This window comes from Capra hircus, unplaced genomic scaffold (assembly GCF_001704415.2).
Source record: "Capra hircus breed San Clemente unplaced genomic scaffold, ASM170441v1, whole genome shotgun sequence".
Classification (NCBI taxonomy): domain Eukaryota; kingdom Metazoa; phylum Chordata; class Mammalia; order Artiodactyla; family Bovidae; genus Capra; species Capra hircus.
In genome coordinates this window covers 1-534251 of record NW_017189552.1, presented here as the reverse complement: position 1 = coordinate 534251, position 534251 = coordinate 1, and the positions used below count along the sequence as shown (strand labels likewise).

At 41.4% G+C, this 534251-nt stretch overlaps 1 protein-coding gene across 1 annotated transcript; it reads left to right on the top strand.

Moving 5' to 3' along the window:
• The first annotated feature begins 81281 nt into the window (after positions 1-81281).
• Positions 81282-505988, top strand: LOC108634524 (AF4/FMR2 family member 2-like). The gene is made up of 8 exons (XM_018044451.1): positions 81282-81814; positions 256610-256730; positions 264999-265862; positions 416769-416813; positions 455587-455673; positions 461441-461477; positions 461765-461798; positions 505862-505988. Exons 1-8 carry the CDS (start codon positions 81282-81284, stop codon positions 505971-505973), a joined length of 1833 nt encoding a protein of 610 aa, XP_017899940.1. The 3' UTR covers positions 505974-505988.
• The last annotated feature ends 28263 nt before the right edge of the window (positions 505989-534251 follow it).

The window sequence follows — 534251 nt, the reverse complement described above, 5'->3', positions numbered from 1 at the left end:
ATTGCACCTCCTGAAACAACTCCTTGAGCCCTCAAAGGCCCAAGAAAACCTTCAGAGAAGTTGAATCCTATGGTAATCTATCTATCGAGGATGAGTAGATTAGTTCAGTTTTGGTAGAGTATTGAGGGCTTCCCTGGTGGCTCAGATGGTAAAGAATCCACCTGCAATAGGGGATACCTGGGTTCGATCCCTGGGTTGGGAAGATCCCCTGGAGGAGGGCACGGCAAACCCACTTCAGTTTTCTTGCCTGAAGAATCCCCATGGACAGAGGAGTCTGGTGGGCTCCATGGGGTCACAAAGAGTCTAAGAGACTAAACACATAGCATAGAGTATTGATGGAAGATATTCCAGAAAGACAAAGCAGCATGAACAAAGGTCTCAAAGCAAGAAAGTACATGGCACATTCAAGGAACTAACAAAATCACTATATCACCATAGTAAGTTAAAGAGCTGGGAAAATAAGGTTGGTAGAATGGCATTAGATGAAACAAAAGAGGGATGAAAAACCATAGCATAGAAGACTCCAGGAGAAATGGATAGGCATTCATGGGTTTTCAGCAAGGAAGAGACATGGTCAGAGTAGTGTTTCAGAAATATCATTATGGCTAGTGTAGAGAATGGATTGGAAAGGATTCTCATAGTAGGAAATCTAGTTAGGAAGTCGGTGCAGTAGCTTAGGTGAGAGATATGGTGGTTCAACCTGGGATGATAGCAGTAGATGTAGAAAATACTGAACATAGTGGAATTTATTTTGGAGGCATGGTTTATGGAGGAATTGGTACTAGTTGAGTTGAAGGAGAGGGAGAAGTTAAAATGAAGATGCAGGTAGGCAAGCATATCTTAAATGTGACATACATTAAAAAGCTATAAAATGAAAGATTGATATATTGATTTCATTAAAGTTAAGAACTTCTATTCATCCAGAGATGCCATTCAGAGAGTGAAAAGGTGAGCAAAAGACTAGAAGACACCCACATGCCTATGTCTACTGGATAATTCCTGTCTAAATTCTACACATCAAGAAAAAAAGGCAACCCAATTTAAGGTTTGGGTGAAAGAGTTGAATAATCACTTAACAAGAAGACTTTCAAATGGCCAATAAAAGCATGAAAAGGTGCTCAGCCTTATTAGTCATTAGGCAAATATGCATTAAAACCATAGTGAGATACCACTACCCACCTACCAGAATGGTTAAAATGGCTACAATAGCAGAATGTTCATAAGAATGTGAAACAATTACCCCTCTCATATACTTCTGTAGAAGTGTAAATTGATACAAGCACTTTGGAAAATTGTTTGACAGCATCTACTAAAGGTAAACATATCTATTTTGAGACTCAGTGGTTCCACTTCTGGATATATACCTGGAATAAATGAATGGCTGTGCTTACCAAAAACTTGTAAAAAATGTTCATATCGTTGTTATTCACAAAAGTGGCAAATGTCCACAAACAACCCAGATGTCTATCAACAGTGGAATGGATAAATACATTTGGGTAATAGACATACAATGGAACACTACTGAGCAATACAAAGAACAAGCTGTTGATAAAAGCAATAATGTGGATGATTCTCAAGGATAGAATGTTAGTGAAAGACAAAAGAGTACCTACAGTGTGAACCCACTCATGTGAGCTGGGAAAACTAATCAAATGTGATGGAGTCAGACTAGTGGTTATCTTTGGATGTTGGGAAGGGGCACTAGGGAGCTTTCTAGGTACTACAAATAGTCCATATCTTGATACAGGTGGTGGTTACATAGGTGCTTATATATGTAAATATTCATTGAGCTTTATATATAAATTGTTTTCACTTTACTTTATGTATATAATACCTAAGACATAATGAAATATGAGTCAAGGGTGATTTGTATATTTCTAATTTGAACAACTGAGTGGATGGCGGTGTCACTGGCTGACTTGAGGAATATAACTGTACTCGGCTAGGGCCAGCAGAAGGGTTTCAGGGAGAGGAGGTCAGATGTGGACACTGAGTTGTAGATACCTAAACATCCTGAGATGTATCAAACTGAAACTTAGGAGAAAGATCCAGGCGGGATTCCTCAAATTAGTGAGTATTTTCACATACAAGTGTGTATCGCAGCCATAAAACCTGATAAAAGCATAGAGCCCCTAAGATTCACAGTCATGAAGGATCTCTGCTTTTACATACCTTCATGCAGAAAATAGATGGATGTGAGTGAACTCCGGGAGATGGTGATGGACAGGGAGGCCTGGTGTGCTGCGATTCATGGGGTCGCAAAGAGTCGGACACGACTGAGCGACTGAACTGAACTGAACTGAACTGAATGAATAACACTGGTGAAAAATAGTGAGGCTAGTTGATGGAGGGTCTTAAATCTTAATCTGAGGAATTGAGAATTGATTCAAGATGTTGTGGGAAGCCATTATGGGTTCTTGAGCCTATGGAGGAACCTAATCAAAATTCTCCTTAAGAGAGGTTATCCTTGTAGCCATGTGAAAGATGTGCACAAGAAGGCCAAGACTGGAAAGGAGAAGGCTAATGAGGAGGTCAGTGGTCATTCAGGCTTGAGGTCAGAGTGCCTGGCTGGAGGAGTGCCACCAGTAATGAAGAGGAGAGGATACAAGACCCAGAAATGGTGAGGAAGAGTCAACAGCACTTGACGGCCGATGATGTAGGGATGTGAGAGAAAAAAACAGTCTAGCTGCACCTGAAATAATATGAGCTAGCAGACTTCTTCAAACCAGCACTTGAACCTATTTCATAATTACTGAGCATATTTAATGAGGTAACATGTGTAAAGTAGTTAGCACAATGCCTGACACATGCTAAGCATTCAATTAAGTTAGCTGCTATTATTCTATCCACAGCTGCTTACTGCTGGAAGAATTCATGCAACAAGCCAAGTTGGTTTCACTTTAAATTCATTATTACCAACCTCAAGTGGGTCTTTAACACAGCTTACTCCTTCACTCGCTGTACCCACTGTTTCAGATCTTTTCTGCCTTCCTCAAGGGCCATGCTCCACTTAACCCTTTCATTCTTGATATATGACTTAGCCTCTTGCATTGCAGGCAAAATAGATACCATTAGAAAACGGTCTCTGTCAACAGTTCACCACCCCATTCACGTGTTTGACAGCATCTGTCCGGCCCTCTCCCCAACACTTGCTGTTTCCAGAGAGAGGTGTGGTACCTCTGCTGCCTGACTACTCTGGATCTTTAGGAAGCCTTGGATCAACCTATCACCTTTATCTTTAACGTCTTTGTCTCTAGAGCAAAGGGAGGAAATGCAAGGGCTCTTACCACCTGAGTTCACACACTGACTCTGTCACTTACTAACTGTGGGATCCTGGGCCAGTCTCTTAATCAGTGCCACCATGACCTCAAACTGTCAACAGTTATCGGATGTGAATAAGCACCACCTTACTGGGTTGCTGTGAGCCTTCAATGAGACGGTCCACAGAAAGTGCTTAGCCAGTGACCTGTATGCATAGTATTCATTACTGCTTGGGTCTATCAGAATTTGAATATTCTCAAGTGTTTCCCATCTAAAAACAAAACCTAAAATCCCTTGTAGACCCCACATGTTCCTCCAAATATTGCCTCATTTATTTGTTGTAATATAACAAATGAATGAATAAGCTGTACATATTATACATGACTCCTCCCCTCCAATTCATTCTTTAAATCCTTCCAGTTTTTTCAGGGTTGCCAAGGGCTGGAATGTTGTGGGATCCAACAGATACCCCTCTGCCCTCATCTGATTTTACCTTTCAGCAGAACTTCCATGGCTTTTGAGCATGCCTTCATGCTTTACTGTCTCAATAACTTTGCTTTCAGAGTCTACCATGATCTTAGTTCTTCTTCTGCCATTTTGGCAGGTGCTGCACAATTTCTCTTAAATTTTATTATTGTTTAAAGACTTCTTGTATGTGAACAATTTTGAAAGTCTTTATTGAAGTTGTTACAGTGTTGCTTCTGTTTTATGTTCTGGTTTTTCCGCCAGGAGGCGTGTGGGTCCTTAGCTCCCTGAAAGTGAAAGTGAAAGTGAAGTCATGTCTGACTCTTTGCGACCCTGTGGACTGTAGCCCACCAGGCTCCTCCGTCCATGGGATTCTCCAGGCAAGATTACTGGAGTGGGGTGCCATTTCCTTCTCCAGGGGAATCTTCCTGACCCAAGGATCGAACCCAGGTCTCCCACATTGCAGGCAGACGCTTTAACCTCTGAGCCACCAGGGAAGCTCCCTGACCAGGTATTAAACCTGCACTGCTTGCATTGGAAGGTGAAGTCTTAACCACTGGGATACCAGGGAAGTCCTGCTGCACAATTTTTGTTGCCCAGTGTTCCTCTGGTTCTCAAAGCTCTGTCCGAGGCCCTCCTGTCACTTTAATTCTCTTCGGCATTAGTATGGCCTGTGCTATGCTATGGCCACAAATTAGTCTTGAAATCTCAGGAGCTCAACACTCAGAAAACGAAGATCATGGCATCTAGTCCCATCACTTCATGGGAAATAGATCGGGAAACAGTGGAAACAGTGTCAGACTTTATTTGAGGGGGCTCCAAAATCACTGCAGATGGTGATTGCAGCCATGAAATTAAAAGACGCTTACTTCTTGGAAGGAAAATTATGACCAACCTAGATAGCATAATGACAGAAAACTAGTCAATCTAATCACACTAGGACCACAGCCTTATCTAACTCAATGAAACCAAGCCATGCCTGCGGGGCAACCCAAGACGGGCAGGTCATGGTGGAGAGGTCTGACAGAATGTGGTCCACTGGAGAAGGGAATGGCAAGCCACTTCAGTATTCTTGCCTTGAGAACCCCATGAACAGTATGAAAAGGCAAAATGATAGGATATCAAAAGAGGAACTCCCCAGGTCATTAGGTGCCCAATATGCTACTGAAGGTCAGTGGAGAAATAACTTCAGAAAGAATGAAGGGATGGAGCCAAAGCAAAAACAATACCCAGCTGTGGATGTGACTGGTGATAGAAGCAAGATCTGATTCTGTAAAGAGCAATATCGCATAGGAACCTGGAATGTCAGGTCCATGAATCAAGGCAAATTGGAAGTGGTCAAACAAGAGATGGCAAGGGTGAACGTCGACATTCTAGGAATCAGCGAACTAAGATGGACTGGAATGGGTGAATTTAACTCAGATGACCATTATATCTACTACTGCAGGCAGGAATCCCTCAGAAGAAATGGAGTAGCCGTCATGGTCAACAAAAGAGTCCAAAATGCAGTACTTGGATGCAGTCTCAAAAAGGACAGAATGATCTCTGTTCATCTCCAAGGCAAACCATTCAATATCACAGTTATCCAAGTCTATGCCCCAACCAGTAACGCTGAAGAAACTGAAGTTGAACGGTTTTATGAAGACCTACAGGACCTTTTAGAATTAACACCCAAAAAAGATGTCCTTTTCATTATAGGGGACTGGAATGCAAAAGTAGGAAGTCAAGAAACACCTGGAGAAACAGGCAAATTTGGTCTTGGAATGCTGAATGAAGCAGGGCAAAGACTAATAGAGTTTTGCCAAGAAAATGCACTGGTCATAGCAAACACCCTCTTCCAACAACACAAGAGAAGACTCTACACATGGACATCACCAGATGGGCAACACCGAAATCAGATTGATTATATTCTTTGCAGCCAAAGATGGAGAAGCTCTATACAGTCAACAAAAACAAGACCAGGAGCTGACTGTGGCTCAGATCATGAACTCGTTATTGCCAAATTCAGACTGAAATTGAAGAAAGTAAGGAAAACCGCTAGACCATTCAGGTATGACCTAAATCAAATCCCTTATGATTATACAGTGGAAGTGAGAAATAGATTTAAGGGCCTAGATCTGATAGATAGAGTGCCTGATGAACTTTGGCATGAGGTTCGTGACATTGTACAGGAGACAGGGATCAAGACCATCCCCATGGAAAAGAAATGCAAAAAAGCAAAATGGCTGTCTGAGGAGGCCTTACAAATTGCCGTGAAAAGAAGAGAAGCAAAAAGCAAAGGAGAAAAGGAAAGATATAAGCATCTGAATGTAGAGTTCCAAAGAATAGCAAGAAGAGATAAGAAAGCCTTCTTCAGCAATCAATGCATAGAAATAGAGGAAAACTACAGAATGGGAAAGACTAGAGATCTTTTCAAGAAAATTAGAGACACCAAGGGAACATTTCATGCAAAGATGGGCTTGATAAAGGACAGGAATGGTATGGACCTAACAGAAGCAGAAGATATTAAGAAGAGGTAGCAAGAATATACGGAAGAACTGTACAAAAAAGATCTTCACGACCCAGATAATCATGATGATGTGATCACTAATCTAGAGCCAGACATCTTGGAATGTGAAGTCAAGTGGGCCTTAGAAAGCATCACTACGAACAAAGCTAGTGGAGGTGATGGAATTCCAGTTGAGCTGTTTCAAATCCTGAAAGATGATGCTGTGAAAGTGTTGCACTCAATATGCCAGCAAATTTGGAAAACTCAGCAGTGGCCACAGGACTGGAAAAGGTCAGTTTTCATTCCAATGCCAAAAAATACTCAAACTACCACACAATTGCACTCATCTCACAAGCTAGTAAGGTAATGCTCAAAATTCTCCAAGCCAGACTTCAGCCAGCAATACATGAACTGTGAACTCCCTGATGTTCAAGCTGGTTTTAGAAAAGGCGAAGGAACCAGAGATCAAACTGCCAACATCCACTGGATCATTGAAAAAGCAGGAGAGTTCCAGAAAAATATCTATTTCTGCTTTATTGACTATGCCAAAGCCTTTGACTGTGTGGATCACAATAAACTGGAAAATTCTGAAAGAGATGGGAATACCAGACCACCTAACCTGCCTCTTGAGAAATCTGTATGCAGGTCAGGAAGCAACAGTTAGAACTGGACATGGAATAACAGACTGGTTCCAAATAGAAAAAGGAGTACGTCAAGGCTGTATATTGTCACCCTGCTTGTTTAACTTATATGCAGAGTACATCATGAGAAACACTGGACTGGAAGAAGCACAAGCTGGAATCAAGATTTCCGGGAGAAATATGAATAACCTCAGATATGCAGATGACACCACCCTTATGGCAGAAAGTGAAGAGGAAATAAAAAGCCTCCTGATGAAAGTGAAAGAGGAGAGCAAAAAAGTTGGCTTAAAGCTCAACATTCAGAAAACGAAGATCATGGCATCTGGGCCCATCACTTCATGGGAAATAGATGGGGAAACAGTGGAAACAGTGTCAGACTTTATTTTTTGGGGCTCCAAAATCACTGCAGATGGTTATTGCAGCCATGAAATTAAAAGACACTTACTCCTTGGAAGAAAATTTATGACCAACCTAGATAGTATATTCAAAAGCAGAGACATTACTTTGCCGACTAAGGTCCGTCTAGTCAAGGCTATGGTTTCTCCTGTGGTCATGTATGGGTGTGAGAGTTGGACTGTGAAGAAGGCTGAGCTCTGAAGAATTGATGCTTCTGAACTGTGGTGTTGGAGAAGACTCTTGAGAGTCCCTTGGACTGCAAGGAGATCCAACCAGTCCGTTTTAAAGGAGATCAGCCCTGGGTGTTCTTTGGAAGGAATGATGCTAAAGCTGAAGCTCCAGTACTTTGGCCACGCCATGCGAAGAGTTGATTCATTGGAAAAGACTCTGATGCTAGAAGGGATTGTGGGCAGGAGGAGAAGGGGTTGACCGAGGATGAGATGGCTAGATGTCATCACGGACTCGATGGACCTGAGTCTGAGTGAACTCCGGGAGATGGTGATGGACAGGGAGTCCTGGTGTGCTGCGATTCATGGGGTCACAAAGAGTCGGACACGACTGAGCAACTGAACTGAAGGGAACTGAAACAGCATATTCAAAAGCAGAGACATTACTTTGCCAACAAAGGTCCGCCTAGTCAAGGCTATGGTTTCTCCAGTGGTCATGTATGGATGTGAGAATTGGACTGTAAAGAAAGCTGTGTGCTGAAGAATTGATGCTTTTGAACTGTGGTGTTGGAGAAGACTCTTGCGAGTCCCTTGGACTGCAAGGAGATCCAACCAGTCCATTCTAAAGGAGATCAGTCCTGGGTGTTCATTGGAAGGACTGACGCTGAGGCTGAAACTCCAATACTTTTGCCACCTCATGCAAAGAGTTGACTCATTGGAAAAGACTCTGATGCTGGGAGGGATTTGGGGCAGGAGGGGAAGAGGACGACAGAGGTTGAGATGGCTGGATGGCATCCCCGACTTGATGGACATGAGTTTGGGTGAACTCTGGGAGTTGGTGATGGACAGGGAGGCCTGGGGTGCTGCAATTCATGGGGTCGCAGAGTCAAATGTGACTGAACGACTGAACTGAACTGAACTGAACACAGAACCTTGTGAAACATAATTTTTCACAAGCTTTTCGCACTTCCTCCACCAACCTCTATCTCCTTCCTGGAGGAGACTATCCAGTCAATCACCAAGTTTCTATTTATTTCAAAGCCAAAATAGTTGTTGAATCCCACCTCTTCTCACAGAAATTGTCATGTTACGCCCCTCCCCCCCCACCCCCCCGCCCGGCTCAAAACTATTGAAGGACTTCTTGTTACTCCAAGATAAACCCAAACCTTCTCTCATGAACTGCATGGCTTTGAGTGATGCCAACCTTCCTTCAGTTCCTTGAACACACCTTAGACTCTCTTCTTTGGACCTTGTTTGTTCTTCCCCAAATACTCCTTTTCCACCTCTGTGCAATTTAATTTCAATAGGCAATGTAGCATCCTGGTGGCAAGAGCAAGTTCTTCAGCTTCAGAATCTAGGAGAACTACCTACATTTTCTATGCCTCAGTTTCCCCGTTTGTGCAATATGACACACAGATGCCTTCTGTGAGGGTTAAATGGGTTTGATCATGTGAAGCCTGGCACATAACAAGTGCCCAATAAACAGGTTCTTTTCTTATTCATTCCTTTTGGTCCAGTTTCAGTGTCCAGTCTTTAGTGATGGCCCCTATACCAGGACCATGGCAGATGTGACCACAGGCCTCTCTGTGTGTCTTCACCTCCCTGAAGTGAGAGTTCGTCCTTTCACAGGTCATCTGCTTCTGGTGGTTAAACAAAACATTTTAACACAAATCATGAAACAAAGTCATACACGTACCTCACACCACTCACTTCACAGAGATATCATCATACACACTAATATGTGCCCTGAGCTCTGTAACAGAGTTTCAACACTTATCTTCAAATAAAGCAGTACATGGAAGAAAAAGTAATATCCTATGAAACACAGGGTATCACAGAGATTTTACCAGAATGAATCATTTCTATGCCTAGCTCTGTGAAAGAGGCTTCCAGGTGGCTCAGTGGTAAAGAATATGCCTGCCAACGCAGGAGATATAGGAGACAGAGTTTCTAGCCTTGGGTCCAAAAGATCCCCTGGAGGAGGAAATTGCAACCCACTCCAGTATTCTTGCCTGGAGAATCCCATGGACACAGGAGCCTGGAAGGGCTACAGTCCAATGAGTTGCAAAGAGTCAGACACAACTAAATACACATGCACCTCTGTGAGAAATGGTTTCATTGTGTGTCCCTTACTGAAGTATGGTGATTGTACACAGTTTCATACAGATACCACTGTAGGGAGGCATTCATGCACCTGGCTGTGTTAAGCACTCTTTCAGTATATGTCATTAGAGATAATAGTGTGTGTACCACACATTGCAAAGCACAGCATCTCACAGAGATCACACTATGTTGAGTAACACATGCATATAGTTCTCTTGAACAGAGTATCTTTGGTGGGAATATTTGGGAAGGAAGGGGTGGGTCATTGTGTATTCCTGAGGCTGCTGATTCTTTGTCTTGCCTGTACCTTCTTGCTGCTCCCATTTCCACTGGCTGAAGTTCTCATTGGACTGTTTCTGTAGTCCAAGTGACTATCAATGAAAAAAATTAATCTAGATTCTATAGAAGAAAGAAATGGAAAATTTTATTTGAGCCAACCTGAGGATTATATTTGGGAGACAGTCTTTCAGGAAGCTCTGAGGACTATTCCTCCTGTTAAAGATCAAAGCACAGTTATCTAAGTTTTGGAAACAAAGGGTTGTGTGTCAAATGACTTATTAGTAGTTTACACAATTCAGATCGACACGTACTAAGTGAGTAGTGTGTCATTATGATCTCCTAGAAGAAGAACAGTGTGGAGATTCCTTAAAAAATTGCAAATAGAACTACCTTATGACCCAGCAATCCCACTTCTGGGCATACACACCGAGGAAACCAGAATCGAAAGAGACACATGTACCCCAATGTTCATCGCAGCACTGTTTATAATAGCCAGGACATGGAAACAACCTAGATGTCCATCAGCAGATGAATGGATAAGAAAGCTGTGGTACATATACACAATGGAGTATTACTCAGCCGTTAAAAAGAATTCATTTGAATCAGTTCTGATGAGATGGATGAAACTGGAGCCAATTATACAGAGTGAAGTAAGCCAGAAAGAAAAACACCAATACAGTATACTAACACATATATATGGAATTTAGGAAGATGGCAATGACGACCCTGTATGCAAGACAGGAAAAAAGACACAGATGTGTATAACGGACTTTTGGACTCAGAGGGAGAGGGAGAGGGTGGGATGATTTGGGAGAATGGGAATTCTAACATGTATACTGTCATGTAAGAATTGAATCGCCAGTCCATGTCTGACGTAGGGTGCAGCTTGCTTGGGGCAGGTGCATGGGGATGACCCAGAGAGATGTTGTGGGGAGGGAGGTGGGAGGGGGGTTCATGTTTGGGAACGCATGTAAGAATTAAAGATTTTAAAATTAAAAATAAAATAAAATAAAATTAAATTAAATTTAAAAAAAATAAAAATAAAAATGAACTGTAAAAGGATAACTAATCACAAATTTTTATTATTAAAATTTTATTATCAAAAAAAAAATGATCTCCTAGAAGATTAATGAGGAAAGTAGGCTCCTAAGGAGTTACGGAGTTGAGTTGTGGGTCACCATGACTCTATAAGATTAAGAAGGCATGTCGTGTCCTAAGGAAGTCTGGTGAATGCATATGGACAACACACACTGAAGGGGAGGGAAGAGGTCCACCTGGGGAGAGAAAATTTTTGTGTTTAAATTTGTCTTGGCTTGCCACCAAAAAGATGAATTTTATTTCAACAGGAAAGCTTACATAAGCTTTCATAGGACATCCACTTGTGGGTTCACTCCAGTGCTTAGGAATGTTTCATGGTCCTCAGGCTGGAGCCCTGCACAGCCCCCATCTCCACAGAGAGTACCTCCACCATCAGATCTCATCTGTGGGCCCCCACACAGATTTAGAGATGGTCACCCTTACCCAGAGGGACTGGGCAGGCCCTCAGTAGAACCCATGCCTTCCCCACTGGGCTACAATGATTGCCCACAGCTCACGTCCCAAACTGAGATCTTGTTTAAGAATAAACCATGGGGTGTAGGTCGGGGGCTTCCTCAGGACCACCAGACAGGTGACAGCTCTCCACTGTCAGGCCCCATGACAGCTTCCCCCTGGACTGAAAGGCTCACTTCATGCCTTCGCCTTCCAGGTGATCTGATGCGTACTTATTGGAAAGAGACACAAGCATGTTTACAGACCTATGCACATCCCCAAAAGACCCATACAGCTTCTCCAAATAGGGTTGTCTACATCCTTATTAAGGAAGAGTCACATTTCCTGATTCCACAGTGATCAGCCCAGCTGACCCAGGACCGCTGTGGAGGTAGTATTTACTCTCTTATGCAGAGCTGGGTCACTCCCCTTTGTTGTTTTTAGTGCTTCCAAGAGTTTGCCTGGGGGGCCTGTAGGCACAGAAGAAATGGAAGCCATTACCAGGCTGCTTACCTCTTAATGGCTGTCATTTAGCTACACAAACACCTGGGAAGCCTTAAAATGAGAAGGGTTTCCTTTGTCTGGTCTTTTTGAGTGTAGTCCCTTTACTGGGCAGGGTGCTCAGCTGTCATCTCAGTGGGTCCAGGGAACTCCAAAATGAGGGGTCAGTATCTCATTGCTTAAGTAACTGCTTGGGGTGGAGATGCTGATGCGACAACCTATAAAGTGATTTGAATGATTATCTGTCTTTGCCTCAGACTGGATCCTCCGTGTTTGTCCCCATTTCCTAGTGCCTGGCACATAGTAAGTGCTTAAAGAATATGTAATCAGTGAACAAATCCCTAGAAGTGTGAGTAGGTGATTATACTTTAGAGATAAGTGATGAAAGAATTGGGAGACTTGAAGTCTCAGGCAGGGCTGGTGGTACAGGCTACCTAGTGAGCAGAAAGGAGACTAGCTGAGTTCACTAAGTGTTAAGGACCAGGTGGTAAAGGACTCTAGCTTGGAAGTGATTTTGTATAGAATTTGTGCTTCCAGTATCATTAGTCCAGGTATGGAGGTCAAGTCTAGAGGTTCAGGGCTGGAATGAGGACAGAAACTCAGCATCACGAAGTGGCAACTTTCCCAGGGAGTAGATGAATGCCAGGAGGAAACAGGTGAGTTTCAGAGGCTTGAGCAATCAACCTGGTGGAGAAACAGTCCTGGAAAAGGCAGAGCTGGATACTGGCACTCAGAGAAGCTGGTAACAGGAAGTTGATCTGTAGGTCCAGATGAACTCATTGACAAAGGTCACCAATTCATATATCCAGAACACGGATCCTAAGCACAGAAGTATGGTGTCTGAGCAATAGGCCCAGAGCAAGCAGCAACACTTAATATTGTTGTGAGATGGAGGTTGTGCATCTGGTCTAAGGACAGTACTAGGAACCAAGTGTCAGCTGCATGGAGCCCCCAGGCGGAAACTGGCTTGGCTGTGGGTAAATTTACCAACAGAGGACAAGGAGCCAGTAGAGGATCATGGAATTAAAAAGAGCACCTGAATTTTTCTGACCCCTTTGCATGGTCTCTATTCCTACTCATGTTATGTTGCTTTTGCTCTTCTCTTTCCACCTTTGCATCAATTCCGTTCTGTTACTTCTATTATTATTAAATGGGTAATCTATGAATGCCTTTTTATATTCATTTATAGAAGATTCTGACTTACTGTTCCTCCTCTGAAGTCTAGATCAAGATCAATCTGTTCTCAGAAGCCTTTCTGACCCTGACCCCATTCTGATGTTTTCATGTGTATCCTTGGAACTCACGTGAATAATTCTATTCTTTGTTGGGAAGTTCCCATTACTAAGAGAGAGGAGAGTGAAAAAACTGGCATAAAACTCAACATTCAAAAAACAATATTATGGCATCCGGTCCTATCACTTCATGGCAACTAGAAGGGGAAACAGTGACAGATTTTTTTTGGGGGGGGCTCCAAAATCACTGTGGATGGTGACTACAGCTGTGAAACTAAAAGATGCTTGCTTCTTGGAAAGAAAGCTATGATAAACTTAGACAGCATATTAAAAAGCAGAGACATTACTTTGCTGACAAAAGTCCATCTAGTCAAAGCTATGGTTTTTCCAATAGTCATATACAGATATGAGAGTTTGACCATAAAGAAGGCTGAGCACTGAAGAACTGATGCTTTTGAACTGCGGTGCTGGAGAAGACTCTTGGGAATCCCTTCAACAGCAAGGAGATCAAACCAGTCAATTCTAAAGGAAATCAACTCTGAATATTCATTGGAAGGACTGACTATTCATTGGAAAAGACCTTGATGCTGGGAAAGATTGAGGGCTGGAGGAGAAGGGGACGACAGAGGATGAGATGCTTGGATATAATCTCTGACTCGATAGACATGAGTTTAGCAAACTCATTAATACTGAAGGAGATACTGAAGGACAGGCAAGCCTGGAGTGTGGCAGTCCATGGGGTTGCAAAGAGTTGAACGTGACTTAGCCACTGAACCACAACCCATTACTATGATGTCAATTACTGTCACTTTGGAAACTTTCTAGAATTTCATTTATGGTCACTACAAGCTTTCAAGGACAGAGTGTATTTCCTGAGTAAACCCATTATCAATTCATTCATTCAAAATATATGTTGACTATTCTCTACTGGGTGTTCTTCAATCTTCAGATTGTTTTCAGAAGGAATAGCTGCTGACCAACACAGAAAATGTATTTATTGTCAGATTTCTTAAAAAAAAAAAAAAAACAATGAAAGAGGAATGTAGTTAATATTGTGAATGCTGATTAAACAACCAAGATGAGTCCCATTTTCATTAAGGAATAATAGTTGGTCCAGCCTAACTGGTTTGGCCTTTTGCCAGTTCTTTTAGCACAACCTCAAGTCGAGCCCTTTGATACCTGTTCCCCAACAGGAAAGTTAGCTGTTCTTGCTAAAGGTCATCATTATTGCAGGCTGCTGTAGTTTATTGCTCCTAACCTGGGAGAATTCCCTTTAAGAGGTTCAATTTTCATAAAGTCTTTTCTCCTTTTTGGAGCAGCCATAATTTAGTGCCCCTAATTAATTGAGGAAGCTAAAATTTCATACACAGTTAACTACACCTTCAATCAGTATTTGGTGCCTAGAAAATAAGTCCCCAATGGACATTTGCCCCTACGAGTCATGCTGCACTAAAATATTGGGGCCCGATTGCAGACTGTTTCTCCTTCAAATGTTCAAGTTCAGCAATGATAGCAGGAGGCCAGGTGGAGAGTGTTTCCAAGAAAAAGAGCACTCAATGCCACTCTAGGGTATCTGGCAGAAAAATGGAAGTGACTTTAACTTCCTCCAGGTAGATGAGTCAATGGTTATAATGTCCACTCTTCAACCCATGCTAAATGAGGGAAGGTCCCCAAGAAACTATTTTTTTTCCAATGAGTTACAAATGTTTGGTAGAAGCAGTTACTCAAGCCAGTGGCTGAAAAGCCCTCACCCATTGTAGAGTGTTCAGATATGGCAGCTTACCCTCTGTACTCCTTCAAACTCCTGGGAAGAAATATTTTTGAAATGTTCACACAGATCTTTGACTGAGATGGCCACTGTGGGGCAGGGACCGAGTCCTGGCTGGGAACTAAAGAGCTCTGGGCTCTGGATACATCCCTGCACTGACTCCTTGCTTGAGCTTGAGTCTGGCCCTTCCCCAAATCCTGGCTCTTTTCCCCAACTCCAGGACACTTGATCTCTGCCAGCCATCACTACACACTGTGAGAGGATTTAAAACAGGCCCACACAATGAATGCTCATAACTGCATTGTTCATAATAGTCCAAAAATGGAAACAACCCGAATGTCCATCAACTGGCAAATGGATATATAAAACACAGTATGTCCACACAAGGAAATATTATTCAGCCAAAATGAGGAATAGAATTCTGGTACATGTAACAACATGGGTGAGGTTTGAAGACATTGTGCAAATGGAAAGAAGCCAGATACATCCTATAATTCCATTTACATGAAATATGAAAAATAGGCCAATTCATAGATTAGTGGTTGCTGGAACTGAAGGAGGGGGAATGCGAGGCAACTGCCCAGTGATTGTGGTGTTTCCTTGTGGGGAAAATGAAAACGTTCTGGAATTGGATGCTGGGGATGGTTACACAACTTTGTGACTATACTCAAAACCACTCAACTGTAATCTTTCAAGTAAAATACTCCCCAGAGTAACTTGTTGAAAACCGAGATTCCAGTCCCTTCCTTTATAGATATGGTGGGGAAAAAATCAGGGGTGGCTGCTCAGTTCAGTTCAGTTGCTCAGTCGTGTCTAACTCTTTGTGACCTCATGGACTGCAGCACACCAAGCTTCCCTGTCCATCACGAACTACTGAATCTTGCTCAAACTCATGTCCATTGAGTCAGTGATGCCATCCAACCATTTTATCCTCTGTCGTCTCCTTCTCCTCCTGCCCTCAATCTCTCACAGCTTCAGGATCCTTTCCAATGAATCAGCTCTTTGCATCAGGTGGCCAAAGTATTGGAGCTTCAGCTTCAGCATCAGTCCTTCCAATGAATATTTAGGACTGATTTCCTTTAGGATTGACTGGTTTGATCTCCTTGCTGTCCAAGGAGACAAGGGGGTGGGTGCTGGATATGCTATATTTTTAACAAGTGGCCTGGTAACTCTAATGGCCAGATAAGTTTATAAGGCACTGTGATAATGACTTTTTCCTGAGGTTTCTACTACTTTTACAAAATAAATATTCATGTTTTTGGTTGTGTTGGGTCTTAGATGTGGCATGTGGGATCTAGTTCCCCAACCAGGGATTGAACCTCAGGCCCCTTGCATTGGGAGCATGGAGTCTTAGCCACTGGACCACCTGGGAAGTCCCCAGGTCTCTATTTGACTTCTTTGCTAATCGAATGATTCATTTGGTTATGATGTGCCATGCTCTGTGTACTTGAATCAGCATACCAGACACCTCCCCTGCCCCTACCCCACCCCTGCCAGAGGTAGAGGTGGATGGTGTCCACAGTGTTTTTCCTCATGGAACTTACATTTAGTTCTTTTCTGTGAATGCTTCTAAATGCCTTTTATATTTTAATTCACTTTCTTTCAAACACCCTACCAAGCTGCTAGGAAGACAGAGTCCAGCACATCTACTTAATAAAATCTTTTTTAGGTGAAAAAAAATGATTCAGGATACCCAATGCGGCTTTCAACCAAATTACTCTCCTTTGGTCTAGTGCTGCTGAGTTCATGGCTGACTTTCACAATCCCTTTGGTTAAATTACTGAGAGGCTGCCTGGTCTTTTGGGGGAGCACAATAATATGGACGACTCCACACTGAGACATCATTTCTGAGGCAGCTTTAGTCGCTGGCAGCACAGAAAGCTGAATACATTGGAGCTTTGGGGGAAAGCCGCCCCAGCTCCCTAGCTGGAGGGGGCTCGTAGCAGATGCCTCTCTTGGCTCTCAGAAGGAGCTGCTTCTCACAGTATCAGTCGCTGTCACAAAGCCTGGAAAATTCTAAGGTTGCCTTGAGAAAGATATGAAACTGCTACACAATGGTGAGATGGAAATTTCAGAAAGGGTGTCATGCTATTAATACTTAAGGTTTGGAGACACACTGCCTGCAATGAGGCTGATAGTTTCAAATGCAATAGAAAAACATCTATTCTCAATCAAGAGTATGCACTCAGTAAATTTATATAATTGAGGAAAAAGACAATAGAAGGCTTAAAATACGGGAGGGGGGCTGCTCCAAGGGTTCACAGAGTTTCCAAATTCCTGGTTAATTCTGGTGCCCATTTTCTGGGCATTTTGTGAGCTGTGTGGTCTTCACAGGGGCTCTACATGGCTACAGGAGCAAGGTTACAGGAGGAGAGAATGATGTAACCAAAGCATTCACTTTTCCTGCAAAGTGTTCTGCTTTGGATAGAGCTATTGAAGACCATCTTCTTTTAAAACTAGAATTCTGGGAGGCTCATGAAGCTCTTCTGGTTCAATCCACTCTGTCTCTTGACAGAACTAGGATGGGCAAACTGCAGCAGGAAGACCCCATCTGGGGACTTGTATCGCTGTGTAGGGACCCACCCCTATTTCTCTGCCTGCCCTTTCTCCCTCTGTTCCACTTCCCTTCTTTCCTTTTCTTTTTGTCTGTAATCTGGGGAGCAAGGAGCCAGAGATGAGTTACTCTGGTCCTTGCCAATAGGGAGACCTGCTGTCTGTGGAGGGACACAGCAGACAAATGAATACCAGGCAAAACAATCCCTGCCTAACAGCCCTGTGGATAGGAGCCTAGACCTTTATGCATTTGTGTGAGCCTTTCCAGGAACATAAGATGCAAAGGAAACTGACTTACTGGGTTCCACTGGGGATTAGTGGTCCAACATTTTTTGCTTCTTTCTCTGCTTTTTTGCCAGTTCATTGCTGCAAGCATCTTAGGAAGTATTGTTTGTGGGCAATTTATTAAACATTTCAAATTAAATGCTGTCGGTGGAAAGAAAGTGAAGTCGCTCAGTCGTGTCTGACTCTTTGCGACCCCATGGACTGTAGCCCACCAGGCTCTTTCATCCATGGAATTTTCTAGGCAAGAGTATTGGAGTGGGTTGCATATCCTTCTCCAGGGGATCTTCTACACCCAGAGATCGAACCCGGGTCTCCCACGTTGTGGGCAGACGCTTTACCGTCTGAGCCACCAGGGAATCCCACTGTCTGTGGAGGGTTATAGAAAGTTTGTTTTGTTTAAGCAGCAGGGGAGTCTTCTTTTTAAGGAAAAGGCTGCCGTAATTCCCAGAATGCCATGAAGTAAGGGCACCTGTTTCTTTCCTTGGAGGCAATGCTTTTCAAAACCAAGACACCTTTCAAACTGCTGAGAGCTCCTTGGTTCTTAGATGGTTGTTAAATGAATGTTTTCAGGATAGGAATATGCCTGGGCTTCCCAGGTAGCTCAGCTGGTAAAGAATCTGCCTGCAATGCAGGAGACCTGGGTTCAATTCCTGGGTCAGGGAGATCCCCTGGAGAAGGGATAAGCTACCCACTCCAGTATTCTTGGGCTTCCCTGGTGGCTCAGATGGTAAAGAATCTGTCTGCAATGCAGTAGACCTGGGTTCTATCCCTGGGTTGAGAAGATCCCCTGGAGGAGGGCATGGCAACCCACTGCAGTATTTTTGCCTGGAGAATCCCCATGGACAGAGGAGCCTGGAGGTCTACAGTCCATGGGGTCTCAAAGAGTCGGATGCGACTGAGTGACAAAGCACAGCATAGCACAAAAACCATAGAATAATAAGGCATCTCTCTGACTACTAGATACTTGGGCTGTGGACTCTTCGATGTGACAAGCTAGAATTAAGGCCCTGAATGCTGCCTTCTGTCTTCGTGTGCTACAGATCTCACAGTGCTGGGGAGCTTGGTAATTCACACAGGGCTGTTATGTCACCCCAGCTAGTTCTGAGAAGTCGGAGCAGGCTAGTACACATTGTCTGAGAGCTTACCTCTAGTGTGACTTCGAGTTCAGGTCGATTCATATTGGTTCAGATTTTATCTAGTGGAATCCTTGATTGTAGAGAATTGGGAAACTTAGACCTGGACGAACCCTGCAAGGTCTTCTTCCTGGGACTGAGATTGTTAATTAGGTTCTTTCAGTCTGCTTTAAGCTCATCAAGCCCTGCTTACATATGCGTTATTATTTTCCTCTTTAGATAAAATCTGAAGAAATGGTAATACAGTCATGAGATACTGCAAGTAATCCGATGAGAAAAACAGAGACATATTGCTTATTTCTCACTTTTTTCTCGTGTTACTGAATGCCCTTCCCTTCTCTAGTTGTTTCCTTGTGATTTTGTGCCACAGTTTAACACCGCACATGTCCTAATTCTTCAGTACGGTTTGCTGGGTATCTCTAGGCGTGGAGAATAGAGCTGAAATAGAATGTATTTTTAGCCCACAGTTAACTCCTGATTGACTGTGCACAGAGATGCAGTGCTACCAAGGACATGGGCTTTGGGAGGGAGCAGAAGCTTTGTAAAGACCTCAGTCCTGCCCTTCAGGTAACAAATATTCATTGAACAGCTGCCATTTTTCACTTCTTCATGTGTAACATACTTAACCTTTCTGAAACTTGTTTTTTTCATCTGTAACATGGAATGGTAGCTATCACTTAGTATGTACTGGGCATTGTTCTGATTCCTTTATATACATAAAGTCCCTACATCAGAAAAACAACTCTAAGGTGCAGTTATAGTTATTATTATTATTCCCATTTTACAGGGGAAGAAACAGACACACAATCAAGTTACTTCCCCAAGTATGTAAATTACTTAATCTTTCTGAACCTCAGTTTCTTCATCTATAACGTGATAAGTGCCAAATTTATGAGATTATTGAGAGGATTAAGTAGGCTAAATAGATTAAGCCACTTAAAACAATGCTTGGCATAGAAGTCTACTAGATTTCTATTTTATTAACTTTAAGGCACTTGGCACTTTCTGAAATTACCATATATATATATTTACTTGTTTATTTTCAGTCTCTTTTACTAACTGTGACGTCCCATCAGATCAGGGCCTCTGTCTGGGTTCTTCCCTGTTATATCTCTAATGCCTACAGGAATGGCTGTACACAGAAGGTAGTTATTAACTATTTTATGAGTGAATTCATGACTGTGTTAATGACTTCTACAATTATCTGTCAGGGAAATGACAAATTTGCCACATTTCCATTTCATTCCTCCACCATAGCTAGCCTGACTCTTTGCAACCTTATGGACTGTAGCCCTCCAGGCTCCTCTGTCCATGGAATTTCCCAGGCGAGAATACTGGAGTGGGTTGCCTTTTCCTCCTCCAGGGGATCTTCCTGACCCCAGCATCAAACACATGTCTCCTGTGTCTCCTGAGTTACAGGCAGATTCTTTACCAGCTGAGCCACGGAGGAAGCCCAATGTAATACACAGCCCAGGACAGATGTAAATTTGAATCACAGCAAGGCTCCCCAAGGTTGGAACCATGAGTCCAGGGAATCTGGCAGGGGAGCATGGATAAATGATTGGAGATTGGGGTATGTTAGGGACCCAGTCACTTTGGGATGTGAGTCCAAAAGTACAAGTAAGATCTGGAAATTAATTTATGACAACAAAGGATAGGGAGTTTGGTCCAGTGGCCCAAATTTTGGAAGTGTAGTTGATTAAGGAGGAACCAGGCTACCAACTGGTAAGGAGAGGTCTAGTGAGAAAACTAAGGATAGGGGTAAAAATGCACTTGCTGGGATAAACTGGGTTGTTGTTGCTCAGCCAATAAGTCATGTCCAACTCTTTGTGACCCCATGGTCTGCAGCATGCCAGGCATGTTTGTCCTTCAGTATCTCCTGGAACTTGCTCAAACTCATGTCCATGAGTCAGTAATGCCATCCAACCATCTCATCCTCTGTCATCCCCTTCTCCTCCCGCCTTTAATCTTTCCCAGCATCAGGGCCTTTTCCAATGAGTCGGCTCTTCACATAAGGCTGCCAAGGTATTGGAGTTTCAGCTTCAGAATCAGTCCTTCCAGTGAATATTCAGGGTTGATTTCCTTTAGGATTGACTGGTTTGATCTTCTTGCAGTCCAAACTCTCAAGAGTTTTGAGAGTCTTGAGGTGCCAGGGTCTTCTCCAGCACCACAATTCAAAAGCATCAATTCTTTGGTGCTTTGCCTTCTTTATGGTCCAAATGGGTTACTTATCATAATGAGCATCATTATGTCCCTTCCATGTTCAGACTCCTCCAATGTCTTCCCATCACACTCAGAATAACATCTGAAGCCCTTAACGTGGCTTGGGCAGTGTTTCAGAAACTATCCTGGAGGTAAGAACTATCCAGAGTTTTTGTTAAAAGTTTTTAATTTCACTCCAGAAGACAGTATCTCCCCTGTACCAAAATGTTGTTTTCTTCTCCCAGTCCTTGGGTGAATAGACCTAGTTCCTTTTTTTCTTTTTTGATGATTTTAGCTCCTAGCTCACTGTCACTCTCTCTAATACTACTCTTGTATTAATTATTGGTGATTTCAATAGTGATGTAATTAATCCTTTTGCCACTCTGGCCTCTCGGTTCCTTGACCTCTTCTGTCCTCAGGTGACCTGAATCCATGGCCACACCCTTACTCATGTTGTAACAAAGAACCACAATCCTTACAACTGCAGTTTTTTTTACATCCTATTCTCTTCCCACCACTTTCTATCTTCAAGGCTTATTTCCTCCATTGCCTGATCGCCAATCATCTCTTCAACCATAGCAGACCCTATCACCCATTGATTCTAAAAACTTTTCACTGTCTCTCACCCATCTCATATCCTCTCTCCTCTTGAATTCCATGGTTGCGCACTATAATTGCTTTGTGTATATATCCTCAATAACTGTGCTCCCCTATCACTTTTCTTAGGAAGACTACAACCTACTTTGCAACTGTAAATGACTAGGAAAAACCTCACCAAGATGCTGGCTGGTCTTACTTGAATTTCGCAGCCATGTGCCGAAAGTGGATCCTTAATATTGCTCAGCAGTTGTGCACTCTTTGTTAGGTCTTATCCTCTCCCACTGTCCAAGATGACCATTTCATACCTTCTTCTCACTCCCCGAGTTTCTATCTCTTCCTTTCCATATTAACTTTCACCTGATAACCATGCTTCCTCTTCCTTGAGAAAATGGAAGCAGTCAGAATAGTTTCTGTAGACTCCACCCCATCCACCTACCTGTCTTCCCTCCTGTTAAACTGATAAGGTCTTGGTGCCAAATCTCATGGACAATTTTTAGTTCTCATCTTACCTGACTCAGAAACAACTTGTTGACACAGCTGAGCATTTGCTTCTCCTGGAAATGCTTTTTTCACATAACAGTCAGGACACCAGACTCTTATTTTTTCTCCTCACTCGCTTGCTGGCTACTTGTCCTCAGTCTCTTTTACTGGCTCCACCTCACTCCCCCAATCTCCAAACACTGAAGTGGCCCAGAATCAGTCCTTGGACTTCTTCTCTATCTATGCTCATCCCCTTGGTAATCTTAGCCAGTCTCACAGCTTTCAGTCCTCATCTACATGCCGACAACTCCTCAGTGTCTATCTCCAATCCAGACTTGATAATCCTGTACACAGTTGCAACCCATGGACCGATATCTAATGTACAATATGATTTTAAGGATGTTTATTTTCTGTCTTCCCTATTAGACTATGCCTCATTGAGACAGAAAATTTTGGTCTGTGGTTTTTTTTTTCTTTTGACATATCCTTAGTGCTCCACATGGCACCTCCCATATAGTATGTGTTGAGACTATTGAATTCGAATTTCTAGAGGAGAAGCCCTTGGAATTAGTTTATTTAGCCGGGGCTCAAGGTGATTGCCATGCATATCAGGGAAGTTGGGGGAATCCTGACCTAATCAACTCCTCTATTAGCTGGCTTCTCCTATTCTCCCTGACCTAATTTTATCCTTTCTCTCCATTGCTCATACTGCTTTACTACCCTAAAATTTTCCTGCTTTCTGTAGCATTCCAAATATCTTCCTAACCCCAGGGCCTTTGCACTTGATAGTCTCTCTGCTTGGAATGTTCTTTACACGACTTGCTCATTCAGGTTAATCAGAATGATATTTCATTTATTCATTTGAATTCAGTTTATTCACAGCTAATAAATATTCAGGACTATGCTTAAAAGACCCTCTGGGGGAATCTTTCTTGCGCTCATCATTCTCAGTCTCCTCTGTGCTTTATTGTTCTTCCTAGCACTTATCACTGTCTGGAATTAGGTAATATGTTTGGTTTTTTGCCCTTGTAGATAACGTTGTAAAAATAACAATAGCTAACAGTTGCTACTGTCCAGATAGTATTAAAACTCCTTTGCATGTAATATAGTTTTTTTTTTCCTTCACAACAACTCCAACATCAGTTATTACGGATACCGTACTCAATTTGTAGATGTTGAAATCTACACAGAGAGGTTGACTAGCTATCCGAAGGCCACACAGAGAGTCAGTATTAGAGCCTGGGCAATTTAGTGCCTGAGTCAGCCTCTTGTTAGGTGACTTAAAAATCAGGATTTATGTCTATTTTCTTTTCTTTTAAATATTCAGCAATCATTTAATTAATTATTATTATTATTTTAATTTTTGTCTGCATCATATGTGGGATCTTAGATCCCCAACCAAGAATCGAAACTGCGCCCCTTGCACTGAAAGTGCAGAGTTTTCACCACTGGACCACCAGGGAAGGCCCTGTGTCTATTTTCTTTACCATCCTCTCTCCATGTGCTCCATGGCTGGGCAAATAAGAGGTGCTCAATAAATAATTGTTAAATGTTGAATCACTGTGTCTTTTATTAACCTGTTAGGGCTGTTTTAACAAAATACCACAGATAAGTGTTTTTAAAAAGAGAAAGCTATTTTGTCACAGTTCTGGATGCTGGAAGTCCAAGGTGTCCTGAAGTTTGGTTTCTCCTGAGGCCTCTCTCCTTGGCTTGCAGGTGGCCACCTTCTTACTGTGTTTTCACGTGGCCTTTCTTCTGTGTGTGATAGACCCTTGGTGTCTCTTCCTCTTCTTGTAAGAATACCCGTCCTATTGGATTAGGGCCCCACCCTTAAGACCTTATTGAACTTTAATTGATTATTTCTTTAAAGGCCTTATTCCAAATACAGTCACATTGGGATTAGAGCTTTAACATATGAAATCTGGGAAGACACAGTTCACTCTGTAATAGGGCTGAAACCCAACTCCTGGAGAATTAGGATACCTGGGTCAGAATTGCTACCAAGGACAGGACATGCCAGGACATGTAGAGAAACTCCTACACTATGTAGTCCATTGGTTTTCTTTTTTTTTTTTTTCCTCATTATTCACTTTTATTTATTTATTGTAAACTTTTGTTTTTTAGAGACTGAGTCCTTTCTCAAAAGAATCCCCCCATGGAAACCTACCATAGCAAAGATACAAACAGGGGCTGCAGTACCAGGAGCTGAGGTGGGTGGTCACATGGACCGTCTGTGAGCACTGTCACTGGAAGGCAGCCTGACAAGTCCTAGCACTTCATATTATAGAAAAGGTGTGTGAGTCTGTAAAGCAACTCAGGAACTCCACATTTCCCGTGTCTAACAACAGGCTTGATTTCGGCTCAGAGAGGGTCGCCTCATCCCCAACTCTGGATCTGCCCGCTCCAGCTGGAAGCCTGGAGACCTTGGCAGCAGGATTATAGGTGTCCTTTAAACCAAGGGAGCCAAGAAGGTGCCCATCATGACTGAAGCAGGTAGAGCTGCAGAAGATTGACCTCATCCAATCAGAATAATGACCAGGCTGCTGGGCCCTTTGTATTATTAGCAAGTCATCATGTTTAATGAAAGGTTTAGGCTGGGTTGGAGTGAGACAAAACACTTCAGTTCAAGTTCTCCGATTGTATAGCTCCATATCGCCTTCATTCGAAAGCACAGGAACTGCTGAAAACATTATAAATCACTCCCAAGTGCCTCAGTTCAAATATTATTTCAGTATGCAAATTACAGTCATAAAGCATAATGAAGCACATTTGAATATCTAGTACAAAAGTCACCATATAAATATAAAATAGGAGTGAATGAATATGGTCAATGTTTTATTTTATAAATGCAATTTGCCTCCTGAAGCCTTTAGAGAGCTTTTGGCCAATATTTGGATGGCCCAGCCAAATTCCATGACCAGAAATTTCATTGCTGTAATTATGAAAGAGGCAAGAATATGAATATATATTTATCTGTGTATGCATAAAGATATAGATATACACATCATTTTGCCCTCTTCTCTAAATTTCGTACTACCTTCTGGATTTTAGGTAGATTGTCTTGGCTGTTCCTTGACTCAGGGATTCTTACTTTGGAAATCAGAAGTATACCTTCGGCCACCTTGCTGGCAGTGCTGGGATGTGGGAAGATCTCAGAGAAGGAAGGCTACAGGGACATGTGAAAGCACTGAATATGAGGCTGCCTTGTGGAGTGGGTTCCCAAGTAACAGCCATCACACTGAAGAGCCCATGGGGACTGGGACAATTTTTGTCCCAGGAAATTCTAACGCCATAATCTAGAATCTCACTCAAAACTTTGGTGTTAAGTCCCTTGGTGAGTGTGTGTGTGCTAAGTTGCTTCAGTCATGTCTGATTCTTTGTGACCCCATGGACTGTAGCTTGCCAAACTTCTCTGTCCTTAGGATTCTGCAGGCAAGAATACTGGAGTGGGCTGCCATTTCCTTCTCCAGGGGATCTTCCTGGCCCAGGAATTGAACCTGAGTCTCTTTTGGTTTCCTGCATTAGCAGGTGGGTAATTTACCACCAGCACCAACTGGGAAGCCCTAAGTTCCTTGGATTTTTGTTTAATTCCAATTGGTAGACTCTCCATGGATGACTGAGTTTGGAGAGCCTACCATTCCGGGAGTGTAGGGTCTCGGAAGTGCAACTGAGATGGTTTAAAGAGAATATGAAAAAGATATGACTCCAAAAAGTCTCTCATGTCCTCCTACCCATATCTGTGTCCATCTCTGAGCATAAATGAGAGTGAAGGTCTCATCCATGGTCTTAGATTTGCTTTCATTCTTCTTTTTCCTTCCTTCTCTTTGTCAATTATGCCCTATTATATCTCTTATATTGCATTCATATTATATAAGATTCTGAACTTACCATTGCTTCTGTCAAGACTCAGCTCAAGATTGATATTTTCTAAGAAATCTTGCCCACCCTGATCCTTATCTCATGTCTTAATGTCTGGCTCTTTGGAACTTTAGATATTAGTTTATTCCCTATTATCAAGATTCATTATCTATCATTTTGAAAATATTTTGGAGTTTCACTCACACATTTTATCTCTCAGATAGATTATCATCTTCACAAACAAAGGGCTATATAAGAGCCTTTTATTTAGTAAATAAAGTCTTGTGCTCAATTCAGTAATTCAAAGCATTGCGGAGTGCTGGATTTGTGCAAAATAATGCATTTGGTCCTTTTAAAATTAATGAACAGAATAATTGCTTATGGAAAGGGAAGCTTATGATCAGGTTTGGAAGAAAAGAGCCTCAAAGACGGAAGCATTCAAGCTTCATGACCTTTGCTAATCTTGCGGTCACTCCCTTTGCCCCTAGATCTAGAAGGTTCTATATTTCTTGGCTTTAGACAATCTATCCTTGTCCCTGGACCATTCTCTGTCCTTTACTATTTGTCTGAAGCTGAGTCTCTGTTCATTGATAAAGCCAGCCAAGCCATTACGAAATGTATCTTTACTCTTTGTTCTAAACTATGGTTTGGATCACTCTCTCTAGTATGAGTTCTCTTGAAATGTGGTCCAATCCCTTAGTATGTTAATGTAGATTCCTAAGCCCACTCCTGGACCTTCAAAATAATACCTGTGATGGGACCAGAGGATCTGCATCTTCACATATTTACCCCAAGTGATTCTAAAGCACACCAGTATTTGAGAGCCCTCTCTAGTAGCTCTGTAGCCACAGTGGTGAGGTCTGTTCGACTCTCACTGTCACTGCTTTGTCTCCTCTTCCTTCACCCAGAGAACATACAGCCTCCTCTTTCCGAATAGCTCTCTCTAGTCTGGGAAATTAGCTCTTGCCTAAATGCAAAGCAGATCTGCCAAACAAAGAATGTACTCAGTGGCCAAGCAAACCCATGGTTGATATAGCCATGTCTACTGCTCATTTCTCTGGCTATTTTTCATTCATTTCAGAACCCAGCTCTTTTCAGGGGGATGATCTTCCAGAGGCTTTCATAATTGGGGCTATACTCTAATATTTTAAACTAGCATTAGTCATGATGTAAGCAACAATCTCCCCAAGGAAAGAAGAAGTTCTATGGATGTTTAAAGCCATGTACTCACACAGAAACCATTGCCAATGTATTCAAAGCACTGTATATGTGCATTAATTTCAGTACTATTTATCTCGGGTGCTTTATGTGCTGGGTAATATGTTAGGCAATATGGAGCTTTAAAAAAGAATTAAGGAGCAATTTTTACACGTGGTCAATATCTCCACATTCTGATTATTGTTTGACTTCTCAGCTTCTGAGGGAGTTGAGTCAAAAGGAAAGAAACCAACCCTTTATTCAGTAAATATTTAACAAACACCAGGCACTGTATTGGGTCCTGGGGGCACGGCAGTAACCAAGACAGACATGGTTGTGGCCCTCTTGGAAATGACACTGTAATGTGGTATATAGGTAATAAATAGATAAATGAACTAAAATGATTACATATTGTTAAGTGCATATATGCAATGCAAAAAACTACATGATATATTTTATGGGCTAGAGCAGAGATGAAGAGAAGTAGATGGATTCAAGGTATATTTTGGAAATGGTGCCTTCTAGAAAGATAACCCATGTCCAAGGACAAAGGAGAAGCCCCAGCAAGATAGTCAGTCAATCAGTCAGCCAGTTCTGTCGCTCAGTCGTGTCTGACTATTTATGACCCCATGGACTGCAGCATGCCAGGCTTCCCTGTCCATCACCAACTCCCAGAGCTTGCTCAAACTCATGTCCAAGTTCCAAATCAGGAAAGAAGTAAGTCAAGGCTGTGTATTGTCACCTTGTTTATTTAACTTATATGCAGAGCACATCATGAGAAACTCTGGGCTGGATGAAGCACAAGCTGGAATCAAGATTGCCAGGAGTTCCATATTTGGAACCAGTCTGTTGTTCCATGTCCAGTTCTAACTGTTGCTTCTTGACCGGCATACGGATTTCTCAGGAGGCAGGACAGATGGTCTGGTATTCCCATCTCTTGAAGAATTTTCCACAGTTTGTTGCAATCCACACAAAGGCTTTGGCATAATCAATAAAGCAGAAGTACATGTTTTTCTGGAACTCTTCTGCTTTTCGATGATCCAATGGATGTTGGCAATTTGATCTCTGCTTCCTCTGCCTTTTATAAATCCAGCTTGAACATCTGAAAGTTCACAGTTCACGTATTGTTGAAGCCTGGCTTGGAGAATTTTGAGCATTACTTTGCTAGCTTGTGAGATGAGTGCAATTGTGCAGTAGTTTGACCATTCTTTGGCATTGCCTTTCTTTGTGATTGGAATGAAAACTGACCTTTTCCAGTCCTGTGGCCACTGAGTTTTCCAAATTTGCTGGCATATTGAGTGCAGCAGTTCCACAGCATCATCTTTCAGGATTTGAAATAGCTCAACTGGAATTCCATTGCCTCCACTAGCTGTGTTAATTGTGATACTTCCTAAGGCCCTCTTGAAATCGCATTCCAGGATGTCTGGCTCTAGGTGAGTGATCACACCATCGTGATTATCTGGGTCGTGAAGTTTTTTTTTTTGTACAGTTCTTCTGTGTATTTTTGCCACCTCTTCTTAATATCTTCTGCTTCTGTTAAGTCCATATAATTTCTGTCCTTTATTGTGCCTATCTTTGCATGAAATATTCCCTGGGTATCACTCATTTTCTTGAAGGGATCTCTAGTCTTTCCCATTCTATTGTTTTCCTCTATTTCTTTGATTGCTGAGGAAGGCTTTCTTATCTCTCCACTCTATTCTTGGGGACTCTGCATTCAAATGGATATATCTTTCCTTTTCTCCTTTGCCTTTTGCATTTTTTATTTTCTCAGCTATTTGTAAGGCCTCCTCAGAAAACCATTTTGCCTTTTTGCATTTCTTTTTATCTTGAGGATGGTCTTGATCCCTGCCTCTTGTACAATGTCACTAACCTCTATCCATAGTTCTTCAAGCACTCTGTCTATCAGATCTAATCCCTTGAATCTGTTTCTCACTATCACTGTAAAATAGTAAGGGATTTGATGTAGGTCATCCCTGAATGATCTAGTGGTTTTCTCTACTTTCTTCAATTTAAGCCTGAATTTGGCAATAAGGAGTTCATGATCTGAGCCACCATCAGCTCCCGGTCTCATTTTTGCTGACTGTGTAGAGCTGCTCCATCTTTAGCTTCAAAGAATATAATCAATTAGTAAGCAAGATGGTAGGAGGGAGGAAATTGCATTTAGAATCAAACCCCATAGCTGCCAGAGATGCTCAGAGGGCTGAAACAAATCTTGTGTGTACCAGAACCGAGAGACCCCAAAGAGACTGAGACAGGACTGTGTTTGAGTGTCTCCTGCAGAGGTACAGGTCAGCAGTGGACTGCTGCAGGGGCAGGGGTTCTGCTGCATGCAGTAGACCTGGGTATGGCATAAGCCCTCTTGGAGCAGGTCTCCATTAACCCCACCATAGAGCTGCCAGGACTTACACAGGACTGGGGAAAAAGACTCTTGGAGGGCACAAACAGAAACTTGTGTGCACCAGGACCCAGAAGAAAGGAGCAGAGACTGACCCAGACTTGCCTGTGAGTGTCCAGGAGTCGCAGGTGGAGGCCTGGGTCAGCGGTGGCCTGCTGCAGGGTCGGGGTCACTGAGTGCACAACTGCGTGCATGGGACCTTTTGAAGGAGGTCACCACTATCTTCATTACCTCCACCATAGTTTGGCCTCAGATCAGATAAAAGGGAGGGAACACAATCCCTTACATCAACAGAACATTGGATTAAAATGTTACTGATAATGGCCCCACTTTTCATAACAAGATCCACTTTCCCCCTCAGTCAGTCTCTCCCATCAGGACGCTTCCATACGCCTCTTATCCTTCTCCATCAGAGGGCAGACAGAATGAAGACCACAATCACAAAAAACTAACCAATCTGGACACAAGGACCGCAGTTCAGTTCGGTCACTCAGTCGTGTCCGACTCTTTGCAACCCCAAAACCACAGCACGCCAGGCCTCCCTGTCCATCACCAACTCCCAGAGTTTACCCAAACTCATGTCCATCGAGTCAGTGATGCTATCTAGCCATCTCATCCTCTGTCATCCCCTTCTCCTCCTGCATTCTATTTTTCCCAGCATCAGGATCTTTTCCAATGAGTCAACTCTTCTCATGAGGTGGCAAAAGTACTGGAGTTTCAGCTTTAGCATCATTCCTTCCAAAGAACACCCAGGGCTGATCTCCTTCAGAATGGACTGGTTGGATCTCCTTGCAGTCCAAGGGACTCTCAAGAGTCTTTTCCAACACCACAGTTCAAAAGTATCAATTCCTTGGCACTCAGCTTTCTCCATAGTCCATCACATCCATACATGACCACTGGAAAAACCATAGCCTTGACTAGACAGACCTTTGTTGGCAAAGCAATGTCTCTGCTTTTGAATATGCTGTCTAGGTTGGTCATAACATTTCTTCCAAGGAGTAAGCGTCTTTCAATTTCATGGCTGCAATCACCATCTGCAGTGATTTTGGAGCCCAAAAAAAGAAAGTCTGACACTGTTTCCACTGTTTCCCCATCTATTTCCAATGAAGTGATGGGACCAGATGCCATGATCTTCATTTTCTGAATGTTGAGCTTTAAGCCAACTTTTTCACTCTCCACTTTCACTTTCATCAAGAGGCCTTTTAGTTCCTCTTCACTTTCTGCCATAAGGGTGGTGTCATTTGCATATCTGAGGTTATTGGTATTTTTCCCGGCAATCTTGATTCTAGCTTGTGCTTCTACCAGCCCATCGTTTCTCATTATGTACTCTGCATATAAGTTAAATAAGCAAGGTGACAATATACAGCTTTGACGTACTCCTTTTCCTATTTGGAACCAGTCTGTTGTTCCATGTCCAGTTCTAACTGTTGCTTCCTGACCTGCATATAGGTTTCTCAAGAGGCAGGTCAGGTGGTCTGGTACGTCCATCTCTTGAAGAATTTTCCACAGTTTCTTGTGATCCACACAGTCAAAGGATTTGGCATAGTCAATAAAGCAGAAATAGATGTTTTTCTGGAACTCTCTTGCTTTTTTGATGATCCAGCGGATGTTGGCAATTTGATCTCTGGTTCCTCTGCCTTTTCTAAAACCAGCTTGAACATCTGGAAGTTCACAGTTCATGTCCTGCTGAGGCCTGGCTTGGAGAATTTTGAGCATTACTTTACTAGCATGTGAGATGAGTGTAATTGTGCAGTAGTTTGAGCATTCTTTGGCATTGCCTTTCTTTGGGATTGAAATGAAAGCTGACCTTTTTTAGTCCTGTAGCCACTGCTGAGTTTTTCAAATTTGCTGGCATATTGAGTGCAGCACTTCCACAACATCATCTTTTAGGATTTGAAATAGCTCAACTGGAATTCCATCACCTCCATAGCTTTGTTCCGTAGTGATGCTTTCTAAGGCCCACTTGACTTCACATTCCAGGATGTCTGACTCTAAGTGAGTGATCACACCATTGTGATTCCCTGGGTTGTGAAGATCTTTTTTGTACAGTTCTTCTGTGTATTCTTGCCACCTCTTCTTAATATCTTCTGCTTCTGTTAGGTCCATATCATTTCTGTCCTTTATTGAGCCCATCTTTGCATGAAATGTTCCCTTGGTATTTCTAATTTGCTTGAAGAGATCTCTAGTCTTTCCCATTCTGTTGTTTTCCTCTATTTCTTTCCACTGATCGCTGAAGAAGGCTTTCTTATCTCTCCTTGCTATTCTTTGGAACTCTACATTCAGATGTTTATATCTTTCCTTTTCTCCTTTGCTTTTCACTTCTCTTCTTTTCACAGCTATTTGTAAGGCCTCCTCAGACAGCCATTTTGCTTTTTTGCATTTCTTTTCCATGGGGGATAGTCTTGATCCCTGTCCCCTGTACAATGTCATGAGCCTCCATCCATAATTCGTCAGGCACTCTGTCTATCAGATCTGGCCCCTTAAATCTATTTCTCACTTCCACTGTATAATCATAAGGGATTTGATTTAGGTCATACCTGAATGGTCTAGTGGTTTTCCCTATTTTCTTCAATTTCAGTCTGAATTTGGCAATAACAAGTTCATGATCTGAGCCACAGTCAGCTCCCAGTCTTGTTTTCACTGACTGTATAGAGCTTCTTCATCTTTGGCTGCAAAGAATATGAGCAATCTGATTTGGGTGTTTGCTATGACCAGTGCATTCTCTTGGCAAAACGCTATTAGCCTTTGCCCTGCTTCATTATATATTCCAAGGCCAAATTTGCCTGTTACTCCAGGTGTTTCTTGACTTCCTACTTTTGCATTCCAGTCCCCTCTAATGAAAACGACATTTTTTTTGTGTTCTAAAAGGTCTTGTAGGTCTTCATAGAACTGTTCAAATTCAGCTTCTTCAGCGTTACTGGTCGGGGCATAGACTTGGATTACTGTGATATTGAATGGTTTGCCTTGGAAACGAACAGAGATCATTTTGTCATTTTTGAGATTATATCCAAGTACTGCATTTTGGACTCTTTTGCTGACTACGATGGCTACTCCATTTCTTCTGAGGGATTCCTTCCCACAGTAGTAGATATAATGGTCATCTGAATTAAATTCACCCATTCTAGTCCATTGTAGTTCTCTGATTCTTAGAATGTCGACGTTCACTCTTGCCATCTCCTGTTTGACCACTTCCAATTTGCCCTGATTCATGGACCTAACATTCCGGATTCCTATGCAATATTGCTCTTTACAGCATTGGACCTTGCTTCTATCACCAGTCACATCCACAACTGGGTATTGTTTTTGCTTTGGCTCCTTCCCTTCATTCTTTCTGGAGTTATTTCTTCACTGATCTCCTGTAGCATATTGGGCACCTATCGACCTGGAGCGTTCCTCTTTCAGTATCCTATCATTTTACCTTTTCATACTGTTCATGGTGTTCTCAAGGCAAGAATACTGAAGTGGTTTGTCATCCCTTCTTCAGTGGACCACCATCTGTCAGTCTCAGTCATGACCCATCCGTCTTGCAGCCAAGAGGAGCAACCCCACATCCAAAGAGCGGTGGCTGTGCAGGTGAGGAGGGCTGAAAGGAGCTACTCCATATTCAAGGTCAGGAGCGGTGACCTCGTCCAAGGTAAGGAGCAGGGGCTGTGCTTTGCTGGAGTAGCCATGAAGAGATACCCCATGTCCAAGGTAAGAGAAACCCAACTGAGATGGTAGGTGTTGCAAGAGGGCATCAGAGGGCAGACACACTGATACCATAATCACAGAAAACTAGCCAATCTGATCACAGAGACTACATGGACCACAGCCTTGTCTAACTCAGTGAAACTATGAGACATGCTGTGTAGGGCCACCCAAGATGGACAGGTCATGGAGGAGAGTTCTGACAACATGTGGTTCACTGGAAAAGGGAATGGCAAACCACTTCAGTATTCTTGCCTTGAGAACCCCACGAAAAGTATGAAAAAGCAAAAAGATAGGACACTGAAAAATGAACTCCCCAGGTCAGTAGGTGCCCAATATGCTACTGGAGATCAGTGGAAAAATAACTCCAGAAACAACGAAGAGACGGAGCCAAAGCAAAAACAACACCTAGCTGTGGATATGACTGGTAATGAAAGCACGGTCCGATGCTGTAAAGAGCAATACTGCATAGGAACCTGGAATGTTAGGTCCATGAATCAAGGCTAATTGGAAGTGGTCAAACAGGAGATGGCAAGCGTGAAAGTCGACATTTTAGGAATCGGCAAACTACAATGGACTGGAATGGGTGAACCATTATATCTACTACTGTGGGTAAGAATCCCTCAGAAGAAATGAAGTAGCCATCATAGTCAACAAAAGAGTCCAAAATGCAGTAGTTGGATGCAATCTCAGAAACGACAGGGTAATCTCTGTTCATTTCCAAGGCAAACCATTCAATATCACAGTAATACAAGTCTATGACCTGACCAGTAATGCTGAAGAAGCTGAAGTTGAACTGTTCTATGAAGACCTACAAGACCTTCTAGAACTAACACCCCCAAAAGATATCCTTTTTATTATAGGGGACTGGAATGCAAAGTAAGAAGTCAAGAAATACCTGGAGTAGCAGGCAAATTTGGCCTTGGAATACAGAATGAAGCAGCACAAAAGCTAATAGTTTTGTCAAGGGAACACACTGGTCATAGCAAACACTCTCTTCTAACAATACAAGAGAAGACTCTACATATGGACATCACCAAATGGTCAATACTGAAATCAGGTTGATTATATTCTTTGCAGCCACAGGTGGAGAAACTCTATATAATCAGGAAAATCACGACCGGGAGCTGACTATGGCTCAGACCATGAACTCCTTATTGCCAAATTCAGAGTTAAATTGAAGAAAGTAGAGAAAACCAACAGACCATTCAGGGATGACCTACATCAAATCCCTTACTATTTTACGGTGGTAGTGAGAAATAGATTCAAGGGATTAGATCTGATAGAGTGCCTGAAGAACTATGGAGGAGGTTCATGACATTGTACAAGGAGGCAGGGATCAAGACCATCCTCAAGATAAAGAAATGCAAAAAGGCAAAATGGTTTTCTGAGGAGGCCTTACAAATAGCTGAGAAAATAAAAAATGCAAAAGGCAAAGGAGAAAAGCAAAGATATACCCATTTGAATGCAGAGTTCCAAAGAATAGAAAGGAGAAATAAGATAGCCTTCCTAGTGATCACTGCAAGGAAACAGAGGAATACAATAGAATGGGAAAGACTAGAAATCTCCACAAGGAAATTAGAAATACCAAGGGAATATTTCATGCAAAGATGGGCTCAATAAAGGACAGAAATTGTACGGACCTAACAGAAGCAGAAGATATTAAGATGAATTGGCAAGAATACACAGAAGAACTATACAAAAAAGATCTCCGTGACACATATAATCACAATGGTGTGATCACTCACCTAGAGCCAGACATCATGGAATGCGATTTCAAGTGGGCCTTAGGAAATATCACAATAAGCAAAGCTAGTGGAGGTGATGGAATTCCAGTTGAGCTATTTCAAATCCTAAAAGATGATGCTGTGGAAGCGCTGAACTCAATATGCCAGCAAATTTGGAAAACTCAGCAGTGGCTACAGGACTGAAAAAGGTCAGCTTTCATTCCAATCCCAAAGAAAGACAATGCTAAAGAATGCTCAAACTACCGCACAATTGCACTCATCTCACACACTAGCAAAGTAATACTCAAAATTCTGCAAGCTAGGCTTCAGTGGTATGTGAACCATGAACTTCCAGATGTTCAAGCTGGTTTTAGAAAAGGCAGAGGAGCCAGAGATCAAATCACCAACATCTGTTGGATCATGGAAAAGCAAAAGGGTTCCAGAAAAACATGTACTTCTGCTTTATTGACTATGCCAAATCCTTTGACTTTGTGGATCACAACAAACTGTGGAAAATTCTTCAAGAGATGGGAATACCAGACCACCTGTCCTGCCTCCTGAGAAATCTGTATGCCGGTCAAGAAGCAACATTTAGAACTGGATGTGAAACAACCGACTGGTTCCTAGTCGGGAGAGGAGTACGCCAAGGCTGTATATTGTCACCCTGCTCATTTAACTTATATACAGAGTACATCATGAGAAATCCTGGACTGGATGAAGCACAGGCTGGAATCAAGATTACTGGGAGGAAGATCAATTATCTCAGATATGCAGATGACCCCACCCTTATGGCAGAAAGTGAAGAAGAATAAAGAGCCTCTTGATGAAAGTAAAGGAGGAGAGTGAAAAAGTTGGCTTAAATCTTAACATTCAGAAAACTAAGATCATGACATCCTGTCCCATCACTTCATGGCAAATAGATGGGGAAACAGTGGAAATAGTGACAGACTTTATTTTCTTGGGCTCCAAAATCACTACAGCCATGAAATTGAAAGACACTTGCTCCTTGGAAGAAAAGTTATGACCAACCTAGATAGCAAATTAAAAAGCAGAGACATTACTTTGCCAACAAAGGTCTGTCTAGTCAAAACTGTGGTTTTTCCATTAGCCATATATGTATGTGAGAGTTGGACTATAAAGAAAGCTGAAGGCCCAAGAATTGCTTATTTTGAACTGTGGTTGGAGAAGACTGTTGAGAGTCCCTTGGACAGCAAGGAGATCCAACAAGTCCATCCTTAAAGAAATCAGTCCTGAATATTCATTGAAAGGACTGATGCTGAAGCTGAAGCTCCAATACTTTGGCCATCTGGTGCAAAGAACTGACTCATTAGAAAAGACCCTGATGCTGGGAAAGATTGAAGGCAGGAGGAGACAGAGACGACAGAGGATGAGATTGTTGGATGGCGTTACTGACTCAATGGACATGAGTTTGAGTAAGATCCAGAAGTTGGTGATGGACAGGAAGGCCTGGTGTGCTGTCTTCCATGGGGTCACAAAGAGTTGGACGCGACTGAGTGAGTGAACTGAACTGAACTGAGAAAGGCCAAAAGTAACAAAGCTGATTCTTAGAGCTCTGTCTCGAGGAACTGATTGCATAGTGGTGCCATTTATTTGTATGAAAAAGACAAGGTATGTAATATTTTGATGATAGAGGGACTGGAGAATGAACAGCTCTAAGTCAGATGTGTTATAGTTGAGCTGTTTCATGAGAAAGGCAAGACAACACAGTAAATCCTCCACATATGAACCTTCAAACTGTGAGCTTTCAAAGATGCAAACATGCATATGCATATCCAATCATATAAGTTAGTTCACGTGTCTGGTGTACATTGTCACATGCATGTATCTTCTACAAGTGGTTGTGCTTTTGTATACTTTACTGTATAGTACTGTATAGAGTACAGTAGTACAGTATTTTTATTTCAAACGCAGGTTGTCCAGAGACAAGTGTCAAAGATGTGGTGATGTGGCTGATACTGTGAAGAAGTGCCAACTGCTGGACTATACCACTGTACTTTTCAAGATACTGTAGTGTAATATTAAAAATGTTTTATTTTTGCATTTGTTTGCTTTTAATGTATCATTTGTGTGAAAAATATAAGACTATCACAGTGTAATGCTTTAGAGCCAGTTGTGTTAGTTGGGTACCTAAGGTAACTTTGTTGGACTTATGAACAGATTGAACGTACCAATGCAGCCTCAGAACATAACTCATTTGTGTGGAGGGGACTTACTCTATTTAATATATGGGTGTGGAACTAAAGAAAGGACCAAGGCTGGAAATATAAAGTTGGGAGTCATCATCCCAGAGATAGACTAATTTTTCTGGGTAGATAATATGGAGACAGAAGATAGAGAGGAACCAGGAATGTAGAAAACATTTGAAGAGATGCTCAAACTCACTAATGATAACAATGAGATCACCCAATGGGAAACATAAACTTTAAAAAGTGAGAAATGCCAAATATCAATGAAGATGTAAGATTAAGTAGCCCTCAGATACTATTGGCAGGAGTGGAGACTGGATCAGCCATTTGGGATGGCAATCTGGTAATACATGGTGAAATTGAACACATACTCCATGACTTATCAGTTCAGTTCCTGGTGTGCAGCTGAAAAAGTCAATGGGAGACACTTGCAAGGATGTTCAGGGCAGCACTGACAATCACAATGGTTGTGGTGAGCTGGCGATAATCCATGTGCCTACCTTTGGGGGAGTGGACAGGCAAGATGTAGTGTGAGTAAGCACCCCATGAAATACCATGCAACAGTAAGGAACAGACCATATGAACCTAACTGGTGTTGAGTAAAAAAGTACAAAAGAGTATGCCACCTATAAAGCAATACCATTTACATAAGTGAAAGTTGATGTATACAAGATGACTCTGTATTTTATAAGAAGACATGTAAATAAAACGATAGACATTGAGTACATATGAGTGATTATCCACACAGCCAAAGGGAAATGATATTGGGAGATGGTGTTGAAAAAGAATAAATATATAAAGCAAGAGAAGGGCCTGGGGCAGGCTAGTGATAATGGGCCATGATCTGAGGACTAACAAAGCCCAATCTTCCACAGGTTCCAGTAAAAATGAGAGAAAAAAATGAGAAAAGCAAATTCCAGAGTGAAGAGAAGCAGCATTTAGAAGTCAGAAGAGGTGAATGCATGAGTTCACTGGGTAGGTGTCATGTCCACTAGGCCTAAGAATACATGCATGAAGTATTTGCATGTTGGTTCCCTGTGGGAGGTCAGTGGTTTCTCCCTTCCTGTTTTTTGGATCTCCAACCACTCCCACTCCACCAAGGTATTTATGTTTTAACTCTGGAGATAAATGATACATAATTCAGAATAACCATTTCTGATTTATCTCAGGAGATAAATCCTTCAACATTGTAAGAGTAAATGCTGTACTGTGCTAAGTCAGTCGTGACTGACTCTGTGCAATCCTATGGATTATAGCCCACCAGGCTCCTCTGTCCATGGGATTCTCCAGGCAAGAATACTGGAATGGGTTGCCATTTCCTTCTCAAGGGCATCCTCCCAACCCAGGGATTGAACCTGCATCTCTTATGTCTCCTGCATTGGCAGGTGGGTTCTTTACAACTAGCGCAACATGGGAAGCCCTAAGAGTAAATGGAGCTACAAAAATGGGTTTGTGCCACAATTCTCTCAGATATGAAATGGCAATCACTTGACCCTCCTAATCTCTTGCTTGGACTATACCAACAGCGTCTGAATTGATTATCTTGCTTGAGAGTTCTCTCCTCTAATCCACCCTCTATGTTGTGAGAATGAAAGTTCTAAAATTACAGATGCAATCTAGTTATTCCCCTCCATAAAACTTGTGTGACTCACCAATGTCTTCAGGAAAAATATGCCCTGCCTGGAGCAAGGCATTATGATATCAGAAGACCAGGGACTTGGGGGTTAGACAGGGCAACTCCACCATTAATTGGCTGTATGATCTTATGTAAGTTATTGCACCTCTGTGAATTTAGTTTTTATACCTGCAGAATATGAGATAGGAATTCCTACTTAGAAGACAGTGTTACTCACATTGCCTTAGAAGCCCCTGGAGGGCTTGCTAAAAGAGTACTGGAACCGCCCCCCACCCCGCCCCGCCACCACCAGAGCTCCTAGTTCTGTAGGTTGGGGATGAACTTAAGAAGCTGCATTTTTTGTAGGTTCCCAGGTCATGCTGATGCTCCTGAACTCAGGATCGCATTTGCTGAACCACTGTTCCAGGTTATTTTGAGTAGGAGAAATGATGCATGTCAAGAGCCTCCCTGCTCTGTTCTCTGTAAATGGAAGTGGCTCTTGGTGCTTTCATGCCCCTCTGCTGCATGGTCTCCACTTCTCCAGTTTCATTGCCCACCACCAGCCTGCACACATCCTGTGTGCCAACCGCAGCCAACCACTCATTGTTCCCTGAACCTTCTGTACAGTTTTCACCCTTGGGGGCCTTCGTCCATTCTTGTCTTTCTGACAAGAAGGTCCCTGCCCCTTCTCCCACACACTTTGGAAGAACCTCCTCTTCTTCAAGGCCCAGCTCAAATGCCCAGGAAGTTTTTGCAAAGCTTCTCCAGTTGGGATTAATTGATCTTTCATCCATCTGTTCATTTATTCATGCATTTAGTAAATATTTAGTGAGTGTCTACTCTGTGCCAGCCTCTATGCTAGTTGCTGGGAATGCAGTGGTGAGCAGAAACAAAATCTTTACTGCTCTCAAGGAGCTCAAAACCTTAGAGGATAAAAGGGATATTATTCAAATAAACACAAATGATTTTCAAATTAGAGTAGTGAGAAGCAATTGGCAGGGATCAGTGGGAGCATGATCCCCTTGAAGCACTTAGAGGAAGGGTCACAGAGATTTAAAATGGGTCTTTCCACATATAAATTGTTGAACTTTGTAAGGTTGGAATGGAAGAACCATCCAAAATTGTTTGGGCTGCCTTATTGCCTCTTGTAGTCACCAGGTGGTAAAGAATCTGCCTGCAAGGCAGGAAACCCAGATTCAATTCCTGGGTGAGGAAGATTCCCTGGAGAAGGGAATGGCTATCCACTCTGATAGCCATGGACAGAGAATCCCATGGACAGAGGAGCCTGGCAGGCTAGAGTCAATGGGGTTGCAAAGAGTCAACACATGCCTTTTATGCAATGAACTTATTTTTTCTGGCCCATTATGAAGTTTATTTCATTAATTCTCATAATAGCACAATAAGCAATCTCCGGCTAACACTTAACACATACTATGTCCAGAGTGGTATTCTTGCTAATGTCAGAGGAGTCAAAAGAATTGAGACATTGCTCTTGCTTTCATGTTGCTCATAGTCCAGTGGGAGAGGCTGTACTGTGCACGAAACTCAGCCTCAAGGCGTGACAGGAGAAAAAGTGGAATCACCTCCTCCTCCCATCCCCCATCACAGTTCAAGCCCCAGGCGGAGAGTGCCGTTTTCCACTTGGGGTCAAGACCAGTACCTAGTGGACAGTGGACAAGCACTCACTCACCTCTGTGAGGTGAATGGATCCATTCCCATCTCCCACACTTGCTGCCCTAGCTCTTCGTGGTTCACTGAGACTTTGCAACCTGGGATACCTGACTCTGGAGGTGCTGCCTTCAATTCACCCCTCATTAAAAAGCAAAAACAAAACACAACCAGGCAACTCTCCCTATTTAAAACCTTTCAGTTGCTTCCTCAGGGTTCTCTAGATTCCTCAGGTGGGCTATAAGACCCTTGAGGTTTGGATCTGATATGTAGCTTCTGCCCCTGTGCTCCGCATGTATTCCTGTCAGAGTCATGCTCCCTTGAATGTGCCAGACTCTTTCTCTTCTGGAAACTCCACCCCTCACTCCCATGTCCATTGGCCACTGCTGGTGAATACAAGTTAAAAGCTGAATTTCCCTACTTTGGGATAATTGTGCCAAAGACTTCCTCCTATCCTTTCCTACATTCTCTCTTTCAATCTTGGGGGTGGGAGAATGGAGTTGTTGATTAATGATGATGTCATTAATAAGGGAAAGGAGAATTCCAATGTCTTACAGAACCTGTCAGTTGTTGAGTTCAGTTCACTTGCTCAATCGTGTCTGACTCTTTGTGAACCCATGGACTGCAGCGCGTCGGGCTTCCCTGTGCATCACCAACTCCTGGAGCTTGCTCAAACTCATATCCATAAAGTCGGTGATGCCAGTCAGTTGTAGCTCCTGATTTAACAATCCTATTCTCAATTCATTTCAGATTAAAGTGCAATAGTTTGATGAGTGAACACAAGAGTCTCCACAGAAGTGAGGTAAGTAACAGTGACCAGTCTTTAAAGAGAAGCTTCCCTATGTGGGAATCAATAATGGCCCTACAGACTTGTCCCCTGGGCTCTGCTAGGGACAGAGAATATCTCTGCATTTCAATTTTCTCTACTTACATATGGAAAATCGATGTCTCTTTACCCACAGAATGCCTCAGGATCCCAAAGGGATCTCCTCCATAAATTCAAAGCCTAGTGTAGAAAAAGGCAAACATGAAAGTCATGGCCAGATCATGTGGCTGCTCCTTGAGGGAAGGATCCAGTCTCTTAGGAATGTCTGTACCCTCTTCCTGCCATGTTGTTGACTGTTAGCACCTGGCTTCCAGTGCCACAAGAAGAAACTGCATTAAAGTATTTTGGCACTTCTGCTTTTAGTAGAACTGGGAGCCTGTGAAGCATGCAAACAGGGCATGAAAATAAAATACATCCTGAGGAAGGTTATGAAACTTTTTCAGACCCAAGAAAAGTTTCACTTCAGTCTGCATTTTGGTCTGGGTGGGAATCTGCACAATTTCCTTCACTTAAGCCCACAGATCTTCGGCTATGTTCTGACTAAACTTTTCTTGGTTAGGATGTCCTATTGACCTTCCTGGGAGGGACTTGGGCCCAACAATGTAGAGACAGGCCACTGTGGTCCATCATCCATGTCCTAAAAAGTCAGACTGTAAAGACTGGTTCACAGACTTCAGAACAACTAGTCTGTGAGCTTAACCAACCCTGAGTGATCAGCTTGCTGTTGCTGAGTTGTGTCCAACTCTTTGCAACACCATGGACAGCAGCACTTCAGGCTTCCCTCTCCTTCAGTGTTTCCTGGTGTTTGCTCAGATTCATGTCCATTGAGTTGGTGATGCCATCCAATCATCTCGTCCTCTGTTGCCCCCTTCTCCTCCTGCCTTCAATCTTTCCCAGCATCAGGACATTTTCCAATGAGTCAGCTCTCTGCATCTGGTGGCCAATGCATTGGAGTTTCAGCTTCAGCATAAGTCCTTCCAGTGAATATTCAGAGTTGATTTTTCTTTAGGATTGACTGGTTTGATCTCTATCAGGAGGGCATCCTAAAAGGAGGCGCAGGCACCAGTCAATTTTTAATCTCACAATAGGGTTGTCTGTATGCCTGTTTCTCCACTAGCATGTGAGACTTTGCAATGCAAGGGTTCTCATCAGTCTTTGAGTTTCTTCTCTTTCAATCTTTCACAGCCACTCCACTCCCACCTGCTACTCTCTGCTTCTGCACAGTGCCTTATAGATCTTCAGGGCATTTGTTAAATTTAAATAGGTTATATTTTGGACTTCCTTGGCAGTCCAGTGGTTAAGACTTTGCCTTCCAATGCAGGGGGTGCAGGTTCAATCTCTGTTTGGGAAGCTAAGATCCCATATATCTTGTGACCCACCCCTCAAAACAACAACAACAACAAAATAAAACATAAAGCAGAATCAATATTGTAACAAATTCAATAAAGACTTTAAAATAAAACAAAATAGCTTCTCTTCATGTTGATACACTGACCCCTTACCACAGATCCACTTGCATTTGCTACAGAGTAGAATGCTGTCTGGGACCTCATTCTTCTAGTGGGTTAATAGTGAAGCTCCCAAAAGACTTTTTAAATCACAGACCCTGAGTCTAACATAGTAGGGAAGCTTCCAAATGGCAAAAATATGCCTCTTTCCCTCAAAGTTTCCTTTTCATTCAATTAGCAAAAAAAAAAAAAAAAAAAAAAAAAAAAACAATCTGGTCACTATTTTCCTTACTTTCTTGTAATGATGAAAAATATGATTGCCATATCATCCATTTATAAATATATTGACAATGAAATATCAGGATGCTGAATTTTTCTATTCTTTTATCATATTTGAATCCTCTTTATGAAGTCACTTCACCTAAACGAAAGAAATGGTCCCTGCCATTCCTCTGTTACTGCTAGTCTGGAAGGTGACACGAGAGTTCCTGGACACATCCAGGCAAGACATGGAAGCATAGAATGTTCTAGGGTTGCAAATGATGTGGGGAAACCATTCTGCCACAGCCAATAGGTAACAGCAAAAGAAGCCCTGGACACTGCATTCTGATAGGCTGCTGGTGCTGAAATGTACACAGCATTCCATGTCCTCTCTGTTTCTAATGATGATATAATGATTATGAAGTGGCAAACCATAACATTTGGATGCTTAGATAACTGCATGAGCATCCATTTCATCTGTGAGGGGGGCTGGGAGCTAAGTCAGATGAAATGGTTCTAGAGATTCCCATTCAAAAACCATTTTGGAAGTTTGAACTTGGCATGTGCCTGGAAATACCTTGTGAGTAATTTTCATCTTACCTATTCATTGTTGCTCTGGTTACCAAATGCTAGCAGTGAAAACTAACACAGAAATAGATCTCTACATCAGAAAATTGAGAAATTGTTGGCTCACATCTGAGCTGATGGTTCCTAGTCTGATTGGGTCTTTTATTTCAGCTCTCCAGTTCCTCTGATCAAAAATTTTGGAGTGATCCTTGAATCCATCACAGTCCAAATCCAACACATCAAGGAATCCTATTGGGTTTACTCTCAAAACATGTCCAGAACCTAACCAATTCTAACTACCTGTACTGCTATTACTCTAAACTACTATGGACTCTCACCTGGATTGCTCAATGGCCCCTTTCTTAGATATGTGGGTTTACAGCTTACATCAGAATTGGAAATTTTTTGATGATTAACTCATCAAAATTTTCCCTGCCCCCCCTCTCTTCTCTTTGGGGACTCCAATTACACAGATACTAGGCAGCTGGAAGTTGTCTCCTGGCTCATCTATGCTCTGCTTACTTTGGGGGTGGCTTACTTCTAAGTTTCACTTTGGATGATTCTTATTTCTTTGTCTAACAAATTGGTTAATCTTTTCTCATTCAATGTCTAATCTGTTGCTAATCCTAATCCAAGGTATATTTCATTGTTTTCATCTCTAAAAGTTCAATTTATATCTTTTTTATATGCTCCACTTCTTTATTTAACATGCTCAGTCTTTCCTCTGGCTTCTTGAGCATATGGGAAAAAAAGTGAAAGTTAATCACTCAGTTGTGTCCGACTCTTTGTGAGCCCATGGACTGTAGCCTACCAAGCTTCTCTGTCCATGGGATTCTCCAGGTAAGAATACTGAGCATATGGAGTACATTTTTAATGTCCTGATCTATTGGGTTGGCCAAAAAGTTTGTTCAGGTTTTTCCATAACATCTTACTGCCAACCTAATACTAATTTTGTCATCTGTGTTAATTCTGGGTTAGTTTCAGTTGGTTGATTTTCCTCCTCATTCTCTATAGTATTTTTCTCCCTCTTTACATGCCTGATCATTTGTAATAGGATGCCATACTTTGTAATGTTTTTCCTTTGTAAGGTGCTGTGTATTTTCGTTTTCCTATACAGATTCTTGAGCTTTGTAATGACCACAGTTCAGCTTTTGGTTGGGTTGGGGGTGGGGGGTTGCTAGATTTGCATCGCCATGGTACCTGCAAACTTTTTCACTAAATACCTAATGTTACTGTGGGGTTTGGGGCTTTGGCAGAAACAATAGTCTACAAACTATCTCATGCTCCTTGATTGCTTTTCACATCTTATGGGGGTTTTTATACTGGTGTTGGCACTTCTCTGTTCACCTCCTTTCCATCTTTTGCCTCTTCCCTATGCATTTATCCCCTCATGATCCATGCAGTTGTTTGTGGTCCTGGCCTGTGAGTGTTAATGAGAAGGGTTAAAAGGCCTGGCCAGATTCAAACTCTGTGATACTACATGTAGGTATTCGATAGTCCCGGAAAGGCCCAAGAACATCAGGAGTGTCCTCTTCAGTTGCAACATTTAAGGCATCATTAAAACAGAACAAAACAAAAAGACTAGACGTGGATATCTTAATACAAAGAACATGATTATAAGCAGGATTTTCCACATTTCTAGAAAATATCTACTCTATCTGCTTCTGATGCATTTATCATAATCAGTATTTTAGTAAGGATTGCACTTTAAATATTCATCATTTTCAAGCACACACACATCATATTTGTTAAGGGAGGAATGAAAGATGACAAATGGAATGGAACCATAGCATTTCCTGAATCCAGACTATTGAAATCTGCTGTAATGTGTAAAACAATAGATGTCACAAATGTATTCCATCTTGAAAGGCTTGAGTTGTATAATTTCTGTGTGGGGGAAAAAAAGGATAGATGACAGTTAATACTTTTTGTAAATGGAAACAGCATGTAGTGTCTGCCTGAGGAAGAATTGTCTATGAAGATTATATTTCTGAATAAAAACAGGATTTCCTTTGTGGTTTAATTCAATGAGCAATTATGGTACAACATTATTAATTCATATATACTCATTTTCAAAATGTGGTCTTTTGGATACAGTGGACTGAAGATTTTCTTTTTGTCTAGCAAACTTCTTCATCATGATTTTTAGATAATTCTCATTGCTGCCATTTATTTGGTCATTATACATAACTTTATCTTATTAAGGTCCCATTCTTGATAATCCTGTTTTCTTTGTTAGCATCCTAGCTGCCTACCCTACCATGTGGCGCCTTTGTGACTCATGTTCTTATCTTGATATCAAAGCCAGGACCCTATGAGCCACCTTGATAGTGATCCTTCAGAAGTAGAGTACCTTCCACTTTCCAAAGACTTTAAATTTGTATTTCATTTAATCTTCACAAGTTCTTCTCCTCCCTATTTTACAGATGTCAACATTGCAATTCCATGTGGCAGTCATTAATACCACTCACCAAATGTTTCTACTTCTCCCCCTCACATGTAGCTGCTAGGATGGCATTTCTTAGCTTGTTTATGGTTGTGTGACTGATACTGACCAGTAAGTATTAGGTTGGCAAAAAAGTTTGTTCAGGATTTTCCATTACATCTTCTGGAAAAATGTAAACTTATTAGCCAACCCAATAGTTAGTGGAAGTGACACACACTTCCGGGCTGATCACTCAGTTACCAATGTCATACCCTCTAGAACTCTTTTCCCTTTGCCACAGAGACTGGCAGTGTTGGCACCAGCATCTCCTAATACTAGCATGAACTATTGGGATTTGGGGGTTCTAAGTTATTGTAAGCATCTTGATTGCTTTATTTTGTAATAAATATAAGCTGGACCATAATGCAAGTCTCCTTGACCATTCTACTTTCCGCTACACTAGTGTCTCCAGAAGACAAAAATGTCTTCAAGTTGACAGTACAGTGTTCTGTTTAACTTTGTATGTCCAGTTCTCTAAATATAGAGATGCACTGTGGATGTCTAAGATGTGAATAGCACACAAAACTTTCCAAAATTATTTAAGCAGAAAACCTATCTTTTCTTGCATAAGAACTTGCAGGATTAGCTTCTGAAGGGAGCATAATCTGGGACACGTTGCACTAGATGCCCTGAGCTAGTCTTCATGTACCTCTCTTCACCTTCCTGTGGTTAAGGGCTTTGGTTAGAGATCTGGTTAGGGAAGTCAAGTGGAGGTCTAGAGGGAGAGTAGGGTTAGAGTAAAGATCATTACCAACAAGATCAGCTCAAGCTGTGTAGGGCAGTGGCTAGGGGGAAGATCTAAAGAAGCAAGACCAAGAGAAGCTGTCAGTTAAGGCACAGGGTGAACATGAAGAGGGGAGGAGGGCAGCAGCCTAGAGAAAAGGACAGATGATGACCCATCAAGTGATCCTCCAAAAGACTCTGTTGATGGAAGAATCTGTGGATAAAGCAGTATGCCCATCAGTCAGTGAGCATGGGAAAGGCCAGGTCAGAGATGGAGCCTTACAAATAGCTACTATAACAATCAGGGAAGTCCCTATTTACTTTGATTAGCACTTTACACATTTCATCACCTAATCCTGCAGGCACTGTTAGTAGCCCCATGTTACAGCCCAGGAGCTTAGCCAGTATCACCTGCGTCATGACTTGCATCCATATTGGTCTAATTTCAACACCAGGTTTTTAGTCACTATGCCCTACTGTCCCCTGCCCCCATAGTTCATAAGATACAGTTCTTACCAAAGATATTTCCTGCTTCTTTGGCTTTTCTCCTAACTAGCCAAATTAGTGGAATCTGTGTGCATTAGCAATGGAGAACCTAGAGCAGTAGCTAGTAGCTAGTAGCAGTAGCTTTCTTCTCAAAAGTCAGCCTCATAGATAAATAATCTTCCAAAATGGTGGTAGGCAGTAAAAAAAATACCTTCAAAATACCTTTTATGAATAGAACCATTTTCTAATTTAAGTCAAATTCATTTTGATGTCGAAAAGAAACTCCAGTGTGGTTTATGACAGAAGCAGAAACTGGTGACAACCCGATCTTTCTTCTGCAGATGGTTTTGGTCATTTGTAATTGGAAAAATAAGTTTTAAATTGCTAGGCCTCTAAAAGAGGTGATTTCTTCTAATTCAAAAACTCTTTATTCTTTCTGCTAAGAGGCTGGATTTGGGTCATTTAGTTTCCCCCTCTACATTTAGTTTCTGTGATTAGGTTCACAGAGGTCAAGAGACATGAGTCATAAACTTTGAAATTAAAAGGTCTCTGATTCATCTAGAATTTGTTGAGTAGATGAGTCAGTGTATTGATTAACTTGAGTGGCTACTGGACTTTTCCCTTTCATTACTGGTCATCCAGACCCAGAATTTGTGGTGAGATACTATTTTGTACTTCTTGATCCTCAGACTTTGCTGTGGTTTGGTAAGGTTTTTAAAACTTTCTTGGTTGTCTCTTCAGTGCTGAAAATCAAGCTACAAACAAAGGGATTGATTGACTCGGTAAGTTGAATCACTTGGTGTTTAATTACGAACTACTTGGAGATGGTTAAAAATTCATGCAGTTTTGTATTTGTGGCAGTACAGGTTTAAAAGTCATTAAGAAACAGCATGACTAGCTTAGATAATTAATATTTGGCTTGAAAAATAAAAACATTGCAATTATGAACAGCATGACCCATGGTCAATTATCTATCACTTTTTTTTTTTTTTTTTTTGCAGTGAACTCCACAATTCAAAGGGGCTTCCCCAATGACTCAGGTGGTAGAGTCTGCCTGCAAGAGATTATTTTGAAAGGAGACCTGGGTTTGATCCCTGGGTCTGGAAGATCCCCTGGAAAAGGAAATGGCAACCCACTCCAGTATTCTTGCCTGGGAAGTCCCATGGACAGAGAAGCCTGGCCACTGTATGGTCCATAGGGTTGCAAAGAATTGGACATGACTGAGTAACTTTCACACACATCCACAATTCAGATAGGTTTATGATGAAATCATTCATTCAACAAGCATTTATTATTAATTACTAGATGTTAGGAACTGTGGCAAAAAGTTTCAAGGACACAGAGACAAACAAAATCCTTTCTTGTCCTCAAAGAGCTTATTTAGCAGAAGAGTTAAAATCTCTTCCCACAAAACACACTTTAATACAAGATATATGTAGAAAATTATTAATAACAGTAAAACACCAAGGTAGTTCAGATATTGTACTTGTGAGGGGAGAGGGAGAAATAGGAGACTCTTCATAGTATACATTTGATTCTGAGAAGCAGTAACAGAGAAATCAAGAAATCATGAAAGGTAAGGAATATTTAGGAACCGAAACTATAACATTTTAACAACTACAAATGCATAGTGGAGGGCAGTGCCTTCCAAACTCTATCATTTGTAAGAATCATCTAAAGATCTTGTTGTTCATTTTTTTATGTTTTAACATTTTATGCAGATTCTTTTTTGGTCGATCCAGAGTGGAGTATACAAGTGTGTATTTCTAACCAGCTCCCAAGTGATATCCATGCTTTTAGTCCATTGACCACATTTTGAGTAACATGATCCTGGAGAAAAAGTGTAAGTGTTAGCCACTCAGTCATGTTCAATCTTTGCAACCCCATGAACTATAGCCTGGCTGTAGAGGAGAACCATGCTTCTCTGTCCATGAAATTCTCTAGGCAAGAATACTGGAGTGGGTTACCACTTCTTTCTCCAGGGGATCTTCCCAACCCAGGGATCAAACCCAGGTCTGCTGCATTGCAGGCAGATTCTTTACCATCTGAGCCACCATGGAAGCCCAGCAAGGTCCTATGGTACTGCATTAGGAGTGAAAGACCAAGGTGTGAGAGTGGTTAGCAGTATGAGATAGATGGTAGGGACTATCAGATTGTATATGAAGGTGAAGTTAATGAAAACTGAAGTGGTTAGAGAATGTTTCATAGAAGTAGAGCTAGGATGAAAGTGTGAAAGAATAGAGGACTCAGTCAAACATGTTTGAGGAGGCAGAGATTCTAGGCGGGTAAAATATGATAGACGAATATACAGAGGAAGGGATGTATAGGATGTATCCAGGCAACAATAAGCAGACCAGTTGGACTGGAGAGAAGGCATAGTGGAGGGGATTAGTGGATTATAATGCTAAAAGCATAAAGTTAGTCTGGATCATGGACAGACTTGACAGACTAAGATACTTGGATATGCGCTTACATACAGGCATGGCATGATGAGAGTACTCATCAAAAAGTCAGCAGAAACTGCACAGAAATACCATCACATTGTTAAGCCGTGTACCCACAGTGCTGTGCCTGCAAGAAAGGGGCACTTTTTCTATTTTGTACAGAGCTGCCAATGTGAACATGGCAAGGAAGATTAGTTAAGTGAGGCTGGTTAGTTTGAGTATATTTGCTAATACTTAATACTACTGCATATTAGGAGGTCACATTAAGAGTCAGCTAGACTTAAAGGACTGAAGATAAGGAAGAAGGTCAAATGGAAAATTAAGATTTAGAAGGCTATCATTTCAGCCTTGGAGGATGATGAAATTACCCAAGGAGGAAGTCAAGAACAGGAGTTAATAAATTCTGCAGGATCATGGACCCTTCTGAAATCTGATGAAAGTTTTGGACTCTTTTGCCCCAGTGAATACACAGGTGCACATGCAAACACAATCTGGCATAAACTCACCCAGGTTTCCTGAAGCTTGTTTATTCAGAGAATAAACTGTCTTAAGCTTGTTTAGCTTCTTTATTTCTAAGTTTAGAAACTCTAGCTTCTGAAAAGGAATAGAAAAGAGGTGGAAGTATGAAGGCTTGGAAGAGGAAGCCATAAAAACAAACAGAGACGAGTAAGAAGAGAATATAAATACTTCAGTACAGGATTTCTAGAGCCAAGGGGAAAGAAGAGTTTCTAGAAGGGAACAGGGCATGTCAGTATTATCACGGGTCGGTAAGGAAGAGCACATTGGATCAGGCAAAGTCAAGGTTGATGTGCAAAAGAAATTTCAATAACATGTTGAGAACATAAAACCCTACTAAGAGTTAAGGAGTAAGTAGGCAAGGAGGGAGTAGAGTTGGAGAGAAAGGTTTAAAACAGAGAGAGATCCTAGAAGAGATGAGCAAGACAGAGAGGAATTCTATGAAGAATAGAAAGAAAAAGTTCATCTCAGTCATCCAGAGGGAGAAGTCAACTGAGGATTGTGTATAGAATTGGCAGCTTGAGAAATATTGGAACTGGCTATTGTGAAACTAGGGAGTCCATCTGAGATGAAACAAAGATTTGCTGTCAATATTTGATAGAATACTAAGGAAGAAATGGCTCATGCATTTGAGTTTGCGGTGTTTTTCTGTGCCAAGTGCTTCCCAAGGATCAACCACATATATGTAATGTGGCCAAATGCAGGGCTAAATTCTTGGGACAAAATTCTAGGCATTCCTGCTCCAAGTTATACTCATCTCATGTTTCTGTGAGCCTGTTTTCTGTAAACAACTTTCCAAGAGTGGTTATGTCATCCTTCTAAGTCAAATTCTCCCCATAGCGAGACAGTGTTATCTGTATAACTGACCTACTGGAGAGGAGGCCATTTTCAGTGAAATAAAACCGCACCTATTGTACTTAATTCACTAAATTGAAATGACTTTATAAGCATGCATATGGGGTACACTTTGATATAAAAGTGTGAATGGAAATCATGAGACTCAGATAGCCCATCAGCAGGAATTTGGAAGATATAATGGTTATTGGCATACTACCCAGTGTAGTGATAACAGTCCAATTTGGTGAGAACTGAATATAGGCAGATTTTGGCTTCCTCTGCTTCCTGGATAAGGGTCTGAAGGTCCTGAGGGGGATGTTATGTGGATCAGAATGGATAAGGGACTGATCCTGGTTAACATGGTGAGGCACACATGCATTTTGCAGACAGAATATCAGTTTGTGCCTTCCGCAATTGGAAATGGATTTGTAAGATTGACTGAAATGTTAACAATTGCCTCTGGTGTAGACAGTCTAAAATCATCCCATTCAGCTGTTATCAGCTCTGATGTGCAGGGTCCACGAAGAGGGTGTGCAGAAGGCACCTGGCTTGGGCTTGGTATGCACTGCAGATTCTTAAGGAGGCCACTTTTTAAATTCTCCCTTTTAATTGCTGATTGCAGGAAGAAAGTGCTGCTGTTTTGATAATAACGCAGTGAATCCAGCTTCAGCAATTAAGGTTTCTACCCCTGGTAAAACTGAAATTTAATTTTAATTCATAAATAGCCAGATTTTTTGAGCCTCCACACAAATTTTGTCGACATTTGTCCACATTACAAAAACACAACACCAGATGACACATCTTGGCACTGCATTTCATCTCCATTTGAGAGACAGAGAATTGTAATGGGGAGTTGGCAGAGGTGTGTATCTGCATTTTGAGCTGGTGGTAGCATTCTGTTCCTCTTTGAAGCTCTAAAAATTCATCAGTTCTCCAAAGCTGTGGGACAACGACTGGACTCTCCAAGGTGTCAATAGTTTAGCAGCATCAATTCATCCAGGACCTAAGAACATGCTCCTCAACCATCTCTGGCATTCTAACAAAATAACCAAAGCAGAGAGCTGTAAAATTTGGTGCCGCAGCCTATTGACCACTCAGCACAACATTGTCTCCATCAAAAAATATTTGCTAAACACCTAATTGCCATTTTGGGGTGATTCTAGGAAGACAAGGGCATAGAACCAAAATCTTTCAAGAGGAGAACATGGGCCCTGAGCCCTTGGAGATAACAAATGCCCACAGGATCAGTGAAACACACTGATAGTGGGCTCAGGAAACGTGCTTGGCCATGTGTGACTGTCTAGTCAAGCATGTGGCACGGAGAACTTCCTCATTTGACATCTTCTCTCTTTTTTGGTGTCTCACAATCAGTTAAAGATTATTTTTGAGGGCCTGCTATGGGCCAGGTCCCAGGTTTGTATCTGTGGTGATCTCCTCAACTGACTGGACTCAGAAAAGACAACCCGGTGGCCCTTGTTAAAACGTACACATATTTTCTCTGGAATTTTCTAAGCTTTGGAAGAAAGGATGAGAAGGAATAATGGAAACATGAGCTTGATGTTTTCCTTAATTGAAAAAAATATATAAGGCAAACAGAATCTTGTCATTAAAATATTGGTTATTAATGCTAAGATGGGCTTCCTAGGTGACGCTAGTGGTAAAGAATCTGCCTTCAGGAGACTTAAGAGACACGAATTTGACCCCTGGTTGGGAAGATCCCCTGGAGGAGGGTGACAACCCACTGTAGTATTCTTGCCTGGAGAATCCCATGGACAGAGGAGCCTGCTGGGCTACATTCCGTAGGGTCATAAAGAGTCAGACACGACTGAGTGACTAAACAACAACATTTATAAATATTTAGGTCAGGAAGCAACAGTTAGAGCTGGACATGGAACAACAGACTGGTTCCAAATAGGAAAAGGAGTACGTCAAGGCTGTATGTTGTCACCCTGCTTATTTAACTTATATGCAGAGTACATCATGAGAAATGCTGGGCTGGAAGAAGCACAAGCTGGAATCAAGATTGCCCAGAGAAATATCAATAACCTCAGATATGCAGATGACACCACCCTTATGGAAGAAAGCGAAGAACTGAAGAGCCTCTTGATGAAAGTGAAAGAGGAGAGTGAAAAAGTTGGCTTAAAGCTCAACATTCAGAAAATGAAGATCATGGCATCCGGTCCCATCACTTCATGGGAAATAGATGGGGAAACAGTGGAAACAGTGTCAGACTTTATTTTTTTTAGATGCCAAAATCACTGCAGATTGTGATTGCAGCCACGAAATTGAAAGACGCTTACTCCTGGGAAGGAAAGTCATGACTAACCTAAAGAGCATATTAAAAACCAGAGACGTCACTTTGCCAACAAAGGTTATGTGTATAGATGTGAGAGTTGGACTATAAAAAAAGTTGAGCGCCCAAGAATTGATGCTTTTGAACTGTGATGTTGGAGAAGACTCTTGAGAATCCCTTGGACTGCAAGGAGATACAACCAGTCTATCCTAAAGGAAATCAGTCCTGAATATTCATTGGAAAGACTGATGCTGAAGCTGAAACTCCAATACTTTGATGCGAAGAACTGACTCGTTTGAAAAGACCCTGATGCTGGGAAAGATGGAAGGTGGGAGGAGAAGGGGATGACAGAGGGTGAGACGGTTGGATGGCATCACTGACTTAGTAGACATGAGTTTGGGTAGACTCCAGGGGTTTGTGATGGACAGGAGGGCCTGGTGTGCTGCAGTCCATGGAGTCACAAAGAGTTGGACAAGACTGAGCAGCTGAACTGAACTGATAGATACATACATATACATATATACATATTATATATATTTATATATAAAACACTACACCTATATTCCATTTTCTTCATGGCCATAATGAAAGGATGCTACTGAGGAAATGAGATCCAAATTCACAGCTTCAGAATTTCCGAATCAGTTCCCCATTACCCACTCCCTAGATACATATTCTCTGAGAGGTGCAACATGACTGGCAGATACAAGCTGTATGAATTCAAATCCCTTCTCCACAACCTACTAGCTTCATGAGCTTGGCAAGACCCTTAACCTCTCTATGCCTCAATTTCCCTGTCAGCAATATGGTGATAACAGTACTATATACCCCTGTGGGTTAGTCTGAGGATTCAGTTTGTATTTAAGACAGTACATGGTGTATAATAGCCATCATTCTCTCAGTGCTGATCATTCTTAGGTGGGGGGGAAGGAGAGGGAGTAAGGGGAAGCAAGAGGGTCTGTCCCCCAGATCCCCAGCTTTGATGTGGGGGTGGAGGAAGATAGGATTATGGGAACTGAGGGGAAGTTCTGGGATTTCAAGAACACACATGACTTGTGCTGCAGTTTGTAGATGGTGCTCTGGGTGTTAGCAAGCCCCAGGGTGATTTTCCTCCTAGCCCAGCATGACTCAGGAGAAAAAACTTTAGAAACTCCTGGGGGGAGGTCCCTAGGCTAAAGACACAGAGGCAGACTTACAGTCTCCATCAGCTAAAGAGCAGCCCGAAAAATCAGTTGACACAGAATTCACAGCTGAGAAAGAGCCAGGGTAGGGAGAGGGTCCACAGTGGGGTGTGAGGGCTAGAGCAGTAGCAGCTTGTACAGATGCCAGCAGGGGAGGACACTTCCCTCCCATGACTGGATGCACTTCATCCCGGCACCCTAGTGCTAAGTGTGGAGAGAGAACCCCTGAACTGACTGAGACAATGTGTCTGCCACAGAGCAAAACAGGGATCAGAAAAGAATTCATTTCATTTATAGAAAAAGAAGTCACAAATCCTGCACACCTGTGTTGAGGCCTGAGATTCACACCTGAGATGCATATTTAGTTCTTTTAATAGTCACAACCATGCTAGGCGTTGGTTATTACTCTCCTCACTTCACAGATGAGGGATGTGAAGCTCACCCAGGAAGGTGTAGTAACTTACCCAAGTCCATGAGGCTAGCAAGTGACTCCGGCCAAGTCTTAGCACCTGAAGGCCTAGAGGGACTGTGCAGGTCCAGATCTCAGTAAAGTCGGACTAAGTTCTGTGCGTGTGTGTTTAGTCACTTAGTAGTGTCCAACTTTTTGCGACTCTATAGACTGTAGCATGCCAGGCTCCTCTGTCCATAGAGTTCTCCAGGCAAGAGTACAGGACCAAGTTGGTCTCCACCAAATGACAGGAAGCACACAATGTGCCTTCTGGTGGGTTTGTGTCAGAATGAACCACCCAGCCAGGCTAGTCACCTCCTCTCTGTTCGCCTTTCAAAGCTCACCTGGCAGGTTTCCCAGAACAAAACAAGGCAGGGTCATTTCATTGCCCAGAAAGGAGCTAGATAACACTCATTCGAGCTATTTTCACATGGTGCTATTTCTCGCTTTATGAAATAAATATGTCAGGCATCAGACTCTCAGTGACAAGAAATCTCCAAGAATATCTTGGATACTGTTTTTGAAAAAAGGTTTAATCTAAAGATTGGTGTGTCATTGGAACAAAGATACCTTAAACCCTTAAGCCTAGAATTGTTTTGGCAGCTAAGCTGTGTGCTGCCTTCTGATTCAGACAGTTCCTCTGATTGATTTGTATCTCTACAGGCCTCTGTCTTACCTTTAATGTTGTGCCTTCTTGAATATAGCTTCTGATAATTTCACATATTAATGTACATATGAATCATAGCTCAAAAACTTGATTAAAAGACATTGAACACTGGACAGGAAAAATTTGATACTAACACAATGATCTGGTAACAAAGGAAACCCCAGTTCCAGCATCCACCCTGATAATTAAAGATTGGGTGAACCCAAGAGGAGAAGCGCAAGCATTGGAAGGCATGGGCCACATGTCTGGCATTGAAAAGGCCCCTGGTAGACATTACCTCAGTTGAGTTTACCTGATTTTCATCAAGCTTTACACAGCTATTAGTATCTAAGCCACAGAATTTAAACACATTGTAGAAGCACACGTAATACATGAGGCATTTTTATTTGTAAAAATCTCCCCTACTTATGCACAAAATCGAGTCAGTTCAGTTCAGTTGCTTTGTCGTGTTCAACTCTCTGCAGCCCCATGGACTACAGCACGCCATGCAGCCCTGTCCATTACCAACTCCCAGAGCTTGCTCAATTGCATGTCCATTGAGTCAGTGATGCACATAATATTGAAATTTATTTCCTTTCTGTTTGTGGAATTCTGGCTGAGCTTATTTAAATCTTCCCTGATGTACCTTTAAGCAGAATCTCATTTGAATGCTTTCATTGCCTAATGCTAACAGTACAGTGTTTTTTTTTTTTTTTCGGGGCGGGGGTGCAAAAGAGGAGAAGGAAGGATTTATTACTTATAGCAAGTGAGGAGAACCACAAGGATCTCTTCCCAAAGCAGCATCTTCCCCCAGTAGTACTGTTTTTCTAGATGTTTTTGGTTTTATTTTGCTTCATCAGAGGCTATGTCATTTACAGGTGTAAATGATTAAAAGAAAAATAATGCAATAAGGGATTTAGATACACAGATAGATACTTTGTGCTTTTTGTAGATGGTAAGACACTCCCCTCAGTTATGAAGGCATAACAAGAGTGAATAGACATAACTCTCACCTTCTGCATATAGTATAATAGAGTCAACTCCTGCCTAGCCTGGATCTTCTCCCCTATGTGAATTGAGTTAATTTTTGTAGTGTACGTATCATCTTCTCACAACCCCATTCGCTTTTCTCTCAGACCATCTCTTCCCATTAATTGGAATTATTTACAGTCTCATTTAATGGGGATACTGACTAAAGTTAAAAACATGAGATAGAATTAGGAAAGTAGGATAAATTAAAAGACAAAATGTCCTAACCTAAGATAGTACACTTCCAAAGCCAAATAGAAATGACTTTGGGCTTCAGACATCTTGAATTATCTGTACTACAATTCCTTTCCCTTTTATGGGTTATGGAGCATTGGCTGCAATTGCCATTTGGTGTCGAATCATGCGCATACGAGCAGACTTAAGCCAGGAAACATGTACATCTTCCATATGGAGCTGTTACAAAAATTACCTAGCTGATGTTGAAACAGTGAAAATAAGAGGCTGATCTTGCTGGAATGGTTAAAATAAAGATAAAAGACCAGAGGATAGAAAAGTTGACCTCCATTTTCTTCTTTTTCCTCTGTTACTCATTTTTGTTCTGCTTTTCAAATAAAAATACCTGTTGTTTATAGAGATCTGGGTGAAATTCATTAAAAGCTGCATTTTAATTCTTCGGCCACAAAAAATGAAATATTGCCATTTTCCACAACAGAATGAACCTACAAAATCTTATATTTAGTGAAATAGGTCAGACAGAGAAAGACAAATAGTCTATGATATCACTGATGAAAGTGTTAGTAGCTCAGTTGTATCTGACTCTTTGCGACCCTATGGATTGTAGCCCACCAGGCTCCTCTCTCCATGGAACTCTCCAGGCAAGAATACTGGAGTAGGTAGCCATTTCCTTCTCCAGGGGATCTTTCTGACCCAGCTATCAAACTCAGGTCTCCTGCACTGCAGGGAGATTCTTTACCATCTGAGCCACCAAATGTGAATCTAAAAAATGATACAGATGAGCTTATATACAAAACAGAAACAGACCCACAGACATAGAACACAAAGTAGTGGTTACCAAAGGGGACAAGGAGGTGGGGGAAGGAAAAATTAGGAATATGAGATTAACAGATACAGACTACTATACATAAAATAGATATGCAACAAGAATATACTTTATAGCTCAGGAAATTATACCCCAGATCTTGTAATAAGCTATAATGGAATATAATCTGCAAAAAATCAAACACTATGGTGTACATCTGAAACTAACACAACATTGTAAATCAATTATACTTCAAAAAAAAGTTGCATGCTAGAGGGCAAAGAAAAGAGAGCACTTTAGCACCTGTGCACATGTTGGCATCTCTGAATGGATGGGCACAGTGAACTAAGTAAACTGTGTTTGTGCCATGATTAACTTAGCAAACCATTCTTCAGGTATTTGTGAAAAGTTTAAATGCCTTTTCTCAAACTCTATTTTATATGGAAAAGTGAATCTGCGTATTTGAGAAAAATACTTAAGGAGATGTTATGTATTGTTTAAGTAACATGTTAAGCCTTTTAATAAGATTTTTCTTGGAGACTAATCATCATGTTAGGTAAAATCATACAGACTTAAAATAAGTTTATGTTCATCCAAGACACACTTGGAAACTGGTATTGGTTGTAAATTTTGGTTAAATTCATTCTCAGGTTTTTACTCTGGGTCTTTTTTAGAAGTCTATAAAGAACATATTTAGTCAATACCTTTAAGCAGTATCTCGGTTGAATGGTATCATTGCCTAATACTAATTTTACAGGTTTTCTTAATGATTTTGGTTTCACTTTCCTATTATCAAGGAGAAGGAAGAAGAAAGTCTAACAGTGGGGTTTGTTTTTTCTATCTATCTTGGTTTCATCTTACCTTACATGGCTATGACAGAAATATCAGAGTTGTTGTTTTTTTTTATTATCTGTTGACATTGCTTTTATAGGTAAATAGTATCATGATTGTGCTATTGGCAATCAGCTCTTGCCTTTGGGAACTGTCTAGCTTATGTCCAACTGGAAAAGCATGAGAGCTAGCACAAGAATGACAAGATATTTTCTTTACTGACAGGAACAGTGAGCCAAAACACTTGAGTTGCATTAATTCCTTTGAAATATTGGTTCCAAGCAGACCACAGGATTGAGACTTGAAGTTTTGCAGCACGAGAGAGGAAGTAAACAAGTCAGAAGTACATCATTTCAAAATGACCCATGAAGTGGTCCAGGAAATAGCCCAAAGGGGTAGAAAGAGCAATGGGTGAGGGCCCAGGAAACCTGAGGCCAAGCCCTGTTGCTTTCACTAAGAAGCCAGAGGACTTTGGATAAGTCACTTTCCCTCTCTGAGTTCAGGTTTCTCATCTGCAAAGTAGATGAAAAATGTCTCATGTTTTCTTGTGAGAGTAAAATGAAAGAGTTTTGCAAACCATAAAATATCAGAGACTTGTACTGGATTCTTATTATTGAGAAAAGGTATTGCTATTCTTCTAAGAGAATAAAGAAACTGTTGTTTATCTTCATGTCAAATGTAATATATGACATGTTGTTGTTTAATAACTATAGAATGTTTACACTCCACTAGGATGCCAGCTGGCGGAGTTTACACTGCAGTCAAAAGAGATAAATAAGGAAATGGATCATATTAGAAGGAAGAGTAGGAGGATTCTTAAGTGTTATATGTTAATAGTTATACCTAAATCAGTTTCCATGTCTCATTGTTTAGTTAATAATTTATGAAAAGTGGTTTGGTTTCTTTGACCTTCTAAATTCTATTCGGATGCTCTGTTGTTCCCCAATCGAAGTTCTCTCATTTTGAAAGCTTATAAACCATTAATAGCCTTTGCAATTCAGTTTCCAGAATTTGCAGTGTGCTCTAGGTATTATCAATTGGTGATACTCAAGAAGGAATCATGTCATTTTTGTACTCATCTTTTTTCCAGTGGCACAATATCACTGTGACATTCTCAGCCTCTTGATCACTCAGGTCAGACAGTGTCACTGTTTCTATATGCTGTGCTTTACATGCAAACTCCCCACATTTTCACTGAACACTCCATGTCACCTTTCCAAACACCCACACATCTGGGTGTAGCTTGATACCCCTTTCTCAAGTCACTTTAGTCTTAAGTGAAACAGACTGGTCAGAATGAGAAAACGTTTGAAACTCCATGTCTTGGTTATAGTAGGTAGTCTTAAAGGATTAGTGACAGTTGCTGTTATTTTGGAAGCACTTGCACTGATAATATCCTTTGATGTATTTTCTAGAACTCCTAGTGACAACTATTCTGGAATCATTAGCAGACATCGCAGGTTGGCAAATTCAACAGCCATTTTCGACTCCCTTTTCACGGCTGCCGGTAGGTCCTGGAAAATGAGGTCTGGCTGCAGGATTCAGTTCTGACAATGAGACATAGGATCTGTTGTATGACTTGGAGGAATGCTTGTTGTCTCCTGATAACAAGGCGCATATGATTTCTCCTTTTCATTCTTTCTACTAAAATTCAGACAATATGTCTGAAGCTATGGCAGCCTTCTTGTGACTATGATCTGCTAAGACCTCATCACCCACTACACATGCATACACTTGGAGTGTAACATAGAGATGAAAAGAGCCAAAATCCGTGAGTCCGTGAGGACATTGTTGAGCTATCTGCCCAACTATGAGGCTGCCTTACTTCATACCTGCTTTTAAATGGCAGGTAAATATCCTTGTACTTTCAACTAATATTCATCAGGTATTAGTTACTTTCAGCCAAAAACATTCCCAATGAATATATAACCCAAGACTGAATGACAGTTTCAGAAATGTGAAGATACTTTTCCATATAAATATCCATGACTTCTAGCTCCTGGTTTGCCAAAGAAGCTATACAAAGTATACTTTAAGGATATGTCTGATGGTAGAATGTTTTCATAAGACATAATTTTTGTATCTAAAATTTAAATTGTCTCTTGCTAGTGGGTAGTCCTCCTACCTCAATTTTAAATCCTTATATTTTATTCTCTTTATTCTTCATTGAATTGTAGGAACATTGCTGTTCTTATTACTCCCATCTGCAAAAGGGAGCAAAGTTAGTTTTTTGTAAGTTGGAATAAAAAGCATCCGTAAATTGATTTTTAGCTAGTAAACACAGACATCAGATAGATGACAATGATTACAGCATAACTACCTGCTTCCTAATACATGCTACCACAATGATTAAAAGGAAAAAAAAAAGATATTTAAAGGGAATCTACATGAAAACCAGACTGATGCTGAAGCCAAATACTTTGGCAACCAGATGCAAAGAGCCAGCTCATTGGAAAAGACCCTGATGCTGGGAAAGATTGAAGGTAGGAGGAAAAATGAGTGACAGAGGTGGATATGGTTGGATGGCATCATTGACTCAGTGGACATGAGTTTGAGCAAGCTCCAGGAGATGGTGAAGGAAAAGGAAGCCTGGTATACTGCCATCCATGAGGTCACAAAGAGTTGGACCCAACTGATGACTGAGAAACAACAACAACATGAAAACCATGCCCTTAGCATAACTTGAAGACAAAGAATGTGCCCAAACTTCAAACAACTGTAAGTGAAAAGAGAAAATTCACCAATTCCCAAGGTGTGATCTGTTATAGTTCTACCACTTGCCTGGACTACTGTGAGGCTCTATGGCAAACAAAGATAGACCAAGAAAATCTTCAAGGAAAACCGAACAGAGAAGTTAGCAAAAGGTCCTAAGTTTATTGCAAATCTAATGCCAGCAAGTCTAAGTCTACACTAAGTCTGAAAATACTAGAAGTAAAAGTTTCTAGGAAGACCAGAGCTTGAACTATAAAGAAGGAACTTCAAATTATACATGATTTAGAGGGGGTACATGTGGTTTAAAGTGTTCAAGCCCTATCTGAACAAGGAGGAATGATGTAAAAGGACAGGCATGACGTGAATGAGCAGTTTTCAACATTCATAGCTTTGAAGGGGGAAGAAAAATCACAAGAAGGAAGGGTGTATTCAAAAGGACTGAAAAGGAAAAGGGGGAAGTTTAGGGTCCTGCAAGAAAAAGAGAACCACAAGACCTAAAAACTTCCAACAGCCACCACCACTACAGAATTAGATGGGCTTTGCTCTACTGAAAAAAGAACAAAGCTTGTATTAAGGCAGCTTGGGCTATCACAAGAAATACCATAGACTGAGTGGCTTCTAAACTACAGACATTCATTTTCTGATAGTAATGGAGCCTGGAAAGTCCAAGAACAAAGTCTGGCAGGGTTCAGTTTCTTTTGAGAATTCTCTTCCTGGCTTGCAGACAGCTGCCTTCTCACTGTGTCCTCACGTGGCCATCTTCTGTGTCAATGAGGGCTCTATTAACCTAATGACCTCTTTAAAGAACTCATCTCCAAATACAGTCACACTGAGGGTTAGGGCTTCAACATATAAGGCTTCCCCTGGTGGTTCAGATGGTAAATAATCAGCCTGCAATGTAGGAGACCAGAGTTCAATCCCAGGGTCAGGAAGATCCCCTGGAGAAATAAATGGCTACCCACTCCAATATTCTGGCCTGGAGAATTCCATGGACAGAGGAGTCTGGTGGGCTAGAGTCCATGGGGTCACAAATAGTGGGACTTGACTGAACGACTAACACTTTCATATAAATTTTGAGGGGACACAATTCAGTCCATAGTTGCACCATTAAATTAGAAGTCTTGTAAAAAGCCTTAATACCATAAAAATGAACAAGAAAGCTATGGCAGAAAATCAGGAAATAAAATATTATATACATGAACTGAGAATAATATCACCCTTCAAATAAAACAAGACAAAACATGAAGCATAAAAAAAACCTATATGTCATCCACCATACATCTGAAAATATACTCAAGTAAGATCTTAATAAGGTTTTAAAAAACTATGTTGAATCAAATTAAAAAAAACTAAAAGAAGCAATGGATTGAAAACAAGGAGAAATAAAGAGATTTGAATGGACTTTGGAAATAATGAAAGAAAAAACCCAAAATTATCTCATGAAAGAAAAATAAATTAGAAAGGGCTCAAGGAAGGGAGAATTGGTTGAAATGAAAAATTTTGAAAGGAAGGGATAAAAAACCAAGAGGATAAAAATGCCACAAAGAAATAAGTAAAATGGTCAGGGAGAAGACAGTGAAAAGGGAAGAGATACAAAGGCAAAGATTAATATTTGTGTTATTGGAGTTCATGGAGGAAAAAAAGGAGAAAAACTGATGCCGAGCTAAGATTTAAAATGATAAAGCAAGAAAACTTCCCAGAAATAGAAAAAGACCTGAACTGACCCATGGGTACCTAGAGAAATTAATAGATAATGATCAGCTCCATGACATGATCCAATAAAAGTATTAGATTTCAAAAACAAAAATAAAATATTCAAGGGCTCCAGACAAAAAAATCAATTAACATATGAAACAATTAGACTGACATTCACTTTTTTCAAAACCACATGCAAAGCAGGGCAACAATGGAGCAACATTTAAAAGAAAAACAATCAAAGAAAGTATATATCCAGTCAGGCTCTCCTCTGAGTTTCAAGACTGTACAAGAATAGTTTTCAACACACAAGAGCTCAGGGAATTCAGAAGTCATCAGCTTACTTTGATGATATACTAGGGGATGAACTTCATCCAATCATGTTACTACTGGGAAACTTCTGTAAAAGAACTAATGGTAAGCATATAACAATATATCTAAGACCAAAAGTAAGAATGATGGTAGACTATTAACGCAAAGAATTATGAATTTTGACAAAGTAGAAATGATACTAGAAAAGAGGAAAAGCTCTGTGCTATATTGGCAATATGGCTTCCCAAGTGGCACTAGTGGTGAAGAATCCACCTGCCAATGCAGGAGACGTAAGACATGCAGGTTCGATCCCTATGTTGGAAAGATCACGTGGAGGAGGACATGGCAATCCACTCCAGTATTCTTGCCTGGAGAAACCCATGGACAGAGGAGCATGGTGGGCTATTGTCTATAGGCTCACAAAGAATCAGACATGAATGAAGCGACTTAGCATGCATGCATGCATATAGGCAACAGGTATGTTTTAAAGGAATTGGAAAACAAACAGGTAAACCAAATAGTAAAAGTTGAAGTGAGAAATCCAGGCAGGAAATACACTTTTCAAAGAAGTGTAACAACAACTTCTATAATAACTATAATAAAATAAAAGTACAAACTTTGGTACACAATCAGTTCAGCTCAGTTGCTCAGTCGTGTCCCACTCTTTGCTGCTGCTAAGTCGCTTCAGTCGTGTCCGACTCTGTGCGACCCCATAGACGGCAGCCCACCAGGCTCCCCCGTCCCTGGGATTCTCCAGGCAAGAACACTAGAGTGGTTTGCCATTTCCTTCTCTAATGCATGAACGTGAAAAGTGAAAGTGAAGTCAAAAGTGTCCAACTCTTCGTGACCCCATGGACTGCAGCCTACCAGGCTCCTCTGTGCGACTCTTTGCGACCCCATGAATCGCAGCACCCAGGGCCTCCCTGTCCATCACCAACTCCCGGAGTTTACCCAAACTCATGTGCATCGAGTTGGTGAGGCCATCCAGCCATCTCATCCTCTGTCATCCCCTTCTCCTCCTGCCCCCAATCCCTCCCAGCATCAAGGTCTTTTCCAATGAGTCAACTCTTCACATGAGGTGGCCAAAGTATTGGAGTTTCAGCCTCAGCATCAGTCCTTCCAATGAACACCCAGGACTGATCTCCTTTAGAATGGACTGGATGGATCTCCTTGCAGTCCAAGGGACTCTCAAGTCTTCTCCAACACTACAGTTCAAAAGCATCAATTCTTCGGTGCTCAGCTTTCTTCACAGTCCAACTCTCACATCCATACATGACCACACGAAAAACCATAGCCTTGACTAGACAGACCTTTGTTGGCAAAGTAATATCTCTGCTTTTTAATATGCTATCTAGGTTGGTCATAACTTTAATTACAAGGAGTAAGAGTCTTTTAATTTCATGGCTGCAGTCACCATCTGCAGTGATTTTGGAGTGCCCCCCAAAATAAAGTCAGCCACTGTTTCCACTGTTTCCCCATCTATTTCCCATGAAGTAATGGGACCGGATGCCATGATCTTAGTTTTCTGAATGTTGAGCTTTAAGCCAACTTTTTCACTCTCCTCTTTCACTTTCACCAAGAGGCTTTTGAGTTCCTCTTCACTTTCTGCCATAAGGGTGGTGTCATCTGCATATCTGAGGTTACTGATATTTCTCCCGGCAATCTTGATTCCAGCTTGTGCTTCTTCCAGCCCAGCATTTCTCATGATGTACTCTGCATATAAGTTAAATAAGCAGGGTGACAACATACAGCCTTGACGTACTCCTTTTCCTATTTGGAACCAGTCTGTTGTTCCATGTCCAGTTCTAACTGTTGCTTCCTAACCTGCATATAGGTTCCTCAAGAGGCAGGGCAGGTGGTCTGGTATTCCCATTTCTTGAAGAATTTTCCAGTTTATTGTGATTCACACAGTCAAAGGCTTTGGCATACCCAATAAAGCAGAAATAGATGTTTTTCTGGAACTCTCTTGCTTTTTCCATGATCCAGTGGTACACAATAGAAGAAAATTATTTTAAAAGAATTTATATATTATAGAGAAAGACAGAAAATATAGCAAAATTAATAATGATATAATATCAGAGCAGATTTGAGAAAAAATTAATAATATCAGTAAATGAAAACAAGTAACTCAATAAATTCTTTTTTTTTGTCCCAGCCACATGTCATGTGGAATCTTACTTCCCCATCAGGGATTGAACCTAGGCCCCAGCAGTGAAAGTGCTGAGTTCTAACCATTGGATTACCAGGGAATTCCCCAGTTAATTTTTATTTTTTTTTCCCCAGTTAATTTTTAATTAACACTTTAATTGGCTGGGCTTCCCTGATAGCTCAGTTGGTAAAGAGAGACCTGGGTTCAATCTCTGGGTTGGGAAGATCTCCTGGAGAAAGAAAAACTACCCACTCCAATATTCTGGCCTAGAGAATTCCATGGACTGTATAGTCCATGGGGTCACAGAGAGTTGGACATGACTGAGCGACTTTCACTTCACTTTCATTGGCTCACAACAGAAGATCCTACTACAAGCCGTATATAAAGCTGGGCCTTAAACAACCTGACTTGGAAAGGCTAAAAATAGATGGATAGAAGAGTGGACAAATGGCAATCAAAGGAGATAGTTATGAATTCCCTGGTGGTCCAGTGGTTAAAGACTTTGCCCTTCCAAGATGGGGCTCCAGTTTTATCACTATTTGGGGAACTAGGTTCCCATAGGCTGTGGTGCTTGGCCCCAAAATTTACAAAAGATAGTCACACTAATACCAGACAAAGCATTAAATGTAAAGAAGTAGAAAACTTTATTCTTGTTAGTTTTTTCTTGGCCAGAGTTTTATCAATTTTACTACTCCTTTCAAAGAACCATCTTTTGGTTTGATTGGTTTTTCTTTATTCTGTTTTCAATATAATTGATCGCTGTTCTAACCTTTATTATTTACTTCCTTTGCTTTGGATTTTATTTGGTCTTCTTTATCTAGTTATTCAAGGTGAAATCTCAGGTAACCAATTTTAGATCTTGTTTTCCAATTTATATGTTTACTGCAATAAATTTTCCTCTGACACTGCATTAACTGTGTCCCACAGTTTTTGATATGCTGTCTTCTTATTTGTTTTCAGTTCCAAATACCTTTTTATTTTCCTCTGAGAATACCTCATTGACCTGTGGGATATTTAGAAGTATATTATTTCCAAATATTGTGTATTTTCCAGGTATTTTTGTTGTTTGACTTCTATATAAAAACTGTTACAGTCTAAGAACATGCTTTTATTATTTCTATTCTTTTAACTGTGTTAAGTTTTGTCTTTTGGCTCAGAATATGGTCCATCATTATGAATAGTCCATGTGCACTTAGAAAGTATATTGCGTGTTGCTAGGTGGAGCATTCTATTAATATCAGTTAGGTAGAGTTGGTTGATAGTATTGTTTGGGCTAGTTAGATGCTTTCTGATTGTCTGCCTACTTGTTTTATCAATTACTAAGAGAGGAATATTGAAGTCTCCAACTCTAAGTATGGATTTGTCTGCTTATCCTTTCAGATTGATCAGTGTGTTTGCATCATGTATTTTGAAGTTCTGTTTTCAGGTGCATAAACATTTAAGATTGTTCTGTCTTCTTAAAGAGTTGATTTTTTATCGTTATATAATGTCACCTTTTTTTTAGCTCTTTTTTAAATTTTTTTTAATTTTAAAATCTTTAATTCTTACAGGCGTTCCCAAACATGAACCCCCCTCCCACCTCCCTCCCCATTCTGTAGTCTGCTTTTTCTAGATTTAATATAGCTTCCTTTTAGTTGGTAGTTTCATGTTATATTTTTTGCCTTATTTTAATTTTAGTCTATTCATCTATTTATATTTAAAGTGGGTTTCTTATAGGCAAAAGAATACATATTAGTGCAATGTCATAATTCACAATAGATATATCAGTTATGAATATTTATGTACAAAGTAAGACATAAACCACCTTCATGAAGCAAAAACTACAGGAGATGACACTGATAATGGAGAGATGAATAAACCCTCCCAGTACAAAAAAGATGAAGTGGAACAAAATTAAATAGGTAGAAAGAAGATCTAAATAACATAATCAATTGGGTGGATTTTTTAGTGAATTCCATTATAACAGCAAATACACATTCTCTCAATAAGCCATGGCAGAGGCACTATATTGATCAATGCTGGAAAGTAGAGAAAATATCAGTAGCGTCTATAAAATAAAAAATATTACATGCAACACTCTCTTATCACAGTGTAGTTAAAATAGACTTTTTTTTGGACCACACCACACAGTATGAGGGATCTTAGTTCCCCAACCAGGTTTTGAACTCATGCCCCCTGCATTGGAAGCTGCTGCTGCTGCTAAGTCACTTCAGTCGTGTCCAACTCTGTGTGACCCCATACACAGAAGCCCACCAGGCTCCCCTGTCCCTGGGATTCTCCAGGCAAGAACACTGGAGTGAGTTGCTGTTTCCTTCTCCAATGCATGAAAGTGAAAAGTGAAAGTGAAGTCGCTCAGTCATGTCTGACTCTGAGCGACCCCATGGACTGCATTGGAAGCACAAAGTCTTAAACACTGGACCACTGGGAAAGTCCTGTGCTGCTGCTGCTGCTAAGTCGCTTCAGTGGTGTCCGACTCTGTGCCACCCCATAGACGGCAGCCCACCAGGCTCCGCCGTCCCTGGGATTCTCCAGGCAAGAACACTGAAGTGGGTTGCCATTTCCTTCTCCAATGCATGAAAATGAAAAGCGAAAGTGAAGTCACTGAGTCATGTCCAACTCTCAGCGACCCATGGACTGCAGCCTACCAGGCTCCTCCGTCCATGGGATTTTCCAGGCAAGAGTACTGGAGTGGGATGCCAGTGCCTTCATTGTTAAAAAAAAAAACCACAAAAGGTAGAAAATGCTTTTCAATCTTTAACTGAACAGCTATTAAGACTATCTCAGCTCTTGAGTGAAATAGACAATGTAAGCTTACATTACAGAATTAAAATAATCCAATAACTGCATTGAACATGCTGCATGTCAGAATCTATGGAATGCATTCGAAACAGTGATCAGAGAATAATTCATTGTACTATACACTTTAATCAATAAAAATGAAAGAGAAAATAAATTGTTTGCCTTAAAAAAACTAGAAAAATAATAGACGCAAACCAAAAAAATGAACAAACAAGGAAGAAAGTAATAAAGTTAAAAACAAATTTATGAGGCATAGAACAGAAAAAGAGTAGAATTAATAAATCAAAATCATTGAAGATTTTTCCTTTAAAAATGTCAAAATTAAGTCAATAACTAAAGGAAAAAAGGAGAAATTAAAATTGTACCAAACAAGTAATGGCAAGATGGAAGAAATCTAAATACAGCCTGAGATATTACTTTTCAGACCTGTGTAAATATATTTGAAAAACTAAGTAAAATGGATGATTTCTTATGAAAATTCAGGTTACTAAAAGTGAAGTTTTGGATTTAGAAAGCTTAAATCTTAAATAGAAGGAAGAGAGAAATTTTAAGGATTTACGACCACCTGCCCCAACCACCCCAAAAGACCAAATACCAGGCTCAGACAGTTTTACTGGGGAATTCTACCAAATCTTCAAATATCTTTTTGTTCCAATGTACTGTAAATTATCCCTAAGGCTGAAAAGGAAGAAAATCTTTGTAACTCCTTTTATGAAGTCAGTATAGCATAGGTACCTAAGTCATATTCAGTTCAGTTCAGTTCTGTCGCTTAGTCATGTCGTACTCTTTGAGATCCCATGGACTGCAGCATGCCAGGCTTCCCTGTCTGTCACCAACTCCTGGAGCTTGCTCAAACTCATGTCCATCAAGTTGGTTACGCCATCCAACCATCTCATCCTCTGTCGCCCCCTTCTCCTTCTGCCTTCAATCTTTCCCAACATCAGGGTCTTTTCCAATGAGTCATCTTTTCACATCAGGTGTCAAATGATTGGAGCTTTTTCATAAGTATTTCTGGGAAAACTCAGAAGTCATTTTAAAAAAGATGAATTATATACTCATCTCGCATAAAAAGTGTGAACAGACTCCAAATGGATAGGGATTAAAATGACACCATGTGAGTACTGGACAAATATTAGTCCTTGGACAAATATTAACCTTGGGGTATGGAAGCCTTTCTAAATATGACTCAAAATTCAGAACCAATAAGATAAAAGAGCAATTAGCTTGACTACATACAATAAAAAATCCATGGCAAAGAACAATATATATAAAATCAAAGACAAATGATAAACTTGGAGAAAAATATTTGCAATGTATACCATGGACAAAAAGGCTTATGCCATTATGTAAAGAGCTCCTAAAAATTTAGGAACCAGCTACGCAAGAACCCAATATAATAATGGGAAAACAGACAAAAAGAGAAAATTCACACACACACACACACACACACACACACACATTCTTCTTAGCTCTGTCTACAGAGAGGATCAAGGTGCAGGGATACCCCAGTAGTGATGAAAGAGATACTGTACCCTGGTCTCTTGGTCTCTAAATACCTTGCTCCCATAAAAGAAATCAGGGATCCTGAAAGAAATGGTTGATTCCAGAGCTGGAGCAAAGAAAATACAAGACAAGCCTGGAACATCTTGTGATAATGAAAAATAATGATGCACGTAAGAGGGAAAATAGATTCCAAAAATGGAAGAGCTCTCCATGGCCAAAGGTGAAACAATGTGAAAAACCAAAGAAATTACGATAGTGTTAGATTATAACTCATAAAATATGTGTCTGTGAGCCTAAATAATTCCATATATGGGGAGCAGCTCTTCCTTAGAGAATGATGCCAAATCATAAATGTAGAAGCATGAATTCCCTGGCTGTCCAGTGTTTAGGACTCAATGCTTTCATCGCCAAGGACCCCAGGTTAAATCCCCAGTTGGGGAACTAAGATCCTGTAAGCTGGTGTGGCAAAACAATTTTAAAATAAGTGTAGAAGCAAAGAGGGAAATAAAAATTTCCATGATAACATCACAGTGATAAGTGTTGCAGCAAAATCTACTGCTAGATGTTAAAAATCAGTGAGCAAAGATTTGAGGAGAAACATGATTTCCATAGTCTGAAAGTATCTTCCTTCAGATATTTATTAATTACAAGGGGAAAATCATTACTTCAGAATTGGTGGGAAACCCAGCAGACATTTAAAATATGTGATCGTAGTGATAACATGTCAGTATCATGAACTAAGAAAGGTACAGTATTACTCGTGTAATATTCTTGGCAGCAATGCATGACCTCAGTCTAATCATGAGAAAACATATTATGAAACCAAATTGAAGGACATTCTCCAAATAAGTCATAAGTACTCTTCGAGATTACCAAGGTCACAAAAATCTAAAGAGTGAGGAACCATAATAGATTGGAGATTAAGGTCACAGGATATCTAAATGCAAAGTGGGATCTTAGATTGGATTTTTGAACAGAAAAATTTGACATTGAGAGAAAAGTAGTGACACCAGGATAATTTCTGTAGTTTAGTTACTAGTATTGTACCAATTTTAATTTCTTGTTTTTGATCATTTATAAGATGTTGACATTATAGGAAGTTGGTTGAATGAAGGGTATAGAGCAGCTTTCCATAATGTTTTTTACTATGGTTTTGTATGTCTAAACTCATTTGCAAATAAAAAGTAAAAAGCCAAAAAGAGAGACAACAATACTCCCCTTCTGAAGCTATCATCCTGATGGGAAAAACAAACAAACAAAACACCTACTAAGTTAAAAAGAAAACTGAACCTACCCTCTCAGGAAATACAGAGATAACCTGGGGTAATGGACAGTCTTAAGCCTTTGGTGTGATAGGCAGACTGGAATTCCTGCACTTTGATAGTTTCTGTTTGCAGTCTTGAGTTGCTCTGTGGTTCTTTTAGGAATCTTTGCTGAGTTTTTGATGTTAATATGAATATATGGGGGCTTTCCAGGTGGCGCTAGTGGTAAAGAACCCTCCTGCCAATGCAGGTAGAGGTAAGAGACGTGGGTTTAATTCCTGGCTTGGAAAGATCCTTTGGAGGAGGGCACGGCAACCCATGCCAATATGTTCTGGGGAATCCCGTGAACAGAGGAGCCTGGTGGGCTACGATCCATAGGGTCACAAAGAGGCATGACTGAAGCGACTTAGCATACATGCACATGAGTATATGGAACTCTAAACAGTTTGAATCAAGAGCAACAAAGATGCTGTTCCTGGTTTCCCCCACCTCTTTCAACTTCCTTTGATGGAGTCTTCCTGAAATCTCTTAATATCCATGTCTTAGAGAAAAGGAGGCAGATTCTTGATATCCAAAAAATAGAAATTGACCCTGGGGGATTCTGAGGAGGCCCTACTGAATTGAATTTTAGAGCATAATTGAAATTTTCATATTAAAGCTTATTGTAAGTTTTTGTTGTTGTTGTTGTTTAAAAGGTAATGCAGGAGAATTCTATAAACTTTGGAAAACACAGAAATGTGGAGGAAAAAAGATCACCAAATGTCACTCTCTCACCTCCTCACAGAGACTACTGTTTACTTTTTGGTATATTTGCTTTTTGTCTTCTACCTATATATCTGTTTTTTGTGTAGTTCAGAAACAGTGCTTATATACTTGTGTAATATACATTTTACCTTCAGTAAAACAAAACTTTTCTTTTGGATTATACAAATATTTTGTAAACAGACTATAATGAATGAATGGTATTAATATTTCTTCTTGTGGCTGTAGACTCATATGGCGGAGTCGCTCAGCACTCTTCCAGAGGATGTCAATTACCGGAGAGTTTTCTGGACAAGCATGTGAAGGAGAGGAATGAGCACTGGATTTGAAGCAAGAGACAGAGGCCCTATAATAAGGATATTTTTTAGTTAAACATTTCTGTGAGGTTGTCAGCAATTTCTGAAATTTTGTATATCATATGTCAATATTGATATTGACATGTTGATACATCAAAGTTTATTTAGGACATATTTATATTGTTCCAAATGCCAGGGAATGCTACCTATGTAGTTTTTGTTTTGCTAGGAGGCACACTCTTTAGCACCTGAAAACTCAAAAAACTTTGAAAGGTTTTATATATATTATCTCCTATTTTATAGAAAGCCCTAGGTTGTATATTCCATCAGGTCTTTTGACTAATGAACTCACCATGAGAAGTTTGCTCCTTGTTTTATGGTTATCTTCAAGCTTCCTAGAGATTGGGAACTTCTTGTCACTATAAACCATCCTGATGCCTCTTTAACCTTAAAAAATGTTAATGATAAGCACAATTCTTAGAGAAAGTTTCTATCATCATCTTATCAACGAACTTCTAGAAATTACATTTTGGTGAGTGCTATGCATAGATTCTAATCAGCTACATGGAAACCTATTAATATAGGTTGATGAATCTGTAAAAAAAAAAGTCTACAAGTTAATAATTGCTTTAGATTGGAGGCAGATACTCTGAGCCAAACTGTATCTGTGCATCCTTCACTAGCTCTTGAATATGAGATCAAGGGAATAAAAATAATAAGAAAAAGATTTTCTTCATAAGTATCACCTTTGTCTCTGATACACTTGAGGTGGAGAAGAAAAGCAAGCAAATGTTTTGCCTGCCTCAGAGATAGAATATTACTGCCAGTTGGTCTTGACGAAACACTTGCCCAAACATAATTAGGCAAAGCAGAATGGAGAGGGAAAAATTCTATCCTGATAGAAAGGAAAGGATGGATTTGGGGAAACAGAAAGCAGGCTGTGCATGGCCCCTACATTGGCAAGATTTTCATCACCCACATATACTCTGTAAAAGGTACCATGTTGGAGAAAACACATTATTGACGAGATTGATGGAAAACGGAAGTCTAGCCAGAACATTTCCCTCTCCAGAGACTGTAGCTTTGCTTTTGGTTTTCTTCTTAATTGAGAACAATTGATACTTTGGCACCTTACACTCAATAGAGCCAGTATAATTAATTCCAGGAAGACCTGCTTTAAATAAAGGGAATTGGATGTCTTTTCTAAGTAGAGCTTACCATTTTCTTCTTTCAAGCAGTGCTATTGGGCAAAGTGTCTGTGGAACTTGAGAACTTTCAGAGCTTAATAAACACTTGTTGATGATTATTGACTAGAGAGAGTATTGACCTTCAAAAAACAAAAAGACCCACCCCAAACCAAAATAAAACATCAATAATTATCTTACAGACACTTATGTAGAAATTTGAGTATTTTCCAAAGGTCGAGATTTTCCTTAATTAATAGGTCAAATAACAATTATTTTATGATGTAATTAAAAGTAGTGCCAGTTGCAATGGTTTAAAATTTCAGGATTGCATGACAGATATTTAGCTGCAACTTAGGAGATCTGGTTGTAGTTCTGACTCTGATGTAACTAGCTGTGTGATCTTGGTGAGCAATCTGGGCTTTTGTTGGTCTAGAGATAGTCAGTAAGTTTCCTGGTCATGCTGATAGCCTATGATTCCGTGGTATATAAAACTAAGCTCTGGCTGAAATGAAAAAGGTGATGTTGGGGCACCATCCTGCTGATAAATTTAAATTTAACTTTGAAAATGTCATGATCTAATAAACCACAAAGTGTGGAGAGTTGACATAAGGAAAATACTACTGAGGCTGAAATGGGACACCTTAAAGTGTAGCTTGGTTAGGAGTGTGGTCCCACTTTTGGCTGTAGTGTCTCAGAAGTTTGTGAAGATACTATGGATTGGAAAACATCCTTTAATTAGATTCCTTAGAGCAAAGCAAAGTGGACCCCCAGGTAGATGCACTTGAGGCTTCACGGTAGATCCTGTTGTCATTGGCAGTGGATCCAGAGGCACCTGATTCATTGAAGCAGTTGGAAGTTAAGGGAAAAAGAGCCTAAGCGGGGCCATTGGGTGAGTGGTGGAAAGACTTCTCGACTATGCATCTGCAATGGTCCAGGCCAATCTGGGTCTCTTCTCCATGATCTGTTTCAGTTACTCTGAAAGAACCATTGAGTGGAAAGGCACCATGGCCTCTTTGCGTTTTCTCATTTGTTTGTTTTCTCTTAAATTTTATTGGAATAGAGTTGATTTACAATATTGTTTTAGTTTCTGATGTATAGCAAAAAGATTCAGTTATGCATATATATATATATGTAATTTTTTAGATTCTTTTCCCCTATAGGCCATTACAGAGCATTGAGTAGAGCTCCTTGTGCTGTACAATAGGTCATTATTAGTTATCTATTTATATATAGCAGTGTGTGCATGTCAATCCCAATCTCCCAATTTATCACCCCCACCTACCTTATCCCTCAGTAACCATAAGTTTGTTTTCCAGGTCTGTAACTCTATTTCTGTTTTGTGGATAAGTTTATTTGTAGCCTTTTTAAAGATTCCGCACATCAGCAATATTATATGATATTTGTCTTTCTCTTCTGACTTGGTATAATAATCTCTAGGTCTATCCATGTTGCTGCAAATGGCATTATTTCATTTTTTTAATGGCTGAGTAATATCGCAATGTAGACATATACAACATCTTCTTTATCCATTAATCCATCAATGGACATTTAGGTTGCTTCCATGTTCTGGCTATTGTACATAGTGTTGCTATGAATATTGGGATACATGTATCCTTTTGAATTATCGTGTTGTCTGGGTATATGACAAGGAGCGGGATCAGCATGGCCTCTTTGGAGCAGCAGTTCCCAGGAGGTCATGTGATTAGGCAAGAGTTCCCTAGGCTGAGGCTTCTGCTCTCCCTTCTTCCAGGGAAAAATTGTACTATATGTCCATCTCTGAAACTTTCAGTTATAAAATGAGTATGTTCTGGGGATCTAATGTAGAGGGAATGTACAGAGATCTAATATACAGATCTAATGGTATCCATAGTTAATAATATTGTATTGTATATGTGAAATTTGCTAATAAAGTAGATCTTAAGTGTTCTCATCATACACACACACACACACACACACACACACAATGGCAACTATGGGAGGTGATGGCTGTGCTAAGTAGCTTGATTGTGTTTATCATTTCATGATATATATGCATATCAAAACATCACTTTGTACACTTGCATGCTTAGTTGCTCAGTCATGTCAGATTCTTTACAACACATAGACTATAGCCTGCCAGGCTTCTCTGCCCATGGGATTCTCCAGGCAAGAATACTGGAGTGTGTAGCCATTCCCTTCTCTAGGGGATCTTCCTGACTCAGGGATTGAACCTGGGTCTCCTGCATTGTAGACAGATTCTATACCATCTGAGCTACCAGTGAAGCCCCTTGTGCACTTTAAATATGTACAAATTTTGTCAACTATACCTCACTAAGGCTGAAAAAAGAATAATTCAAAGCTGGAGGGCCTTATCAGTACATTCTACTTTCTGAAACTAGACAGAAGCAGCTAAAAGTTGACTTTAGGTGATCTTTCATTTCTTCTAATGTCATTAGTGATGATTTGGTTATTAGCAACTTAATAGGAAATCCAGGTTCATGTGATACTAAGATATGGGAAGTCTTAAACAAAATTACTTTTAAAAGTTTCACTGTGAAAATCAGTGGCCTGAACTGCCTCCAAAAAATGATTAATGCATAAAAAGAAGCTTAAACTTCTTAATACTGTTTTGACAGCATCAAAACTTTCAACTTATTAACCAGGCTCTGGGACCCATGGCATGTGTCCCCATTTGCCAGATAAACAAACAGAAATAAAAATCTAAAAAGAAAAGAAAACCCTAAAAGTAAAGCCAGCACGCTCAACACTGCTGACCTCAGCTGACAGAGAAGGCTCTGAGATAGCAACCCTAGGGATGGTGAGAGAGTGCACTTATATGGGGCTTTTTACCATTTACAAAGCACTTTTGTATACATTAGGTTCCCTCTCTGGCTGCTGGGAAAATGCAGACTTTCCTCTGGAATCCAGCCCTTCAACCCCACAGAGGGGGCTTTGGGAAGAGACTCTTGGCAGCCACGCTGCAGAATGGGTTTATAAGGGCAGCCTGGGGACAGGGATCTGAGCTGCCGGGAGCAGATGTCTCAATCACCGGATCAGGAATGGAGATGATGGATCTGGGTAATGGAGGTGAGTCTTCACTTTACCCCCCTCGTCACTATGAAGGAGCAGTCTGCTTTGGTCATGGACGGAAGGTTGAGTAAAGGGACTTCAAATCAAAGAGGCATAGAATATCAGAGCTGGAGTCGTTCCCAATGCCCTGAGTTTATAGACAAGGGAGTGGAGCCTTCGAGAAGTTAGGAGAGAGCCATAGATTTGCAGTTCCCCAGCTACACAGTCTTGCCCAGGAGAATTCCCCATCACCACCAGCAGCCCACTACCATGCCCTCCCACACAGTAGACTGAAGAGGTATCTTAGCTCTAGATTTCTAATCTCCAGGAAAAAAGCCCATCTGAGTCTCCTTAAATGATGAAGCAAGAATTACTCCACAATCTTCTTGCTTCCTGTTGCCTATCTTACTGACTTTCTTTAATATGAGGGCATGGGTCAGCCAACTGCCTTCCCCCAATTCAGCCACAGTTGAGATCAGGGAAATTGCACCACGATAGTTTTTTTTTTTTTTTTTCAATCCAACAGTAAACTGATGCCACTGTAGTCCCAGACTCCCAGAGTGTTCACTAGAGTGGCCTTGGGATTATAAACAATAATGTGGTTCACAGAACGAGCACCGAACTTGTGCCTAGATGACCGCTGCCCCCTCTCAGCAGCTCTGCCACCTTGTGATCCTGGCAAAATCACTTCACTTGTTTCCTCAACTGTCAAATAGAGATAATGGTTCCTTCCTTGCTTACTTTCCCTGGGGTACAGTGATATGAAACCCTTCATTCAGACAGAATGGAGACACTGGGGAAAGCTTGGATAAGTACAGGCACTTAGGCAGGGAATAAACTTGGGGCCAGCACCCAGCTACAGCACTTGTGAGCTCTGTCACTCTGGGCAAGTGCTGAGCCTCTTATAGCCTCAGTTTCCTGTTACAAAATAGGTGTGATACTAGTGACTACCTCAGAGAATTATGGTGAGGTGTAAATGAGATAATGTTTCTAAAATGCTGAGCACTCTGATATGTAAAAAGACTCAATTCATGTTATCTCTGTTTATTGTTATGCTCAATATGTACAAGGAATCATAGCAATATACCATATAAAATCTGAATAGCATCATCTTCAAGTACTGTAAATCTAGCTAAGAAGTGACTGACATAAAATTATATGGTCTTTCTCCCTCACACCATACACAGAATAAACCAAATGGTTTAAAGACTTAAATTTAAGATGTGACACCATAAAGCTCCTAGAAGATAATACAAGCAAACCATTCTCTGACATAGATCGTACCAGTGTTTTCTTAGGTCAGTCTCCCAAGGCAATAGAAATAAAAGGAAAAAATAAACAAATGGGACCTAATAAAACTTATAGGTTCTGGAAGCACTGACATGAAACAAGTAAGAACAGACATTCTCTGAAGTTAGAAAAGAAGATGCTCCTTCCATAAAGGATTGTTCTGGATACTGTGGATCATGTGTGGAAACTGCCCCACGTTCACAGTCTAATTGGTCCATTGCAACTCACAACAGTACCATGCTGCACTACCAGAAGGAGAGCCCCAGTAATGGGAGTTGATACTTTCCAAGGAAGCCCATGGAATTTTTCAATCTTCCTCAGATGAGCTGTAACCTTGATCATAATTTTCTCCTAGAAAGTAACTCAGCCTGACTGCACACCAGGTCAGAAAAAAATACTTACTATTTTAACTTGAAATCACAGGTATGACAGGATGACACATGAATCATATGCTGTCAGTTTGTTCATTTCGTGGAGCTGACATTCACAGTGAAATTTTCTTAAATTAATCTTAATTTGTAGACACTATCTACCAGACTCAGAATGACAGTGCCTTTATTCCAACTACAAGAATGGAGGAGTTCCAGTTCTTTGAAATGAAGATCAGTACCTGGAGACTCCAAATTAAATTCCTTTGAAGTAATTCAAGTCCAAAATCCCAGTTCAGAAAGTCTGAGAATCAGCATATGCATACAATCAAGCCTCTTAGAATGATTTCTGGTTTTACTTCAAGAGATTGGGCCATGGAGTCTTACTTTTGATTCCGTCCTCTCTGAAACAATGGTTTGCTCTTGGCCCAGTGGTCCTCCAGGAGGTCTCTGAATGGAGGAGATTGGTGAGGTAAGGAGGGGGCCCTAACAGAGAGCATGGGAGAAGCCTACAGAGAGCAGGGTCAAAGGGGAGAGGTTACAACTGCAGAAATACTGGGTTGAGCTGAGAGTTGTGTTGTGAGATCAGAGAGGGGCTTTTCCAGGCAAAGCCAGGACAGCAGCCTGAGCCAGAGGAACCTTCCACCTTTGCTAAGATGCCCCAGAGAGTGGAATGAGAGGGCAGCAGCCTGACCCGTGGGAACTAGATGGCAGAGCTGCCAGAATGACAGCAGCAGTGAGCTCTGATTCGCCTTTTTACTTCCTGTTGCTTTTGCTCTCCCTGCAACTTGCTTTCCCTTCCCTCCTGCCAGTGTGCTGGAGGATACAGGGCTTGGATGGCTGTCTGAAGGTTCACTGAAGAGCCCAGTTCTAAGCCTTCTGGCTCCATCAGAGTTGAGAATGGGCAAGAAGAGGAGAAGGAAGGGAGAAGGTGAAGCTTGCCCTCTGCCCAGGAGCAGATGTTCAGACAGTGAGCTGGGCTTGGGCTGGCTGGCCAGCCTTAGGGATAGCCTGGTCTCTTCAGTGCTGCCTCTCCCAGCTTCCTCCGTGTTCCAGGGGGGTGGCTGGGAGTGGGAACTCCTTCCACCCAGCGCAGCCTCCCCTCTTGGTTTTGATCTCTGGAAGGAAAAGCCCCAGCCCCTTTTTTGAAATGGCAGCCGGCACCACTTGTCTCTTCTCTCCTTCCCGCAGGCACTTCTGTTCAGAGTGCTGCCTCTCGCTGGTTCCTTCTGCTTCTGCTTGGTCCTCCCGCTGATTGGGAAGAAAGTGCACCAGTGGGGTGATGGGGGTCTGGAACTCTTAAAGGAACAGCTTTAGTTCTTTTGAAAATTTATTTATCTAGCACATAATTTTTTTCTGTCTTCCCCCAATCAATATAATCTGGCGAGAAAAGTGAATCAGATACAAAGTGACCATAATCACCATTTACATGTTAATTGTAGATGTTCTGGTTTTCCTCTAAAGATTTTCAAGCAGATCAAGCATTAGCCCAGGCGACAATCATTATTAGCAGTCAAATCCAATTCGAGGATCATTTACTAAGGGAATTAAGGTTGGGAGCTGTGGATCTGAGCGAGGAAGTCTCTGTTGCCTCAAGGGCTCACAGTCTCCAGCTGAAGACTGGAACTCCACAAGTAAAGAAGGCACAGAGAGAATCTGAAAATCTCTGGCACCATTTTTACCAATAGCTCTTTTGCCCTGGAGTCTTTGACTAGAGGAGTTTATAAGCAGCCAAAGTGAAAAGGCGATTTGAAATGCAGTCTTCCCTTGGCTGCCCATTGGTTGATCTGCAGTCAGTTTACTAGTTTTGTTAAGAACTTGACCCTATGGAAAATAAATAAACAAAGCAAAGCATCATCGGATGCCAGAGTTGCAGAATCTTAGTATCTTGTCTGTGTATGTGGGTGATATGCTTTTTCCCATACAAAGAATATGAGAGAGACAGAACTCAGGGCCCCTTCAAGCTCAGATTCTCAAGTCCTCCACCTCTTGGAGCTGAGTTCAGCCCTCCCTAAATGGGCTTCCCAGATTCTTCGTTCTAATCTCGGTTCCCCCTTTAGGAGAAATGTCAGATCCTGGGCAAATTACCCAGTCTCAGAGCCTCAGTTTCTTCCGGAAAAAAAAAAAAAAGTTAAGAGAAATTATTAAGATGATTTTGAGAATATGAGATAATATTAGAGAAGCATATTCAAATAGAAAGCAGAAAGCTGGAGGTGCAGGAGCCAGATGGCAGCTCTGTCAAGTCTCTGTCTTTTACAAAACGAGCCTTAGAGAAGAGACTTGCTAGAGTCACACGCAGAGCCAGTGACAGGATCAGAGTCAGAACTGGCACCCAGCTCTTGTCAGCACTCAGTCTACCGCTTTGCTAGAGGGTCCTCACCTTAGGATTTCAATGATGCGCCAATTCTATTTTGCCTGCGCAAGGACTTGGGGAAGCTCTGGGACTCCGGATGCTCCTGATCCCCTAAGTGTCAGACTCCGCCTCTTCTGACGCCGCTTTGGGTATCGGAGGTCGGGAAAACTTTCCCCAAGGGTGTTGGCTAAAGAGGTCCACTGGTCCTGGACCACCAGTGGAGGCTGAAGGGAGGGAGGCAGCTGCACGCGGAGAGACACTCTCTGGCCAGAGGGAGACAGGCAGCCAGAGGGTGGGACAGTGGGCACACTCTGTGAGATTTCTCATCTCCCAGAGTAGGGAGTGCTGACGCCTTCTGCCCACGGCATGTGGTGGTTGTGCCTAGAAGGTGGTAGTGCCACCCAGTTTCCAGCGTCCCAAGGCGAACCTGAGGATCACCCAGGGTGGTCATTCGTGCCGACCCTTGCAGCCTACAGAATCCAGGGCCCAGAGCTTGCGGACCTACTAGGTGCGAACCGCGCCCTGCAGTGCGGTCACGGCGGCACTGCGGCATGCCTGGCTGGCCTGGGTGCAGACAAGCGGCGCCGGGGAAGGTGAAGGTGACCGCCTTCTTCCTGGCCTCGAGGGCTCTGCGCTGCGGGGCCGAGGGATGCTCGGGCCCACCAAAGTTTGATCCTAGTGGTCGGGGGCCCCAAGAAGCGTCCCGGGGCAGGGACTGTGCGCGCCGCAGCGAGGGGTGGACCCCCATCCCTGAGGCACGTTGTGCGCTCTTTTCGGGTCCCGAACCTTAACTCGCAGGGGTGGGAGTAGGTGGGGGTTCCGAGAGAGGTTCTCCTTCCGGAAGCCGGCCGCCTGGCCCCGCCAGGCCCCTGCCTGCCTCAGTGCAGCTGCCCCTCCGGCCCGGGCCCCGGGGCGCGAGTCCCCAGGTCTGCAGCCGCTCCCACCAGCTGATTTTGACAGAGGGGGGTCCCGGGCGGCGCGGACGGGAGGGGCGAGCCCCTGCCAGATCCGGGGATGATAACGCCGGCTCCATGTCGCGGCTTCGGGCTGTCCAGGCTCCGCCCCCTGTGAGTGTGTAAGTGTGTGATGCTGCCGCGGCCGCCGCCGCCGCCGCCTGTGCAGCAGCCGCCGCTGCCGCCCCGGCTGCCGAGCCGCGCCGCGCCGCTGCCGCTGCCCCGGCCGCCCCTGCCGCCGCCACCGCCTCCGCCAGCCCGCAGCCCGCCAGGCGGGCGGCCCCGCCGGCCCGAGCCCGCCGCGCCTGCCGCCGCAGCGTCGGGGCGCTGGGCGCGCGGGCAGCCGCGGACCGAGCAGACCCGAGCGACCGGTCAGGCACTTGCCCGCCCGCTGCCGCTGCCGCTGCCGCCGCCGCCGCCGCCGCCCCGAAGCTCAGGACCCGGCACCTCCGGCGCCCGCCCTTGCCGCCCATGCGGCCCGGGCACTTTTAGCCGGGCAGGAGGGCCGGAGAGCCAGACTGCCGAGAGCAGCGCGCGAGCCGCGCCGAGAGCCGCGCAGACCCGCCGCAAGCAGCGACGGACGCCCGCCCGCCGCCACCGCCGCCGCCGCCCGGCCGTTATGGATCTATTCGACTTTTTCAGGGACTGGGACCTGGAGCAGCAGTGGTAGGTGTTGCTTTTTGCCTTCTCCTTTGCTGCGCGGGTCCCTGCGCTGGGGCTGGGCTTTCCGCCTTTGTTAAGAGGAGCCGGGGCTTGGTGGGGGCGCCCCGGACACCCTCCCAATTGCTCTTGGCCACCTCTGGCCCCAGCCGCCGCGACTCCTCGGTCGGGTGCCCGGGTTGGGGTAGGTGCGGATGAGGGAGGAATGCGAGTCCGGAAGGCGTCGCTTTACACTCCAAGTCCGAAGAGTTGCGTTTGGCCCAAATCGGATGCACTGCTGTCCGGGTCTGAGCCGCGCGACCTCCGCCCGGGATTTTCTCCCCAGCTGGCCTGGCGGCCTCCCAGCGCACCGGATGCTGCCGCTCGAAATGCCCCCAACTTTCCCAGGTGCCCGACGCTGGCGGCGGGTCGCGGGGGGACAGGCAGCGGCCAGGTGCCACCGGCGGCCCTCTGCGTCCCCGGCAGCCACCGCCCCCGCGGCCACCTCGGTCCCCGCGCGGCGCGGCGCGCACACCTTCCTTTCCACCCGCTCGCAATCGGGAGCCTGGCGGCGGCTTCGGGGGCCACTGCGCGGGGGACCCCGGGGTCTGGGCCGACTGCGGCGTTGGCTTTCAGTATTGCGGCGTTTTGAAGTTGGCCCCTAAAGTTGGCCGCTGCGAAGTCACCGCACATTTCATTAACCCCTGGGTCCTGTCCGCACCACCGCCAACCCCCCCCGCCCCAAACTGGGAGGCAGCCACCCGTTTGTGTCATGGGTACCCAGCTCGGATTCATAGGTTTAGTCAGCTCTTCTCCAAATACCATCAACTTGTCGCCGAGAGGGCTGTCTGTGAAAGACGGTGCAGAGGTGACTGAGAGCTGGAAAGTTGTTACTCTGCGTGCTGTGCGCGCGCGCGTGCATCAACAGCGATGCACATATTTATTAACTTTTACAAAAGCCTCACCTCCTGCACCAACGTTATCACTGTTCATTTGTCATAACATTTTCTATCAGTTTGCCCCCACAGCCTATGGAATTAGATGAGGGGAAGGCACTGCGGTAGCGAATTAGACTTAGAATTGCACTCTTCGCTATTGGCTTTTTAAATGGAGTTGGAATAATCTATAGTACCGACCGGCAGTGCGAAATCTTTTGCAACGTTAAACTCCTGGCAGCCGTTGACTCTGAATGCTGTGTATTTTTACAAGGATTTCCCTCGCTGATGTGATATTTTAGGCAATTTCCTTCTTTAGAAAAGGGTCACACTCTTAGCCAACAGCTTCATTATGCCAATCATGACTCCTTTAGTTGAAAATCCAAGATAACCAGAACTTAAACACATTTTATTTTATAGCAATTCCGGGTAAATCCTTGAAGCCACAAATCACGCTGTATCAGTATTAATCTATAAGGCATTTTTGATACCATGCAGGGTTTTATCAGCTCTGCAGAAGAACACGTTGCAATTTTTAATAACCACGCTGTTATTTAAAAGTAAAGATCACAATAAAATTACTGCCCCATTAAATATCATGCTCCTGCACACAGCCTTTACTCTGTTTCACTAATTTATTTTGCAGGCACCTGATAACCACAACATTACTATTTGCATACAATTTGCCTAATATACGGTGTGGGTAACATCATTAATTTAACAGACGTTGTTATAATTGATTTTGTGGGTATAGTTCAAATGTTAAACATATATACAATGTATTAGGTTTTTTAAAAACATGTTTATTATACTATTTTAATTTCAGTTTAATCTTAGGCACATGCAGTTGCATATTTAAAGGGGTGGGCTCTTTTGATTTGTCTTTTCAGAAGAATACATCTCTCTCCCTTTTTGGAAACTATTTTATTATATTAAGGAAAATGCAAAACCTGATTTCCTCTAGATGCCTAACTGTGCCACATCAGTTAAGAAACATGTGGACTCAGACACTCCGTGGATATTATGTGAATACTGATGAATTAGTATAACATGTCTGCATAAATCAGCCAGCCTTTTCCCTCTGTGCACACGTTCCAGGAAAATTTCTCCTTCGAGTGTGAGGGGCAAGCTTCCTTCTGCATCTGTGTTTGTAAACATTTGTAATGCTGTGGTTGTGCATCTGTGTGTTGTACATCCCCACAGAGAAAAGGAACAGAAATGTGAATAGTGGGTGAACTAAAGAGCTTGCTATTGCCTTGAATGAAAGTCTGTACCTTTCCAAACTCTCTTGCACATCCAGAGCATGGCAATGGCATGTTCATTACATGTTTACTTCCCCTCCTGGGGAGTAAATCTTTGATTAGAGTGATGACATCCATTGCTCCCCACCCCAAACCTTCCAAGGAGGCCTAGGAGGAAAAAGGAACCAGCCAAGTTAAGGATCTCATTTCCATTGGACCTCTTCTCAGCATTCACTTGTGGAACAGAGAGCTCTGAGCCATCTCTACCACAACCCTATATGTCTGACATAATAACCAGATCAGGCCGGCTAAAAAACAAACTCATCTTCCAAGACCTAATGGAGAAAGACTTTACAGAAACAGACATATGTGTCACTTACAGACACTAGACTATAGTAAACAAAAAGCGTGTGCCCATTTAGAAACATCCACATTCCTCAGGAGGAATGCAAATGGGCAGTACGAGGCATGGGTGACACTTCCCAGCCTGGGCAGCTAAGAGTGCTGGCGCTAACGGAACAGAGCCCTGGACTTCACACACGGCAAGAATCTCTTAATGGGCCATGCTCTTGACTCAATTAAAGGGCCAAAGCTCCCATTCTTGAAGATTCCTCGGTGAATGAGCAGTGTTCACCTGTGTCTGAATTTAATATGAGCCATTCTGTTGAAAAGAGGAAGGTGCAGATGGCTGTGTGCACCAAAGATACCACTTGCTCTTAAAAAGTGAATAAAGGATAAAGGAAAAAATAGTCAAATTTGATCGTTTAAATCATTGCATACGCTTGCCTTGCTAACCCAGTAAATGAATTCTTGAGGTGTCTGGAGATCACGTGGCTAGATTTGTACTCCTTTAACAGCAGGATCTGAGGGCCTGCCAAGTGTCCAGCCTTTCTGTCGGCAGGCACCCTTCCTGTATTGATGAAATGTTGCTTTGTGACAGGCCGAGGTTCTTTGCAGGGGTGCTTATCATCATTTTATTATTGAAAAAGAAAGACAGAAGGAAGGAAAGAAGGGAAGACAGATACAGGAAGGGGCTCACACTAACAAATAATAATGAAAAAGCAAATCACCGTGAGGGCAAAATCACCATGTTCCAAAGCTTGATGACAGTTGTAGTTAAGCCAGGACGACAGTGGCCGACTTTCTGCCTGTGAAGGACAGAGGCCAGCATCCATGGTTTGTAGTTTTTATGTGATGTCTCACAAGTAGCCTAATTAGAGGCAAGCTTGCAAACGGGCAGTTATACAGGAAGAGAGTTAAACTCACTAAACTGTTAGATAAATAGAAAGTTCAAAGGTCTGTGTGGGGCTGTCGAGGCTGGGAAGGGGCCATGTGCGGGCCAGGCTTCTCCTCCCCTCCCCCTCATTCGCTGCCTCACCGGCCCCCACTTTGCCCAGGTTCCCTCAGCCTTGTGGGAGGCGGGGACCCTGCTCTCCAGACAAAAGTGAACTGTTTCAGCTTCAGTTGGGCATGGCCCATGCATGGCGGCAGCCCGGCTGCCTCTGCCCGTTCTACGTGCACAGATCTGGGAGGCCTCCTTCTCTTCGATCCTCTGAAAGAGTGGTAGAGGCCTGCTGGTGAATGGGAATGTCAGGGAGAGACTGAGAAGGCAGCCCACCTCTACCTGGGGTTGGTGGGAATGCGGAGAGGGCCAAGGGGGATCCCCTGGATCTTGTTCTGACCAAGGCCCACAGGTCGTCAGGGTTTCTCTTTCTCTACCTCCATCCATTTATCTTTCCCCCTTCCCCTCTGTTTGCTTTCCAATGACAGGGACACAGTCAGTGGTCTCTTTTTCCTTGCTACAATATTCATTCTCCAGTGTGTCTGAGCTTTCATTCTGAAAACCGCTTGAGCTTGAGTGTATGGTGGGGTGGAGAGTAAGACTCAAGGTGGTGAAATTAGCTACTGATAAGGTTTGCTCTACACCCGGCTGAAACCCCCAAAGAATAAATGCTATCTCTGTAAATCTTAAAAGGCATGTCTGTTGGACAAGGAAGAAAATTATCTCATGTTAGAAATCAGTTTAATGATACATGAATTGTTTTGCTAATGATTCAGTCAAGCATTTAACAAGTCTAAAATATACAAATCAAGATTGAAAATGACTGCCTCAAATATGAATCTGTCATTATAGACATAAATGAGATTCCAAACATTTAAGCATATTGTAGATGGATAAAAATGTTATTGTATTTAAACATGCTAATTATTGTCGAATGGAAATGGTTTTAATGTGCTGAACCTTTATTTCATGCCCATTATTCTTAGCTAAGACTCTTGCTTGCATGCAGAATCTGCACATATTTAACACAATTGAAAAAATCATAAAAGCCCGATAAAATGGCCATCTCTGGAACAAACTGTACTCCCATGAGCTTATAGCTGTAGGTTGTACCTCAGAAAGGGAAACCAGCACATACTTGATGAGCTTGTCACATAGACAAAACAATTGGTACAGTGAGTACATTTTTCACTCTTAATTTTGTTTTTTTCTGATTTCTGTGGGATAAAGAAAGAGATTTAAAAACTTGTTTACTGCGAATAGAAAGAAGTTTATTGCTAATATAAGAACTCAAGACCACAATCCAGAGAAACCTTTTTGAGGAGTGTGTGTATGTGTGTGTTTCACCCGTGTATGTGATAAATTGCGTCATCATCATTGTTGCTGTTATTTGGGTATCTACTCAGCGCCCCAAACATGACTGAGTAGCTAGTGCTTTAAATTCTCAATTTTACTTAATCCTTTAGACAACTTTATAAGATGGGTCCTAATATGACCTCCATTTTTAGATGAAGAAGTGGAGGCACTGGCTTCTCAGTTATGCAGTTCAGATTCCAGCCTAGATGGAGCTGACGCCTGAGTCTGCATCAGCAACTGACATCTTGTCTGAGCCTTTCCAACAGATGCCATCCTTCCTTGTACATCATCTCTTTCCATCATTGTGCATCAGAATGCACAGGTGTTATTCCCATTTTACAGATGAACAAACAGCCCTAGATAGGTTGATTGACACCTAAGTTCACACAGCCTGATTTGTATCAATGGTAGGGCTGGATCAGAAATCCACATCTCCCACTTTCCAGCTTAATTGCCTTCCCGCACACCCTCATTACCTGTTTTTTATTATTATCTCCTAATATTTATTGTTGCTGGGGGAGCTGGAGCATTTAGCTCTCACTGAAACAAACAGATTAGATTGTGTATGTTATGCTTGTGTAAAAAAAATTGCTGTAGAATGACCATGTAATCAACTAGCCATGGAACTCTGCTTTTTTCTTTTAATCAAATAAGGAGCAGTTTATGTAATGATACAATCTCTTAGCACTTTTGTATAGATGCGTCTTTAATGAGAAGGTATGAATAGCACATTATAATATATGTATATTGTAATTTTCCATTCATATATGTATAGTATATATCATATATATATATAATTTTCCACATATATATATGGCAAAACTCAAATCCTTGAGAACTGTCTATTTAAATTCAAATACCCTAATTTTGAAGATTCAGTACTTGAACTTAAAGAAGACCACGGCATATCTGTCTACTTAATCGGAAGCCTTAAAGCTGGGTGTAAGGGATAGATAGCATTTCTTTCCAAAGCTTTATAACTTACCTCATCTGTCATTTGATTTGATCCTCACAATAACCTTGTGGGTTTTCCATGACTGATCTTTCTGGCTTCATTTTGTAGATGGCAAAAATGGCAGTTCAGAGAGATTAACTGACTTGCCTAAGTTTTCAGTGTGTGGATGGTCTTAGGATTTGTGTTTATTGTCTTTTCACTGTGTCACTACTGTTGCATTAAGTCATTTGTGTTTAAATATTCACACACCTTCTCACATCATCTTGGACAGTGCCTTTTTCATTACAGGTGCTCAAGAAACATCTGTTAACATGAGAACCCCACCAGCTCCGAGAGTGGTCTATGCAAATATTCCTGTCTTTCAAAGATAGTTGCAAAAATCCTGGTGGTTATCCCACCCCTCTACCCGTTTGATAGTGTTTTAATTGTTTTGTAATTTTTGAAGGTCTCTTAGCCAGTCTGGTCTCTTTTGAGGAAAGGACTGAGAAGGAATGGTGGTAACCCAAAAAATGCTTAATAGGAAAAGGCAAAATTAGAACCCCTGTTACTTACTCGTGTGCTTAAAAAAAGAAAACCAGGTTCCTATGAATTCTAAGGTATGCTTAGAACTGCAAACTCCAGCTTTGAAGGTTGAGGAGTCCAGGACTGTATTGTGTCTCAATCTGTGTAGAGAACGTTAAAGAAGAATGTGTGATAAAAATCTGAAGAAGAATTGACTGATCGGAGGCTTGGGATTCCTCCAGCTTTCCTTGAATTTCAGCCTTTATGACTTGTATTTCATCATGAGAAGGCTGTTTTTCTACTTAACTGTAGCAGATCCACGCCATAAATTATCATGACTGTTAAACAAAGGTCCAGCACTGGGTTCCTCTAATGTAAAACTTTTATGTTGCACTTTAATGAAATTTTATATGCATGTTCAAAGCGAGGCACACTTTATACCATGGAGAGGGCAGTGCTCTCAATTGTTGAATTTATTTTAAGGCAAATCTTTTCGATGACCTTAGCTGCTAACATCCACCTACTTACTGAGCTGAGAAAAATTATCTGAGTGCTTAAATAAAATGGCATGATTTAAGCGGAGCTGACACTAGCCCTCCAGCTACAATCTGATTTTGATTATGGATTGCTTAGTTTATGGAATGCTATTTTTCATATACCTGTGCATTTTGCTTCATTTGGATAAGAAAATCAGCCAGTGATTGAAAATTATCTTTGATGTGGTTGTGCTGGTCTTGGAAGGTGTAAAGGCCACACAGTGGGAAATAGCTAAGGAAACTTGAAATCGCTCATCTGTTTATTTTTTCAATGTTCATTTTACTGGAGAAAAGGAAAAGAAGAAACACATCACTTCCATCCGATAAAGAGTGGTTTGTTTTCTTAGATTTCTAAATAAGAGTTGTCTGTATCATCGACCAGCTTCAGTGAAAACCAGGTCTCAATAGCAGGTATGTATGGTGGCATTGATGAAACCCTATTTCTGGAATCCAAATTTTGTGTTTTGGAGGCCACATATCTCCTGTCAGTAGCATTGAAATGGTCTCTTTTTTATATGAATAAAAAATAAAATCCTACTCATCTTGAAGTGGTGCTGCAGTTGCAGCCTGGGTTTTAACAGTCACCAGGAGAACTTTTTAGGAGTCTGATGTCTTCTTGGTCTTTGGGTCTCTAGTATGATTTGATCAAACCACCCCACTGGAAGGAGTGTGTTTTGAGGACAATTTAACCTTCTGACTGTGGCAATATGTACAGGATGACCTAACTGTCTGATGAACAATGAGAAATGCAATTGCAGAGGCTTTATTTCTCCCTCCAGGATGTCAGTCAATGAATTTTTTTAATAAATTAATTTTCCAAAGGGACTGGTGGTTTCACACCAGGTCGGCACAGCCACAGTAACTAAATTAAATTTCAGCTTGATGGATGTTTCTGATGAAGTGCCATGGAATCCTGGAGAGGTCTCATCAATTAGCCATTACTTATTTGCTGGCAGAAGTCTTGGCTTAGGTGTGTAGATATTAATCAATTCCTCGAACCTAATGTTTCAAGACTGGAGGGCTTCACCATCATCTGGTTCAGCCTCTTCATTGTACAGATGAGGAGACTGAGGCCAAGGATGGGGAAATAACTTGCCCAAGGGTGTATAGTCCATATGTGACATTGTTGGGTTGGGTTTGGAGCCCTCGTGCCCTGGTTCAGTATTTGTCACTCTCTCCAGAACGGTTTCTGGGGTTTCCCAGGTGGTGCTAGTGGTAAAGAACTGGCCTGCTACTTCAGGAGACATAAGAGACTCGAGTTCAGTCCCTGGGTTGGGGAGATCCCTTGGAGGAAGAAATGGCAACTCACTTCAATATTCATGCCTAGAGAATCCCATGGACAGAGGAGCCTGGTAGGCTGCAGTCCACAGGGTTGCAAAGAGTTGGATGTGACTGAAGCGACTTAGCATGCACGGCAGAGGTGTTTGCTTCGTGTACCAGCTCTGTGCCCAGTGCTTTGCTAGGCAGTCACTCTTAGGGGGAGGGGAAAGGAATGTAGAAGGTGACCTCTGGCCCCACTGACTTGACATTGGAATGTAGAACTAGTTTGGGAGAAATAGTAGGACATGAATGTAAGTAAACTAGGAATTCAGGGAGAGAGAGAGACTGTGGGCTAGAGGAAGAGAAGCAGCCTTCCTCAAGGCCAAGAGTGAAATGGAAAACCAGAAATGTGGGCTGTATAGAAGACCAAGAGCAGCCAACACTTGCTCTTCAACAGTTGTCTTTGGTCCCACAGTTATCTGGTTGGATAGTCACTCACAGTCATTACATAATTGCTGCAGTTATGTTTTGCTATGTGAACAGAGTATTGTCATCACCCACTGACCACCATTGGCTGTGAGATAAACACAAAATTATGGACAATTATTTAACTGTCTGAATTATGTAAATATTGATGCAAGCATTCTTCAAATAAATACCAAATTAAAGTTTGTTTTCCCAAATCAGTTGAAACAAATGTTTGTCAATTGGCACCATTGCTGGCAAAGTAGCTATTTTGAAGGATGCATATATTGTGGCTCTTGCGATGTACCCAGATATATTTGTTCTTTTTCTTTTGACAAAATTATTAGCTTATTTTTCTGAAAGGTGTGTATTAATGTTTTTCCTTTTGCCTTTTTTTTTCCCATAAAGGGTAAGTTGGTGCCTTGGTACCATCTGATTGGCTTTTATATCTATGTTTATAATGAATTGTTTGGCCACCAAATAATTCGTTGTCTGGCTGTCTCCTCCTTCGAATCTGAGCTCTGTCTTAGAGAAGCCACTGGCTATAATTCTCCTGCTGCTCTGCCCCTAAACTCACATACTCTTGCCCTGTTGGGTTAGACACCTCTCCTCTAAGCTGCCATGCTGCCCTGACTCGATTTCCAGTGCACCTGAGTTGTTTTGAGGGATGAGAACATGTCTTTTATTGATGTAATCCTAGTTAGTGTCTGGCCCAGAGTAATAGCCTAATGAAGCCAATCCAAGGTGCACCATCGTTTGCTTATCTGAGTCATTCAGGCATTGCACTAGGTCTTCCAAATATTATGTCTAGGTGGGAAGCCATCATAATAAGTCATATTAATAATTGTGAGTGAAAATAATAATCAGAGCCAGCATTTCCTCTGTGACAGGCTCTGATTTGTGCTCTCTGAGTTCCCCATTTTGCAGGGCATGGAATCTGGGACAGAGAGGTTCAGCAACTGAGAGTAGGCTGCAGAGCTGAAATGAACACACAGGCTGTGTGAATCCTTTACAGCACTGCTTGCCCATGATAATACCCTGGCAGAGATGCTAAAGTAGTGGCAAGCCCTGCGTGCTGTGGGGCTTGGCAGCGGACGAGGCTGACGAGGCCTTTGTCACTCTTCTTTAGTATTTACAAGCCAGCATCGGGTTTTCATCCATAACCGTATACAAGGTCTAACTGGCCTGATTTCTACTCCAGCAAGAGACACTCAATTCTGCTCCTCTTTGGTGTAAGCATGAGATTCAGTGCTTGGGAGAAAGATGCATTCAATATGGGCTCCATGAAGGTGGAGTCTTTTGGGGGCTGGTATGATTTACTACTGCAGCTTCACTGCCTAGAACAGTGGCACACAGTAGGTGCTCAGTTACTTTTTGCTAAATCAATGAATGGTTTGATATACAGTAACCTGCTTAATGCTTTGTGTGATCAGCTTTGTGAGCAGAGCTGGGAGGTGCAGACTGAGGTCTAAGAGAAGATCTAAATTCACGGTGGTCAGACAGGCCGGTACAGGTAGATATGTTCCTGAAACAGCATGCTTATTAAAGTTTTATAAAGTCAGTCTCTCTATGTGCATCTTGCTTGCCAGAAATCCTGCGGGGAATTCTTTGTTGATGTGAGTAATTGCTCCTAACAACCCTAAACTTACCAGTTTTGTGATTTTAGATAGTTACGCATAGCATTTTCTTTCTGCGAGGTATACCTACATTTAGTATCTACAACAATACTGTGAGGGTAGTTTTGTGAACTTTTTTTTTTTTTTTAAAGAAAGGTGTCTTAAATTGTTATTGTCACCAGAATGAGGCTTTCCTCTAGTTCAAAGTGGGGGGTAGGTGGTGGTGGAAGAACATGCCTTCAACATTTGCTCAATATTTTTCTCCCCACTTTTATACCATGATCTCCTCTGAGGCAGATGCCTTGTTTGTTTTTTTGTCCTTCTTTCTTTCTTTTAAAAATAGCTCCTGCTTTGGAGGCTAACCTGGGGTTTGGATTTTCCTAGCATATTTGGAGAAGGCAATGGCACCCCACTCCAGTACTCTTGCCTGGAAAATCCCATGGGTGGAGGAGCCTGGCAGGCTGCAGTCCATGGGGTCGCTAAGAGTCAGATACAACTGAGTGACTTGACTTTCACTTTTCACTTTCATGCATTGGAGAAGGAAATGGCAACCTACTCGTGTTCTTGCCTGGAGAATCCCAGGGACGGGGGAGCCTGGTGGGCTGCGGTCTATGGGATCGCACAGAGTTGGACACGACTGAAGCGACTTAGCAGCAGCAGCAGCAGCATATTTGGGCCTTCCCAGGTGGCACAGTTGTAAAGAATCTGCCTGCCAATGCAGGAGATGCAGGAGACATGGGTTTGATCCCTGAGTTGGGAAGATCACCTGATGGAGGCAATGGCAGTCCACTCCAGTATTCTTGCTTGGAGAATCCCATGGACAGAAGAGCCTGGTGGGCTACTGTCCATGGGGTCACAAAGAGTCAGATATGACTGAGCGACTAAACACACATGCAACGTGCAACATATTTTTGGACCAAACACATTTTCTATTTATGCCTCTGAAGGATTCAGATTGCAATTTCATCTCAAGGATGTGCAGGAACGTTTCCCTGCGTGTTCATTTTGCAGCACTCTGTAAGATGGTTTGAGTGCCAGCATAAGAGAAGTAGCATTTTGCCAAGCACTGTGTTCCATGTTTTACACACATCACCTTATTGAGCAAGCACCCCCAGAAGATAGATGTTTTTTCCCACTGCTTTCAAAGAGTTGGACATCAGCTGTCTCAGAGTTCATGGGTAACTTCAAACTTCAAGATTAATTAAAATTAATCTTGGGGGGGGACCCTCTAAATGTTATTTATTGTTTTTACAGTATACATTTAAAGGCCACGAGATTCAAGTCAAGAAAGAAAGATAAAAGGCATTAAAGAAATCTAGGACATTTTTGTAGAGATAAAGTACACAGTTAAATTAGCTTGACATTAAGGTACATATTTTGAGGAGAAATTGTAGGCACTTACGAGTTTTTAATAAATTAGGTCTCATATCAGAAAGGAAACATATCCAAGTATTAATAATCCAGGAGGAACGCAAGAGCCATGACAGTCTTTAAAAAAAAAGTGAACTGCTAAATATTAACTATATCCCTTTTGGTATAATTAGACATTTTGGCCCATTAGTTTTTTGCAATTCTAAAACAGTTTAAACTTCAATGGTGCACGTATATTCAGACTGCGAGGGATAAAGTTCCTATCAAGAATGATGAAGACCGTTATGGCTGGATTCTGATTAGCATTTTACCCTGAAATTACAATGAAATGCCAATGCACACTCTACTGCCATTGAAAAATGACACCCATTGCAGACTTATACCATACAGGTTTTTGTAAACAATTGCAGTTACTCATATATTTTGAACAAAAATTGAAATGTGATGAACCTATCTCAAGAGGCTTGAAAAGTTAAAGTGAATTTTAACTGTAGATTAGTCACAAATGGTGACAGCAGCACCAGTATTACCTCAGCTGATTAATTTATAGGGATACTGGTCAATGATTTTAACCAACAGCCACACATAGTAGAATCCTAATGGGATCTGTCTATTAAAATTACATAAAGCAGGGCATTTGATTTATTTCATAGTTTCTCAAAGCTCAATTTTAACTTCATACAAATGCATTAGTCACCCAGGATAAATGACACATTGAATAAAGTTGTGATTTTGTCTGCTTCTCCTAATCTGATTTAGCACAGGACCACATCTGGCTCCCTAGTGTCTTCCTATTCTGAACATTTGTAGTAGAGTGGGATCTTTACATATCTCATCAGAGGGGACTGGATCATGTAGGCCTTGCCCTGACCCTGGGTTTCTTGGGTGTGTAAAGGAGACTTACTGCTTTGGGTGTAGCATTAAGAACTGCCACTGCTACAGTGAGATGCACAAGTGTTTATAGACATTGCTGCTTTAACACACAATCAGCTGAAAGAGTACATTTTAAGTTGGTAACCAATTTGAGACTGGTTAAGTATCAAATCTGAAATATGTATTATGAAAAGTAAACTTGGTAAAATAGGACTAAAATCCCTAAAATTCACTTTACCATGTTAAAATGTGAGAGTATACCAAACTTTGCCTAGGTACCCAGACCAACTCTAGCCCACCAGTTATGCCTGTACCCTTGACCCTGGAGCTGGGGAGTCTTTTCCTTGGGCTGTGAATGCCTTACAACGTCACCTCCACCATCCAGTTTTAGTGCCCGAGATGTGACTACCTCGTACACTCTGATCACTATTATTGTCATCTTTCTTTGGGTTCATTACATCCATGGAAGATGGAAAGGTGAGTTTGTCCAACAGAAAAACTTTGAAATCTGCTCAGCCTGCAATTGCACACCAGAATTGGAAGGTGGCGGGGGAGGTTTTAAATTCATGGCTGGCTAGAAATATGTAGGTTTATGTTTTTAAGATTTAAAAAACACGATTAGTAAAAAGCCCGTAGAACTTTGTGGACGTCAAATAACTCTTAAAAAACGAAGGTAAATGATGAAGTATGGGGTAAGTTTCCTGAAATTGAACATAATCATAAAAATCCAAGGAAAAGCAATATATTCTGCAAAATTTATGAGTTTTTTGGTGGGGAGAGTTTGCAAAGCTTGACAACCCCCAGTGCATCTGGCCTGGCACATTCCTATTTGTAATGAGAACCTTATGGGGTGCCGGGACTCGGTTTTCTTAGGCAGGCCCGCTCCCCAGGGGTATCATAAATGATACTCAAGTCAGAAACTTCATGGCTCATGGCATTTCTCAGAGATGTTTTAGTTAAGCTGCCTCACCCAGCTACAGGGGCAGAAGGTGGGAAACAAGTCCCCTCGTAAATCTTCATTGAGCTTTAATTAGTTAATTTTGTTTTTTTCTGTTGTTCATAGGAATTAGAAAGGGGAAGAGTAACTGAGTGAATGTGCCTACATGACTCCACAGATATGGTCCAAGTTATCCGGGGTTCCTGTGGCTTTTATTATTTCATGGACACACATTTATTTAACAACAACAATGACAAAAACCCAGAACACTGCAGAGGTGTAAATACTGGTAACAAAATGTTGCCAAAAACAGAAGAAAAGGGGCAATGCCAGTGTTAGGGCTACTTTTCCAGCTTTCTGCAGTCTCCTCTTTCCTTTTATTCCCCACATGCTATGAAAGTTTAAAATGTGTCCCAGTCTCACTTGTGAACTTGGGCCTCACCTTGTGGGCTGTGTGGGGTGGTATGGCTGGTAGGTCATGAAATGGAGATTTGTGAATTCATGTTTGTTCAAATGCATTCCAGCACCTGGATTTCCTGAATGAAGTTCTGATGTTACTTTTTTCTCAAAAGGAGTTCCAGCCATGTTGGTGGTGTGGTTGGGGGTGGGGAAGTTCCACCTTGAATGGGCCTGTATATTATCAATCCTTTAACTCACTCGGCCTCTCCTGTGACTTTGGGCTTCCCTCTCAATAGGCCTGGAGAAGCCTGATGTTAGACTCCTTAGTGCTCTGTCACCTCCCCTTCTGAGTCTGCCTTTTGGATTCCTGACATTTATTCCTATGAAGGGGTTAGTAGCTGCAGTTTTATTCCCTTCTTTGGGTAGGTCTAATGCATTGAAAACAGGACTGCCCATTTCATGAGCGTCACTGACCTCCTCATTGTCTTCCTTTTAATCTTATCTGTTACATGCAATAAATTTTCAGACTTGTTTACCCTTTATTAGTGAGCTGGGATACTTACGGCAGTTTTTTGAAAGGGGAAAAACAACAATGCTTTCTGGGAGCCATTTAACTAATTTCTTCTGAAGACTATTTATGCGTTTTATGAGGGGAATGTTTAAAAGGTTGTTGTGAATGAGGCAGCTGACACTGAATGAGAAGATTTGACAAAAAGAAACTTTTTTTTTCAGAGGAAAAAGAAGCAGTTTTTACATTTCGTAAGCTTATTTTGAAAGGGTAATAGAGAAATTGCTCTGTTTCCTCACTGGAAAAAAAAAAAAGACATATTCTGGGGACAGAAGCCTTTAATATCTTGCAAGCTGTTTCAATGAATTCCAAGTTTCAAGTCCAAAACTCTTGTGGCTAATGGAGATTTATGCTCCATCAGTTTTAAAAATCCAAGAAGGCATCTTGAATTTAAATTGTCAAATTATTAGACCTTCATTTTCAACGAAATGGAAAGACATTGGAAATTCTAGCCATTTTTCCTTGGCAAATTAAGCCGCTGGTGTTGATGGAGTTTAATAATAAGGCAGAATTTTCATAAATAGACAATGGGTGTTGAAGCCTTCCTCTATGACAATTAAGCAGACAATTAAGGCTCTCTGTGTGCCTCAGTTTGTTTTTCTTTTTTCCATAATGATAATCTCCCATTTAAAACCTGAATTGTAAGAATCGGAAAAGGTATAAAAATCTAAAGAGAAATAGGATCAGTTTTCATGAATCATGTGGTGGAGGGAGAGCAGAGGTACGTCTGCTTCTCTGGAACACTTGCTCCCAGGTCCATGTCCCCATGCTTGTCTTAGAGCTTCAGACCTTCAGGGGAATGGGGCCTTGGTGGGGGCCTCGGCCAGCTCCCTGGCCATGCCCTTCCCTTGCTCTCCCTAGCAGTGCTTACCCAGCTTCTGTCAGCCCAAAAAGCAAGCCAGAAAATGGGAGGAGAATAAAACCTCCTCTCAAAGCAGCCAGTTCTTTCCTATCTGGGAATTTTAGCTACACATTCCATCATCTGTATGAAAAGGCCTCTCAAGCTTCCAGCCCTTGGTTCTAGTTCTTCCCTGAAGGCCACACAAAGGATGTATCATCACCTTGGCTCACGTCAGCCCTCCTGGGTCTGAGGGCAGCCCTCCTGTGTTCACTGTGTTCTCATTTCTCAGGGTGGAACATTCCAGTATGCAGATAACGACATGCAGGGACTCATGGTTGTCCCTGTATAGATATGTGGAGTGGAGGTGGCCAGGCCTGGCAGGCCGGAGCATCTTCTTCCAAGATAGGGATTGGATCTGAATAGCATCCCACTCTGACCCTACATTCTTGAGTGGTCCCACTCTCCTTGCAATATGTGCCATAGCCAAACCTTTGCAGTGGGTAAAATCTTAAGTGTTATGGGGATCTTAGGGTTTCCCTGGTGGCTCAGATGATAAAAAATCTGTTTGCAATGTGAGGGAATCTGGTTTCGATCCCTGCGTCAGGGAGATCCCCTGAAGAAGGAAATGTCAACTCCCTCCAGTATTCTTGCCTGGAGAATTCCATGGACAGAGGAGCCTGACAGGCTACAGTCCATGGAGTTGCAAGAGTCAGACACAACTGAGTGACTAAACCACCACCACCACCATGGAGATCTTATGGTGACCATGGTGTACATGGCCCCTGGAGCCAGATCACTAAATGCTTAAACTAGGATGAGAGTTGGGCAGAGGTCCATTGGTTCTTCAAGACACCCAAGGTCATATCTGAAGATCCTTCCAATTGCAGGGATTACAGCCCTCTTTAAGATAACAAAAACAGATACTCCTTGCCCAGCCTTCAGGACCAGGGCCCTGGTTGATTCCTGCAGAAGATTTACGTGAAGCAGATCGACATGACAAAGAGGATTGGCTGGAGCCACAGCAAACCATTTCCAAAGACACTGTTCTGAAAGGGCTCAAGTCATCAATCATATGGTGAAATGCATGGCACAGGGCATCTGGCTTTATTTCTGGCTGCCAGGAAGCTAGGCTGACCCAGCACTGCCTTGAGTAATTTCTTCAATGTCTAGTACTCATTATTTCCACCTGCTGCATGAGAGGGAGCTTAAGTCAAAATCCAGCCCCTATGACATTGCACTGAATTGTTGATTACTGCAACCTTTCCGTCAGTATTCAGCAAACCACTTCCTGTACTGCACTATTGATGAGTTATTGTCAACTTTTGAATTCAGCTGTACAATATTGAGTCTTTTTGCTAAAAGGACTCTAAATTGGAAAAGAATTTTTTTCACTCATCTTTTTCACAGCTCTTCATGGGGCATCCTAAGGTGAATGTTTTTTTGCTACCAAATGCCTTTTAGAAATATTCAGTTTAGATTCCAGACTCAAGACTCATCTTGACTTGGGCGAATACTCTTTTAAAGAGACTTTAGATGCCATTTTGTTCTGGGCAAGTCTTGGCACTGGAGTGTGGATTTTGCTAATAAGACCAAACAGAGCCATCTGTGTTCTTCCAGAGGGCCACCTTGAGTATCAGCCTGGATGACAGATGACAGCCTGTGCATTAAGAAGTTTATTGTATGCAATTGGGTCGTGGTCTGTTGTATTTGCAGTGCTTGGCATGGTCTGTCCCTCCCACAAGAGACAGAATGACTGTGGGTCATTTATTTCAAGAGCATAAGAGTCTTCTTTGCTCTGCCCAGAGCAATGACCCCACAGATGACTGCACTTTGATGGGGAGGGGAAAGGATAACGTGTAGTGTCAGGTCACTTTCCACTTGAGTGGATGTTACCTTGTGGAGTTTTAGGTAGAGAAGTATACATGTCTGGTATTTAAGCTGAGACTAGATGACCCTTATCAGGAATGCTGTAGAGAGGATTCCAGCATTAGATAAAGGCTGAACTAGATGACCTTTGAGGTTGTTTCAACTGCTGAGTTTTTATGATGCTTTAAAATTCCTCAGGAGAAAAGTTGCAGCAGAGGGCACATTGGCTGTGAATCTCAAGCTCGCAATTGTCAGAAAATAATGCTTACATCAGATCACCTTAAATTCACTTTAAATTTCAAAAATAGAGAGCTCACAATGTTTTGCCTGATTTGGGGGAGGAAATGTGAGCAGGAAAACATGAAGAAGATTACTGCCACATAAAATACAACAAACCATGAAAATAGCATCAGCAGTCCAAATTAAAAAAAAAAAAGTTTTAATTAAAAGGATTGGGAATCGCTGACACATATAGGCTTTTAAAATTTTTCTTGGCTCATTTGTGAGCTCAACACATGGAGTCTATTAATTCCTATTGCCTCCTATTGGCATTTTAACGGCACCTTATATAAATAGAGGCAGAGAAGCTAGTGGCTGCTCTGCCCAGACTCCTCACTCTTGCATTCCTGGCTTCGTGCTGGAACCTGACTCCATTTTGCTATTGACAGGCTTGTTACAGAAGGTGTTGACCATTCTCTGGTCAGGAGTGATGCGTCAACATCCTCCGCAAAGGAGAACGGATATTTATCTCCCTCTTCTCCACTCACTTCCTGTGTATCTGTGAAATAAAACCTACACATCTTTTTCATCTTGGTTTGTCACATCATGGAATAAATATTGTAGACTTTAAAGACATTTTGGTGAAATCCCCGATAGCCATTTCCAGTTCAGATTGGCTAGTAGTGACTTTCTGTCCTCCAGTTGTATAGATGTGAAAATAATACAAAGCAGAAGGGACTACAAATTTAAGAAAGCAAAAATGATACAAAGAGAACTTAAACATTCAAAGAGGGATTTGAACTGTTTCTTGTGTCCATGGCTACAAATTCCGCATATGGCAGTAGAATGGGCCATTCAAGACCAATCTAAGGAAATAAGTTAATAATGTTTACCTATCTGTGTGTGTATGTGTGTGTGTGTGTGTGTGTGTGTGTGTGTGTATATATATATATATAGGTACTTACACTCACACATATACATACGCATATCTGTACACACACAGACGTGCATGCCTCCATAAGCTAGCTGTGGATTCTAGGCTTTTGTGAAACTTGAACTCTTAAGATATATGGCCCTGATACCCTATCCCACCACCCTCCCCCTTATATACAAACAACCTTTCTTACTCTGTTAGCCTTTGTCTGGTTGAGGACTGTTTTGTCTAAACAAATTATGCCATTATTTTATTTTAAACACTTTTTTTAAGAATAAAATAATCATAATCAATGCCACATGCCCTGAACACTTGTGCATTGAAGGGGAAAAAATCATATAAAACAAACTTACATCTGAGATGCTTCAAAGAGGGAACCTTAACTATCCAACATTTTTCAAACTTATAAAATCCATTAGTGTCCAGGATGCATTCTGGGCATGCTGCCTGCCTAGAACTATTTTCAAACACTTTTGCATTCAGGGAAACCCAAATGCATGTCGCCTCAAGCCCTTGTCCCCCTCTTTAATTTTGAGACCCCTCTGTGTTCGGAGGGAAATGTAATCCATATGTTTTTGATTCATTTACACTTAACTCATCGAAATGTTGTTTGTAAGAGCCATTTGATGTTCTAGAAGCATCTGTGCATTTAAAAAAATAAGCTTTTTAGAACTCCTCCCACCAACCTCCCTCCCACTTCCCACAAGAGAGGTGTATTTGTCCAGGGGATAAAATATGATGCATAAATGCCTGAACAGATCAAGTTCACTTCTGAATTTCTTAGTGTGTCAGGGGCCTTCAGGTGGCAGATACTGGGCTGCCATGTTTTTATGCCGGGTTGACCGGACTTATAGCTAACAGGCCTCTTTTGGTTCTTCTTAACACTGGCTCAGCTGCCTCTGTTTTGAATGTAATAGAATGACTTTCTAAATAAAACGGAGCAGGGAATTGACTCCCTTTTACCAGAACTTTCATTCAGCTCTTCACAGAGGGAAGGCATTGGTCCTAGTTCGCCATCTGAAATTAAAGGTCTTTAAGTGAAAATAACTTCCATGCCTCATTATAGTGTGTCTTTCACTGTAGACGTTAAAGCTTTTGCAAAAATGGTTATCACTTCACCTGCAGTTACTTCTCTTTTTTTCCATTTAATAAGGAATCTGATATAAAATGATCAGAAACAGTCTTGACAAATCTCTTTGATGGCTGCTGGTGGCTCTGGTCTTTTTCCTAAAATAATTTGTTTATGGTTACAATTACAAAGCCCTCTGACAAGCCCATTCTGTAACGACCCAAACAGTGCCCCTGAGAAGAAGTCTTTGTGTGAAAGTCAAACAGTTGAGTGGAGCATAAAGGCGACACCCATGGCTCAGGCCGCTGCAGTTGGTCTTCTGTGTGTGGCTTACTACGCACTGGAAATGAACTTTGAATAGACACGACCCTAAACCTGCTTCCTGCTCACGGGCTGTGGTTTGAGAGAAGCTGGCCTTACAGGGCACAGGCAAGGGAGGGAAGAGGCAGAATACCAGACCAGGTAACCTCCCAAGGGAGCCTCGGATGGTGCCACTGTCACCCTCCCTGCTCCCTGTTACAACACAGAGGACTGGCTAAAGGCAAACCCAGCGCAGCCTCTAACAAACATTCCAGCTTCAGGTACATTCAGGTGTAACTCAGGTTCTGCAGCCTGTGGGGTGGGGTGGGGCACTTTTATCTTCCTCTTGCTAAAAAGTTCGCTTAACCACAATATTGTAAAGTAATTAGCCTCCAATTAAATAAATTAAAAAAAAGAGTATGTCTGCTTTCAGGAATTAACACTTAAACATATTTCATATGAGATCATTTTTGTTAACAAGGCATAGTCACTCTAGATCATAAACATTAAGAAGGTCTAGAACCAAGTTATATATCTGTGTGTGTGTATGTGTGTGTGTGTGTGTGTGTGTGAGAGAGAGAGAGAGAGAGAGAGAGAGAGAGAGAGAGAGAGAGAGAGAGAGAGATCTTCAGAGATTTCCAACCCTGCTAATGCCATTCCTTGAACTTGTCCTGATGTGAGAGCCAGTGATGTGATGTGACCACTGAGGTTCTCAGTTGGGGCCACGAGGAATTGCACGTGAATATTTCAGATCAGACTGGACCTCATTGTAAATCTCATTTTTCTGCTTCTGAGTGTGTGGATTCTGTGTAGAAGACGGAGAGAGCATAGGTTGGGAAGGCACTGTGTCTGTGGGCCAGGCCTTGCTCCCCCAACGACCACCCTCTGTTCCATCCTTTTTCTGCAGAGTTCATGCCGTTGCCAGATCAGGGCAGTCAACAGGGGCAGGGAGTTTCCCTTGTGATCTCTGCCAGGGCACCTTGCCTGGGGTGCTGAAGGCTGTCCAGACCCCACAGCTGGCTTCCCTGGGCCCCAAGGGGCTTGAGCATGCCTTTGGACACGCTTAGCCTCCCCCGCTGTTCTTTTCCTAAGTGTGCCCTGAAAAAAAATCTCATGCAAAAGAGTCAAACTGTGGTTGCTGTTTGCTAGCCACCTGTCCTGATGACAAGAGGAAATTGGGTTACCCCGCTGGACCTCAAGTCTTCACTTCTTCCCCAAAAGTTGCAGGTGTGCAGCATACTATCTTTAACACTGTGGCTGTCACAGGAGCACTTGACAAGGCTGTGCACCCATTTGTGTGGGGCATGATGACCAGGTCATCTCCAACCCATCTGCTGATAAGCACGGTTTCACATTCTCTGTGTTTTCTCGGGCATTTTGTCTGAAGCGGTGGGCATGTGCTGTCTTGTTTATGGAAACAGGCATACCTCATGACTACAAAGGACAGAGAAAAAAGGCTTTGAGGGAAAACTTCAGTTCCTTCCTGCTGGCGGACCATGCTGCAGGACTTTGTCAGTTTTGTACTCACTGTTTTACTATTTGTTTTAGGGCTACAACGAGTAGGCGTTCAATTTTAAATGCACATCAGGTCTTTCAAAAGACTTTTAATGCACAGTGGCTGGTGCAGTTCCTTTGCATTGTAAAATTGCAGTTTCTTATGATTCATGTGTATTTCCAGTGATTCAGGCTAGTGGCATCACTAGCTTTGTCCCAGTTTTTGCGAAAAAACCTCAGCAACCCGATTTTATTATGATATTCCTATCTTGTTGATATGATCATGTTTATATGTTCATTTATTGCAACTTAAGCCTTTTGGCACATATTCATTCATGAACCATTCCAATACCTTAGTGTAAAGATCCGGGCTATGTGATCACACACACACACACACACAACACACGGACTAAAAGAAAAAGAGAGAGAAACTTAGGCACAGAGAAATCATTGAACTTTGCTGAGACCAAATTTCGTGTCAGTGAGAACATGGAGAAAACACCTCTGAAATTGGAATTTGACTCCAGTCACTAAAACACTCGCTCCCGGCAGCATCTTTGTGGAATGCAAAGGTGATGTATATGCATATAAATCTCCATTAAGATGAAAGTGAGATATCATTCTGTTAATGTTAATATGTATTTTCAACATTAATAACCAAATGAGCAAAAGGAGGCCAATAGATCTAGGTTCTGTATGTGATTAAAATGATATATTTTCATTTTCAGTGAAAATGTTAAGTCAACTGCATGGTTTCCTTTGGATTTGTGATAGCGACATTGTAAAACATACACGTACACACATACCCCATTCATGTAATTAAATCGATTCATCAAACATACTGTTAAAGAATCTCTTAAATGTGTGGGACAGAGGATTAATTAACTCAGAAGCATGTAAACTCAAAAAGTTTGTCAGTCTATTTTCATTATACATATGCTCCTCCATGTATGATTGGTGACAGCTTAAGGACAGATGGCCCAGTGATTTAAAACTCTGACTTCAATTATATACTATGGAGCTCAAGCGAAAATAGCTTTCTTGCAGCACATATAGAGATGTTAGCAGCCATTTATAAGAAGGGTCCTGAAATTCAGATCAAAGTCGAAGCCTGTTTGGTTTGATTTCATGCGAAAAAAAAAAAAAAAACAAACCTGGGAATGCCTGTTCCTAAAATAATCCCCCAATATTAATCTCTGTTTCTTGGTGGCTTTAAACTTTTTCAAGTTTAAAAGTGAATTATAACTTCTTTGCTTATCTTTTGTGTAGTTCACAGCAGAGATTTCAGCCCTCTCACTGCTTCAGAAAATCTTTGGATCCAGTTCCTCCAGATTGAGAAAGAAATGACATACTCCTGAGGGTCATCATCTGGGCCGGGAGGAGGAGGGTGGGAGAGGGGAGAGAATTCTCTTCTGTGTACCGGACCCTTTGATTTTGAAAGTGGCTCTTAGCTGTCAATGTGATTCGCATTCAAAGCATGGGACACTGCAGAAGAAGAGCCTTGTTTCTTGCCACTTAAATTTACTATTAGCATCTCAGTACTAGTCAGCAACATAGCTTAAAGTCTCTGTGTGTGGTTGTGGGGGTGGGGAGGTGGTCATCGTGGTGATGGTGGTTTGAGAATTTTCTGTGTCCCTCCTACAGACTTTAACCTAGACTTTCAATTTGGGAGAGGGGAGGTTAAAAAGTACATAAATGCCCCCAGAGAGAGGAGGAGTCATATATTTTTACCTTTCCATTTTTAATTTGCCCATTTTATAAATATTGTTCCAGAAGGCTTTGTATGACTTTATACTTTCCAGAAATAGTCTATTTTGGGAGGCTAATGGTTTAGTTTACTTCTCATTTCTTCATTGCCTTTCAGATAAGTACTTCCCCAGGAACTTAGTATTAAAATTTGCCTTTCCAAATGTACCATATGGAATTCCCAAAGGAAATTATTTTTAAAGTGTCAGTCTCACTCATGAATTTGGCTGTAGAATTGAGTTCTTTTCCTAGCACAACCCCTCTCCTCAATTGAAAACGTTTTCATAAATAAAGATACAGAGGGACTGAAAAAAGGATCCCTGGATACTTGATTTCCATGCACATTTAGTCGTGTCCAATTTTTCAGAATATTTCTGCCATAAAGGGAATGTAGAGACAAAATCCGCACTGACAAACTTACAACTACATAAGAAGCCAGGTGTAAAGAACACTTTCTCATTCTCAGGGCTGTTTTCATACGGAAACTAAGAGGCATTTTATACCCAGGCTTCTGCAAGCAGCAGGCAGCATGCCTGTCTTCTTGACTCGGAGCTGTGGCTGCCACATCACCATTTGGAGCCACGACTTATGAAGTACTCAGTCAACTTGCCGACAACTGTTGTGGGCACCTCTCCCTTTTAAGTGTTGTTCTAAAGTAACGAGTTTTGAGAAATTAGGTCAGTTGAATTTTCTAGTATTTTTGGAATGCAAATTACCCATACAGAAAGATTCAACTGCAGGTGTAATTGTAGCTTGTTAAAAGTGAAAAACAGAGACGTCAGAATTCTATTAGGAAGAAATAGTTTGAGTAATATTTTCCTGCTCTATTGGCCATGCTAACTGTATAAAAGCAAGTAAGTACAACAATTTCATTTGTCTCTGTATGTGTGTGTGTGTGAGAGAGAGAGAGAGTGTGTATTTAAGAGTCAGTCACTGGCTTCCTTTTCTTCCTTTCCATAACCAAACATAAGACATTAAAAGAGCTTTGACATAACATTTAAAATCTAAACTACAGCCAATGTCAATATTGTACAGCTAATATTGACTTTAATAAAAAAGGTCTGGCTAATGTTAAAGCTTATAAAGAATAAACAAAATTAAGACACTTATCACTAAACTACCACTGTTCAAGTATGTGGGTGATAATCTCAGTCCAGTGAATGAGCCGACTTTCAGAGAGAACAGTGACATTAGTCAGATTGGGGCATTTTCCTTATCTATATTAGATAGAAATAGTTTATATTTAAATAATCTGAATGGAAGACTTCATAAATAGATATTGGATCTTTGGCTATAGATTTCAACACCATCTACCTATAGATATGACTACTATAAAGAGATGGAAGTTGTAAGTTAACACTCATGTGTTTTTTAGTATCATTGAAAGGAATCACATCTGAGCCATAATTATTAAGATTTTAGATGTTAGAAAAACAAACGAATTGTGAAATCCACAGCCGAAGACTGGAAGGACATTCTGAATAATTCATCCAGTTTGGAGATGAATTAAGGAAGCAACAGGACTATATTTCCATATGTGTGTATGAAGACCCAGAGTTAGCAGGCGAAAATGACATGAGGATCTGGAAGTCCTGAGTGCTGTGATGTTTAGAACCTCTGCAGAGTACCAGATCTTCATTGCCAAGCTCAGGACTTCCAAGACTCTGAAATCACCAAGGCATACCACTCACAACTTAGAGAGACCAACCCTTAGATCTGGTGATATCTGCAGATGTTTCTGAGAGCAGTTGCAGGAATTGTTTTGATTCAATGAAACGATCTTCAGAGCACAAGAAAATATTGGCAGAAATGGAAGAGGAAAAATGGGCAAAAAGCTTGGTTTCTACTCTAAGCTCACCTTGGATTTGTTTCTGTACTTAATCAGTGGATTATTATTTTATTCAGTCAGTTAATATATAGTACTATCATGAGTTATATTTATTTGTTTTTAAAATTTGAGATAATTGTAGATTCATTTGCAGTTGCAAGAAATAATATAGAGAGATCCTGTGTACCCTTATCCAGTTTTCCACATGATAATAATATCTTACAAAACTATAGTACAATGCCACAACCTCATTTTTTTTAGTTTGATGTGTAAATTATCTCAGACTTCACGCATGGGAGCACCTTCAAGTTGGCTTCTGTGTCCTTTTGATCTTTGAACACTTAATTTCTGGCATAAAAAATAGCTCCAGGCTCATCATGTGCTTCTCTGCTACAGCTCTGAAATCAGCCATTTCTCTTAGGACCCCTGATTCCTTTTATTGGAAAATGGTTTTAGAGAACAAAATGTGGAGGCCAGGTGTGCATTTTACTACCAGAGTGTCATAATTTCTAAGCCACTCTGCAGACACAGGTAGGAGATATTTAGGTATGCATATTCACATACTTATATAAATATCTATGTTTATATATATAATAAATATATAATATTTTATATATATATATATATATAAATACCATAATGACGTAGGGATACCACCTATTTCAAACACATACCACTACATTGCAGTCTTCCTCCTTTTCTTACTTGTAACTCCCTTCTATAAAAGTGAGAAACTTAGCTCTCATTATCCACAGTATACTTATTTATGTGCTCAGTCCACATGTACTAACCCAGACTACTGTGAGAAACTGATTCAGGCAAGAATCATTGATGGAATCTAAAGATAGTGGATGAAAGTTTGAGGAGTAATGAGATATTTACATAATTTCTAAGTAGTTCCCCACAAAACATATTAATGTCAGGAGGAAGAAATAGTAATCTGAGGGTAAAGAATCCTGGGAGAAGAAATAGTAATCTGAGGGTAAAGAATCACCTTCCTCAAGTGATTAAAGGTACCATCCTCATATTAAGACAAGTTGACTTCATATGCCTCCTGACATGAGGTATTGAGAAGGACACATCACTTCTGCCAAACATGTGTAACCTGAATCTAATCCTGAGGAAACCTCAGACAGTAAGCCCAAATTAAAGAGCATTCTACAAAATAAGTGACCTACATTCTTCAAAAATGTCATGGTCATGAAAAACAGAAAGGAACAGAAGAACTTGCCCAGGCTGAAAGAAACTAAAGAGATGTGACAACTAAATAGAAGATATAAACCTATATGGGGGCTTCCCAGGTGGCTCAGTGGGTAAAGAATCTGTCTGCAATACAGGAGATATGGGTTTGATCCCTGGGTCAGGAAGATCCCCTGGAGAAGGGCATGGTAAACCACTCCAGTATTCTTGCCTGGAGAATTCCACGGACAGAGGAGCCTGGTGTGCTGCAGTCCATGCAGACGCAAAGAGTCACACATGACTGAGCACAAGGCCATCTTGACTGCTTGCCTTAACTCTAGTTTTGGCTCAGATGAGCCGACCTCTAGATTGCATTTCTCCTGTTGACTTCATGCCTCTGGACTGCAGAAAAACAATTGAGGGGCAATGTACATACACATTGCCCCTTCCCTTGCCTCTCTTTACCAGCTCTAAAGTGACCATGCGCCTCTGGGTGGCCCATGAAAGTGATGATGCTGCAAGCCATAGGTAAATAGTCCTGTAATTGCAGATTATAGCTTCTTTGATATATCCAAAGTAGCATGAGCAGGTAACCATTGTGCCAGGTGGAGAGCACAGAACATGGTAATTCACTTCACTTCTTAAGTTTACCTATAGTAAAGGAAAAACAAGAGGGCAAATAAGAACTGGAGAGACTTGTTAATTTATTAGATATTTGCCCTCACAGGTATACCTTAGTTTATGTATTCTACCAGCTTTGGGAAATCTTTAGCACATTAGTAAATTGTATACTGCTTTTAACTGAGTGTAGTGGGCTTCCCATTTAAAGTGGAATTGAGATAAACACTTTTGTAAAGGGCTTCCATGGTGGTTCAGATGGTAAATCGTCTGCCTGCAATGTGGGAGACCTGGGTTTGATACCTGGCTCAGGAAGATCCCCTGGAGAAGGAAATGGCAACCCACTCCAGGACTCTTGGATGGAAACTTCCATGGACGGAGGAGCTTGGTGGGCTATAGTCCATGGGGTCACAAAGAGTTGGACATAACTGAGTGACTTCACTTCACTTCTTCACTTTTGTAAAACTAGTCATCCCATCCTACTTTTGACAACAGAAATCCTCATGGTGTTCTTGGTGTCCAGCCTGAGACCCTAGACAGACTCCTGCTCACAAGGTCTTGAAAGGTAGAGAGTGAAAATTGGCACCGGTCATGATGCTATAGAAATCATCTGGACCAGAAAACATTCTAGAACTGGTGGAGGGGTGGGGGGACAGAGCCTTCCCAGTAACATTTTGGATTCATTTCAGTTTATTATTTTCCGTTAGTAGTTATAATTGTTTAAAACAATGAATATTTCTAAAATAAACTATTGGTTCTTAACTCACTTAGTCCAGGGTATTTCAAAAGCCACCTAGGTGCTGTTTTTCATTCAGAAGGTTATACAGCTGGCTAGGAAATTTGCTTTAACTTTTCCATGAATGCAAGTGGCCCCTATTTTTTTTTAATGTTTTTTTTTTTTTTTTTTTTTGTGGAGCTGGGAAAGAAAAGGAAGATACCCAGCCTGTGTGCACATCCATACAGACACCATTCAAATGACTGAACTGGAAAATACCACATGCTGATAAAATCTTTTAGACTTTCCTTCTGTAGTTTCTTCACTTTTATTTCTCTGCTCATAAAGTAGAAACTCATAACCTAAAATTATATTGATACAAATTTTGTTGGAGGTTCCACAAATGAAATCTCACTCAATATCAAGGTTTTCACATGAGCTACTGAGAAAAGCTGATCTGCTCCAAGGGTGTCAGAAAATCTGTACCGTGTTCACGGATTGGAAGAATCAATATAGTGAAAATGAGTATACTACCCAAAGCAATCTATAGATTCAGTGCAATCCCTATCAAGCTACCAATGGTATTTTTCACAGAACTAGAACAAATAATTTCACAATTTGTATGGAAATACAAAACAAACAAACAAACAAACAAACAAAACACCCTCGAATAGCCAAAAGAATCTTGAGAAAGAAGAATGGAACTGGAGGAATCAACCTGCCTGACTTCAGGCTCTACTACAAAGCCACAGTCATCAAAACAGTATGGTACTGGCACAAAGACAGAGCTATAGATCAAAGGAACAAAATAGAAAGCCCAGAGATAAATCCACACACATATGGACACCTTATCTTTGACAAAGGAGGCAAGAATATACAATGGAGAAAAGACAATCTCTTTAACAAGTGGTGCTGGGAAAACTGGTCATCCACTTGTAAAAGAATGGAACTAGAACACTTTCTAACACCATACACAAAAATAAACTCAAACTGGATTAAAGATCTAAACATAAGACCAGAAACTATAAAACTCCTAGAGGAAAACATAGGCAAAACACTCTCTGACATAAACCACAGCAGGATCTTCTCTGACCCACCTCCCAGAATATTGGAAATAAAAGCAAAAATAAACAAATGGGGCCTAATTAAAATTAAAAACTTCTGCACAACAAAGGAAACTATAAGCAAGGTGAAAAGCAAGGTGAAAAGACAGCCTTCAGAATAGGAGAAAATAATAGCAAATGAAGCAACTGACAAAGAATTAATCTCAAAAATATACAAGCATCTCCTGCAGCTCAATTCCAGAAAAATAAATGACCCAATCAAAAAGTGGGCCAAAGAACTAAACAGACATTTCTCCAAAGAAGATATACAGATGGCTAACAAACACATGAAAAGATGCTCAACATCACTCATTATCAGAGAAATGCAAATCAAAACCACAATGAGGTACCATTTCATGCCAGTCAGTATGGCTGCTATCCAAAAGTCTACAAACAATAAATGCTGGAGAGGATGTGGAGAAAAAGGAGCCCTCTCACACTGTTGGTGGGAATGCAAACTAGTACAGCCACTGTGGAGAACAGTGTGGAGATTCCTTAAAAAACTGGAAATAGAACTGCCATATGACCCAGCAATCCCACTGCTGGGCATACACACCGAGGAAATCAGAATGGAAAGAGACATATGTACCCCAATGTTCATCACAGCACTATTTATAATAGCCAGGATATGGAGGCAACCTAGATATCCATCAACAGACGAATGGATAAGAAAGCTGTGGTACATATACACAATGGAATATTACTCAGCCATTAAAAAGAATACATTTGTATCAGTTCTAATGAGGTAAATGAAACTCGAGCCTATTATACAGAGTGAAGTGAATTGAAGTAAAGTCATTCAGTTGGGTCTGACTCTTTGCAACCCCATGGACTGTAGTGAAGCAAGTCAGAAAGAAAAACACCAATACAGTATACTAACGCATATATATGGAATTTAGAAAGATGGTGACGATAACCCTGTATGTGAGACAGCAAAAGAGGCACAGATGTATAGAACAGTCTTTTGGACTCTGTGGGAGAGGGCGAGGGTGGGATGATATGGTAGAATGGCATTGAAACATGTAAATTATCATATGTGAAACGAATCGCCAGTCCAGTCGAGGTTCGATGCATGAGACAGGGTGCTTGGGGCTGGTGCACTGGAATGACCCAGAGGGATAGGATGGGGAGGGAAGTGGGAGCGGGGTTCAGGATGGGGAACACATGTACACCCATGGCAGATTCATGTCAATGTATGGCAAAACCAATACAATATTGTAAAGTTAAAAAAAAAAGAAATAAAAAATAATAAAAATCAGAAAAAAAAGTAAGAAAATCCGTGCCAGCCGGAAGCTGGGAGAGTGATGGCTTCAGCCAGCCCCACAACCTTCTTGCCAGTTTGGCCAAGCTTTCCTTCAGTCTTCCTCATCCTTCACGGGTGACACGTGGCTGTGTTGACTAGGCGTCAAGAGGCTGCCACCCACTGGCTCTGGGCCTCAGCTTCTGGTGGGGGATCAGAGAATTTCTCAGGCACCTTTTCTGTTTCTATTTAATGGGGCCTTTCTACACAAACACAAGGTACAGATAAACATAGCCCTGGCGACTGGCCGAGGAGGAAGTGAGTAGACAGTCACTGTGTTGACATTTCTGTTTCCAAACGTAATCATTTGTTTGTTTAACTGATGGTTGTTAACATATCACAACTGAGCTTGAGAAAGTTATAAATTGAGTGCATGTTTATTCTCTTGTCTCTGATGCAAAATGAGTTTTGAACAACCATTTTTTTATGTTCCCAGATCCTCCAGTGGGGCAAGAGGGGGAAATGAATGATGCTGCGTGTAGGCGGGGTCCCACCACGTGGCAAGGTGCTTTGAAGTTCCGGGTACCCTCAGCAGGGACCAGGTTTCCAAACCAAAGAAGGAAGCATCTTGGAAACCCATCCAGGTTTTCCTAAGCATTACCACGTGGTCTCAAAGATTATTAAAACAAAATTGGAACGCTTTTCTTTTAACCTCTGTTGCTGGAAACGAAGAGACATAAGTGGTTCTCTGGGAACAGCTCACTGCTTCCTTGTCACTTTGGTACCTGGCTTGTGGGGTGCTTGTGGCTGTTGAACATGTAAAAATACCAAGAAGTGTGCTTGGCAGGTGGCAATAGCAGGGCCTTCCTCACAGGGCTTTCGCGAGTGTTAGATTCCGAGTTCATACCTGTCAAGTGTCTAGAACAGTACCTGGGTTATACTGAACACTCAAGAAATATTAGCGGCTGTTATAATTATTATCCTTTTCAGGTCATCTGTGGGCAGGTTTGCTGCTGGTTCCAACATAAGAGTAGGTGCTCAATAAATGGTAGCTATAATTATTCTATAATCTTATGCTTGGCAGGTAATAACTCCTCAGTACATATTAGCATCATTACTATTAAAGTTATTACTGTGCTAAGAAAATGCCCAAGAATATCCTGTTTCATTGGGCTGAAGACATTTTCCAAAGTAGATGACCCGACAAGTGTCACCACTGTATTTATTCCCCTGTGATGTCTTCTTTTCATGAGAATTAACCATCTGTGTTGAGATCTCCTTGATGTGGTTGCCTTTAGCCTGATTGCAATGTCTAGTACAGTGAAGCTGCATTTCCCTGTGTCGCCAGCAGGGGCTGACGACTACCCCTCAGATTTCAGCCTCAACATTTAAGATTGGAAGCTTGGAATTCAGGGAAACAAATAACGGTCGTACTTGGTCCATGATGGAACTTGTGTGAAATGAATTGGCCCACGGCAAGGAATGCTGTAGGCGTGGTGCCGTGACTATTTTTGTGAGAGTATTTAAAGCTGAAAATCTCTTGTTTTTGTTTATTGGATCACTTAGCAGATGTTTGAGAGTCTACTGTCTGCAAGGTGCTCAGCTAAGTCCTTTGGGGATGGATGATAAGGAAAAGTAGAAAATAGATATTAACCTTGCCCTGGGTTTTTCTTTTTCTATAGGCACACACACAGGAAAAGTGGTTTTTATGGTATTTCATTCAGAAAAATAGAGCTTCTGTTTATTAAAACAGACTTTCTTTTTTAAAAGTATATCAGCAAGATGAAAGCAAAGATATATAGTACAAGTCAGAATATAACATTCAAATGGACCTTGGGATGGTGAGGTGGAGGTGAATCCAGGTGCTGCAGTGTCTCTCCCTCCCCCATCTGAAATAGTCTTCACAAAGTACTGAGTTTACTAGGAGAATATTTAGTTTCACAAAACAAGGCAGAAATAAAATGACCAAGTAAAATGAATGATCTGAAAATTTTCCTACTGTAGCTTTCATGTGGCAATGATATATATCTCAGTTTTCCAACCTGTCTTTTGTATCTTATATAGAAGATGAAATATTCTTCAGCATCACCAGGAATGTTACCATGAATTCCACTAGGGCAAGAGGAATATATTAATAAATATGCATTCATTTGTGCATGACCACTTCCTATAGGGAAAGCCTGATGTAGAGGGAGGAACATGGGACCTCTATGAGCCTGAATCATTTCATCTGTGTGATGAGATTGTTACAAAGGTCCTAGGAGGCAGGGTAGGTGAAAAAGCACTTGTAGACTCTTAAGTAATATACAAATATGGAGGGGTGGTTAAGGGGTTAATGCTTTTCCTTGGAAACATTATGGTTGATTATACAGCATCTAGAGCTTCCCAGGTTGGGCAGTGGTAAAGAATCTGCCTGCCAATGCAGGAGACACAAGAGACACAGCTTCAGTCCCTGAGTTGGAAAGATCCCCTGGAGAAGGAAATGGCAATCCACACCAGTATTCTTGCCTAGAAAATTCCATGGACAGTATAGCCTGGCAGGCCACAATCCATGGGGTCACAAGGAGTCGGACACAACTGAGCACGCACCCCATGCTATGCAATACAGCATCTGTCCATCTATGTAAGTTGAAAATGTCAGTATTTGTATCACCAGAGATCAGATATTTGGTTGCTTTAAAATCTACAGAATTCAGCTGGATTTCCTCAACTTTTATTTTTATTTACTTTTTTATAATGCTTGTGTAAGCATGTGGGAAGAATAAGTATTTACAAGAGATTGTGATTTGCCCTTTAAAAAACAAAATATTGGACTAGCATCTGCCTGTCTTATTTGTTTAAGTGTTGTCAACTTTCTGTGATGGTGGTTTTTAATAAGTTCATCATCACCACCAAAAAGTACATCACTGAAATCTAGATTTAGTAACAAAGCAAGGCAGGACATACCAATTGACATTTGTACATTTTTTTATTCCCATTTTGTGCAAAGCTAACTTAAGATGCCAATAACTCATAAAACATATTGTTTAAACATGTTCAGATTGTTAACAGACCATACTGTTATGCCTTTTAGATTCCAATAAACCGTATGAAAATGCTAATTATTGAGTCTACATTAATTTGTATAAATTATACAAATTGAGTAGCAATTAAGCACTACTGTGGTTGAGGTGGATTCCATGCTATTTTTTAACTTAATGTTGGACTGACATAGACTCTGTTCACTAAAATAAATTGTTTTATTGTTGAGTGTTTACAGAGCAATTGCTGATGGTAATTGGTTGTAGATGACACTATTGTGCATTTCAGTAAGATTTATTTAACCATATGCACCACAACCAAAACACACACAGGAAGAATGGTCAAGGCATGGATTTATGGCAGTTCATTCAGAAAAAAATATAGAGCTTCTGTCCATTAACAGAGGCATTCTTTATAGTTACTCTAGAAAGATGAAACAAATAAAGGTAAACGGAGAGTACCTGAGAGATGTAGTTAATAATATTTGAAAAAAGTAGAATGTAGCAAGAGGTCAAGGCATCTCATTCAGTCTTTTGAGCAGAATATTAGGAAGTAAGTGTAATTTTGGATGCCTACTAGGTTTGTGGATGAGAAATGCAACCCTGATTTGGTAAAACCAGTTGTGTGTGTTTTTATTTGGGCACATAATGGTTTTTCCCAAATCACTTAGGAATATTCAAGCAGATAGAGCGTGCTTGAATGCACTCCTGTGTGTGTGTTTGTGTTTAGCAGTGAATAGCACACCATCATTATACTCTATCAAACGTAAGTTAAATTAAGTGTTGGTGTCTTGGGAGCAGCTTAGCCAGTTTTCAGTGGTGGTTCCCAGAGGGCTAACTCTGGAAGACATCATCTCAACCCATTTATTTGGGAAATAGGAATCTGCCGTCCTGTTCTATTATCTCTGAACAGAACTCAGGGCCATCTTTCTGTCTCTGAAATTCAGATTGCGTTTTTCAGATGCAAAGGTTAAACACGTTGATGTGATAATTATGAAAGGAAAATAAATCCTTCCTTTTGCCAAAAATTGTTGTGTGAAGGAGTGTGTGACTCATGATTTGCAAGTGTTGGTAATGGCTTTAATGTTGAAATGTGGCATTGTGGTGTTGAGTAGATCATGTCAATCTTTGGTAATATATTTCATTTTAGCTTCTCTAATTGGCAATGAATTTGGGGAATCTAGATTCATAGCAAGTGATCCTCCTGAGAGTTTAACCAAAATAAAGAGAATATGTTATGGATTTCCCACTAAGGTCATATTTATGCCATTATTCTAATAAGAACTTTAGCAAGACAGATCTACAAATTGATTAGTTTTACTGCCTTCATAAATTTATTTCCCATAATCTCCAAACCGATTTTCATTTGCTTTGGCTTAAAATATATCAGTACTCTGAAAAATGTGAAGAGTAAATCATTATATTCAGTATTTGTTACTTAATATCTTAATAATGAAAGATAAATCTCCTGGAGCACTTTTTCAGTTAAATTTTATGGTTTGACATACAGCTCAGTAAATCCTTTGGTTTTCTTTTACAAACCACACTTAAATTGTAATCTCTATTGTTTAAGTGAAAATTGCTTAGTCATGTCCCACCCTTTGCGACCCCATGGCCTATACAGGCCATGGAATTCTCCAGGTCAAAATACTGAAGTGGGTAGCCTTTCCATTCTCCAGAGGATCTTCCCAACCCAGGGATCGAATCCAGGTCTTTCGCATTGCAGGCAGATTCTTTAACCAGCTGAACCACAAGGGAAGCCCAGATTTCCCTCTGCTCCAGCTAAATTCATTGGAGGAAAATGAGATTTTAGAACATGGTCTGGACTTTGAAAATTTCATTCACACTAACTCATTAGGTCATGTCGAGCCAAAGGATTTGAGAGGAATTTAGCCTTTGTGAAAGGGGTATATATGGGTATATGGGTCCGAGCTTTGTTGCCTTCCTCAGATAGGATAACTGGGTGCTATGGTGGGCCAGCCCTGAGCCAAGAGACCAAAGACCTCTGTCTAGCACCAGCTTCCTGGATTTAGGCAGGTTGTTCAAATTTTCTGTGCCCATGTATCCTCATCCATAGTGAAGCTCTTTGGAAACCTGTAAAGGATGTGTAAATGCACAGATGACGTATGACTTAGCTAATAGAGCAAGGTTTTGCAAAGCAGGCATCACGTGTTGGCTAAAGATCAAACTCTAGCACAAGATAGCACTCCCCCTGTTGAGATGTGCAGTCATGGATGTGTCATTTAGGTCTTTTGGCCTCAGGTTCCATGTCTGTGAAATAACAGTATCCACCTTTTAAGACTGTTTTAAGTATCGAACTAATTGTTGTGTGGCACGTAAAAGGCACTCAATAGAGGTTAGCTGCTACTCCTGGGACGCATGGTGTTAATGATGACAGAATAAGACTACTTCTACTTTGATAGGTACTGAAAGATGTCTGATAAAGTTTTATTTCTTTTGTATTCATTGTCTACCTCCCAGGAGTCTGGATCCTCACAACTTGATAAAATTCTCTAGGCTATCCTAGATTGGCCAGCATAGTTCTGTTTTGTTTCTAAATCAGGGATCCTGTCTCGTGATCTGCTTGCTCACTGGAATAGGATGGCTCCACAAGGGACATTCTGAGAGGTTGTATAAAGGAATGATAAAAAAAAAAAAAGGCATGGCTCTGTGGTTCAAGACACATGAATGCAGATGCCTGCTCTTCCCCTTACTGGCCAGGAGACCTTGGAAAAGTTGCTTCAATTCTTCATGCCTCAGTTTCCTCATTAGTAGAATGGAGATACCTAATGGTACCCAAGATTGTGAGGTGATTGACACAGAGACTTGCCATAATACTTCATCATGATCGCTGCTCCCATTATCACTGTGGTTATTCTTCTAAAGATTGATTAAGAATTATCAGTACATCTGAACTCTGGAGACTGGCATTTCATAGACAGCATTAACTTATATGCAGCTTTGTTTTTCATTTTGCCTTGTTACCCCAGGTCCTGTAAAAGTTATTTCAAAACCAAAAGAGGAGACATTGACCTGGCCTAATTTTTTCTTTGCCACCATGAACTTTGGTCTCTGTACGTGACTCGTAGATACCCATTATGACATCTGCACTTTTGTTTAAAACAGGCTAAGCCAATAGAAAAAAAAAAGATCTTTACCCATCTCAGTGAGCAGTGAAATCTGAATCTATAGCTTGCAATTGAAACTATTTTTTCCAAAGCCTTGAGGGCTGTTAATCAGTCTGGTGTAAACAATTTATTGTTAAAGTCCTAGAATATTTGCATTTTAATTAAGGAAAAGTTTAATTAAACTGGAAACTTTACTCAGAAAAGGCAAGTTTGGGCAGCTAGTGTCCTTGCATGCTAAGGCACTTCTTCAAAGATGCCACCTACTCTGGGAATTCTGTGCTTGCGTAAGACCACATGCATGCATGCATGCTAAGTCACTTCAGTCATGTCTGACTCTTTGTGACCCATGGACTGCAGCCTGTCAGGGTCCTCCATTCATGGGATTTCCCAGGCAAGAATACTGGAGTGGGTTGCCATGCCCTCCTCCAGGGGATCTTCCCAACCCAGGGATCAAACCCTCATTTCTTATGTACCCTGCATTGGCAGGTAGTTTCTTTACCACTAGAGCCACCTGGGAAGCCCCCAAATGGCATATGAGTCTGTCTTGCTAACTTAGGTGTAAATGTCTCTTGGGAGCCTTTGGGGACCCTTAGGTGAGGGAGACTGACCCCTGAAAGACTGCAGACTGACTAGGGGCTGAGATGTTTTAGACAGACAGATATGGAGATGACAAATCAAAATATCTTTTGTGTGGCTAAGTTAGATATTGAAAATATTTATGCCTACCTTGACTGTGAAAAATAAATTTGATAGTCCTGAAATTAAATATTTTTGCTAAATAGCCTCATCAACAATTGCTCAGCATGACCTGGAGGTGTGGAAGTGGCCCAGGACCTCTAAAAGGGAGGAGGAGGCAACATTCAGGCCAAAGTTCTGCCCCTGAAAAGCTGTGTGACCTTGGCCAGGCCATAGAATAAAGACTGTAGAGCTCACACCTCCCTGGACTTTGGTGTCCCCAGCAGTGAAATGCAAATAGTAACTTTTGCCCTGCCCACTCCACAGAGGTTGTGTGATGTTCAAAGGATATCACACATCTAGACACACATGCAAACACAAGCACAGGACGTGTGTGATACCATTAAAAATATTTTGGTAAGATGTCTGAGCAAATTTAACAGAAAGTACAAAAACGGAATTATTTAACCTTTAGGGGAAAGTTGCTTTTGTTTCTAAATGTAGTCATGAGACTGAAAATTCTTCTTAATATCCTGCAAGCAAATTCAGTAGAAAGGGCAACAGATATCAAAAAGAGGGCCTGGTGAAGCAGGAGTGAAGTTCAAGGATGGACAGAGCTTGGGACAGTGGTCTGTATGCACAGGGACATTTTCCGAACATCCGGGCCCTTGGTTACAAGAGATCAAAGATAAGGCTCTCTGAGATGATTTGCATGGTTCAGGTGTAAGCCACTGAGAGCCTGCTCTGCGATGGAAGCTGAGGGATTGGAAGTTAAAGGAGGAGGAAGAGATGCCTAAATTTGGTTTGTCCACCATGTTTTTTCTCAAGAGTGCTTATGTAATTGGGAGCCCTTGGATGCTGCCATGGTGCTTCAGGGAAAATAACACACAGTGGAGGTCCTTGTTTATTTCTAGGAGCTTTGACTGAGGTTCATTTTGGCCAGCCCCTGGCGGCAGTTCTGCATCCCCTCCCTGCTGCTTAGCTCCCAGCTGTGGAGAGAGCTCAGCTCTGTTGGGGACATGGGAATAATGAGGGAGGCCCCTTTGTCCCATCCTCCTGAAATGAAGCACTGAGAGAAGAGGGGGAAAAGGCAGTGGGTTAGTGAGAAGCAGAAATGGCCCCATCAGTAGCATAAGATTAAACAGTTCTCGCATCTAATGATAGGAAAGGAGGCATTTTCTGTGAGGCAGGCTCTGATAGCCATGTCCTTGTGGTCCCGCATAGGATGTGAGGGGGTGTAGGTGGTTTGTAATGAAGTAAGTTAAGATAGACTCAGAAGTGGGCCATCTTTCTCCTCTGCCAAAGGTGGATTGAGGTGTGATTAGACCAACCTCCCGCCTACTATCAGAGTCTCAGAGACATTGACAGATGTTTGACTCAATCCAAGAAATTCTACCCTTTCTGACATGGGAACTCTTTATCAAGAATTGAAATCAAACAGATATTATGGGGTATGTATTGAATGTTTGGGCTTCCCTGGTAGCTCAGTGATAAAGAATCCGTATTCTTGGGCTTCCCTGGTAGCTCAGACGGCAAAGAATCCACTTGCAGTGTGGGGGACCTGGGTTCAATCCCTGGGTCAGGAAGATCCTCTGTAGGAGGGCATGGCAACCCACCCTAGTATTCTTGCCTGGAGAATCCCATGGACAGAGGAGCCTCGCAGGCTACAGTTCACAGGGTTGCAGAGAGTCGGACATGACTGAGCGACTAAGCACACACACACTGAATGTTTACTATGTGAAAGGTGCTGGCCCTCACACAATCCCAAGCCCCTCCCACCCCAGACAACTAGAAACATACAGATTGCTGGGGCCAGCCCCAGACTTTCTTGGTTCACTGGATCTGGGTCAAAGCCCCAGAGGCTGCTTACACAGTTCTCAAGATCTACTGAGTCATGATCTGCTTTTTTTTAACCCCTTAAGATCCGCTGGATCATTGAAAAAGCAAGAGAATTCCAGAAAAAACAGCTATTTCTGCTTTACTGACTATGCCAAAGTCTATGACTGTGTGGATCACAATAAACTGTGGAAAATTCTGAAAGAGATGGGAATACCAGACCACCTGACCTGCCTCTTGAGAAATCTGTATGCATGTCAGGAAGCAACAGTTAGAACTAGACATGGAACAACAGACTGGTCCCAAATAGGAAAAGGAGTACGTCAAGAATGTATATTGTCACCCTGCTTATTTAACTTATATGCAGGGTACATCATGAGAAACGCTGGGCTGGAAGAAGCACAAGCTGGAATCAAGATTGCCGGGAGAAATATCAATAACCTCAGATATGCAGATGGCACCACCCTTATGGCAGAAAGTGAGGAAAAACTAAAGAGCCTTTTGATGAAAGTGAAAGAGGAGAGTGAAAAAGTTCGCTTAAAGCTTCACATTCAGAAAACGAAGATCATGGCATCTGGTCCCATCACTTCATGGGAAATAGATGGGGAAACAATGGACATGGTGTCAGACTTTATTTTTTGAGGCTCCAAAATCACTGCAGATGGTGACTGCAGCCATGAAGTTAAAAGACACTTACTCCTTGGAAGGAAAGTTATGGCCAACCTAGACAGCATATTAAAAAGCAGAGACATTACTTTGTCAACAAAGGTCCATCTAGTCAGAGTTTTTCCAGTAGTCACATATGGATATGAGAGTTGGACTATAAAGAAAGCTGAGTGCTGAAGAAATGGTGCTTTTGAAGTGTGGTGTTGGAGAAGACTCTTGAGAGTCTCTTGTACTGCAAGGAGATCCAACCAGTCCATCCTAAAGGAGATCAGTCCTGAGTGTTCTTTGGAAGGACTCATGTTGAAGCTGAAGCTCCAATAATTTGGCCACCCAATGTGAAGAGCTGAGTCATTTGAAAAGACCCTGATGCTGGGAAAGATTGAAGGCAGAAGGAGAAGGGGACAGCAGAGGATGAGATGGTTGGATGGCATTACCGACTCAATAGACATGAGTTTGGGTAAATTTCGGGAGTTGGTGATGGACAGGGAGGCCTGGCGTGCTGCAGTCCATGGGGTCACAAAGAGTCGGACAGGACTGAGCGACTGAACTGAACTGAACTGAAAGTTTGAGAAGTACATTGGTGCTTCTAACGGGCCCTGTAGCCTTGCTATTCCAAGTGTGGTCCAGGGGTTTAAAAAAATGCAAAGCCCATTGATGTGCTTGGCAGAACAATTGGATCCTGATCTGTCAAGACCAGCTTTTAAAAAGACTAGGCTTCCCTGGTGGTCCAGTGGTTAAGAATCTGCCTACCAATGCAGGGGATGTCGGTTCAATTCCTGGTTTAGGAACTAAGATCCCACATTCCATGGGAAACTCATGCACTGCAATAAAGACCAGTGCAGCCAAAAAAAGAGATAAAGCAACCTTCAATCCCCAAATTGCTCCCAATTATGAATCCTTACAGGGACAAAATGTAGTGCTAGATGCCCTGTGTGCCTTATCCCGTTTAGTCCTGACAAGAACTTATTAAATGAAGACAACTTCCATTTTACAGATGAAACAACTGAGCCTCAGAAAAGAGATCACTCAGGCTAGGTACATGTGTGCTCCGTTGGCCAGTTATGTCTGATTGTTTTGTGACCCCATGGACTGTGTAGCCCGCCAAGCTCCTCTGTCCATGGGATTTCCCAAGCAAGAATACTGGACTGAGTTGCCATTTCCTTCTCCAGGGGATCTTCCTGACCCAGGATTGAACCTGCATCTCCTGTGTCTCCTACATTACTGCTGAGTGGGAAGTCCCCACTCAGGGTGCACAGCTAAGGAAATGGCTCCAGGTCTGAATGCAGGTGTGACTGATTTTAAAGTCCCGTGACTTCTCTTTGCTACCATCCTCTTTCCCTTAATAGCTATGCAGTATCCACTCTGAAGACATTCATTTGATATTCAAACTGTCTGCCCTCTGTCAGTCATGTCCCTTTTTGGTCCCTCTTTGACATGTTCTCAGCTAAATAGAATCTTTATGGCTCCACACAGATAAACAGACAGCCTCTGCCAACTAGATTTTTTTTTTGATCCTCCAATAAACATGTGGTGGATTATAAAACTGTCATTTTTCTTAAACTCTAGGCAGTCTTCAAATTTAGTTTGTCTTAGGAGAATTACGGGCAGAGAAAAAAGTATCATGTATTAAGCCTTATTATATACCTTGTGCTTACCTGTTTTCTTTTTTAACTCTGCTTACCACCCTGAAGGTAAGAATTATCTTCCCCATTTTACCAATAACAACTAGAGACATTACTGAGCCACTTAGTATCATACAGCTAGAGAGAGCCTGAGGTGTGATTGGAAGCCAGCTCCGTGGGATTCCAAGGCCATTCTCTTTCCCCTGTGCCATACTGCTTCTCAGTTTCCTCATCTGTGAAATGGGCACAATAAAAGCCATTACACACAAATCATAATACCTGGCATTCATGTGGTGGTCAATACTGGTAGCTATGTTTTGTTTTTATTATTTTGATGAGACTCAATATGGACTGGAAGCAGAATAGATCCACTGAAATTCTCCACCAGAGTCCCCACTCCTCCCCCCACCCAAGAATCTCTAAGATTGAAATATACCCTCCCTAGCCTACAGTTTGTCTTCCCTGGTGGCTCAGCTGGTAAAGAATCTGCCTTCAATGTGGGAGACCTGGGTTTGACCCCTGGGTTGGGAAGATCCCTTAGAGAAGGGAAAGGCTACCCACTCCAGTATTTGGCCTGGAGAATTCAATGGACTGTATATTCCATGGGGTTACAAAGAGTCGGACACGACTGAGCGACTTTCACACCGCCTACAGTTTGGACATACGTGTCTTCAGGTTAGTAGCTTTCACTCTTGCCCTCACAACTTCAAAGAGTACCATTTGCTTCCCATTAATGAAGGGCAAATGCCACATGTCACTTTGAAAGTTTCAGTGTTACATTCTGCTTGTACTTGAAGGACAGTATCTGAGTCGCTAGATATGAGACGTCATTTGTTTTCTTCTCCCATAGCCCACCACACCAGATTGTTTCAATTAGAAATAACTGTGAGGCATCTGCCAAAAGTATGTGCACTTTCGTTAATCTGGGGTTACTCAAGAGAATAGCAAAGGGGTTTATATATTACATTTGCTAATAAAGAGAAATGTTAAATATAAACAGTATTTCAAGATGAAGACGAAAATGAAATACCTAAAACCTTACCAAGTCCAGCTGGTTCATATTTACATTGCCAGAAGGAGGGATTAGGGAAGCACTGCAAATGCACACCACCTTCTGAATTCTTAAAATTAAAGGGACAAATCGTTATCTGCCATGAGCTGCATGCCAGAGGGGGAAACGCTAACGATATCAGCAGGAACAAAGACCGTCACTGACCAGCTCAAGATTGACTGTTTTCTCTGATTCTGAAAGAATGAATCCCATTAAATTGCATTATAAGATAGGACCAAAATATAACAAAGAAAAGCCACTCCAGTCTCAGATGTCAGGTTTCTACTCCTCACAGCAGAGATCTTCCTGGAGTATAATTTACATCAACGCAGCCCCTCCCTCCCTGGAGCAGACACCACTTCCTGGGAGTAAATGAAGCATTTTTGGTAGCTGCTTTCCCTGTTGGCCTCAGGTCACCAGGGTCCCATTCAGTTAGTTATTGCTTCAGGACACTTAACGGTGCCCTAGTGGCCTAAAGTGAATGAATGCAGCTTCTAAAACATCCTAACTACCAGGAGAAGCTTGAGTACTGGGAAAATCGGTTTCTTCCTAAGGTGCACCAAACACCAAGACATATTCCAGAAGCTTCCAGAATCCTGTTACTTCCAGTGCAGAGCTGTGAAGCAGCCATACTGGGTACCTTGGTTAATAAGAATCACTGATATCCTTGAGGAAAGTCGCCAAGATGTATGGAGAAAAAGGGGGAAAGGAAAGGTCTACAGATTTAAGATCTTTCAGCTACACCAGATGCTTGTGAAAAGAAAGAACTCAGTCATTCAAACAGCCTGATTTTATGAAGTGACATTTTAGATTATGATATGACATTGCAGATTTGACATGATTGTGCTAATTGTGAGAAAATATGCTACTCTGATCAGACTAGAAGGAAGGAAATAAAAAGACATTGTGGTTCTACTTGTAATAAAAGAGAAGCTCATCCTCACAGCTTTTTGATTGTTGCCATAGCTATCTCTTCAACATGGCATGTATAATACACTTAACATTGCATTACCAGTAGCCTGTTGCACACTTATTGTTAAAAGAAATTTAACTTACAAGCTTTCGTACGGGTGGTTCTCCTAATTCTGATTCCTCATGTTGACTGGCATGGGACAGGGAGCTGGACTGTATTTAACTGGTTTTATTGTGACGTGACTATGATGGATGTGACAAGGGCTTCTATTATTCTCTGGGGAGCGTGGCCATTAATGAAGCCATTAGTTGAGCTAAGGGAAGTGAAGAAAATAGGGAAATTACCATTATTCTGAAGCCATTAAGTTGTAATCCACCACTTTCTCTCTTTTCTCAGAAAGGCATCTTCTTTTTAAGGCCTCCCTGTCTGTCCTTTAAAGATTCATTAATTCATTAACTTTCCAAGGAGATGGGGGTGGATGGCAGAGTTAAAATTTTAATCAGTCCGGCATATCATATTATTACCATTCTGCCAGTGTCTGTGTTCATTGCCTGGCACATCAGGTTAATTTTAAACAAACCGCGTTATAGCAGATGTTGTTCTGTTCCATGGGTAACAGAGAGAGCTTCCATTCGTAGAGGATTTCAGAATTCACAGAGCTCTTTCAGGCTCAGTAGGTACACAGGGCAGGCTCTGTGGTCCTGTTACAGATGAGCGAATTGGTGCTCAATGAACCTAAAGGGCCTAAGGAGTGGCGGTGAGCTGGGTGGAAGTGGGCTTCACACTTCCATCCTCCTGGAACCTCTGCTTTATGACCTGTGCCTTCTCCACGTGTATTCTATACCGGAAAAGGAAACCACCCTCTAGTGAGCACAGCTCTTTGGAAAATGAATGACTTGTGTTGTATTCTGTGCTCAGTGTATGCCACCCATCATTAAATCTCTCTTTAGTCAGAGGCTAACCAGAGCTAGGCATGTTTTGTTCACCAATGGTAGTGTGCTAGTTTTGGCTCCTAGGAGCATACTCTGCTACTTCTGCATTTATTTTGAGGACAGGCATTGCTGGCTGTGCGAGTCATATATGCAGCACCAGGAAGCATGGCCTGTGGGTGGTTTCAGTTGCCTCAAACAAGTTCTTTTTTTTTTTTTTTTCATAGTCAAACTGAGTGAAGTCTTGTTGTTGTTGTTTAGTTGCTAAGTCGTATCTGACTCTTTGCCACCCCATGGACAGTAGTCAGCCAGGTTCCTCTGTCCATGGCATTTCCCAGGCAAGTATACTGGAGTGGGTTGTCATTCCCGTTTCCAGGGGATCTTCCCAACCCAGGGTTTGAACCTGTGTCTCCTGCTTTGGTAGGTGGATTCTTTACCACTGGGCCACCTGGGAAGCCCTGAGTCTACTTCTTGGCAAAGCAGAGTGTCCTTAAAGACATAGACCTGGGTCCTAAGCCCTTAGGAAGTCATCATTTCCCAAGCCACATTTAGAATACTTTCTCCTTTAGAGAGGGGATGGCAACTCACTCCAGTATTCTTGCCTGGATGGAGGAGCCTGGCAGGCTACAGTCCACAGGGTCTTAAAGAGACATGACTGAGTGACTAACACTTTCACTTTTTTCTCCTTTAGAGCGAGGTGCAGTTGGTCCCTTGCCAAGTCATGGAGGCACTCAGGACATTTGCCCCTAGGAACCCAGGCCTCAGCTTACTATCCTAGCATGCCCCCAGATGGCGTTTCAAACCCAGGAGTGAAGGTGCATTGCACATGTAATGATTACACACTTCAAGGTAGCTTGTCTACACTGGGGCATTGTTCTTTCAAAAGGGAGGTAGTGGATCCACAGCGCCCCCCTTTGGTGGGTATCCATCTGTGCACATATGTGCTGATGGGCGGAAGGGCAGTCAGAGGACAGGAGGAAGTGGGATGGGAACTGAAACTTAAGAATATTTCTCGTCTTATTTTTATGAGTTTCCCTTGGTGGAGCGAGAGCCTAGCCCCAAAGAGCAATTCAGTACGTATTTGTTACAGAAATCCACGAAAAGGACAAGGATATTAGTGAGAGTTCAGCCACCCGTCAGTATTCTCGAGGCCATCCCCGTCTTCTTCACCAGAGTCCACATGTGGAAATGGAGCTGGGTCCCCCGCATCACTTGGTGAATCACTTGGGGTAGAGCTGCAATGAAATCCCGCATTCCCCCCAGGCCTGAATCTGGCCATCTGGCCTTGGCATCATAGTGTGAGTTAATGCTTTCCTGACACTTTTCTGACAACTTTTCATACTCTGCATGGCAGAGCCGTGGCTGGAGTGTGGGCTTCCTAAATTCTAGACCCTGGCTGTTCAAAGCAACTCACAGATCAGCAGTGCCAGCCTTGCTTGGTGTAGCTCATTAGAGATGCCCAGCACCAGGCCAGCCCGACCCCCTGAGCTGCCAGCAGTGTCCCAAGATCCGCAGGTGATGTAGATGTGGCACTTTAGTGCACACTGGCTTGACATCCATTGAAACCTAAATCTTAAAGCAAATGAGCAAAGCTTATGTCCTTTTGCTTTACTTTTGCAAAAGAATGGAAAGGGAGGTGATCTTTAAAAAATGTATATTTTATATTAGAGTATAGTTGGTTTACAATTTTGTGTTAGTTCAGGTGTACAGCCAAGTGATTCTTTTATACATATGCATATATCCATTTAAAAAATGTTTATTTTATATTGGAGCATAGTTGATTAACAATGTTGTGTTAGTTTCAATTGTACAAGAAAGTGATTCGATTATACATATACATATATCTACACATATCCATTCTTTCCCCTTATATGTTATTACCCAATATTGAATATAGCTCCCTATGCTCTACAGTAGGACCATATTGGTTATCTATTTTATATATAATAGTGTGTATCTGCTAATCCCAAACTCCTAATTTATCCCTTCTCCACCCTTTTCCCCTTTGGTAATCGTAAGTTTGTTTACTTTGTGAGTCTGTTTTCTTTCTGTTTTGAAAATAAGCTCATTTGTATCAGTTTATTTTTTCCATTCTACATGTAAGTGTTAACGTGTGATATTTGTCTTTCTCTGTCTGACTTAACTTCATTGGGTATGATGACCTCTGGATCCATACGTGTTGCTGCAAATGGCAATATTTCATTCTTTTATGGGTGAGTAGTATGCTATTGTATACACACACACACACACACACACACACACACACACCACATCTTCTTTATCCATTCATCTGTCATTGGACATTTAGCTCGCCAGGGCTGATTTCGACTGAGCCCCAGTACCCAAATGTGCTTGGCTTATTAGAAACGTGTTTGTCAGCCTTCCAACTACCCTGTGTGATAAGCATTGGCTTTCTCGTTTTATAGGCAGGAAACCGAGGCTGAAGGGCACAAAGCAGCATGCCCATGGTCCCAGGGGATCTGGCAAATCTGGGATTTGAACCCACTTTTGTGAGACAAGGTTCTAAAGCCTTCCTAGGATAGCATGCTGTAGGAGGGAGCAGAGAGACACCATTTGGAAAAGACAGAATAACCTAGTTCTTCAGGGGATATCTCTGGAGGAATGATGTCATTGTTGTTATTTACTAGCCCCAATGATATTTTTTTATAGCAGCTTTCAGCATCTGCTGATAAACATGCAAGAATCGTTATTTGGTGGTATTGTGAACAATCCCATTGGGCTCAAAAGGTGTTTGAGGATAGATGCTTCAGTTGAGTGCTCAATTATCTGCTCGTCTTACTTTCCACTCTTTATGAATAGGGTTAAAGTAGGTGATCAAACCCTTTGCTGCCACCATCTCTTTCATTTATTTATTTTTCTCCCTCCATGTTTCATGAAGGCAGAAGTCTTTTAAGCCACAGCATCTAATTACCTCCCATGGGAGGGAGCTGGAAAGACAAAAAGCATATAAAAGGGCAAGTCTGTTTAAGCTGAGGATTTGCCACTGTCTGAGGTGAGGTTGTCGCTTTCAAAATTGAAGTGAATGGTCACTAAGCAGGAAGACTCACAGGGCCATCCTCTGCATCAGGCATTGCATTGTATTTCTTGGCCTCTACCCAAACTCATTCTATGGTTACATTTTTCCTGAACAAAATACTTACTGGTTTAAATTTAAGCTAACCCTTTCCTGGTTCCAGTCATTTTGGGATTCCGTGTTTGCATTCAGTTCAGTTCAGTCGCTCAGTCATGTCAGACTCTTTGTGACGCCATGAATCGCAGCACACCAGGCCTCCCTGTCCATCACCATCTCCTGTAGTTCACTCAAACTCACGTCCATCAAGTCAGTGATACCATCCAGCCATCTCATCCTCTGTCGTCCCCTTTTCCTCCTGCCCCCAATCCCTCCTAGCATCAGAGTCTTTTCCAATAAGTCAGCTGTTTGCATGAGGTGGCCGAAGTACTGGAGTTTTAGCTTTAGCATTATTCCTTCCAAAGAACACCCAGGGCTGATCTCCTTTAGAATGGACTGGTTGCATTACCCACGTAATTTCTTTCTTTACTTCTAACTATTTCTTAAAGGCATCCTGCGGGGGTGGGGCTTCCCTGGTGGTCCAGTGCTTAGAGCACTGGGCTTCCACTGCAGGAGTCATGGGTTTGATCCTTGGTTGGAGAACTAAGATCCCGCATGCCACATGGCAAAAAAAAAAAAAAAAAAAATCATCCTAGGATCCTAGGTGGGAAATGACTTGATGCTCTAAAAACAGACAAGCAGGTGAGTTTCTATCTCTTTTGGGTGGGGAATTTCTGCCTCCAAAATCCCTTGGGATTCCCTGGTAAAGAATCTGCCTGCAATGCAGGAGACCTGGGTTTGATCCCTGGGTTGGGAAGATCCTCTGCAGCAGGGAATGACTACCCACTGCAGTATTTTGGCCTGGAGAATTCCATGGACTATTCCATGAGGTCGCACAGAGTCAGACACAACTGAGCGACTTTCACTTTCTTTCACTTTCTGCCACTGAGACTGAGTCAGAATCTCAGAATGGGTACCTGTTTATGGGGGTGCCTGTCTGTACACGTCTGCATCTCAGTCTTTGTTTAAGGCTTTGGGGCTGCTGCAGAGCAGATTGTGAGAGCGAAGTTCCCCTACGTGTTCATTGTTCACAAGTGTAGTATTTTCTTCTGCATGATATAGGACAATTCTGTATGAGCGATCATCTTTTTTTTTTCATACTTTGAGACTTTGCCAGCTGCCATGCTACCAGGCTCAGGAATTTCTAAGAAGTCATCTTCTCACAAAGCTTTTAGTGAGAAAGACAGGAGACTGGCAGCCAGTCCACTGAGCTCTGTTTGTATGGCTGTTGGCAGAGCAAATGGCTCCATGGGCCAGTCTGCACAGTCAAGCGCTGTGCCCTACCTCTGCAGACTCTCTCAGTAGGTTTGGGATGGGCCCCGAGAATGGATGCTTACAATAAGCTCTGAGGTGATGCCCGTGCTGCCTTTGGGGGACCCCCTTGGAGAATGGCTGCGCTAAGCCTTGGACAGCCACTCACAGGGGAATGGATGAATGGATGTATGAAGGCTGCCTGCTGTGTCTGTCAGGCACTGTCCTGCTTGAGGACAGTGAGGGGCAGATAGTCAGTGAGGCAAGTGAACAGTGGCAAGCACAAAGTGCCCTGCGAACAAGGCAATCTTAAGGTTCTGGTACCTTATGAAAATTTTTTTCTAGTCCATTCTACAAGTATGGTGACAATTCAATTAATTGGACATCAGCCAACCGAGAATCTAAATTGACATTTTTCTACTGTTGACTTTTATTTAAATTCAGGAGATCGGGAAACAGTTGCTATCAGCAGCTCCTAGCATGGGCAGGCAGTATTCATCTCAGTTCTAAGCACAATAAATAAATACATAGATACTTGCTAAGTTGAACTGGATTCTATTTGTCTGTTATGTCATGGAATACGGCTAGACTTATTCCGTTCTGCTCCCCATCTGCATGTACAGAATGATACATACCTTATTACTGGTCTTATTAACGCAGAAAAGTAGAAGGGATATGACACGTTTTCAAAGGAATTTTAACAATAAGGCATGGAATGAAAAATTTTCAACAAGTCTTTCACTTAACAAGAAAGTGCATTAGGACAACCTATCTTTCAAACACTGTATTAAAATTAGCTTTCCTTGGGGCTTCATAGCTTATATATAGTGATCTGGTGTTAGTTTTTCATAATACCACCAGGAAGAGTATTTCACAGATCAATCACTCTAGCCATGTGTATTTGCAGTAAGAGTCTAACCTTCAACCTCTGTTCTCAACAGGATTTACGTTTGTTTTGGAATCTTCCTTGAACATTATGTATCCTTATATCACCTGGTTTGTGGACACAGTGATAAGACCTCAAGCTGACATCATGGTTGTTGGGTGTCTAGGCTCTTGCTTGTGTAAGGAATGCTTTTTCAGGGCTGAGTATTTGTCATGGGCTCCTTCCCTGTCAATTAACCAGAATTAACAACAGATGTTCTGTACTGTGCCTGTTTTGTACAGCTGACATGGAAACAGAAATGGTGGGCCTCATCACCTCCAGAACTAGAGACATACTGTGTGATGAGTATGTTGATTAGCATCAGGAAACTTTTAACTTGTAGGTATTATTGTTTGTTACTAGAATGTAATCTTTTATACCTAGGCATGATGCCATGGGATATATTTATTTTAAAATATTCTTCACTTTTCCCAACTAGTAAATTATGTTTATAGAGACATAGTTAGGGACACAGGTAAGATAATAGTAATAGCACTGCTAATTATATTATTGTACATAAAAAGTGATATCAATATTTTCAAGTACCATTAATAGTCCTAAATGGTGTCAGATACAGCCACCTTTGATTTGAATATAGCTTGTAAATCTTGCCAAACCTTTTTCTCCTCTACCTATTTTCAAGTTTTCATTGGCTCTCATTTTTATTTAAAGGGAAACAGAGTCACTTAGAAGAGCCAACATATCTGCGTTTATAGCAGTGGCTTTGGGGACCCAGTTGGCACCTGCCCTCCTAAGATGGCCTGGGTAAATGGCTGTTCTACCTGCTTGGCTAAAGACATAAACTAATCTTGTGCACTGTTCCTCATGTGGAGGAGACACTCAAGATGAATGTGTGTGTACACACACCACTGACTCTGATGATGACCACACACTTAGCAATCTTTTGTTTTGGTTTTCCTTGATAGAAGCCAGTGTTCTCCAGTGGCATCTCCAGCTTTTAAGTGGCTGCCATATGTGTTCTGCATTGCTCCCGATGTAGGAGAAGAATGTACAAGAAGAAACTAAAGCCAGAACTGAATTTGATACACAGTGTTTATTGTTTTCTCTCTTGGACCATGCCACATGGCATGTGGTATCTTAGTTCCTTGACCAGGGATCAAACCTGGGCCACATCTGTGGATGTGCAGAGTCCTAACTCATACTGGACTGCCAGAGAATTCTGAAGACCTATTGTCTATTGTATCCATCTGGAAGTTCTCAATTCAAGTACTATTGAAGCCGTACTTGAAGGGTTTTGAGAATAACCTTACTAGCATGGGAAGTAAGTGCAATTGTTTGTATGTTATCAGATGTGCATTTATTGAGCAGCTAGTAAGTACAAGGGGCTATGAAAAATAAACGCATGACTAAGACATTGACTTTGCCCTCAAGGAATTTACAGTCTGGTTAGAGAGATGAGACAGCTCACAATCACATAAAAGTAGACAGAGTTAAGAGCTGTGACCAGGAGCTTCAAAGAGCCTGCTGGGAAATCAAAGGAAGGGCTGCTCCCTTTCCATGCAGAGAGTGGCCCTGAGATTGACTTTGTCCATGAGGAGATGAGGAAGGACAGTTTAAGTAGAAGCTACAGAGGGAAAAAGGCAAAAAAATATATATATCTCCAGGGAGCTGTTGCATATTCATTTGGCTGGCTGCATGAGAGGGACTGTGACAGGAGACCGTGGGTCCACTGTGTGTGTGTGCATGAGTGTGTATGTGAGTAGGGAGGTTGTTGGCTGCAGGCAGACAGTAGCGGAAGGTGAGGGTAGCACACAGCATTGTGGCCACACTGTTAGCAACCCTGGCTCTTCAGGCAGGGAATGCAGACCCTGGGAGCCACTGTAAGTGAGCAGGGAGGGGCGTTAGACCTGTGGTTTGGGGCAATTTCATTTATGTCCTGAGTCAGAGGGATGGGACCAGAAAGTCCAGTTTGGCAACTAGTTGGAAAAGGGAAGGTGATGGTTTTAGCAATCAATATATTTATAAGTGTAGGCATTCAGAACCTCCCTGTGGTTTTGGAATGAGCCATTTCTCCTCAGTGGAGGTTTTTGTCTGAATATAGTTGTTTGAAAGTGTAATATAAATGATCTGGAATAGGGAACTATGTGCGTCCTTGGGATCATCCTGATTGAATGGGTCTCAAGCCCTAGTGGGCCTAAGGATTGAGCCTGAAACCCTCGGGAGAATTTTTGATTCTGTGATCTGGGGGGTGGCCCAGGCTTCTGCACATGGGTTGTTCTGAGGCTCTGCCCTTGGCACTTTGAGAAATATTGTTCCTGGCCACTGTGCATGTAAAAAGGCATGTGTCCCTACCTGCCAATGACCCACTTGCCACAGAGGCTGGAGAGACCTGGACATGTGGAGGACCAGTGCCCCTGCCATGGGTCCCTGACTGTGCTAGGCGTCTTCTGTACCTTCTCTCGTTTCACTCCCACAGTGGTTCTGAGGAAGGAAATTCTTTATTCTCACCTTTCAGTAAGGCCTTTGAATGCTTTTCAAGAGCAGAGCTCCCAACATACTTCCTAGAAGAATGTGGGGTCATTGAGCAGTGACCCAGGTAGTTTCCATGGTATGGGTCTGGTCCCCAGGCTCCTCTATGAAGTTGGAAGCAGTCAAGAGAGAAATGTTGACTTTTCAAGTGTCCAGGTTTAACTACGTTCAAAGAAAAAAGCCCTTCCTTGGAAACAGGATTTTAGCTGGAGGCATCACCTTTGCTTTTGTGCTACCCACCCAGCTAGCGGTGTCCCAAGAAGAGAACCCCACCTCTTCATCGTCCATCTGTCACTCTCGTCTGCTCTCACTGCCGAGCTCACTGGACATCTCCTTGCGATTTGATCAGAGGCCACGTGCTAAGCAGGACTTGGCAGTGCTGTGTGGCCCGTTGGACTATTCCAAGTCTATTGCGGTTCTCTAAAATAGCTCAGCAAGCTTTGTGCTATCTCCATGTCAGGCTTTGGGACACTCCTGGGTTGGAGGACCGAGATCAACTTGTTCTGTTCCCACCACCACCCACGGCCATCGAACTGTGTCCTCTGCCCAGTGGGTCTCACCAGCAGACATCCTGTGGTGGGGAGATTGGAGAAAATGTTTGATTTCCAGCCACTCCTTTCCAGTGATTAGCCACACACAGAGTTCCCATGATTTGCATTTTGGCTCTGCCTGCTTCTGCAGTGTTCATTCATGTCTAAGGATGCGGCCATATAAAGAAGCCATTTCACATTTTCTTTGAAACATGTCTAGTTTTCTGATCAGCATCATCATAAGACAGGAGTACTTTTAATGGACTGGATTCTCACCAATTAGCTCATAGACTCAGGAGAAGGCTCAAAATGTCATCTTTTCACATGTGTGTGCCTTCATGTACACCGGCTAGATAGATCTTTTACTTTTCTTTCCCAACTTTACAAAGATCTTTGTTTCATGGATTTAAGCTGCTCATTTTGTCTGGTAAAAAATTAGAGGTGAACAATGGCTTACATTTTAAAAATAGACCAACAGTGTTATTCCCCTAGTTCCATAAAAGCAATGTTGATAAAAGGGATTTGTACATCTTGCTGATGAATTCACATAATGCTCTAATTCCTTGATCCTTTGATTTCCTCTCTTCTACCATGTTTTAAAAGACTTCAAATATACTCTCTCATTTAAAAATTGATTGGTATAAAATATTTGGTTTTTATATTTTTTTGTTTTACTTTATTAAACAGTAAGGTTCATACAACTTAAAGGAACTTTTGGAGATTATCTGACTTGTCCTCACAATATAGGGGTTAACCATTCTAGGCAAGGCTTCTCAGGTGACGCTAGTGATAAAGAACCCACCTGCCAATGCAGAAGACATAAGAGACATGAGTTTGATCCCTAGGTTGGGAAGATCCCCTGGTGGAGGAAATGGCAACCCACTCTGGTATTCTTGCCTGGAGAATCCCATATATAGAGGAGCCTGGCGGGCTATAGTCCAAAGGGTCACAAAGAGTTGGATATGCCTGAAGCGACTTAGCATGCATGCAGGCATTCTAGGGAAATGGAGGTGCCCTTTGCCTCCAAAGGTGTCCTGAGAAAGTTTTCATAACCTTGAGGGTGGGGCTGTGGCAATTATTTCTGTATTTCCTTTCTTAACTGAAAATAGCAGGGGCTCATATACGTGAACAAGCCTTTATTGGAACCGTATTGAATTGTCTACCAAGTGAGTTCTGAGCATATATTTGTGGAATGGATGCCCAGATGAAAGAAAGGATGGACAGCCACTCGGATGTTTTCCACTATAGCTAAGGCAATTTCCTCATGTCACAGATAAAATCAATTTCTTCTTATTCTGTTTGCCGAGTGTTTAGGTTAGTCTCTGCCATTGCTCACCACCCTCTCCGTGTTTGAAAGAAGTTATGAATTCTTCCCTCGGTCTACTCTTCTTCTGGCTGTATCATCACAGCCTTGTTTCCCTTTCCTCGCAGGCTCATCTTTCCAGGCCTGTAGCTGTCTCTGGGGCTCTCTGATCCCTGGGTGCATGGTAATCCTCTCTCAGTTGTGGATTCCAGGCCTGGGTATGCCAAAGCAAGATTTACAGAGGATTAGTGAGCATTTTGCATCTTAACCTGGATGATGACAATCAGTCCTCATTAGTACATGAAGATAATCATAAGACAGGGGAGGTTTTGAAGAGTTTTTCCAAACTCTGGTTTGACCATTCTTGGCTCTTCCTTTCCCTAGTTGCTGTTTCTAGAACTCATGATTGTGATCAGACAGCATCAGAAAAGGAGGCTCCTGCCTTTCCCTCTTGCTTATTGAAACTGATATGCTTAATAGTTTATTAAGCATCTTTGAATAGCTTCCTCTAACGACTGGAGGAAAATTTTCCCTCTCCCATATAATTCTGTCTCTCCAAAATGGTCCTTTAACTTGAAGATATTGATTTGCTATTGTTTAGCCCCCTAGTGGATTGTTTCTTATCTCCAAGACGGGATTTTTGTTAGAATGAGAGTTGACAGAATTCAGATTTAGCCTAGTGAAGTATGTCAGGGTCAGTAAAATGTTAAAGATTGAGAACAAATGGGATATTAACCAAGAAATTTCGTGTGAGTGTTGTGAAAAGAAGTGATATCAGGAATCAGGACCTTTGTGGTGTACATTTGTAGAAGATATTTAAATGCCCAAGTCTCCTTGCAGAGGTAGGGAATTGATTTCCATGGCTGTGTTTAAGCAAGTTCAATCATAAAGCAGACCTAAAATGGGAAACAGTCCAAAGTTTCAGCAGTCACAGAAGAAATGCATCAAATTTGGCACATCCATATATGGGGCATTGGATATTCTTCTTTGGACTTCTTTGAAATTACTGATGTTGCTTGACGATGACTGTATGTTACTTGTATACATACTGATATAATAAATGAGTGAATTCTAGTGAATGAGACCTTGTTCCTGAGGCTGGTCTCAGGTACCCCTGATCCAGCCACATGCCCTCTAACTCATAGACAGTGAGGGGTAAGGTTACAGTTGAATCGTGGTGTGAAGACCCCACACCTGTGGCCTTACCCCATGTGTGCCAGCTCCAGTTTGCTGGCTGGCTGGCCAGAACTGGCCACGAGGCCCTTCTGGAGTCAGGGTCTTCCTGAGCCAGAGGGTCGGTGCACTGATGCCCTCAGTGGGAGCTGGCTTCTGGCCAAGGCCCCCTTCTTTCCCATGGAATCACAGCCATGAGGGTGCAGTGGCTGCATAGCCTTTGCCAGGCAAGCAGGGCAAAAGTGGGGTCTTTGGTTCTAGTATGTTCTGAGCAGGGTTCCTGATGGCCCACCCCACTCGCCGGGCTGCTCAGTTGGCTGCTTTGTGTTCAAGTGGAGGGGCCAAATTTAATATGACAGACCCAGTCCTGGCTTCACAGTGCAGATGCCTTTGTATGAATGAAAAATCAAATCTAGGAGGAAGGAAGACTTTCTGGTTTTCTAGTTATCTCAGATATGTTTTGTTCAAAGCCTGTTTACCTCTAGATGTGGAAATCAGTACATCCCTTACTCATGACCTCTGTGGGGATGGCTGCTAAGTCAGTGAGGGTCTTGGCTCCATTCTGAGTATTTGTTGCCTTGTGGGAGGTAAAGCAAAACAATAGGAAATGAGAGAGTCTTCCCTCAGTAGTTTGATCTTGGTGGTGAGGCAGGGAATTGCACCAAAGACCTGACATCTAATAGGATTTAAAAAATGTGCAGGGTGGTTTTCCCCTTTATGTCAGAATAATCTTTGAGGATGAAAAAAAGATTAAGACTTCTGTAGCCGTCTTTCTCTCTCTGCTGTGTGTGTATGTGTGTGATTTTTTTAAACTGAGCTTTAACACACAGTAAAATGCACAAATCTTAAGTCTTCAGTATAATTTTTGACAATTGCATGCACCCTGGTGACTATCACACCAAACAGCAATCAATGCACACCACATATGTCATTTAGAATTTTCTAGTAGCCACATTAGAAAAAGTAAAAAAAGAAACAGGTGAAATTGTGATACTCTATCTTTAACCTTGTGTATTTAAAAGGTCATTATTTCAGCAGAAAACTAATGTAGAAATTATAATAAGACATTTTATACTTCTTGGGTAACACGTCTTTGAAACTTGATATATCGTTTATACTTATAACATCTCAATTAGGATGCTGACTTAAAAAAACTTATTAACTACATGTAACATCAAGTTTACTATGACGGTCTCTGAAACGGGTATAGTAAAGTGCAGGAGCTGGATGAATAGGGACTTGTTCAAACAGAATGCTCTCCCTGGATTTCCATTTTCCAGTGACACTGAATTTGAAGTCCCTGTGGACAGAGGCAGACATGTGACATGATCTGAAGACCCAAACTGTACCTGAGCTGTTCATTTCATCCCCATTCCCACTCCTCAGTTTCCTTCTATGAATATTCCTGAATGCTTCCTAAGTACAGGGCATCCTTGGAGTACTGCAAGAGAAAAAAAAAATCACCTTGTCCAGGCCCCAGAGTGGCTCACAACCAGTGGAAGAGGATACTTCTAAGCACCATTTCAGAGAAATATGACACAGCCCTTGGGCTAGAAGAAACTTCTGGAACACCTTTAAAGCATGGTCAGAAATTGATGAGGCAAAGGGACCAGCAGAAAGAACAGGATTGAGAATGAATAGAGCAAGAGTTAACAGTCAAACTGATGGCCAGCTCTATCATTTACCAGCTGTGTCCTGCCTTGGGCCGATTGATCACACCTCTGGGCCTTTTTTCCATCATCTGTAAAACAGTGATAATGATACTTACTTACCAGAGATGTCAAACAAAAAAATCAAACAAGATTGTTAAAAATCTGCTACCATGATTGGCTCCTGCATTCATTCATTTGTTTAGCAGATACTTGAAAACACCTACCCTGTGCCTGATGTTGGGCTAGTTGCTAGGGATACCACAGCATGGTCTGTAGCCTCTGAAAACTTGATATCCATTTGAAGGGTTAGTGAACAGTAGTTTTCTCAGGAGGAAAAGCAGACCTGAGAAAGGCCATGGGCTACTGGGGAAGACTTGAGAGATTTCAGTCAGGTTTACATGTGCCTGGTGTGTGTGTGTGTGTGTGTGTGTGTGTGTGTGTGTGTGTGTGTGTGTGTGGTGGAGGTTGGTTTACATGTGCCTGGTGTGTGTGTGGGGGGGTGTTGGAGATTAGTGGAGGGAGGTAGCAGTGGAGAGGTAGAATGGGGACCCCCTCACAGTCTCACTCCTACTGAAAACATTTTGAAAATCTTCAATTTTTACCAATAGTTGGGATTATTCAAGTATTTAAATAAAACCAGACTAACTTGTTCACTTGTAGGGATAACGGAGAAGACACTTGGGCTGAATCTGCACTTGCCACATTTTACCTTTCAGACTCTCTGAGTTTAGGGACCATACCGTACTCAGTCTGTCACCCCATTCCTCTACTCAGTCCTTCTACAGTGCTGCCTGGGTTTCAGTTTTCATTGACGTCACTGAAGTGTAACCACTGGCACCAAGCCTGGCATACGATGTTTGCTCTAGATGTGTGTTGGACGGCTACATGGGCCAGCGGGTGGACTGCTGCCCATGACCATTGGCAGAGTCAGTGAAGCACTTCCTGGGGGCTCTGCTGATTCAGCACCTGCAAAGGTAAGGCCTCTTGCTTCCCCACGAAAGGAACCCTGGCCTGGAAATTGGGATATCTGGATTCTAGCTCTTTTTCTGCCATTCACAGGCTTTGTGATCTGGGGCAAGTCACTTAACTGTTCTGTGCCTGTTGCCCAACCTGCAGAATAATGGGTTCAGCTCCATGACCTCTGGGATCATGTGTCACTTTCCATGATCACCTGGCTCCCAGGATTCATTTCTTTCACTGTCCCAGCCTCTGGCCTCCACAAATTGTGTGAGAGCTCACAATGCTCTAGTCTGGGGAACTGAACTCCTTCCGGTTAAGAACAGAGCACATTAACGAGAATTTTGGTGGACATGGCTGATTCCACTGTTGCTACAAAGGCTAGTGAAAGGACAGCAAGAGGATTCTAGGGTCTCTTGGAACCAGTGTTTGGCCCTTTCTCTTCTCATCATTCACCCACTGAATACCTGATCATTGATGTGCACCATGAAGAGGGAGAATGCCCCCTCATCTGACGTGTATTTGAAAGTACATATTGTCCTAAATTGAGTGGAAATTCTGCCCTGAGAAGGCGGTTTCCTCCACCTTTTCCATATGTAACAAGTTCTGCTTCCTGATTGGAGGACCAGGCTTGGATTCGTCAAGATTTGTTCTAAACCAAGACTGACATTGCTTTTTGGGGACAGTGACAAAACTGTTTAAGCTCCCAACATTGGGGAGATGGGCATGGAGGAAAACCACAAAACCGAAAGATGACAGCAGCCAGTGACTTTGTGTCCCATCCCAGTTAGTCCTCCCATAAAACACTAGCATCACCAAAAAAAATTTTCTGCATGTGTAAGAGCCTGCATTTTCAGCCCTGGAATATTCATTCAGTTTTTATGCATGAAATTATGCACATACCAATAACCTTCTAATTTACTGATGCTTGCTATTAGGTTTTGTTTAAACGAGTTCTTTCCAAAAGGAACCAGCTTCTGTTCTGAAGAAATGAATAAACCACACAAGGTGAACTTTCATACAACTGATTTTCTACGCAGAGTTTTCAGGGTGTAATTTAGACATAGCCCTGGTGGTTTATGAGCACAGAACGTGTGGGAGGCCACACGGATATACTCGTGAGTGACTGGAAGCCAGAGGGCAGAGGGAGAGATCCAGGGATGGGGATTTCAGCTCAGTTTCACATTCTACCCTAAGGCACTAGATGCTGCTAATTCTTCAAAAGCCGAAGATTTGTTTTACAGAAAAAATTCTGATTTGATTAAGATATTGCTTCCAGACCTAATGTTCCTTTAGCAAATCATGCCTACATCCATGATTGGAAATAAACTGCATGTTATCTAAGCATAAAAACCACATGATTCGGAACTATTCTACAGAAGTAACATTTAGTGTAATTACAGTACATTTAGATTAATTATAGCGCTGGTTCAAGGTGCCACCATCCTTAAGGTCATATCAGCATTTTCGTTATGAACCCTATATGGAAGAAGTTCTCTTCTTCTGTGTACTGTTTCCTTAAAAAAAATATTTGCATTCTATATATCTGGCTAGATTTCAGTGGAATGGCCTTTCCACGTTTAGGATAACTTTAAAAAGAGATGATTTCAGAGGGATTATTATTGCTGAGATCGCTGTTTCTATGTAGATGCTCAAAATAGGCAGAGAATAATTTTCAAAAAAGCCTCCAATTAAAATAAATAAATTTAAATTAAAAAAGTGGAAATGGTCACAATGTTTAATTAGGAAATAGACTTGCTATAAATGGCTGTAGGTCTCCTAATGTTAATGGGAAAGTGGCTGATATTTAACGGCCACGTCCACAACAAAGGTAGCTGTCTAACCTGAGTTTGGCTCTATCCAAAGTGATATCCTCCAGATTGGTAAGAGTTGGCAATTTTGTCTTTGTGAGTGGCTTTTGAAATCTGTGCATTGTTCTTTTTGAATATCATTCTGGGCCTCAGATTTTCATCTCCTGAGAACAGTTTTTTTTTTTTTTTTCCCTGAAACAACGAAATGTCATTTGGAGCCAGATTTGGCCAGTAAGGAGGCTGGTAAGGTCGAATACACATTTTACTGAAGAATGAATGAGCTGGAAAATAATGAGCCTCATTTTCATGCCTGGTTCATAACTATTCTTGAAGGTAATTCCCTCGGAGGAATTCCAAACTCGGTTGAGCAATGTCTGTCTCCTTGAAAACAGGGTACAGTTTCCTCATGGTGCTGCTTCGAAGGTGCTGGCATTCATTTGAATGTCAAATGTCTGCTAGTTTGTTATCTGAAGAGCCTCATTATTTTATGATTCTACTCCATTTAAATAAAAGGAGGTTTCTTAATTCTCAGTGGTAGACTGTCATGACACTAAAAATTGTCGTGACCTGTTGTACCTGTTAAGAACAGTTGCTAAAGTATATCTTTGTACAAATGAATGTAAATATTTTCAAAAGTGTCTGTTAATAGTGGTATCATTTTGTTGAATATTTACTATGACTCAGGCAGTGTGTTTGCTATGCTTTCACTCATTAACCCATGGCTTTTTGAGAACCTTAGGCACTCATCTTTTCCAAAGGTGCCGACATTAAGTAACTTGCCCAGGGTACACAGCTCATAAAGGGCCAGGGTGAGATTTGAACTTGGGCTGATGTAAGCTTTCACCCCATCTGATGCTTAACTGCCTTTAGCAAACACGTGGGTCTTGGATAGTCACAGCTCACTGGTCCCCAGCATCTGAGCTGGTCCCTTGGAGGATGAAGGCACAAATTGGGACTGTTGAGGCCAGTTTTACAGAGCAAGTTGTATTAAATGAACAAAAGAAGCAAAGCAAGAGCAGTGAATTTGTCAAGTCCTCACTTGGTTTGATTTTTCTTTTCCCTTTCTAGTTTGCCCTGCTAGGTTATATTTTACCTTTTCCTGGTAGAGTTGTGCAGGCGAGTAGTTCTTATCAGGAACAAATGATGCCATAAATCTGGACTGAAATCAATGAGGTTATGAGCTCTAAGAGTGAGAGGCAGTTTTGTGGGCCTGAGTGTTTTCCCTGCTCACCATGCTGTATCTTTGAAGCCAGAAGCCAGAGGCTCATTTACAGACCTATCTATAGTGGCTCTGTCATCAAGCTGGGTTCCCAAGGCCCACCTTCCTCTTTTAAACAAGAGGAATATTTAGAAGAAATAATAGAGAGCACATATGTTCTCATGTCTGTCTCCAAATGTATAAGAAATGGAAAAGGATGTGCCAAACAAAACCACCTCTTGGTAATAAGACTATAATGTAAAAATTATAGCCTGGAATTCTTGGAAACGGCTGCATCCCCCCATCCCCCTCGAAGAGACTGGCACCAGCTCTTTAGCTTTACTCAGCTAAAGGGAGCTTCTTTACCAGTGCCAAATGCATTCATTTAGTAAAAGGGAGGAAAATAGTAATGGATGCCATTCAACTTTCTGATGAAGGGGGATGACCATTTTTCTGAAGTACTGACTTCACTTAGAGGAAAGCCATTAACAGACACCAGAAATCCAGGGAGCTGGCTGTTGAATGCTGTGTGTTCAGTTCTTGGTGCCCTGTGTGTGTTAGATAATAGAGGCCACATAGGGCTTCCCAGATGGCACTAGTGGTAAAGAACACCCCTGTCAATGCAGGAGACATAAGAGACCCAGGGTCAGGAAGATCCTCTGGAGGAAGGCATGGCAACCCACTACAGTATTCTGTCCATGAAGAATCCCATGGACAGAGGAGCCTGGTGGGCTACAGTCCATGGGGTCACAAAGAGTCGGACATGACTGAGCGACTAAGTATACACGAGTGATCAGCGAGGTTCCCACATCAAGAAGCCAGGTTTGATTCTGCCAAGTAGTGCCAGTGAAGTGAGTTTAGTAGTTCGTGTTGGTCTGTTCTAGTTGACTGGGTGGAAAAATGGGCTGATTGTCTACCCCTCATCACACACATTGCTTGGCTTAGGGAAGGTCTATGACTAGGGGGAGGCAGGTCCATCACCCCAACCCAGCATTTCAGGTAGCATCAGTCATTGAGACAGTAATATTTTAATAGAGTCTTTGTGAAAAATAAAAATTAAAAAAAATCCACAATGAAGAAAAAAAAGATCTAATTTTTAAACGATGACAGAATCAGAATGTTCTCAGGGACATTGGAGCCTGAGGCCAAAGGAAAAAAAGTTGCATTAATTGTGATTTTTAAGAATTTGCCTTAAAATTCTAATGTAATTGATGACTGAGTTTTTGGGTACCTCCTGCAAACCCTGAAAGTCCAATTCTAATGCTCCCTCTCTCAAGTTTTCCCTAATTTCTTTCTCTCCCCCTCCATGGGCTTCTTGGTGACAGTGTATTTTACCTCTAGGCTTCCCTAACACTTTCTGCAGCTCTCCCGACAGCGTGATTATTTGTTTGCAGTATTTTCCTCTTTCAGAGGACTCTGGCTTCCTTGAGGATCAACGCCATGTCTTATGCTCTTTGTATCCACTGTGCCAGCCTGACATTCAGTAGGCACTCAGAAATATTTCATGGTTGTTAAAAATAACAACTGAGTGAAGAAGGAATTCAGCGAATAAGTGAAATCAGCTTTTGAGTCTTTGAGAACTTGATCTGTTTTCCATGGTGATTCCTACCTACATCCCTGGGTGAGGTGGGGACACTGTTTGGGAAACACGAGTCCCATGGAGGGAACCGCTTCTAGAGACTGTCCCTTGTGAGGGTGCACAGGGAGTCAGGTTCAAGGAGTGGTGATGATGTGCCCTTGGTGACCCCATTCCCGTGCCTATCTTGCTTCCTAAGAAGGATTCAGTCCCAGCTCAGGGGGCAGGCAGGAGAGGGGCAGTTCAGAGATGGGGTAGGGGTTTCCCCAACATGCCAGGCACTCCCTAGGCCCCAGCTCACAACGATGAAACAGACCCTCTGGATGGGGGCAGTGATGCTCTGATCCTGAAGGGCCCTAGCACACTGAGAATCTTCCTGAGGGCTCTGTGTCCTCAACCTGTTTGAGGGGGTGCTTGACTTTGTTAGAGAGCCACATTCTTTGACATATTTTTGTGACAGTGACTCAATGGTGAGCTACTCTTAATGGAACTGGTTCACCTAAGGGCACCCACTTAAAAAAAAAAAAAGTAGGACAAGTTATACAGTATTCATGATCACTTCAAATCAAAGACAGTGAAAGTCAGTATAGAAATGGCCCCTTCCATGAGGAGCTCATATGATTAAATTTCAGGGTCCATGAGTTCTAATCTTAGTTATAGACCTTGTGAAATTATTGAACCTACTTATGGGAAGATGTTAATTACAGTGGTGAGTCCCCCAGCATTGTTAATTTTTTTTTTGTGCAATTTAAGACAAAAGAGGAATGCCAGCACAAGACAGCATGGCTCTGTCTACCTGATGTTGAACCTGTCTACCTGACTGTTTTCTTTTTTTTAAAAAAACCACATTTAGTTGGTAGGTTGCTTTGGCATCAAGTAGACACACTGGGTACTGTCCTGGGGGCTGTGTATTGACTTAGGGTTAAGAAGCCATAGCTGAATAGTGAGTAAAAGTCATACAACACTAGAATACAAACCCGTGGACACAACAGAGTTGGCTGCCTAGAGTCTGGCCAAGTCCATCAGGAAAGGAATACCTTCAGTATCTTCCCTTGGCTCTCTGACTCCTGCAGGCCACTCTAAGAAAGAGCCCAGCATCACTCATCCTTACAGGTGACACTGCACCAATGGGCTGTAGTCCAATCCCTTTGCTTGAGTCAAAAAAAATGATTTGTCTCCCATGTTCCCTTCCCTCTTCCAAGTCCTATGTCAACCAAAGTTAGACAGGCCAACTCAACTATTCCAGAAAATCAAAACTGAAAACAAATGCACTCAGGTCAAAGGAAACTCCCTTCCATTTCCTCTCCCCCCTCCTTCCCCCCCCCTCTCCTTCCCCTTCCTTCCCCGCTTGCTAGGTGCTGAGCGGCCAGTAGGGAACTTGGTGCTTATTTTCATGGAGCTTACATTCTAGTCCGAGTGGGAAGATGTGAAAAAAGCAACAGATGCTCTTGTTTTTGATTTCTGTACGTGATTTGAAGACAATCAGATCGGATGGTGTGATGCAGTCATGGAAGTAGAGGAGGCCGACTATAGCCGGGTGGTCTGAGAAGACCCTGGTGGAGCTGAGACCTGAATGATGAGAAGAAGCCAACGAAGCAAGGACCTTGAGGCAACTCTTCAGGGAGATGGCAGCACAATACAAAAGGCCCTGAGGCAGGGGCATGCTTGGCTTTTTCGAGGAACAAAATGAACCTTGTTAAGGAGGGTAACCTTCCAGAGGCTGAGGTCATGGAGGTACACAAGGACCAAATTGGTGGGCACTTCAAAGACTGAGATGAGGAAATTTAATTTTATTCCATCTGCAGTGGGAAGCCATTGGAGGAGTGGAAGGGGGAAATATCATGAGGCAATTCACATATTATAAGGGCACCTTTGGAGAATACACTGGAGGGAGGTGAAGAAGGAGACGAGGGAGGCCAGATCTTGAGGCTGTTGCAGTGGGGCAGGCGAGTGATGATGTGCGCGGATGGAGAGAAGTGCATGGATGCAGGAGATGTGTTAGAGGTGGAGTCAATAATGGTTGCTGATGGATCCCATGTGTGTCTCTGGAGGGGGAAGTTTGACTGAAAGGGAGGAAATGAGCATGTCCTCTCAATTTTTGTCTTGAGTGGCCAGGCGGACTGTGGTGCTTTATGCCTATATAACTACAGGCTCTTGAAATGTTTGTTTGTTTTTTTTTTCCTATAATAAAGGACTAGCCTTTGTGAAATAGTGATTGAAGTTTTATCTTTGGTGAGACAAGAACAAAATAAAACTGTTGGTAAGCAAGCCACTGGGAACCTTTTACCCCTCCATTCCATGCACTCATTTGTAAGCCTGCAAACATCCCTGTACTGAATTTCACCCTGGGCTGTCTCCCCAACAAGACTGCTTGAGGGTAGAGTGGGAACACTTTCTTATATCTTCTGGTGCATCGAGTGTCCAAGTTGGTGGCTGGCACATGACAGGCGTTTGGTAAATGCTTGGTGAAAGGCAGGAAGGAATGACAACAGACCCTCTTTAGAACTTGTCTACCTCTTCTTTCCAGGGGTTAACACAAAAATGAAGGAGATACCAAAAAGTTAATCAAACTAGGGAAACTCTGCAGACTGACACAGAAATCTCCATATACTCAGAAAGGAAAGCTACAATTGAAGAAAACAACAAACATGCTGTAAATGATGTTTCTCTTACTGTGGAAAGACTTAATAAATCCACCATGGACAGTTACCTGTCTGGCAGTAGCAGTGTTTTAGGACTAAACTGCAACTCTATTTGATCATTTGAATTCAATCCCAGATATATTTTAAATATATATTTTGGTCATGTCTAAGGCACTTAGGATGACAGATATACTATATCATTAGACTATAAGTAAGTAAGTAAGTGAAGTTGCTCAGTCGTGTCCAACTCTTTGAGACCCCATGGACTGCAGCCTGCCAGGCTCCTCTGTCCATGGGATTCTCCAGGCAAGAATATGGGAGTGGGGTGCCATTTCCTTCTCCATCATTAGACTATATTCAATAACTAATAAAGAAATTGGTAAGAAAGTGAAGTCCAAAATGCCTATGTAATTATAGAGGAGCTGCCTCATTCATTTGATGCAAGAGAGGCAATGAACTGTCTGGAAGACAGGTGTTTTTCTACAAAGCATTTGGTAGTTCTTTCTTGATTAGAGAAAAAAGCATTAAGAGTACTCAACATACTATTTTGGAGGCATTGATGTGGCCTCATCTGTCCTTTCTCACCACACCTTTTGCTCAGCCATTTCATATTTGTAATTCTTATTTTTTGTTCTTTCCTTCCTCATCTGTGCCTTTACTCTTGCTCTTCCAATGGTCAGGAAGAGGTCTCTCTCACCTTCTCCATCACTGCTAACCTAATCATCCTTCAGTGTTCAACCCAAGTGCAGCCTTCTCCAAGCAGCCTTTCTGGATTTCTCCAAGCTGAATTTATACCTTCCTTCCTCCATGTTTCCTCTGGTTTAAGTTATGTTGAGGATTATGCTAGTGGCTGGCCTGTTATTGTCAACCCAGGAAACTGTCAGTGCTTGACTTTGTGATCACAGCCTAAGAATTTGCCATAGTATATAGTTGAACATTTCTCTGCTTGAAGGAACATCAGGTAATTTATCATATATATATATGATAAAAACTCATGCTATCTCCCCTGTATTGTATTTTCTTAGGTTGTAGGAGACTGATTCTTTCAAACACTTTAGTCAGTATTTCCCTAAAGGCACCAGCAGCAAAAATTTGTGAATATATTATTATCACAGATGATTTGGTTTTTACTCCTAGGAAACAGTTAGAAAAAAAATTAAGGTCATTGTTGTTGTTTAATCGCTAAGTCATGACTGACTCTTTTCTATCCCATGACCTGCAGCATACCAGGCTTCCCTGTCCTTCAGTATCTCCTGGAGTTTGCTTAAACTCATGTCCATTGAGTCAGTGATACCATCCAACCATTTAATCCTCTGCTGCCCCCTTGTCCTCTTGCTCTCAGTCTTTCTCAGCATCAAGATCTTTTCTGAGTTGGCTCTTCCCATCAGGTGGCCAAAATACTGGAGCTTCAGCTTCAGCATCAGTCCTTCCAATGAATATTTAGGGTTGATTTCTTTTAGGATTGACTGGTAGCCATAATAATTTAAAATACATAGTCATTTGAAGATGTTAGCTTTAGGTTTTAGGTTCTTTGCTATCTTTAGCTTTCTCCATTTTATTTTAATAATGATAAAAATGTCATATTTGTTAACTTTTTTCATTCTAAGCTGTTTATCAAACTTTAAGGATGCAAATACAATGTAGTGATTCATATGCTTGCAACTGGGTTTATGGCCCTGAGAGCATTCAAGTACAATGATTTCTATTTCACTGATGTTGCTCAGAGTCAACAAAAGGATTGGGTCCCAAGGTAATGGGTTGTATTTAAAAATAAGAAAAAGAGTGCAAAGATGGAGGTGTTCAACTGCACTAGTGTGGTTATTGTTGGAGAATGTTTGAAACAAAGTATGGGAACATCTGGCTGTAATAGTCTAACCAGATAGGTAACACTCATAGGCTAGTGAGTATAACTGACAGTGGTATTTGGGACTAAAGAGAAATTGGTTACAGATAAAATGAAGGGATCACCAACATTGTGAACAGATCAGAGTTTCTGCTGACAGATCCAACACTCAGAAATGTTTCCTCCTTTCTCAGGAGATTGGAAAGTCAGGTACGAGTATTGTCTTTCCAATAAAGAGAAGGAGAAAATCAAGTGAGAAGCAACAATGAAAAATGGGTATATAGGCCTGGTCTGGTTATCTTTAGAAAGCTGCCTCCTTCAATGGCTGTTCACCTCAAGTTCTGAAAACCTGTGTTTTTAGGTCACCAGTTTGTGTGCAGGTCCAGCCAGGGCTTGACACTTTCTTTAGATGTGATACGTGAATCCAAGAGTCTATTCCTTGGAGTCTAACAACACAATTGGTTAATAGTACCTGATAGGGGCCTTCCCAACGAGGCTGAAGGGAGTCTTTCTGGAGGTGTATTGTCCAATATATGAAATCTCTAAGTTGTAAGGAGTGATGTTTAAGTCTTTGTCTCCAGATAATATGAAAGATGGGAGACACTGTGAAAAGACTGTACTTCTAAAGCATGGTAATTTTCAACAGAAGCAAGCAATTAAGCCTTTACAATATTGAAGTCTGATCTCCTTTTATCAGTTGTGGATCAAAAGAAGCAGAAGCCAGGTGCATTGGGCATCCTGTGATTATCTCAAAAGGTGAGATTTCATGGGTTCCAAAAGGGTTTGGACCTGAGATTTAGAAGGACTGATTGCAGTGCCTTTGGCCAGGGTACTACAAATGGAAAGATTTTTCACGGATTTTGTGAACTGAGTCTTAATGTTGCCATTAGTGCATCAGACCAGCCCTGAGAGCTGAGGGTGGGAAGTGTGGTGAAAACTGGCCAAACAGTACAGACTTGTGATATGTGACCAGTAAAATGAATTCCTGGCCACTGTGGAGCTCAAGAGGACTACTCCAGGTAAAGATAATCTTTCCTAAAAGAATTTTAGGCACAGAAGAGGTGGTAGCTTGTCTACATGGGAAGTCTTAGACCCAGTGGGAAAACATATAAACCATGACTAAAGCATATTTATATCCATGAGATGGGGGAAATTGAGTAAAATCTACTTCCCAAACCTCTGGTGTCCATTGGGCAATTTAAAGTGTTCAGGAGCACTGCCAACAGGTTTTCCTGAATTATATATGTTTTGGGCAGGTGGGGCAAGCAAAATAGGCACTTTTTGTGGCCTTATTGTTATCTTCCACCAGTGTTGATCATTTTATCTGTGTTTATCATTGGTGTGGACCAATGGTTTAATGCATATACAGTAATGAGAATTTTAGAGTCCTTGGTTAGACTAGATTGTTATTTGGCCCAAACCAGAGTTCTCCCTTTTATTGAGCCAACAGTTACTAGATTTCCAATCTTGTATTTCCTTTTCTGGAGCCAATTCTTGGGCTCCTCAAACTGATTTCTCTAGGTTATCATTTGTCAATTTGGACATGACAGAGGTTTGATCTTTCATTCCTTTGAGGGCAGCATTCTTGGTGGAAATGTCAGCAATGTGGTTTCCTTTAGCTTCCAGGGAGTCAAGTTTGGAATACCCAGGGACCTTAATCATAGCTGAAGTGGCTGACAAGAATGTGGCCTCTAATACATCCTGGACATAAGAGCCATTGAAAATCTTATCCCCACTAGAAGTAAAGAGGACTTGCTGTTTCCACAGCACTTTGAAGTCATGGGCTACTCCAAAGGCATATCTACTGTCTGCTGTTTTGCCCTTTGATGAAATTCGGTCCCAAGTAGGATCATATATTTCAACCTGTTGGGCGGAGGTAGCCAAAGGCAAAAGTCCCACCTTGATGACTTTAAAAGGAGTTGATACTACATATCCAGCACAATATTTACCATTTTAATTCTTTAAGAACCATTCGTAAACCATGAAAACAGCATTGGTTAGAGGAGTTTCCTGTGTATCATGGCAAGGGGGCAAAAGATGATCTGTCAGTCACTCATGAGGAGTGTAGTCCTTAGAGAAGGGAAGAAGGGTGGCAGAACTAAGGTGATCACAATGAGAGAGTTACATGAGGAGTGATTACTATGAGGATTTCCTAGAAAGTAAGATGACTGGCTGAAGGGTGTTGAGAGTGATGAGAATTCAGGAGGGCTCTACTGCATGGGGTACAAAGATGATTAGAAAGGATCCCACGACTATCTCTTTGGTGGCCTTAAGTAAAAGGAATGTGGCAGAAATGGCTCTGAGGTAAGGAGCGTCCTCATACCATAGGGTCTGTCTGCTGGCTGTAGTACCTATGGGGCAATGGTGAACCCCGTGTTTTTGGGTGACTACTCCTAGAGTACTTGTCTCCTTCTCCAATATAAAGTTGATAATTAGAATGTCCATGGGTAGGAAGATGCATCAAGCTTTCCTTTAAGGTATTAAAAGCTGGGTCATGCAGATCTTCCCAAGCAGTAAGAGTCAGGTTTGCTGTTCTTAAGTGGAGCATGTCAATGTATGGCAAAACCAATACAGAATTGTAAAGTAAAATAAAGTAAAAATAAAAATATTAAAAAAAAAAGACTGGGCCATGAAAGAGAAGTTCAGAATCCAGTTCTAACAATAAATAGCCAACCCAAGAAAACCTCAAAACTGAGTTTGGTATTGGGCTTTGGGAAGTTCAGGATGCCATGAAGCTTATCTGGGTTTAGGTGCCCAGCTGCTCTCCCATGACCAGGTGCCCCAAATAACGAACTTGGGTTTGAACAAACTGTAGTTTCTCCTTAGAAACTTTATGTCCCTTTGAGACTAAAAGCTTCAACAGGTAGATGCTGTCTTCCTAAAAAAAGATTTGGGAAGGGGAGCAGGGAAGCAAGTCATCTACTTACTGTAATAAAGTAGAGCCTCCAGAACATTTTATATCATCTCAATCAGCTTTCAATATTTGTGAGATGTAAGAAGGACTTTTGGTAAAATCTTGGGTCATTACTGTCCAGGTATATTGTTGTCCTTCCCAAATAAAGGCAAAGAAATATTGACTAGCATTATCTGTAGGGATGCTAAAGAAGGTGCTACATATTAATAAATCACTCACAGTGAGAAATTTGCCTTTGGCAGGTATGAGGCTGCAAAAGTATTGGAATTGGAAACAACAGAGTGACAAGCGATGACAGTATAGTTTATGGCCTGGAGATCTTGGACAAATCTCCATCCTTGGCCATTGGGTTTCTCTGTAGGTAAAACAGGGATGTTGCAGGGACCGTTTTTGTTGTTTAGTTGCTAATTTCATGTCCAGCTCTTTGCAACCCCATGATCTGCAGCCTATCAGGCTCCTCTCTCTATGGAATTTTCCAGGCAAGAATACTGGAGTGGGTTGCCATTTCCTTCTCCAGGGGATCTTCCTGACCCAAGGCTTGAACCCATATCTCCTGCATTGGCAGGTGGATTCTTTACCACTGAGCCACCTGGGAAGCCTGTTGCAGGGACTAGTGTACCACATAATGAGACTCTGGGCCATATAATCATCCACTATTGGCTTAATGCCCTGGAGGGCCTCTTTATTTATAGGGTATTGGTTAATTCTGGGAAGAGGCTTTGATGGATCTATTTGCATCTTAATAGGAGGACTCTGCCTATATCAGTTGAGGATTTTGCCCATAAGGAGGTGGCAGCTGATCTTATAGGGACAGATGATTAGTTTCCTGAGAATTAGGTTCAGTGCCATCAGAGATGGAGCAAATAAAAGATGTTCAAGGGTCATATGATTCACTCAGTAGGTGGCTATTTTGGTTGTTGTTATTAAATTCTAGAATTATTCTCCATTTCTTGGGAAAAAGAAAATCCAGAATATTTTTCTAGGAAATCTCAACCCAGTAAATGAATAAGAGTGGAGGGACTAAGGAGCAAAGGCTGGGTATTATCTTTTAGAGGGCCTAAATTGAAAGAGGTAGGTTTAGAAACAAGAACCTGTTGATTTTTATTTGGGATCACCACTATTTGACCCTTTTAATACTCTGAGGCAGGCACTGCTTAATAACAGTGGGGTAAAGCACTGAGAGTGTAACTCTGGTGTCAGTAAGGTCATAGAAATATTCATTCCCAATCTAGAGAGTGATTTCTTCAAGCTTATTAAGAGGGAGGATTTGGAAGCACACCTTAGGCTTCCCAGGTGGTCCTCTCGGTAAAAAACCTGCCTGCCAGTGTAGGAGACATAAGAGACACGGATTTGATTTCTGGGTTGGGAAGATCCCCTGGAGGAAGGCAAGGCAACCCACTCCAGTATTATTACCTGGAGAATCCCATTGACAGAGGAGCCTGGCAGGCTACAGTCCATCGGGTTGCAGAGTTGGATGCTACTAAAGGGACTTAGCATGCACTCACGCTGTAGTTCCTCAGAGCCCCATCACTGGGGGTTAGGAAGGCATTGGAAAGGCTGGTTGGAGGGCTGAAGGTACCTGGAGTGCTTAAACTTGTAACAGTCTTTTTCCCAATGTCCTGGCTTTTGGCAGTGATGGCTGAAACCAGGAGGTTTGTTTTGTTTGTTTATGGACCTCCATTAGTTGGAGTTAGAAAGTGAAGATTTTAGTGGTCTTCCTTTTAGTTGAATCATGCTGGGTTTAGACAAACTTGGTTGCTAAATTAATTAAATTTGGCAAAGATGTAGTTTCCCATTCCACCCTGGTCATTTTAACTGGAAGAAAAAGATCCTGGTTTAGCCCTTAATTAACACGGAGGTAAAGCCTACCTGAGTGGATTCAACATCCATAGACCAGAATTGTCCTTAAAAATAATTTGGAATTGACTGTGATAGTTGTGCAGAGGTTCATTTGGGTTTCTGAGTTTAAGTCTCAATCTCATTTCAATTAATAGGTTTTGGGAAAGGCTTAGAAGTTGCCAAATCGTGTCACTTGGCAATTCTCTGAGTTTGATCATATAATAGAGAGTTGGCCTCCTTGGTTATACTCCTAGGAACTCTTTTGGATTTACCCAACTAGCAGTTCTTAATCCAGGATTCAGCTTGATCTTCACTGACAAGCATGTGAACTAGCAGATGTAAGTCAGAGAAACCAGGCTGATAAGTATGAATGTCCATATTAAATTCCTCAGCAAATCTGTGGGGATCCTCAGTTACTTTGGGAAAATCTGACTATGTAGTTGAATTGAACTATAGCTTGTAGTTCAGCGTTTGTAAAAGGAACACAAGAAATTAGAGATTTATCATTTGAATCTTCAGTAGGCCTAATTTAAAGAGGAAGATTTTAATAGGTTCAGGTAAGGTGAAAGTAGGGAGAAGTTCATAGAAAATAGGAAGTTCAGTGAAAGGAATAGAATGAGAAGGTAGAACAGCACAGAGGAAAAAAGGAAAATGGCACCAGGGTCAAGACCTTGGCACAAGATGGCTGCTGTGTACCTGGAGACGTAGAGGGGAGGGGAGGGGGAAAAGAGACCTTAGTAGCTTTTTAATTTTTTCCAATTATTTATTTTCCTCAATTAATTTAGAAATAGTATTTTGTAAAGAGGTGATTTTAGAGTCTTGAATGCATTTGGAAGCCTCCAGGAGCCCTAATTTTAGAGATGTGGTCTTCTAATTTAGTTCTGAGAAAATAAAATTTGGAGAGGTCAAAAGTTACCCATAATGGCCATTGGAATTCTAAATTATTTTGGTCAAATTGGTCCATTTAGTTAAAATGTGCATAAGGAGGGACCATAGCTTTTAAACATAAAACCAGCTGGGATCCCAGAAGGGGGACCCCCTCGAGATAGTCGAGGAGAGTTTGATCCCACTGCTCAAAATTCTGAAGTTTAGAAAACCGAAGAGTACTCACAAGAAAGGGAAGAGCCTTCATTAAAACAAAAACAGGTCCCAAATAAAATCAGAGAGCTTGACCAAAGGAAGAGAGCTTGGATCCAAGAAAAGGCCTACTCAATTTAATAGAAAAAGATAACTCACAGAAGGAGAGAGTACAAGCTTCTGAAGTGAATGTTCCAGACAGTTCCAGGAGTCATTATTTCCTCAGGAGATTGTCATCTTTGGATCCCACTTCTGACACCATGAAATGTCAACCTTAAAAATAAAATAGCTAGTTATTTTACCAGCAAAATTAGTTTGAGAACAGCAGAGGAATTGTAGTCAGCATAAGCAAACTATGTCATGCCATAGGCAAGCCTGGAGAACAAAGAAGAGGAGCATACTTTTATAGAGGAAAGGAGGAGGTTGGGAAGGGTTGTTTAAAATGAAAGTTCATTGGAGTAAAGTATGAGTTCAAGGTGGTGCTGGCTTCTCATTGGCTAAATGTGTTTTTTTTTTTTTTCCCATTGGCTGGACTGTTGCTAGGCCAAGAGAAAATCTCTCTTCCTCCTTCAAGAATGTGTAAACTTCTTGTCGTTTGGAAATACAAAGTACACTTCTTCCTGCTGGGGTCTGCAAGTGGCAGAGAGTGGTAGTGCAGTGGCAGAGAGTCCCCTTTCAGGGCTTCCTGACTCCATTTTAAATGAGGTTTCCTTTATTTTCACAATAGCAATAAGGTAGGAAGAAATACACACATACATATTTATAAAATATGTATAAAAGTATAGGTCAGTTAAAAGTGCATTTTCAGGTGTGTGCATATCCTAAGCCTTTGTTTTCTGTATGTTTACTCTGTGCCAAGCACTGTGCCAAATAGTTTACATGTATTATCTCATTTAACATTTGCAACAACTTCATGAGTTATTATTATCCCCATTTCACAGGTACAAAACCAAGACTCAAAATGTTGTATGATTTGCCCAAGTTTATACAGTAATAGGTGGTGCAGTTAGGGTTCAAACTCAGTGTGTCTGATTTTAAAGTTCATGCCCTTTATCAATATGCATTTGTAAGTGTCTCTTTTTTTTAACCAGATACCAACTTTGTCTCAGAAGTTCAGATTCAGAATAAAAGCAAAAGAATGAAAAGTATGAAAATGATAATGGTCGTGTGAATAGCAAAACTGGATCACCATGAATACCAAGGATTTATTTTATTGTTTATGTGTTTTATGAGTAGAGAGTTAGTCCTCAGACTCTGGTGCTCAGTCTGTATTGGATTCAGAGCATACAATACAGCATTTCAGTGCAGTTGCATCCCCTTCTCTCTCAGTTTAAGGCTACTTTATGGGTGAGTTACTTTATGATGTGGTCCATTCGATATCTTGGTAGCTAAGATGGAATTCTCAGAGTTATAATATGTTTAAACACCAGATGAGCCACCAAAGAAGTCTGAAAGCCTTCATTTTTAAGAATCTCCAGATTGAGAAAGCCATTATCCTGAAGAACTGAATCATTCACCTCTCAAGATTTCTGAGAAGTCCCATGATTTTGCAAAACAGGTACAGGTTTCAAGATAATTTCATCTGAAACCATTCACCTCTCAAGATCTCTGACAGTTCCACGATTTTACAATGCACTAATTTCAAGCTAATTTTATCTGAAGTGAAAACCCTACTTTATATCTCTTTATAAACAACGTGCTAGAAAAACACCCAGGTGTCTTTGTGACCCCTTAGACCCTACATCAGAGTCCCTCTTAGGCAGTCGGTCCTTTTGCTTCATAGGTTCTCTTACTGTTGTAGTTCATTGTGTGAGTATTTGTTTAATGCCTGTCTCCCATGCTGGACTATGAACTCCCGGTGGCCAGGGACTGTGTGTATTGCTCAGTGCCACATGTTACCTACAGTGCTTGAAACCCCATGTGTGGCAAATAGGTGACACTCGATTTTTATTGAGTCAGGAATAAATGAATGGAATGTGATAGAAGAGTAGACACATGCAACCAGATAGCGGATTTAATCTTGATTTATGCTATAGAGATTCCCATTCTTAGTTTTTAAGCACGGCCCTAGTTCAGTACCTCGTTCATAACCTAACAGCTCTGGGGGTTTTCTATGATGGAGGACAAGTCTGCTTGCTTGGTGATTACAAGAGGACAGATACAATATTTACTAGACTTAGCAACTCTTGAGCAAATGTAGTCCCTGGAGAACGGCATGTGATAATAATTCAGGGAAACCCAGTTGTTATCTCAAAGCTAAGCCTCACAGGCATCAAGGCCATGACTCACGTTCCTGTGGTCAGGAGCCATAGAGTTTTCAAGGATAATTTATGGTGATGCTGATGAGACAGAGTTCATTTAAATACAGTAACTGCTGAAGTACTCTGAAGTGGAAAAGTCAGCCTGTGGTGGGGTAAATACCTTGTTGACCCCTTTTCCCTCTCCGATACACCATTGTTTCAAGTATTTACTCTAAAACACTGGAGTCTTAAAGTGACCCGGGAGAGATGAACTGACCATGGCTGCTTAATGCACGTTAAGATTTGGTTTCTGAACACGAAGGACACGCTCATCTTTACTCAGCCCATTGTTCTTTGATCGGTTAAATGATGCTATAAATGGAGAAGAGTGATAGCAAAAAATAAATGTTTTATACAGTGCTAGAAAAAGCTGTAGGGGAAAATTTTCGCAAAAGAACAGATTCTTTCTTGTTTCTATAGAAACCAGTAGCGATCAGGAGGAGCGAGGTGTTCTTTCAAGTGTACATGGTAGTAAGGCCAGCTCAGCAGTCCCCAGCACACTAGAGGGCTGGTTAAAGACCCACTGTCGGGGGGGGAGCCTCTGTCTGTGTCCCTTTGATCTCACTGGCAGTGGGGGACATCTTGCTGGAAATCCCGGCTTCCCCATGGGCTGAGTAGGGCTGCGGTCCACAGTCGCTCAGCATCATAAAGCCAGAAAGGCTCTTAACAGGAATCTCTTGTTGAAAGAAGAAGAAAAAGATAAATGTAAGGAAAGCTCTAATATCAGCTGTCAACAGGCCTTTCAATGTGCTCCTTACCATTGAGCAGTAAATGTCCTGGTCGTCTCCTGCCCAGATAACTGATAAACTGGCCAAAGCAGGCATTTGAGTCCTTGATGGTAAGACGATTTGTTGCTCTTCCAATTTGTCTCCTTCTATAAAATCTTTTTTTTTTTTTTTTTTCAAATGAAATTAGAATGAAATGCCTCCTTTTTGGTTTCATTTGTAAAGCTGTTACCTTCCTGACAAGTGAATGTTGAGCAAGACTTAAATCAAATTCCAAGGCAAATACTTTTCTAAAGCCTAATCAATACTACAGGTTTAAAATGAATTCTCCAGTCTTTTAAATGAAGTTTAGGTCAAATGTAATGACAGGATGAAGCAGGCACATTTTGCTTCAATCTGACAGGTCCCAGAAGGTAAGAGGAATATCTAGTAACTGACAAAAGGGTTTTCCCTTTGTTTGACATTTACTTTGCATGTAAACAATCCAGTATATTGGCATGTCAATGTATTAGTTGGTGGTGGTCCAGAACACAATGTAAATTCAGATAGTATTTCTTTCTGCTCACAAATACACACTCTTCATCAACAAGAATGCATTTATTGCAGTCTTGCCTTGCAGTTGGCAGAACAAAATGAATCATTTTGAAATATAAACTTTCTCAGATCTAAAATATATCACTGGAGAACACAAGACATAAGAGGAGAAGATTATGAAATAAAAGGAAGGTATTTAGGAGTCTATAAGTCATAAATATAATACACGTTCACTAATAAAATACTGGGGTTCCCTAGTGGTTTAGACGGTAAAGAATCTGCCTGCAATGTGGGAAACCCAAGTTTGGTCCCTGGGTTGGGAAGAACCCCTGGAGGAGGGCATGGCAACCCATTCCAGTATTCTTGCCTGGAGAATCCCCATGTACAGACGTGCCTGGCAGGCTACAGTCCATGGCGCTGCAAAGAGTCTGACATAACTGAGTGACTAAGCACAGTGATAAAATACTGGGACAAATGTACAAGGCTACATATAGTGAGGAGGTGTTAAAAGCTGGATATCTTTCTTGAAGCTGTAAGTTGGAAGCAGCATTTTGCAGTGTGGGAGAGTATGAAGTGGCCTCTTGCTGGGTGTGTGACCTTAGGGAAGTCACTTCCCCTCTCTGAACTTCAGTCTCCTCATCTACAAAATGATAATAATACAAATGATGGCGATGGTGATGATGAGGAGGAGGAGATGGAGGAGCAAGGTGTCTCCCTCCTAGGGTTCTATAAGGTTTAAGAAAATTCTAGAAAACCCTGCACAGAAGAAGTACATAATATATGCCACGTTCCTTTCCTCCTACCCCAAAAGTAAACACATTAGTATTGAGCAGTTCTTTTTCACCAAGCTTTCAGCCATCATTTTTCTGCTGTTCAATGAGAACTAAATTTTTGTTAAAATATACTTTGTCAGAAAAATAAGCAAACTTTCTTAAATTGAAGACATACGTGGAATGAGAAATACCGTGTGTTTTCTAGACACATTTTGTTTTGGCTTCTTTTTCCCTGGGAGTAAAGTTTGGGTGAAAATCTCTCAAGTCCTTATACATATTTAAGATGAAAAAAACCTTTAGATTTGCTGTGACAGACCCAAAACTTTTCTGGAGAACTGTGTGTGTTTGACCTCTCAGGCTGAAGTCACCATATCAGCTTCATCTGACATCAGTATTTAGAAGCTCTTCTTATTGGCTGTGCCTTGGTTGCTTAGTACGTGTAATAAGGGTTCAATAGATACCTGCCTAATGAATAAATGACAATATCATGAAATAAAGTTAAAAATGAAATGCCCAAACAAGTCTTGATAAATTTGTTTCAGTAATCTTTTTCCTCCCACACAATTGTGTGTAATATCATCCCACAGGCAATGTATGTAAAAGGGATAATGGTAGATAAAATGGAAAGAATCCTTGCATCTATTTAACTGGCCTCATTAATTTATAGCAGTACCAACTTGTCATTGTATCAGTATTTGGCTTAAATTTGGCTGGATCAGGATGCAGACTATTTACAGTTTCTACCAATCTGAAGTGCCTAGTATATATTTGCAGTGATTTATAATCTACAGACAGTCATTATCACTGTCATTTAGCTTTATTTTGATCCCTACTAGTTACACAGCCTCACAATACCTACGTGGTTATAGCCCTTCAATATGCCTATGATGAAATTTCATATCACCCAATAAGACATCCTCATTATTTATAAAGAATGAGTTGGGGTGAGAAGGCGGTGATGATTTCTTCACTGATTTCTTGACTTATTTAGCTCACAGCCTCATCAATTCGACCCAGACAACCATTACTCTTCCTTTATTACACACCAGACACACAGCCAGAAAGAGACATAAAGTCTCAGAACATTTAGTAAAGTAGAAATGTGCATCTTCAGACAAGAAATGTGGGGTGTATACCATGTATTACTCCTTTTCATTTCCAAGATGTTACTGCTGACTGTACTGATGGTCTGGGCGTGCCAGCAGCACTGGAATGACTATAATCCTTCCACCTGAGATACCCAAAGTCCTTCCTTTGCATGCTGCATGGAGCTGTGGATTCATTTTCTTAGGCTGCCGTGACAAAACACCACAAACTCTGCAGAACTGTTTTGTCTCCCAATTTTGGAGGCTAGAAGTTTGAAGTCAAGGTGTTGGTGTGGCTGTGCTCCCTCTAAAGGCTCTAGAGAAAGAGCTGCAGCTGTTCATCGGCTTGTAGATACATCAAGCTAATCGTCTTTCACATCACCAGCTTCTTCCTGTGTCATCACATGGATTTTCCCCTGCACATACCCATCTCTGTGTGAATGTTCCCCCCCCCTTTTTTTAAAGGACACCAGTCATTTTGGATTAGAGTCCAGCCTAAGGACCTCATCTTAACTTGAACATCTCTCTATAGTCCCTGCTTTCAAATAGTAAGATTCTGAGGTCTTGGGAGTTAGGGGTCCAACATAGTGTTTATTTTCAGAGACAGACACAATTTAATCCCTAATCTATCATCCCAGAAGTTTATGAGCAGCTATGCTTCTGATACTTGTGGTCCAGATGAAGCTGTAGATGAGAAAAGCAACTCCAAGCCTGTGGGCTACTTCATTGTTTCCCAGGGCCTACTGTTTGGCCACTTGCCCTGAGACCCTGCTTCTGTGGATCCTTAAAGAGGGACATGATCACCATGCCTAATTAGCTACTGCAGTATTACTTTCTAAATATGCTGCAGGTAAGTGAAAGTGAAGTTGCTCAGTTGTGTCCGACTCTTTGCGACCCCATAGACTGTAGCCTACCAGGCTCCTCTGTCCATGGGATTTTCCAGGCAAGAGTACTGGAGTGGATTGCCATTTTCTTCTCCAGGGGATCATCCCAACCCAGGGCTCAATCCCAGGTCTCCCACATTGTAGACAGATGCTTTACCGTCTGAGCCAGTTGGTCACAAATTCAGCCTGGGTTGCTTTCTACGCTGCCCCTCAGTGTACTTAGTCTGAATTGGTAAGCTTAACTAGATCCAAATGATAGCAAAATAATTTAAACTTTTAGACAAATTTAATTTAATGGGAAACCAGATGGTAAAGCTGTCTTGGAGTGTAAAGTAAAAGGTAGTATTGATTAAAGAGAGGATTTCTAAAAGTCTTGCAGCTAGACTGCATTTCTATGGGAAAGCTGCTAACCCAAATCCTCCTGGCCAAATAACACCAATGATTTTTTTTTTTAAAAAGTGCTGAGTTTACTTGCTCAAAAGCAGATATTCACAATGCAGCATGATCATTGTAAAGCTACAAAAAGTTTTCTGGGAAGTTTGAGGAATTTCTTTGTCCTAAGGACAGATGGACACCTCATAAAGTATTTATGGTCCAATCTAACTAACTAGGATGGACTTGCCAGGTGGCACAGGGGTAAAGAATCCTTGCTTGCAATGCAGGAGGCATAGGTTTGATCCCTGGGTTGGGAAGATCCCCTGGAGAAGGAAATGTCAAGCCACTCTAGTATTCTTGCTGGAAAATCTCATGGACAGAGGAGTCTGGTGGACTACAGTCCATGGGATTGCAAAGAGTCAGACATGACTGAGTGACTGAGCAGGCACTAACTAAGGATTAGCACGGGGTCAGAGGGTCATTGTTAGTAAAACTATATCTCTAGGTCCATCTACATATAGGAAGCACTTTTACAAACTATGAAAAAATATTATTCAGCCTGAGGCATTAGTGATTATTTTAATTAAAATTATGTGTGTGCATTTCCTGTGTCTTCTGCATTGCAGGTAGATTCTTTACCACTGGTCCACCTGGGAAGTGCCAAAGCACCTATCAAAAAATTGATAGGGAACTTCAAACAACATCATCAATAAAGTAAAAAGATGTTTCAGAAGGGGAGAAAATATTTGCAAGTCACATATCTGATGAGGTATTGTTATATAAAGAAAAAATATAACTCAATAATCAAAAGAGAAATGACCCAGTCAAAAATGAGCAAAACCTCTGAATAGACTTTTTTCCAAAGAAAGTATGCAAAGGACCAATAAACACATGAAAAGATGTTCAACATCCTTAGCTATCAGGGAAATGCAAATCAGAACCACAATGAGCTACCACTTCACACACTCTAGGATGGCACTGCTCTAAGAGATAAGACACTAAAAAGTGTTGGTAAAGTTGCAAAGATATTGGAATCCTTATGCATTGCTGATAGGAATGTAAAGTGGTGCAGCTACTGTGGAAATTGGGCAGTTACTCAAAAAGTTAAACATAGAGTTACCTTGCTGTGCTGTGCTGTGCTCAGTCATTCAGTCATGTCTGACTCTCTGTGACCCCATAGACTGCAGCCTGCCAGGCTCCTCTGTCCATGGAGTTTTCCAGGCAAGAATACTAGAATTACCATATAACCTAGCAATTCTACTCCTAGTAATATATCCAAGAGAGTTGAAAACATATGTCCATGCAAAACTTTGTACATCAGTGTTCATAGCAGTATTATTCACAGTAGCCAAAATATAGGAACAATGCAAATGTCCATCACCTAATGAAAAGATATACAAAATAATATTTTATCCATACAATGGGATATTATCCAGCCACAAAATTGAATAAAGTATTGATACATGAGTCCCTTGGACTGCAAGGAGATCCAACCAGTCCATTCTGAAGGAGATCAGCCCTGGGATTTCTTTGGAGGGAATGATGCTGAAGCTGAAACTCCAGTACTTTGGCCACCTAATGCGAAGAGTTGACTCATTGGAAAAGACTCTGATGCTGGGAGGGATTGGGGGCAGGAGGAGAAGGGGATGACAAAGGATGAGATGGCTGGATGGCATCACTGACTCGATGGACGTGAGTCTGAGTGAACTCCGGGACCTGGTGATGGACAAGGAGGCCTGGCGTGCTGCGATTCATAGGGTCACAAAGTGTCGGACACGACTGAGTGACTGAACTGAACTGACAATGTGGATGAACCTTGAAAATGTTATGCTAAGCGAAAGACAGCAGACCCAAGGGTGATATATTGTACAATTTCATTTATATAAAATAACCAGAATAGACAAATCCATAGAGTAGTTACCAGGAGTTGGGGAAAGGGCAGAATGGAGGGTGACTGCTAATAGGTACAGGAATTTTTTGAAGAGGGTGATGGAATGCTCTGGAACTAGATAGTGGTGTTGAGTGCACATCTCTGTGACTGTACAAGAGCCACTGAAGTCTATACTTTAAAATGGTGAATCGTATTTTTATGAATTATATCTCAGTAAAACTGTTTCTGTTGCCAAAATTCAGCCTCTGTTCACCAGTGCTGAATAGAAACATGGAGATAGAGTTTTGGGTGAAGTGGAAAAGAGTAGCTTTTATTGCTTTGCCAGGCAAAGGGGGCCACAGTGGGCTAATGCCCTAAAGACTGTGTGACCCACCATGGAAGGGGTAGTGAGGAGTTTTATAGTGTTCAAGGAGCAGGGTGTGATCAGCTTGTGGATAGTTCTTGAATCCGTTGGCATCAAGGTGAAGTTTCAAATATTGTCAACCTTCTGGTTTCAGCCAGTCTAGTGTCTATGTTCTTATGGTCAGTAGTTTTCATCTGGAGGAGGGTCTGCTTCCTGTGAAAACAACTTAGGAATGTGTGTCAAGCCTTTATCTATATCTTTCAGGGAACTGGGAGTTTGGGGGTGGTTCTGCTATGTGGCAGAATTATAGTCTAAATTGTTACCAGTTCCCTAGTCCAACAGCACTTCTTTGTTTCTACATCTTTACATTTCCCAATCATTACCTCTTGAGTCAGCATTTTACTTCAAAGTACAAGGACACAGGGGCTTGTACACAGTTCCATTGCCAAAAAAAGTTTCACTTGCTAGTTTTACTGTTCATTGATGATTCATTGAAACAGTAGCTAGATTCTTTGCTTACAACTTAGCCCAACACAATTTTTTCCAAGGAGGAGTATTTTATCATTGGCATTTAGAATTGCTACGGCATAGTGATAATAAATAGCAGGCAGACTTAGAAATTTGTTAGGGAAATCACATTGGAACACATTAAGCAGTCTAGTTAGATAAGAGTCACCGTCTTCTGGAAGAAGATAGACAGAAAGGTTTCAGTGTTGGGCCAGCGAGCAGTGGCAGTCAACACGCAGTGATTTGCTGTCTTTCCAGTTGGACGATCAGCCATTTAGCCTCCTTCAAGCCTCTAGGACCCTGGTGCCCAGCACCTCCACTAGAGGGGGAGCAAGCGAGATAAAGAATGCCTAAGATGAGTGTGGTGAGTTAAAAGCCTGGGGGAAAGATTGTGGAATGGAGAGGAAGTTGGAATTCTAGGCTACTGTATAGCTTCTTATGTGTGTGTCTGTGAAATGCAAGTCGATACCAACCTTGTGCTCTTTAAAATGGTGACAAATATTTTTGTCCCCAAGAATGGCATAGACAAGACATTGAAATTAGAATCTGTTTGAATTAAACATCAGGGTTATTATGGGTTACTTTTTAATTTTTTTTAAAGCATGTGGGGAGGAAGGTTACCATCTCTCTAATTTCCACACATGGGGAATTTAGTGTTTTTTGCAGTCCTGGAAACAAGTTCAGGTTTAATAATGTTGAGATTTTAAATTTTATCCTCTAGAAAGTGAAGCTTAAAAGATGCCAAACGTTGGAATATTTTGTATAATTTGAGGAGAAAGAAAAGTCATAATTTAATAAGAAACTCAGTATTAACCGTCACATTCTGATCTGACAATTGTAACTAAAAATATTTGGCAAATTTTCATTTCATGAATCCAAAGTGAAAAGCATAGAGCTGTATTTTTCCCCCTTAGCCTCATGTACTCTGCATTGATAAAGAAGAGACAAAGAATAAGCCAACAGTCTTTTAAGAGAATAAATAGAGAGGTTATATCACAAGGATAGTGGAGATTTAGCCCAATCTCTATTTCCCACAGCAGCGTCAGGGTTTATGATGACCTGAATCATCCAAAGAAAGGATAAATAATGTTCAGTAAGGATTTAGCCACAACTAGATTTTATTATTGTCTGAATCCTAAAAATCAGTAACCTGTCTGTTGTGTCCTGGTGGCTCATGAAAATATGCAGTGATCTGCAACAGCTTGTTCATTCTCGACAGTATATCTTTAATTCTCACCAATAATATGAACCAGATTGTCTGATACGTGGATTACTTCTGGCTCTTCCACCCTGGTGACAAAAGGGAGTGCTGGGGCTTTGTGAATGGAGCTGATTGAATAGCCCTAGAAATGTTGGTGTTTACAAAGCCAAAGTTAGTGGCTTCTTCATTATGATTCATGGCCTCTTGTAGGCAGCAGCACAACAAACTTAGCCCTGGCCACAGCTCTTGGTCTTGTCGCTTTGATCCCCGTCAGTGACCTGGAAATCGCTCTTTATAATAGGAACGCAAGGACTCGTTCTGTAGCCCAGCAACTTGTTTATTTTTGTTTGGGTCAAACTGTTCATGGAAGGGGATGTGACTGAGTATGCTGCTTCTCAGACAGGGGATGGTGGGCTGAATTGGTGGTGCTGTTCCCTGCCTGCCTGCTTCGTCAAATGACTGAAAAATTCAGTGCCAAGTGGCTTTGACCTTAGCCTTCACTCACCTGTTAATATCTAATAATAACTACAATTTCCTGGTACTGGACCACGCTTTTTACTTACCTTGTTATTTAAGGCTCAGCAAAAATCTAAGAAGTACACATTAGTATTTCCATCTTGGAGATGATGAAACAGGGTCTCAGAAGTCCTTATGGATAGTATTACCTGCCTCTGTTGGGATATTGTGCAGATTAATGAATACATGCATAGTGCTGATGGACTGGGGAAGTTTGTGTGTGCCTCATAGCTGAGCACCATGCCTGGGACACGAGAAGGACATGAAGCCCCTCAGTAAATGAGAGCCATACTTCTTTTGTCTTGAACAGCACTGAGTATTTTGCCTAACAGGTTCAATAGATAGTAGTTGAATTGAATTAAAATCTCACTAAGTAGATTTTGCAAGTTGGCTTTCCTGCTGTAATTAGCTTTCTGACAATTTGAGTGGTAATTGGTTGATGGGAAGAATAATTAATAATAAAGGCTGTTTATTTGTGGGGTAAGCATTTATCACAGTTTTCACTCCTTTCTATCAGCATTTAATTCACAAAAAGGCTCATAAGTTAACTATAGAGAAATTATATTACTAAATATTGAATAGTAATTACAATACATGATATGTTTTCCCTTTAATTAGCAAATAGACTGTTCATTATGTTTTAGATAATTGTTACATATCATTTGATTTTATTTCTTTATCACTTGTGGCAGGTGATTACATTTCCACAGGGTATAATTTTTTATCACATTATTTTGAAATTTGATTACAAGATTATGCAGTACAGAATTCAGTGTATTCAAATCACCCTGATTTCTCTCACATTCTTTGCTGCTGGAAAATTTGCAGTTCTTTTTTCCACCCTGTATGTGCATGATAAATAAGAACACAGTATTAATGAAGCTGAATAAGTGTGTAAATCTCTGTAAGTGTCCTAAATCAGAGACCTTGAAACTTCTACTCGGAAACTTTGACTTGTGTCTCATTGCAATAGTCATCTCTTAGAAAATCAGTCTCCTTTGCTAATAAAGACAAAGAATAATATAATATCTAGTAATCTAAAATGATATATAATAATATAACATGTCATATAAGCATTACACAGTGCTCTAATGCAATATACAATTATATTATAATAAATGCAAATGAAAATACATGCAAATGTTGTATCTAAGCGTCTGTGACCCCGAAGGAGCTCAAGAGCATGTAGTGATAGCTGCTCGCTCCCCTCCTCATCTTTGAGTAATTGGGCTGATAACACCCCTCATTGCCCTGCTGCAGGTTTGACACTGTGAGTTTTGCTTTGACAGGAAATCAGTAGCAGTGTGCATGTTGCTTGACTACCCTCAGACCTCCCTGCCTCTGCTTTGATAATGTTATTTATGATTAAGGCAAGATCACAGGCTGCACAAATTATGGTTATTGTGGTATTCAGCCATTGGCGGGTATGGCACCCAGCTGCCTAGTCACAATTTGTCTTATTAACTTGATTATCTGATTTCCTCCAAGTTCTGCAGTGTTGAAATGGCAGCCTTTGAGGGGAAAGTTTCACAGAAATGAGCAATGTCCTATGCAAGGCAACCGACTTGGTTGAAAATAAGATCCTATCAGAGGAATGAGCAGAGGCTACACTTTTATGGTCTTACAAAGATTGTAAAGATATTAAATGTGAAGCAAAACTCTTGCATTTGCGTTTTGTTTCAAGGAGTTTAAATAATACTGCTTAATGCTATCAGGACGATGTCAGGACTTGAAGGGAATAACTTTCCTATTTAGGTTTGGTCATGCAGTCTGTTTAACAGCTATTCCCTTTCTAATGGCATGTTGCGGTTCCCAGCATTCCTTAGGGCATGCAGGGAGAATGGCATGGACCTCTTGAATAATTAATATGATTTTCAGAGCAGTAGTCATGGAAACCCAAGCAGTGCCACATATTTGGATTATAAGAATTAGGCACATTTTGAATATAACATTTAACCAAAAGAGGTGGCTATCCCCCAAAGACAAAAGCATTCTCCCCAATTCTTCAAGCTCAGTGCAGTGAATATGGGCCTATTTATATGTTTGTTTTGAAGAGTATGAAACTAATCCATGCTTCATCATACATTATTTTTGTATCTTTGTGTTTGAATCACTTAATTGGTTTCTTTCCCTGTGTATTTGGACTCTGTTTAATTGAGATGTTTTCACATGCAAACTTCTGTTTTCATACTTTTTCTAGTGCTGTTCATGATCACAGGTTATTACTTTTTTATTAAAGAGAAAATGTAGAACTTAATTTACAAGAAAATAGCATAGACCACTCACTGTGTTGAGTATCTCTAAGGTATCACATCCTTTCTATCACTGCCCCAAACCTCTGATGATATTAGGATGCAGGATTTTCAAGTATTAGACAATTGCTATTCACCAAAAAGACTACAGTTTTCCCATGAAGTTTATAAACTGTTCTGTTAGAGCAGTTGCATGGCTCTTTTATTTGTCTCAAAAAGTGTCTCTTCAGAATCAATATCATCATTACCTTGGGGGGGTGTGTGTGTATGTGTGTGTGTGTAAGAAGTCAACCAGGCAAGAGCAAAAAGCTATCATCCAGTCTTCAGTAGTAGTGTACGTGTAAAGAATAAGAATAAATGGAAGTTATTTATAGAGTACAAACCCTCTGGTTTCATAAACCATGTTATACTCTTATTTGCTCAGGTTTATTCCACAAACAGCTTCAGTGTCTAAGACTTCCAAGCCTCTGCTTTCCTAGACTGATAAAGGAAGTGATTAGCAAGACCATTAACCAAGACTAGAAGATTAAAAAGGATTAAGGAAAGCAAAGACCTATTTTTGTTACTACTTCAAGTTTTCTGCTTGCTTTTTAAAAATGGACTTTCTCACAGAAATGTGTGGACTATTTGGTTCTGTGCTCCCGCCTGCCAAGCACCCCTGAGCCATGGGGTCCTCCTTGGAGCCCCGATTCTCCTCTTGTCTTCGGGAGATCCTTTCTCTCGGGTGAATTCGTGCAGCTGTATTGTCTTTCCCCCAGATGTCCTGACAACAATGCCACAGTGTCTCACTTGCTTGAGGCCCCACCTCCTTTGCACCTCTCAGACTGTGCCTGGGCTTTAATTAGGATTCCGGCTGCATTGCTGGCCCGGCTTCCATCCATCTGTTGATAAGTTGCAGCTCCTCTGCGATTCTTTTTGGAATTACCAGACAAACGCTGTGCCGAGGCTGCAGCAGAAGCCCCCAGTCCTTTTTCTGGTCCCACAGTCAGTGCATTATCTTACTGTTTCGATTTAGTTATGTGTTTGTGTTGCACTTAGTGTAGCTTTTTGGCCTTTTAAAATATATATATATATATATATATGAACTGATCCAGTCAGAAAATTCCAAATACCTCGAATTCCAAGTGCCCTTTCTGGTATCATTTTGCTCATGGTTTTTGGTTTTGGAAATGTGAGCTGTATTTATGCAGTTTACCTGTTTGCAAGGGCTTGTTGACTTATTCCCAGCTCTCCCAGCTGTATCCTTAAGGCTGTTTCTTTACACTTCCTCACCCTAATCCTTCCTCTCCTTCATTGTTTCTGAAGGACAATGGCGGCCCAGCACCTTCCCTCTCCCTCATCACTTTTTCTAGCTTTTTCCTACTGATCTGGGAAGGTAGTGTTTGAGGATCATCTCTTCTTTCTCGTGGTACCCACACCTCCCATACAGAACCAGATGCCTTTGAGCAGACTATGCCCAGCCCCGGCAGGTGTGTGAAACTGTACGGTTCTTAAGGACAAGGACCTTTCTTCTTTCTTTTTCTATCCCTACCCTTTGGACAGTGTCTAGCACAGAGGAGTTGCCCCATAACGCTCCTAACACTGTTGGTTTCATTTCAAACTCTGTGAAGATTTGTCAGGCTGGTTTTGTTTTGTGACCTTGGATGATCTGGGTGACCTCTAGATGTGGTCTAGTTTGGGGAAAAGAAAACCACATCATGGGACATCAGGTTTGTCACCTAGGTAGCACTCTGCAAGACAAAGATATTTGAATACAGACTGTGAAACATATTGATTTTTAAAATGGAGCAATTTTGAAATTTCTCACTGTAAGACTTTAAACTGAAGAAGAAAAAAAAAAAAGGTAGAGAATGTCCAGTGATGTAAATATTACTAGAATCTGAACTCTTAAGCAAGTGTTTTCGGAAGATATGCCTCTCCCCCTAAAATGGCCACTGTCACCTTAATTAATTACAAATGAAAAGATCTCCCCTGGAGACCTGCTCTAGGGGCTCCCCCAGAAATGATACCTTTTCCCAGAGGCTGAGCTTGAGTACTACCTAAGTTGCAGACTTTGTTTCTAGGCTGGGGTCAGCTCCCCTGGAGTCATGCCGCACGAGAGCTGTAGCTGACCTGTTTTGCAGGATCAGACACCAGGGCCCTTGTAAACTTATGGAAAATGTGTCTCTGATCAGAAATGCAGCCGCAGACACAATCAAAGAGTAATTCAAAATAAAAATGTTTTTGTTGTGACAGTTAAACACCACTGTTAGTCTCCATATGTTGAAGTGAAAATCCAAGTTTGTCTGTAATTGATGACTGAAATGGCTGAATATAGCCTCCGTATTTGTTACCAGATTGTCTCCAATATATTTTGTCTGTAAATAACATTGGAGTTGTACACACATCTCTCTGGAGCTAAATTTTACCTGAGCTGCATGTGCACAATTTTCTCTGAGTTCAGTGCAAGGCCAAGCACAATTTAGTTCAGGGAATAACAGGCTTTTATCAGCTTCATGTATATCACAGCCACCCGTGTTCGGAAAAATAAAGTGATTGTTGTCATTTGCCATCGTAAAAAGAGAGTTGTCTGTAGTAATATATTTAAATGATGCTATTAGTCATTTATGCCCCCAACATAAATGCTGTTTCATGTTTGTTTTATTAAGCATAATAATATAGCAAGAATCTGTTGATGCACACAGACCTACATTAAAACTGGACTAAATAAAATTAAAGAGTGATCATGGCACACAGCGTGTGAAAACCAGGTTAAAGATAGTTTTATGTTTTGTGACTGTGCCTAGAAAGCTTGTCATGAAACTACTGGCTTGGCTTTATTGCATTCAGTCTGCAAGGTAGTTGAACAACCATGATAAAATGTGAATATTTCTTTAGCATCAGTATTGTGAGGTGCTATGAATGACAAGCAGAGGGGGCAAGATTTGGTGTGGGGTTCTTCTTGTGCTTGGGGTGACACAGAGAAGATGGGAAGCATTTCTTTTGCAGTTACATTAAGCTAATTTCCTTTGGGCCTTGAATCTCTAGCATATATTTTAGGGATAACATGTGGCTTTAAAATTTTTCCAATGCTAAGCTATCTCCTCGCCTGCCAAGTTGGTATTTGCTCAGAGACTTCAATCTGAGCCAGACATGCTCTACTGCTTATAACTAAGGTATTGCTATGAAACTATCACTTAAGCTGTTTCTCCAAGAAGGGCCAGATTGGCCTGGGTGAACTTGTCTGTTCATACTCAGTATCCTTGTGCCCAATGCTTCCTAGTTGCCAGATGGCTGCTACTGGTTATGAGCCATTGAGGTCTGTGTTTATCACACTAAGCTCGGCTTGTGAGAGTCTCAGCTTATAGGGGGCTTATCCTTAGAGTAAGCACATGCACTTTTTGTAAAAGAATCCCCTCCCCTAAAAATCCAGGTCATTGGATATTTCTTTTAAGGTAAAAATTGTTCAAATGAAAAATATAATTTTATTGTTCTTTAAAATGATGGTTTAATCGAGTTGTGGAAAGGCTGGAATTTTTTTTAAGGAAATTACTTGAAGTTAGCAACTTTGTTGAAGGAATAAGCTCCTAACAGCTATATTTAAAAAAGACCTTAGATCAGTGGGTTAAAATTAAACAACTTAACTCTTAATGTAAATAACAAGAAAGATGAGCTATACACTATTATTAAAGTTCACTTTTTTCTTTTAACTTATTTTTCATGCTTTCAGACATACGGAAAAATTGCAAGAATTGTGCAAAGAATTCCCATATACCTGTCACCCAGCTTCCCCAGTGTTATCATTTGACCACATCTAATTTCTTCTCTCTCTCTCTCTGTTGTTTATCTAACTTTTTCTGAATTGAGAATAAGTTATAAACATGGTACTCTTTACCCCTAAATAGTTGAATGTATATTTCCTGAAAAGAAAGACATTCTCTTACATAAGCAAAGTTAATAATGGTACAATATATTCTCTAATTTAGAGATAGTCAGGTTTTATAAACTTCCCCAATACTGTCCTTTTATAGTAATAGAAATTTGAGGATCATGTTTTACATGCAATCTTTATGTCCTTTTTAGTCTCCTCTAATCTGGAAACATTTCTTAGTCTTTCTTTGTTATTTTGTGACCTTCATATTTTTGAAGATTGCAAGCTGGTTATTTTTCAGAGTGTCCTTCATGTTGGGTTTGTCTGATGTTTTCCTATGATTAGATTCAGCTTATGTGCTATTGGCAGTAATATCACAGAAGTGCAGTTTTGTTCTTCTCTCTGCCTCATATCAGGGGGACATGCTGTTGGCTTGTGCCCTACTAGTAATATTAACTTTGAGCACCACGTTAAGGAGTCCCCCTGTACAGCTTCCTACATGTAAAGTAAGCACTTTCTCTTTTGTAATTTATAAGTATCTTGTAGGGAGATACTTTGAGACTATGTAAATTATCTTGCTTCTCCTCAAAGCTTCACCCACTACCCAATTTAAAAATGGGTAAAGCATGTGAATAGACATTTCATCAAAGAAGATATACAAATGGCCAATAAGTACATGAAAAGATACTCAACATAATTAATCATCAGGGAAATGCAAATCAAAACCACAATGAGATCTCACTTTACACCCACTGGAATGGCTAGAACCCAAAAGATATTCAATAAGAAGTGTTGATGAGGAAATGGAGAAATTGGAGTCCTCATAAACTGCTTGTGAGAATATAAAGTGGTACAGCTGCTGTGGAAAAATGTTTGGTGGTTCATCAAAAAGTTCAACCTAAAATTTCCATATGATCCAGAAATTATTATACTCCTAGGAATATATCCAAGAGAATTGAAAACACACATACACACTGACATTTGTACATGAGCATTGTTCATATAGCCCCAAAGTGGAAATAGTCTAAATGCCCATTAGTTCATGAATGGATAAAAAATAATATGCTGTATGTATAAAATGGAGTATGATTTACCTTAAAAAGAAATGCAACTCTAATACATGCTGCAACATGGATGAACCTTGAAAACATCATGCTAAGTGAGAGAAGCCAGTCATAAACAGCCATATATTGTATGATTCCATTTATGTGAAATGTCCAGAATAAATAAGTCTGTAGAGACAGAAAGTACATTTGTGGTTGTTAGGAGCTGAGGGAGGAGGAATGGGGAGTAACTGCTTGATGGGTACAGGGTTTTCCTTGGAGTAATAAAAAATGTGCTGCAATTAGTGGTGATAGCTGCACAATCTTGTGAATATATTAAAATCCATTGAATTAGCATTTGTTGATGATTCATTAATGATTCCATCGAATCAGTTATTGTGGTGGATGCCAAATGGTGATTTTTAAAATTTCATAGTTCTTTTGATATTTCTGTTGGCTGTCTACAGTGAAGACAAACTTTCTTCTCTTCCCTTTCCCCTCCCTCCCTCCTTCCCTTCCTTTTTTTCCCTATCTTTTACTGTGGATTCTGACATTTTTCAATGGGTTGTAATCCTTTATTGCTATGTGTTTTGATGCTCGAATTGTTCTGTTTGAGTGAGAGCCCAAATAACGTGGTTTGCATGTCCTTTTGACGCAGCTCCATCATTCTTAAAGTCTTTCTTTACTTTATGCATAAAATACCCTGGGTCATCTTGTACTTTCTCTGTTCCAGCCCTGAAATCAGTTGTTTTCCAAAGAAGACTTTCGGTGGAAAATGACATTTAAAAACCAAGATCTGGGCACTCCATGTGCTTATTGCTACTGAGATGCAATTGGTTCTAAGCAGATAAAGCTAGAACATACATGTATACAGATGTGTACATATGTACATACACACATGTATTCATACATCTATTATGCATTTCTATATTTATCTGTCTTTCATGTAGACTTCAGTATATATTCATATAAACTTCAGTATGTGTATATTGTACATACATAGGCACACACACATTAAAAACCATGAGTTTGCACTCATTCCTCTAATTCCCATCTGACACCATAGAGTTCACTCTGTCCTTTTCCTTTTCCATATTTATAATCTTATTTTCTGATATAAAAAACCTGGATCCTATTACTTTCCGTATATTAACTTATTTGCTCAATTCTAAAATCCACCAAAAGAAGTTCCAGAATTGCTAACCCATGGCACTATGAAAAGAAGCCTACTGACTAGAATACAGCATTTGCTTAGATTTCTTTTCTTTAGCCTAAAGGTACATTGTGAAAATTGTTTCCCCTCAACTCCTTGCACAGTGTGGTTATGTTATTTATTTGAAATACAGTTCAGTTCATTTGTTTCTTTTGGAGTCTTGGAATTTATTATTCTTCTTTTGAAATCATTGTGAAACATTAACATGGTTCCAAGTGTTAGAACTTTTTCACTTGAAAATATAATCTTGGACCTTACTCCAAATCAATTCATAGAGCTTGTCCTCATTTTAAAGCTTATTTTAATTAAACAAAGCTCTAATAAAGAAATTTCAAATAATTTATTGCTTCTTTACCTAAAAAGGTCATTTTATTTTTCTTCTGAAACTTATTTTCAAATTCCAGAATCCAGGATACATTTTAAACTGATGGCAGATAATACAGAGGAAACAATATCATCCAAAAGAGAAAACTAGGAAAATGGCTGATGTAATAATTGAGTAATCAAGGAAAGAATTGAAAACCTGAATTTTATTACGTCTGCTTAACAGCTGCAAAAGTGTGGTGCCAAGGTCAGCTTGACCTAGTTATGTGTCACGGGGGTTAAATCAAATCATCACTTTTTTACTGAGTTTCTACTTTGTGCCAAGTGCTCTTTAGGATATAAAAGAAACATGAGATGCAGGCCCTGACCTTAAAGAGCATCAGATCTAATTGGAGAAAGAAGCCAAACATGAACAAAAAGAAAGTCAGATCTTTCAGAATTCAAGAAAATAGAGGCTCTGTTCCAGCATATTAGATTATACGATAAATGGAGCGTCCCAGTTTCCAAGGAGGTCGTGAGTTGAAGAGCTCCAAGGACTGGCCTGGGAGGCAGATGTCTAAAAGATGAGATTTGAGATGATTTGCAGAGCACACGGATAGGTGAGGGGCAGGGAGAGCCATGGAGGGAAGTGGGACAGACAGTGGGTAGCAACAGAGGCAGTGTATCCCAGTAGTTTTGAGGAGAGCACAGGAGCTCGTCTGCCTGGATTTCACCACTGGTCTGCCATCTTTTAACACAGTTGTTATGGTAAAGTCCTAGGTGGCCCTAGTGGTAAAGAACCCACCTGCCAATGCGGGAGAAGCAAGAGACACAGCTTTGATCCCTGAGTCAGGAAGATCCCCTGGAGGAGGGCGTGGCAATCCACTCCAGTATTCTTGCCTGGAGAATCCCATGAACAGAGGAACCTGGCATGGTACAGTCCCTGGGGTTACAAAGAGTCAGACACAATTGAGTGACTAACACTCCACCTCAGACCTTAGGCATGGGCTTCCGAGGTGGCTCAGTGGGTAAAGAACCCGCCTACAATGCAGGAGACACAGGATATGTGAGTTCACTCCCTGGGTTGGGAAGATCCCCTGGAGGAGAGCATGGCAACCCAGTCCAGTATTCTTGCCAGGAGAATCCCCATGGACAGTTCTGTCCATGGGATCACAAAGAGTTGCACAGGACTGAAGCGATCTAGCATGCATGCATGCATGGTCAAATCTGTTACCCTCCCATGTGTCAAGTTACCTTCATCAGTAAAATGGAAGGAGAATGGTGCCTTTCACACGGAGATCCTGTGAAGCTTAAATGAGGTAATCCATGCAACATTTAGCACAGTGCTTGGCACATAATATGCTCTCCATAAATATTTGCTATTTATAGCACAAAGGTAGGAAAGCAGGGGCTATACCTTAAGAAGCATGAATAAGCCAGAATGTTCAAGATGGGAGCAGTCAGATACAGAGCCCCAAATTATGTTGAGACTCCACTGTGACGGGAGCAACATAGTAGCTAATATTTATATGGGGCCTCCTGTGTGCTGGTCACTCTTCTATGTGGTTTCCATATATCTATTCACTTACTCCTCTCACCAACTCTGTGAAATAAGTATCACTGGTATCCCCACTTGACAAATGAGGGCAAATTGAGTCACAGGGACGTTAAGTGATTTGTACAAGGTCACATAACTTCTAAGTGGAGGATCCTAGGTATCAGATCAAAGAGTTTGAATTTATTTTGTGGGTAATGAAGTGTTATTGATGACTTCAAATTAATGTATAGATGTGTGTGGGGGGGTGGTATTTATATGAACTCCCTTGAGTTAAATCATTGCTTAACCAGCTTCTGCTGTTACATGAAAAAAAGAGAGAAGGAGAGAGAAAGGGAAGGAGAGACCGAAAAAGACAGAGAGAAAGAGAGACAGAGACAAAGAATGAGAGGGAGGTAAAGAGATATCAATTGGTCAGTGGCCCTAGGACAAAGCAGATGAATGAATAATGATAGTTCCCCACTTCTGGTCAACTCCTTTAGCATCTATGAAGTGAAGTGAAAGTCGTTCAGTTGTGTCCAACTCTTTTGGCCACCCCATAGGCTATACAGTCCATGGAATTCTCCAGGCCAGAGTACTGGAGTGGGTAGCCATTCCCTTTTCCAGGAGATCTTCCCAAATCAGGGATCAATCCCAGGTCTCCCTCATTGTAGGTGGATTTTTTACCAGCTGAGCCACCAGGGAAGCCCCTTAGCATCTGTAGTGGGATGTAATAGAGAAAACATCTAATTGGGATACAGTACAACTGTGAGCATACCAGTAACCTGGTTTAGGTAGATGTGCATTCAGATGAACTGTATGATTTTAGAATATTTTCCAAACTTGAGCAAATATTCATGTTGTAATATAAGTACTAGATCTACAAACACAAAGTATCAACTAACCTTGACTTCTAGGGGTTTTGGAGACTTGGAAAAACTTAAATGTCCTCACTTCTGTGAGATGACCATTTTGGAAGTGGAGGAATTAGTGGCAGCAGTGCTTTAAATAGCGGAAGATAATCTCCGTCACACCATGATGGAAATGCTTTTTAAGCTTTGTGAGTTTCAGGAGATTGATATTCCACATGTGTTCATTTCAGGAGAAATGAGCTTTCTTCCTTCTTATTAGTATACATTATTTCAAGAGGATGATACTGAAATTGTTGAACTTGAGTGGTGATAAGGGTTTTAGTAAACCTATGGAAACACTTACGAATCTGAGCTCTGTCAGTCTACAAATTAAGCAAATATATACCCAGTTCATCTTTCCAGTGCAGTTTAAATATTTGAAATGAAGAATTTTCTAGTGTTTGGAAAATGGGACAGATACTGGACTAATAAGGGGCGCTCTTCTGAATACTTTTACATATTCATGGGTGAGCAAAGTACTTTTTTATTATCTGTATCCCATTGACATCAGTGGACAATTTACATCTCAGAATCATAGATTTAATTCTGTAAATCATAGAGATAATCCACCTTTTAGAGGTGGCAGGATTAGAAATAATCTGGTCCACCCTCCTCATTTGACCAATGAGGGGGTGAGGCTTAGATGATCAGTGACTTGCCCAAAGTCACACATCAAGTTCAGCTTTTCTTCCTTCCCTCTCTCCCTCCCTTTCTCCTTCTCTCCTTTTCTTTCCTCCCTTTCTTCTTTCTCTGTTCCCTCTCTCTCTTCCTCCCTCCCTTTTGTTTCCCTGCTTGCTGAGTTTCTTCCAAGAAATGTTTGTGAACTGGGTACCTTCTAGGAGGCACTCCATTCTGGGTACTGGATCCAGCAGTGAAGGAGGTGGCAATGCCCGCTACTCTCACAGCCCCAGCCGGAGACTCTTCACTGCCTGTCTTCTACGCTGGAGCTCACACATTTGTCTGTCCCTCTGCTAGGGATTCACTAAGACAACTTAGAAGGGGAGATGGCTTTTGTGTTAAACAAAAACACTTGTAACATAATGTGACCAGCATTTTGCATATTTTAAGAGATTGGTAGGTACAGGCAGGAGCTCTTAGTTTTACCTTGATCTTAACAGTATTTTCAAAGCCAGAAAGGCTGACCACTCCAAAAGTGGATGACCAATGGGAAATTACTCTAAACATATTACTCATGATGAAAAAGCATGCATTTTACTGTATGAATATTTTATTGATCAAAGTGCCTGTGAGTAGCTTCTGAATTTTTGTAATATGCAGCATGAAATATGTAATAAATTTCATAATTGAAAAAAGAAAGGTGATTACAGAAGTATGGCTTTACAGGGGCTAATAACCCCTAAAAAGCACACAGCAGTGCATAACTGTGGAGCATTACAGCACTGGATCACAAAAAAAAGGGCCTGTCCTGAAAGTTTGAGTCCTTAAAAGGAAACATCACTCTGAAGTTACATTCAGGTCTTTGCCAAGGAAAAGAAGCTCTAGGGTGGAAAGTGGCTGAACTCGATTGCACAGCCTGGCTCACCCAAAACACCTTTGAGAAGGGACAGATAGAATTCAGAGTTCTGGGCCCCCTTTTTGAAAAAAGCAGATGTACTGATTTAGAGATTTGTTTGTTTTCCATGCATGCTTAGAGATCCACTCAGTGTTTTCTTGTTAGTCCAAGTCTGTGTGTTCACGTCCTACACCCTCCTGGTTAGCCTGCATGCACTTGGCAGTAGGAGGCATCCCAGGCAGGCTTGTTGATTACGTCTGAATTTCATGGATTTCTGCTTCCCCTCAAAGTCAGTCTGCAAGGTCGTCTTCAGGGAGCGGCAGGGTATGTCAGCTCTGGTGTCTTCACAAGTCCTGACACTATTTTTTTGGGATGTCGTTAGTGACTTTTTAAAATTTCTTTTTTAATTGGAGTGTGATTGCTTTACAATGTTGTGTTAGTTTCTGCTCTACAGCAATGTGAGTCAGCTATATGTATACATATATCCCCTTCCTCTTGAATCTCCTTCCCATCCCCTCATTGCTCTAAGTCATCACAGAGCTGAGCTGGGCTCCCTGTACTAGACAGCAGCTTCCCACTAGCTATCCATTTCACACATGGTAGTGTATATACGTCAGTGCTACTCTCTCAGTTCATCCCACCCTCTCCTTTCCCCCGCCCCTGTATCCATATCTCTATGTCTGCATCTGCATTGCTGCACTGCAACTAGGTTCATCAGTACCATCATTATAGATTCCATATATATGCATTAATGTATGATATTTTTTCTCTTTCTGACTTATTTTGCTCTGTATAACAAGCCCTAGGTTCATCTACCTCACTAGAACTGACTCAAATTCATTCCTTTTTATGGCTGAGTAATATTCCATTGTTATATATGTACCACAGCTTCTTTATCCATTCCTCTGTCGATGGACATCTAGGTTCCTTCCATGTCCTGGCTGTTGTAAATGGTGCTACAATGAACTTTTAACAGCAGGAAAATAGCATGCTCTTTTGCTGTCTCCAGCATCAGCTCTTGGGCAGTATATGTATTTGTGTGGACATATACATAGTGTAGCTTTCCAAGTTCATAAAATGTCAATGTTAATACAGAAGCAGCAATATTTGTTCATATGTGTCAAATGTAGACATCTCTAATGCAGTTATGGGAGGCAGCTATGGTCACTATTTGAAACAATGGAGTCTCAGTAGTGCTGTTGCTTTAAGAGTTTCATTTTAGGAACCTGGCAGAGGCCTGATTGTGCTGCAGGCAGTGCGAGTCCCACAGCTGTCACTTCATCAGGCCTCCCCTTTGTTAGCCCTTCCGACTTTTGAATTTGCCACTTTGCACCAAGAGATCAAACCAGAAGGAACATTCTGTAAGCAAGAGAAGAGATGACCTATGACTTCTGGATTCCAATAAAGAACACTGTGAGTCTGTGCAGTTGTTCAGTGATTCAAGATAAATGGTCACATGAACATTTTTTCCCCCAGACCAATCATTTCCTGTCCACATGAAAAAAAAATCACAACTTGAGTGTAAATGGATGAGTAGGCTTTCCTTTCACTGGGAAAAGTTGTGCTATAAGTGAAGGCAGAAATGTCAAAGCACTAACTTACCAGGGCAAAGTCATGTTTCTTTGGTCACCTGTGGGCCCCTGTCTTCTTTTTTCTAATCATCTGCCCTGGAATTGCCTGGAGAATCCCAGGGATGGGGGAGCCTGGTGGGCTGCAGTCTAGAGTTGGACACAACTGAAGCAACTTAGCAGCAGCCCTGGAATGTTTGAGAGAAATGATGTCAGGCTAGATTGAAGGGTGTACTAGGACCCCTGGTCTGTCTTTCAATGGAGAGTCACCAGTCAGGCTTGTAGGAATGCAATGAGGCACTCAGAGTTTGGTCCTCCATGCTCACCGTGCAGATCGGATGGGCCTCTGTCTGTCATTGACTAAAAGAGACAGAGCCCAGGCCATCCATGGATGTTTGTGGCACATGGCCAGTGAAGAGCCGAACCAGGTTGGAATTCACAGCAGGAGAGTTGGAAAAGTGCCCTGCTCCTACCTAGCCCAGCAGGTCTCAGTGCAGTGACAAGACAATCACCTTGGCAGGCTTCAAGAACTTTCCTCTTTCAACAGAAGGGGGAAACACGGAGGCAGTGAGGGGCCTTGCTCTGTGCTGATGTGACTTTTTCAATTTGCTGTCACTGGTGCCATGGATGTTAATTCTGGCAGGGTTAATTGTGAGAAATTAAAAAGCCACTCTGAACAGACTGTACCCTTCGCTCTCAGAGAAAGAGTAGGCTCTGGCATGAGCACGTTTCTTCATTAATACCTATCCCCAAAGGGTTACTCCATGCAGGTTCCGAATATGAATGCGGCAAGCCAGGGAGCTCAAACTTAGAGGAGAGTGACTGTCACTTCTACCCTTTCAGGAAAATACGGCAGTGCCTGCATGGGAATCACCCAGCTGGTGACATTTGGAAAGGAGAATTTATTTATTTGCATGTTGGCATGTTATGAGGTTTGAAATATGGCTTGTACTGTGTTTCGTGTAGATACCACTGCATCCGGGTTCTTGGGGTGGCCGTGTAATCCATGCACCCACTCACAGGTAGGTTTGTGGAAGCCCTGGGATTGTCTGCCACTTAGTCTATCACCTGGGACTCTAGAGTATGCATTTCTTGCTAGGAAAATCTCACCAGCTCCAGAAAAACTAGGCTGTCTTCCACCAGCTTCATATTACACTAAAGAACAATCTTGTTACCCCAAATACATTGTAGAAAGTCACCTGTGAAAAAAATACCACTATAAATAGTGTAGCTGTAAGGCAGATGTTTAATTTATATGATTATAAGCTCAAAAAGCCATATTATGGAGGAATCCACCTAGAAATGCAGGAAGGTAAACCAATCAAATGCTGCAGCATTTACTTTTCAGCAAAACCAATGGATTCAGCACTGAGGTTGGTAACAGAACTGCTCTCCACATCAAGAAGGTTCCAGAACTTGAGTGTAGTTCTCCCTTAGCAAAGACATCTGCTAATCATTACCACAAAACACGCAGTTGGATAGACATTAAAATATACTACCTTCCACTGAGAGCTGAGTTGGCAGTGTGAACAGAGCTATTCTTGGATTTGCTGGCTGTCTGAGAAGACGAGACAGCCATTGGCTATTCAGAAAAAAAGGAAAGAAGCAAATCCATCAATATGTAATTAGCCCTTCCCTTTTGTCTAAAGATTAGATTGCTCAGGGGGCCTAGACAAGACACCACTGCTTTTCTATCTCTGCGTCTCTTTAAGCCTCTCCTGTCCTGATGAGTGGGCATCTGCCCAGGCTTGGTTTCTGGCTCTGCACCATGTGCTGTGAGTGCCACGCTATCTGTTCACTTTGAGGTGTTTCTTTCCCTCCTTCCTTCCTTCTCTCTCCCACTCTTTTCTTTCTGCCTTTCATCTCTGGAGCCGTGGGAATGTTGGTGATTCTCCATGAAAGCATTCTCTCTTACCCCCATTCTCTGCTAAGAACTGGGGGTGAGCCCTGACATTGCCTTGCTCAGGGCCCCAGACTGGCACAGGGTGTGGGGTTGCTCTCTTTAGAAGCCCCAGAGAATCACGAGGATGAGACAGAAGAGAGCCCAACAGGAACCAATAACCAAAGTAAGGAATTTTCACGTTTATTTTGTTTCTTTTCTTTAAGAAATGCTTCCTACCGGCAAGACTCAGGAAAATGGATACTTTTCATTATGATTTGATAGAAGGGTAAACATAGGCAGGGGGAGGGTCACATGTGCAGAACGACTGGATCATCATCTGGAAGCTACACAGATGTTACGTTCAGAGTATTTGTGCATACCGGTCAGCAAGGGGGTGCACTTTATATTCTAGAACCCCTGTTTCTGATTGCCTTCAATGCAGGAGATGGTTCTTTTTCTTTCTCTTTTAATTACTCTTGCTGCCAACCTGGTGTTACAGAGATATCCATATTAATGAACTTGTACGTTCATCGAAACATTAACAATCCTCATCTAAAACTGTTCAGTCTAATTTTCCTTCCCCTGAGCTTCCTATTCTTGCTGTGCAGCTGTCACTGGTGGTTCTATCAAAAGATAATATTGAATCAAAGGTCCATCCACACACATGAGCCACCAGGAGTAGGGGAAAATTGTTGTTGTTGAGTTGCTAAGGCTTGTCCAACTCTTTGTGACCCCCATGGACTATAGCCCACCAGGATCCCCTTTCCATGGGTTTTCCCAGGCAAGAATACTGGAGGGGGCATATTTCCTTCTCCAGGGGATCTTCCCAACCCTGGGATCGAACCCGTGTCTCCTGCATTGGAAAGTGGATTCTTTACTGCTGAGCCACCAGGGAAGCCCAGGGGGAACATAGGTTATCATAGTTCAGTTCAGTTCACTTCACTTCAGTCGCTCAGTCGTGTCTGACTCTTTGTGATCCCATGAATTGCAGCACGCCAGGCCTCCCTGTCCATCACCAGAGTTCACTCAGACTCACATCCATCATGCCAGTGATGCCATCCAGCCATCTCATCCTCTGTTGTCCCCTTCTCCTCCTGCCCCCAATCCCGCCCAGCATCAGAGTCTTTTCCAATGAGTTAACTCTTCGCATGAGCTGATGTCAAGTTTTGTAGGCAGTGCTTGAAGTGAGAGAACACTTAACTGTGTCTGGAAGCTTGTCCACAAGTCTGTCCCCTGGCTCAACTGTAAGGGCAAAGAGTTCCAGAGCTCTGGAGGCTGGAGTCCTGGGTTCCAGACCCAGCCCCAGTCCTAACAGCTCTGGGTCTTCAGCTAATTTAATTCACTTACAAGAGCCTTAGTTTCTCTCTGTCTGGATCAAGCTGATTGATAGTCATTTCTACCCTGCTCTTCTCACTAAGCTTGAGACCAAATACAGTTCCAAGTGCTTTAAATAGCAAAAAGTGTCAGGCATATGCTGGTGATTCTTGTGGCATATATATTATTATCTAAATCCTTATGTAATGGCTTCCAACCATGATCACCTCCTTCGAGGCATGGACTGGATTTATTGCATCATTAGCAAAGAAGCTTCCTTTTCTGAGAGGGCCAAGATGACGTTCTGTGTCACATGGCCTTCTCTAGAAGCACCCCCTTTGAAGTACTAATTTTATGTGCTCTTGAGCATTTGGCCAATGAAGTGGAACTGTTTCAAACAAACATCTTTCCATTCAGACAATTGTTTCAAAACACAGACCTATCATTTCTGATCAGAGCAAGACAACACACCATTTTCAACAGGACTTCTTTTTTTTCCCTCCTGCTAATAATGCAGCTCACTCACAACTTGTTCCTGTCTAACGAAGACGCTTACCGCCACATTTCCTTGTTAGCTTTGCCTAAGACAGACGCCGGTGTCACAGCTGATGGAGCCTTTATGAGCCTTTTAGCCAAATGACTGATGTTTGCCTCGTTATGTCAGATCTGAGGTTACTCCTGGCATCTCTCTTTATTCCCTGTCTAACACCATCAATCTAGCAGCTGCCATGCACCCATGATCAGGCTGATTATGAAAATGTGCTCAGGAGCCTGACGCTGCCAATTGTCTTTTATCCTAAGAGGCCAGTAGATGCTGCCTAGGGCGTACAGTTCTGTGAACAGCACATTTTGTTCCAAGATGGGCAGGTGAGAATCACCCGGGGCTGGAGGAACTAGGTTAGGGCCCTGCAGCTTCATTTTGGTTTAGTATGGAAGAAGCTCCTTGAAGGATGATCTTGCTCCTTTTAGCCATTTTTCTCTTCACCCCACAGAAAATACTTTGGTCCTTTTATTTTGATTTCATGTGTGGACAAGGTCATTATGCTGAGGGTCATGGAAAGAAAGCTTGTTAAGCCCATGGCCCATTAATAGAAAATCTACTTTTTTTCCAAGTGCACTTTTCAAAAATGAAGAGAAACATTTGTTAATGGTGTCAAATTCCAGCTGGACCTTCACGAAGTTTCCCTGAATGCATGACGGCAGCTTTCATTTGTTGCTAAAGATAAGAATGATGTGTGAGGTTCTGGGATTCTGGGCCTGCTCCAGGCTGGCCTGACCATATGCAATGGGGCCTGAGTTTTCTTTGGACCCCCAGGTTACCCTCCCCGGCCCCACAGCCATGTACCTCCCAGGCAGTCAGTTCTGTGACCTTGACCTCCTCAACTACATGTGCTCTCAGCTGTGCTCAGGCCCTGACATCAGTGATATTGGGCTGCCCATTGCTTTTCCTCTTCTGTCTTCTTTTCCCCCAAAAGTGGCCATGAGGTATTTTCCCCCTTGCCCCCTTATCCAGCCTCCCTTTGTATCCTTCTGGCTTGCAAGACCAGAAGCCTGTCTGAGATAATTTAGTTCAGCTCCTCAGCCTGCCCTAACAGTGTTTGCAATAGATCATTCTGTAGACCCTGTAGGGGGCCCAGGCTGATCACAGAATGACCTCCCCGTGTGTTCAGGAAAACTTGGCAAGACTGTAGATGGAACTTGACATGCTCATTTCTACTCATTTCTGACCAGCTAGGAATTGTTGAGACCAGTGAGTTCCTGCAGTGGTCAAGTAGTGGGCAGGGGCAACACTTTTTATGTTTAACACTTTTCCTAAATAGTATATCAGGATCGCATTTCTCTGTACTGACCAAGAGTCTAGAACACAGGTGTGAATAAGGGCCTGGTGGTAGATGAAATACCCAGTTCAAGGCCACCTGTGAACTGAAGAGGGAGTTTGGTAAAGAGCATAGCTTTGCAACGTGGACTTAGCATCAGCTCGCCTAGGGAGCCTGGGAAATACACCTGTGTCCAGAATCCATCTGGAGCAGTTAAGTCCAAATCTCTGGAGAATGCTTTTCCATGGAGGTGTTCTCCCAGCTCGCTAGGAGATTTGATTGTGCATCCAGCCATGAGAAACGTGTGTGGTAGCCTGAGGTTCTGAGTCAAAGACAAGAGTTCTTAGCCTGGTCTCTGTCCCTGGTTGGCATTGTGAACTTTGAGAAATCGTTTCAGCTCTCTTTTTAAAAAGTTGTTTTAAATTAAAAAAATATTGAGATATAATTGCTTTACAATGTTGTGTTAGTTTCTGCTACACAAGAAAGTAAATCAGTCATATGTATACATGTATCTGCTCCCTCTTGAGCCTCCCTCCCACTCCACCCTGTCCTCCCCCTTACCCAGGTCATCACGGAGCACCGAGCTGAGATCCCTGTGCTATACAACAGCTTCCAGGAAGTTATCTATTTTACACATGGTAGTGTGTATATGTCAATCCCAGTCTCCCAGTTTGTCCCACCTTCCCCCCTTGTCTATGTGTCTGTTTGCTGCATCTGCATGTCTATTCTTGCCCTGCATAAGGGTTCTTGCATAAATTTTACTAGATTCCACATATATGTGTTAATATATGATGACGCTATTTTGATCATCATAGTGGCTGAGTAACATCCCATTGTGAATCTCAGGATTTTTCATTTGTTGAATGGGAATCAGGGTAATAGCTAATATGTATCCAGGGCTCCCCATGTACCAGCCACATGCTGACTGCTTTGCAGGTATTATTGTCTTCAGTCTTCCTCAAACCCTCAGGATGTTTGAATATGATAGTGATCTCCATTATATAGGAAGCTCAGAGACAGTGGCTAATTTGTCCAGGGTCAGGGTCATACAAATAATGAATGTGAAAGCCAGACTCTAACCTGGGTGATGCTGAGTCTGGAGCTGAAGCTCTTAACCATCATTGTGGAAAGTAAAGATGACCACCATCATGATGGTTTCTGTGAGTCGATATATATTTTAGTGCTCTGTAAACTGTGCATGTGAAATGGTTTATTAGCAGTGATCATAGTAGGAAAAAGACCAGTCTGGGGATTTCAGCTGATGAGATGTCAGCCTCAGCTGAAGAGCTGAGGACATGTGTACGCAACTGTGAGTAGGATGCCCTCAACATCTATGGACTCTGTGCCTTGCTTCGAACTACAGGACAGCCCTTTGGAGCCACTCCGCCTGGGCGAGGCTCAATAATGTCTGGAATCAATTCAGAAATGCATCTGGGACACTCGCTTCAGGACCTCCTTTATATTTATGTTTATGTCTGCTCAATTTCAGGTTCTTGCTCAGTTTACAAAGCTAACTGTGTAATATCAAGCACATAATTAATGTTTGAGAGAGAGAGAGAGAGAGAGGGGCTTGTGATTGTCATATGTGAATTAGCTGCTTTGAATTTTTTCAGTGGTGAATTGATCACATGCATCTAATTTCATTCCCTCTCAAAACTACACTAAAACTACTATGAAGGGACGTTTGAAGGGAATAAATCCCAAAGGACTGGAAGATGGGAGAGGAAATAACAAAATTTGGGAAGTTTGAAAACCCTGGACAAATAGTTACTGAGCAGATCTAGGAATTGTAGTCCTAAGTTGGCAGAGGGAAAAGCTGATAATTGATCCACGTCACACAGCTGTTAAAAAGCCCAGTAGTTGGTCATACCAGATTTCCCTCCAAGTGGGAGTGAATAAGGTCTGAAATATAGAGGACTGGTTGAAAGCTGTGTAAGACCTTATATCCCTAATTCCCCTCCCTCACTCATGGACCCTTCCATCTTGCCCCCATGGCAGAAAATGGGGGAGAGGGTAAGGCAGAAGATGGTTGTCTTGGGGTTCTTCCCTCCTAACAGGAACATGAGTGATCACATGCCTCCAGCACCGCTACATTCAGAGACTGCCAGTCTGGTTCCCCCAGGCCTCATTGTCACATTCCAGACAAAAGGAGATAAAGAGAAATTTCCAGAAGCTTCCAGTGGGAAGGAGGAAGACACATGGAGAGGGAGGAAGGAATGGAAGGAAGGAGGGAGGAGAGAGAGAGCACATGGGCAGGAGAGCAAGCATGTATCATACAAAGTGATGGAAATCAGAATGGGTTTGACTAAATAGCAACACTGGAAGCTAGAAGACACTTCTCAAGGGAAATCCCTTCCACCCTAAGAGTCCTACCTAGCCAAATTCTCAGTCAAGTGGGAGGGTAGTAGGAAGACATTTTCACACACACAGGATCAGAAAACAAAATTCACTTCCAACCAATCAGTAAGCTATCAGAAGATGTCTTTGTTCAGCAGAGTGACAGTGAAAGCTCAGTTGTGTCCGACTCTCTGTGACTCCATGGACTGTAGCCTGCCAGGCTCTTCTGTCCATGGGACTCTCTAGGCAAGAATGCTAGAGTGGGTTGCCATTTCCTCCTCCAGGGGATCTTCCAGACCCAGGGATTGCACCCTAGTTTGTTATGTCTTCTGCACTACCGGGCAGATTCTTTACCACTAGAGCCACCTGGGAAGCTTGTTCAGCAAAATGAAGGAATAAATTAAGGAACAGGATGGTTTGGGTACAGGGAACAGGAGCGCCAACACAGGCAGTATTTGCTGCTGCATGATTGCAGAGACATAGAGGAAAACAACAGAATGGGAAAGACTAGAGATCTCTTCAAGAAAATTAGAGATACCAAGGGAACATTTCATGCAAAGATGGGCTTGATAAAGGACAGAAATGGTATGGACCTAACAGAAGCAGAAGATATTAAGAAGAGGTGGCAAGAATACACGGAAGAACTGTACAAAAAAGATCTTCACGACCCAGATAACCACGATGCTGTGATCACTCACCTAGAGCCAGACATCCTGGAATGTGAAGTCAAGTGGGCCTTAGAAAGCATCACTATGAACAAAACTAGTGGAGGTGATGGAATTCCAGTTGAGCTGTTTCAAATCCTGAAAGATGATGCTGTGAAAGTGCTGCACTCAATATGCCAGCAAATCTGGAAAACTCAGCCGTGGCCACAGGACTGGAAAAGGTCAATTTTCATTCCAATCCCAAAGAAAGGCAATGCCAAAGAATGCTCAAACTATCACGCAATTATACTCATCTCACACACTAGCAAAGTCATGCTCAAAATTCTCCAAGCCAGGCTTCAGCAGTACATGAACCATGAACTTCCTGATGTTCAAGCTGGTTTTAGAAAAGGCAGAGGAACCAGAGATCAAATTGCCAACATCCGCTGGATCATGGAAAAATCAAGAGAGTTCCAGAAAAACATCTATTTCTGCTTTCTTGACTATGCCAAAGCCTTTGACTGTGCGGATCACAATAAACTGTGGAAAATTCTTCAAGAGATGGGAATACCAGACCACCTGACCTGCCTCTTGAGAAACTTGTATGCAGGTCAGGAAGCAACAGTTAGAACTGGACATGGAACAACAGACTGGTTCCAAATAGAAAAAGGGGTACGTCAAGGCTGTATATTGTCACCCTGCTTATTTAACTTCTATACAGAGTACATCATGAGAAACCCTGGGCTGGATGAAGCACAAGCTGGAATCAAGATTGCTGGGAGAAATATCAATAACCTCAGATATGCAGATGACACCACCCTTATGGCAGAAAGTGAAGAGGAACTAAAAAGCCTCTTGATGAAAGTGAAAGTGGAGAGTGAAAAAGTTGGCCTAAAGCTCAACATTCAGAAAACAAAGATCATGGCATCTGGTCCCATTACTTCATGGGAAATAGATGGGGAAACAGTGGAAACAGTGTCAGACTTTGTTTTTGGGGGCTCCAAAATCACTGCAGATGGTGACTGCAGCCATGAAATTAAAAGACGCTTACTCCTTGGAAGGAAAGTTATGACCAACCTAGACAGCATATTCAAAAGCAGAGACATTACTTTGCCAGCAAAGGTCTGTCTAGTCAAGGCTATGGTTTTTCCAGTAGTCATGTATGGATGTGAGAGTTAGACTATAAAGAAAGCTGAGCATTGAAGAATTGATGCTTTTGAACTGTGGTGTTGGAGAAGACTCTTGAGAGTCCCTTGGACTGCAAGGAGATCCAACCAGTCCATCCTAAAGGAGATCAGTCCTGGGTGTTCATTGGAAGGACTGATGCTGAGGCTGAAACTCCAATAATTTGGCTACCTCATGTGAAGAACAGACTCATTGGGAAAGACTCTGATGCTGGGAGGGATTGGGGGCAGGAGGAGAAGGGGACGACAGAGGATGAGATGGCTGGATGGCATCACCGATTCAATGAAGGTGAGTTTGAGTGAACTCTGGGAGTTGGTGATGGACAGGAAGGCCTAGCGTGCTGTGATTCATGGGGTCGCAAAGAGTTGGACACTACTGAGAGACTGAACTGACTGACTGACTGAACTGATGGCAGAGAGAAGCCCGGATGAGGAGGGGATCAGACTAGATTGGAACAGGTCTGAAAGCTGTGGATGAAATTTATCAAGAAGATTCAACTGGTCAAGAGTTGGGGGTTTCATCACTGATAAGTGCACAGAAAACTAAGCCAAACACCAAAACAAGCCAAAGATGATGAACTCCAGAGAGTTGCTCAGGAAAGGAAAATCATGGCATGGTATGTGGTTTAGTGGAGAATAGCATATTAAGAATGTAAAAATAAATGTTCAGGTAACTGAACTTTTGTTAGGAATATGTTGGAAAGATAGAGGGGTGGAAGGAACTTCACTGTGCAATGGGGGAAGGGGAAAGGAAGAAGGCTAAGTACTCATCTTCTGCACAGGGAAGTCAGTAGAAAATACCTGAAACTGGAAAATCGAGGAACAGCAATAGAGTTGTGTTATTCAGAGAAAGGGGGGCAAGTGCTCCCAAAATGACCTGACAAAAAGTTGCACTAGTTGCTTCTTGAGAAGGGGGAGGAAGACCAGGGTGATGTGCAGAGCGGGAGACAGCAGTTCATCTTCACAAATCTTTTTGGAAGGACTTGATGCTTTATCTCCATGTGCGTACAGACATTGGATAAAATCCCAAGCATCTGCTGCTTCCTTTGGAAAATACAAAAGTAGAAAATACCCTAAGATGGAAAATGAACCAAGTAACAACAGAAACTACTACTAAGCAGGTGATGACCAATAAGTAAGAAAGAAGGGAGAAAGGGAAAAGAAGCAGAGAGTGAAAAAAAGATGAAAAGTCCACCAGCAGAGGAGCAAAGCCTTCCTTAAATGTTAATTCTGAAGAAGAAACCAAGGAAACGGTTGCCAGTGCACCAAAGGGAGCCCACCCCACCACTTTAGGGCCACTAAGTTTGACTGTGTAGCCCAAGGTTCAGGAAAACTGCACAAAGAGCCCTTCTTCTGACCAGGTCTCTCCTTTAATTGTTCGCAAATCCGATGGAACCAACCTGAATATAGTGGGCACTTCAGAGGTTGCCTCTGAAAAGAGCATGGAGTGGATCTGTGATGTCTCCACCTCCTCTGTCAAGGATTCCAGGCATTTCAGCTCTCTCAATTAGCCCACCTAGTGACACCTTGAACAGTGGGGCACACCCCAACCTCCAATTAGCAGGGTTTAATGAAATCTAAGAACTCAGTGTTCTTAGTGAGAAATGCTGGGCTGGATGAAGCACAAGCTGGAATCAAGATTGCCGGGAGAAATATCAATAACCTCAGATATGCAGATGACACCACCCTTATGGCAGAAAGCAAAGAAAAACTTAAGAGCTTCTTGATGAAAGTGAAACAGAGTGAAAAAGTTGGCCTGAAACATAGCATTCAGAAAACTAAGATCATGGCATCTGGTCCCATCACTTCATGGCAAATAGATGGGGAAACAGTGGAAACAGTGTCAGACTTTATATTTGGGGGCTCCAAAATCACTGCAGATGGTGATTGCAGCCATGAAATTAAAAGACGCTTACTCCTTAGAAGGAAAGTTATGACCAACTTAGACAGCACATTAAAAAGCAGAGACATTACTTTGTCAACAAATGTCCGTCTAGTCAAAGTTTTTCCATTAGTCATGTATGGATGTGAGAGTTGGACTATAAAGAAAGCTGAGCATTGAAGAATTGATGCTTTTGAACTGTGGTGTTGGAGAAGACTCTTGAGAGTCCCTTGGACTGCAAGGAGATCCAACCAGTCCATCCTAAGGGAGATCAGTCCTGGTTGTTCATTGGAAGGACTGATGTTGAAGCTGAAACTCCAGTACTTTGGCCACCTCATATGAAGAGTTGACTCATTTGAAAAGACCCTGATGCTGGGAGAGATTGAAGGTGGGAGGAGAAGGGGACGACAGAGGGTGAGATGATTGGATGGCATCACCAACTCAATGGACATGAATTTGAGTAAACTCCGGGAGTTGACAATAGACAGGGAGGCCTAGCGTGCTGCAGTCCATGGGGTCACAGAGTCAGACACAACTGAGTGACTGAACTGAACTGAGGAACTCAGTGTACAGGCAAATTATATTGACAGATATTTGTAGACATTCACATCATTGGCACAACTCAGTAGTTTTAACTGGGAGGATATTAAAATATTTGTTCCTGGTTTTACTTCCTTATGTATTTCTGCATAGTGAAAACCGACATGGTGATGGTGATAACCATGTATATTGTCTAGCTACTTGGGGATTGCGATATATCTTGTGACAGTGAACACTTCCCAGTACACTCAGGGTCAGTAATGAATGACTCAGTGACAATGTGGTGTCAACACTTCCTGCCTGTCCCCAGGCAGCAACCAAGGGGTTACTACAGCTGGCCTCTAGAGAAAGGGTTAGCAACATGGCATAAGGCTGCTAAGGATGAAAGAGCTGCCGTATTTCCTAGGCTGAAACTCCAGTCAGTTTGGTTGAGTTTACCAGGAACCTGTGCTCCAGAGCCTTGACACATAGAGGAGAAACTTTTAAGCTGAAAACTGCTTAATAGCATTGAAAAATCTCCAGCCCTGCTGTTTTGGTGTGTCACCAAAGAAAGGCGCTAAAAGTGGGTGGGGAAGCAGAGGTGAGTGAAGAAGGCAGTGCCAAGGAGCTGGCCAGTGACTTTCTGCCTGTGCACCAGGTAAAATCCACCCAGGAACCCTTAATCGCGTGTTGTTCTATGGTGTTATTAAGCGAATACATTTTTCATGGCCCACCTGCTAGTGTAACTAATTAACAGCCATTCTCATTAATTACATTGATCGGGATCATAAAATAATTTCAGATTGCTGAACATGATCAGCAGGAGTAAAATGGTTTCACTTTAATCCCTGAATGATTTTTTTCATGATTAATCAAACGAAATATATGTAGTTATTTGAGCCACTTTTTTCAGCTTGGAACTGCAACTCAGGGCAATTACAGCAGACATAAAGTTGATGCAAACAGAACTGTATTTCAGGCAGTGGCTAATTAAGCAATAAGGCACAATGGGGTGGGGGTGTATGATTATCAGGAGATAATCATCCCCCTGAGGAGTCACAAAGCGAAAGGTGCAGTTGAGTACCTCTGCTGCCATGGGCCTCTGATTACTCTGGATCACCTCACACCCTGCTAATCGGAAACTCTTTCCGTTTTATGCAGAAATAAATTGACGGAAAATGAGTTTGATCATAGGAAATGGTTCACTACTGCACAGTGAAAGTGAAAGTCACTCAGCCCTGTCTGACTCTTTGACCCCACAGACTGTACAGTCCATGGAATTCTCCAGGCCAGAATACTGGAGTGGGTAGCCTTTCCCTTCTCTAGGGGATCTTCCCAAACCAGGGATCGAACCCAGGTCTCCTGTACTGCAGGCAGATTCTTTACCAGATGAGCCACAGGGAAGTCTACTGTATAGGAGTTTCATCTATTAATAGGGACAACGCCCATGCATGATTCAGAAGATTGAAACAGTCCACCATGCTGTTCTCACACCACCTGTGAGAGTTCAGGGCAACTTTCAATTTATCATTTCCACTTTGGGGAATGTCTGCATTTGGTGGTTTGGGTGTGTGAAATGTCAACTTCAGATATTCAGACATCTAATCATGTTTTATCCAATGGGAAAGTTCTTGCATTGAAGGTCCTCAACCTTTTTTGGAATGAAATCATAGAAGAATAGGATGGTAACTTATAAAGTCGAAGAAAGAGAAAAAAATCCATCTGCTCGGTTTCAGCCATGATCTCTTGGGTTGCTTCCACCTCTGAGACTTTTGCTGCACTCTAGCCAGCCCTGGATGTGACAACAGGAGAGCATGGCCCTTTAAGCAGGAGAGAAGATTCTGGCACTTTCTAGGACATAGTTCCTCTCCCTTTCTTCCAAAGGAAAAATAAATGAAAAAAAAAACAAACAAACAAACATCAAACCCACACAAACCAAAACACAGTAAAATGACCAATATCCTTCCTGTGTCAGTGCCAACTGGTAGGCGCTGTTTATGCAAGAGTTTCTCTGCCCTGGCCTGAGTGCATCCCAACAGCTAGGCCTAATTATTTCTTCCTTTAGGGACCATCATAGGCTTAGAGCAGGGGTCACACAAAAGAAAAGCAAAATAAACAAACCTCCCACTGCTCTCACCAGTGGCTTATAAACAACAAAAAGAAGGGACTAACACCTAATGCTTTCTTCAGCGATCAATGCAAAGAAATAGAGGAAAAGAACAGAATGGGAAAGACTAAAGATCTCTTCAAGAAAATTAGAGATACCAAGGGAACATTTCATGCAAAGATGGGCTTGATAAAGGACAGAAATGGTATGGACCTAAAAGAAGCAGAGGATATTAAGAAGAGGTGACAAGAATATACAGAAGAACTGTACAAAAAAGATCTTCATGACCCAGATAATCATGATGGTGTGATCACTCACCTAGAGCCAGACATCCTGGAATGTGAAGTCAAGTGGGCCTTAGAAAGCATCACTATGAACAAAACTAGTGGAGGTGATGGAATTCCAGTTGAGCTGTTTCAAATCCTGAAAGATGATGCTGTGAAAGTGCTGCACTCAATATGCCAGCAAATCTGGAAAACTCAGCCGTGGCCACAGGACTGGAAAAGGTCAATTTTCATTCCAATCCCAAAGAAAGGCAATGCCAAAGAATGCTCAAACTACCACACAATTGCACTCATCTCACACACTAGTAAAGTCATGCTCAAAATTCTCCAAGCCAGGCTTCAGCAGTACATGAACCGTGAACTTCCTGATGTTCAAGCTGGTTTTAGAAAAGGCAGAGGAACCAGAGATCAAATTGCCAACATCCGCTGGATCATGGAAAAATCAAGAGAGTTCCAGAAAAACATCTATTTCTGCTTTATTGACTATAACAATGCCTTTGAGTGTGTGGATCACAATAAACTGTGTAAAATTCTTCAAGAGATGGGAATGCCAGACCACCTGACCTGCCTCTTGAGAAATCTGTATGCAGGTCAGGAAGCAATAGTTAGAACTGGACATGGAACGACAGACTGGTTCCAAATAGGAAAAGGAGTACATCAAGGCTGTATATTGTCACCCTGCTTATTTAACTTATATGCAGAGTACATCATGAGAAATGCTGGACTGGAAGAAACACAAGCTGGAATCAAGATTGCTGGAAGAAATATCAATAACCTCAGATACGCAGATGACACCACCCTTATGGCAGAAAGTGAAGAGGAACTAAAAAGCCTCTTGATGAAAGTGAAAGTGGAGAGTGAAAAAGTTGGCCTAAAGCTCAACATTCAGAAAACGAAGATCATGGCATCTGGTCCCATCACTTCATGGGAAATAGATGGGGAAACAGTGGAAACAGTGTCAGACTTTATTTTTGGGGGCTCCAAAATCACTGCAGATGGTGACTGCAGCCATGAAATTAAAAGACACTTACTCCTTGGAAGGTAAGTTATAACCAACCTAGACAGCATATTCAAAAGCAGAGACATTACTTTGCCGACTAACGTCCGTCTAGTCAAGGCTATGGTTTTTCCTGTGGTCATGTATGGATGTGAGAGTTGGACTGTGAAGAAAGCTGAGTGCCGATTGATGCTTTTGAACTGTGGTGTTGGAGAAGACTCTTGAGAGTCCCTTGGACTGCAAGGAGATCCAACCAGTCCATTCTGAAGGAGATCAGTCCTGGGATTTCTTTGGAAGAAATGATGCTAAAGCTGAAACTCCAGTACTTTGGCCACATCATGCGAAGAGTTGACTCATTGGAAAAGACTCTGATGCTGGGAGGGATTGGGGGCAGGAGAAGGGGACAACAGAGGATGAGATGGCTGGATGGCATCACTGACTCGATGGACGTGAGTCTGAGTGAACTCCAGGAATTGGTGATGGACAGGGAGGCCTGGCGTGCTGCGATTCATGGGGTCACAAGGAGTCTGACATGACTGAGCGACTGAACTGAACTGAACACCTAACAGGGTACCTGGCAGTGCAGTGTTCACATTTACTGTCCAGGAGAATTTCATTCTTGTTGACTATAAAGATAGAAACCTCGTAAACTTTTTATAAACCTTGTAAACTTCATTTTGACCAACTACACTTCCCTTAGTATTATTAAAAAACCACTGTATTTATCTGAGTTGTACCTAAATGATCAGATTTATTTCATTTCACATCCATCCTCCCAAAATCATTAGGGCTTTCTCAAAAGTGTGTGTGTTTTTTCATTTTCTTGTTGTGCTCAGTCAATCAGTCATGTGTGACTCTTGGTGACTGCATGGACTGTAACCTGCCAGGCTCCTCTGTCCAAGGGATTTCCCAGGCAAGGATACTGGAGTGAGGAGCATTTCCTCCTCCAGGGGATCTTCCTGACCCAGGGATCAAACCCAAGTTTCCTGTGTTTCCTGCGTTGGCAGTCGGATTCTTTACCCCTGAGCTACCTGGGAAGCCCTTATTTCTCGAAGATGTTCTTCCAAATTGGCCCAGGCTTGTTTGCAAATGCAGATGCTGCATGGTTCAGTGTCTGTGGACATCCTGAGTAAAATTTGGCCATGTACTTATTGTGACCCTGTAAAATGAAGATACATTGTCACATGCAGGATGCATTACTGATTTTTATGACATGCCATGTGCAAAAATTTGACAGTTGATTGCATGCCTTCCATAAAAGTAACCTTTGATTGCTTATGTTGTACTTTTAGTGTAACTTCATTAACAGTGTAATGCTTTGAAAAATATGTAGGTAAAGCAGTTGGACATCAGATCCAGGGTTTTCCTTTTAAGTGTTGGTTAGTGCTGTTTCTGAAAAGCAGTCTCCTTTAACCTCTAAACATTTAGTTCAGGCCGTATGGCCTGATGAAGTCAAAGCATTTGCCTCTAAGTGGCTCTGCTTGGCACGGGGTTCTGTACCACAAAGAAATACTCTTTGGTCAGAGTGAAGAATGAACTAGATGTTATTGAAAAACAAAATAGGCACAAGAATATGGGTGAATAGTATGATCTTGAAACATTGGCTTCATACTGAGTCTCCTCGTCTCTTGGTCTCCAGGCTTATCTCAGGCTCACAGAGGTTCTCAGACTTACATATGTGTTACAAAAAGGAAATGCCAGTCATTAACTTAAGTAGCATAGGTGCGAATTGTTAAAGGGCTTTTAAAGTGCCAAACGCTGAAAAAGGAAATTAAATGTAGTTATTTATGATCGAGTTTTAGAAATACTTTGAATTGTTCTCAGGAGACCTGGCATTTTCACTTGTAAATTGTGTGTGGTCTTCAAAGTGGCACAATTCATGTAAAAATAATAATAAAGGCAATTTTCCCTATAATCATCTAAGTTTGCAAGTGTGCATTTGGTCAAGGATTTTTCTTCCCTGAAGCAATCAACCATCACAACTTTAGCCTTCTCTAAATGTAAAAAAACATCATTGTATCTGATGAGTTGAAATGCGGCCAGGTGAAACTTAGACAAATGAAAAGCTTTGTCAGTTGAAAGTAAAGTTTTTGGCTTTAAGTCCTGCTACTCATCAACTTTTGGTGGAGATTGTCTAGAGCAGGAGTCCCCAACCTCTGGGATCTAGTACCTGATGATCTGAGTTGGAGCTGATGTAATAATCATAGAAATAAAGTGCACAATAAATGTAATATGTTTGAATTATCCCCAAACCATCCCTACCCCAGTCTGTGGAAAAATTGTCTTCCATGAAACCCTGGTGCCAAAAAGCTTGGGACCAATGGCCTAGAGGAATATTTGCACCTGTAATCATTGCCAGGGTTTCAATCTTTCTAGGCTAACTAAGCAGAGCTGAGAAAGTCTTGTGCAGAATCTAGCAACACAATAGGTCTTTAGGTAGATAGCCTGCCTGGTATCAATGAAGTACTATTTAGCAGTTGCTCATTGGCCCAAACAAATAGGGGAGGATGGCCTGATGAGACAGATGGAAAGGGCTGCTTTAAGAAGGGATCAGAAAAGGCACTGCTCTTCCACTGGCCTAAATCCACTAATCTGATGTTATTATTAGCGATAAGGAGCAGTGGCCAGAAGAAAATCTCATTCTCTGCAAATGTCATTTAAATAGGACTCTGATATTTTCTGGTCAAGTCTACAGGCTTTAGTCAAATAGTGAGCACTTTATTTGTAAATGCAGGAGGGAAAGAAAAGCTTCAGTTCAGCAGTTCTTAAGATGTCAGCTTACCAGTATTGATTAATCGTTCAGTAGTGGCAGCTGCTTCATTATTAAATGTGCAGCTCGCCATACAAAAGATATCAGGTGTAGGAAATGTTTGCTGACAATTCACCTTTTCTCCTGATGTGGGGGAACAGACTTCTACATGCTCCTCAATGACCATTCTTGGGAATTCACCTCCTTCCCTCTCCACATGTCCACCACCCCCAAACTCCCAGCTGACCCCCAGGAATTAGTTACTAGGGTGAACCTCTCCTAAAGAATTAAAAAAGAAATCTTTGGAAATATTCAATCTCTGAATTCAAATCTTTGGATATTCAAAAAAAAATATCCAATTCTTTTTTTGGTCATTGTTTTGCTCTGTGGGAAGATCTTGCTACTTAAGTACTAATTATAATTACAGATCTAGCACATATTATCAGTGACGAATCATGTTATCAGAATTGTGATGTTACTCCTGGCTTGCGGAATGAAGCATCCTAAAGAAGCTGAAGGAACTCTTTGAAACCACTAGGGGTACTGTTTAGCAAGCTATCTGCTTCATGTTTTTAAATTGTACCCCAGGAAGGGCAAAGCCTTTCTGAACTTTTCTAACAGGGTCAGAGGAGAGTTTTCACACTTTAGAAGAATCTGGCATATACGTAACTCTTCAGTGGGTTTACCCCAAATGCACATTTAAGAAACACAAATCTAATACAAAAACTTTCTAACCCTCTACCATCCCATCAGTTTTCCATTTGTCTGCCTTTAGGATTGCCCAGCTCCTTTAAATTCCTTTAGCATTTAACTTCTGTGGCCCTCACTTGGCACTCAGTGTAAATGACATGTGCATGTATTATAAGAATCTTTTCCCCCTTCCAACTAGTGTTAGAACTTCTTCAAGCAATGGCTTTGACACTTGAAATCCATATATTATGAATTTCTAAGTATAGTTTATTTTAGAAGATTTTAGCAAAGTTCCATAAACCATCCAAATGACTCGGAAATTTCCATGTCTCAGTATGCTAACAACCAGTTCTAACCAAGCAGGCTAACAGCTTGCTTCTTTCGGCAGGCAGCACTAAGATGTTTTGTTAGGCCCTATTTCTCCATTGAAAAGACCCTGATGCCGGAAAAGATTGAAGGCAGGAGGAGAAGGGGATGGCAGAGGATGAGATGGTTTGATGGCATTACTGACTCGATGGACATGAGTTTGAGTAAACTCTGGGACTTGGTGATGGACAAGGAGTCCTGGCGTCCTGCAGTCCATGGGGTAGCAAAGAGTCAGACATGACAGAGAGACTGAACTAAACTGATTTCTCCATTATTCATATACAAAATATGGCCAATATATTGATTATTCATTCTTCATTCAATAAATTTATATTGAGTGGCTACTGTCTGCTCCATGTTCTAGGTACTTGTTCTTCAGTCACTCAGTCGTGTCCAACTCTTTGCGACACCATGGCCTGCAGCACCTCAGGCTTCCCTTGTCCTTCACCATCACCATCTTCTAACTTCATGGCTGCAATCACTATCCACAGTGATTTTGGAGCCCAAGAAAATAAAGTCTGTCACTGTTTCCATTGTTTCCCATCTATTTGCCATGAAGTGATGGGATCAGATGCCATGATCTTCATTTTTTGAATGTAGAGTTTTAAGCCAGCTTTTTCACTCTTCTCTTTACCTTCAACAAGAGGCTCTTTAGTTCTTCTTCAGTTTCTGCTATAAGAGTGGTGTCATCTGCATATCTGAGGTTATTGGTATTTCTCCCTGCAATCTTGATTCCAGCTTGTGCTTCATCCAGCCTGGCATTTCCTATGATGGCTTCTCTGGTGGCTCAGATGGTAAAGAATCTGCCTGCAATGTGGGAGACCTGGGTTTGATCCCTGGGTTGGGAAGATCCCCTGGAGAAGGAAATGGCAAGCCACCAGTATTCTTGCCTGGAGAATCCCCATGGACAGAAAAGTCTGGCAGGCTTCAGTCCATGGGGTGCCAAAGAGTCAGACACGACTGAGCAACAAAGCACGGCACTCTGCATATAAGTTAAATAAACAGGGTTACAATATACAACCTTGATATACTCCTTTCCCAGTTTTGAACCAGTCTGCTGTTTCATGTCCAGTTCTAACTGTTGCTTCTTGAGCTGCACACAGGTTTCACAGGAGGCAGGTAAGGTGGTCTGATATTCCCATCTCTTTAAGAATTTTCCACAGTTTGTTGTGATCCACACAGTCAAAGGCTTTAGGGTAGTCAATGAAGCAGAAGTAAATGTTTTTCTGGAATTCTCTTGCTTTTTTCTATGAGTCAACAAATGTTGGCAATTTGATCTCTGGTTCTTCTCCCTCTTCTAAATCCAGCTTGAACATCTGGAAATTCTTTGTTCATATACAGTTGAAGCATCCCTTGAAGGATTTTGAGCATTACTTTTCTAGCATGTGAAATGCATGCAGTTGTGTGGTAGTTTGAATGTTCTTTGGCATTGCCCTTCTTTGGGACTGGAGTGAATAGTGGCCTTTTCCAGTCCTGTGGCCACTGCTGAGTTTTCCAAACTTGCTGGCATATAGAGTGCAACACTTTCATAGCATCATCTTTTAGGATTTGAACTAACTCCACTGGAATTCCATCGTCTCCACTAGCTTTGTTCATAGTGATACTCTCTAAGGCCCACTTGACTTCACACTCCAGGATGTCTGGCTCTAAGTGAGTGATCACACCATTGTGGTTATCTGGGTCATGAAGATCTTTTTTTATAGTTCTTCTATGTATTCTTGCCAGCTCTTCTTAATATCTTCTGGTTCTGTTAGGTACCTACCATTTCTGTCCTTTATTGTGCCTATCTTTGCATGAAATATTCCCTTGGTACTTTAACTTTATTGAAGAGATCTCTAGTTGTGCCCATTCTATTGTTTTCCTCTATTTCTTTGCATTGTTCATTTAAAAAGGCTTTCTGTTCTCTTGAGGATACAGTAAATGGCAAGATACAGCAAAAGGTGATAACTGCCATGGGTGAAGAAGCATTGGCTAATGTGCTAGGGAGGGATTGGGTGAGATGGAGGAGTGGAGGCACTACCTTCGATAGACTGCTCAGGAATGGTCTTTCAGAGGAATGTATATTTGAGCAGATATCTGAAGGAAGAGCCAGGAGAAGAGTATGGCACCAATTGTACAGCAAAGACAAAGGTTCTAAAGTGTGAGTGAGCTTAACATTGTTGACAAAGTGAAAGGAGGCCAGTATTGATAGGAAGAGAGTTGAGTTGGAGTTGGCGTGTGGTATGAGATGCAGTGAGGAAGGAAGTAGGCAGGGGCAGATAGATTTCATTCTGAGCACCATAGGAAACCATTGGAGAATTTAAGTCAGGCAGTGACAAGATCTGATTTCTGTTTTATTAATAAAAATTTGCTCCAGCTTCAGTGTGGAGAATGAACTGGAGGAGGTGATAGTGGAAGCAGGCAGTTGTTCAGATGAGAGTTGATTCTGGCTTGGACCAGTCATGGAATTACAGATGGAGGAAAAGGGAATCCATTTGGGAGAGAAATATGAAACTTGCTCAGGGGGTTGAGGGAACATGAGGAATTAAGGGTGACTTGTGTGTGGCTGTTGAGGCCATGTAGTAAGCCGAGGATGAAAAAAGTGGACAGTGTTGAGTCACAGCTAGGAGCTCCAATTTTGGAATCGAATGGCCTTGTTTTGGATCCTTAGGCAAGTTAATTGGCTTCTCTGTGCCTCACTCTCCTCATCTGTAAAAGGTGGAATAATAGCAGCTAGTCCACGGATTTTTAGAATGTAATCTGTAGTAACTAATGCCAATAAAATGAGCACAGTTCATCATTAATACATGCTCAGAAGATACTTAACAACCAAGTATTAGGAGACAGACAGCTTTGAAACTTTGTATAAATTTTATTAAATAACTGATGAGGACCCCCTCAATGTAAAATTTCTCATGTGACATATATAAAAGTCAAGTCAGAAATTGCATGGATCCAAGGGCAAATGTCAGCAGCATAGCTGGCTATCTTGAAATATTTTCCCACAAACCATGAGAAATCACAACAGAAGGAAAGTAAGTTCTACACTAAACCAGACACTCAGCATCACTGGGAGAAAGGTAATGCCAAAAATGTGAAAAGGCTGTTAAGTAAAAAGGTAAAAGTTGCCAAATCATAGCGCATGATCTCAGGCTTCTGCCCCACCCATGCTCTGATACACAGCTTTGCATTGATCAATGGGAGAGTGAAAAAAAGTTCAAAAACAGCTGACGACAACAGAATTCCCTAACTTTATGTATAATGAGACATTTTTCTGTCTGTAGCCTTGATATAACAGACTTGGGAGGGGAGATATATATACCTATGGCTGATTCCTGTTGAGGTTTGACAGAAAACAAAAAAAATTCTGTGAAGTAATTATCCTTCAATAAAAAGAAAATGAGAAGAAAAAAAATCTAGTGACTTTATTTCATTGAATTTTTTTTTAAAATGCTGCTCCACTGTTCCCTTGGTTTTGTAAACTCTGATACCAGTCTCATTCTCTTGCTTTTGTAAGTTATTTGATGGTTTTTGTCTAGAGGCCTTGAAACTTTGTCTTTATTTTTCAGATCTAGTAACTTTACTACCATATATCTTTACGCTGATCATTCTGAGTAATTTTCCCAAATATGTCGTGAGCTCATTCAGTGAAATAGATTTAGGTTGTTATCTATGTTAGGAACATTTTCTTGCATTATAATTTTGAAGGTTATGTGTTCCAGCATTTTTTTTTCTTTTCCAGGAACTCCAGTCATATGAATATTATTTTTCTTTGCCTTCCTTCCATTTCCACTACTTTTTCTTTAATACTTTTACTTTTTTTCCCCGTGTCATTTAAATTTTCTTGGTTGTTTCCTACCTTTCTTCAATATCTCTTGTTAAATTGCTATTTGAATATATTCTCCCCTCTGCATCTTTATTTAATACTTTGATTTCTTTTTTTAAATATAAATTTATTTATTTTAATTGGAGGTTAATTACTTTACAATATTGTATTGGTTTTGCCATATATCAACATGAATCCACCACAGGTATACACGTTCCCCATCCTGAACCCCCTTCCCTCCTCCCTCCCCATACCATCCCTCTGGTACTTTGATTTCTTCCATATCTTTCCCGTATTTCATCAAATCACTTTTCATTCTTTTCTGTTTTTTTGTGTATTTAGAAGTTTAATTTCTGAATTTCTGATTCATGGTGGTGTTTCATATCTTCAGATGCCTTTTTTATAGTAATTTTTGAGTATATAGCATTCTTTCTCAATGTTGGCTTACAGTTTTTTTTGTGCTGTGTGATTATTTCTTGAAAGGGGAATTTCCTCCGTTGATAAGTGTAAAATTTCACTTTTAAGTAATGACACATTCACAAAAAAATTTATTATGTATTATGTCACAAAGCAAACACCCATCATTTTCATAAAGTAGAAATGGTACACATAACACTCTCCAACTACAGTGTAATAAAACTAGAGACCACTAATAAAAACTAGAATTCCACTTTTATCCAAAAATTTTAAAAGTTCCAGTTAAATAGCTCCTGCATGGAAGAGGAAATACAAATAAAGATTATAGATAGAAAAAAATGGAAGCTAAAAAACTACACATAAAAATCTATGGGATGCATTTGAAACAATGATCAGAGGGAAATTAATTGCAGTGAACACTTTTACTAATAAAAATGAAAGACTGGAAATAACTGGGAAAATACCCAGATCAAAAACTAGGGAAAGAACAACAAAGTACATCAAAAGAAAGCACAAAGAAGGAAATAACAAAGATTAAAATGGAACATAATGAGATAAAGAACAGAAAAAAAGATCTAATCCATAAATCAAAATCCATATCTTTAAAAAATTATGCAAATAGAGAAACCACTAGCGAACTTATCAAAGGAGAAGCAAAACTACCAAGTGAAATATGAAAAGAAAGAGATATCCACTTGAAAAAATAATTTAACAAATCACAAGAGACTATTCTGACATCTGTGCAAACTTAAGCTTAGATAAAATTGATAATTTCCTAGACAAATATGGATTGCCAAAAGTTAGATCATTTAGAAAGTTTAAACAGATCAATATCCATAAAAGAAATAGAGAACATTATTAATGAATTACCTCACAAAAGAGCACCAGGCCCAGATATTTTCATAGTTCTGAAACTATATGTATATTAGGGTTGATCAAACATGTGAGTATATTATAGATAACAAGTATAGTTTTCTCACTGTTGGAAAAGGGAGTTACAAATAAGCAAAGAGAGAAAGCTAGAATGAAGCTTGAAATTGGAAGTATCCATATGAACTCATGTATTTTAGATAGATAAATAGAAGAGAGATGAATAGCTGATAGATAGATAATGTGCATCAGTTCAGTTCAGTTCAGTCGCTCAGTCATGTCTGACTCTTTGCGACCCCATGAACTGCAGCACGCCAGGCCTCCCTGTCCATCACCAACTCCCAGAGTTCACTCAGACTCACGTCCATCGAGTCAGTGATGCCATCCAGCCATCTCATCCTCTGTCGTCCCCTTCTCCTCCTGCCCCCAATGCCTCCCAGCATCAGAGTCTTTTCCAATGAGTCAACTCTTCGCATGACGTGGCCAAAGTACTAGAGTTTCAGCTTCAGCATCATTCCCTCCAAAGAAATCCCAGGACTGATCTCCTTCAGAATGGACTGGTTGGATCTCCTTGCAGTCCAAGGGACTCTCAAGAGTCTTCTCCAACACCACAGTTCAAAAGCATTAATTCTTCAGTGCTCAGCTTTCTTCACAGTCCAACTCTCACATCCATACATGACCATAGGAAAAACCATAGCCTTGACTAGATGGACCTTTGTTGGCAAAGTAATGTCTCTGCTTTTCAATGTGCTGTCTAGGTTGGTCATAACTTTTCTTCCAACATATTGTATTCTCTAGCTTGATCTGCTGTTGAGAGCCTAAAAGTAAATAACATGCTCATAGCAATGAGCATACCTAGCACTCAGATCTTAGTTTCAAAATGCTATATTTAATAAGTCGAACCAGGAACACTTTGTAAAGTGATTGATTTCAGCTGTGACAAGAAAAGTATAAAGTAAGTCTGGATGATCTTATGGTGCTAGAAGTATGTGAGTCTAAAAAATGATCAAGGCATGTCAAAAGGTCATAGGAGCCAACATGTAAAAGTGCAAAATGATCAAATCCTGGACAATGTAAACAATAAAATAAATAATGATAGTAATGGGGTATAACTCATAGAACAAAATAAGTATCTGTGAGTCCATAGTACTGTGAATTGAGTGAATGAATGATGAATGGAATACAAAGTCATGATTTGAGAAGAACCATGGTATAATTGTGGTAGGCATTATCCACCAACAGATACTAGAATCTTTGAATGAATGTTTGAGGAGAAGCAAGATGTTAGTGTAATCTCAAAGTATCTCCTCCAAATTTTGATCAGTTGCAAAGGAAATGAATAGTAATTTTAGCAAACTAGCAGACATCTCCTTAACAAAATGATGCAGGTTCACATCACCAGTAATAAGGTATATTGACATGACAACTCCCTGTGGTGATGTACTGAGACAAGGTAAGATAACTTCAATGTCACTGCCGTGGTATTCTTGCTGAAATTCATAACCCCCATATAATCATGATAAAATGCCTGATAAACCAAAATTGAGAGACTTTTTGCAAAATAATTGACCAGTATTCATCAACAGAATCAAGCTCATGAAAGACAAGGAAAGATGTAGAATTGTCACAGATTGGAGGAGACCAAGGAGACACAACTAAATAAAATTCAGAATCCTGAATGGGATCCTGTAATGGAAAAACAGACATTAGGGGAAAACCTGGTGAAATTTAATGGTGTTTTAATAATTTTGACTTCCTGTTCTTTTGATAATTGTATTGCAGTTATGTACGTTTAACATTATGGGCAGAGGATGTACGTGAATTCTCTGTACTATGTTTGCAACTTTTCTATAAGGTCTAATGTTCTTTCGAAATAATAAAAGAAACTAAGTCAGCTTTGCAGATAGATTTATTACACTTTTTTTTTAAACCAGCTCACTTTCTAGCAGCCTTCATATTTTACATTATGTTCCCAAGCCGTAGTGTGTTGTTATGAACAGAATATTTATACCTTCCAACAATTTGTATGTTGAAGCCCTTCCCTCCAATGTGATAGAATTTGGAGGTGAAGCCTTTTGGAAGTCATGATGATGTCACGAGGGTGGAGCCTCTTGAATGCGATTAGTGCCCTTAAAAGACTTGCCTCCTTTCTGCTCTCCTCCTGTGAGGACAGAAGAAGGCGGCTGTCTGCAGCCCTGAAGAGGGCCCTCGCCAGAACCTGACCATGCTGGCACCCTGATATTGGATTTCCAGCATTCAGAACTGTGGGAAATAAATGTCTGTTGTTTAAGCCACCTGGTCTGTGGTATTTTTGGCATAGCAGCCCAAGCTTAGATACATACCAAGGGTCTGAAGCAGATTTTTTTCAGTTTCTGTACCATACAAAGATTCCCCGTTTTCAGTCACTTAATGCCAAAACTTGATTGGATATAACTGAGTCTTTTGCTGATTTGGGTGATACTTGGTGGCTCAGAGGGAAAAGCATCTGCCCGCAATGCAGGAGACCTGGGTTCAATCCCTGTGTGGGGAAGATCCCCTGGAGAAGGAAAAGGCAACCCACTCCAGTACTCTTGCCTGGAAGATCCCATGGATGGAGAAGCCTGGTAGGCTACAGTCCGTAGGGTCGCAAAGAGTCGGACACAGCTGAGTGACTTCACTTTCCAGATTTTGCAGTACCTCCAGGTCATGATTATGAGCCTTCAGTTATCATTGTACTTCAGAAGAGATACACACAGCAGTGCCAATTAACAGAGATTGCTGGTTGACATAATGCCACATAAATGAGATTTTTCCTTATTTAGGCTCAAGTTAATGAGAGTGAAATAAATAACTTGCTCCCTTTAAAAAAAAAAAAAAGCATTCATTCTGAGGGCACTTGACCTCATTTCTGGGCCTTCGACGCCTCTATTGCTCTAAGGCCATCATAAGAATTTGGCTTCAGGTGACAAGCACTTTTTTAGGGTTACATGCATCAAGATGGAAAAAAAAGATCATTGAGATCTTACTGTGAGCTGAGTATTCTAAGAGGAGGAAACAAAAATCTTAGAAAGGTGGAGTAACTGACTGCCATGCTCACTCAGCTAGTATATGAACCTTTCACCCAAATCTTCCAGATCCCCAAACCCAGGTTCTTTGCATTATCCCAGGTTGTCTCTAGAATGGGATACAAAATCTTTTGATGACTTGGCTCATCCAGACTAGAGGGCAACATCAAAGCAGCACACCCACCACTCTCTCCAAATGCCTGAGAAATGTCCTATGGGTCACGGATACATGATCTACTACCAACTGTTTCTCTCATCATCTGAAAATTCATATCAATGAGTTTATTTTGTATTTCATTGTAGGGGTACAAGTCTCTTTGACACAGTTCTAAAACTCTGTGTGGTTTCTTTTCTCTTCCAGAAGTTCTATACTGGTAGTATGCCTGTAGGCCTTTGCTGTCTGATCATACCTAGAAGAGGGTTTGGACTGAAAATGTCTTTTATCTGCCACGTGCAGTTTTTCTAATAGGAAGAATAGGATGAGTTCTTGTAAGAAGTTGATGATGCCTGCTGTCTTTAGAACTTTAGCTGGAAGGGAATATTTAACATATCCTGTAAAGAGGACATTGTATTATGCGTGCTGCTGCTGCTGCTGCTAAGTCGCTTCAGTCGTGTCTGACTCTGTGCAACCCCATAGATGGCAGCCCACCAGGCTCCCCCGTCCCTGGGATTCTCCAGGCAAGAACACTGGGGTGGGTTGCCATTTCCTTCTCCATTATGTGCGCTAGGAGTCAACATACAGCTGTAATCTAGCCTTGTAGTCTTTATGGAGACCCAGGGGAAAATAGACCCATGAGGCTTGGGTCCTCATCATCACTGACCTCTCTCTCTATCTGGTATTTGATTAGGAAGGTTAACAACAGAGTCATGATTGGTTATTGGATTATATAGCCTGGCAAGGCTAACTCTGGAATTCTCAGCCCTAGTTTGAACATGCCCCAGTGTATCAGTGGATTTGCCCACATGGTGTAATAAAGTTATCCAAATATTCTCAAAGCAAAATTAATTTTAATTTTTTTAAAAGATATATAAAACCATGAAGTATCTCTCTAAAGTAATGGGGAGGGTGTCATGAAATCTGAGAAACAGGGAATTTGAAATCTGAGAAACAGGGAATAGTGTCCGCAGAATCACTGGGAAATTCCAGCTGCCTGGTGACTTTGGGGAAGTTGCCTGGCTCTGGAGGAGGCAGTTTGCTTATTTTTGGTAGATGAGTTAGTGAAATACTTCAAACTCTTTTGCAGTTGCCCCTGACGCCTGTATTTTACATCTTGTCCTGAAATTTGATCTTAGTTTGTAATAGCATATATGTGTAAAGGTGCTTTTAACAATAGGAATGTTTAGTGCAGTGTAGGAAGTCTTTGGGCCAAATCCTCCCTTCAGTGTGCACTTAAGTTTCCATTAAAGGAGAGCGACAACTGAGCTTACAGAGCTGAGGGTAAAAGTTGAATTCTGTTGTAGGAAATCAGAGTATTAGGACCTGGGATATTGAATTTCACTTTTCCCCATGCTGACATTGACGTTCCTCTGGAGCATCACCAACTAGTGAGATCTAATTCAGTTACATGATTCTTTATTTTTTTCTCCACTAACCCAAATCCAGAGATACAAATCCAGAGCTTAGGGGGGGTCTCATGTAGATTTGTAATATTCCTGAGGGTCTGTGGGATCTTAATCACTTTCATATTTTATTTATAAAGCAAATGTTCCATGACATTGAAACATTAAATGGATTATACTCAGCCATGTGCAATGTATAATTTTCTAAAATCTCTGATTAATTTAATATGGGTGATTTTCATTCTTTGATATGTGACCTTGCTGTAATTTATAACAACCTATAAATATTTGAAATACCGTGGAAATGTGGTTTGGGGAATTGTATTAACACCTGCCTTATATGCTCGTTGGGTTCTGTTGCTCTGAATGTTCATGGGTTTGTTTCTGGGATGCTCTTTGTTCTGTGCCCCATCTGAACCTGTGTGTAATGATTGGCTGGATTATAAGGGGTTCTCACTCTTTTCTTAGCTTTTCATCCAGAACCAAGACTAAATTTGGGGAACTTTATGACAGCATTCCTTCTTTTCTGCACATCTTAATTCTTGTCAAAGCAGAGCTGCCAGAGGACTTCCCTTGCAGACTTTTCCTTACTTCCCACATGCTCCCAACTCAGCCTGCACATCAGAAGCAAGACAGAGGAAATGAAGTCCCTGGCTGAGCCTGTACCCTGAGACACAGACAACTGGGTAACCCACCCTGGGAACAAGGATGAGGACCATCACCCTATCTGATCCTTCCCTCCCTCGCTGGAAAGGCAGCTTCCAGCCAAGAGATGAGACTTCTTTCTGAGATCAGTGGCCTGCCCCTCAGGACCAGCATTCCTTAGGAAGACACGGAGTGAGTGCAATGCAGGACACGTGAGAGCTTTTGGCTGTTTCTTCAGTGCTTTCCTGGCCCTGCCACTGAGTAATCTGAACCTCACAGAACCTCGCATCCCTTATCTTGTAAACTCAGCTGGATTGTTCTAAGAACTAGGGACTGCACACAAACAGAGAGTGAGAGCCTAATCCATAGTATGGGTGCATTATTATCATCGCTGATGTTCATTTTCTGATTGGACATGACTTGGTACTGAGTCTCAGGTGGTGCAAATGGTCTGCAAATGACTTCACAACTTGTAGTAACAGCCAATCCAGTAAGAGAATCTAGGATCCTTGAATCCTGGTTCAGGGTTTATTCTACTTAATCATGTTGCTCTTTGCCCTCTCAGTGTTCAGTGGCAGATGATGGCTTTTTATGTATTTCTTCTCCAAAAAAAAGAAAAACAGAAAACAATGGTCCTTGCCAATAATTAACATTTAGTGAGGGTCTGGAGAGTTGTACTTCTATTTTCTGCTTTTTACCTTTTATTTTGAAGGAGCATAAAAGATATGGCATTACTTCTTTTGTAGTCTGCAAGATGAATGATTTATGGAATCAGCTGGGGGTTGATTCTGTCAAGTGAATTTCTGCCTTTGCAACTGCATGTCTAGCAGGTAACGTGCCTGAGAAGCTTGGGAATTGATGTAGCCAATATGCCAGGTGCTGCTACCACCTGGCATTTGAAAAATGGCATCAGGTTATTACTAGTCACATCAGCCTTTGTGATGTCCTCCGTGTCAAGAGTTAGAATAAAATCTATTTTTCATATATTTTAGTCTCCACGTAGACAATACCTTTCCCTTAAAAGGTAATTCAGGGAGCTTTTTAAACTGGAAATAAAGCTAAGGAAGAAAAAAACCTCTAAAGAAATGGTATGAGTGAGCCCTGAAAGCAGTATCTTACTAAAATTCTTATTACTCAGCACAGCATGTTACTCTGTCTTCCTAGTGTTCCCAGTGGGAAATAGGAAACACACCCATTTAGGAATCGTGTAACGTGACTTTGATTAGACAGACAGCTGAAGCTTGAACATTCAGGGTCTACTGTGCCAGCAGGCAGGGAAGGCCTTGGCTGAGTACCTGTTGCTCTAGGCAATGGAGAAGTCTCCATGCTGCATTCTTGAGATATAGCTTTCTAATTCATGCTTATTGACAACAGCTGATGCTCTGAGAGTGGCATGACCCTGAGGATGTTATGCCAGGAAGGTGGTTGAATTTTGGAAGGTGTTCTCTTGAGAGAAGCTGACTTGTCACCTCTTCCTTCTGGATGGCTCTCAATGTCTTGTTGTCTTGTCTACAGTTGGTCACATTTTTTTTAAAAAACCAGGTACTGTGTTCTAATGATTAGCATCATAAATCTGTGAAAATGAGGAGTATGTGTGTATACACGTAGGCAGTATTAGTTTTCAATGGCTGCTGTAATATCACCACATGGTTAGTGGCTTCAAACAACACACATATATTATCTTACGGTTCTGAAGGGCAGAAATCTAAAATGGTTCTGCACGGCTGTGTTTCTTCTGATATGCTAGGGGATAATCCCTTTTCTTGCCTTTTCCCCCAATTCCTAGAGGCTTCCTGTGTTTCCTGGCTGTTGACCCTGCTTCCAACCTCCTCACTTTTTTCCTTCAGGACTCTGCCTCACTCTTAGACCCGCCCATGTGATAACATTGGGCTGCCCAGATAATCCAGGATCATTTCAACACATCGAGATTCATAACTTAATCAATCACCTCTGCAAAGTCTGTTTGGCCAGGTAAGGTAACAGGATGACAATGTCTAGGGATTAGGATGTGCACCTCTTTTGGGGCTTCCCTGGTGGCTCAGCTAGTAGAGAATCCACCTGCAATGTGGGAAACCTGGGTTTGATAGCTGGGTTGGGAAGATCCCCTGGAGAAGGGAAATGCTCAGTATTCTGGCCTGGAGAATTGCATGGACCATAAAGTCCATGGGGTTGCAAAGAGTTGGACATGACTGAGCGACTTTCACTTTTCATCTTTTGCGGGGACATGATCCAGCCTGCCAACAAAGGTCCATCTAGTCAAGGCTATGGTTTTTCCAGTAGTCATGTATGGATGTGAGAGTTGGACTATAAACAAAGCTGAGTGCCAAATAATTGATGCTTTTGAACTGTGGTGTTGAAGCCGACTCTTGAGAGTCCCTTGGACTGCAAGGAGATCCAACCAGTCCATCCTAAAGGAAATCAGTCCTCAATATTCATTGGAAGGACTGATGCTGAAGCTGAAACTCCAATACTTTGGCCACCTGATGCGAAGAACTGACTCATTGGAAAATACCCTGATCTGGGAAAGATTGAAGGAAGAGAAGGGGATGACAGAGGATGAGATGGCTGAATGGCATCACCAACTCAATGGACATGAATTTGAGCAAAATGAGTTGGCGATGGATGGGGAGGCCTGGCACGCTGCAGTCCATGGGGTCACAAAGAGTTGGACATGACTGAGCAACTGAACTGAACTGATCCAGCCTGCCACACATACGACTGACCTTCTTATGCCCCCATTTTCTTCATTTGTAAAGGACTGGCTCAAACGCCCATTCATCTTCCTATTCCCTTAATGTTTAGTGAAATACCTTTCTTGAAATGCCATAAGCACCTTGGAGGATGATTTCTATGTAAATAAAAAGTGGTTAATGATGATACTTCCTGACTTCCCTGGTGGCTCAGACTGTAAAGCGTCTGTCTACAATGTGGGAGACCCAGGTTCGATCCCTGGGTTGGGAAGATCCCCTGGAGAAGGAAATGGCAATCCACTCCAGTACTATTGCCTGGAAAATCCCATGGACAGAGGAGCCTGGTAGGCTACAGTCTGTGGGGTTGCAAAGAGTCGGACACAACTGAGCAACTACAACTACTAATGATGATACACCAGATGAAATCTGAGAATTGGTCAATCCAGACGTTTCATTCTTTTTTTAAAAAAAATATTTATTTATTTTTTGGAGGCTAATTACTTTACAATATTGTATTGGTTTTGCCATACATTGAGATGGATCTGCCACAGGTGTGCATGTGTTCCCCATCCTGAACCCCCTCTCACTTTCCTCCCCATCCCATCCCTCTGGGTCATCCCAGTGCACCAGCCCTGAGCACCTTGTATCATGCATTGAACCTGGACTGGCGATCTGTTTCACATATGATAATATACATGTTTCAATGCCATTCTCTCAAACCATCCCACCCTCGCCCTCTCCCACAGAGTCCAAAAGATTGTTCTATACATCTGTGTCTCTTTTGTTGTCTCACATACAGGGTTATCGTTACCATCTTTCTAAATTCCATATATATTAGTATACTGTATTGGTGTTTTTCTTTCTGGCTTACTTCACTCTGTATAATAGGCTCCAGTTTCATCCACCTCATTAGAACTGATTCAAATGTATTCTTTTTAATGGCTGAGTAATACTCCATTGTGTGTATGTACCATGGCTTTCTTCTTATTTTTAATTTTTAAAAAATAAATTTATTTATTTTAATTGGAGGTTAATTACTTTACAATATTGTATTGGTTTTGCCATACATCAAAATGTATCTGCCACAGGTATACATGTGTTCCCCATCCTGAACCCCCCTGCCTCCTCCCTCCCTGTACCATCCCTCTGAGTCATCCCAGTGCACCAGCCCCAAGCATCCAGTATCATGCATTGAACCTGGGCTGGCAGCTCGTTTCATATATGATATTATACATGTTTCAATGCCATTCTCCTAAATCATCCCACCCTCTCCCTCTCCCACAGAGTCCAAAAGACTCTCCCACTGACCATGTGGTACTGCAGCTTTTTTCTATTTGTTGTCTTTTTCTCTTCCTGTTGTCTCTTTCCAAATAGGAAAAAGCTGTAGTGTGACATGGTCAGTGGGAGATATCAAATAACAAATGAAAGGTCAGGAAATAAAACAAGGTGAAACAAGATGCACCACCCCCCAGAAAAAACCTCGACTTTCCCCAACTTGTCTTCCTCTGCTGCCCTAAATTGACTCTCTTCAGACAGATTTGGGCACTCGGTGTTCCCTGAGCGGGCTGGGTGCTGTCCTAGCCTGGAATCTCGTGACTTCTCTGTCCCCAGGCCGCCTCCAGCATCCTGCCCATCTCATGCAGCTCCAGTTCCTACTCCTCCACGAAGCCCACTCTAGCCTTCAAGGATTTTCCCTTCTCTGAGACCTCCGGTAGTGATCTATAGCCCTCATTTGGCGGTTGTGAGGAGGTGTCTAATTTGGTTAATCATCTTTCCGTGTCTGTAGGTCTTATTTCTCCAAATAATTATAATCTTGAGATCAAGGGCCAGAACTTCCACATTGGCAAACTCTCCACTCAGCATTTAGCACCCAGTAAGCCTTAAATACATATTTCTGGATAGCAGTTGTGTGTGAATAGGGATTAGCTTTGCAGGCCTTTTGTTCTGGGATTTATTTTCGTGTGCATTTAATCAGGCACTTTATGCCATTTACATATATTGACATTTAATTTCTTAGCTTGCACATGGAGGCCCCCCTCTGTCTCCTATAGAAAATGATGTCCTGGCTCATTTTTAAGACTGCATAACTATACAGAAGTTCATGTAAGTTCTATGCTAAGCTAGACAGGCACCTCTTAAGAGTTCTGACAATAGAGACCTTGCCTAAGCTTCAGTCTATATGGACAGACGAGATCCATCTAAGGAGATTTTGAATCAATGGAAATTTGTTTCCCCAGCTGAATATGTTTGAATCCCCTGTTAATAAAGTCCCCTCTTTTTTTTAATATGTATTTTTTTGTGTGGACCATTTTTAAATTGTTGCAAAGAATCTGACACTACTTAGTGACTGAACAACAACAAATTTTTTAAACTCTGTATTGAATTTGTTACAATATCACTTCTGTTTTATGTTTTGGTATTTTGGCCATGAGGCATGTGGGATCCAGTTTCCCAACCAGGGATTGAACCTGACCCTCCCACCCTGTATTGAAGTGCAGATTCTTAACTGCTGGACTGCCAGGGAATTCCCAAAGCCCTCTCTTCTTGAGCACTATTTCTGTAAGGGGAGTCTTGTCATTCCCTCCAAGGATGCTCCCCATATAAGGACATCAACTCTCTAGTCTAACAAAGTTATGAAAGATACACCATTGTTTCCAGAGACCTGCCGCCGCTGCTATTGTTGCCAAACTAAAAAGTTTATACAGCCATAGTAGCCATTGGGGATACTTTAAAGACAGACACTGAATGTGGAGGAAAAAACATCTCTGGAGGTTCTGCCCTAGGTCTGTGGCCTCTTTAAGAGTTGGGTGTGTGACTTGCTTCTTCTCTGGTGGCAGCCCACTTACACAAGAAGACGGACTGGATGTTTGGTACAAGGCGATTTTCTGTTCAGTAAAAGACATAGGTAATGTGCACATATTTATGAGCCTGTGGGTGAAAATCTCCAACTCATTTGAGTCCCTGGAAAATGCAGCCTTCATGATAGGCGCTTTTTAAAAATGTGGCCCTTGAAAAGGAGAAGGGGAAAAAGGGAGGTGGTGGTCCTCCACTGAAGTTACAGAATAATTGCTGTATTTGTGTCCAAGCTGCCTTTTGAGGCTCTAATAATGATCACATCGCCGATTTTAAGATGGTCTTTCATTCCCGTTTGTAAATTGGAGAGGTTCTTTCTGGGACACTCAATGGTGACCATAAGGATCGTTTTTAGACTTCATTATGGCCTGCCTCCATTTTACACTCTCGAATATACGAGGCCATAGAAATCAGAAGTGTGAATACAGCTTTTCATTTATCATTGCAGTTCCCCACTTATCGTTAAATCCTTAATTTTGAAGGCTCAAGTGGCCTATTGTGCTGGCAATTAGCCAATTGCAGGTGCAGAATCTTGAAGGCATCTGTCGGGAGGTTGTGGTGGGAATCGTCTGAAGAAATGGATTAAGATGCTGTCCTAGGAAAGAATTCCTGAAGCGAGTGAAAATGAACATGAAATGCCTTGTCTGAGCGTTGACCTTATTTGACGAAGCCAAAGAGACCATTCACCCTAAGTCCTTTACAATGGAGACATTTAGAGGTGTACTCTGGCTCTGCCATCTGTCTATAAGAGCTTAGTAAGGGTGCAGCCTTCCACCCCTCTCCCTCTCATTCAAAATCAAGACCAGATGTTTGGGCTTGGAATTCAAACCCCAGCACTTTGTCTCCCATCACACTCTCTTGGGAATCCTGTGCTCTAGTCTCCCTTTTTTCCTTCAGCTGTTCCCTGCTTGGAAATGCTTTTCCCTGCATTATATGCCTTAACTAACCTGTCAGGATCCACCTTAAATCCCCATTTCTTCTGAGAAAGTTTTCTAGGTCCTTCTTGCCAAAGGGAAAATCATCTGCCATGTTCCTGCAGCACTTGGCACCTTTTTAAAAATTCTTGTTCTTAGCCTGAATTAGAGCGATTTATGTCTCATTCATGTGTATGGTCCTATAAATCCTAGCCTGGTGCTTTGGCACCAGTTCATTACATTAATAACAACAACCATATATCCAGCTTAGGAAAAAATTGGCATAAGCAAGTCTGAGCACATTTCTTAAAATATATAAAGAGTTAGCAGCTCATTAAGGATAATGGAAAGGCTGGGGGTGAGGGGGCACATCTGAGACACAGAACTGAATTGGCAGGATAAACTATCAATTGGTGATCAATTGGAAATAAAGACCAACCATTTTAAAATGGTGGTCAATGAGAAAGTGGAAATTAACGATAGTTTAAATTACATTCAACTTTGCAAGAACACGGTGTCACATGGACCTGTGACACCGATGAGCTATATTTTGTTTGTTTTTAGCCTCCTATGCCTTTCTGAAATCACAGGCATTGTAGAGTTAGATGGAAAGCTGACTTGTCCTTTTGATGAACAATAGTGTCTGTTAATTTCATGTGTGGATCTGATGCTGGGGGCCAGATTTAACAAATGAGATACAGGAGTCCAGTTTGCATCCTCTCTGAGGAATGGTCCCCTACTTGTAGGGTGAACACTTAACCAAAATTCCCTCTTAGCCTTCTTTCCAGGCAAAGATAAAGAACTAATCCATTTTCTCAAATGAATGATTCTGTGCAAGGGATATTATATGCCATTTCCCCATACTTGCTTTCTTTTTATATTCTCCCAATGAAAGTTCATTTCTGTTAACTAGAATTATTTTTTGCTCAGCTCGAAAAATGTTGTCGTCAGTTCTTGAGTGTCTGCAGCGATTTTATATGGCCTTTGCCACCTGGTGCAATCTGTGCCTGCCTCTTCCTCCTGTCATTTCCCTGCTGAGGGAATTCAAGCCCATTTTTGGTTAAGAGAGTAAATACACAGTAAACAGAATCATAAACCCCAAGAATGCTCTCAGAAGCCAAGGACAAACTCTGCTGAGCTCAGGCACCATTGCTGAGCCTCTTTGTCACTGACTGACTTGCATGTAAGAAGATGAAAGAGTTACAGTGGAACTTTACACTGGCAGTGTCATTCTGGGCATTTTCCAGTTGAGACAGAGTTGTCAACCCATTATCATGGCTTTGCATCATAATCCCCAAAAGAGAATTACGGTATGTGAAATTAAAATGAATCATTTCCGATTTTCCCATCTCTTTTCTATTTGTGCCTTTAGGGGGCCTTTAAGGACTAGAAGGCAGAATATTATGAAAGGAGATATATTTATTCTACTCATGAGAAGGCTGGATGCTCTTGGCTTCACAGTCTGTGAATCATCGTGTCTTTCCTCCCTTGAAGGATAAATATGGCATTCATTCCAACCCATTTAGCCCATTATTCTTTTGTATATAAAATAGGCCCAATTAAGACATTCTTGTGTTAATTTCTGCATTCTATGTATAGCTAGAAAGAGTTTAAAAATATCCATCGCAGCAAACATCTCAAAATGCTTCATGCATACAGAACATACCACCCTGGCTCCCCTCCCCAACCAAAGGCAATAATTCACCCAATCATGGAGATTTATGATTTTTCTCTTTTCCACTTACCTACATTAAGCTTTGTCTATGCACAATCCAATATTTAGATGAAAACATGTATTTGTAAATATCTGGAGTTTTGATGAAAAATTTCAGTTTTCATCCAGATGTCTGGCATTGTAGAGACCCAGACTAAAATTCTACTCTGCATGCATTAACTCATTCATGGTTACCCAAGTGCACAAACAGAAAGTGACAGGCCTGCCTTGTCCTTCCTTCCCTCATCTGTCTCTGCCCCCCTCCCTTCCCCACTGATGAGAGGGAAGTCTCATCACTTTCAGAGGTGTTCAGCTGAAATGCCATTTGGGGTCTCCCACTGGTCATGCGAATTCATTAGACAAACCATATTGGGCAAGTCTGGAAGCCTGAGCTCTAATCCTTCTCCCACCACTTACTAGCTGTGTCATCTTTGGAAACTCATTTAACTTCTCTAGAGGTCTGGCTTCTTCAATTTTGGAAGCTGTGGGGCCCCATGGAAGATTTGGCACCCTATAACCGCTGAGACCTCATTTCTACCCAGAATTATGTGAATCTGCTTTGCTCTACCCTGCATATGAAAATTAATTGTTAATAAAAATTACTGTGCAAATGTCCTTTCTGGGATCCCTTATCCTACTTTGTTGTTGTTTTGGCATTTTGTGGGTAAGTTGCTGGAGGATACAATAACTGAGAACATGGGTTTCAAAATTTTAAAATGAAAGGGCAGCATTTTTAAAGACACTTGCATTTTTTAATGTTGATGCGATCCATAGTTGCCTTACATTACTGCTTGTAAAATCTTTCTCCTGTATACTTTTTGATGAACTCCGCATATAAGAACCTCATAGAAAATATCTATCCCCAGGATGCCCTAATATTTTGTTACTAGAAAGATCAGCTGCCAGAGGAGATCCAACATAGTTCTTCTGAATTAAGATATAAAGCTTTGAATTTAAAAATGTTGCTTTCCATTGAAAAGTATCTTACAGGGAGAAAGCAATAAACCTTTAAAGAGACGTGACATTCAGGGAGAGTATGTTGAGTATGTACAATAAACACACAGCTCTCTCTCTCTCCCTCCCTATATATGTATGTGTGTGTGTGTGTGTGTGTGTGTGTGTGTGTACACACACACATATAATTTGTATTTATTCTATTTCTCCTGTAACTAACTCTTACAAAATTCTAAATATCCATTTGAGCCAGTAAACATAACTCATTTTCTTGTTAGGGGACAATTGAAGCTTATAAGATTTGAGACTGAATGAATCTAATTTTTTTTAAATGTACTTTTTCATTCCTTTGTGGATCTTTTCCTGTCTGATGAAATCAGCAGAAATTGGTACCTGGTAGATTTTACAAGGGGGCCTCGTTTTACCTGGGAGGGTTTATTTAGGCTTGGTTGTAATGTTTAAATGAAAAAAAAAAAAAAAACACTTGGACCAAACAAGTGGATTCTGGCATTGGAAAACTTGGGTAGGTCGTACACAGAAGTGATTTCTACCCGAAATGGATGCCTACTGACCAAGACTTTGGGAATTTAACAGTTTGTAGCCCCTTGTGGTCTGATCATAGACCTACTCACTGCCATCAGGATAAGAGGATTACCCATGCTACTGAGGGGGGTTAGGGCCCAACTGTTCAGAGGCAAAACCTGTTCAATGCGAATCCAATACCCAAGGATTCTGGAGGCATTGAGATGATGAGTGTTTTCTGTTTCTTCCTCAGTGTCTTATATTCTGTTTTCCTTCACCAAAGCTGGTTATTCTTCTTTGAAATCCCTCAAGCTAGGAGTTTTGGAGGATTCCACAAATAGCCCTATATACAATCCCTTCTGGCTTTAAGAAAGATCCGATAATTTGTCCTGCAGGAGTCCCTTCTGACCTCTCTTATCCTAGGACTACAGCCTTTCCTGCAAATGGCTCAAGTGCCAACGACAGCAAGGCAGAGCTGGCCATGGCTATGGATGCTGAACTGGAGCAGGGACTTTTAACCAAATGCATGGCTGAGCCCTGAGGTTGCACGGCGCAAATGAAATCCCCAACTGTCCCTCTTGAACTGATTTTTCCAGAAAGCTCCAATGCATTTGCTATACAATCTGTGTAGAAGAGCTGTTGACAAAGAAATGGAGAGAAAAATGAGTTCCAACTTTCATTCCTGCTCCTAATCTTCTAAAAGGTGGTAGGGTGGCCCGAAGATGAGTGATGGGTGAAAGAGGAAATGCAGTGTTAATCGAAGACTTCTCTATGTCTATCCTCTACATATGAATGAGGTCTGTTTCAAGAGTGGATTCATTAAGCCTAATTTGTTCATAAGTCCAACAAAGTTAGCCTAGGCACCCAACTAACATAGTCAGCTATATAGTACTGCACTGTAATAGGTTTGTAATACCTTTCACACAAATAATACATACAAGACAAACACAAAAGATAAAGAAAACATTTTTGATCTTACATTACAGTACCTTGGAAGGTACACTAGTACAGTACAACAGCGGCACTTCTTAGCAGTACCAGCCACATCACCACTGCTTTTATGTTTTCTTCCAGACATCCTGGGCTTGAAATGAAGATACCATACTATTGTACTCTATGCAGTACTGTACAGTAAAGTACACAAAAGCACAGCCATTTGTACAGGATGCACATATGTGACAATGTACACCAGACCTGTGAGCTAACTTAACTTGCCTGGACACACAAACACATCTTTGCATCTTTGAAAGTTCGCAATTTGAAGGTTCTTGTGTAAGGGACTTGGGCTTCGCTTGTGACTTAGCATTAAAGAATCTAGCTGCAATGCAGGAGGGCTCAGGTTTGATTCCTGAGTTGAGGAAGGAAATGGCAACCCACTCCAATATTCTTGTCTGGGAAGTCCCATGGACAAAGGAGCCTGGTGGGCCACAGTCCTTGGGGTTGAAAAAGAGATGGACACTACTGAGAAAACTAAACAACATCAACAACAAGGCAGGAGACTTACTGTACCAGCATATCCCACATGTACATTCTGTAAACAGCCATGTGGGAAAGATGTATTGTCTGTGTATCTGAGCTCCCAGCTACACCAGCTCCATAGAGAAATCAAGGAGATAATACATATCGAAATCATAGCATCTGTTTTTTGCCATCTTGCCTCTCTGGGTGACTTACCCAATTGTGACTGCTGTTTCACACTCAACTATGGGGTTTTCTGAGTTCTATGTGATCTACCAGCACATTTTTGTTTGTTCTAGCAATTTTGTCAAGAAATTCTTGATTGGGATTATTGTCCTGACAAAGCATTTTGCTCAATGTGATTACAAGTTCATCATTTAGGAGAATGACAGTAACTACTACCTCAACACAGGTCCTTTAGTGCTTAGCTTGGGCGGACTGAGTCCTCAGCCCATCACTAACATGTGCGTGCACATATAGTCAGTTTTGTCAAACTCTGGTATTCGGTCTGGACAGAACCATCACCAGGACAGGAGCCAAAGGCGTTCATTTTTCTTGGGGAATTGTGCCTCGGGCCACTGGTTGTCTAAAATAAGGCTCATCTCTCATTCCTACCTGTGGTCTAGTAAGTGATTTTCTTAGGAAATTCATACTTGGTGGTGCGTGGCTGGCAAATGTGAAGGAACTGAGCAAGATGGCAGGAGACTTGGGTTTATGATAAACATTGTTTTCATTTTCCCAAGAATTCTTCTCTCTCATTGCATTCTTTATAGCTCTACCTTGAAACTCTCCTCCAAGTATAAGGTTAAGATCATAGGAAAAAAAAACTGTGTTAATCCATTCATGTAAGAGACACTAAAATTATACATTGCTGCATTTTTTCTCGCCTGATTAATTTCTGAATCATTTACCATGGTTATGGGCTCAGTATAGAATATGGCCAGATCCTCTTTTTATGGTGATTTTGGGTTGTGACTTAGAATGGCCTTACTCTGCAAAAGATGTCCAGATTGGAAGAGCTGGATTCTGCTAAGATTCTGATCATGCTTTGTGATTTTGAGCAAGTTAGTTTACATCTCTACTGGGTCTTAGCTCCTATGCCTCTGCAGGGGCTCTTTTTTTTTTTTTTAATCTGTAGATTTCAGCACCCTCTTGTCCCTAATGTAAAAGCAATGCCTATTTATTGTCCAAATTTTAGCCCCCAATGTGGTAACCACATGTTTCATGAAAGCCTTTATCATAGCTGCCGACTTATACCAGAAAGGATGGATGGGCCTTATCAATTCTTCTCTTTCCTGGTCTGCCCTCTGTTGGTGCTATCAATGAGTGTTCTAATGATAGAAAGCACTCATAGGAGAGCTGTCCAAGGCAGTTAACATTTATGAACCAAACAGACTTCTGGGGTCAGAGGAGGCAGTCTCAGAAGCTGGCCTGGTCATGCAGGAGGTAAGGACATCCTGTTTCTGAACTATGATTCCTGTATTAGAGTAGATGCCTTCCTATTGGATGAGATCAGGACTAGTAGTTGGTTGACTAATCAAAAAGTCAGAGAAGGGAATTATTGAATGATGATAATATATAAAATATTTTACTTTAACTTTACATGTGTAGCCTATGTCTTTATTTGCTATTTTTTGAAGTATTGGTGTCTGATTAGTTGACTAGTGTTCCATGTTGACTCATGTATGAACCACAACCATAATCCATTTCCAGTTTATTTCTTTGAAGGGCAACAAATGCTTAGAGCCCCTTAATAGGCCACCTCATCCCTGAAGTCTTCTGAATTTTTTGCCGTTTTTTTTTAAAGCAATCCTTGACAGTTGTCTAATCCACAACTAATTTGACAGCAGTTACTGATTATTTTAAAAAAAAGTTTCTCCAGTCATTAAGCTCAGTTTTTAACGGTAAGTCTGTTTTTCCACTCTTTTAAAATCAGTATTTACTTAGTATTTGTTTAGTTAGGTAATTGTGCAAGCAAATACAACTGGCATAAATAAGTTGGAGAACAAACAGAAAATCCTTGTGCTAAGCATTCAACTCAACTACTGGGAACAAATGTGCCCAAGTTCTCTATGGAGGTGCCCCATAGCTATGGTTGTTAGGCATTTTTTTTAAATCAAATGAGTTAAGATAATCTGTTGGTGTATTCGTCTTATTTATTGAACACCTACTCAGTATAAGGTACTCTGGTAGGTGCTGGGAACATATTCGTGAATGAAATGAACAACCATCAGCCAGAGGCTTACGTTCCTGTGGGACAGACAGAAAATAAACAACTCAATATAGATGTAGAGGTTTATCTGATTTACTTGGGTTCATGTTGTATGACTTACAATTACTATTTTATGATGTCAAAACTTTGGGAGCAATAAGTCTGGAACACTAATTCCCCCTTAATATTTTAACTATTTAAATTTTTAACTATTTTCCCTTTAACATTGTCAATTATTTACTTAAAATATAGCTCCTGAGTGACTAAAAAGTTATGTATTCTCAAACTTGAAAAAGTCAAGGTGAGATGTGATGTGTTACTTATGTATCTATACCATGATGCTGAAGGAGGAAGTGTAGGCACAGTTGAGGTGGGCCCTTCTGAGAGCTCTAACAGTGGTTTCTGTTTATTCAGTGCACACAGGTTGAGCACTGTATTAGTCAGGATTCTCCAGGGAAACAAACAACAGGAGATATTATATATATGTATGTAAAAAGTTTACAGACAAGGAGAGAGAGAGATTGAAGAAACTGGCCCATGCAGTTGTTCAGGTCAGTTCAGTTCAGTTCAGTTGCTCAGTCGTGTCCGACTCTTTGCGACCCCATGAACCACAGCACGCCAGGCCTCCCTGTCCATCACCAACTCCCAGAGTTCACTCAGACTCACGTCCATCGAGTCAGTGATGCCATCCAGCCATCTCATCCTCTGTCGTCCCCTTCTCCTCCTGCCCCCAATCCCTCCCAGCATGCAGTTGTGGGGGCTACTAAATCTGAAGTTTGTATGGCAGGCCAGCAGCCTGGAAATTTGGATGAGACTTGATGTCACATTCCTGGGTCCAAAGATTGGAAACTTAGAACTCCTCTGTTGCAGTCTTGAGACAGAATTCCTTCTCCTCTTGGAGACCTCAGTCTTTGCTCTTCAGGCCATCAACAGATTGGCTGAGGCTCACCCACATTATGGAAGTTGATCTGTACTCAAAGTCCACTGATTGAATACATTAATCACAGCTACAGAATACCTTCATGGCATCATTTAGACTAGTGTTTGATCAAACAACTGGGTATCATAGTCTAGCCAAATTGACACACAGAATTTACACCTTCTCTCTAAAGGTGCAGTGCTCAGTGCTGGGAGCAGAGAAACCAAGCTCAGTCTCTGTCCTCAAGGGTTGGGGTCTTCTAAGTCTGGACTCTCTGTCATGAGTCCCAGAACCCTTCAGCGTAGAAGAAGTCTATTACTGATAACCTGTCCTGATGCGGTGCCTGGACAGCTGTGCTAGAACTGTGACCTAGGCTGTGTTTTCCTGCTTCTGTCTTCCTCCTCTTCTCCATGTCTCAGCTTCATTCTCTTGATCCTTGCACTCAGCACACTATTGGCCAGCCGAGCTCAGTACAGTGCACCAGCTCAATCATCACTAACCTTTCCTTCCAACTATACTGTAAGCACCTCAAAGACATTGTGAGTTGGCATTCAGGTAAGGGGATGGATGAAGTCGGGGTTGGTGGCATAATTGAAATGCATTGTATAGCCACTGGTTCTAGGAGGAGTTGCCCAAAATTAAAAACATAATAAAAAGCTTTCAAGTTAGCCTTAAAGGCTTATGATGGCCTCCTAAAACATAACAGTAGGGCTCAGGAGATCTGAACTGTCTTTCTGGTCAAATCAGTGCCCCCTCTCTGGCCCTTAGTCTTTTCACAAGTAAAATGAAAAGTCCAGATGAAGTATTCTCTTAGCTAGTAATTTGAGTTGACTTCCATGCTGAAGACCGTGAATAGTCACTAATACTGGGTTGGCCAAAAGATTCGTTTGTATTTTCCCATAAGATGTTAGGGAAAACCTGAATGAAATTTTTGGCCAAGCCAATGTTAAAAGACTCACAAAGACTTTGTTTTCGAAACATTTGAGAAGCTTAGAGCTTGAAAGACATCGTTGTACTTAAGATATGTAGGAAGGCATGCATAGTCTCTCAGTCGTGTCTGACTCTTTGCAATCCCATGTTCCTCAAACAGGTGAAATGATGCACGCTTCCCCTCGTCCCATTGTGCTGACTTTAGTACCTGGCATGGGGAAGATGCATGTGATTGTTAGCAGAGACTTAGGTAGTGTGTATATATCTCCCACTCCAGTATTTGAATAAAGATATGTTCCTTTTCCACTTGGTCTAAAATGAATGATCACATGTTTAAAAATACCTCAGTAATTTGAGGAACAGGGGAAGCTATAACAATAAAGGTAAGTAAAATAATAAAGATAAACAGATAACTCTAGGTAGGGAAGACCTACAGAGGGATTAGTCATGAGCATAAAAGAGGCTGCAGCTTTTCATAGTCTGTGGAGTAAGCACAGCTCCTGTGGAAACCCGGCCTCTTTTAACATGAAGTTTCATTATTTGGCCAACACGTGTGCCCTTTACAGCCTCCAGGGTCGGTGGAAGGTCTGCCATAAGCTGACAGTTTTATATTCAGATCGTGATTCTGTAAGTGCAATTTGACAAATGCCACACATTTAATTTAATTCCTAAGTTGTTTCTAAACCAGTAGCTCTAGACGTAGCAAGCTAATGATCAATATCATAGGATAGGCTTTATTTTTTAAAGGGCCAAGTCTTTAAAATTTGTGTTTTATTGGGCAATTTTGAAGTGTTGAGTGATGAGTCTTCTCAAAGTTAAGCTCTTTTGAATCAGCAGAGGTTTTGCAGTCCGCAGCCCCTCCCCCATCAACACCTCTAAACTTGTCACCAGCCACTCTTTCATTTAGATTGCTCTCCTTTGAGGCTTCCCTGGTGGCTCGGATGGTACTTTCCCCCCAAAATATTGTACACACAAAACTGTAATGATCTAGCACTAAATGTTTTTGGTTCCAACACGAGTTTTTTTTTTTTTTTAAGACTTTCTCTGAATATAATATCATTAAAGTTGCTTCCACCTTTTAAAGGCAATGTAGCCACATTGCCAGCATTGTTTTACTTTCTAAACCTGCATCAATATACCTCTTATATTGCCTGTGCAGATCAAATTTCATTTTCTCATCATAAAAGGATGAGTTTTAACTGATTTTACATTTATTCCTTTAGGTATAGGCCTACTTTTTATAGGACAGTAATGATCAGAAGAAAATAAGACTAGATTGTTCAAAATCAATGTACTTAATCTCCATTTTTCTTTACATTTCATTTTGTTTACACATCAATAGGATTTATAATGCCAAAATAATATTCACAGTCACTTTCAATATAAGAAAAATGACTGCTGCTGAAAGCAGACTACAGGGCACCTAACATCCAGATGGGAACTAAAATTTCTGTCATGTGTCTAATTTCCTCTATATGGTGACAATCCTCTTTATATTTGGAGATTATCAGCATCTTAAAATCATATTCAGAAAAACAGAGGCACCTCAGAGCAGAGTTACAAAAACTGCCCAGAATGTCTTCAATTTTGTTTGTACTCAGCTGAGAACAAAATACAGGTGAACAGAGGAAACCACTAATCACTTGCGAAATGTTGAATCTCTGGTTAGGAACTCCATTTGCTCCACTGTTCTTGCCCTTCCCATGTTAATCAGATGACCTGCCCCTTGTAGGGTACAAGGCTTTTGAGCAAGCTCCTTGCAACTAAGAGGGACCTAGGGCTTCCCAAGTGGCTCAGCAGTAAAGAATCTGCCTGCCAATGCAGGACACCCGGGTTCCATCCCTGGGTCAAGAAGACCCCCTGGAGAAAGAAATATCAACCTACTCCAGTATTCTTGCCTGGGAAATCCCACAGACAGAGGAGCCTGGTGGGCTACAGTCCACGGATTCACAAGAGTCAGACATAACTGACTGACTGACCATGCAGGCACAGAAGGGACCTACCACTCTTCACTGAATTTGTCCTAGTAATTTGCTTCCTGTGCAGGCTTTGCTTGTCCACAGGGATGAGCTACTCCTAAGAAGGGAAGGCTAACTTGGATCTCTCAGCCCAGCAGCCTGGTCCAGTCTTTAGCTGTGAATTCAGACCTCTAGGCATTGAGTGGCAAGATTGATGTGTCTGTCACCAGTTGAACGTGCTGGGCACTTCTGAAACCAATGTGACTTGTGGAATTGTTATTTTGTCAGTGATAGATACACTTAGTGGTGGTGACTTTTGACCCGCTCCTCCCCTGTAAAAGGTCAAAGGAGCAAAAGGAAACTTCAAAGCACAGGAGTATGGTCAGCCTTTGCAGGCAGAAGGAGCATGTCCCATCATCAGCTTCATTATCAGTCACATCTTGCCTCATGCTAATTGGAAGACACTTTATTTAGTGATCAAGTACTGCATGTCCTTTACGCCTCTGGACTGGACATCAAAGACTTCAGATTCTTTCATTTGTCTAGTCTTATTAATATGCTACAAAAAAAAAAAAAATCATGCTTTCTTTCCACGGCTGGAAAAATACCTCTGTTCCTAAAGATAGAGGATCCTTCAGCCATTCTGACTTCGAAGGAGAAGGTAAAATGCATTAGTTCAATTTAAGCACAAAAGCCAGTTATCAGCAATGACCTGTTTCAGTAGGGCAGATAGTAGGGATTAATGACAGACTCAGGGGAGCCAATGACCCACAGTAAAACCAAAGGGCCATTAACCCCCATCAGTCATTTAATTCCGGGGGAAAACTCATTCAGAGATAATTAGTGCTGCTATAACCTCGCCCCCCCCAAAAAAAAATCAGAGGTGCATGGGTTATGTGAATAAGCCCTGATCATTTTCTTTTATATTGTTAGCCCAAGACAAAAGTAAATGGATTTTTAAAATGAGAATTTCCCTCTTTAATTTGGAAGGAAATACTCTTCCAGAAAATTTGGTTGTCCCAAGATAAGCCTCAAAGGTTGGCTACTCCCTTGCCTCTTCTCAGTTCAGTTCCTAATCCCAGACATCATGGACCACAGAGACATTGACCCCAGGTTGTGTTGTTTTCAAATGTCATCTCTGTACTGTCTACTTTGGATGGGATGTTTGGGTTCAGCATAGGGCTGAGGAGTGTCAATTCAGACACGCCTGCTTTCCGGCTTACGTGCAAGTCTCTTCCCCCTACTGGAGTGGATTGAGGCCTCTTCTTTACTCCTTCCTGCTTTCTCTCTTTTGCTCAATGATATTAAGCGAGCATCCATACTCACTGAAGGTGCTGTGGTCTGTGGGGTGGGTCTGATGATAAAAATGTATTATAAAGGGAAAGGAAGTTAAGGGCTAGGATTTCTGAGAAGGAGGGGTTTATTCATTTCATAGGATGGCTATAACAAATTGCCACAGACCTGGTGTCTTAAATAAGAGATCTGTGTCTCCTTCACAGTTGTGGAAGCCAGAAGTCCAACATAAAGGTGTTGGTAGGGCCTGCATCTGGTGAAGACTCTAGGATAGAATCAGTGCCTGTTTCTTCCTGCTTATGGTGGCCCCAGGTGTTCCTTGACTCGCATCCACATCAGTCTGATCTCTTCCTCTGTCTTCACATTGCCCTCTTCTCAGGGACTCCAATCTCCCTCTGATTAGAACACCATTTGAACAGTATTCAAGTATACAGTTTACTGGCATCAAGTGTCTTCACATGTACTTGGACATAGGACCCAGGAATTCCAGGATGTTTTTGCTGACAGCCTTAGCTGATGCCATCTATACTGAAATGACCTTATTTCCAAATAAGTTCCCGTTCACAGGTTCTGAGGGGCCAGATCTTTTGGAGGTCTCCATTCAACACACTCCAAGGAGCACACACTAAGCATGGACATCAGAGAAGACTGAATGGAAGAGGTGTCCTTGTTTAGGCATGTAGAAGAAGGGTCTTTCCACGTGGGAATTCATGAATACAGAGACACGACAGTGGCGGGATTGGGGCAGGGTTGGATGGAGAAGGACTGGATGAAGATCAAGTTTCCTGGGCCCAGGATAGAGAGACTGGAGGGAGACAGACTGGGTCCATGTCATAACCACTGGCCTGGAAAAGACTGCTGTCAAATCAGGCAGGAGAGTGTGCGAGTACTTGGAAGAGAAAGGTAACAGAAACTTGCATGAGAGCAGTAGCACTAGAACTGATGGGGAGATTTGGCTTCTGAAGGTGAAATGGCCTGGAAACATGTACATGTTCTAGACGGAGGAGAGGGTGGCCTGGAAAGAGCAAAGGAGGGGAGAGAGGCAGAGATAAGGCCTGGGCGACTGTGAAATCGATGAAAGGAATGAACAGCACAAGAGGAGGACCAAGCAGGGGCAGAAAGGTAGACAATAGGAACATGAAGTCACTGGAAGGTCAGGCAGAGAGGACTCTCAGCCAGATGAGATGTGGGGGCTTGAGTTCATGAGGGCAGGAATCTTTTATGTGGACTCCTCCTCCAAGCCTTGAGACTGGCCGAGGTGGGCAAGTGTGGGACTGGAGAGACAGCAGGTACAGAGAGAGGCTTGGGGACTTTGGCGCTTATGGGATGGGAGGAGCAGGCGCTGTCAGGATGCAGAGCTGCTGGTCTCCACTTTCCAGAAGCCAGGCATGAGGGTGTCAGGAAAGTGGGGGAGGACAGATGTTTGGAAATAGTGGTGATGGCTGCCTGACCTTGTGAGTATACTCAAGGCCAGTGAATTGTATGCTTGAAAATGGGTAAAATGGTAAATTTATTTTCTACATAAGTTATAGTATATATATATATATATATATATATATATATATATATATATCTGCAATTTGAAAAAATTGATCATGTAATATACCCCCCCCACACACAAAGTGGAACTGCTCAACAGTGTCACATACTGTGGATGAGTCTGAGGGAATGAGAATTGGAAAGAAGAAGAAGAGGAAGCAAACTACTTTGACAATATTTGCCAGGATAGTTGCCAGGCCTGAGAACCAGGATTAGAAAGATCATTTAGTTGCTCCCAGTTGTCCTACTTTCTTTGGTCATTTGGGAAACATACTTGCATAGTGGGTTGCCTCCTCTGTTGCAGAGCTTGCCTTGGCACAGAGTACAAAAGTCCCCAAGGCTGTGGATTCATGGCCTCTTTAGAGCCAGAGGGGTCATGTTCATATTTAAAGTGCGCAGAAAGAGAAGGTAGCTGGGAGACAGGACTTTGGAGCAGCATGCCAAGGCTTCTAGATAATGAGATGCTAATTGCCATAAAGATAGAGCAGCAGTTTCTTCAAGACTTTGCCACCTTCTCTGGATTGATGTAACAGCTGCACTGTAGTGGAAAACTCAGTTCTGCCTTGGCAGATGAACTGTGGCAGTCTCCAGCAGGCACTTCTTGGTATGCTAAGATGCCAGTTGTACTTGAACTTCTTTTTGATGTGTTAGTTGGCATCGCCCATAGGAACAAGCATTTACAACATATATAAATGTACTTTTAAAAATTACTAGCATATTTCTATTCATTTCAGTTCAGTTCAGTCGCTCAGTCATGTCCGACGCTGCGACCCCATGAACTGCAGCACGCCAGGCCTACCTGCCCATCACCAACTCCCAGAGTCCACCTAAACCCATGTCCATTGAGTCGGTGATACCATCCAACCATCTCATCCTCTATCGTCCCCTTCTCCTCCTGCCCTCAATCTTTCCCAGCATCAGGGTCTTTTCAAATGAGTCAGCTCTTCGCATGAGGTGGCCAAAGTATTGGAGTCTCAGCTTCAACATCAGTCCTTCCATTGAATACCCAAGACTGATCTCCTTTAGGGTGGACTGGTTGGATGTCCTTGCAGTCCAAGGAACTCTCAAGAGTCTTCTCCAACACCAAAGTTCCAAAAACATCATTTCTTCGATGCTCAGCTTTCTTTATAGTCCAGCTCTCACATCCATACATGACCACAGGAAAAACCATAGCTTTGACTAGTCAGACCTTTGTTGGCAAAGTCATGTCTCTGCTTTTGAATATGCTGTCTAGGTTGGTCAAAACTTTCCTTCCAAAGAGTAAGTGTCTTTTAATTTCATGGCTGCAATCACCATCTGCAGTGATTTTGGAGCCCCCCAAAATAAAGTCAGCCCCATCCATTTGCCGTGAAGTGATGGAATCAGATGCCATGACCTTCGTTTTCTGAATGTTGAGATTTAAGCCAACTTTTTCACTCTCCTCTTTCACTTTTATCAAGAGGCTCTTTAGTTTTTCTTCACTTTATGCCATAAAGGTGGTGTCATCTGCATATCTGAGGTTATTGATATTTCTCTGGGCAATCTTGACTCTAGCTTGTGCTTCATCCAACCCAGTGTTTCTCGTGATGTACTCTGCATATAAGTTAAATAAGCAGGGTGACAATATACAGCCTTGATGTACTCCTTTTCCTATTTGGAACCGTCTGTTGTTCCATGTCCAGTTCTAACTGTTGCTTCCTGACCTGCATACAGATTTCTCAAGAGGCAGGTAAGGTGGTCTGGTATTCCCATCTTCTTAAGAATTTTCCACAGTTTATTGTGATCCACACAGTCAAAGGCTTTGTCATAGCCAATAAAGCAGAAATAAATGTTTTTCTGGAACTCTCTTGCTTTTTCCATGATCCAGCAGATGTTGCAAATTTAATCTGTGGTTCCTCTGCCTTTTGTAAAACCAGCTTGAACATCTGGATGTTCATGGTTCATGTATTGCTGAAGCCTGGCTTGGAGAATTTTAAGCATCACTTTACTAGCGTGTGAGATGAGTGCAATTGTGTGGTAGTTTGAGCATTCTTTGGCATTGCCTTTCGTTGGGATTGGAATGAAAACTGACCTTTTCCAGTCCTGTGGCCACTGCTGAGTTTCCAGATTTGCTGACATATTGAGTGCAGCATTTTCACAGCATCATCTTTCAGGATTTGAAATAGCTCAACTGGAATTCCATCACCTCCACTAGCTTTGCTACTTCTGTTAGACATATTGAAATAAAATATGCATTTCACAAGATATGTCCTTTTTTAAAACAATTTTCTAAGGTCTATAGAAACCTCATAAAAGTATTAATTGTCCTCATGTGATTTACAAGAGCATAGTGAGAGTTTGTGTGGGGGGGGCGGGGGGAGTGGCGGGGAGTTACAGGGCTAAGAGGTGATGACCTTTTTGGGTCTCAGTTTATTCTTATCTGTAAATGAGGGGATAAGACCAATTGACCTCTGAGAATACTTTCAACTATAAATATTATGTGCTCCTTATATTGTGAATAGAAGCAGCCACAGATATGCCTCAGAGTTTGAGATAAAGCTTTACAGGCTTTCAAGTGGCAAATTGTTATTTTAATGAATCAAAACTTTAAAAAGTCAAATATTTGATGAATTGCACCATTAATCTGTTCCTATAAGTCGATTGAAATAAATTGTTTATTAAGTTAATTTCCAGCTGGTAATATGTAAATGTGTAATTTAATTAAAATCCCATTATGTATTTTCTTAAGAGCAAAGGCACATTGATACATAGTTCATTGAGTGAAGCATAGCTAATGCTGAGACTTCAGCTCAGTTGCCAGAATGGTGGTCCCTTACCAAGTTCTCTGCAGAGTGGAACTGGGCCAGGCACCTCCAAGAATTGTGAGAAAGTAGCTTTGTAATGAATATGGGTTCCATCTCACACTGACCAGGGAGTAAGGCTCACACTGTCCTTGGAGAATCTGAAAATGACAATTGCAGAAGCCAGGAGCCTTCCCAAGACTCTTAGGTTCCTGCCTTCTTATTGGATTCAGCCCCTCCCAACCTAGCAGTCCTGCCACCTGTGCTGGAGCTCCAGTGTCACCTCTGTCCCCTCTCCCCTGCCCTTCAGAGATGAAATGCAGAGCCCCCCAAGTCTTGTCTTTTTTAAGGCAAAGCATCCCCAGCTATTTCAACCAGCATCTACAGACCAGTGTTGTGAGCCACGTCTGTATCTTTGGAGCTGAGCACACCCTGAGAATGTGCTAGTGCCCCCTGGAAACGCTCCCTGTGGGGAGTCAGAGCAACAGATTCGACTGACTTCTTGAGGGGCCTTCATGTGAGCCTGTACAGCTTTCTGACGAGGGGGCACATTGCCTACAAAACACCCTCAGTGAGGGTTTTTGTTCCTCACTGGGCTTTTAAATGCACTGGGGAGTGGAGGGCTGGGTTTGGTTTTGATTTTCTGGATAAGCGTGGGGACCAGTTGTTGGGGACATAAACAGCATTTGTGCTTCCTGTGTAATTAGATTGCCTTTGGAGAAATATTGCTCTTTGTTGTCCTCAGAGATGGCCCTCCCTCATTCTTGCAGCGGAGAAGGCAATGGCAGCCCACTCCAGTACTCTTACCTGGTGAATCCCATGGACGGAGGAGCCTGGTGGGCTGCAGTCCATGGGATCACTGAGGGTCGGACACGACTGAGCGACTTCACTTTGACTTTTCACTTTCATGCATTGGAGAAGGAAATGGAAACCCACTCCAATGTTCTTGCCTGGAGAATCTCAGGGACAGGGGAGCCTGGTGGGCTGCCGTCTCTGGGGTCACACAGAGTCGGACACGACTGAAGTGACTTAGCAGCAGCAGCAGCAGCAGCAGCAGCAGCAGCAGCATTCTTGCAGGTGGAAACACTGGAGGCCACCTGGCTGCCAGCTCTAATGATGGATGTTGCCAAGATGGGGGACAGCTGCCCCCCACCACTCCACCCTCCTCCCCAATCTGCTCTAGGTCAAGGTTACAAAGTTTCCCTGGGCACCTCCCTTTGCTTGCGGGGCCCCATTCCTGAGGAGCCTTGCAGACAGTGACCTCTCCTGCCCCTTCTGGAACCTCCCTGTCCCTAGCCAGACAGACCCCCTTGTTTCTTTTCACTCAGGTTTCTGGGCAGAAAGAAAGGAAAACCTTCTTTCTGGCAAAGTCCGGATAGATTCATCCTCACTAACTTCCTGGGCCCTTCCTCCCTGCTACTGGGCAAGTCTCTGGTTCAGCCTGAGGTTGTCTTCATAGCTGTCCTTCCAGAGCTCCCCTCTCCCCATGAACCAAGGTCCCCCTCTCTTCCTGCAGCCCTGAGCAGATGAACTCATCTTCTCTTGCTCTCAGGAGATCAGAGCTGTTTGGTCATCGAGCATGAGTTTCTTAATCTTCCTTCCTCTCTGCAAGACATAGTACCTTGCACTGCTGCCAAGTAGCTGTGGCTCTCTGGCTCCCTTCTCACTTTCCACCTCAGGACAAGGATCCTGCCACCTTTTCCAACTGACCCCTCTGTCTCAGAATGCTGGGTTTGGGTTTCCCCTTTTATTAGGGTTCAGGCTTCTAGAGAATTTGATTTGCTTGAAGACTAACCACCCTAGAAGCTCAATGCTGAATGAAGAAACCCTTCTCCAGCTAAGAATGTGTAGTGAGATTATATCAATAAACTGTTTCTGCTTTTACCCATGAAAAAAGGAGAAAACAGATTCCTACTTTTGCATAAGATTGCTTTTAGGAAGTTTTCATAGAGGAATAACACATGTGACTGTCAAGCATACACACACACACACACACACACACACACACACACACACACACACACACGCACGCACAAGACAAGGACAAGACAAAGGCTGATTGACCTGGTTGGAAAAAAGTACAGCAAAACTCCTTCAGATTGAGCTGCTTCAGTCCTTCCATAGACAGTGGGATAAAGGATGAGCCAAAAGGCCAGGGCTTGCCCTCCACACCCCACACACTTAAAGGGGAACAGAGCGAGCCATGGGATACCCCTTGGGTGAAGAGTTCCTTCTGGATGCAGGTAAGGGATTTTTCACTCCACAGCGCCATTCAAAGGGGGCTGGGGAGTGGATTGTCCAGAACCCAAGAACTGATGAAAAACTGCCTCCTGACAGTCTTCTGGAGGAGACAGGGAGGTGAGTGGGACAAGCCTCAGGGCAGCTCCTCACAGGCCTCAAGCCCTCTCATATTTTCAGAGGATCCCAAGGCTTGTAACAGTTACATCAGCTGTGGGTCACGGCGTTGCTTACATGCAAGGTCACCAGCTTGCTGTGGCAGCGCCATGTCCCTACAACAGGAAAGGAGCAGATAAAGCAGAGATAGATAACAATGTTGTGTCTTTAGTGTCTGTTTAAAAGCCTGCCTCTGTGAGCCGTTGATTGTATTGAAATGAGGCTATCATTTTGGGTTTCCCGCACTATGAGCCCAGTAGTGACAGATCCCAAACTAATTTTTATCTAACTTAAATGCTAACTTAATAATCATATAAATACCTTCATGTTTAATGCTTAAGCAGAATGTCATTAAAATGTCTTTGACGTTAAGCCAAATTTTGAAGTGAATTGGAACTGGCTTGCATTTCTTAAATTGGTCTTTCTTTGGAAATAATGAAAAAGTGTTAGAGTCTTGGCCGAATTCCAGTGACTGTGACTCAACTTGTTAAAGTTAAATTTTAATATTTACACATTACATAGTATAATATTTATACTAGGAAACAGATTGGGAGTGTAGAATTCAAAATAGGATACACTTTGACTTGGAATTACGGTGTGGTAGTCATTACACCCAGAGGATGGGGGGTTATCTAATACTGAGACTGGGGCAACTTGAGCAATGGACTGTGATATATAAAATAAACACTGCTAAGCACACAGTTCCAGCTCATACTTGTGTGTTGGGTTTTGTGGTCATGTGCGCTTTGTATTCTGGCTGATTTCTCTCTATTTTTTTTTCTTTTTCCTTTTTTTTTTTTTTTGAGTTATAGTTGATTTACAATATTGTGTTACTTTCAGGTATACAACAAAGTGATTCATGTATACATAAAGCGTGCATTTGTGCTCAGTCACTTCAGTCATGTCTGATTCTTTGCGACCCCATGGACTGTAGCCCATCAGGCTCCTCTGTCCATGGGATTCACCAAGCAGGAATACTGGAGTGGGTTACCATACCCTCTTCCAGGGGACCCTCTCGACTCTGGGATTGATCCTGCATGTCCTGACCCTCCTGCATTACAGGTGTATTCTTTACCCATCTGAAAATGTATGTATGTATATATATATATAGATGTATATATGTGTATATATATATATACACACATATCCATATATGTATATATACACACACATATATATATCTATATGTGTATATATACATATATATATGGGCTTCCCTGGTGGCTCAGAGGTTAAAGCGTCTGCCCGAAATGCAGGAGACGTGGGTTTGATCCCTGGGTTGGGAAGATCCCCTGGAGAAGGAAATGGCAACCCAGTCCAGTACTGTTGCCTGGAGAATCCCATGGACAGAGGAGCTTGGTGGGCTACAGTCCATGGGATCATAAAGAGTCGGACACGACTGAGCGACTTCACCTCACCTCCAACTTCACCTCACCTCACATATATACATATATATATATATATATATATACACACATACACACACATACACCTTTATGTATATATATATATACACACTTATATATGTATTCTTATTCAGATACTTCTCCCTTATAATATTATAAGATATTGAGTACAGTTCCCTATGCTATACAGTAGGTCCTTTTTGGTTATATATATAGTAGTATATATCTGTTAATCCCATACTCCTAATTTATTTCTTCCCCTACCCTTTTCCCCATTGGTAACCATAAGTTTGTTTTCTTTGTCTATGGTCTGTTTCTGTTTTGTAAATAAGTTCATTTGTATGATTTTTTAAGAATCCATCTATAAGTGATTGTTACATGATATTTGTCTTTCTCTGCCTGACTTACTTCACTTAGTATAATAATCTCTAGGTCCATCCATGTTGCTGCAAATGGCATTATTTCATCCTTTTTTATGGCTGAGTAGTATTCCATTGTATATATGTACTACATTCTTTATCCATTCATCTGTCAATGGACATTTAGGTTGCTTAATGTTTTGGCTATTGTAAACAGTACTGTGATGAACACAGGGATGCATATATCCTTTTGAACCATGATTTTCTCCAGATATATGCCCAGGAGTGGGATTGTAGGGTCATATGGTAGCTCTGAGAGGGACAGGCAGGAAGGCCAGGGGTCTCCAAATGGAGGAAATAGGCTGCAAGTGTAAGACATTTTTTACCTCTCTCTTAAGTGGCAAGAAGAAACAAACTAGTGTTACATTTTTTCCCCTTCTCAATACAAATTTAAAAAGAGGTTTCTTTTAAAATTCTGTGTTGCCATAATGACACCTGGCTCCACCTTAACTTTTCTCAAAGTGAAAGTAAAAGTGAAGTCGCTCAGTCGTGTCTGACTCTTTGCGACCCCATGGACTGTAGCCCACCAGGCTCCTCCGTCCATGGGATTTTCCAGGCAAGAGTGCTGGAGTGGATTGTCATTTCCTTCTCCAGGGGATCTTCCCGACCCAGGAATCGAACCTGGGTCTCCTGCATTGTGGGCAGATGCTTTACCGTCTGAGCCAAACCCCGTGCTTAATGTTTGTCTTAAGCTATGTTAATGTACTGTGCATTTACCCCAGACTGTCTTCAAGTAGGTTCTGCCTAAAGGCTCAGAAAAGACTTGACAAACCAGTATGTTATAACTCATACTGTTCTCCTAATCTATGTTAATGAAACTATATATTGTATGGGAATCTGCCTTTCTTCAAGATTCATGTCAATCATTTTATAGCTCAGGATGACTCACTTAGTGCCAAGATTATCTCAAAATGCATCTTGTGGGTGAGATGCTTGGTGCCATTCTCTGAGTTTTGAGACATTTCCTTCCTTTAATTAGCAAACTGCTAGTAGCTATAACATTCAGCTAAGGACTAGCAGGGGAGTATTCTGTCTGCCCCCTTCTGATGTCTATGTCAGAAGCTTTCTCTATCTCTTTTATACTTTAATAAAACTTTATTACACAAAAGCTCCAAGCGATCAAGCCTCGTCTCTGGCCCGGTATTGAATTCTTCTCCTACGGAGGCCAAGAATGCCGGTGTATTTCGTGGTTCAGCAACAACCTCTCAGCTCTAGTTTTAGTTTCTTCAGGAACCTCCATACTGTTTTCCAAAGAGGCTGTGTCAATTTACATTCCCACCAATAGTGTAGGAGGGGGTCCTTTTTCTCCACATCTTCTCTGACATTTATTTGTAGACTTTTTGATGCTAGCCATTCTCACCTGTGTGAAGTGGTACCTCATAGTTTTGATTTCCATTTCTCTAGGAATTAGCGGTGTTGAACAACTTTTCGTGTCCCTGTTGATCATCTGTGTATCTGGGTTTTATCTTATTGAGATACTTAGGTGCTTATACAACACCATCCACTAGTTTGGGTGGTAGTGGAGTCTGTGAGGCCTTTGGTGAGTATGCCAGGAGCTAGGCTGGCTCAGGGGTGGTGCAAAAGGGATGAGTTTACAATCGGAAGAGGTAGAGGAAGTTACCAGAAGGTGAGTGCAATTAGAGAAGGACCCTAGAAATTATCCAGTACAAATGCTGTGTTTTCCATGTGAGGACACTGAGGTCCAAAGGGGTTAAGTAATTAGCTTGAGATCACCAAGCTAGTGAGTGATATATCTGAGATGGGAACCCAGGTCTCCAGACTTCAATCAAGGTAGAAGCCCAGGTGCACTTCCCTGAGGTTTATCGATTTGCAAATGTAAAAATAAATGGCAGGGTCAATTTTCCTAGATTCCTTGAAACGATGTTGTAAAGGGCATTTTCAGAGTCAGTTGGAGGGTGTAGTGCAAGTGGATGATATATCTGTTCCTCTCAAAACCCTCAAAATTAGGGTTCCACGGGTGCTGTGGATTTCCCTGATAGCTCAGTTGGTTAAGAATCAGCCTGCAATGCAGGAGACCCGGATTCGATTCCTGGGTCAGGGAAGATCCCTTGGAGAAGGGAAAGGCTACCCACTCCAGTATTCTGGCCTGGAGAATTCCATGGACTGTATAGTCCATGGGGTTGCAAAATTAGGGTTCCAGGGGTGCTGTGGGTTTCCCTGATAGCTCAGTTGGTTAAGAATCAGCCTGCAATGCAGGAGACCCGGATTCAATTCCTGGGTCAGGGAAGATCCCTTGGAGAAGGGAAAGGCTACCCACTCCAGTATTCTGGCCTGGAGAATTCCATGGACTGTATAGTCCATGAGGTTGCAAAGAGTTGGGCATGGCTGAGCAACTTACAGTTTCACTTTCAGGGATGCTGTAAAAAGTCCCAGCAAGTGTTAGTGGGTGCGGTCTCCAGCCTTTGGATGCAAGGCCAGGAGGGGCAGGGTTCTCACCCAGCCACAGGCACGTGCACATGGATCTCTGGCCAACCTATGAGGTCATGAGCACCCTGAGCATGCATTTGCCACTTGTTAGAAGAGGATTTGGGGAACTGACTTCTGTGGACTTGTCCCTTCAGAGAGGCTCTCCTATAAATCGGCCTTGTCCCTCAGATGTGGGTATGTATGCGCACACACACTCAGGCTGGATATTGGAGTGATGCAGCTGACCTTCCATTGTGTTCGCGTGTTAGTCACTCAGTCGTGTCTGACTCTTTGTGACCCCATGGACTGTAGTTCACCAGGCTTCTCTGTCCATGGGATTTCCCAGGCAAGAATACTGGAGTGGGGTGCCATTCTCCAGGGAATCTTCGCAACCCAAGGATCAAACCTGGGTTCCCTGCATTGAAGGCAGATTCTTTACTGGAGTGTACCAATCCTGACATTCAGCCAGATCAGTGGCCTCAGGCTGTGCATACTATACGGCACGGAGACACCAGTCACCAAGGTGACATTCAGGGCCCTGCTTGGCCAGAGAGTCCACACCTCTTTTATTTACTAACTCTCTCTGCCTTGTGCCAAACCATGGGCTTTCCTGGGCAGCTTCCAAGTTGCTCCTCTCCAGAAGGAATCCTACACAGTCTGGAATATGACAGCCTTCTCACATGCGGTGGGTTGCTTGCAGACGCCGAGTCCTGTTTAGTGATTCATGAACATTTTACAGGAACCTTCCCAAACCCATTTGATATGTCTGGCCTCCTCTTTAGAAACCGCAGGAGAAAGGGCACACTCCTTTCACTTCCTCTTCCACCTCCCATTTCTCTGCCAAAGCAGTGAGCTGAGAGCACAGAATAAGGGTCAGGAAGCCCAAAGTGTGGTACAGTGAGGAGAGCTCTCCATGAAGAGTCAGGCTCCTGTCCAAGTTCAGGCTCTGACCAGGTGGATGACATTGGGCAACCCACTTGCCCTCTTTGTACTTGATTTGCCCTATAATAGAAAATGAAGGCTTTGATCTCCATCCCCTCTAAAGACCCTTTGATTGAAGGTTGTTTTCATGCTCAATTTTCTCCTGTTTTCACACTCCCGGTTGAACCACAATAAAGTGTTTTGCAGGTGTGTGGTGCCTTTCAGGATAATTTCGCTCCTGTGGGAAGATGTATTGTCATGTCTGTTGTAATGTCACAGAACCCTCTTATTAATCAATAAAATTGATGGATTAATGTGTAGGGTTTTATAAATGTGTAACCACAGATTTCATCCTACTGGAATATGTAAACATGATGAATCCATCTTGTATTGTTGTACTCAGCTACCACATAAGAGGGCAAGTGTGGTCCCACTTATCTTGAGCAATTGAGCATCTAGTTATTTGAAGTAATTTTAGTGTCTTGTGTCAGTCTTTTAAGCTGCTTGCATATGAATAGGAAACATAGTTTCAGGTCACTTTCAGATGGTTATTTCTATTTAGTTTTACTGAGTAATAACATCTTACATCTCTATACAAGCAGGACCTTTCCCTCTTATGTCCCTCTCTCCAAGATCTAGTGTCTCTTCTCTTAGTGATGCAAGGATGATGCTGAATACCATGGAGAAGGCCATTTACCTTCACAGACATAGTCACATATGTTCTCTTATTCGAGGGTCACAGCAGTTCCCAGAGACACTTACTGGTGAGCAAAGGTGCACCTTGGAGAGCTGAAGTGGCAGTACGTGACAGAGCAGGTGTGGATGAACAGGAGCCTCACCCACTGGATGCTCTTCACATGTGAGATACTTTTCAGAAGAGACATTTAAAGCTTTAATGAATCATTCTTATGAGTTCATTCAACTCTGCTAAGAATATCTCAGCCCTACTATTTGTCATGTAATGGTCTTAGGCAACAGGAGGGTAAGAGTGATTCAAGTATTGTACCTTTGGCAGGCACATCCCTCTGCCAAGGTCCCTGTCCTAAACCCCCAAACCTGTGAAAGTGTTAATCACTCAGTGGTGTCTGACTTCACAACCCCACGGACTATAGCCCACGAAGCTCCTCTGTCCATAGAATTTTCCAGGCAAGGGTACTGGAATGGGTTGCCATTTCCTCCTCCCAGGGAATCTTCCTGACCCAGGGATAGAAACCAGATCTCCTGCATTACAGGCAGATTCTTTACTGTCTGAGCCACCAGGAAAGCACCAAAGCCCCAAAGCCCCCAAACCTGGGAATATGTTACTTAAAAGAGGGACTTTGCAGATGTGATTAAGTAAAGGGTCTTAAGCTGGGGAGATGTTCCTAGATGTTCTTATAATCACAAGAGTCTGCATAAGAGGGGGGCAGGAGGGAGGGTCAGAGTCAGAAGAGATGTGATGCTGGAAGCAGAGGTGAGAGAGAGATTTGAAGATGCTCTGCTACTGCTCTTGAAGATGCCAGAAGGGGCCATGAGCCAAGGAATGAAGGCAACCCTTAGAAGCTAGAAAAGACAAGAAAACAGACTCTCCCTCAGGACCTTTAGAAGGAACAAGTCCTGCTGACACCTTTGTTTTTAGCTTTAGGGAGATTCATTTCAGACATCAGAGCTGCAGAACTATAAGAGGATACATTTGTGTTGTTAGAAGCCATCACGTTTGTGTTGGATTGTTACTGCTCCCATAGGAAATGGACACAGTGCCTGTCTCAAGGAACTCACCTTCTGTTTGGCACTGGACAGTTTCCTGAGGTGGGAGAGGAGCTTCAGAGTGCTAGGCATTGAGACAAGCAACTCCATACCCAGCCTGGATGTAAGGTACAGTGCTAGGTGCAGGTTGCTCAAGGAGGCAATGAGGAAGATGAGTCACAAACATCTGGGCACAATTTTTTTGTGTGTCACTGTGCCCTAGGTAGAGCCACTCTAGAAGGAAATGTATAGCCTGAAGATTCCATTTGTCTGCTGGATGAGGGACAGAGCAGTAAAGGACCAAATGTACCTGAGAAATCCGTACCCTGGCCCCATCTTGGCAGAGTAATCCCACCTGTTTCCTTGGAGACAAGTCCACCAGGTGGTCATCAATTATAGACCTGTGTGAAATCTACAGATGAGCAATATATACGAGTGGCATACATATAACTCTCTAAAGGTCCATCTAGAGCAACACAGAATATAGATCAGCATCATATTCAACATCCATTAGCTTATGGACACATTGTGGAACTTGAAGCAGCTGAAGCTTGAAGTTGATCATCTTGCATTACGATGAATGGAAGCAATTATAGGCGGATTCAATGGCAGTGCCATCATTTATTGGAGTATAATTCCTCTAGCCAATCAGTGCTCTAAGTAACAATAAATTATATTAGGTTTCCAGTAGTACTTGAACATGTAAGGGGCTATGGATCAAAGGGTAGCTGATACTGGAAAGGCTTCACCATTCAGTTCTTGTTGAATCTGTAATTAACAAATGAAACTCAACTAATCATTGTAGATTGTTCATCTGACGACATTCTTGTTTTCGAGCACACTGTGTGCTGGAGAACAGGAGTGTGAAGTGCCACTGAGTGTGGGCCTGTGCTATTCCCTGTCGCGGTGCCCAGCAGCAAATGAATGCATCTATCAGTGCATTCGAATGGTGTATTACTGTGATAAAACGCTTCATCCTTGCAGGCTGCTGATTCATCTGGCTTGAACAGTATGTACTAATCAATGATTGTTTTATATTAAAAGGCAGAGTTTAATTTTGCTACAGATTGGTTGGCAGTTTCCCAAGAAAATATCAGTAAACTGAGGAGTCTTGAAAGTAATGTGTGAAATATATGTGAAACAGGTAGAAAGAAACTGCTGGTGGCTTCTGCTAATCAAAATTCTTCCCTGCTCCTCCAAGCACCTGGGGAAGAAAAGAAGCATAAAAGGCTTTACAATCGCACCAAGTTTCGACTTAAAGACACACTTATTGGTAGATTAAGTTCCACTCTATTATTTATTCTCTGTAGTTTCTCTACCTGAAAAATACCTTCATCTTGTAAAATGACATTTACATTAAGCCTGAAATAGTGCTTAGGCTCACTGGAAGTTTCAGAGAAAGGTGGGTGCTGAGACCCACATGCTGCTAGCACAGTGTTTGCAATGCTCATTGCAAATATTAGGGACCACGATGTTCAGTAACTACTTAGCATAATTTTGTTTCACTCATTTACTATGCACCAGTGATACTCAATTGAGTCTTAGCATTAATACGCTCATAATATACAGTGCAGTGCCTCCATATGGTGCATTGGGTAGAAGCATATTAAACATATTACACAAACAGAGCTCAACACCTCACATATTATTGATCAACAGTGCACCAATTAGACAATACAGCAGTCATGAAAATAAACACTGGCATATGTGCTCAAGGTCTAAATGAAAATCAGATGGAGGGAAAAAATGAGAATAGAGAAGGGGGGATAACAGAACAGGATCACATAGGTTAGATTGTTGCAATGAACCCAAAAGCACAGGGTCTTCTGTTGTCTGGAGACAGAGCACTGAAACCAATGTGGTTTATGTGAAATGGGTTATTCAGTAGACCTAGAAAAATCTCTCTTTTTAGGCCAGTACTGCCCAGCAGAAATATGATGGGAGCCACAAACATAATTCACATTCATTTAGTTTTAATTTTCTAGTAGCCACATTTTTAAAACGTGAGAAGAAACAGGTGAAATTGCTTTTCATAACACTTGATTGAACTCAATGTATGCCAGATATCATTTCAACATGGAATCCGTTTAAAATTATTAATTCTAAACTTAATGCTATTTTCATACCAAGTCTGAAATCCAGTGTGTATTTCATACTTATAGCACATCTCAGTTCAGACTAGGCATGTTGCCCATGCTCAGCTTGGCTAGGGGCTACCGTGTTCATGCAGTTTTCGATTCGCCATTATAGTTCATCTCCTCCTCCCATACTGTGTGTTCTTCTGGATCAGTGGCTCTTGGAGGACTGTGAGCAGCCCAGTGACTTGCTCAAGGTCGTTCAAACTTTAAGTGGCAGAATCACTCTCTGAGGTCTTTCCGCTAGAGGCTCTCCTCCTTGCATCCATCTAGTATGCGTCTCTCCATTTCATTGTTTTTTCTACAAAGGCACATTTATGGATTATTAGTGCATTAATAATGATGATCCATCAAAAGCTATTTTCTAAAACCCTTAAAATAATGACCCTTTGCTCTAACACTTAGCAACTTTTCTAGAATTAGCAAGCATTTTATAGTTAGAGCACAAATGAGGTGGATGAAAGTGGAGCTGATTATACAGAGTGAAGTAAGCCAGAGAGAAAAACACCAATACAGTATACTAACGCATATATATGGAATTTAGAAAGATGGTAATGATAACCCTGTATGCAAGACAGCAAAAGAGACACAGATATATCGAACAGTCTTTTGGACTCTGTGGGAGAGGGAGAGGGTGGGATGATTTGGGAGAATGGCATTGAAACATGTATTATATCATATAAGAAATGAATTGCCAGTCTAGGTTCGGTGCAGGATACAGGATGCTTGGGGCCGGTGCACTGGGATGACCCAGAGGGATGGTATGGGGAGGGAGGGGGGAGGGGGGTTCAGGATTGGGAACACGTGTACACCCGTGGCGGATTCATGTTGATGTATGGCAAAACCAATACAGTATTGTAAAGTAAAAATAATAATAATAATAATAAAAAAATAAAATTAAAAAATAAAAAGCCAAGTCTTATAGTAGGGAAAAAATTAACTGCTCCTGAATACAGACAGCTTGTCTTCCTTTCTGCTCCTGCCCTTCACTAGCTGAGCGACAGTGTGAACATTGGGCAGTCAGCCCTTCTGGGTCTCAGTGTCATCATCTGTGAAATGGGAGGTCATAGTGCCCAGCTGGCCTATTTGCCAAGTTTGCTGTAAGTCTCAGATCAGATCAGACTTGTGGCAGTGCTTTGTGAAGTGACAAGTACCATGCAAATGTGAAGGTCTGTTGCTTTTCAAGAGAGAAGCCAAATTTTTAAATCCATCAAAGATATATGAATCCACTCACCTACCAAAAAATTACACCACTACTAAGAAGATGAAGCCTTTCTCAACCAGCCCCCACTTTCTCCTCTTCCACCTTAGCACCTAGTGCCAGTCTTTCCTATGAAGGCATTTCGTCAAGGTGTGGACACTTACGAAACAAACCATCAGCACACGCATGCTTTTAAATGGGGTTGAGCTGGTAACCTCAGGTGAGCAGAGGGTCCTCACCTCCACAGCAGGGCACATCTATGCCGATGCCACGTGGAACCTGCTTACTGTGTACAGATGGGGATGTACACATGCACTGTGCTGAGACTCAAGCATGGATTACATACCGATGGGTGAATCCCCTGGAGGAGATGCCAAGGACAGATCTGCCTCTTGTATTGACTCAAGCATTTGTCACAAGATCTCATAAAGAACGAAAAACCAGAGCTTTCTTTCTTATATTAATTGGCAGGCATGTTGGCTATTACACCTACAGTGGCAGTATTTGCTGTAGAGAATTTTCTCTTTATTCCATGAAGACAGCAGAGTGGAAGAAAAATCTGCCACTCACCACTATCATGGCACCTTAAGTAATAATAAAGATAATGATGATCAGAGTGATAGAAATAGGAGCTGTTATTTGATCAACAATAAGAAGTCCTTTAGGTTTCAATGTGAGATACTAAAATCTTAAATTGCAAGGTATTGTCCATTTTCATTCACTGCTCCTCAGAGAGCCAATGCAAAGCGACAGAAGGATTTTAATAACAATAGCAAGCATACCTAGAATGAACATCCTTAACCAAATTATTATCACAGATGTCATTAACATGTGTCGTGTTTGAAAAGATGAACGTGTTGTTTTAATTCGCTTTTGAAATATCCACAACTGGGTCTCCAGGCAGTTAAATAAAACAGAAACAGTTCATTAGAACAGAAGGAAACTATCCAGATGCATTGGTCACAACTCGCTTGCAAACATTTCTGACAGCAGCCCTCTGTTGAAGGGGAAATTGCCCAAATTGCCAGTTATTATCATTTTTAATAAATAAGCCTTCTATCTCCTACCGCCCTCCTTCTTTCCCTCCCTCTGGCTTTTCAGCAATTGTGTTCAACAAGCATATTTTCAGTGGGACCATTTCTATTACCGAGTGATTGAGCTCTGATTTACACATCAATTACCCACCTTCATGGAGATTTTCATGCTCCCCGAGCTGACATCAATGAAGCATAACTGCGTAAACGCTTTATTTCATACCAGTTTTGGATAACTGAGACTGATAACTAATCATATTGAGAGACAATGTGCTCGAATACAGGAAACAATAAACGCTTCCCTTGGAAATCTCATCTATTCTTTATGAGCTCACCATTCACATGCTTATCTCACTCATCCATTTCTCTGTGTGTGGCTCTTCCTCTCACTGGGTATCACAAGTGCAATTTGGGTTTGACCCTTGAATCCAAGCATTTGTAAAGACCAAACTCCTTTTCCAGCTTCCTCAAACAGCAGAAAATCTTGGTGTCTTCCACCTCTGTTGTAGGCCAGTTTTGCCAAACACGGCCAGTCAGAGTGACTGAACTTGGTTATGTCTTTCATCTCTTGTTTACTCACCTGTGTTTGTCCCATGGGACCTTCTTTAGTGTCACTTGGTTAGTGTGTACTTGAACAGGCTGATGTGTAGACTGGGGACTCTTCTGCTCAAGGCTTGGACCACAGCAGCCTGGTTTTGCCTCTCCACCCCAGGCCAACCTGAGAGTGTGCCCAGGGCACTTTTTTCCTATTGGCTACAATGTGTGTTACCCTGCATGGCAATGATTTTAGAATGGACTTGCCTCTCCTCCTGGCCTTTGAATTTCCTGAAGACTCATACTATTTCTTTTTTTTTTTTTTCTGAGCACCAAACATGGTCTGTGGTGTGATGTAGGCACCCAATAAATGTTTGTTGATTAAATAGACAAAGTAATTAATAGCTTTGTCAACATTTGTCACCGAACTTGGGCAGATAAAAATGTTTATCTGTCATTTGTTCATTCATTCAGTCAAATAATATTTATTGAGAGCTGAACACTGAGCATGGCACTTTTCCAAATAAATGGGAAGCAGAAATGCATGATTCCTCTCTGGTGACAGTTTCATTTAGAACCCATGGTTCTCTTAGAGCAGGAAAAGGGAAAAGAAGCCGAGTAGAAAAGTCTAAGGAGAGTTGCGCTGGTATCGAAGCGAGAGAGGTGGGTGTCATGTCCCTGGGGTAAAATAGATCATTTCTAAGGTCTTGATTATTCATATTTACTGTGGTGAGGGCTGTGAACTGACTCAGTAATGCCATCCAGGGGTGTAGGTGTCTGCCAGCACCTCCATAACTGAGTGCCATAAATTGGGAGGCTTAAACCACAGAGATTTTTCTCTCCTGGTTCTGGAAGCTCAGAGTCTGAATTCAAGGCTTGGGCATGGTTGGTTCCCTCCAAGGGCTGAGAGGGAAAAACGTGTCCCAGGCCTCTCTCCCAGCTTCTGGTGGTTTACTGGCCACCTGGCATGTTCCTTGGCTTGTAGAAGCGTCACCCCATCTGTCTTCATCTTCCCATGCGGTTCTCTCTCTTTCTCTCTCTCTCTCTCTCTGTGTCCATGTTTCCTCTTTGTATAAGGACACCAGTCATGGTGAATGAGTGACCACTCTGCTCCAGTATGACATCTCATGTTTACTTGTTACATCTGCATGATCCTATTTCCAAAGAAGGTCCCATTTGGAGGTCCTGGGGGTTGGCACTCCACTATATGAGCATATGAGCATATGTGTTCCACTATATGAGGGAACACACTTCAACCCAAAATGGGGGGAGAGGCGGTAGCACCTTGTCTGGCACCTCATCGAGATAAGAGGGAGAAGTGTGACCCAGGAGCAAGTCCCAATTAGGTCCATGGGACCAAGTGGGAAAGGAGCCTGGAGTCATGAGGATGCAAACAGTGCCCGCTGGCTCTTTGCCATGGTCCCCATCTCATGCCCTGGCTGTGTGCTCAGGCTGGAGCTCCATGGGGTGGATGTGCCAGGGAGGGGCAGGGGCCCAAAGAGGAAGCCTTTAGGGGGTGGAATTTGCCTGGGCTGAGTTTAGTGAGTACACATGGATCAAAGGGTTTGGTGAGACATGAAAATGGAGTCCGCTTACGACTGTCAATTGTAAACTGCTTGTTAAGAGCATTAATTTCCTTAGTTTAACAGTAATTAAGAATGCAATTTCTGAGAAAATATTGCTTTAAATTAAGTAGTTATTGAACTTGTCTTGCTCATAGCTAACTGAAAATAAAACACCTTTTAAAAGTGTCATTTATGAGAAGCCAGGTTATATTAAGACTTTGACTTGGAAAAGAATTACTGATATTTAATCGGGATGGAGAGGAAAGACTTCAGGCAGCTTTTTCCTAATTTGAAAGACAGAGTTGTTCTGTGTAGGTTGGCAGCAGAAGCAACAGGTACTGAGCAGGGGACGTGGCCCGTGGGATAGTGCCAGGATCCTCAGAGGCTGGACCAGGGATGATCAGGGGCAGAGTGCCAGGCCGGGCACCCTGCCTGCCACAATGCAGAATTGAAACCACTAAGAATAATCAAAGCGGGACACCGCCTCCTCTTGCATGGATCCATGGAACCGTTTCTGATTAGGAAAAACGAAAGATCAAGATTTAGATCTTGCAGCTCTTTAAAGCTCAGCATTAGCATCGACTCTGATTCATTCAAAGAGAGAATTAGAAATGAGATAATTTCAAGTTGACACTAAGAAGCACAGGAGGGAGCACTAGATGAATAAAAAGAGGACAATGACAATTCTTACTTCTGATTGTCATTGGGGAACAGGGTAGATGCTGACAAGGGGGAGGAGGGTGAGAATATTCTATCATTTTGATTTTTCTCTAGTTTTAATTTTTGAAGCAATTCAAAGAGAAACATATAAATAGATACACTTACTGTGTTCAGTCTCAGAATGTATATTCCTTGGCTTGTGTTATCCATTCCGGGCCCCTACTTGTCTTCAGGAAGTGTCTTTGAAAGCTTTTGAGTCATGCAATTATGCAGCTCACTCGGCGTGGCCACAGAGACTGTAAGATACTTGTAAGACATTGGTTTGTGTTACCAATAGGTCAGTGAGCCAGAAGGAGTGATGGTGAAGTCTCGTTTTTAATGGATGGGTCAGAACTAGAGTTCTTTTTAAATGATTGTCTATGAAAATGGAAATCAGACACCTAGGCTAAGAAAATATCACAAAAGCAGAAAAGGAATTCCAGCTGTGTAGATATCTATGGTGCAATGGTGTCTTCTTGTACTGTGGTCCCTGAGTGCAGAGGAGGAGGATGCTTGAAGGAAGATTCAAAGGAGATAAGGCACAACCTGGGCTGCTGGTGGAGGAGGGAAAGTACACTTGTTAGGGAGACAGATCTCTCTCTCCAGCAGACAGGGATATTGTCTAAGGACAAAAGAATTTAATTTTACTAGAAAGATTGCTTTTAACAATCTGTGCATTTTAACAGACTTCTAGAAAGTTATTGATATGTTGAGTACAACTGCAGGCAGACCTTTGGGTTGCCAGAGTCATGGTCATTCTATAAAAAAAAGTGGCATTTCCATTAAAATGGAATCCACTCGAAAATGTTGTGCACTCTTACAATATTGTTGCCAATCATTACCCATCTGAGTATCTACCATGCTCCAAGAGCTCCCTCCAAGCTGAGATTTTCTGCTCAGATCATCTGAAGCAGCGAGTTGAGATTTTTGATGACCCACCTTGATTAACTGTTCTGTGCTGTCCTGTGTGTGTGTTAGTCACTTCAGTCATGTCCAGCCCTTTGCAACACCATGGACTATATAGCCCACCAGGCTCCTCTGTCCATGGAATTTCCCAGGCAAGAATACTGGAGTGGGTTGCCATTTCCTTCCCCAGGGAATCTTCCTGACCTGTGCCTGATCGAACTTGTGTCTTTTGCACTGGCAGGCAGATTCTTTATCACTGCGCCACCTGGGAAGCCTTTTGACCATTCCTAGATATATTCAATTATCTTTGCATCTTGAGTTGGTATATGTTAGAGGTAGTACATCATTTGGGGAGTTTGGTAGGCTAGTCAAAATAATTTTGCCCTAAGCTTAAAGTCAAATACTTTTTAAAAGTGTCTTCCTCACACTATCTATATTTAGCATTGGTTATTTATATATAAGGCGATTTGATGTGCTCACCTGTAGCATGCTGTCAGTGACTTAGAAGTCATGGACCTTTTCCTTAAGTAGTAAAATGTCTAATGGGACACATAGAGAACCCCAGTTAAATCATTATCAATGCACAAGATTGAACCTCCTGAATGAGCATGGTGTAACTTAGGACCAGGAATATCCAACAGTAGAATATTATTCAGATACAAAAAAGGGGGGGGTGGGGATGGAGTATTGATCCATGCTACAACGTGGATGAACCTTGAAAACATTTTGATAAGTGAAAGAAGTCAGGCACAAAAGCCTACATCATGTGAATGAAATATCCAGGAAAAGCAAATTCATTCAGAGAGAAAGGAAATGAGTGGTTGCTTTGGGCTGGCCTGGAAGGGAGGATTCAGGGTGGGGAGTAATGCCTAAAAGGTACATGGCTGCTTTGGGGCATCAGACAAATATTCTAAAATTATATCATGGTGATAGTTGTGAAATGTTATGAATATACTGAAAACCACTGGTTGTGTAGTTGAAATGGGTGAATTGAATGGTTTGTGAATTATATCTCAATAGAGTTGTTATAATAATGTTTAAAACTAGGTGGGGAGTAGAAGAGAAGGAGAGTAGATGAGACAAAAATAAAACATTAGGGGTGGTTCTTGAATTATCTGCCCAACCCCACTGGAGGATGATTTGACAAACCTCTAGGGTGAACTGAATCCAGTTCGTCTTTCAGAAGTAGAGGAACTGGGGTCTCCTCAAGGTGCCAGCATTCAGGGGACATGCAGGACTTCTAGAAGCACAGATTTAAGGGAACTCTCAGAATGAGCACTGGCCCACTTCCCTAAGACCTAAAGAAATTGGTGCGACTGGGTGGGCAGCTAGATGTGGAGAGTAAATGTCTCGTGTGTTTTCTGTCCTTTCATTCCTATCTTGATTTTTTTTTTCTTTTTAATGAAAACCATTGTCTGTGAGGAAGAGGGTCCATTTGCTGAAGAGAGTGGTTGTATGTTTGGTTGTATGTATGTAACATTAGAGGTTCTACCAATATTAGAAACCCTTTTTCAAGGTCATGTTCATATCTCCAGATCCAAGGTTCTCTTGTGTTTTTCCCTATATGTGCAAAATAATGATAGCCTGTTTTTAGCTTTTCAGACTAGTTTGGAAATAGCACTTCACATTGAAATGCTCATGGATATTAGCAGATACAATGAGAATGTATTAAATGGCAGAGGTTTTCTTTTTAATTAATTAATTTATTTTAATTGGAGGCTAATTGCTTTACAATATTGTGGTGGCTTTTACCATACTTCAACATAAATCAGCCACAGGTATACATATGTCCCCCCATCCTGAACTCCCCTCACACTCCCCTCTCTACTTTGTCCCTCTGGGTTGTCCCAGAGCCCTAGCTTTGGTTGCCCTGCTTCATGCATTGAACTTGCACTGATCATCTGTTTTACATATGGTAATATACAGGTTTCAGTGCTATTCTCTCAAATCATCCCACCCCTGCCTTCTCCCACATAGTCCAAAAGTTTGTTCTTTACATCTGTGTCACATTTGCTGCCTTGCATATAGGATCATCATTACCATCTTTCTAAATTCCATGTGAGTGCGTTAATATACCATATTGGTTTTTCTCTTTCTGATATAATTCACTCTGTTTAATAGGCTCCAATTTCATCCACCTCATTAAAACTGACTCAAATGTGTTCTTTTTTATGGCTGAGTAATATTCCATCGTGTATATGTACCACAATTTCCTTGTCCATTCATCTGCCAATGGACATCTAGGTTGCTTCCATTTCTGAGCTATTGTAAACAGTGCTGCGATGAACATTGGGATACACGTGTCTCTTTCAATTCTGGTTTCCTTAGTGTGTATGCCCAGCAGTGGAATTGCTGGGTTGTGTGGCAGTGCTATTCCCAGTTTTTTAAGGAATCTCCACACTGTTCTCCATAGTGGCTGAACCAGTTCGCATTCTCACCAACAGTGTAAGAGGGTTCCCTTTTCTCCACACCCTCTCCAGCATTTATTGTTTGTAAACTTTTTGATGGCAGCCATTCTGACCAGCGCAAGATGATACCTCATTGTGGTTTTGATTTGCATTTCTCTAATAATGAGTGATTTTTTTTAAACTGAGAGAAGCTGTATAGACATTAGATCAGTGTTAAATTCAGAATAGGGCTAGATATTTAAAAAAATGTGAGATGGTTGGATGGCATCACTGACTTGATGGACATGAGTTCGCATAAACTCTGGGAGTTGGTGATAGATAGGGAAGCCTGGTGTGCTGCAGTCCATGGGGTCGCAAAGAGTTGGACATGACTGAGTGACTGAACTTGGAAATGGATTGAAAAAAAAAAGTGCCACTTGGAATTCTGGAACATGCAGTGAACATAAATATCTACACATTTTATAGAAGGCAGAAATTCATTCAGGAGAACCACAAAGAGTGAGTTATAGCTTATGTTTTTCCCTTGGGTGAATTAAATATGTATTTTTATGCTTTTACAAAGACATTAGCCAAAATAAAGGTGTTTTAGTGCCAGCTGGATTAGAAAACAAGTGAGACTGAGTTATTTACCTCTATGTACATTGTTACTACTGTAAATCCTATGTTAGCAGTATAAACAACCTTGTTTTTAAATACCAGTTTTTTCCCAACTAGCTTTGTAAAATAACCAAATTAGGTAAGCAATGATGATTAAACTTCATGAAATATACAAACCAAATGGGCTTAAACTGGTTTTTACTCTCACTTGCTCAGCTTCTTCCCACAGATGTAGTTAATTTTTACAATCCCTTTAGGCTCTGTACATTTTGGTATAAGGAAACTAATGGCTTTTCTATACTCACTTGCATCCAAATTAAACTCCTAAAGTTTTTCCTACTGGCAATTTCCAATAAAATACCATCCTAAGGAAAGTTGACCAACAGTGTAAATGGGACTAATATTTATTTGAGGGTGATGCAAACATGGAGTCAGAAGGGACAAACCTTGGGTTATTAGGAAGAGGGCTACTTTGGGAATCAGAAAACCTGAGTTCTACCTCACAGTTCTGCTACAGACATCCTGTGAGGCCCATTGCCTTTCTGAGCTCAATTTCTTCATCTGGAAAATGAAGAGGCAAGAACAAGATGATGGTGACAGCCGAATCTGCATTGTCAGCCCGGGTGTCCTACTGCTGTGAGCTAATGAAGACAGCAGAATTGAGCTTCCTCCATCTCAGTGAAGCTATTTACATGTGTCCTAGGTTTTATCTCCCCACAAATGCACCTGTGGCTTCTAATGATGAAAGTAGGAATTGCCTGAGTCCAAGATCTGGTTTAAGGGTGAGTATAGGAGAATATCTGAGAGAAGGAGAAGATATCACTTGAATTTAAAGATGGAAGAGACACGGATTGGCATCTTCCTTTGCCACTCCCCTGATGAGGCCTTGGGCTGGCTCCATTCCTATCCAGAGGGTCATATATCTCTCTTGTGTTAGGAGGGCAGGTTCTCTGTAACTGGAGGCCAGGGAGACCGATGGGTGGATGAAACCAGAGCTAATATAAAAGATCCATTCTAGAGAGTAACATCTCATCACTGCCTTGTGTTGGAATGAGTAACAGAGTACAGTTGGCCTTTGAACAAGGCGAGCTAAGGGACACCAACCCTTTGTATCTGCAGTCCCTTTCTATTTGTGATTCTGCATCGGTAGATTAAGCCAACCTTGGATTCAACCACCTGTGGATTGTGTGGTACTTTACTATTTACTATTGAAAAAATCCGCATGTAACTCGACCCATGCAGCTCCAACCAGTGTAGTTCAAGGTCTTGGTGACTTAAATGTATTTAGTTGAATGGAGCTTGTTCTTTTTTCTGTCCTTTCTGTGTCAGCTAGTAGAGATGTCAATGAAGCAGGGACTCTAAAAAGATAGGCTGTACGGAGAAAAAACTAAGGCCTTTGTTCAGTGAAGAGTAAACTGAGGTGGCTTCTTTTTATTAGCATGTTTAAATTGAGATATAGTTGATTTACAATATTATATTTGTTTCAGATGTTAAACATGACAGGCTCAAAATTTTACAGATCATACTCATTTAGAGTTATTATTAAATATTGGCTATATGCTCTATAAAAGATCCTTTTAGCTTGTCTATTTTACGTATAGTAGTTTGTATCTTTTGGTCCCACTCCCTGATTTGGCCCTCCCCCTGGACTTTGAGTGTTCAGTGTCACCATAATGTGCCAAATTCCCTTCTATCCTGTAGGAAACTGTTGGAAGAACATTCTTCCTTGCTAAGAGTGTAGAGGCCTCAAGTTGTGCTTTGGGGCCCAACTTCCTAATGTGAAAGTGAGTTTTCACACTGAGAGGCCTAGTTCACTCTGTCTTCATCAGTGTGAGGAAAGTTGAATTGTTCAGACCAGTAACATGGGGATGAATTCTGATTTCTGGCTTGAGCATGTCTTCGTGGGCCGTGGAGCACCGCCACCCCCCAACATTTTTTCGTGGGAAGACAAGCCTAGGCATGTAACAGGGCATCAGATCTTCAAGGGACAGACATTGGCTTTCCTGTGGTCTCTGTGGGGCTCACAGGTTCAAACACAACCTCCCAGAATCTGAAGAACTTTAATTGAGTAGATAAAGAGGTCCTCGTGATTATAAACTGCAGTAGGTGCAACAAGAGGCTAAATACATAGCTGGGGTTTTAATTAGCTGGTGCTTCAAATTAGTCATTTTGGTTTCAGTCAGAAATCAGTGACGTTCTGCTCTGTGAAAGCCTCATCACCATATAGTTCGTTCCTCATTATACCTCGTTGGGTGAAGCTTTCAGTGCAACGGCGTGCTGAGTGAGAAAGGAAAAAATTGGAGAGAATTGGTTGCCTTCCAGGAGCAGCGGAACTCTATGGAGATGAAATTCACTCTCACCAGAGATATGAGAATTAACTGTTCTTTGTTGTATGTGTTAGAAAATGCAGCAGGCAGTTTGCTCGCCACAGATAACACCCATGCGCATGCTCAATCTACTATTCAGATTTCTCGTCTGGAATCTGGTAGCTTAATGAACTGATGCAAAATGCAGCCGAGAGCCTCCTAACGCATCCAGCCTGGGTTGGAAAGCACCAAATGCTCTGAGTGCTGGCCGCTGAAAGGGTTGTCATGCATGTTGAAGCATATGTCCTTTCTTCTTGTCCTTTCTTTCCTTCGGGATTTTAATTATCTTGGCCCTCAGAGCCGGAGAGAGGTAGTTTGCAAAGCCAAGAGACTGAAGTCCTTCCGTGCTTCTTGTGGGAGACTGAAATGTGATCCCCGGGCCTGTCATTCTGGGCTGTCAGGTGCATGGAATGGAAAACTGACATCTTGCTCATGTTCCTTGGAAGCATGATGCTTTGGTGCTCGAGTTTATGTGGAGGGTCATGGCTGCTGAAGGCAAAGAAATGAAGTGTCTTTCTTCTCTGCAGCAAACCTTCCTCCCAGCTTCCCACTCTCACTAAATATTGCTTTAACTTGTCCCCCATCCCACCCTGGACACCCCATCATTGTTCGGTTTTGGCAAATTGATGATGGGCTTGGGTTACACACGGCCAGTACACGATGCTGAGTCTTGTGCGCCACCCTTCATGCAACCAAAATGTAACTGTTGACCACACGTCAGCATCCAATACGAAGACACTGTGTCACATGGAAGAGGTTTGGGGTTCTGATCTCAACTTGTGAATGGAAATGACAGATGATGTCAACAAATGTAGTATCTGTGGATGGCATCTAGGCTGTGAAGGATGGGCCGGCTTCCAGTGCCTGGACTTGGTGTCTTTCTTGACCAGGCAGGGCCCAGATGTAGGGCCTAGGCTTTGGGTGGACCTCTGGATGATCTTTAATTTTCCGAGACAGTGATAACATTTGCTGGGCATACTCATGAGTGATCCACGGACCTCTTCTGTACCTGGCATTTTTGTATTATGAAAAGATAGCTGTTGTTGTTGTTCAGCCATGTCTGACTCTTTTGCAACGCCTTGGACTGTAGCCCACCAGGCTCCTCTGTCCATAGGATTTTCCAGGCAAGAACACTAAAGTGGGTTGCCATTTCCTTCTTCAGGGCATTTTCCTGACCCAGGGATCGAACCTGCATCTCCTGTATTGGCAGGCAGCTTCTTTATCACTGAACCCAAACATCCTATAAACATTGCCATGATTTTAAAATGGGGAAATGAAGAGTTGTTTATCCAGGAGATAAAGCTGTCAAAGTCACTTAGTTTGTCAGTTCAAGTATTCCTGTGGAGAAAGGTGGATGGTTAAGTGTATTGTCCTCTTCCACTCCATCTATATCAATATCTAGTTAAGCTGCCATGAATATCACATACTCTGGGCTCTTATTTTGTAAATTAACATTATGTTATACTCATGGGCAAAGTGGAGAAGGCAATGGCACCCCACTCCAGTACTCTTGCCTGGAAAATCCCATGGACGGAGGAGCCTGATAGGCTGCAGTCCATGGGATCGCTGAGGGTCAGCCACGACTGAGTGACTTCACTTTCACTTTTCACTTTCATGCATTGGAAAAAGAAATGACAACCCACTCCAATGTTCTTGCCGGGAGAATCTCAGGGACGGCGGAGCCTGGTGGGCTGCCGTCTACGGAGTTGCACAGAGTCAGACACGACTGAAGTGACTTAGCAGCAGCAGCAGCATGGGCAAAGTAGGCTACCAGTGATAGGTATTAAGGTTTGAAATGTATTCAAAACCTGTTGACTGTACTTATATATTATATCACTATATCTCTTGTAGTTCCTTTAGCTACTATGTTCTCTTCCATGCTAATTACCTAATTAAATCTTCACATGACATTACAGGTTTCATCCGGTAGCTGAAAGTAGAGCGTTACTATAAAAACTTTAATAAGCAGAATGGTGTAAAAGTGAAGAGTATCCCCCACTTTCTGAAAGTTCTCATTATGCCACTTTGCTTTTATGAAAGACCTACATTAGTAAGGGAATTATGTTTTTTGTAAAAGCGAAAATCCCCTTTGGATTACTTTTGGTTAGTGCAAATAGGTACTAACATAGGTCTCTCGTAAAAGTGGCTTAAGGCAAACGTTTGGAAAGCAGGGGATACCTATATTAACATAAGCAAGGAAAGCAACATTTATTCAGCACCTTCTAGGCACTTTATGTACATGTGTATAATTAAAATTTTCCTAGCGTATGTGTGCTCACCTTGAGTAGGATTATAATCAAAAGCAGGAGGGAAATCCCAATGAACAAAATAAAGCCCACCAGTGGGAGACTTACAGATTATAGTTTAATACACATAGTCTTGCATGATGAAGAAAATAATTGTGTTCTTATTGAGGAAGTATTCCATTCTATAAAATCCAAGGACCCAGAATGTATCTTTGATATAGTACTGATCTTCCAAAGGGAAAGCCTGAAATGTGATGAGAGTCAGAGTAACATAGTGTTCATAAAACATTTGTGCCTTAAGGTCATTTAAATCTTTTGGCACCTCTTTTCATTAATGACAGTTTGTTGATCAACCCAGACCCCCTAAAAGACTTCTTGTCACCTATGATGCAAACTGTGGGAAGAATAACAACAAAGCAAAAAGGAGTGTGGCTGACTGGGTGATTTGTTTTTTTGTGGACTTTCAAAGATGTTCTTAAACTCTCCTTTGAGTTTTTCTTTTGGCCACTTGGCATGTGGGATTCTTAGTTCCTTAACCTGGTCTGGAACCTGTGCCCTCTGTGATTGAAGCTTGGAGTCCTAACCACTGGACTGTCAGGGAAGTCCTTCTCCTTCGACTTCATTACAACAGACTAATACTGGCTGTGGGCTCAGGACAGAATTCCTGTTTATCTGCAATAATATATTTGATCATTCCTTTCCCTTTGGACTTGGTGACATCTGTGAATTCTGAGCCCTAGATAGTTGGCAACACAGTGAAACCTGAATTCAGTACTCTTTTGCACAGTGGACTGACTTTGGGGTAGGCTGTAGTAATTGCTTGTAGTAATCAAGCCAGGACAAGGGAAGAGGATTATGCTGTACTTAAATGGTCATGACTACAATGCCTCATAAGCCAGTTTCTGTTTCCTTTTGGATTCTGAAGAACTGGTCAGGATCTTTAACCTGCTGGTTAAATAAAGAAAAGGAGGTTGGCTCTCTATACAGTATCAGTTTGGGTAGCCTCAACTTGTTTTTTTCCTTCTTATTGATAACATGGCTTCCATTACTAATTCATCTTTGTCTCCTTTTGTCTTTTTCTTTGCACATCAGTCACTATGAACAAGACCGTAGTGCACTTAAGAAAAGGGAATGGGAGCGGAGGAATCAAGAAGTCCAGCAAGAAGACGATCTCTTTTCTTCAGGCTTTGATCTTTTTGGGGAGCCCTACAAGGTAGCTGAATATGTATGTAATTTATCTTTCTGCAAAATGGTTGCTTGTTATATTTTTGAATGCACTGATCAACACTTAATCTATTTTTAAAACACCCAAATCATTTCCAAGAGAATCTATTTTACAAGTGAAATATATACCTGTACTGTGTTTGGGGCCATGACGAGTTTCTGAGGAAGTCTTCAGAGACAAATTCCAGTTTCTTGGGGGAACACAGTAAGATTTGAAAGGGACTTATGAGACTGCCTGTCTCCAAGGGATTCTTTCCTGCCCAGCACCTCCTTTAGCAAGGAATGCCCCCTGATGCTTGATCTCACTTTGATTTTCATCAGCGAAGCAGCCCCTGAAGACTTCATCAGAAAGTCACTGGAGATGTCTGTGTCTCCTCCCAGTTGGTGGCATCCATTGCAAAACCACTGCTTCCTGTTTCCATTTCAGGTTGTTAGCAGCTGTTCAGTGGTTTGAGAGCTCTTTGAAAATCACTGTTCTAGGACAAAGGGAAAAAGCCAATCATTTTTTGCTGGTGATTAATAATCATGGGTTAGGCGATTGCCTCAACCACAGGGGGTAGTGTAGCTTGGTTGATTTTCTAATGGACTTCTGGCTAGTGTGTAGCTCCAATAAAGATCATACTTCTACATCTTCAAGTGGCTATTTCACAATGACTGCCTCTGAACTTTCTATTTGGAGTGGAGGTTGGGAGAAGAATCCTTTTGAATTGTTAGCAGCTGATTGCTTTTTATTGAAATTTAGGAGCAGTGTAATTTTCTTCAGTGAAACAAAAATGGTGTAAGAGGTAAAACAGCCATAATGTTAGAAGAGCACCACTTAGGGGATACTGACTGATGTAGACAGTGAGCTGTCTGGATCGGTGACTGGTGAGACCAGAGTCTTTGCTGCCTTGCTCAGACTAAGCAAGAAGCTCTTGATTGAGAAAGCTCAGGTGCTTTCCAAATTTGGTAAGTCTGACAAAGAGACTACTAGTTTTCAATTTGTCAATAGTAGTGTAATCTTTAATAATCCATTTTTCCTATTTCAATTGGTTTAATTTCTGTACTGCTGTTGAATGTGTACGTGGTGAGATATGGTTAGTTTGACAAGCATTTATTGAAGGCCCATTGTGTGTCAGCCATGTCTTAGACTAGTGTCCAAAGAGAAATAAGATCTAGTTCCTGCTTCAAGGAATTCCTTGTCCAGTGCAGAGATCATCACGAATGAGTGAAGGCATGACTTCCTTGTAATTGCTGAAGAGATAGGCAGGAGAATAGATGCCTAAAGACTTTGAATACCTTTGGACATGAGTCTGTACACAAAGAGAAGTCATCACCAATTTTAAAGTCAGGAAATGGCAAAGACAGATGAAGATTTGTAAAGATGATGTTGGAAGTGTGGGGAGTCGTGGATTGGAGGGAAGGGAAACTAAAGGGTGAAGACACAGGAGGGAGAGGTACTGATGAGCAGAGCAAGGTTCTAGAGCAGATGAGTAAATACAAAATTGAGAACATGTGATGAGTCATGAACCTTGGGTGGGAAAGGGAACGGAATATTAGGATGAGAATAAAGAAGGAGTGTGGAAGACAAGAAGTTGCGGCCTCCATTTTTCTCAGAAAATGGAAGCGAGGTCAAAGGATGACAGATACCTCCTCTCTTCTTTGGTGTTTTTGTTTGTTTGTTTGTTTGTTTGTTTTGTTTTTGCCACACCATGTGGCATGCAAGAACTTAATTCTGTGACCAGGGATCAAACTCACGCTCCCTGCAGTGGAAGTTCAGAGTCTTAACCACTGGACACCAGGGAATTCCCAACCTCATCCCTCCTTGAGAAAGAGGAATGGCCAGCTGAGTTTCACCTCTTATCTTTGGATGGGTTAGAAAAATGAGCTTTAGTCAAGGGCTCATTCTTAAAATTCAGTATCTACTCCATACTTGACACTATTTTGAGGTGTAGAGCAGTTGAATTATTTCCCCCTTTATAATTTAAAGTCTTGTTGAGTTAATGTCCTTGTAGGGAAATGCCATCTCTTATTAACAAGCCTGTAATGTAGATGCATACTTATTTTTAGATGTAAATAGTGTAATTTTGAGTAGGCAGTTAAAGAACCTGTTATCAACATTGTCAGAAGTTTTCAAAAGTAATCTGTCTTGATACAATAAGGGTCTGTCAGGTAGAGACACAGATGGAAGCATTAGTCTAGGGCCAGGCCAGGCCGGATGTGTGATTAGTAGCTTGGTGCCTTTAGGCTTCTTGATGGGGAAGAGCCTTTGCTTTGAAGTAGAGACTATGAAGGAAAGGGATAATGCTAACAGTTGATGACCTAGTCATTCTCTTTCTTTCACTGGTGCTTTGATGACTGACTGCCATCTTATGCTGTGTACATGGTCAGGGTTCCCTGGGAGATCACTGGGCAGTATGCTTCTCCTTTCCCCCATATCAAGATACTAGAAGCAAGGTACACCTCCAAGAGCTCCCTAGACCCAACTGGTGTGGACACCCTTGGAATATCTGGACATGCTGGTGGCAGTGGGAGTTCTAGAGCTGGCCCACGTCCACTGTAGAAATGAGGATTTTCCTATACAACTCTTGTTGAGGGTTGTGGCAGGAATGCTTGCAAAATTAAAAATCAAAATTCCTGGTGATTCATCAGGACTTTCAGGAAACTTCTTGCTACCCTAAATCTTAAAGCATGACCAGATTGCTTATCTGATGGCATTGGTAGTTCATAAACTATCCAATGAGCACCTATCCCTAGGACCTGCTGTCCTTTCTTGGCTTCACTTCTATTACTCCCAGAGTGGAAAGAATGCTTACCATCTCAATCGGGGTGATGGTGGGTAACATCCCTTTGTGGCTGCTTTTTTCATTTATATTAGTAACTTTCAAATCTGAGTTTGTACTGTGCTGCAGAAAAGGATGTGTTCAAAAGTGCTTGAGAAATGCCATTTGACATGTGTAGATTAGTGTGGAAAGATGGGGAAGGATGAGGAACTGGCGCGTACCAAGGCCTCCTCTGTGCTAGAACTTTCTACAGATGTTTCTTTAGTCCCTACAGCAACTGGCTACACATTTTCCTCATGTTGCCCATGAAGAATTCAAAGCTCAGAAAGTGAGGTGACTTCTCTACAGCTTCATATCCCCATAAGTGTGCTTCTTTACCTGTAACAGGAAGCTGTTTACCCTCTGACAGGAAGTCAGAAGACCCTATAAGCTTACCTTGTGTGACTTTGGGGAAGAAACTTTATTTCTCTGACCTAAAGTTTCCTTGTCTCTGAAGTGAATAATAATAGCTGATAGAAAAAAATGATACCTGTTAATAGCAACAGCAACTGACATTTTATAGCTCTTCACAGATCAACAAGAATGAAGAAAGTGTGATGCAGAGACGTTAAATTGCTTATCCATGGTCATTTGGGTCAGGGCACATAGAAGGCAGATTAGACCAGAACGGCTCTGCTGACTCACATGGTGGCTGTGAGAATCAAGCCAAACAGCCAGGGGAAGCTTTGCTTTGAGATATGTAATGTGCTGTACAAATTCAAGGTATCATGGTTATTATAATTAGAGAAAGAAATAGCAACTCACAGCTTAAAGAGTTTAATTGTAAAAATATTAGAGTTCAAAAAAAAGGAATTACAAATCACATACATTAGCCATAATGAAATAAAAGGAAAAAATAAACCCCCAAACTTAAATTATTTTGCTACTTTTATTAAAAAGAAATATCCTGGTACCATAATCTCCTAACACATTAGTCTTGCGATGAAATTATACTACTGATTTGTAGATAACATTAGAAGCAAACTGAAGCAACTCTGCATTTCTCAAAGTAATGAGAGGCAAAAAGCTTAAATGAAGGAGTGCTGTTAGTCATAAGCCACAAACCAGCCATGTAATTTATGCCTGAAAATACTTGGAAATGCATTTCCTTGATGATTGAGAAATTGTGATTACTTAGAAAATAATGGCTGCGGAGGTTACCTTTAAGGTATCAATCAATTATCTAGAACAGGAAGTAAAGAATTGGCCAAATTGAAAGAAGCCTATAATTGATTGAAATGGCTAAATTTCCATTTTTGCCATGTTTATAATGTGCAATCAGGACTGCTAAGAATCCCTTGCTCCTTAAAAGGGTTGCTAAGACTCTGGAGGATGAGGATTTAGTGTGAGCCAGAAGTTGCTATGGTGTATAATGAGCATCCATCACGCAAGTATAAATAAATGGATTTTCTATCCAGTGGATCTCATCTTGACATCTTGAGAAATTTAAAAACTGGTTGACAGTTACCCACCTCCTGTGGTGACCACCTGGTCTGTACTGTTAATTATTTTGAGGTTGTTGAATGGTGGACTTCTTGAGGCTGTGTGTCTATGTGTCCTTCATGCCTAACCCTGGCTCTTGAGTGTTTGAAATTTACCAGTGTGTGTCTGAAGAATGACCCTGGTAATTGCTACTTGTAGCCACAGCACGTCTGTTACGGATCTTCCGTCAATCAGCAACTCAAAACTGTCGCCAGTGAACTCAACCTTGAACTATCTGCTGTGCAGTTCCAGTCACAAGTCCCTCTGACAATTGCTGTGTGGGGAAGCTAGTCGAAGGAGTTGACCTCCTTCCGCTCCCCCAGGTTATCCCAGCTTCATCCCTTATGCCATTAGTGTACAGGAAAGCCCCACACTTGGAGCTGTGAGCCTGACCTCTAACTCCATATGCAGACATGCACTGAGTTAGACTTCAGCAGTGCAATGCTCTTGCTTTTTAGTCATCATAAGGAAATGTGAGGAGCATCTTTGCATCTCTTGTAAAAATGGTACTGAAAAAAAGACCTATTTTATTTTCCAAAGGTTCTTTTAACCAAACAAAACCAAATCAGTGAGAGGAATCCCTTTTCACTTGTTGGTATCCAGCAAACATGGGTCTCATTTAATGAATTAGGATGTGCTTCCCGCCATCAGACAAAGAGAATTCTATATGCTATGAGAATTTCCTATTGGCCTTTAGCTACCAAGCAGCTCGATCTGATATTCAATCACAGTAACCAAATTAGCTTAACTTTGCTTTTCTACTTATGTACCTTTGACTCCAAGCCATTGCAAATCCTTTATTTTGATATAAAAAGGGTATGAGTTATTATTTGATTCTGTTCAATTTAGCAGCATTTTGCTGAGGACCTCATACGCACCAGACATGGTGCTAAGTGTTGAGGATATGATGAATAAAAGTGGTCTCTAGTCTTGACGAAAAGCTCATAGTTTTGTGCTGGAAGAGAAATCACAAGTGTAGTAGACCTTGAACAGTAGGAGGTGGATTTTCTATTTTATTCAGAGAACTTTCAGTTTTCTTCTAATTTTAGTCATGTAGATAACAGTTTTAGACATTGGCCAACTTAGAAATTCTCCTAATTTCAAGCATATTTTAAAACCTGGAGATGGAAAAAAAAATTTCTAAGCGTGCATCAGAAACCCAAGTCAGTATAACAATAAACTGAAGAGATGTTAAAACCTAACTAGGATCTCTCCACTGAAGATAAGATGAACATGTCCCTTTTATTTACTGCTAAAATAGGAACAGGGATGTCACTAGCTTACTTGCAAACAGTGGGCCTTGAGATTCTTGAGTCCTGATGATGTTGGCCTAGAGAGAATGAATGTCTTCTCAGAACTTTGAGATACTGTGGCATTCTCTGTGACATCAGGGGGCAAAGTTTTTATTTTAGTACAACTGTCTTTCAAGGAAAGTTCAATGAACTTTCAATGAGAGGTCAATAACTGAGCTTCCTGGTAGCTAAAACCAAAAGGTAAAGGTTATAGAATTCTCTTTGTCTAATGTAGGAAGCTTATCTTAATTCATTAATGGAGACAGTAAAAATGGAAGCATTTAAAATGAGGAATAAAATGGTCTTGTTTCCCTTTGTTGGGTCAGATCTTTGAAGACAGCAGGTATTAGTGTTTATTAGGCAGTCATCTTACATAAGAGGTTAACTATTTCAGGGACCAGAACAACCCTGCAAGTTTAAAAACTTGCATCAAATTCTACTGGCCCTTCACAATGATGAAGTCTCTTTGTTCTGAATTTAGGGATTGAATAGAGAGTCTGGATTTGGCTACTGCCTAGCTGGTTCGTTGTGCAACTCCATTGAAGGAGAACACTGTATACAATGTGTTTACTCCTGCCTTAGCTGCAAAATAATTTCTGCCTTTAAAATTGACAAACCTAGGGACTTTCAGGGCATAAAAGTAATTTCTCCCTTTATTTATTAAATTATGCCTTTCAAATGCGCTTCTGAAAATGGAGCGATTATTCAGGTAAAGATTATTTGGGACTGTAATTGTTTAATCACTTCTTCAGCACCAGGTTGCATGTGATGCAATATAAGATGTTCTTGAGGATAAGTAAACTGAAACTGACAGGTATTTATTTGATTTCTAAGATTTCCCATCCCCCACAGAGCCCTCAGTATACATTTTGCATACTTTTCCTTAGTCTTGGAAATCATATTTCTGTACATGCCCTCATTTCTTTGAAAGTGTCCTATATGATTTACCACGTGATCTGTGTTGAATACTATATACAGTCTGTGGCAATTATGCTAACAATGAGGCCAAAGTTCTCAGCTTGATTCCCTCTCTGGTTGCTCTTTCTCATTATCCTTTGCTGGCTCCTCCTCTTCTCCTTAGCCTGGTGATGGTGTCTCAGACAGTAAAGAATTTGCCTGCAATGCAGGAGACCCAGGCTCGATCCCTGGAGAAGGGAATGGTCTTCTCCTAGTCTCTTAAAGGTTGATGTTCCACAGGGCTCCCTCCTGAGCCTCATCTTCTCATTCCTCATTTCTTTCCCTGTGTGATTTCATTCATTTCCAGCTCTTCACCCTCTATTTATTCACACACTCTCCCATCTTCACTTAACAGATAACAGCACCCAGCCGTACATCTGAGGTTTAGCCTGAGATGTCTGGTGTGAATAGGCACACTCCTGGGCTCCACATCAGCTGTTAAGGTTGTGTAAGCAACCTTACATGTTAAACATCAATCTCCAATGGTGGTTGTACTAATGGGGAGGAGGTCACCCCCTCCTGTGCATGGAGAACTTGCATCTGACCCTTGGGACAAGGAGACTACCAGGGTGGGCGTTTTCCCCATGCACTGGCCCTGCTGCCAGATGGCTCCACGGATGCAAACAGCTTTCCTTCATTGCAATGGTAGTGCAGCCTGGGCACAAAGAAGCCCTTTGCCTTTCTGACTTTAGCAGCTGGTTTTGATAACACCTTTGGCAGGTAAAGAGAATAATAAAAAGTCATGTTCAAAGATGAAGAGCCAGACTTTTGACAGTCATTTCCAAGTATATGGAGCTCCACTTGTTAGCTATGAAAGCTATTCTTTACTATGTTACAAAAGCTCATGGAAATCTTAATTATTTAAAAAAACAATCACAACCATTTTGGTAGGTGTTGTTGTCCATAGAATGATGTAGTTGCCAGCCTCACTTTAAAATTTAACTTTGTTTTAATTTAAACAACAGCTTAAATTCTTGAATAAATTTTTCTAAACCCTTGAAAAGACACAGGCAAGCTTGAGTCACTGTTGATGAACAATTGCACCATTTCAAAGTAAACGAGTATGAATCACCAATATGTAAACATAGTTGTCCCCAGAATATGTAGGCAGACACCAGTAATTTACACACTCTTTGATTAAAAGGAATTGGATTCGCTTTAGTCATAAGTTAGCTCAATTTGTTATTGTTTAAGCCCATGCCTTTTCTAAACTGAACATAGTCGTGATAGCACAGTTTAATTGACTTCCTTATCCAATGGGCTAAGAGTTTTCATGCTATAATGTAGCACAGAGGGCTACGTTATATGTCAAGAACAAATATAAATTGAACATTCTATTATAATTCCAATGATCAGTAAGTGGAAGTTGTTAAAGTGTAGTATGTAGCAGTTCAACTCACTGGACCTAAAATAAGTTATTTTGCTAATAAAATTCATAAGCAACATAATTTAAAACTCTCCCCCACCCCATGAGCATATTTAAGAACAAGCCAGGGAGTATATAGACATTCATCACACAGTTCATTCCAATAGGCTCTTTCAATAGTGTTATTGATTTTTTTTTCTTACATTGAACATGAAAAGTATGAAATTATATGGCAGCATGAGAATTTTAAAGAACCCTATATGCTAGTCTACTTAGGACATCTGTTTGAAACATTAACAGTAGGAAACACAAACCTATTCATTCTCTCTCCTCCCACCCCCATCTTTTTGTTATTTTAGACAAACAAAGGTGATGCACTTGCGAACCGAGTCCAGAACACGTTGGGAAACTATGATGAAATGAAGGATTTGCTAACTAACCATTCTAATCAGAATCATCTAGTGGGAATCCCAAAGAATTCCATGCCCCAGACTCCCACCAACAAAAATGAACCCAGCTTTTTTCCAGAACAAAAGCACCGAATGGTCCCAGTGCACCAGCAAGATAACACGCACTCCTCAGCGCCAATGCCTCCACCTTCTGTCGTGATACTGAATTCAACTCTAATACACAGCAACCGGAAGTCAAAACCTGACTGGTCACGAGATAGTCAGAACACTAGCATTGTAGCAGCCAGCCAAGTCACTAGTCAGCCCAACAAGATGCAGCCGCCGACCCCAGACCAGCCCCAAGCCAGATTGGAAGACTTCTTTGTCTACCCAGCCGAACAGCCTCAAGTTGGAGTGGTTGAAGAATCAAACCCACTGGCAAAGGAAGACAATACTCTCAAGTCCAGTGGAGGGGATACTTTCAAAGAAATCTATCAGTCCAACTCACCAGAAGCACCGGAATTTACAGTGCAAGCGCCTGGATCTCCCCTAGTTGCCTCATCTCTATTAGCTCCCAGCAGTGGCCTTTCTGTTCAAAACTTCCCACCAGGGCTTTACTGCAAAACAAGCATGGGGCAGCAAAAACCAACCGCCTATGTCCGACCCATGGATGGTCAGGACCAGGCCCCGGACATCTCTCCCACACTGAAACCTTCGATTGAATTTGACAACAGCTTTGGGAATCTGTCATTTGGATCACTCTTGGATGGCAAGCCCAGTGCACCCAGTTCAAAGACTAAACAGCCAAAGTTCACGATTCTTCAAACAAGTGAAGTAAGTAATTTTTAAAGTTTTGCTTTGTTTCATTTCTTCTTATTTATTTTTTTTTAGTTCATTGCTCTAACCTCTATAATCAGGGCTTCCCAAGCAGCTCTTATTTACCTTTTGGAGCTGTAGGTGAGACTCTTCAAGGTCAGAGTCTTGATTTTCTGTTGCTTGTGACTTGACCTATTTACACTCTGCAAATACAGCTAAATCTCCATAATTTGGAATGATAAAAGACAAGATCTGTCTGAGTGAATGAAAAGTTGGAGTTATGAAATAGTTTCAGAGACAGCATTTGTAGTAATGTTACGTATACATGAATCACATTGGAGATTTTCACTGGTCTTAAGCAGGATGAGATACGTGAAAAGATAGTGGGTCACCCTAGGCCTTCACTAACAGATAGCACATCAGAAACATAAAATGCAGAAGTTCCTTAAGGTACAAGGATGTACAAGTGTGATTTGCTGAAAACAGAAGTGGAAGGCATTCTTTAAGAACCATAGTTTCTTGAGCACTTGTAGGGCTGTTCCTTGGCGAGACCTTAATATTAACTTCCGTATCCCTCAGTCTTACCTCCTGCATCACCTTCTCCAAATGCCTACCTAACCCTCTTGTATTACCTTGATCGCTTCTGTCAAAGCCAAAAGCATGATCCTCAACCAAAATCCCACTGGGTTTAGAATGACTAACCATTTTACCCATCTCAGGAAGCATTGCCTTATAAAAGAGAAGTCCAGGGGGACAAAATCCTTTCCCAGAGGAATGAATCACTAATGATTGGATCCCAGGCCTTATGGCCCCTGGGTAGGGGCCAGAGATTGGGTGCCCCTCAGAGGCCACCATGTAAGCAGCTGTCTACTGCACCTCAGGCGCTTGATTGGAAGAAACCTCTGCTTTTACTGGTGACGAAAGGCTTGAAAAGACACAGAGGAAGAAAGTAGGTTGAAATTCTCACTCTCTAAGAGTCACAGTGTGTCTGATTTGTCGCAGAGTCCAAGTTAGTGGTGTCTGAATTAGAGAAGTCTGACCCTATGTGCCCTCCAGCTCTTCTTCCTTTATTCATGCTCAGCAGATGTGCTGATTGCATGGGATGATGGGCACCCAAGGGGAGGGAGGACTGGGGCTGTTGGCCGTATTTTCTGGATGAATGTTTAGAGTATCGTTTCATTTCTCAGACAGTTCTGCTCTTTGTATCATCATCCCTCATCAGTTCAGTTAGTTCAGTTCAGTCGCTCAGTCGTGTCTGACTCTTTGCGACCCCATGAACTGCAGCATGCCAGGCCTCCCTGTCCATTACCAACTCCTGGAGTTTACTCAAACTCATGTTCATTGAGTCGGTGATGCCATCCAACCATCTCATCCTCTGTCGTCCCCTTCTCTTGTCTTCAGTCTTTCCCAGCATCAGGGTCTTTTCCAATGAGTCAGTTCTTCGCATCAGGTGGCCAAAGTATTGGAGTTTCAGCTTCAGCATCAGTCTTTCCAATGAACACCCAGGACTGATCTCCTTTAGGATTGACTGGTTGGGTTTCTTTGCAGTCCAAGGGACTCTTTGTTGTGGGGAGGGAGGTGGGAGGGGGGTTCATGTTTGGGAACGCATGTAAGAATTAAAGATTTTAAAATTTAAAAAAAATAAAAAATTAAAATTAAAAAAAAAAAAAAGAGTCTTCTCCAGCACCACAGTTGAAAAGCATCAATTCTTTGGTACTCAGCTTTCTTCATAGTCCAGCTCTCACATCCATACATGACTACTGGAAAAACCATAGCCTTGACTAGATGGACCTTTGTTGGCAAAGTAATGTCTCTGCTTTTTAATGTGCTGTCTAGGTTGGTCATAACTTTCCTTCCAAAGAGTAAGCGTCTTTTAATTTCATGGCTGCAGTCACCATCTGCAGTGATTTTGGATCCCAGAAAAATAAAGTCTGACACTGTTTCCCCATCTATTTCCCATGAAGTGATGGGACCAGATGCCATGATCTTAGTTTTCGGAATGTTGAGCTTTAAGCCAACTTTTTCACTCTCCTCTTTCACTTTCATCAAGAGACTCTTTAGTTTTTCTTCACTTTATGCCATAAGGGTGGTGTCATCTGCATATCTGAGGTTATTGATATTTCTCCCGGCAATCTTGATTCTAGCTTGTGCTTCATCCAGCCCAGCGTTTCTCATGATATACTCTGCATATAAGTTAAATAAGCAGGGTGACAATATACAGCCTTGACGGACTCCTTTTCCTATTTGGAACCAGTCTGTTGTTCCATGTCCAGTTCTAACTGTTGCTTCCTGACCTGCATACAGATTTCTCAAGAGGCAGGTCAGGTGGTCTGGTATTCCCATCTCTTTCAGAATTTCCCACAGTTTATTGTGATCCACACAGTCAAAGGCTTTGGCATAGTCAATAAAGCAGAAGTAGATGCTTTTCTGGGACTTTCTTGCTTTTTCGATGATCCAGCGGATGTTGGCAATTTGATCTCTGGTTCTTCTGCCTTTTCTAACACCAGCTTGAACATCTGGAAGTTCATGGTTCACGTCTTGCTGAAGCCTGGCTTGGAGAATTTTGAGCATGACTTTACTAGCGTGTGAGATGAGTGCAATTGTGTGGTAGTTTGAGCATTCTTTGGCATTGCTTTTCTTAGGGGTTGGAATGGAAACTGACTTTTTCCAGTGCTGTGGCCACTGCTGAGTTTTCCAAATTTGCTGGCATATTGAGTGCAGCACTTTCACAGCATCATCTTTTAGGATTTGAAACAGCTCAACTGGAATTCCATCACCTCCACTAGCTTTGTTCATAGTGATGCTTTCTAAGGCCCACTTGACTTCACATTCCAGGATGTCTGGCTTAGTTGAGTGATCATACCATCATGATTTCTGGGTCGTGAAGATCTTTTCTATTCGGTTCTTCTGTGTATACTTGCCACCTCTTCTTAATATCTTCTGTTAGGTCCATACCGTTTATGTCCTTTATTGAGCCCATCTTTGTGTGAAATGTTCCCTTGGTATCTCTAATTTTCTTGAAGAAATCTCTAGTCTTTCCCATTCTATTGTTTTCTTCTGTTTCCTTGCATTGATCTCTGAGGAAGGCTTTCTCATCCCTCATGACATCTTGTCAAGTATCTGTCCAGTCTGTCACCTCTTCACCCTCACTGCCTTCCAAGCTCCTGTGAGTATCTCTGGCCTAGGCCACCTCCTGTCTGGTGTCCCCTCCTCTAGTCTCACTTCTCTTTCATACCATCCTCCATGTAGGCTGATCTGATGGGAAGATCTGACCATGTCACTCCCTCCTTTGGAGTCTTCCATGTCTTCTCATTGTTTCCAGGAAAAAGTCCAATTTCTTAGTCCCACATTCAGTGCTCTTCACTCTGTGATTTCATACTCCTTACCTGACCTCATATCTCACTGCTTTGTCATATGAAGATGAGATTTTGGCCATGCAGGGCGACTTGTGGCTCCCCATCATATCATGCTTTGTCACACTTCCTTGCTTTTGTGCTTGCTCTCTACTCAACCTAGACTGTCTTTCCCTTTGCTCCTCAATCTTCCCAGTGAAGTCTTATTTCTCCTTTAAATCTACTCGGTCATCACTCTCTCCATAAATGCTTCACTGATGCCACCAGGCTTAAGGACAAGCTTCTTTCTCTGGGCTCACCCAAGTGCCTTCTATACACTTCGGCCCTTCGCTCATTGTATTGTAGTTATTCATTTATGTGTCTGTCTCTTCTATTAGACTGTGAGCTCCCTGAGGACAAGGAATGTCTCATTTCTTTTCTGTATCCCAAGTGCCTAGCAAACGCCTGACACATAGTAGATACTCAATAAATGTTTGTTGAATGAATGAACTTAAAAAATAAGTTACTTGATTATATTTTCTAAACCACGGTGTTAATCATATATGCGAACAAATGTAAACCATCGCTAGAAAATCCATCCTCAGATATATTTCCTTAGTTATACCCAGTCTGCCTGTGCCTTACTTTGCTCTTGTCCTGCACGGTCATTTGGAAATACTAATCTTCATTTTCCTGGATGACTTAATACAGGAGTGTGATACTTAAAAGGCAGAAAGCAACCTACTTTGAAAGAAGGGGCATCTAATGGGAGGCTGGGCCATCATTCTTGCTTCTTCTTTTGTCCTGGTATCTGCTGCTGGTCCCTCTTTACATGGCAGTTCCATGACTAAGGACTAGTTTGGAAATAACAGCACTGGCCCATCAAGAGATCTGACAGCATGTATCAACACATCATTGACAGAACGAGAGGTCACAGAACCAGTGAGATCCACTCCAGTGTAATCTTCTCTCTTACACATTCAGAACACAGTTGTCTCAGATATGGAAGAAACCCAGTGCTCTCGCTCAGTGCTCAGGTACAGCAAGTAGATGTACATTTCCAAACAGAGTCTGAGCTGTCATCACCTCTAGAGATGATGACCCAGGAGCAGCCTGTGTGCACGTAGCGTTTGGTGATAGTACAAACAGACTATGGTAGAGACTTGCCTGAAAAATGTGTCAGGTGCAATGAAGTCATGATAAGAGATCAGTGAAGGAAGTACTTATCATCAAATATGGGTCTCTAGGAAGGACTTGAGGGAGGGCTGGAGAAAAGCTTGAGCCCCTAAGGTTAGGAGAATATACAGGCTTCAAGGGCAGTGTGGAAACCAAAAATAGGCAGAAAGGGAATGAGAAGTTAGCTAGCCTAAGAGACAATTTAGAAGGGTGCAGATTAAAACTTGGGCAGCAATATAGACAGGGTGGGGCCTTATGGAGCTTTGAACCTAATGGAATTGATGTGGCTAAAACTCTGACCAAGTCTGGAAATTCATCCTATTAAATCTTGATGCACTTTTCAAAAGCACTTTCCATTAGAATTCAGCCCCAGTTCCTGGCGCCAAGAGTTCCAAGCATGAGATTCTGAGTCCCTAGTCAAAGCAGCCATCTTCGATGACTTGTAGCATTATTTTGAATTATTACTGGAAAAGCTTGTCTGTAGCGAGGTCATGATATTTCTTTGAGTTTTCCTAGCTCTTCCCCTGGCTCGAGGGATAGGAGGCTGATGTGTGTTTGTGAAGTGCATTTGGGTGGAGTAAGGGGTTGAATAATCAGGAAAAAGAGACATTCTAAGATATACAAATAAGCAGATATGATGATATTAGTGTTTTGAGAGACCAGAAACGATTACTGGAATTAAATGTACGTGTGTGTGCTCATATTTGTTGCTGTGTCTATGCTTATTTACATAGTGGGGACATTTTAGTTTCCATCCTTTAAAGTTACCTTCCTTCTTATAATTTCTGTATTGATAGTAATAATATTAATAAATATTAATAAAATCCAACCCACTTTATTGCAAAAGGTCAGCATTTCAATTGAATCATGCTTTTTAAAGAAATGACATATTTAAAAACAATCTATTATCATTCCAAGCAACCAAAAGAAAAAAAAAAAAACTTCTGCAGTTGCACTTAGAAGAATTTTTGGAGAACTGCATCTGAAAATAGTAAAAGACCTATTTATATCAAGTGGAAACTGAGAGTTGCTCGCAGGTGGTGTTTTATTAGGAAATGAATTTGCTAATAAATGTAACGTTATGCCTGGTTTCATTACAGATGTTTTGCTTATTTTTTCATTAGGATTAAAAAAAATTCTGGTGTAGGTAGTTTTGCATTTTGGTACAATGTGTTATTAGTATCTTTTGGGAAGTAAATAATTCCATGCAAATGGAAGGATCAGTGACATATTAAGCATTTTCATCCTAGCTCAATGGCTTTCAGAAGTACAGTAAGAATGTGTAGTGTCATCACCATAAAGGATCATTTGCCTTCCAAGGTGCTCTTGTCTGTGACCTAAAACTATCTGAGGCTCCAATTGCCTCCAAATTAGAAGCCTTTAGAAAAGTTGAATGAAACTGATATGAGTAATAGGATTTGGCTTTAGCTTATTTTAGTGGCTAGCTTTGTCAACCAGCTGAAAAGTTATTATTCACAGTTGTGACTGGGCTTGCTTTGTTTTATATCAGATGCAGTGAACACTGGGGTGTAATTAGCTTTATTTATTATAAGAGAATAGGAAGCTCAGGTCCCTCATGTGAGAACAATAGAGAATGCTGGGAAATTACCATTCGTGTACTGGTTGCATTCGAGCAGCTACACAGAAACCACTGAGGCAGGTCCTTCAAAGAACGGAAGGCCATTCAGCTGCTGTGTGTAAGCCATTCTCAGCATTTCTTTACTTGATATACATTGCGAATTTATTTCTTTGTCCGTTTTATGGAAATAAGATAGTATTCAGTCTAAGACTGTAACTGGTGTAATTCCCACCTCATTGGTAAAAAATGGAGACACCTTGGAAAGGCCTCACATTTCAAGGGTGCCAGCAGAGACCTTGACCTTCAGATTTATTCCATTGAAGTATAGGAATCAGAAAGCTTTGTATATTCTCTGCCAGTCCATTATCTAGTGGTTGCTTTTTCTTTATGCTTTGGACTAACTCTTCCAATTTCTTGATCTCATTGGGATTAAAATTCCTTTTAAGGAATTTTATCTTTTTATCTGCCCCTGTCTCAACTTTAGTGCCCCCCTAAGCTGAATGAAGTGGCCTTCACTGAGCATCTGAAAAGAATAGTCAATAATGGAAGTAGGACTTGGAGCCTCACATTCTTTGTGATGTAGAGGTCAGAGCTGCTAGGAGAGGATTTAAGTAAGATTGTCATATTTCAATGATTCAAAAAGGTGTTTTGGGGAGGGTGGCTGAGACCCTCCTCACAATCATAAAGCTGTCTCACCAGAAAGTAATGCATAGAAGTAACTCTGGAAGGTTTCGCAGAGATGGAATGCAAGATAGAGGTTTTAATTTAATTTTTTTTTATTTTATATTGGAGTATAGTTGATTTACAATGTTGTGTTAGTTTCAGGTGTACAGCAAAGTGATTCAGTTATACATATACATATATCTATTCTTTTACAGATTCTTTTCCTTATATTCCTATAACAGAATATTGAGTAGAGCTTGCTATATAGTAAGTCCTTGTTGATTATCTATTTTTATTTTTTTGTTTTTATTTATTATTTATTTTTTTAAATTTTACTTTATTTTACTTTACAATACTGTACTGATTTTGCCATACATCAACATGAATCTGCCACAGGTGTACATGAGTTCCCAATCCTGAACCCCCCTCCCACCTCTCTCCCCATACCATCCCTCTGGGTCATCGCAGTGCACCAGCCCCAAGCATCCTGTATCCTGCACCGAACCTAGACTGGCGATTCATTTCTTACATGATATTATACATGTTTCAATGCCATTCTCCCAAATCATCCCACCCTCTCACTCTCCCACAGGTTCCAAAAGTCTGTTCTATACATCTGTGTCTCTTTTGCTGTCTTGCGTACAGGGTTATTGTTACCATCTTTCTAAATTCCATATATATGTGTTAGTATACTGTATTGGTGTTTTTCTTTCTGGCTTACTTCACTCTGTATAATCGGCTCCAGTTTCATCCACCTCATTAGAACTGAGTTAAATGTATTCTTTTTAATGGCTGAGTAATACTCCATTGTGTATATGTACCACAGCTTTCTTATCTATTCATCCGCTGATGGACATCCAAGTTGCTTTCATGTCCTGGCTATTATAAACAGTGCTGTGATGAGCATTGGGGTACACGTGTCTCTTTCAGTTCTGGTTTCCTTGGTGTGTATGCCCAGCAGTGGGATTGCTGGGTCATAAGGCAGTTCTATTTCCAGTTTTTTAAGGAATCTCCACACTGTTCTCCATAGTAATGTCTATATGTGGAGAAGGCAATGGCACCCCACTCTAGTACTCTTTCCTGGAAAATCCCATGGATGGAGGAGCCTGGTAGGCTGCAGTCCATGGGGTCATGAAGAGTTGGACATGACTGAGCGACTTCACTTTCACTTTTCACTTTCATGCATTGGAGAAGGAAATGGCAACTCACTCCAGTGTTCTTGCCTGGAGAATCCCAGGGACAGAGGAGCCTGGTGGGCTGCCATCTATGGGGTCGCACAGAGTCAGACACGATTGAAGCGACGCAGCAGCAGCAGCAGCAGCAGTGTCTATATGGTAATACTAAGATCCTAAGTTTTTCTTACTCCCCTTTCCCCTTTGGTAACCATAAATGTTTTCAAAGTCTGTGAGTCTGTTTCTTTTTAATGAAGTCAAACAGTAAGACAAGTATTATATGATATCACTTATATGCAAAATCTAAAAAGATGATACAAATTTACAAAGCAATATAGATTTTGAACTTGACCTTGAATACTGGGTGGAATCACAATAGGTGAAGAGGGATCTGGAGGGCAGAACAGTTCAGTTCAGTTCAGTCAGTTCAGTTGCTCAGTCGTGTCCGACTCTTTGTGGCCCCATGAATCGCAGCACGCCAGGCCTCCCTGTCCATCACCAACTCCTGGAGTTCACTCAGACTTACGTCCATCGAGTCAGTGATGCCATCCAGCCATCTCATCCTCTGTCGTCCCCTTCTCCTCCTGCCCCCAATCCCTCCCAGCATCAGAGTCTTTTCCAATGAGTCAACTCTTCTCATGAGGTGGCCAAAGTACTGGAGTTTCAGCTTTAGCATCATTCCTTCCAAAGAATACCCAGGGCTGATCTCCTTCAGAATGGACTGGTTGGATCTGCTTGCAGTCCAAGGGACTCTCAAGAGTCTTCTCCAGCACCACAGTTCAAAAGCATCAATTCTTCAGCGCTCAGCCTTCTTCATAGTCCAACTCTCACATCCATACATGACCACAGGAAAAACCATAGCCTTGACTAGACGGATCTTAGTCGGCAAAGTAATGTCTCTGCTTTTGAATATGCTATCTAAGTTGGTCATAACTTTCCTTCCAAGGAGTAAATGTCTTTTAATTTCATGGCTGCAATCACCACCTGCAGTGATTTTGGAGCCCCCAAAAATAAAGTCAGCCACTGTTTCCACTGTTTCCCCATCTATTTCCCATGACGTGATGGGACCTGATCTCATGATCTTCGTTTTCTGAATGTTGAGCTTTAAGCCAGCTTTTTCCCTCTCCTTTTTCACTTTCATCAAGAGGCTTTTTAGTTCCTCTTCACTTTCTGCCATAAGGGTGGTGTCATCTGCATATCTGAAGTTATTGATACTTCTCCTGGCAATCTTGATTCCAGCTTGTGTTTCTTCCAGCTCAGCGTTTCTCATGATGTACTCTGCATATAAGTGAAATAAGCAGGGTGACAATGTACAGCCTTGACGTACTCCTTTTCCTATTTGGAACCAGTCTGTTGTTCCATGTCCAGTTCTAACTGGTGCTTCCTGACCTGCATACAGATTTTTCACATGTATGCAAATGAGTGATGGGTGAAGAGACTTGCAGTTAAAAAAAAATAAAATGATAAGAACATGCAACTGCAGGTTGGGACCAGAGTGAAACAGAGCTGAAAATACCAGAGTTGGTAATGTCTTGAATGCCTGGGCGATGTGGCATCCAGACTATGATGCTGGACTTGAAGCTCCATTTTCCCAGTGGCTTCATGGGGGCTGACCTAGGAACTCTTAGGCCAGTAAGTCACCGACTTGAGCAGTAATTTCTGAGCTACTGTGTTCTCCATTCCATTACCCGAAAGCACATCACATTCCTTGTTCTGTGGGCATCGGTTTCCTCACATGCTCTCTGGAGGCTCTGAAGTCGTGCTGAAATGGTTGGTCTAAACCCTCTTCTCCCTTGTCCTCTGTTAGCCCATCTCCCTTCGTTCTCTCTAGCCTAACTCAGGAAGAGAGCTCAACTTTGGCTTCCTAAAGATTATGTAAATACCTAGCTCTTTTTTTTTTCTTCTCATTTCCTCAAGTCCTGTTCTTTAGTGCATATATATATATATATATATATATATATATTTCTTTTCTAAGGCTGTATGTAACTGACTCCACCATCAGCATCCCAGAACCAAGTTAGCTATTTCAACATTCTATTTTTTAAAAATTAATTTCAATGATTTGGTTCAATGCAATGATCTTGGAGTTCTGTGCTTGTGAATCCCTTGTCACTTTGAACATTTTTTTTCCAGTTGGAAAGTTTGATTTATTCTTAATCTGAAAAAAACCTTTAATTTTTATACTATGCCAATTTAAATCATCACTAATAATGATAAAACATCATGATTTATTAGTACTTTTATTAATTCTTTGTGAGCTAACTGGAAGTAAGTCTTATGTTTATGAATGTGTGGTGTATCACAAAATATAGTTTGAATGAGGTCTGCTGAGTTGTGGTTCCACTTCTAGCCTGGACTTGCTTGGTGAACTTGAGTGATTTTACCAGTGTAGGCCTCTTGTTATTGGGGGTGTTTAGATTAGCTCATCTTTGAGGTTTCTTCTAGCCATACATCTCTTAGGATGTGCTTCTCCTTTGTAGTTAAGGTAAAGGCCACCTTGTTTGTAAATTTCCTTCATCCATTGCCTCCCTCCCGCCTACCCTCTAAGAGCATGTGCCTCAGAATGACATGGAGGGTGTGAGGCCTGCCTGCCTGCCACTCACTACCATCCTTCAGAACACTTGGGAGATTTTGAAGTCTATGCCAATACAGGCAAACACGAATTGGATCTCCTTTTGGGGTTGGATGCCAATTCCTCCTGGATTATTAGTATATTTCAACTCATTTTTTTTTAAAGACAAAAAATAATGAAACAAGTATAGGCTGCATTTCACTGGAAAACACCAAGCTGTGAACTCAGGAAATAGCCTCCTGATCCTTTTGTCACCACCCACTAACATAATGAAAGATGGAGAACTTCTATTTTCACATTACTTCTAGGAAAATATTTTGACAGATTCAGTATGCAGTAAAGTGATAAGCTTTTGTTCCGTGTGTTCCAAATCATCCTGTTATCACTGGATATATCGATTAGCTTAGTACATTCTGAGTCAGTCATAAAAAACAGACTGCTCACATTCTGTGTTCAAGAATAAGAAAAATTGACAGGTAGATAACCATATTGATTCATGCCAAATAGAGAATGTGAAGGGTTTTATAGAGGAGTTATAAAAGTCTTTACGGCTATTGTAAGTCTCTTAAGCATTTTTTAATTGACATGAAAGCAAATGATCTTTAATTAACTATCTTTTAAAAAAGTGCTATGCTTTGGTTATTGAATAGAGTTTATAATATAGGTGACAATATTAGACAAAAATAATAGACAAAAATTTATTGCCTTTTATACTTAGAGTTTACAGTTGTTTTCATATAATTTTTTCTAGCTTTATTGAGGTATAGTTGACAACTAAAAATTGTACATGTTTACGGTGTACAGCTTGATGTTTTGATATACATAAACACTGTAAAATAACCTCTACAATAATGCTAATGAACATATTCATCACCTCACACAGCTACCATTTTGTGTGTGTGTGTGTGTGTGTGTGTGTGGGTGTGTGTGTGTGTGTGTGTGTGGGTGGGTGCATGTGTGGTGAGAATACTTAAGATCTACCTTCTTAGTAAATTTCAAGTGTACAATATGGTATTATTAACTAGATCTACCATGCTTATATTGTCTCTAGAATTTATTCATCCAGCATCACTGAAACCTTGTACCCCTTTACCAATATCTCCCCATTTCCCCAAACCCCATCCATCTTACTTTGACTAGATTCTCACAGAGCCTGGGATTATCATCATTCTTTTTTCACAACGGCAGACATGTAGACTCAGAGAGACCAAGGGTTACTAACATAAAATCATTCAGTCAGCAAATGGCAATGCTGGGACAAGAACCCAGGTCACTAGTGCCATCTCCATGATGCTATTTGGTGTCCAGTGTGCTACTTTATATGTATGGATTAATTTTCTAAAATTAGTTTCTCTAATGGCACATGAGGGGCAAGAGAATAATGAGCTGAATCCAGCTTAAGTTGAAATTCCCCTGATGGGTTCATATTTCAAAAGTCAGGGGCCAAACCTTCCAACAGAGCAATTTTCCCTGTGGTAGTACAGGTTACACTCATGTGTTTTTGATTTACAAATATGGTGAGAAGTAGTGTTTTTACAATATTCCTCAATGAGTAACATATGACACAACTTGTTAGAGGACCTTTTCTTGGTTCATAAAGTTTTGTTTTTTGTCTATTTGGTAGGATAATTTTAGCAGAATGCTCAGACAACAGAGCTAAAATCTGGATTTCTGCAGCTGAAACAACTATATTCTAGATAAACCTTAGATGTGAATGAGGGATCAATTAAAAGTGGGCATGTAAATAATTGTTATAGGAGGAACAAGATGTATCTCAAATGTTTGAGCCCCTGCCTGAGTACAGTAATGGGAAAAACTTACAGATCATTGAATTCCAAGAGTAGTCAGCAAGGAACGGGAAGGCTCCCTTGCCTTTATCTACATGTTGAACAGGTAAGCCTCCCTGTACCTTAGCAAAAGAGGACAGGGAATCCATAGACCACCTACTCAGAAAATCACTGAGAATCCATGAACTAAATAGTTGTGAAAGGTCTTTGAAATTTTTACTATATTCTGGAAATGGGAGATATATTGGGTTGGCCAAAAAGTTTATTCAGGATTTTCCAGAGGATGTTAGAAAAATGCAAATGAACTTTTTGGCCAATTCAACATTAGTTTTCCATACGTGGTGTAACAAAAGTATCATAAACTGGGCAGGTTAAAACACCAGAAGTTATCCTTTCACAGTTATGGAGGCTAGAAATCCAAAAAGATATTGGCAGGGTTGAGCACTCTCCAAAGGTTCTAGAACAGGATCCTTCCTAGCCTCTTCCAGTTTCTGATGGCCCCAGGCATTCCTTGGCTTGTAGCCACATCATTCCACTCTCCGCCTTTGTCTCCACATGGCCTTCTTCTCTGTATGTCTCTCTGTGCCCTCTCCTTTTCTTATAAGGGCATCAGTAATTGGCTGTAGGGCCCACTCTGTATCCAAGATGACTTCATGTCTAGATCCTTAACTAATTACATCTGCAAAGCTCATATTTCCAAATAGTGTTACAGTCTGAAGTTCTAGGTAGACATGAGTTGTAGGGGGCCATCAGTCAACCCACTATGAGAACTGTAATCCTTCACATTTCCCAGACTGAAGATGGAGGGGGGCCAGCAGAGTTCATTATGAAAAACCTTAGCCAGTCCACAAGAGGGAGGTGGGCTTCCACAATCTCACAACTAAAATTAGGTTTATTCCTCAAAGGTTCTGAGCCAGATTCTCTTTAAGCTCTTAAATTTGAGTGTGGATAAACTGTTAAATGCAGTTGTGGAGAAGTGACTTCTAAAAATCCTTTAGAATAGTAACTGTAATATTTCTTTCTAATTAAGTAATAGAGAAAAAATAATTTATCAGTGCAGTTGCCTTGATTATGAACTTGAGCTTAGGTGGGCAATTTTTTTTCCATGAAGTAAATATTTTCACTCATGTAGGCCATACAGTCTGAGGCAGATCCTCAACTGTGTCACTGTAGAATGGGAACAGCCATAGACAATACGTCAGTGAAAGGGAAAGGCTATATGCCAATAAAATTTTATATATGAATAGCAAAACTCAAATATCCTCTATTTTCATGTGTCACAAAACATTCTTTTGATTTCTTTCAACCATCTTGCAGTGTAGAAACCATTCTTAGCCTGTGAGCCATACTAAAAAAAAAAAAAAAAAAAAAACCACCACACATGTGGTTGGCTGCATGTCACTTGCAATGCAGTGTGCTGACTTGTGGCCTAGATCAAGACAAAGCTTCCAACAAAAAACATTGGTTTGCTCTACTTGTCATCAATAGGAAGATGGCTTTGAGTAGAGAGGTGAGGAAGGTCAGTTGTGCAACTTGCAGAATCCTAGAGTCTAGAGAGGTGTGTTGATAGTGGAGGTAGGACCTGCCAGTGTAAGACAGGCTCCCTCAGACTTACAAGCAGATGGAGGAGAAAGCTTGATACTCAGGATTATAAATAGTCTTCACACCACAAATCACATCTCTGTTCAAGGGGATTCTCTTTCCTTATTGACTCGTGGGATGAAGGGCATTCGATCTTTTGCTTTCTTAGAATTGGAGTGGCTCAGCTCCTAGGGCAGGGGACCATTTGTGTGCCCAGTCTGGGCTCAGAATCACAGGATACAGAGATGATCTCAGAGATAACCACTAAAAGGAAGCTGATCCTGTCATTTTGTCTAGGGAAAAGAACCTAGTGTAAACACAATTAAGATTCTGGAATCTGTTATGGATTGGGAGGATTAAAGTATGTATTTGACTTGGATGTGGGGTGGGAGGGATTTCCAAGTTTCTAGGAATAGCAAGTCCTCTGGCAGAGCCTGAGAATTTGGATTAAATGGAGTGGAAAGGCTGATGGTTTATGGAAGCCTCTTAGACTCTTTGTAACTGGCATGTGGGGTATTGTGTATGCATGTGTACATATACATGTGCCGTTGTTTGTGTGTCTCTCTAGGGGAACCACAGAAAGCCAGTGGAATTCTGGGAGGAGAAGGCTAGAGAATGATGGCTTTCTTGGTACTTTGTGAAGTTCTTGCCCAGCCTCCAAGGCAGTACGGTATCCAAGTTTTGAGGTGACTTGGAATGAAGAAATAATGGAGGAAAGGCTCTATTCTGTTGAGGTTTCAAAGGTGAAATGAGGTTGAGCAAAATCTTCAAGCTAAATCTTCAAGCAAAATCTTCATGCATGGGGAAAAAAAAAAAAGATATCGTAGCTGAGCCAAATGAATGGATCTGATAGCCCACTGCTTAAAGACTGTATCATTGAAGAATGTTACAGCTGTGTTGCAATTTCATTAACTAGGTTGGCAAAGGGAGAAGTAGCTGCCATCTTGCAGTTTTAGGCATCATCATTCACATAGGCTACAATGGGACTGAAGACTTCTGAAACTGGTTAAGGAGATGACCCTGGGTTTATGGCAGACCTTCCTCTGACGGTCATCATCTCCTGTTCATTCAGGTCTTGATGCAAACTTACTGGGAAAGCTGGCTTCCCAAGGGACATCCAGATATGCCTTCCTGGACACCTGGAAATGAAGACCTGGTTGCTCCTCTGAGTGGAGTCTTGTCACATGGTCTTTCCTTTGTATTGAGACACCAAAACAATCTCTCTGTGGCTCTATGATACATATTTGAACAAATGTGGCCTCAGGATCCTCGGGAAAATGGGAAGATGTAATATCCCTTCCCAGGCAAGATTGATGGGTAAAAAGGACCCATATGAGAGAGCTAAGTCTGAATCCACAATCCACTTAAAATAAGTGTCAAAGAAAATAGTTTTGTTGGATATACAAGTCCAAAACCTGGCCCAAGGACAAACATATAAATAATAGTGTAATATTTCAAGTTGTTCACATTCAGCCTGATGTTATGATTTGGGATGATTTAAATGTGAAAATATTATTATATCTATTGTTAGAATGCCTGTAAGACCTCATATCGTCTTTTATTGATTGATTTGATTTATTCATTGTGTTCCTCCCACTGTGCTAAGAGCTGGAAGACTGAAATGCTGAAGGCATGTTGCTTGATCTTAAGTAGCTTAAGTCAGGGAATATGGACACAAAAGCAGAAAAATCACAGTGAAATATAATATTAATAGATGATTGTTCAGTATTCTGTGGGAGTGGAGAGAGCGACTAAGGGTATGTGAAATGTTCAGGAAAGCTTCTTAAAAGAGGAAGTAACTTGCAGTGTGATTAGAAGTTCTCTTGGTGAAGAAGTGGCTGTATGGGCATTTCCTACCATGTAAGCCCACATCAAGTTATAAGTGGGCCCATTGACTCCTGGGATTCATGAGACACAAAACAATCTGCTGTGTTTGGGGAGTTAGGAGGGGATATTGCTTGGGAAGATCAGGATCTTGATGTCAGCTCTAGGTGAGGAGGAGACTTTGAATGCTACAAGTACAGCAGATAATGTTTTAGAAAAGTCACGCTGGTGGGGGAATTGGCTGGGGAATGGGGGAAAGGGGTGTGATAGGGCTTGTAAGGTTTGAGGCAGAAAGACACTGAGCAGGCTGTTGAAATATTCCAGGCCAGAAATTCTAGCAGTTTGAATTAGAGCCAATTTTGAGATAGATTTTTTTTTTTTAGTGTGAACCATTTTTAAAGTCTTTATTGAATTTGCTGCAATATTGTTTCTGTTTTATGTTTTGTTTCTTTAAACATGAGGCATGTGGGCAAGGCATGTGGGATCTTGGCTCCCCAACCAGGAATCAAACTTGTACCCCTGCACTGAAAGGTGGATTCTTAACCACTGGATCACCAGGGAAGCCGTGAGATAGATTTTAAAGGTTGATTTGATGAGATTTGATGACTAATTCAGTTTCATTCAGTCGCTCAATCGTGTCTGACTCTTTGCAACCCAATGGAATGCAGCAGGCTTTCCTGTCCATCACCAACTCCCAGAGCTTGCTCAGACTCATGTCCATTGAGTCGGTGATGCTATCCAACCATCTCATCCTCTGTTGTCCCTTCTCCTCCTGCCTTCAATCTTTCCCAGCATCAGGGTCTTTTCCAGTGAGTCTGTTCTTCGCATCAGGTGGCCAAAGGATTGGAGTTTCAGCTTCAGCATCAGTCCTTCAAATGAAATTCAGGACTGATTTCCTTTAGGATTGACTGATTGGATCTCCTTGCAGTCCAAGGGAGTCTCAAGCGTCTTCTCCAACACCACAGTTGAAAAGCATCAATTCTTCTGTGCTCAGCCTTCTTTCTGGTCCAACTCTCTTCAGCTTCAGCATCAGTCCTTCAAATGAAATTCAGGACTGATTTCCTTTAGGATTGACTGATTGGATCTCCTTGCAGTCCAAGGGAGTCTCAAGCGTCTTCTCCAACACCACAGTTGAAAAGCATCAATTCTTCTGTGCTCAGCCTTCTTTCTGGTCCAACTCTCACATCCGTATATGGCTACTGGAAAAGCCATAGCTTTGACTAGATAGACCTTTGTTGGCAAAGTATTGTTTCTGCTTTTTAATCTGCCATCTAGGTTGCTCATAGCTTTTCTTCCAAGGAGCAAGCGTCTTTTAATTTCATGGTTGCAGTCACCATCTACAGTGATTTTGGAGCCCAGGAAAATAAAGTCCCTCACTGTTTCCATTGTTTCCCAATCTATTTGCCATGAAGTGATGGGACCGGATGCCATGATTTTAGTTTTTTGAATGTTGAGCTTTAAGCCAGCTTTTTCTCTCTCCTCTTTCACTTTCATCAAGGGGCTCTTTAGTTCCTCTTTGCTTTCTGCCATAAGGGTGGTTTCATTTGCATATCTGAGGTTATTGTTATTTCTCCTAGCAGTCTTGATTCCAGCTTGTGCTTCATCTAGCCCAGCATTTTGCATGGTGTACTCTGCATATAAGTTACATAAGCAGGGTGACAATATACAGCCCTGACATACTCCTTTCCCAATTTGGAACCAGTCTGTTGTTCCATGTCTGGTTCCAACTGTTGCTTCTAAATCTTCATACAGATTTCTCAGGAGGCAGGTAAGGTAGTCCGATGTTCTGTCTCTTGAAGAATTTTACAGTTAGTTGTGATCCACACAGTCAAAGGCTTTAGAATAGTCAGTGAAGCAGATTTGATGAGATGAGAGTTGATTTGATGAGATTTGGCAACTAATTAGATGGGCCATTGAGAGGTAGCCCACTGAGAGGATCTCAAATGACTCAGGTTTCAGGCTAGTGCAACCAATGGCTGGTAAACACCATTATCTAAGATTCTTTTCTTTGACACACAAATCTTCACAAAGCAGAAAAGCTTCTTCTTTTATCTCTTTTATCGCCATGCTGTCATGATATTATAGGTTTTGAATGTCATGATATTTGATTAATGTTTGCACAGTGCTGCTTGTTCAAAGCTTTGTATGAAAAAATCATGATTATTTTCTTATGTTCCAATGAAGGATTTATTTCCTATAAATAGCCTTTTTGATTCACCACTTAAAATTAATAACTCATAAAGATTTTATTAGTACTTTAGAAAGCATAGGAAAATATGCTGAATACTTTCTTAGAAATCACAGAAAATAAGTGAATTTTCCTATAAGTTATTGTGTATATTAAATATTAAATTATGTTTTGTATTTTGTAATTTTTGGAAGTCAAATGAGCACATCACCAGTTGCATTTCTCTTGTAGTGATAGCTGTGGGCCTTGCTATGATCTTCCTTGAGTTTTTTTTTTTTTTCCTTTAGACTCAGGCTGTCTACACAGGGCATCTGCTTCAAATAGAGAGTTGGGGTTATCTTCAAATTCTACACCATCCTCCCTACCAGTCCCCCCCCCCACACTCTAAGAAATAATCTTTAGTAATAAAACACATCTTTTGGTTTTGGCAGACTTGAAAGTGACAGTGTTAGTCACTCAGTTGTGTTCAGCTCTTTGTGACCCCATGGACTGTAGCCCACTGGGCTCCTCTGTCCATGGAATTCTTCAAGTAAGAATAATGGAGTGGGTAGCCATTCCCTTCTCCAGAGGATCTTCCCAAATCAGGGAATAAACCTGGATCTCCTGCACTGCAGGCAAATTCATTACCATCTGAGGCACCAGGGAAGCCCTGGTAGACTTGGTGTAGGATTATTATAACTGACCATCTGTATAAATTGTTACCTGGAAAATTGTTCAGCTCCACTTCCTTGCCTTTGTTTGATGGATATGCAGATTGCCATTTAGTCAAGGTCATGAATTTCTGGTGTGGAGGCAGAAGAAAGGACTAGAATTGAGTTTACAACATTTTTGCAGTTCATAGTTACTGGGATTAAAATTGTGGTTTTCAATTAGTGGAGGATTAATCATAATATATTTACCTTATTTTGCTTATCTACTCCTTTTCTCAACTGTTTGAAATCATCTCTATAACTTCTTGATACTTTCCTGTTCAGAAATTATTCTAAACATGGAGAGGTTAGGAGCTGAGAGCCTCACATTTTGCAGTGAAGAACATGGAAAGCAGGTGTGAGAGGTCTCAGCGGAGACCACACCATGACTACTTACAGAGCTGAGCCTTGAACTCTAGACTCGTAACTCAGTACATTAAGTTCAAAGAACAAAGCCACCAGCATCTTAAAGAACAATGGTGCAATTTATAGAATTACAGACTCCTGATGCTGGAAGGAGTCTGCAAAGCCAACAATATCAACTGGCTTAATAGAATTGCATTAGTTGGCTTTTCAGTTCAGTTCAGTTCAGTTGCTCAGTCGTGTCCGACTCTTTGTGACCCCATGAACTACAGCATGCCAGGTCTGCCTGTCCATCACCAACTCCTGGAGTTTACTCAAACTTGTGTCCATTGAGTCGGTGATGCCATCTAACTATCTCATCCTCTGTCATCCCCTTCTCCTGCCTTCAATCCACATAAATATGTTCATTCCTCCTGCCTTCAATCTTTCCCAGCATCAGGGTCTTTTCCAATGAGTCGGCTCTTAGGCTGCATATTTCTCACCCAGGAATGGGAAAGTCCTTAAAAGCCACAGATGATAACTTCATGTGAGAGCACATGCATCAAAAATAATCAAGTGCAAAGTGGCACTTGGCCACTTTCCACAACTCAAAGTTATGGATAAAAGTCCTTAGTTGGGACACTCCAGCAAATATATTAGTCATAGGAAAAACGCAACATCTTGCTTCTTCTATATTTTGACTTATGAAAGAAGCAGCATCCCTACCACATAAATATGTTCATTTCACCTTCTGGGAAGAAAAGAAATGAAATTGCAGCTGCAGTGTGTTATTGAATCTTCCTGAAATTAGCCTTTAGAGTTTGAGAAGATTGAAAGATTGAATGCCAGTGCTTTCTACACAGGCAAAACCACAATAAAAAGGCATTTTCTACATTTTCTTATTACTGTTTCAACTCTTAAGTAGAATTAATGCAAATTGCTGTTAGAAATCACCACGTGTTATATAGCAATGCTTTATCATGTTAAAATACATATTGAGTTGGAAATAAATTATGAACAAACATAATAATAGATTTAGCTTGTGGATTTTAATTGCTACATCATTCCTTATGTGATTTACATAGGTAGACATAAATATATTTCTCTCCAAACCATATAACAATATACGCATAAAAGCTGTATAATAAAACAAGCCAAAATTACACTTAATCACTGCTGAGCAAAGATGACTGTTAATTTTTTAATGGTAATCTTGTAGTAAAGTCAAGTGGTATAGGGAAAAAGAAGCTTCACCAAGAGAAGTTTTTAAAAAATTGCATCTTCATAAATCAAGAGGAGATAGCACTTCAAGCTCAAAATAACAGTGTTGTGCTTCCTGTTTTGAATAAGCCATTAGGCATTTTTGTCTTTGCATTTTCTATTTAACCTGTATAGCATTATTTATTGCAATAATTAGTGTTAACTTTCTTGGCAGTAGGCAATATAATTACCTTTAAAATTTAAATGGGATAAAAAAAGCCTTGAGAACATGGTTTAAGAAAACTCTTAATATGTATTTTCAGTCTCCTCTTCAATTATCTATTTGTGTAGTATTTGAAAAAGAAGACTCTTGAGAAATGGAAGGGTCCTGACAGAATAACATCCCAGATGAATGGCCACAGTTTTTCTGTTGGTTGGGTAACATCTTGGACAGCTAAGATGTTAGTGATGCCGAGTGGAAGCTCCACTACCCGCTCACCTTGCCAAACTAAACACATTTCCATTAGAACAGTCTACACTGCCTTTTCTTATTCTGATTCTTCTTAAAATAAGTTTCCATCACCCCTGCTCTCCTCCCTTCCTAGATATGTAAAATCCCAAGGTTGTAGGTCACAGAATTATCAGCTTGACATCTCCATTCCCAAGGCAAGGAGGCAGTAACTTCAGCTTATTTGAAGATTCTCAGTGCCTGAGAATGTGACTCTGGTTTCAAATATAAATATGAAGGTCATTACTTTATTAACTCTATAAATTAATTAGAAAGTTGTTTTTTTTAAGTTTAATAAATCCCATAATCCTGAACAAGCACACTAGTTTCAGAGTAAATCAATGTTTCGAAAGATGGAAGGAATAAAATGAGCCTGTTCTGAACTGTTAGGAAGAACAAAAGCAATCTCAAGGTAAGATGGATAGTTATTCATTCATTTATTATGTATCAGGCACATCTACATGCATAATGAAATTTCAGTCTTTATCAGGTATCTGAAGGTGTTAGAAGAAGAGATGACTGGATTTTTTGCCAATTCCAGTCAGAGTTCTTGGCAAAGAGTAGATGCTCATTAAACATGTGCCGAATAAGCTAATTAGGCTTCTGAAGAATGGATGAGTCCATAGTATATTGAGGCAATTAGACAGTAGTCAGAAGAACATGTATATTCAGTTGTGTGATAACAAGGTACAGATATCAGAGCATTTTGCATGCAGGCCTTTCTTGAAGATGAAGGCCCTGAGACTGGCCAACAACACAGGCTAGGATTTAAAGAGGTGAGGTTTCTGGATGAAGGGAATTGGATGACCCAAGAGCAAGAAGAGAAATAAGAACAGTTTTGATAACAAACCAGTCACAAAATCAGCCTTGTTTGACCTTTGTCAAGGAACATTTATGTATAAAGGACTGTTCTGGGGCTTTGAGGGAGACAAAGTTAAGCAAGATTGTGCCCTACACTCCAGAAATTTACTTCTAGCAAGGCAGCTGAGATTCATATTCAAGTAACAAAGCAAGGTAAAATGTCAGGGAACGTGCAGAGTGCTATGGGAGGCCAGAGGAAGCAGAGGTGCAGGCTGGTCTAGAGAAGTATTGCCATGCGCACCAGATCCTATGGAGCATTAGGGTGAAGTCACGGTAGCTCACTGTTTTGTGTGGTCGTAGGCCTGAGGTTGCAAAGAGTCAGGCCTGACGGAGTGACTAAACAACAACAGCAAGGCCATTTTGAGAAGCTGATGAAATATATAGCTACCCCATCCAGCAAAGTGGGCAAAAGGATATACCCAGTTTTGTATACCATTGGTTAGACTTTCTGAAAACAATCTGTGGACCCTTCAAGGAATCCATGTGCACAAAATGAAGACCTTTGGTATAATGGAGGAAAATGGTGGAGGGTAGAGCCATATTTGAACAGCAGCTCCATCGTCTCTAATTCTGTGATTGGGGCAGGTTTCTCAAGCTCTCAGAGTGTCAGTTTCCTCATCTATAAAGCAAGGACAGTGACTCCTACTTCATGGTATTGAGGCATCACATTAGATCACTGAAGTCACGTGAGTCCATGGCTAGGTGCCAGGCACATGCTGTGTCTCACAATGCTGAGAGCAGCGGCCTAGGGCTTACTTAGGGTATTTTACTGAGAGCTCTCTCTCCTCTTTCTAGTCCCACCAGTCAACAAACTGCTGCTGCTGCTGCTGCTAAGTCACTTCAGTCGTGTCCGACTCTGTGTGACCCCCATAGACGGCAGCCCACCAGGCTCCCCTGTCCCTGGGATTCTCCAGGCAAGAACACTGGAGAGTGGGTTGCCATTTCCTTCTCCAATGCATGAAAGTGAAAAGTGAAAGTGAAGTCACTCAGTCGTATCCGACCCTCAGCGACCCCATGGACTGCAGCCTCCCAGGCTCCTCTGTCCATGGGATTTTCCAGGCAGGAGTACTGGAGTGGGGTGCCATTGCCTTCTCCAAGTCAACAAACTACTGGTGCTTTAAAAGAATCCCCAATATTTAAAAGAGAATGAGTATATGGGGCAAAATTAACAAATATAATCCCACACTGAATTCCTAACATAAGCAAATTCTAAAATGAGCCTTCTATTTGGATGTTGATCGTCACATGCTCCATGGGGTTTTGGGGTCTCTTTGTCTCCACCTCTACTGAGGGCTCTGTGCTTTCATACCTGCCACAGATACCCATGACCATCATCTGTGTTTGGCATGTTTTTGTTTTGATGTACTGATGGATACCTCAAGATCTAGGTAGGAGCACCCATACTCACACACACAAACCCAAATGTATACACATATACACACAAAAGCCTGTGTAACAACAGAACAGAAGCAGCAGGTGACACATACTGTAGTTGTTGTATAAACATTCTATAGCTTTACAAACATGATATTTAGTGAAGGAATAAAAGAAGGGTGGCAATGGGTGGTTGGGTTTAAAATCAAAAGTTACTCAGCTGGTCATCGTACAGGTGACTCAGGTTGGCTTTGTGTATGGTGAACGTTTTGATTGCAGGGCTTAAACATATGTGATCCTAATTTTAAGAAAACTGGTGGAATAAATACTCATTACACAAACAAAAGACCTTCCATTCAGCTTTTCATTGCTTTGCACTTATTTTGTCCAAAATAAAACGAGTAATTATTCAAAAAGACTTAGCACACACGCACCCTGTGGGCTAAGCTTGTTCCTGACATCTACAATCCTTTGAATGGAAGTGGCAACGGCCCCCTGCCACCATGGGCCACAGCCAAGAGTCATGTGAATGAGTTTCTCAGATTACCTGAGCAAGAAAGGGCTGTTGGACCAGTCCGCTCCTGAGAAAGATGCAAAATGCAGGCACTAGAGAAGAGCAATGAGGTCTTGTCCGAGACTAGACACCAAGTAGGTATTTCATACCTGTACGTTGGTGACTGGGTGCATGGGTGAACAGGTGGGTGGATGGATAGATGGATGGATGGATGGAGGATGGTAGGCATTTCAAGCAAGGATACTGATATAGCAAGATTGAAGTCTTCATTATAGATCAAGGCATGCTTATTCACTTCCATGAAAAAGGAAATGCTTTTTCAAAACAAAATTTTTGTGATTTGGTTTACAATAGTTAACTCTGTACTTTTCAATCCAAAATTTATATTAAATGATCCTTACCTCTATTATTTCAGAGAGTTTTTTTGCTGGTGATTTGGATAGGCTGTAATTCCTAAACCTCAGGTCTTTGGTAAACTGTCTTGAAGAATATCTGCTCAGGAAATAGCAGATATTATTATTTCCATTTTTGTTATTATTATTAGAAGGACAATAGTTCTGGAGGGATGGGAATCACAGTGGATATGCATCTTGCCACACCAAACCCTTGCTGGAGGCGAACTGAGGGGAGCGATCAGAAGAGAACTTGACCATCCATCATCCAGCTGATCTAAGTTGAGGTCTGGGGTCTTCTGATATTGGTCATACATACCAAATCCCTTGTCTGAGCTGAATATTTCTCACCTCTATCAGAGCGAGAAGGAATCCCAGCTCTAATTTTCTTAAAAGGCTGTATGAAAGTATACTGAGGTCATGGATGTTCAAGCTCTATTTAAACTGTAAAGTGAATTGTGCATGCAAGGCTAGAGCTTCCCAGACCCTTTTATCTGTCCAAGCGGAGTGACATGTGTGTTCTTAATCACTGTGGTGTTATTAGCAGGACCGTATCAGTCTAATGGAATGGATTGACATTTGAGGTTAAAATGCCATATTGAGCTCTAACTTGGGGTGTTTATGAACTTCGAGTTGCCCATATGGAATTACTTTTTTCCATTTTACTTTTTTTTGTGGATGGGGGCAGGGTCTGAAGTGGCACTGGATGACTTTTATGTTAATTTTGCTCATACCAGTGTTAGGTAGGAGACATGTCTTTTAAGCATAGAGTTTGTATCCAGGGCCTGTTTCTCCCATCTGCATTGTTAAGTTGTAACTGCAGTTCTTGTTTGGAAGGTTTCCAAACCTGGCTGACCTTCATTCCACTCAGCCCTCATCTTGAGAAAACACCAGCCCCAAATGCTTTGCTTATCCTTTGTCAACGTTTAGCCTTGAGCCCTTCCAAGGGTGAGAGACTTTCAGTTGGCTTGTTGCCTCTCAGAAGACCACTTTTCTGGCATCACTGACTTGTGCTGGCTGTTGAGATTTGGGGAACTATCTAAAGCATTTCTCCTTATGAGGCAACTTGTCCAAGAGAAACTTGCTTTCTGTTGACTTTTCATCATTAAAATGAATTTGTGCCTGACATACTTTACTTCCACCCATACCTAGTTGCCCAGAAGTTACCCTGTGTTTAAGCCTGTGCAAATATTTCAAATGAAGATAGACTGATGTACAAGCTAGATCTGAAAAGCATTTAAAAATGTAAAAGCATCATCATTGAGAGCACATGATGGAGGCTATCTTTTTAAAAAGTAGAATCATTATTGTTATAAAATAATGAATGACTAGAATTACCCCTTACTAATCAGAAGGCTTTCGAATTGGTTAGAGTTAGCCCTTAGAATTACAGCTTCTTTGAGTTTAGCCATGTCTAATAGTTTTGGTTTTGAAGGAAGCTTTTGGTTGACCTTTAAATTTGTACGTGTGGCTTCAAATACAGAATGTTTTTGCAACGTTACATGGGAGCCCCAACAGCATTTGTGAGAAATGGAATACATCTCTGCAAAACAGTTTTAGAAGGTGAGATAGAGCAAGTCTGACTGATTAAAGGGATCACCTGTAAGCACACTCACTGTTAATGAGCCAGAGTCCCAATTTCCTAACCTGGGCCCTCTATTCAGAGCACAAATTCCTGTAACCACTCAAAACAGTGGCGAGGCACTTAGAACAAATCTATGCCTGGCCACCTACACACCTATTTGATTTTCAAAATGTCAGAGTGGTGCTCCTAAGTTTGAAAGTGTCCCTCAGTCAGCAAGTATCAATTTCCAGAGTGAGCACCGCAGTAGCTAAATTGAGAAATGCAATTGTAATTATTTGGTAAAGTAGAAATCAGGTCATTGCAGCTGCACTTTGTTGTACAATACACTCAAAAGGGAAATGTCTTCATTTTGACTAACCTTGCCCTCTTTTAACCTTGAGTTTGTTAGAACCTGTTTTACCATAGGCATTATCTATATTATACATGTTTAGAAACCAAAGCAGTTCTTAACTCCAGCGGCTAAGTGGAAGTAAATGTGTACTTGAAAAAAAAAATAAGCTTTTCCGATTCAAGTAGCGTAAATTAGAAGAGGATTCCAGGTTAGACATTTCTGTCTAAAGGCACTTCTGGAGGTGCTTAAGTTCAAATGAAATGTGTTAAAACCCAAATTAAAGTCCAAACCAATGCAAGCCAATTGACTCTGAACCGCAGTGTGGAGTGATCTGTTAGGTCATGGTGAACTCAGATCCTGGTGCTGACTCCAGCCAGGAGAGTGGGTGAAGGGAGGTGGAAGGGTTGTGACCAGTGGCTGAAAGGAATTTAATAATTACCTTCGTGGACTAGTTACTTCCTGCATTATTTAAACAAAACTAGGAATGTTCTCAACCTAGTGAGTTATGCCTATTTCATGGCAGGACCTAGCGGAGTATGCCAAAGGGTCATGTAGACTATTTGATAGCAATGTTAAGGTTTAATTCCTGATTAGCACAAATTACTTCAAGTGGTGACTTAATTTTTCTATGAGTTTGATTTTTTAAACATTGGGTACTGAACTGAACTGAAGGTATTCAGAATGATAAATACCTAAATGAAATTCCCAAACTCTAGAATTGAAGGATAAAATACCATTGAACACATGGCTGTTCTTTTTTATAATGAATAACAACAATTCTAGTGAACTGCCAATATAAATGTGAGCCATTTCCGAGTTCATGTTCACATATGTGTAAGGATTTTGGAATTTAATGCTCAAAACTGCCAAATATCTTTCATATAGTTTGTAGCTCCCTCCTAGATTCCTACCAGAATATGACTATCTTTCATTTTTAAATTTCACTTCTATTTAACTATTTTGTAAATTTTTGAAACCTTAATATAGAATGTGTCCTGGTAAGAAAATCTATCCTCTCACCCTCCACTCCTCTGTTTTTCCCACCACCCTCCACACTCATACATAGGTATGTATTTCCATTTGTTTCTTTGAAGCCCCAAAGCCTATGCTTTTTTCTTTTTTGTTTTGTTTTGTTTTGTTTTTCAATTTCAGAGACTACTGACAAAGAATTCAGTAGAATATTGGTGGTAGAAATGTTCAAATCTATGTTTTTTAGCAAAAATTGAAATGATTCTATGATAACTAATAAAAATGATAATGAAATGGTAGGTTTCCGTGATGGTTTGCATCCTAACCAACTCCTGACAATTTCATATATATCTGAAGCGAAATTATGGAATGAGGTGAAGTCATTGATCTCATTTTCCAGGTGATGGATAATAGACTTGGACAGAGAAATGCTGTGCAGTTTACAGCAGCAGTGGGCCCTTCTCTTTGCTGTCCATATGGAATCAGGGAATCCTGCCACATGTGGGAACTGAGCACCCCATTCTGTGCTAAATATTGAGTGCATAGAACCATATGAGTTCTTGTTCTCAGTGGGACACTTTTCAAAGCAAAAGGGGACATGAACCAGTCCAACAGGCACTTGACCTCAGCTAAAGGACATTCAGACAAGTGATTTAGCATCTCTGAACCTCACTTTCTCCAACTGTGGGTGAGAATAACATCTGGTATGTGGACTATGCCCAACTATGCCCCGTGCAGAGTATCACCTCCAAAAAGAGTTCATTACATTCTCTTCCCTGGAAGAATTCCCATGCCTGGAATGCTGTACAGTTTTGTCCCATGCTTGATGACACTTAGTGAATGCTCCTTCTGTTGGGATACTTTGGGTTTCTTCGTGTTTTCTTCTAAGGCTGTATGGATCATAGTTCATGGGAGAGCTGGGTCTGCCCCTTATTATTTATCTTTGCATTTATTATCAAACCATTGGTTAATTAATTTATTAGGTAGTTACAGATTGAACACCTTACTTTAATGAGCAAAAATGTTTTAGAAACAAGATAGGTATAGATACATAGGCAGGTAAAATCTTTATTTTTATGCATGCCTGCATTGAAGGAATACACAAAGACCTGGGGGCTTAAAAAGTTGATGTGATGTCTAAAGACACTTTAGTCTAATTCTCAAGCAGTCACTTATGACGAGGGCAATTTTTCTGACTTCATTCAGACTTAGGAATCATCAGTTTTGTTTTCATAAAACATGCATTGGCATTTTCATTGGAACAGAGAGATAGTAAGTAACTAACCACCTCTATATCACAGGGTTGCCATTTCTTTAAAAAAAAAATTATCAGGTTTCAGTTTCAACTCTTTAAAAAATATCTTGCCAACAGCTTGTTTTAAAACCTGTAATTTTGTCCATTTTGGGATGGGTTTGAACTTTTTAGACATTTAAAAATAACTTAACAGAGATGACAGAAATTGAAAGTTTTCTCACAGTGGTGGTCTTGTTTCTTTATTTTTAATTAAAGTCAAATTAGATGCACATCAACGTGTTGATTTGGGAGCAGCAGAAAATTTAGTAGTGCCTTTCATAGTAGAAAAATAATGTTAAAAAGCATATCTTCAAATGTCATTTAGTTGATGAGATTTAGAGTTTTCTACATATTTAGTTTGCACCTTAAGATGATATTGGTACTTAGGTAAGAGCTCATTATCTAGAGACTTTGATTTCCCTTCTACTTGTTCCTGCTGTGAAACCAGAGGCTTGTGTCTCTAACTTCCCGGTCTCTTTCTATACAGGGTTTTCCCTTCGTGACACAATTCAGGATGTAGGGAGGTGTGCCAACGGGTTTCATAGACATTGATGTTGAAACACTGAAAGTTTTAAAGAAAACCAGCAGGGTGATGGATTCACACTTAATGTAGGGGAAATCTCGTGACCTTCCTCCTTTCTCCTCCTCCCCCCGACCTGCCTCCCTGTGCTCTGTAGAATACCTGCTACACGCTAGACATCAGATATGCATATGCAGCTGCCGTGGAGACATCTGGACTCAGATGTTCTCACAGGCACCCCCAACACAACACAGCCAGCACTGAACAGTTGATGGCACTACTGTCAATTCCAGAAACTGGCAGCATCCCTCCAGCTCCCTCCTGCTCTCTCATCTACTGTTAAGTCCTCCCTCCTTCGTTCACTTTGCAGCTATTGGCCCTCACCTTACACCAGCTGAGCATCGTGTCTCACCTGATTTTTGCACCTGGTTTCCTGGCCTCTAGTCCCGCCCATCCCCGCTGTACCTTCTTCACCTGACAACCAGGCTGAGCTTTTAGTGCCTCCCAGTGCCTAAGGACATAGATGAATGTCTGGAAATGCCTTGACCTGACCTGCAATGACTGGCTTCTTCTCTCAGCACTTCCTCATCCACTGCCTTCTGCCCTCACTCTACGCTTCACACTCTCTCAGAAGACTTCCCAAGTCAGGCACTCCTCTTCTCTATCACATTCTATTTTGATTGCCTCTTTCTATATGTTTCTTTTCCAATAGCCTGGAAACTCCTTGAAAGCAGAGAACGTAGATCAGGTGGCTGACCACTGTATACCCAGCATCTCGCACAGCACCTAGCACTTCAGTGGGGCCCAGTCAATGCTGGACACTGTGTTTTTGCTGTATTAGTCTACTTGGGCTGTCAGGACGAAGTACCACAGACCAGGGGGCTTAAAGCACAACATCTATTTTCTCCTCAAATCAAGGCTAGAAATCCAAGATCAAGGGGTAGGCAGGGTCAGTTTTTTCTGGACCTTTTCCCTGTGTCTTCACATGGTCTCCCATCGTGTCTTTGTTTCCTAATCTCCTCTTATAAGGACACTGCTTATATTGGATGAAGGCTTGCCGTTGACCTCATTTTAACTTAATCATTTCTTTAAAGACCCTGTCTCCAAACACAGTCACATTCTGTGGTCCTGGAGATTAGGGCTTCCGCATATAATTTTGAGCAGGCACAGTTCAATTTGCACTTGCCTTTCTGATACAGGCAGTCTGGCAGACAATTGCCCTGCCTAAGGCCTGTTTTCATATGTATGTATGTATGGGAGTGAGATTCTCACAGTGGGCTCCTGGGGTCTTGGGGAGGCCCCAGGTTTTAAGTGCATGTGTGCTCTGCAAGACCACTGCCAGGCAGCGAATCTCCCTTTTTCTAGTTCAGCTGAGTTGGCTCGAGCAGCGATGCCGCTAGGTTGTTGTAGAGACCAGAGGTGGACCATGGATGTCCCTTAGTGATGTCAGTGATACTGCCAGTTGCAGAGGGCTGTGCCCTTACCCTCAGTACCCAAAGCTATTTTACCTGTTTCATATGTGCCTATTAGCAGAATGCCATCTTTACATGATCAAATCTTATCATTTACTCTTTGCAAGCATATTTGGAAAACTTTATCCTTATATCCTCTGAGTTGGCTTGCTGCTGTAGAGCACACTTGGATACTCAGAAAAGAGTTGGCTGACCTTGGAACATTTGTCACCTTATAGATGCATGGGATCTATTGATTATTTGTTCATTGGGAAACATTACCAATAACCCATTGTCTCTCTGGTGTGTTTGATTGAATGGCATTGTGTGCAGTCTCTAAAGGATTCTTGGTGTGCATAAAATTCCAGACACATTTGCAGATGAGATGTGAAATTAAAATGTTACTGGAAGACTCAGCCTTTCTCAGCCAGGCCTGGCCGCTAATCCAATGGAAGGGCTGTTTGAATCAACGGGCCCCTGATGTCATGTGACCCAGATGGCAGAAGAAAAACTGCCTAGGGTCATAGGTCTTCCAGAGGAAAGGGGATGGTTGCCTGCACTGACTGCTGTTTGCAGAGAAGGATTGTCAGCAAGAGGGAACCTGGTAAATGCAGCTGTAGTCATCAAATAATTGGAAGAGAGGATGGTTCAGTAAGTTTTTATTCAGTACCCTGGGTAAAAACTTTTGGTTTCTCACTGGACCTATCCTTACAATCAGTTCTCTAGCCATTTGGACTGTAGACTCCTTGAACCACATAGAATAAAGGAAGGATCCATAGGAAAGCTATCTAGTCCAAACCTCTCACTTAGGCATTTGAGTAAAATGAGGCCCAAAGAGCATCAGGGAATTCCTTGCAGCAGTATTTTGCGCCAGTAAATACGTCAGGGAACAGGATTTAGGTGTCATGACCCTCAGTTCAGCCATCTTTCTTCATCATGTCAGAGTGTTTGGACCTCTGCCAGCTCTCACTTGAGGGAGGGTGGCTGAGCATCTCAGCTGAGAGGCAGTAGAGCATGGTAGATAAGAGCATTCACTCAAGAACCAAATTACCTGAGTTTGAATCCCATATTAGCTTTATGACCTTTAACAATGTATTTCATGTCTGTATTAGTTTGCTAGGCTGCAGACTGGGTGACTTAACAAGCAGTAATTTATTTCCTTATGGTTCTAGAGGCTAGAAGTCCAAGATCAAGGTGTTGGCAGAATTGGTTTCTTCTGAAGGCCCCTCGACTTGTAGATGGCATTTTGGTCTCAGGTTTTCATGTGGTTCTCTTCTGTGTGTCTGTGTCCTAATCTCTTCTTATAAAGATACCAGTCCTGTTGGATGAGGGCCCATCAAAATGACCTTATTTAACCTTAATTACTTCTTTAAAGACCATGTTTGCAAATATAATCACATTTTGAGATGCTGGAGGTTAGGATACCAACATATGAATTTTGGAGGACTCTGTTCAGTTCAGTTCAGTCACTCAGTCGTGTGTGACTCTTTGTGACTTCATGAAACCGCACGCCAGGCCTCCCTGTCCAGTACCAACTCCAGGAGTCCACCCAAACCCGTGTCCATCGAGTCAGTGATGCCATCCAACCATCTCATCCTTTGTCGTCCTCTTCTCCTCCTGCCTTCAATCCTTCCCAGCATCAGGGTCTTTTCAAATGAGTCAGCTCTTCTCATCAGGTGGCCAAAGTATTAGAGTTTCAGCTTTAACATCAGTCCCTCCAATGAACACCCAGGACTTATCTCCTTTAGGATGGACTGGTTGGATTTCCTTGCAGTCCAAGGGACTCTCAAGAGTCTTCTCCAACACCACAGTTCAAAAGCATGAATTCTTCAGTGCTCAGCCTGCTTTATAGTCCAACTCTCACATCCATACATGAGCACTGGAAAAATGATAGCCTTGACCAGACGGACCTTTGTTGGCAAAGTAATGTCTCTGCTTTTTAATATGCTATGTTGGTCATAACTTTCCTTCCAAGGAGTAAGCGTCTTTTAATTTCATGGTTGCAGTCACCATCTGCAGTGATTTTGGAGCCCCCAAAAATAAAGTCTGACACTGTTTCCACTGTTTCCCCAACTATTTCTCATGAAGTGATGGGACCGGATGCCATGATCTTCGTTTTCTGAATGTTGAGCTTTAAGCCAACTTTTTCACTCTCCTCTTTCACTTTCACCAAGAGGCTTTTTAGTTCCTCTTCACTTTCTGCCATAAGGGTGGTGGTGTCTGCATATCTGAGGTTATTGATATTTCTCCCGGCAATCTTGATTCCAGCTTGTGTTTCTTCCTGTCCAGCGTTTCTCATGATGTACTCTGCATATAAGTTAAATACGCAGGGTGACAATATACAGCCTTGACGTACTCCTTTTCCTTTTGAAACCAGTCTGTACAACAAGCGTGAAAGTGAAAGTGAAAGTGAAGTAGCTCAGTCGTGTCCGACTCTTTGCGACCTGTGGACTGTAGCCCACCAAGCTCCTCCATCCATGGGATTCTCCAGGCAAGAATACTGGAGTGGGTTGCCATTTCCTTTTCCAGGGGATCTTCCTGACCCAGGGATCGAACCCAGTTCTCCCACATTGCAGGCAGACGCTTTAACCTCTGCACCACCAGGGAAGCCCTGGGAGTATAAATGAGGGGCACAGTATGTACAAGGCTTGTGCTTATGTGCTAGTCACTCAGTTGTGTCGGACTCTTTGTGACCCCATGGACTGTAGCACACCAGGCTCCTCAGTCCATGGAATTCTCCAGGCAAGAATACTCAAGTGGGTAGCCATTACCTTCTGCAGGGGATCTTCCTGACCCAAAGATTGAACCCAAATCTTCTGCATTGCTGATGGATTCTTTACTATCTGAGCCTCCAGGGAAGCCCATGCACAAAGGCTGGGAGTTGGAAAAAGCATGGTGGTGCCTGGAGCCAGTGTAGTTTGCTATGGCTGGATTATCGGATGTGCTGGGCAAAATGGTATGCAATGAGAGAGAATTTTGTGTTTTCTCAGGAGGTTAGACTTATATCCTGTATGTTAGAGTTGGCTGTCAGTGATGACCAACATGACTAATTGATAGCAGCAGTCATTCCCTGGGTGCCTGAGTAAAGTCTTAGAGCCCATGGCAACACAGCCTTTACTAATTGACTGGAGGCGGCCTCCATCCCAGCTGGAGGCAATGGCCATTATTAATGAAAAAAATTAAGCCAGAAACATTTGTTTTACCTAAAAACAATTAGTCTTGGGAGTCAGAGTCTAAAATTATGTCATTTTTTATTTTCAAAAATTTTCTTCCTTGCATGATTTGTAGATGTGACACAAGCATTCCTCAGAAAGAACTAGAGTTAGATCACATATAGCAATTTGGGTTTACAAGGGTTTCCTGGAAAAAAAAAAGTAAAGGTAAAACTGTCCCCCCATGTTCATCTGAATTTACAAGGTTCTTAAAGGTCAATGAAATGTTCAGATAACATCATCATCTCGTGGGCATGGGAATTTTGGCCTAAAACTCAGCAACAGAAAGTTTCAAAGAATGATTCATCATAGTATTTTTGCTTTTACTCTAAGGGATAAGTGATTTTCCTCACGAATTCAAATAAAACAAAGTCCCTGGGATTACTCTCTGTTGTAATAAGGTAAACATGTAGAACACAGTAGGTTGATCAGCATTACCAATTTGTTTCTCAAGGCCCCTGGGCTGTACATGATCTTTTGGAAAATTTGCCCTGTTTTTCTATGTGCTCCTTCCACACCCATGTTTTTGTTCAGAAAAGATGTTTTTATTAAGGTAAATTAAACTTAAATATCCACTTTTGGTTTTGCAGAGTTTTATGTAAATTTTTTAAATCATGCACTATTCATTTCTAGCAATATAAAATCACATTTATTTTAGTGCTATGCATATATTATATATAACCATATAAAACCTAAGATATATTTGCATATGCTGTTTACATGCTTATGTTGTGCCATATAAGTAGGCAGAGACAAAAGGACACTATTAACCTACAGTGATGCTCAGTTCAGTTCAGTCCCTCAGTCGTGTCAGACTCTTTGTGAACCCATGGACTGCAGCACACTAGGCTTCCCTGTCCAGGACCAACTCCTGGAGCCTAGTCAAACTCATGTCCATTGCGTCGGTGATACCATCCAACCATCTCATTCTCTGCCTTCCCCTTCTCCTCCCACCTTCAATCTTTCCCAGCATCAGGGTCTTTTCCAATGAGTCGGTTTTTGCATCAGGTGGATTGGAGTTTCAGCTTCAACATCAGTCCTTCCAATGAAATTCAGGACTGATTTCCTTTAGGATGGTGGACTGGTTGGATCTCCTTGCAGTCCAAAGGACTCTCAAGAGTTTACTTCAACAGCACGGTTCAAAAGCATAAATTCTTTGGTGCTCAGCTTTCTTTCTAGTCCAACTCTCACATCCATACATGACTACTGGAAAAACCATAGCTTTGTCTAGATGGATCAATTTCCCCAGAAAGTCAACTCTGAGATGGAGATTTGTATATGGGAAATTTTTTGAGGAGTGTTTTTAGAATCAAAACTTATGAAAGAGTAAAGAAAGTGAAATAGCCCTTCAGAGTTATCCTGAATGAAGGTCATGTGCTAGGCCTTTAAACCCACATTGGCTGTCCCCAAAGATTGGGTGCATCTTTGGATAAGGGACTTTCTTAGGGCAAGGGCTATTCCAGGAAAGATGACTCAATTGAGACCAACCAGCAGCCAACTCTGCCAGCTGTTGGAGGAGTGTGTGCTTCTGTCTGGAATAGAGGCAGGGATCTGGGACACTGGGGACATGACATGGACACATGTTTCTACATAAATATGCATATCCCTTGCATCTGATGGAGAGTGATCTTTACATTGATGGTGGTGCATTTAATAGATGTTTCACTTATGACTTTTCATGCTTATTTTTAGTTCTTCCACCATTTGTTTCTGGAGTAGTCTGATATGTGTGCCATTTCCTTTTAACTTCTTCAGTTGACCCAAGCTGATACTTTTCTGGCCTTCTGGACCAAGCCACTTGAGGAAGGGCCATCATTTTCTATATATGGACATAGTTCTTTGTTTTGTATACTCGTGAGAGCCAAAGTTCATTGATTGTACCTTTCAACAGAGAGGAAACTGTTGAATTTCCCAGAAAAAAAATCTGTTCTTTCAACTGGTCTCCTCTGGCAATAAGGTGTCATTTGGTGACAACTGACATTGAATTCAAGTCCCTCTCCTCCTGCCACCCCTTCAAAATGCAAGTCAAATCAGAGTCCTATTTAAAAATGAAATACCCAAGGACAGAAAGTTGTGCAGTTGGCTAAGACCAGCCTATTGATGATGCCTTATGAAGAAGTCACTGTTAGCTGGAGGAGACCCTTAACTAAGTCAGAGCTCTATGGCCCTACTCTTTTTGAACTTGAAGGGATTGTTGCTTACTGTCTAATGTCCATCAACCTTGCCAGGTGAGGGAGGGAGGGATGGGCAGGGATGGGAGTGATGTTCTTAAATTTCCAAAGCTACACTTGAGCAAAATGTTTTAGTATTTTCAATCTTATTAGTAAAAAACAAACAAACAAACAAAAAAACAAAACTGGCTTTTTTGGGCTCAGATCACCCGGGGTTTATTTGAATGTTTTCATGCTCTAACGTTGAAGAGATACATACACGTAAGCATTTTGCTTTTATACTGCAATTGTCATGTAATTATAATGAATGGGTTTAGGAAAATTACTTGCTCAAACATTTCTAGGAAGGGTTTTGAGAATTTCTGTTTAATTTTTACAGTGGAAGATAGAATGTCTGTTTTGAACTATGAATGGTGCATTATAAGCACATTCTTAACAACCGTGCAACCTGTCCACTCAGTCACCATTTATGTCGACTAGGTTTTACATCTAGCCTCATTTCCACTTTACAGATATCTCTCGAGTGCCTCCTAAGTAGAAAGCAGTATTTGAACTATCTTACCCCATTTAGTGGCAAGTAGTGAAGCTGGCCATTTGGATGGTACAGATACTTGGTCATGATAGAATCTGTACCATTGGGGACAGGGCCCCAACTCTGTCTGAGATCGTGATCCTCTCATCTAATGTGTGTATATAGAGTCTGAAGACAGGCCTGATGAACAACAGTACCATCTGACAGCAAATAATCAACGCAGGAAATTTAGGCCACAGCAGCCTCCTTGCTCTCTAAACTGTCATGGTTGATTGGTTATTCTCATCACCCTTTGTTTAAAATCATTTCAGAATTAATTGGCATTCATTAACGAAAGTCTTCGCAGTAGAATTGCAGAAACAGTCATTAATGTAGCTAATAAACATAAAAAAGAAAAAAAGGTCCTATTACTGGGTCCCTACAGGCTGTTAACTAACATTTTGAGTAAGAATACATAAACATAAATTAAACATTTTTCAAACTGCTAAGAATGTGGGAATTTCACATGGTGGTCTGTAATAATGCTTTGAACGAATTTGTTCCTTTTAAAAAGCTGTACTCCAGAGAAAGTGGTTCTGGTTAGGTTTCATCAGGTGGGCAATCTCTCAGAAAACCAGGACAAGACTGGAGGTAAGCCATCCATGAGCCAGTAGAATTTACTTAAAAGTAGAGCTTTTTGGTGTAAGTAAGACAAAAACAGATGCTAACATCATGGCATTATTTGACCATACAGTAGGTTCCTAAGGTAAGTACTTTAATGAGATGTAGAAAAAGACTCATTTTACAAGACACAAACAAATCTCTCTCTCTTTTTGATCTCACTTCTTTTTTTCTTAAGTTATTTTATATTGGAGTATAGTTGATCTCTGTATATTGTCATGGGTTTCCTTGGCTTCCCTCATAGCTCAGTCAGTAAAAATTCTGCCTGCAATGCAGGAGACCTGGGTTCAATTCCTGGGTTGGGAAGATCCCCTGGAGAAGGAAATGGCAATACACTTCAGTATCCTCACCTGGAAAATCCCATGGATAAAGGAGCCTGGCAGGCTATAGTCCATGGGGTCGCAAGAGTTGGACACAACTTAGTGACTAAACCACAACTACCATACTTGATTAACAGTGTTGTGTTAGTTTAAGGTGTACCTCATAGTAGTTCAGATATACATATACATGTATCTATTCTTTTTCTTTTTCTTTTTTACTTTTTTAAAATTTTATTTTTAGTTTTTTATTTTTTAAATTTTAAAATCTTTAATTCTTACATGCGTTCCCAAACATGAACCCCCCCTCCCACCTCCCTCCCCATAACATCTCTCTGGGTCATCCCCATGCACCAGCCCCAAGCATGCTGTATGCTGCGTCAGACATAGACTGGCGATTCAATTCTTACATGGTAGTATACATGTTAGAATGTCATTCTCCCAAATCATCCCACCCTCTCCCTCTCCCTCTGAGTCCAAAAGTCCGTTATACACATCTGTGTCTCTTTCCCTGTCTTGCATACAGGGTCGTCATTGCCATCTTCCTAAATTCCATATATATGTGTTAGTATACTGTATTGGTGTTTTTCTTTCTGGCTTACTTCACTCTGTATAATCGGCTCCAGTTTCATCCATCTCATCAGAACTGATTCAAATGAATTCTTTTTTACGGCTGAGTAATACTCCATTAACTCACTTCCCATGTAGGTTAATAAATAATATTGAGCAGAGTTCCCTGTGCTGTACAGTAGATATTTGTTGTTATCTATTTTAAATATGGCAGTGTGTACATGTGCATCCAAAACTCGCTAACTATCCCTTCCACACACCTTCCTTCCGTCCCTTGGTAACCATAAGATCATTCTCTAAGTCTGTGAATCTGTTTCTGTTTTGTAAATAAGCTCATTTGTATTAATTTTTTAGAATCCACATATAAGTGATATCATATTAATTTATTTGTCTTTCTTTATCTAACTGACTTCACTTCTTATGAAAATCTCCACGTCCGTCCATGCTAATGCAAAAGACATTATTTCATTCGTTCTAATGACTGAGTAGTAGTCCATTGTATATATGTACAACATCTTCTTTATCCATTTGACTGTTGATGGAAGTTTATACATTTAGAAGAAGAGATGCTTTCTTTTTTTTATTTTACTTTATTTTACTTTACAATACTGTACTGGTTTTGCCATACATCAACATGAATCCGCCGTGGTTGTACACGTGTCCCCAGTCCTGAACCCCCCTCTTACCTCCCTCCCCATGCCATCTCTCTGGGTCATCCCAGTGCACCAGCCCCAAGCATCCAGTACCCTGCATCGAACCTAGAGTGGTGATTTGTTTCTTATATGATATTATACAAGTTTCTCCATTGTGGCTTCAGTCCGTCAGTCAGTTCAGTCACTCAGTCGTGTCTGACTCTTTGTGACCCCATGGACCACAGCACACCACGCCTTCTTGTCTATCACCAACTCCTGGAGTTTACACAAACCCATGTCCATTGAGTCGGTGATGTCATCCAACCATCTCATCCTCTGCCGTCCCCTTCTCCTCCTGCCCTCGATCTTTCCCAGCATCAGGGTCTTTTTCAATGAGTCAGCTCTTTGCATCAGGTGGCCAAAGTATCGGAGTTTCAGCTTCAACATCAGTCCTACCAATGAAAACCCAGTCTGATCTCCTTTAGGATGGACAGGTTGGATCTCCTTGCAGTCCAAAGGACTCTCAGGAGTCTTTTCCAACACCACAGTTCAAAAGCATCAATTCTTCAGCGCTCAGCTTTCTTCACAGTCCAACTCTCACATCCATACATGACTGCTGGAAAAACCATAGCCTTGACTAGACGGACCTTTGTTGGCAAAGTAATGTCTCTGCTTTTCAATATGCTGTCTAGGTTGGCCATAACTTTCCTTCCAAGGAGTAAGCGTCTTTTAATTTCATGGCTGCAGTCACCATCTGCAGTGATTTTGGATCCCAGAAAAATAAAGTCTGACACTGTTTCCACTGTTTCCCCATCTATTTGCCAGGAAGTGATGGGACCAGATGCCATGATCTTAGTTTTCTGAATGTTGAGCTTAAAGCCAACTTTTTCACTCTCCTCTTTCACTTCATCAAGAGGCTCTTTAGTTCTTTTTCACTTTTTGCCATAAGGGTGGTGTTGTCTGCATATCTGAGGTTATTTTTATTTCTCCTGGCAATCTTGATTCCAGATTGTGCTTCTTCCAGCCCAGCGTTTCTCATGATATACTCTGCATATAAGTTAAATAAGCAGGGTGACACTATACAGCCTTGACGTACTCCTTTTCCTATTTGGAACCAGTCTGTTGTTCCGTGTCCAGTTCTAACTGTTGCTTCCTGACCTGCATACAGGATTCTCAAGAGGCAGGTCAGGTGGTCTGGTATTCCCATCTCTTGAAGAATTTTCCACAGTTTATTGTGATCCACACACTCAAAGGCATTGTTATAGTCAATAAAACAGAAATAGATGTTTTTTTCTGGAGCTCTCTTGCTTTTTTCGATAATCCAGCAGATGCTGGCAATTTGATCTCTGGTTCCTCTGCCTTTTCTAAAAGCAGCTTGAACATCTGGAATTTCATGGTTCACGTATTGCTGAAGTCTGGCTTGGAGAATTTTAAGCATTACTTTACTAGTGTGTGAGATGAGTGCAATTGTGTGGTAGTTTGAGCATTCTTTGGCATTGCCTTTCTTTGACATTGGAATGAAAATGGACTTTTTCCAGTCCTGTGGCCACTGCTGAGTTTTCCAAATTTGCTGGCATATTGAGTGCAGCACTTTCACAGCATCATCTTTCAGGATTTGCAATAGCTCAACTGGAATGCCATCACCTCCACTAGCTTTGTTCGTAGTGATGCTTTCTAAGGCCCACTTGACTTCACATTCCAGGATGTCTGGCTCTAGATGAGTGATCACACCATCATGATTATCTGGGTCCTGAAGATCTTTTCTGTACAGTTCTCTGTGTATTCTTGCCACCTCTTCTTAATATCTTCTGCTTCTGTTAGGTCCCTACCATTTCTGTCCTTTATTGAGCCCATCTTTGCATGATGTGTTCCCTTGGTATCTCTAATTTTCTTGAAGAGATCTCTAGTCTTTCCCATTCTGTTCTTTTCCTCTATTTCTTTGCATTGATCACTGAAGAAGGCTTTCTTATCTCTCCTTGCTATTCTTTGGAACTCTGCATTCAAATGGGTATATCCTTCCTTTTCTCCTTTGCTTTTCGCTTCCCTTCTTTTCACAGCCATTGTGGCTTAGCTGTCTTATAATGCCAAATTTTCTACCACATCTCATGAGAACAAACTCCAGGAAAACATTACATTATTTTGGAATGATTCTGACCTCTGTTTCTGTCCAAGGGCCAGGGACTAGGGCTTGTGAAGATTTTCAAGAGTTTTTAATATGCCTCTCTGTATATTGTCATGGGTTTCCCTGGTGACTCAGAGGTAAGGAGTCTGCCTGCCAATGCAGGAGACACAAGTTCCATCTCAGAGTTGGGAAAATCCCCCCGGGGAAGGAAATGGCAATGCCCTCCAGTATTCTTGCCTGGGAAATCCCATGGACAGAGGAGCCTGCCAAGCTAGAGTCTATGGAGTCTCAAAGAGTCAGACATGACTTGGCAACTGAACAACAACAACTGTATATCTTCATAGGCACAGCTCCAGTTAACTCCCGAAGGTATACCATTCTAGCAGTGATCTACAACCAGGCTAAGGAATCCATCAAAATTTCTCATTCCAAATTCAAACTTTAAACATAGTTTTGCAGATTTACTTTGCTACTCAAAAGATATTTGTATCTTGTGGCAGTGTTGTGCTTTTAAGAGCAGGGCAAGGAGTAGGAATGGGAAGAATCTTTGCTCCAATACTAAATACCAGGGAAGCAGCTACCTTCACTTGCCCTCACCCAGTTGAGAACTTGCAAGATTAGCCAGTAGGCTATGCCCTGTGGGGAATCTACTACCCTGATGTCTGCAGTAATGGCCCGAGACAACTTGAGATCCACCTGCTGCTTCTGCTCCTGCCAGTTGAATTGTCTGGAAGTGGGAGTTCATTGTCTTTGTTGTTCCCAGTCCTGTTAATGCCAGCTGTACCTAATATTGTAATTCTGTCATTTAATTCAGAACTGCACAAACCAAAGAAAAATAAGTGTGAAATGAAGTTGAATATTCTGGAAAAACTCAGTTTTATTAGTTCCTTATTGCTGCTGTCACAAATGACCACAAACTTAGTGGCTTAGAAAAAATCATTTATTCCTTTAGATTTCTGGGGATCATAAATCTGAGATGGGAATTATCAGGCTAAAATAAACATGCCAACAGGGTTCTGTTCCTGCTGGAGGCTTTAGGGGAAATTTTGGTTCTTGCCTATTTTAGCTTCTAGAGGCTACTTGTATTCGCTGGCTTATAACCCCTTCCTCTATCTTCCAAGCCAGCAGTGCACTAACTTCAAATCTTTCTCTCTCTGACCTCTACTCCCATCCTCACATGCCCCTCTCTGCCTCTGCTCATGGTGTCACGTGGCCTTCTCTTACACTGACTCATCTGCCTCCCTCTTCCACCTTAGAGGACTAGTGATTATACTGGTGTGGGATAGTCCAGAACAATCTCATCTCAAGATCCTTAACCACATCTGCAAAGTCCCTTTTGCAACATAAGGTCACATATTCAAAGTTTCTGGGGATTGAGATGGACATCTTTTGGGGCATCTACCACAGTCCAATCTCTGGCCCATTTTTTTTTTCTCCCTACCATTGTTCATACCACTTTCTCCTGCTTGCAAAGCCTTCTTCTCCCATTTTTCAGTCTCTCTCCTTCCTCTCCAACAGGAGACATTTATCTTATCTATAGTTCCTTTTTAAAAGGAGTCAGTTTAAGTATATTTACTATTATGAACTTTGCCAGTTTGATGAATAGTCTTCATACCTGAGTAGCTGAAGTCATTGGGTTCACAAGGACCAGATGGGGTGTTGTGTCTCTGATAGACCAGAGTCCAACCCAGATCTCTCAGTCCTTTGTCTACTGAGCATGATTTCAGAACATCTAGAAATGATACAACTACAGCTCTTTTGTAATATGTGTCATAGTTTTAGCCTAGAAAAATGTTTTGCTAGTATATTTGAACATAAAATACCAGGACAGGTAATTTTTAAAGGGTTGTTGATACACTTTTAATAAATGCCAAATCCCCTCAGAAGTACAAATGCTGAATGTGTTGCAATGAAACATAGTGTTATTATGACAACAAACACACACATGTGTATCTAGAGTAGACATGTAATTGTAGGCATCATAGTACAAGGGATTTAATATTTAACTCTTAACTACAACTAAAGTTGGTCCTGATGTGATAAAAAAAAAATATGTGTTAACCTTTGGTAATTAGAATATAAAACCAGGAGAACTAAAAATTGTTAGTCTAACTTTTGTTTATTGACTAGAACATCTAAATGGCTTTAGACATCACAAAACAATAAAAAATGGGGCTTCCTATTGGGTCTTTGATCCATTTTAATTTATTTTTGATGCTATATGCAGTTTCTGAATATCTTTTGTGGCTTGTAATAAAATAGCCGCAGTGCAATTTTGCATGTATGTCAAGCGACGCGTGACCTGCTATGCAAATTTAATACCAAGGTGCCAAAGCTGAATTCATAATGTTTCCCAGCTACAGAGCTGTTTAAGGCAGTTTAGAAATCAATGAATATGTAATATGAAGGTGATAAGACCTAAATAAAAACCCTATTTAGCTACTATGAAAAAGTATTTATACACAGAATACTTAGCACAAGCAGAAAATGGACAGAGTTTCCAATTATATGGTTTGCATAAACAAATGTTAGACTGCGTGCCCTGCATAGATGATAATGTAGGCAGTCTCTCTGCATTGTGCTTGAAACTTTGAAAATATTTACAGATGTGTGCCTCCCTCTTAGGATATAAATAAAATGAAATGTGCAGCTGAAAGAGTGAGTGTCCTTTGAATTCCAGTATTTCTTCTGCCTAGTATGTTAACCTAGATTGTATACTTGATATAGGACTGAATTTCTTTAAAACCAAGGAAAGCAGATATGTGTTTTTATGGAGTCTTGCAGTTTATTTCGTAATAAGAGAGATCAATTGACAGCAATTGATGTGAGTGAGAAAATCTTTTTCCCAGAGGGTTTTGGAGCGTGTAATATTATATGGACCTCAACTTTTGATATGCCACATTTCAAGTCGATATAATGCTACTGTTTCTGATGGAGTAGCTAGGCCATAATTCGAGTAAACATTTCAGGAGTTTGCTGACTGGTGCTGTGGGAAGAGATGGATAGGGGTAGACAGGGCTTGATTGATTGATGGGAATCAATTCTAGCTTTTTATCATGAGAAAAATATATTTCTCCTTCTCCCTAGGGAGAGGTAGAAAGCAAGCTCATGCATTTGTGTGTGTGCACACACACATATGTGTGAGTGCATGTGCATGCACACACACACACACTCAGTCTGCACTGTTTTATGACACCCCTGCCAGTCAGATTCCAGACACATTTATATCTTTGGCTTAGAGTAAGCTGCTACGATAATGACTAATCATGTGTAGAGCAGTCAAGGAAAATGTAGAAGCGGGATTTGAAAAAGGCATCTATAATGCTATCTGGGTGGCACTGATATTTGGAAGAGCTGGGAAGGCTATATACGGAGGCCAAGTGCTATCATAACAAAGTCAGAATAAAGTCCAAGTGATAGGGAAAGTCATGACTCTTGGTAGATCATGATGAACTCTCACACTGGGTCTGTGTTTGGGTCTTTCAGGGGGAAAAAAATCAGTTTTAGAAATTTAGCACAGTGAAAGCCACAATTTGTCCTTAAACAAGCTGCCAGAATAGGCACTACTGCTAGGAAACTGGTGGGTCCCTGCCTTTGCATTTTCACTTTCCATATGTTTCCTTTGGAAAGCAGCTTACTCACCAAGAGCGCTGCAAAATCAGACAGTATTTCAAAGGAAGGACAAAATAAAGACTAAATATAGCCAATAGCATCTCAAGGTTTTAATATCAAATGTTGTTTGTATTGGTCTTTGTCTTTGTATTTTCTGTTAAAGCTTAAACACACAGTAATTTATGCATTTCACCTGAAGGTTACATATTGCTTTCTAAATGAGATGTGATGTCAGGCACTGTTCATCTTATTTAACAAATGGGGAAAGTGTCAGGGTAAGTGATGTGATCCTCAAAAGATCGGTGACATATTTGGGTCGTGGAGACTGGTGAAATGGAGATTTGGCAATTATCTGGGTCATTTCATCAACAGAGACAGCCAAACTTGATAATTTAGACAAAAAATAATCTACCTTGGCCACTTTGATTGAACAGATGAACTGCAAAATTGCCAAATCTCTACTTCCTGATGCTCTGTTCAAACTAGCCTTCTCTGCAACAGGGCCAGGCAAGCAGGCTGTCACCCAGGGCAGGTGCTCGTTCTACTTAGCTTAATTAAATGTACCAGGCACCTGAAGTGATGGAGTTCCCCAGAGAGTCTTTGAGTCCCTACTGATCCAAAGAGGGGTGTGCTGTGGAAGTGGAGAGATCCCATTCTTAGGGACCACGATATTTCTCACCCAGCACCCACTCCCGTCTTGCCTCTGAAGCCCCTCTGCCTCTGCAGACTCCCCTTCCCTGCTCCATTCTTCCCCATAAGCTATTCTGACCTTGGCCTTTTGCCAAGGCTTCCAGGAAGAAGCTCGCAAGGGGTGTTTTGGAATATAAGTGCAGAAGAGCATTGAAAAATTGTTCTGTTGTTGTTTAGAAAGAACATCTGTGGACTCAATTATTTTTCAAGATTCTAATTTACTGCTGTGCAAACAACAGGCCAAATTGTATTATCTGTATTTAGCCCTATTCTGTTGCTGTACTCCTGAGGATTTAATTGGCAAGCAAATGTCCTATCAAAAATGTTTTTTCTGTGGCTAGAAATTTTTCTAGCTCTTAGAGATTAGAAAGCTCCAGATTAACTAGAATTCCCCTAATAAAATTTCAGTTAGTCATATAGGACCTTTGTCCTTTGTATTCTGTGAGAGCCGTTCTTTTGTAGGTATCATGATAGGGTGTGTGTGTGTGTGTGTGTGTGTGTGTGCGTGCACGCGCGTGCACGCGTGTGTGTGTGTTGTGCCCATGTGCCTACACCATTATGGTAAATTGCCTCAGTGATAAATTCCACTCATCTGTATGAAAATCTGTAATGCTGGCAGGAACAATTATATCATATTGATAATATTGAAATGGGCCTCCTAGGTTTAGAAAAAATTGGTATTTGGATGGGCAGACAAAATTGTGTTTTCAGTGATGGGCTAGTAAGCATTTTGATGAGCCTGAGCTTACATGTGAAAAATATTTGACCTGTCTCTCAATGCCTGGGTGAACACTGGCCAGCTTTAGCATTTCATATGCTCTTTTTTTCATGAGACTTTAAAAACTGTGTAGGTCCCTCCATCTGTCTGACATCCACTCCTTCAAGGAAAAGAAAAATGTGTTCATTGCTCTATTAGTTATTGCCATGATAAATGACAGAACTTTCAGAGAATCCATATAAAGCCTGTATGAAAAAGCTAATCCAAAGGGACTCAGCACTGAAAATAGAACACAGTGATTATTTGCAATGATTATCCATGATTTGAGATTTTCAAAATTAGCAACAATATTTTGAAATGATCAGTATGCTTACCCAGAGATCACTATTTTCCTGAAGACTTTTTTTCTAGACTTGTTGCTTTAGAATATAGTTTTCAGTGCATCATATGGAATTACCTTGTGGCACACTCATGTACTCATTTATAATCCCAAAGAGTAATTTACTTAGCAGTTAAATTGATTTTATTTGTGGGTGTGTTTCTGTAAGTTAGCCTGTGACTTACTGTGAAATTTGCCATCTTTGCCATGACAAACCCATGAAATTTATCATCTGTCTTTCTGATTTACATAAAACTCCATGTTATAATCATCAAACCCAATTCACAAGTGAGAAGTGTTAGACTAAACTCCTTAACATGGAAGCATTTTGACTTTGTATTTGTTGTGCAATGAAAAGGTAAATTATGAGAAGAAACCATGTATAGGTATTTTGACATTTATATTTTTAGGTTTCATTTGATCTTAAGTGTGCCATCATTATGAATTCATTTGCTATTACCAGAAAAGTACTTAGTATAATGGATTCATTTGGTATCCATGTGGATGTCACATGTTCTTTTATACATGTTCTATAATTTTATTTCAATTCCACTTTAATTTAGAATTGGTTAATGGATTCTATCATAACTATAGTTCATTTTTAAAAAGCCAAACCTCCTAACTAAATTTCCTCATACTTAAAGCTGTTGAACTGTATTGCTCAGAATAGGAAATTTTACTTGATTCTTGTCAGAAATATTGAGTCACAGCAGCTCCATTAGAATGATGTGCATTGTTGAAAACTGGGCACAATGTGGCATAAACGTAGAAATGGTATTAAAGAAACATTGGTGGGGGAACAGAAGAAAGAAGCACCATTTTCAGGCACATTTTTCTGTGATATTTTTTCTTTTAAATGCTGCCAAACCAATCGCTCATTTGTTCTTGTTTTTCCTATCATTTTTTGGGGGGAGGCCATGCTATTTGACACATGGAATCTTGGTTCCCCAACCAGGGATGGAACCAATGCCACCTGCAGTGGAAGCGTGGAGTCTTAACCACTGGACTTTCAGGGAAGTCCTGTTTTTTTCCAATCTTAGTCCTGTTTTTTTCCAATCTTAATGCTCTTTCCCTTCAGTGTTTCAGTAGGGGCACAGGTGGTTCATTTCACCTGGTGAAGGAATATTTAACATCATCAGGGGTCTCCCATGAAAGCCCTTGCTGGTGTCTCAAGACCAGACTGATTTGTCATTCCCTTGCCAAGGATTCTTCTGAGTCATTTGGACACAGTGAAACCTAAACAGCAGAATTACCCAAACCCACCCGATGAATGACAAATCTTCCTAACTCATCTTAAACAAGAGTGGCTTTATATCCGATTACACTGGAAAGGGCAAGCAGCCTGCATCAAAGCTTCGGATTGTGCGAAACAATGGCATCAGGTCATAATTTTAGCTTATTTGTAGAGCTGTAGTGAACTGTTTGCCCAAGATTCCATCTTAGGTAAACAAACCCCTCCAGACTCGCTGGGAACAACCAGGAAACCCATTGAAGTTCTCTGCCTTGTAGACTCAGGATGAAAAGTGAGGTTGAAGGCTGCCAGTATTTATATATTGTATTTGACTTGGTTGTTTTATCTTATGGTAAAACCAGTCAGGGGGAGACAGAAATTTAGAGGACCAGAACAAACAAAAGTACATATAAAAGTATTTAATGAACATATGGTGTCAAGGCATCTAGACCTCTCTGTCCTGCTGTCAGCATTTCTTGTTGCCTTTAACAATATGTTATTTTTTCTACTCTAATATCTACTATAATCTCCTAGTTCAGGAGCAAATTATATACCAAAGATCTCTTCATATCACAGGGCCATGAAAACAAAGTAATGCCAAGCTTTGACCAGGATAGTTTAGGGAATGGTTTACGTTTTTGCCCTGTACTCATCAGTAAACAGGAACTGCTCCTCCTATCCATAAAGAGAGAACATGTGCCATACCAAACGGTTCCTTTAAAATGAAACCTGTTTCCCATATTATGGCTGGGCTCAGGTCCCAGGGAAAATGACCCTCATGACTTGTGTGCAGCATTTGAGGTACATTCACCCTGGAAAGTAAAACTGTGGGTTTATCCTAGGTGAGTCATGGATTTTGACATTTAGTTTTGGCTTCATAGCTGTTTGTGGGTGAATCCCTTGCTTTGTAATGACTGATCCACTGGATAGGTGGGATGTCCATGGTGAGTCTAATGTGATAGAATTCACCAGGGTGAACTATATGGTCCTCTCCTTGTCACCCAGGTTGATGATACCCTACTCGGATCTCCTGTCTACACTCAAATTTCCAACTACATGTTGTATTTTCACCTGGATGCTTCACACATGCTAAAAAAAAAAAAAAACAACTATTTTATTCTTAACAGTTACAATTAGAGAATGAGCTATAATTATTAATGAAACCTTATATAAGTTGGAAAAAATATAGCTCCATTTTCTCTTATAGTGGCATTTTCCCCATTTCTGTGTCCTAGAGGACCACCATCTCCACAGGCCTCCAGGCTCCAAACCCTCCCCTCAGCACCCAGTCATTTCATGTCCATCAGTTTACCCCCATGGCTCCGCCCCCAGCCACCCTCGCCTCCATTAGTTCTTCAGCCCAGGCCTCCTCCCCTCTTGTCTGAATGACTTCAACAGCCTGTCTGACCAGTGGCCCTGCTAGCAGTTTTCTACTATCTCCTCCCCCTAAGTCATTTTTCATATTTAATTGATGATTTTTTTTTCAAAAACATGTCTCATCGTTTAGTTCTCTCCTCAAAAACCTAGATGGAATGGTGTTTTCTGCAGAATAAAGTCCAAAGTCATCCAGACCCTCAGCCACCAGCTTTAGTTCCATCCACCCACGAGCCTTTTCTCCCACCTGCAGTGTCCTTGGGCTCACTAAATGCTTTCACACCGCTGTGCTTTGGCACAAATTTACTTTCATTGGAATAACTTTCTATCAAAAATCTATTAACCTTTTTTTGCCACTTTATTTATTTTTTTTAATTGAAGGATAATTGCTTTACAGAATTTTGTGGTTTCTGTCAAATATCAACAAGAAAATTCTATTAACCTTTTAAAGTCATTGACAATAGTTCCTCCTTCTTCTGGGCCATTTTTAGTGTCCCCACAGCTCCTAAGCAGAGCTAACGATGCTTTCTTCTTTAGAACTTCTTGAATATTTTAGTCATAACATATATCACATCTTAATTTTTTATGCTAGCACTTCTGTCTTCCCTTCTAGAGTGTGTGTTCCTTGAGTAGGTCCTTTGTCATACTCATCAAGCTATCCCAAATCCCTATCAGTATCCTTCCTTCGCAATGTAGGTACTTCATAAATCTACTACATTACATTAAATCTACTAAAATTAAATGGGATCCAAGTAAGTAGCAGAGGTCAAGGTTTAACAGGCATGACTTCGTGGAGAAGGCAGTCAGCTTCTTCATGGTTTTTATGGGATATTGTGCTTTATTGTGATCAAAATGGCAGCCTCATAATTGGTGAGTAGAAAGAATCTTGTAGAAGGACAGTGGTCACTGCAGTTGGCACTGTACTTTTAAAACTGTGATGTGAGAGTTTCACTGAGGCCTGGGTACCCCACAGTTAATGGGACCACAAACTGAAATGAGTTAGGAGGAAGGGGAGGGCTCCAGGTTTTATCACATGAAGCAGAATCAGAGGACTCAGGGCAACAGAAGAGCTTTCAGCCTACAGCTGACAGTCTGTTGAATGGAAGGAAGGAGGAAGTAAGCTTGTTTTGGGTGGTTCTGAGGGATGGAATCCCAGTCATCTGTGGAAAGCTCCAGGAAGGCCGATTTTGTCTGAGTGTTCAGAAATGGAAGCCTCAGCTTGAGGCACAGGAAGCCTGAGTTCCTTATCACGGGAAGGACATGAACCGAGAACCCTTTGATAAGAGAGGCTGCTCAAGAGAGTCCAGAGGATGTCAGCGAGGTGACCACAGTTTCAGCCCTGCAATCACATGGTTCTCTGTGTCTGGGAGGGGTGCTCTGTATCAGCTCATACAGTATTTATGGACTCAAGTTGTCGATGGACATTTTAATCCTCCATTCAACAACTGGGTTTCTCCACCCCCTTCATCAGTTCATTGGGTTTATAAAGTATCTGGCTTCTGATGTCACACTCTTAGTGTCAACATCAGAGGCACCCACACCCTCCAATGAACTCGGGAAACTTTGTTTCTCAGAGCCCTGCTCCACAGTCACAACTTCAGAGGTGAGTGCTCTCTGACGCGATCTTGGCTTTATCTCTTCCTTGGACCCTGTCCATCCAACAAGGAAACAAGGGCTTACCTTTGGCATATGGAGCAGTAGAAGCATAGGTGAGGAGATGTTTATGGTTCTGTGAACGATCACCCACTGTCATGTCCATCAGCATTCCTCTTAGCATAGAAGCTCCATATCACAGTAAGATCAGCTTACTCTGAGAAACTCATACATTGTCACTCGTTAATGGCACGATCAACATAAGCAGAACTCCCACGACTGTAATGCCTGCACTTTAACTGAGTTGTCCCAGATACGTTTAAATAGCTGTGTGTTTCATTTTCCAGACTGAAGATCTTCAGGTTAGGACCATGGGGTGTATTGATGTCAGATCTAGCTTGTAACCCATGAATAGCTTTTAGCGTAGAAAGAATAAAATGGGAGAACTCATTTGAAAAGAATATGGCTCTCTGTATTTCTATTTCTGCTTCACTGCCCATTTGCAAGGCTCTTCCACAGTGCATGAATGAAGCTCACTCTTAAGTGTAGTGGGAAAAATTCATCAGCCAATTTAAACAGTAACTGTCTACAAATGTGGATGTCTGATTTACACATAGACAGAAGATTCTTATTTTAGGATAGATAACATTCTTTCGTCTGTCTGGTTTTAGAGCCAAGCTGCCTCTCTCAGTAGTCTGTCACCTCCTTGAGGGCAGAGATTATGTCTTGTCTTTGCTTGTGTCCACAGAGCCTATGAGAGTCACTTGCATGCATAGTGAGGGCTTTGGAGTTGTTGGCTGGAGTGATTTGTTTTCATTGAATTTAGAAAGTTTTGACCTGTTCTAGCTTTAAATTTGGTTTTAGATTCATACCAATAGGTCCAATTTGCAAACTGGAAGAGCCTAGACTGTTAGAAGACTCTCAGAATGCATTAAAAAACTACAGAGAGACAATCTAATTTTTATTTCTCGGAATAATAATAAGGTGACCTCAGACATTCCTTGCAATACATTTCTTTGAGAATTAAAATGGCTGTGCTTTCCATATTTGTACAAAGATATCTTTTAATAAAGTTTTATCTATTCTAGAGACTAGGATTCATGTATCGTAATCATTAACATATTAATCTGCTTTAGTTCTCCAAAATGGAATCTCTTTGGCACTTTTGTGGTTGGAAATTCTATCACATAATTTGGCATATTTATTGCCTTACAAAGATATACCATTACAGAATTTGAAATAACAGATTTTTTTTTTCTTTTTGGTCATTTGGGGAAAAGAAGGTAAATTACATTTATTGAGTATGTCATATGAGCCTCAAGGTGTGGTAGGTTTTTGTATGAATCATGTAATTTAACTTTTGTGATTCTTTGAAGCAAGTACAACAACAACAACAACAACAAAATCCGTATCCTAATGTTATTAATGTCAAAACCAAGGCTGCAGGTATGAAATTATTTGGCCTGAGGTCACAGAATAATGGATTTGAACCCAGATCTATCCAGTTTCAATACCAGTGTTTCTTTACACTGCAGCATACCCATTCAACTCAACTTCCAGCCAATGGCATGGTGTTTTCATTGTGTTTCAGTCTTAATACAATGTCAGCATTAGGACTTTGCAATACTGGTCATTTATTCCAAGAACAGCTAACATAAAAAGAGATGCCTAAAGGATTGTCTCTCAAATTTTAATGCTGATGGTGTCAGTGGCTGGGATTTCAAATGACTAAAAACATAAAGTAAACTTACAAAATAACAAGAATAAACCATGTTTTCAGAATTACTGTGCAGGACCTCAAATCTTTTAAGGTGTATTAATTTATAGTTGCATTTGTTGGCTATCATTGTTGGCACTGTGCCTGATGAACTATGACGGAGGTTCATGACGTTGTACAGGAGACAGGGATCAAGACCATCCCCAATAAAAAGAAATGCAAAAAAGCAAAATTGCTGTCTGAGGAGGCCTTACAAATAGCTGTGAAAAGAAGAGAAGTGAAAAGCAAAGGAGAAAATGAAAGATATACCCATTTGAATGCAGAGTTCCAAAGAATAGCAAGGAGAGATAAGAAAGCCTTCCTCAGTGATCAGTGCAAAGAAATAGAGGAAACCAATAGAATGGGAAAGACTAGAGATCTCTTCAAGAACATTAGACATACCAAGGGAAAATTTCATGCAAAGATGGGCTCAATAAAGGACAGAAATGGTAGGGACCTAACAGAAGCAGAAGATATTAAGAAGAGGTGGCAAGAATACACAGAAGAACTGTACAAAAAAAGATCTTCACGACCCAGATAATCACGATGGTGTGATCACTCACCTAAAGCCAGACATCCCAGAATGTGAAGTTAAGTGGGCCTAAGAAAGCATCACTACAAACAAAGCTAGTGAAGGTGATGGAATTCCAGTTGAGCTATTTCAAATCCTGAAAGATGATGCTGTGAAAGTGCTGCACTCAATATGCCAGCTGGAAAACTCAGCAGTGACCACAGGACTGGAAAAGGTCAATTTTCATTCCAATCCCAAAGAAAGGCAATGCCAAAGAATGCTCAAAATACCGCACAATTGCACTCATCTCACACGCAAAGTAATGCTCAAAATTCTCCAAGCCAGACTTCAGCAATATGTGAACTGTAAAATTCCGGATGTTCAAGCTGGATATAGAAAAGGCCGAAGAACCAGAGATCAAATTGCCAACATCCGCTGGATCATGGATAAAGCAAGAGAGTTCCAGAAAAACATCTATTTCTGCTTTATTGACTATGCCAAAGCCTTTGACTGTGTGGATCACAATAAACTGTGTAAAATTCTGAAAGAGATAGGAATACCAGACCACCTGACCTGCCTCTTGAGAAACCTGTATGCAGGTTAGGAAGCAACAGTGAGAACGTGTATACCTGTGGCACATTCATGTTGATGTATGGCAAAACCAATACAATATTGTAAAGTAATTAACCTCCAATTAAAATAAATAAATTTATATTAAAAAATAAAATAAAATGAAAAAAAAAAAGAACTGGACATGGAACAACAGACTGGTTCCAAATAGGAAATGGAGTACGTCAAGGCTGTATATTGTCACCCTGCTTATTTAACTTCTATGCAGAGTACATCATGAGAAATGCCAGGCTGGGAGAAGCACAAGTTGGATTCAACATTGCTGGGAGAAATGTCAATGACCTCAGATATGCAGATGACACCACCCTTCTGGCAGAAAGTGAAGAAGAACTAAAGAGCCTCTTGATGAAGTAAAAGAGGAGAGTGAAAAAGTTGGCTTAAAGCTCAACATTCAGAAAACTAAGATCATGGCATCTGGTCCCATCACTTCATGGCAAATAGATGGGAAAACAGTGGAAACAGTGGCTGAATTTATTTTGGGGGGCTCCAAAATCACTGCAGATAGTGATTGAAGCCATGAAATTAAAAGACGCTTACTCCTTGGAGGGAAAGTTATGACCAAGCTAGACTGCATATTAAAAGGCAGAGACATTGCTTTGCCAGCAAAGGTCTGTCTAGTCAAGGCTATGGTTTTTCCAGCAGTCATGTATGGATGTGAGAGTTGGACTGTGAAGAAAGCTGAGCGCCAAAGAATTGATGCTTTTGAACTGTGGTGTTGGAGAAGACTCTTGAGAGTCCCTTGGACTGCAAGGAGATTCAACCAGTCCATCCTAAAGGAGATCAGTCCTGGGTGTTCATTGGAGGGACTGATGTTGAAGCTGATACTCCAATACTTTGGCCACGTGATGCAAAGGGCTGACTCATTTAAAAAGACCCTGATGCTGGGAAAGATTGAGGGCAGAAAGAGAAGAGGATGACAGAGGATGAGATGGTTGGATGGCATCACCGACTCAATGGACATGGGTTTGGGTGGACTCTGGGAGTTGGTGATGGACAGGGAGGCCTGGTGTGCTACGGTTTATGGGGTTGCAAAGAATCGGACACTACTGAGCAACTGAACTGAACTGAATTGTTAGCACTCTGATATTTTATTTTTTCATGCATGCCTGGTCATTGCAAAATGTTCTGGTAATTATATCCTTTAAAATCCTCAGAATACAGTATTTCCCCCTTATCTGCAGGAAGGTACAATCCAAGACCCCCAGTGGATGCCTGAGAATGCACATAGTACTGAAGTCTATGTATACTGTTTGTTCCTCTGCATACATACCTATGACAACATGTAGTTTATGGATTAGGCACAGTAAGAAAATATCCAAATTGCCAGCATCACTCCTCTTGCTTGGGCCATAATTAAGTAAAATAAGGGTGACTTGAACACAAGCACTGTGATACCATGACAATCAATCTGATACTTTAGCTGACTACTAAGGGGCTATTGGCAGGCACACACTGGCCAGAAGGATGCTTCCCATCCTGGGTGGGTTTGGAGCAGCATGGCATGATACTTCATCATGCTCCTTAGAATGGTGTGCAATTCAAAACTAGTGAATTGTTTATTTCTGGAATTTTCTGTTTAATATTATGGGTGTGTGTTTGACTGAGGGTAACAGAAACCCCAGAAAGCAAAATCATGGATAAGGAGGCGACTCCTGTATTATAGATGAGCTTGTCTGTAAATTTGCATGGATTAGAGCCTGAACTGTATATTTTAACATAAAGATATTTACAGCATCCTATAAAGCTATGCCATGGAATAAAAACAAGTAAAAATGAAGATTTACATTGCCTCATGTCACTCCATTAGAGACAACTACTCATATACACCACTGTAGTCCAACTGAAAAATGAGTGTTACAAGTAATCACTTTCTTATATATTTTGATCAAGTAAAGTCAGTTGGAAATGCACAAACAATAAGCAGATCTCCTGCAGGTTAACTCTTTGCCTTTCTTCTAATCTACATGAATATATTGCAGCTACTTCAGTTTGAAAGAGAAGTCTAGAAGTGTGATGCAAACCAGACCACTTCAGACCAAGATTTTATGAGTCAGCTTTTATGGTTAATCCAATTTTGGGTTAAGTGGATCCTTAGCCAAATGTGCTGGAGTCATTTAACTGACAGCTATTAACTTGAATGTGAAAAGATAGGGTTAGAATGAGTACAGTGACTATTTTCAAACATGCCTTCATATATCCTTGGAATCTAGCACAGTGGCTGGCACTCAATAAATGTCTATTTCCTGACTGCGTGAATTGGTGTTTTTAATGTGAGCACCTCCCAGGGAAAAAAAACAATCTATTATGTACCGCCTCTGCAAAACTATACTGTAGCTATCTCATAGAGTTGGTGTAAGGCTAAAATTATATAATCATGTAAAGTCATATGGATAGTATGTGGCATGCTGTAATCACTCAGTAAATATTCGTGTATAAGGTATATAGTAGAGTAATGGCTTCTTGTAATGACTTTGCTGTTGAAACTATCAGACACAGGCACATGTGCACACATACACACACACATGTGCATGTGTGTGCACACATAGCTATGCAGAGTGGCATGCCATAAATGGTAACATACCACTGGCCTGGAGAACTGCATTCTAATACCCATTCCACAGTCTGCATGTTCCCGGACCTAAGAAGACATCATTACCTATATTGCTTCAATCGCCTCTCCTGTAAAATAGAAATTAGAATACTTGAACTGCTTCAAGGAGAGCTTTTAAGACAGCCCCTCTCTAGAGGACTTTCCTAAGATACTTAATTGCCATGAGTCGATGATAAGCTTAATATAAATTGTCAAAGCCTGATAGGAGACTGGATTGATTATCTATAAATACTCAATCTCAAATATGTCTTTGTCATGATGATCAGAGACTCTACAAGAGTCGTAGATTATTTGAAAGGATTCGGCAGACAAAAGAATTGGAAATTGAGACTCAATTAAATAACATAAATTTTCCAAGGCTGGTCACGATTTAAAGGGAAGATTCTAGATTAGAAATTAGGCATTTAACCCGTGATGAGCTTGATCAGGTTATTCACGTTGCATCAGTGACTTGGATAAAAAAAAATGGCACCACAGAACTGAAGACAAATAAGGCTCTAAAAACATATGCAGTGATAAAATGGATCTCTTGGAAAATGGATGATTCCCACTACCCTTCCTCTCTGCCACCCTTGATAGCAGTTTCCATCCATCATACAGGCAATATATATCTGAGAGCAACATTTATAATTTTCCCAGGGTTCTTTCTATCTTCCTGCTTAGATGAATGGAAACATTTAATTCTTATGGTTTTATAAATAGCTAGCATTTAAAACTTTTTCATTGTGGTAATTATATCAGTTCAGTTCAGTTCAGTCACTCAGTCATGTCCAACTCTTTGCAACACCATGAACCACAGCACGACAGGCCTCCCTGTCCAGCACCAACTCCCAGAGTCCACCCAAACCTGTGTCCATTGAGTCGGTGATGCCATCCAACTATCTCATCCTCTGTTATCCCCTTCTCTTCCTGCCCTCAATCTTTCCCAACATCAGGATCTTTTCAAATGAGTCAGCTCTTCACATCAGGTGGCCAAAGTACTAGAGTTTCATCTTCAACATCAGTCCTACCAATGAACACCCAGGACCTATCTCCTTTAGGATGGACTGGTTGGATCTCCTTACAGTCTAAGGGACTCTGAAGAGTCTTCTCCAACACCACAGTTCAAAAGCATAAATTCTTCAGTGCTCAGCTTTTTTATAGTCCAAATCTCATATCCATGCACGACCACTGGAAAAACCATAGCCTTGACTAGATGGACTGTTGTTGACAGAGTAATGTCTCTGCTTTTTAATATGCTGTCTATGTTAGTCATAACTTTCCTTCCAGTGAGTAAGTGTCTTTTAATTTCATGGCTGCAGTCACCATCTGCAGTGATTTTGGAGCCCAGAAAAATAAAGGCAGCCATTGTTTCCACTGTGTCCCCATCTATTTTCCATGAAGTGATGGGACCAGATGCCATGATCTGAGTTTTCTGAATGTTGAGCTTTAAGCCAACTTTTTCACTCTCCTCTTTTACTTTCATCAAGAGGCTCTTTAGTTCTTCTTCACTTTCTGCCATAAGGGTGGTGTCATCTTCATATCTGAGGTCATTGATATTTCTCCTGGCAATCTTGATCCCAGCTTGTGCTTCCTCCAGCCCAGTGATTCTCATGATGTACTACTCTGCATAGAAGTTAAATAAGCAGGGTGACAATATACAGCCTTGATGTACTCCTTTTCCTATTTGGAACCAGTCTGTTGTTCCACGTCCAGTTCTTACTGTTGCTTCCTGACCTGCATACAGGTTTCTCAAGAGGCAGGTCAAGTGGTCTGGTATTCCCATCTCTTTAAGAATTTTCCACAGTTTATTGTGATCCCACAGTCAAAGGCTTTGGCATAGTCAATAAAGCAGGAATAGATGTTTTTCTGGAACTCTCTTGCTTTTTCCATGATCCAGTGGATGTTGGCAATTTGATCTCTGGTTCTTCGGCCTTTTCTAAAAGCAGCCTGAACATATGGAAGTTCATGGTTCACGTATTGCTGAAGTCTGGCTTGGAGAATTTTGAGCATGACTTTACTAGCATGTGAGATGCGTGCAATTGTGCGGTAGTTTGAGCATTCTTTGGCATTGCCTTTCTTTGGGATTGGAATGAAAACTGACCTTTTCCAGTCCTGTGGCCACTGCTGAGTTTTCCAAATTTGCTGGCATATTGAGTGCAGCACTTTCACAGCATCATCTTTCAGGATTTGAAATAGCTCAACTGGATTTCCATCATCTCCACTAGCTTTATTTGTAGTGATGCTTCCTAAGGCCTACTTGACTCACATTCCAGGATGTCTCGTTTTAGGTGAGTGATCACACCATCGTGATTATCTGGGTCAAGAAGATCTTTTTTGTACAGTTCTTCTGTGTATTCTTGCCACCTCTTCTTAATATCTTCTGCTTCTGTTAGGTCCCTACCATTTCTGTCCTTTATAAAAGCATCAAGTTGACCACTTTAATCCTTTTTTGATGCACAATTCCATGGCATCAAGTACATTTCCAGTGTTGTGTAACCAGCACCGCTATCATTTCCAAAACTTTCATTATCCAGCAGAAATGCTGCAAAAGAGTATTTGGGGAAATAAAATACATATTGAATTTTGGAAAATTGTGTTGGGAGAGTGTATTATTTCCACATTGATCATTTGCACAGTGGGTTTTTTATGTCTTTTCCCCTGCTAAATTCTATTTAAATAATCAGTTTTATCTTCTAGGCACATGCCATATTCAGCAGAGGGAGTTTTTATGTTTTTACATCTGTGAGATCTTCACAGTTCCATAGGATGGGAGGATGGAGGTTTTAGGTCAGTTGGCTTGCTGACATAATTATTATCTATCTTGAAAATAATGACAGGGATCATTTTAGTATTCTTTGTGCTTATTGCTGTTTTTATATCTTGTTTAATTATTTAGAAACCTCCTTTTTCAGTAACAAATTACACCTGATGAAGTTACAAACATTAATGTGTGTTTAATTGTGCCAACCATATTGAAATATAATCGTTAAAATGCTTAATATTCCAAGTTTAGACAGCAAAGTCAAGAGTGACTGAGTAAGCAAAGAATGAAGACATTGATTCCACGAAGAATAGTTTTACCCTTGCTTGAATGTGTCATAGTTAACAAAATCTCTAAGAGAGAACAAAAATTCTTCTATTTGGCTCTAGGGGAAAAAAAATCATTCTGTCAAATGGGTAAACTGCCATTTTCCTTACCTAGTGATTCATCATGTATTTCTAAATTCTGTTAAGAATTGTTACAAGTCTTTTCTATGGCATTATTTCAAAATCTACATTATTATGTATGACAGACCATGTCAAAATAATTGTGTGTGGGACTAGTCTAAGTTAAGGGGAATCATATTTGATGTTACTAATTTTCACATTATTTCACCCATAAAAATTCTTCTAGCAGCAAAAGTTTTATTGCACTGTATTTCAGAGTCTCTAATTTATTCATGGGATAAATGTTTCATATAATGAATTTTCAAGCAAATGCATTCTGAAATTCATGCATAACCACGGCTGCTGTAAAACCATAAAAATTTGGTTAAAATTGAGGCGTCTCTCCATTCCCCTTGGAAAGTGCAGTGGGGAACCTGGAAGATTTTATGCTAATGAAGACAATATTGTTCAGCTTTCCTTTTTATCCAATATATCCCTTTTATTGAGTTCAAGCCATTATCGCAATTAATAACTTTAAATGGAAGCACTTCATCAACCGGATTGAGCCACTACTGCTGCTTAAGGAGTGGTATGTGCTAGGCCCATTTTGTGTCATTTAACAGAGGCCTCTTGCTAGAGAAATGCTCTCTATGTTGTCTTTTAAATGTCTTGCGTGGGACACATTCAAGAGCATTCTGCCATTTGCTCTTATACCCACCCTTCTTCCCTGCTCACCCCATCTACACTTCTGGATTTTTGTGGAGGTGGTGGTGGTCACTCAGCTGTCCATCGAACTGGAGTCCATGGTCATTGCTAAGAAGCATCTCCCTGCCATGATCCACCTACAATAGACATGAAGATGAGTAATGATTTCAAGCACTTGGTTACACCTACCTCATCCTCACCTAGAAGACTGGGCTCAGATTACTTCACCAGAGATTTTAGTCTAGTCTTTTTCAACTCACAGATGTAAGAAGTAATCATGGGATTTAGAAGAATAGGGTCTGTGTTTATCATCAATGCAAAACTTGAAAGATCTTGTGCTTCTCTACCTAGACAGCCTCTTTGGTTTGGAATCCCTGCCCTGTAAGATGAACAATGGTCAGAATGAAATGGGAAACCCCTTCCTCAATTAAAAAAAAATAAAATTAGCTATAACACATAGATTTTCATGAATTTAACATTTTAACAGATTGGTGTCATTTGAAGAGAGGAACTGTTATATGTTCATTTTCATCCATTCATTAAGTCAGCAGTCTTTATTGTGGACCTGCTGTGTGCCTGTCACTTTTCTAAGCACTGGAGATAAAATGATGAATAAAACAATCCAAGTCCCTGCCCTCATCCACCTTATATTCCATGGAGGGGTATGGATGGGAGAAGAAAATAAAATAGTTATGCAAACTATAGAATATTCAGGATGATGATAAATGCAATGGAAAACAGAAAAGCAGTGAGGATGTTGGGGTGTGGCCCCAGTTCCAGTTCCAGTTCAGTCACTCAGTCATGTCCGACTCTTTGCGACCCCATGAACTGCAACACACCAGGCCTCCCTGTCCATCACCAACTCCCAGAGTTTATCCAAACCCATGTGCATTGAGTCAGTGATGCCACCCAGCCATCTCATCCTCTGTCATCTCCTTCTATTCCTGCGTTCAATCTTTCCCAGCAGCAAGGTCTTTTCAAATGAGTCAGCTCTTTGCATCAGGTGGCCAAAGTATTGGAGTTTCAGCTTCAACATCAGTCCTTCCAGTGAATACCCAGGACTGATCTCCTTTAGGATGGACTGGTTGGATTGCCTTAGAGTGCAAGGGACTCTCAAGAGTCTTCTCCAACACTTCAGTTCAAAATCATCAATTATTCAGCACTCAGCTTTCTTTATAGTCCAACTCTCACATCCATACATGACTACTGGAAAAACCATAGACTTGACTAGACGGACCTTTGTTGACAAAGTAATATCTCTGCTTTTTAATATGCTGCCTAGGTTGGTCATAACTTTTCTTCTAAGGAGTAAGTGTCTTTTAATTTCATGGCTGCAATCACCATCTGCAGTGATTTTGGAGCCCCCCAAAATAAAGTCAGCCACTGTTCCCACCGTTTCCCCATCTAGTGGGGGCTTCCCTGGTGGCTCAGCAGTAAAAAATCTGCCTACAGTGCAGGCAATCTGGGTTCAATCCCTGGATTGGGAAGATCCCCTGGAGGAGGGCATGGCAACCCCCTCCAGTAGTCTTGCTTGGAGAATCCCATGGACAGAGGAGTCTGGCAGGCTACAGTCTATAGGGTCTCACAGAGTTGGACATGACTGAAGCGACTAAACAGCAGCAGTAAAGAACCCACCTGCCAATGCGGGAGATGCAGGTTTGATCCCTGGTGGAAAGATCCCCTGGAGGAGGAAATGGCAACCCACTCCAGTGTTCTTGCCTGGGAAATCCCATGGATGGAGGAGCCTGGCTGACTACAGTCCATGGGGTCACAAAAAGTTGTCCACGACTTAGCGACTAAACAACAACAAAAAGTAGAGGCCCCAGAAGATGAGCCTTGAGTACATGTGACTCTGTGTGGCAAGAGCCTACCAGAAAAGGGGGATAGCACGTGCAAGGCTATGTGTGCAAGAAATAGAAGCAAGCTAATGCGGGTGGAGCAGGCACTTGAGGGGGCAACAAGAAGGTGGAGTCTAGGTCGACAGCACCCTGTATTTGACTATAAGTAACATGGAGAGTTTTGAGTGACGTGAGCTAGACGTGGCATTTTGGTCAATAAAAAAATGTATCAAGTTTAATTCTTTCCCTTGATAGGATAACGTCAACCTTGGTAAGAGAATTTCCTAAACCCTCTGTGTCCTGGAACCAGCACTGTCAGTGATGGGGGAGATCAGCCTTGTAGCGAAGGATGCACATTTGCCCTGATCTTAAATAATTAGCAATAGATTTCATAGGAAATGCCTCTAGTATAGAATTTCCGGTGCTTCCTATTGCACTAGATATGCAAAATTTCTAACAATAAATTATATTCAAGAAACCACCAAAGTCAGCCTAATTAATTATAGACATCTAAATGATCCCTTCTGTCCATCAGCAGAAATAAACTTGAAAGAGCTGCTTAGTTATTGACACTAGTCCAGGAATCAATGTGAGGTAGTCAGTTCTCAAATAGAAGGTGCTGAGAAGAAAGCAGGAAAAAGATTGAAAAATCTCCTTCTTCAGAAATGGCAGGAAGAGAACATTTGCAACCTTCAGGGCATATTTCCTAGTAGCCTGTCTTTTAAGGGCCTTATTTAGGTAAATGAGTTCATCTTAGCCTGTTCAAGGAGTTCTGTTACAGTGGTGCTTCCAGGGTATGAAAATACAAAGAGGTGACTCTTTGGGTGACCAGATGCATGGAAGCATGTTTTAAATGACTACAGTGTGATGCATGGAAGCATGTTTTAAATGACTACAGTGTAATTGATATATGCTGCTATCAGTTGTGACCCAGGTAATAGTGGAGCTAAAACAATTTCAAGTGGGTCAGGCTATCCCAGGAGTACTTGTGACTATGATAGAAAATCTCCCCACAATGTGTCTTAAGTCCTGTAAATCATGTTAGACTTAATGAAACTTTCTGCAGGAACATTCCATTTCTATGATGCATTTAACGGCAGTTGTTGACATGTTGTATCTGGATTGAAGAAATATGTAAACTTTTAAGTAATTGCTATGGTACTAGGAAGATAAAATATCCAGAACGCCAATTTTTAAAGGACGATTTAAAGGTTTAAAGAAGATTTAAAGATTTAAAGGGTCTGTGTCTTTATGTATATTTGCTCCCTAATTATTTAAACATGCTCCCTTAGACTGTGTCTTCCTCCTTAGACTAATATTTGCATCTCTACTTTGTGGCTTTAGTTGTGATGCATATTCACTAAGATAAAAAACTCTGAAACTCAAGTTTGAACTGAAGTTGATTTTTACTGATTTGACGTAGTTGGGTTTGATTTTAAAATAATGCTAGTTCAGTTGGGTTCTGTCAGATGGCTCCAGGGACTGTGGTTTGCCTACTATTTGCAACTTGGTGTTCATGAAGCATCTTCATGCAGACTCTTCAAAATGAAACACTATGTACCATGGCCCTAATATAAGGTTACTAAGAACCAACATTTTATGTCAATGATCTGTTTACAGTCTCCTTCCCTCAGAATATCACCTTCTAGATCCAAAGTCTCTATGTGGATAGCCATTGATCACAATTGGAATTTCATAGATCTTCTTCAGTTATCTATGATCAGGAGCTTCATGTGTCTTGTTCACTACTATGTTCCCAGCCAAGCTGACACATAAAATTAACCATCTCAGTGCTTGACACACACTGCTTTAAAAAAGTGAATAAATGCAAGAGTGAATATTACTGAATGGCTGTAAGCTGGGATGAAAGGTGAGTAAGTCAAAGTTCCTGCCCTCAAATTAGTTCAGAGTCTGGGTGGAGTGAGGAAGGAGACTGAAGATGAAGACAGGTATCAGAGAAAGATAAGGGAAGTGTAGCATGAGCATGCAGGGTAAAGAGTGAAGACGGAAAACAGCAGAAACCCGAGATGCCTTCACCATGGTGGCGACCTTCAGGAGGCTTCTCAGTCACCTTGAACAGTAGAGGGTGGAAAAAACCAGTCTATGCTAGCAGAGTGGCACTGATAGAAGTGTTGAGATGGGAAAGGATGTGTTATGTTTGTTGAACAGCAAGGAATCTGGGATAATTACTAGGTGATGTGTGAAAATGGATTTCAATAACCATGTTCTTCTAGTACCTTTTCTATTACTGAATTCAGTTTCTGGAGAACAAGTTCAGTAGGTATTCCTCCAAGAAAGCCTAAAGCTCAGTATGTATATGTGTATCTCCCCAGTCCCTCCAAGCTTATGCATGTGGATGAGTACATGCATGCCTGTGAGCGCGCGCGCGCACACACACACACACACACACACACACACACACACACACACACACACACACACAGGCTGCTTTTAAGTACAGCTTTTCCCTGATGCTGCCAGACTAGGCCCCATCTTCTGGTGATAGAGAGCAGACCACAGAGAAGGCTCTTGCACATCTCCCAACACAGTCTATATGTATGTGTTTAAAGAGGCCAAGGATCATGGAAACACTTATGTCCAAAGAGAGTCTGTGATATTTTGGTTGCAGTCAGTAGCTGTCCTTGTATAGACTTTGGAATCTAGATGGATGAGTTCACTGTTTGATAGCCTAGACATGAAATTTTTCAATCTGTTTCCTATGAACCAAGATTCAAAATGTGGCCACATTAACTCTCCAAGAGCTCATCTTCTGGACAGATCATCTTTATTGCCCAGGTCTCACCACTGAAGTTGTCTGGGGAAGGCTTTCATTTTAGACAGTCTATGTGATTTTAGATGTTGCCTGCACTGTGAAAGTCTTGCAGCATGCATCCTTTGATTACACAATGAAACACTTTGCTGCCATAGAATTAATAAGAAAAGTACTAGGCAAAAAGAGAGAAATAGTTTGGCAGTTGTGCAAAAAGTTAAATATCAACTTACCATTTGACCTAGAAATTCTACTCCTAGGTATGTATCCAAGAGAACTGAAATCACATCCACACAGAAACTTATACACAAATCTTCAAGCAGCATTATTCATGATAGCCAAACACTGAAAGCAACCCAGATGTCTATCAATGAATTAATGGATAAACAAATGTGCTTTATCCATACAATGGGATATTATTTAGCCATGAAAAGTAACAAAGTACTGATTCTTCCTATAATGTGGATGAACTTTTACAACATTATGCTAAGTGAAAGGAGCCAGACACAAAAGGTCATGTATTGTATGATATCATTTATATGAATTGCCCAGAATAGACAGATCCATGGAGACAGAAAACAGATTAGAGGTTACCAGGGGCTGGGAGTAGGGAAAATGAGGAATGATTGCTTAAAAACTACAGGGCTTCTTTTTAGGGTGATTAAAATTGAGGCAATCAGGTGACCTGAGAAGAGCAGGAGATTGATGAAGAGAAGTGTGGGTTTGGGGCCCAACCCTTCGGTCTGTCAGCTGGACAGCCCTGGACAAGATATTTAAACTCAGGGCTGAAGGAACATCTTCATCTAGAGGTGAAGATACTATACCTCCCTATTTCATGGGGTAATGTTAGGGAGCATATGAATCAAAGATGTGAAAATTCATTAAGAAGTATTGTTTGTTTACATAAATAAAAATTATTGTTGTTGTTGTTCAGTCACTGAGTCGTGTCCGACTCTGCGACCCTATGAACTACAGCATGCCCAGCCATTGTTATCAGTCATCAAATATAAAAGCTGTAATTCAGAAAACTTAAAATCTTATATCCTTCCTCTCTAGAGTATCTGTTGGTATTTATATGTTGATAAGGTGGAAACAGTGTCAGACTTTATTTTTGGGGGCTCCAAAATCACTGCAGATGGTGACTGCAGCCACGAATTTAAAAGCGTGCAGCCACGCTTACTCCTTGGAAGAAAAGTTATGACCAACCTAGATAGCATATTGAAAAGCAGAGACATTACTTTGCCGACTAAGGTCCGTCTAGTCAAGGCTATGGTTTCTTCCAGTGGTCATGTATGGATGTGAGAGTTGGACTGTGAAGAAGGCTGAGCGTTGAAGAATTGATGCTTTTGAACTGTGGTGTTGGAGAAGACTCTTGAGAGTCCCTTGGACTGCAAGGAGATCCAACCAGTCCATTCTGAAGGAGATCAGCCCTGGGATTTCTTTGGAAGGAATGATGCTAAAGCTGAAACTCCAGTACTTTGGCCACCTCATGAGAAGAGTTGACTCATTGGAAAAGACTTTGATGCTGGGAGGGATTGGGGGCAAGAGGAGAAGGGGACCACAGAGGATGAGATGGCTGGATGGCATCACTGACTCGATGGACATGAGTTTGAGTGAACTCCGGGAGTTGGTGATGGACAGGGAGGCCTGGTGTGCTGCGATTCATGGGGTCGCAAAGAGTTGGACATGACTGAGCGACTGGACTGAACTGAACTGAACTGAAGGATTGTTTTATTTTACAATAGCACATGTGTAGAGACTCTGACCTCTTACATGTCTTGGTCATCTCTGTGCCCAGGCAACCAGCAGAGAGAGCGAGCACAGTAGCAGTTCAGTTAGGTTCCACTGAGTACATGGATAAAGAAACCAATTGTGTTTTTAGTTACACATATCAAGTAATTGCATACAGGGTCCTAGGATTGACCAGGGACCCTGTCTGATTGGGAAATTGAGCACTCGTGTGTCCAAGAATGGACAGGGCAAGTTGAAGTTGACATGATGTCATGATTGGCTTCTTTGCTATCACCTAAAATGAAGAACATGGTGAGTCCACAGTAGTTTTGGAGGCCAGTAGACCTAGGCTGCTTGGATCAGTATATATGAGTTTTGGTGGTGGGGACCCTGGGGAAAATCACAGTGTCACATTTGTGCGTCCCAATAGAAGAGTGGCTTCATCTCTTTCTGTTGGTCTGTTGGTCTGCAAAGTTCTAAAGGTGGCTCCATGTTCCTGACCTTCTTCAAGAGGAAGATGGGAACTATGAGTGGGTAGTAGATCTGCCACCAGCCAATGCCTTGAGGAGCTTTCTTCCCTCTTTACACTTAAAACCGTGAGTCATTCATCAGAGTGAGATGATTCCTTTGGCTTAACAGTATCCAAAACACGGGCTTAAATTCATTTCCTTGTAGGTAAAATTTTGTGACTCCTCAGCTCACTAAGCAAGGAACCTCAGACAAGCACTAGTTAAAGGAGTGGAGATGATGAGAACTGGCTGGCTATCCCTTATAGAACTAAAGAAAACCAGGGCTTAGTGGATTGCATCTGAGACCCTCAAGTCATAACAGTGGACAGAAACAAAGTGGATATCATTTTGAGATCTTGTTGAAGGATCATTTCTGTTTACTCCTCTTTCAAATAGTGACAGTAATCCTTGCCCCACCAAGTGGTTGTGGGCAAAACCAAAACAAGCCATTTATCTGCTCTTTAAGTACCTATGCATCTGAGAATGATGGAATGAGCTAACATCACAAGGTTGAGGTCATCATCAGTGTCTTCACTATCACCTAGATTTGTTATTTTCTCAATACCAACAATGACAATAGCTATGAAACAGCATATGTGAGCAACTAGCTGAGCACCTGGTGCATAAAAGATGCTCATTGGTAAGAAATACAGATGAGCCGCAAGGAGCAATGCTTGGCAGTGAGCATATGGAATGCTACAGAACACTCATTGTGCCCAGTTAGATGGCTTTAGACTATTGCCTCTATGTTCTTTTCTTGCCTCTTTTCTTCCCCTCCTGCACTTTCCCTCTTCTCTGTAGTCTTTTTATCTAACTCTTCCCTTCAACTCCACTTTCTCTCCCACTGCCATCTTTGGCTTGGTTTGCCAGTGAGAGTGACAGATAGCATACATCCCATTCACAATAATCCTCCTGCCTGAAATGGCTGCTGAGTTATATTTCGAAGGAAGAGTGTTTATTTCCTTTTGGTGGGGAGAGGTTGTTGCTGGGCAACTCATGGAAAAGGAGCTCTCATTCCTGGGAATTTCTGGAGGCCACAAATCCATACCCATGGGCACCATCTCCTTGCTCCCTCCTTCCTTTCTTTTCATCAATCATCTATCCATATTCCTATATATCCTTCTATTTAATCTTTTGTTTGCAACTCTTGTCAGTTCTTTGTTTTATCCCCTTTGAGCTTAATAAGTGTCCATGGTCAATGCTCCATAAATGTTTCTTATGAGTAACAGTGATAATAGTGGCAGGAAGAGCAACATATGTGTCATTCCTCATTGCTTTTTATCTGATGTATCAAATTAAACATTCATGTTGCCATCAATTACTCCCCAAAAGATGATGGAAGCATATTTGTTAGTAATATTTTGATAATAACTATATAAACAGAGATTTGTCATGCTATTCTGACTCCTACATCTTCATTCACAGAAGAACATTTTATTTACATTGTCAAGTAAGAGGGTGGCAATTTAAGTGAGACTTGCAATTTATCACTTGCTTTGCTTTCCAAGGGAGGTCTTGGGAATTGTTGGGTGTTTTTTTTTTTTTTTTTCTAAAATAGATCTAGGATTATTCTCTTGAAATGTATGTTTTCTGGGATGCTCAGATGGGGAAAAATCTATATTGATATTTTTATATCTATATCCATATCTATATAACCTCTATCAGGACCCTAGGATACTTCCCATGCCTCAGAAAGCTGAGTTGGTTCCAATCTACCAGGGTAACAACACGTCGAATTTCCTCTTGACATTAAGGCTTAAAATCTATAATGTTAAGAGATTTCATCTCATTTGGTGGAGGGTGACTTTGAGAATATATTTTATGATCAAAGCAAATATGTTCCACAATATAAAGAAATCCTTCACATAGGATATAGCATAAAACCAAATAAAATTGGGCAAAGTGAAAAATAATTCTATATAGAGAAATGGCAACTTGAACATGACGGTGAAGAGCACAGGCTGTGGAGTGGGACGTAACTGACTTTACCACTTATTTGCTACATGGCATTGGAGAAAGCCCTTCTCTGGGCCACTGTTTGCTCACATGTAAAGTGGACATATTGGATATTGCCTCGTGGTGTCATCATTAAGTGCAAATGAGATGAATGCATTTAAAGTCAGATGTAAGGATCATACGAGAGAATATTCATCCAATGGTTGTCACATGGAATCTGCTAATAACTGAGAGCCATTATTATTATGGTCCCAGGAGACAGGTTTTTCCATGTTAGCCCTCTATGAGGAGAGTACCATTCACCTAAGACCAGCAATGGAGAGCAAGGAAGGACTGTGAACTAATGAATCATTTGGGGGTTTTAAGAATGGATCATTTCAGGCTTGAAGAGAAAAGTTAAGCTTCATGGAGAGGGCATTATTTTGATTGTCTCAGTTCACAAGTTTATTCGTTCGCTAGGGCTACTGTAAAAATGAACCGCAAGCCAAGTGACATCAAAAACAAAAATGTATCACGTCAAAGTTCTGGAGGCTGGCTGTCCAAAGTCAAGGTGATGGCAGAAACACTCACACTGAAGACTCCGGGAGTGGGTCCTTCCTTGCCTCTTCCAGCTTCTGTTGCCTCCATGTGTTCCTTGACTACTAACTGTCAGCACTTCCAGCTTGGCCTCCACCCAATCTCAGCCTCCATTGTCATGTGGTGGTCTCTCTCTCTGCGTGTCTGTGTCTGTATTTCTCTTTTTGTAAAATTCTCCATCGTATCAAATTTAGGGCCCACCTTGTTACACTATGACTTCATCTAAACCTCATTAAGTGTATCTTCAATGGCCCTGTTGCCAAATCGGATCAGTCATATTCAGGGGAACTGGGGGTGAGGACTTTAATGTATCTTGTGGGGGCACAGTTCACCCAGAACAGCAAGTAGCTAGGAAGGTCCTACTCTGTGCTGAGTGCTGCTCTGAATCCTGAAGGACTAGTAGGCAGCACTGAGGAAGGAGGGCTTGTACGTGATGGACATTATGTGAGCTGAAGGAACAGAAAAGAAAGGTTTTGTTCAGGAAGTAGCACACTGATGTGCTTTGTTGTTCTTCAGTCGCTCAGTCATGTCTGACTCTTTGTGACCCCATGGACTGCAGCACGCCAGGCTTCCCTGTCCATCACCAACTCCCAGAGCTTGCTCAAACTCATGTCCATCAAGTCAGTGATGCCATCCAACCATCTCACCCTCTGTCGTCCCATTCTCCTCCTGCCTTCAGTCTTTCCCAGCATCAGAGTCTTTTCTAATGAGTCAGTCCTTCACATTAAGTGGCCAAAGTGTTGGAGCTTCATATTCAGCATCAGTCCTTCCAATGAATATTCAGGACTGATTTCCCTTAGGATGGACTGATTGGATCTCCTTGCAGTCCAAGGTACTCTCAAGAGTCTTCTCCAACACCACAGTTCAAAAGCATCAATTCTTTGGCCTTCAGACTCCTTGGTCTAGTACAAATGCCACACAAGCCCACCTTTCTACTCACCGGGTGCCATTTCCCCATAAGCATCCTTCATTCCCATCATGCTAAACTATGTCCTCTAGAGTATCAAAGATACCATTCTGTGTCATGTTCAATGTCTTCCTCTACCCTGTCACTCTGAGGAACTCCTTCCTTTCTTGAGTTTCATGGTCTTGTTAATTCCCTTTCAATGTTCATCACTCAGCTATCCCATCCAGGAAACAGTCTGCTCTGTGACAGGTGCTGTTTCTTCTCAAGCTTCAGGACTAGAGAGCTCTCGTCACCTCCCCCGCCATTTCACACAGCCCAGTGTGCACAGCCCTGGTTAACTCGGATTCCACTCCATCACACAGTGAGGGCTTGAGAAGGGCCTGTGATTCACGCCTGTCTGTGGTCCCCAGGTCTAGTGGTGGGTCCGGCCCAGGGAAGGTGGCCAGCAACTGTTTGGGGGCTGGGGAGTGGAGAGGCAGAGGTGGGCCAACCTCATGGTCTGCGAGTTACCCCTGAGAGGACTGACCCCTTCATCTCCTCTGGCAGAACGTCAGGTAGAAACATCTTCTACACCACCTACAAAAACTGGGATGAAGGAGGAATTTAATGCAACTGAGAGATAAGGAGAGAATCTTTCTAATTATACAGCCCACGGGCCCTGGCATTTGGCAGGAATTGTATGCCATGCTCACGTGTCTCTGTCTTAATTCACCATTTCCCAAAGTCTAATTATTGAGAACACGTTAGGCAGAAGATGGGGAATGGAAACAAACAAACAAACAAACAAACCTTCCGTAGACAATCACCTTGTAAACATCTTGTGACGGGGCTGGAGATTAAACAGGAACGCTCGGTACCAACTGAAGCTCAGGCGAGTTTAGCCAAGCAAATCAATGCAAGTTAATCTTTCAGTGTCAGCTGGCTGAGTTTTGGACGAGTGATGAATGCCTTGACTGGAAAGATGGAATGCTGGAATGCCAGCCAGTGCTCTGACAGCTACAGATGGTGCCAATTACTGCCAGTGGAGCCTGTCCTGCTGTGAGCCCGAGATGTCTGATTTGTGGCCACAGGAAAATGAAAAAGAGGCCTTCCAGCTGGGCCTGTCACCTGTCCTTTATTGTTCTGTAACCAAAATTGTATTCAGGTGTGAACACCTTTTTTTTTTTTTTTCGGTGAAGGCGGGGTGGGAGGAAAGGGGCCCATTGCCTCATGTTAATTACACAGCCATGTTCATTACCAAACAGCTGAGAAGGGTGGGGGAAGTCTGACCAACTACCAAGCTCAAGGTCAGCCACTTCTTTCTACCCCATTCCCAGGAAAAAAAAGACTAATTGTAAATCATCCTGGAATATGGACAAAGGCAAATGAAAGCATCCCACATCCTCATGATTTCCATGGGCCTTTATATACACCAGCATCGTCTGGTGCATTGTTTAAAAGGATGGCCTTGCTAGAAGGATTGCTGTGATTCTTTGCTGGGGCAGACTTTGCATCTAGGCTCTTCTCATGTTTAGATCCTGGTAACAAATGAGCCCACGGTACAGGTCTGGGGTCTAGTTCCTTGGTGGCCTAGTGGTTAGGATTCTAGGCTTTCACTGCCAGGGCCCAGATTCAATCCCTGGTCAGGGAACTGAGACCTCACAAGCCATGTGCCAAAAAACAAGTAGATTTGGGGTCTGGTACCCAAAGGCCCACTAGTTTGTTCCTCCTCTGAGAGAGTACTTTGCATTCATACTCTGGAGGCTGTGACAAAGGTTGATATCTTGGCATAAATTGCATCATTGCTGTAGGAGGAATGTTAAAATAATTTCAAAAATAATACTATCAACATCTGTAGCCACTCTCATTGAGTGAGAGCTTTCGATGGGCTCTACCTACATTATCCTTCATCTTTCCAATAACATTGCCTGAGAGATCTTGTGACCCCATTTTAAAATGCAGAGACTGAGTAACAGAGTGGTTAAATGTCTTGCTCAAGGCCACAAAATTAGTGAGTGATGCCACCTACATTCGGAGAAGGTAATGGTACCCCACTCCAGCACTCTTGCCTGGAAAATCCCATGGACGGAGGAGCCTGGTGGGCTCCAGTCCATGGGGTCGCTAAGAGTTGGACACGACTGAGCGACTTTACTTTCACTTTTCACTTTCATGCATTGGAGAAGGAAATGGCAACCCACTCCAGTGTTCTTGCCTGGAGAATCCCAGGGACAGGGGAGCCTGGTGGTCTGCCTGTTATAGGGTCACACAAAGTCGGACATGACAGAAGCGACTTAGCAGCAGCAGCAGCAGCAGCCACCTACATTTGAGTGCGGTTTTCCAAACCTTAAGAATGAATGCGGTCAAGAGCAGAAGACAACTATTTTCAGTGTCACAGATTTCAAGAGTAGCATGCTCAATAAATATTGGGAGGAACAGTAAAGGTATTAATACTGAACTGGTTCATAAGAGTAGAGTAGCCATGGGAGGCAAGGAGGCAACAGAAGTGGCAGGAGTTAATACAGCATTTAAATTTGCACTTTTATTATTGGGAGCCGCATTTTATTTTTAATGTGTATGTGTGTGTGTTTAGTTGTTAATGGGCCACCACTAAATGTTACCATCCTGGCCCTAGATAATGGCTGGGCCCTGAGCGAGTTTTTCATGAATCAAGTGAGGAGATAGGCACAGCTGGCACCCAGTAGCTTAAGTCAAGAGGAGACACCAGCATACTGAACTTGCTGATCCGTGGGTGGCATTGGACCTTTCCACAACACCTGAAGGCAGCCATTCTAGCCATACTCATCAACAGTTCCATCAGTCCCAGGAGAGGCCCTTAGATGTGCAGTGAGGAGCACAGATGCCAGTCCCAAAGCCCTACCGCAGGGAGCCTGAGACCAGTGTCACCCCCACGTGGCCTGGCCTTCTCAGCTCTGCCCACCAAGATGTTGCCCTCTCCCTGGAGGTGGAGTTGGCTGTGAGTGTCTCCTGGGGTCCTTTCCTGAGGATTTATGGGTACAGATCCTGGGTCTGGAAGACTGGATATTCCTTTAGCAAATGATTTTCCTTTCAATAAAACAAAAAGCAGAATCAGGCTCCAGAGATCTCTGGGAAAGCCTCAGAAACTTAGCACAGCCTTTTAAAGGGTGTTCTGTCCCCTCCTCAGACAAGCAGAGATGAAGCCTGCATCCTAAGAAAACTTGGCTCACTAAGAAATGGCAATGGCTGGTCTCTTCAGGACATTTTCATTTTTGTGACATGATGTGCAGCACTGATAAACTTTCAGTACAGTTCTCCCTTTTCCTACTTTTTCCTATTTTTTTTTCCTTATTCAACACAAATGATCACTTACTGAATGGTTTCTTTCCCTTTGTAATAATCAATGGAATTAGTCTAGACGTGTAATTTCTAATAGCTTTTTCCCCCAAAAGGTAATTAGTTAGAAGAACTTGAGCAACTCAGAATTGTTTTATTTGTCATATTGAAACCTTTGTAAACAGAGTATCTGGGTCACTTTAATTTGCTTTCCTGGCTTTTCAAGATAGCTAAGGGTATGCTGTCTAGAGTATGATGCAGAACTGCTGCTGCTGCTGCTAAGTCGCTTCAGTCATGTCCAACTCTTGCGACCCCATAGACGGCAGCTCACCAGGCTCCCCTGTCCCTGGGATTCTCTAGGCACGAACACTGGAGTGGGTTGCCAATTCCTTTTCCAATGCATGAACGTGAAAAGTCAAAGTGAAGTCACTCAGTCGTGTCCGACTCTTCACGACCCCATGGACTGCAGCCCACCAGGCTCCTCTGTCCATAGGATTTTCCAGGCAAGAGTATTGGAGTGGGGTGCCATTGCCTTCTCCGATGATGCAGAACTAGCAGCAAATATATTTTTGAAGAATTTTTTGTAAAAATAATCCAGCGTCTGAAGGGCAACAGGCCAGTTGTCCTCAGTAATGGCCACATGGGGATGGTTTCAGGGGTTTTTGAGATCAGCCAGGGGTCATTGACTTGCTAGAAGGGCTCTTAGGACTTAGCATATAGTCATATTCATCATGGCTCATATTTATTCTCAAAGCACATCAAGGCTGTACAGCCATGTCTGTAGGGAAAAGATAATCAGTAAGACACTGGGGAAATCCATATTCAGGCTTCCTGTGCTGTTTCCCTCCCATGATGGGCCACACAAATGCTCTGTCCCTAGCAGCAAAAATGCAGCAACACATGTGAGACGGGCCCAGGGCAGCCGTTCTGAGACTTTAATGCCCAAGGCTTTTACTGGGGTCTGGTCTCATAGGCCCACTCTACTTAGTGACTTTCAGAATTTCAGATTCCCAGAATCTGAGGGTGTTCAGTGTCCCAAGCAGGCAAAACAGCCTCACCACTGAGGGCACGTTTCCTATCAGTGTAGGGAATCCTAACAGCTTACCTTACAAAGCTGACTGGCTTCCTTCTTCAGTTCCCCCTAGGAGACTTTGCAACCTGGCCTGGGGCATCGGTTCAGATATAGCATAACTCTGGCCAGAAGTCTGAGTGGACCTGGGCTCCTGCCATGACTGATATGATGTCATGAGAGGGGACACACATGAAGTACAATTCCTGAGGGTACACGTGGTCCCCCTGTAGGACAGGTTAGCAGAGTTCCCAGTGTGGCCTCAAAGGTAGGAGGAAGGCTTTATAGTCAGATTTAGATGTTTGTCTAGTATTCATTTAAAATTAATAATGACTAGTAGGTCATTTGCCTGGAGAATCCCAGGGACAGGGGAGCCTGGTGGGCTACCATCTATGGGGTCACACAGAGTCGGACACGACTGAAGCGACTTAGCAGCGGTAGGTCATTAACCCTACTCAAACATAAAAAGATGGAGAGTGGAGATCTGCACCTTTCTCCTGTAAATCATCTGTCTGGAATTACCTAACTAACTGCTAAGAGTTTGTAAATTGAGATAGAGAAGTAGGCGTTTTTGTTCACAGTTTATGAAATCTGACTGGTAGGAATTGAGCTCTTTTGCCCAACACATCAAACATACATAGTTAGTAAATTTCAATTTTAAAATCCATTTAACAATAGAAATATATCAGTAGACAAATGGTCCTATAAAAATGACCATCTAAGCATCTGAGAGTCAGATCAGAGGTTCCAGATAAGACTTTGTTTGCCAGTTGTGCACGTTACAAGACCATAATACTTTGAAGAATTGGTAGTTGCTGCTCCAAATGACTACGAATGCTAAATTGCAGTCCCTTAAATGAGAAATTGGCTTTGACATTAGCACATTTGGAAATTAAGATGAATGGACAAAGGGGAAAGTGGGTCCATAATGACATAACACTTTATAGTTTATGAAGCATCATCCTGTGGATTCCACCACTGTCCCCTGAGGTTGGCATTTTCATTCCCACTTTATAGGTCCAAAAAAAAAAATGGAGCTTGGAAAATGCTGAAAATCACTCCCAAGAAAGAACAGAGATCAGATTCAAATACAGATACTTTGATTTCCAACTCTGCATGCTTTTCACTCCAACCTCAGGGCTAGTTTTTGAACTCTCAGCCCCTCATTGTTCTTCAGCATGGAAACAGCTTCCAACATAGAAAGCCTAGGTGGTTCTTTGGTAGCTGTGTTTACAGCCTGCGAGTGTCCCAAGGCTGAAATTTCTGTTACAGATATTTCTCACCTTTTCAATTGAAGGATCAGTAGAGTTCCTATAGGAAGAGGTAACGTTCTGTAGGTTTTTTGGTAGTTGACGGTGTCCATGTTTCTGGTAGAGTGCTATAGAAGAGCTGTTGGAACAGGGAAGAAGTTGCAAGACACAGACCTGGAAAGACTTACCAAATACTATCCAGAGGGCAGAGCTAGTTGGGCTTGAAGACAGGACCTCTGGATGTCAGAGCGACTGGAGAAGCTTGGGGCTGGCCAACACTTCTGCCCACAAGGCTCTTGGGTCTGTTTGCCTCACTAGTAAAAAAACAAAAACAAAACACTACTCTAAGGTACTGCAGGTTGGAAACATGGATACAGCAAAATCACCAAATGCCTTCTCTTAATCTTTTGACGATGCACAGCTAGCTAAGGATGGAAGCTGCATGCGATTCTCGTTCCAGAGTTGCTCTCATCACATCGCCAGGTTGACTGGCCATTTTCCTTTGTTTTAGGCTATTGAACAACAAATTTCCAGGCTGTAGCCTTACCCCAGACCTGGCTTCTTGTTAATGGCATCTCTACCGTCTCCTGAACCCATTTTCATTTCCTGCCAGCAAGAAGAGAGGGTATAAAACTGGCGCAGTCCGCAGGCCAGAGGCCCCATGTGGACACTTTTCTGGGGAGCTGGGAAGGACAATGGGCGGGTTTCTGTAACACTACACCCAGGCGGGCACTTCCCCACTTTGCTTTGGTCCAGCGCGTCTAGGACTTGGCACAAATTCGTATGTTTGCGTTTCATTCCACTTGGCCCCTGGCCAGGAGGGATAATCTATTTTCATTTTGAAATTTCACTTGGCAGATCCTTAAAAGTCACCGGAGAACTTTTCCTGAGTAATAAAAAGCAACTTTTATTGAAAACTAATTATGTTTTTAGATGAATATGCCAGCTGTTTGAAAATGTTCTGGTCATGTTAAAGCATATTTTAATGGTGTGCTTACAAATGCAGATCCAATTGTGAAATCCTTTTTGACAGTAACTTATAAGCACTTTATTCCAAAGTGCCTCTAAGCCTAGTTCCATGCAGCTCGAGAAATCTGATAAATGGAAAAAATATCCAGTCATTGAGTAAATCAATGATTTGGGGAATGGGCAAAGATTGTAAAATTCAATACAGAACTTAACAATGTTTTTTCCTTAGGAGCTAAGACAGACAAAATACATGCAGATTTCATTCACTGAGCAGTTTTAAGCTTTTAGAAGGAATCAGAATTTCATGATTTAAGAAGGTTTGCATTATTTTGGGTATGCTCGGTTTTGTGTCTTATGACTGAGAGCACCTTTGTATCTTTGGCTGTGTGCACACACAGGGTTATTGTGTGTTTCCTGTGTTCTAGGCTCTGCACTAACCCCACTGAAACATGGAGATGAATTAGACATTGTTTTTGCTTGCCAGGAATTGACAGTTTCATGGGTGGATCAGAAAAGAGGTGAGAACAGAAATGTAAACAAGCCAATAGGATGTGTGTATAAAATAAAGGTAGAAGAGAAATCTTGGGCTTACAGAGCTTGAGGAAGCAGAGACTTCTGACTGAAGGGACTGAGGAAGAGCATGATTGGGGCGAGGGCTTGAAGGGTGTGATTCCTACTGATGGGTAGAATATGGAGCAAGGCCATTTCTCATTGGAGGAATAATGACAGAGCATGACGAGGTGGACGGGCATGGTGTCCAGAAGAGCATGTGAAAGGAGATGAGGCAGTATGGAGTGGATGGTGGAGGTCTCAATGTCCCCTCAAGAGCTTATAGTCTTTTCTGTAGAGGTTTGTGAGAAGGAGACCAGCATGCTCAGGCTTTGTTTGAATTTTGGTGGCAGGTGGGGCTGGGACTGGAGGGGCCTGAAGATAGGGAAACAGACCAGCAAGCTATTGCAGTGGTTCTAGGGAGAAGTGATGAGGGCTGGAAGGGGGAATGAGAACAATTATCCAGTACATTTAATCCACACAGAGACTGATCCTGGCTAATTCCAGGTGATGGCAAGGATGGAGGCAGTTTTCAATCACTGGTTTTTATTGGCTTGACTTGGGAACATATCATCTCAACTCTCCACTTTGCTCTGCCTATGTCACAGCCAGTGTACACTTGGACAAATTACTCGATATCTCTAGGTTTCCTTTTCACCAGCTGTAAAACATGGATAATAATTCTTGGCATCAATGGTAATTGCCTTGTAGGAATGCTCTACGCATTTGTGTGAGTGCTAGCATATTCTTGGCATGAAATTATTGTTAATAACATTGCTAATACGTCTGCTAACATACTTCAAGATCTTCAGAAAAGTCAACACCCCCCCAGTACTGAATATCTTAAATGTGAGGAAACATATCTTAAATATGAGTAATAAAAGGGTGACCCTATTTTGTTAAGCAATAATCCCTGATGGCTTCCCTCTCATTTGCAAATCCTCTGTGATTCATTTTCATTGAATTCACAGAACTTCATTTCATAATACAATGCAACCTCCAAAGTTGCCCTGAGAATTCCTGTTACCAGCTCAAAGGATGTTCGAAGCTCCTTAGACTGCTAGGTAGTGAGTTTCCCTATCTGTCTGTGGGTCTCAGATGAAGTTCAGGAGTGTCTCAGAGCTTGGCAGACCTCTTTGCCTGTGGCCCAAGGGCCCAGTGACTGAAAGGTGCTTTGTTTTTTTTTTGTGTGTGTGTGTGTTTGCTTTGTTATTTTTTAAGAGGGTTATGGCAACTTTGAGGACAAAATGCCTTTGTTAACTGACCTCAGGCTATTATAGTGGGTTAAGGAAATAAATAGGCTGAATTCAGGGAAGATTTAGATTACATTTTATTTCAGGAAACCAGCCTACTCCCCTGTGCCCTCTCCCCAAAAGGCAAAAGTACACATTCACAAGACGCACGTGTGTTGTGATATGTTGATGTCAGAATTGTGTTTTTCAAAGCATCTGGAGTTGGCTGGTCAATATTAGCTAGGCTGAAAGAAAAAAAAACATCTAAAGCAATGGTGCATGTCAGCTTTGCCACCAGCAAACAAACAAGTGAAACTATTTTTGAGACTTAATACCAGTTCAGGTTTTAGGAGTTTGAGATTAACAAATACACACTACTATACATAAAACAGATAACCAACAAGGACCTAGTATGTAGCACAGGAAACTATACTCAATATCTTGTAATAACCTATAAGGGAAAATAATCTGTAAAAGAGTGTGTGTATGTGCCACAACTGAATCTCTTTGCTGTACACCTGAAGCTAACACAACATTGTAAATAAATTATACTTCAATTTTAAAAATATGCAAAAATGTTGCTACCTTGGTTTAGGTCCTTTTGGACTGGTCCTTCACCAAAAAACAGGTGAAATAGGAAATTCAGTTAAGTGAGAACTAAGCCCCACACTGCCAAAAAACGTGACTTTCTGGTGGCAGTGTGCCCTCAGGAAGGGAGGCTATGGAAGAAACTCCATTTGGGCCACTGGCACCCCAGAGAATGCTGAAGCACCTGACTCCAAGATGGGGAGTTCAGCAGCCAAGAGGATTGTCTGCACATGTATGGGTGGGACCCCAGATGCCACTCTGCTAGAAATCAGCTCTTTCCAACAAGTCATTTCAGTGAAACAATCACCTCCAGGTGTGGCATCCAGTTCCTCCAGTGGCCTGAATTTCCCTGTTGCTTCTCTCCCCGCCAAAGACTCCAAAGGATCTGTCCCTGAGCTTCTCCAGGTGCCTTCCAGAGCAGCATTTCTCTGCACGTGTGTACACGTCAGGACTTGGCCATGCTGAGCCAAGTTGCCTGTACACCTTACCAGCTGGTTTCTGGTGAAGGAGCAGTCCCAAAGGACCTAAACCAAGATGGCCGACATTTCAATCCATCCAAATGGATTGCTTTAATAGGAATGGGAAGATTTAGTCTCTGAGAGTGTGGGACTGGCCTTGACTTGAAATCAGACCACTGGTTCACTGTTTATTCCCCACCTCCAAGCAGCTAAGAAGTAGAATTTCTCTTCAGAGCATAACCTCCACCTTTTCTTTGAAGTAACAGACGAAAGGAAGCATTTGGGACATAGCACTTACTTCTGAACAGAAAGCCCTGTTTCTCTTTAGAAAGAAAGGATTTAGAAGGCAGTTTGAATACAGATTCAAAAGCCCCAGGGTGCAGTGAGCCCCAGGTGCTCATTTTTTTTATTACTGTGATTTGGAGTCAATCATTTCAGCATTTTGATCTTCTGTCTCATATAAAATGGGACAGTCTGATATCTGTCCCACCAGCCTCTTAGCATTAGTTGGAGGGCTGAAGAAGATGCCCCCCATACTATTTTTTTTGAAAACTCTCAAGGATTATTTGGAAGTTTCTGTTTGAGATGAAGAATGTATTTGGAGCAAAGGGCGCATGCTTATCCAGGTTAATTACCTGTCACTAAAGGCAGGAAGAAACCAATAAGCAGACCACTCTTGTAGTCAAACAATACCGAATGACATGTCTGTGGCTTCCTTTCTCCTTATGTATAAATAGCACCAGATTTGAAATGATTTGTTTTTTCCATTTTAAGCACTTACGTTTATTAACTCATTTAATCCTTACATCAATTAAATTAATACACAATTATGACACTTACAGTAAAATGAGGAAACTTAAGTATAGATGATTTAGATAATTTATCCAGAATTACAGGACTAAAATTACAGTGGTGAAAGATGTGATTTAAACTGAGGAAGCATGATTTGATCTTTGGTCAAGAGGTTATTACTGACCCTGGTTTAGACATGCAGTTAACTTTCCATCAATGACAGTGGTCGACCTCAAACAATTATAATAATTATTCTTTTCCCTACAAGGTTTCATCTGGAGGTGGGTTCACTATTTCTTCCCATCAATTAACTGGCAAGAATAAAATAGTCAAATATTAGCATATTTGAACCACTCATGCCACATATTGCCCACGTGCTTTACATTATCCATTTAGGACGTTTGATTATGGACCGGTGAAACTGTCATGAACTTAGTCAAAAATATTTGTGACACAACTCTCAAGCCCCTATCACTCTTAGCTTAGGTACTAAACACTGTATGATCTTTCTGTGATAAAATACTATGTTTCTGAAGCCTAGTATACTTTTCTTTCTTTTTTTGTAAATATTCAAATAAATGGTTATTTCATGTAAGGAACTGAGCTGGTACTCTGCAGGTTGGGGAGGGGTTCAGTAGGCTTATCTATGATCCCTGACATGGAGGGGTCCATACAGGGATTTTTCTGAAAATGAAACAGAACACTACCAATGAGCAAAAATGCAATTTGATGAAAGCAAAAGTCACACTTCCAGAGATGCCATGACTTGTGTGTTTCTGCCTGTAGGTTGTTTTCTTTCCCCTTTGGAGTGTTGCCATGGTGTTAACCAGTAGAGGCACCACCCACCAGCAGATATAATTAATGCTTGGAAATTGAGGCTTTCAGTCTCACCAAGCACAGGGAAATCTCTTAATTTGACAGTGGGCCTGACCAAATGCTAATTTGTTCAGGGAGATAAAAGTAGCCAGTTATGTAGCTGTGTGGTGTATTGTCTATAATCTAAAGGGAAGGAGACCAACACCTACCCAGCTATTTTCATGCATGGCCTCAGTTCTAACAACAGGGCTTTGCTCAGTAAGACTAGTAAATATCCTTGTATGGCATGACCTTATAGAAATAAAACAAGGTGGGTTTGGAAGCCTCTGTTCAGCCCATGGGGACATCCTAGGCCACACGAGGCTCTCATAGGAAGGGTGTTCTGTAACCACTCTACTCCCAGAGGTTGTCTATGGAGTCATTTTCTGTAATAGGCCCTTCTTTGGCTCTTGACCTTGACAGCTTATCTGATCTCAGCTCAGGAGATTGGCCCAAGTTTGGAAGAGGGGCGATGGGGATAGTGGTACTTTGAGATGAACCACTGAAAATGGAAGAGAGTAGGATTAAAGTTCAGTTCAGTTCAGTTCAGTTCAGTCACTCAGTCGTGCCCAACTCTTTGCGACCCCATGAATCGCAGCATGCCAGGCCTCCCTGTCCATCACCAACTCCCGGAGTTCACTCAGATTCACGTTCATCGAGTCAGTGATGCCATCCAGCCATCTCATCCTCGGTCGTCCCTTCTCCTCCTGCGCCCAATCCCTCCCAGCATCAGAGTTTTTCCAATGAGTCAACTCTTCGCATGAGGTGGCCAAAGTACTGGAGCTTCAGCTTTAGCATCATTCCTTCCAAAGAAATCCTAGGGTTGATCTCCTTCAGAATGGACTCGTTGGATCTCCTTGCCGTCCAAGGGACTCTCAAGAGTCTTCTCCAACACCATAGTTCAAAGGCATCAATTCTTCTTCGGTGCTCAGCCTTCTTTACAGTCCAATTCTCACATCCATACATGACTACTGGAAAAACCATAGCCTTGACTAGACAGACCTTAGTCGGCAAAGTAATGTCTCTGCTTTTGAATATGCTATCTAGGTTGCTCATAACTTTTCTTCCGAAGAGTAAGCGACTTTTAAATTCATGGCTGCAGTCACCATCTGCAGTGATTTTGGAGCCCAGAAAAATAGTCTGACACTGTTTCCACTGTTTCCCCATCTATTTGCCAGGAAGTGATGGGATCAGATGCCATGATCTTCGTTTTCTGAATGTTGAGCTTAAAGCCAACTTTTTCACTCTTCTCTTTCACTTTCATCAAGAGGCTTTTTAGTTCCTCTTCACTTTCTGCCATAAGGGTGGTGTCATCTGCATATCTGAGGTTATTGATATTTCTCCCAGCAATCTTGATTCCAGTTTGTGTTTCTTCCAGTCCAGCGTTTCTCATGATATACTCTGCATATAACTTAAATGAGCAGGGTGACAATAAACAGCCTTGACGTACTCCTTTTCCTGTTTGGAACCAGTCTGTTGTTCCATGTCCAGTTCTAACTGTTGCTTCCTGACCTGCATACAGATTTCTCAAGAGGCAGGTCAGGTGGTCTGGTATTCCCATCTCTTTAAGAATTTTCCTCAGTTTATTGTGATCCACACACTCAAGGGCTTTGGCATAGTCAATAAAGCAGAAATAGATGTTTTTCTGGAACTCTCTTGCTTTTTCCAATATCCAGCAGATGTTGGCAATTTGATCTCTGGTTCTACGGCCTTTTCTAAAACCAGCTTGAACATCAGGAAGTTCACGGTTCATGTATTGCTGAAGTCTGGCTTGGAGAATTTTAAGCATTACTTTACTAGCATGTGAGATGAGTGCAATTGTGCGGTAGTTTGAGCATTCTTTGGCATTGCCTTTCTTTGGGATTGGAATGCAAACTGACCTTTTCCAGTCCTGTGGCCACTGCTGAGTTTTCCAAATTTGCTGGCATATTGAGTGCAACACTTTCACAGCATCATCTTTCAAGATTTGCAATAGCTCAACTGGAATGCCATCACCTCCACTAGCTTTGTTCGTAGTGATGTTTTCTAAGGCTCACTTGACTTCACATTCCAGGATGTCTGGCTCTAGATGAGTGGTCACACCATTGTGATTATCCGGGTCGTGAAGATCTTTTTTGTACAGTTCTTCTGTGTATTCCTGCCACCTCTTCTTAATATCTTCTGCTTCTGTTAGGTCCATACCATTTCTGTCCTTTATTGAGCCCATCTTTGCATGAAATATTCCCTTGGTATCTCTAATTTTCTTGAAGAAATCTCTAGTCTTTCCCATTCTGTTGTTTTCCTCTATTTCTTGCATTGATCGCTGAAGAAGGCTTTCTTGTCTCCTCTTGCTATTCTTTGGAACTCTGCATTTATATGCTTATATCTTTCCTTTTCTCCTTTGCTTTTCACTTCTCTTCTTTTTACAGCTATTTGTAAGGCCTCCCCAGACAGCCATTTTGCTTTTTTGCATTTCTTTTCCATGGGGATGGTCTTGATCCCTGTCTCCTGTACAATGTCACGAACCTCATGCCATAGGTCATCAGGCACTCTATCTATCAGATCTAGACCCTTAAATCTATTTCTCCTTTCCATTGTATAATTATAAGGGATTTGATTTAGGTCATACCTGAATGGTCTAGTGGTTTTCCCTGCTTTCTTCAATTTAAGTCTGAATTTGGTAATAAGGATTAAAGTTACTGAGTATCACCTATGTGCTTGGCACTCTGCTAGGCCTGCACACCCGCCATCTCATTAGAACCTCCCAACACCCTAGGAAGTAAGGACTGAGTATTAGATTTCCACTGAGTGATCAGCCAGTATTCCCAAAGCCATGAAGTAAGCATGGAACCAGAATTCAAGCCCAAGTCCATGTTAACTTCCCACCTTGTAGTGATCTCTTCACTACATCAAGGAAACTCCCACTCCATCTTTCCCTGTTGAATCCCAAAATGGCACAGATGATGACTACTGAGGACAGGCCCTTCTCTTGGTTGCTCAGTGTCTTAATGTTGAGCATGTTCACCAAAACCCTTTTTGGAAATCAAGAAGATTTTTAAAGTCCAGCTCAGTGTTTACCAATGAAAAGAGGCTCCTTTCCCTGCTACTTCCACGAAATAATGAAGGTAATAAAAACTGTCTACCAAAATGTTGTTGCTGTTTAGTAGCTAAGTCATGTCTGACTCTTTTGTGACCCCATGCACAGCAGCCCACCAGGCTCCTCTGTCCATGGGATTTCCCAGGTAAGAATACCGGAGAAGGTTGCCATTTCCTCCTTCAGGGGATCTTCCTGACCTGTGGGTTGAATCCATGCCTCCTAAATTGGCAGGTGGATTCTCTACCGCTGAGCCACCAAGGAAGCCCAATCTGCCCAAACAGTCTCTTGTGAACCTGATTTTCTATAAGTCGTTTTCCTTTATATTTTTATGTGACCTCAAACTTTTTGAATATATACAGAGAAACAGGTATGACAACGGGAAAAACCCTCTGAGAGTACCTACTGTGTCTAATGGGTGAGTCAACCTGGATCCAGAGAAGGAGATGGTTATTTCTTACAAAGTCACACAGCAAGAAAGTGGGAGCACTAGAACCTGACTCTGAAGAAAATCTCAGTGTGTGCCTACAGCTATAAATTAGATCACCCAAACTCTTTAGGGGGAGGTTCAGATAAGAATAGACTGTTGAATTCTGCAGTGGCTTGACAGATCAGAGCATGTGACTTGTGTGGGAACCACATATATCTTAGGCATTAAAGCTAGCATTACAGTGTGTTATCTTTGATGGTAAGAAAAACCAAAGAGCTGGAAAAATAATTATTCCTGCAAGAATGAGGACAAAAATATTATCTAAGATGGTCTGATACCCAGTTCTATTTGAGGCTCTTTGGCTATTTTTATACATAACTATCCTTTCTTTAGTTATTCTGCCTTTCAGCTGCATTTAGTTCTTTGGAATTTTAACACAGTCTGTGTTTTTTATTTCGTTCTCTCTTGCATTTTGTTAAAACACAGTAACACTGCACTAGGGGTGGAACATGGCTAAATCATATAGTGGTCCTATCATATAGTTTATCATTTTTCGAAGAGGTTAAAGGGTTGGTACATATTAGAATATTAAAATTTGTTTTTCCAATATCTCCACCTTTTTGCTATATTTAAAGAAATGAATGCAGTCCATCAGAGATGATGCATGTCTCTTTGTGCACATGAGTTACAATCAAGACTGTAGCTGCATATGTTCCAATGTATTAACTTCAAGACTTCTGTGATAAAATACATATGGATACCTGGCAGTGTCTTCCTGTGTATGGATGTTTCACTCTCCATGTCTTGTTAAACAATAAAAACTTACATTCAGTAATGACCTTTGAACTGTGGGTAAGGGGTGGGTGTGTTTGTGAATGTGTCAGAGGGGTACACATGATGAATTTCCTCTTTTCTTCCTCTTTCTGCTCTCTACATTTTACTGGAGGTCCCTGAGTTCTTTCATCTCCTGAACAGGTCTACTCACCCAACAACAAAGAACACTGAGGATATACCCACGTAGAAAAGTCAGAAACTCTAATGTGATCTATAAAAAGGACTTTGTTTGAGGATCACAGGAGGGCATATTAATTATATGATTGAAAATGGAGTCCTTAAATGGTTTCTATCACAAGTAGATTCCTAAGTGATTAGGGGTGTGGCATCCTGGCAAAGAATGGAAAAAACAAAAACCACTAACTATAGAATGGATTAGTTTGAAAGACTTAAAAGAGTTGAAGTGAAAGAGTGAAAGTCACTCATTTGTGTCCGACTCTTTGCGACCCAATGGACTACACAGTCCATGGAATTCTCCAGGCCAGAATACTGTAGTGGATAGCCTTTCCCTTCTCCAGAGGATCTCCCCAACCCAGGGACTGAACCCAGATCTTCCGCATTGCAGGCAGATTCTTTAACAGATAAGCCACCTGAGCCTCTAAACAGAGAATGGATTAGTTTGAAAGACTTTTAAAAGAAGATGTAGAAACATAAACAAACGTGTTCATAAGAAACGTATAGAAAGAAATCTGTAAATGTGTGGTTTTGTTATATTCTTTTCACTTTACTGGGATTTCTGTATAGAAACAGCATAAGAAATCCAGTAAGTGGTGGGGTTATGGCTAGAACTTGGCTTGTAACCAAGTGTCTTATCTGTTTTTCCTGATAAAACTTTATTATTATATAATGTTAAGTACTCTGCAGGTATACAAGGTATATAGAAGAAAACAAAGTTAAGGCATAATATCACCACCCAGAAATATTGACCTGATGGCTTATTTGTACATGTATGTGCACCTAGGAGACAAGCATTGGGATTTTCATTGCAACCAGCTTTGCACCTCATTTAGCTTCTCTTAAAGTAGTATCGTGAACGTTATCCCATGTCATCGGATTGCTTCAGAATCATCACTTGAAGCTCTCAGTGCCTTTCTCCCAGCATGTGCCACCCCTTTGCAAGGTAACAGTGCTCCAATGGAAACGTGTCATTTGCTAATGTTCTAAGCACTTTTGAATATTTACAAAAAAAGGTATTGTTGTATGGAAGAGTCACCTTAGTGTTTCCTTTTTGTTTCTGTTTTGTTTTTGCATCAGGTCCAAAGAAGAAAGATACGAAGGGGGAGTCTCTATAGCTGTTTGGCTTTAAGCTGGCTTGGCTTCCCTGTTTACCCCCAGATTTGTCATTATCACCTTCTGGTTTCTTATCTGTAAAGTAGGAGTGCCCCTCACTGGTGAAGGGAGGATTCAATGAAGATTCTGGATCCTTTAACATGTAGGACTTTGGCTAAGTAAAAGACAAGCTAGGATTTCCCAAGCTGTCTCTATAGGGCATGGCAAGGGGTGATCTTTGTGCCCAGCTCCCTGCTTTACTTAGATGAGCTCTTGGCAGATTATTGCTCTGGCAAATTTTCCTTTATCAGTGTCCTTTTGTATTATAGATCAACTAATGATCAGCACTCCTAGGTTTCCGTGTTGGCATGTTTCTCATCACTCTATGACCTTGAACCAGTCATTTCCTGTCTGTGCCTTCCTCTCTAAAACATTGGAGTGTCTTGGGATTTCCCTGATGGTCCAGTGATTAAGTCTTCATGCTTCCAACACCAGAGGCACAGGTTCAATCCCTGATCAGGTAATTAAGATCCCATATGCCACATGGCACTGCCAAAAAATAAACAAATAAATAAGTAAAATGCTGGACTGTCTAAAGATTTGGACTAACTGATCTCCCCAGACATACAAGTTCTAAAATTTTTATCCATCTATCGTATTCCAGACAGTGAATGGCTGACCACATGTGAGCATCTGATGTTCCATAGGCAGATATGGGGAAGTGGAAGACATTTTCTAATTTCCACTCACCACTTGCTCCATGGACCACCCTCCCTCCTCTGCCCTGGATTTCTTCTAGAAGTCAAGTGCTTCTTGGCTTCTTGCAAAACAACATTTTGATGAGTTAATTAATTAATTAAATTTTTAAGCTCTCTTTTTTTATACTATAAATTTTAGAGTACATGGTCTGTGCCCTAGCTAGTTTCAGTGATTAACCAAAATGTTTTTGTTTATTTTTGCTTATTTTTAAGCATCATTATGACATAAGATTTTAATATAGGGACGTGTTTCAATCCATTGCATTTACTGCCCTTATTCACATTCAAGTTACCCCATATTTGGCCAGTAGGAGCCAGATATGACCTTAGTCATCTTTAGTTGCTTGTTTAATTTCTCATTTGACAAGCGTTTCAGGCTTATCCTTTACATTTCTCTATTTATCCTCTATGTTTCTGTTCCAGACCAGGAATGAGCTATTTCTCCAGGCATTATTGATTCTTATTAGTGGGAAATAGTACTAAGATACCACAATATGAACTGCTATTTTTTCTCTCTTTTAAAAAATTCTCTTATCTGATATATGCAACTTTTTTCTCCACTTAGTCACTCATCTGTTACATTGCCTGTGATGTTTGTATTCCATACACTTTTGCTGTCATATAGATCTCTCATTTAAAAGATGTTGACTAAATTAAATCAATGACTAAAATATTGTCAAAAAGTATTCATAACTGAGAATTCTGTATTTATCACTCAATGTTGAGGACAAAGATCTTTTCTTTTTTTTTTTTCTTTTTTTGTGTACTTTCTTAAATTTTTATTTTTACTTTATTTTACTTTACAATGCTGTATTGGTTTTGCCATACATTGACATGAATCCACCACGGGTGTACATGCAATCCCAAACATGAACCCCCCTCCCACCTCCCTCCCCACAACATCCCTCTGGGTCATCCCCGTGCACCAGCCCCAAGCATGCTGGATCAGCAACATACCGACTTTATTTCACTTGAAATGTCCATTGGTTAAAATGAAACAAAGACTTCGGCAAATGTTTTTAAAAGTATTTTGAAACTTAACCCAGACTTCTTGCACCAGTGCCTTTATCTGACTGTTATGTTTACTGTTCTCATTTCTTTAAATCCTGAGGCCTGCAGTGTCTATGACAATTGTTGTTGTTGTTCAGTTGCTAAGTTGTGTCTGACTCTTCACGACCCCATGGACTGTAGCCCGCCTATATGTGCAGTAAGAACCAGTAAATATAAGCTGACAGTCAAACTGTTTTATTGGCAGGAAAAAAAGCATTTAGTATGTTGCTTGTCAATGTAAAATAATAATAGCCAAAGCTAAAAGTGAATTTCTTCACTTCATATCAGTAGAAATGGCTCCTTTGTTAGAAGCGTGTGATGGTGCTACAGGCAGACGAGGAGCGTAGTCTTCTCTCTATGTCTGTTCTTCATTAATCTTGGATCCCAGATAGGTTTTTCATTGAAAATTCTTTTTCTCCTTTGGATAACTGCTCGTGTTTATAAGATGTGGCTTAGTTTTCACTCAGCTATGGACTAACCTTTTATCTCTCAAGCCTTTAAAAAATGAATATTTCATAGCATCATTCGCCTTCTTTTATACTCAGAGTGTTTTGGAAGATGAATAAGAGAACACAGGTTGCAAAGCCAGACAGAATCCCTTCTCTTATTTTCATTGTATCAATCTGAGTGTTGGTTTTGCTAAAAGGATCAATGCCATTTATCTGTTGGAGCACATTAAACCCCTGCCTAAAGGATTTAGGCTAGTGTTTTCCCTTCTACAAAAGAATTACCACTGACTTACAAACAGCATAGTAAGAGGTTTAAGGCATTTTATCGATTTACTTCATTCATTCATTCATTCATTCATCCTGCATTCCCTGATATCTTCTGTCTCATGTAGAAGACAGACAAGTAAATGAGCCATGGCAATACCATGCCCTCTAACAGAGAAATGGCCAGGATGCTGTGGGAACTCAAGCAATGAGGGACTCTGCCATCAGGGATGGTTTCTCAGACTGGATTTGCTTCTTGAAGACTGAGGGCCAACTCACTGGCAGAAATTGGTTGGGAATGACGTCCTAGTAGGTAGAAATAGATTGTACCAAAGCACAGAAATGTGAAAGGATCAGCTGAGTTTGGAAAGAAGGAAATTCAGCCTGTGTAGTCATTGGTATGCTGGCAGAGAGGCAGACAGAGTGGGGTGGGGTTCCTGGATGCAAGAGAAGCTTTAGACATTTGATTATTTCTGTTAGAAAAAGCTTCCGTGATAGCTCAGTTGGTAAAGAATCTGCCTGCAATGTGGGAGATCTGGGTTCAGTCCCTGGGTTGGGAAGATTCCCTGGAGAAGGGAAAGGCTACCCACTCCAGTATTCTGGCCTGGAGAATTCCATGGACTATATTCCATGGTGTCACAAAGAGTTGGACACGACTAAGCAACTTTCACTTAGAAAAATACAAAGCTCATTCAAGTACATATTTCACTGTGATCCTGTGGTTCTGCATGAAGCCTTTCTGATTCACATGCAGAGACAAAGGTATCGAGAAAACTTATGTTAGCAGGAAAGTAGGTTATTCCTCACGAACTCCTGCTCACCCTTCAAGACCTAGCTGAAATGACACTTGCAAGGAAGTCTCCCTTGATCCTTGACTTGCTGGTATCCTCACAAAGCACTTACCACACATTATAGGTGTCATTTGTGTGTGTGTGTTTGGCCACACCACACAGTATGCAGAACCTTAGTTTCTCAACAGGGATCAAACCTGTGCCCACTACAGTGGAAATACAGAGTCTTAACCACTGAACCACCACAGAAGTCCCAGGTGCCACTTTTTTGAATTGCCTATCTTGCTTATTGCTGTATCTCAAGGCTCAGTGTAGTTCCTGATTCACAGAAGAAGGTTTATATATATATATATATATAATTTTAAATTTTAGTAATTTTTGAATATACATTAAGCCCACTAAAACTCTATGAAGGATGCAAGTACAACCTTGAGCATATATGCCAGAAATCAATCTGTTAGCTCAGAGAGCCAGAGAAAGGGACATAGTTTGAAACTTTATATATAAGACATGAACTATAAAGCATGAAGTTGAAGGGTTTTGGTTTTCCATTTGCCTTTCACAGCCCAGGGTGGCATCCCAAATATTTCTGCCTGGGAATATTTTGTTGTTTGCAGGGTTTTTTGTTGTTGTTTTCTTGCTGTTATTTTTGATCAACAACCAATACTTTTATATGATGGTAAACTGAGTTATATTGGATCAGCTAGAAATCTTTTAGGCTTTCAAATCATGGACATTACATATTCAAAACAGGACCTAATGTTTCAGAGCTTCATATTCTGCTATAATTATATGGTTCAATGCAAGTGATTATATCTCTTCTTCAGTAACGGGCTGAAAAGTTTTGGTTTGCTGGTTCCCTCATAATTTACTGCCTAGGTATAATAGGCCAGTCTTGCGGAAAAAAAGATGATAAATGATGCTGGCTAGGATTCATAGATTTATTAAATTTCTATCAAACAGTGCAACAAAAAATCTGCTTAAGTTAGAAATGGGCTCAAATTTTTTAATCAAAATTCATGAGTCCTGATGCTTGGTTCAGTAGGTCCAAGGAAGGCTTGAATTGAAGACTGATTAAAGAAAATAAAAGGCTTATTTGAAGTAATTTTTCAATGACGGCTTTTAATTGGATGTTAAATCAAATTCTTATCTGCCTTTGTGCAGATAGCACATTATATAAAATACAGTTAGTGCCACTACCACTGTAACGGATACACTGAATAACAATTCACTTCTCACTTTACATTGAGGGGGAGAAGGGCTGCGGTTGTCAGCCTGTCAGAAATTAAGTATGTAAATTAATGCTTAAGTGTATGAATATGAAGATGATTTACAAGAGGCTCGGAGTGTTGTTGGGGGGAAATCCTGAGGTTTCTCTTTTCCCTTCAAGGTTAACAAGTGCTTGGTGACCTTTATGGACTGTGCGTGTGGGCATGGGTGTGCCCACGTGTGCACTTGGCCACCGAGCTTTGGCCGGGAGCTAAAATTCTCCCGAAGAGCAAATCCTGGACTCATTCCAAAACGTCCCTTTCTGCCATCCATGAATATCAGCCCATAAAAGCAATTTCATTAGCATTTCCTCATTTTCCAGTCTAAGCAGTGAGTGGGGCCTATTAGTATGGGCCCCCATCCATTCTCAGCAGACGATGGGTGCCGTGCCTTGGAGAGGGAGGGTGCTGCAGGGTGGGGGAGTGGGTTAGGGAGCATCCCAGTCAGCAAATGGGAGCACTTGGGACCCTGTTTGGAGACAGCAGTGGAGGTTTCTGGAAAAGCACGTGTCCCATTGGAGCCCGGTGGTGGGGGAGGGGAGAACAAGCGCCTCTTTCACAGCTGACTGGGACCTGGGCAGTCTGCAACAGTTAATGGAACTTTCCTAAGTGCTGAGTTTAACTCCCAGGATAGCGTTTACAAGTGGAGGGAATGGAGTTTGCATAGACCGGTTTTCTCATATACATTTTTAATGGTAGATCTTTAGTAGACAGCTCATTAATTTCACGGTTCTTTATTGCCAAGAATAATATCCTTTAGGCTTGGGAAAAGTTTCTCCCATTTTTGTTCTAATTTTCAGAGGAACTGTAAAAGCTGTGCTTCATAGAATTTTAAAAGGGGAAACCCCAGCCCAAAGTTCAGCCACAAATACATCTTCATTTTCCTGTTCTCCTAAATAGAATTGCATGTGTATTGGCCTTCCATGTTTGAGATTATACACGAACAAATCATTCTGCTGCTTGATAATTGTTCAAGGTAGTGAAATTTATGTTGCTTGACAAGTCTGTTTTTATTGCATATTTTGTTGACCTTTTTTGAGAGTAGAATTTAGTTTAATTGCAGATTTTAATTTCATTAAGAATTATACTGACATCTGTTCCACAATCCTAGAGCACCTACTTTGGGCAGGCTAGCTACTTTATAAAACCTGGAGCATCTGAAGAATGGCCCAAGGCCACATGGGAGGGAGTGACCAAGCTGGCACTGAGACCCCACTTGCCCTAAACCCAGACCCAATGTTCTACAACCCCATGCAGCACGCTTTCCTTCCTCATTTTCTCACAGCGTCTACAAGGTAGCTGGCATTGAAGCCCATTTTACAGATGAGAAAACTGATGCTTGAGAAGGTTAAGTGATTAAGAGTGTAGCAATTAAGATACTGATATGGAATCTGAGCCAAAATCTTTCTGTTTCCTCCCTTCACTGCTGTCACCTCCCTTCCTTACATTGTGGGCACTTTCTTCACCACAGTGCTGGATCTCACACCTCTAATATTCATTTAGAGTGATCCCTTCTGTTATCTTATCTTTCTTGATTTTCTTTTTTGAGGGGAGAACATTTCCCACCCTTCTTTTGAGAACTCTTTCCTTGACATTGTATGTTGCTTGTTCTCGTCTCCCCTTCCCATCTGTCATCCCATGTCTTTCCTTGCCCCAGCCTGGGGGATCATTTTAGTGTTTTGACCATGAGCAAACTCAGCCATCAGATTTATTCATTCCCAGTGTGCCAGTTCTCTTAACCAGGTAGTTGACCTGTGCCATCTCTCCCAGACTCCCTTCTTGCACTTCCAGTTGTCTTCTGCTTGCCCCTGATTAGGATTTAAATTTGCATTGTACAAAGTACTTACTGTATCACACTGAGAAGGGCAATGGACATCTCTAAGTCATACATTTCCCAGTTGCAAACTAGAAATAATAAGTGCCTCATAGAGGTTTTGCAACAATTAAAAATGAGATAATGGAGGTAGAAGACTGAGCCCAGTACCTGGCACACAATAAGCACTTAGCAAATGGTAGCTGTTGTTTCTGTTTCTGTCTGTTTCTGTTATTAGTACTCTCACTATTAGGCCACATGTCACAACCTGCCTTGTTATTCTTTTATTTGTTTATTTATTTAATTGAAATATTGTTGATTAATAATATTGTGTTAGTTTCAAACGTACAGCAAAGCGATTCAATTATTCTATATGTATGTGTGTGTGTGTGTGTGTATGTATAGACACATTCACATACATATATATTTTTTTCAGATTCTTAATGTCCGTGTCTCATCTCCCTGAGAGACCTTGAGCAACTTGAACTGGAGATATCTATGTATCAACCTGCCTCCATAAAGCAGCATACCCTTGATTCCTCTTTTGATGGCAAGAATTTATAGGATTCATTTTCATTCTCTGAACCAGTATAACAATTTATGCATATTTCCCAATTCTCAAGTGTTTACAGATCATAATTGAAAGTACATAAAGATATCATGTTTACAGCACAGACGTGTTTCATATTCTGTGCTAGCACTGTTGCCTAATATTTCAAGGAAAGAGCCAGTTTCTGTACAGATCTGCTAGTCTCACCGACATTTTTGATGCAGTTACTAACATGCTTTGGTCACATGTGGCCAGTTCACAATGCTGGATTTGAAGTGCTGTGCAGCTAATACATTATCTGGATAGCCATTTGAATCCTTTCCCCCATCTTGTTGTTGTTCAGTCGCCCAGTCTTGTCCGACTCTTCTGAACAGCTAATTCATTAGCTGCATTGTGATATATGTGAGAGTGAGATCTTTCTCTCTATGCTCTCATGGTATTTGTAAAATAAAATTGCCCCGGGAATGTGAGAGTGTGGTACTGGGATTCCTAAACTCGTGGTGCATTTCTGCACAGCTCTAAGATGGCCTACTGACCGTGGCAGACAGTGTGTGGCCGGGTCAGCTTTCCTCTAGGAGAAGGCACATTAGAGCATGAGAAGGTACTGAGACAGCTCTGGGAGACAGCACATGTGACTTGAGCATCATTGTGTATGTGGGTACCAGTGGACACAGAAGCTTCTGAATACAGAAGCCACCATCTCGTTTTGGGTGGCCACATGTCTAAATAATTGTGACATAAAAATTCCTCACCTTCTTAACTAGGCCTCTTGGATTCTGCCATGACCTGTTTGTTCACTCTCCAGGCCCTACTTTTCTCACTCCTTCTTCTCCACTAATTCATAGCCGCCTTCCAAATGCAACAGAGCCAACGAGTTATTATATGGACTTTGTGAGTTCTAGCCTTTATCCACTGCTAGACTGTGCACCGATCTCCATATGTCCAGTACTCAGCATGATTCCTTGGACCAAGGATGAGCTTTCTTGGTGTTTATAGGTAGAGGGAAGAGGAAGCGGGTAGAGTGAGGAAGGCAGGCTGAAGAGGGTAATTTAGTCAAACCACTGGGGGATCAAACAACTCATTTAACAGCTATGGAATTTGCACATCTCGTTTTATTCCTGAATAGCATCCCAATTTTTTAAAAAAACTGTATTTCAAGTGAGAGAATGTCATGGTCACATTAGTATTGAATGAGCCACAACACGCCCCTGATTTAATCATATTGTGCGAAAATTTAAACAGTGATGTAAGGACATAGCCCTTTTGGGGCATTTGCTGTTTTCTAATTTAACCTTTGTGACAGCTGAAACCATCTCCTCAATAAGGCAGCATTATCTGGTGAAGACCCTAATGACCATTGGCAAAAATTCCTGTTTTTCTTTTAATGGCAGAGAAGAAAAGTAGTGTGTTACTTCCACATATATGTCTCTAATTATAGTTTTTGCATTATACCGTTTTAATTGTCTTAAATGCAGGATTTGATGTTCTGCCAAGAACTTCTCAATGATTTCTTCATTAAGAAGAGGATTTGTAGACATCGACTCCATTTCTTAAAAACTGTACCTTTTAACAACATTCAAATCCCCTCTCTCCTCTCAGAGTCCCGTTGCAGCCGATGCTTCTCCTTTCCCAGGACACCTCACCCCCTGTGCCCAGATGCAAAGGCCAGAGTCGGGAGTGCTTGAGCAGCCATTAGTAAGGCTCACTTCTCCTTTTTCAGCGCTAAGACCTGGGGGGTTATGTGGTGCCATAGCTGTTGGTCTGTAGGGGAAGAAATAGGATGAAATTAAACTCTACCAGAATCACTCAAGTCCACAGTTTTATAATATGCATAGTCTTCTTTTTTCCTCGTCTGGAAGTCATGAAACATATCCTTTATTTCTTGTTTTACAAAAATAACTGCCCCCGAGTGTTGATAATGCTAGTTTAAATTCTTCAAAAGAATCTGAGAATTGTAACTGCTCTGATAGTTTTGCAGCTATTTTTAAGTTTGTGTTTTGACTCAGAAAATTATACACTGTGGGGTAAATTGTATGCACAATTATATATTGCTGGAAACTTTTGAGTCAATAACCTAAATGGACTTAAGAAGCCACCTCCCAGTCACAGGGCCCAGCTGATTTTGTCACATATGCATCGGTGTTATATGCTGTGGCACATCTTTATTTATCTCATTAGTCAGACATTTTTTTTCCCCCTGTGATAGCTTTTCTGATTTCTTTGGTTGGCAAAGCATCAACATTGGTCTTTTGAGGGAAGACAATGCTGTGTCTGTTTTTGTCTCCTGGAGTGCTGATGTGTATCCTGCATTTTACCAAGTGGCAGAGGGCCCCTTGTTGTTGTTGATTATGACTGGGATAGCTAGTGAACTCTGAGGGTCTATACAATGCCCTGAACTGAAAATTTTTTTCCTAGATCGCTGACACCACGTTGACGGTTTGCTCTAAATTCCATGGAAGCCGTTCCTACCTGGTCTGCCACTTAAGACTTTCAAACATCTTTCCCACTCTTTCTGGAAAAGTCATCATCTTCCATTCTTCCTAAATGTTTCTAGCTAAAATGTACATAATGTAAACTCCAAAATGGCCCTGTATTTTACCAAATGCTTTTTTTCTTTGCACCCGAAAGAACAGTGCAATATGGGCCTTCTGTTTCTGGTCAAGATCTTCCCTTTCAATCAGTCAGGGCTGTGATCAAGAGTAGACCAGGAAAGCAGAAAGCACAGCTGTAAGCTTCCAAAATCACTGGACCTAGTCAAATGATCTTCCAAATCCTATAAAAGAGCACTAATGTACAATACACATGGATTATATGAGCCCTCATTATCCTACATATAGTAACCAATACACATTATCAGCCATACCATTGAGAATTTTTATCTCTATTAATCTAATAAGCTAACTTTAATAAGCATTAATTCAACATTTAATTACCAATAATTGTGTTTGGCTTCTTAGATTCCTAAGGAACTTTGGGGAATTGATTTAGTTTTCCAGATCTCTAAAAAGTATTTTTTTTCCTGGGAAATGAAAGCTGGTATCTTTTTTTTTTCTTCTTTATAAATTTCCCAGTAGCAAAGACCATCAGGATCATGCCCTTGACCTGAGAATTGCCCTCATATGTATACTCGTTCTTTAGAAATAACCATTGTAAAATCAAAACCCCTGGAGATCTCAGAAGGAGTTTCATGGTAACAGTCTGGGGACCAGAATACTCTTGATCTTATTTTCTGGGTTTTAAACCTCTCCGACCCCTCAAGATAACACCCTAAAAAATTGAGGTTTATCTCTGAAGTGACTGGAAATCACAAAATATCAATTCTTGCGGTGGTGGAAAAAGGAGGGAAAAAAAGGGCGAGGGAGGGGGAGAAGATTTATTTGTTTGCCTTGAAGATCCAAGGGCTGTTTATGGGCTCCTTGTTTGGAGCCAAACATCTGACATTTCTTTATGCCAACTAATGGAATGAGTCAACTTTGACCCTTCTTTCTGCTCTGCCCCTCCCCCATTTCCTTTCCCAGAACCAGTAGGATGGAGCCCTGTTAAAAAATCCATTCAGCCTTAGTGTATTGGTTATACATTGTTGAGGGAACCATTAGCCATTGTTGAAGCGGTTGTGTAAAAGTGCTAAAAAGTGGTAACTTCTCATGAGTGGAGGCCCTTTCCTATTGAGAGACTGTTCAATTTAAATATACCATTAAGGAATACAGGAGGAATAATATGTTAACCCCTGTCCTCCTCACCCCAGAAATCATAATCTATTTGGAGGGCTAAGAGAAATATACAAAGAATTATGATACAATAAGTAACAGGGCTGTCCCCATAGCATCTGTATGGGTTGTGGCTAAATCTGATGAAGACATAGACATGCTGATTGGGTTCAAGCTTGTAGATGGGGTTTTTCATGTTGATTGTAGTGGTGATTACATTTTTGCAGTTGTCAGAGCAAGTTGAGTTAAGGGGATAGATTAATATTTGAAATTTCCTGATCGCTTTCCATCTTGGCATCAGGTTCTCGTTTTACCTGCACTCACACCAGAAACTCTCATGTTCAGTCATTTCTTTCCATGTTATATATTTACTCCTGTCTTGATCATGACTGAAACTACTTTTTTCACTTCTGTTTGGAAATCATTGTGATGCTGAGGCAGTTCAAGGCTTAATCTTGTCTGTGCTTAATTATGATATTTAGTTATAGGAAAACATTTCTGTTTTTCCCAATCTTTGTTAATTAGAGCCTTGGGTGTGACCTCCTAGCTGTGGATCCCAGGGTATTTGTTCCTTAACAAATTAGCCGAGAGTTCTTGTTCAAGTTACACTAAATCACAAACTAATGGGGTGACAGCTTCTACAGTGAGCTGGAATTGCATGTTTTGTTGATTTTTGACTCTATGGGCCAAATTTCTCGACAGAAAACATAAGAGACAGAAGAGGTATTGCACATCTGCAGATAGTCTGAAGTAAGATCACAGTACCACAGTGACAGCATCTTATTCTTTAGGCAAAGGAAGTATTTAGAATTTTCTAACAACAGTATCCAAAATATGTAAGCATTGTTAAAAATATCATATAGTGAAATATCCATGTATATGTTTATATTTATGGGTAGATGTTTATGTAAAATACTTCTTGAGTGAAGTCGCTCAGTTGTGTCCAACTCTTTGTGACCCCATGGACTGTAGCCCACCACGCTCCTCTGTCCATGGGATTTTCCAGGCAAGAGTATTGGATTGGGTTGCCATTTCCTTCTCCAGAGGATCTTCCCGACCCAGGGATCGAACCCAGGTCTCCCGCATTGTAAGCAAGACACTTTACCATCTGAGCCACCAGGGAAGTCCAAAAATAATATATTATATATTATAATTCTTATATATAATATATTATTAAGTATATAAATATTAATTATTATATTGGTGGTTATATAATATTATATATTATTAATTGATATTTTATAAATAATATATAATATCATACTCTTTGTGACCCCATGGACTGTAGCCTGCCAGGCTCTTCTGTCCATGGAATTCTCCAGGCAAGAGTACTGGAGTGGATTGCCATTTCCTTCTCCAGGTGATCTTCCTGACCCAGGGGTCAAACCTGTGTCTCCTTCATTGTAGGCAAATTCTTTACCATCTGAGCCACAAGGGAAGCTCACACATATGTATATATCCATCTCTCTGTCCGCTTCTGTCTACCAAGTCATCTTATGAGACATTTCTTAGATTTTGCTTGGAATTCCTAAACACTTTCCCTGAAACAAACATGCCATTGGTCATCTGAGCCCTTTGCTCCTTCAAGCAAAATTAGTAATAAAATTAGTAGCAAAATTAGAAGTTGGAATATCGACTAGATGTCAGGTTTATGATTAATGATTAATTTACAAGTTTGAGGTACTGGGGTTGACAAAATATTGAAAGAGTGGGCCTGTATCAGTGAGGAGCAGTGTAAGAGGATTGGAATATACTAGGCTTTGGAGTATAACAGCCTGCATTTACATCCAGGGGCTGCCTCATACTCCTGTGGGCAAGATATTTAATTGCCCTGAGTCTCATTTTTATTATCTGTAAAATGGGGATAATAATAGCACCTACCTTAGAGGATCAGTAAGGATTACAAAGAATAAACCTTGTGAAATACTTAGCACAAAAGGATAGCTGTGTTTTATATGGTTTCTATACCATACCATATGGTTTATATGGTTTTATACACCATTCAAATAAAGCTGCCTTGGCCAAAGAACAGAGCTGACTAAAGTTGGCAGACAGCAGGAACAGTTAGATGAGTACAGTAAATGCCTCTCCTCACTGTGCCATGTACCTTGAACTAGGATCACGTATGAAAGAGTTACCTATGCTTGCCTCTTAGCCGGTGAAGTATGAGTCTTCAGAGTTTGATGCCTTTGGGATGTTAACATTTCATGTGATAGTGGTTATTTGTGTCCTTTATAATTAACAAAGAACTATCGATGCATGATACTGGATGCTTGGGGCTGGTGCACTGAGACAACCCAGAGGGATGGTACAGGGAGGGAGGAGAGGGATTCAGGATGGGGAACACGTGTATACCTGTGGCGGATTCATGTTGATGTATGGCAAAACCAATACAATATTGTAAAGTAATTAACCTCCAATTAAAATAAATAAATTTAAAAAAAGAAGACAATTTAAAAATTGACATTTCCCTATGTTATCTTGATATTAGTGAATCTGAGTACTTACTCACCATGTCTGAATAGTATTGAAACCTGCCTGGGGACAGTGACTGAAAGTATAATTTTGAATTTTAAATATAAAATCAGTGAAACAAATGTTTTGTGGTGAAAGCTTCCTCGCTTTCTGGTTGATTAGATCTAGATGACTGAGAATGAATATTTTGAGGGCTCATGTGACAGCATTGCACGATGTCTGTTCTTGGAAGTTACAGTTTTGGAAAGCAAGTAGCGTTTATGAAACTGCTGCTAGGTGCTTAGTCGCTCAGTTGTGTCCAACTTTTTGCAACACCATGGACAGTAGCCCAGCAGTCCATGGGATTTTCCAGGCAAGAATACTGGAGTGGGTTGCCATTTCCTTCTCCAGGGGATCTTCCTGACCCGGGGATTGAACCCACATCTCCTGTGTCTCCTGCACTGGCGGGTGGATTCTTTATCACTGAGCCCCCTGGGGAGCCCCTCCATGTGAAACTGAGATACTAAATATAAGGAATGAACTTGACTTCTCATTATTCCATTTGGCCCACTGACCCTGGTCACAGTGAATGTTCAGAAATGTCAGGGAGCCATTGCATGAGGACATAGTGTTCAATGAAAGGGTCTAAAGATGAGCTCTTGTCTTCCGAAAGGGAAGAAGAATAGGAAGAAATCCAACTGTAGAAGTCTATCCCCTCCAATTCCATTCTGCGTATATAGGGAATTTCATTCTATGACAATATTGCCTCAGGATATAACTTTTTGCAGAGAAGGCAATGGCACCCCACTCCAGTGTTCTTACCTGGAGAATCCCAGGGACAGGGGAGCCTGGTGGGCTGCCATCTATGGGGTTGCACAGAGTCAGACATGACTGAAGCGAATTAGCAGCAGCATAACTTTTTGGTGTGGCCAGTACTATATTCAATTATTTAAACAAATTTTTAAAAACCATTTTATTGACACATTGAAAGCAGTCCATATTTAATGTATACAACTTGATGAGTTCAGGGCCATCACAGCAATCTATGCCATAAACACTTCCATCACTTCCCAGTTTCCTCCTGTCCTGTTCCTCTAAAAACAATTTACACATCCTGTTTTTTTTTCTTTCAAATTTAATTTCATTTCAGCTTTAGTGAGGTATGACATAAAAAATTATGAGAAATTTAAAGTATATATTCATCATAATCATTTGATATACATATTTATTTTGAAAAGACTCCCCCCCCATTAAGTCAATTAACACATCCATACCTCAAATATTTATCTCTAGTTTTCTATTTTTGGGTGAGAAAGTTCTATTCTCTTAGTAAATTTCAGTGATACAGTAGTGTTATCAACTATAGTCACCATGTTTTACATTAGATCCTCACAACTTATTCATCTTAATAGCTGAAAGTTTGTACCCTTTTGCCTCTCCCTATTTCCCCAGCCCAGCCCCTGACAACCACTCTTCTACTCTTTTTTTTTTTTTATGAGTTTGACTTTTTATTGTTCAGATTCCACATATAAGCAATACCGTGTGGTATTTGTCTTTCTAATATTCATGCTGTCAAAGTCCATCAATGTTGTCACAAATGGCAGGATTTCTCTTTTTTTTTTTCATTGTTAAGTAGCCAGGTTTTATTATTTTTTCTCTCTCTCTACTAATTAGGCTGCATGCTTTATTTATTTATTTTTTTAAAATTTTATTTTTACTTTATTTTGCTTTACAACTGAATAGTATTCCATTATAGATATAGATATGTATGCATGGTAAGTCACTTCAGTCATGTCCAACTCTTGGGGACCCTCTGGACTTTAGCCCACCAGGCTACTCTGTCCATGGGGATTTTCCAGGCAAGAATACTGGAGTGGATTGCCATCCCCTCCTCCAGGGAATCTTCCTAACCCAGGCATTGAATCCAGATATCCTGTATTGCAGGTGGATTCTTTACTGTCTGAGCTACCAGGGAAGCCCCATGTATATATAGTATGCATGTACTACACATATATATATATATATATATACATACATATATGTCTGAGCATATATGGATGCATGGGCTTCACTGGTGGATCTGAGTCATGAAGATCCTTTGGAGAAGGGAATGGCAATCCACAGTATCCTTGCCTGGAGAATCCCATGAACAGAGGAGCCTAGTGGGCTACAGTCCATGGGGTCACAAAGAATTGGACATGACTGAGCCACTAACACTTTCTCTTTTTCATATGCATGCATGCATATGCATGTATATATAATACACATGTAATATATACATATTGGGGATTCCCAAGTGGCTCAATGGTAAAGAATCAGTCTGCTAGTGCAAGGAGACACAGGAAACCCAGGTTCGATCCCTGGGTAGGAAAGATCTCCCAGAAGAAGAAATAGCAACTGACTGCAATATCCTTGCCTGGAGAATCTCATGGACAGAGGACGCTGGCAGGCTGTAGTCCATAGGGTCACAAAGAGTTGAAAACGACTGAACGACTAAGCACACACACACACACACAGATATTTAAATTTTAGAGCAGCATACATGCAATATTAATTAGAAAACAATATATTAATATATAGATTTGGGCTTCCCAGGTGGTGCTAGTGGCAAGGAGTCCACCTGCTAATGCAGGAGACACAAGAGATGCAGGTTTGATACCTGGGATGGGAAGATCCCCTGGAGAAGGGAATGGCAATCCACTCCAGTATTCTTGTCTGAAGAATTCCATGGGCAGAGGAGCCTGGCAGGCTACATTCCATGAAGCCACAAAGAGTCAGACATGGCTAAGCACATATATAGATTACTATGTCATGCTCCTAACATGGTTGTTTTTTAGTCCCTCAGTCATGTCCAACAATGGACTACATATAGCCTGTTAGGCTCCTGTGTCCATGGGATCCTCCAGGCAAGAATACTGGAATGGGTAGTCATTACCTTCTCAAGGGGATCTTCCAGACCCAAGGATTGAACCCAGGTCTCCTGCTTCAGGTTTCCATTATTCAGCATTGTAAATAGAACTTCAATAATCAGTATTATGTAGGTCTGCCTTTTTTTTTCCTAGAGGATAAAATTCTAGAAGTGGAATTATTGGAGCAGGGGTTATGAACATTTTTATTGCTGAGTGGACTGCAAGGAGATCCAACCAGTCCATCCTGAAGGAAATCAGTCCTGGATATTCATTGGAAGAGCTGATGCTGAAGCTGAAACTCTAGTACTTTGGCCAGCTGATGCAAAGAATGAACTCATTGGAAAAGACCCTGATGCTGGGAAAGATTGAAGGCAGGAGGAGAAGGGGATGACAGAGGATGAGATGGTTGGATAGCATCACTGACTCTATGGACATGAGTTTGAGTAAACTCCGGGAGTTGGTGATGGACAGGGAGGCCTGGTGTGCTGCAGTCTGTGGGGTTGCAAAGAGTCAGACATGCCTGAGCAACTGAACTGAACTGAACTGAACTGAACTGACTGAATATTCCATTGTACATATAGACACCACATCTTTTTTATCCATTCATCTGTCAATGGGAATTTAGGTTTGCTTCCATGTCTTAGCTCTTGTAAATAGTGCTGCTGTGAACATTGGGGTACATGTATCTTTTTGAATTAGAGTTTTCTCAGTATATATGCTCAGGAGTGGGATTGCTGGGTCAAATGGTAGCTGTATTTTTAGGTTTTTAAGGCACCTTCATACTGTTTTCCCAGTTCCCAGGGTGGCTCTGCAGTAAAGAACCTGCCTGCAATGCAGGAGGTGCAGGAGATGTGGGTCCGATCTCTGGGTCAGGAAGATCCCCTAGAGAAGGAAATGGCAACCCACTCCAATATTCTTGCCTGGAGAATCCCCATGAACAGAGGAGCCTATAGACTAGGCTATAGTCCTTAGTGTTATAAAGAGTCAGACATGACTGAAGCAACTTAGCACATAAGCACGCATACCTAGTGGCTGCACCAATTTACATTCCCACCAACAGTATATAGGAAGGTTCTCTTTTCTCCACCCCCGCCCCAGCATTTGTTATTTGCAGACTTTTAGCATTCCCTGGAAAGTTTTGCTCTTTTGACAATTTAAAAATATCAGGAGTTTCTAAATGTTTATTCCAAAATACTTTCCCTTACTTCTTTGTTAGCTATTACTGATGCATTTGGAGATGTTCCAGTGTATAAGGCTGAATCTTTGCCATTTAGGAAGCTTTGTGGACAGGGTGTCTCTCAAAAATAGGAACACCCTATCCTTTTTTATTCTTGACATTTGAGCCTAGGCCCAGGCAGTGATTCAGCCCCTGCTGCCAGGGAAGGAGGGTATGTCTGGGTAGAAGGGTATGTCCTGGGTATGTTCTGCATTTTCAATGCTAGTCTAGATAGTCCCAGAGAAAGCAGAACAGTTGTTTGCCTTGTTTCCCTTGGTGTCACTGGGTCACTGGATGTGGATCCCAGAAATGTCAGACAGCTGGTTTGTCATATGAAGGGAGCCCTTCCAGAAAGGTACATTTCTGTGGAAGAGTCTTTGTCTTGGCTCACATGATCCTTGAAGATATTTACAAAATTATAACCCATTCTCCTTCAAGACCTTTCAAAAGTTTTCATACTGGACTTAATTATTTGCATGACTTTATGGGTTCTGGGGCCTATTTTATCTCTTTTGAACTATGACCAAAAGCCACATTGAAACCCAAACCAGAAAGAATGAAGGATTTTGGCTGCTCAAGAAATATTGTGAACGGAGTTCAAGGATTGTTACTGAGATAAGAAGGAATGAACACAGCGTGACAATGAGAGCGCAGCGTGTTTGGAGAAGCAACGTGGTTCTTAAAGTGACATTTTCTGCCATCGTTCTTAGCTGACATTCTTGTAATCACAGAATGCATTGTGCACAATGTTAATTCCAAATCACAGAAGGGGAGATCAACTGTGGAGACATTTTTCATTATGGTTTGAGGATGGAAGGATCATTACGTTATCCTACAGATGGTTTTGTTCAAGGAAATGCCCTCGACTCTCCCTATATCCATCATAAATAGATTCTAATCGCTTCAGGGACATTGATCCTGGGTCTCACTTCACTTCCTCTATATCCTGTGATTATGAGAAACCCAAGCCACGCTCTGTCTCGATGAGAAATCATTGTCCCACCAAGTGAATCCAGTAATTTCATCAATTCTCAGGCTCCTCGTGAAAGAACCCATGAAACAGCTGACTCATGCAAGCTGCAGAGCTCCCCGGTGTTTCTGAAAGAGGATTTCTTGATGTCAGTGCTTTGAGCCACAGGTAGAGAGCAGAGAGGGTGGAAAATTCACCTGAAAGTGCTTATTCATTTTTTTAACCAAACAATCTGCCCCAAAGCCAATTTTACCCTTTCCATAACAATAAATAGCATATTAAAGTTAAAAAACAAAACTTGGAAACTAGGCCATTTGTGATTTTCTTCATTCCAATGCACAATAGTTGGAATTTTCATCTGATTGGAAAAGTCACTCACTCCCAAGCTGAGACCTACCTAATATGCCAGGTTTAATAAACAAACTAGGACCTCCCCAAGCCAGGGTTTAGAATGAAAACAGTGACACACCTCTTGAAGACTGGGAGGCAGCCTTGAATGGAGCTGCTTCAAAAGCCAAAGTGCAGTTCTGATGGGCCTTCTCTGAAAGAATTCTAATTCCCACCGCTATTACCTAATTACAGAAAGCAGCATAAAGAGTGAATCAGAGATGTCACCTTTCTTCTTCTTTTCTGACAGAATTCACAAACATTTCCTCTGGCTTTCAACAGAGTCTCTCAGTGTGTCCTCAAGGAGAAATATGGCCTTCAGTCATTGTCACCTATCAACAGGGAGAGAGGAATAAGTGCCAACTGCATACTCACGGCTGGACGGACTCTATGAATTACCGCACAATGACAGGGTCGGCTGTTAGTATTGTTGAGAAGAAGCAAAATCCCTGAAAAGAAATTGGAAATTTTCTGTGTGTCAAAGAGTTAAAATACTCTGATGTGTAGAGTGCACCCTGAGAGTTTATATCCTTCACCGACTTGAATGAACACTTCGAGCATTTTCAACGTGCCTTAAGCAATGCACCGTTGGTGAGTTTGTCAATACAGTAAATAGCATATGCAGCTCTTATTAAAGTTTGAAATCATGTCTTCCAAATATAAATATTCAGGCTTTTTCAATATGCCTATATTAAGCTGACACGCAGTGCCAAGCCTACAATTATAAAACCTAAGATCCTGTATTTGCCAAGTGAAGATGTCGATGTAACTCTTCTGCTTCTGGCGGTTTCCACGTTTCTTCCTCCATCCATGTAGCCTTAGAAGAAAAATGTAAAGCATAGTCTTACATTTGAATAACTCCGTATTCTGGCCTCAGTTACTTGATCTGAAAACAGCTTTATATCTCCCTGCCCCTTCCTGGATTTGTGATGATAATCAAGAGCAATGTTATTGACAAAAGTATGGGTGGTACCTGCTGTGTTCCCTCTTGTATCCTCAGGGTCAAGCCCATAACAGGTACTCATAAGAAATTTTTTTAAAAAAATGTTTTATTGCTCTTGTACTGTCAAATAAATTGGCTTTGATTGTTTTTCTAAAATCACAGAAATAAATATTTCCTACGGAAAAAAAAAAGTGGGGGTGGTTATAGCTTCAACTACAGTTGAAATATTTAGCTATTTGAAAACATTTAGGGATTGCAGTATTTTTTTAACGTTTTATTTTGTATTAGAGTACAGCCAGTTAACAATGTTGTGATAGCTTCAGGTGAACAACAAATGGAGTCAGCGAAACATATTTATGTATCCATTCTCCCCCAAACTCCCCTTGCATCCAGGTTGCCACATAACATTGAGCAGAGTTCCCTATGCTGTACAGTAAGTCCTTGTTAGTTATCCATTTTAAATAGAGCAGTGTGTACATGTCTATCCAAACTCCTTAACTATCCCTTTCCCCCGGCAACTGTAAGTTTGTTCTCTAAGCCTATGAGTCTTTTTCTGCTTTGTAAGTTCATTTGTACCATTTCTTTTTAGAGTCCAAATATAAGGGATGCCATATAATATTTCTCCCTCTCTGTATTATTTTTTAAATATTTTTAAACTATCAATATTTTTTGGTATTTTGCTGTTTGAAGAAAAAATCATCATACTCATAGCTTCAGTTCAGTTCAGTTCAGTCGCTCAGTTGTGTCCGACTCTTTGCGACCCCATGAATCGCAACACACCAGGCCTCCCTGTCCATCACCAACTCCCGGAGTTCACTCAGACTCACGTCCATCAAGTCAGTGATGCCATCCAACCATCTCATCCTCTGTCGTCCCCTTCTCCTCCTGCCCCCAATCCCTCCCAGCATCAAAGTCTTTTCCAATGAGTCGTCCTCTGTATCTATATTAGGTAGAGATGGGGACACAGAGTTATAAATAAATTGGATGACTGTAACTGTACACCCTTCAACTGTTTGTCAAAATCAAGCCCCAATGCCTCTTCCAATATTTCCTCAAGTGAAAGGATTCATTCTTGCTATTTCCAGTTCCATTCAAGCCCTGATGTTAGTTCAGCTTCCTGTGATTCACTGACTCTCTAAACTCATTCATTGATTTCTTCCTCATGTGTTTATGGAGCCCTAATTCTATGCCAGACTCTGTGCTGTGTGCTGGGAACATCGCAGTGAACACAGCAGATACTGTCACTGTCTTCTTGGAGTGGGAACAAAACCTGGATCTTCCATCGTGTTTGCCCCAGTGCTCAGTGCAGTGTCTGCTGCACAGGAGAACTTAGCCATGTTTGATGAAGAGATGACAAACAGTTGAATGAATATGACTGAGAAAGTGAGTGATATGGTTCCCTGCAAGCTTAGACTTTGTTAGCTCCTGGCACCTTTGTCTGCCAATTATGAACCTCACTGTACAGTTTATCATATCATGGTGCCACTTAGGCATGAGCTGTTGAAGAGTCAGGAAAGAAAGTTTCTCTGTGTAAAGAAAAGGGTTCATCCTGAGTATCTAATTGGCTGGTTCTCATGTCAGCATCTTCTGCATCTCCAGCCTCTTGGGAGCCCCTCTTTACTCTGGCTGCCAGGAAACAGCTCCTCCTTTTTGAGCCCCTGGACTGAGTATCCGGACTTTTGTAGAAAGCATGTGGGTTACTTGATCTTGATCTAATCCCACCGTCTATATTTGTTCTGTTTTTTTTTTTTTATGTCATTCTATTATGTTTATCTTCTCAAGCAGTCTCACATTTTGTGACAGAACAAGACTGAACTTGTAAAATATCACATAGAAGTGCATGTGACATGAAGTCATTGACCTTCACAGCCCAGACTGATGAAGCTTTTCTGGATCGCCTACTTCTTGAACTCTGAACATGCTTTTCTGAATTACTTTATATTTTCAAATAAATGTACCATGTAGACTCAAAACAACAGATATTAATTTTCAAAAATCTCCTGGGGTATTGAGAATCTAAAAGCATTTTACAGGCTCAAGGTATACAGATTTGCCATTATTCTCCTGGTGAAAAATTTTCTAGTACTTCGTAGTGTGGTGGGCAATCAAAAACTATTTGCTGAATTGAATTATACTGCATGTTTTCAGTCCAGTTCAGTTCAATTCAGTTCAGTCACTCAGTCATGTCTGACTCTTTTGGACCCCATGGACTGCAGCACGCCAGGCTTCCCTGTCCATCACCAACTCCCGGAGTTTACTCAAAACCATGTCCATTGAGTTGGTGATGCTATCCATCCATCTCATCCTCCGTCACCCCTTCTCCTCCTGCCTTCAATCTTTTCCAGCATCAGAGTCTTTTCAAATGAGCCAGTTCTTCACATCAGGTGGCCCGAGTATTGGAGTTTTAGTTTCAACATCAATCCTTCCAAAGGCAATTCAGGATTGATTTCCTTTAGGATGGACTGGTTGGACCTCCTTGCAGTCCAAGGAACTCTCAAGAGTCTTCTCCAACACCACAGTTCAAAAGCATCAATTCTTTGGCTCTCAGCTTTCTTTATAGTCCAACTCTCACATCCATACATGACTACTGGAAAAACCATAGCTTGACTAGATAGACCTTTGTTGGCAAAGTGATGTCTCTGCTTTTGTAAAAAAAATTATTATTATTATTATTATTTTACTTTACAATATTGTATTGGTTTTGTCACATATCAACATGAATCCGCCATGGGTATATGTTCTCTAGGCTGGTCATAACTTTTCTTCTAAGGAGTAAGCGTCTTTTTATTTCATGGCTTCAGTCACCATCTGCAGTGATTTTGGAGCCCCCAAAAATGATGTCTGCCACTGATTCCACTGTATCCCCATCTATTTCCACTGAACTGATTTGACCTGATGCCATGATCTCAGTTTTCTGAATGTTGAGCTTTAAGCCAACTTTTTCACTCTCCTCTTTCACTTTCATCAAGAGGTTTTTTAGTTCTCCATCAGTTTCTGCCATAAGGGTGGTGTCATCTGCATATCTGAGGTTATTGATATTTCTCCTGGCAATCTTGATTCCAGCTTGTGCTTCCTCCAGCCCAGCATTTCTCATGATGTACTCTGCATATAACTTAAATGAGCAGGGTGACAATATACAGCCTTGACATACTCCTTTCCCTTTTTGGAACCAGTTTGTTGTTCATGTCCAGTTCTAACTGTTGTTTCCTGACCTGCATATAGGATTCTCAAGAGGCAGGTCAGGTGGTCTGATATTCCCATCTCTTTTAGAATTTTCCACAGTTTGTTATAATCCACATAGTCAAAGGCTTTGGCATCATAGTCAATAGAGCAGAAATAGATGTTTTTCTAGAACTCTCTTGCTTTTTCGATGATCCGATGGATGTTGGCAATTTGATCTCTGGTTCCTCTGCCTTTTCCAAAACCAGCTTGAACATCTGGAAGTTTTCGGTTCATATATTGTTGAAGCCTTGCTTACAGAATTTTAAGCATTACTTTGTTAGCATGTGAGATGAGTGCAGTTGTGTGGTAGTTTGAGCATTCTTTGACATTGCCTTTCTTTGAGATTGGAATGAAAACTGACCTTTTCCAGTCCTGCCAGCACTGCTGAGTTTTCCAAATTTGCTGGCATATTGAGTGCAGCACTTCCACAGCATCATCTTTCAGGATTTGAAATAGCTCAACTGGAATTCAATCACCCCCACTAGCTTTGTTTGTAGTGATGTTTTCTAAGGCCTTCTAGACTTCACACTCCAGGATGTTTGGCTCTAGGTGAGTGCTCATACTGTCATGATTATCTGGGTCATCAAAATCTTTTTTGTACAGTTCTGTGTATTTTTGCCATCTCTTCTTAATATCTTCTGCTTCCGCTAGGTCCATACCATTTCTGTCCTTTATTGAGCCCATCTTTGCATGAAATATTCCCTTGGTATCTCTAATATTCCCATTCTATTGTTTTCCTCTATTTCTTTGCACTGATCACTGAGGAAGGCTTTCTTATCTCTCCTTGCTATTCTTTGGAACTCTGCATTCAAATGGGTATATCTTTCCTTTACTCCTTTGCCTTTAGTTTCTTTTCTTTTCTCAGCTATTTGTAATGCCTCCTCAGACAGCCATTTTTCCTTTTTGCATTTCTTTTTCTTGGGGATGTTCTTAATCACTGCCTCCTGTTCAATGTCGACTAAGGTCCATCTAGTCAAGGCTATGGTTTTTCCTGTGGTCATGTATGGATGTGAGAGTTGGACTGTGAAGAAGGCTGAGCGCTGAAGAATTGATGCTTTTGAGCTGTGGTGTTAGAGAAGACTCCTGAGAGTCCCTTGGACTGCAAGGAGATCCAACCTGTCCTTTCTGAAGGAGATCAGCCCTGGGATTTCTTTGGAAGGAATGATGCTAAAGCTGAAACTCCAGTAGTTTGGCCACCTCATGCGAAGAGTTGACTCATTGGAAAAGACTCTGATGCTGGGAGGGATTGAGGGCAGGAGGAGAAGGGGCTGACAGAGGATGAGATGGCTGGATGGCATCACTGACTCGATGGACGTGAGTCTGAGTGAACTCCGAGAGTTGGTGATGGACAGGGAGGCCTGGTGTGCTGCGATTCATGGGGTCGCAAGGAGTCGGACACGACTGAGTGACTGAACTGATTCTGTACTCCAAGGCCAAGTTTGCTGTTACTCCCGGTGTTTCTTGACTTCTTACTTTTACATTCCAGTCACTATAATGAAAAGGACATCTTTTTTTGGTGTTAGTTCTAGAAGGTCTTGTAGGTTTTCCTAGAACCTTTCAACTTCAGCTTCTTCAGCATTATTGGTCGGGGCATAGACTTGGATTACTGTGATATTGAATGGTTTGCCTTGGAAATGAACAGATCATTCTGTCGTTTTTGAGATTGCATCCAAGTACTGCATTTCAGACTCTTTTGTTGACTATGATGGCTACTCCATTTCTTCTAAGGGATTCGTGCCCACAGTAGTAGATATAATGGTCATCTTCGTTAAATTCACCCATTCCAGTCCATCTTAGTTCACTGATTCCTAGAATGTCGACATTCATTCTTGCCATCTCCTGTTTGACCACTTCCAATTTGCCTTGATTCATGGACCTAACATTCCAGGTTCCTATGCAATATTGCTCTTTACAGCATCGGACCTTGCTTCCAGCACCAGTCACTTCCACAACTGGCTATTGTTTTTGCTTTGGCTCTGTCTCTTCATTCTTTCTGGAGTTATTTCTCCACTGATCTCCAGTAGCATATTGGGCACCTACCGACCTGAGGAGTTCCTCTTTCAGTATCCTATCTTTTTGCCTTTTCATACTGTTCATGGGGTTCTCAAGGCAAGAATACTGAAGTGGTTTACCATTCCCTTCTCCAGTGGACCACATTCTGTCAGAACTCTCCACCATGACCCATTTGTCTTGGGTGGCCCTACATGGCATGGCTCATAGTTTCATTGAGTTAGACAAGACTATGGTCCATGTGGTTAGATTGGTTAGTTTTCTACCGTCTGATGGAGAAGGATAAGAGGCTTACTAAAACTGCATGTTTTACCTCCTGGGATTTTCTAGGGAAGCAAAACCCCAAACCCCAAATCCTGGTCTCTGAGATAAGTGTAGAACATGTTCATGGGGGGTTAAAATTCAGGTCTGTCACTGAATCCAAGAACCAGTGTTTCTTTTATGATTGTTGTTGTTTAGTCGCTCAGTCGTGTCCCACTCTTTGCGACCCCGTGGACCGTAGCCCGCCAGGCTCCTCTGTCCATGGGATTTCCCAGGCAAGAATGCTGGAGTGGGTTTCCATTTGCTTCTCCAGGGGATCTTCCTGACCCAGGGTTTGACCTGAGTCTTTTGTGTCTCCTGCATTGCCAGGAAGATTCCTTACCACTGAGCCACGAAGGAAGTCCTTCTTTTATGATGCCACGTCCCAAACGGTTTCTAATTTGAATGAATGAGGAGACCTTATGACAGGTCTAATTTGCTCTCTTCCACTTCTTTTCACCTGATTATGCTTATGAAAGAGCAAAGCAGGAAATTACTAACAGAAACTGAGGATGAACGCAATGATGCTCAGGTTCTGGATCTCCAGATACATAGTTTTGATACCCAGGTGATTAATTTTAATTTTTACCACCCTGTCTATAGTGATGCCAGTTAGAAGCATGGCATGCAAGGTGTCGCCCAATGAAGGAATTTTCTCAGGGAATAAACTAACAGCCAGAAGGTTTTCCTTGGAGTGGAGGGAGTAATTAGAGCAATAACTTTTAAAGACTTCATTTCAGAAAAGTTCATGCTTTAATATTCAAATAATAATTACATTAGTCTGTAGATTAGTCAGCTGAAATATTAAATCCTTTGGCAAAGGCTTAATGAAAATTGTCATAACAATGCCAAAAAGAAGTCTTATGGTTGCCTTTTAAATACTAAAGGAATTCCCCATTGTTGTGATAAAATACAGATGTGGCTTAGAAAGAAAGTTGCATAGTGAGCAGAAATAGAATATATAATTAGAACAAAGAGGGCTTAAATCAAATTAATCTTCATCTGACAGGAACAGTTACATTTACATCACTGAGTGCAAAGTCATAGCCAAAATTGAAATTAGAAACAGATAATTATGATAAGAGACGACACTTATGCTGACTTTTCTCATGCATAATTGGAAAGCATACAAAATGCAATGCTTGTTCTAATTAGAATTAGCATTAAAAGATGCCAGTTTTGATGAATTCTGGGTTTTGCTGTAAAATAAGTTGTTTAAATAATTGAACTCTGGACATGCAGATTTATTTGCCTGTTTGTTCAAGATCAGAACAGGAAGTGAGTTCAAGAATACAGCCTTAATAGTAGCAGTGATAAGAATTATGTTCATTTTTTTTCTGTCGATGGCTTAGTATAATTTTGCTGACTTTGTTTTGTTTCTTTTTGTGAGAATCTGCTTTTATTTTTAAAATCTGCCTTTCATCTCATTTTGCAAAGTCTCTTTTTGTATGTGTACCTACATACACACATGCATTATAAAAACTAAGGGTCCAGTCATTCATTTGGCATGTACAATAAGTGTTTGTGACAGTTTCAGAAATGCAGATGTCAAAGACCTTGTGATACAGTCTTGTTATTTCATCTTGAAGTTCAAATTTGCTATTTCTGAATGACTGTACTCAAAGGGAAATGTTGCTTCCCATTGACAAAGCCTTTTGAAACAGTTGTTCCTGAATTCCTCACTGGAATCAGTCTCTTTGACTGAGTGACATTTCCAGTGATCCCGGCAGTTGAGAGAAGCAGGGTGAGGTGCTGACCCAAGTTCTGGGGCTTCTGAGTTATTGCTCTACTAGTCTGTATTCTTTGCTTTTCTCAATCTCTTTTCTTGTTTCTCTCCTCTTGTTTTCTTTTTTCTTCTCACCTTTTCCTTCTTCCAAGATGAAGCTTCCAGTCTCTTCAGTAGCGGTGGTAGGCTTAACTGCCTACCTAGATCTCCAAGGCTCCTTAGGGATAATTTCATTCTTTTCCGTTAGATTCACTTTATTATATTGTGGTGCATGTTACTGTGGATTGTGAAATGCCTGACACCATCTTTGTTGGAAATGTATCGGTTCTGGCAAGAGAGGTGGAAAGGAAAATTTTTCCAAAGTCCCTTACTTCCTTATTGTGAGTAAAGAGTTTTATCTCTGCATAAACAAAGTATACCTTAGTTGCTTTCCAAAAGTAGATGGATTGGGGTTAATAGAACCCCTTTTTGCATAGCATATCAGAGTTCTGTCTAGAGTAACATTGAATGCCTTACCATCTAGGGCCCTTTATAATGTTGTGAAGGATTGCTATGTGAGCTTGTAGATTTCCTTCCTCAGAAGCTGTGAAGGTTCTGATCTGTCAAGGGTTATTTATTTAGGGTGATTCTGCCCAAGGTTTCTCTAATTCTGTGATCCTGATCATTGTCAGCTTTCTTCTTTGCTTAGTGTTCTCTCAAAATTTTCCAATGCTCAGAAATGCCAGAAGTACTGACATATGGATTCCCCCTTGATTATGGGTAGCATTATCTTTCCTTGGTCACCACATTTTTGTTTGGGTCCTGTTTTTGTTTATTTCGTTAGTTTTGGCCAAAGGGCAAAAAGCAGAAGAGGAAGTAACTAGTATCTGATTTTAAGGACCACAGCCATAGATATCCCAAATGCCACCTGAATATAACTTCTCAGATGATTATTATGTAAGTGATACAATTATTACCAACATGAATTATAGAAATGATTCCTTTATTGTACTTGGTGTTTTAAAAAACGCATTCAGAAAGGAAAGAGGATATTCAAGGCCAAAATGAAAAATGATGATTTATCGTAAGGTCCAATTTGTATTAGCACAGATAATGTAGATTAAATGATTGCAGTCAGTTAAAAGGTAGTTATAAAAGCTAAGCATTTATAAGTTCTTAAGTAAAAGGACTTTGAGAAAACTACATCATGGAAGAAAGCATGACTGTGACGTAACGAATGGCATCAATGTGACCATCCCAGGAAGATTTCTACTGTGAAGAAGCAAACAAAATACCTCCAATGCTGGACTCAGAAGAGAGTTTTCAGTTGAGAGATTTAGATGTAGAGGCTCGCCAACAAAGGCCTCTAGCATCCTAAAGCCCTGTCTTAATGGAGAGAGGCATTCCAAAGCCCGTGATTCCCTATATCCTTGCAACCACATGCTGAACAAATGAATTTGCTGAGAACTTAAAAAAGGCTGACAAACAAATCACAGCCATCTTGATAGAGGGTGATTATTGGCATTACCAGCTCAGTTGCTTATTCTTAATGAAATAAGACAGCTTGATTTTTCACAACTTGGCTTGTAATGGAGGTGAAGGATATTGAATGCCTTTTTAATGAGTGATACTACACAGCTATATAGCCTTTTACATTTGCAGATATCATCCAAGGCAACTGTATTTCATTTTCTTTCAAGGGCTTCTGTGAAGTGAGTCATGATAACTATACCCATTGTATAGAAAGAATGATTGTAAATTGTGGCTCCAATATAATGAGATTTGATAACATAATCGGAACGCTTATTTCCTAATGGCCAGGGTCCCTAGGAGGCTGGCTATTAACACCCTGGCTGGTGCCTCTCTCAGGCCACATGCCTCATTTGGGTTGTTCCTTCTGCTTGGAACATTGCATTTGGGCTCTTCCCACTCTCCTGCTTGAGTGAATGAGTGAGTGAAAGTCGCTCAGTCATGTCCACCTCTTTGTGACCCCATGAACTATACAGTCCATGGAATTCTCCAGGCTGGAATGCTGGAGAGGGTAGCCTTTCCCTTCTCCAGCGGATCTTCCCAACCCACGTGTTGAACCCAGGTCTCCTGCATGGCAGGCAGATTCTTTACCAGCTGAGCCCCAAGGGAAGCCCAAGAATATTGGAGTGGATAGCCTATCCCTTCTCCAGAGGATCTTCCTGACCCAGGAATTGAACTGGAGTCTCCTGCATTGCAGGTGGATTCTTTACCAACTGAGCTATCAGGGAAGCCCTACTCCCCTGCTTGGTGAACTATTACTCACTGCGCAAAAGCCTTCTTCTGGTCTCCTTCCTGAAGTTTTCTCTGTTCCCTTCCCAGCACCACGCCAGCTGTTCCTCCCTGGCCCCACCTCCCTCTGTTCCTATGGCTGTTAGTGCATCCAGCATGTAGACTACAGCCATCTCCTCACCTGGACTGCCCAGACTAAACCAGTAAAGCCTTGTGGCCCCTGCATCTGGGACTTTTGTCCCATGTATATGCAGCTGGCCCTCTTCCTCAAACCGGGAGCTGAGATTATGGTCTTTATTAATTCACCCCTCCAGAACTGTACTCGCAGGTCCTCAGAGGTGCAAGGCTGCTGTCCCAACTGCTGCCCTTACTGAGGATTTCATAGAGTATCTTGTTGGCAGGTGAGTTCTCTTTGCAAATGGAACAGAATTGTGTGTGTGCTTCATGTGTGCACATACACACGTGCGCACACACACACACACACATCTCTAAGTCATTGTGGTCTGTAGGACCTTTTAGTTTGAGAGGACTAATGGCTTAGGCTACAGATAAGTGGCTTAGGCTACAGGTGAGGCTTTTCCTTAGATAACACAGGAAGAATAAATTCCAAAGAAAAGTTGCTGTCTCAGGTAGAGACTGGGAGAAGACAAATGTGCCGCATTTTGGGTGCACTGACCAAGATGTCTTTGCTTTGGTGAAAAGTTACTTTTATTATTTTAATACCCCATGTGGTAGTCAGTATGCTCCCTGTTTTATTTATGTTCATTTATTATTCTTTTTCTGGCTGCACTGTGTCTTCGCTGTACTGCTCTGCTTCTCTTGTTGCAGAGCATGTTCTCTGGAGCCTGGGCTCAGTAGTTGCAGTGCACAGTCTTCTCTACTTGTGGTACACAGGCTCAGTGGCTCCATAGTATGTGCCATCTTAGTTCCCCAACCAGGGATTGAACCCGAGTGCCCTGCATTGGAAGGTGGATTCTTAACCACTGGACCTCCAGGAAAGTCCCATTTTGTTTATTTTTATTCAGTGGCATGTGATTCCTCCCTGAGAACACAGACTTATGAATCAGATCTTGCTTACATCTCACTTCTTTTTTATCCCAGACTTTCTTCTTGAATTCTCCTCTGCAGCCCTTTGAAAGAGGTGGTGTGCCCTCCTACTTGCTTCCATGGTCAGGGGTGTCTAACCCTTTGCGACCCTGTGGACCGTAGCCCACCAGGCTCCTCTGTCGATAGAATTCTCCAGGCAACAGTACTGGAGTGGGTTGTCATTTCCTCCTCCACTTACACATGAGAAAGTTGAGCTCCAGAGAGGCCAAGGAGCTTGGTGCGCATGCAGCTGGAGTGCATATCACATGGACCTGGCATGTGGGCAGCCTTCGCTTGGAGACTCTGCTTCTCCTCATCTCTCTCAACAAAGTGGAGCAGTCACCCTGCTAGAGGAAAACTTGATTGACGAAAATTCATACTGCAAAACATTAATTAGGCTTCTTTTTAATCGTACAAAGGTGTGCCATAAAAACCTTGGCGATGTGAACTTGCTTTGTGGAAAGCAAGATGCACCTTCCATGTGCAGGGACTCTTCTGAATACCTGGGGAGAAAAGGCAGTGCTGGTGTCTGGTTTTCATGAATGGCCAGAACACAAATCTGTAACAGAAGAGGCTAAGGTGACAGATAGGGTGTCAGGCAGTGCTGACAGTGATGTGTTCTTGTTCCCTATGATAAACTTTAAACAGTTTTTTAATGCCTGCTGCTTTATGTCCAAATGTGTCCCTGGGTGATTTGGTCAGAGATGTAGAGCCATTTCTTAGTACACAAGGGACTGCCCTTCCACCCTGGATGTGGCTCCCATTCCCCTCTGGGACTGTCGTTTCAGTGGGAATCCAGAACAGATGCTCTGAACATTTGGGGAGCACGCCAGGCATGTTGGAGTCATGTGGAAAACCATGTTCCTCCGACTCTGGTCTCGAAATTGATTTAACAGCTTCCAAACCTAGGCCCCTTCTCATTACTCTGATATGAAATTTGGGGCTGACTTCCAGGAAAGATCCTGAGATTTTTAGCTGTCCAAATGGGAAGTTCATTCCAAAGAAGTCCATTTTACATTCAAATAAAAATGTTTTTAGAACACTGCCATCTCTGCTGCTGTAGGCATTGCTTTCCCTGTGAATGTGTCCCTTCTCTGTGAGTCCAGTTATCAAAACAAAATTTATCCAGGCCAGTTCAAAGCCTTTCCAAGTTATTTGCTCATCCATCCATCCAACATACACTTCGGCAGTGCCTACTGTGTGTGAGTACTGGATTAGATGTCAGTCATGTGTGGTGGGGGAAGGCCTGAGAGAACAGAAACTTATCCTGATTGGACTGGACCCTGCCTTCATCCAGCTTGCAGATTAGAAGGGAAAATCATGTGTGTGGCAAGATATGTGCACAAACCTCTATAATTCAAGCTAGAAACTGCTATGAGAGGTACAGATGAACTCCATCCAGGGTTTTTGGGGAAGACCTCAGAAGTGGGAAATGATATTTGATCTGAACTTTGAAATATCTGTGACATTTCTAATTGTGGAGTTGGAGGGAAGTATGTGGTTTCAAAGGCAAAAGGCGCCCCAAGTGGAGGAAATATAATGAAGAGAAGGATGAGTGGTGGTGGTGTGTGTGTGTGTGTGTGTGTGCTCAGATGTGTCCAACTCTTTGTGGCCCCATGGACTATAGCCTGCCAGGCTCCTCTGTCCATGGAATTCTCCAGGCAAGAATACTCAAGTGGATAGCCATTCCCTTCTCCAGGGGATCTTCCCCACCCAGGGATTGCACCCACATTTCTTGTGTCTCCTGCATTGCTGGGCAGATTCTTTACCACTGAGCCACCTGGGAAGCCCATGAATGGTGGAATCCCATGCAAATTCCAGTTGCATCATAAGTGATATTACTAAGGTCATCTATGATCCAGTGAGAAGTGGAAGGGATGACCAAGGCTCCCATAGTCTGGAAAGGCCTGAAATAAGTCTTGAATGGAACATTTGAGGGGGCTGAATGGGGCGAGCCACTCATGAGGATTGATTTTAAAACATATTTTAACACAGAGACTCCCTTGGCCTGCTTGGGATGCCTTCTGGTTTGCACACTGCGATTATTTGCAGTTCATACAGTATAAATGCATTTCATTGCAAGTGTATTCATGCAAAAACTAGTGAACATTGCAGTATTGAAACCGGAATCTTTAGAAGAGCCTGCCTGCAAGGTTGGCTCTTGGCTAGCCTCTGGGAACTTGGCTTTGAAGACATTCCCTAACTGAAAAAGTTGGCTCATTGAGCCTAGACTTTCCTGCAAACAATGTGATTTATGTTGAACACCTACTTTCTTTCTGGGAGTCTGGAATTTAGGTACAGGTTAGGCAGAGTGCCCACGTGGCCAGCCCCCAAACCTTGGGTGCCAAGTCTCCAATGGACTGCCCTCAGCAGAGGCATAACGGGCCTGTGACCACATTTTCACTGTTGGGACAAAATTTACTCTGTGTGGCCCTTTGTGGAAGGGAAAGAACATAAAGAAGCCTGCACATGAATTTCTCCAGATGCCACTTGTGTCTTTCCCCTTATTATACTATCAGTATCCTAAGCCGTGACTACAACTCTATGTTGAGTTCTCTGCCAGTGTGGGTGATTTTATGGACATGGCAGAACAGGAGTACAATGTGCATGGGACTAAATGGCTTCTTTGTGTCATCCAAGAGAAGGAAATATCAGTTTTCAAATACAGAGTAATAGAAGGACCTAATGATTTGCCACAAACAGGACCAAGACTTGCATCTCCCCTTGTCACCACTTTCTCCTCTTTTCCATCTGTAGTTCCAAGAAGATGACTCCTCATTTCTATATTGTACTATGGTAATGAACATTCCTCTAACCCATTGAATTCCCAGAATAGAAGCCACCTTTGAGCCCCTTCACCATTTTGTCAGTGTTGTGAATGGCAGTATCCAAGTAAAGACAGTAGTAAATATTTTTTCCTCCTTTCACACCAGGTGATCTTCAGTCAATCTGGTTGCTGACTCATTTGCTCACTAGCTGTAACAGATGTTGCATTTGGAGATGGAAATCAATTCTACAAAATATTACAAGAGGAGAACTTACAGAAAAGTGAACCCAAATGACTTCCTGCTTATTTAATACAGCAGGATCTTGGCCTCTTGTTATCTTGGTTTTTTTAATAAATTTCAAGGGAGGTAATTTTAAGTAGTCAGTTAGTTCTCTGAAGCCCATACGTGTGTCCCAGATATCTGGGAGTTGTGAAGATAGGAAGACGACCCTAATTTGATAAAGGAAAGATTGAAAGTTTACTTGCAAAAGACACCTGCAGAATTCATGCAAGACTGGATGTAGGCAGGGGACTGCTGGCCCTGCAAATGTGTTTTTTGACCCATAATAGGTTACAGCCTGATTTAATAGGTCACATTTCACTGCTTTTATGGGCATCCTTACATCTTCTTCTCAGGGTAATTATCTCAACACACATCTGATGTGGCAATGTAATTGACTCTTGCTTTGGTACAGTTATAGGTTAATGAACCAGACTGACATTTTTAGACTAAATCACTCATGTTTTGTTTTTGAAATGAAATAGAAATATATTTAGAAGGCAATGCTTGATACATTAACAATTCTCAGATGGCTGACAACTTTGATTTCTCATCCTTTATGCATCACAGTGTGTAGCCATGAAGAAAGGATTATAGAGGCATCTGAAAGCAGCCTGGATGTTTGAAATGTAGAATCCAAGAGGAAAGAATGGCAAAATGCTGTTTTTGATGAGTTTAACGTTGGCTGTTGAAAATACCATGTGATTATTATAGAAGAGTGGTTTTCGTTTTCAAGGTTTTTCTTTTCACCTGAGCACCCTATGAATTTCAGGTATAACATTTGGTTACTTTAAAATTTACATCAAAAAGCCTTTTCAAAAGTCTGTTTGGGATGTAATCTTTTTATCCTCTAATGAAAGCTATGTGATGATTTCTTTATCACGAGTTTCCAAATAGTTGAAGGCAATGAAGAAATAAGAGATATCTAGGCTTAAAATTGTGACTGAGAAAAAAGATGCCTTATACATTTTAGCTTACATTTGTTTGTACTTTGGATTCCAAACCAACATAAGACAAAGTATAGTATCTAATCATCCATCTGTTGATTAAGGAGCAATTGTTATGTATGGTATAATCATTTTATGTTTTAAAAATATGTATGATTAAAAACAAAAACACTAGAAGACCATATGCCAAGATGCTAATTCTAGTAATTTCTAGGAGGAGGTCTATAAAGTCTTCTTTTTCGTTACCTGTATTTCCTAAATTTTATATATATACCATGCCCTTTTTGTCATAAGATAAAATAAGATTACATATCTTGTTTTAAAAAAGAAGTAATTCATGTGGCAAACTATGAAAGTAATAGTAACTATACATTTAATTGTGGTTGCATTTTTTTTCTCAAATCTTTCTGAGGAGAAAGTGACCCTCCAATGAAGGCCATTTCCAGCTTTTATTAACTAGCCTCTTATAAGCAAATTGAGGGTCAGGGCAATTTCACAAGCACTTATGAAGAGGATAGCCTCCAGAGTAGTAAATGAGATTCATTCCTGAAATATGCAAAATTGGGAAGAGAATTAATCAGAATGACAAATGCAAATGATGAGTATGCTATAGAGATGTAAAGCTGCTGTTGAAAAAAAAAACTGTTGTCAAAGGGTTGGTGAAATTGGCTCACATTTCAGGTGCAGGGAGAATTTCTGGTGGAAAATAAGTCAGAAGGTAGTTTTTTCTCTTTGTGCAGAGTGAAAACCATCTAGGAAAGGATGTTAGCTCTCCAATATTCCTCCTCATTAGAAATATATAGAAAACAGGGATGAGGAGGCCCCCGAATTCACAGGAAACTAGGTTTCTGTCTGGAAATCACAGAAGTTGTTCATCTTGGGAAAAGTTAAAGTGTGGGAGACAAGTGACCTCCATGAAGGAAATAATTTTTTTTTACTTTATTTTCCTTTACAATACTGTATTGATTTATTGAAGGAAATAACTTTCAATAAGTTATTTCACATAGACGGTTTTGAGCTTTGGGGAGAAAAACCGCTATTTCAGAGTTTTCTCTTCAAATGAAGATGCTGGACACATCTTGAGTTATTGCAGACACAACCAGCAGCGCATGCTAGTCAGAAATGGTGAGTCGGGATTACTGCCTATATCCTCTCATTTTTTAACTCACTATTAGTGGTATATGTCCCAGCTTTCTCCAAAAATGAATTAATGCAACCAAAAAACTTAAGAGGAATATTATCAAAGACAATTAACATAATGACTTAAAAGTTATAAACATTATTTAGGAGGAAGAGACATGTCAAGAACCTCATATACAATCACCAGCCACAATTGAGCACTTATTTGAGTTCTGATGGTTGTCTTTTAGCATGAGATAGATAGTATTTTCTCCTTGTTGGAGGACAGACTGACACGGAAGAAAATAAGAGTCTGGAGAGATTTGTGTCTAATGCCCTATTGACCCATACAGTTTTCCTGTACTTAGTGACAAACACTTTAATGGTCTTCTCTCTTCCTCTACTTCTCCCTCTTTCTCCCCACTTTGCTGACTTTTTATCCTCCCTTATTCATTAACCTTTCTTGTCTTCCCCATCAGATTTAAATCTGTACAAATACAGGTAGACTATATAGGTAGCAACTGCTATTGGAATAATGATAGCCATTGCTTTAAAAAGAACAACCAGATAGTCAAAGAGCAACCTGTACAAGCCTGGAATTCCTCTTTCCTTCTCTGTTATGTTTAGGAAAACATAGTCACTTTGCCTTGGAGGAAATTTCATTTCTTTGGCCTCAGACCAGTAGGTTGGAAGTGCAGTCGATTACTAACTGATCAGGCTGCTCTCCGCAGAGCAATTACCCAGTGCTATTTCTTGTTCTTAAGCCAAATGGCAGAAAAAAAATCAGTAAGTGTTTCATCATGTAATGAACTTTGGGGGGCCTTTTGAGCTATTGGAAAGAGTGAGTTGGATTTTATTGGACTGGAACCTGTAGAGTATTTTTTATTGATTGGTTGGTTCAGCTCTTTGGCTTGATTCATTGTAATTATGAACAATCAACACATCCTTATTTTGAGTGATTATTCATGCAAATGGATCTGGCTTCAGTAAAAAGTTCTATCTTATAGTGAAATCTTCTTTGTTCTTTTAGATATGGTTGATATCAAGGAAGGTGTTTGTTATAAAAGTTGATTAACGTGGCCAGGAAAGAGTTGTTCACTTCTTTCAGTTCACAAATTCCTGCAAGTTATGCCAATAAATTCTACATGAGATGCATTTCTTTTGCATTATCTGAAAATAGCTTATAAAATTAGAACTACTGAAACTGACAGGCTGGAATAGTTATGACCCCTGTGCTAATGTATCTATTGCTGTCCTCAGTAGCACATGATAAGTGCTATGTAAGCACTAGCCTTTTATAGTCTTACTCATTTGGAAGGTTATCACATTGAATCTATGAGGTTAGCTAACCCCATTTTCTAGCTGAGCAAAGTGAAGTCCAATATTGTTTAGTTTCTGATCGCTGCTGTAACAAGTTACCCCAAACTGAGTGGCTTCAGTTCAGTTCAGTTCAGTCACTCAGTTGTGTCCGACTCTTTGCGACCCCATGAATCGCAGCACGCCAGGCCTCCCTGTCCATCACCATCTCCCGGAGTTCACTCAGACTCACGTCCATTGAGTCCGTGATGCCATCCAGCCATCTCATCCTCGGTCGTCCCCTTCTCCTCCTGCCCCGAATCCCTCCCAGCATCAGAGTCTTTTCCAATGAGTCAACTCTTCGCATGAGGTGGCCAAAGTACTGGAGCTTCAGCTTTAGCATCATTCCTTCCAAAGAAATCCCAGGGTTGATTTCCTTCAGAATGGACTGGTTGGATCTCCTTGAAGTCCAAGGGACTCTCAAGAGTCTTCTCCAACACCACAGTTCAAAAGCATCAATTCTTCAGCTCTCAGCCTTCTTCACAGTCCAACCCTTACATCCATACATGACCACAGGAAACACCATAGCCTTGACTAGACAGACCTTAGTCGGCAAAGTAATGTCTCTGCTTTTGAATATGCTATCTAGGTTGGTCATAACTTTTCTTCTAAGGAATAAGCGTCTTTTAATTTCATGGCTGCAGTCACCATCTGCAGTGATTTTGGAGCCCAAAAAAATAAAGTCTGACACTGTTTCCACTGTTTCCCCATCTATTTCCCATGAAGTGATGGGACCGGATGCCATGATCTTTGTTTTCTCAATGTTGAGCTTTAAACCAACTTTTTCCCTCTCCTTTTTCACTTTCATCAAGAGGCTTTTTAGTTCCTCTTCACTTTCTACCATAAGAGTGATGTCATCTGCATATCTGAGATTATTGGTATTTCTCCCGGCAATCTTGATTCCAGCTTGTGTTTCTTCCAGTCCAGCGTTTCTCATGATGTACTCTGCATAGAAGTTAAATAAGCAGGGTGACAATATACAGCCTTGATGTACTCCTTTTCCTATTTGGAACCAGTCTGTTGTTCCATGTCGAGTTCTAACTGTTGCTTCCTGACCTGCATACAGATTTCTCAAGAGGCAGGTCAGGTGGTCTGGTATTCCCATCTCTTTCAGAATTTTCCACAGTTTATTGTGATCCACACAGTTAAAGGCTTTGGCATAGTCAATAAAGCAGAAACAGAAATTTATTCTCTAAGAGTTCTAGAGGTTAGGAGTAAAAGCTGAAGGTATTTGCAGGACCCTCTGGGGGCTCCAAGGGAGAATCATTCCTTGTCTTTCCAGCTGGCTGCTGACAGTCTTTGGTTTATGGCCCCATCACTGCAATCTCTGCCATCTCCATTAGCAACTTCTTTTCTGTGTTTGTATGTCTTCTACTCTTCTGTCTGTGTCTGTCCTCAAACTCTTGCCTCTCTCTTGTAAGGTTACATGTGATTGTACTGATATTTAGGGCCCACCCAGATAATCCAGGATGAGCTCCTTCTCTGAAGATTCTTGACCTAATCACATCTTTTGCCATAGAAATTAATGTTCAGAAAATTGGACAGGGATAGACCTTTCAGAGACCATTTTGAGTTCTGCCACAAAGGAGATCCAACCAATAAATGGCAGAATTGAGACCAACTAGAAACTAGTATTTTTTAAAAGCCTGTGTTTTTTTCTAATACTGTCTGAAACTATATCTTATCTCTACCCTAGAATAAGTTTGGAGAGCAATCAATGTTACCACCTTTTAGAGGTTAGGACACTGACTCCACCTGAGGAGAAATGTTTCGGAAATAATATTTTCAAATCATAATAACAAACATAAAAACAAATTGGAGTCTCAGTTAATAGAGCAGAGCATTATTTTTCCACTTCTCTGTAAGGAAGTAAGGGTTTTGCTTGATATATTTCATACTAAAGACTTTCAGATATGATTGGGACTAAACTAAGCTAAAAAATATTTTATTTCATTATGCATTTTAGTGAGCTTATCATCAGTAATATGTTTAGCATAAAATTTATTAGTGACATGCCCTTTAATTTAGCCTGTCTAATTGGTGCTAATTTAGTTAGATTGCATTAAATTACACCATTTAATGTAGCTATACGTGGGTCAAGAAATCTATTCCAACCAGTTAGGTAATTTTTCATGCAGCTGAACAGTAAAAAAAATGGCATTCAGGTGGCTGAAAAATGCCAATATCCCAAAATAATAATTTTCCTGGAGTCTTGTTGGAAAGAGCTTAGCACACAGAGCTTATCTTCTGTCTCCACTCATTTTCCCAGTCTGTAAAAATTAGCCAAAGTACAAATGAGGAAAAGTGGATTGACACTTTGTAGCACACCAAAATCTTTAGAAATGATCCTTGTTCCAGCCTTCATTTCTGATTTGCCATGCTATGGAGGAGAGAACACTGTGGGGAGAAAAAAAAAAAAAGGTTCTTCCCATCTTTGATCTGAATGTCTTTCTATTTGAATCTTATTGGCTAGATGACAGAAATATGAAGCTATTGACATTTTCCCCTCAGTGCTTTAAAAAGAAAAATTGGCATTCAGAAAACAAATACAAAAGCAAAACATAACCCAGACACTCTTGGTAGTTAAACAAAGGACAAAGAGCAGGCACATGTCTCCTGTTTCTTTTGACCTCTGCTACATATAGCACTAAGCACACATCTCCTGCAGATGACTAATGCTCATTCTAGAAGGTAATAACCATCTCCAGATGTGACATTTTGGTGTTTTTATTGGAGTATAGTTGCTTTACAATGTTGTATTAGTTTCTTCCATACAGCAAAGCAAATCAGCAATATATATGCATATATTTCCTCTTTTTTTGGAATTCCTTCCCATTTAGGTCACCATAGGGCATTGAGTAGAGTTCCATGTGCTATACAGTAGATTCTCATGAGTTATCTATTCATACATAGTAGTGTGTATATGTCAGTCCCAATCTCCCAGTCTATTCCATCCCCCTTCTGCCCTTGGTATCCATATGTTTGTTCTCTATATCTGTGTCCCTACTTCTGCTCTGCAAATAGGTTATCTGTACCATTTTTTTCTAGAGCCCACATATATGCATTAATATATGGTATTTTTTCTCTTTCTGACTTACTTCATTCTATATGAAAGTCTCTAAGTCCATCCACATCTCTGCAAATGACACTACTTTGTTCATTTCTTATGGCTGAGTAATATTCCATAATATATATGGACCACATCTTCTTTATCCATTCCTCTGTTGATGGACATTTAACAGATGTGACTTTTTAACCTGTCTCTAGAAGGAAGAACTGCCTTCGTTTGCAGAGGATCTCCAAAAATTCAAATTAGACCATAGGTGGGTTTTTTCTTCTGTTTCTTTTTAGATGCCAACACACTGGGCAGTATTGATGAGCTATGTACAGATTTGACCAGGATTTGTAACTTCTCCTGAAGGTATCTGTGAGGTAATAGGAGAGTCAAGCACTGGACCACTTGAGAACAGAGTGGACACTGTGAAGTGGTTGCAGTAGCAGCAGCTACCCTGGTCTCTCCATGGGTGTCCAGCACATTCTAGCTTCCACACTCTTCCTAAGCAGTTCACAGTAATGGACCTAATTGGTTTTGCCATGGTGCATGTCTGAAACCCACACCTTTAGTGAATGTCCTTTTCAGTGGCTAGCGAGTCACTCACTTAGACTGAGGGTGACGAGAGAGCAGAATAGATGGAGGACATTGTGCCTGATGTCAGAGAACTAGGAGGGTGCCAGCCATGACTGCCCGCACCTGACAGTGTTGTCACTCCTGGCTTTGCCCTGCTCACTGGGGCCTGGCTGTGGGTATCACCTGGCACTGCCATGGCATTTTCTGGCCTTTTCCTTGCAGGAGGCAGGTGAAGTGATGTCTTTGTTCAGCCTCTAGTTCTGGGCTGGGTCACCCAACCCAAGACTCAAGAGAGAGAGGGCTCTGTTAGGGAAAGCCACAGGGAGTAAGTGAGTTAGTAGCAGTGTTTTAAAGGAGAGGCAAAAACTGTTGGGAAGGGCACCCCATGCTGGGACAGGCAGGGCTGGGGGACAGGGTGCAGGCTGGCAGTGTTCCTGCAGGACCGGCTGTGTTTGCTGAACCCTGCAGCTGAATCCCTTGAGAAGATGCACCCTTTCAAAGCACCTAGTGCTGGAGTGCTTAAGGATTAGATACCTTTTGCCGAGTGCTATTCCTTCTAATAATAAAATTAATTTGACCATTTAGAACAAGATTTAGTAATGGGCCTCATCCAATCCTCTAAATATGCATATTCCACTTTGGAGCCGTACATAATTGCTCAATTGCACCTGCAAATCATGTTGTTAGCTTACTAATTATTCAAATAGTGGGGGCAATTCCACAATTGTGTATGTAATTGTGTTCATTGTTAATACAGTTAGGTACAGGTGCACTGTGACTAATTACACGTGCAAAAGCCACTCCCCAGCAGCCCACTGTCTCCAGGCCTGGGCCATCCCTCTCTGAGACAGACATAAGTGGGGGACACACACAAAGCCACAGGCCATCAGCAGGGCTCGATCTGGTGCGGCTTTCGCTTGGAACTCAACATATGCATTTGAGAAACAATCAGATATTTGATGAATTCAGCTGTTTATGCTTTGGCTTCTCTTGGGCCCGGCCCCACAGCAGACAGAGATAGGATGAACAGACACACACATGCACTCATTTGTGAAGCTGGCGCTGCTTGTCTTTTCACTGATGGTTCCTCTGCCTGGTGAGATTAGCTTTTAGGCAGGGGTTTTATTACTATCTTTCCCAGTCACCCATACGGCTTTAGGAATCTTTATTTATCTGAATCCAATATCCAAATATTTATTCCACCTCTAGGGTAAAATACATCCTGGGAGTGAAATTTAGGTGATTTCTGGGACATTCTGATGGTTTATGTCAGTAGCACTGAAATAGGGACTCCTGCCACACCCACGCTCCACCTTTTGGCTCCTGTCCTCACCTGGTTCAGCATCGTTTCACTTGTGTGCTGGGTGCAAGGAACTGGTAAGAGCCTTCCCAATCACAAGACAAGTCTGATAAATGCTGGAGTTTTCTGTGTCTGTGGGTCAGGAGCCCAGTGTGTGTCTCGCGCTGTGGATGATATACAATAGATATGCCCTCAGTTTGTCAAGACTGACCTAATTTCAGATATTCTGCCCAGTAGTCCCACAAATAGAAGTTTTTAACTTTTGATGAATTGCAGTCTGTTTTGAAAGTCTGATCAAAATGACAGAACCTCTGGCCAGAAAATGCACATAGGCGTGTGTGTGTGCACACACACACAATTTAGCATGAGATTTCAGACCCCCTTAAGCCCATTCATGGATCCCAGGTTATGAAGCCATTCCACAAACTCTCAAAGTCTTGGTACCTAGCAAAATGCCCAGTTTATAGAAGAGGTTTGATTGAATGAAATATATTTTATATGAATTTTACATTACATGATAACTGAATGAAGTTTGTAAGAATTACAAAGCAAATATACTCAACTCCCTCCCTCCCCCCTTACCTCTATTTCTCTCCTGTCTCTCTCTCACTCCCTCACAGACACACAGAACAAAGAACTTTCAGACGATAATTTCTACTTTTTTGTTTGGAAAGATATGGTCAGCATAGCTATAGGTTTCTGTTATTGTCACGACCATCTGTTAGTTTCATAACACAGTTGGTAAATTTAAAAATGAGTATTCACAGCCAAGTACACATTTGATGATCTGGAGCTTGTGTGCTTGCGAGGGAGGGAAGAGAAGATGAGTTGGTGGAAGCGGGTGAGGAGTGGGCTGCAGGGGAGATGTTTATGGACTTGTGTAGCCAGAGACCCAGTTGTACACCATGTGGGATTCCCAGGCTTCATGTGTCACATGCACACTGTACCTCAGGCCCTTCTAGCAATCAGCATCTATTTATTATTTTGACTTTGTGGTCTGCACTGGCTCTCTTAGGAGAATCTCTATATACCCTCCCTGATATAAGGAAGCCAGGTCAGCTGTAAAAAAAAAAAAATAATTAGCACTGGTTTGTGAGCCCAATGTCAAACGAACATGGATCACACATAAGACACGTAAGTCTGTGACCAACACAGCAGAACCTTTTTAGGGAGCACAGAGGTTAAGGACGAGGGGAAGCCCTAATTGTGGGCTTGATCTAGAAGAAGAGATGCTCTCTGTATCACTGCTGTATGGGAAACAGGATTGCACCCCCCCTAGCTTCCCAGGTCTGCGGCCCCACAGATGCCCAGTGACACATAGGGATACTGCTAGAACTCACGTCACAGGGTTGCTGTGAGGATTAAATGAGATAATCCTTGTGCAGCATTTAGCACAGTGCTGAGCACATATTAAGTATTTTGTAAATGTGGCTGTGATTTGTTATCATTATTATGATTATGGTTATTGCTATTATTATTTCTATTGTTGTCGTTTTAATCTGTAAATATGGGAAATTAACCCTGCAGTGCTGTTGTCCTCTCCCACCTCCCCCAGCCATTAACTCTATCCCTCCTGCCTTTAAAATATTGTTTATGCCTCTCTTTGGTCATGTTCCATAGCCTGCCTTGTAGTTCAGGCCTTCACCTAGTGATCTTATCCCACCACCTAGGCTATATGACTGAATTAATTTGCTCAGGCAGCTGTAAGGAAATCCCACAGACCGGGGGCTGAAACAACATAAATGATTTGTCCCCCAGTTCTGGAGGGTGGGAGTCCAAGATCAAGGTGTGGGTCCTCTCTCTGGGGGCCATGAGGGCATGGTCTGTTCCAGGCCTCTGTCCTGGGCTTCTGGTTGACTGTCTTCTCCTTGTGTCTTCATAGTCTTCCCTCTATGCATGTCTTTGTCCAAATTTTCCTCTTATAAGGACACTAGTCATATTGGATCAGGGCCCTCAGTAATTGACCTGGTTTTAGCTCGATTATATCCGAAAAGACCCTATCTCCAAATAAAGTCACAATCTGAGGTCCTGGCAATTAAAACTCCAACATGAACTGGGGAAGGGGCACAATTCAACCCATGACAATGACCATAAATGATATGATCTGTGTTTCATATGTCTTTGAAAGTCATAACATTGTCTAGTGCCATACCTGGACTGCAATTGGAGAAGCAATGGGCCTGAAGTGGTGGAGACCAACAGATTGGGTTCTAATCTCATGTCTTTCTACTCATGGGCCAGTTACCTGGTCTAAGTCTAATACCCTCTCTGAATTCCTGTATCATGGGTATTATGAACATTATAGCACACCTACACAGACATATATGTATATATCATGTACCTCCACATAGTAGATGCTTACTACAGGGTAGTTATTATTCACAGATATTTACTGAATAAATGACTGAAAAGAATGTATGGATGTGTCTAGTCCCAACAGTTGGCTAGAATTAGATTTTTAACTTCTTTGTTAAGGTGGTTTGTCATTGCATTTCTTAGTTTTATGCCCAGTACTTGTGTGATGGGAAGGACTTCGGGCAGTGGTTTAGAATGGTGTCAAAAGTTAGTCAGCTTTCTAAATTGATTTTTTGAACAACAATCAATACTATGACCCTGTGTGTGTGTGTGTGTGTGTGTGTGTGTGTGTGTTTGAGCAATCTAAGTTGCCTCCTTGAGATGTGATATTTAATTTTTGGACAGGCAATGCCAGTTTTATCATGACTCCAAACTGAAACATGTCTCCTAAATTGCATAAATATGTGTTATTCTGTAACAACAACAACAGAAACTTCCTGTAACAATAATGTATCATAGATTGGCCACAACATCGGATAGTTCAGAAGCAGGACATAGGCACTTGTGAGACTAAGAAAATTGAAAGTTCACATTGACCTTGTTCTTCATTCTAGTCTCAGTTCATTAGCACAGGACTGTCAAAAATCCAATCCAGATTTCCTTTTGCCTCCTTGTCTCAACATTGCAGCAGTGGCTTAATGTGCATCATTTGCTATTTGGTTGAAATAGATCAGAAAATCACTAACACCAAAAAACCAACCTCATCATCACTGATTTTGAACACTGTGTCAATTGCTGTAAATCACACAGATATAGCTACGTGTAGTTGTCATGTTGAAGGTGATTAAAGCTGCTGAATCTCTAATCCCTACAATGAAAAAGGTTGTCATCAATAAGGAGACTCCAGAGCTGGGGAGTCATATTGATCTGAGCAAAGGAATTTGCAAAGTCTCTTTCTCAGTTATTAATATCTTGTCCTTTTGCAACTGAACCAGACACTTTTAAAAGTACAGGAGCACATTTGGTGGAAGAAGAAAGTCCTTATGTTAGTTAAGGGGACTTGGTTCATTTTCAGCTTCCCGGTCCTAATGTGAGCCCTCTTGTAGGATGGCTAGATCATCATCGGTGTTATCTAAGAGTGGATCTGTCTCTGCCTACTAAGCCCAGCTCTGGTACATCTGGCTGCACATTCTAATTGACTTAGACCTCACAGAAAACTCATTTTGGGTGAGGCGGGGTTGGGGGAGACTTTAGCGGTTGTTTATCTTTTGTCAGCATTATCCACAGGCGGTGATGGCTTTCATTCTCACTTGAAAGCAGTATAGAACAATGTGTAAAAATGCATACTAAACAGCCTAATGCAAGAAAAATGAAGCTTGAGAGCCATCCTCCTATTAGGTTTTCTGTTTTCAGGAGTTCCACAAAGCCATGTCTCAAGAACTGTGTCTGTGCAGATCCCTATTCATATGAAATCTGTGTGATTCCAGGTCCCAGGGGCCATCACTATTTCTATTTATGGCCTAAACCAGCTTTCTCTGTGCCAAGTCGGCCCACCTTGCCACCGTCCTGCCCCTGTCCTCGCCCCCCTCTTCTGTATGCTTGGGTGGTCATATTTTGAAATTTCCCCAGGCCCCGTTTGTCATTCAGTCACGTTTCTCATCACATCTGAAGGGTGTTGTGCTTGGCATGGCAATGAGGCCCTCTTTGTTTCAGCGGCTGCTCTGCTCTCGGTGTGTCCCATCAGCTCCTGCAGGCTGGGGGCCAGGATTGTGGTGGCCCAGCCCTGGAGGGCCTCTCAGAGTAAACAACTCACCTATTACTCGCTTGGGTTTTTAAAAACTGATTTACATCTGTTTCAGGTTTTAAGCTGCTTTGTTTACTGTGGGTTTTTTTTTTTTTTTTCCCAACATACTAAAACAATTTCTGAGCATCGTTCTCGAGCCTTGCCTGTGTGGCCTGTGTGTGTTTGCCCAGATTATTATGCCCATGTATACAACTTCCTGAATATTTACAAAAGAGGCTGAACTCAGTGACACCCACTTGAATCTGTTCTAGGGAGGGAAATGACACTCCTGGAAGGCATTAATTCCTTGCTGAATTTAGGAGCTGGGATGGTATATTTCCCACCAGAACTGCTGAAGAATATGATCTTCTGTCTTCTCTTGAATTGATTGTTATTTGGTTTTAAACTGCTTTGAAATGTATCCTAAAAACATGTTCCTCTACAGACATGCAGTCTGTCAATTTCATAAACTATGTACATGTGCCTTATCTCAGAAATTCCAAATCTACTCTCGCAGCCCTTATCTAGACCCCCCAAAATGAGTGGGAACTCAGCACAGGAAAAGGATGGTGGATTTGAATTTTCTGCTGCTGCTGCTAAGTCACTTCAGTTGTGTCCGACTCTGTGCAACCCCATAGATGGCAGCCCACAAGGCTCCCCCGTCCCTGGGATTCTCCAGGCAAGAACGCTATGGTCCTATTTTTCCCCCCACTGGCTGATCCTACCACTGTTCTAATAGGGTCTGTGTCTCCTGAATTAGGACAGTGATACTGTTTATTGCCAAAGGTGATGATTTCACCATAAAACTTCATGAGGCTTTAAGAATCATAATTATATAGGCCCTTATATAATATAAAAGCCAGAATAGACTGCAGAGAGAATCAGACCCCTTCATTTTGTAGTGAGGAGACAGAAGTGATTCACACAAGACACACAGCCAGATAAATGACACTTGATGAAAAATGGCTCCCAACTACCCGAATAAATAGTGAGGGATGGTTCAAATGGCATATTTTGAGGCTCTGAAAAGTTGCCTTGACAAAATAAAGGTTTAACAGCCTAGCCTTTATGGAGTGTTCTGGATGAAAGCATAACATGCCCTCCTAAAAGATATCATTACTTCTAGATTATTATAAAATTACTTACTCACAGTCTTACTGATGATTGGTATCATTAATCTATTTGATCAACAGTCACAATCTTTGTTTGGGAAGCTCTGAAAATTTGGAGATACTCGCTCCTCCAGTCTGTTCATTTCATAGGTGACAAAGCTGAGAGAGATCTAGAGAGAAGACTAGGACCAGGGTCCTCTGATCTCACCTGCAGGATTCTGTTGGCTACCCCTCTCCTCCCATACTAACCCATACAATTAAAAAGTTCCCACTTATGGGTGGAATTAAGCAGGACCATTATAAGATATATTTATTGTCCAACCTAGAGTCCAGAAACAGAGATGGAAATATAAGTCTATTCGTATTTTGAATTGACCAAAGAGTGAAACTGGTTGGCAGAGGTTCAGCCTGGCCATGATCAAGGTCAAAGAAGCATTTCAAAAATGATTGGACTACAAGATCTCTTCACTTTGAAAGCTTTGGGTGATAATAATACTGGAAAGAGTGTATTTTCTCTGATTGGAGTCAAATGGATTAAACAATTAGTAGTGAACCCATTAGCGGAAACGTGTGAGAAAGGCAGCCTTTGAAAAATTAGGCTTTGAAATTCTCTTGAGGGTCCATTTTGCCTTTAAATGATCAATTGTGGACTGATGCATATTTATTCTCGATAATACATTATCACATACATATTTCACACTTGCTGAGACAAACACGAAAGTTTCAAATACAGAAAGCCACAGCAGGTCAATTAAATCTTTTTTAAACTCTCACTCCTGAATTGCTTGTCCTTATTCAGCAGTCTCTACATAATCTTACCTTCTGGTTTGACTTAATTTCTTATATAGAAAGAAAATGGCACCAAATTCTCTCCTGGCCACTTTAATCAGTTTCTTTTTGAGGTCTTACGAAATAGCTCATTGAGCTACACATTGTACTTTATATAAATTAAATTAAGGTGGTTTTATTGGCCATAGTAGTTGTGAAAGCAAATAAATAACCATATTATCTTGTTTATCCTACAGAGCCATGTATATATAACCTTAGGCTCATCAGAACAATGGAAAAATTGGGTTCATTGAACTCCAACTTGTATTTCATATTCACTACATTATGTTATATTGGCACAACAAAATAATTTTGCAGAGGGAAAATAGCAGAACTCATATTTTTTAATAGGGGGTACTATATCCCCTACTTTTTGATAATATAATTGGGAATCAATCCTCTTATAACATAAGAACACAGGTTTGAAGTCATAGAGACACGGTTTTCTAACTTGACTTTATCACATCTGAACTGTGTGACCCTTGGCAAATTATTTATCCTCTCTGAACCTCACTTTCATCATTTATAAAATAAGGATAATGATTCCTACATCATATTATTGTCATGGAGATTAAGTGGACCAGACAGGTCTGATTCATTTTTAAGCACTCAACAATAGCCATTTATATGATCATTTTAACAGTAAAACTATAACAACCAAAGGTTTTATTGACACATAATTTGCATTTTTGCACCTTACCTCAAACTCAGTGTAGTAAGCATTGTGAAAATGATTATGTAAAATGTCAGTGCTCAGGTGATCTGCAGGTAGTATTCAGTGTGCCCTGGGGGCAGCTGCCACCAAGTGTTCATTCTAGAGTCTGGATGGACTAAGCCTGGAGGTTGCTATTAGGCCAGGGTTTGGATGATGGCATATGCCCGATGTGTAACTAGGGAGCTCCATTGAAACTGATCATTTCCCCATTGATGTGGCTCTTCCATTTAAGGGCTGGGTGTTAAGACTGCATTAGTGAAATTAGGTAGACAAGGAAAAGAAAGGAAGGAGATTAAACAGTTGCCTAACCTTTCAGAAACACCACTTAATGTACCCAATTTCACTTTTGAAATAAATGCCTCTAGAAAGGAGTCAGGAATGGATCATTTATAGAACTGGGGGCATTTGCTCCAATGAATGTCTCTCTAGAAATGAACAATTACTGTTATTCTCTGCATTTAAGTCATAATTTACCAAACAGGTTTATTCATCTAGCCTTCTCGTCTCAATATTTCCAGTTTGCTTGCTTTGTATTTCCTCATCTCCTTGCTTGAATTGGCTCAGTTGTTTAGACTGAACATGCTGCTATGGACGCCAAGGCAATGACCATGACCCATATGTCCCAGTGAACGTCACTGTGCTCTACAGCCAAAGAATCTAATTAGGAGCTCCACCCAGCCTATTGTATAACATACCTGGCTCAAGGCAAAGCTGGATTCTGACTTCCTGATGATGAAGCTGTTGGTGGTGATGGCAGGTGGTAGGGGGTGGGGAGGGGATTCTGCACTGCTGGATGCCTGGAGAGCAAACCTATCAAAAAGGTGTCAGACTTTTCCTCCCTCTTCTGCTCTTGCTTGTCCACTGCTTTCTCGGACACCTTTTCATCACAGTCTTAATAATCATCATGTCATCACCCTATTTAAACTTTTTGAAGAGTTGCTCCATTTAGATACCGTTTTCAGAGGTAAGGCACAACTCTCCTGCCCTCACTGCCCAACAGAATACAAAGGGGACTGTGTGGATAGATCTTCCAGTAGAAGCTCAGAGCTTCTTGAGTTGCTTCATTGAATTAAAATAAATTGATTTAAATCAAATAGAATCATGAAATGAGTCCCCTGTCTTGGGAACTATGTCAGCAGTGGTTGTGTAATATGACAACAAAACCTTGACCTTTCAGCCCAATAGACCAGAGGCAGTCTCAAGCCTTCCATTTGCATGGCTGTGTGATCTTGGGCATGGCCTTTCACTTCTCTGTACTTCATTTGTCCCCATCCTTTAAAATGGGCTGCATATTAGAGCTTGGAGTGTATAACCTCCAGGGCCCTTTCTCTGTTAAGAGTCTATTGGGAAATGAATGTATCCATTATTGGACAAGCAACTGGAAAGTGTTCCTTTGAAAAGGAACCAGTAGCTTTGCATGGGACAGATGGCACATTTATCATAGTTATTTCCTTTCTTACCTGGTCCCTCTCCTCTCTGCCCTCCAGCAAATTTAATAGATCATGGTCAGAGCTTTAATGCTTTGGACCAAAGGCCTCTGTCTACCTGTAATGGCTATCAGGAGCAGGCTTTTTTCAATGTGTCCATCTTACTGTAAGTAACCAAATTTCTCAGGATGGAAGCATTGCCCTTGCCAGCTCTATTTGGCTATGTCTCCATTCCTTGAGTAGAATGATAAAAGGGAAAGGGTATGTTGTATTGAATGAGCAAGTGTCTTTCTTCATTCCAGCCTTGGCATGGAGCCAATAAGCTCATTTCCCCACCGATCCATGACTCAAATCAACACTGATTCAGGTGTGTGTGGAAGGCCAGTTTTCACAGCATATCTGGACAGCCAGTGAACCTGTAGGAACTTCCTTCAATTGGATGTAAAATGGCCAAGAAGCAGAAGCTAAAGGAGGAAACAATTACCAGAGGAGTGAGGTGTTGACTTACCCTTGAACCTGAGACCTGAGTGCTTAGTGAGGGTGGAGGCCTGGCTAGAGGAAGGAGCTGGCCTACTAGTGACGTTGTTGTTGTTCGGTGGCCAAGCCGTGTCCGACCATGTGACCCCATGGACTGCAGCACTCCAGGCTTCCCTGCCCTTCACCTTCTCCTGGAGATTGCTCAAACTCAAGTCCATTGAGTCAGTGATGCCATCCAACCATCTCATCCTCTGTTGTAGCAGGTGCTCTTCAAAGCCCAGACTCTGAGTCATGATGGAACAGATTATGTTCCTTCAAGATGCTCTCCCTCCTCCCTTAACTTTTCAACGTGCCATTTTGGACATCTCATTTTAGACCCCTAGGGGTTTTTTGCCTTGTAGGTTGGTAGTCAGTTTGGAATTGGTGATGACATTATTTGCCCTGTAACAGAGATGAGTATCATCTCATCTTAGAAGGGAACCTTCACTGTGGTTCACGTACTTGGCTTCTGAATTCCTCAGGCTCTAGTGGGCACTCTGTGAGTAAGTCTGTGTTTACAGACTAAGAACATGAAATAGTGAAAGACACACTGGACTGGGAAGCTGAAAATCCAGGGGCTAGCCTTCACTGCTAAGTGGTCATAAAACCTCAGACAAGTCATGTAACCTTTTGAAGTCAAGGATGTTTTTTCATCTTTGAAATGAAATTCATTGTATCTTCTTTTTTTTTTTTTAATTATCTACTTATTTGCTTATTTGGCTGCACCAGTCTCAGTTGTGGCACATGGGATCTTTACTTCTGGCATACAGGATCTTTAGTTGCTCCATGTGGGATATAGTTCCCTGACCAGGGATGGAACCCAGGCCTCCTGCATTGGGAACTTGGAGTCTTAGCCACTGGACCACCAAGGAAGACCCCCTCATTGTATCATCTTTGCCTACTTTCATAGGATTGTCATGAGGAACAAATGATACAGGGCAGAGATGGGCAGCAGAGATGATGTGAAAGGACTTTGTAATCCAGCAAGGATCAAAATTTCCGAGAAATTATGTGTATGAGCCTTGGTCTTAGTAGCAATAAGAGTAAAACATATTCTTAATATCACAATCATATAAATGGCCTCATCCCTTTTGTTTTCATATGCCACAAGTGTGCTGTTCTTAGAGTTTTGAATTAACGGGTTAATATACTCACATTAAGGATTTAGAAGATCTCACTTGGGGTTAGATTATCATTTAGAGAGAAGAGAAACTGAGAATATTGAAAATGCTAATTGTGAAGCTTATCTTGACAAAATAGATGTTAGATGCTGCCTAAAAGCCTTGTAGCATCCTGATAAGGTGTCATGCTTTCCTTTTGAGCACAGATTGTAAAACAAAGACAAAACATTTAGAAATTAATGAAATGCATTTTAGAAGTATACCTAAGTGCTCAGCTAGATAATTTCAAGATTAGTGTGATCATAATCCATTTTTATTTACAGCCAGCCCTCAACCCAGAGCCCTTCAGGTACCCAACTAAATACACATGAAGTATTCATAATTGTATCATTTAAATTGGTGTATCATTTTAAATTTTAAAAGTCCCTCTTTTTATGATAATTCATTTGAATGAAGAAAGACCTTCAAAGTGATTCTAAAGATCTTCAAATAACACTTTATAGTGTAATATATATCAGTGGATTTATTTGTGTTGGGAGCTTTTATAGATTCCAGCTATATGTCTTTGCCACAAATCTTGTTTTTTGTGCTCATGGCCTCCGTGAGAATAAATGGAAGTTGAGGAGTCCACAAAGGCCACTGGAGGGAATTTCTCAATCTCCTAATATATCAGTGTCTCTTCGTGTCTGTTTATGATGGGGTCCAACAGCAGGTCAACATCCTTAGGTAAAGAAAGGCTTCCTGAGAGTTAGCTGCAGTCATTGAAAGTAAATTAATGAAAGCCAGTGACTGCTGATCTATTTGACAAAAAGGAATTCTTGCTGCCAACATTTAGAAACCACTGGAAGTGGTCTCCATTGGAAACCAGGTTTCGACTTTCTGCCTTGGGCTGCCAAAAGTATTGTGGTAGAAAATGCGAAAGTAAGTTGAACTTTGAATTATAATTTCAACGACTGTCTAGTGAAATGGATTCACGCTCTGGCACTGCCCCTTTGAGGCTTTGGGTTGATTCGCAGAAGATAAAAATCTGTCTGGTCTGACAGTTGAAAAGGTTGCAAGCACACTTGATGTCTGGTGGTCCCAGTACATTTCCAAATCTTGATTAAAAATGGAAGATGTAGGAACTATTATGGGACTTTTCAAAAGCTTTTCAACCAGAGCCATTACTACATGCTTTGGCTTCAAGTATATGAACTTAGCCAAGTATAGATTATCTTTTCACTACCATTCAGCAAGAACTTCTAACTCAACAAGAAGCCATCATATAATTGAGGCACTCTGTCTTTGGGGCCAACGTGTTATTTTTGAAAATGACATCTAATTGTCATTGCAGTCTCCCTGATATGAAAAATGGTACTGTCCACATTTTAATGTTTCCACTGAAGTCGTAAAGTGTGTTATCTGCTTCCATGTTGAAAATATTTGCCAGGATGACTTGACATTTGTACTTCTGTAGATCATGGCACAGGCTCTGTACCTGTAAAATTTATAGCTTTTGATTGGAGATTTCTTTTAACTAGAGATCAACTGGCGAACATAAGTAGAAGTTTTAAAATTAATTTGCTTTGGACCACAGACTGAAACTCATTTTAATGGATTGGAGTTGCTTTAGAGCCTAGATTCTAGGCTAACCCTTTGATTTTATAGCTAGAGAAGCTGTGGCTAGCCCAAAGTTATACAGTGCCCTATTCACTATATACATCTCCTCTCTTACTCAAAGTTAAGGTCAGGTCCCACTTCCTTGCCTGACTACCCCAGAGCCATGGGCAGTTTCTTCTCCTGCAACTTCCTGTTACAGTTATTGTCAAAACCATTCATCTGTCTTTTAAAAGTAGTATCACTGCTTTGTCTGGGATTTCTAGGAGAGTCCTGATTTGATATAATCATTTTCATCCTCCTCTTATTAGATAGTCTGGACTTTCCCATATTTGGCCATCTAAGTCATGTCATCCCCAAATTAAAATTCCCCTTCTGTGCATGTGCCTGATTTAGGGATCAGAAAATATGTGCTAACTTATACTATCATTTCTCACTTTTGGTATGTATGTCCTGTCTACTTGTGAGTAGATGTTCCCTGTGGGACGTTTATTCTTTATCATCTACCGAATTTCCCATAACACTTAGTGCATTGTACTGTGCATAGTGTGGACGTGATGAATAGTTTTCATTTAGGACAATTTTCTTAATGTGAACAGATTTTCCAAGCACTGCATTTGGACATACCTCAACACATTGATCCTGGTCAGGAGTGAGTGTGGTTATTTCACTGGATGTATTTTATTTGTATCAGTAAAGTGTTTTCATTGTACCTGGAATCATAAACACCTGCCAGATGTCTGTTTATCCTGCCTACTTTCACAGCTAAGAAATCATCAGTCCCTGGTTTTCATGTGGCAGCGAGACTAGCTAGGATCGTGGGGGCCCTGCATATGCTTCTCATGTTAATTAGTGTAAACTGTTCAGCTCCATAAAACTCGGGACACCATGTATCATTCCATCTCTGATCTTCAGTGGACAGTGACATGGCATCAAGGGTTTGTGTTTACAGAGTGATCTTCTGGAAAAGTGCCGTGCCTTTCCATGAGCCAAGAGTTTCAGAGAGTCCCATAAATGCTGGGCAGATGGGACCCTGGGGATACTAGCTAAGGAGATACTATAGCTAACTGGAGATACTAAGTAAGGCCCAGGGGAAGTTTAAGAAATGGAAACTTCTTGTATTTGCTCAATTGTTTTTTCTGCCAACAAAGAAGTGTAACAAATCATGGTATTTTCAAATAAAAGCATCAGGAATAAACTCCAATTTTAGAGAGCTATTTCCTGGACACACATGCAGGTGTATTTGAGGGAAGGCTGGATAAAGCCGGAGACAGGTAACCATGCCAGGTTGGTAAGGGCCAGGGTCGTGAATCATTATTTATTATTGAACAAAGTAGTGATTTTGCCAACTGTCCATTCTCAAATATGACACCCTCTTCGTGGGAATGAGAATATTACTCTGACAAGGTTTCCTTGTCAGGAGACCAATCTGGGATTGTGACCTGAAAATGGAGGTTGTCTTTTCACTCATTTGAATCGCAAACTGGTGAAACAACCTATATCTACGGTGGCATATTTTTTTTAAAGCAAAATCAGGCACCTACATTGACCTCCTATTTACATTTCTTTGAGAAGAAAAAAAATCACATAAAAGCTATCAAGAAACACATTTCACAGCAGGCAAATTAATTGGTTTTACAGTATTTGAATGGAGGGTTTGTCAAATAAAACATGCCGTGACAGTTAATAGTGTCATTTAGAGCCAGAAAATTATTGGCTTATTTGTTATTGGATAAAAGGAAGGCAAACATTTTGTATTAGGAAGTTTTAATGTGTTTAAAATCCTCATTAGGGATTAATGGACATGCTTGCTTAGCATAGCGCCTCATTAATTTGAGGCTAAACAGTTACTTCTGTGTTTCAATCTCAGTGTTGTTTCTTAACATTTTTTTTTACTTCTCTTTAATTAGATCTTGCAGTTGAGTTTGGTCTCTACACCATTGGAGATGTAGAATTAATTAATGAGATTTATAAATCTAATGGAAGGGAGTTATTCTTAGCTATCGTTTCATTTTAGTGAGCAGTTAAACCACAGATCTGAGAGATTTCAGAAGTCTAGAAAAAATGTGAACTTCCCTGAATATATTTAGTAGTTTCACTTGGCATTAATAGATAAAAGTGTTTTAATTAGAGTTATAAATAATAGGGGAGCTGGCGAGGATTCACTTCGTGTGCACAGGGCTTGTTCTCTCAGATCATCACTGTCAGAGAAGAGCAATTGTAGGTCTGTTTCTGTGGCATCATGGTGTCATCCACTGGCAATTAAGACAATCCTAAGTGCAGGATTTAGAGAGTCAAGAAGGCGCCAAGTTCCTTAGAGATTTGTCTGAAAGTGGAGCCACTTTCTATCAAGTGTATTCTGTTGTCACCTTTTTATTGAGGACATGTGTGGGTACAATTTATAAAGTCTATTCCACTGATTTTGCTTTAAGGAAAATGTAGCTAGAGCAAAATCAAACTGAAATCTGGGTTTCTTGTTTTAAAGGAGACATTTAAGTCATTAGCCGTGTATTTAGAAGACAGAGGCGTTCGTTTCTTTAAGGTGAGGGATTGTGAATGTCAAGGGAAGACCTTTCATTTCTGAAAGATTCTCAGAAAATAAGAGCCAAAGATACATATTTAAAAGGTTCTTTTCTAAATGGAGTTATAGCACGTAATTTAAGACCCCATCATATGCCTGCGGCAATGTCTTCAGAAGCTACCAGAAAAACCTGAGCTCCCATTTCCTTCCCCCAACCCCCCTCCGGTGAGGAAGTCTTGTATCTTTTAGAAACCATAAATCCTTAGAAGAACTTGTCAATCCAAGATGTATTAGAGAAGATAATCGTATTTTAAAATGTTTCATGCTAACATAGTAAATGGGTAAAACATTTGCTTAAAGACAAAATACGTGAGTACTTAAAAAACAGCTCTTTAAACAATTTGGAAACTCCTTCCTATGTTATCTGAGAATGATCTCTGTCAGGAGGATACAGTTTAATCAAAATCTCTACTTCCTGCCAGACAGTTGAATTCATCTAATCCCTAGAGAGGCATTCCTCAGGCCGGGGGCCATCTTTGGCCCAGGGCTTCCCTTCATCCAGGCTTCTGGGTAATGTGAGGAAATTCACCACTGTGGGATCCCAGAAAATCATTACTCCTGCTCCTGGGTGCTCTGCTTGTTCCATTCAGAATGAAGCCCTTATAGATGAGAGCAGTTGGAGGATTGTGAACTGTGGTTAATTAGCTAATCAGTGTTGCAAAGTGCAGTGGCTAATGCTGGGGGAGCAGAGTGTCACCTCCTTCTAAATCTCCAGGGGCTACTTGGCCTCCAATTCTCCCCTTTCCCCCACTTTCTCCTTCCTTTATCGCCAAACTGAGGGCATACAGCATCCCCTTCAGTGTTTCACTGATAGCTCGCTCTCTCTTGCCCTAAACATTGCCAGAGAGTTATATTATACTTTCCCAGCATACCCCATTCCTATTTTCCAACAGAACTATTTTCTACCTTACCTTTCTCCTCATGTTTCCAATAACCACCCCGTTCTCCACTGATGACCTTGCCACCTACTTCATGGAGCAAAATAGATACAATCAGACAAGTACCCCCTCATCTTCTCATCTTTAATTTCTCCAAGCCAACTGCTTCTGTACCTAAGGCATTCTGCCTTCCCTCCTGTTACAATGGAAGAAGTGTCCAGGCTCTTCTTTCAGGCCAGCCTCTCCAGTTGTGTCCTAGTCTGCTGGCTCCTGCTCAAGGACTTGCTTTGACAATCATGAATTTTTTTCTTTTGCGATACTTTTTGCCTCTCCACTGAGTTATACCCATTGGTATATAAATAGGCCTTAATATCATCCCTCTTACAAAACAAAGAAGAACCTTGATACTGCATCGCCACATCCTATCACCCCATCTCTCTGCTCCCTGTCACAGCAGGAATTGTTTCTCCGCTCTCTGCATCCACCCCTCCCACTCCCTTCTTAGCACGCTCCAGTCAGCTTCACGTCTGCAGCGTGCGACTGAAACAGCTCTGCCCAGTGTGGCCAATGGTCTAGATCACACCAAACCCAACGGTCCATTCTGCATCGTTATCTCACTGAATGGTTTATTTTCCTTTGAAGCACTTTCTTCTCCAGGTTCCTGGGACACCACACTTGCCTGCTTGGCTTGCTTCCTCCCTGGCTGCTCCTAAGAATTCATGGGTGCTTTGAAATGCATCACGCAAGATGGATCAGATGCTGTGCCATGTGAAATGTGGACTCCTCACACAAGGGACAGTAAATGGTCTTCTGGTTCAGTTTCATCTTAGGATGACTGGGGTGTGAAACGAGTTTCACAGATGAGCCCTAGGGCACAGGTATGCTGCCTGTCGTGTTACATAAGACTTGCCTGCTTTCTCATGTTTGTATTAGTTAGTATAAAAATTAGTTTGCATTCTCCATGAATTTGAAAACTGTCAGCGAGAGGAGAGGAAGTGCACCCAGGTTTTGACAATTAGCTTCAGTGAGAAAATCACTGGAGTTGGGAAGTAGATACTACATAGAGTAAAATACATGTAATAGAACAGGACAAAATAGAAGGTGAATAAAATCATAGAACCCAAAATATACCTGAGAGGATCATCTTACTTGGCAACTGAAAGTTCCAAGGTGAAAGTGCTGTTATTCTGTGGCAAAATAGGAAATGTAAGACCAATGGTATGTGTGAGTTTGCTTGATGGTGGGATAAGTTTGCTGTCATATCGTGTATGACAGATATGTAACTTTTGGAACTTATGTCCTTCCTACCTTTTGGCTGTTGCTTCTGTAATGTCCTTTCAGAACAAGAAGGAGTAATCATATGTAGACCTCCTATTAGTTTTGTGAAGTACAAGGCACTGACCCTTGTAACAGATCCCATGCCATGGTTGTGTCACCTGGAGAGTGAGGCAATGAACTGTCCCAAATAAAACATCTAAGTAGTTGTAAAACTTGGACAGGGAAGTATTTCCTGACTATCGGGATGTTTTCCTTTTCATGACTTTTAAGGTTATATTTATCAGCAATTGCTACGAAGTATGAGAGCTTACCTTGTTCCTGGAACTGTTGGGAGCATAAAAAAACTCTGAAAACCCCAACATTCACTCTTCAGTTGACAAAATTCAAACGTAAATTTGCTTCCTGATGCATCTTTTTTATATATTTAGATCATGTGTGTTAACTTTGTTTACAATGACCAAGGATAGGGGTTCAGAAATTGTCTTACATGACTCCACTCTGCATATCTGTATTTTTACAGTATCTTCTTTTAGTAGAAGAGATCATGGACCTGCACACAAGATAGCCAGTAATGTTAATAGGAGGGCCCTAAGTAGGGATTTTATGGAATCAAGACTTTGATCTTAAACAGTCCTTGGTTTCAGCGCTAGGACCTGGACTGGCCAGAAGTGGGCATCTTGTGAGCCCTGAGGAGTCCTGGGCATGCCTAGGAATTTCAAAAGGCAGGGACCATGGCTGGAAGGTCTCTGGGTTGTAGGGCAGACACAGAGAGCAAACAGAAGGCTGAGAAGAGCACAGGCAAGAAGGGGCAAGCAAATTGGGTCAGAGTGTTGGAAGCCAGCAATGAGAGGAGCAGGAGGGTGCAGCTTGAGTGAGAGCAGTGAGATTAACGCACCTAGATGAGGCCTGGAGAATGGAGGAGGAGGGGCTCTGTCCCTGGGGAGCCCACCCGGCACAGCCCAGGCATGTGTCTAGGAGCAGTGACAGCCAACAGAGCGACCTCCCTGCCCAGCTCAGGTGACTAGAGGCAGGGCGTCCTGGGGGAACTGGGGCTCAGGCAGCCAGCATCTTCCAGACGGGCTCTTGGTTTCCTAGTGTAATCTTTCTAGACGTGTACCTTATTTTTCTTTAAGACTGTCACCCCACTCCCCGTTTCTACCTCATTCTTCTATAGAAACTAGTTATTAGACCAAATAAATGAACAGTGAGCTAATGGCTATTCAGAGCCCACTGAATTAAGCACTGTTCACTTTAAATTGCATCTGCCCTTAGGTCCTCCTCGGGCTGATGATGGGCCTTTCTGCATATGCATTCTGCTGTTGCCCATACCTAATGAAGCCCACCCTTCCCCTCCCCCACCCCGCCCCCACTCCCCCTTGGCTTTCTGTTGTCTTACCCCCTCAAGTCCCATCTCCAGCCTCCTTTGTCACCTTCAGTAAGAGCCACCAGATGGAGCAGCAGCCTGAGGCTCGTTATACACTGGGCCCCCAAGTAGGATTTCACAATTAGTGGCATTCACAAGATGTCATGAGGGCCAGTTTACAAGGGGACTAAACTAGGTACTCAGTGGTCCCAAGGCTCAGGGTGCTGGCTTTCCAAGAGCCTTAGAGGGAACTTAGAATAAAATGTGCTGATGGAGGCTTCAGATGCACCCACTGCCAGGCTGAGGTACTTTTATATGCCTCACTTTATTTCAACCTCATACAGTCCTTGAAGTGGAATTTTATTCCCCTTATATAGACAGAGAAACAGAGGCTCAAAGAAGTTCAAGTGTCTTGCCCAAGTTCACAGAGCAAGTATCAGAGGTGGGATTAAAATTCAAGTCTGTCCAGCTTCAAAGCCCATGCTCTTTACACCCCCAGAAAATATGGTAAATGATCCTATTGATTTGCTCAAATAAATAAAATGGGATCGCTGAGTCCTCCTTTTCAGTTTTAGTTCCATGTAAGGTTCTAGACACAGGGTCACTTCCTGTACTTGGCTTAAAATGTTAAGTCATAAATTCCTTTAATCTTCATGCTCTACTTTTTCTTGCTTCTCTTCTTAGAGGGAATAGTGAATATTAGCTGGCTTTACATGGGGTGTTTTGACCATGGGATGCCCTTTAAAATTAGCTGGAAGCAGTATTTTAAACACCAAGCCCTTGGATACCCAGGACTTTTGCTATATTAAAATGAAATGGTCCAGCTGGTTGGCTGGACCAAGTCACTGTTGTGAAATCTTTTTTGTCTTGATTAAAGTTCTATCACTTGAGGATTTCTGTCTGCAGTTTATGTAATATTAACTGTTCCCGTTTAACCAGAGACTTATGCATACAAACTAGAACAGGGCCTGGTTAAGATGTGACAGGAAACCAGGGACAGAAAGGTCTTAACCTGAACTTATCAGGGACTCGCTGGATGGGGAAGAGAGATAAGGAAATCTCAAATCGTGTGCAAATAGGAACTTCAGAGGCTGCTGCTCCTTGTTTGCACAAATGACTGATCAGGAGGGTTAAACATTTAAAAAAGATGGAAAACTCATTTCTTAGTAGAATATCATAACCTGTTTGCATTTTGTTAGTAATGCCGTGTCAGGGAATGTCTGTCAATCACGGGGATGAATGTGCCAATTTGTTATTGAAAATACAAATGGAATTAGTTTGGAAGCTGCCAGCAGTGTCAGTCATGGATATTGTTTAACTGGGCCAGTAGCATGGATTTTGGTGTTAGTGATGTGTCACTCAGTGTCACTTGCGCTTGTTGGAAGAATCCAGGCATTCACTGGCAATTAAACGTGAGATTTGTGACTTTCACTGGGCGAAGTCTTTGTCAAGGTGAAATGCGGGTAGAATAGGGCACTTTGATGGCAAAAGGATGATTTTAGAAAAACTGACCTCTCTTCCCTCGCAATCCCTTAATAATAACGTGCTCAGAGACATGCATCACACTCCCCCCAGTTAACTATGTGATGATCATGACTCTTTTAATGTTTCACATGAATCTTCATGTTTTCTATTAGTGTCTCTCAATGCCACAATCAGGGTATTTTTGATATCTTGTATTACCCTAATCTCCAAGAAGTATGCTCCAAACTGATTAATTCCAGAATGATTAAAATATCCTATGCAATTCATTTATTGTTGCTTCAATTAATTGAATATTTGATGATTTAAAGGTACCTTGATTATTTCCTAGGATATGTCTTGATCACCAGGCAGATGATCTGAGCGTGGTCTGCCTGTGGCTACATGCGGTGGCCGCCTGCACTGTCACACGCAGAGAGGGTAGGCACTTGGGAGGGCTCTCGGTCAACTCACACCTGCCTGACGCGGACGCCCGCCCCTCCTGGCCCTCAGAGGACCACATCTGTGCCCAGCCTGAGAGAGAGGGTCGTCTGGGGCCAGGAGTGAGAGCACAGCCTCCCGGGCGGCATGCCGCTTGCTGTCTGCTCCTGGAGGAGGGGGCGGAGAGGGGGATGCACAGGGACGCAGGCTCTGAGTGGCTAACTTGCGCTTTGTGGACTATCTGAATACTCAAGAGTGCATTGAAAGGGAGGGAAGGTGGCTCTGGAATTAAGCGGCTGCTTGGCAACTCATCGGGCGGCAGTTCTAATCCCAGTGTCCCCACTAGTTCTCCTCCTGCCTCCTGTCACACCTGTCCGAGTGACTCCTCCACAGTTCCTGCGAGAGGAGGAGGGCTGTGAGAGACAGACAGACAGACGGAGAGAGCAACGGGCAGCGGGGGCCGAGCCCTCAGCCTGAGCTCAGCTTCTGTCCAGAGCGCAGAGTGGCCCGGCATTGCTCGGCCATGTCAGATCCTTGGCCTCTCACCCCCTTGTGGGGCGAGGACTACGGCGGGGACCTCGGCGGCTGGGAGCTCCTGTCGGACGTGGCTCTGTCCGTGAACCCGGTAGGTACTCTCTCCCTGACACCCAAGGCAGACCTCCTGTTCCGTATTGTCTGTTTCTTCCGTAACTGTTTGTCTCCCCCAAGTTACATGGAGCCGCAAAGGAAGAAATTACGTTGCCTTTGGTGTCTTTAAATCCTCCCCTGGAACCATCCTGAGCACAGTGTGAGCTCAATCAGGATTTGTTGTCTAAAGAAATAAATGGGAGAACTGATGAATAGGCGGACGGGCGAATGAATGTGATCCTATTACCCTTGTCACCACCACCTTACAATGTACATCCCAGTGGGTCTCGAATTGTTTGTTTTCCTGTCCCATCTAGACGTTTACCTCTGAGAGAAAGTAGCCAAGTCTGATAGTTCTTTGTGTCGCTGACCCCCCTCGCCCAGCACTCTTCTAGGCACAGAGGAAATGCTCACTGGTTAATTCAAAAGCATTTGCAGGGGAGGGGGGAAATACAGCTCAAATGAGTGGTCTTGGCGGTGAAAACATCCGCAGGGCAGGGCTAGATGAGTTTGTGGGACTGGTGACTCCATGTCAATGCTGGATTCCAGTATTTTCTGAAAAAGAAAAAAAAAATCTAAACACTCGGTATGGATGCATATTTCTTTGCCTGCCTGTGTCTGCAGAGTTCTTCCCCAGAGTCCACAACTCTTTGTATTTTGACAGCATTTCTCCATAAGGAAATGGATATTTATAATACCAGGTGTAGAGATGATATTTGCAGTTGGCAAGAGTGAGTCAGATCTTACCTTGAGCAGACAAGAAGACTGGGCTTCGGAAGATGCAGTTAGGAGACCAGCAGGGCAGGGGCTCATAACCTGATGCACTGCATGGGTCTTTTCCAGTTACAAAGCAGGTTTGCATACCTTTTATTTCATTTGCTGCTCACAGAAACCCTGTGAGATTTTAAAACAGCTGGTATTATTATTATCATTCTTTTATTGTACTTAATTTTATTTTTATAGTTGGGCAAACTGGAATTCAGAGGGTTAGGTGATAAAGTCCTGTTCTTAAGGGATAGGGCCAGGCCTCCCACCCAACTCTTTAGACACATAGGCAAATGTTCTTGCTGTGTCTGCATGTTCCTGACATTTTTTCCTATTTTTATTCCAAAGTTAACATTTGTGTGTTTGCATAGAAAAAGAAAAAACTAAGACTTTTTTGTGAGATTGAGTCATATATGTTTAGCTTGGGCAGCTCAGCTGATTCAGTGCAACAACTATACTGAAAATTTAAGTCTTGGCTATAATCATTTTGACCTTTGTGTTTCAGGAAGATATACATTAATTCAACAACTGTCTTAGAAAATACAGTTGCTGGATCCTTGAGTGATGAAATGAGAGTTTATTTGCTGTTATGAATCATCAGTTGAGTTCTATAATCCTGTAATATGTTAGACCAGTCTCTTCTAGCTTATATTCTGCAAACACCCATTCTATGGAACAGTGATCATTGTTAATTGAAAAAAAAAAAAAAAGAGAGAGAGAGAGAGAACTAAAACCCCAACAATTCAATGTCAAGAAAGTTGGGAATATGCTGCTTTAAACTGATTTGATAGATATCTCAGAGCCTTTAATCTGCATCATGGATTGCCAAGAGGGAAGTTGGTCTACACTTATTTGGACACAGAACATTTCATTTTGCGGGACTGGTTATAATGGTCTATTAACTGTGATTCTTCACACCTCCCTTCCTCCTGAGTCTGCAAACTCCACGAGGGGAGAAACTGTGTCTCCTTTTGCTTCTTCCCATTGCATCTTCGTCGAACACGAGCCTGGTGGCTCAGCGCCTGACCCTTAAAAAAAGATTTGTTGAATGAATGAATGAATCAACTCTGCTAGATCAAACCACCTGTGGTTGCTTATCAAAAACCTGTATTTAAAGTTCTTTACAATGTCTGCCTGGCCAGTTTGTCAGCCTTTACTTCTACTGTTCTTTCCACTCAGTACTCAAGTATTTGTGTTCTTGGAAGGATGACTATATAATTTATCATCCAAATCAGGACATTTTTGAGGATGAAATGGGACACCAGGATAACACATGTACACTGGAACCATACCAGTTGACTCAGGCTAGATGGCCCCGTCATTGCTGGTGACTCTCTAATCCCCACTAGGGATTTTCTGGTGCTTAGAGCAGCAACTTTTGTATGGAGAAGAAGAAAAAAAGAAGAAGAATGCACACTGGTTGAAATGAATATATCAGCATGTACAGGAGTGATTGTTATGCTTATTTAATACTACTGATAATTGTATTTTTTTAAGATTGAGGGCAACTGATGCCATATTCTCTCCCCCATTTCCCCAAATATAGTTGTATTTAGACCTGAATGTATCAGAGTAACTAGAGGATTGGGACTTAATTGTCCTTGTGAGAGACCTGGAACCTATAGCCCCTGTGGCAGTGCTCTCTTTACAGGACTGGCCTTTCACCTCCCAAGGCAATGAATGAAAGAGACCAAATGTTCTCCCTACTGGAACTGGAGGGAATTGGAGGTGATCAAATTGCCAACCTGGAGGGGGTAATGGTGTGAAGGAGAGAGTTCGGAAGGTTTGGGGGAATGCCTTTACCTGCACAGGTGACAGCATGCCCCATAGGCCTTCCTCTAGGTAGTGGTCCCCCTCCCAGGTCCCTCATCATGCCCAGCTAATTGATTTGATGTCACTCTTTGGCATTTGACTTCTTGCTTTCACCGACTATGGAGCTCCTGGAGGAAAATGCATGTGCCAGACGCGGAGTAAGTCAGTACAGTTCTGTTAGTTGGTTGAATTTTGATTGATTAGAAAGGTATAAGTCACACTGAGAAAAAAAAAAAAGCCCATGGCATTCAGTGTGGATATTTGTGAGATTCTGCGTGCCAGGGCAAGCATGCAATTTACACAAAAGTTTGGCCTTAGTGTTTTGGACAAGAATTGTAGGCATCTGATTGGACTCCTGAATTAAAAGGGGACTTAATTTAGTCACAAAACTGTTTCATATAGGTGTCCTCTTTTACAAATCTGTGGTTATGAATAATATGGTGAACTACTATGTCAGAGAGTAGAAGAGGCCTCAAGGACCAGGAAGGTGAGCTCTTTCTTTGGAAGGATGAACAAAAAGAAGCCCAGGTGATGGGGGAGGATGGCTCCACATCTCAGAGCAAATTGGTGACAGAACAAGACTGTCTCCTCATCTTGCACTGTGGTCTTACTGCTTCATTAAAGGAAAACAAAATTGGCCATTTGCTGATATTTACTGCATTGTATTTACTAGGGAGGAAAATCCACATCTACTGCTATATTTACTTTCTTTACAATTTTTCCCACAGGGTAAAATATTATACTATCTGCTTTGCTGAGAATAACTAGATTATGCTTCATTTTCTTTTCTTTGTTTGCTTATTTTGTTTTAGGTAAGCCTTCCCAGTGACCCAAGCTGTGTTGAAGAAATCTTGCGGGTGAGTTTAAACCTCTATTTCTCTGCCTTTGAATAATGAAGTAATATATCTGCTTAAGCTGCTTAAAGTAATTCCTCTTCTGTTTCCAGGAGTGTCATGATGGGGAAATCCTTGCATTCCACTTCAAGACTCTTCTGTTTACATCTCCTGTCTCATTTCTCACCTCTTCTCCCTCTCTAGTCAAGCTAGTCTCCTGATCTGCTCCCTTCTTGCATCATTCTGGCTCTTTCTTTTGAGGTCTTGAACAGAGACTTCCCACCTCCTTTGGGAAGTGTTCCTTATTCAAGCATCCTACCCGCAACCTTTGCCTTTTTGTTCTCTGGGATCTCAGGTCAGCCTTATTGCTGCCCCATGTTACATCGTTGATGGGACCGGGTCATGGAGATCATGGCCTGCAATGAATGGATGAGACGTGGCGGGGTGGAGGGAGGGGAGGAGATGAGGAGAGAGTTGAGAATGATGGCGAGTTGTGGGAAATGTTCCTCATGGGAGTGACTTGGTTCATGAGAATGGCATGGAGGCAGCACAGAGCTGTGAAAGACCTCTCCCAAAATACGTAATTAAACCAAAAGGAAAAACCAAAGCCAAGGCAGAAGTATGTATTTCCCTCCCATCTCTGGCTGCTGGCATCTTAAGGTGATGAAGAATCGGAGTTGGAGTGAGTTCTGTCTCCAGAAGTTGTCACTTCTGTGATTTGGACAGATAACTTCATCTTTTTGAATCTCCCTTCCTTGTCTGTAAAAGAGGACAATAATGCCTGTCCTAATTCCCTTATAAGCTGTCTAGCTGTATATAAATCCTCCTTATTATGAGAAATGGTCAGTGTGGCCCAGAGAAAACTGTGCCAGCTTTCCATTGAGGAAAGAAAACAACCTCTGTGCCAGTGAAAATGCTGCATCCCCTTTAGTCACTTACCCAAGTCCCCTCTGCTCCCCCGACACACCCCCTGCTAAGTGCCTTAGTGCTGGAAGCAAACCCTGTGGAAATACACCCAAAGGAATAAAAAGAGCAGAAACCTGTTTGTCATCTAGCTGACTGGCCATCTGATTTCCCCTACTGTGAATATTCGTGCGCCTTTTTTCAGCCCAAGATTGATCGTTGTTGTTGACTGTTAAAGAGAAGAGTCTGATGGCATTTGTCCCTAGGATCTGGGTCGGGGGGCAGGGAACGTGGACAGCTGCTGTGAAATCCACAGTGTGATGCACCCTGGGAACCCAGCCACTTGCTCCCTGCCTCAGGTGTAGATGTCTCTGATGTACCCAATACACCAGACTGTGAGGGTCCTGGCCACCTGCCTTTTTAAAAAAAAGGTGATGCTGAAATAAACCTCTCCCTTTAGTTCCTACAAGAGTCTTGCTTTTCCAAATTAAGGCCATGGTCTTTTCTGAACTTCCCAAAGAATGTCAGACCCATTTCACAATCACCACTTCATTTGTGACAGTTGAAATTCTCCACTTCAGAGCAGCCCAGCTCTGGTGCCTAGGTGGCCCATACAGTGACTGAGCTAGGAAAGACATCTGGACACCTGGCGGAGCCTGGCAACTCCAGTCTGCTGGAAGAGCCACTTAGAGAAACAACAGAATGTCACTTAAACACTGAAAGAAAAGTAGTTGCCTTAATAAGCTCATAAAAGATAGCACCCTTTAAGAAAGTAACAAAAGACTTTCTGTTGTTCTTGAAAGAGAATCTAGAGAAATGGCTTTTTTTTTTTTTTTTTTTGAAGGGCTATAGATTGTATAGAATTCTGGGGGGCTTTTTTGTTTTGTTTTGTTTTATTGACAATACCATTAATGAGTAGGCTTTCCTTTATTGAAGAATGACATATTTCAATCCCCATGCTTGGAATGAAAATCAGCTTTCTGAAGTTTATATCTCAGATTTTATGGCTTATTCTTAAATTTTTATAAACCACATTACATGGCACACAGAGTGCTTACTGAACCTTTTTTGTTCTGGTAAGTTCACATGCCTGTTTGCAGGCCTTGGAGCCCTGTGGACAATTCCACACTAAGTCTGGTGGTCACCTTGTTCCCCATCTGCCTCCTTCTAGCGAGGGTGGGGAGGTAACTGTTCTCTGTCTCTCCTCTTCTCTCTGACCCCCTCAATGCTTTTCCACTTAAGCAGAGTCCAGAGTGAGGTCACGCTCTCTCTTTCTCAGTGAAGGGGGGCTCTGTGGAGGAAGGCATACTAGCTCCAGGTAAGATCTTGCCTCCACTTGCTCCTGACATGATATCACTTCCAAACTGTAGGGCTTTTCACTTTCCTCGTTTGGGAAACAGGGCATCATTCCTTATCCTCCCCACCACCCTCCTCCCACCACGAAAGAGTCTGTAAAGTGTGCACACTATTGATGTGTGTGATGTGGAGACTGCGCGTCCGTCCACTCACCTAATTTCCCCACCTCCTTGACTCCCCCTTTTTACCCTCTACAGCCCGTCAGGCCAAGCCACTTCATCTCACACTGGGTCAGTCTTTAACTAACCAAGTGCGACACAACTGGCCTCTCCCTGCTCTCAGCCCCTCAGTACTCAGGCAATGGAAATACTTTAGCCTAAGGTATTGGATTTTGGCACCCCACCCCCCTTTTCAAAACTCTGTTCAAATTCAAACTAGTGGGCTTCCTTTGAAGGTTCCTCTCACCATTTCTCCCCTTCAGACCCACTTTCCTCCTTCTTTTACCACACTGGGGCAGCTTCTCATTCTACCCCAGAACCCATGTTGCCTGGTCTTCCAGGGCCCACTCGCCCTGATATGGTGACCTTGTGTCCTAGCACGTGACTGCATTTTAGAGTACTTGAACCTCATTCTCTTATTTTGATCACAGGAAACACGGTAGTCCCTAATTATTTCAGGAAATTGGGGCCCAGAGAGGTTATACATGACTTGCCTCTGTGGGTAAGGCTAGAATATGGCAGAAGCAGAAGGAGAATGTGGTCTTCACTTTGCACTTAACTGTCCACTGCCCTGTGACAAACCTACGATGAGAAGCTCTGGATTCAAAACAAATGGCCTGGGTGGCTTGGCAGACTTACTTCCAGCAACTCTTAACTGGAGATCTCAGCAAACTAACGTAATTTGAGCCAGTCTTAGAAATGAGTTCTTTCTTCTGACCATTTTGAATATTTTCAAATCTCATTTCAGATAATACAACCGTAGCAATAACAAATTACTGCTACTAATTAAAATATTAATAGTATTGTGCCACTTTATGCATTTAGAGTTAAGTACCTCATGTCATTTACTTTTCGCAACAAAGCTGAAAGATTGTGTTATTAGTTGCTTATTATAGATACCAAGAGAAGTTGAGTAATTTGTTCCCAGGGAAAACAACTGGCTTCAGTGACCCTCATGCTGTCCATTCCTTCTGCTTTCTGTTCCTGTTGGCTTACCTGAACCCATCCTTATTTCATAAGCTCTGGTCTATTTTATGATTGACATTAAAATGGCATCAACCAACAGTTCATTTCAGCTTCTATTGCTTCCTTAATTCGTACACATTGAATTATGCCAAAATAATTCCACATAGTTTCTCCAACAAACCAGAATACACCAGCCCACAACACCTTTCCTACCACCTGCCCTTTCCTGCCACCTGCCCTTCTCCCATCAGACAAGCTGTGAAAATTCAGATGGCTGTGCTTCTTGTCAAGTATATTATTGCTTATTATAAATTTTACAGATCAGAAACTTAAAGGCAGCAGTCTGTGCAGTGCAGTCAAGCCTGCGTACCTGTTTCCATCAGCATGTCATTTTCTCTTTAGAGTCAAGCTACCCTTGAGTACAAACAGAAATGAAAAATAATAACAACTCTGGCCCTAGTGATGGCGTTCTGCAGTTACAATTCATTTATCATATGAGAGATTCCTAAGCTGCTCATATGTAATAATCTGGGTGGCAGCAGCAGCTTCTTTTCTAGCTCTGCAGGGTTTTATGGGTCCTAGAGTAATCATTTCTGGTAGAGTTAAGGCAAGGAGAGCAGCATGTACTAAATGCTACTAGCTGAGGATGCATGCTCAATGATTATTTGTTCTGCAATGGTATGATTTATTTGTTCTTAGCAAGAATTTACTTAAAAATATCAACAGACTATCAATTACATCCTTTCAAGAGTCAAAAATGCAGATACAGCGCTTCTCTTCAATATGACGCCGAACAGATTGTGTTTCCTAGCAGAGTACCTTCCATAGTTGATAATTTCATAAGCAAACATCTGTATGGGTAATTCACTGTTTATGAGGGATGCTGAATTTGCTAGCTAGGATTTAGGGAACTTGATTTGATAAACTGTAGCATCTTACAAATCTCTTCCTGCCATATGGATCAGGTTTGTAAACACCGACATGGGCACCTCTTTTTGATTGCAGCATGATCTGTGTTTACAGCATTCTAAGTTATTGCAGTTCTGCTTATTAAGTAAGTATATTGTCAAGTATATTATTAAACTGTGTTTAGGTACACAGTTTTAGCGTGGAAAGGACTTACCAAATATTACAGGATGACCATGTACAGTCCTTGCTGTTTTTTTACTTTTAAAGGGGAAACAGTGAAAAAGCCCATCTCAAGAGTGAGGGGGAAAATTGGATCTGGAAGCAAAATTGGTCAGACAATTATGTCTGAAAGGAAATTTGATTATATTATCATAACTATGCAGCATAATCAAGCACCTTTCAGTAGAATTTCTTCGATAAATTTAACCAATAATTAGGCAATTGATTTTATATCCTGTCAAATTAATGTATAAGTAATATTCAAATTGGAATCATGCAAACGATTTTCTATATAGCCATCTTAAATACTAATCCTTCCAGGATGATTTGAAAAGCATCTATCCTATTCTGCTGTGGACTTTCAAAATTATAGTTTCTTGAAATAGTAATATAGTTTTCTGTCTAAGAAAGACAACAATTGCTAAATATAATTTAGACTATAATTAGTGTTAACATTGATGAAGTCAAATAAATGAACTAACTACTGATTGCACCTCTGCTATTCTGATGACTAGCTCTTACCTAATGACATTGGGAAATATGTAAATTTGTCAGCAGGTGAAAATGCCCTTGACTGGGTAAATTATGTGGAGTATTACCTTTTCTGAAGCTAATTCAAAGCACTAATGGACTTAATACATACTATGCATGTGTGAGGTGAGCTATTCATGGAACCAAATTGGCCCATAAGAGATATTACCCATTATTTTCTTTTCTTATATACAAACCAACCCAGAAGAAAGATGATAAATTTAATTATAACAACTATTATGTGAGCAATATAGGTAAGCCATCCAGTGGGCTTCCAAATGCTCTTAGAGCCCGTCAAGCAGAACAAATATTTTCATGTGGAATCTGAGGGTTTGCAGCTAGTGTATGATGTGAATTTTAAATGATTATCCAGACGTTGTTGGGTAAATGAGTAACATGAGTAACAAGGTGACTGGCCCAGTGAATCATGGGAACCTGTCAAACCCTGGACATGTCAGGGAAGAGATGATGTCAAATACCAGTAACTTAGCAATTGAGCATTTAGCTGTCCAGGGAGTGAGCAAGAGTAGGCCCTTTAAAATAGCTGAGTAAATATATGAGTTTGTATATATTTGGGGTATGGTATAAAACTAAGCCTATTTTCTGTCAACCTGTTTCTTTTCTGAATATGGTGATTTATTATTTTCTATTGAATTGAATGAAAGCAGGTGAGAATTTAAGCCACATGTAGAATTTACACCTGCTTTCTCTATCTGGGATGTACTGGGATGGTAATAAAATGATGTATTAGTTTGCCAAAAAGCAGTCTAGGCTTAACTGAAAGAAGTAATAGCTTCCAACTGTTGTTTAAGAACCAGTCTTTTTGTCCTAGCTGTGTTAGTGGGATTGGGTTGGGAAAACTATTATAATGCAAAAAGGTTAACCACTCTGTTTGCATCTGTGTAAAGGTAAAACCAGCGTCTCTGAAAAATGCATGGAGAAACTAGCCTCTCAAAATCAGTTTGATAGGCATCTTAGAGTTGTAGTGAAAGCATCAAGCATGATTTGCTCCACTCTCTTTTTGATCACCAAAAAGTATTATGGAGAATGAGAAAAAGAAATGTAAACTCCATAATTGCTCTAACTAGAAGACATCCATAAGCCAAAGTCACAATTTTGTAAAGATCAAACAGAGAAGAATCCAAGAGATGATTCCATGGTCCTAGATCTGGGGCATAGATGATGAGGCACTGATCTTCAGTGGCACACCACAGAAGACAAAAATGAGATTGCAATAATGGGAGTGGGCTTAAAGGTTTGTGATGGGAAGTTTTGTGGACCAACTCTGAGACATGCAGATTTTGAGAAGTAGGAAAGGCAAAATTGAATGAGAAGTTACATGATTAATCCACATTTGTGGAAAGCATTTTGTTGCTGAGAAAAGGTGGAAGAGCCAGATGCTGCTGGAGAGCAGCCTACAGAGCTGATGTCTCATGATAAGGCAGAAGTAAAAGCCCAAGCACTTGGTCACACATCCTGGAATTCAGAAGTGAATGCCTGCTAGTCTGGTATTAAACTATGGCCCCCACTTCCATAAACACATCCTGCAAATAACTGATCCAAGAAGAATGCCTGTCCCTAAAAAAATTACTAATGATAAAAAAAGAATCAGTACAGTTCAGTTCAGTTCAGTCTCTCAGTCGTGTCCAACTCTGCGACCCCATCAATCACAGCACGCCAGGCCTCCCTGTCCATCACCAACTCTGGGAGTTCATCAGACTCGCGTCCATCAAGTCAGTGATGCCATCCAGCCATCTCATCCTGGGTCGTCCCCTTCTCCTCCTGCCCCCAATCCCTCCCAGCATCACAGTCTTTTCCAATGAGTCAACTCTTCGCATGAGGTGGCCGAAGCACTGGAGTTTCAGCTTTAGCATCATTCCCTCCAAAGAAATCCCAGGGCTGATCTCCTTCAGAATAGAGCTATGCAAAACTATGTAGCAGAAAAAAATTTTGCTATGGGACAGATTGAAGCTGTGACCAGTAAAGTAGCATGAACTGTTTGAAAATGAAGCAGTTTTATCTAAAAGACAAGAGCCACAGCAGTGATACAAGAGCTTAAAGATGCTATTTTAAAAGTACGTAAATAAAGAACTACAAAGTAATGGATTACGAACAGAAAATTATTAAAATTAGCACACTTAAGATCTGTATTTTTCCCTAAAAAAGAGAAACAGCAATAAATAATTTGGTATCCTTATCAAGAAAAAAAAATATCAAAAGCACAAAACATGAAACAAGGCAGGATAAAGAAAAATAATCTCCCAGATACAGAGAAAATTAAATAATCATGAATAACAATTTACTGACCTATGTACAAATAAATGTGAGCATCTAGATGAGATGGATGATTTTTCTAGTGAAATATAATCATAAGCGACTGAAATTGACTTCAAAAGAGAGAAAATCTAAATAGAGTTATCACTATCAATGAGATGGAGACTAATCCTGCCCATTACTGAAATCAAATCATCTCTCCCAGATTTCATAGGGAAATTCAACCAAACCATTAAGGTATAATGTGGCCCAGCTGTTCCAGAACATAGAATAAGAAACATTTGCAAAGTATTTTTCTTAGAAAAGCTAAACTAATACATAATATTGATACCAAAATCTGACAAAAACAGCATATAAAAAAGAAAATTACAAAATGATATCATTTGTGAATCTTGATGCAAATTTCTTTAATGAAATATTAACAAAGAGAATCAGATAGTGTTTTAAAGGATATGTACCAGTGGATTTTATTCCAGGAATATAAAGCTGGTTCAATATTAAGAAATCCATTAATATAATGTCTCTTATGAGTAGAATAAGAAAGAAAAAAATACATGATCATCTTTGTCAATGCTAAAAGATACTTGACAAAACTCAACACTTATACTTGATAGATAGAAATAGATGGAAATATCATTAATATGATAAAATATATCCATCTCAACTCAAAATCTAGTGTCACATTTCATGGAGAAAGTCTGGAGACATTCCCATTATAGTTAAGAAAAAGACTAGATATTCTTTATCATCCTTATTATTGAATATTGTTCTGGAGGTTAGCCAAGGTGATTAAACAAACTAAAGAAATAAGGGGTATTAAAATAGAAGAGAATGTGTAAAATGATTATTTGTAGATTATATACATATTATTTTCCTGAAAACCCCAAGAGAACCAAAACTATTGTTATGAACAATACAATTTTGCACAGTTTCAGTATGCAAAATAAATATATAGAAATCATCTTTATATGTAAAGCAACCAAGTGGCGCTGTTGGTAAAGAACTTGCCTGCCAGTGTAGGAGATTTAGGAAACGTGAGTTTAATCCCTGGGTCATGAAGATCCCCTGGAGAAGGGCATGACAACCCACTCCAGTATTCTTACCTGGAGAATCCCATGGACAGAGGAGCCTGGCGGACTACAGTCCATGGGGCCACAAAGAGTCAGACATAACTGAAGTGACATAGCACACAACTAACTCTAAGAAATAATGGGCAAAAATACTTCATTTATATCTTGTGTGTTCATTTACAAGAAATATGCCAGAGTTATAGGAACACACTAAGTACTAGGAGAGATACCAAAGAATAATTAAATGAATGGAAAGTCATACCATTCTGAATAGGAAAATGATATTCTAACATCTTTATTCTCTCAACCTCAATCTTAAATCCTTTCCTCACACCATACAGCAATATTATTTCCAAATGCATGAAAGATTAAAAACACATAAAATATAAATATTAGAAGTAACTGTGGGAGAATTTTTACATTTTTCATTTCCAGCCTGTCTCCTGATAAGCTGGCAGGGGTAGAAGGCAGTCAGGGGAAAGTTCAGAAGTTTGAGGAGATTGGAGGGTTGAAATAGTCATTGAAAGGGAGAGTGAGAGCTAGCTAAATGATTCATTATGAGGCAACCTCAAGGATCCAGGTGATCCTGAAGACATAAAATTTGTACAGGCTCCGATTTGTAGATTGTGTGATTTTTCTCCAGCAGTGTTTAGCTCATTATTCAGAGACCACTGATTAATGGGTCAAGGGCAGCCTTGAGGCCTCAAAGAAGTTGAATAAATTGCTCCAGATCACATAATCATGTAGCTACTAAACAGATGAAACAAGATTGGAACTCAGGTTGGTCTGAATGGAATGTGCACACTAGTAATAATATCAAGCAGTTAAATAACAGGTCTTTTTTTTTTTTTTTGGTACCTGGCACTGTTCTAAGGATTTTACATACAGTAACATATAAAAATCATACCAATGAACAAATACTGTTATCAGTACCCCCGCCCCCCCCCCACCATATACGTAATGAAATGGAAGTACTTTGGGCGTAAATGACTTTTCAACAGCTAACTAGTAAGATCTAAACCCAAGCATTCTGGCTTCAGGATCCATGTTGTTAACTGTTTTGTATTCTGCCTTTCACCATGAAGATAGAGGGCTGAAAGAGTAGATTTTAAGTGATTATTAGAGGATTCAGACCCTGACCCAGTGGATAACAATGAAGCTAGGTGAGATTGCTGATAATGTTACGGGTCAAATTTAGGAAAAAAGCTTACCAGATGGACTAATTCTAATAGAATGAAATTTCATAGAAGTATAACTATATAGTAATTTACTTGAGTCCACCAATGTTCTTGGACCAGAAAAAGTTTAGCAGTAACATATACTGCTATATAAAAATGTATTAACTGAGGACAAGCATCTAGAGCAGAGATTTCCTGTAAAGGGGAGTTTTCCTATAAAGGGCCAGAATATAAATATATTTGGCTTTTTTCAGTTCAGTTCAGTTCAGTTCAGTTCAGTTGCTAAGTCGTGTCTGATTCTTTGTGACCCCATGAATCGCAGCACGCCAGGCCTCCCTGTCCATCACCAACTCTGGGAGTTCACTCAGACTCACCTCCATCGAGTCAGTGATGCCATCCAGCCATCTCATCCTCTGTCGGCCCCTTCTCCTTGTGCCCCCAATCCCTCCCAGCATCAAAGTCTTTTCCAATGAGTCAACACTTTGCATGAGGTGGCCAAAGCACTAGAGCTTCAGCTTTAGCATCATTCCTTCCAAAGAAATCCCAGGGCTGATCTCCTTCAGAATGGATTGGTTGGATCTCCTTGCCGTCCAAGGGACTCTCAAGAGTCTTCTCCAACACCACAGTTCAAAAGCATCAATTCTTCAGTGCTCAGCCTTCTTCACAGTCCAACTCTCACATCCATACATGACTACTGGAAAAACCATAGCCTTGACTAGATGGACCTTAGTCGGCAAAGTAATGTCTCTGCTTTTGAATATGCTATCTAGCTTAGTCATAGCTTTCCTTCCAAGGAGTAAGCGTCTTTTAATTTCATGGCTGCAATCACTATCTGCAGTGATTTTGGAGCCTGAAAAGATGAAGTTTGACACTGTTTCCACTGTTTCCCCATCTATTTCCCATGAAGTGATAGGAACAGATGCCATGATCTTCGTTTTCTGAATGTTGAGCTTTAAGCCAACTTTTTCACTCTCCTCTTTCACTTTCATCAAGAGGCTTTTTAGTTCCTCTTCACTTTCTGCCCTAAGGGTGGTGTCATCTGCATATCTGAGGTTATTGATATTCCTCCCGGCAATCTTGATTCCAGCTTGTGTTTCTTCCAGTCCAGCATTTCTCATGATGTATTCTGCATATAAGTTAATAAGTAGGGTGACAATATACAGCCTTGACGCACTCCTTTTCCTATTTGGAACCAGTATGTTGTTCTATGTCCATTTCTAACTGTTGCTTCCTGACCTGCATACAGATTTCTCAAGAGGCAGGTTAGGTGGTCTGGTATTCCCATCTCTTTCAGAATTTTCCACAGTTTATTGTGATCCACACAGTCAAGGCTTTGGAATAGTCAATAAAGCAGAAATAGATATTTTTCTGGAACTCTCTTGCTTTTTCCGAAATTAGATTGATTATATTCTTTGCAGCCAAAGATGGAGAAGCTCTATACAGTCAGCAAAAACAAGACCAGGAGCTGACTGTGGCTCAGATCATGAACTCCTTATTACCAAATTCGGACTTAAATTGAAGAAAGTAGGGAAAACCGCTAGACCATTCAGGTATGACCTAAATCAAATCCCTTATAATTATACAGTGGAAGTGAGAAATAGATTTAAGGGTCTAGATCTGATAGATAGAGTGCCTGATGAACTATGGAGTGAGGTTCGTAACATTGTACGGGAGACAGGGATCAAGACCATCCCCATGGAAAAGAAATGCAAAAAAGCAAAATGGCTGTCTGGGGAGGCCTTACAAATAGCTGTGAAAAGAAGAGAAGCAAAAAGCCAAGGAGAGAAGGAAAGATATAAGCATCTGAATGCAGAGTTCCAAAGAATAGCAAGAAGAGATAAGAAAGCCTTCTTCAGCGATCAATGCAAAGAAATAGAGGAAAAGAACAGAATGGGAAAGACTAGAGATCTCTTCAAGAAAATTAGAGATACTAAGGGAACATTTCATGCAAAGATGGGCTCGATAAAGGACAGAAATGGTCTGGACCTAACAGAAGCAGATGATATTAAGAAGAGGTGGCAAGAATACACAGAAGAACTGTACAAAAAAGATCTTTATGACCCAGATAATCATGTTTATGTGATCACTAATCTAGAGCCAGACATCCTGGAATGTGAAGTCAAGTGGGCCTTAGAAAGCATCACTATGAACAAAGCTAGTGGAGGTGATGGAATTCCAGCTGAGCTGTTTCAATTCCTGAAAGATGATGCTGTGGAAGTGCTGCTCTCAGTATGCCAACAAATTTGGAAAACTCAGCAGTGGCCACAGGACTGGACAAGGTCAGTTTTCATTCCAATCCCAAAGAAAGGCAATGCCAAAGAATGCTCAAACTACCGCACAATTGCACTCATCTCACATGCTAGCTAAGTCATGCTCAAAATTCTCCAAGCCAGACTTCAGCAATACGTGAACTGTGAACTTCCTGATGTTCAAGCTGGTTTTGGAAAAGTCAGAGGAACCAGAGATCAAATAACCAACATCCGCTGGATCATGGAAAAAGCAAGAGAGTTCCAGAAAAACATCTATTTCTGCTTTATTGACTATGCCAAAGCCTTTGACTGTGTGAATCACAATAAACTGTGGAAAATTCTGAAAGAGATGGGAATACCAGACCACCTAACCTGCCTCTTGAGAAATCTGTATGCAGGTCAGGAAGCAGTTGTTAGAACTGGACATGGAACAACAGACTGGTTCCAAATAGGAAAAGGAGTACGTCAAGGGTGTATATTGTCACCCTGCTTAATTATCTTATATGAAGAATACATCATGAGAAATGCTGGACTGGAAGAAACACAATCTGGAATCAAGATTGCCGGGAGAAATATCAATAACCTCAGATATGCAGATAACACCATCCTTATGGCAGAAAGTGAAGAGGAACTAAAAAGCCTCTTGATGAAAGTGAAAGAGGAGAGTGAAAAAGTTGGCTTAAAGCTCAACATTCAGAAAACGAAGATCGTGGCATCTGATCCCATCACTTCATGGGAAATAGATGGGGAAACAGTAGAAACAGTGTCAGACTTTATTTTTTTGGGCTCCAGAATCACTACAGATGGTGACTGCAGCCATGAAATTAAAAGATGCTTACTCCTTGGAAGAAAAGTTATGACCAACCTAGATAGTATATTCAAAAGCAGAGACATTACTTTGCCGACTAAGGTCCGTCTAGTCAATGCTATGGTTTTTCTTGTGGTCATGCTTGGATGTGATGGTTGGACTGTGAAGAAGGCTGAGCGCTGAAGAATTGATGCTTTTGAACTGTGGTGTTGGAGAAGACTCTTGAGAGTCCCTTGGACGGCAAGGAGATCCAACCAGTCCATTCTGAAGGAGATCAACACTAGGATTTCTTTGGAAAGAATGATGCTAAAGCTGAAGCTCCAGTACTTTGGCTACCTCATGCGAAGAGTTGACTCATTGGAAAAGACTCTGATGCTGGGAGGGACTGGGGGCAGGAGGAGAAGGGGATGACAGAGGATGAGATGACTGGATGCCATCACGATCTCGATGGAGGTGAGTCTGAGTGAACTCCGGGAGATGGTAATAGACAGGGAGGTCTGGCGTGCTGCAATTGATGGGGTCGCAAAGAGTCAGACACGACTGAGCAACTGAACTGAACTGAACTGACCTTGCTTTTTCCATGATCCAGCGGATGTTGGCAATTTGATCTCTGGTTCCTCTGACTTTTCCAAAACCAGCTTGAACATCAGGAAGTTCTTGGTTCACGTATTGCTGAAGTCTGGCTTGGAGAATTTTGAACATGACTTTACTAGCATGTGAGATGAGTGCAATTGTGCGGTAGTTTGAGCATTCTTTAGCATTGCCTTTCTTTGGGATTGGAATGAAAACTGACCTTGTCCAGTCCTGTGGCCACTGCTGAGTTTTCCAAATTTGTTGGCATACTGAGAGCAGCACTTCCACAGCATCATCTTTCAGGATTTGAAATAGCTCAACTGGAATACCATCACCTCCACTAGCTTTGTTCATAGTGATGCTTTCTAAGGCCCACTTGACTTCACATTCCAGGATGTCTGGCTCTAGATGAGTGATCACACCATCGTGATTATCCGGGTCGTGAAGATCTTTTTTGTACAGTTCTTCTGTGTATTCTTGCCGCCTCCTCTTAATATCTTCTGCTTCTGTTAGGTCCAGACCATTTCTGTCCTTTATCGAGCCCATCTTTGCATGAAATGTTCCCTTAGTATCTCTAATTTTCTTGAAGAGATCTCTAGTCTTTCCCATTCTGTTCTTTTCCTCTATTTCTTTGCATTGATCGCTGAAGAAGGCTTTCTTATCTCTTCTTGCTATTCTTTGGAACTCTGCATTCAGATGCTTATATCTTTCCTTTTCTCCCTTGCTTTTCACTTCTCTTCTTTTCACAGCTATTTGTAAGGCCTCCCCAGACAGCCATTTTGCTTTTTTGCGTTTCTTTTCCATGGGGATGGTCTTGATCCCTGTCTCCTGTACAATGTCACGAACCTCATTCCATAGTTCATCAGGCACTCTATCTATCAGATCTAGACCCTTAAATCTATTTCTCACTTCCACTGTATAATTATAAGGGATTTGATTTAGGTCATACCTGAATGGTCTAGCGGTTTTCCCTACTTTCTTCAATTTCAGTCTGAATTTGGTAATAAGGAGTTCATGATCTGAGCCACAGTCAGCTCCTGGTCTTGTTTTTGCTGACTGTATAGAGCTTCTCCATCTTTGGCTGCCAAGAATATAATCAATCTGATTTTGGTGTTGACCATCTGGTGATGTCCATGTGTAGAGTCTTCTCTTGTGTTGTTGAAAGAGGGTGTTTGCTATGACCAGTGCATTTTCTTGGCAAAACTCTATTAGTCTTTGCCCTGCTTCATTCTGCATTCCAAGGCCAAATTTGCCTGTAACTCCAGGTGTTTCTTGACTTCCTACTTTTGCATTCCAGTCCCCTATAATGGAAAGGACTTCTTTTTGGGCTGTTAGTTCTAAAAGGTCTTGTAGGTCTCCTTAGAACCGTTCAACTTCAGCTTCTTCAGCGTTACTGGTTGGGGCATAGACTTGAATAACTGTGATATTGAATGGTTTGCCTTGGAGACAAACAGAGATCATTCTGTCGTTTTTGAGACTGCATCCTAGTACTGTATTTTGGACTCTTTTGTTGACCATGATGGGTACTCCATTTCTTCTGAGGGATTCCTGTCTGCAGTAGTAGATATAATGGTCATCTGAGTTAAATTCACCCATTCCAGTCCATTTTAGTTTGCTGATTCCTAGAATGTCGACATTCACTCTTGCCATCTCTTGTTTGACCACTTGCAATTTGCCTTGATTCATGGACCTGGCATTCCAGGTTCCTATGCAATATTGCTCTTTACAGCATCGGACCTTGCTTCTATCACCAGTCACATCCACAGCTGGGTATTGTTTTTGCTTTGGCTCCTTTCCTTCATTCTTTCTGGAGTTATTTCTCCACTGATCTCCAAGCATATTGGGCACCTACTGACCTGGGGAGTTCCTCTTTCAGTATCCTATCATTTTGCCTTTTCATACTGTTCATGGGGTTCTCAAGGCAAGAATACTGAAGTGGTTTGCCATTCCCTTCTCCAGTGGACCACATTCTGTCAGACCTCTCCACCATGACCTGCCCATCTTGGGTTACCCCACGGGCATGGCTAGTTTCATTGAGTTAGACAAGGCTGTGGTCCTAGTGTGATTAGATTGACTAGTTTTCTGTGAGTATGGTTTCAGTGTGTCTGCCCTCTGATGCCCTCTTGCAACGCCTACCATCTTACTTGGGCTCCTCTTACCTTGGGCGTGGGGCTTTTTAGGTCATATGATCTCAGTCTAAACTGCTCAACTATATTTTGGCATGAAAACATCCATAGACAAAAATGCTTATGATGGTGTGGCAATAAAACTTTATCAACAAAAACAGGCATGCGGCCAGATTTGGCCTATGAGGGGAAGTTGGCTGACCCCTCATCTAGAACACCTAGCAATAAGAAGGAGACAAGGCCCCTTGACTCTGTTCTACTTAGACCACATTTGGCATGTGGTATTGATTTCTGGCCAGCATGTTAAAAAAATCAAATTCAGTAAAATTTCCCTTTTATTTTTTAGTTACCCTTCTTTGAGTTTAAAATTTTGCACAGATTCCTGTAATCACCACCCTTAACAGAATATTAATACAAACAATTCCAATATCCCAAAGAATTCCTTCACATTACCCGTGTGCAGTCAGACTCTCCTCCTTTAGCAACCATTGATCTGTTCTCGGTCTCTACAGTGTTGTCTTTGCCAGAGTGTCATATAAACAAAGTCATGCAGAATGTAATCTTTCCATAGTGAGTCTTTCAGTCAGCATATAACTTTGAAATTCATTCAGGTCGTTGCACGTAGCAATTGTTCGTTACTTTATGAGTGAGAATCCATTACATGGATGTACCATGGTTTGTTTATCCTTTCATACATTGGCGAATCTTTGGGTTGCTTCTAGTTTTTTGTGATTATTAATAATGTTACTATCAATAATCATGTCCAGATTTTTATGTGAGCATATGTTTTCACTTATCTTTTATATACCTAAGAATGGGACTGCTGGGTCAAGTGCATGTTTAACCTTATAAAAAGTGCTGAATTCTTTACCAGAATGGCTGTACCATTTCCAGAGTGGCTGTTTATATGAGACCCAGTTGTTCACATCATTGTTAACCATTGCTTGATCTTGTTGTCATTTTTTAATATAAGCCTTTCAAATAGGTATATAGTAGCAGATCATTGTGGTTTTACATTGCATTTCACAAATGATAAATGATGCTGAGCATTCTTTCATGTGCTTATTTTTATTTTCATATATCTTCCATTAAAATTTTTTGCCCAGTTTTAAAATTAATTTTTATTGTGGTAACACTGGCTTATAACACTATATGATATTATTTTTATTTCTGTACACACGAAAGGGTGCTTACCACTAAATTTGGGTATCACATGGATTGATTTATGGATGTTGAAACATCCTTGCACCCCTGGAATAAATAACACTTGATCACAGTGTACAATCCTTTTAATGTATTGTTGGATTCTGTTTGTTAATATTTTGTTGAGGATTTTTGCATCTATGCTCTCAGAGATACTAGCCTGTAATTTTCTTTTTTGTGTTGTGTTTGTCTGGTTTTGGAGTCAGGGTAATGTTGGCCTCACAAAATGAGTTAGAAAGCATTCCCTTCACTTTAGTTTTTTGTAAGAGTTTGTGAAAGATAGGCATTACATTTTTTTTAATATTTGGTAGAACTGGCCAAATTCTAAGGTTGTCTAATTCTAAGAACTCATCCATCTCTTCTGTGCTGTACTTAGTCGCTCAGTCGTGTCCAACTCTCTGCAACACTATGGACTATAGCCCACTTGGCTCCTCTGTCCATGGGGATTCTCCAGGGAAGAATACTGGAGTGGGTTGTCATGCCCTCCTCCAGGGGGTCTTCCCAACCCAGGGATTGAACTCAAGTCTCCCGCATTGCAGGCAGATTGTTTACCATCTAAGCTACCAGGGAAGCCCAAGAATACTGGAGTGGGTAGCCTATCACTTCTCCAGGGGATCTTTCTAATCCAGGAATTGAACCAGGGTCTCCTGCATTGCAGGTGGATTCTTTACCAGCTGAGATACCAGAAAAGCCATCACTTCCAGGTTGTCCAGTTTGTTGGTATATGGCTGTTCACAATATTCTCTTAAATTCTTTGTATTTCTATGGTAACCAGTGTTTTTTCTCTTCTTTCATTTCTGATTTTATTTATCATAGCATTTTTGTTTCGTTCTTAGTGCGTCTGGCTAAAAGTTTGTCAATTTAGTTTATCTTTTTCAAAGAACCAGATCTTAGTTTCATTGATCTTTTGACTTTTCAGTCTTTATTTCATGCATTTCCACTCTTATCTTTACTGATTCCTTCCTACTGACAGTGGGCTTGTTTGTTATTTGTTTAATTCCTCTAGGTATAGGTTTAGATTGTTTATTTGAGATTTTCCTTGTTTGTTGAGGTAGACCTGTATTGCTATAAACTTCCCTCTTATTACTGATTTTGCTGCATTCTATACATTGTGGTATGTCATATTTTAATTTTCATTTATCTTCAGGTATTCTTTTATTTCTCCTTTGATTTCTTCATTGACTCAGCAGTTGTTAAGTAGAGTCAACATATTTGTGATTTTTCCATCTTCTTGTAGTTGATCTCTAGTATCATACCATTGTGATCAGAAAAGATGCTTGATATCAATTTAGAATTCTTAAATATATTGAGATGTGTTTCATGTCCCAACATATGGTCTCCCCTTGAGAAAGATCCATGTGAACTTGAGAAGAGTACATATTCTGCAACATTTGGATGGAATGTTCTGTAGAAACCTTTCAAATCCATCTGGTCTAATGTTTCATTTAATGGCCTCTATTTTCTTTGTTGTCTTTCTATCTGGGTGATTTATACATTGATGTATGCCAGTGGAATGTTAACATTCCCTACTATTATTGTGTTGTTGTCAATATCTCCCTTTAAGACTGTTAGTAATTGCTTTATATATTTTGGTACACCTATGTTATGTGCATATATATTAAAAACTGTTATGTATTCTTGATGAATTATCCACTTTATCATTATGTACCATCCATCTTTGTCTCTTGTTTCTTTTTTTGGCTCAAAGTCTGTTTTTTCTGGTATGAGTATGGCTATACCCACTTTCTTTTGACTGAAATTTGCTTGGAGTATCATCATCCATTCCTTCACAGTCTATACAACTGAAGTGAGTTTCCTGCAAGCAACATATAGCGTATAGATTTTGTATTTTAATCCATTCAGCCACCCTGAATCTTTTGATTCAATTCATTTTCATTTAGAGTGATGAATAATAGATAACGACTTGGTATTGCCATTTTATCTTTAGTTTTCTGGTTCTAAATGTCCATTTTTTCCTTTTCTGTATGTTTCTATCTGCCATTTTGGTTTGGTGGTTTTCTACAATGTTGTTTTTTTTTTTTCAGTGTCCTCTTTTTTTATGCTTCATGTCTCTGCTTTATATTTATGTTTTGTAGTTACTATGAAGTTTGTATAAAACATCTCATAGCCCTTTTTCTGCTGACAGCCTCTTATCTTCATTGGCCTATACAGGTTCCATCCTTTTCTTTTTTCCTTATTTTACTTTTTATTATTTATTTTTATGTTGCTGTTGTTTAGTCACTAAGCTGTGTCAACTCTTTGCAACCATATGAATGGTAGCCCACCAGGCTCCTTTGTCTGTGGGATCTCCCAGGCAAGAACACTGGAGTGGGTTGCCATCTCCTTCTCCATCTTTTGCTCATTTTAAAAATCAGGTTTTTTAAAAAAAAAATCTTCCTGCTGACTTTTGAAGTTCTTTATATATTCTGGACATAAATCTTTGGTCAAATATGTTATTTGCAAATGTATTCTTTCAGTTTGTGGCTTGTCGTTTCATTCCCTTTATGGGGCCTTTATAAGAGCAAAAGTTCTTAATTTGATGAGGCCAAATTTATGATGCTTTTCTTTAATGGATTGTGATTTTTGGTGTCAAGACTATAAACTTGTTGTTTAACCCAAGGTAATAAAAATTTTCTTCCATGTTTTATTCTAAGAGTTTTATTTTTTACATTTATGTCTTTCATCTGTTTTGAATTAATGTTGGTATGTGGTGTGAGGTGTAGGTTGAATCTTAATTTGTTCATTGTGTTATAGCACCATTTGTTGAAAAGACTATCTTTCACTCATGAGTTGATTTTGAATTTTTGTCAGAAGTAGATTGACCTTATTTATATGGATCTATTTCTGTGGTCTCTTCTGTGGTCCATATCCCTGGCCTTTCACCAATACCATAGTGTCTTGAATATTGCAGCTTTATAGTTAGTCTTCAGTTCAGTTCAGTTCAGTCACTCAGTCGTGTCCGACTCTTTGTGACCCCATGAACTGCAGCACGCCAGGCCTCCCTGTCCACCACTAACACCCAGAGTCCACCCAAACCCATGTCCACTAAGTCGGTGATGCCATCCAACTATCTCATCCTCTGTCATGCCCTTCTCCTCCTGCCCTCAATCTTTCCCAACATCAGGGTCTTTTCAAATGAGTCAGCTCTGCGCATCAGGTGGCCAAATTATTGGAGTTTCAGCTTCAACATCAGTCCTTTCAATGAACACCCAGGACTGATTTCCTTTAGGGTGGACTGGTTGAATCTCCTTGCAGTCCAAGGGACTCACAGGAGTCCAACACCACAGTTCAAAAGCATCAATTCTTCGGTGCTCAGCTTTCTTCATAGTCCAACTCTCACATCCATACATGACCACTGGAAAAACCATAGCTTTGACTAGATGAACCTTTGTTGGCAAAGTAATGTCTCTGCTTTTGAATATACTATCTAGGTTGGTCATAACTTTCCTTCCAAGGAGTAAGTGTCTTTTGGCTGCAATCACCATCTGCAGTGATTCTGGAGCCCAGAAAAATAAAGTCAGCTACTGTGTCCACTCTTTCCCCATCTATTTGCCATGAAGTGATGGGACCAGATGCCATGAACTTAGTTTTCTGAATATTGGGCTTTAAGCCAATCTTTTCACTCTCCTCTTTCACTTTCATCAATAGGCTTTTTTTTTTTTTTTTTACATTTTATTTTTCATTTTTATTTTTTTATTTTTACTTTATTTTGCTTTACAATAGTGTATTGGTTTTGCCATACATTGACATGAATCTGCCACGGGTGTACATGAGTTCCCAATCCTGAACCCCCCTCCCACCTCCCACCCCATATCATCTCTCTGGATCATCCCCGTGCATCAGCCCCAATCATCCTGTATCCTGTATCGAACATAGACTGGTGATCAATAGGCTCTTTAGTTCTTCACTTCCTGCCATTAAGTGTGGTGTCATCTGCATATTTGAGGCTATTGATATTTCTCCCAGCAATCTTGATTCCAGATTGTGCTTCCTCCAGCCCAGCATTTCTCATGGTGTACTCTTAAAATAGGGTAATGTGAATCCTCCAATTTTGTTCTTTTTCTAAAATGGTTTGGCTATTATAGTTCCCTTTCCTTTCCATACGAATTTTAGAAACATGTTGTCTACATTTACAAAGAATCTGTAGGTCAATTTGGGAAAAACTGACATCTTTACTTTGTATCTTTTGATTCATGAATACGGTATTCCTCCTCATTTATTTATGTTGGCCACCTTGTTTTTAGAGGGACATTAATAATTTATCATCCTATTTTGGGCAATGTATGCCATGAGGGAAATTCAAATGCCTAAACAACTATATGATTATTACAATATTATTTGTAATAGTAAAAAATGCTATTATATATCTGATGTGGAGAAGGAAATGGTAACTCACTCCAGTATTCTTGCCTGGAAAATCCTATGGACAGAGGAGCCTGGTGGGCTACATTCCACGGGTTCGCAAGAGTTGGACATGACTTAGCGACTAAACCAAACCAACCATATATCCGATGTGTTGTTGTTTAGTCGCTGAGTTGCATCCAACTCTTCTTTTGACTCCAAGGACTGTAGCCTGCCAGGCCTCTGTCCTCCTTTTGTCCCAGGCAAGAATACTGGAGTGGATTGCCATTTTCTTCTCCAGGGGACCTTTGTGGACCAGGGATCAGATCGAACCCACATCTCCTGCATTGACAGGCAGATTCTTTACACTGAGCCACCAGGAAAGCTCATATATCCAACAATAGGGAAATAGTTAGGCAAATTCTGAGTTACACACTCAGAAAAAGAATTAACCATTAAAAAGGTTGCTTTGAGGATGATATAACAACATGGGAAAAAACCTTATGATATAATGTTAAATGTTAAATAACCAGAGTATAACATTTTGTGTGCTTGAGTTTTATAGATATATAAAACTATGAATAAAAGAAACTAAAGAAAAAAACTGACATAATAGCTCTTATTGTGTTAGAGTGATAGGATTTTGGGTGAGTTTTTTCTTTTCTAAATTTTCTCAACTTCTGTAATTTACATTACTTTCATTAAAAAGTTTTTAAGATGCATGCTGCTGAACTAAAATACATTTAGCAAAGACTAAGCAGAATAGTGAGTGGATTCACAATCAGAATCACTGACGAGATAAGCTAACCACAAGGAAATTGAACTAGAAGAGGGAGAAGGCTGTAGCTGCCTAAGGGACTTACCATGTAGAAGTGAGACTCAGAGGCTGGATTTAGACTGGGAAACATCAAATGATGGAAGCCCTGAGGGGCAGGTACAGGGGGATAAGTAGTTGAGCAATAAAAGGAAGAATGTTCTAGAGAGACATGGTTAAGAAAGTGGAGCTTGGCTCTTCTCCCCAGCTAAACATTCTTGGATAACTTAAACATTCTTGAATATTATTTACCAAATTGAGATATTACTGCCTAATTTTCAGGATTAGTGAGAGGGTTGAATGAGGTGATATATGTGAAACTCAATTAATGTTAGCTCCTCCCTCTCTCCCTGCTCTAACTGGTGCCTCTAAGGATTGAAGGGAGGTGAGGTCTCTGTCACCAAAGGTATTCAAGCAGAGATATTGTGCTTCCCTAGTGCCTAGAGGATAAAGTCCCAAATCCTGATCTTGGCAGTCCAGGCCCATCCTTTATGGCATCATTCAGGCCTACCTCATCTCTTGTCACTTTTTCCAGAAATGTGCCCTGTTCTCCATCTTCCACAGACTTCCTTCCTTTCATCAGATATGCCATCCCCCTGTTCCATGGGCCTCTGTGTTGGCCCCTCCCTCTGCCTGGAACCCCATCCACTTTCGTCTGCCTAATGAACTACTGCTCACACCACGAAAGACCCGACACAGAGGTCACTTCTTCTTTGAAGCTCTTAACACTGAATGAAAGCAATCTGTCTCTTCATCTCCTGGGTCCCCTCAGCACTTTTTCTGCATCTACACCTGTCACCTTTGTGTGTTTGGGGAGCTGCCTCTCATGGTAAATGTGAAGTCCCTTAGAGTAGAGTCAGTTTCAAACTCATCTCTCTGTCCCTTTGTCCCAGCCCAGCATCCCCTCCCCGCCACACACATAGACATATGCACACAAAGGTAATAAGTGTAGGTGTATAAAAAGTGCATACAACAGATGCTCTGTGTTTGTTGAATGACTTAAATTTGTAGATAAATGGTTAGAGAAAATCACTTCATAGTGTTATTCCCACCAACAGATTATTTTATAATTATTTGATTTTCTATGAAGATATTTTATGTTAATAAGCAGATAACAGTGTTTAGTGAGCAGAATATTTATACAAATATTAGGCATTATAATGACCCCATTTCTTATTTATCCAAATAATATATTTAGCCCCACTTTTTGTGCTAAGTTTTTCTATTTCCAATTATTGTTTAATACCATTGCTCGAGACTATGTTTACTATTGCCCTTCAAAGTTCAATAATGTTGGCATTATCACTTTAAATGAGGCATTGATGCAAAGCCAAGGTGGGGCCCCATATGCTCCTATACTCAGAGAGAGGAGACACGGTAGCATTCACTGTGTTTATTATTATTGTGCTCACAAGAAAGAAGCCTCCATGAGATGTGCTCTTTCCTCCAGAGTGACTTTCCCCGACCATGTTATTGCTGGAAGCCTTTGTGTTGCTTCCATTAAACACTCTCAGCCTCACAGCCAAAATGGTGTCAAACACAGCAGAGCCCCAAAGTCCTCCATCCTGGGGATGAATATGCTAACACCAACAGACTCACCCAGCTCTCTCCTGGTACTAGGTTAACTGGAAGTGGCTGAATCACAAAATAAAGAACGGAGGCCAATCTACAAATAGGGCAGACAAAAGCAGCATGGCTGTCTGGGCCTCTAATTGGTTTTTTATTCAATTTGCTCTCAACTTCTCAGGACCTGTTGGGACTGGAGGAAACCTGAGAAGCTTGTCTACCCTCAAACTCTGTAGCTTCTTTCCTGCTCTTTAATGGAAGGCACCCATAACAACCTCACACATCCAGTACTTACTATACAAAAGTGAATAATGGTCTGATATGGAGGCTCCACTCTGATATTGTCGGAGTCTGGTCTGGGTTACAGAGTAAGACTGCATAGCGCCTGTCTTTGGGAGAACTGGAATTGAGAAGAAACCTAGGTGGCAATGACACTGGACTGGGCATCAAGGGACCTCAAGGCTCTCCTGACTCTTCTTCCACTGCCTTATTTTATGACGTTTGGCAAGTCTCTTAACCATTACATTCTTCACAATTTCCATCCCATCTGTAAAATTGAAGTGTTGACTGTTTTGAGTTGTTCAATATAGTAATAGCCACATGTGGTTGGTTATTTAAATTTAACTACATTTTAATAAAAGTATAGTTTCTCAGTCCATTAGGCACACTGCACATACTCAGAAGCCACATGTGGCCAGTGGTTGTCATTGGAGAATACAAAATACAGTGTTTGCATCATTGCAGAAAGTTCTGGTGAACAAAACTGTCCCTAGATTATCTCTTAAGATCTGCTTTAGGTCTTTATTCTGAGTCTTACCATTAAATAAAACCAAGTCCAATTTTACTTTTTTAGCTATGTACCTTTTGCCATGTTTAGAGTATATCTGAATAATTTATTTCCACCTGAGACTTCTGTAGAATATATTGGTCAAATGTTACTCTAGTTTTGAGCAGTGCCCCTACTACATAAAAAAGAACCAAAAATCAGGCTAAATAGATAGAAAGAGATAAGGAATATTTTCTTGCCAAAGAGAGATGAGGGACATTTCAGGCATATATGCTTGGCTTTGTGGGCAGTGCAGGGAAGTGCCCAGCTGCAGTGCAGTCCTCGAGCAAGTTCAATGGGAATGATGCTGCCTTCATCCCCAGGCTCTGGGAAGGAAAGAGCACAGGAGCCTTTGGAAGGGCCCCCCCTCTCAAAGCACTACTGTCAAAATCCAAACCTTGTTTCATATTCACTCCCTCCTTTCCCTCCCTCTCTTTCATGCTCCCTTTCCTACCCTCTCCAGCTTGTCCATCTCTTGAGATATTCACCTAAGGTACATGCTTAATGAAAGGACCACATCAGCTCTTGGACAGCTCCAGAGACTATAGATGACCCATGACTTGATGGAATCTTATCAGAGACCCTTAATTCAGTCGCTGAGTCATGTCCAACTGTTTGCAACCCCATGGACTGCAGCACACCAGGCTTCCCTGTCCATCACCAACTCCCAGAGCTTGCTCAAACTCATGTCCATTGAGTCGATGATGCCATCCAACCATCTCATGCTCTGTTGTCCCCTTCTCCTCCTGCCCTTGATCTTTCCCAGCATCAGGGTCTTTTCCAGTGAATCAGTTCTTTGCATCAGATGGTCAAAGTATTGGAGCTTCAGCTTCAGCATCAGTCCTTCCAATGAATATTCAGGACTGATTTCCTTTAGGATGGGCTGGTTGGATCTCCTTGCAGTCCAAGGGACTCTCCAACACCACAGTTCAAAAGCATCAATTCTTCAGTGCTCAGCTTTCTTTATGGACCAACTCTCCCATCCATACATAACTACTGGAAAAACCATATCTTTGACTATACATACGGACCTTTGTTGGTAAAGTAATGTCTCTTCTTTTTAATATGCTGTCTAAGTTTGTCATAGCTTTTCTCCCAAGGAGCAAGTGTCTTTTAATTTCATGGATGCAGTCACCATCTGTAGTGATTTTGGAGCCCAAGAAAATAAAATCTGTCACTGTTTCCGTTGTTTCCCTGTCTGTTTGCCATAAAGTGATGGGACTGGACGCCATGATCTTTGTTTTTTGAATCTTGAGTTTTAAGCTAGCTTTCTCACTCTCCTCTTTCACCTTCATCAAGAGGCTCTTTAGTTTCTTTTCACTTTCTGGCATAGGGGTGGTGTCATCTGCATATTGGTGTTTATTGATATTTCTCCCAGCAACATTGATTCCAGCTTGTGCTTCATCCAGCCTGGCATTTCGCATGATGTACCCTGCATATAAGTTAAATAAGCAGGGTGACAATATACAGCCTTGACATACTCCTTTCCTAATTTGGAAACAGTCCATTGTGCCATGTCCAGTTCTAACTGTTGCTTCTTGACCTGCATACAGATTTCTCAGGAGGCAGGTAAGGTGGTCTGGTATTCCCAGCTCTTTAAGAATTCTCCACAGTTTGTTGTGTTCCACACAGTCTAAGGCTTTAGCATAGTCTGTGACGCAGAAATAGATGTTTTTTTCTGGAATTATCTTGCTTTTTATATGATCCAGTGGATGTTGGCAATTTGATCTCTGGTTCCTCTGCCTTTTCTAAATCCAGTTGAACATCTGGAAGTTCTCAGTTCACATACTGTTGAAGCCTGGCTTGGAGAATTTTGAGCATTGCTTTGCTAGCATGTGAGATGAGTACAATTGTGCAGTAGTTTGAACATTTTTTGGCATTGCCTTTCTTTGGGATTGGAATGAAAACTGACCTTTTCCGGTCCTGTTTGGCCACTGCTGTTTTCCAAATTTGCTGGCATATTGAGTGCAGCACTTGAACAGCATCCTCTTTTAGGGTTTGAAATAGCTCAGCTAGAATTCCATCACTTCCACTAGCTTTGTTTATAGTGATGCTTCCTAAGGCCCACTTGACTTCGCATTTTAGGATGTCTGGCTCTAGGTGAGTGATCACACCATTATGGTTATCTGGGTCATTAAGAACTTTTTTGTATGGTTCTTCTGTGTATTGTTGCCACTTCTTCTTAATATGTGCCGCTTCTGTTAGATCCACACTGTTTCTGTCCTTTATTGTGCCCATGAAATGCAAAGGGACCCTAGAGCTGGATTATTGACCTTGATATTGTCTAAGTCCTGTGAACAGCCATTCATGGCACTGTATTCTGGTGACAAGGTACAGTTAATAAATCCAGGTTCCTTAGAGATGAACTTGTTTTCTTTGACTTGCCATCCAGGTTGTACAGCCCTCTCATATGACAGTGACTTGAGAAAGTGGCATGAGTAAGGGCAGTGCTTTCCAAACAATTATAAGATACCTCCTCAAACCACCCAGGTGTCCTTGGCATACAGGAAGCTAAGAATGCCTGGTTCCTGCCACACAGTCTACAACATTCCCTTTTAGAGGGCCCATCCTTATGGAGCAAGATGGTGGTGAAAAAAGTTCAGTGTGCAAAGTCAGACCCCTGGATGCTGGTCCTTGACATGGCGCATGCTGGTCATATGACTTTATGCCAGCAAATCCTCTTCTCTGAGACTCAGGAGTTGGATCTATGAAGTGAGAACAAGAAAAATGCCTTCCTCAGATTCTTGAGTGGATTAAATACAATAATATAAATGAAATTTGGTTCATTCTATCCCCTAGATACATGAAAGTGTCTAGTGGATTTTACTGTAATTCTTCCGATTGTTGTTCAGCAAGTTCAAATATTTTCCAAGTGTGATGATGAATTCCATGCTTCAAGCCTTCACAGCCTCCCAATCTGGTTTTGCTGAGGAGTTTAAAATGCCCCTGTGATGGTTTTCTTAGTTATTAAATATGTAAGCCCCTTTCATGTCATCAATACAGTGCAAAGTTTCTCTTTTCTTTTTCATTTTTGACCAGTATGTGCTTCACAAGGCACTTCGCAGCTTTTTCAAATTGTCACATTTGTTTAATTAGCCCAGAGACCCTGCGATGTTCATTTCTGTCAGCCATACAACAGTCTCTGTGGGTAGCTTGCAGACCCCTGACCAGGACTTTTGAAAAATGATTTTGCACATTTCTTTCCTTTCTCAAAGCAAATGAGGGAGAGGCGAGGGGAACAGGAGCAAGCAGAAGAGAGGGGCAAACTACCCTAGCATGGTGAAGAAAGATGTGACTAGAGCCCGCTATAAAACCATTGACCCTTGGCTTTGGACAAGAGATACAAATTGATTACACACCACAGTCTGAAGCCAAGACCTAAGAGAGGCAGTTTATTCAGGAGAGTGCTCCACATGCTATTTATTTACCTTGAGCCCAATGTAACTTTCCCTCGCTGTACCCTCTCCGGGAAAGGGCTTGGCATTCCTAGCTTCCAACCTTCTCTATGGTGTTTTACTAAATTTATAACAGGGAATAAAGTATTGACCTGGTGACCCCAAGAGATGGTCTAGGTGGAAAACACATACAGGTTTAAAGAGGATTTAGAGATATCCATGGGCAATGGATTCCCACGGTGTCGTTAGGCATCCCCTCCTCGTGGTGAACAAATGAGAGTACAGGTGTGGATGCCTCCAAGAGTTCAATGGGAAACAGTTAATAAAAGACACTTTGATGATAGACTTCAAGTGCAATTGTTAACTTTTTATTTTTTAAAAAATGACTAGGGCGTGAAATGCAAGTATTGGATTGGATTTCTGCTTAGCAAATGCTTGGTGTGAATTATCTCATTGCTACGTGATATGATTTCCAAAGACGTGTCGTGTCAGTAGCTTTTCCTTGCTTATGCAGTTTGGCAAGTGGCTGTTTCTCCTGAGGCAGAGAGAACCTTCTTGGCTGATTTGAACACAGGACTGAAGCTTTATAGCAAGCCTATGGGGCAGGGTTTTCCTCCCATACCACCTGTTCCTGGTGCGTTTTATACTGAGGTGAGAATGTTCTCTTTCTCCATTAGTCAGACATGCCTTTAGAAAAAGATAGGACTCTCACTTGTGCCACTTCTATGTGGAATAAAGAAGCTATTTATTTCCCATTAAAACTAATCTGGAGAGAGGAGAGGCTGTCCAGGCATTCAGGAATACTCAGCCTCTCAGGCCTGGAATATTCTGAGGGGGCTCTCTGAATCAGTTTCACTGGGGCTTAGTTGTGGTTTTGATGTTAAATTCAGGCTATTGCAAAGAGTTTGATGCCTCTGTTGGTTTGTTTTTCTGTTTATTGGGGGAGTGTGTGTGGCGGGAAGGTGGGCCTGGTGGTGTTCAGTTAGACTGACACCTTGTGATCAATTTGCGAGTTAATGGCATGTGAATGGCACAAACCGGTTCTCTTTTGGCCCCCTAGCACTGCGATTCTATAGTTCTCAGACTGAAATAGACAATTCCATGCAAATCATATTGGCTGAAGTTTCAGCTGTATTAGTGGTCTGCTGCTTTATTTTTACTGAGCTCAGAAATAATGAGAGCGCAAAGCTACAGCCAAGTCATTCACTGGAGGCCTCTTTCCATGAAAATAGATATTACTTCTTTTTTCCTCAGCAACTGAAGCTTTGTTCATTTTCAAAGCAGTTGTCATGAACTCATTATCATTTTTCTTAATATGATAAGTGTAAACTAAAGAATGCTATAATGTTTGAAAAGCTACAGCAGCCCTCAGAAATGGAATCCTAATGCCTTGTGCAAGTCTTTGATTGAGAGAAATTTATCCTTCTGTCTCCATTTGCCTGGAATTGTCATTCTCCAGTGCCTTTCACTTATAGCATAAGCTGGCTTCCTAAATGACTGCTCTGTTGCTGCATGTACACTGTGTATTTGTCCAGCAGTGAGAGATCAGCAAATCACTTTGGTAATTTTTGGAAGATGGTAACATATTGCATGTTACTCTTTTAAAAAAAAAAAAAACTCTGAAAAGTTTATTTCAGTTCTACTTTGAATCTGTCTGCAATGCAGGAGACTGGAGTTCGATCCCTGGGTCAGAGAGATGGCCTGGAGAAGGAAATGTCGAGAGGGAATGAAGAAGGGAATTCTCCACTCCAGTGTTCTTGCTTGGAGATCCACAGACAGAGGAGCTTGGTGGGCTATAGTGCATGGGGTCGCAAAGGGTCAGACACAGCTGAGCAGCTAACACACTTTCACTTTGAATAATAACTAATAATTGTCATTATCTCACACTGATTCTGATTATAAAGATTCTAACCACCAAGAGTCCATGCACACCCTGAGCCTGGACCTCATCTATCTCTAGCTGCCCAGCCACCAGGGAAGCCTAGAGAGTAGACACTCGGATAAACGTTTTTAGAATGAATGAAATAAAATGTAGATCATTCAGGATGGTGCTAGGGGAGAAGCGAGGGAAGGTGCAAATTGGAGGTTAACCATAAAGAAATATCTCATGCTATGAGGATATAGCATGTCATTCCACCTGGTAATATGGCTCTGAAAAAAAAAAGACAAAAAAAAAAAAGTTTGTAACATTAGGAAAGCTTGGGAAATTGTTTAAGCCAGTATATTTAAATTCATTTTTTTTCTTTATTGAGATGTAATTTATTTACAATGTCATATTACTTTCATGTGTACAGCAAAGTGATTCAGTTATATATATTTATATATATAAATACACATATATATACATGTATATATATATATATATATATATACACTTTTTTCAGATTCTTTCCATTACTGGTTATTACAATATACAAAATATAATTCCCTATGCTATTCAGTAGGTCCTTGTTGTTTATCTAAAGAGCACACCAAGCTTTGCAGCACACCAGGCTTCCTTGTCCTTCACCATCTCCTGGAATTTGCTAAAATTTATGTCCATTGAGTTGGTGATGCTATCCAACCATCTCATCCTCTGTCATCCCCTTCTCCTCCTTCAATCTTTCCCAGATCAAGGTCTTTTCTAATGAGTCAGGTCTTCGCATCAGGTGGCCAAAGTATTGGAGCTTCAGCTTCAGCATCAGTCCTTCCAATGAATATTCAGGACTGATTTCCTTTAGGATTGACTAGTTTGATCTTGCAGTCCAACGGACTCTCAAGAGTCTTCTCCAACACCACAGTTTGAACAGATCAATTCTTCAGCGCTTAGCCTTCATTATGGTCCAACTCTCACATCCATACATGACTACTGGAAAAATCATAACTTTGACTAGATGAACCATTGTTGGCAAAGTGATGTCTCTGCTTTTAATACACTGTCTAGGTTTGTCATAGCTTTTCTTCCAAAGAACAAGTGTCTTTTAATTTCATGGCTGCAGTCACCATCTGCAGTGATTTTGGAGCCCAAGAAAATAAAGTCTGTCACTGTTTCCATTGTTTTCCCATCTATTTGCCATGAAGTGATGGGCCTGGATGCCATGATCTTAGTTTTTTGAATCTTGAGATTTAAGCCAACTTTTTCACTCTCCTCTTTCACTTTCATCAAGAGGCTCTTTAGTTCCTCTTCAGTTTCTGCCATAAGGGTGGTGTCATCTGTGTATCTGAGGTTATTGATATTTCCCCAGAAATCTTGATTCCATCTTGTGCTTCATCCAGCCCAGCATTTCACATGATGTATTCTGCATATAAGTTAAATAAGCAGAGTTACAATATACAGCCCTGATGTACTCCTTTCCCAGTTTGGAACCAGTCCATTGTTCCATGTCCAGTTCTAACTGTTGCTTCTTGACCTGCATACAGATTTCTCAGGAGGCAGGTCAGGTGGTCTGGTGTTCCCATCTCTTGAAGAATTTTCCACAGTTTGTTGTTGTGTATATGTTACTCCCAAATACCTAATTTATCCCCTGCCCAACCTTTCCCCTTTGGTAACCATAAGTTTGTTTTCTATGTCTGAGAGTCTGTTTCCATTTTGTAAATATGTTTATTTGTATCATTTTTTAAGATTCCAAATATAAGTGATGTCATATGATATTTGCCTTTAACATGTCTGACTTACTTCACCTAGTATGATAATTTCTAGGTCTATCCATGTTGTTGCAAATGGAATTATTTCATTTTTTTATGGATGATTAGTATTCCATAAACAAAACAAAAAGACAACATACAGAATGTGAGAAAATATTTGTGAATGATGCAAACAGCTTATACAGCTCAATATTAAAAAATAACCCTTTCAAAAAATGGGCAGAAAATCTAAATAGACATTTCTTCAAAGAAGACATGCAGATGGCCAATAGGCACAAGAAAAGATGCTGAACATTGCTTATTACTAGAGAAATACAAATCAAAACAACAATGAGTATCACCTAATACCTGTCAGAATGGCCATGATCAAAAAGTCTACAAATAATAAATGCTGGAGAGAATGTAGGAGAAAAGGGAATGTAATTAGGTTGAAGCCATTATGGGGAACAGTATGAAAGTTCCTTAAAAAAGTAATAATAGAGTTATCATATGATCCAGCAATCCCACTCCTGGGCATATATCTGGACAAAACCATAATTTGAAAATATACATAGACCCCAATATTCATTGTAGCACTATTAAAATAGGGAGGAGATGGAAGCCACTTAAATGTCCAGGGTTGGAAGCATGGATAAAGAAAATTTACATATATATGTATGTATACACACACACATACATGTATAGTGAAATACTACTCGGCCATAAAAAAAAGGAACGAAATAATGTCATCTGCAACAAGATGGATATATACACATAGATACAATCAAACCAGTATATTTTAAATGATGGTCACTTGGATAAACTTAATGGTAAAATAATTTGAAAAAGAAGAAAGATTTTAAAATTTTAAAAAAAAGAAAACTGAAAATAAAGAAAATGAAAACAAAAAAAAAAGAAAAAGAAGAGCTAAACACTTGAAAATGAGGTTAAAAAATAGTTTTGACAAGAGTAGCTTACACATTTCCAAGTTAGCTTACAAATGAGAAAAACAGATTCACGGGTGAAAAAAAAGCTAAGAAATGGCCTTTGGGTAACATCAGATTCCTCTGATGCCTGCACTGGACTCTTGAGCAAAAGCTCTCCACTGAGGTTTCCTCCTTCTCCTAATCTTCCCAGAACATTTCTCGATGGCAAGTTCTTACATTTCTTACTCTTGAATTCATGCTAATACTGACTTTACCAAAGAAGGCAATTTCAATCTAACCACATTTCCTAGTGAGCTGGCCCGTTTTCTGTCCTGATGGGTTCAACTGATTGAGACAAATGTCCTGATAAGGATTAATATTTTCAAAGCAATCATCTATTGAGGGCTCATCCAATTAGTTGCATGGGCTGTGGCCTCATGTTGCTCTTGCTAAAATATGCAGAATTTGATGGATCTGGTTGAACTCTGCCCAGTATGTCACTATGGTGGTCTTGCCCCCTTTTGCTGCCTTTCGTGGTGTTTCTTTGTAGCATTTAAATGTTGAGTGCCTGAGGAGTAACTGGTCCAAAGGAATTTGCATGGCTAAGCCCTGCCTATGGCCATCCACATCCCCATTATATTCAGTAGATGAAATGGAATTGATTGCATCTGGCAATGGCAAGAAGATGAATTGATTGATTGAATAAGCACATGGTGAAGCTGCGGGGTCACTGATGACCGCTCCCCAGTTGTAAATTAGAATCAGGCTCTTTTTTAGTGTAACCCTGGTTTGGGGGCTGCCAGGACAAAGGCAGCCTGTGTGAGCTAGATGTTTTGCATGTACACTCCTAGGGCCAATGGAAAAAATTTCCAGCTTCCCTGAGACAACTGCCAGTACTAAAGGGTTTTGAATAAAAGAGTCAATTATTTATTTGAAAGAATATTGCCAGAGTTTTTATACATGTCAGTGAAATCATATTTTACTGTTAGAAACTTTAGCCTTTTTTTGTTTGTTTTCCTAGTGGATTGCATTTTGTGTGTTGGCTCATTGTTGGGAAGTTGTTTAATGTAACAGTTGATTTTCTACTTCTTCCTGACCAGAACTTGCATAGACATCAGAGATACAAGCTCAGGAGGCTGTCTTAAGAGGATTCCAAACAGAAGAATATTCATTAAATTAAGTGGAACAGGGTTTTGAGACTACAGGAGAGGTTTGGTAGGAGTGTTAGTTATGACGCCCAGGAAAATCTATGGTTCCACCGTTGTTGGACTTCCTGAGAGCTGAGCAAATAATCAGATGAATTGGGTTGTTCGCTGTCTCACTGTGAGATAGTAGGCTCCCCTGGCACTTGCCCACCACCCCCAAGACCGTGATGAATTTCCTTAGCCAGTTTGATCAGTCATGTTTACATGTCATGTGAGAGATCCTACTGCTCCAGATTCAGTTTTGTATTGTCTCATCAATATCATTGATTTTACAGAGAGAAAGAATAGAATCCCACAATTATATAAGGCAATGCAGTTAGCCATGAGCCCCACCTGGCCCCCCAACTTTATAGGAATCCCTTTTCTGGTACCCTAGGCAGGGGCTGTCTTGCCTTCAGAGATGGGTCACTCATTGCCTTCTGAAGCAGTAGGCTCTGTGGTTGGAAAGCTCACCTGATTGGAAATTCTTCCTTAGAGTTAAAATTATTTCCCTGGTAACTTCGATCCATAGGGCTGGTCCTAACTTCTTGGTCCACAGAGTGGGTTCCAGATCTCTTCTGTGTGACCACCCTTCAGGTATCTGAATGCACCACTCAGACCTTCCCTCAACTTCCCTTTCCTGTAGACTAAACTTTCCTCATTCTCTTTTTTTTTCCTATTTTTTTTATTTATTTTTAATTTTTATTTTTACTTTATTTTACTTTACAATACTGTATTGGTTTTGCCATACATTGACTTGAATCCACCATGGGTGTACATGCGTTCCCAAACATGAACCCCCCTCCCACCTCCCTCCCCATAACATCTCTCTCTTGAAGGGCATTGATAAATGTGATAAGCTTTCAAAGCTCTGATGGTTCTGGTAACCATCCCTTTTAAGAGCTTGCAGTATTCCAGTGTCCCTGCTGTTATGGGGCATCTAGGAAGATAAACTCTGTCTTGTACAGTGTACTGATATGGTATAACCAACAGTTGCCTTCCACATTATGGGCATCATGCTAACCTACATATCACCTGAGCTGGCATTGGTTCTTTTGACTGCCAAATCCCTCAAATTGACTTAAGGGTAAACTAAAATCTTTGAGGTTTTAGCCCATGAATTACAGCTAAGTCTTTCTCATTTTACAGTTTTACACTTGGTTTGTGGAATATAATTGCAGTTTTCATTTACCTCTGTTAAAATTCATCTCATCAGCTTCAGGCCGGTTTTGCAGGATCTTTCTGAATTTTGAATGCTCAGAGTTTACTATTACCTGCAATTTTGATAAGCAGGCATTCTATATGTTTAAGTTATTGATTGAATGAGGTAATTTTTCTGAAAGCATTCATTTCAACCAAAGCCCCAACGTAAGTCATCAGTATTATTATCATTATTTACACACACACACAGACACATGTACGTGCACACACACTGCTCCCCTTGCCTTCACCACAAAGCCTTTCCCAGGACCTCGCACAGCAAACTCTTCCCTGACAGCTTAGTGTGTCAAGCAGAGGGACCTCTTTGCGGAAGAACTTTGATTTTTAATGCTTTCTGGATCCTGGTGACTGGTACATAAGAGTACAAGTTAGTAGAACAAAATGCAGGGAATCCATCAAAGGGAATTCTTTGCATCTGTTTCCTCATCTGCCTAATGAATATGATGCTAATCCCTGCCTCTATAGTTGATGGTACAGAAAGGCCAAGTGTGGGAACTAAGTGGCTGACACACTTGTTGTTGTTATTCAGTTGCTCAGTCCTGTCCAGCTTTTTGCCACCCCATGGACTGCAGCATGCCAGGCTTCCCTGTTCTTCACCATCTCCCGGAGCTTGCTCAAACTTATGTTCATTGAGTCCGTGATGCCATCCAACCATCTCATCCTCTGTGGTCCCCTTTTCCTCCTGCCTTCAATCTTTCCCAGCATCAGGGTCTTTTCTAATGAGTCAGGTCTTCGCATCAGGTGGCCAAAGTATTGTAGTTTCAGCTTCAGCATCAGTCCTTCCAATGAATAGTCAGGACTGATTTCCTTTAGGATGGACTGGTTTGATCTCCTTGCAGTCCAAGGGACTCTCAAGAGCCTTCTCCAACACCATAGTTCAAAAGTATCAATTCTTCAGCACTCATCCTTCTTTATGGTCCAACTCTCACATCCATACATGACTACTGGAAAAACCATAGTTTTGACTAGACCAACCTTTGCTGGCAAAATAATGTCACTGCTTTTTAATATGCTGTCTAGTTTGGTCATAGCTTTTCTTCCAAGGAGCAAGCATCTTTTAACTTCTTGGCTGCGGTCACCATCTGCAGTGATTTTGGAGCCCAAGAAAATAAAGTCTGTCACTGTTTCCATTGTTTCCCCATCTATTTGCTGTTAAAGGCACAACAAAACCTTGTGCTCACCAGGACCCAGAAGAAAGGAGCTTTGACACACTGTAATGACTAGATAAATCTTGACGTTTTTGTTATTCTTAATAATAATGGTAATTCACACATAGAAACTTCAGAGACTAATAATAATATGTCACAATAGCCAGTTACTATGTCCTAGGCACTAGAGATAGAAAGGTGAATGAGATAAGGCTTGGCCAACAGAGTAGACACTTGAAAAAACAGCCAGCTGTGTGTTGGATGAATCTGGGACATAAATGAGACCAGCAGGGTCTGGAATTCTGACTATTTCTGCCCCTCAGAGTGTGGAGCACCCAGCTTCTGTTTCTAAGTCAGGCAAAGCAAAGCTCTCCACAAGCTGTTTTGGATTTGCTCAAGTCCTAGTGCTGGAGGATCTGGTTGGAAAATAATTGCTAGTGGAAAATGGGCCTTTTCTGATTTCTTCTGGGTTTGGCTAGGGAGTCTTCAGATCACAGGAAGGTAAGCATCTGCCCTATTTTTAGAAATTGCATAGAATTCTCTATTGCTTATGAAGTACTGAAAAATAAAACAGCATTACTTGCTTAGTCCTCTCTCCATAAACCAAAGTTGACCTCACAAAGGGGAGATGCATCTAATGTCATGGAAAGAGTGTGTGCCATGGACCTGGTCCCCAGCAACTGCTTCTGGCCAGTGTGAGGCCCCACCTCTCAGAACCTCCACTACATTGATGGCCTAGTGCAGGGATGAATCCCTGCTTTATCTTTCTCAGCGAGGATCAAAGGAGCCCAGAGATGGAGTTTCAGACCAATCTCATGTGTGTGTGTGTGTGTGTGTGTGTAATTTTTGTGGTTAATGGAGCAGTGATGCTTGGTATTGAGTACAGGTGCTCAGCCCTGGAGCATGTTGTCAAAGCTTTGGCAACACTTTGGAGCAGGTGCTCGTTCCCACGTGAAGAACATGCAGATTACTACAGTTGGATAAGGGGGGTGTGCATGTTCTTATCTTGGGAATAACAAGAACATAAAAATAGATTAATATCCTTCAAGTGTGAATGAAAAGAATAACAGTGAAAAATCTGCTGTTAGCTTTGCACACGTTCTAGGTCTAACTCGTTTTGAAAGGGCAAGAGCTTGTGCCAAGGTTCCTTGCTGAAGATAGTCTTTCAGGAAATTATATTCCTTTCAGCTGCCTCCTCCCTGTCTTAATCAAATGCATCGATGGTACCATGGAGCCAGCTTGCCGTTTCATGAAATCTCACGATTTCAGTGACTCAGTCGTCATTGAAAATGTGCAAGTATATGTAGCTTCATGTGCATTGGCCAGCAGAGAAGCACACTCCGACAGTAATTCAGGATCAGATTCTGCCACTAAGTAAATATAGCAGAGCTTAGGGAGAAGGTACACCTTCAAGAAGTGATTCATCCATCTAGGTGTCTGAAACACCTTTGAATAAATCCAGACGCACACCTCTAAAGCCAACGGTGGAAAGGTATGGATAACTAAGTTTCTCATTGATCAAATCTTCCTCCCCGTTTGTGGAAGAAACAACACTCCTATCCCAGGCTGGGGCTTACTCTATCATTAGGACCTGTGTCTTTTAAATGATGAGACTAATATTGGAGAAGACCAGTCTTACTCAGGAAACACTATCTAAATTTTCAAAGAAATCATTGTGTATTTTAAAGACACAGAGTAACTAGAATTCAGCTTGAAGCTGTTGTCATGTATAGTTACTTTGGACCAGTTTTGATGAATACATAAGTAGCGTTTGTCATGAATGTTATCAACTGCATACAAATGCACAACTCGAAAACACTTGGAAATAGTCTATCTTTTAAGTAGGTTAAGCATCCCCTCTAAATCTGGTATGCATTTTTAATGTACTTACCGCCTCCTTTTAAATAGTGCCAGGTAGAATCCAATCTGTGTCAGGGCTCCTCTGAATCATACTTACAGATTCTGCTTCAGCGGTTCCACCGTGAATGAATCTGTGAAGTATCTTCTTGCATTACAGCTCTTCAGACATCAAAGACTCTTTTTGAACTGGATAATTATAGAAGGGGGAAAAAAAACATGGTTTAGTGCTACCTGAGAGTTCTTATTAATATTACCTTTGAAATGACTAATTATGTTACCCATAAAGATTGGGGAAAAGTATTATGTAACTGACTCATTAAAAAGGCCTTTCATAAACTTTGATCCCCTCCTCCCAAGTTTGCCTTTATTTCCATCATTACATTGATTTTTAGATTTAATGTCCATATACCAAAATGTTTGATGAATCCGGCATAGTCCGACACCATTCAGCTTCACAAACTTTGTCATCTCTCCTGGGATGTTGAGCATATGATTTAATTACCCTCACTATTCGGAGAAAGTACCATGAGTCCTAAGACTCCAGCAAGATTTGAACAGCACCTCTTTTCAAAGCGAGTGTTTAAAAGAACTGAGGAGCTACCCTCTCTGCTAGTGGAGAGTGGGCACCTGAGGGGCCATGCCAACATTAAGACTTCAGCTCACAAACGCACTGTGTCAATAGCATGGTCCTAAACTTGTCACTAATAGTTAGGCTACATCAAGAAAAATGAGTATCAGAGCATGCAGAATGAGGGTGGTGATCATGCTGCCCTGCCCTGAGCTGGCAGATCACACCTGAAACAAGAGATCCAGAGTCAGAAGAGCCCCAGGCAGTCCTGAGTCCCTCCTGGGAGCACCTGAGATAGTTTACAGAATGCAGAATTCAGGCATTAGAAGAGAAGTTGAAGATTCCCTGTCAATGAATGAACAAGTTTCCAATGTCTCCGACTGGAGAAAAGATGGCACCAGGGGATCAGGCTGCTGTCTTCCAACAGCTTGTCGGGAGAAAGAAGAAATGATGTGTTCTGTGTGGCTCCAAAGGGCGATCCTGAGGTAGAACCTCTTAGGAGACAGATTTTTTTAGCTCCTGGCTGGAAAGAATAGTGTGATCAGGCTGTCTGAACATGAGACTGGCTGCTTTGAACAGTAGTGAGCTCCCCATCACTGGCAATGTACAAGTGGATGTGGAATGGCCCTTTGTCTCAAAGATAGGCTTTAAGCAGAAGTGTGGAGCAGGGGAATGGACTGAATGACTTAAAGTTCCCATGAAAAAATTTAAGCCAATTAAGTCAGCAGGTATTATAGAAAGGGCCTACCATATTTAGTGCCAAGAAAGTGTTTCATTTTTTGAAGTTCCTGCGAATAAAGTTGCTTTGTTTTTCCTCATCAGGAGATGACCCATCCCTGGCCTACTCCTCTCACTGCCATGCATACTCCTGGAAATTCTGAGCAGAGCACACTTTCCATCCCAGGACAGGTCAGTGATCTTCTTGCTCCATTTCCCTTGCTATGATGTCAGTTATACCAATCTTCCCATTGGAATCTTAAAAACAGAAATGGCCTTGGTGTTCTACTGCCATAAAATCTAGACTCTTTCGTGTCCCTCAGGATGTTAATACAAATAACATATGTATTGAAAGAGCATCTTTAAGAGAATGTCCACCAGATGCTAGCTTGTAGATCATTATTCCTAGAGCACCACCACTGGCCAAGCTACTGTCCCCAGAGCTGATGGACCAGAGAGAAGAGTGAACTCACCCCTTAAGAAAGACCCAATAGATGATGAAACAACATCCCAGACTGTTTTAATTAAAAAAACCCAGTACTCTTCAGCCTAATGGATCAGTTTTCACTTTCATGTATCACTTTTAGTCCTCGCCCACAAGCAGACAGATTTTCACATGCCAACAAATCATATTGACAGAACCTTTTCTCCTACAGTTCTAGTGTAGAACTGTCAAGTGTTTCATATAAATTTTTCCTCACTTGCTCTCAGTAAGATTTTTTCTCAGCATTATTTTTTTAAAATGCCTGAGTAGATGTGGATATTCCAATAACACATTTTAAAAGAAAAAAATAATGTCTTCCTTTCTCCCATCCAATTAGCCATCTATCCATCCATCCATCCACTCATCTATTCATCTCTCCACCCATTCAGCCATCCATCCATTCACCCATCCACCTACCCACCCATCCATGCATTCATCCACCTATCTATTTACCCATCCATCCATCCACCCATCTACCTATTCATCTACCCACCCATTCATCCACCCATCTGTCCATCCACCCATCCATCCATTTATTCAGAAACCACTTACCAAGGATATACAGTAAAGTTAGGGATGAAGAAAAACATGAAATGACAAAGCAATGTAGCATGTGCCTTCATAAAGAATAAAGGCCCTGAGAAGGATTTCATACTCCCTGGGGCGGTGACCAAGTGCTTAGAGGTGACATCACCTGGAGGCTGCTTACAACTTTGACAGGTGGAGAAGGGCCCAAGAGAAGAACACTCCATGCAGAACAGGAGAGCAAGGTGCCAAGAGAGATCATGGTGGGATGTAGACTATTATGGTCTCAAGTGAACCCCAGGCACATAAGTGCATCTCTGGGAAAGGCCTTGAATGCCAACCAAGGATATTGGACTTTATTTGTAGGAGAAACCCAATCACATCCTTAAATTTTAGAGTCATTGTTTTGAGAGTAACATTGGCCTAAACTGTGTTTAATCATCCCCTTCCACTTTTGAAAGGGATCAGAACTAAGTGAGCAGGTCCGGGGTGTATCATTCCTTCCTGAGGTCCAACTCTCCGTGGTCAGGCTGCCCTGGGTTTGATATCCTTCTCCCTGGCATCACAGCCAAGCGATCAATTCATCTGTTTCAGGTGTTGAATCCAACATTTGTACAGTGATTGCAGTGTTTTCAGCTGTATTTTTCCAATTTTGCAGATAATATGTGCAAGTCTCAATTTTGACATTTGCAAGTGTTTACAATAGAACTGGTTGTTGAAATGAGATTTTATAGTAGGTGCAAAATTTGGAATCAGGCCTGATCTGCATTTTCTGTCAATTATCTGTGCTACCATCAACCCCATGATAAAGGTAGACGCAAGTGGGATAAAATGGTGAAACCAGTATGGCTACCCACCCACTCTTTTGTCTCCCTTGATTCCTGCCAAAACGTTGATTTGAAAGAAAAGTACATTTTAAATAATAATAACAACATGAACAGCACATATAATGCTGTTGTGTGCCTAGCTTGGTTCTGAGCACTGACTACATAGTAAATAATTCAGTCCTCACTATATTGGTGGACTTCCCATTGGCTCAGTGATAAAGAATCCACCGGCAGTGCAGGAGACCAGGTTTGATCCCTGGGTCAGGAAGATCCCCTGGAGAAGGGAGTGGCTACGCACTCCAATATTCTTGCCTGGGAAGTTCCATGGACAGAGGAGCCTGGTGGGCTACAGTCCATGGGTTTGCAAAAGAATCAGACACCGTTGAAGTGATTTAGCATGTACACATGCACTATGTTGGTAATTTGACTGTCCCTAGTTTACAGAGGAGAAAACTGAGGCACACAGTCAAGAAATGTGCTCAGAATCACTCAGCTAATAAATGAGTGAGCCTGTCTTCAGTGTTGGGTGTTTTAGTGATATGTTCATCACACCAGTTTATAGATGCACCAGTTCAGATGCCATCTTCCGAAACGCAGGTATTCTCCAGCAAATACATGTACCTACAGTGCTCGTCCTTTCCTTGTGCTTGCACCAGGACTAGGTGACACCAGCCTCTCAGAAAGCATCCATTTCTTCCTTTCACTACAGAGCTTTCATGGAGGAAAGGGACTTAGGAGCTGCAGACCTGGCTGTTGTTAATCCTGGTTCTGCCATTTGCTGGCTGTGTGGTTCTGTCCAAGTTCTTCTAAGCATCAGTTTCCTCATTTGTACTGTGTGTGTGTGTGCATGAATATGTGTGCTATGTGTAATCCCAGTGGATTTTCCAGGCCAAATAATCTATGATTCTATAAACTTACAAAAACCAATATGCTTGAAAATCCTCAACTTAGTAAAATTTACTTATCCATCTCAAATTGAAATGCCACGTTTTCAGATGGAAAATGGAAAAACTCTATGCCACATTGAGGGAGCTAGTTATGTCCCCTGGGGAAAGTCCCTTTAGGCAGAAGTTGGCAAATGACAGCCCATGTCTTTTTAGATTTTTAAATGGTTAAGATTTTCCAAAGAATATGAAAATTACTAGTAATATGAATGCTATGAGATGCTATGAGAGATATGGAACTCAAATTTCAGTGTCTATAAATCAAGCTTTCATGGAATCTAACCACACCAATTCATGTATGTCTTATCTATGACTGCCGTCACACTACAATGGCAGAGTTAGATAGTTATAACAGACACTATAGGTCCCTCAAAGCCTAAAATATTTACTCTCTGGCCCTTTATAGGAGAGGTTTGCCAACCCTTGCTCTAGAATCTAAATCCTACAGGAGCCTCTGATTTTACGATTAAGGCTATTATTTAAAATAGCTTGACATAAGTTTGTGAAAACATTTTGGCATTGTTATATTCTACTCCTAAAATTATCAGTGTGACATGTCCATACAAGAAATGTACAAATCAAAGTCAGACATTTAAAAAATTTGTATGACGTGAATCAACAATTGCTGTATGAACAATGCAAATTCTCCCCATGACCAAGCTATTTTTCAGTCGGTATTAGGTATGTATGCAAGAGAAGGCAATGGCACCCCACTCCAGTACTCTTGCCTGGAAAATCCCATGGGCGGAGGGGCCTGGTAGGCTGCAGTCCATGAGGTCGCTAAGAGTCAGACACGACTGAGTGACTTCACTTTCACTTTTCACTTTCATGCATTGGAGAAGGAAATGGCAACCCACTCCAGTGTTCTTGCCTGGAGAATCCCAGGGATGGGGGAGCCTGGTGGGCTGCCGTCTATGGGGTCGCACAGAGTCAGACACAACTGAAGAGACGCAGCAGCAGCAGCAGCAGCAGCAGCAGCAAAGGAACTTGGGTAATATCCAAAGATGTTTCATTGGTTTGGAATTGTGGTTTGAAACAGGCTTACCAAGCTAAACATTAAAAACTGTATCAAGAATACATAACAGATTTGACTCAAATTCACTCAAAAATATAACCTCCAATTTGTTTCATGCATCACTGCTCTGAAGCCTCAAACAACTGACTGGGTCTGATGTCCACAATACATGGATGAAGGGTAAAAACTCAGTCCAGATTTCTGGGAGCAGTACAAAGGCTGGCCATAATCAGAGATATCATTTATTTGACTCTGAATGCTGTTGTTTGATTCCTGAAGCTATGCAAGACCAAACTTGTCCTATACAATTGTAATTAAATTTAAAAAATAATAATGAACATATAGTTACGGACAAATGGTTAACTCCTCATTTATTTGGCACTCTGGGAAATGTGATGTGCTGGATAACTGAAATTCTTGGATAACAAAAGGCTATCCTTCCATCAGTCAGTTCAGTTCAGTTGCTCAGTTGTGTCCGACTGTTTGCAACCCCATGGACTATATAGTCCATGGAATTCTCGAGGCCAGAATACTGGAGTGGGTAGCCTTTCCCTTCTCCAGGGGATCTTCCCAACCCAGGGATTGAACCCAGGTCTCCTGTATTGCAGGCAGATTCTTTACCATCTGAACCACCAGGGAAATCCAAGTAATATTATACTCTGCTGTAATTGTGTCCTCGGGAGCTATTGACATGGCTAGGAATGCTTGCCTGTGTATTAAATGGCCATAGACTCTGGTGTATTTTCAGTTCTGATTGTGCTGTGTCACTAGCTTTGGCCCCCTGTGCTGTCAGGTTTCACGTCTCAATGGTTCTAGTGGCTGTGTTTTTAGAAATGTTTCCCCTTCCTCACCATGTATAATTTGCTAAGGGGTGGGAATCAGATGGCGAAGCTTGTTAGGGTCTTTTGTCAAAAGTTAGTTGTCTAGCAGACTGGGGAAAGGATGGCAGTGTGGGGTGGAGAAGCCCTTGAGCAGCAAACTACCTGGGCTTAGTGTGAGCCCTTTGCTTGAGAGGCCTTTCTCCTGTCTTGTGGAGTTTCTGCTCATCTTTTGGTGTGGTGATCATGCCAGAAGATAAGTGTCTTGGTTAACAGAATCATGCTACATAGATTGGAAAACTCACTTTCAATTTAAACACAGCATCATCATCATTCTAGCTCGCTTCCCTTACATAGAATAATGCTGTGATCTTATTTTTACTCTATAGGGTGGTAAGATTAAGCTTAAAGAATAGATTACTTGCAGCAGATTGATATAATTCTTTTAAAGAATTTTTTATTTGAACTATAGTTGATTTACAATGTTTTGTTAGTTTTACATGAACAGCAAAGTAAGTCAGTTATGTAGACATGTGTGTGTGTATGTGTGTGTGTGTGTGTGTATGTTCTTGATATAACTAATTCTTGTATTTATTTGAATTCATTGTCTCTGGTTGGAAACAGTTGCTTTGCCTTTGAAATTCCCTCCTTCCTCCACACATGTGTCCATGCTCCCAGAAGGCCTGATGTGTGCAAATCTGGATTTCTTAACACACTTATAAGTCATGTTGAGGGTGACTTTCGAGTAAAATTGAAATCTCTTTAGATTACACGCTCCACTCTCATAGTTGGAATTGCTTCCTATACATCTCCAACTTTGCAATGAAGTTTTAAGAACACTTTTCTTGTAAAAATAAGAGATATCTATTGCATATGTGTCACCGTCAAGGTAGAAAATTGGAGTTGTTTCTATAAAATGGAACAATTGAGCCAGTCTGTTAATTACAGTGTCATTTATACCTCTACCAAAGTCATGATCCTTTGTTTGAACTGAGTCCCCTTTACTTCCATAGAGGCATCATTGCCTAGCTAAGTGAGAAATTATACATTTGAATCTCACACACATGGATTGTTTGTTCCCACATTGCGCACATTTCCAAACAGATACCAGTCTTATGTGTAATTCTGATAAAATGGCACTTATGGTCAAGTTGTAGCAGGTTTAGCTGGCAAATGTCTATCCTTTAAGTAGAGCTACCAACAGTAGCCTAATTAATGGACTCCTTAACTCTGGTTTCCTATTTGCCAACATTAGTCAAGTTATATCTTCAGCAGTAGCAAACAGACCTTTTGTTTCTTTTCTATCACTTAACTAATGTTTGTATTGTCTGTGTTCTTCCTTATAGGAATCCCAACATCTGACTCCAGGATTTGCCTTACAAAGTAAGTGTTGTGAAAAAAAAATATTTCTTGGTCAAAACCATTATCTCCTTTCCTCCCTCACTTTCTTCTCTTTCCTACCTAATATTATGAAAACATGAAATAACAATAAGAAAAGTCACATTGTGATATATCCAATTGGTTTCCTTTTTACTTCATCTGTTATATATGGCAGGATTCTGTGAAAAAGTGTAACTGGAAAGGCTGTATGTTCAAGACCAATGTTGTTCAGAATTATCATTTGACAGTAGAAAACATGGATGGTAAATGTCTGTGCGCTTTCTTTTCAGAGTGGAGTGACCCGACCAGCAGAGCTTCTACAAAGTGAGTACCGTTCAAGTCCCGAGTATTCAGGTTTCTGAAACAGGCTTCTTCAGGGGCATTTGGCAAGGAAAATGTGCTTTGGTGCTGAGGGAATCTTATTCTCTCTGCTACTCCTTGAAAATAGGAAACTTGCCCCTTAACAATGTGGAGTGTGATTAGAGGGGAGAATGAGACTTCCCACGATAAGCCAATAACAGCCAAAATGAATGAAATCACCATTAGGCTCTCTAGCATTGTAGATACAAGCTGGGTCAAAAATAACTGTGATTCTTGAGTTGTTTGAGCTATTTGAGTTGTTTGAACTGTGATTCTTCAGTTGTCTAGTTGTTTGAACATTGTGTCACTTCAGCCACAGACATCTTTATATGTAACATTCGGCCACCACTGACTAGGATGGAGAAAGAAGCTGCCTAAGTAGCCGTGATTGAACATGAGGCCTGGAGTGCATTTTTCTGGCCAGTCAGCCTGGGACCTCGCTGTTCACAGGTCATCTGGTGACTGTATATTAAAAATAAACAAGGGCAGCCAGCAAGAGATGGAATAAGAGATTGCATGATACTAGGTTGAAGTTCAGAAGCCAGGGCCCTGCAATTCACACTGTCACAATTCACAAGACCACACTGTCTTCATTTTTTATTAATGTTCACTGAAGGAGGGGCTTGGAGAAACCAATTTCCTCAGATTAACTATTGTAGATTTTGTAATATCCATTTGTCCAAGAGCATATCAAGGGAGTAGTTCTCTCACAACTTCTTTCATTCCTAATAATAGAAAATGGAAGCCAACTTTTCTGTGTGAGTAATAGTCACATACTTGAAAATTTTCAAAATGAAATAATGTATGTCATTTGAGTGGCCTAATGGCACACTTGAAGTGAATTGCTCACCTTTTGGAAGATCACGAATAATTGCATAAAACAACTGGGAATGACTCCCAAATAGACCAAGGCTCTGAGAAAGTCAGTGGTATTTCCATGGTCTTAGTTCTGTTTAGTACTAAATTCCCCCAAACACTGACCTCATCATCAGTCCTCTTATTTGGTTTTCTGGCCTGATCTGTGCCTTCTAAGTCAAGGTTCCATTTCAATACCCAAGAATTTTCCATTTAAAGAATCCAGGGAAAAAGAAAGAAGAGGAAAATAAAACTATAACTTTGATTTAAGGGCCAAATTACACAGAAATGTGGTAATTGATTTTTTTTTTTTTTTTTTTGGCTGTGTTGGGTCCTTGTTGTGGTGCTTGGATTTCTCTCAAGTCATAGCTTGCAGGTTCCAGATTGCATGGGCTCAGTAGTTGTGGTACACAAGCTTAGTTCCCCCATAGCAGGTGGGATCTTAGTTCCCCAGCTAAGGGCCAAACCTAGGTCCCCTGCATTGCAAAGTGGATTCTTAAGCATTGGACCACCAGGGAAGTCCCAAAATCATCTTTGATATTGTTCATTCCAGCTTTTCCAGTCATCATTTTGCATTGACCTCTCCCTTGTTATCCTAGTAGACAATAAACCGTATTCTCCTTACCTCTACTCCTAAATTGCTCCACTCTTATTCCAAAGCCAGTATAATTCACAAACACACACACGCATACACTCACACACACACATAGTTGAGCATTCAGGAAATCAGTGCAGGTTTCCCAACATGAAAACTTACAAGAATATTTTTTCCATTGTAAAATGATTCTACTCCTAAAGCAGGAGTTTTAGGCTCCTGCTGTGAAATTTCCATATAGACCATAAAATGCAATATTTCAGTAGCTTGTAACTAACAGAAATAAACTTGTCAATTGTGATTTATAGCTAGAGGCTGCATCTCCAGACAGTAGCACTGGGTATACAGTGCATTTAGTAGGGCTAATGTGCTCTATAGGCATTGTCGATAAAACTGGAAGACACTGAGTCTGTTTAATGAGTGAACCGCTCTTCTTTTAGTTGCTTGATCTAAAGTCTAAGTATTGTTTGTCAGACTTCAGCTGGAATAAATGACCTTCTTGTGGTAGGGTATAGGTTTAACACAGGACAGATCAGAGCTATAATAATTGTTGTCACTTTTAGCTTCCAAATTATTATCAACTTAGCCATTATTTTACTACACTGTGCTTTTTAAGTCAGTTTCTAGGCTTTTTCATCTGGCAAGGTCATCCTCCAGGCATCTGAGAACATCCTGCATGTAGACAGACTGTTAGTGGCTGGAGGTTGGTGGGAAGCAGCCCCAAGACAGCCCTTCTGCAGGAGAGACACCCTCCTAAGGCTTACAAATGTCCTGGGCAAGCCCCTAGCCCCTCACTGCAGTAGGAAGACATGGGAGCCTTGTAAATCAAAGTCCTTTTGCTACTGGACTACTTGATTGTTTTCCTCATCTTGGCCTCATTTCCCCAGCGATGAAATGCAGATCTTCCATTTGGGCCTGGGTTGTTTATAAGGATTACACAGATCAGCACCAGGACTGAAAATACCAGCGCAGGGTTCCCCAAGTGCAAGCTCGGAACTAACCAGACTCTGTGATTCAGCGGGATCACTGGCCTTGGGAGGATGGAAGTTCTCGCCCCAGCATGCTCCATTGACACACAGTGCTTTCTATAAGGTGTCCATCTAAGTGATGACATCCTACCTGTTCCAGCTGGAACCCTGACTTCCCAGGAGGCCAGAGCATGCAACTGGGAGGGTTTCAAGATCCAGGCTTGAGTCTCTGTTCCATGACACTGATGGCATTGGGGAAAAGCATTGACCTTGGATTCAGAGGATTAAAGTTTAAACCAAGGGGGAATTTATTTTTATTTCAGAGTATAGAGATAGAGCCCCTTGAGGGACATGAGGCAAAATAACAAACATATGTATATATGCATATTGGTATACATGCAAACACTTGTCACAATTCAAATGTAAACAGTTATACGTTTCTAGTAATTCAGCTCAACCTTAAAGTGCATTGAATGTAAACCCTTAATAATTTCTGGAGGAAAGAAGACCCAGGAGGTTTTGTTTCCCTCAGCCTGTATAAGTCAGAGTTGTATTATAGTCTTGGAACAGGCCTCACCCAGGTCTTCTAAATCCAGTGGAGTTTCTAGCCTCCTTCAAAAAAGGTCTCTTTCCCCCAAAAGAGTGGGACATGGGCTATTGAAGGTCAAGTTGTATTTCTCAGGCTGTAGAGTTGTGTAGTTCTACAGTGATACCATGTCCATCTTGCCTCTAAATCACCCATTTATTTCAGGGAAAAGATTCAGAGATTGAAGGGACACCCTAGACTATGGGTTACCTTCTAGTTTCTTTATGACACCATTAAAGAACAATGGAGGAGAAAGTGGAAATCAAATCCAAAAAACTTGAATTTTCTCCATTGAGTTAAATGTCTTCATCTAGTTGACTCTATCAGCTTGTCAATTATTTGTCAGTGCAGTAGCTTTACCAAAATACATGGCTTTGTTGGTCTTTTATGAGCCATCCTGAATAGGGACAGATCAAATTCTTCCTGTAAATCATTTTCAGACAGCAACCATGAACTCAAGAGTATCCCTCTAGTCTTTCCTTGACTTTAGCTCATTTCGTGAGGACCAGTGAGAAGATGGCAGCTCCATATACAGATGTTTGAATATTTCCTTTGTCATCCTTGGTTGTTTGCCTTTGGATTCTATCAAGTTGGAAATCATGCAGACCCCCTTTTTATCAGGTATCTCCTGTGTTTTAGGTCGTGCTGTTGAGAATTCCTGGATAGTTTCCATAAAAGCCCAACATAAAGCTAGATGTAACCGTTAAGTCTGCTCTTTCCTTGCCATGAAACCAGTTTCTTCATTTATGGCCCTGGCTACAAGTCTGAAAGCTTCCCAGCCATGGACCCAGACAGTTGACAGAAGACCTGACGAAGGGAATCTAGCTGTGGCCAGTTTACCTGTGGGTGACAACTATGCATACCACATGGACAAATTCTTGAATGTAGCACCAGATAAGAGGAAAGGAAGTTACACTCTCACAGGAATGGTAGACATCTGTGACAGTAATCACTGTGCTGGTGGATCATGGGCAAGGCTAGGTGCCAGGTCTCATGCCAGGTGCTTTTATATGCACCACCCTATTATATTTAGCAGGGCTTTCCTGGTGGCTCAGCTGGTAAAGAATCTGCCTGCAATGCAGGAGGCCCGGGTTTGATCCCTGGGCCAGGAAGATCCCCTGGAGGAGGAAATGGCTACCCATTCCAGTATTCTTGCCTGGAGAATCCCATGGACAGAGGAGCCTGGTGGGCTACAGTCTATGCCAACCTGGAGGGGCTCCCAATAATTACCATTTTACAGATGAGAAAAATGACACTAGAATATCATCCCTCCTTATGAAGTATACACAGTTCAGTGGGAGGGCAAACTGACTATCTTGAACAGACATGTTAGCTATGAGTACACAGGAGGGCCGAGTAAGTTACATTGCTCTTCATGGGAAAGCTTGCATGCTCAAAGCCTTCTCTTTTCCCACTGAGTTGTCCCTCCTCATGGAATCTGATGCAGTCAGGGGTTTGGTCACCAAATTTGGCATTTTGTACCTGGACACAAACCTTCAATAGACTTGAAGAGCTGAAGTTGATGATTCCAAACCTGGTTAAAGTTGCTTGATTTAACTGAAAGAACATTATTTTTCATCTTTTCTCTATAGGGTATGAAGACTTCGTTATCACAGGGAATAGAAAGATAATAAGAATGTTTTCTAGTTTGCTATGATCAGTAGCAAATGCTACATAATTTCTTAGATGAATTTTAAAACAATTTTTTTAATCAATAAAACTCCAAAACACAAAAAACATGCATGAAAATTTTGACCATCTTTCTACAAAAACTTTCATCATGAAAAATGTTTCCTTTGAGAATCTGATTTGAGATTTAAGCAATTTCATATGTTCTTTCCTAAGCAGTTAATTTGGTCTTCTACTTAGATACAATTTCTGGAGCAAAGTAAATGTGTAACGAGGCAGGGGAAAAATGACTGTTATTTTCATAATCAGATTAATTCTTAATCAGAATAGATGATTTGGTACTTGGAATTTAGAAATACTACTAATCAGTTTAAGGCTTACAAAAACCAAACTAAACTCTCCCAATAAACTGGTAATCTTGGTGACTGTCACTGGTCACAACCATTCCAACTTTCAAACTGAGACATATGCCAACTCTTGCATTTAACCCATCTTGTATGCCCTGCATCTCAGAGCATGCCAACTTTTCCTAAGGACTTAATATATTTTTGGAAGTTCTCCACTACATCAGGGACAGCCACCTGGGAGCAGAGAAAACAAAATTTGGCAGCCTTTTCAAGCTGTGAATTAAAGGTAATTCACAGTTTGAAATGAATCAGCATGAGGTCCTTAAGAAGAGTAATCAGACATCAAGAGGATTTTATTTTGAGGACTGTATATTGGCTAATGTGACAACAAGCAATATTGGCATTTGCAATGTGCACGTCAAGAAGTATTGAAGCTGCTGGTGCTTGACAGGCGCCAAGACTGAAAACTGGGGCACCTTTGACAGGAACTGTGGATTTTGGCTTTCATTACAAAAGCTGCAAACATAGATGTTTGTGCTCAGGGAGCATAAATCTTGAAAGATCAGATTTGCTTTTTGTGTCTTTGTTCAGGTGCCCAAGATTTGTATATTTCAGGTGGATTTTGAGATATGTCTGTAATTAGAAACAAACATCTCTTTTTCTCTCAGGAAAAAGTCAAGTATGTCGTCTTTTCTACCTGATTTGCATCCATATTTATATTCGTTCATTCACTATTTCATTCCTTACAACAAAAATGCTTTGAGCCCCTATTATGTGTAAGGCTCTGGGCAACGCAGGGGGTTGTGCAGAGTGAAACCATGCACACTCCCCACCAACGAGCTCACAGGTTACTGAAAACTTCCGTGGATAACACCAGTATCTCAACCAGCTCCTACCCACTGAGCACCTGCAGCAAGTATGTCAGGAACTTTCTCTCTTTACAGACTTATATTCTACAGCAGCAGAAACCAAAACTCAAGGATTTTGAGTGAGTCACCCTATGGGCCACAGTAACAGAACCACAACTGGACAGACTCCAGAGCACATACTCTTGACTTGCACTTAAGCCATCCCCTTGGGATTCACCTATGACCTTTCCCTGGTGTCAGACCAAAGTAGACTGAACACTTGCATGCATGCTCAGTCATTTGTCTTCCTGACCCATGGACTGTGGCCCACCAGGCTCCTCTGTCCTTGGGATTTCCCAGGCAAGAATACTGGAGTGGGGAGCCATTTCCTCCTCCAGGGGATCTTCCTGACCCAGGAATCGAACCCTGTGTCTTCTGCATTGGCAGGTAGATTCTATACCACTGTGCCACCAGGGAAGCCCAAGCACAGTGTGGGCTAACATGGACCCTGTCATTTACTTTCTATCAGGGAAAGGATTAGATCAGAACACTGTCATTGAGTCAGGCTCTCTGACACAGCATATGCTCATGGGAGCTGATGGGGACACTCTGTAGATACCTCAGCCTCAGCTCAGGGCCTGGAGAAGGCAATGGCACCCCACTCCAGTACTCTTGCCTGGAAAATCCCATGGACAGAGGAGCTTGGTAGGCTGCAGTCCATGAGGTCGCTAAGAGTTGGACATGAGTGAGGGACTTCACTTTCACTTTTCACTTTCATGCACTGGAGAAGGAAATGGCAACCCACTCCTGCGTTGTTGCCTGGAGAATCCTAGGGACAGGGGAGCCTGGTGGGCTGCCATCTATGGGTTCGCACAGAGTTGGACACGACTGAAGTGACTCAGCAGCAGCAGCAGCAGCAGCAGCTCAGGGCCAGCAGTCAGATTTTGTCACATGCCTGGAAGATGCTTCCTTTGGTGAGGTGGGGTGATCCAAACCTGTAAGGGACTTCACCACTCCTAGCAATTCCCACAAGGGTGATTTCGGTGGCCTGTGATGCTAACAACATTTCTCTCTAGAAATCTCTATTTTCGTATATGAAAGTAAAAAGAACAGAACTGATACTTGGGTTGGTTTTTATGACAGTTTTGTCCATCACCTTTCATGCTTACCAATGTGGAAATTGCTTTATTTTATTGAAAAGTTGCTTTATTTTACAACCTTATTTTTAAAAATTTAAAAATTATTCCCAGTGTTATCAATTGATGGCCCTATTTCTAAGTTCTCCTAGAGATTTTCAACAGTAAATGGGAGTGAGAAGCAGAAGAGGTTAAGAAAGGTGGCAAGAATACACAGACTGCTAAACTGCTAAATCACTTCAGTCATGTCAGACTCTGTGTGACCCCAGAGATGGCAGCCCACCAGGCTCCCCCATCCCTGGGATTCTCCAGGCAAGAACACTGGAATGGGTTGCCATTTCCTTCTCCAATGCATGAAAGTGAAAAGTGAAAGTGACGTCGCTCAGTCGTGTCCGACTCTTAGCGACCCCATGGACTGCAGCCTACCAGGCTCCTTTGTCCGTGGGATTTTCCAGGCAAGAGTGCTGGAGTGGGTTGCTATTGCCTTCTCCGGGAATACACAGAAGAACTATACAAAAAAAGATCTTAATGACCCAGATATCCATGATGGTGTGATCACTCACCTATATCCAGACATCCTGGAATGTGAAGTCAAAGTGGGCCTTATGAAGTATTACTGCAAACAAAACTAGTGGAAGTAATGGAATTCCAGCTGAGCTATTTCAAATCCCCAAAGATGATGCTATTAAAGTACTGCACTCAGTATGCCAGCAAATTTGGAAAACTCAGCAGTGGCTACAGGAATGGAAAAGGTCAGTTATCATTCCAATCCCAAAGAAGGGCAATGCCAAATAATGCTCAAACTATTGACAATTGCACTCATTTCGCTTGCTAGCAAGATGATGCTCAAAATCCTTCATGCTAAACTTCAACAGTACATGAACCGAGAACTTCCAGATGTACAAGCTGAATTTAGAAAAAAACAGAGGAACCAGAGATCAAATTGCCAACATCTCTTGGATCATGGAAAAAGCAAGGAAATTCCAGATAAACATCTACTTCTACTTCATTGACTAAACTAAAGCCTTTGGCTGTGTGGATCACAACAAACTGTGGAAAATTCTTAAAGAGATGGGAATAACAGACCACCTTACCTGCCTCATGTGAAACCTGTGTGCAGCTCAAGAAGCAACAGAACTAGACATGAAACAATGGACTGGTTCAAAATTGGGAAAAGCGTACGTCAAGGCTGTATATTGTCACCTTGCTTATTTAACTTATATGGAGAATACATCATGCAAAGTACTATGCTGGAGGAAGCACAAGCTGGAATCATGTTTGCTGGGAGAAATATCAATAACCTCAGATATGCAGATGACACCATCTTAATGGCAGAAAATGAAGAGGAGCTAAAGCGCCTCTTGACGAAGGTGAAAAAAAAGAGTGAAAAAGCTGGCTTAAAATTCAACATTCCAAAAACTAAGATCGTGGCATCCAGTCCCATCACTTCATGGCAAAGAGATGGGGAAAGAATGGATACAATGACAGACTTTATTTTCTTGGGCTCCAAAATCACTGCAGATGGTGACTATAGCCATGAAATTAAAAGACACTTGCTCCTTGGACGAAAAGCTATGACAAACCTAGACAGTGTATTAAGAAGCAGAGACATCACTTTGCCAACATAGGTCCATCTAGTCAAAGCTATGGTTTTTCCAGTAGTCATGTATGGATGTGAAAGTTGGACCATAAAGAAGGCTGAGCACCGAAGAACTGATGCTTTCAAAACTGTGGTGCTGCAGAAGACTCTTGAGAGTCCCTTGGACTGCAAGGAGATCAAACCAGTCAATCCTAAAGAGAATCAGTCCTGACTATTCACTGAAGGACTGATGCTGAAGTTGAAGCTCCAATACTTTGGCCACCTGATACGAAGAGCCGACTCATTGGAAAAGACCCTGATGCTGTGAAGGATTGAAGGCAGGAGGAGAAGGGGATGACTGGGGATGAGATGGTTGGATGGCAACACCAACTCAATGGATGTGAGTTTGAGCAAATCCCCAGAGATAGTGAAGGACAGGAAAGCCTGATGTGCTGTAGTCCATGGGGTCACAAAGAGTCAGACACGACTGAGCAACTGAGCAAGAACAGTCATTGAATGTAATGTTTTGATCACACACACACACACACACACGTGCACATCCTGTCTCCCAGAGTATCAAGCCCCTCTAATGCATCTGATCTAATGAGATGCTTGCACAGATGTGCACGCTGTTTTTTCAATTGCTAGGTTGTAAAATACCATGACCAGGACTACTTTTCACATGCCCAGTGATTGCGAATTTGATAGCACTTTCACACAATACATTAACATCATGTGAGTGTTACAGCAATCCTATTAGATAGCCAGCTACAGAGTGGTGGAACTGGGCCTGGAAGCACGGATTCTGCCTTCCATCAGAGTGTGCTGCCTTGTCCCCATGTTCTCCAGATGCTGTGGGGCCAGAACTCATCAGTCAGAGCATAGACAAGTCTTCCAGGACCAGGTGAAGAAAATATAGCTGCAGTGCAAAAAGCTCATGGATCATTCTTAGAAATTAAAAAGAAACAAACAACCCCTCCTGAGAAAAAACAAACAAACAAACAAAACAAAACCCTACCCAACTGAACCTAGAATGGATGAGAAGGGATATCCACCCTGCTTCTGAGCTATTCATTCTGCTTTTCCATCCTATCAAATATTTCACAGTGAGCCACATACTTTGCCCCAATTACAGTATCAGGAACATTCTGTTTAAGTGGTCTGTTCTTGACATCTTCTCAGAGCTGCTGAAAAGCCCTTCCACTTTACTAATGAGTGGGTAGCAATGTCGGTAGAACATGGCAGGTGCTTGCACGATCATAGCCACAAAATTAGTAGAAAAATCAGACAAATGCCTTTTTCTGTGGTTCATGCTTCCACTGCAGTATGAGGACCAGAAAAGGAAAAGGTCTCAAAACTATTTGATTGACATTTGCAAATATGCTGCCAGTGTTGGGACAGAGAAAGGTAGGGTTGGAATATGCTTTATGAAACCCAGTGGGACACAGTTGTTTTTCTTTGCTGCCCTGTGAGATCTTGGCACCCAAGTACAGCCCCTAATATACCACTTGGTCCTCAGCGAAGTTCTAGGATGCTTGAGAGAGTGATGAAGAAGCAAAGGTCATTGAAGGTCATGATTTACAGAGCAACCAACAGTCCTCTCACCACCACTGCCTAAGTTCAGGAGTTACCTCGTTTTTGCAACAGTTGCCCACTTTTAAAAAATACCCATTAGATAACTCAATATCATAACTATGTGGGATATTTCTATATTTGCAAGAGAAAACTCCAGAAAGGGATGTAGTGCTGGTAATTTCTAGAAATTGTCTACAGTATCTAGAAATTCCAAGGGTCATTCTATATTTCTCCAAAATCATTCTCATATATCATGTAACATGGGCCAAAAGGAAGCAAACTAACTGCATGTGAGCTGTGTGGTGGGTCTTTGTTGCAGCTGCAGGTTCGTTCTCTCTCTCGTTGTGGTATGCAGGGGCTTCTCTAGTGGCAGCATGAGGGCTTTTCCTATTGCAGTACAAGGGCTCTGTAGTTGCAGCGCACAGAGTTCTATAGTCTTGGTGCCTAGGCTTAGTTGACCAGCCATATGTGGGATCTTAGTTCCTGGACCAGGGATTGAACCTGCATCCCCTGCATTAGAAGGCAGATTCTTAACCACTGGACCACCAGGGAAGTCCTTAGAGTCATCGTTTGCAGGCACCATCTGTGGGCCAGGCGCTGGGGCCAACATTTCACAAGCATTAGCTGTGTCATCCTCACAGCATCTCTGAGGTGGGATGTCATCATCTCCACTTCCAAGATTCCTCTCTCAAAGGCTCAAAGAGGGCACCTAGCAAACAGCCCAGACACCTACAGACAGACAGCCAATGCCGGTGATAATGCTGGAACCAGGCCTGCTTGACGTCCTCTGGGCTGTGCCACACTGCTCCACTTCACTTGTTTCCTCACCTGCTGTCTTCACTGCCCCTTTGTAAAAGGAAACTGATTTTATGGAGAAGGAAATTGCATCTCAGAGCCTTTCAATGACTATTTCAAGATGACAAAGCCAGGTATGATTGGAGACAGAGTCTCTAGGATTCTTGGAGTACAAAACTCGAACTTTTCTTTCTGAGACCCCTGGGCCACACTTGTATAAAGTTTCAGTTGAACAATTATGAATTAAGTACAGAGACAGACAATACTCTTCTGGTTCTATGACATCTTCTGTTTCCACACAGGGCATTATCTTTGTGACATTTGGGCTTGACTCAATTCTGGGAGCCAGAAGACAGAGGAGGGGCCTCAGGTGCTGGGCCTGCACTTCCGGGTGGCTCAAATTGCAGCTCTCGCTCTTCCTGCCGTATGACTTGATGAAGTCACCTGGCATTTTTCTGAGCCTTTGTTTCAACAGATGTAACACAGAGATGTGCTATTGCTCAGACTCTATCATGAAATGCACTAACATTAGGGGACTCCTGAATGGGCTTTGCCAACCATCATTTGGCATTAATTCTCTCCTCATGTTATCACTGAGGAAAGTCGTGCTCAGATGGCATAAGCGTGGGCCCTAAGCTCACACAACTCACTGTTGCAAGGCTTCTTGTCCCACTTCTTGGGCCCTAATTGAGTTCTCTTTTTGCTAGTATCTGCCATTACTTCTCACAAGTGTTTTGTTGATGTGGTTTGGATCAAAGGATCAATTCCCAATGCAGACAAGAGAGTGATGCTGGACTGGAAGCCAGTTGTATGTGGACCACTCTTCTACTTAGCTTAGATGTCCCCAGCACACTTCTGGATGCTCCACCCACAAGGAATCATTCATTATTTGATTCATTGACAGTTTGAGCATTTGAAAAAGAATCTGAATTGTTGTTGTTGTTGTTGTTTTTAATCACATACATTTTTTCAATCTCACTGTCTTAGAGAATGGAATTTGGGAGTTAGATTTACCCTATCTTCATGCTTTTGAGGAGGGGGCCTGTTTTATTCTGAAGTTGAAGAGGACCTGAAGCCAGTGACCTGTCTTGACCTTTACAACTGGATTAAAATTCCAGGTTGCTACTGTGGTAACCATACCTTGAAAATTAGATCCTGACAGTCACAAGAAATTTAAAAGTTCACTGCTGCCATGAACTTTGAAGAAAGGTCACTTAAGATTGTTAGAGACAGCCTCTTGATTTAAATAATCTGCCTTTCTGTCTGGTATGCGTGTGTGTTTGGGGGGGTGGCACAAAGAGATTATATCTTGATGAATTTTTTAAATATAAAAAATGGTTGTGGTTTGAAGCAGAGCAATTTTCTGCATGAAATTTAAATCAGCGTCAGTTCAATTTATAGTATTCACAGAGAGTTGTGATATTCAGGGTGGCAGGAAGCCAAGAGACACAGAAAAGATGTAAAGACACTGAGAAAAGATACTCCTGGGGGGTCCTTCGCAGACAAACCTGAGTGGCCATTGGTCCAAATGGCAGCCACTGTCAAACCACAGGCTACTGGGCCCAGGGTTCTGCAGAGGATGGAAATAACAGAGCAGGCACATGACAGACTTGCAGATGAAGACAGCAGGCAGGCGCTGATTTGCCCAGTGGCGTGAAAAGCTGCTCCCAAAGCGAGGGCAGTAGAAACCAAGCAATATGGGGCATCTCACCTCTGAAGCAGATGAGGGATTGAGGAATTTGAAATTCCAGAAATTCTCCATCCTTCCTTTTGTATTTATTTCTCTCTCAAGACAAGCAGTTCATGGTGACTCTGGCTTTATAATTAGTTTGAGCTCTGTCTGTGGTTCCATAACAGGCTTTTAAAAAATTTGATTGGGCTTTTTTTGACACGCTACAACAGGATTGGAATGTGTTTCTTAGGCAACACATTAAAAAATACCTCTTTAACGCTCTGAAAGGAGCAGTTTCCCACCAGAAGTGATGATCTCACTCTGGGAAAGTTGGCAGACTCTTTCCCACACAACAGAGAGCAAATATTCAACCTGTTGGACGATATCAGGTAGCTGAGGAAAGGATGGGAGGCAACAGGATGATATCAGGTCGTTGGGGGAGGGATGTGAAGCAACAGGAACTCTAGCCTTCCACAGAGGGGCAGCTCTGGCTGAAGACCTGAGGGGATAACCTCTCATATCGCTTGAGTGTCTCTTCAGCCTGGTTTGGTCAGTCTGTGTGCCAAGGAGGCTGGGATGATAATGATGGAATTGCGATATTCCTACAACCCAAGAAATGCTTAGGAAAGCCCAGCAAACACTACCAGTATTCCCCTTGAGAGGGTTCTAGAACCTCAGGTAACACCTTCGGCTCTACTGACATAATAGGTTCACAAGTCTCTCCTTAAGGACAAGGGTGGTATGGATTCACCTGTGCTTTCTTAGCAACTAGTACACAACCTGCTGCATAATAGATAACCAGAAATTGTTCTCGAGTGAATAGTACATAGTCAAATAAGGATCCAGAAGGTGTCAGCTATTCTGAATTAAAAATAACATTTTTTGAGATCTTTTATTTTTAGATTCCTCAATCCATATTGAAAAGGTAATGTCATAAGAAGAAATAAAAGTGTGTGAGTGTGTGCACATGTGCGTGTCTAAGTAGTGTAGTCATGGAAATCCATGTAATGTAGAGATTTAAGTGGACAGGCTCCAGAGCCTGGATTCAAGTCCCAATTTCACTGTTCAGTTGGTAAAGAATCTGCCTGCAATGTTGGATACCTGGGTTCAATCCCTGGGTTGGGAAGATCCCCTGGAGAAGGGAACAGCTACCCACTCCAGTATTCTGGCCTGGAGAATTTCATGGACTGTATAATCCATGGGATCACAAAGAGTCAAACATGACTGAACGACTTTCACTTCACTTTGGCCAAGTTACTTAACCTTTCTGTCACTCCGTTTCTTCATCTGTAAAATGGGGATGATAATAGCACCTGCATGATAGCACTAAATGATTGAACTGCTTATTATAGTGCTTGGTACATAGGCAGTTCTCATTAGACATTAACTGTTTTATTCATTATGCTTAAAGTTAATACTGTCATTATTACTGTATGCTCTGAGGCAGAGCTCTTTGTGCTGCATTCTACTCTTCAGTCACTTGGGGAGTCCTTCCTTCCATTTCCCTGAATTCTCCCAGAGGCTCCCAGTTCAAGGAAGACCTCTCCAGAACAAGCCTTTCCTCTGTGGACTCACTTACCCCAGGACCCAGGGGCAAAAATGAAGAATGGTGGAAATGTGTCAAATTCATCCACTTTGGGAACTAAGCACTTTCTTCTTGGGAGCTCACCACAGCATCTTATCACAGCCACACTTGTGCTTTTAATTCTGTGATTATTTAAAAACAAACAAACAAACAAAGCTATGACTTAACGATGTCTAGGTACTCTGCTGAATGTTTTATGTTCACTAGCTAATTGAATATTCACAATCCAGTGAGATGTTGGCACCACTCTCACCCACATTTTACCCAGAAGAAACTAAGGTTCATGAATGGAAACTAAGTTCTTCCAGCCAGTAATGGTGGGTTCATGTCTTGAGCCTATGTCAGGCTGACTCCAGTAAGAGACTCCTGAAATGCCACCTTGCTGCCAAACCTGCAATCTACCAGACTCTATTGTCTTGGCAAATGCAACACGTTCTTGGCAAATGCAACACGTTCTCAGAGATAACAGAGGGCCAGAACTTGACCCAAGATGTTTTTTGTCTCTGATTCCCAGGATAGCTTCTCACCTTTGGTAAAATCACCACTGGGGTAATTTCATAATTGTGGATTGCTTGGCTGACATCTATGTGAATGACTATTTCTGAAATATTAGAGCAACACGTTGGCAGTGTTCTAATCAAGTAACACAGAATCCTTTTCTGATTTCCCTCTTTTTTCTGGCATGCATAAAGGATTCGTCTGAATAACAACAACAACAAAAATCAATAAAATTTCATGAACAATCCCCCACCATTCTGTGAAATAAGCACTGTAATCCCTTGCCTTGTCGAATCATTCTTGATGCTGCATATCTGTTTCCTTGGTCTTAAAAGACATTTCAGACTCTGCCTTTAATTATGATCAGACTTGACTTTGAATCCCTTGAGAAATAAGCTTGTTTTTGCTGAGAGGAAAGGTAAAATAACATTCAAATAGGTTTTAAAAATAAGAATGAAATTTCAGAAGACACACTATTGTACGACATACTGTATATCAAAATATATCAGCACATAGTTGTAACAGTAGTTTAGTAAACACATTACTGAGTGAACTATGATAAATAATCCACTGAGGTGCTATTTTGCTCAGTCCCAAGCACTGGGTTAAGAGTATATCACCGTAAAGTAGATAGGCAATGTTGAAAAATATTTGCTTATGTGTCTTTTTTTAGGACATCTCTTTCAGGCCCAACAGACTAATTGTTTTCCTTCCCTTGCTAGGAAAAGTATACTATAAGGAATTTAGTTAAGTGGTATAGTAAGTGAAGATCTAAAAGAGTTTTAGAAGATAACAATTCTGAGCAAACAATTGTCTTTAGCAATTTGATTGTGAATGTGACAGAAATTAATGTGAAACACAATCAAAGGAGGATCAATGAAATCTTTCCAATCTGTAACCTAATTTAGAATCCAGCATCACTTTTATTGTCTACTGGCACCTCTATTATTATAAGAACCTGAAACTGTAGGTAAAATAAATGTATCAGTACAAGTAAATGAATTCCCATGTTCTGGAGAGTGATTTTTTTCCTCTGGACAGCCTGAATTATCCTGGTTAAGAGGCCACCTCTGTGGAAGAGCAGGGCTCCTGAAGACCATTCTTTTGCATAGAGTTTTATATTAAACTCCTAGAAGCCCTGTTCCAAAATTATAGAATAATAGGAAGTATTTTTCTAGAAAATTCTTCTATTACTCTTGCTAAAACTTTTAGATCTAAACTAAAGTAACTTGACTCTTAAAATCAAAATCATGGTTCAGGTCAGATTTGTTGTCTTTTAATTCCATGTAAATAAAAGTATGATGAAACATTATGCACATCAGAGCATGTCAAACCAGGTCCAGTTTAAAGCCATAAGAAATTTCCCCCCGTTTGAACCTAGTTTGAAACTATTTTCTTAGTTTAATTCCATAACGTGAATGGTGCATATATACAAAGGTTTCAAAGCAGTGTTTCTCAGAAACAGCATTTCAATAGCTCCTCCTCTGCAAAAGAAGGCAAGGGACAAAGCTGACAAATCATGACAGTCTCTCATAATGAAAACCTGAGAATATGCACATCCACGTGCCCACTCCATCCCAGTGTAGTCTGGCTGAATGATGGTTATCATTGAATGACTGTGGCTCACAATTTTACATGGGAGAGAAGAAAGGACATATAGAAAGATGTTTTCCCACTTGAAGCAAACCTGTCACAAAATTCTTGCATATATTTCCAAACAGATAATAAGGTAATTTTTCACCCTTAAAAAGAATCCTTCACTTTGAAAATGATTCACCGTAGGTTTCCTCTAAATAGTAAGTTCATCTCATGCATTCACAATATGGTTTGATTTTCAAAACATCAACTTACATGCACTTTCCAGAAACAAATCTATTGTGCAAAATGATGCTCACTTGTATAGCATAAAAAAGGTAAAAATATGTTTAAAAAATCGGGATCCGTAGTTTATAGAGTGTACTCATCATTAATATTAATTATATATAGTCCAGCAGCTTTCACTAACACAAGTAGAGATGGAGATGCCACAGGCTGCCTCAGAGGTGGTTCCATAATGCTCATTCATAATTAGAGAAATGCCGTTATTTCGACAGCAGTCAATCAAACACAGCCTTGTTCTTGTACTCATGGGAACCTAATCCTTCAGCCCCTTCTTCCCCCTTCAGTTTGCCTGGTTCACGGACATTCCATGAGGTGAAAATCTAACAATAAATTAGAGACAAAATTAGAGCCATTTTTATTACGACTAACATTGGGAATGGAATGTAATCCTTGGAGTGCAGAGTACTCACAGCCAGCGTGAAATGGACTGATCAGTAACTAGAGCCGTCATGTAGCATCTCTCAGATCAAGAATTCTTTAAAGAACCCTGGCAGACAATGTGGAAAGGTTACCTGGAATCGTCATTTAGAATAGAGCGAAATGCCATTGAAAAGGGAGCCAGGACTGAGCTCCCTGCATTCATTGTGATGCTTTCATTCAGGTGCTGATGGCTTGGCTTTTTAACAACAGAGGTGTTTAGTCTCCGTTAGAGAGAGGGTCAGACCACGCAGGAAAACTGACAGCAACACAGAGACTGACATTCTGTGGATTTGCTTGTCTTCTAATACAATTTCTCTGGGAAACTTGTCTTCGTCTTCATGAAATTAAGCAGCCTCCAAAACAAAGGAAAACCATCACCGGATCACTTGGCCAAACACAGTTTTGAACTTCCTTATGGAATTCAGCTTGAAAAGCTTTATCAAAGGTTTTGCTGAGCTGATCATACAGGATAAATGTTGGGTCTTTGATTTGTAGAGCACTAATTTCAGACTGATTTTCAGATAATTTCCAGGAACACAGTGAGTTTCTCCACTTAAAAGGTCTATTTCTGCGTTCAGTTGTGACCACTAGGCATGTCTGGTAGGAGAGTCATAAATGTAGCTCTGGGTGATTATTTTGAGAATTTCAGCATGTTGATTGTCATCACCTAATTGAAAATCAGAGTTTTTTACTGTGACTTAAAAAAAATCTTATTAGTGTCAAACAACTTCCCTTGGAAACTTTGGCTGTATAGTCTTATTTATGCGATGCAAATGTTGTGAATATTTGAGACAAATCAATTCAGCGGGAAAGAAAATAACCTCACTTTTCTGTCAATTATGCAGATATGTAAGGTAAAATTCTTTTAGATATGAAATTTCTAGATTTCACTCTTCTTAAATGCTTTAGCATAAAATATTAGTATAAAAGGATTACCATAGAATATTAGTTGTTATTCAGAAAAGAAAAAGGAGTTTTATGATCCAATATATTTGGGAAACAGCGGGTTAAAAAAACCTAATGAGTCTTTTCATTGTAGGAATTCTTTGAGCCTTTAATATGCTAATGTTCGCTGTGTTTCTACATAGGGGTGTAGAATGGGAAGGGTTTCTATGACTTGGCCATAGAATTTTTTTGCCCAGCATAACTTGGGCTGTCCCCATCCAGATAACAACATCATTGTGGAGTTCTCTGTACATATATCATATATCTAGACACAGCTTCAACATGTTCCTAGAGTGGTAATACTCCTTTTTTTAATCTTTCCACCCTCGCTCTACTTCTCCTCCAGTTGCCCCACCAGATCAGAGAGGACGTTTAAAAGCAAATGGCCCTTTTAGGCAGTTTGTGAAATGACAATTTGTATGAAAAAATCATGGAGGCTTAATTTTTGAGTTCACAGTATGGAGAGTGTTCTGAAAGCTCACCAACTTTCTTCCTAAAGATTTCTTTGGTGGGAACCTTTCCTTCCTCCTGCAGACCACCTGCAGCTAGAAGCTGTCTCAGGGGTGGCTGCCTCCAACACTGCCCATCATCTTCCCCCACCATGGAGAGAAAAGCTGGCTGAATACAGAAAGAAATGCTGCCGACTCACCGAACATTCTTGGGAGATCATTTACTGCATGTTTTATAAAACCAGGGACTGGATGTGCTTAAGAGCTTTTTATTAGATATTGCCGAGAGAGATAATAGTCCTATTATCCTGGTGACTTTTGAGACCATTCTGAATGCTGCTATTATTGAAAATGCAGTAATGAAGTCACCTCTCAAATCTAAGCGGGTGGATTGTCCACTTCAAACTGTGGCTGCCCCAGCTGGCTGGCTTCCCTCCTCCCTCTGTGGGAATGCGTTTTGAGAATGCAAACTTGCATAACCTTAGATTGAGAAAAAACACAATTAAAAGAGAATTTATTTTTCACTGTAGGGAGGGAGGTTGGATCACACCAATCCAGAGTCTAAAGGAAAGCATTTCCCACGTTACCCTTCTTTTCTGTGTGCTGCTTGGCTCTAAAAGCACCAGTCCTCCAGAGCTGATGTATTCCCTTCCATACAGCCAAATCATATTTTCAACGAGGCCAAGAATGTGTCCTTAACTTTAAGTACTTTCTTGATAACAGATCTCCTATTATGAGGAATATTTACGACGTAGTTAAACTGGGATTATAACCCCTGCATTGGTATTTCTGGTCTTTTGAGCTACACACTTAAAACAAGATGTTTCTGTGTACACAGTACTCCATTTAATTATCATTTTAATTACTTTATTGACATAAACATTAGTTTCGAACACATTTTACAATAATGAATATAACATACAAGCAATTTATAATTTTCATTATGTCTTATCTCATGCACATTGTGTGAGGCTTGATGGTAGATAATTAGTTGATTGGATATGAAAGCACCCAAAATACTGATGGGTAGCAGAGATGAGTTCTGATTAGTTGGTTCTTTCTGCCATCATCAATTATATATTGTTCTTGTATTTATTCTTGATGGATACTGAGTAACACGCAGCTTGCACAATTTGTAGAGAGAGATGATACAGTGATTGTATTTGGAAGATATTATAACACCTACTTTGTAATATGGAGAAATTAAAATATTATTTCAGAAATTAACTCTGTCTTTAGATTTTCTCAAGCATCGTTATCACTACTGATTTTATGCATGGGTGTCACAGATGCATCGTTATCACTACTGATTTTATGCATGGGTGTCACAGATGCATTTTTGTAAATACCATGTTTCTCAGCATACTAGTAGGGTTAAAATAAGAAATCCAGCAATAGAAGGGTGAGGTACACACCCAAAATAGCAAAGATGAAAATAAAAAGTGCTCTGAGAGGGTGGTACAATACTCCTGTTTCTAAGACTATGCCCTCCTCCAGGTTGGAAGCGGGTGAGGCAAGATGGTGACCATCACACACGTGATCTCACTAAACTCACTGTCCGGACATCAGAGCTCTTCTTTACATTATCTTGGTAACTGGACTAGGAAGTGGCCATCTAGTCACCTTTAGTGTTTTCAAAATCTGTGCATTGATTGCTTATTCACCAAAGTCTGGTGTCTCAGATTGAACCATCATCTGAGTAGCAAGTTACTTTTTCAAGGGCATAAGAGGCGCACCAGTAAACTTCCAATGTAGATTCATGGTTATTCTTTGAGGATTTACTGAATGCAGATCCATAGGCCCAGCTTACCTTGTCAAGTTGTGAAGTTTTGTAGGGATGCTTCTTACTGCCAGTTGAGCCTTCTCATGCTGTCCTTATATTGGGTTGGCCAAAAAGTACGTTTGGGTTTTTCTGTGAGATGGTACAGAAAAACCCGAATGAATTCTGGCCAACCCAATACTTTTCTTTGTCCACAGGGAGAAGAGGATAGGTTGGAAATGAGGCTGGAAATCTAGGGGCCATGTGAAAAGGAATTCAGGGTTTCCCAGGTAGCGCTAGTGGTAAAGAACCTGACTGCCAATGCAGGTGACATAAGAGATGTGGATTCGATCTCCAGGTCAGGAAGATCCCCTGGAGAAGGAATGGCTACCCACTCCACTATTCTTGTCTGGAGAATCCCATGAACAGAGGAGTCTGGTGGGCTATGTTCCATAGGATCGCAAAGAGTCAGACATGATGGAAGTGACATCACACACACATTTTCATTTACAAAGAGAAGTAGAAATTCAATTTGTAGAAGTTGGGAGATTTTTAGGTTTGCCATTAGATAAAATTATGCCAGCAAATCCATCCAAGGGTAGATCTGGCCTTGGAATATAAATTCCTTATTTTGCTTTCCTTTCTCTGAGACTGAGTTCTGATGAAAGCCAAGGAAGAAATAGATGGACCAGGGCTCAGGGCTTCACTGCTGCTGCTCTCTGTCATTTATTAAGGTCCAGTGCCCTCTGAGCACGTCTTCATTATGTGGTACATGGCAATGAGGGATATTTAACTCAAAGAGAAGCAGGCAGCATGCTGATCGAATGTCATACTGCTGGCTGGCCTACCTTGAAATATCAGAGTGGATTGGCTTCAGATGGGTACCCGATGTGGTTTTTCAAAGGGATATCCAATTCCGACTGGTTGGGGATGCAACTCAGCAACTTGAGATTGGCCAAAAAGGGTGGAAAGGCCTCCCTGCAATGGAGAACTAGAAGACTCAATGGTGTGGTTAGTATAGACAATGTGCGTTGCCTCTGGGGAAGTGAACATTGCTATTTGAGGTGAAGCCCGGTGGTTTGACTTTTCCCCAGATTCCACCTACACAGCAGTCTGAATGTATTGCTTTTTCACAAACATGCATTCCACTGTCCTATACACAGGTATAGATTAATGCAGATTAATTTGGCATAGTGCATCCAATTGCTGCTGTGAGATACATTTTAGAATTACTTCCTAGCTCAGGCTAATGGTGAGAATCAAATAAGACATAAAAGTAGGTTTACATAGATTGTTTTATAAATCAGATAAAGCTTTCTATTACCTACCATTGAAACTGGATGCATTTTTGCAAGCGACATAAGGGTTATGCATGTAATACTTTCATTATTTCCAGCAAAAGTAAAACAAAATAGAAACAAGTCCATTGAATTTCACCACCATTAACTACTATTAACTGTAATTTTTCTTGACAAGCTCTCTCATCTGATGATGAGTGGTAACACTGGGAAAAGTCTCCTGAAAAATTGCATAAACGTTAATGAAATATGCCCTTGTATTTTAAGTATGCCCAGTTCAGACATTTAAAATAGAGCAATTTATAATGTGTTAACAGTCAGAACTCCATCTTGTTTTAAATAAATTTATTTTTCTACTTCTTGTGAGACTCTAACTCACTCTGAGAAGACTCATGACATTTCACTGCACGAGGCAGGTCACAAATTGAATAATGTGAAATAACATTATTAGAGAACTGAAGAAAATGATATGGCAATAATGCATTTTACAGTAAAATTTGATAGTCCTCTAAAGATCAATGAGTGTGTTTGTTTACTTTGAAGTGAAAGGACAAAAGGCTTCATAATGGAATCTAAAAAAACAGCCGAATTAAAGGAATCTTTGCCAGATGAAATGAACAGATTTCCTAGTCTGCAGTGAATTCAGAAAATATACCACGTACTTGGCAGTAGGAAGAAATAGCGTAGGCACCTTCTGTGATAATGTGTCATTATAAAGCTACGCTGGAATGAATGAAGTTCTCTCCTGGCCACACAGAATAAAACAAGCTGCAAGTCACAAGGGTCCTGTCCTGTCCCAAACATTGATTGAAAGGGCACTTTATAAAGAGAGAAAGAAACAGCAGGGCACCTTCATTTGCATGACCAAACGCTAATGATGGAGGCGCTTTTATGGACCCACTGTATACACAGAATAGGTTCAATTAAAAAGAAGCTATTTTACACTGGCCTTTACCTCACCAGGATTAAAAAGAGAGAGAGAAAACAAAGACCATTTATCTAGGTAACAATACATTACTTTTTAGAAAAATGAAGCAGAATATAGGGCAAGCAAGAAGCGTGGGTCTCCCATGGTTTTATCTTTGCCACTTCTCTTCTTGACCAGGGCGTCTTAACACCTCACGAAGATTTTTCTTTCTAAATAGAGTAAGTATGAATGACGGTGAGAGTGTACAGGAATATAGTAGCCTATCCTGACTAAGAACAGAATTTGGAACTTCTTATGAGTTGAAAATCAAGCTGCATTAGCAGGGACCAACATGAAATGCTTTCTGATATTTTGGGGCTTGATAAAATGAGTCGGGGTGTTAGAGTTCAATGCCTATGGACAGATGTTCCACAGACAAAAAAACGAGGCTCTTAATTGGCTCTAATTAGCACCCTTGTTGGCAGAAAGGATTGACAAGGTTATTTCTATGACACCCCCCACCCCTGACTCCCAGAGCTGTTCTTTCCAGGACAAGCAGAGGGCAATGTAGGTAAACTTACGTTCTTAGTCTTCAAGGATTATTTGTGCCCCTAAACAAAGAGAGGCTTCACATTTCTAAGCTGTCAACTTAGTAAGATTCTTTGCCTAGGATATACATTGGCTTTTATTTTTAATTAAATAAAGCATAATTAGTGGAAAAACAATACAGCAGAGTGACAGGCACTTTCTTGGGGGTTTGTTTGTCTCTGCTTAAAGAAGCAGAAGCAAAAAGGGGGAAAAAAGAAGAAGCTGTATTAAGGATGAGAAAAACAATCTCAGCACATTCTAGATGTTCACAGTAGTATAGAACATAGAAGATGCTTTGTACTGGTGCAGACCTCTGCAACATGCTGCATGGTACATCTTTTCAATGGTCTGTTTCTAATCACTTGCATCTGTAAAATGGGAAGTACCATCAGCCTTGGAAGAGGGCTGAAATATCGTGAGAATAAGTGATGGTGGAGAGTCAGCATGTGATAAAGGAATCTATGGCTGCGTTTTAATAAATATTAAGTGAAACTCTGTGGAAAGATGCTTAACATTTCAGCAAAGGCTTTTTGCTATATAATTGCATACTTGGTAAATATACAAAAGTTGTTATTTTTGAATTTATTCAATTTAGTGCTAATAAACAACTCAAAGAATGAATAAAAACCATTGTCTGTAACGTAACAGATTTTTCTGATGTTGTAGCATGATGGTGTACCTTTCTGAAGAGCTGGAGAGGATATTAAATCTGGTTTAAGCCCTTACTTTCTCCTAAAAAGACTGAGGGATTAGATCTTGAAAATGAAATAGACCCAAAGAATTCCCATCAATAAGACCCATGGGTGTGAGACACCATATGTGAAATTAGGATGGTTTGATGTCAGGATACCTGAAAGCTGGCCTTTCCTAAGAATGTGTGTTTAAGGAAAAATCTTTAAGAAATAGAAGATGGATAGAAGACAGCCAAGCAAAGAGCCTGGATGTAGCCTGACCCCACAGAGGACCTTTGTCCCTCAGTCAAGTGGCTCTGTCTGCTGAGGGCAATTGTCTAGGGAAGAGCTCATCTGGGGAGGACCCACAGTGGCTAGAGGGAGGGAGCATTTGGTAACAGGGATGTGGGCAGGCTCCAGGGCTGCAGGCTGGTAAAGTTAGGCAGCCCTCTCCCTAAGTGGGGCCTTGTGGTGAGTGAGCGACTTTCAGAAGAGCTGGAATGCATTCAGCAGAACAAAGTCCATCCCAACTAACACAATTAAAATAGCCTTTCATGACCAGCATAGTCTGCGTGTAGATGAGCCCAACAGTTTTTTCTTTCACATAAACAGTCCTGTTTTAAGTACAAGAGGGCAACCTGGTGATTACGTGGGGTTCTGATGTGCTCGTATGTTACAGAGACAGAGGAGATGGCAGTGCTGCTCACGAGTTCTGCTCTTTCCTCCCGGCCTGCGCCTCATGTGGCATGCCTCATCTCTCGAGTACTTCTTTTGTAGTCATCCCTCAGGGTGGCACACCAACACCTGACCATCCCAGCCAGAAGGCTCTCTGGATGCTGCATAAACACCTCTTGTTCCCAAGGCAAAGGGATGTTCCTCTCACCAGGAGCCCTGGGAGCATGCTGTGATGCTGACCCTGGATCCCATTCAAGTCCCACACAAGTCCCAATACGTTCTGGTGCCAGTCACTCCCTCCCACCAGCCCATTTCCAAACCTGTGAAAGAACCTCCTCCAGAGGCCCCAGGCCCCAGTTCCCTCAAGGCCACACCCCCTTACAGATTCTAGACCTCCCAAGACTGCTACCCTCAAAGTAGAATCATATGGCTAGCATCATGCTGTAGAAAGATTGCTGTGGCCCAGGAGAGAGATGCTGAAGGCTTTTGATAAGGTGTCAGTCAAGAAGAGGGGATACAGAGAGAAAGGATGGTCTGTGGTCCCATCGCGAGGAGTAAGTGATTGACAAGATATATGATCTGAGGGCTAGAGTAGAAATTTTAAAGTAACTGCCAGTTTTCTTGCTTTAAAACATGGGTGGATGGTGACACTGCGGAGATAGGTAGAACATGAAGCTTGGGGCTGAAGTGTTAATCCATGCAATGACATGGGTGAACCTCAGAAACTTGGTGCTAAGTGAAAGAAACCAGACACAAAAGTCCATCTATTGTATGATCCTGACTAGGCAAATCAAGAGAGGCTAGAAGTTAGGCTGCAGGTTAGAGGTTGCCTAGGGATGGAAGAGGAAAGCGAAAAGTTGGCTTAAAGCTCAACATTCAGAAAATGAAGATCATGGCATCTGGTCCCATCACTTCATGGGAAATAGATGGGGAAACAGTGGAAACAGTGTCAGACTTCATTTTGGGGGGCTCCAAAATCACTGCAGATGGTGACTGCAGCCATGAAATTAAAAGACGCTTCCTTGGAAGAAAAGTTATGACCAACCTAGATAGCATATTCAAAAGCAGAGACATTACTTTGCCGACTAAGGTCCGTCTAGTCAAGGCTATGGTTTTTCCTGTGGTCATGTATGGATGTGAGAGTTGGACTGTGAAGAAGGCTGAGCACCAAAGAAGAATTGATGCTTTTGAACTGTGGTGTTGGAGAAGACTCTTGAGAGTCCCTTGGACTGCAAGGAGATCCAACCAGTCCATTCTGAAGAAAATCAGCCCTGGGATTTCTTTGGAAGGAATGATGCTAAAGCTGAAACTCCAGTACTTTGGCCACCTCATGCGAAGAGTTGACTCATTGGAAAAGACTCTGATGCTGGGAAGGATTGGGGGCAGGAGGAATAGGGGACGACAGAGGATGAGATGGCTAGATGGCATCACTGACTCGATGAACATGAGTCTGAGTGAACTCCGGGACTTGGTGATGGCCAGGGAGGCCTGGCGTGCTGCGATTCATGGGGTCGCAAAGAGTCAGACACGACTGAGCGACTGAACTGAACTGAGGGATGGAGGGAAGCAAGGGTGGGGGAGGGGGTAGGAAAAGGGTATGGGATTTCCTTTTGGAGTGCTCAAAATATCCTGCAACAAGATAATGGTGGTGGTTGCACAACACTGTGAATGCACTAAAAAGCACTAAATAGTTTGTTTTAACAGGGTGAACTTTCTGTTATGTGTATTTAACTACAACAGTGGATGGGCAGATAGATAAAACAAAATGAATGCTTAAATGAAACAAACCAGGGGGAGGAGGCTAAAGATGATGGGTTTAATTTTTGCTTTCTGGGACTCAAGGTGTTTGTGGGCCATGGTTGTGGAACTGTCTAGCAGAGAGCTGGATTTGTGAGTCCAGAGCTCAGGGAAATGTCTGGGCTGAAGAAGGAGATGTAGGGGCAGGGCAGTAGGTGATATCTCCCAAGAAGAGCGGAAAAGCAAGGAGCTCAGGGGGAAGAGTGTCACTGCAGATGTGCAGGCAGAGGAGGAGAAAGCAGGCGGGATGGCCCGCATGGAGCAGCCCAAGCAAGGTAGCTCAGAACCATGTCTACAGCGCATGTTCAATCACTCCTGGTGGGGAAATGATAAGCCCCATTGCTGGCTATGCCTCGGGCATCAGTGATTATCTTGCATTCTGTGCTGGGCTTTTCACTGACATCACACTCTCTGGCATTTCACCTCTCACGCTGTGTGACTCAGCTCTTAGTCTAAGGTCTGCCGAGTGTGTGCCAAAAGGGTGACATGGTAAGCGCTCCAGGGGACAAATCCATGCTATAAGAATGCTTTCATATAAATACTACTCACTTAAAGAGTTAGAATCTGCCCTCAGATAGCATTATCAGAAGTCACTGGAAGCCACACTCAGCTTTACCACTGACAAGAATAGAGGTAAAATCCATGAGGATTACCAAGCAAAATGACAACACTCTCACTTCACTAGAAGACCCTCCTAAACAGGGTGAGGTGTGACCGGGAGTTTGCTTACATTTTAGTTTTGGAGATGACATGGCAATCGAGAGGCTCAGATGACCCAAGTTTCACTTATTTTCCACTTTAGAAAACTGGTCCCTGGGATTCCCCTCCCCTATCACCTTGCTTGCTCTTTTCTGTTAGTGTCACCCCCTGCCCCCCTGCCCCCCTGCCTCAGCAACTGCTTCTTTCCCCAGGTCATTAGGTGGTAAGGTGAGTATGTGAAAAGAGTGAAAAGATACCTATTCCCCTCCAATCCACATATTTGGTTGCCCTGGATATAGTCCTGTATTTGTTTGCTGGGGCTGATGTAACAGTCCCACATGTTGGGGGCTGAAACACCAGAAATGCATTGTCCCCCAGTTCTGGAGACTAGAAGCTCAAGATCAAGGTGTGAGTAGTGTTGGTGCCTTTTGAGAGCTATGAGGGCAGGATCTGTTCCAGGCCTCTCTCCTGGGCTTGTGTAGATGGACATCTCATCCTTCTATCTCTTCATATCACCATCCATATACAGGTATTTCTGCATCCCAATTTCCTCTTCTTGTCAGGACACCAGTTGTGTCTAATGGGGGCCCACCTTCATGATCTCACTTTCATTTGATCACCTCTGTAAAGACCCTGTCTCCAAATATGGTCACATGCAGAGGTACCCATAATCAGCCTGTTGCCTGAATTTGCCTTTCTTTCATGGCACAGGTCTCACGATCTTTGTTAGATGGGCTCCTTCAGATGGCAGGACGTAGCGATGGGCTGCTGGGTTCTGTCCCAACCCTGCCAGGGGGAAGCCTCATGAACATGAAATCTGCACCCCTCCCCGACCACCCCACACACACATCCACCCACCCCAGGAAAGCCACGCTGAGCTCCTTTCTCCTCCACCCTCTCAGAATGACTCCGGTGTAGGGAGCTGACTCAGGCCGCATCTGCAAACAGTAATTTCCAGATAACATTGTTACTGCAATTACCAAGTTAAGAAAAGGCTGCTCAGCCGCTACTTGGGCAATGGAGAAAGTAATGAAAAAAAAAACAAACCAGATTTGCTTTTCTCCTGTGGAGACAGCCCATTCAGAGGAAGCAGCCCCCACCTTCTCTGCCAGCAGCTCTGAAGTAACCCCAGCTTCAGACTGGTCTGCTTCCTGGGGGCCGATCATTCTTGGGCTTTGCAGTTGGAGGCTGTGCCAAGAGAGCCCGCTGGAGACCCAGAGACAAATCTGGCTGTTGCCCCACATTCTCTCCCCACTAAATCACAGTTTTCTTTCTCAGGAAGGTGGCTATTGTGTGGCTGTCAAACTGAGGCAAGTGAAACGTGGCCGAGTGACGGCATGCATTAGCAATAGCAGCTCCCTCTGTCACATGCAAGCTCTGAGGCAGTGACAAGGCAATTTGGCCCTGATAGGTGGGTGATTAAACATAACAAAAAGCATGAAGAATGAGAGGGGAAAGCTCCTATTACCTTGTGGTCCCCAAACCGACGGGGTGGCCAAATACTCCCCACGTGAACAGAACCCCCAGTCAGAGGTGCAGACCCCAGGGCAGGGCATCGTCCCTGAACCAGCCGTGGATGGTTTCCTTGACCAGGTCTGGGAATGCAAGGTGGGTGGTGAGGGAGACGGCAGCAAGATCTGGGTTGGGTTCAAGGTCTGGGTCAAGACCTGAAACTCTATGGTTAGAAACAGTGTTCCTGGCGGGGTGTGTGTATGCTGGGGACTCCTGAGTGCGCTCAAGACTTGTGGACATTTCTCACAGTGTCATGTCTCAGATGGGGAAGCTTAGATGATAGCCAACCAGAAGAGGATTAAAGGCAAATTATCTCTCAGCTCAAGGGAACCCCGGTTTAAATTGGATTTGTGATCTAACATTTGCATGAGTGTAGGAACCACATCACAAGTGTGGGGCCCTGATGGGAGCCCACCTACCTAATCCCATGTGTCAGAATCTGGGAAATCGATTAGGTAGCAGAGCACCGGGCATGGAGAGGTCTCAACCGAAGAGAAATTGCCACAGTCCTGGGCAGACTACACATCAGGCCAGCGAGAACTAACACCTTTTCCCCACCTCTTTCCCTGTGCTTTAATGAACCTCTGTATATAATAATCAGTGAGCACCAAGTCTACATTCTCACCCTGGCTTCTCCTTTAACCACTAAAATGTGAGCCTCCTGCCACAGGTCCTAATTGTCTACTTAAATCAACTCATCCACACCGTCAGGCCACATGACACACGTGCCTGCCTGTGGGTTCATTGCGAGAGGACAGGTGATTTGTCCTGTGAGAGGAGACCTCCGTGCGGATGGATTCGTCTTTACTACCCTCCGGTTTGGAAATTCTAAAGTCAGAGAGGGATAGAGCATCTTTGCTGAAGGGTTCTGGGCTTGGTCCCTGCACCATCCAGAGAGCTGTCTCTTTAATATAATGCTTTGTCTCTCCTGGAAAAAACAAAGCCTTTTTCCCCAGTGAAGCTTCTGCTGGCTGTATCAACTACAGTTTTAACACAGAAAAAATGGAAGGAGAAAGGGATTGTGTGTGGGGGAAAACAGCTCTTTTTCTCAAGGCAGTTTTCTCCATGGATGTGAGTTGCAACGTATTTGAGAGCTCCTGTCAATCTCCATCAAGCAAGGCAGTTAGAGGAGTGGTTAGGGACATGGGCTTTGGCATCAGGCAAGTGCAGGCTGTCATCTCACCTCTCCCTCCTCCCACTCACCCAGCTGTGTGACTTTTTAAAAATAACAGCTTTATTGAGATTCAGGTACCATAAAATAACCTTTTAAAGTGTATGATTCAGTGATTTGTGGTAGTCACAGACTTATGCCATCATCATCACTGTCTAATTCCAGTATATGTTCATCACCCCAAAAAGAATTCTTGTGCCATGAGTACTCATTCCTCACTCCCCAAACCCCCAGCCCCTGGCTACTAGTAATCTACTTTCTATCTCTATAGCTATGCGCATTGTGTACATTTAATGTACATGGAATCATTCAACATGTGGTCTTTTGTATCTGGCTTCTTTCACTCAGCATAGTGTTTTCAAGATGCCTCTATGTTGTAGCATGTACCAATACTGTGTTCCTTGTTATGGCTGAATAATATTCTATGCTCTGGCTATACCACATGCTGTTTGTCCACTCATCATTTCATGGCTATTTCAGTTGTTTTCACTTTATGTCTATTTCCTCATGGCTAATGATGTTCTGCATCTTTTCACCTGCTTGTTGCCCATTCTTATATCCTCCTTGGAGAAACATCCATTCAGATCCCTTGCCCATTTTTTGATTGTTTTCAGTTCAGTTCAGTCACTCAGTCATGTCCAACTCTTTGACACCCCATGGTCTGCAGCATGCCAGGCTTCCCTGTCCATCACCAACTCCTGGAGCTTGCTCAAACTCATGTCCATCGAGTCGGTGACGCCATCCAACCATCTAATCCTCTATCCCCTTCTCTTCCTGCCTTCAACCTTTCCCAGCATCTGGGTCTTTTCCAATGAGTCAGCTCTTTGCATCAGGTAGCCAAATTGTTGGAGCTTCAACTTCAGCACCAGTCTTTCCAATGAATGTTCAGGACTGATTTCCTTTAGGATGGACTGGTCGGATCTCCTTGCAGGTCAAGGGACTCTCAAGAGTCTTCTCTAATACCACAGTTCAAAAGCATCAGTTCTTTGGCACTTAGCTTTCTTTATGGTCCAACTCTCACATCTATACATGGCTACTGGAAAAACCATAGCTTTGACTAGATGGACCTTTGTTGACAAAGTAATGTCTCTGCTTTTTAATATGCTGTCAAGTTTGGTTATAGCTTTTCTTCCAAGGAGCAAGCATCTTTTAATTTCATGGCTGCATTTTTATGGTTTCAGTTTCAGGCTTCTTTATACTGTTTTGATACTAGACTGTTATCAGATATATGACCCACAACTATTTTTCTCCCATTCTGTGGAGACATTTCTTGACTTTTCTGAGTTTCCTTAACTAAACAGAAAGTACAAGTGCAGCCTCCCAGATTTTTTGAAAAGAGTCAATGAAGTGATCCATTGGCACACGTGGCAGAGTGAGTGTCTGGCACACAGTGAGGTGAAGTCGCTCAGTCGTGTCCGACTCTTTGCAACCCCACGGACTGTAGCCTATCAGGCTCCTCTGTCCCTGGGATTTTCCAGGCAAGAGTGCTGGAGTGGATTGCCATTTCCTTCTCCAGGGGATCTTCCCGACCCAGGAATTGAACCCTGGTCTCCCTCATTGCAGGCAGACGCTTTACTGTCTGAGCCATCAGGGAAGCCCGTGACTTGGCACACAGTGAGCTTACCTGAATAAGTCTTGTGATCATTCACTAGGATCAGCCAACTTAGATTCATGGTGAGACAGAGGCAAGGTGGGAGCCCTGGAGCCCTCAGTTTACATCTAATGAGTGTGATGTTCAAAGAGCTTTGAATTGACTATCGTGTTATTCCTAGAATGACTGGAGCTGTTTTATTTCAGATGAGTACACTTTTATTCTAAGTATATTTTATAGTTTTAGAAATTAACTGATAATTCCTGGCCAGTATTGGGATCTGCCACTTTCCATGTCTATATTTATAGCTCTCTGTTTTTCTCTCTATCTAAACAGCTGCCCATATATCACAAATGTGTCTATGAACAATAGGATAGAAATAGCCTAGTGTTGGGACAAATATTTAGAATTGGCACTTTCTTACTTAAGGCAAATCATGAAAGGATAGACCTCCAATTTCTTAATATGTTTGCCGACAGTATGTAAAACCTACTTATGACTCTGTTGTGACTGAAACTGCTTTCTTCAACCAGAGATCTGGTAATTTCATCTGCAGGGATTCTTTTAATACTGGTTCTGAATGCATTGGTATAAGAACCAGGATCCAATTTGTCCTAATACCATAATAATAGAAGTGGTGGCATTTATTAAGCCCTCACCATCATATTCTTTTCACATTATTCTTCACAAAATGCATGCAAAATAGATATCAGGGACCTTGTTTTAGAGACCCAAAAATGGAGGCTCAGAGAGATCAATCAGTTTGCCTACATTTGCACAGCTAGTAAATACAAGAGCCCAGACTGGACCCCTAGTCCATGCAATTTCCAAATCTTTGTTCTCTCCTTTACATGGCCTTACACCTCTTAGGAGCTTATATTTACCAGAGTTCTTATTCATTAATCATCTAGGTTATTTCTGTGTTTCAGAATCAGAAAGTCAATCCCTTCTAATCCACTGATAAAATGGTAGTACATAAAACCTAGTGTGCTGCCAGTCCATGGGATTGTAAAGAGTCAGACACAACATAGCAGCTGAGCAACAACACAGAACAATTTAGATCTGTGTGTCACTCACTTATCTTGAGAATCTTTTCATCTCAGAACTTCAGCTTTTATTTTGGAGTCAATGGAAGTTCTAAGATATTGACTTTACATGGCTTCAGCAGGATCCCAGGGTTAAGAAACAGCCACACTGTGTTGGTGAACCACAGATAATTCATTTGCACCATGCTGAAGTTTGAAAAGAGATGGCCAAAATGATTCAACATGGCTGGCTTTCCACATCAATGTGATTGTGCCATGTGCTATAATTTATAGTGTAAACAAGTTTTCTGCAGAAGCTAAATTTATCATGCAACTAATTTAACATGCACAGAAGGAGCTGTTAAATTATTTCAGTCCCATTACTCAAAATGTTCAGAAAATTCCTCTGTATTAGAGCCAGTGCAGGATTGGCTCTGCAGCCAAGTGCATCAACATAAATGTTGAATTCCCTGAAGAAAATGCTTGCCTCATACTGTTACTTAGGGGAAATTTATGCCCAGACACTGTGGAGCCCCTTCTAAAACAATTCTCATTTTGTTAAAACAATAGGATCAAATTTTCTATCAAGTTACCCAGCATCTCTGCATTTATAAAACTTGTAGGCAGACACAAATGTCAATACAATGGTGATGTGTTTTTAAAAGATTAATACTTTATGAAATGTGGAAGTGGAACCTGAGGGTTTTCCTGTGACTTTCTAATTTTATCTTTACCTACACGGGAAGAATTCCTCATGGAAGCCATATGTGATGCCTCAAAACTGTTTAAATTGGAGTAATTATCAGAACAAATGGTGTCATTGGATGATATTAGTCTGTTTGTGTTCCTTCTGCCTACCCAATGAATCAACATTAATACAGATTTTTAGAAACACTTGAAACAGTCATCTGTGATTCCATTTTTATTTTAAAATACAAGTTTGAAAATTGATTTAACCTTTTTACCTACTAAAACATACCTTTAGATTGACAGTTTCCATTACATAGTCCTTATCCAGAAAAGATGGATCCTTTTCTACCCAGTTTTTAAAGCTCTGAATCAGGAATAGGCATGAAATTTTATCTGGTGTGTGTTTGGCATCTGTTGAGATGATCATATTTTTTTATCATTTTATTTGTCAATGACATGATGTAGTATATGAATAAACTTCTCAATATCAAACATTTTATACACTCCTGGAATCTGGTAGATTAATATTTTATGATATGCAGTTCAGTTTTATTTTATGTAGATTTGAATTTTACAGATTTGATAAAGTTGATATAATATTAATAGACTTTGTACTAAAAAAATTGATCTACTTCTACCTCTGATGTGGGAAAACTATTTGGGGCTGAGGTACAGTTCTTTTCCTTTCTGCAACTTTCACATTAATGTGAAAACACACTTCTCTAGTTTTACTTGGTTCTAAGTAAAAATGACATCTAATGTATTCAGGATAATCCAGGCTGAGTTATCTTGAGCCAATAATCACAATAGATGATAAAGGTAGGGGGATTCCCATGTGCTAGCATTGTCTCATTTAATAATTACAACAGTCCTATAAGCTGTTAGTGTTAGGAGTCCTCTGTCACCAAGGACTCACTCGGAAGTTCAAGGGATTTGATCTAAGGTGATGCAGCCAGTGAGGGTTTGAACTTGGGCCTGACTGCAGAGCAGGCTCAGGCCTTACACTCAGCCTCTCCCTGTGCTCAGAAACCACATACAGCTCAGCTGGCTCTGCAAAGAGGCAAGTCACTGGTCTCCGAGTGCCTTCACCAGACTCTCTGAGTAGACATCAACATCCCTTCTTTTGAGTCCCTTCTTACATGCCTCTAACATTGAGCTTACAACATTACGTTGTTATTGTTTGTTTGTCAAGTCTTATCCTTCTTAAGGTGTGAGTTTTTTTAGGGGAAGAGGCCATGTCATCTCACTGTTGCCTCCCCAGGGCCAAGCTCAGTCATGGCAAGTAGTAATGATAGTTACAGTAATCACAGAGTGTCTACCAACCATCTCACATACATATCTCATCTAATCCTCATACCAGCCTTCTGAAATAGGTACTGTTATTGCTTCCATTGTACAGATTAGGAAACTGAAGCTATGATAAAAAAAAAAAAAAAAAACTTGCCCTAGTCCACACTCAGTATGCTTTAGAAAGTGCAAGTGTTAGTTGCTCAATTGTGTCCAATTCTTTGAGACCCTATGAACTATAGTCTGCCAGGTTCCTCTCTCCATAGGATTTCTCAGGCAAGAATACTGGAGTGGGTTACTATGCCCTTCTCCAGGGGATCTCCCCAACCCAGGGATCAAACCCAGGTCTCCTGCATTGCAGACGGGTTCTTTACTGAATGAACCACCAGAGAAGCCTGTTTTAGCACTAAGGTTCAAATTCAGCACAGCCCAACTGCAAAATCTGTGCTCTTGTGTGCTCCAACATTGTTTCACCCACAAATACCAAGCCCAGTAAATGATCCTGAATGAATCCCTATTACTCTGTATGGATGACTCTCCACAATTCATTCAAGATGACTCGGACAGTCCTACTGAAGAGTTGACACCATCTACTATTAAGATGCATGCTTGGAATATTTTTTAAAACAAAAGATTCTCTTTTCCCCTTTGGAATGATCCCAGCAGCTGTTGTCAGGTCCAGGTTGGCCCACTGGGTTATGATCTTCTCCAGGGAAATCCACTCTCAGATGTTTTCACACACACCCTGAAAAATGATACAATAATGTTTGGGTGTGTGTAACATTCTTGAAAGCCATCTGAATTCTATTAGGCAGTTTGTCTTTTGCATGATAACTTGAGTTCCCATATTTGCAGAAAATGTCATAACCCAGAGAAATATACCAAGAAAATGAAAATCAAATTCAAAATAAATCCCATGGAGGAGAAAATTGGTATTGTGCTGAATTTATGTGATCAATTCAATGGAAGTCCAAGGTTGAAGAGGTGGCAGTTTGATACAAGTCAATAATCATATACATCAAGGCTCATTCTATGAACTTGGGCTTATGTATGCAATATAGATATAAATCCATACATGCCATGCGTGTGGATAGAAATCAGATTCTTACTCTTTTGTTTCCTACCTTTGCCTTGTACATATGTACTCAGGACTCAAGCCAAACAGACTAGTCTGCATCCTTTGAATCTCTGAGATAGATATTATTTTTATGCCTATTGCACAGAGAAGTAAACTGAGGTTCAGAAAAGTTAAGTAACTTAACTCATGTTCTCTAACAAAATCCTGTATAATATCCACGGAGCCATAATTACCCCCAACATATGACTTGACCAGATGAGTTGTTTCCACAGTATGTTCATCATCCCTGGGGTACCCCAGAGGTTCCCAAACCTGGCTGTGAGCCAAGCAGCATGACTCTTTTATTTGGGGTTCTTAATAAGATTTCACCTGGCAAGGGAGGAATCTTGGGTGTGGGAAAGTTTGAAAACCACTGGTTTACAGCACAAGTCATCAGACTTTATTATGCTCAGATAGTAAATATTTCAGGCTTTTGGGGCCCTATCTTCTCCATTATAGCTACTGAACCTGGCCATTGTGGCATAAAAGCTCAGTTAGTATTTACATGAATGGGTGTGACTATGTTCCAATTGACTTTGAATTTGAATGCCATATAATTTTCATATGTCATGAAATATTATTCTTCTCTGGATTTTTTCTCAACCATTTAAAAATGTAAGACCAGTTTTAACTCACAGGCAGTATAAGAGCAGAAGGAAAGCTAGTTTGGACTGAAGGCCTCAGTTTGCCAACCCCTGGGCTAAATAGATGGTCCCTAAGGGACCTCTCAATTCTCTCACTAAGGAACCAGAGTAACCTTATGAGATGCCCTATTTTCTGAAACCCTAAGAAGACCATCAGCTATAAAAGATACTCCTTCTCTGGTCTGTATGCCCATGGAAGGGTGCATGATCTAGTTGGGACCCAGACTGTGGACCCACTGGGTGACACTGGGCTAGAGGTCCCACCTAATACATCTTGGAGACTTATCCCCATAGAATACAGTCTGGATCTTCAAACTATTTGTCACTGCCCCAGCCCTCAGACTTGGAATTTCTAGGATTCCCAGTGGGTTGGTCATGAAATCTGACATTTAAGTTAAAAGCTTGAGAAAATTAAATGCAGCTTCTCCAGAGAAAAGAGCCTTTACCTTGGGGAAACAGAATGAATGCTTTGAAAAATATCATAGCCTCTTCCTTATCGCCTGCCTCACTATCCACAAATGCTTCAGTGCTGCCAAAGCTACAAAGCACTAGGTAGGGAAATAGACAATTCCCTGAGTAGTTCTAGTCCGGTCATATTTCATTTCCCCAACCTACTTTATGAAGAGGAAGTGTCGTTTAAGGAGTAGTAGGACTAAGATACTATTCTAGAAAAGGATCCACAGTAAGAGGCTGCCTGACAAGAAGGCTCAGGTCTTCAGGCAACCCTGGACTCTCTGGGATGCCCAGCCCAGCTCTGCTGTGTTATTCATTTGGAGAAAAAAAATGAAAACACTTACTCTGATTACTATCAGCTCTGAATATTTATGAGGACCATGGTAATTTAAGCTAGTCCCCAGAAAACCCCAAAATAATTGAGAGAGAAGCTATGGTTCTCAGTTTTTGAGTGCCTAAAACCTGACTGAAACAGCCTCCTCCCCTTCCCCACACAATGGAACTAGCAGCACTGGCCCTACCTCCCAAGCCCATTGCATGTCCAGTGTCCCAGTGTGGGCTACAGAGAAGAGCACTCAGGCTGCCGGATGGAAGCTATGAGATAGCACAGGGCAACTCCTAACTGGTAGAACTGAAAATAGTTAAAGCTACAGTAGAAACAGATGTCCGACGGCATGAGACAAAGGCTGTAGCCATACATGGGCGATGTTGTAGGTACCTCCTCTGGGTGACAGGTGACAGAGGTAACACTTTAGGCACTTCCAACTGGAAGAGCCATGGTCCATCTATGCATCATCCACCAATATGCAGCTATTTCCATCAACACCTGGAAGCCAGAATCCAGCCCATATCAAGTAATGCACCTGATTGTCTGCCCAGTTCAGTTCAGTTCAGTCGCTCAGTCGTGTCCGACTCTTTGTGACCCCATGAATCGCAGCACGCCAGGCCTCCCTGTCCATCACCAACTCCCGGAGTTCACTCAAACTCACATCCATCGAGTCGGTGATGCCATCCAACCATCTCATCCTCTGTCATCCCCTATTCCTCCTGCCCCCAATCTCTCCCAGCATCAGAGTCTTTTCAAATGAGTCAGCTCTTCACATGAGGTGGCCAAAGTACTGGAGTTTCAGCTTTAGCATCATTCCTTCCAAAGAACGCCTAGGACCGATCTCTTTTAGAATGGACTGGTTGGATCTCCTTGCAGCCCAAGGGACTCTCAAGAGTCTTCTCCAACACCACAGTTCAAAAGCATCAATTCTTTGGCACTCAGCTTTCTTTATAGTCCAACTCTCACGTTCATACATGACTACTGGAAAAACCATAGCCTTGACTAGATGGACCTTTGTTGGTAAAGTAATGTCTCTGCTTTTGAATATGCTATATATGTTGGTCATAACTTTCCTTCCAAGGAGTAAGTGTCTTTTAATTTCATGGCTGCAATCACCATCTGCAGTGATTTTGGAGCCCCCCCCAAAATAAAGTCTGGCACTGTTTCCACTGATTCCCCATCTATTTGCCATGAAATGATGGGACCAGATGCCATGATCTTCGTTTTCTGAATGTTGAGCTTTAAGCCAACTTTTTCACTCTCCTCTTTCACTTACATCAAGAGGCTTTTTAGTTTGGGGCCCCATTTTGTAATTCACAAAAAGGCACTGTGCAGGTTGCAGAACCACTTGGGGTTCAGAAGGTTGCTTCTGAGCAAAGATTCTGGGTCAAGTAACAGCTCATGAAGCCTAGTCTTACATGTGAAGGTTAAAGTCAGCCGTGTCTTGGAACCACCTCCTGAGAGTGGTAGGCTCAAAGACAGAACCCAAGGTGAGCACAGTGTCCAGTGGGGGCCATCCTTGACCTCTTTCTCTGGGTCTACAGGTCATTCTGCAGATATGGGAGTGGGTAATCAAAGACAGACCTCTTTTTTTTTTTAACTCTCACTTGGAACTACCTAGGTATTTCCTCTTGCAACTGGCCTTCAAATTCTCCAGGGGATCTTAGGCATGCTGGAGGATTTCAGGAAACCCAAAACAGCCACAATGTGTTTAGAACATTCTAGAAGAATAAATCCAAACCTGGAAACTTTCCAAACTCCATCATGGCATCTGGTCCCATCACTTCATGGGAAATAGATGGGGAAACAGTGGAAACAGTGCCAGACTTTATTTTTTGGGGCCCCAAAATCACTGCAGATGGTGATTGTAGCCATGAAATTAAAAGACGCTTACTGCTTGGAAGAAAAGTTATGACCAACCTAGATAGCATATTCAAAAGCAGAGACATTACTTTGCCGACTAAGGTCCGCCTAGTCAAGGCTATGGTTTTTCCTGTGGTCATGTATGGATGTGAGAATTGGACTGTGAAGAAGGCTGAGCGCTGAAGAATTGATGCTTTTGAACTGTGGTGTTGGAGAAGACTCTTGAGAGTCCCTTGGACTGCAAGGAGATCCAACCAGTCCATTCTGAAGGAGATCAACCCTGGGATTTCTTTGGAAGGAATGATGCTAAAGCTGAAGCTCCAGTACTTTGGCCACCTCATTTGAAGAGTTGACTCATTGGAAAAGACTCTGATGCTGTGAGAGATTGGGGGCAGGAGGAGAAGGGGACGACCCAGGATGAGATGGCTGGATGGCATCACAGACTTGGTGGACATGAGTCTGGGTGAACTCCGGGAGATGGTGATGGACAGGGAGGCCTGGCGTGCTGCAAGTCATGGGGTCGCAAAGAGTCAGACATGACTGAGTGACTGAACTGAATTGAACTAAGGATCTTTGAACCTCTCCTCACCTGGTCAAGGGCTTCCAATGATGCCTGGTAGCTGATGCCTTTGCCAGTCTTTGGGTTACCGTCAGAACTTTTTTGGTATTATTCAAATGTTTACAGCACCATTGCTTAGGTACTAATAGCAACAATAGTAATAATAACCAAGATGAAAGCAAAAGCCACCTGTATTGACTCCAAGGCAGTTTGTATAAGCTTTATTATTCAAATCCTTCCAAAAATTCTCCAAAGTAGATATTATTATTGCTCATTTTAGCATGTGAGAAAATTTAGATTCCAAGAGTTTTATTAACTAGTTCAAGACTGCAAACCCATTAGAAAATCCAGTATTTAAACTCAGATGTGTCTGACTCTTAAGCCCTTGCTCTGAGGCTCATGCTGCCACAACTAAAGGCTTCATTTTCATGGAAACTTCTGGAATAATGTTTCAAGCTCTCTGTTTTTTCCACTTCAAAATCACCTGAGCATTCCACTCTGTGAAGTGGCAAGGTTTCTGGACAACAGATGTTACAGTTGCAAGTAATATGAGGCCTGTCACACCATAGTTTCCTAGGGTTTCCTGGTGCCAAGAGCCATCTGAGGCCACCAGGATCTGCTCAAGGCCCAGAGAATTAAGAACAGAGAAGACCCTGAACATGGGTCTTCCTTCCTCCTCCAAGGCCACCCAAGTGTTCTTTTTATTCATCCCATCTCATCTGTCCCAACCTTAAGTATCCAAGCTTTTCTAGACCAGAACTTGTTTTTGTTGACACAATCTAATGAATTATTTTATTTCTTAATACTCAAGAAATGATGTCATAGATAAAATGAAAACAGAATTTTCACACAAAGGCAGACCCCGTGAAGCACTAGATCCTGAAAAAAAACATCTGAAGTCACAAAGGATCACTGCTTTGTTCTGTTTTCATCTACAGTAAGTCCCCCTGTTCTTAGAGTGTGTTCATAAGTCCAATTTGTTTGTAAGTCTGACAGAGTTAGCCTAGGTACCCAACTAAAATGATTAACTATACAGTACTGTACTGCAGTAGGTTTATAAAACTGTCCCATGTGGCTTAGCTGGTAAAGGATCCACCTGCAGTGAGGGAGACATGGGTTCGATCCCTGGGTTGGTAAGATCCCCTGGAGAAGGCAAAGGCTACTCACTCCAGTATTCTGCCCTGGAGAATTCCATGGGCTACAGTCCATGGGGTCGCAAAGAGTCGGACATAAATGAGCGACTTTCACTTTCACTTTTCACACAAATAATACTTAAAAACAAACACACACAAAAAATAAAGAAAACATTTTTTAATCTTACAGAATAGTACCTGGAAAAGTACACTAGTATAGTCAAACAGCTGGCACACAGGGGCAAGTTCACATCTTTGAAAGTTCACAACTTGAAGACTTCTACATAGGGATTTACTGTAATTGAGAAGTGGGAGAACAATTGTTGTTGTCATTGTTGACGACCACACACATGGGCAGACATTCACCTCACTGTGGTCTGTTCACATTTGGGGCTCTTCAATGTGTGCTGAATCTGTCTCTGGAACTATAACCTCATGAAAAGAGATTACCATTTTTCTGCTGAGACCACCTGAACTGCAATGGGCATGAATGGGGCTGCTATAATAATTAAATCCCAAATCTTTCATAATCCGCCACTTTCCCTAGAGTAATGTTCAGCATTAGCTCGAGATGGAAATGCAAACAAGTACATGTAGATTCAATAATAAAGCTTAATAGATCAGGGAAGGAGTGGGATGAAATGAATGCTTAACACCTCCAGAGATAACTCGTAATCATTTGCCTTTCTAGTGATTTCCTTGACTTGTGTTTGCCAGGACTTGAATCTATGCATCAGACTGTCCTTTATTTTATTAACAACCAGCGCCACACCAAGCTTGTTGCACAGGAAGTGTTTAATGTCAATCATTATACAGATTGGCTGACTATTTCTAGAACTGTTCACTGGAGGGCCTTTCATTTTCATGTTAAGATCTTATCAAGTTGATTGGAGAGTCGAATCAGCGCTGAGTTCTGCTCTCCATGCCCTGGTTCTAACTGAAGGAGAGTAGCCTAAAGATCATGAGCCCTTTTCTGGATCTTAGAGACCCCTGAGACATTTCCTGAGTCACCACAGCAAACTTTGGTTTGGTTGGCAAAATGAGATGAGAGAAACAAAGTCTCACTAACACTTTGCTTATGATGACTTGCTAACAGTTATTTCTAACTGTGGCAATTTCTTTCCAAACTAACAGATAATACCCTGCATTGTTTTCTGTTTTCATTCTTCATACATTGCTTCATGTTATGCTTACTGCCACCACCCTGCAAGGAGTTTAAGTATTACTATTATCCCATTTAACTGACAAGGGACATAGATGAGGTGCAGAGACAGTAAATGACTTACCTATTGTATCAGAGTTTATGATTAACCTGCAGTTGAATCCAACATTTTGATTCCACATCAGTTTTGTTTTGTGGGGTTGTTGTTGTTGCTGTTGATTTTCTTTCTTATTCTTCCCTTTTTAAGTTACATCCTCTAAGAAAACATTACATACTCTGGCTGGAGATGTTATGGCTGGAGACGGTCTGGGTTCTGTGTTTGCTGTCATGATTTATGAGCTGTGTGACCATGAGTAGGTTCCTTAACCTCTCTAGGCCTCACCATAGCCCCATTTTCCAGGAGGGGCTAATAATTTCCACCCCAAAATGGGGCTAATTATTATTTAGAGAACTTCCTTCATAAGATCCAAATTACATGCTGCTAATCAAATAGTTAGGGCTTCCCTGGTGGCTCAGTGGTAAAGAATCTGCCTACCAATGCAGAAGACATGGGTTCGATCCCTAAATCGGGAAGATTCTACTGGAGAAGGACATGGCATCCCACTCCAGTAGTCTTGCCTGGAGAATCCCATGGACAGAAGAGCCTGGTGGGCTACAGTCCATGGGGTTGCAAAGAGTCAGACACAACTAAGCGACTAAACAACAACAACAAACAAATACTTAGCACCTTCCCTGACACAGAAATAGATTCTCTAAAGGGTTAGAGTCATTTAAACATGTATCATTTATTTTGCTGAACCCTTACATGTAAACTAACCCATAGACATTGCCTACCAGAACACACACACACAGAAAATGAAGCCCATCACAGGTCATTTTTAAATGTTTGAGTTCTATTCCTTATGAGAATGATACAGTCTTCATTTACCACAATGGGTTGTAAAGAATTATTTGTTCAGTCATAAGCCTGCAACTGCAAAGGAAATGCTAACATACATTCTGTCTACTTCTCTAAAATCTTCCAAACATCCACTAGTCTCTTGAAGGACAGTCATAAATCCTGCAAATTTCACTCATCTGAAACCAACTCTAACAACTAACTTTCCCACGAAGCATCCTTTATATCCATCTTCCAGTTTCAGTGAACGCATCCTGATCTTAGGTGATTGAGCACAAAACTGGAGGAACTGGACTTTCGTTGGAGATTTTCTGAAACCCACTGTGACCTGAATCCCTTTCTAACATTTGGACATGACCTCCGAAATAATGTGCTCTCCTAGTTATCAAATTAGAAGTTGCTTTTTGCCTTCCAGCTTCCCTTCTGGAAAATGCACACAAGTGGGAATCAGGAGATGGGAATTTAAGGATGGACTGTAGCACTAATTAGCTGTGTGACCTTGAACAAAACACTTGGCTTCCCTGAACTTTTCTTTGTCTGCAAAATGAGGCTGGTGGGCTACATCATTTCTGGGAAGACACTGTATGGAAGGCCGAGGTAGATAAATAATCTGCCACACCTGTGTACATGGGACCTGGGGACTGGGGGGTGCTCAGTGGACAGCCAGTGCTGGGATCAGCCAGAGCTGGGAGTGGGGAGAGGGAAAGAGGATTCTTTTTGAGATGGAGATTATTTCTTGGAAGCTTTTGTGAAGGAGGTGGGATCTGACTGAGCTGTCTAGGAAAAAATAGAACTTTCAGAGTTGAAGAAGGGACTTTTAGCCGGGGAGTGGAGCCTGATGCTGAGTCTGAAAGCAAGAAAGAGCCAAGTATGCTCAGAAACTAGTAATCAGTCCAGCGAAGCTGGGGCTGGCTCCACTTGAAGCCTGGGGATGAGGTCAAAACTTGTGTTTAAGAAATAAAAATAGTAACACCAATTGGTCTTTGAAAAGAGTGTAACTGGAATTCTAAGACAGTAAGTCACTCTTCATGCTGTAGCTCAAGTTTGGAGTTAGACAGCGGGTGGCACTGGAATTAATATCCCTATAGAAACAGAAGGCTCTGCCTGCTCGATAAACAATTTTGAAAGTGCTAGTTCATCACCCAAATTCTGACCACTCATATTTTTCAGGTAACTTGCCTTAGGAGAGAAAGATTTCTTATACATATCGTGGGCTTACATCTCTGGGATCAAATTTTACGGGAAGAGATCGGTCATATATCAAAAGGTTAATGACGAGCCATTTCTCACCCAGCTATTTTGTGGCCACCGAGCTGCCACAGTGCAGAGGGCACTCACTGGAAGGCAATGGAAGTTCACTGGGCCTTTTGCCTCTGTCGTCCTTAGAGCCCCGGCAGGCTCCAACAACAGCCTCTCCAGCCAGGGGCTGCCCTTTGCCCCTTTTCTTTCATGGGAGACTCAAAGCATCTTTTCTTGTGGAGATCCACCGCCACATTCTGCCTCCACAATGATTGATCAGTACATTTATTACACTTTCAGTAGTAAAAATATATAGACTCCAGTCATCTCTGGAGATGCTGAAATAGTCCTTTTTTTCCTTTGATTTAGGGGAAGGTAGAGAGGGAGGATGTGTGTAGAGTCAGACATAAATATAAGAGCTCAAATATCTAATTAGCTGAAAGAATCTTGGTTCCCTCTGCACCTCTGACAGAATTGCAGCTGTCAGATTGGAGCATCAATATTTTATCTCCGTCTCAAGATGTATCTGAGGATGATTTAGAAAAGACGCTTTCTAACGTCAGTGCCACTGTTTTTTTTTTTTTTTTTTTTTTTGTAGGATGCTTGAAGACGACTTGAAGCTGAGCAGTGATGAAGATGACCTTGAGCCCATGAAGACCTTGACCACTCAGTGCACTGCCACTGAGCTCTATCAGGTAGGAACAGCATAGAGCTCATTCTGGACCCACAGGATGGGAGCTGAAGAAACTGGAATGGTTTTGCCATGCAGAAGCCTACCTGCTGCTTCATCGCTGGGCTTTGGAGCAAGGGAAACAAGCAAGGGCAGGCAGAATGTTCTGGACCAGGTCAACTCAGCTCACACTTTCAGTGAGGAAATGCTGAGCTCTTAAAATTCACTGCTTTCACCCCTGCCTTTGCTCCCTCCTCACCATATACACCTACTGGTCATCAAAAGCAGTATAGATAGCCTTTCCCTATCCTGCGCTAAGTATGGTCTTGAGTGCAGTGTAACTTTCCTATAGTAACTCCAGCCAAGACTTAGCACCCAGACTCATCCATTCCTTAGAGTATAAATGTGACTACCCACATGAGCCTTTAGGCAAAAGACATTTGGCAAAAAGTTGTTCCTGCCCTGATTTCTTCCATTTTGCATCATTAATATTTACAGGATTTAACACCAAATTAGATGGCCAGAATGTGTGTTTACAGCATTTCCAATGAGCATAGACCTGTTGATTGAAAAAGGTCAGGTGTCATATATGAATCATGAGAATGGCAGTGGAGTGTGTAGTATCAGTGATGCCCATGTGTGTCCTTTAGGACAGAAAACTGTCTTGCCTGTGGGGTCCTCTTGGGTGTCCCAAGAATCTCAAATAAACACAGAAAGATCACCTTCAAAAAAAAAAAAAAAAAGCTAAGACCGAATCATGTTCTTTCTATAGTGAAGTCTCCTGAGCTTATAAAACTGAAACCAAGGTGTTTCAAGGCATGCTCAAGCACTAGTATTTCAAGGTAGTTAACAAGTACAGAATTCCACATTCACTAAATATTTTGTGAGGAGCCTGCAAAGAAAACCTTAGGAAAAACTCTCCAAGGCTCACCTACTCCATTCTCATCTATAATTGTTGACCCCACGAGAATGCTTACCATTTAGTATAATTTTAAAATTGAGTACATCATCAATGTTCAGTTCAGTTCAGTCCAGTCGCTCAGTCGTGTCCAACTCTTTGCGACCCCATGAATCGCAGCACGCCAGGCCTCCCTGTCCATCAACACCACCCGGAGTTCACTCAGACTCACGTCCATCGAGTCAGTGATGCCATCCAGCCATCTCATCCTCTGTCGTCCTCTTCTCCTCCTGCCCCCAATGCCTCCCAGCATCAGAGTCTTTTCCAATGAGTCAACTCTTCCCATGAGGTGGCCAAAGTACTGGAGTTTCAGCTTTAGCATCATTCCTTCCAAAGAAATCCCAGGGTTGATCTCCTTCAGAATGGACTGGTTGGATCTCCTTGCAGTCCAAGGGACTCTCAAGAGTCTTCTCCAACACCACAGTTCGAACGCATCAATTCTTTGGTGCTCAGCCTTCTTCACAGTCCAACTCTCACATCCATACATGACCACAGGAAACACCATAGCCTTGACTAGACGGACCTTTGTTGCCAAAGTAATGTCTCTGCTTTTGAATATACTATCTAGGTTGGTCATAATTTTTCTTCCAAGGAGTAAGCGTCTTTTAATTTCATGGCTGCAGTCACCATCTGTAGTGATTTTGGAGCCCAAAAAAATGAAGTCAGCCACTGTTTCCACTGTTTTCCCATCTATTTACCATGAAGTGATGGGACTGGATGCCATGACCTTACTTTTCTGAATGTTGAGCTTTAAGTCAACTTTTTCACTCTCCTCTTTCACTTTCATCTAGAGGCTCTTTAGTTCTTCTTAGCTTTCTGCCATAAGGGTGGTGTCATCTGCATATCTGAGTTTATTGATATTTCTCCTGGCAATCTTGATTCCAGCTTGTACTTCTTCCAGCCCAGCATTTCTCATGATGCACTCTGCTAGTGTGTGAGATGTGCAATTGTGTGGTAGTTTGAGCATTCTTTGGCATTAACTTTCTTTGGAATTGGAATGAAACTCACTTTTCCCAGTCCTGTGGCCAATGCTGAGTTTTCCAAATTTGCTGCATTATTGAGTGTGGCACTTTCACAGCATCCTCTTTTAGGATTTGAAATACCTCAATAGGAATTCCATCACTTCTACTAGCTTTGTTCATAGTGATGCTTCCTAAGGCCCACTTGACTTCACATTCCAGGATGTCTGGCTCTAGGTGAGTGATCACACCATCATGATTATCTAGGTCATGAAGATCTTTTTTGTATTCTTCTTCTATGTATCCTTGCCACCTCTTCTTAATATCTTCTGCTTCTATTAGGTCCATACCATTTCTGTCCTTTATTGTGCCCATCTTTGCATGAACTGTTTCCTTGGTATCTTTAATTATCTTGAAGAGATCCCTAGTCTTTCCCGTTCTATTGTTTTCCTCTATTTCTTTGCATTGATCACTCAGGAAGGCCTTCTTATCTCTCCCTGCTATTCTTTGGGACTCTGCATTCAAATGGGTATATCTTTCCTTTTCTCCTTCGCTTTCCGCTTCTCTTCTTTTCTCAGCTATTTATAAGGCTTCCTCAGACAGCTATTTTGCTCTTTTGCGTTTCTTTTTCTTGGGGATGATCTTGCTCCCTGTCTCCTGTACAATGTCACGAACCTCCATCCATAGTTCATCAGGCACTCTGTCTATCAGATCTAGTCCCTTAAAACTATTTCTCACTTGCACTGTATAATCGTTACAGTGATTGGAAAGCCACACATAAATAAATCTGATAATATGACAATTGAGGTAACCAAAGTGGAATAGATTAACTTTAAGTCAATAAATTTGAAGATCAGTCCCTTGATACAATCAGCTGTGACAGGCGCACTTAGCACAGGGGAGAGGAGCTACCCCACGTCCGAGGTCAGGGGCAGAAGCCAGGAGGACCCCATGCCTGAGGGGCGGCAGCCAAGAGGAGGTACCTCACGTGCAAGATCAGGGGCAGTGGCCGAGAGTGCCAGGCTGCGAGAGTGCAGGGGCTGGGAGGAGCAATCCCACATCCAAGGAGCGGTGGCTGTGCAGGCGCAGTAGGGCCTAGAGGAGCTATTCCACGTTCAAGGTCAGGAGGGGCAACGGTGAGGAGATAAGTCTCGTCCAAGGTAAGAGAAACCCAAGTAAGATGGTAGGTGTTGCAAGAGGGCATCAGAGGGCAAACACACTGAACCATAATCACAGAAAACTAGTCAATTTAATCACACTAGGACCACAGCCTTGTCTAACTCAATGAAACTAAGCCATGCCCTGTGGGGCCACCCAACACAGGCGGGCATGGTGGAGAGGTCTGACAGAATGTGGTCCACTGGAGAAGGGAATGGCAAGCCACTTCAGTATTCTTACCTTGAGAACCCCATGAACAGTATGAAAATGCAAAATGATAGGATACTGAAAGAGGAACTCCCCAGGTCAGTAGGAGCCCAATATGCTAGTGGAGATCAGTGGAGAAATAACTCCAGAAAGAATGAAGGGATGGAACCAAACAAAACAATACCCAGTTGCAGATGTGACTGGTGATAGAAGCAAGGTCCGATGCTGTAAAGAGCAATATTGTATAGAAACCTGGAATGTCAGATCCATGAATCAAGGCAAATTGAAAGTGGTCAAACAAGAGATGGCAAGAGTGAACGTCGACATTCTAGGAATCAGCAAACTAAAATGGATGGGAATGGGTGAATTTAACTCAGATGACCATTATATCTACTACTGCAGGCAGGAATCCCTTAGAAGAAATGGAGTAGCCATCATGGTCAACAAAAGGGTCCGAAATGCAGTACTTGGATGCAGTCTCAAAAACGACAGAATGATCTCTGTTCATTTCGAAGACAAACCATTCAATATCACATTAATCCAAGTCTATGACCCAATGCTGAACAAGCTGAAGTTGAATGGTTCTATGAAGACCTACAAGACCTTTTAGAACTAACACCCAAAAAAGATGTCCTTTTCATTATAGGGGACTGGAATGCAAAAGCAGGAAGTCAAAAAACACCTGGAATAACAGGCAAATTTGGCCTTGGAATGCAGAATGAAGAAGGGCAAAGACTAATAGAATTTTGCCAAGAAAATGCACTGGTCATAGCAAACACCCTCTTCCAACAACACAAGAGAAGACTCTACACATGGACATCACCAGATGGTCAACACCGAAATCAGATTGATTATATTCTTTGCAGCCAAAGATGGAGAAGCTCTATACAGTCAAAAACAAGACCAGGAGCAGACTGTGGCTCAGATCATGAACTCCTTATTACCAAATTCAGACTTAAATTGAAGAAAGTAGGGAAAACCATTAGACCATTCAGGTATGACCTAAATCAAATCCCTTTTGATTATATAGTGGAAGTGAGAAATAGATTTAAGGGACTAGATCTGATAGACAGAGTGCCTGATGAACTATGGACTGAGGTTCATGACATTGTACAGGAGACAGGGATCAAGACCATCCCCATGGAAAAGAAATGTAAAAAGGCAAAATGGCTGTCTGAGGACGCCTTGCAAAGGGCTGTGAAAAGAAGAGGCCAAAAGCAAAGGAGAAAAGGAAAGATATACCCATTTGAATGCAGAATTCCAAAGAATAGCAAGAAGAGATAAGAAAACCTTCCTGAGTGATCAGTGCAAAGAAATAGAGGAAAAGAATAGAATGGGAAAGACTAGATATCTCTTCAAGAAAATTAGAGATACCAAGGAAACATTTCATGCAAAGATGGGCTCAATAAAGGACAGAAATGATAAGGGCCTAACAGAAGCAGAAGATATTAAGAAGAGGTGGCAAGAATACACTGAACTGTACAAAAAAGATATTCAAGACCAAGATAATCATGATGGTGTGATCACTCACCTAGAGCCAGACACCCTGGAATGTGAAGTCAAGTGGGCCTTAGGAAGCATCACTACCAACAAAGCTATGAGAGGTGATAAAATTCCAGTTGAGCTATTTCAAAACCTGAAAGAATGATGCTGTGAAAGTGCTGCACTCAATATGCGAGCAAATTTGGAAAACTCAGCAGTGGCCACAGGACTAGAAAAGGTCAGTTTTCATTCCAATTCCAAAGAAAGGCAATGCCAAAGAATGCTCAAACTACCACACAATTGCACTCATCTCACATGCTAGTAAAGTAATGCTCAAAATTCTCCAAGCCAGGCTTCAGCAATATGTAAACCATGAACTTCCAGATGTTGAAGCTAGTTTTAGAAAAGGCAGAGGAACCAGAGATCAAATTGCCAACATCGACTGGATCATTGAAAAAACAAGGGTTCGAGAAAAATATCTATTTCTGCTTTATTGACTATGCCAAAGCCTTTGACTGTGTAGATCACAATAAACGGGGGAAAATTCTGAGAGAGATGGGAATACCAGACCACCTGACCTGCCTCTTGAGAAACCTCTGTGCAGGTCAGAAACCAACAGATAGAACTGGACATGGAACATCAGACTGGCTCCAAATAGGAAAAGGAGTACGTCAAGGCTGTATATTGTCACCCTGCTGATTAACTTCTATGCAGAGTCCATCATAAGAAACGCTGGGCTGGAAGAATCACAATCTGGAATCAAGATTGCTGGGAGAAAAATCAATAACCTCAGATATGCAGATGACACCACCCTTACGGCAGAAAGTGAAGAGGAACTAAAAAGCCTCTTGATGAAAGTGAAAGAGGAGAGTGAAAAAGTTGGCTAAAACTCAACATTCAGAAAATGAAGATCATGGCATCCGGTCCCATCGCTTCATGGGAAATAGATGGGGAAACAGTGGAAACATGTCAGACTTTATTGAAAAGCAGAGACATTACTTTGCCAACAAAGGTCCATCTAGTCAAGGCTATGGTTTTTCCAGTGGTCATGTATGGATGTGAGAGTTGAACTGTGAAGAAGGCTGAGCACCGAAGAATTGATGCTTTTGAACTGTGGTGTTGGAGAAGACTCGTGAGAGTCCCTTGGACTGTAAGAAGATCCAACCAGTACATTTTGAAGGAGATCAGCCCTGGGATTTCTTTGGAAAGAATGATGCTAAAGGTGAAACTCCAGTACTTTGGCCACCTCATGAGAAGAGTTGACTCATTGGAAAAGACTCTGATGCTGGGAGGGATTAAGGGCAGGAGAAGAAGGGGATGACAGAAGATGAGATGGCTGGATGGCATCACTGACTCGATGGACGTGAGTCTGAGTGAACTCCGGGAGTTGGTGATGGACAGGGAGGCCTGGCGTGCTGCGATTCATGGCATTGCAAAGATTCAGACACGACTGAGCGACTGAACTGAACTGACACATTTCTGAGGTTTTAGGTATGGAGAAAGGATTCTCCATTATCAGGATATGGTGGAATTTCATTTCTAGAGACTTAAACAGGAAGGTAGCCTTATTTAAAGCCTACTAGGGTCCCATGAATGAAACTTAAGATGACCTAAAATGTAGGGGGAAAAAAACAAAACATGTTGGGAGGAATATGATACCACTGAGTTTTTCTCCAGGGGAGTTTAAAGTATATGACATTTTATATTCAATTCTATTGCTTCTTTTCCAAGGAGCAGGTTGGAGAGGCAGGACAGTAAGCACCACTCTCTCCTCCCCAATCCTTGCCATTCCCAGAAAACCCAGGTCTGGCAGCTTTGGACTGTGTGGGCCCATCTTACAGATGCTGTTGGGTGAGGTACTGGAGTTTGCTTGCACTTCCCTTAAGGGCCAATTGTGTTCATCTCTTTTTCAACTCCAGATTTAGCGATGTCATGCTGTTAGCTTGCCTGCAATGGTGACAGTATTTTCACTATGGAAAATGGCAAATGTGACAAATCAGAGCTTTCTCCCTCCCCCCACAAACCACAGAGCCAGTTGTTAAGCATTTACCAGCACATCTCTGGGCCAGATGAGCTGTCATTGCTCAGATACAGCTCCCTTCTATGCTCAGGTAAGATGGGACCATTTCGGGTCTTGGCAAGTGTCCAAAGACTTTTAGCAACTGAAGAGCTTCACTGGGCTAGGACTAGACTGCTTTGGTTCCATTTCTCATTTCAGGCTTGTTTGCTGTGACCATCCTAACAGCATATTCCCAAGGGGCACTGAATTACCCAGCTTCCCTCCACATAAGAGGTCTCTGCCCATCAGAGAGGAATTTGAGGCCCAAGATGCTGGACACTGCTGTAATGAGCAAATCCAAAGGAAGGGAAATGGTAGGAAACTGAATGCAGGGAAGGGAACAGTAACTAGCCTGCTTTCAAGTTTCTGACCATCACTTTGGGGAGTGAGATCGAGTCTGTTATTAAAGAAAGAAGGAGATTGTCCACAAAGCCAGAATCAATTTGAAATTTAATGACCAAAACAGAGAGAATTGGGTTAAAGCCAATTTATAGAACCAACGAAATGGATGGAAGTTGAAACAATACAGGCACAAAATAAACAGGCTTTAGGCCACGTGTAAATCTAGGCAAATACAAAACACATGGTGTAGCCTCAGCACACAGGCATTGCTCTCTGCTTCTTCCCCCTCCTACTCCTTCCCTTAAACTTGGTCAGTGACCTATTGATAGTACTGGAGAGCAGAAAGGTATCTATTGATAGTGCGACCATCTTAGATTCCAAAGAAGAAGACAAGGCCCTAGCTTGCCTTCCAAGAATAAGTCTCCATCCAGTTCTATCTTGGGCACTCCCATGGAATCTTCAAGTTTGACTGCTAGAAGAATGTTGTCTACTTTAGTCCCCTGCTTTAACAACTTTAGAAGCTGAGGCCCAGAAAAGTGAATTTCCCAGTCTCCAAGCTAGTTAGTGGCAGATCTGAGCCAAAAGCTCAGAGCAAGTATGTTATTATAAGGCACAAGTCAATGTTTCTTAAGGGTTTCCTCTTGTAAATAGCCCTGTAAAGATGGAGTATGTTCTTGTTAAGTTGGGAAGACCCCAATCTGCTGCTTATTGCTCTTAGCTTTCCTATTGTAGCCCAAAGTCTGTAGTTTTTTTTTTTCCCAGATCATAGGGGTATTTACAAATTCAACTCACCTGCAGTCCAGAAATCTTGGCTTTAAAAATTTATTGATAGCAAAATGCTTGACACAAGAGCATCCGTGAACCAGGTGAAATTCTATCCATGTGTAGGGGAAAAGGCATTTGCTGATGTGACATCACCAGATGGTCAAAACCGAAATCACATTGACTATATTCTTTGCAGCCAAAGATGGAGAAGCTCTACACAGTCAACAAAAACAAGACCTGGAGCTGACTGTGGCTCAGATCATGAACTCCTTATTACCAAATTCAGACTTAAACTGAAGAAAGTAGGAAAAACCATTATACCATTCAGGTATGACCTAAATTCAATCCCTTATAATTATACAGTGGTAGTGAGAAATAGATTTAAGGGCCTAGATCTGATACATAGTGTGCCTGATGAACTATGGAATGAGGTTCATGACATTGTACGGGAGACTGGGATCAAGGCCATCCCCATGGAAAAGAAAGACAAAAAGCAAAATGGCTGTCTGGGGAGGCCTTACAAATAGCTGTGAAAAGAAGAGAAGTGAAAAGCAAAGGAGAAAAGGAAAGATATAAGCATCTGAATGCAGAGTTCCAAAGAATAGCAAGAAAAGATAAGAAAGCCTTCTTCAGCGATCAATGCAAAGAAATAGAGGAAAACAACAGAATGGGAAAGACTAGAGAGCTCATCAAGAAAATTAGAGATGCCAAGGGAACATTTCATGCAAAGATGGTCTTGAAAAAGGACTAAAATTGTATGGACCTAACAAGCAGAAGATATTAAGAAGAGGTGGCAAGAATACATGGAAGAACTGTACAAAAAAGATCTTCATGACCCGGATAATCATGATGGTGTGATCACTCATCTAGAGCCAGCCATCATGGAATGTGAAGTCAAGTGGGCCTTAGGAGCCAGCCATCCTGGAATGTGAAGTCAAGTGGGCCTTAGGAAGCATCACTACCAACAAAGCTAGTTGAGGTGATGGAATTCCAGTTGAGCTATTTCAAATCCTGAAAGATGATGCTGTTAAGGTCTGCACTCAATATACCAGCAAATTGGAAAACTCAGCAGTGGCCACAGGACTGGAAAAGGTCAGTTTTCATTCCAATCCCCAAAAAAGGCAATGCCAAAGAATGTTCAAACTACCGCACAATCGCACTCATCTCACATGCTAGTAAAGTAATGCTCAAAATTCTCCAAGTCAGGCTTTAGCAATATGTGAACCGTGGACTTCCAGATGTTCTAGCTCGTTTAGAAAAGTCAGAAGAACCAGAGATCAAATTGCCAACATCCACTGGATCATGGAAAAGTAAGAGAGTTCCAGAAAAAAACATCTACTTCTGCTTTATTGACTATGCCAAAGCTTTTGACTGTGTGGATCACAATAAACTATGGAAAATTCTTCAAGAGATGGGAATACCAGACCACCTGACCTGCCTCTGGAGAAACCTGTGTGCAGGTCAGGAACCAACAGTTAGAACTGGACATGGAACAACAGACTGGTTCCAAATAGGAAAAGGAGTATGTCAAGGCTGTATATTGTCACCCTGCTTATTGAACTTATATGCAGAGTACATCATGAGAAACGCTGGACTGGAAGAAACACAAGCTGGAATGAAGATTGCTGGGAGAAATATCAATAACCTCAGATATGCAGATGACACCAACCTTATGGCAGAAAATGAAGAGGAATTCAAAAGCTTCGTGATGAAAGTGAAAGAGGAGAGTGAAAAAGTTGCCTTAAAGCTCAACATTCAGAAAACGAAGATCATGGCATCTGGTCCCATCACTTCATGGGAAATAGATGGGGAAACAGTGAAAACAATGTAAGACTTTATTTTTTTGTGCTCCAAAATCACTGCAGATGGTGACTGCAGCCATGAAATTAAAAGACCCTTACTCCTTGGAAGAAAAGTTATGAGCAACCTAGATAGCATATTCAAAAGCAGAGACATTACTTTGCCTACTAAGATCCGTCTAGTCAAGGCTATGGTTTTTCCTGTGGTCATGTATGGATGTGAGAGTTGGTCTGTGAAGAAGCCTGAGCACCAAAGAATTGATGCTTTTGAACTGTGGTGTTGGAGAAGACTCTTGAGAGTCCCTTGGACTGCAAGGAGATCCAACTGGTTCATTCTGAAGATCAGCCCTGGGATTTCTTTGGAAGGAATGATGCTAAAGCTGAAGCTCCAGTACTTTGGCCACCTCATGAGAAGAGTTGACTCATTGGAAAAGTGATGCTGGGAGGGATTAGGGGTAGGAGGAGAAGGGGACGACAGAGGATGAGATGGCTGGATGGCATCACTGACTCGATGGACGTGAGTCTGAGTGAACTCCGGGAGCTGGTGATGAACAGGAGGCCTGGCGTGCTGCGATTCATGGGGTCGCAAAGAGTCAGACACGACTGAGCGACTGAACTGAACTGAACTGAACTGATGTGGCTTCTCTGTATTCATATAAGAACAAGCTTCTACCTCTACTAGGTACTTATTTCTGTTTTAGAAACAATATTGATTCAAAATGACTGGGTGGTTGTTGCTGTTTAGTCACTAAGTCATATCTGACTCTTTGTGCCCCCATGGGATGCAGCACTCCAGACTTCCCTGTCCTTCACCGTCTCCTGGAGCTTGCTCAAAGTCATGACCATTGAGTTGATGATGCCATCCAACCATCTCATCCTCTGTCGCCCCCTTCTCCTGCCCTCAATCTTTCCCAGCATCAGGGTCTTTTCCAATGATCAGCTCCTCTCATCAAGTGGCAAAGTACTGGAGCTTCAGCTTCAGCATCAGTCCTTCCAATGAATATTCAGGGTTGATTTCATTTAGGATTGACTGATTTGATCTCCTTGCAGTCCAAGGGACTCTCAAGAATCTTCTTCAGCACCATAATTTCCCCAAAATTCCATGCAGTATACAGGAAAACTGAGGTGACTAGAAGTCAAATTAGATACTATGTAGTAGAACCAGAGTGAGACTCAAGTCCATTGGATTTCAAAGTTCATGATCTTTCCATAAGATTGATTTGCCTCCATAAAGTGAGTGGACTCCTAATCAAACTCTTGCCACATCCTTTCTAGAAGAAAGAGATCTTCCTCACTGCGTTTATAGGCTCATTTGTTCAATCTTGGGCTTGGCAGTTGCCAGCCTAGAAAGGGCATCAAAAGCAGTGAAAAGTGGAACCATCAGCCCTCAGGTGCAGTACCCAGGCTGAATGGCTTGTTTTGGAACGTTCCCACCTGCCATCTCTTTACCTAGCACAGGTGAATAGCTCCTTGCAGACCTGACTGTCCTCACTGTATCTCCCTGACATAATGAAGATTTGCCTCAGAAAATTCTAATTATTCAGGCAACAGAGTAGGCACTTAAGTCTTATCCAAACTCTTGCTCACACCTGTGGAAAGGGAAATAAGCAAAACATCATCTCACCTGCCTGGATTACTTTGCTGAGAGCACCAAATCTTAGCACCTACTCATGCAACCCACGAGAATGGATGGGTTTATTTATTTAACTTCTGTTTTATTGACTGGGCTTCCCTTGTAGCTCAGTCAGTAAAGAGTCTGTCTGCAGTGCAGGAGACCTGGGTTCAATCCCCGGGTTGGGAAGATCCCCTGGACAAGGAAATGGCAACCCACTCCAGCATCCTTGCCTGGAAAATCTCATGGACAGAGGAGCCTGGTGGGCTGCAGTCCATGGGGTCACAAAGAGTCAGCCATGACCGAGCAACTAACACTTACTTACTTTATTGACTACACCAAAATCTTTGACTGTATGGATCACAAAAAAACTGGAAAATTCTGAAAGAGATAGGAATACCAGACCACCTTACCTGCCTCCTGAGAAATCTGTATGCAGGTCAAGAAGCAACAGTTAGAACCAGACATGGAACAACAGACTGGTTCCAAACTGGGAAAGGAGTATGTCAAAGCTGTATATTGTCACCCTGCTTATTTAACTTATATGCAGAGTACATCATGCAAAATGCCATGCTGGATGAAGCACAAGCTAGAATCAAGATTGCCAGCAGAAATATCAATAACCTCAGATATGCAGATGACACCACCCTGATGGCAGGAAATGAGGAAGAACTAAAGAGCCTCTTGATGAAAGTGAAAGAGGAGAGTGAAAAAGCTGGTTTAAAACTCAACATTCAGAAAACTAAGATCATGGCATCTGGTCCCATCAGTTCATGGCAAATAGATGGGGAAACAATGGAAACTAAGAGGCTTTGTTTTCTTGGGCTCCAAAATCACTGTAGATGGTGACTGTACCCATGAAAGAAAAAGACACTTGCTCCTTGGAAGAAAAACTATGACCAACCTAGACAGTCTATTATAAAGCAGACATTACTTTACTGACAAAGGTCTGTCTCGTCAAAGCTATGGTTTTTCCAGTAGTCATGTATGGATGTGAGAGTTGGGCTATAAAGAAAGCTGAGCACTGAAGGATTGATGCTTTTGAATTGTGGAGTTGGAAAAGGCCCTTGGGAGTCCCTTGGACTGCAAAGAGATCCAACCAGTCCATACTAAAGAAAATCAATCCTGAATTTTCCTTGGAAGGATTGATGCTGAAGCTGAAACTCCAATCCTTTGGCCACCATGCGAAGAACTGACTCATTGAAAAAGACCCTGATGCTGGGAAAGATTAAAGGCAGGAGGAGAAGGGGACAACAGAGGATGAGTCTTAAGTAAACAATGCAAAGGAATATTGGAAAACAATAGAATGGGAAACACTTCAAGAAAATTGGAGATAGCAAGTGAACATTTCATGCAAATATGGGTACAATAAAGGACAGAAATGGTAAGGACCTAACAGAAGCATCAGACATTAAAAAGAGGTGTCAAGAATACATAGACAAACTATACAAAAAAGGTCTTAATGACCCAGATAACCATGATGGTGTGGTCACTCACCTCGTGTCAGACATCCTGGAGTGTGAAGTCAAGTGGGCCTTGGGAAGCATTACTATGAACAAAGCTAGTGGAGGTGATGGAATTCCTATTTCAGAACCTAAAAGATGATGCTACTAAAGTGCTACAATAAATGATAAATGGTTACAAAAAAAAGAAAGAAAAATAAAGTGCTACACTCAAGATGCCAGCAAATTTGGAAAACTCAACAATGGCCACAGGACTGGAAAAGGTCAGTTTCCATTCCAATCTCTGCACATGTGACCAGGGGAGACTATACACATGATCAAGGGGGGTGGTCACCGTGATCACGAGTGGGAGTGCATGTGATCACTGCTGGGTGTGCATTTATCATGGGAAGGTTCCGAATCCCGCTCAGAAGGCCGCGCTGCAAAGATGAAGGGGTGGGCTCCCCAGGAGGCGCCACTACAAATCGCCCATCCTAATCTCCACCCCTCCAATTCCTGCAGGCCCGATTCGTCTGCCTCGCGGCCGCCATGCCCTCCTATCCCCATAGTCCTCAGGCTCCGGAGTGGCCATACATCCTCACCAGAAGGCTTGAAGATCAGAGAAAGGTAGACGGCTGCACTGACACCACTTAGTTCTCTAGACGAGGTTAGCCTTCCTGCGCTGAACCCCTCAGTTATATGGTGCGTGACAGGCTCCACCCCAGTCCTCTTCGGTTGGCCAAGGAAACCCAGACCCACCTGCTCGCCCCTCCCACCGCTTTAGCCTTGCTGGCCTGAGTCCACTATATCTCCTCTACTCAGGACTTCACCCCTGCAACTGGATGTTAGTAACTTCATATCAGATTCACCTCCCCAGACTCCATCCAAACACACTCTGATTCCTCCAGGAATTGACGGCTGGCCTACCTCCCCTGCTTCTCCCACTACTTTCGTCCTGAGGGTCCACTTCCCTTCCTCCCAAGTATGCTCACTCCTCCACAATAACAGGGGCCTCTACAACAAGCAGACACATCTTACCCAGTTAACTGTGAACATCTGAAGCTCTGAGATTCAAGATGAAGGAGCCGTATTCAGGTACTCTCAACATTTTATATCCAAAGGAGCCAAAGTTTGTGGTGATGACCGGCGATGCTCACTGTTGTCTGCTGTAATCCCTGACCAGCTGGTGGGGGAGAGGTGCTCATGGAAAGGGTGGGTCGTGCAGGGTCTTTCACTCCCACAACTGGGCATGTCTGTGACAGTGGTGCTCTCCTATGTAAAAGTCACATTTTCTAATTTCTTAGCCACTGAACATGGTAGCAGTGCAATCAGAGAAGAATCTGCTGAGACTATTCATCTTTATATCTCTAATCCCAAGCACTTTTGTAGCGTGCAAGCATGATTAGTCACTTCAGATGTGTCCGACTCTTTGTGTCCTTGTGGACTGTAGCTCTCCAGGCTCCTATGTCCATGGGATTCTTCAGGCAAGAATACTGGACTGGGTTGCCATGTCGTCCCAGGGATCAAACTCACATCTCTTAGGTCACCTGCATTGGCAGGTGGTTTGTTTACCACTAGTGCCATCTGGGAAGCCTGGCCTACTGTAGTTGCTTAGATGTACCCTTCTGTGTACCTACAATGTGGCTAGAAATTACATATCACATTCAGGGTAGGAGTATCCCTTGGAAATTGAGAGGGGAAAGGAAATGGGATGAAATAAGGGGCAAAGTAAATATACCTAAATATTAACAACATCTAACTCTGAGTGGTAGGTGCTCAAATAGTTCTATCTCTTGCCATGTTGTTAGCAGGGGCACCAGGCATGGAGGACCTCAGCACCTGAAACCTTTCTATTGTCTCCAAAACTTAGTGGGACCAGATCAGGATTGTGGGAAAATCTAGAGCCAGGGGAGTTTTTATAGCCAGGTGACTAACCTGAAGGTGTCTTCCTCCTCTAAACCCCCAAACTCCTTCTTCACTTCATGTATTAGGGAAAGGAATTCAACCCAGAGAAGACAAGAATTTTGAGTTTAGGTGGGCATAGCTGTTGAATTTTCCATTGTATTGAAACCAATTTTTTTTCACAGATAAATGCTGGTATGATATTTACTAAGTGGTATAGTTACCATTTTTTAATTCTTCAAACATATAAGCCTAGAATATTAAGGGAAAGTCTTACTTATATAGAATTTTTTGATGAATGAGGGTATCCAAATGCCTGTGCAATTTGGCAAATATTGAATTTTTGGTAACCACATGTCATTTATCGATGGATGCATTATAAATTACTTCAGAACTTAGTGCATTAAGGGAGCAATTATTTATGATTTCTTATGTATCTATGTGTGAGGTGAATGCTTCTGCTGATGTGTCTAGTAAGTGTCAGGATTTTTTGTAGCTCCCTCTGTTTTTCACAGACCCTTGTACACTTTATATAACATTGCTTCAAAATTAATAGTGTATAAGACAATTCTCTGCATTCTAAAATGGATGCTTGATAATCAGTAATGGTGTGTACATACTGATATAATAATAATAATAAAAATAAAGAGAACATTGGTGAGCACTTAAGGGAAAATAAAGTCACTTCTCTCATGTAATTTCCTCAACTATTTCAATAGTGAATAATTTTATTCAATTTCTAAAAGTTTCCGATATTCCCCTCTATTTGAGGAGAGAAGTTACTGTTTCATTTCAGTCCTTATAAATTCATTCTGGTTTTTTTTTTTTTAGTTAATATATTTATTTTACTTTTTAAAATTTATTTATTTTAATTAGAGGCTAAATACTTTACAACATTGTAGTGATTTTTGCCATACATTGACATAAATCAGCCATGGCTGTACATGTGTTCCCCATTCTGAACCCCCTCCCACCTCCCTCCCCATCCCATCCCTCTGGTCATCCCAGTGCACCAGCCCTGAGCACCCTGTCTCATGCATTGAACCTGGACTGGCAATCTGTTTCACATATGATAATATACATGTTTCAATGCTAGTCTCTCAGATCATCCCACCCTCACCTTCTCCCACAGAGTCCAAAAGACTGTTCTATACATTTGTGTCTCTTTTGCTGTCTCGCATATAGGGTCATCATTACCATCTTTCTAAATTCCATATATATGCATTAGTATACTGTATTGGTGTTTCTTGTTCTGACTTACTTCACTCTGTATAATAGACTCCAGTTTCATCCACCTCATGAGAACTGATTCAAATGCAATGTTTTTAAATGCATTGTTTTTAATGGCTGAGTAATATTCCATTGTGTATATGTACCATAGCTTTCTTATCCATTCATCTGCCGATGGACATCTAGGTTGTTTCCATGTCCTGGCTACTGTAAACAATGCTGCAATGAACATTGGGGTACACGTGTCTCTTTCTGGTTTTCTTGGTGTGTATGCCCAACAGTGGGATTGCTGAGCAATATGGCAATCCTAGTTCCAGTTTTTAAAGAATTTCTCCACACGATTCTCCATAGTGGCTGTACTAGTTTGTCTTCCCACCAACAGTGTAAGAGGGTTCCCTTTTCTCCACACCCTCTCTAGCATTTATTCTTTGCAGGTATTTTGATAGCAGCCATTCTGACTGGTGTGAAGTGGTACCTCATTCTGGTTTTGATTTGCATTTCTCTGACAATGAGTGATGTTGAGCATCTTTTCATGTGTTTATTAGCCATCGTATGTCTTCTTTGGAGATATTTCTGTTTAGTTCTTTGGCCTGGTTTTTGATTGGATCATTTATTTTTCTGGAATTGAGCTGCAGGAGCTGCTTCTATAGTTTTGAGATCAATTCTTTGTCAGTTGCTTCATTTGCTATTATTTCCTCCCATTCTGAAGGCTGTCTTTTCACCTTGCTTATAGTTTCCTTTGTTGTGCAAAAGCTGTTAAGTTTAATTAGGTCCCATTTGTTTATTTTTCCTTTTATTTCCATTAGTCTGGGAGGTGGATCATAGAGGATCCTGCTGTGATTTATGTCAGAGAGTGTTTTGCCTATGTTTTCCTCTAGGAGTTTTATAGTTTCTGGTCTTACATTTAGATCTTTAATCCATTTTGAGTTTATTGTTTTGTATGGTGTTAGAAAGTGTTGTAGTTTCATTCTTTTACAAGTGGTTGACTAGCATTCTCAGTATCACTTGTTAAAGAGATTGTCTTTTTTCCATTTTATTTTCTTGCCTCCTCTGTCAAAGAGGTAGGTGCGTGAATTTATCTCAGGTCTTTTTAGTTTGTTCCATTGATCTATACTTCTGTCTTTGTGCCAGAACCATACTGTCTTGATGACTGTAGCTTTGTAGTGTATCCTGAAGTCAGGCAGGTTGATTCCTCCAGTTCCATTCTTCTTTCTCAAGATTGCTTTGGTTATTCGAGGTTTTTGGTATTTCCATACAAATTGGGATATTATTTGTTTTAGTAGTCTGAAAAATACCGTTGGTCACTTGAGAGGGATTGCAGTGAATCTATAGATTGCTTTGGGAAGTATCTTCATTTTCACTGTATTGATTCTTCTGATCCATGAACATGGTATGTTTCTCCATCAATTTGTTTCATCTTTGATTTCTTTCATCAGTATTTTATAGTTTTCTATATATAAGTCTTTTGTTTCTTTAGGTAGACTTATTCCTAAGTATTTTATTCTTTTCGTTGCAATGGTGAATGGAATTGTTTCCTTAATTTCTCCTTCTGTTCCCTCATTGTTAGTGTATAGGAATGCAAGGGATTTCTGTGTGTTAATTTTATATCCTGCAATGTTACTCTAGTCATTGATTAGCTCTAGTAATTTTCTGGTGGTGTCTTGAGGGTTATCTATGTAGAGGATGGTATGGACCTAACAGAAGCAGAAGATGTTAAGAAGAGATGGGAAGAATACACAGAAGTACTGCACAAAAAGGATCTTCACGACCTGGATAATCATGATGGTGTGATCACTCATCTAAAGCCAGACATCTTGGAGTGTGAAGTCAAGTGGCCCTTAGAAAGCATCACTACGAACAAAGCTAGTGGAGGTGATGGAATTCCAGTAGAGCTATGTCAAATCCTGAAAGATGATGCTGTGAAAGTGCTGCACTCAATATGCCAGCAAAATTGGAAAACTCAGCAGTGGCCACAGGACTGGAAAAGGTCAGTGTTCATTCCAGTCACAAAGAAAGGCAATGCCAAAGAATGCTCAAACTACTGCACAATTCCACTCATCTCACATGCTGGTAAAGTAATGCTCAAAATTCTCCAAGCCAGGCTTCAGTGATACGTGAACCATGAACTTACTGATGTTCAAGCTGGTTTTAGAAAAGGCAGAAGAACCAGAGATCAAATTGCCAACATCCGCTGGATCATGGAAAAAGCAAGAGAATACCAGAAAAGTATCTATTCCTGCTTTATTGACTATGCCAAAGCCTTTGACTGTGTGATCACAATAAATGGTGGAAAATCTGAAAGAGATGGGAATACCACCACCTGACTTGCCCCTTGAGTAATCTGTATGCAGGCCAGGAAGCAACAGTTAGAACTGAACATGGAACAACAGACTGGTTCCAAATAGGAAAAGGAGTACTTCAAGGCTGTATATTGTCACCCTGCTTATTTAACTTATATGCTGAGTACATCATGAGAAACGCTGGACTAGAAGAAACACAAGCTGGAATCAAGATTGCTGGGAGAAATATCAATAACCTCAGATATGCAGATGACACCACCCTTATGGCAGAAAGTGAAGAGGAACTAAAAAGCCTCTTGATGACAGTAAAAGAGGAGAGTGGAAAAGTTGCCTTAAAGCTCAACATTCAGAAAACGAAGATCATGGCATCTGGTCCCAACACTCCATGGGAAATGGATGGAGAAACAGTGGAAACAGTGTCAGACTTTATTTTTGGGGTCTCTAAAATCACTGCAGATGGTGACTGCAGCCATGAAATTAAAAGACGCTTACTCCTTGGAAGGAAAGTTATGACCAACCTAGATAGCATATTCAAAAGCAGAAACATTACTTTGCCGACTAAGGTCCGTCTAGTCAAGGCTATGGTTTTTCCAGTAGTCATGTATGGATATGAGAGTTGGACTGTGAAGAAGGGTGAGCGCCAAAGAATTGATGCTTTTGAACTGTGGTGTTGGAGAAGACTCTTGAGAGTCCCTTGGATTGCAAGGAGATCCAACCAGTCTATTCTGAAGGAGATCAGCCCTGGGATTACTTTGGAAGGAATGATGCTAAAGCCGAAGCTCCAGTACTTTGGCCACCTCATGCAAAGAGTTGACTCATTGGAGAAGACTTTGATGCTGGGAGGGATTGGGGGCAGGAGGAGAAGGGGACGACAGAGGATGAGATGGCTGGATGGCATCACTGACTCGATGGACATGAGTCTGAGTGAACTCTGGGAGTTGGTGATGGACAGGGAGGCCTGGTGTGCTGCGATTCATGGGATCGCAAAGAGTCGGACACGACTGAGCAACTGAACTGAACTGACTGACTGATGTAGAGGATCATGTCATCTGCAAACAGAGAGAGTTTTACTTCTTTTCCTATCGATTTCCTTTTAATTCTTTTTCTTCTCTGATCACTGTGGCTAAAACTTCCAAAACTATGCTGAATGGTAGCGGTGAGAATGGGCACCATTGTCTTGTTCCTGACTTTAGGGGAAATGCTTTCTATTTTTCACCATTGAGGATAATGTTTGCTGTGGGTTATCAAAGCTGGCTTTTATTATGTTGACATATGTTCCTTCTGTGTCTCCTTTCTGGAGGGTTTTTAACATAAATGGATGTTAAATTTTGTCAAAGACCTTCTCTGCATCTATTGAGACAATCATATAGTTTTTATCTTTCAATTTGTTAATGTGGTGAATCACATTGATTGAGTTGTGAATATTAAAGAATCCTTACATCCCTGGGATAAGCCCACTTGGTCTTTTTAATATGTTGTTGGATTCTGTTTGCTAGAATTTTGTTAAGGATTTTTGCATCTATGTTTATCAGTGATATTGGCCTGTTATTTTCTTTTTTTGTGGCATCTTTGTCAGGTTTTGGTATTAGGGTGATGGTGGCCTCATAGAATGAGTTTGGAAGTTTACCTTCCTTTGCAATTTTCTGGAAGAGTTTGAGTAGGATAGCTGTTAGGTCTTCTCTAAATTGTTGGTAGAATTCAGTTTTGAAGCCGTCTGGCCCTGGGCTTTTGTTTGCTGGAAGATTTGTGATTACAGTTTCAATTTCCATGCTTGCCATGGGTCTGTTAAGATTTTCTATTTCTTCCTGGTTCAGTTTTGGAAATTTACACTTTTCTAAGAATTTGTCCATTTCTTCCAAGTTGTCCATTTTATTCACATATAGTTGCTGATAGTAGTCTCTAATGATCCTTTGTATTTCTGTGTTGTCTGTTGTGATTTCTCTATTTTCATTTCTAATTTTGTTGAATTGATTCTTCTCCCATTGTTTCTTGATGAGTCTGGCTAATGGTTTCTCCATTTTATTCATCTTCTCAAAGAACCAGCTTTTAGCTTTGTTGATTTTGGCTATGGTTTCCTTTGTTTCTTTTGCATTTATTTCTGCCCTAATTTTTGTGATTTCTTTCCTTCTACTAACCCTGGGATTCTTCATTTCTTCCTTTTCTAGTTGCTTTAGGTGTACAGTTAGATTATTTATTTGATTTTTCTCTTGTTTCCGAGGTAAGCTTGTATTGGTGTGAACCTTCCCCTTGGCACTGCTTTTACTGAGTCCCATAGGTTTGGGGTTGCTGTGTTTTCATTTCCATTCGTTTCTATACATATTTTGGTTTCTTTTTAAATTTCTTCTCTGATTTGTTGGTTATTCAGAAGTATATTGTTTAGCCTCCATATGTTTATATTTTTAATAGTTTTTTTTCTTATAGTTGATATCTAATCTTACTGCATTCTGATCAGAAAAGATGCTTGGAATGATTTCAATTCTTTTGAATTTACCAAGGCTAGATTTATGGCCCAGGATGTGATCTATCCTGGAGAATGTTCCGTGTGCACTTGAGAAAAAGGTAAACTTCATTGTTTTGGGGTGAAATGCCTTATAGATATCAACTAGGTCTAACTGGTCCATTGTATCATTTAAAGTTTGTGTTTCCTTGTTAATTTTCTGTTTGGTTGACCTATCCATAGGTGTGAGTGGGGTCTTAAAGTCACCCACTATTATTGTGTTACTGTTAATTTCCCCTTTCATACTTGTTATCATTTGCCTTACATATTGTGGTGCTCCTATGCTGGGTGCATATATATTTATAATTGTTATATATTCTTGGTTTGATCCCTTGATCATTATGTAGTGTCCTTCTTTGTCTCTTTTCACAGCCTTTATTTCAAAGTCTATTTTATCTCACATGAGTATTGCTACTCCTGCTTTCTTTTGGGCTCCATGTGCATGAAATATCTTTTTCCAACCCTTCACTTTCAGTCCATATGTGTCCCTTGTTTTGAGGTGGGTCTCTTGTAGACAGCATATATAGGGGTCTTGTTTTTGTATCCATTCAGCCAATCGTTGTCTTTTGGTTGGGGCATTCGACCCATGTATGTTTAAGGTGATTATTGATAAGTATGATCCTGTTGCCATTTACTTTGTTGTTTTGGGTTCTAGTATATACAGCTTTTCTGTGTTTCTGTTAAAGAAGAAGATCCTTTAGTGTTTGTTGAAGAGCAGGTTTCATTGTGCTGACTTCTCTGAGCTTTTGTCTGTAAAGCTTTTGATTTCTCCTTCATATTTGAATGAGATCCTTGCTGGGTACAGTAATCTAGGTTGTAGGTTTTTCTCTTTCATCACTTTAAGTATATCCTGCCAATCCCTCCTGGCCTGAAGAGTTTCTATTGAAAGATCTGCTGTTATCCTTATGGGAATCCCCTTGTGTGTTATTTGTTGTTTTTCCCTTGCTGCTTTTAATATTTGTTCCTTTTGTTTGATCTTTGTTAATCTGATTAATATGTGTCTCGGGAGTTTTGCCTTGGGTTTATCCTGTTTGGAGCTCTCTGGGATCTTTGGACTTGGGTGACTATTTCCTTTCCCATTCTAGGGAAGTTTTCATCTATTATCTCCTCAAGTATTTTCTCACAGTCTTTCTTTTTGTTTCTTCTTCTGGTTCTCCTATGATTCAAATGTTAGGGCGTTTCACATTGTCCAAGAGGTCTCTGAAGTTGTCCTCATTTCTTTTAATTCTTTTTTCTTTTTTCCTCTCTGCTTCATTTATTTCAACCATTCTATCTTCTACCTCACTTATCATATCTTTCACCTCCATTATTCCTCTTTTGATTCCTCCAGAGTGTTTTTGATCTCCTTTATTGCATTATTCATAATTGATTGACTCTTTTTATTTCTTCTATGTCCTTGTTATACATTTCTTGTATCCTCTCAATCCTTGTCTCCAGGCTATTTATCTGTAACTACATTTTGTTTTCAAGATTTTGGATCATATTTACTATCATTATTGTCAATTCTTTTTCAGGGAGACTCCCTATCTCCTCCTCTGTTGTTTGGTTGGGTGGGCATTTATCCTGTTCCTTTACCTGCTGACTATTTCTCTGCCTTTTCATCTTGTTTAGATTGCTGTGTTTGGGGTTGCCTTTCTGTATTCTGGCAGTTTGTGGTTCCTCTATTGTGGAGGTTCCTCACTGTGGGTGGGGTTGGACGGGTGGCTTGTCAAGGTTTCCTGGTTAGGGAAGCTTGTGTTGGTGTTCTGGTAGGTGGGTCTGGATTTCTTCTCTCTGGAGTACAATGAAGTGTCCAGTAGTGAGTTTTGAGATGTCTGTGGGTTTGTTGTGACTTTGGGCATCCTGTATATTGAAGCTCAGGGCTATTTTCTTGCATTGCTGGAGAATTTGCATGGTATGCCTTGCTCTGGAACTTGTTGGCTCTTGGGTGGTGCTTGGTTTTAGTGTAGGTATGGAGGCTTTTTGATGAGCTCTTATCAATAAACGTTCTCTGGAGTCAGTCATTCTCTGGTGTTCTCAGGTTTTGGACTTAAGCCTCTTGCCTCTGGTTTTCAGTCTTATTCTTACAGTAGCGTCAAGACTTCTCCATCTATACAGCCCTGATGGTAAAACATCCAGGTTAATGATGAAAAGCTTCTCCACAGTGAAGGACACCCAGAGAGGCTCGTAGAGTTACATGGAGAAGAGAAGAAGGGAGGAGGGAGATAGCGGTCACCAGGAAGAGGAGAGGGGAAATCAAAAGGGGAGAGAGCAATCTAGCCAGTAATCAATTCCCTATGTGCACTCCACAGTCTTTACCCCTCAGAGATGTTCACAGAGATGTTCACGGAGTTACACAGAGAAGAGAAGAGGGAGGAAGGAGACAGAGGTGACTAGGAGGAGAAGAAGGGGAATCAAAAGTAGAGAGACAGATCCAGGCAGTAATCAGTTCCCTAAGTGTTTTCCACAGCCTGGAATACCCAAAGAGTTTCACAGAGTTAGGTAGAGAAGAGAAGCGGGAGGGAGGAGATAGACGTGACCTGGTGGAGAAAAAGGAGAGTCAAAAGGGGGAGCGAGCAATCAAGCCAGTAATCACACTCCCAAGTAAAAATGGGTATTGAGGATTGGGTTCTTAAAGGTATGCAATTGATAACAAATACCAAAAATCAAAGATTAAAAATCTAGAGTATATGCTCGATGCTCAAAAATACAATAGTAAAAAAAAAAAAGTCACAAAAATTATCAAATATATATATGAAATTTGCTTTAAAATAGGGTCTTTTTTTGTAAGGTAATAGTAGGTTATAAAAATGAAAATTAAAGGAGTCATAGAGGACTTAAAATTAAAAAATGTTTTTAATTTAAAAAATGATAATAGTAAAAATATATCTAGGAATTTCTCTGGAGCTGTTGCAGACAGTGTGGGGTCAGTTCAGTTTCAGATAGTTCCTTGATCTGGCTTATACTTCTCAAGATCTATAGGCCCCTTTCAATGTAGTCGGTGCTAACTACAGGGTTTTAATCTGCTGCACCTGTCACTTCCAAAGCAGTTCCCTCTGTTTATTTTAGTTCTTTTCTGTTTGCTGGTCTCTTCAGTGTCTAATTTCTGCCCTGACACAAGGGGGCGAAGGTGGTCACTTATTTAGGCTCACTTGTTCAGTCGTGCTGTGGGGAGGGAGGGACACTGCAAACAAATATCACTGGCATGTGTGGGGAGTGCTCGCAGTGTCTCAGCCACACTGGGCTTCCCCCAACTCATGGTGTGTGTGCTCTCCCAGTCTACACTTCTCAGGCTCTAGGTTGCTCTGCCGGGGAACTGTCTGAGGTGGGCCCTGGGTTGCATGCACTTCCCAGGCCTAAGCCGCTCATGTTCAGATTCGTGGGTACTCCGCAAAGGTGCATACTCAGTTGGGCCTTCGTATTGTGCCCTTCCCAGGTCCGAGCAGTTCAGGCGACCCGGTGCTTGGTGAGCGCAGTCTCCCCCAGGTGGGGGATATGTCTGATCACCTCCCCCGTCCCAGCCGCTGGGTTTTCTGGGTGTCTACAGGTGCACCTTCTCAGGTGTGCTGTGTGTCTCTTCTGGGGAGCTGATCTCTGGCTGCGACCTTGCTAGCGGATGTCAACCATCCAGAATCTCAAGAAGTCTTGGTTAGCAATGGAGCCTGCTTGCAGTTTGGTAGAGGATGCCATCTCTGGGGCTGTTTGCCCCTTTCTGGCTCTGGCTGGCACCCACCTGCCCCCTGCCTCCAGCGGGGGATGTGCCAGTGTGCAGCTGCCTAGCTCTCCTCTGGTATTTGCTCAGTCCTTTGTTCTGTGAGTGGGCCTGGCAGTGCCTTAGGTTAGGGCTTTCTGTGGGATAGTTTTCTCTCTCTCTGGCTATCCCACAGTTTGGGTTGCTATCTCACCTTAGTTCAGTCAGATTGCCCTCAGGGCACTTGGTCCCAGGCCTTACCCTAAGCATTGCAGGCTGCGCCTCCCTGTTCAGCCCCCACTTCTTGGTGATGGCTGCCAGTGCTGGGAGTTGTCATTAGGCACGTAATCTGTGGGTTTTATTTATTTATTTATTTACTTTTCCTCGAGGTTATATTGCCCTGTGGTATTCCAAAACTCCCCACAGACCTGCTGGTGAGAGTGGTTCCTGGTGTTTGGAAACTTCTCCTCTTTTAAGACTCCCTTCCCGGGACAGATCTCCATCCCTACCTCTTTTGTCTCTCTTTTTATCTTTTATAATTGGTCCTACCTCCTTTCAAAGACAATGGGTTGCCTTTCTGGGTGTCTGACGTCCTCTGCCAGCATTCAGAAGTTGCTTTGTGGAATTTGCTCAGTGTTCAAATGTTCTTTTGATGAATTTGTGGAGGAGAAAGTGGTCTCCCTGTCTTATTCCTCTGCCATCTTCTGGATTCTTAAAGGTACAAAGATGATAACAAATACCAAAAAGCAAAGATTAAAAATCTAGACTAGACATTAGACTCTCAACAATACAATATTAACAAAACAAAACAAAATCACAAACATTATTAAAAATATATAAGAAATTTGCTTTAAAAATAGCATCTTTTTTGCAAAGAAAGAGTAGGTTATAAAAATGGAAATTAAAGGAGTAATAACGGACTTAAAATTTTTAAAAAATTTAATGATAATAGTAAAATATATCAAGGAACACTTCTGGAGCTGTTGTGCACAGTGTGGGGTCAGTTCAGTTTCAGATAGTTCCTTGTTCAAGCTTATAATTCTCAAGGTCTACAGGCCCCTTCCAATGTAGTCAGTGCTAACTACAGGGTTTTAATCCATTGCACCTGTCACTTCCAAAGAGGTTCGTCTGTTTATTTTGGCTTCTGTTTGCAAGTCTCTTCAGTGCCTAATTTCTGCCCTGATACAAGGGGACGAAGGTGGTCACTTATTTAGGCTCACTTGATCAGTCGTGCTGTGGGGAGGGAGGAACACTGCAAACAAATATCATAGGCATGTGTGGGGAGTGCTCGCAGTGTCTGGGCCACACTGGGTTTGCCCCCATTCAATGCGTGTGTGCTTTCCTGGTCTACACTGCTCAGGCTCCAGGTTGCTCTGAAGTGGAACTGTCTAAAGTGGGCCCAGGGTTGCGGGCACTTCCCAGGTCTAAGCTGCTCAGGTTCAGGTTCTTGGGTACGCCATAAAGGAGCACAGATTCAGTTGGGCCTGCGTTTTGTGCCCTTCCCAGGTCCATGTAGCTCAGGCAACCAGGTACTTGGTGAGTACACTCTCCCCAGATGTGCGGTGGTCTTATCCAGGAGGTCTTATCACCTCCCCCATCCCAGTTGCTCACTTACCTGGGTGTGCAGTGGGAGCACCATCTCAGGTGTGCCATGTGTCTCCTCTGGGGAGCTGATCTCTGGCTGTGACCCTCCTGGCAGATGTCAACCATCCAGGATCCCAGGGAGACTTGGTTAGGAACTGGGAGCCTGCTCACAGTTTGGTAGAGGATGCTGTCTCTGGGCTAAGATTGCCCCTTTCTGGCTCTGGCTGTCACCCGCCTGCCTCTCTGCCTCTGGCAGGGGAAGGGCCGGTTCTCAGCCAGCTAACTCTCCTCTGGTATTCACTCAGTCCTTTGTTCTGTGAGTGGGCCTGGCAGTGCCTTAGGTTAGAGCTTTTTGCAGGGAAGGGTTTTTTCCTCTCTCTCTCTCGCTCTTTTCTCTCTCTCTCTCTCTCTCTCTCTCTCTCTCTCTCTCTCTCTCTCTCTCTGGCTATCCCACAGTTTAGGTTGCTATCTCATGTTAGCTCTCTCAGATTGTTCCCAGGTAATTCAGGCCCAGTCCTCACCCTAAGCAATGCATCCCATGCCTCCCTGTTCAGCCCCCACTTGCTGGTGGTGGATGTGAGCATCTGGGCTACTTCTCTGCTGGGAGTTGTGGTAAGGTGCATAATCTGTGGGTTTTATTTTTTTATTTTTCTCCTCCCGGTTATGTTGCCCTCTGAGATTCCAAAACTCCCCACAGACCTGCCGATGAGAGTGTTTCCTGGTATTTGGAAACTTCTTCTCTTTCAGGACTCCCTTCCTGGGATGGATCTCCATCCCTAACTCTTTTGTCTCTCTTTTTAGATTTTATATTTTGTCCTACCTCCTTTCGAAGATAATGGGCTGCCTTTCTGGGTGGCTGGTATTCTCCACCAATGTTCAGAAGTTGTTTGTTGTTTTGTGAAATTTCCTCAGCGTTCAAATGATCTTTCAGTGAATTTGTGGGGGGAGAAAGTGGTCTCCTCGTCCTATTCCTCCACCATCTTAGGACTGCCCCCCCCCCATTCTGGTTTTGTTTTAAACACCAATGTTTATTTGGTTATGTTTGGTGTTCATTTTACACTTTTAAAACAAGTTGCAATTTTCCCTATCAATTAGAATATCAAAACCTCTAAAGGAAGTCACTGTCATCAAAAAGGCAAAATATGGACAGCCTACATAAATCAACACTGTTCTTCAGGCGCTGAGCAAAGAGACAGCACCACACTGGAGATACAAAATGGAAAGTATTTTAAAATTTTTTTTTCAGAAATACATTAAAAGAAAAACATTTTCAGAAATACATAAACTCAAGAGAAAAAAATTGGGCAAGGCAGGATACTAGAAAGACCTTAATCACTCAGTGCTATGGGGCTACAAATAGGGCCTGATCAAGGATGGATAGAACGTTCTTTTTTTTTTTTTAATTTTTTTGGTCCAATGTAGAATTCTAATGAGTTACCACCATGGGGAAACAGTGGAAACAGTGTCAGACTTTATTTTGGGGAGCTCCAAAATCACTGCAGATGGTGACTGCAGCCATGAAATTAAAATACGCTTACTCCTTGGAAGGAAAGTTATGACCAATCTAGATAGCATATTCAAAAGCAGAGACATGACTTTGCCAACAAAGGTCCATCTAATCAAAGATATGGTTCTTCCAGTGGTCATGTATGGATGTGAGAGTTGGACTATAAAAACAGCTGAGTGCCGAAGAATTGATGCTTTTGAACTGTGGTGTTGGAGAAGACTCTTGAGAGTCCCTTGGACTGCAAGGAGATCCAACCAGTCTATTCTAAAGGAGATCAGTCCTGGGTGTTCTTTGGAAGGACTGATGCTAAAGCTGAGACTCCAATACTTTGGCCACCTCATGCGAAGAGTTGACTCATTGGAAAAGACTCTGATGCTGGGAGGGATTGGGGGCAGAAGGAGAAGGGGGCGACAGAGGATGGTAATGGCTGGATGGCATCACTGACTTAATGGACATGAGTTTGAGTGAACTCCGGGAGTTGGTGATGGACAGGGAGGCCTGGCGTGCTGTGATTCATGAGGACGCAAAGAGTCGGACACGACTGAGCGACTTCCCTTTCACACTTTTCACTTTCATACAGTGGAGAAGGAAATGGCAACCCACTCCAGTGTTCTTGCCTGGAGAATCCAGGGACAGGGGAGCCTGGTGGGCTGCCGTCTCTGGCGTCACACAGACTCAGACACGACTGAAGCGACTTAGCAGCAGCAGCAGCAGCAATGCATGCAGTAAACAGAATGCAAGCAATAATGCCACATGGAAGCAGCCTCTAGGCCTGATGTGTACTGAGAGAAATGGGCTGAGTACCAGATGGGGTCCCTGGAGCCTCCAGCTGGCAGCCATGGCCC

Bases quoted from the DNA above. Each gene is read 5' to 3' on its own strand.
- LOC108634524 (XM_018044451.1), top strand. From the start codon at position 81,282: ATGCTGCCGCGGCCGCCGCCGCCGCCGCCTGTGCAGCAGCCGCCGCTG. The intron at 256,731-264,998 runs GTAGCTGAATAT...TTGTTATTTTAG, and splicing joins TTTTTGGGGAGCCCTACAAG to ACAAACAAAGGTGATGCACT. The intron at 455,674-461,440 runs GTCAGTGATCTT...TCTTCCTTATAG, and splicing joins CACTTTCCATCCCAGGACAG to GAATCCCAACATCTGACTCC.